Source organism: Pogoniulus pusillus, chromosome 8 (genome assembly GCF_015220805.1).
Source record: "Pogoniulus pusillus isolate bPogPus1 chromosome 8, bPogPus1.pri, whole genome shotgun sequence".
Classification (NCBI taxonomy): Eukaryota; Metazoa; Chordata; class Aves; order Piciformes; family Lybiidae; genus Pogoniulus; species Pogoniulus pusillus.
This window is the reverse complement of record NC_087271.1, coordinates 22,727,212-23,303,927: the sequence shown is the minus strand read 5'-3', so window position 1 is coordinate 23,303,927 and position 576,716 is coordinate 22,727,212. Positions and strand designations below refer to the sequence as shown.

The window sequence follows — 576,716 nt, the reverse complement described above, 5'->3', positions numbered from 1 at the left end:
TGGCAGGAGTGGATGAATCCTGCCTATAGAATGCACCTTTGTGGTCAAATGTATAAGATAATATATAGCAGCTGTGTTATAAGCCAGCAAAGGGAATTGAACTTACAAAGCACAGGCTTTCAATAGCTTCCCTTGTGGGAACACCAAAAGTTTAAGAGGTGGAGGAGGGCTTATTGCTGAGTAATGCCCACGTTTAATAATAGTTGTCTTGCCTGCTGTGGAACCTATCCATTGGGCCAGTTCCTAAAGTCCTTATTTACTGCCCCTAAGTGGGAGCTTTGATTGAGTAAAGGCTGAGTAAAACCTGGATAAAGCGTCGGGAATTGGCTGCATGTGAAGTCACTAAGAGGGAGCTAACATTTAGAGGGCCTAGTCCTGGAAAGGCTGGCAGTTCCCATGATCTTCAGTGGGACCTGCAAGAGCTCAGTGTTAGAGTTGATTTTAACAAATACTGAATCTTTCTGATGTTAATACAAATAAAGTGGAAACATTTGCCTTTATTTTGCTTTCCAAAACTGTTATTAAAAGAAACTATAGCACTAAAAAGCAGACCTTTGATTTTTGAGGAAAGAGCTTTTTATTTTAATGAGCTCAGTCAACACTGTGTGCATCTTGGCTCCACTGGCAGTTAGGAATTCCCATCTAGTGATGCAGAATGAAAATCTTACACGGTTTTTACTTTGCAAATCTCCATTCTAACCTTTCTGGAAATTATCTGTAGGTGGTGAGGGTGAGAGTGAAGTCAAGGGAAGGATCTGTTAGGAGTTACAGTAAGTCCTGAAAGAAGTTAAAATGCCCTGCCTTGAGTCAAATAGTGAGATTCACAAGTGACCAGCTGCTTTTCAAGATGAACAAAAGAGGAGAGAACACAGCAACAGTTTTCCACACCAAGGTCGTGGACAAAAAGAGCTTTTCAAGTAAGCATGGTATATGGGCTTTTGTTCTGAGCAAATTTGGTTGCAATAGATTTCTGCAAAAATTAGTTGAAAATTCTTCAGTTTCAGAAGGGAGCTGTTACATAAATACAGAATAATAAAATTGGTCCATCCTGGTAATTACTGTTCAAGTGTTTAAAGGTGTCTCCTTTAGGTAAAACCTGGCCATGTGTTAGAAAAGGTTCTGAAGGTGCTAACAATATCTGATTGGATCTCTCAATTTTTCTTACAGCACAGCATCTTCTGTAGCTCTTCTACATATTTGCATGTGGATACAGATGTAACAGCTTGCTTCTAGATCTTAGTCCTTCTTTCTGGCCTTCAGATATAAAAATACCTTGTCTGGCGTGTGAATTGCGGGCTAACCGTTTTTGATCGAGGCAAATGTTTATGAATGCGCAAAAGCTGTTGAAGATTGGTCAGTTTAAAGAGGTTGACCTCTCATTTGGTTCTGTGGCTGCTAAGGTCTTCCACTAGTTGTGCATAGAATGAAATTTCCTAGTCTAGATTTAGCTTCTGTGTCAAAGATCATTGCTCTCCATGGGTATCATTGTTCTGTTCACCACCTTCTTGTCTAGCTAAACTTTGAGATGGTAAGATGTCACAGTAAGAGAAGTGTTGCCTCAGGTAGAAAAGAGTATTCCCAATACAAATTTATCATCAGTCAGTCTTAAGTGACTTCTCTGTAGTGAGATATTGTGTGGTAGTTTGAGAGATTCCATATTCCCAGGATATTGCAATATTTTTATTCTATTCCATTTTCCAGTATTGCAGATCAGAGGATGTCAGGGGTTGGAAGGGACCCAAGGAGATCATTGAGTCCACCCCCCCTGCCACAGCAGGACCATACAATCTAGCTCAGGTCACAGAGGAGTGCAGCCAGACAGGCCTGGAAAATCTCCAGAGAAGGAGACTCCACAACCTCTCTGGGGAGCCTGTGCCAGTGCTCTGTGACCCTTACAGTAAAGAAGCTCCCCCTTGTGTTGAGCTGGAACCTCCTGTGCTGCAGCTTCCATCTGTTGCTCCCTGTCCTATCCCAGGGAGCAGTGAGCAGAGCCTGTCCCCCCCTCCCCCCCACCCCAGCCCCCATTCCTCAGGTATTTGTAAAGCTTTATTAGATCCCTTCTCTGTCTTCTCCAGACTAAACAGTCCCAGGTCCCTCAGCCTCTCCTCACCAGGCAGTGCTCCAGTCCCCTAATCATCCTTGTAGCCCTCAGCTGGACCTTCTCCAGCAGATCCTGTCCCTCTTAAACTGGGAAGTCCAAAACTGAACTGATTGACAGTTTAAAGAGCAATTCTACTTACTGGTGCATAAATGCAAAGAGGCAGTCAGGTAGAACAAATGCATCCACAGGCTAAACCAAGTCTATCAGACTAAAACCGCCTAGAAATCCTCCGCCCCTACCCTCCTCAGCAGGCCTCAGGGCAGGCCCAACCTGCCCTTCCCAGCTCAGGCCTGCAAGGCCCCAGCAGGCCGCATGACGCAGCTCCCTGCCGGCTGGAAGCCATGGCCCCCGAGCAGGAATGTGTGCTCCTCCTGGGCAGAGGTGTGAGGGGAGGAGAGGAGAGGAGAAGAAGAGTCAGGTACCAGCAAGGCACTGGCTTATAAGTGGCAGTGGGTGTAGTCTTGACCTTAGCAAGGCCTTTGACACCATCTCCCACGACATTCCAGTGAGCAAGCTCAGGCAGTACGGGATGGAAGAGCAGACAGTGAATTGGATTAGGAACCGCTTACAAGACAGAGTTCAAAGAGTGGTGATCAGTGGTGCCAGGTCTAGCTGGAGAGCTGTAGCTAGTGGAATCCCCCAGGATCAGTGCTGGGTCTGGTACTGTTCAACATCTTCACCAATGGCATTGATGAGAGGACAGAGTCTGCTCAGCAAGTTTGCTGATGGCACCAAAGTGGGAGGCTTGGCTGATACAGCTGAAGGCTGTGGGGCCATGCAGTGAGAGCTGGACAGACTGGAGAGCTGGGCACAGAGGAACCTAATGAGATCCAACTAGTGCGGAGTCCTACACCTGGGGAGGAATACTAAACTGCACCAGTACAGGCTGGGAGCTGATCTGCTGGAGAGCAGCCCTGTGGAGAGGCACCTGGGAGTGCTGGTGGATAACATCCATGGGACAGCAATGTGCCCTTGTGGCCAAGAAGGCCAATGGGGTCCTGAGGTGCACTAAGAAGAGTGTGTCCAGAAGATTGAGGGAGGTTCTCTATTCTGGTACAAGTAAGAACATCTTTTCATCTCAGTGAAAAGTATTTTTTTAGATGAGAGGAGCATTTTCATCTGATTCAATGTAGTAGTTTTGCTAGCAGACATTTGACTGGGAAATAACCATTCACAGATACACATTTTTGCAATCACAGCTGATCAAAATAGATTTCTAAAAATCTGTTGAAGAAGAGACAACAGCACTGGTCAGGCCACACCTTCACCACTGTGTCCAGTTCTGGGCTCCTCAATTCAACAGCAATGTTAAGGTACTGGAACATGTCCAGAGATGGGTGACGAAGCTGGTGGGGGGCCTGGAGCACAGCCCTGTGAGGAGAGGCTGAGGGAGCTGGGGGTGTCTAGCCTGAAGAAGAGAAGGCTCAGGGGTGACCTCTTTGCTGTCTACAACTACCTGAAGGGAGATTGTAGCCAGGTGGAGATTGGTCTCTTCTGCCAGGCAACCAGCAACAGAACAAGGGGTCACAGTCTCAAGTTGTGCAGAGGAGGTCTAGGCTGGATGTTAGGAGGAAGTTCTTCCCAGAGAGAGTGATTTGCCCTTGGAATAGGCTGCCCAGGGAGGTAATGGAGTCGCTGTCCCTGGAGGTGTTCAAGAAAAGACTGGGTGAGGCACTTAGTGCCATGGTCTAGTTGATTGGCTATGGCTGGGTGATAGGTTGGATTGGTTGATCTTGGGGTCTCTTTGAATCTGGTTGATTCTATGATTCTGTGTTTCTAATAACACACCACAGCACATAAAGCATCAGGCTTTGGAAAGCACAGTGGTCTGGATAACTTGTGTTCTTACTTCTTTCCATACTTCTATTCTCTGCCAGACCTGGCAGGGTGAAAACTACTTCCATTGTACAGGTTGTGTGTGCAGCATCTTGTGAAGTCAGAGTACATTACACTGATCCCTGCACCTCAGAGGAGTGTTATCAAAGCAAATCTATACTGGTTTAACATTCTGAACACTTCTGAACATTTCATTGTCCAAGTCAGTCTGTGACGAACCCACTCCAGAAAATCTTTATGCTACCTCAAAATATAGAAGGACTTTGGGCCAGAGTCTGGATATGATTCAGTGGAGAAATTGCTAGTGGACATGAATTACTGCTTATTTGTTTGAACTGTGAAAGCTGGCTTCAGACTTCAAATCTTCCCAAAAAGGAGAGCAACTGTATGCAGCCCAAGTAAGTATCTGAAAATTTTGAAGTTTTTTCTCATGGTAGAAATTAATTCCAAGATGCTGTCTACAACTACCTGAAGGGACATTGTAGCCAGGTGGGGGGTGGCCTCTTCTCCCAGACAACCAGCAATAGAACAAGGGGACACAGTCTCAAGTTGTGCTGTGGAAAGTATAGGCTGGATGTTAGGAGGAAGTTGTTGCCAGAGAGAGTGATTGGTATTGGAATGGGCTGCCCAGGGAGGTGGTGGAGGCACCGTCCCTGGAGGTGTTCAAGAAAAGCCTGGATGAAGCACTTAGTGCCATGGTCTAGTTGACTGGCTAGGGCTGGGTGCTAGGTTGGACTGGATGATCTTGGAGGTCTCTTCCAACCTGGTTGATTCTATGATTCTATGATTTTGATCTTGTGGAAGATAATGCTTAAACCAACATCAGTGTGGTGACATAGGCAATTAATGGCGTTGTGCAAAATAATAGAATAGATATAGATGCAGGTATATGCATACACAGAGCAAATTTTGCTTCACGTGTCACACATATTTTAGTACTCAAAACATTTATATAAATGTGAAGCCTTAAATAATGCATAAAGCCACAAAATTAAGTTCCTCAAAACATTTGGTTTTGGTTGAGCTTTCATCCAAAACAATTAGGACAAGCAATGGAAAAAATACTTTGACCTACATGGACTGAATGCAAGAGGAACCGTTGCTGGAGAAAGCAACTTGAATGGGAAATTCTGGGGATGATATAAAATAAGAGCAGAGGAAGAAAATATGGAACAAAGCAAATGAAAATGGCCTCTTGGGAGAGCAGAGCGCTGCCAGCCAGACCACACTGCTGGCCAGACATCATCTTAAATAGATTATTCAAACAAATATTAATTTGAGTTGCTAGGATGGAATATCTGGTTTAACTGTTAGAAAGCACTGTATTAATCTGCAGGCCAGTGATTAATAACAAATGTATTCCCACAGAACAAAATGTAAAATGAAAGAATGTTGTATAAAATGCAAGAGGTGGGATGTGCTTGCTCCAAAGAGTTTCAAAACCAGCTTGGGACTTGCAGACTGTGTGGTCATATTGTGTTTGCCTTGGTGCTGGTAGCCTATCTGTGGCTGGGAGCATCACCAAAGAAGTCATTTTAACTGGCTTGGTGACGAGGAAATCCAGATTTTTCCCTTCCTGCCTTGCCAGGATCTCAGACTGATGGAGAGTAAAGTGAAGTAGGAGGAAAAGACATAGTGGAGGGAAGGAGATACCTCATGATAGAAAGTGAGTGTGAAGGTTAAGACCAGTGTCCTTTTAGTCAAATATTGCTGTTTCATTAAACTTCAAGGCATTGACTCTTGGCTAGTTTATGGTCTGAGGAGGCAAAACTAGCTTAAGCCAAGAGCCAAGTTTAGAACATTGGAAACTTTAAAGGCTCCATTCAGTCATTGCTCTGTAAATATAAATATTTGCTGCTGAAACACCAAGAGGTCCTTTTTTTTAGTCCTTGCATATGATGCAGTCTACTTGAAGAACCCAGGTTCTTCAAGGAGGTGATATAAGCTACTACACTGTATGTGCTTTTGACTCCTTAACTCAAATTACTGGATATTCTTTCCACTAAGGTTAATTTGGGACAGTTTGTAGCATAAAATCTAAATGAGTCTCTATTTGGTACCTTTGGACTTTCTTCCCTTTTCTCCCCTGATGGGGAGAAAAAGTATCACTAGCCTGTCCTCACCTGGACCTGAAACCTCATACTGGGTGGCAGAAGCTAGCAGGAACCCATGAAATCCTTCCCCAGCCTTGTGATATGGACCTCTTCTCCCTTCTGCTCAAGCCAAGAAATTTCCTGGTTGTTTTGTGAGAGTGATGGATCATCTTTGTCACTGAAGTGGAGCCATCAAACAGGCTAGTGAGTTCAAGGTCAAGAAAAATGAAGCACCAGCCAAATTACCAAATCTGTGTGAGCAACAAGAAAATTCTCTTTACAAACAGAGGTTCCCTTTCAGAGCAAAATCCCTCAGCAGGGACATTCAGTATGAAAAGTGCATTTTAGGTTATGGTCCTTAGAGGGAAATGTGCCTTGTTTGAAGTCAAGCATCCCCCCCTGGGATTGTCTGATGCTTCCAACTTTTCTCTCTCTCTTTAAAAGATCTGATCAGCTTCACATGTGAGCTTAAATGAAGAGCACTGATGGAGTAAGCTTAGGACACCATGTTGTTTTTCTACATAATGTTTCATCTGAGGAGTCCAAAAAAGATAGGCATTAAAAAAAATATTTTTAAGCTGGAAAGAAACCTCAATTGTATTTCAATTCCTTTAATTATTTTGTCTAGCAGTGAGATCAAAGGCCTAGGTCTCAAAAGGAATCAATCCTGAGCCAAGAGCTCCAAAATGGGCGCTCCAAGTTCATAAAAAAATGACCATATTTAGTCATCTGACTTAGTCTGCTCTTCAGAAATGCCTGGGCCTGCTAGACCCTAGCCAGACATTGTAAGCTGCCCCAAGACTATCAGATGACATATGCTGAATGAGTACCAGTTACTTATGAGCCTTTTTTTCTGTGGGTTTATTTGGGGTAGTCCTAGATAATCCTATGAAGTGAGTGTTTTCTCTTTTCCAGTATCATCTTGGTCTCTTTAGGGATGGATGTGAGTGAAGGATTGGAGGGAGGTAGGGGAGGCAACACTTTCCTCTGCCCCCTCTGATACAACTCTGCTTGCTGAAAAGGTGATGTAGTTTTTCACATAGTGGTTTTATCTGGCTCACTTTTCTGTATCTTCTTTGTCCCTGCATTTGTCATGTTTTGTGAGGATGAATAAATGAACCTCTAAAAGGACCTTGCAGAAGGATAATACTGTTAGCAACAGTTTGGGAAGCAAGGGCTTACAGAATTAAGGTCAACTTCCCAGTTTTGCTGTGGAGCTGATCATAAGGTTGTGCACCAAACCTTAGCCTGCCACACTTGACAAGGTTGCTTTGTACAATTCACTAAGGTTAGTCAAGAAATTGATAGCAGAGTCAACATGTGAGAATCTAGGTCTCTATACTTCCATTCCAGTAAAACAGTCTATAAATCTAATGCCAAAATCACCAACATCCATCACAAAGAGCTTGTCTCTTGAGTTGCACAGGTTGTAATGATTGCCTTAGAAAGGAAGCAAAGTAGAATTCCTATTATTTGAGATCCAGTATTTCTCTCTCCTCTCCATCCCAGTTCTCTTCCATTTGGGCTGGGTATTTCCATCTTCCTATTTCTGTAACTACCACTGGCCTCAGTAAATTCCATTTTATGTCTGTCTCTCCAGGGTGTCACAGCTTTCTGTGGTCCATACTGCTCCTTAAACACATATCTCATGGCAAGTTCCTTTTGGAAACCCTATGGGTTTTGCAGTACTTAGGTATAAACCCATGGTGTAATGAAACTGCAGCAGTACATCCTTCTCTAAGCAACTGCCTATAAATCTATCACATTTGGCCTAATTTTAAACCTTAAAGTGGAGATGGGAGGGCTCTAGTCTGTGCACTGGGATTGACACCAATAATGGCCAAGAATAGCTGAAAGGAATCTGCCTGTGAGCTTGGCAGGGCTTGATAAAATCTAAATGATGAGCCTGATTGTAAAAAAGCTCTCTCTTGGGGATGCCTTCTTGACTGCAAGGAGGAGAGCCATCCTCATTTGTCACCTGCAGAGCTGAGGGGAAACGTAGCTCCCTAAGCTACACATTTTATTCAACTCCCTTCTTGTGTGCCTCAAAAAACATGAGAGTATGAACATGGTCTCCAGAATCTAGGGAGATCTCCAACATATAGAGCAGCATGAGAAGCTGCCAGCAACCCCATAGCCCTGGGGCAGCTGTGGGTGCAGGCTAGAACTGTTTTGAGTTCCCTGTTGAATGTAGTCAGGGTGGCAGATGCAGTTACTGCCCTCATAACTTGCAGCAGCAAACACCTTCCCAGAGGCATCCTGCAGCAGTTCTGTCCTGCTGCACCTCCCAGCCTGAAGTAATAATTGAAATTGAGACTGTTAATGTTACAATTCTAAGCAACAATTCCCAGAGTTTTAAAGGCAAACAGGTCTTCTGTCCATCAACCTCTACTCGTTCTACGTGTCTACAGCTTCCAGGAAAAGGCTGGAACCAGAGCTTGTGTCTAGGTACCTGAGCAGGTCCCAGAGCCCTTAGCCTGCTCTAGTAGTATACTAAGAATTCTTCACTTAGACTCAAAAGCAGGCAGTTTTTGCAGGTGTAAAGTTCTCAGTTTCAGTAAGAACATTCCTACAGCCAGTGACCATGGTTCAGCCAGGTGGTGGTAGTTCATTGAGCTAATTAAAACACTATCCTAATAGGTATTAGTTACTTGACAATGTAATGCTTCCCTTAGTGATTTCTTCTCAGACGCCATCTCTGCTGCATGCTACTCTGTCTGCAGAGAATATCCTTGTAGCTTTGACTCCAGGCTGGATCACTGGGGATCTGCTGTGTTTGGGTGACCTTGGAAGACTCTTCCACCATGCCATGTTTTGCTAGGTCAGTGCTGAAGTTTCTCACCTCCTGATTTGTAAGACTGAATGAGTATTTTTTCTCTCTTTTCTTCTCACCCCAGCTGTTTCTGTGTCTATTTAATCTGCAAGCTACTCAGGTCAGGTCTACTTCTCACTAAGACACAGAGGTGTTTTGAGCTTGCCTGGGTCACCTCAGGTCTCCTCTGTTACTCTTGATGATGATGGAGCAGGTTTTGATGTATCTGATGGCATTGGGAATCTGTGATAATCCAATTCTTGTGCTAAGCAACTATTTCTGATCTCAGTTCCCCTGGGTGCAACAGTAAATTAAAAGTTCTTTGAGGCAAGGACAGTCTTTCAAATAAACATCAGTAAGATACCCAGCACATGGGTCTCCAAGACATTCTTAGGCTTTAGTGGATACAAGTATTTTATTAATACTGGCAATAATGAGAGAATAATAATAATAATAGGAGTAAGAATAATAACAGCCACAACCTAATGCAAAACCACTCTCTGTCATTTTTAAGCCAGATAACTTTAAAAGAAAATGTCCTTTTAATATGTATTTGTAATATGCTTCACTTTTATTATTTAGATTTTAAGATTTTGGGGGGTTTATTAAAAAAAAAAAGTGTAGATTGATAGTTTGGAAAAAAAAATATGGAGAAATGTGAATGCTTTATTTTCCAAATCTAAAATTTCACTGAGATTTTGGAAAGAGAATGTCCAGCTCTGCTCTCTGCTTGAACTTTCTTAACTGTAGGATTTGAATACTGTGTACTTAGTGTGAGAGCTACCATTTTAAATGCTAACATTTCTCTTTACCACAGAATGTACATTCTCTTAGTCCATTTCTTTCTATGATAATTGCACTCCAGGGTTTCTTTTAGCAAAGCTAAGACCCCTACATGGACACAGTTTCACTTGCTAGCATGGTCCATGTGTATGTGACTTTTTAAGAATGGCTGATTGAGTATGTGTGCTGCAACACATGAAGTGATGCAAGAGTTAGCCTCTGTCTAGTTGCTTTTCTTCAGACACCAGAGTTGTGCTCTCTATCTCAATCACTACCAACATACTGCCTTATGTTATTGCCATACCATTATGTTCTGAGCTGCAACTCATGCCTAAACTTTCCTGATGGCCTTGGGCCAGACTTCTGCTTCTTGGGTGTTTCAACCAAAGCTTGCAGAAGGCTTCAGTCTATGACTGAAGCCTCTCTCATCATGCACAGAAATGTTATTGTGATGAACAAAACAGGAACTATCCCAAAGAGGTTGGGAACACTTATGACAACCTGTAACATTCATGGGCTAGTTGTGTGGAAGTGCTGCTGCTACAGTTAGATACTGCTATCTTCTGAACCACTTGCTTGAGTGCCATTTAAGATATTATAACCTAGTAAACAGAGCTTGCTGCAATGCTCTTTGTTACAATAGCAACTGAACCTTCAACTCTTTCCAGAAAATATTGGGTTTCCCTGTTGGTTTGGTTTTGAACTTATGTCTCAGAACTTCATGCTAACATAAGCATGTGTTGTGCTTCTACATTTGGAGATGTCTTTTACTCTATTCTCTATTGAGGGAGTGTTAATCATTACTTCTCTCTGACTTCCTCTTCTTGCTTGCTTGTTGCCTGGGCCACAACAACCCCAAGCAACACTACAGGCTTGGGCCAGTGTGCCCAAGCAGACAAGAAAACCAAAGGCATACTGGCTGGGATCAGAAATGCTGTGTTCAGCAGGAGCAGAGAGGTAATTGTGCCCTTGTACTCTGCTCTGGTGAGGCTACAGCTCGAGTGCTGTGTTCAGTTTTGGGCACTTCATTACAAGAAGTATATGGAGATGCTGGAGTGAGAGCAGAGGAGGGCAAGGAAAGTGAGGAAGGACTGGAGAATAAATCTGATGAAGAGTGACTGAAGGAGCTGGGAATGGTTAGTTTGAAGGAGAGGAGACTGAGGGGTGACCTCATCACTGTCTACAGCTATCTGAAAGGGTATTGTTGAGAGGCTGCTGCTAGTATCTTCTTACAGGGGAATAGTGACAAAACAGGAGGGAATGGCCTCCAGCTGCAACTGGGTGGGTTTATACTGGACATTAGGAAACATTTTTTCACAGAAAGAGTGGTCAGGTATTGGAATGAGCTGCCCAGGGATGCAGCTGAGTCACTAACCCTGGATGTATTTAAAAGTTGTTTGGATGTGGTGTTTGAGGATATGGTTTAAGGGTGAACTTTATTGAGAAGGGATAACAGTTCGACTTGATGATCTTGGGGGTCTTTTCCAACACTTCCATGTTTCTGTGATTCTTTTTGTGTAGTTATTATTATTTAAGTAAATCACTTACTGCAAGTAAATAAGTTCCTCTGAAGTTCCTGAGCTGTATTTTTCTCATGCTGAGGGCAATGAGTTTCCACATTCTGGCTCAAAGTGAGAGTGTTTCCAATTCAAGCCTGCAATGCTGTATGTCCGTTTTCCTTCAGCACCCACTGACCGAAACTCATTGAAATTAATTGAGCTGCACCGATTTCATGTCGCTGAAGTATGAAGGAGGAATATTCATCAGTTTATTAAAAATCCAGCAAATGTCAGAGTCTTACCAGCCCTAATTAATACGTGTTTAAATTCTCTGCCCTGGGCCCTCCAGTCTTTTATTTTGTTTAAACTGAAGCTTGACATTTTCAGTCAGCGCATTATTGTCTAACAGCGGGAGAGTGAAAGCTATACCCCTTTCCTTAAACACACCAGGCTGTGGAATGTGCTCTGTCTCACTGCCATTCCCCTGTATATTTGTCAGGTACTGAACACCCTGACTCTGAGAGATCACTTTCCTTTGGACTAAAAGGAAAAGAATCAAGCCTTACACTTTCTTGATAGCCAGAGCCCAAAAGCTGTATTTTAAGGATTCAGGAAAAGCAATGGATAAAATCCTTTGTTGTCAGGGAGGACTTTTTATTTTTTTGGTACTAAAACACCAGTGCCATATATGTATTGGTTCTGAGTTTAAAACATTTACATCATAAATTGTCACTAAAAAAAAAAAAAAAAGGACAAAATTCCTGGGTGACAGCAATTGATGGTTCTGTCAATCACAAAAAGACACAAACCAGCAGGAGCATTTTCCTGCCACCCACAAAATATTTTTGCTAGGAACAATCTGGCCTTCTCTAAAGCTGCCCCAGTCATGCTGTTCAGTTCTCACCTATCTTGAAATCACTTAATTTCTCTTTCATATCTTCCATGTTGTCTCAAAACCATGGAGCTACAGCCTCAGTTCTGGCATGAGGCACTAGTTCCCCAGGAGGACATATGTTTTTGTCCTAAGCCTGCTTTCAAATGGTTTAGCTTAATCCTGCTTTGGAGATGGGTTAACCTAAACCAGACTAGAGGACACCCTGCCTGGGGCACCGACGTGGGGTTGTTACTGAGCCTGCCATTATACCCTAACTCTGTGGCATTAACTTCTGGTGATTCTCCGTGCAGATATGTGTGTGCGCTATTTGCCAAGGTGAAATATAGGGCACACAGGAAATACAGTGAAAATAGGACACAGGCTTGTGGGTGTATTATGCTTATTACTTAATGTTCTTCTCATTTGACCAGTTCTCATTTTCATCAGCTGTATTTTTTTTTTTTTTTTGCTGTCACCAGTTTGTCAAGCTTCATTTTCCCTTGAGGAGCCACAACTCAATCATGTTGAACAATCCAAACCAGCATCTTATAGCTCACCTTTTGCAATTCCATTCTTCAGTTCTGTGTTCCAGCTTGTTCCAGCTGGAATAAACCATTATGATAGTTGATTATGATCCTAGGTGTATGTATGAAACTAGTTTGATCCTTTCTGTCTGGATGAGCTGTGATAATTACACCTGGGTCTCCAGTCATTGGTTGAACTTGCCTCCCAACCTTCCTGCTACTATTTACCTCTTTTTCTGTTGCAGTACCAACCAGGTTTATTTTGGCAAACATTGTCTTCCCCTTCTTCTCACCACTTTGCCCAAAAAGACCCTGCTTTCATGACCTGTGCTGTTCTCCACTATTACCTGCCAACCCCAGTTTTCCCTGGCCCCACTTCCCGCACTGAATGATATTTAAAGGCATCTCCACTGCTTCAAGCTAGCTGGAGATGGTGGCTATAACTAAAATGTGTTCAAGCTCCTAAATGGTCACCTTTGATCTAATGCTACTGAATCTCTCAGTGTTTTCCAGTTTTGCTGTGACTTTGCACAATCCATCTCCTTTTGTCTAGCTTGGTTCTAACCAGTGAAATTTGATGATGTTGTCATTGTTCCTCTGTCCATATGCCTGTCTGTCTCTCACTGCATCACAGCTATGAACTGCCTCATGCTCTTGGTGCCTTACAGCCACATTAAACAACTTGCTTCCGACACAGAAAAGATGTTATGGTGGGGACCAATCTTCTGGGCCGTAGGCAAGCCACATAACCACAAAACCACCCTTCCTGACACTCAGTTGTGTTTCTGCTTATGATCACACAGGCGAGGGTAAATCGCATTCACTGTGGCCCTGAGTGGCTCTTGCTAGGATGCTTCCCTCCAACACGAAGGACTCTGCAGTCGCAGAGAATGGCAGTGGACAGAAAGCAAATCTGCACCGTGTAGCATCAGCCTGGGCAGTGAGCAATGGTTCTTCAGAAGCCATGTCCTGTGTCTTTGTGTCTTGTTGTTGGATTCACTGCTGTCTGAGGCTGAAGCAATGTAGACTTTTGAGCCACTGGGATTTTTTTTGAGTAACTTAGTATTGTATTGGAGTATTGTGTCCAGTTCTGGGCCCCCCAGCTCAAGGACAGGGAGCTGCCTGGGAGATCCAGTGCAGAGACACAAAAATGATTAAGTTAATCCTTAGTCCTATGAGGGGATACTGAAGGAGCTGGGGCTTTTTAGCTTGGAGTGGAGGAGACTAAGGGGTGACCTTATTTATGTTTATAAATGTGTAAGGGGTGAGTACCAGGAGGACAGAGCCAGCCTCTTCTTGGTGATGCCTAGTGACAGGACAAGGGGCAATGGGTGGAAGCTGAGGCATAGGAGGTTCCATGCGAACCTGAGGAAGAATTTTTTCACTGGAAGGGTGACAGAGCACTGGGACAGGCTGCCCAGGGAGGTTGTGGAGGCTCCCTCTCTGGAGATACTCAAGAAACATCTGGATGCATTCCTATGTGATCTGCTCTAGGTGTTCCTGCTCTGGCAGGGGAGCTGGAACAGATGGTCTTTCGAGGTCCCTTCCAGCCCCTGAATTCTATGATTCTGTGATTCTATTTTAGAGGATCAGATGGGCTGAAAATCTTGATCTGTCATCTGGTCGTTTTGTATTTTGGGGCAAAGTGGTAACTGTGGCAGAGCACGACATTTAACAGTGTTCAAATAGCAGTTAACTGAAAGGTTCACTGGTTTAAAGAGTGGGAGATCGCTCCCTTCTCACATTCAGATAGCTGTGTGGATTTCTCATTTCAGAGGAAATGAGCATTTTTCTTATGCTAACAGTCTCATCTCCATAATTTACTTGTACTCTGTAATTCCTGGGAGCAACACATTTTATTGTATTTCCCTAGCAATGTAAGGTACTGAACCAAACAGCCTGAGAATCTGAAAGCTCTAAACATTGGGGTGTTTGAAATCCAGATCTGAATTTATCACCTTGTGGTCTTTTCTTGAAACAAAATAGAAGTGCTGAAAAATTACCTTCACAGCTAAAGCTACCCCATCTGCCAGTTCTTGGCTCTGTGCAATGCTTCCTTGTCTGACTCTTCGAGAAGACAAGAAATCAGCTCCTCTATCCTCAGCAGTGCTTAGCAAAACAAGGCTCCTGAACTGAAAGCGGCCTCAAAGCCCATTCGAAAAGAGAAAAACAATTTAGATATTCTGCTTCTCCAGAGGATTTGACTCAGCCATCTCTGGAAAAACCCAGCTTGTTCTCCTCTTCTCCCTTCTCCTCCCTTCTCCTCTCTTCTCCTCCCTTCTCCTCCCTTCTCCTCCCTTCTCCTCCCTTCTCCTCCCTTCTCCTCCCTTCTCCTCCCTTCTCCTCCCTTCTCCTCCCTTCTCCTCCTTCTCTTCTCCTTCTCTTCAACTGATTTGTTTCCTTTCCCTTTCTCCCTTCTCTTGGATGAGGAATGACCTCCTTTTCTGTAGAACCTGAAGTCTGCCAGAACTTGCTTTCCCAGCTATTGTGAAACCCATGGCGCCATAAAAGTGATGCTTCTTGGACAGCATTGCTCAGGAACAAAAAAGGAAAATCAAGCATGGAGACATAAGTCCCACCTTCTCAGCCTGTACACAGGGTTAAAATGTTTTCAGGAGACACAGTGTCCATATTTATATCTACTACTACTCTAAGTACTTAAGGTTTGTAAGCAAACATCACCAATGATTTCACTGTCTAAAACCATCTTGAGAGAAATCCACTTAGCATTTGGTTGACATGGCAGAGAGAATCTTTGCCCCAAGCTTAGCTGAGACCTGAGTCATTTCCACCACTGCTTGGGACAGAAGGAGAGTTTACTTAGCATAACCCCATCTGATGGTTTTCTGCTTTGTGACTCATTGAGCTTTCCCTTCAGATGGTCGCCAACAGAGAGTGGCTTTGCTGTCAAGTGGGCAGTGTGTTAGGGAGAGATGGCCCGTGCCATCAGCGGCTGGCTTTGTCCTCTGCCCCCCTGGAGCAGGAGAGCCTGTGCTAGAAAGCCCTGTGCAATAGTCTTGCCACACATCTGGTGGTAGATGTGGGATTTATGGAGGGATGGCAACTTGCTTATTTAAGTTAACCATGGTTTTAAGACATGTAATCCCTCTATGCTGTGATTGGTCTCCCTCCAGCTCCATCTGGTTCTGCAGCATGGGGACCTGAATGGCACATGGGAGTAGCCTGAAAACCAGATGCTTAACATTTATTTTTAGTGATGAATAAACTTTGTAAGCATCTCATTATATAGTTGCCTGGCCTAATTAGTAACATTCAGACAAACATTAATCTGCAAAAACGCTTAGTGGTGCTGAGATTACCCACTGGAGTTTTGAGGAGACATTTTCTTTGTGGAGGGAAAGAGGAAACAATTGAATAGCTAGGCCTTTAGTGGGCTCTAGGTAGGTGTGCCAGGAGTTTTCAGTGGGTCCTCCCAAATGATTCATTCATAGCTTCATAGAACACCAGGCTAGAAGAGACCCCAAGAATCATCTAGTCCAACTATCAGGGTACGAATGTACTTTAAATGACATGGTTCAGCACTCTGTCAAGTTGAGCCTTGAAACTGTCTAATGTAGGGGAATCCATCACCTCCATTGGGAATTTATTCTGATGTCTAATAGTTTGAATCTCTTCTTATCTGTCTCACATTTCAAGTGTACGCACAGATACAGGCTGGGTGACGAATGGCTGGAGAGCAGCCCTGAGGAAAAGGACTTGGGGGTCTGGCTTGATGAAAAGCTCAACATGAGCCAGCAGTGTGCACTTGCAACCCAGACAGCAACTGTGTGCTAGGTTGCATCAAGAGAAGTGTTGCCAGCAGGACAAGTGAAGCAATTCTGACCTTTTGCTCCCATCAGACCCCACCTGGAGTACTGTGTATGGTACTGGAGACCCCAACACAAGAAGGACATCAAACTATTAGAGTGAATCCAGAGGAGGCCATGGATATGCTCAAAGGGCTGGAACAGCTCTGCTATGAGGACAGGCTACAAGAGTTGGGGCTCTTCAGCCTGGAGAAGAGAAGGTTTTGAGGAGACCTTGGAGTAGCCTTCCATTATCTGAAGTGGGGCTACAGGAAGGCTGGGGAGGGACTATTTACAAGGTCTTGTAATCACAGGATGAGGAGTAATGGGTTTAAACTGGAAGAGGGGAAATTGAAACTAGTTCTTTCCAGTTAGAGTGGTGAGACTCTGGCACAGATTGCCTAGGAACATTGTGGATGCATTCTCCCTGCAGGTGTTCAAGGCCAGATTGGATGAGGCCTTGAGCAACCTGTTCTAGTGGGAGGTGTCCTTGCCTATGGCAGGGGGTTGGAACTGAATGATCTTTGAGGTCACTTCCAACCTAAACCACTCCATGGTTCTATGATTCACTGATAAAAGTGAATCTGATTTTAGCCTTATGATTTACATCATCATCCTGAAAAGAACAGACCATTACAAAATGTGTATTAATCTACAGTGACATTTATCCCTCTCTCTGCTTCTTTCATCCTGCTGCTTTGAAAGTGTGAACAGGGAGTAAAGACACAGACTGACTTGCCAAGTCTTCACGCTCTTGGTTCTATCCCAAGCTCAGCAAACCCAATAGGCCCTCACACCTAGGTCTCATTGAATCATATCTTCTGCCTGTGAATGAAATTTGGACTCTGTAAGGATCTCCATGCTGACAAAGTCCTGGTGTCACCATGAAACTACTCTTTCAGATTGATATGCCACTTGAATATCCATCAACCCAAGGGTTTCTTGTGCTGTTGGATAGAAGATGAATACACTGCTGTCTTTTACTGGAGGGAAGTCTGTGTTACAGCAGACCCACAGTCCTACAGTGTACATAGCCAGAGTTATTCTGAGAGGTAAAGCCATAACTCTAATGCAAGACAGAAGATGCAACCAGCAAGTGGAAATTTTTACATAAAAGAAAATATCTGAGATATTAATGAACTGAGAAAAGAGACAGATGCACATTAGGGATTTGAGTGATACCTGGGAACTTTTTTTTTTGTGTGTATTTTTACATCTGGCACTTTCACCATATTAATGATTTAAGGAATAATTATTATAAGGTTGGGTTTCCTTTTGAAAACTTTCAATGTTCCATCCTGGAATTCATTCCAGATGCTGGTAACTAAAACTGAAGAAACATACTTCAAAATGATATTCTTCTCCAAGTCAGGATGACAGCAAAATGTGTAAATGACCAATTGCTCTTCTAGCTGCTTGGTTCTTTATGAGCTATCTGATTCCCTTCCAGTTTGTTTAAAATTTTTACCATGCAGATGTTCCTTTGGGTGACCAATTTTTATAGTTTTGAAAAGATTATATCAGTTTTCCATGGTATTGTGTTACTGTATTTCTTGGATTTTTTTATAGCACTTGAAAGGCTAATTTCTTAATCAGACATTACTAGTGGAATGTAGAAAGAGAGGTTAAAAAGCCAAACTGGCACTGAGAATTAAACACAGGTTCGTAATAATATGAAAGGAAAACAAAAAGCATCAACTCAAGGATGTTGTTATTGAATGAAAGTCGAGAAAACTGCTAGGAACATGCATTTTTTATTATTATCAAAGGTGTTAAAATATATACATAGCATATGTTTGGCACTGAGTTGTTGTTGCACAGTTCTGTAGTATTCAGCTGTCTTGGATAAAAACTATCACTTTGATACTGGAAAATTATTATGAAAATGTTAGTTTTGGGCCTACTAGTAAAAAGCAAAGATTGTCTTGCATGCCAGTAAGGTTTCTGTGGAGGGTTTGCACTGTTTCCAGCAACCATCTTTGGCAGCCACCGAGTTTCACCTCCATCAACAAGTCTGCATAACATTTTGTCCTTCTTTATCCTGGTCAGGAGAGCTGATGGGGAGATAAAAGATTTGAGTTGGCTTCACACCCTGAAATTCAGAGACAGATTTCAAACACCACTTTAGGATTATAAGTAGGAGCCGAAACAAGATTTAAGAAATGCCGTTACAAACGTTAAGTACTCAGGAAGGGGGCGGGGGGGGGGGGGGGGGGGGGGGGGAACAGCAGTCAGTCCTACTATAGGATTAATCTGTTTGTTTCCAAGCAAGAACAGATGCTGTTGAATTGACACAAAGAGTATATAGGTACACAGCTTTGGTTTGCTCCAGTGTTACCATGACTGCAACAGTCAGACCAGAAGCAGATTTGTTTTTTTTCCAATTGCTCCCAAATGTCAGGATTCTTCACTGCTGGATTTTGAGCTGGGCTAATCCCTCCAAACAGGTACACTGCTTCCAAATTCTTTTGAGCAGTATCTTATTTCTGAGAGCTTAAGATTCAAAATGTGCCGCCTATTTCCTGCAGAGTAGTTTCCATTGAGTCATATCATGTTCATGGGAACAAAAAAACAAACCAGAACTGTGTTAGTTTATAATATTGTGTAAATGTTACGTAACTTGGCTTCTGAGAGTTTTCTTTGCCTTCCTCTGGAGCACTGGAAGCTGGCCACAGCTAGAGGCAGGACGCAGAGCTGGTTGTGTTGGCACTTCAGCTGGTGTTAGCAATTTCTCTGGAGCCTAGTCAGGGAGTCCTGCTAACACAATCAGCAGTAAATCATCAAGGTTAGGGTCAGGCATATTTTTTTTTTATCAGATGAGAAAGGCAGGGACTTCTCACCCCTTCTTTTTCTTCAGTTGCAGCATTGAGTACAGCCTATGGCTGAGTGTCACCTGGGAATTGATACCTGACGAATTCCCTTGCTGTTTCCAGGACCCCATAGCATCTCAGTGACTACGATCTTTCCTGCTCTCCTCCTATTTTATGTCATCATTTGTGGCTTTTGGTCTTTTCTGCAGCTTCTGCAGTTCGGGGGAAATGTTTTGCAGCTTCCTCTGTGTATAAGTGGGTAAATGGGAGCAGAAGTGCTGTTTGTCCTACATTTCTATCATTTTGTAGTTGTAGGGGACTTGATCTTATTTTTGTTCTTTGTTCCTAGGTAGAGATGCACTTTTCAGCAGGAGGTGAGTCAGTGTGTTACAGAAGCACTAATCTTTGCTTAGTGCCTGATGAGTGTGAAACACCAAGTGCACACTCTGCTCGTTGGATTAGGGATGAGTACAAATCCTCAGACACAATGGGTTTTCTAAACAAGTAGGAAACAACTTTACCAACTTAATTCTGTGCCCTGCTCTTCAAAACACTCCTTAACTTTGAATAGTTGTGTTGCTGCCTAAAGATCTCTGTCTGAAATGTCATACCAAGGATTGTGGAGCAGAGGATTTTTGGACCAAGGAGAGGTGAGATTTCCTGAGGCGGCATCTGCCCAGAGCAAGGCTAGCATTAGCCAAGGTTACTAAGTGCCTCATTTCCACTGCTATGAAATCTGTGCATGCAAAGTGCTGCAAGCCAAACCACTGGTTGAAAATAAGATTTTCCTCTAAAAATCATCAGCAACCCAAGCTGGCATTTTCTTTTTGATGTATTTTATTTCTCAAACTCTTGGAGAGGTGGCTGTCTTGACTTCAGCATGGCAGCCTTTGGAGTCAGAGCAACTGCCTGAGCTCAGATGTGTCTCCTGAAGGCTGTGCCTGTACAGACCTCTGTACAGGAGAGAAGGCTCTTAAGAGTTGAAGTATATCCACTTCAATCAGGAATAGATCAAGCACTCCTGAGCCTTCCAACAAGCTTAAGACACAACACATCTCTTCCTTCAGCTGTTGTTGTTGTCCACACTTTTTCCTCCCCTTCACAGAATAACAGGATCCCAGGATGTCAGGGGTTGGAAGGGACCCAAAGAGATCAAGTCCAACCCCCCTGCCACAGAGCGACCATACAACCTAGCTCAGGTCACAGAAGAATGCATCCAGATGGGCCTAGAAAGTCTCCAGAGAAGGAGACTCCACAACCTCTCTGGGGAGCCTGTTCCAGTGCTCTGGGACTCTTACAAGTAAAGAATTTCCCCTTGTGTTGAGGTGGAACCTCTTGTGCTACAATTTACATCCATTGCTCCTTGTCCTTCATCCTGACTGGCTGGGCAGTTTCCATGCCAGTCTCATGAGAGATTTACCTGGAACTGACTTGTTTGGTATGAAAAATAACTGTTAATATTATGTTCAGCATTAAATAAAAAAATACATTGTAAAGTAGCCAAAACCTAAGACCTATACTACTAGAGGAAGAAGTTGCTCAATCCAGACCTACTGCAGGAGAAGGCAGCAAAGCACATATCCTCTGATCTATCAGAATCTGAAGGACAGCAGCTTGCTAGGTCTAACTCTCTGAGATGTATTTGCAAATACCACAATGGTATTTCTGATTGCTGGGACTACATCTTAGACTTGGCACTTCCATTCAGTTCTTTGCTATTAAGATTCTCATGCTTTTATGCCAGGATAGAGTTGACCTTTTGCTGAGCTCATTTGCATTGCAAGCATACTGCTCTCTGAGGGGAGGAAGATGGAGACACTTTATGTGGCATTTGGTTTCCTACACAATGGCCATGTAATAGAGGAATCAACAAACCTGGCTTAAAAAAAAACCCAAAAAACAGTGATAAAAGAAAAGGATATTTACACAATTGTGAAGCATCTTGCAAGAGAAAAATATGGTTGGGAAATATTGTCATTTTCTCAAAAGTCCAAAATAATTTGTATTGAAAGGGTTATTAGGGTTGAGAAAATAAACATTTCCTGTTGTGGTTTCTGTAAAATTTCCCCAGTGGCAGTTTTAGAGTCATCTATAATTTGTGTTCTCTAGGGAAATATTTCTGTGATTGCATATAGGTCTGGAAGTTACACTAAGCACATTGCTTCTGGATCAATGCACCCTGGAAATCTTTATCTTCATTAGTTATAGCCTCCATAGTTCCAGCACTCTGAAGAATACATTTAAAATATCAAGTGTAGTCATTATAAAGCAATAGGAAACAATCTAATAAATTATCTGTCCTGTTATTGTTTCTAGGACAAATATTGGATGTAGGAAAGATTTATTAGGTGGATCTATTTGTAAATTTATCTTATAAATTAAGTTTTCTTTGGAAACTGGGTCCTTTCCTCACACCAAGACCCCACAAGGATTTAATTAAAGGCCTCTTAGTCCAACTAATTCTTGACAGGACATAGGTTTGTATTACACAAACATATTTGACTTTCCAAACATGTTTGCAAGATTTGGCATTGTGCTGAGAGATATCTATTGATAAATATAATTGGGAGAAATTACTGGGAATAAATACTGGCTTCCACTGAACATGTAAATGACCTCATACTACTGATGCCTGAGAAAAGCTAACATATTGTAGAATAATCTACCACTATAAAGTCACTTCTAAGAGAGCTGCAGAATATTGGTAATGTCCTTTTATTTATAGAGCAAAAAAAAGATAAGGCCAGCACAGTTCCAAAACAGATTTTCAGTGTATTACATGAGCATCAAAAATAAGTCTGTGCTGTAACACAGTTAATACAAACTGGCAAGAGATCTGTGGCACTGCTGGCAGAAGTCCAGATCTGGGAGTCGAGACATCAAAACTCCCCTCCCATTTCCATGGCAGTTCTCTGTATGCTTTTGGGATCTAAGCTGGGGTCCTATTTGGACCTTTACTTAGGACCTTGTGGTTGTGTATTTCCAGGGCTGTAAGAAATCGATATTCAGTCTGAATCTTTTTTTATCACTCTTTCATAAGTAGAGAAAATTGATCATGATATATCCATGGGACATCTGCAGGGACAATTGTGCTATTTGATGTTTGTAGATAAAACAGGTACAGCAGCATTTCCTGCTGCTTCTCTCTGGGTGGTTTTTAGAACAGAGACCAGGGAAAGATGAAGCCATAACAAAGTTTCAGTCTCAACTTTGCTTCTGTACCAGTAACACCACCAGTGGATGCAGTTATTAATGGGTGCCTGTGGGCTGTGAATGTGCCCACTGATGGAAGTCAGGCAGGCCTGGCAGAAGTTAATAGGAACAAATGTAATTAAAGCTCTTCTCCTTTCAGTCAGGGAGATTCTTTAGTGTGAGTGGGCATTGCTGACCCTGGTTTAGGCTTAGGCACAGCTGATCTGCCTCAGGGTCTATTCCAGTGCTGGTTTCTTTGACTCTATTGGATGTTTTCACACAGAGGTTTTAGAGTGACTGCTAATATATTGTATCTTAGCTAATTTAGCAGACACCTTGGATATTCCCTATCATATCCAAAATGAAGCTTATTTTACCATTTCTTGGCACAGAAAGTATTTTGTTAACCTCTTTCTCCAGAGCCACAGAGATAAAATTCATCAGATTAACATCTTTGATTTGAGCTTCATCAGAAGGGTCTTTTGCTCTCTGCACCTCCTGAAAGGATCATTGATCCCCTTATAACATGTGTCTATTGGCTCGTGAGCACATTAACCAAACTTTAAAGGCAACTTTGCTCTTACTAAGATAGCAAGTAGAGAAGGACTGCTGCATAAGTTTTCATTTACACCCTGAGACTGTATCTGAGCAAGTTAGCTCCTCTGGGTTTAAATCAAGCTGGTTCCATTTCAGTGAGTACAATGCATGCAGAAGAAACAGAACTTTGTGGATGGTGAGTGAAGATGCCACATGTCACCTATGGTGTGGGTTCAGGTCCACCCTGGTAATAAATTTCTTGTGAAAGAAAATGGCTTTGAGCTAGCACATTTGGCTGGGTGGTTGCCAATGAAAATTGATTTGATGGAAAAGGGCCATGAGAATGGTTCTGCAACCATTCTCAGTGTTCAGTAGAAATATGGATTGTTTGTGTTTTGGTCTTGTTTGTTTTAATTTTATCTGAAGATGTTTTGATGTTTTAAAACCTCCATGTTGTTTACTCAAAATAGGTTTGGTTTATTTTTTTTACCTCTTTACCCCAATATCTGTACTTTTGAAAACTAAACATTGTATTTTTGAGACTTATTAGTGGACAAAGAATCCAAAGCTCTGATCTCATCCTGTCCCCCTAAAACCTCAATCTAAGCATCAACGTAATAGGCTGAGTTCTGGCTTGTGCTGCCACAAAACATGTTGGTGAGTCTTTGGAAGCAGAGTAGAAACTGAAAAATGTGAAAAAGATGTGGAAATGGATGATTAAAATCATTGACTCTGGTCCTAGCTCTTCTCTGGACAGAATAATTCTAGATGACTCTCCCCACCAGATTAATATTAGCCTCATATCCTTTAGTAGGGCTAAATGTATGGAGACAACTCTACATACTTTGAAATAACTGAGGAATGTGACTATCATGAGTAGCCTGGGTAGATAAGAAGGAGTAAAAAGAGAACTAATGGCACAGAAATTGAGAACTCAGTGGTGTTTTTCAGGCCTCATTTAAGACAGAATGGGGAACCAGAAGATGTTGGCTCTTGTCCTGACAGTGGTGGTGAAAGTGAAGGCTGTTTCAAGCCCTGTAGTTCTCTGTGAGGAATTAAAGGCAATTTCTCTGCAGAGTTTAGTGGAAAACGTTCTCTGCTTTTCAGTCTCATTCTTGTTGAAACTGGAAAATTATTCTAGAAATTAAACTTCAATGGACAACAGGATTTTTGAAACTTTGAACTCATCTGTTTTCCAGGAAACTCTTCATTAGTAGCCAACATCATTAGAGAGGAGGGATGAGTCATGAAAACCTCAAGGCATTCTGAGCATGAACTAGCAAAAAATGAAAAGCAAATTATTCAAGAAAGTGATAGGGCTTTATTTTTTATCTAGTCTCTAAATGGCAACGATATGGAGAATTTGAAGCAATATGCATTGACTCTTCCAACCCAATAAATGAGATTAAATTCTCCCAGCTGTCTGGGTGACACCCTTTTGTAGTCACTTGTATTGAACCAGTTCTCACTACCCTGTCATTTGGCCCTAAATCTCATGGTAATGGGGTGTTGGGCCATAATCTCTCCCTGCACCCTGGCCAGTTTAAAAACAGAGCTTCAGGAGATCATAGTAATCACAAAATCAAGGCAGAATTCATACTGTGTGGTTGCAGTGCAGCTTGACCTATGATGCAGTAAGAGAAAAAGAACCAATCACACCTTAGTAAAGCTAATAAAAGCATAAGATCTTATTGATTTTTAAAATTATTATTTTCACATGGCTTCAGCTCAGGGACTAGAATTATGCATATTTATGCATATTCACCTCAGATCAAACTACAATTCATCCTCCTAATCTGATTTCTGAAGGGTTACAAAATCCTCAATGAACAGCTTCAGAAGCGCATTAAATATTGTTGTTATTACAGTCCTGAGTGCTACCATCATGCCCATCATTTGTCATTTCTCCATCTCAAGATTTGTAGAGGTTAACGTGCTGTTGCAAAATGAGAGAGGTCTTCACAGCTGAAGCTTTGGTGACTCAAAATGCCAAGTGAGAAACACTGATTTCAGAAGGCACTCAAGCATCTTTAGGATCATGGTTATTCTTCGTCTTTAATGGTCTTCATTCCTTCTTAGGGATTGATTTTGGGGATTGAAATACTTCTTTGTTCTTTGCCAGATAATTATGTCATAGTTGGTAACTTTTTTTTTTTCCCCTGGGAATAATATGTTGAATCTGCTGAATCTGAAGTGTCTTCCAATTTTCCTCCTTATTTTTACTGTCATTAATCTTGCCAAAGATGCTGCCTTTTTCTGGCACAGCCCAGGGTCTTGAAGGCAGTGCTATTGCAAGCGTGTGTCAAAGATGGATCTGGGTATGCCAGAGAAAGATTACTCCTTCCAAACTCTTTTAGAAATACCAATCAATGTTGCCATCTGGAGGACACACGGCTTTACAGTAGACTGTTTCCATTTTATGCTGCTGCTGTGATACTCCCATTGTGAAAGCCCAGCTCACCACAAGCAGTTGTTACTCTGCTTTTCATGTCTCAGATTTTCTTCAGTCCCTTCTGCAACTAGTTATATTTGTTAGTCTTTTTCTTTTTCATATGTTCCATGAAGACTATCATTATTGTATTACTTTTACATCTATGAAATTGTTAGTATTATCATTATTAAATAGTAACAACCATATTAGATATCCAGATTTGACAGAAATACAGAAAACTCAACCAAAACCCCGTGTTTCCTTTACCAAAGATTTCTAGTGTCTTGTGGAAAGCATTTTCCCTCAAAGCAAGGACTGTGCAGTGCTGCAGACTCAGAGCAGGCGGAGCTGTGGCTTGCTCTCTTTAGGAAAGTCAAACAGTCTATTTCTCATGAAGCTGGATATATGGACATAAAGCCTATTTCTCATGAAGCTGGATATATGGACATAAAGCCTATTTCTCATGAAGCTGGGTATATGCACTTTAAGCCTATTTCTCATGATGCTGGGTATATGGGCATAAAGCCTATTTCTCATGAAGCTGGGTATTTCTCATGAAGCACAGAGACAGAAAGGGATTTTATGCTGACCAATTTAACCCATTCATTAGAAATATTCCCAAAGATAGGATATCATCTCCTGCCAGCGATATAGATATTAGATGTCTAATATAATCTAGATTGCTATGATTATCTGTGGGGTGTCTGAATGGAATTGCTTATCCAACCTAGCAAGGAAGGAAGGGAGAGCTCTGTAGAGGTGTGGACCTTTCTCCATTAACTTTAGGGGTGGGTCTAGAGAAATTTTTCAAATAGATGTTCAGCTTTTAGATAGCTGAAGGCAGCTGAAGTGAATGCATATGGCTGCCAAAGATGGGTTAAAACATGTAGGTATTTTGAGACACTGATATTACTAACCCAGACCAAGGCAGGTCCTCCTTGTTCTGAGCTGAGATAGTGAATCCTCTGTGGTGGAAAGGTAACATTAATTGTTATAATTCTAGAGCTTGTGTAGTTGGTTTTGTGGTGATTTTATAAACAGTCCACAAGAAATAATGCTGGCATGTCTGTGTTTTGTACCAGATGCTCCAAAGAAATTCATTGCTGTGGTGCACCAATAGTCGTAATACCTTGTATCACAGAAGTCATTCTGCAGCTGGCCCCCAGCATGCACCTAATATTCTGATTTATGCTGAAGCCTGACAGAGTAATTAAAAATAACCCCTCTGTGTTTTCTGCTTCTGAAATGCTTTCTCTTCACCCAGGCTATTTACTGTCTCACGTGACATGAGCTCCAATATGAGCTTTCCTCTCATACCCATGAACTACAAACATGGGCCTGTTTCCCTTTCTTGTGTTGATGTGACCATTTCAACCTCTTCACCCCTCAGAGGTAGTCTTTGCCCACCTACTGCCCTCCAGACTGGTCTAGCTCTGTCTGAGACTCTTGGTCAGACATTTGTTCAACCTCTTTTTAACAGCCCTTACCTTCAGAGACCCCACTACCACACTAGACAACCTCTTCCAGGCTGTCAGAGTTCTTCCTGTTTAAAAGAGCTGTTCTTTTTCTCTAGTATTTTATCCAAACTCTTTCCCTGCAGTGTCAGCCTATCACTGCTCATCTTATCCTCCACTAACCTAAAGTTTGAAATTGCAGAGCCAGGAAAATGGAACAGAGATTTTTTTTCTTTACCGATCGAGACAGAGACATCAAACACAGTTGTCAACGTCAGTTAGGGCAGCACAGATGGCCCCTCTTCAAACATTAGTCAGCTCAGAAAGTGATTTCTGGTTCTCAGTGGAAACAACAATCCCAAGTTGTTGTATCCTGTGAGCTCCCTGGGATAATAGCTTCCAGCAATGTACACCACCATGTGCATACTTCAATGTGCCGAAACTCCCGTGACCTGAGGGTAATAACTTGAGTAGACAGTGAGAGAGGATGGATATTGCAAGGTTCAGTGGGAGTGGTCTTTGTAAAAATTAATTGATTTTAGAACAGATTGCAACCCAGAAGATCTCAACAGTAGGGTCCCAGGAGGTAATGGACAACCATCCATTCAGTAACCTCCAAAGCTTTTGTCATCTTGCAAGTTAGGTTCTCTAGAGGATGTTTATAAATTGTGTGTAGCAGCCTGTATGGATGCTTGTAGAGACATATGGAGACCTCGTGTTCTCTAGCTCAGTCTCTCCTATCCTTCTACTAATTTAAAGGAATGCCTCTGTTCCTAGCTAGCCTTTTACTGATTCATGGAGTAGTCCTTCAGCACTCTTGTTTTAAAATTGTAACACAAATTTAGCAGGAGCAGTTTTGTAAGCAGAATGACATTAATTTCATGGAATTGAAGAATTAATTTCAAAGGCAACAGAATTTCTTACTGGATGTCCTTCCAAGTGATCTTGTAAATAATTCTGTTCTCTACTTGACATGCTGGGGTTGAGTACAACCCTAAGTGCTTCAGTTTCTACTTTTACCTATCAGCAGCCTTCTTAGTGATACCAGTTTGCAAACAGTGTGAAGCTGGGAACTGATGTGCTCAGAACTTTCATCTGTGTCATGATACAGTGTCATTTCTAAATCTCAAACCATGATATGTAAGATTTTTTGTCTCAGAGCGACGATAGAAAAGGAAGCACAGAGCAGTGATGTGATTTGAGCTCTTCAGCCATGGGAGAGCCATGAAGACTCCCAGAACCCTCATGTTTTTCTCTCTGTGCTGGTGTCCTTGCCCACAGCCCTTAGGGGTTTACTGATGGTTGCACAGCTTTTCTGTCTTTGTCTCTGCCACTAAATAATGTGTTAAATTCAACTGAAAATTTCCGGTCACCTTGGAGGGCATGGAGAAGGGTCTGTGACTGCATCTCTAGGTAGATGTCTGGGCAGGCTGGCACATTAACAAAAGTCCTGGTGGAACTGCTTTTTTCTCCCTTGGAAACTGCAAGGTTTATGGGAATAATTTCACTATCACCACTGTTGTTTTTTTATATCCTTCCCCTAAAACTGAACAATATTTCACCCCGTACAAAATGGGCTGTTGCTTTCAGAACAGCACATTTCACTCCTCTGCGTGGTTTTGCCATTTTTGTCTTGCTGAATACTCTGTGTTGTAGGATGATAAATGATTGCAGAGAACAGTTTAAAAAAAAAAGGAAAGAGGCAGAAATCAAAATGTTTCAGCTTTGTTGAGAAAACACATTCCAATTGAGCCAAAGTGGGTTTTTCAAGGAAGTTTCCTAATGGGGAAATAGTAATTGCGAGCAGAGGGAATTGCAGGCTGCTCCAGGGATTTAGTAATAATATTTATTTTTGCAAAGGATCTTGAAGGAACCTTTTTCCACAAACGACCCCCAGCAGAGAAGCAGTAACCCCTCTCCTCATCTGTATGGCGACCAGAATGTTTCTTGAGACTTTTGGCATTGGGATTGGGTTTGGGAGCCTTGGGAGAGGAGTGCTCAGTTCTCGCTATGCTCTACCACAATATATTGCGTTTATCCCACTTCAATGTGGAAAGTGTGTCTTTAATTTCCAGTGAACAAAGATTTGGTTTCCAGTTCTGCCTTGTTTTCACCCTATATTTCCCAAACACACTCCTTCCCCCTCCTCCCCCCTCCCAATTAATCTTCTCCTTTAACCTATTGATTTGCTACAAAAACAAACCCTTTTATAAAGGAAAGGTAAGAGGAAATGAGGGAAAACATAAACACATTGCAAAAGTAAGCATTTCCCAGAATAAAAACACATAGAAGACAAATATATGATGTAGCTTCTTTTATTAGCACTGTTAAAAAAAAAGAAGGCAGGAAAAAATGTGAAAATACATTAGGGATTTTAAAGCCAAGCAAATCAATTAGTCATTAGTGACATAAATTTCCCTTTCTTGGGGACGTTCAACCTTCTCATATCCCGTGGATGAACTCTAAAGCACCTGTACTAGATCTGTTTTCAGTAAAGAGATTTAAACTACTGTAGATGTTTTTCCAAGGAAAATACAATGTTGACAGAATAATGCGTGGAAGAAGAGGCTACTAAGGCAGCTGCTATAAATTGCCAGGGTTGTAATCCCTCTTGCAACACGCCCAACTTCACAGGATGTGCATTTGTTGATGCTCTACATATGGTTTCGAGGAAAAGTAATTCCCCCCCCCCCCCCCAACATGATGAAAACTAAGCATGCCCTGCAATTGAAAAGGAAGGGTCCTCCCCTCACTTCCCTCCACTCCCTGAGCACTGGAACAATGATGCTCATTTTGAAAAGCAGTGTCATGTTTTCACAAGTAGCTCCAGAACCCAGACAGATGGCTGCAGTGCTCGCATGGGCTAGGACATGAGTGTTCCCAGCTGCTCTGGCAGGTCCTGGCCATGCACTGAGGTTTCAAGTGGTCTCTCTAGGCTGGACAGCTTTGCTTGTGTTGCCACTGGAGGAGAGTCTCTGATATTGTTCCCCACATCTATGGGAGCAGGAGAACATCCGCCTGGGTGAGATGATGGAAACTTCTTCCACTGTCGTGGTGTAGTTTGGCCCTTGAGCCTTTCCATTCCTACAGGCTGTTCCCCAAAACAATTTTAACATATTAACTTCAGACATAGTAAGGTGTTTATGCATCTTTCGGTGTAGTCAAAGCTGATTCAGTGCTATTTTGGACTTTTTATTTTAGGCAGAGATTCTCTTTGAACACTACCAGTCCTGTCTCCTGGTAGATGAACTCCTAAAACCATCTCTTTGTAGCTGGATTAATTTTCTAATGAATCATTTCTCCCATCTTCTTTACCATGTGGCTGCAGAAACAGCCTATGGCTTGTTCAACTCAACTGCAGCTGCTTGGGAAATACCTGTCCAGGACTTCCTGAGCTGGGATACGTTTTGAACCCCTCAGGGTGATCTGTGCATGCTTGATCTTGAGCTGATAAGTGCTCTGGAACCTTAAGCTCACAAAAATATTCCCAGAACAGGACTGTGAAATGAAGAGAAAGGATTTTGTGGCAGAGCCTGTTTGTTGGGTGCAGAGTGTATGCACCACCAGGAGTGCCTGTTGATGGGAAAGAAAGACTAAGAGCACGAGGAGACAATCACCACACTCTCCTTCACCAGCTATTGTCCTTTACAGGAGCCTTGTTCTGTCTCCTTTACAGCTATTCTGATCTTAGCTCCAATAATTCTTTTTACTGTGGCTTATAATCCAGTAACTTTTCCATGTGAAATACTTTAGCAGTTGCAGCAATGATCAGCACCCACTACTCTTCTCCAGCACCCTTAAGCAGATGTATCCAAAGAAAACTCCCTCCTTTGATCCCTTATTCTAGCAGCTCTTGAGCTACCTGCTACACAACCACATCAAAAGGCCTGGGTATGCTTCAACTCAGTCCCTGCCCGAGTGCTTTTGGGGCCTGTGAGTCCAAGCCTCTCTAGGGTGAGGTGGGAAATGAACCCACTATCTCCCTTATCCAGTGTGAGTGTTCAGGATATGAGGCTGAGGGGTGAGATCTGGGCTGTGTGATCTGTGGGAGTAGTTCAGATGCACACTAGTGCTGCTGCATGGGGCAAGCTGGATCCTGGCCATGCCAGTAGGCTCGTGCTCTACAGTGAGTGGTGCCTCAACTTTGTGCACTGCCCCCAGGAGACGAGTGAGAATAGGGGCAATAAATAAACTGCTATCAGCATTAGGCAGCCAGGTAGTTTCAGTGCTTGCATGGGGATTTGCTTTTCTGTCTTCATTTTTTTTCTCCTTTCCCCTAAACAAATAAAGATGCTTTCCTGTAGAAAATCATTTCTGTAGAAAAACACCCAAATCAGACATGTTGCACAGACACACACACATTAACTATGCTGTTAGTGGGAATCCCAATTGTCTGTGGAAAAAAACAATGACAGATAGATGTTTCTGGATGTTCAAAATAAGCCCCCAAGCTGATGGTTCTGATCTGGTCCTCCTGAGTGTGAAAGTCGTAGGGGGAAAAGGTCTCCCTGTTTTTCATTTTGGAGGGTCTGCTGCCCCCAGAGGTGCTTTCCTGGGGACTGTGGGGTGTCCCTGGGGAAGGGACAAAAAGCTGAAGAATCAAGTACTATTTAGATTGACAAACAATGCATAGCTGGGCTGTGTATGGCCACAGAGGCCATAGAGAGCGATGCTGTTTGGCCCAAAGTTTGATATGTGCTACTTCGCACTTGTCGTACAGGTCTGTGACCTTCCTTTGAAACTTCTTCTTTACGAGTTTATTTTGGCTGGGCTCAAGCATTCATAAAATTCCTAGGGAATGGGAGGTTTGAAGCATAGCTTGTAAAAGGAGGAGAGGGGAGGTGGGAGAATGGATTGAGGAGGAGAGTTTTCCATTACCCTGTCACAGCCTCCCTAATGCAGGTCTTATGCCTCTGAGCTCCTCTCCAAAACAGCAGGCTTCTGAAAAGAGGAGAGAGCAAGAGAGGAGGGGAGAGGGAAAGCTTCCTTCCCTGTTCAGTAGGCAAGATCTTTCCCCAAGTAGATAGGTATTTCTCCAGTTTCCCTTGTCAGTCATCCTTCTGCAGCTTTTGGTCTTCGCAGCAGGTCAGCAGAGTTGGTGAATAGATCGGCAAGCACAAGGCATCTGAAACAAATTAGATCTCTTATAGCCACCCAGAGACTGATGATGGATGGAGGTCTGTATTTACAGCAAAACTAATTGGCAACATACACAGACATCCAAAAAAGTATATTATTTTGCCAGACTTTGGAGTCGCTAGGCCCTTTTTTTTTTTTTTTTTCATTGTAGAACATTATACAGCTAGAGATAAAAAAGAACAGTGAAAGTTTTAAATCTAATAAAAGCATTTGACTGCAGAGTAAAAATAACATGCAGGGAGAAGTTTGATTTGGAATCGAATTTTATTAATGGTCTTTTCTCCGCAAAATGTTTCCAATTAAAAAACAATTCTGAAGTGATGCATTAATAAACTGCTTTCCCCTCCCTCCTTTGGAAGGGATAAGTCTTTTAAAGGCTGAGGTAGATAAAAAAAAAAGCCATTGGATGTTATTAAAACATAATTTAATATAACCTAAATACAGGACTTGCATACCACAGAGAGAGAGCCTGCTGGATAATTGAATTGGAAACAATGATAGTATGTTGACTTTTCAAAGAGAAATATTATCAGATTGTGAGCTGCTCTTCAAAAGACAGCTCTTCTTTAAACACTGAGGCATGTGGGAAGCAATAAAGAGTAAAACCAGCCAGGTTTCCCTGGACAGCATGTGGCAGATTTAGATTTCTCCAAGGCAGGAATAGATGTGAAATTGGGAGCTTGCAGTTAGATGAACAGTCTGCATTCCAACAAGTAATTTGTTTGTTTGGGTTTTTTTTTTTTGGAGGTGAATGACATCTTTGCTTAAATTAAAAAAAAAGTAAAAAGAGAGAGAGAGAGAAAGGAGGAATATATAGAGAGGCAGACAGGTAAAATGGATGCTGCAGAAGTGATCTCCAAAAAGTATTTGACAAAACTGTGTATTTTTATCTGCCAGTCTTAACTGGCAGAGCCTGACTATGAGTGGTGAAAGCTGTATAAAGTGTTTTTCCTGGGATGAGAGCTTTGTTCCCTGATATAAATATTTGCATGAGAAATAGGTGAGCTCTAGAGAAGGTCAAATACATGATGAGAAGGGAGGGGGCTTAGGATCTGGAGGGGATTCTGATTCCCCTGGCCACTGCCCCTTCCATATTTTTGCTTTGAGGCAGGGATGAGCAGAGACTGATCAAATGATCTGCATTATCCTTCTAATCCAGAAGTGTAACTCACCCAAAAGAACAAAGTCTCTGCCTTGCCCCAAGTGCCAGTGTCACCAAAATCTCCATCACGAGTAATCCTCCTCCCCAAGCCCAGGCAAAGCCAGGCTCTTTAGATGGTGGGATGGACCTGGGGAGCACCCGTACGCTGCAGCACCTCTTCCAAGGGAGAGGCTTCCTGCACGTCCCCCAGAGCCTCATCCCAACCCAGCAGCATGAAGACCTCTCTGCACACAACCATATCATTTGCATCCACTTCAACACCCTTTTCCCAGCAAGCATCATGTGAAGGGATCTTAGCAGAAATAAGGATTAGACTCGTGGATCTTCCTCCAAAGGATTATCCCTGATTGCCCATTATTGCTGTTATTACTGTGTTTGTTGGGGCAGATTTTCTTGTTGTAAGCTTTTTTCTTTCTTTCTTTCTTTCCTTTTTTGGTTTTGTGTGGGTTTTTTTGTTTGGTTTTGGTTTTTTTTTGGCTGCATCTGGGAAGCTGTCCTTTGTGTAAACAGCTATCAGAGCGAGCAAGGGTATGTGATCCATTAGCTCTGCTGAAAACACAATCATTGTGTTATTCCAAGCTGATGAAAATGTCCTCTGCAGTTTTCTCTCCCAATGTCCACATGCCAATCAGCGTTTGTCAGTGATATAATTTTCTCGCATAAACACATCCGTTGTGCAACTTCCACCCCGAGTAAATAGATATAATTCCCAAACCAAATAATGCACTTGGAGGGGAACAGGAGATTAGACAGACAGGGAGGCAGAGAGGAGGGGAGCGAAGCTGCAAGGAGAGATCAGCTTTAATTGTGAAAGGGGAAGAGGGAAAATTCCCGGGAACAGGCACCAGGGCTGGTTTATTTCTTCGTACGGCAAAAAAAAGCCTGGGAAGGCAAATCAAATAGTTGGGGTGATTTTTTAAATGAACATTTGTGAACAAGGACCACCATGAATTGCTGAAAGAGGGATGGCTGTTGTTTATGGGATTGGGGAAACATTTTTTTTTCCCAATTCGAAACAGGACAGACAATGCTCTGTAAGTGGGGAGGTGCCATTTCCCCTTTTTCATCAGAAGGCCTGCTCAGACCTACTACATTTTTCTCCCCCCGTCCTTGTTCAAAGCTTACATAACCTCAGGGTAATCGTATCTTTGAATCCAATATTGCAGACTTATGCAAAAGAATGTTTTCCATCCCATATGTTTCCAGTGCGTTTGTGTGTTTGTGTGCAAGAAAATTTGTAAAGTAAATCCTTTATTTATGTGAGTCCCCAGACTTGGCAAAGTGTGCCTCTGCCATGTGCATTCATACAGTGTCAGCCCATGACTATATGTAGTGTATATTTAGATATATCTATATGCTGTCTCTACACTGTGCAAAAAACACATGTGTACATCCAAAAATATATGGCTGTATTAAATATGTCTTTCGTTTAGAGGAATGTCTTATATGTGATCCTATTGGAGACTTAGTCAAGAACATAGCCTGGTGCTGAAGGAGAGAAAGCCAATAGCTATAATTACGTGTGTTTATGTGTGTGTATGTACCCTTTTTGTGTATACTCCTCCTACCTTACATGTGTCTCTAGGTCATAGCCTTTGCAGTACCAGTCTACGTGAGACAGGCTTTATCCCTTGTCCCATACCAGATTAAAACCTATTAGTCATTTCCCAAAGCGATTAATGCTGCAAAACGTGATTCCCCATTCACAGATATGTGTGTGCACTTCTCTTCAAACACAAAGTTTAAATTCTCCTCTGCTTTAGAAAACCAGCTGGGGTGATTTCAGAGGCAACCCAACCCTGGTGGGCCAGATGCACAGTCCCGTGTCTCCCTCCTTGGGCAGACATATTGCAGACAGCTGACTGTATGCACAAACCATGCAGGCCCGAGGTGCTTTCTGCCTCTCTCATCTGCATGCTGTCCTCTCTTTCTGCTGGGGAGATGTTGTGGGTGTCAGCCTGTGCAGATGGGATATATGTTGCAGGACAAGGGTGCAGCACATGAGTTGAGCGTCTTCCCGTGTGGGAGAGGGAGAGAGCTTGAATCAGGGTACCAGTGAGGTTTTGCAAACCTCCTCCACTCACTGGGAGGAGATAACATTCCAAAATGCCTCCTGGCTGTTGCATTCCCATCCATGATCAGTGCTCCTGCAAGAGCAAAAGTTGCTGTCATCCTTCTTTCCTAGAGTATCAGGTATCTTCAATCCACTCACGTCCCTTCTTTGCCCTGTGCATCAGACAGCATGCCTACTCTGGGGCATGGGATCTGATGGGAATCAACCCAATTTCAAACATAGGCTCTGCATCACCTAATTCACATTTTTCCCTATTTAAGGGTCCCAGGCTAGAGGAGACAAGAGCTGAAACCCAAACCGCTTTGTGCTTATTTGCTTTATGATCCTGTTGGGTGCAGTGTTTATTCAAATCCGGCAAGCATCTGGATTAGATAATTTGTTGGAAATTAGTGGTGTTTGATGATTATCAGCCCCTGCGTGATTAAAACCCAGCTGTCAGTGTTGTGTTTGGGTTTCAGGAGAGCAGGGGGACCAGCTGAATGGATCTCCGTGCTTGCGCTATGGAGAGCAGCAGGAGCTTGTGCTGCTCTGGAGGAGATCCGTCCAAGAGCCCCCTGCACTGAAAATTGGACTTGTCAGGAGACACAGAGGTGAAAAACAATTGATATAGGTGAGGAGAGGGAGTGCAGACTGCTGGGGCTGTGTGTTCCATCTCACAAACTTTTCAGCTACTTCTTCTAGATCTGTGCTTTGTTCCTTATATTTACTCCAAAGGCAGGAAGCAGGAATACACAAGTGCTTTGTTTGCTTTCTACACTTTGCTTTTTGTTTCTTATATGTAGAGAAGAATTTGGGCTTTCCTTCCCATCCCTGCACACTTTTGCCATCCTTGAAGCCATTCCAGGTGGAGGTTGGTCTCTTCTCCCAGGCAACCAGCAATAGAACAAGGGGACACAGTCTCAAGTTGTGCTGGGAGAAGTATAGGCTGGATGTTAGGAATAAGTTCTTCACAGAGAGAGTGAATTGCCGTTGGAACGGGCTGCCCAGGGAGGTGGTGGAGGCACCGTCCTTGGAGGTGTTCAACAAAAGCCTGGATGAGGCACTTAGTGCCATGGTCTAGTTGATTGGATAGGGCTGGCTGACAGGTTGGGCTGGATGACGTTGGAAGTCTCTTCTAACCTGGTTGATTCTATGATTATGTGATTCCTCATTCCTGCAGCCTCTTCCCATGCCTTCGGCTTGACATCCAGGCACAAACAACATTTACCTTCATTTCATAGAATCATAGACCATGGCACTAAGTGCCTCTTCTCTTTCCATCACCCTTCACTTTGGGGTCAGATCTTGCTCACTTTAGCTGTGATTTCAAAGCTGGATTAAATAGTGACAAGCTGAAACCCTGCAGGAGATGTTTCTTCACCACTGTATTCACTTGCATGCTTTTTACAAGGCTTCACTGAGTGGTTCAACAAGGCGTCCATGGCACAGTAGAAGTTGCACTGGTCACAGCATGCAGGAAGTATTGAAAGACAGTGCTTTCTCCACTTGTGACCAGAGGGTTTAGTGAGTGAAGTGTCCAAGTGATTTCTGTAGGATACAGTCAGATATTCTGTTCTCCCCCAGATATGTTCTGGGGGAGAAAAGAATCACAGAATCTTAGAAGCTGGAACCAAGATGATTTCCTTCTGAGGCAGCCAGATAGGTGCCCTATGTGTATTCTTTACTTGGTCAGATATTCACAGTATCACAGTATCATCAGGGTTGGAAGAGACCTCACAGACCATCAAGCCCAACCCTTTGCCACAGAGCTCAAGTCTAGACCATGGCACCAAGTGCCAGGTCCAATCCTGCCTTGAACAGCCCCAGGGATGGCGACTCCACCACCTCCCCAGGCAGCCCATTCCAGTGTCCAATGACTCTCTCAGTGAAGAACTTTCTCCTCACCTCAAGCCTAAATCTCCCCTGGCGCAGCCTGAGGCTGTGTCCTCTCGTTCTGGCGCTGGCCACCTGAGAGAAGAGAGCAACCTCCCCCTGGCCACAACCACCCCTCAGGTAGTTGTAGACAGTAATAAGGTCACCCCTGAGCCTCCTGTTCTCCAGGCTAAACAATCCCAGCTCCCTCAGCCTCTCCTCATAGGGCTGTGCTCAAGGCCTCTCACCAGCCTCGTCATCCTTCTCTGGACACGCTCAAGCATCTCAACGTCCCTCCTAAACTGGGGGGCCCAGAACTGAACACAATACTCAAGGTGTGGTCTAAGCAGTGCAGAGTACAGGGGCAGAATGACCTCCCTGCTCCTGCTGACCACACCATTCCTGATGCAGGCCAGGATGCCACTGGCTCTCTTGGCCACCTGGGCACACTGCTGGCTCATGTTCAGGCGGGTATCAATCAGTACCCCCAGATCCCTCTCTGTCTGGCTGCTCTCCAGCCACTCCGACCCTAGCCTGTATCTCTCCATGGGGTTGTTGTAGCCAAAGTGCAGCATATTCAACAGCAAGAAAAGTCAAGTGAAGGCTTAGGAGACTGGATAATTGCACTGACCCTTTCTTAGGAATACCAGATAAATGACTGAAGAGTAACCTTTATGCACATTTTGCAGGATGGGAAGAGACATAAATTTCTAAATGTATATCATGTATAGCATAGAGGCTTTTACAATATGCTTCCTCACACACAGACTCTCAGAAATTAGTATTTCCAGCTGTGCATGTACAGATATATTCACTCTTTAGTACACAACAACATAAGATTAACTCTGTGTGTGCTATATACATTTGAAGAAGGGAATTAGATCTTTCTGAAAGCCATATAAGAAATGGCTTTGAAAGTCTAAAGGTAATATACTTTATTACTTTGAAATCTCCACAGATTTTTGGTATGCTGTCATAGTTATAGCAAATGAGCAGAGCTGAAATATAAAGGATTTGTTGTTTTTATTTTCTTTTTTAACCCCTCACCCCCCCTTTTTTTTTTTTAATATAACATAATGAGCTCTCTTGAGAAAGTACTCCAAACAATGATCACTGTGGCTAAGTTCTGCAACCTTGTTTTTCATATGTGAGTACACAGCTGTGTTCACGTCAGAGATATGAGAAGTTCACAAAACCCTTCAAATGCTCTATTATGATGCTGGCCACAGCATTTGTTTGTGATTTACCAGCCTTCTCTAAATGCTAGTATTTCATTCTGGTGGTCTATTTCAGCAATAAACAGAAATCAGCAGATAAGAAAAACAACAAAGAAATATATATTTAAAAGTAAGGGACATTTTTTCTCTCCTTGCAAAGGAAATCTTTCGATTAGGGTGAATTTTGAATTCATGCAAATTCAGCTTGGATCATGGCCCATGAAGATGATCATAAGGCTGGAGTACTTCTCCTATGAGGACAGGCTAAAAGGGTTGGGGTTCTTTAGCCTGCAGAAGAGAAGGCTTTGAGGAGACCTTGCAGTAGCCTTCCTGTATCTGAAGGGGGCCTACAGGAGGATGGGGGAAGGACTATTTACAAGGTTTTGTCATGACAGGATGAGGAGTAATGGGTTTAAACTGGCAGAGGGGAGATTACAACTAGATGTTAGGAAGAAGTTCTTTCCAGTGAGGGTGGTGAAACACTGGCACAGGTTGCCCGGAAAGGCTGTGGCTGCTCCCTTCCTGGACGTGTTTAAGGCCAGGTTGGATGAGGCCTTGAGTGACCTGCTCTAGTGGGAGGTGTCCTGGCCTATGGCAGGGGGTTGGAACTAGATGATCTTTGAGGTCGGAAGTAGATGATCTTTGAAGTCTCTTCCAACCTAAACCATTCTATGGTAGGACATCTGTGCTATTTCTCTGTTCTATTCACATTCTATTCAAGAAAAGCAGAACAGGGCTCTACATGACTTACAGTCACAAGATTTAGTGTGTAAAGCCAGGTGAGTCAAGCCAAGGTTGACTTTTGGGGTGATTTAGAAACAGGAGGTGAGAGAAGGTTCCCTTTAATCCTCTGTAAGATGGAGCTGGGGCCCACACTGGCCCCACCAGTTGCTTCCAACAACGTCTGTTGCAGTGTTGCCTGGCAGCTCTCCCTTACACAGAGAGGGTGACAGGTTATTCACTCATCTTTACATCACCTGAGTGGCACTGTCAGAGATATGCCAGTGTCACGGTGGGGAACCCAAGCTGATGAACCTCATACAGGCAAGAAAGCTGACACCATCTGGGCTTCCAGTCTTGTCCAGGCAGGATCTGGGCATTATACATTTATCAAGGCAAACCCAGAAGGATGCATTATTGTCTAGAGATGAGCGTTATTTTTTGTCTCCTCATTTTCAATCTGCTGTTGTGCATGGAAGAGCTATTTCACCATTTTTCAGTAGCCATTTGTAAGACCTTTTTAGCCTGTGAGTCAAACAGGCCTCGAAAAACTACAACCTATTACCTGGGTTTGTCTGTAGATGTGCTTTCCTGGGATGCTTTTAGGTGATTCCATTCCATGTCAATATGCCTACATGGATCAGTGTACGCCCTGCAGTATCTGTGTCCAGGGCGCATGGAATATGAGGCATCCCTACACCAGGCTTTGCATGTGTGTGTTCTCTGCAGGCTTCTGGACTAGGGAAGTTATCAAATCATCACCCTCTAAACCTTTCCAATTGCTCCCCGCCCACAGCTTGATTTCTGGGGCCTTCAGATCTCCAGGCAAGTTTGCTTCCTTGCACTAATGAATACCGCGCACTGAGTGAAAACTCTATCTGCATATCTTTAAATTAAACCAAACCACACACACACAAAAACCATTTCAGCCTACACAGTGGGATTTTTGCCCTGCTGCATGTGCAGTTTCTTCTTGATGTGGGAGCCATGCAGCAGAAGAAACCCCTTAAATGTGCATCAGGAGTAGGAATTTCTCCCTGTTTGCCTGCAGCAGACGATATGCTCACAAAAAAGGGAATGATTTCCTGCCCCATGGAATTGAATTTTGTGAATGGAGCTGTGTAACATGGTATAGCAGTTTTAAAAAAGACATGACAGGAGGAACCAAGTTATACCCTACTTTATTATATGGAAAACAAAGCTAACTCAAACGGTTTGGCTTCCTTGTTTGCCCTTCCATTGTTAGTTGTTGGTAAAACTCTTGCGTTCTGATTTTCAGAAGCATATAACACAGAATGGTTTATGATGTTTACTTAGCCTATAGGACAATAGATGGAAGAGTGCCAGAACTTGTGACGCTGACTGTGAAATAAACCTATCATCATTCACCCAAAAGTGCTGTTCCTTTGGATGAACAGCCACGTTGCTGGTTGGCAGGAATGGACCTTTGCCTCCTGGGTCTTTCTCGATGGAGCTGCACATCTTTGGGCCTTCAGCCATTGGTCTTTGAGAATTTTCTCTTCAGCGGGGCAGTGTTGGCACTGCACAAACTCTTTGTCCTTATTTAGATAAAATAAAGATCCCCGAAAGCTTCCGCACAAAAAAACCCTCACATGGTGCTTCACAATAGCTGCTGACATGGGAAAGTTACAGGGAGACCACCGACCAACAGTTTAGATGTAAACATCTTGCAGCTGGGGGTTCACATGTGAGGCCAAGTTCACATTGTGCTCCTGGTCTTCAACTCTCCTAGACCTTCCTGCAGCCTCAGCTATCAGCATGCCCAGTTATCAGCATGTCCTTCTTTGATTTACCAGGACAAGAAATCTGCTCACCCTCCTTTGACTTATGAATCATAACATCATAGAATGGTTTAGGTTGGAAGGGATCTCAAAGATCATCTATTTCCAACCCCCTGTCACAGGCAGGGATAGCTCCCACTAGAACAGGCTGCTCAAAAACTCATCCAACCTGATCTTGAACACCTCCAGGGAGGGAGCAGCCACAGCCTCCCTGGACAACTTGTGCCAGGGTCTCACCACCTGCACTGGAAAGAACTTCTTCCTAACATCTAGTTGAAATCTCCCCTCTGCCAGTTTAAACACATTACTCCTCATCCTGTCAGTACAAGACCTTATAAATAGTCCTTCCCCGACCCTCTTGTAGGCCCCCTTCAGATACTGAAAGGTTACTCCAAGGTCTCCTCGAAGCCTTCTCTTATCCAGGCTGAGAAGCCATCTTTAGTGCATTAAGCTGGGTTGGAGTCCCAGTGATCCAAGTGCATGGTGCTTTTCCCATCAGATTTCGGGTAAAGGTCTTCCCTGAAAAACAGAGGTTGCAGTTAACAACCTGAACTGTGAGTGTGTCTGGGGAAGAGTGTTCAGTGGATTTTACATATGCTTGAATTACCAAATCCTAGAAGACAGAGTAGGAAGGGACCTTGAGAAGGTATTGATTTGTTCTCCTTATCCAGGACCTAAATAGTCAGACCTAACTTAGTCCTGGCACGCACATGCCAAACCTCTCCTTAAAACTCCCTAATGATGGAGGTACCATAAACTCCATCAGCAACCTCTCCCAGTATTCCTATCTTCACCTTGAACAGCTTTCCTATGCTGTTTAATGCTGTCCCTCATTTTCTGCATCTCAAGGGCAAGACTCTGTCTCCTTTCTGCAGAACGCAGAGGTCTATAACTTCCCTCTTCTCATTCATGAGTTTGTGGGCTCTAACAACTGTGCCCACTTTGCATTTTCTAGGAGGGACAAACCCGCTCATTTACAACCATTCCTCATATATTGTTTTCTGGATTTCTGACCCACTTTTTGCAGTCATTGCAATTCTCTGAATTCAAGCTGTTCCATGCTTTTCTCAAGGACCTCCCTGCAAGTCTAGCTATCCCTGGATTTGATCAGTTCTAATCAAAAGTTGGACCATCTTTGTGATTTTGACTTGAACTGGATCCAAAGCAAACAAATGCCATGGCATTTTTTCCCGTTGGTCCCTTGGGACATTGCAGTTTTAAAGTGGTAGCAGAAAATAAACAGTGGAAGCCTTCCTGGCAGTTAGCAGTGGGACAGGCTTGGCTCTTGTGCCTTGCATAAGATGCCTTGGTTTATTAATTTCAGCGTGGGGCTGCGTTTTTCTCTTTGACACTGGCTTTTGACCAGCCAGGTACAGTGGCATAGAGGAAGGGGAGAGATTGTCCAAGTGCTGAATGGTGCCCACAGCCTTACTGGAAAAACAGCCCCCCTGGTTTGCTTTGTCCTGCATCATACAGCTCATGAGCAACAATTTATCAGATTCCAGGCAGACTTCATTCAGCATGTCCCGACTGAGATGTCTCTGCCAGTGCTCACTTCGGAAGCTGGTTTTAGCTGGTTGTAGCATAGTGTAGTGCATTGTCAGCCACACTGCTTGCAAATTCATGGTTGACTAGTACTAAACAGCATGGATTTATCCAGTCTCATCTCAAATCAGTCTCAGTTTTACTCCTGGCAGAATAATAAGGTGTGTGGACTGGGAAACAGCAATTGTGGTCTTTTAACCTGACTTCGGCATCATCTTGTGTGATGTCCCCACAAGACAAACACAACACAACACTTCAGCCCATACTAGTTAAGCTGCACAGCTGCACCAGGTGTGGAGAGAAGTGAAGCTAAGCTGGCTATTTTGTACAAGCCATTCTGAGTATGGGAAAGGTGACATTGCTCACCTTTCCCATACTATGTTATTAACAGTAGTATTAAAAAAACCTGTCTTTGGAGAGCAGGAACTTTCTAGTTGTGCTTTAGAGAAGGGAAGGGAAGGGGGAAAAAAGGAAAGGAAAAGAGAGGAAAAGAAAAGAAAAGAGAGAAAAAGAAAAGAGAGGAAAAGAAAAGAGAGGAAAAGAGAGGAAAAGAGAGGAAAAGAGAGGAAAAGAAAAGAAAAGAAAAGAAAAGAAAAGAAAAGAAAAGAAAAGAAAAGAAAAGAAAAGAGAGGAAAAGAAAAGAAAAGAGAGGAAAAGAAAAGAAAAGAAAAGAGAGGAAAAGAAAAGAAAAGAAAAGAGGAAAAGAGGAAAAGAGGAAAAGAAAAGAGGAAAAGAAAAGAAAAGAGAGAAAAGAGAAGGAAAAAAAAAGGGGGGGGGGGAGGAAAGGAAAAGGAAAGGACAATAGAAGAAAAGAGAAGAAAAGAAAAAGAAAAGAAAAGAAGAGAGAATCAAACAACACCTCTAAGGACTAAGAAGAAAAGTTTTCTCTAAGAGCATGCCAGTCTGTCAACTCTGTGTAGAGAAGCATTGCATTTGGTAAATATATATTCGGGACCTACTTTGTGCTCATTGACATTTGACATTGTTCTTACATCTCTCCCTATTAACATGTTTCTGTTTGGAGTGTACTTGACCTATTTCAGAAATATTCCTCATCTTCTCCCGTTAATTTACTAAGCAGCAATAACCCTGGGAAGAACTACTGCATTTTACAGTCTGCAAAGTTTCATAGAAACAAGAGGCCCCTCTCATGTCACTCAAGTAGCTCATCTGTGAAGGTAAATATATTCCTGGATTTAATTAGGAGCTGTGATATTAATATTTATGCAGATAAAACTAGGTGGGGAAGGAGGAGAAATAAGATGGCATAATGGTGTAGTTGTCCCTGGTGAAATGAGGGACATTTCTCCATGAGGTCATCAAATCTCTGAAATCTCTCATTTAATTCCTTACTACTGATAGAGGGCTGGGACCAGGTCAGCGGTTCAAAGTCAAACCTTGTACCAAAGGCTTGTTTTGCTTCATGTTTAAATGCTCTTTTCCACACAAAGAAAAATTTGAAGGCAAATTGACAGTGTTTTGAACACAGATCCTCTAGGGAGTATAGAGAAAGAATGTTCAGACACTGGAAAAACAAGAGAGATCTGATTTATTCTGTCTCATGTTGGATATGATTTTTATGTGCTACAAAACTTTTCTGGTTATTAGTGGGATAGTCAAAATCTTCCAGTATTTTGTGACTAATAATGGAAGATGAAGAGTCAGCCTTAAGGCATTACATCACAATTTCGAAGTTGTGAGATTTTTAAGCACTGCCTCAATTCAGGCACATTTCCATCTCTGAAGTTTTTAGCTGGCACACATCTGCCATTTTCAAATTCTCACACACATAACAAAGATTTGAATCTGCACTTGCCCTTGAAAGCCAGGGGCAGTTTGAGTCTTTCTGATTTTGCATTTTCCCATCCAGAAGAGACAGTAGGAACCTCCTGGTTTGGACCTGATGTGTTTTATTCTCACTTTAATGTTGTACCTCTCAGTACAAAGCTTGGTTGAGAAAGGTTTGGAGGTACACAAAACAAGGAAACACAGTACCCATCCTTCAAGAATTCACAGGATCACAGGATGTCAGGAGTTGGAAGGACCCAAAGAGATCATTGAGTCCAACCCCCCTGCCAGAGCAGGACCATTCCAGTCTAGCTCAGGTCACAGAGGAATGCAGCCAGACAGGCCTTGAAACTTTCCAGAGAAGGAGACTCCACAACCTCTTTGGGGAGCCTGCTCCAGTGCTCTGTGACCCTTACAGCAAAGAAATTCCCCCTTGCGTTGAGGTGGAGCCTCCCATGCTGCAACTTACATCCATGAGTTGTGTCATTCTGAGCTTAAATATGGACAATATAGTTCAAAAGTGGCACCTCCCATAGTCAAAGAACACTGTGATGGAGAGTTACGGCACATCAGAAGTTAGAAATCACTTGAGAATATAAAGCTGTGTCAAAGGCAACATGGAAAATGTGATCTTTCTTACTTGAAGAGCAATTCACTTCTTTGTTCTCCCTTTTGTCCCCAGGCTGCACCTTGTCCTCTTTAATTTTAATTATCTGGAACATTTCTCTGGGGGAGCTCAGAGCTGATCATGTTAGACAGCATCACCTTTCTTTTAGGTATAGCTTCATGTCTTTGTTCTGCTCTCATAGGGAATTTGGATGCTAATAAATCTGCTCCCTGGTTCACCACATTAAAAATGGTTCTAGTCACTGGAAAAAAAGAAGCACATCATTGTCTCTCTGTTCCCTTTCCTTGATTTGCTCTGTGCTGTTCTTCTATCTCTTTGTTAAGACAAATACCCTCCTACTTCCATTCTAGAGATCAGCTTCTGCTGCTGTAGAATTCAACTACTTTGTTGGACAGAAAAGAATAGGGATGCTTCAACCATGACCCTTTTCTTCTTTTTTTGTGCTCCCCTGTGGAAGTAGTTTGAATCTAGCATAGTGCCACAAGTCTTCCCTGCTCCAAAGTCCTATGCTGGTGGACATAGAAAGCTGGAGACAACATGAGTTCTGCGCAAGCCTGAAAGCAGTCCCATGCTCCATATGTACCAAGTGACACAGGATGTCCTTCCATCATGTGGCAAGATATAGATTCCACACCCTTCCACCCACCAACTTAGGGGCTGTAGCCTCTAATTTGCAATACAGTACACCATAACCTCATCCTACCACTCCGCAAAATCTGATTTCAAAAGGGTTATCTACCTCAGGCAGTGACTGTAGCTGGAGCAAATGAAGTTGTGTGCATGCCTAAGAAAGAGACCAAATCTGGATCTCAGAGGAGACAGCCTTGACTACATGGGAATATCAGAATCTGGCCATAAATAGTGTGCATCACAAGGACACGTGGAGGGGGGGAAACCCCAAAAAAGCCCCACAATAATAATACCCCCAACAACAATAACAAACCCACTTAGCAGCAACAGCAACAGTTGCCACTGCAATTAGTCTACCAAATGACAATAATTTGTGCTGACCACACTGCAGTCTGCCTATACCTTGCCAACTTGCTCCTGCTCCAGCCATCAATATCAGTTTATTTTGCACACAAAGAAATTAGCTCTCATTTAAAAGTCCCTGCACACTTTGTGAGTCATTAAATAAGTCTCATGATATCTATGACCTAAAAAGAACACTGTGAGCTACTTTTTCTTGAGCGAGAACCATTTTCCTCTGGTTGTCAGAGGAGCTCATTTATCACTTCTTGTCCCTCATATTTGTGGCTCCATTCTTTGGAGTAATAAGAGCTTGGCTTGAGGAATGGGCATGAAATGTGGTTGTGTTTAAAATTTGTTTATTTTCATTGTTTGTCTTTAGCTTTGTTCTTGGAGCTTGTACAACAAAGGCAAATAATTTAAAGGACACAGAGGGCTAGAGTTTGGTTTTATGCAGAGTGTGGGAGGCTGACAGAAAAGCTATAGCCAAGTGAAGGGCCCACATTCACCGAGGTCGAGGTGAAGTATTTAAAGACTGTGGAGGACTTGGAGTTGGAGTAACTTCCATCTTCTCTGACAGCTTGTAACTCGCACCCAGCTTACATCCAGGCTGAACTCATACCCAGCTACTGCTAGGGAAGTTACACCTCTTAAGTCATCAGCTGCAAAACTGGCTCAAGCAGCCAAAATGAGCTTAAGTTGGGCAAGCTCACCTGCGGAATCATGCAGCCGTGGAGCAACAAGGGAGAGACACTAAGCCAGTACGAATCACTGCTAATCACTCTCTCAAGCTAATTGACACATTCCTAAAATTCCTCTCGACTGTTCTTGGCAGTCTGAGCTCCATCACTTTCTTCAGCCATCAGCAAAAGAGAGGCACACAGCCATGTCAGAAAGTCTTACCCAAGATTGTATTTGTGAGACTCTGGGGTGATCCTCCTCTCCCCACAGCTGCTCTTTCTCAACCCACTTGTGTCAATGCTGCTGCAGCTGCTTTAAAGCTCTTAATGCCCCACATTCCCTAGCTCCCCCAGGAAGATGAGAGAAGCATTGGTCTTGCTCACCAACCAGCCGCCAACACAGTGAGGAAAGAGCAGGATGTCCCTCACCTGTAAAGTTATTCCCTAAAGTCAAGAATGCTCTCAGGTCACTTCTGTTGAATCTGTGGTGTGGTACCTCAGCCACATTCTGTTTGAAAGTTGCTTACTAACATGGACTTCGCACCACTGCTGGCATTCAGCTCAGCTCATCTGTAGAGCTGGTTAATGGCAAGGTGATAGCCAGCAAGTGCAAGGAGTGTCCTTAGCTCAGGGTACGCAGTGCAAAACCTATTACTGTTACAGAGCCAGAACAGACCATGTCTTCTAGGCAAGCAGTCATCTTTCTCCTGAGATTCTCAGCCTGCAGTGTGAAGATTGCAGAGCTGACTTTGAGGCACTTCTAAATGCCATCTGAGAGAAGCTGGTCCATTCTCAGGAGGTTTGAAATGATTGTCCTGTCAATCTGCATGTGGAAAATGTATCAGGGACTGCTTGATTAGTGTAAGGTAGTTTGGCTCCCTCTGAAGTCAGTGAAGAGGGAAGTGGCTCCTTCAGATGAGAGAGAAATATCGGCATTGTAAATGTCAACCTAAACACTCATTCCTATGGCATTGTCCCATGTAGGTATCACAAACTCCTCTGCAATGTTAAGGACATCTTAAAATGCAATGACTAAAATAGTAAGCCAGCTCATTGGTCAGTGGGTCATCAAATGAGCATGCAAACAATGATGATTTTACAGTCACATCTGTAATCCTGTGCCATTTTCTGCCTTGTTGTCTTACTCAATGCTTCTAGAAGGGATATCCCTCTGGAAAGCAGATTGAGACCTGATTTTGATTGTAGATGATGACTAAAAGTTTCTGTGGCTAAGCAGAGATTATTCCTTGCTATTAAAACACATCCAGAGAACAGGGAGGAAGCATGCCATCATCCTCTATTTTGATGTGGTATCTGGGTAGTGGCTGTGTTTGACAGCAATTAGGAAGGCTGAGGTTTGGTTCCTGACACTGTCAATGTGTGCCCCTAGTGTCTCACCACTAACTAGGGGCACCTTGGAGGCACGCATCAAAACCACCTGGATCTGTGGTAGTTTTGAAGGAATGCTTGTGTCTCTTTATTTCAACCTGCAGCCCTCCAGCATGGCTTTTGGAGCCAGAAGTTGTGTCTTCATTTTGCTGTAGATAGTGACTTTTTCCCTCTAGTATTTGCTCTCATGAGTTTTTTGAACTTCTGCTTCTTGAACTTGTGTCAGTAAGCTCTATAGTTCAATGGTGCACGTTGTGAAAAGCTTTTCTTGTTTGTCTTGAACTTGCTACATTGTACTTTCTTTGGCTTGTCCCTAGTTCTTGTAAATGGAGAAAGAGGTCAGAATTTTTTGCCCTCCTTCCCTGTGGGGTATGAGGATGTGTACTAATGCAAACACATTGGCAAAAATACTTGCAGCTAAGAGTCTTAAATCTTTCTCTCTGTGATAGGACAAGTAGAAACGTATATAAGCTGCAGCACAGGAGGTTCCATCTTAACAGAAGGGGGAACTTCTTTGCTGTAAAGGTACTGGAATGGGCTCCCCAGAGAGGTTGTGGAGTCTCCTCTGGAGACTTTCAGGGCCTGTATAGATACATTCTTGTGTGACCTGAGCTAGATTGTATGATCCTGCTGTGGCAGGGGGGTTGGACTTGATCTTTTTGGGTCCCTTCCAACCCTTAACATTATGTGATCCTTTATTCCCTTCCATGACAGATGATTGTGTAGATTGAACTTTTTTTCTGTCTTTAGCGTGTTTATTTAAAAATCCACATTGGTTATTTTATTAAGATAAATTAGAGAGATAGGAGATGGTCTAAGTAAGTTTTAAAGACACTACTGTTGACTAAGGTCCATCTAGATTTGCTGCATAGGATTCAAACAGATTGAATAGAAGCGTAAAAAATGGGTTACATTAGGTTTCGTCCTTCTACAGCAGTTGACAAATGAAGGCTGCTGTATTCCCTACTTTTTGTAGCAACATATTTCTCTCAATGAAACAATTGCTATGACTACACTTCAACTGAATGAGTTCCGTATTGTCCTTTTTAAAAAGCACTGCACTCAGCTCAAGGCACCACAAAGTTGCTTGGTTTGTTTTTGTCTCATTTCAGTTTAGACATATGGCTAATCATGCTTGAAAACCACGTAATCTTATCCAGGGCAAAATTCATACCATTATGTAGGGAGAGTTCAAGTGTTTCCCCTTATTTTAAAATAATGTTAAACTGGGATTACACTGTATTATGTTCCTTTTGGACCTTAAATGTCCATGTGCATTCATATCAGCCGTCTGGCTGTCACATCTGGACTTACTGCCTCAGTGAGTAAGAGTGAGGGAAAGCAGCATATTAGCTCCTGTAACAAATGGGGTCTTTTCTTTATAAGAAGATAGCTGGAACATAACTTAATATAACTGCTCCCTGTTCCTCTTGATGGAAAGCTAAATGACATGACAGATGTCATGTCAAGTAACAGATGAATGAGTATTAATGAACTCCCAGGCTGCTAAGTTTTAGAATATAAAAATACACCCCACCCTCTTAAGAAAACTTTTCTTGTGCATTTTTGAGTATAATTTTTTAATCAGAACATTAGTGTGGTGGGGTTCTTGTTAGGTATAAAAGTAGCCTCTATACCACAACAATAAAGGCATGGCCATCTATACCTGCTCTACCCAGAGCCAACAGAACTGTATCAACTTATAACACCCACATCTAAACACAGAATTTGTTTTATCAGACATGCAGAATTGTATGTGATGTCCACGCACATATTTTGTGTATTCAGCACTGTTACAGTGCCCATAAGCTCTCCCACCTCTGCAGAGACCTGTAGGTAAAGTACAGTTATCTGCATCGAGGGCTTGTGGCAGAGCTCTGAATTTTTTAATCTGATTCTCTGTGAGCAGGATTACTTGCACGTACCTTCGTGGTGCACATCTGTTTGTAGACTGCGTGCATATGGCAGATTTATGTGCTGTACTTTGCCCACGTACTCACCTATGTTGGCCAGGACTGCTGTGGCAGGTAGGGGAATATCTATATAATATACATATCAGTGCATTATGAGCAGCTCATTGAGTTTAGCGCCGTACTCCTCCTGCTGCTTTTGTGCAGTTCATTATAGAAACGTACTTGAGTTTGCTCAGTTGCTTATCCCAAAGGCCAACTTTTGATCTTCTCTTGGGAACCTGTCGCACTGCCTTGGTTTCTGGGTACCACAGCCAATGTGTTTACCAACTCTTTTTCTCTTTCTCGCCCTTTCTATTATGCATCCCCTTTTTTCTGCCACACAAAAGCTCTGCGCACTCCTTGTGTGTGGTCCCCAAGAGATGTGGGCCCGGCAAGGAGCCGGTTTTCGGCGAAGCTCTGGGTTGGAGGATCTGTGAACCCATGCAATTAGCAGTTTAGATCCGGGACCCCACGTGTGGGAGCAGGGCCCACAGTTGTGCCAGAGCGATGGGGACAGCCGCCCTCCGGGCGAGTGCACCGACCCCTGGCAGAAGGGTCACGCCGCGCCGCAGACAGCCCCCAAGCTCAGGAAAAACCCAGAGATCAGAGCTGCAATCTGTAGCGGGGTGTCCTCCCCTCCTGGCACCCCGCACACAACACATGGATTCAGAAAGGGATCATTTGGAAAGCATTTGAAAACATATGGGTCGTTTTTAAGTCAAGACTTCTTTAATTCACTGTGTTTCCTACTTTTTTTCTTTTTGAGGGAGGAGTTTGATGGGGAGTTTAGGGGTGATGGTTTGGTTTGGTTTGGTTTGGTTTGTTGAGGGGGGTGCAGGCTCTTGCTGTAAAAAACCCTGGATGGGGAAAAAAAAAGAAAAAAAAAAAAAGAAAAAGAGCAGGAGGACTGAGAGGTGGAATAAAGAGTGCAGCAAAGCTACCCCGAAGCAGCTTGTTCCCAACTCATGTCCCTTACACGGAGATTAAAAGAACAAACACTCCGCTCTTCTTAATGATGGCATTACCAAGTATAATTAATTAGAAGGGTAGCAAAAGGAATCAGATCCCTGATGCTAATTACTTTCCTAGAAGGATAATATGCTCTCTTGTTACCAGTCTAGATCTGACAGAAAAAATGCCTATTACTGCTACTGCTGCTAATAATCAAGTGATAAAATGAAATACCCAAGGGACATACTTGCTTCTGTTTATTTATATGCATGTATGTATACATACACTGCATATGGTGATACACTCACCATATAGAAGCATGATGGGTACAAATACACATGCAAACACTTCTTGCTTATATATTTATGGTTTGAGTGTTTCTTTAGACATATATGTTGACAGAGACCCAGGCAGAAAAACAAATATTTATGAGACCACTTCTCTGTAGTGCTACTGCCAAAGGAGGGGAGCAATAAACAAAAGTTCTCCTACTTTTGCCACCCTTGGCCTGTGCAATTAGGTCCAGAGTAGAAGGACAGCTGTATTTTCCTTTTCTTGGATGGAGATGTGATGGCCTATTAGGCTGTTTGCTGAAGAACTAATGACTGGATGGTATTGATTTGCAGAGGAATTTTAGCTGCAGAAAAATATTGTCTCAGTAAACTGTGGATGTATTTTGCATAGACTGCTCTGGTTACCGTGAAGGATTGCTAAATAGATGGTGGGTTAGCAGTTAAAATACAGGCTTTGGGTATTCAGTAGGAGACCTGTCTTGTGGAGTTGTTGCTGTCATCACCTTAAGAAGTTGGAAGGGATATATATAAAGCAGCTTGTGTAAAATCCTGGCTCTCAAATGACTTTACCATATATAAATGCAATGCAGGAGTCTATGGTTGTTACAACAATTGTGTCTACCTGTCTATCTACATCCTTCCCCATCTTGTGTATATGAGCACACAGATGTAACAGGCCTGGGAATGTTCATATGCATGTGTGGATGTGAACAGACATATCTACACCCCTCTGTACACACTTGTAACCACTGTACATGTGTGTGTTTGTAATACCTGTTTTCAGTCTGAAAATGTATTTGTGCCCAGGCTGCATGTTTGTGTGCATATATACGGGTGTCTAGGTGCATATATATATATGTATGTGTATATATATACTCCCTTATACATTTTGTCAGCAGGAGAAAACCCACATGTAGATCTACATGTGTGTGTATGCAGGTATGTGCCACAAGCATGAGCACAGACTTGACATGTTATTTTGAGTTGTTTCCCATTCCTTCAGACAGCTTCCCAAAATGTCTGGGAACCCTTTCTCCCTATTCCTGCCTCCTGATCCTGCCACTGACTACTTGGCGAATTTTCTTTGGGACCTGAGGCCTTTGCCCAGCACTCCTCAGCAAGCAGAAAGCAGTAAGTGCAATTTAATGTATTATTTATGAGTGGTGGGAAAGTCTAAGGGGGTTTTAATCTCTGCTTCTCCACTTCCTTCCCAGATGAAAACCATTTCACCTCCCTTCCCAGATATTCAGCTCCAGTATGCTCCCCCACCCCACTCCCATCTGCGCCTTATTTGTACAAATGTTCCTGTGTCTTTAGAAATCATCTTCAAAAAAAAAAAAAAGAACTCACTTCACCAAACCCATATTGTACTTAAACATTTGTGAAGATTTTGTTTCTCTCAATATGGAAGCGAGACGGGGCTCAGGGAGGGGCTTTCATGGAGAAATGTCTCATTCAGCCTGCTGAGCCCCCTCCTTGAAGTTTCTTTTCAAGGCCGTTGGAAAGTTGGGCAAACTGAAAAGCAAAACAATAATTAGAGATAATTGCTTGTGTCCAAACACAGGCATCAAAGCCTCGGGGGTCTCATTTGTGATGGGCCTTGGTGTGTGATCCAAAAAAAAAAAAAAAAAAAAAAAATGACCCTCATTTTATTTATTGAGTGGGGGAACAGAGAGAAAGTGCCAGATGGAAGGACCTCAGAGCAATCTCCAATGGCTCAGCCCTGCCTGCTTGGGCGAACAGGCACTGAGGCCAGGATAAAAGGGATAGAAAGCAGGGTCAGGAGAGGTTGCATAATTACTAGGATGGAGGTAAAAGAGGTGAGGGGGGAGACAAGGGTCTCTTTGGCCCCACCATGGAGATCTGTGCAGCCACCCCCAATGCCAGCTCTGTGTAGCTGGTGACATCCCTGGTACCCAGGATAGGTACCAGGGATGCTGCTACAGGATACCATACCAGGGTGGTAGAGGAATCCTGATTTTGAAGGAGCTATGTTATCCTCTTTTCCTTTCTCCAAGACGGATCCCTAGTGTGGATTCAAGCGGCCTCAGATCCAAGAGGTTGTGCCCCAAATTCCTCCCTGATGGGATGAACTGCTAGCATGAAAATGGCAACCCCTGGGGTTTCCCACAACACGGGCAGCACTGAATCCCTGGTGTTTTTACTGAAAATATGTCAGAGAGGAGGGCTGGGAAAAGAAACAAGGAGGAAAAGCTGTAAAAGACAAGGGTGGTGTAAAAAACTAATCTGCCAAAACAGTGAAATAGTCTTGTCCTCTAGGTTCTACTAGGGAAAGCGTGTTGTCCTGGCTGCAAATGATACAGGAAGGGGTCCCGACAAAGATGGGGTGTCAGATTTAGAAGAATTGAGCCCCTTTCGAGAGAGCCACAGGAAGGAGCAGACGAAAGCAAACGAGCAGGGGGCATCGCTGTAGGAAAGGGATAACGGGGACTCTCCAGGGAACCCTTGTCTCTTCTCTGGTTTTCAAAGGCACTGGTTCACATGATAAGACGTGACCGAGGTTTCTCCTCGCCCCGCTTGTCCGTCGGTAATGGGCTTGTAATGACCTAAACGATTTGCTGATTAGGGACAATAAATCTGGCTTTCTGAGAGAGGTGTCCCTCACCGGGGTGGCAGCGTGGAAGGCTGGGGCCAGGGGCACTCGCCCGTCTCCGAGCAGGAAGGTGACAGTATTCGTTTATTCGGGTTGCTGGGAATTTGGCTGCAGAGCTGCAGGCGTTTATCTCAGCATTCTCCTTCCCTCCACGTTTCCCGGAGGGCAATACTGATGCTCAGACGCGAAAGAAGACTGCTGGGGTAGCTTCTACGGTTCTTTTCGGGGAGAGCGAGGGCGATACAGGGGACAGCTTTGCTCGGGTCACTCTTCCAAGGAGAAACTAAAAAGAATGAGGGCGGGCGTGGGTAATAGGAAAGAAACCAGGAGGAAAAGCCCCGACGGCTCTTCTGATTCCCGTCCCACACGGTCCCGTTGCACCCCCTGCCCCCCGCCGAAGGAAATGCACCGGCTCAGGGCGGCCTTCGGATGCAGAACATAAACACGATGTAAAAAAACACAGGGAAAATAAACATCTCAGTGCATTCGGGCCGGATCCTGCAGGGCTTGCTCAGTCGCAAAGCTCGGTTCATGAGCGCGGTGTCAAGATAGAGTTGCTGGGTTTGGAAGGAAAGGAAAGGGAGATGTTTTATCTCCTTCCCACCTATGCAGGTGCATGAGGGAAGGTGACTACGGCGGTGGCACAGCGGCAGAGCCGGCAGAGATGCCCTGGGAAGGGGGGTCTGCGGCGGAGAGTGGCCGTGCCCTCCCAGCGCTGCGTAGAGGCTGCCCGAGGCATATCTAATTAACACACAAAGATGCGGATCATTAGCGAGCAACAACCCTTCAAGGCAGGTTTGCTCTTTCCGGGACTCTCGGGAATCGTGCCCGCCGCCCTGGGTGCTCTGGCAGCCATCATTTGGCGAGTAGCTGCAGCTCACTTGATATTTCTCGATTTTTAAATTTCCTTTTTCTCCTTCTTTTCAGTTTCTTCCCCCCATCGGCTTGCTGTTTTTGAGGCGAATTCCGCCCCATCCCGGAGCCTCCCTTAACACTCCAACCCTTTCCACTTGTACTCTAAGTCTCCGTTTCTAACAGTCGTTCTCGTAATTTACCAGCTTTCTCCCCGCCTTCTCTTTCAGCAGCTCAGCTTTCCTCTATTTCCTCTATCTTCCTATTTAGCAAAACTCCTGCACACCTTTTATAATTGTTCCCATCCCTTCCTCTCTGGCCCTGGCGGGGGCGGCAAGAATATTCCGCCGTTTGCCGCCTGGATGCCGGGGGGGGGGGGGGGGGGGGGAAGGGTGATTCGCACAATCACACTGCTTGATGCAAAATTCTTTTACGAAAATGTCTAAAAATGTTTGCCCTGAGTCAAACCAGCACTTCCCTCCCTCCCCCCCAAACAATACTGCAAACAAGCGGTAGTTTTGGAACAGACTGGCTCCGCCGAGGTAGGCTATTTGGGTCCGTTTGGCTACGATTTTGATTTTATTTCATTTTTGTTGTTTAAGAATCATTGTTTTAATTTCTCTGCAGAGATTTGTTCGCACACATCCACACTTCTCTCGAAAAGGTGCGTGTGGCAACACCGCGTTTCCAGTCCGCAGCCGTCTTATCTATCCCGGGCAATTGTTTCAAGGGCTGTCGAGGACCCTGAGGGTCCTGGAACAGCCCTATCCTGGGGGCAGTGGCGGCAGGGCTCAGGCCGCCTGTTCACCTCCAAGCCGTGTCCCAGGACAGAGGTGCTTTGCCGGCGGGACTAGTCTGGCTGTCCGTGGTTTTGAAATGGCATTTCTACTGGTGAAGAGAGCCAGGCTCCGAAAGCACATCAGCGTGTTCATGTCACCCGGGATGGGTTTTCTTTAACAGATGGCCGCCTGGGGCTTTTGCTTTCTACTTCGTTCTCTTCGTTCCCTGAGGATCTTCAAGTTCGGAGCGCACACACCATTACACCTGTGTGCATATATATATATATATGTCTATATATGTATTTGACACACACGACAAATTCGTATTTCATTACATGGTACGTTTGTGAACCACGCGATGAAATATAGCTGAAGTGTATGGGGCACATTATGTACACACTGCTTGTAATTCAAAATAGTTATATATACAGTTCTACATACCCTAGAAAATACTGCGAAGTAAATTCCTATATATCCTTAATTTAAGTATATCCTTCAACTAAGTTTAGTGCACATATTTAGATGCATTGTGCTCTTAAATGGGAATTAGAACTTCAAAGTACCGTATTTGTACGATACAGCTGCAGGGGTCTTAGACGACATAGGAGAATACAAACAGACGATATTTGCAAGACGATTTTATTCAACATAGGGCCATTTACACTTGTGTGGCCCGAAACGGAGAAATGGTGTAAAAAAAATGCATATAGGTATATATTTTTACCTCTAAGCGACCTTTGGGCTGCGCATAAGCACCGAAATGCCCGTTAAGTGCAGATAGGGACACATCCTTACATGACCTGTAAGCAGGATGTGGATACATATGTCATTCCCTCCGGGGGCAGCCGAGAGAGGTTTGTGAAGGGCCGGCGAGGGGAGGACGGGACCCAGACCCCCTCTCGTCGTGTGCCCAGGCTCCACGCTGATTTCCGACCCACCCGCACCGGAGCGCCACTTCCTCCTCCCGCTGTGCCCCTTCCGCGTGGGAGCGGAGCTGCTTACCCACCCCGGGGGCGAGGGCAGGGTAAGCTGCTCGGTGTTCTGTGCTCTCACAGTGGCCCGAAGCTCCCTCCATTGGCGGTACTTCCCCGTCTCCTTCCAGAGGCGCCATGGAGAGGTGCCAGTGTCAGCCCATCCGTCTCCGTGTCAGTGCCAGTCGGACCCCGGTTTATGGGTACACCCCCGGCACCTAGCCCCGCGGTGGGACAGCGTGCCGGAGAAAGGACAAAGCAGAGTAAGGCAAAGCTACAAGGCTAAATGCAGCCCGCGGTGTTGGGTAAGCCAATGTTATTTTAGGGATGGGGTTCGCCCTCAAATCCAGGGTCACCAGCTTGCCTTGTACTTGTGATCAGAAACTCGGGAGCCCGTGGGTGCTGTAGGCTTGCTGCTGCTACTTGGTCCCCAAAACCCCTTGTGAAAATCACGAAATCATCACAAACCCCGCTCCTTTTCTCCGTACTCAAGGACTTAAACTTGGAGCCTAATTCAGATGCTTTAGTGTCACTCAGCGAGGCAGAAAAGTTCTCTCTCCGCTGCTGTTGGCGGTTTCCTTCTGATAAACGCACTTCGAATCGCGTCCGACCCCAACTGCTTCTCTCTTTCCACACCCGAGACTCGGGACTGTTTGGAGCAGAGAAGTGAAAGCCTCTTGTAGGTTTGTTTTTAATGAATTAACGGGTGAAATTCAGCACATTTGAAGTATGACCTGTGCGTGGCCGAGCGACCTGAACAGTAACCTGCGTCGCTTCCCACCCCCCTACTTTCTCCTGCAGGCAGAGAAAATGGTTCCGATCCCGATCCTGTCCAGCAGCACCGTGCCCCGTCCCTTTCTGTCGCTCCCGCCTTGCTGTAGCTACGCTTCTGGGTTTCTGCTTTTCTCAAACACTGGGTGTTTGTTGTCAGTTTCGTTTGGCATCCTGGTCTTGCTTATCTACACGTTTGCAGAATATATAATGTAATGCAAAATACCTATCACACGGTAAGTAATGTAGAGAAGAAACACTACACTGCATACACCATGCACCATATTCCATGTAATACTGAACCTGCAATAATGTCAGACACGGAGTGATGTGTGGGCTATTGCAAGGTGCTCTGTCCTGTTCGTGTCTTGTATGTTAAAGCTCATATTACAAGCTATTAGTTAGGTTGTTTGGTGATCTTAAGATCATTCATAGTCAATTAACCCTTGGGACTAAATTATCCCACACTACTGCTGTCTTAGGTCGATACCTACATCTTTCAGATTTAATACATCAGCTGTTTCTGGGCTGAGGCACGAAAAATGTTGTGTCTTACCCCTTTTTTATATCTCTCTCTCTCTGCAGTCAAAAATTCAGTGACTATTTCTTTGCAAAGCTGTATTGTGTGTATGTAGTCACTGTATACGTATATAGATACTATTTCTTCATAAAGCTGTAAAATATCAATGTTGATGAAGTCTTTTTGTTAGAGACATGCACGATCTTTACATATACCCAAAGCTGCCAAAGCTAAAAGCCTAGGGAGGAAAAGAAAACAGTGTGGAGCATAGCTGAGCCAAATGAAGGTTGGTGTGCTGGTTGTGTTTCCAGGCTGTGATGCCTGTGTTGGGACTGGGCAAAGAGCTGGAGGCTTCATCTTGCCTCGTTTTTAGTGACCTAATTTGCGTGGTGGAGAAAGCTGTGGGAGCTAAGCCAGCAGAGAGGAGAGCTAGCATGTCTTTTGGTATGTAGCTGAGCAACTGTGATCTGAAGCCAGAGATACACATTGCAGTTGTCCCTAGGGGCTCAGTTTTCTCTCTTGCAGTTGCTCAGGGATGTAGGGGTAAAAAAGTCTTTCAACTAACTTCACGGGATGCCGCTTTCTTCCTATCGTTGCTAGTGGGTTTTATGTGATCCTTGAAGGAATGATTTACACGTGGGATTTCCAACAGGAATAACTCTAAGTGCCCATGAGCTTCCATGTGTGTGTTTATAAGTCACAGAAAAACACCCACACGGATCCCACAGCCCTCAATAGGAAACATGTGTATGTCCACAGAAAGTCAATTTGCATTTTGGGGAGGAAATCTGTGTGCAAGAGAAACACAGAAAAACAGAGTAGAGGTAGAGACAAACACATCAGCTGGTCACAGCTTCAAAAAAAAAAACCAAACCAAACCAAACAAGAGTAGTTTTAAGGGAGGTCTTTCTCCAAGGCTAATCTATGCAAATTGACAGACAGCCCTGTTAACGTTAATGGAGTATCAAGCTGTTAAAATACATGTGGAGTGGAGTTTAGTCTCTGCATTAGTTACGTGGTATAATATTTCTATTTCAAACACTGTAATTATTTGGTCACTAAAGAGCTCTGTTTATTGCTTGGCCATGGCACAGAGGTTACTTTGTGATCTCTGGTGCTGGAAGTTTATTGTTCTCTTTTGATCACCAGTAATACTGCATATTATAAAAAAAAATACTTGAATTAATTTATAACCTTTTGATTTCTGCATTCTCTGAATTTAAAACCACATTTCCAACTTTTGTGGTAAATTTGTACTGAAAATGACTCATACCCATCAGACCAGGCCTATTAACTTACTTGAACTGTTGTTTTAGAAAGGAAAGAAGTTTCTTTAAAGTAGCATCAGTGTGTTTCTTTTCCCCTCCCTAGCGAAATGAAACACTTTCCCCCCCCTTGTGATCCGTGTGCAAAATAATCAGAAACAAACTGGTGGAGACAGAGGGGAGGGAACCAGAAAGTTGTTCCAACCTTTGACTTTGACTTGTCAGTCTAACAAGGAGGGTTTGTGAGTGGGTCTGTACAGCACCTTGCTTGCAGTTTCACAAGTGTGTTGGGCTATGTGGTCCAGCTACACACTCTTAAGTATTCAATGTTCATCTGTCTGATGGACTCCAGAAAAAGGGATTTATGATAAAAAACACTTACTGGATTACCATCTTCCATCTTAAAGAGTAGGATCAGGAAAACTGATTTATCCTTCAAACTGTTGTGAGCTCAGTGTTTGGAGATCTGTATTAGACTGGATATTAGGAAAAACGTCTTTACTGGAAGGGTGGTCAGGTGTTGAAATAAGTTGCACAGCGAGGTAACAGAGTCACTGTGCCTGAAGGTGTTCAAAAACCGTGTAGACATGGCACTTTGGGACCTGGTTTAGTGGCCGTGGTGGTGTTATGTTGGTGGTTGGACTTAGTGATCTTAGAGGTCTTTTCCAACCAAAACAATTCTATGATCTTCCGTTTGCTAGGTGCAAGCTATAGTATCTGCCCTACGTGATTTCTATCTGCTTTCGGTTTCTAGCACAGTGTGGTGTGGAAACTGCTGCTTTGACCTTGATCTTGCCAGAGGAAAATGTGCATACCTACTTCTATATTACCCTCTCATTTCCTCCCCCATCATACTGATGGGGAAATCACCCAGGGCCAAGAATTAAAGAACGTTTACTTGCATTAAGTCTGGGATGCTGGGGCTCAACTCTGTCTGGAGATGCTCAAGGTTTCACTCTGTGAGTGTGGGAAAGCTGTGTGGAGACAAGATGACATAGAGACCACGTGATAATGACTGACATCATTAATATTCCAGCATAGTATAGCCTCTTCTGAGTTTGAAATGGTGAGAGGCCTTGAGCACAAGCCCTATGAGGAGAGGCTGAGGGAGCTGGGATTGGTTAGCCTGGAGAAGAGGAGGCTCAGGGGTGACCTTATTGCTGTCTACAACTACCTGAGGGGTGGTTGTGGCCAGGAGGAGGTTGCTCTCTTCTCTCAGGTGGCCAGCGCCAGAACAAGAGGACACAGCCTCAGGCTGCGCCAGGGGAGATTTAGGCTTGAGGTGAGGAGAAAGTTCTTCCCTGAGAGAGTCATTGGACACTGGAATGGGCTGCCCGGGGAGGTGGTGGAGTCGCCGTCCCTGGGGCAGTTCAAGGCAAGGTTGGACATGGCACTTGGTGCCATGGTCTAGCCTTGAGCTCTGTGGTAAAGGGTTGGACTTGATGATCTGTGAGGTCTCTTCCAACCCTGATGATACTATGATACTATGATCATGTTGGAGAGCAGAGACCTGTCATGGTCCAGTCCCATTTGGTCTTGATTTATTCATCATCATAACAGATATGAAATGTTAGTTAGAAGACGTAAGTGGAATTTTGACACCAGAAGCACAGTCTCCATGTCATGGCTCTATCCAACAACATTAATCACTGCTGGTGGCTGGTAAATGCCATAGAATTGTCTTCAGGGGATGGGCCTTTCTCTAGAGTAGTGATGCTTACCCTGGTTGCAGTTCGGCTCCTGTTTCCCTTCAGCCATAAGAGCATTGCTGCCGACCCCTGTCTGGCATTGAAGTGCCACAAGACTGCCTCTCAGGCAGTTGCTAATCGTAGGGAAATGCCCTGCATCTCTGCCCTGGCTGTTTAATCTCAGCCTTTGCAGATTTATTTCCTAAATCACTGCTAAGTAGTGTGGCTGGATAAAGCAGCTGTTAGCAGAGTAGAGCCATGGGGAAGCCAATAATGTGTTAGTGAGATATGGACTTCTGGGCTTTGCTGCTCATTTCTCTGGGAGGTAGATTTTGTTTCTGCATCTGGAGCATGGTTTCCCTCAGTCTTTTTTTCCTTCATGGATATTGCCGCTGTTGAGAGTGCAGTTGGCAAATGCATCCTCCTGGTCCAGGCAGCCCCTTCTTCTACTTTGGAATAAGTACCACCTTGCAATGTACTGCAAAGGAGGAGTGGAAATTCTGGACTGGGATGTCCCTGGTTTAAAACCTTCTCAAACTTCTAGAAAAGGTATTACAAAGCATCCCACTGACTTTAGTGAAACTATGGGACTGGTTCCCAAGAAACTTAGGGATCCTGCATTGCTCTGTGGCTTCTGGGAAGGATTTGAACCATTTATAGAAATTAGAAAGCTGCCTGGAATGAATTTGTTTCATTCTCATCCCATCCCAATTTTAGATTTTCATCTCAAATCTCGTTTTCATTGTGATTATATATTATATATAACCATCATCTCCTTGACAAGCTTACTTGGAAGTTCTGCTGCCAAAGAGCCATGAATGGAAACAACCAACCAACCTCATGTACCTCCAGCACAATATAGCGTGCAAGCAGAGCACAAACACCCCAAATCTGTTGTTCTGTCTTTGATTTTGATTGACTTCGAAGAACCGTTAAGAATAATAATGAGAAGCTGATGACATTGCGGCCTGAGGAATGCACCACTGCTAGAGAACAGATGGTGCAAAGACATTTTTTGGAAACTTGAAAAAAAAAAATTAACTTGGCACCTGGGCCCTTCTTAGGATAAATGCTCCAACTTGGAGAACTGCAGCACTTGGTGGTTGGGATCCATTGAAAACCATCGATTTTGCTCCAGAGGAATGCAGCTCAAGCAAGATACAGATTTCTTTCTGGGTGATCAGTGATATTTTTAATTCCATGTTTGAGAGGGCTCATCTCTTTTCTTGCATTATAATTGGAAGGAAATTTTGCTTTACAGCTCTGAAAATGTTCTGATCTCATGGATAACCATCCAGCATTTGACATAAATAAATAACCGTAAAGAGAAGGGATCGTTAGTTAGTCCTTTGGTTCTGTATCTTATCAAGTTCAGTGGTTTCTATGCTATTTTTTCACTTAGCAGTGCCACAATCATTTTCAAGTGGAAGCCAAATCCATCTGTAGCAAATTTAATCCTATTGATAGCACAGTGTTTTTTCTAGATCTCAATTCACTGGCTCCTTGTAAACAGTCACAGCCTCTGAGATGACTGCAGGCTCAACAATTGATATCGCTGCTGTTACATCAAACGCAACAAGTAATGCTAGACAGAAGAATCTCAAGAAGAAAAAGCATCTGACCTTGGTCTGCAGACTTTCAATGATAGTGTCAACCTTATCCTTTGATCAATGATTCAACATTTTAAAAAAAAAAATCTATGTTTTATCACTTATTCAAATTTGTCTGGCATTTACTTCCAGGCAATGAATCTCGCTTGGCATTTCTCAGCTAGATTAAAGAACTGCTCTGTACCTGGCATTTTCTTTTTCCAGCCGTACGTGGGCATCCTAGTGAAGTTAACTCTTACTCTTTATAATAGACTGATCAGATTGAGCTGTCCAAGTGTCTCACTGGAAGGCATGGTTAGACTTTTGCTTTTTACAGCCCTCAAATCATATGGATTTCCATATGGCTTGACATCAGTGGAGATTTATGCTAGCTTGGAACTTCGCTGTGTATTCCAATTACTGTGAACATTTTGCGGCCTGGGGTGGAACGCGCCTAAGAGCATGACAAATTATTTGTAACATGCATATCTGTTGAACTTGATTTAGTAATCAAATGGAGTAAAATTCAGCTGCTTGCAGATGATCAGCAGAAAGCTCGTGTCCCATTAAACTGTTTTCATGGGTTTATGTTCATCTTAAGTGCAATTGAGGCCATGGGAGTAAAGATAAACATCAGCCATTGAGACAGATGCTTAACTTATGCACCTCATTTTTCATGGCCTCAGTGGAGTTATGCTGATTTACACCAGCTGAAGACCTTGGCCCACAGTAAGCAGCACAAACTGATAAAAGGGTCCAATCCTCAGCTGGCTGCTTATATGAGAGCTTGGATACCTCAAGCTCAGTGCTTGGTAATATTATTGCATTAGAGCCTGAGTCAATGTGGCGAGGGGACATAGTTACAACAGAGCAAAGCTGCAGCAGCTTCACAGAATCTTACTTGCTGAAGGGCTTCTGAGGGGAAAAATAGTCCACTATTTTGGTTATTAGGTCCAGATAGTAGCTGACATATAGAGAGAGGTAGGTGAAATGCAAGTGTTCTGCTGTTTCTTACATCCCATCCAAACACTTGGTTATGGAAGCTAGACAGCAAGGTACTGGGTGGCAACAGCACTCACTGTCATGTGTTAGCACACTTTGAAGTCCTGCTTTTCTCACATGTATTTGGGCACATACATGTGCATGCAGGCTTGTAGAGATAGAAGCACACACAAACCATAACTGGCTTTGTCCATGCATATGTTGTAAATCCGTACATCTGGATAGAAGTGTGTGTGCATTTGTATTTTATCCAGTGATAAGACTGACGCTACGGATAGGAATGTGTGTGTGTTATGTTTGTGTTAAGGTGATGTGTGGTTGTGTACACCAGTGTGATCAAGAGAATGTGATCAGAAGTGTGTGTGTGTATTTATGTATGAGTGCGTGGAGCTGGTGTGGGGAAGGGCCACTGGGAAATAAATTATATGAAACGTCTGTACATTCCAGGGAAATGTTCAGATCCCTGAGGTTAAGGGATATGCTCTAGTCATAAAAATAAACACACTGGTGGAGCATGCCATTGATATGTGGATAAACTCACTAAGGACGGGTAAAGTTTCAGCTTTCACCTCCTTCTGATGGTGAGCTAGCTGCTTCCTTCACTGCCTCTTTTGACAGTTCAAAGTAAAATGACATTTTAAGTAAGAGGTTAAAGAGCAGAGGAAAACAGAGGTTTTCTGCTTGAACCAGGGGAAATTTGATAAACCAGTCTTCCAGAGATGCCAGTGATTTCAAAAGGCTCCATTTCCTTTTGATAAGGTTTTGAGAGAGTAATTCAGGGTAGGATCTGTTAGCCAGAGCTCTTAGCTGCCAAAATGTCAGATCTGAGCTGAGCTATTTCCCCAAGACTAATGGTTGGTTGTTGCAATGTGTAGCCTATTGTGCTAAACCCTTCACAAAATCTTTGCACCACCACTTCTGCTTTGCCTTTAAAATAGTGCTCAGATTTGCAGTGATCAGAGGGCTTTAATTACACAAGACCTGAAGAAAGGTTTTAAAACTTGACCCATTTTTTCCAGCTATATTCCAATAAAAGGTACTATCTCCTTTTGCCAACCTTGCCTCGTTCATCCTCCCAAACCATGACAGCTGCACCAACAGTCCTTCAAGGAGAAGGTGAAGAACAGAAGCAGCCAGAATTGTAGAGAGTGAAAGTTCTGGCCTGTCACCATGGGTTGTGTTGGAAGTTCAACTGCTCATCGTTTATCAGGTTTCCATTTATCAGGTGTCAGGGAGATGATATAGTCTTGTCCAGATATGAGTAATGTGTTTCTCATGTGGTTAAAATCATGTTAATAGGAGTGGTTATAGATTGTTCTGTGTGATGCTAAATATTTTAAAAGGTTTTTAAATACATCCTACTGGTGTGTACAAAACACCAAACTGGGTGGAGTGGCTGCCACACCAGAAGGCTGTGCTGCCATTCAGTGAGACTTAGACAGGCTGGAGAGCTGGGCAAAGGGAAACTTAATGAAATGCATCGAGGGCAAGTGTAGAGTCTTGCACCTGGGAAAGAACAACCCCAAGTTTCAGTATAGGCTGGGGACTGACCTGTTGGAAGGCAGTGAAGGGGAAAAGGATCTGGGGGTCCTAGTGGATAACAGGTTGCCCATGAGGCAGCAATGTGCTCTTGTGCCCATGAGGGCCAATGCCCTTCTGGGATGTATTGGAAGGTTCTCCTCCCTCTCTGCGCTGGTGAGGCTGCATCTGAAGTACTGTGTCCAGTTGTGGGCCCACCAGTTCAAGAAGGACATAGAGCTGCTTGATAGAGTCCAGCACAGAGCCACAAAGATGATTAAGGGAATGGAACATCTCTGTTATGAGAAGAGACTGAGGGAGCTGGGTCTGTGCTGCTTGGAGAGGAAGAGACTGAGTGGTGATCTCATTCATGTTTATAAATATGTAAAGAATGAGTACCAGGAGGATGGAGCCAGGCTCTGCTTGGTGATGCCTAATGACAGGACAAGGGGCTGTGAGAGGAGGCTGAGGCATAGGAAGTGTCATTTAAACATGAGGAGGAATTTTTTCCCTGTGAGGGTGACAAAACAGTGGAGCAGGCAGCACAGGGGGGTTGTTGAGTCTCTCTCTCTGGAAATACTCAAAACCTGTCTGGATGCATTCCTATGTGATCTGCACTAGGTGATCCTGCCCTGGCAGGGGGGTTGGACTAGATGATCTTTTGAGGTCCCTTCTAGTCCCTGACATTCTGTGATTCTGTGAAAACAAGACCATTCTGTACTTATACTGGTTCAGTGTGTGAGTATCAGTTCAAATTCTGCCTCTAGGTCTACTGAAAGACAATTTGGCAGAATGGAAAAGATTTGCATCTGAATTTGGGTCTAATGGTTACATAGATACAATTAGTTCAAGCCATTTTCATCTGTGTATTGGCATCTACAATGTGAGTTCCTTGGAAGACAGCATCATGGCCCATTATGCTGTTCTGGTGGAGCACAGCTGGTGTGAAGGCCAGAACTGGACTGCTTTGCTGTCAGGTAAAGAGCTGGGTTTGGAGAATGGAAAATACATGTTCCATTAGCTGCTCTGTCCCAGGTTTCCTGCATTACAGAAGCCAGTGGTTTCAACAGCTTTCTGAACCCAGTTTCTCATGGCACACAAATGGCTTTACTAAGTTGTTGAGTTCTTCAGTGGTGGCTGAAAAAACTTGAAAGTATGTGAAAGTGGACAGAGTGCAATCAGGGCATTGGAAATGCTGTCAAGAAAGTCAGTCAGACACATTATGTGCAAGCCCACCACCCTGAGAACACCAAATCTATCCTTGGCTAGTGTGACTTGCCAAAAACATTAATAGGACTATGCTGATTCCCACCAGCTGAAAATTTGGCCCACCACTCAGTTGTGTGTGGGGTAAGATATTTGCAGGCTATGTAAGTGTACACCCAGCAGATATGTATGTGTGCAAATATGTAGATAGAAAGACAGAAGATGGAAAGAGGCATCTGTCTATGAAAAGGTAGCTTATTGCTATTTTACAAGCTGTGTGGTGTGGCTGACATGCTGGAGGGAAGGGATGCCATCCAGAGGGACCTTGACAAGCTGAAGAGGTGGGCCCAAGCCAACCTCATGAAGTTCAATGAGACCAAGTGCAAGGTTCTGCATCTGGGTCGAAGCAATCCAGAGCACCAATTTAGGCTGGGCAGTGATTGGCTTGAGAGCAGCCCTGAGGAGAAGGACTTGAGGATGCTGATGGACAAGAAGTTCAATGTGAGCCAACCAGATCCTGGGCTGCAGCAAGAGAAGTGTAGCCTGCAGGGAGAAGGAAGTGATCCTCCCCCTTCTACTCCACACTGGTGAGACCTCACCTGAAGTACTGTGTCCAGTTCTGGAGCCCCTATTCCAAAAGGGATATGGATGTGCTGGAAGGTGTCCAGAGAAGGGCCACGAGGATGATCAGAGGGCTGGAGCATCTCTGCTATGAGGAGACACTGAGGGAGTTTGGGCTGTTCAGTCTGGAGAGGAGAAGGCTCCGAGGTGACCTTCTTGTGGCCTTTCAGTGTTTTAAGGGACCTACAAGAAAGCTGGGGATGGGCATTTCAGGCTGTCAGGTAGTGATAGGACTAGGGAGAATGGAACAAAGCTAGAAATGGGTAGATTCAGACTGGATGTTAGGAAGAAATTCTTCATCGTGAGAGTGGTGAGGCCCTGGACGGGGTTGCCCAGGGAGGTGGTGGAAGCCCCATCCCTGGAGGTATTTAAGGGCAGGCTGGCTGAGGCTGTAGACAGCCTGATGTAGTGTGAGGTGTCCCTGCCCATGGCAGGGAGTTGAAACTAGATGATTCTCGTGGTCCCTGACTGATTCTCTGATTCTCTAACGGACTGGAGTGTGACACTCTGGAGATTGCTGTTACAGGTGCACTGTGCAGCAAAGCCCTGCTTCTCATTCAGCTTTTTGCAATCACTGCTATCTTAACTCCAAGCCTCGTTAAATCAACCTCGGCTGAACTGTGGTACAATGTTGCAGTGCAGATCCTCCTGTTCCCCAATGGGAAGCTAACTTGGACTCAGGAGTCATCATTTAACCTTGGAGTCTCTGAATCAACAAGGCAGTTTCTGCAGAGACACCTGGCAGCACACGCATTTTATGCTCTAACATGGCTGGTAAATCCTGTCTGGTTAAGTAAACTTAACCTTCATTTATGAAACTTGCCAACCAAAGGGTAAAATGTGCCTTGTGCAAGTAATTACGTAAAGGTCTTAGAGAGTGGAGTTATCACTTAAAGACGCCGGGCATTGCTAATGAGTTGACTGAGAATTGATCTCTCAGTAATTTAGTTATTTATATGCAGTTCCTGTTTTCCATGCTCAGCTATAGGTCAAGCCCACTTTGAACTGCTCAGAGACCCCCAAGTTTGTCAAGCAAAGTCCCAAAGCCGTGGCACAATGATATTTTAGAAAAGTAAATATTGTCCTGAGGGGCTTTAAAAAGGAGGCAAAGCTGTTTGCTTTCTGGCTGGTTCTTTAAACTGGACAACTGCTTCCTGTTACTAAGGGGTCTCTCAGCAACGTGACTTTGCTTCTGTTAAACAGAAAAGAGCTTCAGGAGAAATGTCACTAACACTTTCCAGGTATTTTCATATCCCTGCTGAGTAGGCACAGCCTTGAGTTTCTCAATAGAAGTACATCTGTATTATTCTGCAAAAGGTGTGGTATGAGGTGTAATGGATCCTGGGCTGGAGGAAGAGGTTCCAACTCAGGCTGCTAAACATTACCCTTAGGGTTAATTTCATACCAAATGGTTGTGAGCAATGTTAAAATACCTGCTGCTTAGATTTATGTCTAGACATATATCAGCACATCCCTAGGTGTGTGTGTGTTATCCCATGTGTGTGCTATCCCATGTGTGTAGGCTCAGGTGAAGTGTTGCTGCTGTGAGGTTGATGTGAATGGGCTTTCATTTCATGAGGTATCTCGTGGGGAGGAATAGGTGATGTTCCCCTATGTGAAGGTGCATTTGGCATGCCTAAGCTGGCATCTGTATTCCATAAACACTACACTCAATGCTGGAAGTGAGCACCCATGAGAACACACTCATGCTCTTCTCCTTTCTGCAGGCTTCAGCTGCAAGCTTGTATGGTCTGGGCAGGCAGCACATGTAAATTCGAGCACATGTGGACCCAAGTAGCCACTATCACCTAGAGGAGGTGAGGTTTTTTAGTCCAGTACAGCAAATAACTGGAGGATGCTGCTCATGCCTAAATATGGCTGTTTAGAAACTGAGAGGCAGACTGGCCATGGCCAAAATAAAGCCATCAATGCAGGTAGGGAGTGTGGAAATTACTTTGTTTCAGTCAGTTCTTCATTTGACAACAAAGACATCAGGCAGAGAGCTTTCCTCCTCTTCAAACAGGTGCTGCTGAAAGTACTGGAACTCATGGGAGGGTAGCTGTTTGCAATGAGCTGAAGCTGTGTAAGAGGCTCTGGCTACAATTGTCCAAAACTTGCCTTGTAAATACTGATGACTTGTTAGAACAGGACAGTCCTGAGAGCCAGCTGCCACTGAAAACTGGGCTGAAATTATCTTCCAACACACTTCCATAGCTGCTGTGTTGGTTTATGACTCACTAGTGCAGATGAACACTTTCAAAACAGTTTAACTTGGCTCACAACTTTGTCATACTCAAGTTTTTTTAAGTTTATGTATTTGGTTTTTTGGTTGTACTTGTTGGGTTTTTTTGAGAATGGCATCTTTGGCTCATAGCCAAATTCCCTAAATAGGGCATTGTCATTTCTTGTGCTTTCTTACTTGTGATTAAGAGACTAAAAGTACCTGAGGCAGCCAAGTCTCCCAGTCTGGCAAATCATGTGGTTTATTTAGCTCTGCCATGCTCCCATTCTTGTCACAATCCTGTATCTGCTGAAAACCCCTGGGACAGCAGAGGAAGGGTACCCTGAAGGTGGTACACAGCTTTCTATACAGACAAGGCTCAACCCATGGAAGCAGCAGAAGCCTTGCATTGAGACTTCTTGTGGCTGATAGGCATTGTGATTGACTACCTCTGTTAGATAGCTGTCATCTCTTAAAAGGTGGTCCCCTCCTCCCCAAAAACACTTCAGCAGCTCAGGATGGACTGCGTCAGCCTATGGTCCTCATTTGAGGGACAAGTGAAGGTCATATCAGCCTAATCCTGGTAGTGAAAAGACAGGAGGGTCCTGAAGTCTAAGGGAAATCTGCAGAAGAACCTCACGGGGATATCTCTTTTCTCACCAGTTCTTGTTAGCTGCAACCTCACCTAAAGATCTGTTTCCAATCAGGTGAAGAAGGAGATTCTCAAACATATGTCATCATCTCTTCAAGGAGGATCTTACTGCCACTTGAACCTTATTAACACACCCTCCCTTCCCCGTTCCTTTAACAGTCTCCAAATGCCTGCCCCGAATCTCCCCTCAGTGATCCAAGCCCTTTTCTCCATCCCTAGCAGCATCCCTCACCGGTTCTGCGGGGAGGAAGGCAGCCCTCGCCATCTAGTGAGCAACGTGCTCCATCGCGGGTTCCTACAGCTGAAGAAAGGGCTCATCCGTGCAAAAGCCTCTTTTTCTCACTTCTGGAAGAATATACTAACATACCAAGCTGAAACCTATACTGTACTTTCCCACCGACTATCATTAACATCCTTCTGACAAGCTTTTGTGGAGAGCAGATGCCTCTTACCTGGGATGTAAGCATTTCACAAACCCTATGAAGAGAGGCTGAGGCAGCTGGGGTTGTTTAGCCTGGAGAAGAGGAGGCTCAGGGGTGACCTCATTGCTGTCTACAACTACCTGAAGGGACACTGTAGCCAGGTGGGAGGCAACCAGCAATAGAACAAGGGGACACAGTCTCAAATTGTGCCGGGGAAAGTATAGGCTGGATGTTAGGAGGAAGCTCTTGGCAGAGAGAGTGATTGGCATTGGAATGGGCTGCCCAGGGAGGTGGTGGAGTCACCATCCCTGGAGGTATTCAAGAAAAGCCTGGATGAGGCACTTAGTGCCATGGTCTAGTTGACTGGTTAGGGCTGGGTTATAGGTTGGACTGGATGATCTTGGAGGTCTCTTCCATCCTGGTTGATTCTGTGATTCTATGATTCACCTCCTGGTAGAACCAGTGCTGCTATAGCATGTGTTTGCTCTCCTGCTCTGCTTGGATTGCAGTCAGAGCAGAGGTAGCACCAAGGGAATGGGGAGACAGAGGGGTGTGCTGTGGTCATCTAGCTGTGTATGTAGTGCAAAGTCGACAGGTGGTCTGTGGCTGTGTTAAAAACAGAAATTGAATTCTCTGTGCTATATGATGCATGCAGTCAGAAGAGATTTCTCCCTGCCTTTCCCCCTCTTCCTTGGGATGTCCATAAATGAACAGGGCCCAGATTCCCTCCATTTCAATTTAAGAAGTGTCTGATAAATTAGCATTTCTTCGAAGGGTTTCTAAAGGTTACCTAGCATCTGCTGAGAGACACTAATGAGCAGGAAACAAGGCAGGAGCTATTGATAGATCCATTCCTGCCTTCCTGTCTGGTTTTCTACTGGCTGTCCTCTATTTTTAGCCAAAGGAAAGAGGGGGGCTGCGTGATTGCTCTTCCCACACAGGTCTATCAGTCCCTGCCTAATCACTCAACTAGGCAGGCTTCATTCAGGTTTGTGTTTGGAATAAACTCCTATTAGACTCCTTAGTGTTTGGTGGGAGTAAATATCCAGGGAAGAGGGAAGGACCCAGATCGTTGGTCTAGCTGAAAGCTGTTCAATGAGCCCAGTATTTCGTCAAGTCCTAGTGAAGCCACAGAGTCATGGAATGGCAGAGGTTGGAAAGGATCTCTGGAGTTCATCTGCTCCAACCCTCTTGCTGAGTGTTGGACTAAAAGCAGGCTTGCTGAGATCATGTTGCCACATACAAAAGAGATTTACATAATGAGGTTTCATAAGTTCAATTACAAAGTCACTTGTTATTAATGTGGCTATAATTAGTACATTAAATATATAAAACACTTTATATAATGCTGTATTATTAAGTGTGTTGCAACATCTTAATGTTTTCTGCTTAGGAAGGAGATTAGAAAGATGTGTCAGGTGCTGTACAAGTGTAATACATAGATGGCCCCAACCCATCCAGCTTGGTGTTTCCTCATGCATCACTTGCTATAGCCACTGCTCTGGTTTACCATGCTGTCAAATTCAGCAGCTGGACACTATTTCAGAGGAATAGGGAAGGATTTTCTTCAGTGTTTATTAAATCTGAAGAACATAGTGGATTGGCACTTTGTCAGAGCTAGAGAAAAGCTCATTTCAGCTGAGGATGATGATATACTGAACCTGTGACTCTGTCACTGAGACCCTTCAGAAAGAGCTACTGCAAATCAAAGGTCTTGTGTTGGGTTTAGCCCTTCAATTGCTGTAAACCAGTTTTTAAGTGAGTCACTGTGGCCCTTTCCTGCATTTATCCTGTGCATTTCAGGGATCAGAGGAGAGGTCAAGGGCTATCTTGAAGGTTAGGAGATGTGCTTGCAACCAAGAGCCATTCCTGAACAATGTCAATATTTGGTCTTACACAGAAGATATGAGCAGGAGATAAGAGGCTGTTGAAACACATCCTCTGGGAAGGTGAGGCCAGGCATCTTATGAGGAGGATGAAGGTGAAGACAGTTGAACAGAGCTCACTGCCCTGTGTCACAATGATGGCACTGTTTTGTAGCTCACTGCTGTTTCTCTTCTCCAGGTCATGTGTAGTTTGGGGAGGCTTGTTACTTCTTAAAGGAAGGAACAAACAGTTTGGTCAAAGTCAAAGAACAAATCCTTGTTAAAACCCAGACTCCTTGAAATTCAATCCAAATGCAACCCATTTCCATTCAGTGTTATAAATGAGGAGTCCAAGTATCCACACCCTTAATTCTCTTGGAGGTGCAGCATGGGAACTGGCTGCCCATGCACCCTGTAAAACACAGGTATGTGTTGGTTTAGGATCTAACAGATCCTATACTCAGTGGACACTGGGGAAGGGTGTCTCAGTTCCTGTAGTTGAGCAATCTCAGGACCGTTGCACTGGGAGCTGGAAGAGAGCTCAGAGGACATGGAGGGTGGGATGTAATCTTCTGTGTTACTATGTGGTTAAAATCCTGATAATTTTTAATTCAAGAAGAAAAAAATCTCTCTTGGCTCTTCCTTTGTCCCTGGCAGACTCAGTCTGGTGTGTATTAAATACCTATTGTGTAGTTACAGTATCTGTTGCCTGTTTAAATACCTTCTGTCATCTACTTTTCACGATTGGGTCAATCTCACTTCCACCTGTTCCTTTGAACTCCAGAGAACCAGTAGATCACTATTCTTTGAGCTTCACTGGATGAATGACTGCAAAACAGGCCCATATCTACAAGTGGCAAAAGGTTTTAGGGTGGTGCTTAGTGGTTTGTAGTGAAATCTTAGCTTGGGGAAGCCCAGGTCCACCTGAAGCCAAAGTTCAACATGCTGGAAAAGTTTGCTAAGGTGTGTTGACAAAGGAATCTTGTCCCTGCTCTTTTTGCCTGTGACTCAGGAGGTACTGAAGTCCAATGGGCAATGGCTTGGTCTCTTGCACAAAGAAGCAAGCGGGTTGGAAAGCTCCTTTTACAGTTCAAACGGATGTTTCCCCGGGCTCATAAAATACACAGTTTAAGTAGTAGCAATATTTCTGAGGCTGGTCCCACACCTGCAACAACCTTGTAAATGGCGTTGAGATATATGGCTTTAAGGCTCCTTGTAAAAAGTAAGATCAACACAAGATTTACACAGTTTTATGGAATTGTTTTATAGGCTATTTTGACAATGAATCCTGCTATCAAAATCACCTCTGGTGTTAATCATGGAGGAAACATTTAACAGGAGCCAACAAAGATTTATTTAAACTGCTTTGCTGCCAGCTATGGGACTGAACTCTGTATCTGTTGAAACCTGGCGCATCACTAGAGCAGCTGTGCAAGATGCTCTGGGTTCCTGGGTCAGGTCTTCAAGCCCTGGGGAGTGGATGTGTTTTGAGATGTTTCACTATGTTCAGAAGGGGATGGGGACTGGGCAAGATCCACAGGACATAAAGCCAGAACTCAATTTCAGCCTCCTGCCCTCCGTTTCCCAGAGATGGAGGACTTCAGGATAGCTGTCCATGCAAGGGAACTGGATGAGTTACTTTAAAGCAAGCCAAGACAAAGCAACATGTTACTGAGTTATGTGGGGATCAGTGCTGGTGTGTAAGGACCTGAAGGGAGGCTGTGGCCAGGTGGGGGTCAGTCTCTTCTCCTAGGCAGCTGGTAATAGAACAAGGGGACACAGTCTCAAGTTGTGCCAGGGGAGCTCTAGGCTGGATGTTAGGAGAAAGTTCTTTCCAGAGAGAGTGATTGGCATTGGAATGGGCTGCCCAGGGAGGTGGTGGAGTCAATGTCCCTGGAGGTGTTCAAGAAAAGCCTGGTTGAGGCACTTAGTGCCATGGTCTAGTTGACTGGCTAGGGCTGGATAATAAGTTGGACTGGATGATCTTGGAGGTCTCTTCCATCCTGGTTGATTCTATGATTCTGTGATTCTATACATTTACACTGGCATGTCAGGTCCTGTGTATTTGTGTCCTGCTTGCTGCAGGGGACAGTGGCCACAGAAGGTATCCAAGAGATGGTAATTTTCCTGAAGCATGAAGCAGCTGGAAGCTGGTTTGCCTCACCTGTGGCTGCCATGCTGGGCATGCACACAAGGGTCTCTGGTGTTCTGCCCACTGCTCCTGCTTCTGTTGATGGTGTCGTCATTCTTTGGTGTGCTGGATCTGAGTGTCACAGGTCTGGGCAAAGGAAGGTTGCTTACCAGAGTCCTGCCATACATTTTGAGATTAAAGATTTTTCACAGAGAAAGTGTCAGGCACTGTAATGAGCTGCCCAGGGAGGTGGTGGAGTCACCCACCCTAGATGTGCTTAAGGGTCTTTAGGATGTGGTGCTTAGGGCTATGGTTTAAGGTGTATCTTGTAGAGTAGGGTTCTAGGTTGGACTTGGTGATCCTGAGGGGCTTTTCCACCCTGGATGTTTCTGTGATTCTGCAAAGTAAAACAAATGGGGCAGTCAGAGAATAGAGATAAATGAGACAGTCCAAGTGGCTGGCTGTGCATAACAGGTCCTGCTCCCAGTGCAGAAGTAAAACAGACCTGCAGTGTTTCTCTCTTTCTGGGTGATTGCTGAGGGCTGTGACGGTGAATGACAGCAAGGGCATAGCAGTTAAGAGGAGAGCAGAAACACTGGCAGTAGGAAGCTGTGAAGGTGGTCCGTTCCCAGTCAGGTGGGAAACTCTGCCTGTCCTATGTACAGCAGCACCTTAAACCTACTCTGGCAAGTGTTGCAAAGAGCCCCAAGCACAGGACGAAGCTCCAGCTGACCACCAGCACTCTTGTATGCAGCAACGTGCACTAAGGTTTTCACTGTACTGCTGTCACAAGCTGCAGACTAACCAAAGCCTCACTGCTGTTCAGTCAGGGCATTCTTTTCAGCTACTCACCTGGGAAGCCTCTTGACTTCCTTTTTTCAAGAGGCTCTTGCCCCAGTTTTCTTGCAAACCTTGGTGCTGAGCCTGACCTTACCCACATTAGTGATGGTGATGCTCCCCACTGCCAGTATGATCTCACTGCACACTTTCTTGTCAGCTCTAAAAGAGGTCAGGATCACATTGGCAGTTGCTCCACACTCCCAGGATGTTCAAAATTTTCTCTGCAATTTCATGTGTGACTGTAAAACCAGCTGGGCCAGGTCACACCCATGTCTGCCTAGCGTTGTACACAGGGCTCCTGCGGCAGCTACGGGCAAATGGCTTGGAAAAAGCAGCAGCTAGGCAAGGGCATTGTATTTTCCATAAGAGCTTTCCCAGGGTGACTGTCTCCAGAACAGAGAATTTCCAAACCCTGCTGTGGTTTTGCTGCTAGTGGAGCAACCTCAGTGGAGCTCTGTTTTCTTGATGTTTGTCCAATCTTTCCTTCAACCCTGATGGACATTCTATGTCCCCCCGTGCCTTTCAGCAAGGAGCTTTTCAGACCCTCTGCTGCTCGGGAGGAACCACCTCCTCCTCCTCCTGCTTGAACACGATTCCCAGAAACTTCACCTGGTGGCTCTGAGTTCTGTGTTTGGAAGAGGTGAGCAGCTGCTCCTTTTCTGGTTTCTCCTAGTGGCTTGAAATTTTGTAGCTCTCTACTATCTCCTGTCAACCTGTTTCTTTCTTACAAGTTCCAGCTAAATGCACAGGGACAAAATATGTCTGTATATTCAATTTCTTCATGCTCTGAAGGCACTCAGAGAGAACGGCGGGGCTGAACTAGGTGCATGGTATTTTGGTATCCTCTGCTGCTTGGCCTGATGTAGCTGCTCATTATACTCAGGCAATACTTGGCCCTCTGCAGACAAGAGAAGTTTCACACACAAAATAACTCCTTTGCAGTGTAAGACGTGGCCACAAGATGTCTCTTTGAGCCGTAGGAGACTCCAGCCCTGGTGAAGAGGGGTCCACACTGGACCACAAGCTGTGCAGAATCTTTTGGGGCCAGCAGCTGGCACCATTCCTGGCACACCTCCCACTTAACAGGATTGGAGATCAAAGCGGTGTGTGTAGGCAGAGGTGACACCTTTTATCAGACATGCAGATATAGGTGGGAGAGAGCAAACCCCACAAAGCCAAACAGCTAAGCTTTCAAACACACAAGGATTTTTGTTTTTCTTTCACTCTAAAACCAAGAACTGCCACCTTCAAACTAAACCTGAGCTGAGGACAATTGCTTGGAGTCTAATTGGATTTTGTTAGTGGGGAGAAAAGTCTGATACCTATGGAGAAGAGGCAATGTCATTAGCAAGGAAAAAAGTGAAGAGGTTGTTGGCCAGAGAGAGAGAGAGAAGAGAAAACAGGGAGAGATGATTACTGACTGTGAGATAATGAAGGCTTTACTGTTCCTGGTCTTAGTGAAGTTGTGTGACACAAAATCTAGTGAGTCTGTGGGTTCTAATATGCAGCAGGTCTGGCAAATTAAGCTTAGAAATATGGAATCAGTCAGAGTTGGAAAGGACCACAACGATGATCCAGATCCAACCTCCCTGCCGTGGGCAGGGACACCTCACACTACATCAGGCTGTCTAGAGCCTCAGCCAGCCTGCTCTTAAACACCTCCAGGGATGAGGCTTCCCCCTGGGCAACCCCTTCCAAGGTCTCATCACTGTCATGCTGAAGAATTTCTTCCTAACATCCAGTCTGAATCTACCCATTTCTAGCTTTGTTCCATTCCCCTCAGTCCTATCACTACCTGACAGCCTCAAAAGTCCCTCCCCAGCTTTCCTGTAGGTCCCCTTAAGATACTGAAAGGTCACAATAAGGTCACCTTGGAGCCTTCTCTCCAGACTGAACAGCCCCAACTGCCTCAGTCTCTCCTCATAGGAGAGGTGCTCCTCTCCAGTTAGCAGCACCCTGTGGGTTTCCCATGAGGCTCTGGACCAGAAGGGCAGAAATGGCATCACTGTTTTGTGAATAATGTTCTCCAATTGTTAACTGAGTGCATCAGGTGGATGGTAATACCACCTCATGTTCAGATAATAATTTCCAGAAGATTATCCCCAATATAATAAATTTGAACAACTTCCCAGCAGAAATTTGGCCCCAATCTATGAGTTGGCTATTGGTCTGGACATAATCAACCAACCACTCTCTAGACGAGAAAGTGTGGATGGTTATGGCAGGAGAAAATGCTTGCCAGACAGACTTTAGCTTGTTACCATCCCAACTCAAGACCAGGACCATTTCTGCAAATAAGTGGCAAAATGTTTGTTTGATCTGATAGCTGGAGCCCTTTGTCAGGAGCTCACAGTGTGTGGAAAAAAGAGAAGAAAAGCTCTGGCTCTAATGCAGCTGGAATGAATGCTTCCCTTGCCTGCCGATCAGAGCAGATTATAGTTCACCTGCTGTGAACTAATCTCTTGGGGAGAGGGTCAGTTGCTTGGATAGTGTTGCTAATGGAAGGCAGAAACCTTTCTCCTCGTTCCCTCCTTCAGCTCTGGGTCTGTTTAGGAGATGAGTCAGTCCTGGGCTATTCATCAGCTTAGTTAGGAGCTATCCACCCAAGTTCACAAGTACCTCTAAAGTGCTTTACAATTACAGGAAATTACACTTAGGAGCTCATGTTAAAACACAGCTATCTGCTCACTTCTCCAATGCGAGAGGCAGAGTGTCAGATTCGTGGCCTGAATTATTTCATTGTGTTGAAGAAAATACGTGGGAGGAATTTATTCCCTACAATGGTTCTCTCAGAGGACCTGAGTCCTGCTAATGCTGGGAGGACATTTTCTCAGGAGAGGCTGAGGAGGAGGTGAGGCAGTTCTGTGAGGAGCCTTTCTGATGATTACGCCAGGTCCTTGGCTTGCTGCAGACCACGTCAGAGCGGTGCTATGAGCAGGGGCTCTGACAGCCCACCTGGCTCACCAGGGTGCAGTGTGAAGTGGCTCACTACCAGGGTTCAGCCATGCACCCTGGATGTGTTTAAGAGTGGTTTGGATGTGGTGCTTAGGGCTATGGTTTAAGGTGAATCTCGTAGAGCAGGGTTATAGGTGATCCTGAGGGGCTATGCCAACCTGGATGTTTCTGTGATTCTGTGGTTGGAAGAGGCTGTAGTGATTGTCTCCCTCTGTATCTGCTGTGCTTTCATTCCCTCCAGCTCCCTCATCTTCAGCCCTGGGCTCTACATCCTAGAGGATCCCATGAGCAACTGTATTTTCCTTGTTTCATCCTTAGATCTGCTCATATAGGACTGAGGAATAATCAGAATTCCACACCGAAAAACTCCCTTGTGTCAGGACAGAAGAATCTTTCCATTCCCCTTCAGATCCTCTGACCAATCTCAAGTTCATGCTCTGGATTCTCCCTGAGGGCCAGATCCTCAGCTCTGCCTCTCATTCAATTTAGGGTATATTCAGCAGCAGGATATGCTCCTTAAGTTGGTTGCTATTTAGGAACTGTCCATCTGCACATGGGGAACTGGTACTTAATTGGTTTCATGAGATTTTTGGTACCTTTGAACATGCCAGTAAAGGCACATGTGAACGTCAGTAACTCAGATTTCAGTCTCATAGGCAGACCCTCTCTTTAGACAGTGATTTTTAACCACACAGTCCTTAAACAAATGGTAATTCAAAGCATTCTGTACAGTATTGTAGCTGCTTGGTAGATGGTTTGTGCTACCAAACTTTAATGAGAGATGCTTGGAAAAGAAGTATTTGTTCTTTAATGACTGGCAAGATGATAAAGATGACAAAAATATTGACAGGCAGAGTTAACATTAGAATAGAATTACAGAATCATAGAATGGTTTAGGTTGGAAGAGACCTCAAAGATCAGCTAGTTCCAACCCGCTGCCATAGGCAGGGACATCTCCCACTAGAACAGATCACTCAAGCCCTCATCCAACCTGGCCTTGAACACCTCCAGAGAGGGGGTGCCCACAGCCTCCCTGTGCAACCCCTTCCAATGTTTCACCACCCTCACTGGGAAGAACTTCTTCCTAACACCTAGTTGAAATCTCCCCTCTACCAGTTTAAACCCATTACTGCTTGTTCTGTCATTACAAGACCTTGTAAATAATCCTTCCCCAGCCCTTCTGTAGGCCCCCTTCAGATACTGGAAGGCCACTCCAAGGTCTCCTCAAAGCCTTCTCTTCTCCAGGCTGAAGAGCCCCAACTCTAGTAGCCTGTCCTCATAGCAGAGCTGCTGCAGCCCTCTGATGATCTTCGTGGCCTACTCTGGACTTGCTCCAACAGTTTGATGTCCTTCTTACAGTTGTTCCTCTTAGCCCTTTATTTTACTGCTGGACTCCACAAGATTTGTGTCACCAGTTAAGGGCTCTCAGGAGGGTATTTTGCAGCATCAGGCCTACTCACCTTCAACTGCCCATCTCTGAATGTTCAAGATGCCGACCTACATGGTGGTCCACCCATATAAAACTCACTGGCAAAATCAGGCTCAGAAGTTGCATCTCCAGTGGCTTCTGCCATGTTCTTGTGCTCTGACCCAAGGAGATACATGGAAGTACTTAGATCAGGACTTGTTTTTGTTAAACAAGATACTGCTTCTAAAGAAATTAAGCTTTTTCTCCTCTACAGCACACCAGCTCATCAGTGAGAATTTGATCATGATGCTATTGCCTTATCCAAGTGACTGAAAGGGTAGAATCATAGAATCAACCAGGTTGGAAGAGACCTCCAAGATCATCTAGTCCAACCTATCACCCAGCCCTAACCAATCAACTAGACCATGGCACTAAGTGCCTCATCCAGGCTTTTCTTGAAGACCCCCAGGGATGGTGCCTCCACCACCTCCCTGGGCAGCCCATTCCAATGGGAAATCACTCTCTCTGTGAAGAACTTCTTCCTAATATCCAGCCTATACCTACCCTGGCACAACTTGAGACTGTGTCCCCTTGTTCTATTGCTGGTTGCCTGGGAGAAGAGGCATTTTCCATTCAAACTCTGGTTACAGGAACATTCATAATCCCAGGTAGTGAGAAATCATTTAGGGATGTATAGTTTGCTTTCATACAGCCATTGAGTGAAATCTGTATTTTATTGCCTTCTCTTCAATCCATCCTTCTCTTTGGGACACCCAACTGCAGCAGAATGTAGATATTTTGCCATCAGAAGCCTTTTGCCTTATGATTAAAAGGAGATTTTTAGTGTTTGCAAGATGATAATTTTATCTCCTTTAATTTCTCTGTCCTTAACTTTACCACATTTTCATAATTTGCTTTTGATTTAGTATCTTAAATTTGTCTGTAAATCTGTTCTTCTGGGAGTGCAAGAAAACATCTCCTTTAAATCATTCCTACATGAAGAGATGCTTGCAGTATATTTTATTAACATTATTAATTAATTTTATGACAGTGCAAGCAGCCACTGAGGTACACAGATCTGAAGAGAAAAAAAAGAGAGAGAATGGAGGAATCATTGCCAGCTTTCTGTGCAAGAAACAGGGAAATTAAAGCACACACGCCCCAGGTCACACAGTGTCTGTGATGCAGCTGCAAATCTGGAGTTGAACCTGTACCTTCTTTACCAAGGCAACACTTTAAATGTCAGCCTGCCACTTTTGCCTCCAGTGGGACTACAGATTTAATTTTTCCGTCTTTGAAATCCCCTTTTTTTACCATTAAAAGAACTTCTTTCTCTTCAGTTTGTCACAGGGACACGAGCATGCTGAAATATGAGAGCAAGTAGCAGGTGTTTGTGCTCTCTGTCTCTGTCTGCATTGGGTTTCAGAGAAAAGACAGCAGTAGTTCCAACAGTGAAACTTTATTTTTGTGGCTCGGTTACTGCTGTCCCTGATGTCACACACATGTGTCCAAAGCTGTTTGCTGCAACGTGTGCTCTATTATAGGTTGGACTGGATGATCTTGGAGGTCTCTTCCAACCTGGTTGATTCTATGATTCTATGTGATTAGCACGTCTACATCAACAAAAACTCATCATGGTGAGATCTCTTCCTGTGGAAGCAGGACAAGGTGTCTCCTGACAGCCCTGAACACAGCAGAAGTCTTCACATTGGACTCCATGGGACTTGGAATCAAACCATAGGAGTGCAGTGTTAAAATTAAGGGCTTCTGGGTTAGTAAGAAATAATCATTGCTGGAATATGACCACATAAACCCCTCAACAACACTAAAAGCAGACCTTTACAACAAAACCTCTTCAATTTCTTTAACTGTCTGTAGATGGCACTATGGCAGTAGGAGTTTTACAAGGAGAAATTCGAAGGGAAGGAGCCAGGAAGCTGCTGGGTCCGTCATTCTGCTAGGATGTTGATGGGATGGAGGGAAAAGAAATATATCTATCTATATCTCTATCTATCTCTCTATATCTGTCTATATCTATATTAGTGCTTCACAATACACCAATCAAGAGCAAGTAAAACAAGTAAAATTGTTTCTTTCTGGATAGTTAAAACTACTTTCATGATCAACCAGCAATAGAACAAGGGGACACAGTCTCAAGTTGTGCCAGGGGAAGTCTAGGCTGGATGTTAGGAGGAAGTTTTTTCCAGAGAGTGTGATTTGCCATTGGAATGGGCTGCCCAGGGAGGTGGTGGAGTCACCGTGCCTGGAGGTGTTCAAGAACAGACTGGATGAGGCATTTAGTGCCATGATCTAGTTGACTGGCTAGGGCTGGGTGACAGGTTGGACTGGATGATGTTGGAGGTCTCTTCCAACCTGATTGATTCTATGATTACTTTCTTGCAACAGCTCTGAATGTTCAACAGATGGGAGTAGTGCAGAGGTGAATCTGCTTCACCTTCATCATCCTTTACAAATGTTCCATACAACATTCCCCACAAGGAGGGATTAATCTTTTTACACTTCCCACTTTACATCAGGTTTTCAGGTATTAGTTTTTTACTGGTATCAGGTGCTTCTATGTGACTTTCCCACTTAAACTGTCAAGAGCTCAGAGATACCACTGAAGCCTGAATTCCCCACATTAAAAATTGGCTTAATTAAAGTCCTGGTGGGAGAAAATATTCTTCTTCAAGACAAAGAGCAGTGGTAAATCGTTCTAATGAAGTACTAAAAAACCTAAGAGAAACAATACTTAAAGGGCTAACAATAAGAGGATGACAGTGGAAACAGGGAGTGTACAAATAGCAGGGTGGCACTGCATTTTCAGTTTACATATTGTTTTATGTAATTGCTGCATTGTTATTACTTCTATCAGAAAATAATTTGTGCTCCTGCCAGAGCAATTCTAATGCTCTGAGTTAAAGCTACCCTTATTGTCTTGCTTTTCAAATGCCATTTGATTTTTCAGTAGTTAGACTCGAGGGATATTTTCTCCCCAGAACAATGAACAGTTTTACTTCTTTTCTAATAATAAAAATAAAAGAAAGCAATGTTACTTCATGCCTGGAAGAAGCTGCAGCACAGCCCTGTCTTCATGCAGATGACCAAGTCTATCGAAGTGCATTTGTTGCTTTGGGCCCTTTCTCTGCAGAAGAAGAAAAGGCACCATGGGCTTAGCATTTCAAGGCTTGCCACTGAAGCAGCAGAGCTGGGTTTTATTTTAGTGCTGTGTGATCAGCTTTGGAAGGCTGAACTTTTCTCAAAGCATTCTCACCATCTAGTTTTAGGAATAGAGTTGAGGTGTGACTGCCAATGTCCACAGATAAGTGTTTGCAGATAGTGCATGGAAGCCCCCATATTCAGTGTTTTAAGGTAGAAGTAGCTGATCCTCCTTCCTAAGTTTAGATCTTCCCAAATTATTGCAATGTGTCCTCTACTTTGCACTCCAGTAGGAGCTGTGGACCTAGATCTGAGAAGGCGAGCCTTGGCCAGGGGAGGGTTGTGCCCATTAAGTTAATTTCAACTGAGTCATCAAGGTGCCTGAAGAATTCAACAGCCAGAACAGGCTTAGGGGTGACCTCATTGCTGCCTACAACTACTTGAAGGGACGTTGTAGCCAGGTGGGGGTTGGTCTCTTCTGTGGGGCAGCCAGCAACAGAACAAGGGGACACAGTCTCAAGTTGTGCCAGGGGAGGTCTAGGCTGGATGTTAGGAGAAAGTTCTTAACAGAGAGAGTGATTGGCATTGGAATGGGCTGCCCAGGGAGGTGGTGGAGTCACTGTCCCTGGAGGTATTTAAGAAAAGCCTGGCTGAGGCACTTAGTGCCATGGTCTGGTTGATTGGACAGGGCTGGGTGACAGGTTGGACTGGATGAACTTGGAGGTCTCTTCCAACCTGCTTGACTCTGTGATTCTATGAAGCTGGTGTGAAACTCATGACTAGTGGAGCAAACAGCCAGGAACATTTCTTTATAGAGAACATTAATGGAAGACACAAACTAAGTTAATTTCCAGAACTCTTCTTTTCATAAACGTCTTGATTTTAGATTTAAAAAGGCATTTTCTTTCCATAATGGATCCCATGCAATATGCAGCTTCCCTTTCCAGATATGTTGTTTGAATTTTTCAAGGAGATTGTGGTTCTCTATCCTCCCCTTCAGTGATGTTGCACTTCCGATGTTCAGTTGCCCCTTCAGAGCAATGTTGCTACTGCTACAATGGGGACAGCTGAGGGAAATTAAAAAGGCAGCCCCAAACAATTGCAGAGCATGTGTATAGCATGTGTGGAAGTGACTGAAGCTGTAGGATGCGTGTCCTTGTAAGTCCTCAGTTTGTCCCCACCACCACCCTGCTCTGGACCCTGTCATGTCATATGTCAGTCCCCAGGAGCTGTGTTGATTACTGGAGGGAGCTGTGTTGATTACTGGAGGTTGTCCCTGTAGCATCTCTTTGTGAATATGAGTTAAAGTTTAGCATGTCTTCAAGTTCTGTTCTCATGGAGATGTCCTAGGACACCCAACTCCTCTACTTCTGTCTGGTTTACATTCATACCTTACTGATACTGCTTCTCAGCCTTTGGAGGCTGTCACTTGAGGGCAGAGCTCAGGTCTAGTTAGTGTCCCTGATGCTTTTCACCCTTGATATGGCCTCAGTGCACCAACATTCTCCATGCCTAAAGCCAAATGTGTGTTTTTTGACAGAATCAATCTGCTAGGAGCCATCATCCAGGTCCTGGGCATTACAAATGCCTAACAATGCAAGAAGGCAGTGGTTGAAAAGGTTAAAGCAGTGGCTCCACTCTCAAATCATCTGCAGCAATGCTGCTTAGGAGCACAATGAGAATCACTGGTCACTGAGCAGCTAGAACACTGCCTTTCAGCAAAGCAAGGATGATGTACCACACAAACTCAACTGCGCCTTCCAGCTGCTGGTCCTTGGAAACTGCCTGCATGGAATGGATGTGCAGCAGCTTCAGGCAGCCAGCTGCAACGGAGACCTTGTTGTTGTTACTATTACTATTATTATTATTATTATATAATGACAGTGCTATAAAACGACCTGCCCCTCACTTCTGCAGAGCGGCCACGGCTGGGGCTGTAAGCAGAATGTTATGGCAATCGATACACTAGGGTGCCTTTCCATTAGGTGATGAGTGAAACTCAAGAAGAATTTATGCTTTATACTGAAAATCCATTTAGCCATTAGACCACAGTATCAAAAACATAAACAGAGGGTTGCTTTAGCTTTCAGCTAGTCAGAACATGCCAGTTGGAAGACAACAGGAGGCTCCCTTTCACAGTGTAAGAGCCTTTTCCTCCCTGGATGAAGGGATCATTTCTGGCCTCCTGCTGCTGATTCTGTGTGTTTCATTCCTCTTACTCTGGACTGAAATGCTCCTGTCAAAAGGTGGAAAACAAATCTAATTGCACATGGCATAAATAGACTTGTTGTATAGCAGCACAATATTTATCTGGAATAGTTTTGGAGTGATTATTTTGTTGCTTTTGCTGTAAGCTAGAGCAATTTCCTTGCAGCAGCCAGATCCCATCCGTGCACAAAGCACACCATTTATAGGGGAAATGAATTTCATAGCTATCACTGATAGCCAAAAGGATAAATAATGTGTCACAGGCCATGGTACAGATGACGTCTGGGTCTGACCTGCTTCAGCCTCAGTGCTAGATCCAAGCATGTGGGAATGCAGACACTGATATCTGCTGTCTGGGTGCTGCTGTAGTTATAGCAGAAGTGAAAAATGAGAGATGCAGAGGTTAAAGGCTACCTGCAGGGCAGCATGCTGGAGATTCAACCGTATTACCTGGTCTGGGGATCTATGTGGCTTGCCATCCCCATCAGCTCCTGATGCTCACTTTGTATCTCAAGGATCCAAACTGCCTGGCAGCCCCAGGGGCAACACCTCTTCTGCCCCTCTGCCACATCCCTCACCCAGCAGCAGTTCTCATCCTGCTTCTGTGCAGCACATGCTTGAAGAGTAGCACTTGGGCTGCCCTCAGGAACTGAGCTTGAAGAATGCTGTGGTTTTAGGGTGGAGAATCATCCATTTTCTGTTATTTTTTGCGAAGGACAATGGGTGTTTGGGATAGATCTTTTCACAATCTTCAGCTCTGGACTTAGCACGAATTCTTCCCCAGTCCATGCACCTACAACAATCTCTGATGCATTTTTGTGAATGCATTTATTCTACAGGACAGTGCTGCACAGTGTAATGCTTAATCTAGAAGCAGGGTGATTTATCTGGGGATTTAAGACATTTCATTTGGAATTGCAATACTTGTCAGCAGTTACAGGCCCAGTATAGATTTCCAAGCAAATGCTTCAGTGATGTGGAAATATTTCCCAGTATGGTTTTGAAATTGTGCTGCTCCTGAAGGCGGTGGTGGTTGGTTGAAGTTTTCGTCACTTGCTCATCTCATAACAGAGCACCAGATGCCTAGCTTATGAGCCTGCCCTTAAAAATATTAGAGCAGATCAGTGCCAGGGTGAGGATTTGCACAGAGGCTGAGATGACTCATCTCAGAGTCTTCTCTCAAGATCTCTTAGTCACTAGTGCCTTTTCTAACCTAAAGGCATTGCGTGTTAAGTATTCCATACATGCTGGCACCATGGATTCTTGGCTTAAAGTGCAACCATTCACAACTTTGCTATCCCCAGTGTCCTTTGGATCACAAGATCACAGTATCACAGGATGTCAGGGGTTGGAAGGGACAGTCCAACGCCCCTGCCACAGAGGGACTATACAATCTGGCTCAGGTCACACAGGAACACATCCAGACAGGCCTCAAAAGTCTCCAGAGAAGGAAACTCCACAGCCTCTCTGGGGAGCCTGTTCCAGTGCTCTGTGACCCTCACAGTAAAGAAGTTCCCCTTTATGTTGAGGTGGAACCTCCTGTGCTGCAGCTTCCATCCGTTGCTCCTTATCCTACCCCAGGGAGCAAGTGAGCAGAGCCTGTCCCCCCTTCCTGACCCCCAGCCCTCAGTTATTTATAAACATTTATTAAATCCCCTCTCAATCTTCTCTTCTCCAGACTAAAAAGCCTCAGGTGTCTCAGCCTCTCCTCATCGGGCAGTGCTCCAGACCCCTAAGCATCCTTGTAGCCCTCTGTTGGACTCTGTCCATCAGATCCCTGTCCCTCTTAAACTGGGGAACCCAAAATTGAATGCAGTACTCAAGATGAGGTCTCAGCAAGGCAGACAAGAGCGGGAGGAGAAGCTCTATTGCTCTGCAGGTTAGAAGTGAAACAGCAGTTTTCCATATAGCTAATCTCATGTGCCTGAGATACCTCCAGGCACTTTAACTCAGCAGGAGGGATGCAGCAGGACTGGTGGTCCTTACCTCCATCACACTCTTACAGATTTGCTGTCCATCATGTGAGGAGCTCATCCCCATTTTACATGCTCATGAGAGTGTTCCCTCTCCTCAGCAGCGTTGCTGTGACTAATTGGGTAGTGATGTTGCTGGAGTGCTTCCCTTTCCCTAAAACATCTAAACAATCATTGCTTTTCACTGCCACAGTCTGCAACCACCACCACATCCCTCCTCTGTCTGTGGTTTTGGCAGTTAAAAGGCTTTTTGTTTGTTTTTAAACATAGCACCTCCTTGTTGGTTTGTTTTTTTTTCATATCACTCTTCCATTGCTATGTTTTAGCTGCCAGCACCAATGAGTTAATTTCAGGGCAGACATTTAATTCAGAGAGCTGTTTGTGAGATGAAGATTTCATGGAAAGGGAAGGATTTCTCCATGGCACTGAAACAGGAAAACCTAGGGTCTGGCAGACTGATGATGCAGCTCCAGACAAGAATCTGTTTGTTTGTTTGCTTTTAATGAAATCTCTTCCCTCTCCTTGCATGTATGAGTAAGACAATGATCAGATTTTGCGGCAAACCATTTCTGTCATTTTTTGGGGCAGAAATTCGGATGCAGCTCCAGTGTCATGGAACATCTGTGTGACCTGCTGCCTCGCAGATGTCTGAGCAAGTTGGGCATTCTCTGTGTTTTGTAAGATTTTCAGACCTCCGTGCCTAGTCTGCATGATAATTGCACTCTCTCAGTCTCCCCCACTTGACATCAGAAAGTCTTCCCAGGGGCAGCAGGTAGCATGAAACAAGAGTTGAGCTGTGCCTCAGCATGCTTCAGTTCCACCTACCCTAATCCACAGAGGCTTTGCAGAAGATCCAGCTTTCTAAAGGAATGTTTTACTAATGACTTCTTTCACCTCAGTAGAAGCTACTCCACAGAGCTGGGCACTAGCTTTTATCTGTCCTCTGAGCCCACCAGCAAAGCACACAATCACTCCCAAAGCAAACACATTCCAGTGTGGCTGCCAGCAGGTGAAACAGCAGACTCTGTTGGCATGGGTGAGGTTATTGCTGGAGAAAAAAATGCAGGACTGGACCCCGTCAGGAGTGAAGGCTGAGAAGAAGATGGAGCTGACAGAGTGTTATGTGTACTCTGCAGTTCCACTGTGTCCACTCCTGCCACACAGCCTGCTAACGTCTCACTTTTTTTATTCCTTTATGAAACAGGACAGAAATAGATTCCTTCTTTTGAAGTTCAAAAGCAGTTATGTCATAGCTGAAACAGCCATTCAACAATCACCCAAGCAGAGGTTGTTCATGTGCTGCCTGTTCAGTGCTGAGCTGACTTTGTGCATCTGTGTGCCCACGCACAAGGGGGTACGATCAGCCAAAGCAGTGCTTCAGAGAATGTTTGTGGCTGGGTTTAAGCTCCACAATATGTCACTCTCTGAGAGCTGGTGCAAAATGAATGTTGCCTGCTGCCCTGTGTTCAGCAGTGACAGACCAGATATGGACTCTCCCACATTGCTTAGAGGCTCTTTTCAAGATGGGAAGAACTGGCACATTTGACTGTCTTGTGGATTTCAATACAAGTAACCTTAAAATCTCTGCTACTGTGAATTCAGAGAATTTAGGATGAGATTTCTGTTATTTCCTCACCACTGCTGGCCCAGGGCTCTTGCCTTGCCAGTGTTAGCCACCCTAAAGAGGATAGCGTGACAGTGTGGCCATCCATGACCCTTCATAGATCATAGAATCAACCAGGTTGGAAGAGACCTCCATGATCATCCAGTCCAACCTAGCACCTAACCTTATCCAGCCAACTAGACCATGGCACTAAATGCCTCATCCAGGCTTTTCTTGAACACCTCCAGGGCCAGTGACTCCACCACCTCCCTGGGCAGCCCATTCCAATGCCAATCACTCTCTCTGGCAAGAACTTCCTCCTAACATCCAGCCCAGACCTCCTGGCACAACTTGAGACTGTGTCCCCTTGTTCTGTTGCTGGTTGTCTGGGAGAAGAGACCAACCCCCACCTGGCTACAATGTCCCTTCAAGTAGTTGTAGACAGCAATGAGGTCACCCCTGAGCCTCCTCTTCTCCAGGCTAAGCAACCCCAGATCCCTCAGCCTCTCCTCATAGGGTTTGTGTTCCAGGCCTCTCAACAGGTTCATCACCCTTCTCTGGACATGTTCCAGCACCAAGCTCAGTCCCAATGCACAGAGACCTCAGACTAGACCAAAGCCATTATAGAGATCTTCTGTAGCTTGTAGATGCCCATCGCAGCTCAGCAACCACTGCTGCTACACCAGGCTTCATTTCCTGATGAAAGCTAATATCTGGGCTGTTCTTGCACAAGTAAAGAAGTCTTTGTGATACCTGTAGCACATTAGCAGCACCTTGTAATTTCATCCAATGTGATGGTCTAAGTGTGACTTCAGACTATTATCATTGAAGAAGTCATGGGTAAGCGTGAGCCTGTTGAGAGTACAGTTTATTGAAATTAAGGTGGTGCCTCATTTCTCCTAATAAAGAGAACAGAGAGCTGTAGAAATTGTCTTCAAACACAGAGTTTTACTCATGAACCCTATTTTTCAAAACAAACCACAAACTGATGACCTCTGGCATGTGGTTTGCGTGCCACAGGATGTGAATAACAGCATAAATACATTCCTGTCAGGCTGCTTATAGCCATTTCTCATAATATCTTGGAACAGCACAGAAGACCACATTGAATATGAAGTTTCCATGATTAACCAATGGCTTCCAGAGCTGTTATTATGGTTTAACCAAAGATTATTACCTTGTGCAGCCCAGCACTTCAGCAGCAGCAGCATCAAATTATCACATTGCAGTGACATTTTGCTCCACACTGATTGCATTCAAAGCAATGTTTGCTAAGAGAGAGAACTGAGCTGAGGTCTTCATCAATCTGAAGCATGGGAGGAAAGGAAGAAGTTTGTGTTAGAGACCATTCATCAGCAATTATTCTTAACAACAGGGTTTATAAGATCAGAAGGAGGAGTACTTAAAAGGTTCCACTTATGCTTGACTATACTAAAGCTAAGCTTTTGTAGATTTTAAGAATCAAACTCCTGCCCTTGAAAACAGGATGAATAGAAAGGTGATGCTGCGAGGAGAGAGGAAAGGTGCAACCAGCAGTGAAACTATAGCATCAAATGGTATAAGCAGCATCATCTTCTAGAGTAGAAATGTTGGGTTTTCTTTTCATTGACATTTAACCATTTCTGCTCTTCATCAATGACAGATGCATTATTATCTTGGCACTTAAAATTGAAAATGGACTTGTTTCATATAAGGCTATTTATTCTCTATGAAGCCAAACCATGTGTATGAAAGAAGATTGCAACTAGAAGCCATTCCAAGCCAAAGCAAAAAAATACACATTTTGGCTTCAGAGAGAACCGTTCTGAGTTTACACTTCATGTATTTGGGATTTTGTTTGTTTATTTCATTTAAAAATGTCATCTAAGATTAGAGGCATTCACTGAATGCCTCAGCATCACTTGTTCCTCCAATTCTGACCAAAAAATTGTTGTATGGTGATACTGGACTCTAAATCTAGGAAACCGAGTAAGCTGCAGCAAGAGCAGTGTGGCCATCAGGGCAAAGGAGGGGATTCTCCCCCTTTACTCTTCTCTCCTCAGACCCCATCTGGAGTACTGTGTGTAGTTCTGGAGGCCCCAACACAGGGAGGACATCAAACTGTTGGAGAGAGTCCAGAGGAGGCCACAAAGATGCTCAGAGGGCTGCAGCAGCTCTGCTGTGAGGACAGGCTACAAGAGTTGGGGCTCTTCAGCCTGGAGAAGAGAAGCCTTCCAGTATCTGAAGGGGGCCTACAGGAGGGCTGGGGAGGGACTGTTTACAAGGTCTTGTAATGACAGGGTGAGGAGGAATGGGTTTAAATGAAAGAGGGGAGATTTAAACTGGATGCTAGGAAGAAGTTCTTTCCAGTGAGGATGGTAAAGCACTGGCACAGGTTGCCCAGGGAGGTTGTGGCTGCTCCCTCCCTGGAGGTGATCAAGGCCAGCTTGGATGAGGCCTTGAGCAACCTGTTCTAGTGGGAGATCTCCCTGCCTATGGTGTGGGATTGGAGCTAGATGACTTTTGGGGTCACTTCCAACCTAAACCATTCTATAATTCTATGATAAGGTCAAGCTCAGGACAGTGCCTGCAGTAGAAGTGTTGTAGGTAGAAACTACAGCTTATTTTGCACCTTATCCAGTTTCTAGCTTGCCTGGCAAGTTCTACTGTAATGCATCCCCACCACATCAGAGATGCTTTGCATGGTGACAGCAAAGAGTTTACTTGCACAGAGATGCTTTGCATGGTGGTAGCAGACTGTGGAGTTGCACAAACATTGAATATGAGTTACCTGTTGGTGAGTTTTGAGTTTGGGTTTTCTTTAAAAGCATGTTGAAGTTGATCACTCTTCACAGGAGGTGTTACACACACAGCTGCATTCTCAGGGCAGAAGCTGTCTAGGACCAAGCATCTGTTAAAATAGCTGGCAACAAGTTCCATTAGCTGGAAATGTTTCTCTAAGGGAGGAGTTCAGTCTGGCTGGCACCACTGAGGAAAGCAAACTTGGGTGATAGCTTTCAGACTGTGCATGGTAGATGAACTGAATCTTACCTTACACGTTTTTGAAGAGAGAAAGTGAGGCAGCAGTGTACTACATGCATTTTCTTTATGCTTTTGAAAGAATTTAATCTCATGTGGTTGGAGAAACCTCTGACTCTGCAATGCTTGAGTGAGCGCCGTGAGAGGAACAGTCCCTGGCTGAATCACTTGACTGCTGTTACACAGAAAGACCACTCCAGAGCTGAAACATCAGGTCTGCCTTGTCTAGGAAAAGATTGTAAGGATTGTTGTTGTTGTTGTTGTAATCCTCTAGCTTATTCCTAAATTTACTCTTCTTGGCAAATTTCACATCTTCCGCTTTTGTGAAAGCAGCTTCTTGAAACACTACATGAAAATGACGTCCTTTGGTGCTTTTAATTCACTGTCTGTGCAGTAAGTCATGCCAAAAAAAGGCAGCAGGGGAGCCCTTATAAAGCTCTATTAATTGAAATAAATGAACCATGCTTCTGAGCAGAGTGTACCGTAGAGGAAGGGCTGCCTTCTGAATCCTGCTCCCCTAGCTGTCCTTGGTGGTTTCAGGCATTTCATAAAATCCACTGTCCACCTCATTTTCCCACCTTATTAAGATGGGGCTAAGGTTGTACTTTACCTGACACCTCTGGGTATTGTGAAGTCTTAACTCAGTGCTTCAGAAGTACTTAGAGAAACTGGAGTTGCATTGCAAAAGCCATAGCAAGTGCTGGCCTTTCCTAAAGAGTGGCATTTATGAGCATGCATTCATTGGTCCCTGACTTTTTCCTTTTTCATTCTGAGTCTGGAAAAACGTGTTGAAAATAATTTCACTGGGGCCTCTGAGAGAAATCAAGTTTCTTGCAGAGTGGGAGCATTAGGAGATCACAGAGCAGGGAGAGCAGCTCCTCAAACTCACCAGGCAGCAATGGAAAGCCCCATCCTGGCTTTAGGCTGGATGCAAATGCTTGATGTTTTCCTGATTGAATTATATGTTCAGGCTCAGAGAATGGGGAAGGTGAGAAAGGTACACAGAGAACTATGTCTCTGCTCCCTTCCTCCTCTCCTCTCCAAAGATCACTTCCATCCATCTAACTTTTTTCCAAGATACAGTATCATTTGCTTCTGTGACTAATCTCTGGGCAGGAGAGAAAAATTATTTTGAAAGTTCAAGAGAAACTTAAGCCAGCACATTTATGAGTGTTTTTCACTTCTCTCCTGCCTCTGAACGACTCGAGTTTTATTATTCCTTTTCACTACATGCTGAGATAGCTACTTTTCCTTTCAAGCACAGCCTGTTGCTGGCAGCAGGCTGCAGAAGCTCCAAACCTGGTATATACTTTTGTCTTCATGCCTGAGTCTTCCATTAACACCAATACTTTAGCCTTTTCCCCTGCTCCCTATGTGGTAACACTTTGGGCTAAAGATGGCCTAGGAAGGTTGAGGTTTCAAGGAAAGTTGAGAGTTATGAAGAGAAACCAAACAGGTCTCAGAATTGTGCTCTCTTCGCTTGCATCATCAAGCCTGATCAGCTACAGGGAAAGACCCAGGTGTTGGTACATCATCATTAAACCCACAGTGACAGATGACAGAATCATAGAAACATAGAAACATCCAAGTTAGAAAAGCCCCAAAGGGTCACCAAATCCAACCTAGAACCCTTCTCTACAAGATTCACCTTAAACCATAGCCCTAAGCACCCTTAAACACATCCAGGGTGGGTGACTCAACCACGTCCCTGGGCAGCTCATTCCAGTCCCTGACCACTCTATCCATGAAAAATCTTTTCCCAACGTCCAATCTAAACCTCCCCAGCCTCAGCTTGAGGCCATTCCCCCTTGTTCTGTCTGCAGTTACCTGTGAGAAGGGACCAGCAGCAGCCTCTCCACAATGTCCCTTCAGGTAGTTGTAGACATTAATGAGGTCTTCCCTCAGGCTTCTCTTCCTCCGACTAACCATCCCCAGCTGCCTCAGTCACTCCTCATGAGAATTATTCTCTAGGCCCTTTCCCAGATTCATTGCCTTCCTCTGGACCTGCCCCAGCACCTCCACATCTCTCTTGTATTGCAGTGCCCAAAACTGAACACAACACTCAAGGTGTGGTCTCCACCAAAGCTGCGTCCAAGGGGACAATCACCTCCCTACTCCTGCTGACCACAGCATTTTTTATACAAGCCAGGATGACATCGGCCTTCTTGGCCACCTGGGCACACTGCTGGCTCTTCATCTGCCTGTCAATCACAACTTCTAGATCACTTTCTGCCAGGCAGCTCTCCAGCCACACTGCCCCAGGCCTGTAGTGTTGCTTGGGGTTATTGTGACTGAAGTGTAGGACCTGGGATTTGGCTTTGTTGAAACTTGAAACAAAGCCTTATCTCTAGTCCTAGGCTCTGTGTAGAGAGATGCTTCCATCTGGCCACCCTCAGTAGTGGACTCAGTAGTGGCAGGTCAGTCTCAGTACACATTGCCACAAACAGGGTCAAGAAAAACTGTTTAGCCCCTCATGAACTGCTTGCTTTTCCCTCGGAGCGGAAGGCAGCAGCAAGATGAAGTCATTGCGTGGGCTGGATCCTGCCCTCAGGACTGTGGCTGGCCCATGCACAGCCAGAGAACATAACCATCATTGTCTACCGTACAACCACACGGCCTCTGTGTTTGCAGCACACATGTTGTTTCAACTAATGTGTCTTCAAGAGGATCCTTCTGGTTGAGATGATATTATAGACTCCATGTCCAGTTCTGGCCCCCCAGGTCAAGAAGGGCAGGGAGCTGCTTGAAAGAGTCCAGAGCAGAGCCACAAAAATGATGAAGGAAGTTGAACATCTTCCTTATGAGGAGAGTCTGAGGGAGCTGAGGCTGTTTAGCTTGGAGAGGAGGAGACTAAGGGGGGAGCTCATTTGTGTTTCTAAATATGTAAGGGGTGAGTGCCAGCAGGATGGAGCCAGGCTCTGCTCGGTGATGCCCAGTGACAGGACAAGGGGCAATGGATGGAAACTGAGGCATAGGAGGTTCCATGTGAACCTGAGGAGGAATTTTTTCCCTGTGAGGGTGACAGAGCACTGGAACAGGCTGCTCAGGGGGATTGTGGAGTCTCCCTCTCTGGGGATATTCAAGAACCATCTGGATGTGTTTCAGTGTGATTTGCTCTAGGTGATCTTGCTCTGACTGGGGAGCTGGACCAGATGATTGTTCGAGGTCCCTTTCAGTCCCTGACATTCTGTGATTCTATGTCCACTTTTAGTGTGGACCATGGCTAAGAGAAAAACAATTCTTGGCAGGCCTCTCTGAGTGCTTGTTTCCTACAGTTTGGCTGAAGAGAGTCTGTTCAAGGATGGGTAGGTGTGAGTTTCTGTCTCTTTCCCTTTTGAGAATTATTTTTTGCCAGAGCAAAATAGAAGATAATAACGCTCCCATTAAAAATGAGGTGAATGCTCAGGCTGACTTGAGTGGGTGGAAAGGACTCCACACAGGATGAAGCTGGGGACAAACCTAGCCTTGCCAAGACAAACAGCTGCAAAGATGTCTGGAAAGAAAAAGGGCCCTACTGCACTGCTGTTCAAATAGTTCAGCCGCACAGAGCTAGCTGGGGCTGGGTACCCATCATCTATAATTAAAACCAGTGGCTTCCACATGAAGAAAGCCAAGGTGCACCCTAAGTCATACAAGAGGATGGGAGAACTGATATCACTAGGACAACAAACTGATATTCCTTAGGACAATAAAGATACAGGACCTGTGCAAATCAAAGCAGAAAGCTCCCACTTTCCTTCCTACATCTGTCTTTCATTTGCTCTGCCTGTATCTGCCTGATGTTGATGTTTTCTCACATTATCTTTGTCCCTTTGTTCAAATTGTATTTCATTCCAAAAAGGCAGGGAGCTCCAGGTGTGAATGAGGGCTGTTAGCATGAACTTGCTGCCACAGTTATTGTTGTTATCATTCCTCTGAAAATAGCTAGATGGAGGTTTGGCTCTGTGCAATTTGTTCTGCTGCTTTAACCGTGTCCTTGTTGGATGTGGAGAATGGAAAGAAGTGCAGCACTTTGGATGACAGCTTGCACCCAAAGCTGCAACGTAAACTGTAGGAATGCTGGCATCTGTGGAGCAAGGTGTTTGAGATTGCAGGGTTGGGACCTGCTGCTCAAATGAATCAGGTGTTCAGGATTTAATGCAAAGCCCAGAACAGTCTGTGGAATGCTTTTGTGTGGACACTGACTTAACCTCTCACCAAAGCTTCATACGTAGTGCAGCTTACCAGGTGTGAAACTACGGAGAAGGCAGAGTGTTTCTTTTGGGTATACAGGCTGTTGTGCAGGCATGGGTTAACTCAGAGGTGTCCCTGCTGGGATTTGGAGTCCTAACTCATTTTTCTACAACTGAAAAAGCATGGTGGCAATGTCAGGACCTGGTCTTGAGGTCTGTCCCATCATCCTGAAGGCCTGGCACTCGAACTTCACACAGCAATCTTCTTGAGACAAAGAATCGCAGCATCACAGAATGGTTTGGGTTGAAAGCGACCTCTAAACATCACCCAGTCCAGGCCCCTCTTCAGTCAGCAGGGGCATCCTCCACTGGATCAGGTTGCCTAGAGCCCTGTCCAGCCCCACTGTGAATATTCTCAGCGATGGAGCCTGAACTACATCCCTGGGCATCTTGTTGCAGTGTTCCAGCACCCTCAATGGTGCAGAAGTTGTTCCTCACATCGATCTAAATCTGTTCTTCTCATTTGAACCGTTGTCCCTCATCCTGTCACTGTAGGCCTTTGCAAACAGTCTCTCTCCATCCTTCTTGTAGTACCAGGTACTGGCAGGCTGCTATTAGGTCTCCCTGGAGCATTCCCTTCTCCAGGCTGAACACCCCCAATTCTCTCAGCTTGTAAAGAGCATCCTTAGGAGTGTGGGATGGCAGAAGCTGGCACATATTTTTACACCCACCTGTGCAAGTCTGCCATTCCAAACTCCAGTGCCTGAAACTCACACACTAAATATACAGGGAGACATTAAGAAGTGATTTCCTGGGGGGAGAAATTGTCTGGTTAGAAAGAATTTAAAAAGATAATACAGAATTTGTAATGCTCAAAAAGATTTCATATTTTAAGACTCTGCAGTTCAACCATTTAGCAATCTAAACACACTATTTCCCCACTGTTTTTCATTACTGGCAGTGGACTTATGGATGTATGCTTTTTTTTTTTTTTTTTTTGTCTTTGCACACCTCTTGGAATATTTGGAGTTCCTCTGGTTCCACCTGTACATAAAGCTGAGTTCTGATCTCTGCTCCAGCTGAGCCCCCAGAGATGTTGTGGAGCTTCTTTGGAGGTGATCTGCTGCAGAGCAGCCCTGTGGAAAGGGATATGAGAGTCTTGGTGGATAACAAATTGTCCATGGGACAGCAATGTGCTCTTGTGGCCAAGAAGGCCAATGGGGTGCATTAAAAAGATTGTGTCCAGCAGATCAAGGGAGGTTTTCCTATGCTCTACTCTGCCATGGTGAGACCTCATCTTGAGTACTGCATTCAGTTTTGGGCTCCCAAGTTTAAGAGGGACAGGGATCTGATGGAGAGAGTCCAACAGAGGGCTACAAGGATGCTTAGGGGTCTGGAGCACTGCCTGATGAGGAGAGGTTGACAGACCCAAGGTGTTGTAAAGTCTGGAGAAGACTGAGAGGGGATTTAATAAATATTTATAAATATCTGAGGGCTGGGAGTCAGGAAGGAGGGGACAGGCTCTGCTCACTGCTCTCTGGGATAGGACAAAGAGCAATGGATGGAAGCTGCAGCACAGGAGGTTCCACCTCAACATAAAGGGGAACTTCTTTACTGTGAGGGTCCTAGAGCACTGGCACAGGCTCCCCAGAGAGGTTGTGGAGTTTCCTTCTCTGGAGACTTTCGAGGCCTGTCTGGATGTGTTCCTGTGTGACCTGAGCTAGATTGTATGGTCCTGCTGTGGCAGGGGGGTTGGACTGGATGGTCTCTTCGAGTCCCTTCCAACCCCTGACATCCTGTGATCCTGTGATTGTTGATGTGACTGTGTTAAACGTGTACATATTTGGGATGAATGTGGAGCACAGATTGCCATGGCTGGAGAGGGCCTTTTTATAAGGGCAATGGGACAGGACAAAGAGCAATGGTTTTAAACTAGAGCTGGGTAGGTTTAGATTACAAATGATGAAGAAGTTCTTTTCTGAGAGGATGGTGAGACACTGGAATGGGTTGCCCAGAGAAATTCTAGTCTCCTCATCCCTGGAATTAAGAGCAGGCTGGAGGAGGCTTTGAGTAACTTGTTCTACTGGGAGGTGTCCCTGCCTATGGCAGGGAGGGTTAGAATTAGATATCTTTAAGGTCATTTGCTGTTCTATGATTCTGTCATTCTACAGTGCTATGATAATAGACTAAAGTCCAACTTTCCTTCAGGTTGGTATGAGATGTTCAACCCCTTCACAAATCAAGTGCAGCAGGAGTTGCTCTTCCCTGATTCAGTGGTGATTAAGTGCACAAGCAATAATGTGCTGCCTCAAATACATTTGCCTGCAAGCCATACTGTAGCCTCATTTCTAAAATGATGATGGTTATGTGATCACAGTGTTCTGGAACTGCCCCTTGGCTGCAATTTCCAAAACTGCTCACATGGGGTTAGAGGTCTCAAATCCAATAATTTCTAGGAGTTTCCTAAGAATAGGCAGCAGGCAATAAGGAACAGGGAAGTTCTATTGGAACCTCTGCTCAGGGAGAGGCAGTAAGTTCAGTTGTTAATAAATACTGGCAAATCTGCCATGGCATGAATGGAAGAGAGATGTGCTGACAAACCCCAATGGCTTTCATTAGGCTTGTTGCTCACAGTACAAGATGCTTAAAAATACAAAAATCCAACAAAGAAGAGAGTTACCAGAAGAGGAAGACACACAGACATTTCATGCTTGACTTCTCTGCTAGAAAAGGACACCCTCTGCAAATGGCAAAAGGTCTCCTGAGTACTTTTCCTCCATTTAAATGCTCCACGGGAAGAGAGGACCAAAAGCAGTTTGCATTTTTAATTTAAGCTCATGCTGGTTAAAATAAAAGCAAATGAGTAAATAAATAAACAGCTATGGGAGCAAACTGGGATTGAGTACTTCTGCACTAAGTTGCTCTGCAGATGCCACCTCCTTAGCCTGGACCAAAGATGAATGCAGGACAGATGTGCAGATCTTTCCTCTGGGATGTTTATTTGTGAGCCAGGAGCCTTTGGAGATCCTCAGCCTAATTCTAAAGTCGGCTATATGCTGAGAAAAGGTGTTAAATACGCTGCAAGCACAGCCAGGGGTCAGTGGGAAACACCAGGTTAGAAGCTGAAACAACTGGAAAGCACTGAGCAGCCTGCAACGTGGAGAATGTGCAGAAACCACATTTGCTGCTTGGCATGGGGACCACCTGAGGGGGTTGAGAACTGGAAAGCATTGATCCAAAACTGAGATAAGCTACTGGGTGGCAACATAGATACTAAGCTGCTTCACAAGATTTCAGTTTTCTGCCCTGGACTTTTCTCATGGCACTTTCTTATCTTTCCAGTGCAAATCTATAAACAGGAAAACAAGGTAAAAAGCTGCAATTACAGTCTAGGACTAAAGAGAGAGGCCAGGAGAGGACTTGACAGACTGGGACTGATCAGGGCAGGGAGTAAGAGGGTAGGGTTAAGACCCTCAAGTTGTGTCAGGGGAATTATAGGCTGGATGTTAGGGGGAAGTTCTTCACAGAGAGAGTGATTTGCCATTAGAATGGGCTGCCCAAGGAGGTGGTGGAGTCACTGTCCCTGGAGGTGTTCAAGAAAAGCCTGGATGAGGCACTTAGTGCCATGGTCTAGTTGATTGTCTATGGCTGGGTGCTAGGTTGGCCTGGCTGATCTTGGAGGTCTCTTCCAACCTGATTGATTCTATGATGCTAAGACCATGTCTGGGCCACATGGATTCATCTAGATTTGCTGCAAGGCCAAAGCTTTGGCTTTATGGTTGGTTACTGTAACAGCTGGACTCTTAAAACTATGTTTTCAGAGAGGTCACTCTCTATGTTGCAACCACAATTCCTCCCTGCACTATGGTGAGCTCAGCTGAAATCAGCTCAAAGTGATTATACCACCCACTGCATTTCCTATGGCAGATATTTCTGAAATGGCTTTGCTGGTGGAGTCCTCTCAAAAGAGTGTGTTAAAAGAGCAAATGATTTAGCACATAATAAAGAAGCAAACAGTGATGCCACAATCAGCAAGAAGTCCGCAATGTCAGCTACAAGGCAGGAGTTGGATGCAAGAAAGAGGACTATGCCAAGAAAAATGAGTAAATCTGAGTCTCTCTCTTGGTGTGGAGAGGTAGCTTCTGCATGAGCCCCTACAGAGACAAACTTACACGTTTGTTGGGTTTGTTTGTTGGTTGGTTTGTTTCTTCTTGCCAGCAGCAACAAGAGCAGTTCAAAGGACACCAAGTGTGCTGGAGAGAAGTGCTTCCTGCAGCGCCAAGAGTGGATACAGCTGCTTCACCCAGGCTTTTCCACAGACTCAGCTAGTTCAGGGAGAAGCATTGGTTTCTTGGCTCTGCCACTCCTTCTCCACATGACAGCTGATTCTGTGCTTCCCAGGAGCAGCACTTCAGGACTAACAGCAGTGACAGTAACTGAAGTTGCTGGTGTAGCTGTATGGCTTGCAATGCCGCTCTACAGCCGAGTACCCCAGCAAATGGATTTAGCAGGGAGAGGAGTTGTTAAAAGGGAGGAACTTGGTTCTGTTTTCACTCACACTGACAAAGGCCTATTGACTCTGTAGAAAACATTATCACCTTGCAGAGGCTGACAGGGCGTTTTCTAGCCTGTTTCTTGCTGACAAGGACAGGGAAGGTGAACCTGCTAGTGGCACGGTGTGGGATACTATTATTAAACCTTGTCAAGCTGGCAAAGCCACTGTCTTTTGCCTTAAGGAGCACTTTCTGGTTGTTAACATGCTCATTCTGCTTCATCCATTTGTGATCCCACACACCCTCATGTCTTGCCAAAAGGCTGTGGGACTCTCCAAGTGCTATCTTGGGCAGCAGTGAAAAAGTACATGGAGAGATTCTCCATGTCTCTGTAGGAATGGACTTGGCAAAATCACCATTTCATGAGGAACTGTCCACAGAGTATGATTTCCTCCATTCTGTGTTGCTCTTCACACAATCACAGAATTAATCAGGCTGGAAAAGACCTCTAAGATCACTGAGTCCAACCTATCAGCTAACCCTTCTAATTAACCATGGCACTAAGTGCCTCATCCAGCCTTCTTTTAAACACCTTCAGGGACAGTGCCTCCACCACCTCCCCGGGCAGCCCATCCCAATGCTGATCACTCTTTCTGTGAAGAAATTCTTCCTAAAGGCCAGCCTAAACCTGCCCTGGCACAGTTGGAGGCTGTGTCCTCTTGTTCTATCACTGGGTGCCTGGCAAAAGAGACCAGCCCCTGCCTGGCTACAACCTCCTTCCAGGTAGTTGTAGAGAGCAATAAGGACTCCCCTGAACCTCTTCTTTTCCAGGCTGAACACCCCCAGCTCCCTCATCCTTTCCTCATAGGGCTTCTGCTCCAGGCCCCTCACCAGCCTTGGTGCCTTTCTCTGGACACAGTCAAGCACCTCAACTTCTTTCTCAAATTGAGGAGCCCAGAACTGTGCTCAAGGTGTGACCCAGTGCTGAGTATGGGGACAGAAGGACTTCCCTGGTCCTGCTGGTCACACTCTTGGGCAAAAGAGAAGCGGCATGCATAAGCTCTGGAAACTGAATGTTCCTCTGTCTCAGGAGTTGTTAGCTTTTAGTGCACAGGAGGAAAAAAAACCCAACAACCCTGGCCATACAAGATTCTCATGCTCTGGATTTATAATAACATTTTATTAATATATTATGCTACAAAAATATTTTGAGAAAAATAACATTAGAAAGCATCTTTTTTATCACACTCTTCAAAACACTTCATAAAAGCAGGAGGCGGAACAGGGCAAACATATCTGAAATACATTTGAATTGGAAACTGACAAACACACAGTTGAAAATTCAGTGTGAGTGGGCACCTGCAGGATGGTCAATTATTCCTGTAAAAGAACAGGATTGACTGCTTATTGGAAAGATCTCTCTCTATCTATAGCTAGATTAAGGTGTCTCCTGCAAAGCCAGTTGCAGGGAGGTTTGTGTTGGAACAAAACACAGGGAGGTGTGTGTGTGTATGCACACATACACGTACACCCTATGAGCTCAAAGCCAGGCAATTAACTTTCTGCTTCAGTTAAGCTGAAACAAGCTTTAAAGTGAAACTGAACTCTATCTACTGCACTGCATGGAACATTGATCACTCCAGAGATATGACAAGTCCATATACCTTTTGGATATACTATAGAAATCTGGTACTAAACAAAGTTTGGAATGATAACATTTATGCTGAGATAATAACTTTGGCACTGTGGTTTCTCTAACATAACTACATGATGGGAAATTACTGCCTAACAGTGGTATATGGTAATGAGTGGGTCATATCATTCAGCTAATCAAGGCACTAAGCATAGATTAAGTTCTCTCTTTTTACCTTTCTCCAAAATTGTATATTGAAGAACTTAGATAAATATACAGCTATTTATCTTGGGTGTTCCTAAATTACAGCGGAGCTTGGGGGAATGGGTTAGGAAGGTCGTGTAACAAAGCAGATGTTTGACACCTGTATAAAGCATAGTTATCATAAATTGTGTTCATTGGTTATTGCCAGAAGAAGTATTGCATTATTCAACAGCCTGAGGCATTGCAGAGAAACTGCATCAGTCATAAAATACAAAATACCTTCTGTCCCAGCTTACTAACTGGTTCTCCAAGTGGCAATGCATGTTAATATAGCATCTGTAGTTAAACTTAGGCAAGAAAAGCACTGAAACAATGAAAGAGTGGAAGTTGCTGTTGATATGGGATACTGATTCCATCAGGGCAAGAGCTTGGCAGATAATGCGAGTTCATTTATAACTTTACAGTTGCACATAGCATGAATTGTACTGTGGTCAGCTGTAGATGAGTTGAAAAGATGAATGGTAGGAACATTCAGTTTCAGACCCAGCCAAAATCATGCCCTTGGTGGCCAGCCGCTGTGTGCCTCCCATCTTTCTCAGCGGTAAATAGGTTCTTACTATGTAGAGTGGGCATGAATATTTTAGTTCAATCTCCTGGCCTTGGAATCTTGTGCTGGAGTGGGATTCTTTCAGAAGGAAGAGAATAGTTTGTTTCGAGTTTTCTGAGAAACCCACCGAGAAAACTGAAGTCCCATGCAGCTGGTGGTCAGTGTTATGTCAAGAGCATGGTTCAAATCTGATGCTTGCTTTTAAAATTCATGGTGATTATGATAATGTTGCATTGAAATAGATGTGCATAGATCTGTGCTGATTAACATTAGTGTAAATAGTTTCATTAATACTGAGCTGCTGGAGCTAGCTGCTAAATAATCCATTTTGTCAATCACAGTGAGGGGCTCATTTTCCAATATTCCTATGCTGGCATAACATAGAATCAAAAATGTTGCCCTAAGCTGTACTTTAGGGTAAGACATCAGATTAGAATGAATCTATTTGGTTAGTGCTGTGCTGAAGTAATTTATGAGGAGCTCCTGAGCTATGGTCTACAGGAAACTGCTTAATTGTGTATTTGTTGTAAGTTTTGTCTTCTCCCTTTACCAGAGGCAGCTCAGACGACCGAGCAAGCTGGATGCTTTTAGGTGACAGAAAATGTGGGGACCCCAAAGCCAGGAAGGGATCTGAGCGACACCTGCGCTGCAGTACGGCACACACAAGGCTTGACACTGCACAGGGACTTTGGTGAGCTCTGGTAACATTCATTCATTTCACAGAATTACAGACAAAATGACAGGAAATGCAAATACATCTAAAGATAGTTTGATAGCCAAGCTATTTACACACTGTGATATCCCAACATAGAGTGATAACTGAGCTAATGAATACTGAATGTTACTGTCCAGCAAAGAAGTGCCTCCGGAAAGTCACTCATCAGTGATGGAGTGACTCTTCTGTGCAGTTAGGTGATGGCTGTGTGGAGATAGCTGTGTGCTCCTAATAAGAAAATAAGTCCCAGGGACTTACTGAGAAAGCCACAGGTTGGGAAACTACGGAACTGTAATTTTTTAGTCATGGGCCTGCTGGTGGTTTTCCTTATGGTGTTGGACAAGTTGTTTCTGGGTTTTTTTTGCTCTTTTCTCTCCCCTTATCTTTACGTGGTCTTGTCTGCTTATACTCTAAGTTCTCCAACACCTGGAATTGTTTCTGGGATGGTACTACAGAATAATTCCAGGATTCAACCAGATTACAAGTAAAATTCACTGGGTTTTGGTTGGCTGTTCACTCTTACTATGCAACTTATCACCCTTCAGATTTGCCAACTTTATTTCCAGTCCCATCTTTGTAAATAAGACATTATAATTCAGTTCTGATCTCTGCTTTGAATACAGCAGGAGAACCAAGCATCTTTTTTTTACATGCATTTAAATATGAAGGTCTGCTAAGCTATTATGCTCAAATGAAGGCATTTCAAGGGTAATAGCTCAAATAAAACCAAAATGAAAGTTCTCAAAATATGTTTCCAATATCCATCCCTGTGCAATAAATACTATGCAAGGTGAATGGCTCCTGTCCAAAACCAACATGTCTAATCTTCTGCTAGCCAAGATACACAATATAAAAGTATGCACAGGGCATGCTTGAAGCTCACACTTGGAGCAAAATTCAAAGTTTTCCAGTCAGCTTATCAACTGCTGTGACCAAAAAAAACCCCAAACCCCAGGGGGTAGCTTATGGAATTGACTGCTGTACCCAAACTGACCTACACAACCTTTGTTAAAGGTAGAGCGAAGACTGGAGCTCATGGTGTTCAGTAAGTCAGTCAAAAAAGAAGTTCTCTCTTCTTTCCCTGGCCTTTGCAAGGCAGTGGATTGGGATGCATGACGGAACGAGCTCGGTATTATTTCATCATGGTTTCAAATACAACAATCTGCCCTTTTAAAAGTCTATTTTCTAACCTACTTTCCTGCATGAACTGGTATGATGACAAACCAACCGTGAACCCTAAACCATCGCTCGCTGCAGAAACTTGAGAATTGCAGCATCTGCACTCCTGGAGACCAGGCTGGAGGGTTGGTGGGAAGTGGACATGACTGGTTTCAGTTAGACTTTGATCACTGTTATAATCATCATCATCTGATTTATTTTTTTTCCCCAAGGTGAACAAGAACTGCATTTTCCATAAGGAGGGGTTTCCATTGCCTTTCAGTGTGCTTCTAGACTTCTATTTTAACTGTGATATTTTTCACTTATGGTTTGTAGATGACTTAGAAAACACAGGATTCCAACCAAAAATTCATTGACACTCTTGCAGCTAATTTTTTGTTTAAATCATGGTTTGTTGGGGGAAAAACCAAAAATCAACATGCCTAACTAAACACAGTTTTTAAGATGGACATGTTTGGGTTTTCTTTTCCCCACAGAAAGTGTTCATCACATTCACTAAAAGTATCTGCTTGCACAGGAAGCAAATTTTCCAGTGAGTGTGTGTGGTATCATAATTTTCCCATCTAAGTCAATAGAAGTATCACAGTCTACAAATGAAGGATGTTCTCTATGCCTCTAGGACACAGGGAGTTAATTTGATTCCTTTGGTCTTGAACAGATTTTGGACAAGCCATAATTCAATAGAGAAATATTGTCTCTAAGCACTGCACCAGCAAGACAAAGAGCAACTTGTAGATGTTGTTTTTCCTTCCAGGTTGTCCATCTGCATTAATACGACTGGTACAAAGAGGTTCTGTAGGTTAACAGGATGCTACATCTTTATACCCTATAGACAGACAACATTCTGTTCTCGTTTACACAGGGAAAGGGCTTAGACTTGTTTTATATAAAGTGAGGGAGAGAGAAAAATAACTCCAGCGGGATTATTCCAGAGTTTAAAAGCAAGTTTTTATTAAGGAAAAGGTGCCTTAATTTGCGTTAGCTAATGAATTAATCCCAGGCAAAGAGGGAAATAGGTCATTTCCAAAGAAGTTAAATAGTTTAGTTAAAGACAAGAGGGGAACTTAGAGGGTTATTTTGACTAATGACTTAATAAGTCATATAAAACTAAGTGGCATTTATGATGGTAGCAGGCAAGGAGTTAAAAACCGCACCAATTTTTCTAAGGAGCACAGGCCACAGAGAGCAGGATCTGCTTTATTCAGTGTAAGCGATGCTAATGAGAGTGAAACAGCAGAACAAAGACTGTCGGCAGGAATGCACTTAGTGGACAGTTGCTGTAAAAAGGAATGGTTAAAGAAACAAAGGTGGCATTCATTTGGCGTCAGTTCAGATGCTTGCAGAGTTGTCAGTTAGAAAACAAATATAGACAATATTAATTTATCTGTTTCACCATCGCTACTGATTAATAGGGATGTTATTAACATATACAACAAGAAAAATAAGTTTACCAGTTGAATAAATACATTTTTCTTTTTTTTTTTCCTTTTCCTTTTTTCTTTTTTTTTCCCCTTCTTTTTCTTTATATGAACATGTCTATTTTACAAAACCCCATAGCACTATGGGAAATAAAGATCCTTCTACAAAAAGAAGATGTAAGTCAGTGTTACAATAAAGCTTTAGAGTTTCAAAATGTATCTGGGCAAAGAGACAAAATCAGCTAGAAGGCACTACTGAGTCACTGAGAAGGTTCAGCTTGTAACTGTTGTTGTCTTAACCTCCAATTCGTTCATAAATTATCTCTCTTCTCTGTTCCAAGGGATTGCATGTAATACTAGTGTGGTCAGGAAGGCTGCAGTAGATTCAGGAGAAAAGAAGCTATGACCATGCAGAGAGGAGCAGTTACTGATGGCCATAAAACACTAGCTGAAGCTGAGCTTGTAGGCTGAGGCTGGGATGGGCGATCTGAGCGTGGTCTCTGATCCAGCCGGTTTGAAATCCAGATGGGAGGTTTGACTGTGATGTAGCCGTTGGTTATCCTGATATAGGAAGGCAACGTGGTGGTGCTAGAAGAGAACACAGAGAAGGAAATTAAGCAGGAGAACCTTTACCTCTGCTTTGCGAGCTGTCATTCTACCTGCTAGTAACAATAACGAGTGCAATTATGATTATTGCTGCTACTACACATTAGACATGCAGGGAGACCTCATCATGCCCTGTGAGACCTCATCTTGAGTACTGCGTTCAATTTTTGGGCTCCTCAGTTGAAGAGGGACAGGGATCTGATGGAGAGAGTCCAGGAGAGGGCTACAAGGATGATTAGGGAACTGGAGCACTGCCTGATGAGGAGAGGATGACAAACCCAAGGCTTTGTAAAGTCTGGAGAAGACTGAGAAGGGATTTAATAAATGTTTATAAATCTTTGAGGGCTGGGGGTCAGGAGGGAGGGACAGGCTCTGCTCGCACCCTGGGATAGGACAAGGAGCAATGGATGGAAGCTGCAGAACAGGAGGTTCCACCTCAACATAAAGGGGAACTTCTTTACTGTGAGGATCACAGAGCACTGGCACAGGCTCCCCGGAGAGGTGGAGTCTCCTTCTCTGGAGACTTTCCAGGCCTGTCTGGATAACTCCCTTTGTGACCTGAGCTAGATTGTATGGTCCTGCTGTGGCAGAGGGGTTGGACTGGATGATCAGTTTGGGTCTCTTCCAACCCCTGACATCCTCTGATCATGTGAGAGCATCAGGAGTTGATAAGTGTGATAATTTGGATCAATGTTGTCCCTCAGTTTCTGCCTGCTCACAGAACACAGCCACAGCAGGGGTCACTCTTGATGCATCTAATCTAGTGCACTATTTTATTTTTCAAGCATCCACTATTGGCCAACAACAGAGACTGGGACAGGTGCACCTTTGTGCTCACCCAGGATGACCTCATTCTTATGTTCTTACATATCTACATGTTAACAATGGTCTGAAACTCTGCCATCTCTCAGAGACATGTCCTACTGGAGGCTGGATAGCAAGCCCAGGAGGGGCCACAAAGCATGTCCTTCCTCTGTTTCATAAGCCACAGATAATTTCTCAGGATCTGTTTACACAGCTGATAACCTGGAGCACAGGAGACCAAGCAACTTCATTTCCTTCCTTGGCTTTAAGCCGTTTTGGATCAAATCACAATGCCAAAACCAGACTGAGTGTGAAGTTTCCCTGTCTGTGGATTTGCCTCCACAGTGGTGTGATTTCTTATTGGTGGTAGCTCCAGTTAGCATTCTGATTTGAATTTGCAATTTGGAATTCATCATGATTCCCGTGAATTCCAGAAAGGGCCATTTGTAATTGATTTGGAAGTCTTGAACTGTAATCTCTTTTGTCATAAAATGCTTCTATTGCATCCACTGTTGGATGCTCCAGAATCCAGCAGTTGCCACAGAGCATCACAACTGAGTATGCAAACTGAGCAAGGTGGATTCTGGACTTAAACCCAAGGCATTCTGCTGTGCAGCAAGGAGAACAAAGACAGGCTGCCCTGAAAACAAGATGTGCCACTAATACCTGTAGATTCTCTGTGCTACTTTCTAAATCTTCCATAAAGGGGATTTGGAGGCACTGAAAATGAACGTCAAATAACTACTATGGGATAAGAAGCTGTGCAGGTCTATAAATATTTAGCTACAGTATCAGAACTTGGAAGAAAAAAACTGTGTCTTGCATAACATCAGATAAAAGGAACAATTCCTTGCTGCAGATCCATGGACAGAAATAGAATTTAGTAGCACTGAAAGTTTTGGTCTTTTTCTGCCTGAGCAATACCACAATAGTTCTTAGATCAGATGATTAAGAAGAGGTGATTCTCTCACTTTACTCTGCTCTCATCAAGCCCCACCTGGAGTACTCTGTACAGTTCTGTAGCCCTCCACACAAGGAGGACATGGAACTCTTGGAGTGAGCACAGAGGAGGCCACAAAGATGCTCAGAGGGCTGCAGCAGCTCTGCTATGAGGACAGGCTATGAGAGTTGAGACTCTTCAGCCTGCAGAAGAGAAAGCTTCAAGGAGACCTTGGAGTAGCCTTCCAGTATCTGAAAAGAGTCTACAGGAGGGCTGGAGAGGGACTATTGACAAGGTCTTGTAATGACAGGATGAGGAGTAATGGTTTTAAATGGAAGAGGGGAGACTTCAACTAGATATTAGGAGGAAGTTCCTTCCAGTGAGGGTGGTAAAGCACTGGCATAGGTTGCCCAGGAAGGCTGTGGCTGCTCCATCCCTGGAGGTGATCAAGGCCAGCTTGGATGAGGCCTTGAGTGACCTGATCTAGTGTGAGGTGTCCCTGCCTATGGCAGGGAGTTGGAACTAGATGATCTTTGAGGTCACTTCCAACCTAGAGCATTCTATGATTCTATCATTCTATGATTAAAATGTGTTAAGTCAGTCACAAGCTGTGAGAAGATCAGAGCCCAAGAGCCCACCCAGAAGGCATCCCTGGTAAACACACACATGGGTCAGCAACAGATCCAACGGACAATCACTGCACATTAGACTTCACTCCAGGTTTGGGGATAATGAACTTAATTTCTTCCCTCATCATCTACACTGTCACCACAACTTCTGTGTGAGACAGTTGTTCTGCAGCTAGAAGTGATCTTAACTAATGTGCAATGAATTAGAGCAAAAGAAAAGGCAGTCTTGAAATAAAGAGATGGGAATTGCAGCTAGATAGATAATCCATCCAGTCATTATTAGGACTTTGGACAGTGAGAAGTGGTGGTTGTTCCAGAAGAACAAACTGCTGTAACTAGAGAGTTCTGAAATCAGCCTTACTGGTGGAAACTCTTATCTAAATTCCCATGGCGAGGGGCTGGTTTATGTCTTGAGCTGATCATACCAGACACATAGCTTTAGAGTTTCTGCTACACTGCATCAAAACCAGTGGAGCCACTCAATACAAAGAGTTGATCCAGGATAAGCTAATGCTGCTGTTTCAGATTTGACCAGTTTCTTTGTGTGGTTAATTTAGTGCTAGAAAGAACAACATCAGATTAGGAATGGTGTCTCCAAGCTCCTCATGTATAAACAGCCTTCTCACACTGACTACAAAGCATCATTAAAGCATACTTCTCACAGAACTACATACTGCATGCTCTGAGTAATTCAACAGAAATGCACTCAGCCCCCAGTTCCTCATCCAGATCTCATTTATCCTGGTGAGTGATGCACAGATATGGCAATGTTGATAGTGGGATCACAGTTTTGTTCCCCCCCCTCCCCATAACAGTTTTCCCTAAGGTAAGTATGGGTGGGTACTTGTAGTAAACTTATGTTTACTGTTTGTCACTTCACAGAGCTACAAGATTTAGCCCTAAATAAAGTTTTTTACCTGCAAGGAGGAGCTGTTTTTCAATTTCATTTTAAAAACCATAGAATTATAAAATCATAGAATGTCAGGGGCTGGAAGGGACCTTGAAAGATCATCTGGTCCAGCTCCCCTGCCAGAGCAGGATCACCTAGAGCAGATCACACTGGAACACATCCAGAAGGTTCTTGAATATCTCCAGAGAGGGAAACTCCACAGCCTCCCTGGGCAGCTTGTTCCAGTGCTCTGTCACCCTGACAGGGAAAAAAATTCTTCCTCAGGTTCACATGGGAACTCCTATGCCTCAACTCCCACTCATTGCCCCTCGTCCTGTCACTGGGCATCACTCAGAAGAGGCTGGCTCCATCCTGCTGGCACTCACCCCTTACATATTTATAAACATGAATGAGGTCACTGCATAGGCTTCTCCTCTCCAAGCTAAAACATGGCCAAAGGGCCATCCAGACTTGCAGCTTGGGTGTATCCTGCTCCTAACACATTCCATGGGCTTGATCCTCCAGTGAGATGAAAATGTTCCTTTTGCAGACAGTCTTTCTGCACCTCAGGGATATGTTGTATGAGGTGTTTATTCTGACCTGTACTCAGCACTGTTTAGGACACATCTTGAGTTCTGTGTCCAGTTCTGGGCCCTTCAATTTAAGAAAGATGTTGAGATGTTTGAACGTGTTCAGAGAAGGGCAGCAAGGCTGGAGCACAGCCCTGTGAGAAGAGGCTGAGGGAGATGGGGTTGCTCAGCCTGGAGAATAGAAGGCTCAGAGAGAGGTTATTGCTCTCTACAACTACCTGAAGAGATGTTGCAGCCAGGCAGGGGTTTGTCTCTTCTGCCATGCTGACAGAACAAGAGGATACAGCCTCAAGCTGTGCCAGGGCAGGTTTATGCTGGATGTTAGGAAGAAGTTCTTCACAGCAAGAGTGACTGGCATTAGAATGGGCTGCCCAGGGAGGTGGTGGAGTCACCATCCCTGGAGGTGTTTAAGAGGAGGCTGGATGAGGCACTTAGTGCCATGGTTTAGTTAATTAGAAGGTGTTAGGTGATAGGTTGGACTGGATGATCTTGAAGGTCTTTTCCAACCTGATTAATTCTGTGATTCTGTGTCCAACAGTGGACACAGGCTGTCCAGGGAACCCATGCAAGAAACATGAGCCCATTCATCAGCCAACTACACCTAAGGGACCACACTTAACTACACCTAAAGCAGCCTTAAACCTACATTTTACATTTCTGTATGAGATGCCTTCATTGTCTAGTCAACTGACAGAAGTTTTAGATTGTTTTTGTTGACCTTTTTGATCCCTTGAAAAAGATGTTTGTTTTTATGAAAAACAAAACAAAAAACCCAACCAACCATCCAAAACCACTCCCAAAACCTGACAAGCCTCCAGTTTGCTTAAATTCCCAGTATTTCTTGTAGAAAGACATACACATTTTTGACCACTCAGTGAGGTAATTTTCTGTTTACATGGCACTAGATTTTTCTATATGCTTCCTTGTTAAGATCACAGGATCTCAGGGGTTGGAGGAATGCATCCAGACAGGCCTGGAAAGTCTCCAGAGAAGGAGACTCCACAACCTCTCTGGGGAGCCTGTGCCAGTGCTCTAGGACCCTCACAGTAAAGAAGTTCCCCTTTATGTTGAGGTGGAACCTCCTGTGCTGCAGCTTCCATCCATTGCTCCTTGTCCTATCCCAGAGAGCAAGTGAGCAGAGCCTGTCCCCTCCCTCCTGACCCTCAGTGCTCAGAGATTTATAAACATTTATTAAATCCATTCTCAGTCTTCTCCAGACTTTACAAAGCCTTGGGTCTGTCAACCTCTCCTCATCAGGCAGTGCTCCAGTTCCCTAATCATCCTTGTAGTCCTCTTCTGGACTCTCTTCAGCAGATCCCTGTCCCTCTTAAACTGGGGAGCCCAAAAATTGAACGCAGTACTCAAGATGAGGTCTCACCACGGCAGAGCGGAACGGGAGGAGAACCTCCCTTGATCTGCAGGACACACTCTTCTTAATGCACCCCAGGATCTCATTGGCCTTCTTGGCCACAAGAGCACATTGCTGTCCCATGGACAACTTGTTACCCACCAGCACTCCCAGGTCCCTCTCCACAGGGCTGCTCTCCAGCAGATCACCTCCCAGTCTGTACTGGTGTACTCTGTTCCTTGCTAGGTGAAGGACTCTGCACTTGTCCTTGTGAACCTCATTAGGTTCCTCTGTGCCCAGCTCTCCAGTCTATCCAGGTCTCACTGCATGGCCCCACAGCCTTCAGCTGTATCAGCCAAGCCTCCCAGTTTGGTGTCGTCAGCAAACTTGCTGAGCAGACTCTGTCCTCTCATGAATGCCATTGGTGAGGATGCTGAGCAGTGCTGGAGCCAGCACTGATCCCTGGGACACTGCACTGGGTAAGTGCTGTTAGGTGGGGCTGGGACTTTTTTGGAAATCCTTCCCAGAGAAGAACAGTTTCCAGTGGCCTGCACAAAGCATGCTGATGGCAAATGAATCACACTTTATCCATATATGACATCTTCCTAAACGCAACTTCACTTCCAGCTGACTCCCAAGGTGGTTTGAAGATGCTTAAGGAGAATGATTGTTTTCACCAAATGCTACAAAGCCCCTTGGAAAACCTCTGGTCCAAGTTTATAACTAAGCCTTGTCTGTAGTGACCCAGAACAGAAATCTCTCCAGAAGGTGGTCCACCTCATTCCAGACCAAGTCTCTAGGGGGGGCTTACTCTTGCTCAGGGTCTTTCTCTTCCCAAGGATTACAGAGGGGCCCTAGACAGCCAGGTTAGATTACAATCTAATCTTAGAGGTGGCCCTGGTGTCAGGAGATGACTTCTCCAAGCTCCCTCTGAGCATGTCTGCACACGCACACAGGACCTTGCTGACCCTCAGACCTTCCCTAAGGATGAAAGCAGCAGCTGAGTCCCCTGCACTCAACTGGAACCACTCAGCTGTCCTCAGGGAGGTTTTGATCATTCCTGAAATGAACACAGAGAGTAATAAAAACGAATCACAGATCTGAGGGATAATAATCTAAATTATTACTACACTTTCTCTTGCCAGCTCAGCATATTGTGTATTTTAGGCTTTTGTGTCTGATAAAAATACCTTTAACAAAACATTCCACATGATCTACGGTGAACAGGCAACCACTGGCTCCACTCTTCATACCTCCTCTCTCTTTTTTTGCTTCTGTGTATGAGATTGTTTCAAACATTTGGACGACTCCAGGTATCTTTTAGCCAAATGACCTGCGGTATCATATTCATGAGCTTGTACTTTTGATCAGATAATAGGGCAGTTTTTCAAATCAGTGCATTAGTCATACATTGTCTTACCATCATTAGAATGTGTAAAACTTCCCCCAAAAATGGGCCCTCGGGCACAGGCTTTGTGAACAGACCCTACTGAATCCAATTACATGATCCAAGTCTTCTACGCTGGGGGCATGCTGAAGCACCTTGATGAGTGGGGAGCGTTTTAAAACTGAAAAATAAACCAAACACACATGTAGCCCTCTGGGGGGAATTTCTGGTCTGGTTTAGCTTGTGAGGGCTTTTCAGAGACTAACTTTTAGTGTGACTTGGTTTATCTGTATGAGCAGGGCTCATCCGACCACATGTGACACCAACGGCAAAATGGCAGAAGACAGGACCACGAGGGACTGTCTGACTCGTCCGTCCCAAAGACAGGAACAAGATCTAAACCCTTCCTGACACTGAGGTCTAATCAAAAAAAACCTCTACACTGACAGCAAATAAAGAGTCTCTGTAGACATCTGTTACAGCATTTCATCATTCCTAGTGTCCAGAATTACTGCCTAATGCTTCACCAAATCTTTCTTGCTATAATGCAAGTTTATGACTTCTCCTGTCCCCATGGACAAGTTTATTCCTTTCCTCTTCTCAGCAGCCTTTCACGTGTCTTGAAGACTTAACCATGTTTCACCTCAGTCTTCTCTCAATTAACAAACAATTCTTTCAGCAAATCCTCAGCTGGCTTCCCTCCATCCTTTCTCCTGTTCTCCTCTAGCTCTGCCCAGTTGATGAGTGTCTTCTGATTAATATCTGAGGGGTGGGTGTCAAGATGAAGGTGCCAGTCTCTTTTCAGTGGTGTCTTTTCAGATGGGACAGGGAACAACGAGTACAAAATGGAGCATAGGAGGTTCCACCTCAACACAAGGAGACACCTCTTTATAGTGAGAATGATGGAGCACCAAAGCAGGCTGCCCAGAGAGGTTGTGGGGTCTCCTCTGGAGGTTTCAAAACCTACCTGGATGCATTCCTGCATGACTTGCCCTAGGTGATCCTGCTTTGGCAGGGGGGTTGGACTCTGACCTCTGAAGGTCCCTTCCAGCCCCTAACATTGTGTGACTCTCTGGAGCAAGCTGCCCCAAGTAGGTTCGAATTGACATATTGCCAGCCCTGTGGTTTGAGCAGTAAGTACCACTGCTTCTTTATCTGCAGAGGAGAGGAAAGTGCATGTCAAATATGCAGTCTCCAGGAACATGCTCTTTTCAATACTTTTTGCCCCTAAGTCCAAATCACCTTTATGGTCCTGGTAACTGTTCTGAAGCTCATGGAAAACTGATGGCGCTCTGATATTTCTATGCCGTTTTAATCTGCTGCCATGCCTCGGTCCCGACAGACTTTCTGTTCAGAGTGGAGGAAGTGTCTCTTCTAAGCATAACTTACAAAGTGTTTGGGGATTTTGGAGGATCAAAGGAGCTACATAAACACATGACAACTATTTTTAATAAATGTAAACAAATGTGGACCCAGACAGCCTTTCTTACAATAATATCTGATGAAAGAAGCTTATCAAGACAACGTGCCAACATGGATTGAGCACTGAAAAAAGGCATGTTTCAGCTGAAAACCTAGAGAGCCAGTACAGCAAAAGAGAATTTTGGAGTAAATACAATAATGGCTGTTTTGCATTTGTGATTTGATGTTAACCTTATGATGGCTAGGTTCTTTTAAAGTGATATTAAGCATATGCTTCCTGTTTCTTTTCAAACAAATTTTGCCCTATTCTTTTTCCCTTTTCGTTTAATGAACAGATGTGAAAGGAGTTGATCACATTATTTTTTTTCTGGTGATCAGAAATAATGTTCTGCTAGTGGAGACAATTATTCTTGGAACTAACCAGGCCTATTTATGTCACCAAAATTTATTAATCAAGATTTGAAAAATACATCTGCTTAAAGCACTGAGACCAGTCTGTGGAAGTATGTAAACAAGCTGGCTGGCAAGAAGTCTAGCCACACAGTTGAAAGAAGAGAAGTGGTGCTCAACCAAGAGGAAAAAAAGGAGGGAAAAAAACCCAAAACACAGGACTAGAAGTAAATCACAAGGATTTAACTGTGAAAAACATCAGATCAGCCTCTTAAAAGGAATGTGAAGTCCCCATCTCCTGAAGTTTTCACTTTATTATCATAGAATCACAGAATTAGTCAGGCTTGGAAGGGACTACAAGGATCATCTAGTTCCAACCCCCTGCCATGGGCAGGGACACCTCACACTACATCAGACTGTCTAGAGCCTCAGTCAGCCTGGCCTTAAATACCTCCAGGGATGGGGCTTCCATCACCTCCCTGGGCAACCCCTTCCAGAGTCTCACCACCCTCATGCTGAAGAACTTCTTCCTAACGTCCAGTCTGCATCTACCCATTTCTAGCTTTGTTCCATTCCCCCTAGTCCTAGCAGTACCTGACAGCCTCAAAAGTCCCTCCCTAGCTTTCTTGTAGGCCCTCTTAAGATACTGAAAAGCCTGCAAGTAATTCTTTAGATCAGCATAGGATCTATTCCCCACAAGCTTCACCTCTCTCTTCCATCATTGCCTTGCTTCTGCAGGATGCTGAGTGTCCTGATCTCAGGATGCTAAGCACTGCAAGCCCACAAGTTCTTCCAGCAAGGCTAGTATTCCCACACCTACAACATAGGCTGTCCCAAAGTCCTTTGTGGGATCAGGGCCAAGAGGCTCCTGCTTTTGCAAGGTTCAGTTCATTAAAAAAATATAAAATCCAAGCTGGATCTGACCAAGGACTCCAGTTTTGGTCGAGAGGAGGCCACTACTTTTTTGCTGCAGTCTATCGAACTGCCTTTGCAAGTCTGGATGAGCAGGCAATATCATTGTTGGTTTGTGCTCAACAGAGGAGACAGGGCATAACTCAAAGAGCCTTATCTCTACTATTTCCCCTCTCCCTCTGGGCTGTATTAGAAGGGCTGTGGTTAGTAGGTTGAGGGAGGCTCTCCTTCCCCTCTGCTCTGCCCTGGTGAGGCCTCATCCAGACTACTGTGTCCAGTTCTGGGCTTCCTAGCTTAAGAAGGACAGGGAGCTGCTTGAGACAGTCCAGCACAGAGAAACAAAAATGACGAAGTAAGTTGAACATCTTCCTTATGAGGAGAGCCTGAGGAAGTTTGGGCTGTTTAGCTTGGAGAGGAGGAGCCTAAGGGGTAACCTCATTCATGTTTATAAAGATATAAGAGGTGAGTGCCAGCAGGATGGAGCCAGACTCTGCTTGGTGATGCCCAGTGACAGGACAAGAGGCAGAAGTTGAGTCACAGAAGGTTCCATGTGAAGCTGAGGAGGATTTTTTTCCCTGTCAGGGTGACAGAGCACTGGAACAGGCTGCCCAGGGAGGTTGTGGAGTCTCCCTCTCTGGAGATATTCAAGAACCATCTGGATGCATTCCAGTGTGATCTGCTCTAGGTGATCCTCCTCTGGCAGGGGAGCTGGACCAGATGATTGTTCGAGGTCCTTTCCAGCCCCTGACATTCTATGATTCTACGATTACTTGGACCGTGGATCTTTGGCCATTTTCCACACTGCCAGCAGCCAGCTTGTCTGTGAGCAGCACAGCCGTGGAGTCACAGGGAGGTGGCTAAAGACATGCTCAGTAGAGGAATCAGGCAACACCAGAAGCATTCCAACAACTGTCCATCTGAGCTTTTCAAGACTCCAATGGGAGCCATCTTTCCACCGGAGAGGAGTGCCAAGCTCTGATACAACCTAATTTCATTGCTCTGGCTCCTCTAGAGACTGACAGTGAGCAGCCCCTCTCCTTGAAGTGGGCAAAGTGCAGTGCACATCTGCCGACAGAGCTCTATTCCCCTAGCCCTGCTCTTTGTTAGGACTGTGTTTGCTAGGGATCATCTCTAGAATAAAGATGATGATATTGAGGGGGAAAAAGGGGAATAGAAGCACGAGTTTCACCAGGAATTTGCTCTGAAAGGACAGAATGGCACAAACAAGCACACCAGGGCCTCAAGCCATATTATCACCCTTTGCTGAAGCACAGGAAAAGTAGTGGTGGGGAGCAGGATGCTGCACACAAGAATGGGATATTTGGCAGATAGAGGGAAACCATGAGAAGCACCTTCACCTCCTGAACATGCAGAACCAAGGCTGTCAGCAGCACCTGCAGAAGGTGCCATCAAGGAGAGCCACAGACAAGTGCTTCAGGTGTCCTGGCCTTTTGTAGGCTTTAAAGGGTGAGATTAACTGTAGCTGTATCAGGTACAGGCTTGTATTTGGAGATACTCAGCTCTGTTCCTGCTACAGTTTGTGAGGAACAAGATGTCTCCGGAGGACAATCTTTTCCCCTCAAAGGCATGTCTCTAAGGGAAGAGAGATGAGTGCTTTCTGAAGATCTCTATCTCTGGAATTCAGGTCTCCTGAACCCCAGCCAAACTCTTGCCCCAGTAGGGGCTTCGACTGGTAAGGATGGGTTCCTAAACTGAGGTGGGGCCACAGGGTGGGGAAGAGGAAAACTGCTGATTCTGCAGCACAAAAAGTAATAGCTGGTGCGGATGCAGATCCCTTTTGTGCTCCCACAGAGGCTTCCTAACAATGGCACAGCAGGATTGCAGTTTCCTGTCCCCTCTTGGGTTCATTGTTCTGAGGTTTGACATGAAGAAGAAGGGGTTCCAGGAAGGCCTGATGGTGCAAAGAGAAGACTCAATGGTGAAATGCAGCTCAAATATCTCTGTTGCACTTTCAGCTCTGTCTTTGGATGGGCCATGGGCCAGGGGCTTTGGCTTTCATTCTGCATCACTCACTGAGGGACCATCAAAAGCTTGTTAAATCACTTTTCTTCTATTACTCCCCTGACTCAGATCAGAGTCAAGACCTTTAAGCGTTAGCATGACACCACCAGCATTAACCCAATGTAAAGTGTTTTGCAGGCTCTTACTGTGATTTGCACGTCCTGCCACCTGCCTAGGCCACCTGCAAACATGATGACAAATTGAGCCCCAGAGTGGCATTGACCTGCAGCAATGCTGAGAACTACAAGGGCTGCCTAAAGGCATGGGTTGCTCACATGTATTATCTGTTATGGGGCCAGAGGAGGGGCCAGGAGTGGAATAGGAAAGGACAGGGGAAATGGGGACTGCTGCATCAGAGACAAGGGAAAGGACATGGGGAAGGTTCCATGTGACAAGGGACCAGGGAAACAGGGGAAATGGAGACTGCTGCATCAAAGACAAGGGAAAGGACAAGGGAAAGGTTCCACGTGAAGCTGAGGAAGAATTTTTTCCCTGTGAGGGTGACAGAGCACTGGAACAGGCTGCCCAGGGGAGGCTGTGGAGTCTCCCTCTCTGGAGATATTCAAGAACCATCTGGATGTGTTCCAGTGTGATCTGCTCTAGGTGATCCTGCTCTGGCAGGGGAGCTGGACCAGATGATTTTTCAAGGTCCCTTCCAGTCCCTGATATTCTATGATTCTATGACAAGGAGAGCTTTGATGTCACAGCAATGCAGCCTCAGGGTCTCTTGGCATGGAGACATGGTGAAACAAAGGTGGACATAAAGACGCATCTAGCAGGTAGGGAAGGAGTAGGAACAACTCCAACACAGCCTGAGGGTCCTCTTCACAAGTGAACTTCCAGCATGAGGGAAAATTTCCTGCAACTTATGGTTAGGTTTAGCTCCCCTTCATCCCCAGAAGAGACTGTGTATGGATGGCCCTTTTGAACCTCCTACTCTCAAGTCCTTCAGGAAAACCCCACAAATACAAATCCTGCACCCACATAAGTGGCAGCAGCAGAATCAGGCCCATTGCTCCTTTCCACACAACTGCAGAATAGTGTAAAAACACAGAATGTTGTAAAACCCAATAACCTTTGAAGCACGCCCTCTGAGTAATTACCCCATTCCCATCTAATGACTTAAAGATGTTATATTCCTCTCTGATTTGGCAACAACAAAGATTTCGACCTTATTAAAACCAGCCCATCAGGAAACTACATGTCATCCTTTAAAAAGAAGGGGGGTATAAAAAAAAAAGGGAAAAAAAAAAGAAAAGAAAGGGGAAAAAAAAAGAAAAGAAATAAAATTATTTAAAATTCCTGTGAACAATAATTCAAGATAGTGTAGCTGAAGACCCACGAGTCATTGTAGAGTGTCTGGGTGGTCCTGAGGCAGGAGATGACAACATTAGCTCTTTCCTTTACTCTTCTAAGAAATGCTTTGATGATTCTCTAATATCCTAAGAATATCCCCCTGTGATTCTGCACTGGGACAAGGCAATCACAAAGCTGGGGTAATGGATCCCAGTTTTACCCAGGGCCTGGCCCTTGCTAGGAGAGGATATCTCAGAGTCCTTTGTTTCATCAGTTCTGCGCTGACATCTGAGCCAGGTTGTGTTCATGATAGTCTAAATATAGTGATGTGAGCTCAAAAACATCCACAAACTCACCCCAACCACTGCACACATCTGGCTGTGTACCTGATTTTTATGTGCAATTAAAGCACTCATCACCACAGCTTAAATAACCAAGCACTTATTTAATCACTGGATACTTGGGCAGATAATGATTGCAGGTTTCACAGCCAAAGTAAGCAAGAACATCAAGGTGCATATGCAGATGGGGTCAGTATTGTAAATATGGGCTTAGTATTGACAAAGTCTTGGCAGTGATGCCAAGAGGGGAAGATTTTTTGGCAATCTGCTGATACACAAGATGTAAAGGGTTAATTTGACAGCACACCAAAGCCCGAGAATGAGAGGAATATCTTTTGTCAGTATTTTGTGAACTGCCTGATCCCACCAAAAAAATCTGCATTGTTTTTTAAGGTGGTCAAAATCATAATCTATATTTTATGCCTTGGGGTCAACCCTACAATTTATTAGAACCAGAGTGACTCACTCTGCCCTCTCCTATGTGCATTCAAGTGTTTGTTTGGCACTATGTGGACCCTATGGCTCCAACAGTTTTTGCAGATGCACAGAATTAACCAAGCATGTTTAGGGAGGTCATTCTTCCCCTGTACTCAGCACTGATCAGGCCACACCTTGAGTACTGTGTCCAGTTCTGGGCCACTCAATTCAAGAGAGATGTTGAGGTGCTGGAACGTGTCCACAGAAGGGCGACAAAGCTGGTGAAGGGCCTGGAACACAAACCCTATGAGGAGAGGCTGAGGGAGCTGGGGTTGTTTAGCCTGGAGAAGAGGAGGCTCAGGGGTGACCTCATTGCTGTCTACAACTACCTGAAGGGACATTGTAGCCAGGTGGGGGTTGGTCTCTACTCCCAGACAAACAGCAACAGAACAAGGGGACACAGTCTCAAGTTGTGCCAGGAGAGGTATAGGCTGGATGTTAGGAGGAAGTTCTTGACAGAGAGAGTGATTGGCATTGGAATGGGCTGCTCAGAGAGGTGGTGGAGTCACTGTCCCTGGAGGTGTTCAAGAAGAGACTGTATGAGGCACTTAGTGCCATGGTCTAGTTGACTGGCTAGGGCTGGGTGCTAGGTTGGACTGGATGATCTTGGAGGTCTCTTCCAACCTGGTTGATTCTATGATTCTATGATAAGATGTGCTCGGGGAACATGTACATTCATAGAGATGTGTATATTTCACTCTGCCACTTTCCTGTTAAACACTGTAAAAGATATCTACTTTGTCCTCCAGATTTTGAAATGATTTAGCATAGGCAGTAGCGGGGAAATACCCAAAACATCCTCTCCAACTGAGTGTTTTCTCCAAGCCTGTTCTCAAAGACACTCAATGATTTTAGCTAAGAAGATGCCTGTGCAATGGGTTAAGGAACAGAAACGAACAACCAAAATACAAACTGGCTGAAATGGATGTCCAATATACTGCATTTTTCCATTTGATTTTAATTTTCTTTTCCTTTCTCCTTGTTCTTTTTCCATCTCCATGTAATAGTTTTTCACTTAGTCTGTATCACATTTTTCTCTATAATTCACTGGGCTCACTTTCCTGCTCACTGCTTGTATTTTTCCAGAGTCTCTCTTAGTAAGAATAATTAACGTTGGGTCAGATCTTTGAACCTGCTATGTGAAGCAATATTGAATCCAAGCTTGTTCCACTGAACAAAAGCATTGGCATCTTTTTCTTTTCAATAGACTCACTCTCAAAAATAAAAAAGGCTCCCAGGGTACAGCTACGAGGCAGAAATGCCAAGGACATGAAACCGCTGCATTGAACTGTTGGAGCCAGTCCAGCAGAGGGCCACGAAGATGATCAAAGGGCTGGAGCAGCTCTGCTATGAGGACAGGCTATGAGAGTTGGGGTTCTTCAGCCTGCAGAAGAGAAGGCTTTGAGAAGATCTTGTAGTAACCTTCCAGTATCTGAAGGGGGCTATTTACAAGGTCTTGTAATGACAGGGCAAGGAGTAATGGGTTTAAATTGGCAGAGGGGAGATTGAAACTTGATGTTAGGAAGAAGTTCTTTCCAGTGAGGGTGGTAAAACACTGGCGCAGGTTGTCCAGGGAGGTTTTGGCTGCTCCCTCCCTGGAGGTGTTCAAGGCCAGGTTGGATGAGGCCTTAAGTGACCTGTTCTAGTGGGAGGTGTCCCTGCCTATGTCAGGGGGTTGGAACTAGATGACCTTTGAGGTCACTTCCAACCTAAAACATTCTATAATTCTAAATTACCCACAAGGTCTGGGTTCTTCCTGCTGTTTGCAAAGTTACTACAGTGATACTAACCACAGCATAAACTCGGTTTTCCCCCAGGTACTTCCAAACCATCTGAAAGCTTGGAGATGCCACTGGTGGCTCACAAAAAGCTGCTTTGCTGGCCTGTGGGGCTGGAAAGGCTTCAAAAGCCTTCCCTGCAGAGTGTCCCAACCTGGACCCTGAAGTGCCTCTGCAGAACAGAGCTTTTGTGAGAGTGGTCCACACCAGTCCTCTCTGCGGCACTGCTACATGAGGCATCCCTGATGTGCAGCAGTTTGGCTCCCTTGCCTTCCAGCATTGTGGGCTCAGGTATAATGCTGACTTTGTTCAGTTAAGTTATTCAGGACTTGTAAAGGGGAGATCCGAGTGAATTCAGAATTTGGCTTGGCATTTTCATAATTGCAGGAACCCAGATTTTATAGCATTAAACCCACCTGAATTTAAATAAATCCTACTTCTCCTTCATCCCAGTGAGTAACTGGACTTACACCACAGCTGCCCTTTGAGGTCCTGCTGGGTTCTCAGTCTTCACCACAGCCTGCACTGTCGGGACTGCTGGAGAATCATATTTCCTCTCATTTCACTCTACAATGAATCTGTCTTCTTAGAGAAACTATCTGCCACAGTGGAACTCTGGTTAAACCCTCTTATAAACCAACCACCCACCACAACAGTAAAGTCATCTTCCTCTCTCTCATACTTTTCTTCACTTCATTTTAAAGGGCATGAAACTCACGAGTCAGAAGAGGAATAGCAGAACTAGAGATAAATTCTGTGTCCCTTGCCCTTGTCCTTTGGGCTAGCATTGACAGTGTTATGTCTTTGCATTTACTATACATTTTACAGGCATTTACTTTTCTTTAGGGTAACTCAAGTACCCTCAATGGAAAATGCAGGTTTTCAACATTTTATGGATTTTACTTTACTCTGCTATGTCTGGAGCTTTACCTTGAGGTACAGCACATTTGCAGTCTTTGAGGGGCATACACACTGCTAGATATGAAAAGCACTGAAATAAATGCTAAGCCAAACTCTGTGCTGAAATGTTTGAGGTTTGTTCTGGCTTGTAAGTGATGAGTGAGTGATCTCTTCAACTCATCTGTGTATTGCTGAGGCAGAGAGACAGACAGCCATTAACACAGCCAGCAATGTCTTGTCAGGGGTCTCGTCTTCAACCCAAACCAGCTTTTGAGATTACTCTGTTAATCTGACAGGACACTGCTGCTTCCATAGCCCGAGCAATGGGGAAACATCTTGCTCCTGAACCCAAAAGCTGCAAACTTCATGTGCAGAGGGGTCCGGCCTCCCTGCAGGGTCAGTGTTGGCTGTATCAGTCTAGGATGCAACTCAGTTCACTCTAAAGAACATGGAAAATGCCACATTTTGTCAGCTGAGTAGTGTGGTTAAGTTGGGAATCTGAACATGGATCTGGCCACTTGACATGGGCAGCACACTACTTGCTAAAGTAAATACCTCTGTAGCAAGTACTACAATTTCAGGAGAAGAAGTACTTTACTACCCACTGCTGTGTTTAAGGAATCCAGCTCACCCTATGCACAAGGCCACTCATCACTTCTTACTTGTCTGCAACTGCAGTCAGCCTTGTAAGTGTAACACAAGCCAACCATGGCCTTCAACTGCCTCAAGAGCAGGGTAAAGCCCTACTGTCTACTGAATTTTCTCTGCCTGTTGAACTATACAGCTTATTGCTCAGCTAAGTTTTGTAGGGCTGTGTTAAGGCACAATTCAGATTTAGAGGAATTCCCTTTACCTGAGGGTGCATTTTGCCTTCTTATCTGTTTGGTAGGAGCAAGAAATACCATTTGATTTTAGTGCATGCAGTAGACCATACACCACGAGGAGTCATAGTTAAAGGCTCCAAGGAGCCAATCCTCAGAACATCTGGCTAGTGAAAGCCCTGGATGCAGAAAATATAAATGTCAAGGCTCATATTTATGAAATGAAAGGGCCACGACAACATCTGCTAACAAGCTTTCTTCCAGAGCCCCCTTGCTGTACATGGTTACTCGCAGGCAACAATAAACATGTGCGCGGATCGCACGTGCGGTCTGCCCTTCCTTTCAGCCGCCGAAGGAGCACACACTCCAACACACAAATGCTCTGTTCTCACAACACAGAAATACAAGTGTTTGCAAACCTCACAGCAAAGCTCTTGCATACCAGACCACAGTGGAATATACTGCTGGAACAGACTAAAAATAGCTGGAGAAAAAGCCTTGCATTAACACAGAAGACAGTTAAACTCCCTTACTGTTAACTCTTTCCATGGAATATGCACCTCCTTCCCTTCCCCTTTTTGGCCTCTCTCCACAGGAGAAACTTTGTACCAGAGGTCCAGTCCTGAAACCTTAGTTTTATAACTGAGCAGTTATGGATGGGAATCTCAAGACTTTTAAATAAAGCCCAATCTATTAAACCATGGTTGCTTAGTAATAACATGTAAACAACACGTAGGTAAAATAAACTTGCTTCTACATTTATACCCACAGGCACCTTTCCTGCAGCTTAATGCCAACTGTAAGCACTGAATGCCTGAACAACAAAAGAAGGATCGGATGCATAAGCACAAAGGTTTTGCTAAGGACTCACTAGTGTATGTGCTTAGAGCATCTTTCACCTCCAATGCTCCTAGCATTGACCACTATTGCAGAAACTGCCTGTAAGGCTGCCTGGACTGCTTTACAATGTCAATGAATTTAGCAAAGAATAGATCCAATGCTGATTGTCTTGTCCACTCTGCACTGTTCTTGACCATGCATACATCTGCGGGAAAATGGTAGGACAGGCAAAGAAGATGAAACAACGTGGAGGAGATCTACCTCCTGGTTAAAAAGTGAAGCAGAAGGATCCTAGGTGTGCCTTCTAACTACTGCCATCTGCAGTAACATCAGATGACAAAGACTGCTAGATAAAAGTGAGACATCTCCAGAAGTTCTGCTGAAGTTTGCAGGCTCCAAAGCCCCACACTTTCATTGGCATTGACCTATTGTAAATTGAAGTTTGCAGGATTGCAGCCTTGTGCGAGGTGAGCTCAGAGAGGCAGAGCTGAGTACAGAGGTCTGGGGACTGAGATGCTGAAGAGGCTCCCTTGTTACCTCTTGCTACAGAGAGCATGCAGAATGCATGCAGCTCTAGTTAAAAAGGGCAGGCAGAAAAAGAGAAGGCTTCGAGGAGACCTTGCTGTGGCCCTCCAGTATCTGAAGGGGGCTACAGGAAGGCTGGAGAGGGACAATTTACAAGGTCTTGTAATGACAGGGCGAGGAGTAATGGGTTTAAACTGGCAGAGGGGAGATTCCAACTAGATGTTAGGAAGAAGTTCTTTCCAGTGGAGATGGTGAAATACTGGCACAGGTTGTCCAGGGAGGTTGTGGCTGCTCCCTCCCTGGAGGTGTTCAAAGCCAGGTTGGATGAGGCCTTGAGCAACCTGTTCTAGTGGGGGGTGTCCCTGCCTATGGCAGGGGGTTAGAACTAGATGACCTTTGAGATCCCTTCCAACCCAAACCATTCTATGATTCTATGAAACCAGAGAACCATGGAACTGAGAAGTAAACAGGTTGTCCCCAGTTGAAAGGAGTCCTGGCACTGGGTGAGGAAATGCAACTGCTCTGGTTGAGAAACAGAGACACACGTGGAGATGTGCATCACAGAGGAGGGGATTATTGTAACTCACAGCTGCTCCTCCTAGAAATTGAATCATATGCAAACATTTCATTTGTGCTGCATCAGACAGAACTTAAGCATCTTAACAAAGCCAGCAATGGTACAGCTACACTCAGCTGAAGGCAGAAATACAGCAGACCATGGAAGATGTAAATGTGTAATGTAGACTATCTTTAGTCCACACACCCCAAATGAAAAGTAGAAAACAAGAAGGGAAGAGAAAGTTCTTAATACATTCCATAAAATATTTTGCATGTTATTTTCAATCTTAATCAGCACTGAGGAAGAAGGAGAAGAAAATGCTCTTGAATATCCAGCACTGAAAAATACCTCACCATTCAAACATCCTAGCTTTTGTGTGCTTCAATTCTGTTACTTTCTTGCCTTCAAAAATATGAATTTAATATTCATGATGGATTTAAACCTGGTGAAAATAAAATACCTAGTGCATAATCAATAAAGAATTTAGTCTCATGAAACAAAAATGGAAATCTACATACAGATTATGTCTGTATTTCCAAGCAAATCCCATGTTCTTTCTCTCTGATAATTTTATTTTCAGGCAGTTATAGCTCTCATGAAAGTAAGGTTTGCATCCTGCTTTATGTTAACTGCTCATGCTGACAGTGAGACACACTGAAGCAACAGTGGAAGCAAATGCAAGGCCTCTGAGTTTTGAATTCTGTTTGAATTTTATCCGTGTTTGTTTCATCACACCGTGTCAGCACGGTTTGGAGAACAACAGAACAAAATAAAACACTCAGATCTGTTTGTGTGTCTAGCAGGTGAAAACACGTACATCTTCCCAGCCCCATCTGGAGGAGAACAAATGAACTCTTTGACTTTACAAGGGGAAAGGAGTTATCAGTCATGGGCAGCTGACAGGGAGAGTCTATTAGCACGGAGATGGAGAGCTGTGCACTTCCTGCCTGTTACTGCGACACACGAGAGAGTTGTGTGCTGAGTCCAGGTCTCACGGCTTTAATTAATATGTTCTGTGCACTCTGACCAACCTGATAATCCATGAAGCCTCAATAAAAACCATCCAGGGAGGGAGGATATGTCATCACTGTATCATATGTTACAGTCAGGAGATTTGCCTCTTATTTATGGCGCACAGAGTTACACGGTGATGTTATTTTGCTTCCACTGGAGGGCTTGTGTACTTGGGGCTGTGCACAGGGCATGATCAAAGCACTGACAACAATGGTGATTGTTTAAAGAAGCCATCTGCTCATCTTAAAGGAGAAATCACATGGAAATAGTGAGACACTAAGTAGGAGAAAACACAGTATTCCCCACACATTGCGCTCTGCCAAAAAGGAGCTGAGGATGCCTTCAGACAAGCAAGATTCCATATTTGAGAGAGGTGCACAGCACAGGGAGAGAGAAGGACCAACAGACTCACTGCTTTGCTGCCCAACATTTCTTCTTCTGGTCATTCTGTATCCACCAGAGTTCACAAAAAGTTGAAAAACTAGGAGCATATTTTAGGCTAGTTCATGATACACAGGTTCAGCTTCCATTAAGGAACCAGGAGGGATCATTTGTCCAGGATGTGTTCTGAGACTGCTCAGCATGACAGAAGACTCTTGTACCCATGCAGCCAAGCCACGAGATTTTTCTGATGAGAAGATATTTATGCCATGCCCTGGAGAGCAGGGCAGCCACTGATAGGGATTGTGATCATGACGTTTTGCTAAGGAGGAAATCCTGCCAAAAGAACAGCAAAGGAAATGGCAGACAGAAGTGCTGGAAGAAAGCCAAGAGGCCACACAACACAGTTAAGCCCCAAAGACCAATAAGGTGTGACAAGGGAGGGAAAGTGAGACTCCACTATGCCTACATTCCCACAGTTCTAGACTTGCTGGAGTGGTCCTTTGGAGAGACAGGGTCACTACAAAAAGTTGGAAAGGTCCTGAAGCTGCATAGTCATCCTTGGTTGAACACCAGGCAAACAAACACAATGGTAGCAACTACTGACTCAGCTCATGGAGTCACAGAATTAACCAGGTTGGAAAAGGCCTTAGAGATCATTGAGTCCAATATATCACCTGCTACCTTCTAATTTAACTAAACCATGGCCAATGGGATGGAGTCTAGTTGGAGGCCTGTGACTAGTGGGGTCCCACAGGGGTCAGTACTGGGACCAGTTCTGTTCAATATATTCATCAATGACCTGGGTGAGGGCACAGAGTGCACGGTCAGCAAGTTTGCTGATGACATCGAACTGGGTGGAGTGGCTGCCACACAGCCAGACTTGGACAGGCTGGAGGGTTGGACACAAAGAAATGCAATGAAATTCAACAAGGGCAAGTGTAGAGTCTTGCACCTGGGTAAGAACAACCCCAGGTATCAGTATAGGTTGGGAACTGACCTGTTGGAAGGCAGTGAAGGGGAAAAGGATCTGGGTATGCTAGTGGATGGGAGGTTGACCATGAGCCAGCAATGTGCTCCTGGGGCCAGGAGGGCCAATGCCATTCTGGAGTGTATTAGAAGAGCTGTGGCTAATAGGTTGAGAGAGGTGTTCCTGTGATCTGGTCTAGGTGATCCTGCTCTGGCAGGGAGGTTGGACTGGATGAGCTTTTGAGGTTCCTTCCAGCCTCTGACACTCAATGATTCTATGTGCCTCATCCAGTCTCCTCTTAAAAACCTCCAGGGACGGTGACTCCACCATCTGCCCTGGAGACAGGCTGGAGGAGAGCTTGATCCCCCCTCCCCACGAGTATCAGTAGGCACACACTCTCTGAGCAGTATCCTTACCAGGAAGGCGGATAGAGTCATTTAAACAAACAAGGCCCCAGTGATGAAAATTTCAAGCTCACAGCTACCATATGGAGGGAAATCATCTGACCACAATTTACCTGTTAGACTTCAAAAGTGTCTAGGTCTCCTCTAAAGAAAAGCAGTCTTTTCTTTAATGAAGTTAAGTACTGTATTTCAGCACCGTGTGTTGTGAAAAGGAAGCAATTTGGATTCATTTACTGAAATTTACCTTTCAGATGCAGTTAAGTGAAATTAAAAGTTTGTCTGATTTGACAGAGTTCTGTTTTCCATCACTGTGTTGTCTTGAAAGAAAGGATAGCAGGTTAAGTGCTTAAATTCCATCCAAACTGATAAGGTTCACTCTATAGCGGCACACTTAGTACAGTTTATTACACATCGTCTCCCTTCATCCATCACTGGTATAATTTTTTTTTTTTGGCCTAAAAGAACTGTTGCTTCCAAAAGAAATGGATATTTGTGATGCTATTGCATTCATCTGGGGTTGAATAGCCAGCACTGGGCTATCAGAGAAATGCCATTTCCAATTACAGAGGGAATTCATTTTGTTTCCCGCTAATGGCAGGTTTTGCAGGGCTCAGCTTACATCTGGAACAAGAACTTTTATTATCTTCCTTTTTTTTTTTTTTTCTTCTGACAACAATTCTCTTCCTTTAATTTAATTCCCGTGCAAGTGAAGCATCTGTGTGTCCTCAGTGTCCTTCCAAACACCATCTTTACCCAGGTCTCCTCTTCACAGTGGGAATGAACCTCTGCATTTGCCCATTACCTCCTTTCAAATTCTTCTATTGTATTTCTTTTTGTAGCTCCCTGCTGTCATTGCTTCTTCCAAACCTCACACCTGAAACATCCTCTGTGCTAGTTTGACCCTAGCTAGAATGTTTTGGTGAGAAGAAGTAGATTACAGGCTGTGAAAGGAAAACAATGGTGATGTCTACGCTCATAGGCTTGCTGAGATGTATAGGAACAAGAAATGAAAACACAGATAACCACTCTCACTTGGGCTGCTGGCTGAGCTGCATCTTACTCCCTAACCTCATCCTCCATTTTGGACTAATCCACTTTGCTCCCTAACCCCCTGGCTGAACCTCCATTCTTCCTTGGGACTGGGTTAAGTTTGAGAGGGGTAGGGGGAAGGCGAAGGGGTGGTTGAGAGCCCCTCCTGGGGACTCAGGTTTCTGGGAGGGGAGTTGTGTTTCTGTATTACCTTTTACCTCATATATTTCTGTATATGACTGCATATACTGTAAATATCTGCTTGTATATTGTGCTAGCTGTAAATATAAGCTTCATTCAGATTTCCAGAACTGGCTGAGTCTAGTCTGGGTGATTTCTAAGCTGTGGGGGGGCAGGGAACACCCAAACCATCACATCCTCTCAGTGACTAACTCTGCTCTCTTCGCTTTACCAGAGCCTTTCCTACTGCCCTGCTTTAAGGACTCAGAAGCTATAATGCTTCCCACAGCCAGGAGAGGTTCTCTCTTCTCTTGGACTGGCTTTGTTTGCAGCCTTAAACTGTTTGCTCACTGGAACAAAAGGTGTGATCCTGATCTGGCCTTCACTGATGGCTCTGAAACATCACAAACACTTCTCTAGTATTCCACTTAGCTGAGCAGCTCATCAAGACACCTCAGTGAATGATCTGTAATTAATTATTTATATTACAAGAGGAAGCTGAGCTAACATAGCGTCAGTAGGAACAGTAACATTCTTTATGCCAAACTGCAACCTTCCAGTCAAGGGTTTGTCCTCCCCTCCTGGCTGCCCTGGCTAGCTTTTCACTACAGGAGCTAGCTAGGGTTTAAATTACGTCTCTGTTCAAATTCTTCCCACAGACACACTTCAAATCTGCAGACTTCTGCAAAATCAAGTAGTTAAAGACAAAAATCCCACTACTTGATATCCCCATTTGATGATTTAATGATTCTTAAACCATTTCAAACACAAACCATAGCTAGGCAGGACTTCTCCATTTTGTTTAGATCTTGGGGGAAGGAGACATTTCATTTTTTAATAGCCCTCAGTGTATCAAATTACGCAGGAGATGAGCAAACCTTAGGTTTGTCAAAGACAAGGGATGAGACAGAGTAGAAGCTTTCTGATCCTCCACAGCAGTACTAACCCTCCAACACACAAATCTAAACACTGTCCACTCAGGGGTGCCAACTCAAAAGCCTCAGCTGTTGAAGACAGAACAAAAAGGAAAGGACAATCTCCAAGGTAGAACTGAAAGTAAATACTAATAATGATGTGTGAAATTAAATGATGACTCATTTTTCGTGAGGCCATTTCAGACTGGAGCTGTAACCTCAGATCAGATCTGAACGACTGTATGAGCTGAAGCCTTAGTTGAACCATTAATTATGGATTTCCTGGCTTTTATAGGTTCAACTCAGACCTTTGATGTTCCTTTAAGATTATTCTCATGCATTCATCTCCTTTGTTTCTGTTGGTAGCCTAAAAAAACACCCCAAGATTTCCAGGGAAGTCTATGAGATAGCCTAGAAATGCATAGTCCATAAAAGCACTACAATTCATGGCTCATAAAGTCCTCTAATCCATGGTCAATAAAGCTTTGGAAAAGAGCTGTATGAACCACAGTCATTTCATAGCTCAATGAGGTTCATACAGGAATCAATAATCTGGTTTGAATTTGCCTCCTTTAAATTTGTCCTCCACCTGCATATTTCTCTTTCACTCTGCATGTTGAAAGGCAGCTCAAAGAGCTGGATCCTGGAGATCCTGCATGGAAGCAATGACTTTTGTGCAGCTTTAGCCCAAAAGCCTTAACAATGACCTAAATCCCTCTACTTTGTCTCAAAGGTGAACAAAACAAATTTTAGGTGACAACAGGTGACTTAAAAATCATAGAATGGTTTAGGTTGGAAGGGACCTCAAAGATCATCCAGTTCCAACTGCTCGCCATAAGCAGGGACACCTCCCACTAGAACAGGTTGCCCAAGGCCTCATCCAACCTGGCCTTGCACACTTCCAAGGAGGGAGCAGCCACAACCTCCCTGGACAACCTGTGCCAGTGTCTCACCATCCTCACTGGAAGGAAAGAACTTCCTAACATCCAGTGGAAATCTCCCCTCTGCCACTTTAAACCCTTTATTTCTTATCCTGTCATTACAAGACCTTGTCAATAGTCCCTTTCCAGCCCTCCTCTAGGCCCGCTTCAGATACTGGAGGGCCACAGCAAGGTCTCCTTGAAGCCTTCTCTTCTTCACGTTGAAGAGTCCCAACTCATGTAGCCTGTCCTCATAGCAGAGCTGCTCTGGCCCTCTGAGCATCTTCGTGGCCCATCTCAGACTGGAAGAAGAACCATTTGGAAATGCCAGGCCATAGCTCAAGGTTATACTACATGCAGAGACCTCAGAGCACAGAAAATACTGGGGGGGCTCTGATTTAAGTATATGCAAATACAACAGATCTATGGGGCAGGCCAGAGAGTGAACTTTTAGTAACCCAAATTATCCTTAAATAACAGTCACAGAATCACAGAAACATTGAGGTTGGAAAAGACCCTTAGGATCACCAAGTCCAACCTAGAACCCTACTCTACAAGATTCACCTTAAACCATAGCCCTAAGCACTACATCCAAACAACCCTTCAACACAGTCAGGGTGGGTGGCTCCAGCACCTCCCTGGGCAGCTCACTCCAGTGCCTGACCACTCTCTCCCTGAAAAACTTTCTCCTAATGTCCAATCTAAGCCTCCCTAGCCTCAGCTTGAGGCCATTCCCCCTTGTCTCACTGACTACTGCTGGTGAACATGGCTGAGACTGCACAGCAGTTTGCATGCTTGTCTCCTGTGTAGGCCACACTCCATTGCCCATATTATCATCCATCCTAGCTGTTTCCTCCCCAGAATGAGCATGCTGCAAAGTCTGGTGACAGGCACACTGTTCTGCTCTTTTCCTGGCAATCAGAAAGGAACCAGCTAGAAAGAACTCACTGTTTATTGCTTTGTGCAAAGTCCAGCTTGCAATTAATGCTGATGAAACCCAACTGCCAAGAGCACAATATGCAGCAGCTGGTTTATGAAAGTTGAGACCCCATCCAATTTATGGGGAAACTAGAGCTTGTTGTGAGTCTCTGATTTGTAATTTTTGTTTTGTTTTGCTTCCAGGAAAACACCAGAAGTTACTCCAGAACTGTAGAAACTCTAAAAACCATCTGAAAGCACTAAGACTTCCCTTCTTCCAGCTTTCCCTCATTTCTAGGGCTCTGATCTCCCACTAGTATCTCCCTGGGATCTTTCAGCAAGGCAGGCAACACACAGTGTCTGGTTCATCACCATCGTGGTGAGAGTGGAAACTTATGCTTCCTTATCCCAGTCTCTATTCTTATGAAATGGAAGTGGAGGGATAAAAGGTTGAGATTCAGATGAAATCTCACAAGAGCAGAGAGAGAATAATTTAAGTCCAACTTGGGGAACTAGCCTTTTAATTATTTTCCCTAGGAACAATTCTTACTGAAACAAAGCCAGCAGAGGGTACAAAAGTCCATCAAAGCTATACAAGCACCACTGCTTTAAGTCCCCGGTTACACATTTCCACAGCCATACCAGGACCAACATCCAACATCCTGTCAGGACAGATAGGGCAGAGGCAAAAGGATTGTACCTAACTGTCAGACTGCAGACTCCCACCAGATGTTTAAGCACCTCACTTGTATGATGCCTATGGTGAACTGGACCAGACCCTCCTGGCAGAAGCTGGAACATCATGGGACAGTTGAAAGAAGGAAAGACAGATGACAGAAGGAAAGAAAGGCAGATGAAAGAAGGAAAAAAGGCAGATGAAAGAAAGGAAAGTCCCTTGTCCTTGAGGCAATCAATCATGTTGAACCAAATGCCTCTTAGTTTGTGCTTAAACTTTCACTGTGGAGAGGATCCAACTACTGAACACGCTTTGAGAACAAAATACAGTAAATCTTCTTAACAAGGCTGGCATCAACCTCAGAAACAGCCTTACTATGTTAAGATTAATATGCACCACCTGAATAACAACTCATTAAAAAGAATAAACCAGAATAATTTCTAAAATCTCCCAACACAAATGTGGGGAAGTTCTTTCCCTTAGGAAAGTCTCTGATTCGTTTTACTTGCAAGGAATTTAGATGCTATGAAAAAGGGAAAAAAGAGTAATGCTCAAATTCAATCAGTCCATGTGGAGGCAAGCAGCCAGTAACCAACAGATTATTTCATTCCTTTGACTTGTTGGGAGATCTACAAATATTGTGGCTGTTTATCTCCCATGCTGTTGCCTAGATGAAGGCATGAAGAGCTTTCCCAGTTGTAGAGGTGGGAGAGTAAATTGCCTAGGAATCCTAAAAGCACACACTGAGAAGGCAAGCCCTGGTCAACCATTAAAGCTCTTATTCAAACAGTAAATTAGATTTTTTAACCTCAGCCTGAGGTTGGAATGGCCATAGAAATGTGCCTGCCTTCATTCCCTTCACAGAGAAGCCTTAGTTAAATGCTTTACCTCAGCTTGCTGTTTCCAGTGCAGTCTAAGATATTAAATCATTTCATCCCCAGAACACAGTTAAGGATATTGGAAGTCAGATACATCAGACTCTTAAAAAAAAAAATAATCCCAATAATATTCTGCATGGCTGGAAAATGGATGAGTCATTGGGCTGAAAACTGACAGAAAAGATTGGAAAATAACTCTTGGAAGAGAGAGAGCAAAGACAGAGTATTTTCCGTTGTCATTGTCTCCCTGTTTGACAAGGTTTTGTTTCTGTATATTTTAAATATTTTAAGCATTAGCTTTTTTTCTCTCTTTACTTTTAGATCAAATGTGCCTAGGACTGTTCCTCCTAGTTCTTCATTAGGTTCCAAAACCATGACTTCACTTTCTGTCTCTTCCATTTAACTTTTCCTCAATCCTAATCAACAAAAGCCGGAATCTGAAAAGAGCAACGAGTCAGGAGACAGCAGAAAGAGGATGGGGACCACGAAAGCTATGACTCACCTGTCTTCTATCCGAACCCAGAGGTCATTGAACTGCCTTTGGCGATGCTGTTTGTGCTGCTTCTTGTGCCATTTCTTCTGCCTGCCAAACTCTTCCAGCTGGCTGATGCTGTCTGGCAAGAGGAGGTGAGGAGACAGGCTGTCTTCTTCATCCACCTGCAGAGGCTTCAGGGAAGGTGATGTCAGTGGGACTTGCTCAGAAAGCTGCAGAGCTGGCAGGGCTGTTGCTGAGGACCCTTCTAAGGCTGGGCTTGTCTTTGTAGTTCTTGAACTGCAAAAGACAACATTTACAGAGTTGAAAAAGCAAGGGATTGTGCCAAATAAAAGCAAAAGCAGAGGAGGTCTCTTCCAACCTTGGTGATACTGTGATACTGTGACTACTGGTCAGTGTTCAAGACTGCTAAGAAAATGTACAAGGAGCTGGGGTAGCAATGAAAGATAGCAGTGCTATTTCCTAGCAAGCTTTCAAATAAACTCTAAACTGAAGAAAAAAGAAAAGGCAGGTGATCTGCAGAGGGACCTGGACAGCCAGGATGGGTGGGCAGAGGCCAATGGGATGGGATTGAACAAGGCCAAGTGCAGGGTTCTGCACTTTGGCCGCAACAAACCCAAGCAGCACTACAGGCTGGGGACAGAGTGGCTGAGAGAAGCCAGACAGAAAGGGACCTGGGGGGTACTGGTAGATAGTAGCTGAAGATGAGCCAGCAGTGTGCCCAGGTGGCCAAGAGAGCCAATGGCATCCTGGCCTGTATCAGGAACAGTGTGGCCAGTAGGACACGGAAGGTGGATAAGGGAGGTTATTCTTCCCCTGTACTCAACACTGGTCAGGGCACACCTTGAGTACTGTGTCCAGTTCTGGGTTCCTCAATTCAAGAGAGATGTTGAGGTGCTGGAACATGTCCAGAGGAGGGCAATGAAGCTGGTGAGGGGCCTGAAGCACAGCCCTGTGAGGAGAGACTGAGGGAGCTGGGGTTGTTTAGCCTGGAGAAGAGGAGGCTCAGGGGTGATCTTATTACTGTCTATAACTACCTGAAGGGAGGCTGTAGCCAGGTGGGGGTTGGTCTCTTCTCCCAGACAACCAGCAACAGAACAAGGGAACACAGTCTCAAGCTGTGGTGGGGGAAGCATAGGCTGGATGTTAGGAGGAAGTTCTTCCCAGAGAGAGTGATTTGCCATTGGAATGGGCTGCCCAGGGAGGTGGTGGAGTCACTGCCCCTGGAGGTGTTCAAGACAAGACTGGACGAGGCACTTAGTGCCATGGTCTAGTTGACTGGCTAGGGCTGGGTGATAGGTTGGACTGAATGGTCTTGGAGGTCTTTTCCAACCTGGTTGATTCTATGATCTGCTATTGCTGTTCTCTGGCATTTTAATTATTTCTTACAGGCTTTAGAGGCAGTAGAAGGGTGAATGTCACCTCTCCACTAGCCTGAACATTAAATGACAAAACTGTGGAAAACAGATACCTCATGATAACCTTCCCTTCCCTTCCCTTCCCTTCCCTTCCCTTCCCTTCCCTTCCCTTCCCTTCCCTTCCCTTCCCTTCCCTTCCCTTCCCTTCCCTTCCCTTCCCTTCCCTTCCCTTCCCTTCCCTTCCCTTCCCTTCCCTTCCCTTCCCTTCCCTTCCCTTCCCTTCCCTTCCCTTCCCTTCCCTTCCCTTCCCTTCCCTTCCCTTCCCTTCCCTTCCCTTCCCTTCCCTTCCCTTCCCTTCCCTTCCCTTCCCTTCCCTTCCCTTCCCTTCCCTTCCCTTCCCTTCCCTTCCCTTTTAATTTTCAAACATTAGCTATCATCTGTGAGAAACAAGTAATTGTTTTGACAGCACTAACAATGATGTGTGTTTACTGGAGTTGGACTGGTGACAGAGAAGCCCAGACTGGTGACAGGAGCTAGGCTGCTGAGATGGGATATGTGAGGCTTGAACTCAAGCAGATTTTGTGTAATGCAGAAATAGACTCATAGAATGATAGAATCACAGAATGGTTTAGGTTGGAAGGGACCTCAAAGATCATCTAGTTCTAACCCTTCACCATATGATGCAGAAGTGAGGGTAAATGACCTGTCCAAAGCCACGTTGAAAGAATACTACCAGAGACTCTCACTCCTGTTTGAAATACTATCATCTCTTGCCTCTGGCTGGAACTAGGCAGAAAAAAAAACAAACCCTTTTATTGTTTTAATGCTCTAGAGTTTCACTAATTTTAGGAAAAAGTCAGTACAAGCTCTCTGCTTTGATATGGAGCCATGTGAGCTTGCATTTGTGAGCTAAGATATTTGACACAAACATCTAATAAAACAGTACTGACACAAAGTGATTTCCCCCACTCCTTAACTTCAGTAGAAGTTCTTGCTTGGTCTTAATTGCAAGACAAAAACTTTTTCTGTCTCTAGGATGGCCTAATGAGTTGTAGGTACATAAAATGGAAGAGAATTAATAGGTAATACGAGGCTGTGGTCTGCAAAACTATTTCTATTACATGGATGCTCTGACTTTTATGACAGAAACAATTAAAGCCACGTGAAAAGTTTTGCCTCCTGAGTGAAACCAGTAAGACATTTTAATGAAAAAGTAATAAAAACCCCTAAACTTCATTGGTGACAATGTACAAAATGTGCTGCAAGTGAAACCACATGTTCCATTTATGGAACATTGCCTTCTCTTCCAAAAAATAAAGTCACATCTACTACTAATGGCAGCTTTTTGTTCTATGTGATGCTTTTGAAGTCCATTACAATAGCAACCAAGATGGCCATCTCTATTTCCACTGCATCATGTTTCACCCAAAGGTCCTTCCAATAGCTACTGATAATTAATCACTGCTACTAGGAAACTCAATGGAAAAAAACTACAGTAACTTTGTCACTCATAGCCAACATAAATGAAATTCTTCAGAGACCATATGACAGGTATAGGAAAGAAGGACACTTGACTGAAGTTCTCCAAGGTTGCTTTTGTTAGTGAAAGACACAAGAAAATCTCCTGTTGTTCCTAGAATTCAGACTCTCACCAAGTCCTTTTCACAGTCACTCATACTCACTCCATGCTCTATTTTACATCAGAGAGAGATGTGCTGCTTCTGGATTCTCTCCCCATTAAATCGCTTTTTCACGATTCATGTTGAAGATGAGTTTTCATTGAGTACAGCAACTTTGAGAGATCTTGGTGCTCTTCTAAGCCTTCAACACTTCTTAGACTGTGATGCAGGCTGAAGGCTGAAGCAAAGCTATATCCAGACACATGTAAAAGGAAGGGCTCCCATGGATTTGCATTGGGTGGATTCCATCAGGCCACAGAGGAGATCTTTTACTTTTTTATCCAGCCATGATGGTGGAAGAGGAAAGAATCAACATGCAAACACAGACATTCAAAAGAGATGTTTAGATACTGGAATGTGTCCAGAGAAGGGCAATGAAACTGGTGAGGGGGCTGGAACACAAGCCCTGTGAGGAAAGGCTGAGGGAGCTGGAGTGTTCAGCCTGGAGAAGAGGAGGCTCAGGGGTGACCGCACTGCTCTCTACAACTACTTGAAGGGAGGTTGTAGCCAGGTGGGGTTGGTCTCTTCTCCCAGGCAACCAGCAACAGAACAAGGGGACACAGTCTCAAACTGTGCCAGGGGAGGTATAGGCTGGATGTTAGGAGGAAGTTCTTGACAGAGTGAGTGATTTGCCTTTGGAATGGGCTACCCAAGGAGGTGGTGGATTCACTGCCCCTGGAGGTGTTGAAGAAAACCTGACTGAGGCACTTAGTGCCATGGTCTAGTTGATAGGCTAGGGCTGGGTGCTAGGTTGGACTGGATGATCTTGGAGGTATCTTCCAACCTGATTGATTCTATGATTTAGCAGCTTGGAAGGTAACACAGCATGACATTGGATAGAATGGGTTAGGCAGGTAAGAAGGACCTGGACCAAGTATCTATAAACACCACATGGATAACTGCAGTATCAGAAGGCAGCAATTGGTGGCAAGAAAACCCTGGCCTCAGTCTCCTGCACTTATACCAAAGCAGGGTGGATATGAGTAGGTTGATACTGCCCCAAATTAGCTAATTCTCTTGGTTCTGCTCTGCAGACCTCTGCTTTTCACTGTGTGGTGAGAAGTCACCCAGGTCTTACTACAACTCAGCCATCAGTCTGCACACTGAGAAGAGCACTACCCTGGCCACTGGGCTATGGTGGACAGAAGCATGTTAAGAAGGCGAGAGCATGGAGCAGGCATGAAAACTCAAAGCAGATAAACAATCTGATCATCACAGCTGGAACTGTGATGATCAGATTGTTGCCAAGATTTCTGTTTCCATTGACTTTCTTCTTTTTGCCATCAAAAGGTAGGAGCAGCCCCCACATCTGTCAGTCTAAGGCTGGGGCTGCCATTTGGTTTCCTGAATGGTCTTAGAGACACCTGACCACATACTTTCCACCTTTACAACACCTCCTATTTTGTTACTCGTGTTTACCTTGCTCTGAGCTCCTAGTAAACTGCAGCCTGCAGAGAGGTGCTTTTACAGGTTGAGATTTTAGAAACCACTTAACATGACTGGCAGCTCACATCTTATTAAAATTAACGAGTTTGGGCATCAAAATCCCAGTGGTGGCTTTGAAAGCTTCTAGCTTAATTGTTTCCACTACCATCACATGAGCCACAGGTTGTAAACTCAGTATTTCAGAACATTCTTTGGGAAGAGAATAAATAAACACTGAAGAAACATTAAAATGTGGTAACCTAAAGAGGGTCATAAACTAACCACTTCTGCTTTAGAGTTGATGCAGAGGGAATTGCTCCACTGTGGCAACTGCATATTACATTTGGTCAATACTAACTCCATTATTCCTGTACTATCAAATAGTTACCTCAAGACATAGGAGGGACTGCTGAAAGCTTGGATGTTGATGCATGTCTGCCTCCTTCAAATAAAAACCCAACAACCCAATTTAATAGAGACTTGGTTGTTTTCAGATCTGTTGATCATCCTGCAGGGAGCTAGCCAAAACTGAAACCTAAACTCTCAATGCCACAGAATGTGGGTACTGAAATATGAGAATATTTAAAGACCTTAACTGAAAGTAAGGTGGGCTTCTTATTAGGACTGGGAGAAGGAAGATCTGCCCACTATAATTGAAGATCATATTCGTGAGCACCTAAGGAATCTGAATGTGCACAAGCCCACGGGGCCTGATGAGATCCACCCATGGGTCCTGAGGGAACTGGCAGATGAAGTTGCTAAGCTACTGCCAATCGTATTTGAAAGGTCCTGGCAGGCTGGTGAAGTTCCTGCTGACTGGAAAAGGGCAAACATAACGCCCATCTTCAAGAAGGGAAAAAAGGATGACCCCAGGAACTACAGAGCAGTCAGTCTCACCTCTGTGTCTGGCAAGATCATGGAGCAGATCCTCCTGGAGGCTCTGCTAAGGCAAATGGAAAACAAAGTAAAGGTGATTGGTGGTAACCAGCAATGGCTTCACCAAGGGCAAGTCATGCCCAACAAATTTGGTGGCTTTTTATGATGAAGTCACAGCAACAGTAGACAAGGGAAGGGCAACTGACATCATCTACCTGGACCTGAGTAAGGCATTTGACTCTGTCCCACATGACATCCTGGTCACCAAACTGGAAAAAAATGGACTTGATGGGTGGAGCACTGCTAGATAAGGAATTGGCTGGATGGTCACACACGGAGTGGTGATCAAGGGCACAATGTCCACCTGGAGACCACGCCAACACAAGGAGGACATTTAACTGTTTGGAGCCAGTCCAGAGGAGGCCACAAAGATGCTCACAGGGCTGCAGCAGCTCTGCTATGAGGACAGGCTGTGAGAGTTGGGGCTTTTCAGCCTGCAGAAGAGAAGGCTTCAAGGAGACCCAGGACTGGCCTTCCCGTATCTGAAGGGGGCCTAGAGGAAGGCTGGGGAGGGACTGTTGACAAGGTCCTGTAATGACAGGATGAGAGGTAATTGGTTTAAACTGGCAGAGGGATGATTGAAACTAGGTGTTAGGAAGAAGTTCTTTCCAGTGAGGGTGGTGAGACACTGGCACAGGTTGCCCAGGGAGGTTGTGGCTGCTCCCTCCCTAGAGGTGTTCAAGGCCAGGTTGGATGAGACCTTGAGCGACCTGTTCTTGTGGGAGGTGTCCCTGCTTATGGCAGGGGGCTGGAACTGGATGATGTTTGTGGTCCTGCCCAACCTAAACCATTCCATGATTTTATAGAACTTTCCCATTTATTCCAGTACAAGATTTAGAATGTTGGTAATACCAAGGGATACATTTCTGGATTTCTTCCCTCCCCCCAAAACCTCCCACCCACAATAGGATAACTGGACAACAGACCTCTCTGTTGCATGAAACTTTACTTAGATTCAACTGACCATTTCATGGCCCATTTTGTGCCTTCCCTTTGGCCTCTATCTCAATGCACTCTGATCACAGCTGCACTGTATGCAACCATGGGGATATAATACAGTTTTTCCTCCCCGCACTCCTTCACTACTGCTGAGACATCTTTTCAAGATACACAGTTTCAGTTTTAGAGCCAGAGAAAAATCCTTCTCTTCTGAAGAAAAAGTGAGAAAGCACCACCTGAATATCCTGATCACAGAATCACAGAATGTCAGGGGCTGGAAGTGGCCTCAAAAGCTCATCCAGTCCAATCCCCCTGCCAGAGCAGGATCACCTAGAGCAGATCACACAGGAATGAATCCAGGTGGGTTTTGAATATCTCCAGAGAGGGAGACTTCACAACACCCCTGGGCAGTCTATTCCAGGCCTCTGTCACCCTCACAGGTTAAAAATCCCTCCTCATGTTTCAGTGAAACTTCCTATGCCTCAACTTTCACCCATTGCCCCTTGTCCTGTCATCAGGCATCACTCAGCAGAGCCTGGCTCCATCCTCCTGGCACTCATATTTATAACCATTGATGAGGTCACCTCTCAGTCTCCTTTTCTCCACATTGAAGACCCCAAGCTGCCTCAATTTCTCCTTGTAAGAGAGATGTTCCATTCCCTTCATCATCTTTGTGGCTCTCAAGCAGTTCTATGTCCCTCTTGAACTGGGGTCCCAGAACTGGACACAATACTCCAGATAAGGTCTCACCAGGGCAGAGTAGAGGGGCAGGAGAACCTCTCTCGACCTACTAACCACAGCCCTTCTAATACACCCCAGAATGGCATTGGCCCTCCTGGCCACAAGAGCACACTGCTGGCTCATGGTCAAGAGAAAGATCTCAGAGATCTTCTCATGAATAACTTGATCCAACTCCAGCTTTAGAGGTTCCACACACTTTTAAATCTATGACTACACATGATGGTCTTTCAGAAACTGAAGTATTTCAGGCCCTTAGGTGGGCTTTTCTCACCTCATTTCCTTCCCTGCGAAACACAGCTCTGCAAAACAAGTTCTCTAACAGAGTCCAAGCAAGAAAACTTGGAAGTTTCACCAAATGTCCTACGTGGCTTGGTCTCAAGGTACAGAAAACAAAGTGGAAACAGGAAAACATCTATTCTTGCTAGTTCTTCAAAACCCTTAATCCACGAAGATCCTTGTGGCTTTGTTTCACTTCTGGTGAAATTTACCATTCCTTTCCTGATTATTTCCAAGAATTAAAAGAGCAAAACAAAACATGTAAGTGGTTGAGGCTAAGCTGTATGTTCCTTTAGGCCATCTTAGCATTTTTTTAACTCTGCATTCTGGTCTCCAGTGTCTCTCTATGCTGGCACTGACAACAGAAAATTGACTCATCAGTGGGATTTGCTGGGGTTATTGAGTGGATCTGTTCAGAAACATGACATTAACATCATGGAGTTCTGTAATAGCCTGTTCTCATAATTCCCAGGCTTAAAACTGCCCGTGTCCCACTTTCATTCAACCCCAACCCACCAGGCACCACAGCCACAACTTTCTCCCTGCCTAGGCAAGCATCTTCCTACTCCTCACACCAACTATGCAATCTATACAGTTCAGAGTGCTGAATATACTCCTCTGTAGGGTGAAACAGAGTATCCACGTTTCATTCCTGTTCTGAGGCAGCATGGTGTTAACAATATGCTTTTCACTACACCTCATCCCCACTAGCAGGCATTTGCTCAACCACCAATTCATTGACCATTGTCTAAGGGGATCATCAGTTAGGGCAGACTCCACTAATGCCTCCACTCACTGACACTGCCAGAGTACAGATGACATCATTTGGCATGTCCCACATCAAACCTTCCCTGGGCTTCAGCTCAGCCAGGAATTTGCTCTTGAGGGAGAAGATGCCTTTGTTAACCATACACATCTTCCACCCAACTAAATTGTAGAATCACAGAATGGTTTAAGTTGGAAGAGACCTTAAAGCTCATCCAGTTCCAACCCCCCACCATAGGCAGGGACACCTCCCACAAGAACAGGTCGCTCAAGACCTCATCCAACCTAGCTTTGAACACCTCTAGGGAGGGAGCAGCCACAACCTCCCTGGGCAACCTGTGCCAGTGTCTCCCCACCCAGACTAGAAAGAACTTCTTCCTAACATCTAGTTGAAATCTCCCCTCTGCCAGTTTAAACCCATTAACCTTTGTCCTGTCATTACAAGACCTTGTCAACAGTCCCTCTCCAGCCTTCCTGTAGGTCCCCTTCAGAAACTGGAAGGCCAGTCCAAGATCTCCTTGAAGCCTTCTCTTCTGCAGAGAGGGGCTGAAGAGCCCCAACTCTCACAGCCTGTCCTCATAGCAGAGCTGCTGCAGCCCTCTGATCATTATGGCCTCCTCTGGACTCACTCCAACAGTTCAATGTCCTTCTTGTGTTGGGGGCTCCAGAACTGCACACAGGGCTGCAAATAGGATCTCATGAGAGCAGAGTAAAGGGGCAGAATCCTCTCCCTTGCCCTGCTGGCCACACTGTTCCTGCTGCAGGCCAGCACACAGTTGTTGTCTGGGCTGCACTCACACTTTTCATCAACCCAGACCCCAGGTCCTTTTCCTCAGGGCTGCTCTCCAGCCTTTTGTCACCCAGCCTGGATTTGTGCTTGGGATCATCAACCTATCTTTCCAGCAATCTTGTGGTAAGGCTTCCATTCCCTTAGATGTGTGCAGAATGCTCTTAGACGAGAGCCTGCCAGTTTGCTATTTGCATCCTGTCTTTTGTAGCACCAGCAATGGAAAAGTTTTGCACAGAAGCCTGCCATGCTTTGCATGCCCTTCCAAGTACAGCAACATTGCTGAGGTTTTCTTCCTTCGGTTTTCAGAACCATCAGACAAGGAAAGATTTTGTTTCATCAAGAGAGAAGCTGTGGTGATAGGAAGGAATGTGTGACGTGGGAGCTTTATCCTTATGCCACCGTACTTGGGATGCAGCAGCCATGACAGCCAGACACCAAGTTAAGAGCATTTTATTATAGATGGGTTCCCATAAATTCCAGTTTGGGAGCCTTTGTCAAAGCAGGAATTTGTCAGTCACTCGCACGCATCCTTGCTCCCCTTGCCACAGGCCACAGAGACATCTGCTTCTTGCCCTTTTTTCCCCTATGCATCTCTCAGAGGGAGCAGTCATGCACACCCAATTGGCAGGCACCAGAATGTCCTGTCCCATAAGAAGCTTCTTTTTTTTTTTTCTTTTCTCTTCTGTGCTAGGGTGAAATTCATATTTTCAAAGCTCTTGGGAGAATACAGAGCAAAAGGAAAACAGACAATCAAGCAGAAATACTAACCCACTCCAGCACAGCCTATAGGGCTTCTTACTAGTGATGTGAAGTATGGATTTAGATCACAGTTTCTCATGTAAAACAGGTGGTATCAGTGCATGCCACTGTGGAGTTCATCTCCTTCAAGATGAAAGCATATGAAACATCCAGGTTGGAAATGACCCTCAGGATCACCAAGTCCAACCCAGAACCCTACTCTACAAGATTCACCTAAAACCATATCCCTAAGCACCACATCCAAATGTCCCTTAGAGACATCCAGTGGTTGCTGTAATAATATGCAGTTATTTTTCTGTAAGGAAATGTAATTATTTGTTTAATTTACTGCAAAATAAAGCAACTCCCAAGAGATTAGAGATTTAGATTCTACCCAGACCTAACCTACCTGAGCTGCTTCAGGTAAGTAATTCAGGATTAATTTGCACTCAAGAGACAGCAAAAGAAAATACCTGGTAAATCCCTGACTATGCACTTATCTGATTAGCTTAATTAGAATGAAGTTATTTTCTTTAGGATGTGGTTGCCTTAGGCCTGTACAATTAAGTTAAAGCATTTCCATCTATTAACAAAATTTGGAAACAATTTATTTATTTTTACTTTGGAACCAGAGTGAAACTGCATCTGATGAGCAATTAAATTAGATGAAGTAGTTAAATTCAATTAAAGTTCACCCCAAACTTGAACAGGATCTCTGGATTCAGGATCTAGGTCAGACTATTTCTCCGGGAAGAAACCCTGTTGCTCCAGAATGGTGGCCTGACTTTGAGAAGGAATCTATGTGCAATATATGGGCAAACCCTCAACTCTATGCATAAATGAAGTGAAAAGTTTGTGAGGTCAAGATATTCTCATGGACAGTGATGTTTTCCTTCTTGGGTTGAGAAAATATGAGAACTGAGTAAAACCTTTGCTATCTATTCTTTGCCATTAAAGGTAGAGCTAACCTACGGCACAGGAGAAGAAATGAAAGCTTTCTGCAACTCGAGTGGTTGAATCTGATGAAAGAGGAGAGGCCATCTGAAACATCTGTAACATGCTATTTCCACATTTTCATATGAATTGTTTTAATTCACAAAACTCAAAATGTTTCATTTCAGCACTTTCTGAACAAAGCTTTTAATTTAAAACAAAAATCTTCTGTTTTCAAAGACTGAACTGGTACAAAGTGGCCTTTTTTTGTTTTGTTTTGTTTAAAAATTGATCTCAATTAAAAATAAAAACCCATCTAATAAATAAAGATGACAACAAGCTGACAAACTCCAAACCCTGCCTTCAAAACCAATGTTCCACTTCAGATTGCTCTGAACTTATTTCCCCTTTTCAACTTTTTAGTTCAATTCTTGAACTGAACAATCCTTTGTTCATGCATCTTCAGTGAAAAATGTGTAAGCTGCACACTCAAGCCTCAGAGGATGGGCAGTGCCCACAGAGGAAGCATGGGTTGACTTTCCATTCTTTTTCCCATCTCCCACATAAATAGCAAATAAGAACCTTTTCTGCTTGTGGCACACAAACCCTCACCTCAGACTCTTCTCTAAATCATCACTTTCTTCCTGCCACACCAATTCAGTGCTAAGTTACTTCTGTCTGAGTAATCTGGGCATAGAATCACAGAACCATAGAATGTCAAGGGCTAAAAGGGACCTTGAATGCTCATCCAGTCCAATTCCCCTGCCAGAGCAGGATCACCTATACCAGATCATGCAGGAATGCATCCAGGTGGGTTTTGAGTATCTCCATAGAGGGAGACTCCCATCATGGCCCTCCTGATTTAAGCAAAACATTCATAATACAGCTGCCTTTGGTGCCTCACTGTACTTAAAGCTCTTTGGATAGAATACCTATCTTGCAGATCAAGGAGGGTTCTACTCTGCTCAACCATCCTTGCTCAACCTAGGAGAGTGTTATTATGCAGCTATTCTGGGATATCTGGTTCTTTCTTGGAAGCCTGCTTCACAGAGGGGAGAAAAGGCTTTACATTCAAATTACAACTCCTATATGCCCATGATTCCACTCGAAGCCTTGTCACATTAACTGAAATGTTTCAGTGTCTTTTGATAAACTTTTTTGGCTTTGCAATGTTTTTTTGATATTTCTGCTTTTCCCTCCCAGAAGCAAATGTTGGACTGATAGCATTACCTCTGGAATGGGAATCTTGACTTCTACCCAAATTTGCCAGGAATTTAACATGATGGCATTACACCAATGTGGTGGAAGGTCCAAATTGTGCCTAGAATATCTATCCCAATGTGCTAATTTGAAGCTAGCTAGAATGTTTTGGTGAGAAGAACTAAATTACAGGCTGTGAAAGACAAACAAGGGTGATGTCTGCTTCACTCATAGGCGTGTTGAGAGGTGTAAGAACAAGAATCCAAACATAGATAAGGCACTTCTTCTTCTTGAGGCATTGCCTGAGCTGCTTTTCTTTCTCTAGCCTCTCTGCGGTCTCTCTGACTAATCCACTTTGCTTCCTAACCCCCTGGCCAAACCTCCATTCCTCCTTGGGACTGGAGTAAGGTCGAGAAGGGTGGAAGAAGGTGGAAGGGCACTTGGGAGCCCCTCCTGGGGACTCAGGTTTCTGGGATGGTGTTGTGTTTCTGTATTACCTTTTACCTTGTATATTTATGTCTATAACTGTATATACTGTAAATATCTGCTTGCATATTGCGCTACCTGTAAATATAAGCTTCATTCAGATTTCCAGAGCCAGCTGAGCCTAGTCTGGGTGATTTCCAAAGTGTGGGGGGCTGGGAACACCCAAACCATCACACCATGACATATCCTGAACACCCACCTGAATACCCACATTGGTGCCCTTCCCCCTCCTTCTGCAGGAGAGCAGACAAGAGCCTTGGCGCCTCTGTCTATCACAGACACCATATCTGGCCTTGTCTTACAGCCTGCTTTGTCTTTAGTAAACGCAGGTCACGGATGCTAGGCATGGGCATCTCCCTGCTTGGCGAAATAACTTAGGATGGTTCTAGGGGTGTTTTTATCTGTTGCTATTGGTCAAAGACACTCGTTAAAACGCTTAGAAGCTAGCCAACTTGTTTGTTTGCTGCTGCCGCCTTTCTTTTGCTCACTACCTGTTTGCCTTCCAGGCCTCTCATCAGCTTTGTCACCCTTCTCTGGACATGCTCCAGCACCTCAACATCTCTCCTGAATTGAGGAGCCCAGAACTGGACACAGCACTCAAGGTGTGGCCGGACCAGTGCTGAGTACAGGGGAAGAATAACCTCCCTTGTCCTGCTGGCCACACTGTTCCTGATCCAGGCCAGGATGCCATTGGCTCTCTTGGCCACCTGGGCACACTGCTGGCTCATCTTCAGCTATTATCTACCAGTACCCCCAGGTCCCCTTCCTCCTGGCTGCTTTCCAGCCACTCAGTCCCCACCCTGTAGTGCTGCTTGGGGTTGTTGTGGCCAAAGTGCAGAACCCTGCACTTGGCCTTGTTCAATCTCATCCCATTGGCCTCTGCCCACCCATCCAGCCTGTCCAGGTCCCTCTGCAGGGCTCTCCTTGCACCGTGCGTAGCTGGGGACTTGCCTCCCCCGCCGAGGGAAGCCCTGGCCCTGCCTGCCTGAGCCAAGGAACCGACACGGCTTGCCCCACGCTGGGATACAGCTATCCACCTGAGCTCAGCCGACCCCGAGGCGCTTCAACTCTGGCCCAGTCTAGGCAGTGACACAGCAACGAGTTGTGAGAGCGGAACCTGCCGGCCATCGCCCCAGCACTGCGGGCCGACTCCTGCGCTGCGCACAACAGACCGCTCCAGCCCGCAAGCCTGGCTGCTGCTTTGCCCCGTGGCTCACCGCTCCGAGGACTTGCCGAGAGCCACCAAGGCCTTGCCTCCTGCGGGCGGATTTTCTCTGGCGCTGAGGTGCTCGCTCTGAGCGACACAAGCAGCGCAGCCCTGCCGCACCATCGCCACGTGGCTGCGGCTGCGTTTCCCCTCGACTGCAGCATATACTTTTGGGTTACAAATACTGAGACTCTACCCAGCGAGTAGCTCTTCTCTGAAGGTTGCCAAAGTTTACGTTCAACCTTTAAGCGGCAGTTTGTGCTGCAAGACTCTCCAGTGGTAAGCATTTTCTAAACCCTTTCCTAAATCATTTAACCTGGCTTTATATATATACATTCTGCCAAAATAGCTTTACCAGCCACATCATGGAATCTCTCTGTGTTAATTGTATATAAGTTGGGGAAATTTTCTTTATGCATTTAATTAACTGTTTAATAATTTTTGTAGTGGCCTCATTACAATTCACTTCTAACTCAGAATCATAGAATCATAGAATCAACCAGGTTGGAAGAGACCTCCAAGATCATCCAGTCCAACCTATCACCCAGCCCTAGCCAGTCAACTAGACCATGGCACTAAGTGCCTCATCCAGGCTTTTCTTGAAGACCCCCAGGGACGGTGCCTCCACCACCTCTCTGGGCAGCCCATTCCAATGGGAAATCACTCTCCCTGGGAAGAATTTCTTCCTAATATCCAGCCTATACCTACCCTGGCACAACTTGAGACTGTGTCCCCTTGTTCTATTGCTGGTTGCCTGGGAGAAGAGGCCACCCCCCACCTGGCTACAATGCCCCTTCAGGTAGTTGTAGACAGTAATAAGATCACCCCTGAGCCTCCTCTTCTCCAGGCTAAACAGGCCCAGCTCCTTCAACCTCTCCTCACAGGATTTGTGCTCCAGGCCCCTCACCAGCTTTGTTGCTCTTCTCTGGAAATGTTCCAGCACCTCAACACCTTTCTTGAATTGAGGGGCCCAGAACTGGACACAGTACTCAAGGTGTGGTCTGACCAGTGCTGAGTACAGAGGAATCAAAACCCCTCCTTAACAAGCAAAACCAAACCAAATCAAACACCAACACCAACCAAGCAAAAAAAAAACCCAAACCACCCAAAATCACAAAACTCCATGACACAAAACAAACAAACAAAACCCAAAAACAAACAACCAAAAAAAAAAAAAAAAACCCAACAACCCAAAAACCAGAAAACCCTAAGGCTGCATTTTTTTTACTGTGTGCAGTTTTGGAGCCCCCAATACAAGAAGGAAATGAAACTGTTGGAGTGAGTCCAGAAAAGGCCACAAAGATGCTCAGAGGGATGCAGCAGCTCTGCTATGAGGACAGGCTATGAGAGTTGGGGTTCTTCAGCCTGGAGAAGAGAAGGCTTCGAGGAGACTTTGGAGTAGCCTTCCAGTATCTGAAGGGGGGCTACAGGAGGGCTGGGGAGGACTATTTACAAGGTAAATAGTTTAATCACAGGACAAGGAATAATGAGTTGAAACTGACAAAGGGGAGATTTAAACTAGATGTTAGGAAGAAGCTCTTTCCAGCGTGGGTGGTGAAGTATTGGCACAGGTTGCCCAGGGAGGTTGTGGCTGCTCCCTCCCTGGAGGTGTTCAAGGCCAGGTTGGATGAAGCCTTAATTGACCTGTTCTAGTGGGAGGTGTCCCTGCCTATGGCAGGGGGTTGGAACTAGATGATCTTTGAGGTCCCTTCCAACCTAAACCATTCTATGAGTCTACAATTTTTATTGAGCTGGAGTATTTTCAAGCATTATTCCCCTTATGTTTTTTCTCTTATTGCTTGAAAACCATTAGCAACAAGAATAAATATACTGCTCTTTCTTTTTAATAACTTTTAAATAAACACACATATATTGCTTTAATAAAGAACAATGGTGGACTTATTACTGGGCAACGTAATCTCTTTTTCCTCCTTATAAACTCTTTGATCCTTCTATGTTTCTATGAGGTGATGTCATATTAATTATGCAGAAGCAGATTTTTCAGGTGCTGGAAAATAACTTCCATCATCCAAGAGGTTCTGCAAAGCATAAAATTCTTATTTCATTTGGTCCAATTTGGACAAATAAGTTCCTGCAGGTCTAATTGTGATGCTTCCAAAGTTTTGGCTTGGGTTTAAGTTTTGGGTCACTTCTGATTCTACAGTGTACTTACAGTGATCTAGGCAGTTTCTGGGAGACTGGACAACGGCCACCAAATGCCACCATCTCAACTCAGCAGTTACAATATCAGAATCCAGTGACCAGAATCAACAAATACTTCTTTCTCCTCCATTTACCACAACCAAGCTAGAAATGCTCACCAAAACTTGTCTCTATTCTATTTGCCTTTTAGGTCAGCGGAGCTCCTAACGTCTATGTCTGTCTGCTCCTCTCTAGTCAGTGTCAGCCATACATAAAGGCAGTTGCAGAACTATTCTTATTTCATGTTGTTATTCCCAAACCATTCCTCACCTTGGTTTAAGCCAGTGTCTGCCATGCAGATAGATTTCAAGAGTAAGAAGCTGACACAAACTCCTCCAAACTGGCTGCTCAATTTTGATTCCTCAGTAAAATTACAGCTAATACCTAAGTGTTGTCTGCAACTTACTCACATGCAATCCAAATTGAATTCTACTCCTTTTGGCAATTCTTTTTCCTTCTCTGATGGATCCTCTAGAGGAATAAATATATGCTAAGTCCATATTTTTCATTGCATCATAAAAATAGTCCCCCTACAAAGAGACATCAACTGAGCAAGGTAACCAATGTGTAATTTGAGCGAGTAAAACATTTTCACTGACTTCAGACTTCAATTAAGGGCAGATTATTGAAGGTATCCCTGGTGTTGTTTCCTGCACTTCCCTCTGATGCTCTTGAAGCTGGGCCTGGCAGAGATGAGATACTGGGTAGATCAGAAATTTGTACAAGCATGGCAACTTGTCTTCCTTAAGTACCTTGTTCAGTCCAGGCTCTTATAGTTGCAAGATGACAGATAATGGAGGCACATAAGTAGCTGCTATCACTTGAAGGAGAGAGACATGGACCACTTAAGCTGAGCAGCAGGCACAAGTGTGGAATCAAAGAGCCATTAGACCACGTCTGCAAGAGATCCCACATCTCTCTCACACTGAGTCCATTTTTCCTCTCTGTAGCTGACACAGTAAAACATCTGATCTGCTTAAACATCAATGGCTGCTGAGCTATAAAAAGGAACACAGAGGTCTGCCTTTCTCCAAAATACTGTTGCAGCCCACCAGTGTTGTATTTATCACAGGACCTGAGTGCTTCCAAGAAAAGAACCACAGTTGTCAGAAACCCTATTCAGGCAACACTTCAGCCTGTCTGTGGGCATTTTTACTGAGCAGTAATGGACAAAATCTTTGAATCAGAATTAATCAGGTTGGAAAAGACCTTCAAGATCATTGAGTCCAACCCATCACCTAACCCTTCTAATTAACTAAACCATGGCAACAACTGCCTCATCCAGCCTCTTTTTAAACACCTCCAGGGATGGTGACACCACCACCTCCCCGGCAGCCCATTTCAATGCCAATCACTCTTTCTTTCCATGAAGAGCTCCTTCCTAACATCCAGCCTAAACCTGCCCTGGTGCAGTTTGAGACAGCATCCTCTTGTTCTGTCACTGGTAGCCTGGAAGAAGAGACCAACCCCCATCTGGCTACAACCTCCTTTCGGGTAGTTGTAGAGAGCAATGAGGTCTGCCCTGAGCCTCCTCTTCTCCAGGATGAACACCCCCAGATCTTTCAGCCTGTCCTCACAGGGCTGTGCTCCAGTCTCCTCACCAGCTTTGTCACCCTTCTCTGGACACATTCAGGCACCTCAACATCTTTCTTAAATTGAGGGTCCCAGAGCTGGACACAGTACTCAAGGTGTGGCCTAACCAGTGCTGAGTATAGGGACAGAATGACTTCCCTGGTCCAAACATGAAAAGTGATGAAGGCAAGAGAATTCTTCCTCCAGATTCCACTTGCTTTAAGTCTAATGTTAATGGACTTCACATAAGGTCTCTGTACATACTGGCCTGGTTTCACTTAGGTTCCTCTCTGTATTATCTCACGCTGATGAAAGTGCCTCCATCAAATACTTATTTCTGACAACTCCATCCTTCATTAAAATTCTTCATTAATGAAGCACACACATTGCTGATGAAAACAAAGAATAAAAGAAAGTTTTATATCCTCTTTTTTGGTTGTTAACTGAAACTATGAGATTAGACTGGGGGGCACTCAGGTATATCACCTTGACTTGTTACAAACAGTATGGCCCAGATCTTCACACAGAATCATAGAATGTCAGGGGCTGAAAGGGACCTTGAAAGATCATCTGGTCCAGCCCCCCTGCCAGAGCAGGATCACCTAGAGCAGATCACACCGGAATGCATCCAGAAGGTTCTTGAATATCTCCAGAGAGGGAGACTCCACAGCCTCCCTGGGCAACCTGTTCCAGTGCTCTGTCAACCTCACAGGAAAAAAATTCTTCCTCAGTTTCACATGGAACCTCCTATGCCTCAGCTTCCACCCATTGCCCCTTGTCCTGTCACTGGGCATCACTGAGAAGAGGCTGGCTCCATCCTCTGGCACTCACCTCTTACTTCTTTATAAAGATGAATGAGGTCACCCCTTAGTCTCCTCCTCTCCAAGCTAAACAGCCTCAGCTCCCTCAGGCTCTCCTCATAAGGAGACTAAAGAGACAGCTTTCTTCATCACTTTTGTGGCTCTGCACAGGACTCTCTCAAGCAGCTCCCTGCCCTTCTTGAGCTGGGGGAGCCCAGAACTGGACACAGTACTCCAGATGAGGCCTCATCTGGGCAGAGTAGAGGGGAAGGTGAACCTCTCTCAACCTACTCACCACAACCCTTCTAAAACATCCCAGAATGGCATTGGCTTTCCTGGCCACAAGAGCACACTGCTGGCTCATGGCCATCCTTCCATCCACCAGTACTCACAAGTCCTTCTCCTCTTCACTGCTCTCCAGCAGGTCAATTCCCAACTGATACTGATACATGGGATTGTTCTTTCCCAGGTGCACAACTCTACATTTATCCCTGTTGAACTTCATTTAATTTCTTCCTGCCCAACTCTCAGCCTAAGTCTCTCTGACCAGCAGCACAACTCCCTGGTGTGGCAGCCACTCCACCCATTACACAGGAAAGCTTGCACTGACACCAGAAAACCTATCCCCCATTGATGATGTGACAAATACATCCAGAGATGAGATGACAGACAAGTACAACCCGACCATGAAGAGGGTACAATGACACAGCACTCCACCATATGAAAAGTGAGAGCCTGTGAAGCCTCTCACAGGATGACAGGATGCTAGAGGTTGGAAGGGACCCAAAGAGATCATCGAGTCCAATCCCCCTACCAGAGCAGGACTATATAATCTAGTTCAGGTCATAGATGAATGCAGCCAGACAGGCCTTAAAGGTCTCCAGAGAAGGAGACTCCACTTCTCTGAGGTTACTCTCTGTGGGGAGCCCCTTCCAGTGCTCTATAACCCTTACAGTAAAGAAGTTCCCTCTGTGGTGAGGTGGAACCTCCTGTGTTGCAGCTTATGTCTATTACTACTTGTCCTATCCCAGGGAGCAAGTGAGCAGAGCCTGTCCCCACCCTCAGCTCTCAGATATTTATAAACATTTATTCAATCTCCTCTCAGTTTTCTCTTCTCCAGACTAGAAAGCCCCAGGTCCCTCAGCCTCTCCTCGTAAGGCAGTGTTCAAGTCCCCTAATGATCCTTTTAGCCCTTTGTTGGACTCTCTCCAGTAGATCCTTGTCTCTGTTAAACTGGGGAGCCCAAAACTGAACATAGTACTCAAGATGGGGCCTCACCAAGGCAGAGTATAGGCAGAGGAGAACCTCCCTTGATCTGCTGGACACATCCTTCTTAATGCACTCTCCTCCCTGAACTCTGCTTTAGACCTCATTGCAAAGGAGCTTTGGGTGCTCACTTGCTCCAAGGAGATACCAACTGTGCTAGTTTGAATCTACCTAGAATGTTTTGGTGGAAAGGATTAGAGTACAGGCTGTGAAAGGAAAACAATGGTGATGTCTACTTCACTCATAGGCTTGCTGAGATGTATAAGAATAAGAATCAAAATATAGATAAGGGGGTCTCACTTCTGCTGCTGGCGAGCTTGGAGCTGTATCTCTCTTCTAACCTCACCCTCCATTTCTTTAAATAATCCACTTTGCTTCCTACCCCCCTGGCCAAACCTCCATTCTTCCTTGGGACTGGGGTAAGGTTGAGAGGGGTAGGGGGAAGGTGCAGGGGTGGTTGAGAGCCCCTCCTGGGGACTCAGGTTTCTGGCAGGGTTGTTGTGTTTCTCTATTACCTTTTTACCTTGTATATTTCTGTATATCACTGTATATACTGTAAATATCTGCTTGTATATTGTGCTAGCTGTAAATATAAGCTTCATTCAGATTTCCAGAGCTGGCTGAGTCTAGTCTGGGTGATTTCTAAAGTGTGGGGGGGCAGGGAACACCCAAACCATCACATCCTCTCAGTGACTAACTCTGCTTTCTTCCCTTTACCAGAGCCTTTCCTACTGCCCTGCTTTAGGGACTCAGAAGCTATAATGCTTCCCACAGCCAGGAGAGGTTCTCTCTTCACTTGGACTGGCTTTGTTTGCAGCCTTAAACTGTTTGCTTGCTAGAACAAAAGGTGTGATCCTGATCTGGCCTTCACTGAGTGATTTCTAAAGTGTGTGGGGTCAGGGAACACCCAAACCATCACACCAACACATCAAAAAACCCAGAGGGAGGAGGGTTTGTATAAAGGCAGTGCTTCCTTTCTGCCATGTCCAACTAGTTAACACTGGCTACCAGGAGTCTGCTTAGATCCTCTCCTTAGAGCTGCTGCTGAGACAAGGTGGAGAAGAGTGATGAGTCTTTAAAGCAATTCTGGTCCCAGTCATCTTCTGGTAGAGGCAAGGGAGGGAATGGCCGTTTATGGCTGCCAGGAGCTTTCTGCTGGCCCAGCAGGAGAATTAGGCCAGCTGGGTTCCTTGACCAGAGAGGTATCAAGACCTACAGGCATGCTTTGTGCAGTCTTTGCAGATTTAACTTATCAAGGAAAACTGAGGATTGTCAGTGGTTGAAACCTTCTCTGAGGGTGCTTTATGAACACAACTGACAAATGCCTCTTGCCGCAAGCTTGAGCAGATCCAACTGTTTACAGACACACAAACATACACAAACCCAGCAGTTAAGTCTAGCTCTCATCCCATGAAGAGAACCCCACAGGGCAGTCAGTGAAACACCAGGAAAATGAAAACCACTTGTCTGCTGCTCCCCAGAGCACAGTAAGTCAGTTAGGAAGCCTCCTCCCTCCATTGTACGTGCATGTATGTTTTCTTAGTCTGTGTTTATTGATTTGTTTGTTTGCCTGGAAATGCTTTATCTAAGTGCCAGTTGTTTGAGAGGGTGTGACAGCCTAATATTCATAACACTGCCTAACTTCTGAAAAGCACAAAATCTCACAAGTTTAGTGGATGTCAGAGACTCATCAGAACTATGTTTGGCATCTGGCACAGGCTCTAGCAGCCACCTTAGCTTCTTATCGCTATACAAAGCTGAAATGCTGTGAGAGTGACCAAACTAGGACTTCTCCTGAGGCATTGCTGTAATTCAGCTTGACCTACAGAGAAGACAATATTCCTTTGCTAGCAGAGAGCTTTTCATCTCAAACCCACTCTTCTAGTCTCGAAAGAATTCAGTAAAGTTGAGGTCTTTCAGTGTACATTATTACTGTGAGCTATTTTATCTACCCATGGAGACTGCACCCTTCTGCCAACCTGATGGGATCAAGCTGTCTCTGCACCAAAGCCTTGCACTGGAACACACACTTTATTTTCAAGGAGTCTGGAGGAGTATGGGTTCAACTTCTATGCTGTCATTAAGCTTTTGACACTGCTTCTTAGTTCACACTGAATATGATTACTGCTATTTCTCTATTTCATACCATCTTCCACCGTAAGTGCTCGATTCACAGCACAGGTCAGGGATGCTGCTTAGCCAAAAGGACCCCTAGGGACCATTTTCTGCTACATTGTCTGCACAGAAGAATCAAAATTATCTTGGTGTCAGACACAGAAAGCCTTCTTTTTTTTAATTTTTTTGTTGTTGTTGTTGCTGCTGGTCTACCCTGGCACCTACGACAAGAATCATAGAATGGTTTAGGTTGGAAGTGACCTCAAAGATGATCTAGTTCCACCCCCCTGCCACAGGCAGGGACACCTCCCACTAGAACAGGTCGAAGATTCTGATGGTCATGTCTCCATATTGCAAGAATAAGATCGATAGACATGTACTAGGTGACACTAAGCCCCGAAACAGAAGGTCCATACAAATCTGGAAACAGCACCAGACAGGAAAGAGCTGTACAGGAAAGTGCTGAGAGGGCTGGGTAAGACTCAGGTGCTGGAAAGGACACTCAGATGACCTCCTCATCATGAAGGTCAAGATGTGTCTCCTATTTATTTGGAGCACCTCAGTCCTGTCAGTGCTTTCACTGGTGTCCTGGCATGAGTGCTGCCCATCCAATCCCAATATAGGGGAAACAGAGCAGGAATCACCCAGTGCTTTGGGGTTTAGTAGTTTAACTAATGCTAAACTGGCTATGCTGTCGTAGTTACTGTAAGGAAGCCAAACATCTCCTTATGTCCTGGTTTTCCATCCATTCATAGAGACAACTCTTCACATGGAGACAGTGAGAAGAAATCCAGCCAAGATCCAGAGACACTGTGCTGGTGGGGCCATACAAATGTTGCAGGCATATGTGTGTGGGCTAGGCTGGGCTGCAAAATTGCCACCCTATGTGAGCAGCATTTCAACAGCACAAGATGTTTAATTACAATGGAGAAATGGTTCATCTGACTCATCTCTTTACAGTGAGACTCAGCACTTGGGGCTGCCCCACCAGCCTGCTGAGGAGATGACAGAGGCACAGGCTATCCAAGCAGATGATGACACTGCACATGTGCTTGTCTGTCCCTCTGTCTCCTCTCTTCTCTACTAAGACTCAATCTGACAGCCACCTGTGACTGCATTACCCCCAGAATTATCCCAATTAGCAGAGAGATCAAAAAAGACTGCATGTCTGTCTTTATATGAATAGAAAGAGGAAGCAGGCAGACCTTAGGAGGAAAGGCTCAGGATTACAGAATGTTAGGGTTGGAAGTAACAAGTTTTTCCTTATGTTCATGTGGAACCTTCTATGCTTCAGCCTGCACTCACTACCCCTTGTCCTATCACTGGACATAGAATCATAGAATCAACCAGGTTGGAAGAGACCTCCAAGATCATCCAGTCCAACCTATCACCCAGCCCTATCCAGTCAACTAGACCATGGCACTAAGTGCCTTATCCAGCCTGGCTCTTTTCCTCCTGACATTCACCCTTGATATGTTTATAAACATGAATGAGGTCTCCTCTCTGTCTTCTCTTCTCCAAGATAAAGACACCCAGCTTCCTCAGCCTTTCCTCACAAGGGAGATTTCCACACCCTTAATCATCTTTGTGGCTCTGTGCTGCACTCTCTCAAGCAGTTCACTGTCTTTCTTGAACTGAGAGGCCCAGATCTGAACACAGTGTGCCAGATGTGGCTTCAACGGGGCAGAGTAGAGGGGAAGGAGCACTTCTCTTGACCTACTTAACCACATCCCTTCTAATACACCCCAGGATACCATTGGTCTTCTTGGTCATAAGGGCACGCTGCTGGCTCATGGCCATCCTTATATCCACCAGGATCCTCAGGTCCCTGTCCTCTGTTACTCTACAACAGGTTAGTCTTTGACCTGTACTGGTACACGGGGTCATTTTTTCCCACATGTAGGTTTGGGCTCAGCCCTTTCCTTGTCCAATGACCAGAGAACCCACAGGACTCCTAGACCTCATCAAGCCTGCAATCCACAGACTGACCAGAAAGGCAGGGGAGGTGAAGAGGGAGGTGGGACAGTGAAAGAAGAAAACAAAATGAGTCTCCTGATCCATCACTTCAGTTAAAACACTTCTGTCTGCCTGTGCATTTCATTGCTTCCTTTCACTGATTTGACTGGGAATTGCTAACTATTCAGAAATGATTGCTAGCAGTATGGATGCTTGAAAATATAGAAAGTGCCTTAAATTCATGGCTGCATTTGTAAAACAAACAAAACCCCAGTTAACTCTGCTTTCTTTCAAGTCAATGTCCTTCTCCTCAGGCGGTATGTTTCTAAAATTGCCTGAGGGATTTAAAACCTCAATGCCTGCTAAATGTCAGTGGAAGTTGCACTTCACAGTTTCATTTATGACCTAAAACCTAATCTACATATAAATTTGATACACATGAAAAAAATCTTATTAACATTAGCAAGAAATCATATGCCTCTAGGGGAAGAAAGATGATTTCCTGGTCACAAAAGCAAAGCAAGTTTTGCTTTGACAAAATGGTGGCAAAAAGCTAATCTGTGCAACCATTACATCCATTGACAATGAGTAGTATGACTCACTGGTCCTGGGAAGAGGCCTTCAGTCTGTGTGGCACTACAGAGGAAGGAAGAAAGCACCCAACAAAACCATGTGTGTGCCCAGCCTGGAGTCAGAGGTGATGATGCAACAAAGTCCTTCACATTTCTGTATGCCAGAATGGGACAAGTAGAGGAAAAACCATCTACCGACATGGACCAAACAGCCACCAGCATTGTCTAAGTGTTACACAGCCTTGATTCTTAGTGCTACTGATTTCAGAAATCAGCTTTTGCTCCCAGAGTTCAAGCAGGGACTTCTGGATCTTCTTTGTTCTGGAATATGATGCCTTGATTTTGTGGGTTTTAGGAATAATTCCTTAAAACTGCTTAAAAGGTCACAAACACAGGCAGTGCTACAACCTACACATGCTATGGCAGCCAAGTTTTACTGCTCTCCTTGTAGAGAGCCGTGTGAGTTTATTTCAGCTAGCAACTTTTCCTTTCCCCTTCAGAAATCAGGAGGACACAGTACCACAAAAGTATCCAAGATCCATGTGAACCTTATTTAGCCACTGCGGATTGGGATTTACATTCCAGGAGTATAATGAACCCAGAGACACAAAGATGTGGGCACACAACATTATTAAATCCTTGAAGATTAGCCCAGTCTGACTCAGTAACAGCCTTTTTCAAACGATGCTGGCACACATATGAGCCACAGCCTTTAGCTAAGCACAATGCCAACAGAAACCAGCAACTTTGCAGAGGCAGCCCAGTGTAGTCCTCTGGACAGGCTGTATCATTTTTCTTCAATGGAGGAGGAAAGTGTTTATCTGGGAAGCATTTCACATCAAGGACAATAGAGAACTGTTTAGCTTTCCACGAATAGGTTGGTATGCAGCTTCCGAGCTCTCTCCAAGGAAAATGTTGGAACATTGACCACGTATTTCCATTAGGGATTTCATGTAAAGTACTTAATGCCCCATATCCTTCATCCTGATTTATTCCTGCTTCATCCTTGTTTCAAAGTGCTGCACTCACTTCAAACGTAACACGGGGCTCGTCTCTCTGAATGAGCACTCTGATGGCTGGGGACTCCAGGTTCCTATCAGCCATTCAAACGCAAACAGGGATGTGCTGTCTCGACAGAGGGATTTCTGTGGCTGCCTTTATTTTTGCAAGTGTAAACTGGAAATGTGAATGTGGGGTCAGAGATTCAAATCTAATGGCCAGAGAGGGCACTGGATACCAAAGCTAACCGAGTCTGTGTACAACTTTATTGCTGAGGTACCACAGGTTAGCAGGAAAATTTTAGTATCCCTGATCTGTCATGTGTCCTAGGAGTCAGAAATGAAAGACTTCAGTGTCCTTTTCTCACAGAAGAAATCACCAAATTAGTCTCCCTCTGCAAGCTGTTACCAGCAGAGAGTGGCACCGTTGAGTTTTGAGCTGGTATAGCATCCCACACAGCAGGGTAATAACCATATCTAGTCCTTGCATCATCTCTGCTTCCCTGAGGAATCATAGAATCAACCAAGTTGGAAGAGACCTCCAAGATCCTCCAGTCCAACCTATCAGCCAGCCCCATCCAGTCAACTAGGCCATGGCACTAAGTGTCTCATCTAGACTTTTCTTGAGCATCTCCAGCGATGACAACTCAACTGTTTTCTTGCTGAAGTCACAAGAAGTTACAGCCATGCTGGGTGTAAACTTAAGCTAATTGTTGGTGATGACAGAAAAGTTTGTTCTATGGTGGGGCTACAGATGAGGCTGACAGATGGCCATAGTCACATCCAGAATGGCCAGGATAAGGGAAATCCGTCAGGTGCTTCTCCTGACCAACTGGAGTTTCAGAAGTCTGTGACAGTGGCAAAGGATCCAATTTTCATGAGCAGAACAACCACTGTCCATGAAGCCATCTGTCTAAACAAGAGATCAAGGTGGAGGCCCAAACACATAATTCAGTTTCTGGTAGACACTCCCTGTGCCCCAAGCTTTCTCTCTAAATTTGCATGTGTGAATTCTGAGATTGGATTACTGTAGTAACATATTTTTAGCAAACACCATTGCAGGAAATTCTCTTCAGTCAGGATGTTCTTCCATTTTATCAGTTGACAGCCACTGTGTCTATATCCATATATAGCATCTGATCCATTTTTTTCCTTCCTCCTGTTTCTATTCACAGGTCTATTTTTTCATTCTCCCTGGAATGCAGAGTATTTGGGAGTGTAGGTGGAAAGCCAAAGTCTTTCAACACCCACTAATAGAAATTTGTTTTATTAATTAACTTTGTGGGGAGAAAAAAAAGAGAGAGCTGATCCTCTGCTCTGAAATCATGAATCACTGCACAAGAGAAGACATGTCCTCTGAGACACCAGAGGCTGCTCCAGACAGAGTGACTGAGTTACTTTCTTGGGAACTCCTGAGTCATCAAACACAGCAGTTTAATCCCCAGGAAATGGGAAACAGATTGGCATGATGTTCACTTGCGTGGAGCATAAGCTCCAGAGAAGGCTGAACTTCCAAAGGTTCTGGAGATGAGTTTAACTTGTGGAAGGATTTTAAAACCTTAAAGGTTTTTTTCTGAAGCATATCTGATCTGGAGCTGGGTATGGTAATCCCAGCACAAGATTCATGGGATGAATTAAACTCTTGAAATACTTTACAGATTACATGCGACTTTACTTTGACTGCTCATAAAAGTGATTCAGTGATTATGAAATGAAAATGTCACAAAGTTATTTATTGTGACAACTGCTTCATACATTCACTGTTGTTAATTTCCCTGTCCTGTTGTAAGAACTTACTTGGTTTGTCATTCCTGCTCCTACTACTAGCACTTAACTAGAAGAGGCAGCTGATATTCATGCTTCTCATTCTGACCCTTCACCACAGTTCTCTTATAGGGACACTTACACAGTCAATTCAGATCCAAAGCTGGGTTACGGCCAGTGTTAAACCACTTGGCTTGGCTGAGATACAATGAATGCTTTAAACATGAGATTATTTTGCACTCAGGTAGACAAGAAATGGTACAAGATCACACTGCTAACATAAATTAAGAGTGACCTACTTGTGGGGACAATTCAGAAAGGTCTTAGTAAATTTCACAGCTTTCCACAACAAGATCCACCCTCAAAGAGTTCTTTAGCCATGCTAGAAGTCACACAGTGTTGTTTTGAAGGGCTTCAAACACCATTTAAACTGTTGAGAATGTCCCTGTGAACACCCATATGTGTTCATACCATGGAAAATGTACTTGTGAGTATATTCTGATGTAGAAAACTCTATCCCCAACGTTTTCTTTTAAAGCTCCATTCTTGAAGGAATTTTAATTGGAAGTATCAATAAAAAGGGTAATTGACTCTCTTTTTTTCCTGTTTCCTTCTTAGGAACCCTTGCAGGTTAAAGAGATCCTTGTAAGCAAAATTACCAGCAATTACACTCATGATGAATCAAGCGGCTCTACTGATTGTAACACAACCCACAGGCCTCTTACTGAAGGAAAAGAAGTCAGCTCTGGAAGTGGAAAAGCTCTCTGTCCTAACGTGTGAGGTCTCTTTGCCTGACAATGTGATAGAGAAGGTAAGAGAAGTTGGCGCTGCAAAGACAGAGTGACAGCAAACAGACCACAAACTTGCTTAGATAAATGATATCTTGCAAACCACACAGTACCACTTGGTACCTTTGTGCTCCTTGAGCTCTTACAAAGTGCAGCTGCACTTCAGCTCAGATTGGTATCACTTGGGACAGAGGCTATCAATTCACAGGGCAAGTGCAGGCTGAATACACAGAGACACGAAACTCAATCTTACCATTTCAATAGAACTCTGGAGAGGGGACGGCGCAATTTTTCTAAAGGCTTAAATGAGTCTAGGAACACTGTCCAACTGAACATGAGGCCCAAACCCTTCAAATAGGAGTGGATTTCATCTCACAAAATGGTTAGTCATCTAAAACTAGTCAGACACCTACTGCGAGCAAGTTGGGCCAGATGTCCAGCACATCCCAGAACAGTCCTTTGGAAAAGTCACTGTCTTAACACTGACTGCAATTAAGCATCCACACCACTGTGTGAATGTGCTCTCAGTTTTCCACCAATTCCCTTATGGCTCCTCACAATCAAAGACGGGAGAGAATCAGCAACAAACTCATACTAACAATAACCTCTAATAGCTACTGGCACCAATGTTCTCTTTACTCTGCTCTTGTGAGACCCCACCTGGAGTACTGTGTGCAGTTCTGGAGCCTCAAACACAAGGAGGTCATCGAATTGTCGGAGAGAGTCCAGAGGAGGCCACAAAGATGCTCAGAGGGCTGCAGCAGCTCTGCTATGAGGACAGACTACAAGAATTGAGACTCTTCAGCCTGGGCAAGAGAAGGCTTTGAGGAGGTGCTATTTTACAAGGCCTTGTAATGACAAGGTGAGAGGTGATGAGTTTAAACTGGCAGAGGGGAAATTTCAACTAGATGTTAGGAAGAAGTTCTTTCCAGTGAGGGTGGTGAAACACTGGCACAGGTTGCCCAGGGAGGTTGTGGCTGCTCCCTCCCTGGAGGTGTTCAAGGCCAGGTTGGATGAGGCCTTGAGTGATCTATTCTAGTGGGAGGTGTCCCTGCCTATGGTAGGGGGGTTAGAATTAGATGATCTTTGAGGTCCCTTCCAACCTAAACCATTCTGTGACATTCTATAACATTCATTCTATGTTTCAATGGAAGCCTTGCTGACTTCAGTGCAGCTTGGATCAGCTTTATTGCTAGTAACTACAGACAAGAATTTTCACCTTACACTAACGACCTTAGGTGAAAAGATCTGCAGTAGAGTTGTCTGGAAGCAGAAAGAGGATGAAAAATCAGCTCCTCCTGTGAAAATAAGAACGCCAAAATTTGGCTAGGAAATAAAGCAAGAATGAGCTCTGAACTTTTCAAGTCTCCAAGGCTCTGTAAGTTGACCATTAGATAGTTTATGGAGTATGAGACACAGATCTCTCAAAACTGATGGGATGCAGAGCAGCAAAAAACCCCTAGAAACTTTAGCACTGGCTTCAGGACAGCTCAGCGAGCAAGCTGCCCTTGAGCAAAAAGAACGCAGCCCAGGTTTCCCAGCAGCCTTGTGTGCAAGTTCCCAAGGAACAGAATGATACAGAATATGAAACAATATTTTTTTTTCTCCAAAAGAAAGCAGAATTTTTGCCAAGGATAAAATCTGATTATAAAGAAAAGTGAATGTCCCACTGGGAGGACTAGTCAAGCAGAAAATTCTTGCAAGTTTTGTTTCATATTCTTTCACCAACAGCATCCTGCTCTTTCCCAGATTTTTTTTTGTAGCAAGCTGCTGAATTCTACTCTTTGTGAATGTGTTCAGCATTTAAAGGTGACCAAAAGAACATGCAGATGCACTGGCCCTAAGTCACGTGTCGCTCAGAAAGTGACAGAATCAGGGAGCTGCTATGGCTGAGAACCTGTAAGTTGACTTTGCTTCTCTACCACATCTTGGTAGTGAATTTTCTTCAGTCCTTTCCCCTGAAGGTTACACCAACCAGCTCAGACTTCGTGGCTGTAAGGTAATTTACAGACACAAAGACAATTCAATTGCAAAGGAGGAGATTTTAAAGGCACGTGGGAACCCCTTGAAAATATAATGTGCATATTTTCATCACTAAATATTTTAAGCATTAGGTAGTAATATTTTCCAATGTTAGATGAGGCAATAAATTTGCCTGTGCATGGAGATGAACCCCATTTAAATCCCTATATGCCTCTTACTCCAAATGATGCTGTCAGGGAAAACACCCTAAATAATAGGTTTCTTTTTCTTCTGAGCGAAAGAAGCTAGTGAAGGGTGTGTGATCTTCAAGCTCAGATCAAGCAAAAGATCATAAGATTTACAATAGGAATAAAAAGAATTGCAGCCCCCCAGTGGGGAGCCTATTCCACCCACAGGAAAAAGAAATCAAATGTGCATTTTTCTCTGTTTCAGAAGCAATGGAATCAAGAACGGGCTAACATCTCCCTAGTTCTTTCTTTCTCAATTATCACAGTTGTTTCCAGTGAAAATGTTACAGCTTTCTTTTATTTTTTTTCCACTTGTCTCTTTTCTAAACCAATTTTTACTTCTATTACTGCAGCTTTAACATTGTCCCAATGACAGGCATCCTGAACATTGGTAGTTAAGCAGAATGGAGTAAGCTTGCCAGGCTGTCACCAGAAAGCTGAAGTGGCCTGGGCATTTGAAAGACTTTGACAGTTAGTGGGGGACTCCTGAGGGCTCCAATGACACCCCTAAGTTTCTAGGATTCAGTCTATTGAACTGGCACTTTTACCAACTTGAGAAAGCAGGGATTGCTATGTCAAACATTTTCCCACCTCTCCCTATCGCCTTGTGAAGATTAAGGAGCATGACACAATGAAGTGCATAGACTGGGTGTGTTTTCATCCTCTGGGGAAGAAGAAAGCATTCATAGTGGTGCAAAGACCATGTGACAACACTGAGTAGGAGAGCCAGGGCCACACCTATAGGATGCTATAGGAAAAGCAGCAAGCTCTTTGCTTCAGAAAGAAGGAGAAGAATAAAGTGCTCTGGTAAAGACATGCTTTCACTGGGCCAGCAAGGTCAGACTTAAGGAGGAAGGGTAATTAATTTCTACAGCCGAGTTCAGAGAGTTGACAATAAACTCTTCAACAGGCAGAAATAAAATCTTGCCCTGAACTCTCCCAGCCTGAAAGAAGGCAGCATGGAGCATGATATCAGAAAGAGCAGTCTGATGGCAATGAGCACTGCTGCCTGTTTTCCTGACCAAGAACGGTGAGCGGTACGTCGGGGCTCGGCGCGTGGCACAAGGTCAGGGCCGGTTCTGAGAACCCAGTAACAATAGAGTCATCATGGACACAGGTGCTTCCGGGGCTGACACTGCAGTTTGGCTGTTTCCAATTACATGTGAAGCAGCTGTGGCCCTTTATCTGCTCAAGTCACTGGAATCCATCTGAGGGGAAACTTTCTCCTATCTTCTCCTCTCTCCCCACCCCGAGCATGCAGCTCTGCTTCTGGAAGACAGAGAGGAGCAAGAATGACCAGTTGGCAGAAGCCCCACAAAAAATATGCCTCTCTTATCTCAGGTCAAAGCAATGAGATACTGCTTCAGCCATTCATTTTCCAATGTCTTATTCCCCACCAGATGATCTTTTGAGGTACCGTCCAGCCTCTGACATTCTATGATTCTATGACAAGAAGAATGACAGCCAGCAAAATTAGAAGCAGACATGAATGCTGTTGAAGGTTGTGAGGCAAACAGACTCAGCACACTTTCCTTCAGGCAACAAAATAAACAAATGATGCCAACTTGAGGATAAGTTCTCAAGTGCTGCTTCTGCATGCTGAGTACAAACAGGTTTCTTTTACAGAAAGAAATAGAGCTTTAAAGAAGATCTTCTCAATAGTTGGCCAGTGAGATTCTAGAAGAGGATGAGGAAGGTCAACAGTAGGCCACCAGATGACTAGGGGATTTCAGAAATCCTCTTGGTGAGAGCTCCCAAATAGTTCTACACATGTAAATGTACTTTATACGAACGTCTCTTCACCAGTTCGCTGATTCTGGAGCTATCGACCCCCTCTGTGTCTTAGCTATCTCTTCCAGCCTGCCAAAGTTTCACTTTTCCTCAGTACATTAAAAAAGGAAATCTTGGCTCACATTTGTGTTTGTCACTAGAAAACAGAATTGTGAGACTCTGGATATTCATTTTGGTCAGCTTAAAGACAAACCATGTCACAACCCATGTTGTGCATTGCAGGCAGAAGCAGACATGGATCTTCTGCCTTTAGCCTGCTTGTATGTAGCCAAAAGTATAAACAGCTTTGGTCTTTGTTCCACTCTCTCAAAGGCTTTTCTGATAGACAAGAAAGTACTAGTTACTGACTAAAAAGGTGTTACCTTGTCCTTTTTGAAAGTGAAACTGAAAAGGATGGCAGAGCTTAAATGTGATACCAGACTACCCCACTTACTTATGGTACCACTGCTTCATTTGACTGAACAATAAAAAGCAGATTACTAATAATTCCAATATTACTACTACTCATAATGATATCATCACCATACTGTTCTAGGGACAGAGATACTAAAGAAGAATACTCTTTACTTTTTGTCAAGGCAGCTTTGGTAGTAAAAGGTGGCACTTTGCTAAAGTTACTGTCATCAAATGCTGGGAATTCTGATTTAACCTGGGAAAGATTGTCCTACAAATTACCATCAAAAAGTCCTTGACATTCAGCCAAACCCACCCTCAGTTTCAATACAATATACCTTCAAATGTTGCTGTGTGCCAGCTCAAATTGTTGCTCTTTGTCTTTTGGCACACAATCCGTCCACAACAATCCTTTCTTTGAATTCCCTTGGCCAAAACATAAGCATGCAGCTGCTTCAGTTTTTTTCCAGCCCTTGCATTTTTTCCACGTGCTGTCCACCCCCACCAATCTCTTACATTAGAGGCCAGCTGATGTTCCCTGAGCACTATTCAATTTTTCAGTTTTTAGTGCCAGAATGCAATGTAGTGGGCTCGTTTCCTTTATACAACTTATTTGGAAGTAAATCAGAAATGTCTCTTTTGGGTTTCAGCAGAGGAGAGAAATACCTCTTATTTCATGTATTGCTCCGTAAGAATCAAGACAAAAACACCTGCATCTGTCAGCCATAAAACAATTTTCTGCTTGCAAGCAGCTCAAAATCTGGTGAGCATCTACTTCTTTTCTCTATGTGTACGTGTGGTTAGCATAGGCACTATCCTGAAGCAGTTCCTCTTCTGGGCATTTCTGTTTTCATGCAGTTTCATTTCATCTTTCAAAAACAGAAGGGTAAACATAAATGCAAGACTCCTTAAGACTCTCAGTTGCAGCAACATAACACAACCATCACAACAATGAACTGTCTGTGCTTTCTGAATATAGAATCAACCAGGTTAAAAGAGACCTTCAAGATCATCCAGCCCAACCTATCACCCAGCCCTGTCCAATCAACTAGACCATGGCACTAAGTGACTCATCCAGGCTTTTTTTGAACACCTTCAGGGACGGTGACTCCACCACCTCCCGGGGCAGCCCATTCCAGTGTCAATCACTCTTTCTGTGACGAATTTCCTCCTAGCATCCAGCCTATACTCCTCCAGCTTCTGCCATAACCCTCTTTGACCAGACTGTCTTTTGCACCTTGCCCAGGAATCAAAAAACCACATGTTATTCTAAAACAGAGGCACAGATTGGTTTGGAGCAGCCTCCTTGTTTCTAAGGGAGAGCCAGAAGCACTCTGATGTCTCCAGTCCCAGCTGTAGGACAGTAAAAATGCAGTCTCTGGTGTGAAGATCTAGGAATCGCTTTTTTAATAAAGGCAGCAAGCTGTTTCCTGTGAACACATTTCAATCATCTTTAACCTTTCCCTAATCTTCTACTGTTACAGAATCACAGAATGGTTTAGGTTGGAAGGGATCTCAAAGATCATCCAGCTCCAACCCCCTGCCATAGGCAGGGACACCTCCCACTAGAACAGGTCACTAAAGGCCTCATCCAACCTGTCCCTGAACACCTCCAGGGAGGGAGCAGCCACAAGCTCCCTGGGCAACCTGTGCCAGTGTCTCACCACCCTCACTGCAAAGAACTTCTTCCTAACATCCAGTTTAAATCTCCCCTCTGCCAGTTTAAACCCATTACTCCTTGCCCTATCATTACAAGGCTTTGTAAGTAGGTCCTCTCCAGCCCTCCTGTAGGTCCCCTTCAGATACTGGAAGGCTACTACAAGGTTTCCTCAAAGCCTTCTCTTGCCCAGACTGAAGAGCCCCAACTCTCACAGCCTGTCCCCACAGCAGAGCTGCTGAAGCCTTCTGATCATCTTTGTGGCCTCATATGGACTCACTCCAACAGTTCCTTCTTGTGTGGAGGTCTCCAGAACTGCACACAGTAGTCCAGGTGGGGTCTGAGGAGAGCAGAACAAATGGGCAGAATCCCCTCCCTTGCCCTGCTGGCCACACTGCTCTCACTGCAGCCCAGCACACAGTTGCTGTCTGGGCTGCACTCACACTGCCAGCTCATGTTGAGCTTTTCATCAACCCAGACCCCCAGGTCCTTTTCCTCAGGGCTGCCCTCAGCCATCTGCCATCCAGCCTGGATTTGTGCTTGGGATTGCACCGACTCAGGTGTTTCTGCATCTCAAGTAATGCAATTTAGTGGCAACTCTGGATATCTTTACCATGGCATTTATTTTTCTTTCCATATTCTCATCTAAGACTGGCTGACCTGCCTGCATCATCAGAGCACAGGAAAACACACAGAGCATCTGCTCTTTATGCAGTACGACTGTATGCCCTCACTCAACCTAATCAAGTACTCATGCACAATAGTATACCCTGTAATAAAGCTTTGTATGATGAGTGCTCAGATCAGACCTGACTGAACTAGGGTACTAGTCCAGTGCTGTCAAGTGCATTTTCCCCAGGGACCATGAACATTGCTGCCAAGGTGGGGAAGTGCTTATGCAGAGGTGTCCTATACTGTGAAAAAGTGAACATTTAGCAGTGGCTTTACTTCAAGATTCCTGCCCCATTATGCTATTTCAAGCCTGTGATGATGTGTATAGATATATCCTGAGGACATAGGAGCAGATGCTATTCATGGACATCACACTACTATATCTTTCTCTAGTCAGTTACAGTATTTACTGTTCTTCCCTGTGCCATGCTGGCTTTTCTGCCTGTGCCAAAGTACTTCTTAAACCTCCTCTGACTTCAACCTCCTCTTCCTTGTATGTGATAGATTTTTCTTCCCCTCTTCCCCATTGTTATTTAAGACTGTGTTTTTACTGCTCAACATATTCCAAGAAGCATTAAGGACAAATGCTCTGTCAAAGACACTTATGCACAGTTGAGCCATATTATATTCCTCAGGAATCACTGTGGATGCTTCACAAACAAGTTTAGATCAGCCAGATTTCCCAGCTATATTTAATATAGTTTTTTCAGACATGGTCTGCTAGCCCTGCAATTAATCCTCCATATTGAAAATCACCTCATATTTGGACCATGTCATGTCTGCACACCAGGGACAGGAGCATGCTGCTAACACTTTGTCCTAATGAGGAAAACAATCCTATGGAAGAGCAATCTTGGCCAATTTGTATCTGCAGAATGAAGGGAAAAGGCTAACTTTGCAAAGCTAGATGGTTTCTTGCCATCCCTTCCAGTTTTATAGTCTAGGATATCTTTAGACAGAGACATCATTCAAATGGCCAACAAAAAGTCTAGGAAAGGAAGAAAGTCCTTTGTTGGTAAAACAGACAATTTTCTGTGGTGTTTTATATTCCCAAGAGCCTTGTAACCAATCCTTCTTATCTACTTGATCAAATAGATGGAGAAGCTCAGGGAATACTGAATCACATTTTTACCTACCCCCCAGGCTTTCCAAGGTGCATCTGCTACGTTAAATCCTGATCTTTTAGGCAAACCTGAAATTCCACCTGAAGAAAAGCAGCCTGACAGAGAGGCCTGAAAAAAAGAGGTTGGTAGCAGTCTACTGCCCTGCAACAGAGAAGCAACTAAAATGCCATGGAGAAAAAAAGACAAAACATCTATGGGGGAAAAGAAGCTGAATCAGATGCTTCTTGAAAATAGAAAGAAACTTTGGCACTTCCAGTTCTGGTTTATTAAAGCAGCTATGATATGAATAATGCCCCCAAGTGAAAAAAAACCCCAGCCACTAAGGCTCCATGTGTTTCCAAACTCACACAATGGATGCTATACAATGCACTTTTTGTCTGAAACTTGGGTGGGAAAGGGAGGCTCCTCTCACCCTCACCCACCTCCTATACTAATGCAATAATCTTGCTTAGTCACAGAAAAAGGGTGAGAATAAAGAAGAGAGTGATTAATAATCTGTGGGCAGCTGCTTACTTTCCAATTGGTTGTCCAGGAGGGGTGTGCTCCACTTCAAATCCTGCTTGTCTCAGTACATCAATCACAGTGTTGTTACCCAGGAAGTGACCTAAAATACAGGTAGAAAACAGGACTGTCAATCAAACTGCTCCTCTCACTCACTTGAGCTTCTCCTGTCGGAGCAACAGGTTTGAGAAGCAAGGTTACCAGAAGCTAGACCAGCTGCAAAAGCAAGAAAAGCTATGCAATTTATCATAAGTCAGACTCAGCTATTCACCATGTAGACCACTACAGCTTTTGGCAATAGCACAAGGAAGCGACAGCACACAGTTCAACATGGTCTTCTTCCATCTTATTTACCTCTCCCTCCCTTCACATGGCCAAGGGACTGGGTGGATAAAAGCCTAGTTGAATTGCTATTCTCATCTTCCAATTTGGCCATTTTTATTATGTGCATGGACTAAATAAACTCCTGACATGGATATCCCAATACCCTGCAGTGGCAACAAGAATATTACTGGGGCTTTGACTCATTAACTGGAACAACGTACAACCCTAGGCATCCACCCATCACTGTCCTTGGACATCTGCTTACCGAGATCTGAAGCTGCGATGCTGCAGTGATTATCTACCTAAAATGGCAGTGATTCAGGAATGTCTGCATCAACCAGCCAGCCACCTGCACAGAAGTGCTGGGAGGAGCTGGGATGGTAACCTTATCTCTCTCAGAACATGAAGATTTAGTCCTGTAAATCAGGGCTCTTTGCTAGAAGTGTAAAGGTCACATTCCGATTCACAGAAGTAACAAAGAGCCCAATAAGTATTGCAGCACATATGGGCCCTGAAAGAGTTTACTTCAGGGAGTCCTATATACTTGAGAACTGAACCAAATACCACTGCAGTCAATGGGAGCCCTCAAAGGGCTTTGGGTACAGATTCAATAAGGCAGTGTAATCCCTCCAAAGCTTTCAACTTATTGTTGGGGCCCTGGACTGTTTGAGGATAGGTTAGATGTACAGAGTAAGGAGGCAAGAAGTCCACCAAGAGATTTATTAAAATCCATGTTGCCCAGTAGCCAGTCTCCCACTGTAGACCATGATGAATGTTGAAGATATTTAAAGATATATGTGAATGACACTGAGAAAGGAGAGAACAATGAACCTCCACTGTGTTCATTAGCTTTCAGCTCTGCACAGTTGAGTGACCCCCATTTTCGCCCAGGTCATCACATCTCACTGCCAGCTCTGAATAGACCAATTCACCACGAATGTGCTCAAGCTTCTGCCTCCATGTACTTCTTGCCCCGTGACATATTATGGCAGGGAGCTCTACCATGTGCTGCGCTGTAAAAACATGCTCCTCTGGTTTGCTGCTGCTGCTTGGGGAGTGTGTGCTTGCCTTAAGCACATGTTAAGTGTTTGCAAGAGATGTCTGTTACTGTCTGACTCCATAGAATCACAGAATCATAGAATCAGTCAGGGTTGGAAGGGACCACAAGGATCATCCAGTTCCAACCCCCCTGCCATGGGCAGGGACATCTCACACTACATCAGGCTGTCTAGAGCCTCATCCAGCCTGGCCTTAAACACTTCCAGGGATGGGGCTTTCACCATGTCCTTGGGCAAACCATTCCAGGGTCTCAACACCCTCATGCTGAAGAACTTCTTCCTGACATCCAGTCTGAATCTACCCATTTCTAGTTTTGTACCATTCCTTCTAGTCCTAGCACTACCTGTCAGCCTCAAAAGTCCCTCTCCAGCTTTCTTGTAGAATGCTTTGCACAGAAGAACCAAGGCAGGCAGGACATGCCTAGGTCTGTTTCCACTGCGTAAGGAGCTGGCTGTAGCTGTCAGCAGTCACCTCTAGGACACTTCACCCATGCTGCACAAAGTCACCATGAATTTGAGAGCAGTTCAGTCCCTCGTTCTCACTAAGCTGGTGTCTCCCTGCTCACACTGCCAACAAGGGCGCTAATGTGCATCAGTTGTGGGAATGATGCAGTCGCACGGTCTGTAGTGCAACTTTCAAGCTCTGGTGAGAACTTTTAGCCAAAACACATCCCTTTAAATGATTAAACGTACATTTGCAGAGTCCTAGTGTGTTCCAGGATTCTTCTGCTTCCTTTTAAGAAAAGTCAAAATTTGATTTTCCCTTGACTGACTTACTCGTAACAAAAGCCAAAGGAGCAGAGAGCAGTCCCAAAAATGTGTTATACACCCTCAGAGATTCAAGAAATGAGACATTTGTGAGTGATTAACTGGATTTGATCATATCCTGGTTTTTTATGCAGTGGCCAAGGCAAACAAAGGTCCCCATTCTGTCACTGGCAAAGTGACACTGAGGAACCACAGTCAAAGGTGTCAGAGTCAGAGATGTTTCTGAGTCCGTAGGAGAATGCTCTGTTTTGCCTGAACTGGAGTCTTAAATGCCAAAAAGTTTCTTAATGTAAACAATACCCAAATCCAGCAAATCTTTGACATCACGACAACACAAATGAACACAGTTCTAACTGTTTAAACTGGGGGAAAAAAGTATGCAACAGCTCTGATTCCTCATCCAAGAAACAAAAGGACCATCAACACTGCCAGCTCCTCGGCAAAGCCTGAGTACCTTCAAGTGACAGATGAAGACCAAAAGCTGATACCTCTCGGACTTCCTATTCCTGCCTTCATGGTACGGAGACCATGATGAAAGCAGCTAGCTTGTTGGACTGGTGATCTACTCTGCAGGTTGGCAGAAAAATGTAAGCATGGCAAGATGTGTTTCCACTTGGTAACCATCCCCAGCTCCTTCAGTCACTCCTCATAAGATTTACTCTCCAGGCCCTTCCATGGCTCCATTGCCCTCCTCTGGAGCTGCTCCAGCACCTCTACATCTCTCTTGTAATATCATTGCTGTACTTCTAAGGTTAAATAATTCCTGGAAAAAATGTCTTGGCTGCTCCTGCTAAGTATCTCGTCCTTCCCAGTTTTAAAATCCAGGAAAATTTTCTATGTGAGAAATTTCTTGCATAAAACAACTCTCCTTGGTCACATACAAGGAGATAAGCATTCACTTGCTAGACATTGACAACGATGTCAGAACTTGGACAGCTTATAGAATGTAATGAAAACCAATTTAACCTGTGCATTAGAGACAACTGAGCTCAGTATCAAACCCTTGCCTCTGGCTCCCCATATGTGTAAAGTATGCAATAATTGGCCAATCTTTTATAACATCGGTGGATTTTATATCTATAGATGTAAAAAATAAAAGAGCTTTATATATATATGCATGTGTGTATTTATATGTGCCTGCTAAAAAACTTACAATTTCTCTGCCTGGCCTGGAAATTTCCTTTAAAAAAATCAAGAAAGTGCAACTCTTGCAAAGTTGAGGCATATCAGACAGATAACAGAGAACAGGAGAATGCTCTTGCCTCTCTGTCACTATTCCTTCTTCAGTCTAAACCTAAATAACTTATTCCCAGAGTATTAATCAAATTTACCCTGACAGCTGATGAAAACTGGATCCAAGAGGTCAGAACATCAACTGCCTCAGGAAATCCATGCAAATATGGGAAGAAGAGAGAGAGTGGACATAAAAGATTTTCGAGTTAGTTACATGAAGTGAAACTCTGTACCTGGGCATGAAGATAAGCAATACAACCTCTCTTAAGACTTTAAGACGAGAAAATATAATTGTGGATGCAGCCCTTCCACACTCTCAGGATAAGGAGATAATCATGGAATTTGCTTGAGGACAAGACCCAGTGCTAAACACGGAGTCATTTTGTAGTTTGGACACGATGGCAATGGAGTAGCAAGCGAGGCTCACCGCACTTAGTGGGGATTTATTTGTTAAACTTGATGAGGCCAAGATTATTCTCCTTTCACTCATGTCTTGATTTTCCAAGAGAGAAGATCTGGAGACACTGGAGGAACACATTATACAGCATGGTTCATAACATTAATCAAACACCTTCCATCTCTGCTTTGGCTTTTTTTTTAACTTTTAATTAAGAACTGTGCTTTGGCCTACAGAAAGCAGATGCATGCAGTGCGTTTCCTTATCTCCCCAAGGTTTCATTTTTCACTAGATGAAGGAAAGATTAAACCATTTTGGCTTTTTTTCAATTGAAGGTCAAAACGACATGGTTTTCTTAAAGCATGTACATGGACATGCACACATTGATGGGAAAAAAAAAGGCATTTTCTGCCTTTCTTAATGGAATATCCTGAGGCAGAGAGAAATACACTTCTCAGCCAACTCTAAGAGTAACAGCCATGTATTTTGTAATTGACCACAGCAACTCTCCTCTGACATTTCAGACACTGGTGACCCCCATCAATAGCATACCTAAGCATAAGAGATTGAATCCCTTAAAAGTTAAATGAACTTGGGTGTTCCTACACAGAAAAAAATATAACCTTCTTTTGATGACAGAAGCAGAAAAAAAAGTTTTTAAGCAAATGTTATCTAGGTCTAGAGATCTACTACAAATTACTTTGTCTCTTCGTTTCACTATCCTTTGTTCCAGGGCTTAGAAGGATAAAGGGGCACAAAGGAGCAGGAGATAATTCCCTCACAAAGGACCTCCATTGCCAGAGCCTTTGAAGTTGTGCTAAAAAAGCCTTGCTAGCCCATTAGCTGACACACAGCAGAAACCTGAACTGTTTCCATGCACACTACAAGCAGAGCTATTTTCTGCACAATTAGTCATAAAAAGGGCCAATGTAAACTGTGTCGGGAGGTCTCAATTCTTTACATTCTCCACACAGTGCATCAGACGTTATGTATAACGTTTTGTTGCCATTTAGACCTTGGGCTGCTTTGCAATCAGGAGGTGCAGCCTCTCTCTTCCTCCTCCTCTTTCAGTACTGATTTTCAGGACTCTTCACATCACCAGAGAGTTTATGGTAGTTAGGCTTCACAAAAATTAGCATAGGCAAAAATGCAAATGCCAAAAGCTGGGTGTTCACAGCTGGGCCAAACGTGGGTGTTTTTGGCTCCTACGCTTGCTCCCTCCAAAAGTCTGCTTCCATGTCTCCTCTTCTGAGAACGGTCAACTTGAATACTTGGGAATCTAAATGATAAATGTGCCAAGAGGAGGATGTGACAAAGAACTACAGCAAACAGTCCAGCCAATGAATTTTATGTGAATTTGTTAATTTCTTCATTGTAACATTCCACTCTAACCAAATGGTTACAACAGAGTGAATTTACTGGGGAAAGCCATCTGACAGCCTACACTGCTGTTTCTTGCTGTGGTAGAGGTTCCTGACCCATATTGGGGAATTACTTTTGTGCATAAACTCTTCACACTTTTAACAGCCTTCCACTTCTCCTCTTCTAGTGTCGTAGCTGCTTCTATCCCTGCACCCAGCCTCTCTTTGCAAATTTATACAATCACGTAAAAATTGGAAGCTGTTTCCCCCCTTTTCATGACAGCTCACACTTAGCAATGCCAGAAGATTGCTTCTCTTGCCCCTCAAGGCACTTACTTTCCTGAAACTTCTCTCCAGTGGTAAAGATTGCCTTGAGTCAGTATCTCAAATGCCCTTTGACACAGGGCAAACATTAAATTTGCCCACAGATCCTGCTTTTGCAAGTTGGATCTGGATGTATCTAAGTCTCCTCCAGCCTGACTACCCTGAGGCAGCAGGTTAGGTGGGTGATGTGCAATACCTATTGAAAAGTATGGCGTTAGGACTACATTTGATTTTAGATTTCACTGATATCATGGACACAATTAATCCTTCTGAGGATCCAGCAGCAGGATTTTCAGGGCACAGCTACAAGAATCCCAGTGTGCCTCCCCTCCCCCAGTCAGTAAGAAGCTATATGAGCCACACTCCATGGCAAACGATGAGACATAGTCTGTGTATCATTGGCACCCCAGATGCATCCCTACCCACACCTCAGAGCAGATATAAGCAAAGTTCCCTAGAGGCTGCTGTTCACCTTGGAATCAAGAGCTGCTCATTGGCTTTCCAAAGAGAAAGCACCTTCCAAAGACAGAGCGCAGAACTCAAAATACCCAGGGACAACTCCTGGGTAGCAACAGCACCCAAATACTAAGGACAAAAGATGCTATGAGAAATAGGCTCATGGCTGAGTGAACTGGCACCTCATAGAAGCTCAGCAGCTTCAGAGACAACTCCTACTAGAACTGTGGATGCCACCTCAAGCATTCTTGTCACAGAGGAGAGCATGCAATGCTCAGACAGAGATGAGAACTCTGCACCACACCTTTCAGAAAGTCTGGCTTTTGTTCCACTGCAGAACATGGTTTTACACTTGGAAATTTCAGTGTTATGCAAAATGCTGGGGAGGAGAGCTGAAGGGGCAGGGAATGAACTTTCTTCCTTCTCTGTTTGGCAGGAGTATCCAAGCTCAAAGCCTGCCTTAAAAAATACTTTGTACAAGCCACGTGCAATGGTCTTGTAAAGCAGGCTTACATCATAGTCTCCTTACATCATGCCACTGCTTCTCCAAGGCAGATGGAGAAATCATTTTCCCTCTCTTGTTTGATGTTATTCTCTGCATTTGTGAGGAACTGACTCATAGCTACTTTCGGATGGTCACAGGAAGCAAAGCTATAAAACATAAAAGGCCAAAGAGTGCAGCACTTTGAACGTCCAGTAATCCTCCCATAGCTCTCCTTCATTCTTTCCTTGCATGTAATCACTTCTTTCCCCTCTCAACCATGAGTACTAACAGAACATGCTCTGGAGAAAGGCCACACCATAGCCAGGGGGAGAATGGAACGATGAGGGGCCACAAGTTGAGGAAGTTATTTCAAATTGATGCCAGGGTAATGCAGCCCACATTTGTGTTTCCCTGGGGTGTCTTTGAGATCTGCAGTGCAATACTATGCTCAGAGCATCTCAGTCTGGAGGACAGAGAGACTCCCATAACCGCCTTCTATTCTCTTGCAGCTTCTCAACAAAATAAGCTCTCTTCACATGCTTCCTCTTCTGCCCTTCCCCTCTGCTTAGAACCTCTGAGCATCCCTTCTGGTGAGGCATCAAGCTATTCTGGAGATATCCAAAACTCACACACTGGAAATCTTTCTCTGGTTGCAAACTTAAGGAAAAACATTTCCGCTATGAGGGTGACAAAGTCCTGGAGCAGGCTGCCTAGAGAGGTTGTGGAGTCTCCTTCACTGGAGACATTCAAAACCCACCTGGATGCGCTCCTCTATGACCTGCACTAGGTAGCCATGCTCTAGTAGCGGGGTTGGACTAGATCACAGTATCACCAAGGTTGGAAGAGACCTCACAGATCATCAAGTCCAACCCTTTACCACAGAGCTCAAGGCTAGACCATGGCACCAAGTGCCACATCCAACCTTGCCTTGAACTGCCCCAGGGACGGTGACTCCATGATGATCTTTTGAGGTCTCTTCCAAACAAGGTAAGCGAGAACTGAAGTGACATCACACACCCCCATCCCAAGCATCTCATCTAGCCTCAGGTGTTCCAAAATGAAGTAACTAATCCAAACTAGTCAGTCTTACTGGAAATGATAGGCACCTTCATAGAACAATTCATTCCAACACCTCAAATATCAGACTTGGGAGGAACATAAGTCCTCTGTGCAATTCTCTCTCCATTGACTGAATGAGTTTAAATAGCTCCATTAGCTTCTGCATCTACCAGACATTGCATGATGCCCCACCAAGCTACCTTAAGCACACCCAAATGCTCCTGAAAACTGGACAGACTTTGTCCTTCTCTTCATCTTCTGCCCTGTCCTCCACATTTCTTGTTATGCCATAGTTTGCAAGGGAGAAGGAGCTGTGTTGATCTGTGCTGGACAGTGTGCCCTGGTTGGTTATGAGGCCTTTTGGGCTGCTTTGTGTTCTAGTCTTTACTTACAGGGCATTAGAGGAATTTCTATCAGAGAGAAGGTTCAGCAGAGGATGACCTTTTCAGTATATATGCCTAAAGAAATAGCTCACCAGTTATCAAGGATTCAAGTTTAAAGGACAGAGGTGGGGAGATGAGTAGCTCACAATATTCTTCCACCTCTTTTGGAGGCTAAACAACAAAGCCTGCAACTTTCTAAGACATATTTGTTGTATTTGCTGGTATAAGCTGGAACTAATCACAAGGACAACAAATCCGCGCAAAGGGAATGTTTGGGTAATGTTTGTCTCTGTCCCCAGGGTTTATTGACAGTGAAAAGAGGGCTTGGTCTCCTTGAGACAATGCATGGAAGGCAGTAATTGCCATTTCCCCCTACAACAGAATGCTGCTACTATATGGGATTTTTTTCCCTTTTTTTTTTTTTTTTTTTTAAGGAGCATGCTCCTCACTGAATCCTGTTATTTGGAACACACCTTCCTATACAAAGCTGTGATGCAAGGTGTGACTGGAGGTACGTGCCAGTTACAGAACTCTCTGATGGCAAACATGTCTCTGTGTCCCTAATGGGATCCTCACCAATGGACAGAGCCAATACACAAAATCTTGGGAATGCCACTCGTTCCCAACACTGCAGCAGGAGTCAGGGAGATGAGTCTGGGTAAAATCTAGAGAAAATCCATCATCTCTAAGAATCTTCTTACAATGCAGAAACACGATTCTGTGATCTCAGACTGGCCCAACTGGCCAGAGTCATCGGATCACCTACATGTGGATGGTCTGGTATGAAACACACTGTCTTTATATGCAGTATTGTTTGCCAGTTGTCATTAATACATCGAGTAGTTCTGTTCTAGGGGAAGGTGTCCCTGCCTATGGTGGGGGGTTGGAACTGGATGATCTTTGAGGTCCCTTCCAACCTAAACCATTCTATGACTCTAGTGAGGAAATCAGGAAGGAAATGCACTATCTTTTTTTCATTATTATTTGCTTAAGGTAGCTCATTAGTGTGCTTGCAGCCTTGCTGAAGTAGACAGCATGCTCCCATCTGAACCAAAGTTATCAGCTCTTTCCACATAAGCCACTGCCAGGCCCCCTGGACAGCTGCCACAGTAAAGTCCCAACAGCTGGTGCTAGGCAGGTAGCCTTCGAGTGAAGTGTTTCATATCCCATTGCAAATCCCCTGAGCCATCCCAAACTAGTCTGGAATGCATGTGGACCTGCTTGCCAAAGCCAAGCAAGGGCTGGGGGGAGAAAACTCATTTCCATACCTCCCTGCTCCACACTTGTACTTTGTAAAGAAGGCAACAGTGAACGTGTTACTAAAACGCCTACAATGCCTTGATGGAGTTTGAGTTTAGAGCAGCTTTGAGCCCTGGAAATTTCCTTGGTTGGTAAAACAGCTTTTTGTATGCAGAATATCACATTGAGCTTGTGAAGACATTTCTAAGGCACAGCCCGGTAAGGACCAGATGTTGTAGGACCTCAGCTTGTCTTAGGACATGGCCAGTACTAAGAAATGCAGAATCTTTGCTTGCCTTAGGCAAAGGCTTTAGGCAGGTAATAAGGATGTGCTTAATAGCTTCCCATAGTAAATAAATAGCGGTGAGGACTCTGGAATATCATTGCAGGGTCTAGAAATGAAAGGTGTAGTAACTCCAAGAGCTGGACTACTGAGTTTTTCTAATCCCTGTTTGGTCTTATGGATGCATTTGGCTTCCACAATATCCCGTGGCTGCAGTGTAACCATGCATGGTGTGAAACAGCACTTCCATCTGTTTATTTTGAACCTGCCCACTGGTCATGTCCATAGGCTCCTCTCAGTTCCTCCAGTTTGCACAAGCACAGCTATAAACAGATTTTTAAAACATTGAAATCTTGCTCTAGTGCAAGATTAAATCACGTCAAGAAAGTTAGTTGGGAGCAATGTCTGCCAAATCTGTCAAATTACCTCAAAAGACTACAAGACACACTGCCATTTTCTGCTTGAAAATGAGTTTGAAAACCACAGATCAAAGCTCCCTGTTGACAGGACCTTGACTTTGCTTGTTCTTTCTGGTTTTGACCTCACAGTCAACTCCATGAAAGGAGCTTGTAATGAGGTGGGTGTTGGTCTCATCTCTCTCGTAACAAGTGACAGGACAAGAGGAACTTGCCTCAAGTTGCACCAGGGGATGTTTAGGTTAGGTTGGATAGAAAAAACTGAAAGGGTTATTAAACACTGGAATAAGCTTAGCAGGGAGATCATAGAATCAACCAGGTTGGAAGAGACCTCCAAAATCATCCAGTCCAACCTAGCACCCAGCCCTAGCCAGTCAACTAGAGCATGGCACTAAGTGCCTCATCCAGGCTTTTTTTGAACACCTCCAGGGATGGTGACTCCACCACCTCCCTGGGCAGCCCATTCCAATGCCAAAAGAACTTCCTCCTAACATCCAGCCTACACCTCCCCTGGCACAACTTGAGACTGTGTCCCCTAATTCTGTTGCTGGTTGCCTGGCAGAAGAGACCAATCCCCACCTGGCTACAGCCTCCCTTCAGGTAGTTGTAGACAGCAATGAGGTCACCCCTGAACCTCCTCCTCTCCAGGCTAAACAACCCCATTTCCCTCAGCCCCTCCTCATAGGGCTGTGCTCCAGGCCTCTCACCAGCTTCATCACCCTTCTCTGGACACATTCCAGTTGAATCACTATCTCTGGAGGTGTTTAAAAGATGCAGAGATGTGGTGCTAAGAGACGTGGTTTAGCACCAGACTTGGTAAAGTTAGACAGTGGTTGGATTTGATCTTAAAGGCATTTTCCAACCAAAGTGATTCTATTTTACAGACTCCACTGGTTTCTTCATCTTCCCCAGAAGTCCCTTTCTGGTGGTTTATTTGGATTGTGAGTGTCTCACGAGTGAAAAACACAGTGATTCCATAGCACAAAACATAGTGATTCCTCAGCAAATTGCTGGGTTCCTGGAGTTTATAGACACAGGGCAAACTTGGAGCTGGAGAAGGGATTACTGCTGCTTTCCAGCCCGTTTTGTGAGCAATGTCATGCTGGCAGAGCAAAACAGATCCCACTTTTCCCAGACTCCTTTAAAAAGCGAATTCTTCAAGAAACCCAAAACTTAGCCAGTAACTTCAAATACAAAAGCTTCACACTGTTAAGGTTGTGGACTGTTCGTGCTATCCCCAGAAAAGCCCAGCTGGCCACTGGATGTCACTGTTGTTGCAGGAAAATACAACAGAAAGTTCACAAATCAGGCTGTAAGGTCAGGTGAAGTCACCCAAACCTGGGAAAAGCCTTCTCTTTCAGTTACCCAGAACAGTGGTGGTGGCACTGGGAGGCTGCCCTGCCAGTGTGAACAGCTGGAGGCAATGGTATTAAGGTCTCCATCACCTTTGAAGGCGAGTCCTCTGTGGACCGTCCTAGCTTACCTGTGTCCAGGCACGTGTCCCTTCTTGCTGACTCCCTTCTGGTTTTGCTAAGATGTGCCCTCACTGCATCCCTGGGTCTGGACAGCACATTCAACCTGCTCTGTAGTCTGGACTCAACCCTTTCTCTGCACACTGCAGAAAGCACATTTCCAAGTCTGTCCTTGATCACATTTTAAAAGTAATCACAGTTTTGTTCTGTGGCTTTAGCTGGCACTGGTGAAAAGGCAGTTTAGTGTAACTGCATGACTTTCAAGGTTTGATTCAATATCTCTGTTGAAAGCAGCTTTGTGTCATCTAGAATACTTGCCTCCTCTGAATTACACTAGGCATCTCCAAAAAAAGTCCAGTACACTGAGGAAACCTGCCCTAGAAGGCCCTCCTGAGCACTTTAATTCAGCTAAAGATGCCTTTGCACCATCATCGTGAGCCTCACCAGTGCAGGCAATGGACATTTGCAGGGAGTGCTTTAAGGCTGCAGGTTGAGGCCCTTCCCTCTGTAAAAACAGGAGAAACAAGCCCCAGGAGACCACAAAATCCTTTCAGTGTGGTGTTGCCAGGTGCAGATGGTGCTGCTGTGGCATTTCAGGAGGTGTAAACTGGGACTTGCTTCCCACCTTACGCTCCAAACTCACGCCTTGCCTGCTCTAACACCAGGAAACAAACTCACAAAACAGGGTAGATCAAAACAATGAACTGCTGGCCCTAAGGAGAGAAGGAAAGCAGGAACACACTGCAGATATTTGTTAAGATGCTCAATATGGTGTTGCAAGACTCTCAGGTTCATGTGGTGTGGGAAGAGATCTAGAGCACCTACATCTGCAGTTTTGTCACTTTTGAAGTGCAAAGTATGCCCAAGGCTGTGGAATAATAAAAAACTGGGCTAGAAAGAACCCATTGTAGTCCATCTAGATGTCATAAATTAGGATTAACTCTGCCCAGGCATGCCAGATCAGCTCAGCTTTCACCCTGAGCATCATGGCATAAATCAGAATAAGGACACTTTGACCACAGTGTTTTTAAAGCATTAGGAGATTCTTTAGCTTTGTCCACTCTTTATTATTTTTTCTTTCTTTAAAAGCAAAACAAAAGAAACATTTTGGGAAGGACAGTCAGCCCTCTGGCTAAAGGTTCTGTGGTGGAAGTGGTGGGAGTTTCTTGTCAGTGGTGGCCAAGTCTCTATCTGCTAGGAGGAGCAGTAAATCTTATCTGTGAAAAGTATCATTTGTGTGGTGGGAAGACAAAACAGTCCTGCAGTATTTAGAGATTTTAGCTGTAAAGGTGCCATATGAGTACAAACAGTGGTCACTTCCAAGCTCATGTGCCACTTCTCTTGGATATCACCTATCACAACCCAAGTGATGAGCTCCATCCTGCAAACACTGCCACTTGTAAGCTACGGCATGCAAACAGACACATCAAGCCTCCACAACTCCTGTGCACAAAGTATGCCTTGCTACAGGATGCTACATTTAATTCACCAAAAGTCAGGGAAAATTAGAAAGCCACAAACCCAACCAGAGCCTGGGCTGCATCAAGAGAAGTGTGAGCAGCAGGGCAAGGGAAGTGATCCTCTCCCTCTACTCTGCACTGGTGAGACCTCACCGGCCGTACTGCATCCAGTTCTGGAAGCCCAAGAGGGATATGGATGTGCTGGAAGGTGTCCAGAGAAGGATGATCAGAGGGCTGAAGCAACTCTCCTATGAGGAGAGTGAGGGAGTTGGAGCTGTTCAGTCTGGAGAGGAGAAAGCTCTGAGGTCACCTTATTGTGACCCTTCAGTATCTTAAGGGAGCTACAAGAAAGCTGGGGAGGGACTTTTGAGGATGTCAGGTAGTATTAGGACTAGATAGAAATGGGTAGCTTCAGGCTGGATGTTAGGAAGAAGTTCTTCAGCATGAGGGTGGTGAGATCCTGGAAGGGGTTGCCCAGGGAGGTGAAGGAAGTCCCATTCCTGTAGGTGTTTAAGGGCAAGCTGGCTGAGGCTCTAGACAGCCTGATGTAGTGTGATGTGTCCCTGCCCATGGCAGGGGGGTTGGAAATAGATGATCCTTGTGGTCCCTTCCAATCCTGACTGCTTCCATGATGCCTGAATTACTAATCATACATGCTGTGCCTGCAGAGAAGTTCTTTTTATTACATATTTATTCCTAATTATACTATCAAATTAGCATCTACATTTCCCTCATTGCTGTTTAGCTTTGTGAGCTCCACCCACGCAGATCTACTCTCAGCCTCATAGCCAACTATCTTGACTAATTTCAGTTTAGGCTCTTTTTTTTCACCCCTATATAAATGTATAAACACAGAGATTTTCTATATACATCCATACCTCAAGCAAGCAGAGATTTTCTGTATACATCCATACTTCAAGCAAGCAGAGATTTTCTATATACATCCATGCTTCAAGCAAGCAGAAATATTTGATTTGAATCACCACTGCATTACTCTGGTTTTACACTGCTATAAACAGTACTGGTTTTTCACTGTTATCTTCCACTGCCCAGCTGTGAAGAGTGGGAGGGAAGGGAACAATAACAAAGATAAGCATGATTTATCCCAATACTGAGATAACTCAATACTTCTAGTGAAACAAACACAAAAGATTCAGTGAGCCTATTGTTTTCCATGACAACGGCTGCCCACTCTGACACATCCAGAAGTCAAGCAAGTTATTATAGAAGCTTAGAAACCTCAAAATACACACAACAGCTTTTGAAAAAAAACCCTGTGGTTGCGTGGGTTCAGGCATGTTTGAGGAACATGCTAAAATCCAAGCAAACCATCTGTGCCTTCACCTCCTTTCTGTTAACACATGAGCGTGCACACATCACCGAGCCCACGCTGCAATTTATAGCCCTGCTATTCCCAAACCTTCATTAGGGAACAACAGCCCCTGCTTCAGTATCACGAGGTGAAATTGCTCACACATGTGGCTCAAACAGACACACCAAGGCTGCACCCTTATGGTTTCTGAGTGACAAGCTTAATAAGATTAGGCTTGATCTTTCTCTTAATAAAGCTGGATGACATTCAAGCAAAGCCAGGGGTTTGTTTTAACGGTATATTAAGGGAACCAAGAGTTTGGCACAGCTGGAGGACTAAACCATCGAACAAACCTTGGCACTGCCAGCGCTCCCTTGCGATGTCAGCCCTCCCCTAATGAATATTTATATCTAGATATACACGCCTGCACACACATTAAACACCTAGCATTAGCTGGTCAAGGTCGGTGCTCTGGGTAACAGAGCTGGATGCAATACCGACAGCGATGCTCAATCTTTTTTTCCCTTGTATATTGAGTCACACAAATTAAGCAACCCACAGTTTATAGAGTCTGCAACCTGATGGACTGCTTTTAAACCACACATACCAAAAGGAAGGAAAACAACTTCAAGAAGAAAAACAAAAGCAGAAGTCTCATCACCTTAAAGTTTAAACCTGAGCAGTGCAGAACATGGAGACTCCTGCTTAACTTTAATAACATCAGCAGCCTTAGCCGGCTCCAGGGGAAGCAGTCATTTGCTTGAGGTAAGTCAGGGCTTCTATGTTTTGAAGGATTATAGGTTAGAAGCTAAACAGTGTTAGCTAAGTCACACTGACTTAAACCATCATTGCAACTGTCCTGAAGATTACAAAAGGCAGAACACAAATAGATCACTTAGAGGAACAGAGAAAATGTAATACTGAATTTTTATTTTATACTAAGTACACAGCTATGCCTCTGTGTGTGCTCAAGCTGTGTCTAGGTACCAGTCCTACAGATAAGTGATTGGTTCTCAGGCTTAAACAAGGATCACAGGATGATAGGATGTCAGGGGTTGGAAAGGACCCAAAGAGATCATCCAGTCCAATGCCCCTGCCACAGCAGGACCATACAATCTAGCTCAGGTCACAGAGAAATGCAGCCAGACAGGCCTTGAAAGTCTCCAGAAAAGGAGACTCCACAATCTCTCTGGGGAGCCTGCTCCAGTGCTCTGTGACTCTTACAGTAAAGAAATTCTCCCTTGTGTTGAGGTGGAACCTCCTGTGCTGCAGCTTCCATACATTGCTCCCTGTCCTATCCCAGGGAGCAAATGAGCAGCCTGTCCTCCCCCTCCTGACCCCCAGCCCTCAGATACTTGTAAACATTTATTAGATGCCCTCTTAATCTTTTCTCCAAACTAAAAAGCCCCAGGTCCCTTAGCCTCTCCTTATCAGGCAGTGCTCCAGGCCCCTAATCATCCTCATAGTTCTCTGCTGGACTCTCTCAAGCCCAAGACAGAGCTGCAAACTGGATGAACATATGGTGAGGGTGGTTTAGACTGTGTAATTTATCTGCCAAACCCCTCATTTTTGGGATAACCGAACCAGATCCCAAATTGCATTTGCTGAAGAACACTGCTGAGGAAGTTAAGAGCATTGAAATACTGTCTTTTGCCATTTCCAAACAACAACAAAAAACTATCCTGGGTTCATTTCAAAGCATTCGGAAATAGTTTGCTGAAATGTAATATACGTACATTTCATTTCAGAAGGAACACAAACATGGGCATTGAATTAAACAATTAAACACTTTGCAGAGCCTGACTTTTCTTCCAGGCTTTTGTTTTGGTGAGAAAGTGAAAACATTTTTGTTCGTTGTTGACCCAATATAACTTTTCCTTCAATCATCTGGTTCAGCTGACAAAACAACACATAAATCATTTCCACCACACTAGACTGAGCCCTGGTCTGTGTTAATGTGGATGGACTCCTGATCCTCAGCCTCTCTTTTCCTTGAGAATGTACCTTAAAGCCTGAGTATGGTGGTGGGACATTCCCTGGCTGTTAAGAACATATCCATGGACAAATGGTTCATGCTATGGCAACCTCATGGACAAATGGACTGGGCTGGATGCTTAACAGAGGGAAAAAGAAGATTAAAAAAATCTCTACCGATTCTCATCTTCTTCCCTTAAAGTCAATAACTGGACTCCCATGGAATTCAAGAGAACTGATAAGAGTTTTATGCTACAGAAAAAAAGCATGAGGAAATTGTGCTTCTTTCTGTTTTCAACTCAAAGCATTTCACTTCAGGGACTACATGACGATCCAGTTCAGCTCTTTATTCTTACTTACCATGCTTAGCTTACCCTTGTGTCCAGTCTGGCCTGGGGCAGTGTGACTGGAGAGCTGCCTGGCAGAAAGGGATCTGGGGGTTGTAATAGGCAGGGAGCTGAAGAGGAGCCAGCAGTGTGCCCAGGTGGCCAAGAAGGCCAATGGCATCCTGTCTGGGATTAAAAATGCTGTGGCCAGCAGGAGTAGGGAGATGATTGTCCCCTTGGACTCGACTTTGGTGAGGCCACACCTCGAGTGTTGTGTTCAGTTTTGAGCATTGCAATACAAGAGAGATGTGGAGGTGCTGGAGCAGGTGCAGAGGAGGGCAATGAAGCAGGGAAAGTGCTAAGAGGGAGCTGGGGATGGTTAGGCTGAGGGGAGAATCTCATTGCTGTCTACAGCTACCTGAAGGGACACTGTGGAGAGGCTGCTGCAGGGCTCTTCTCACAGGTAGTTGGAGACAGAACAAGGGGGAATGGCCTCAAGCTGAGACTGGGGAGGTTTATATTGGGTATTAGGAGAAAGTTTTTCATGGATAGAGTGGTCAGGAACTGGAATGAGCTACTCAGGGAGGTGGTGGAGTCACCAACCCTGGATATATTTAAGGGTGGTTTAGGGCTATGTTTTAAGGTGAGTCTTGTAGAGAAAGGTTCTAGGTTGGACTTGGTGATCCCGAGGGTCTTTTCCAACCTGGATATTTCTATGATTCTGTGATCAGAAGCTCACTAAAATCAACCGAGAAATGCATCTCCTGTAGAATCTGTCCTTATTTTCAGCTTGTTTGAAGATGACAGAGCTCCAGAGCACTGCCCACGCGCATGTAGTATAGGTGAGTGGAACATGAATAGGAGACAAAGACCTTTTGCCTGAACAAACACTCATGTTAGCAAGTAAAAGCATTCTTGAAGGAATTCAGCCAATGATTATTTGCTATCTTCACAGGATTAAATGGAGAGCATCCTTCACTGAACAAGAGAGACACTGCTGGTCCTGTTGGCATTTTTGTATCCAAGCCCTGCAGTACTTTGAACTCCACCTATAAAGCTCTCACACTGTATTTTGGCTGACTATTCTAAGCTATTATATAAGCCCCTTTGGCACTGGCCTGTCCAGATTTCTCTCAACCTCCAGACTTCTCACAGCCAAGTTTCTGCAGGAAACAAACCACTTTTCATTGAGGCCAATTAGCTCAAGAACGTCAAAAAGAAAAAAAGTCTTTGGGTCAGTGACAAGCACAATAGAGGCCAAAAAAAATTGAAAGAGGCTTGTTCTGAAAATGTTTTTTACTATGTCAGAGCCAATTCCCAATAGAGTGAAACAAGGAAAGCATTCCTAGAGAGATTTGAGATCTGCCATGAATTCCCAAGGCATATTTAAGAAGTCTCAGTGTCTCCTCTGTCTCTCATTTCTTTACAAGGTACATCATAGGGATCCAGAAAGAGAATGGAGAGTCAAGAGATCTGTACAGCAGTCCCAGGTATTTAAAGTCACAATGAATCAAGGCTTAGGAAGTCTTTTTTGGGGGGGGGAAAGGAAGGAAAAAAAAAAAAAAGAAGAAAATAATCAAGACTCTATTTTAAAATATTTTTCTTTGGGGCTATGTTATCTTTTTCTCTCAAGAAACACTTACTTGGTTTCCTTTCAAAGTAACTTGTCTGTACTCTTCCTGACCCCATCTTTAAAAGAGCCATAATCCACATTCTTCCTGAGAGGATATATTTGTCCCATCACATGTCTTTGTATTAATAAAATTACTGATGACTCAATTTTGGAATAACATTCAGAACACTGACCACTGCCTTTCCCCCATTACTACAAGGTTCATCACTGACTCCATGTTCAGGGCAAGGCATCCCAGCAGGGCAACAGACACTTCTCCACACTTGTAGGCATCAGACCCACAGACTTCTTTGTATCATAGAACCATAGAATCAAAAAGGTTGGAAGAGACCTCCAAGATCATCCAGTCCAACCTAGCACCCAGCCCTAGCCAGTCAACTGGATCATGGCACTAAGTGCCTCATCCAGCCTTTCCTTGAGCACCTCCAGGGACAGCGACTCCATCACCTCCCTGGGCAGCCTCTTCCAATGCCAATCATTCCCTCTGGGAAGAACTTACTCCTAACATCCAGCTTACACCTCTCCTGGCACAACTTGAGATTGTGTCACCTAATTCTGGTCACTGGTTGCTGCCTGAAGAGACCAACCCCCACAGGGCTACAACCTCCCTTCAGGTAGTTGTAGACAGCAGTAAGATCACCCCCAAGCCTCCTCCAGGCTGAAGAACCTCAGCTCCCTCAGCTTCTCCTCATAAGACTATGCTCCAGGCCACTCACCAGCTATGTTGTTCTTCTCTGGACAGGTTTCAGTACCTCAATATCTCTCTTGAATTGAGGAGCCCGGAACTGGGCACAGGACTCAAAGTGTGACTTGGGCAGTGCTCAGGGGAAGAATAACCTCCCTAATCTTGCTAGCCACACTGTTGCTGATCCAGACCAGGATGCCATTGGCTCTCCTGGTCCCCTGGGCACACTACTGGCTCATGTTCAGCCTAAAATGAACCAGCACCCCCAGAATCAAAGCTCATCTTTTAAACTGTTTGAATTATCAATCAAACAATTTATTAGATATCAGTCTTAGGGGGTCCAAGGTTGCTACTGGGGGAGAAAACTCCACTGTTTTCCAGCTGAGCTATGTTTAATGATGGACTTTGCTCTTCCTAATCTCTTCAGAAAAATAAATGCCACATGGCATCATAATATATTGAATAAGGGATAGCTAGGCTCACAGCAAATAATTCATAATGTCATCTTTTGGGTTAGTTTTTATGTTGTTCTTTGTAGGACAACGCCATGAGTTGATCTTGAATATTTCACCATGAGAACAAAACATTCCTCCTGACATCTAGCTCTGTGTTCATGGGTTCATTTTTTCTGATGATTAATTCTGAGTTCATGCAGAGTGTGTTCAAGATTACACGGATTCACATTCAGTTGACCATATCTGAGAGGATTATTTTAGTGTGCCCCAGTTTATGGCCCATGAAATATGATCCCTCTTGTCTCTGTTTCTCTCACTCTGCAGCAGCATTTTCTAACAACCAGTACTGGGAACTCATATTATCAGCATAACAGCGCAAAATGGCTATTTTTCCTCCATGAAAACCATCTCTCATTCAGTGCTTTACACTTGCTCTGCTCTCAGTTCCAACAGCCAAACAGAACCCATCAAAATGTCCAAAGATTTTAAGAGAAACACCCTTCAGACCTGATAATTTTTGAGCATCTACCATGTATGACTGCTGGTACCAGTAATGCTGACCTGAATGAGACAAAGCATAGCAGAAACAGCTTGACATCAAATGAAGCCATTGCTTGTGTTTCCCTGAAGAGATGTGACCCACATTACCTACACTAGAAGATGTTTTCATGTCTACCCGAGGGGTCAGTACCACTGGCAGTGTTGATCCTGGCATACAGCAGACAGATGTGCCATAACCTTGAGTATTGTGTTGAGTTTTGGGCACCACAATACAAGAGAGAGGTGGAGGTGCTGGAGTGGGTCCAGAAGGGAAGGACCTAGAGAATAAATCTTATGAGGAGTGACTGTGAGAGCTGGGGATGGTTAGTGTGAAGAATAGGAGACTGAGGAGAGACCTCATTGCTGCCTACAGCTACCTGAAGGGACACTGGAGAGGCTGCTGCTGGGCTCTTCTCACAGGTAGCTGGAGACAGAACAAGGGGGAATGGCCTCAAGCTGAGGCTGGGGAGGTTTAAATTGGACATTAGGAGAAAGTTTTTCAAGGAGAGAGTGGTCAGGGACTGGAATTTGCTGCTCAGGGAGGTGGTGGAGTCACCAACCCTGGACGTGTTTAAGGGTTGTTTGGATGCGGTGCTTGTGGCTATGTCTTAAGGTGAATCTTGTAAGAGAAAGATTTTAGGTTGGACTTGGTGATCCTGAGGGTCTTTTCCAACCTGGATGCTTCAGTGATCCTGTGATCTAATAGTTTTGGCAATGTCTGACTACCTCTCTTATCATGGCATCATTACCTTGAGCCAACAACCAGCTGGCCTAGATGGTACTTGATGCATGAAATATAGGACAGTTTTCAATAGACAACAGCCTCTAAATTATATATAGCAATATAATTTCTTTTACAGCCCCCAAAGATCTTAAAGCAGTTTAGGGACAAAAATTAGGGTCCAATGCTGTGACCTTTAATTAACAAGTGTGAGTGAATTAGAAAACTGTCCCACAGTTGTTAGAATCATGGAATGGTTTAGGTTGGAAAGGACCTCAAAGGTCATCCAGTTCAAACCTCCCTTCCATAGGCAGAGACACTTCCCTCTAAGACAGAAATCTATTTAATGTGCAGTCCTGCAAAAGGTCTGGTGGGTTTTGTGGGTTTATTTGCTTGTTTTTAATAAAAATTAAGTATACAGCGGCTGTTTCTCAAAGCCACAACCCAACCCCACTCTCTAGCGTGTTACTGATGTTACTAAAGCATAGAGTGTTCCTAGGCTGGAAAATCCTGCCCCTGGTCAGTAACACCGATACTTTGGAACCAACAAACAGCTATTTTCCAGATTTGCAGGGAGATTAAACAGACTTAAATTCACACAACTTCATAGCTGATCCAGGACTTCTGCCACATACAATGTTGCCTGAAGCAACAGGCAATGCGACTTACGAGGAAAAGGATTAGAACTATAACCTTAGAAGTGAAATCCCTGCAGCAATGAGCCATGTTAAGCTACTGGTTGTCAGTACCATTACAACTGTGCCCAGTTGCTGGGATTTTCTATCGGTATTATCATGCCTCCCTTCCATCCTGTGTCACTGTGACTGCTGCAGAAAGCAGAGGTTACATACACCGTTTCATTTCAACAGAGAATGCCTTTCACAACCCCTCAGCAATTTTATTTTTCTTTGACTGATGCTGTCAACACATTATCTGAAGCCTCCCCCTGAGCACAAGGGCTTGGTGAGAGTGTTTGTATTGCACTTGTGCGTTACGCTACACCCATGCTTGGGCACCTTCTGCCCCATCACTCACCGATCCCACTTTCTGATCACTTGACTGCCATTTGGATGAAGCCCAACACCAGCCCTCTGAGAACACAACACAGTCAAAGAAGGAAAGATAGTTCTTCCAGCTCGGTTTTCAGTTGAAATTCTGTAAGTTGTGTGTTTAATGCTTGCTTCTTCAAAATAGAGCATTTCTGATCATAGAATAGAATCTTGAAAGCTCATCCAGTCAACCCCCCCTGCCAGAGCAGGATCTCCTGTACCAGGTCACACAGGAACACACCCAGGAAGGTTTTGAATATCTCCAGAGAGGGAGAATCCACAACTCCCCTGGGCAGCCTGTTCCAGTGCTCTGTTGCACTCACAGGGAAAAGAATCCTCCTCATGTTTCCATGAAAATTCCTATACCTCATCTTCCACCCATTGCTCCTTGTCCTGTTATTGGGCATCACCCAGCAGAGCCTGGCTCCAGCCTCCTGGCACTCACCCTTTACATATTTATAACCATGAATGAAGTCACCTCTCAGTCTCCTCTTCTCCAAGCTGCAGACCCCCAGCTCCCTCGGTTTGTCCTTGTAACAGAGATGTTCCATTTCCTTCATCATCTTGGTGGCTCTGTGCTGGACTCTCTGAAGCAGTTCTATGTCCCTCTTGAACTGGGGTTCCAGAACTGGACACAGTACTTCTGATCTGGCCTCACCAGTGCAGAGTAGAGGGGGAGGAGAGCCTTTCTCAACCTACTAACCATGCCCTTTTAATACATCCCAGAATGGTATTAGCCCTCTTAGCACACTGCTGGCTCATGGCCAACCTCCCACCCACTAGGACCTCCAAATCCTCTTCCTCTTCGAAGCCTTCCAATAGGTTAGTGCCCAACCTGTACTGATACTTGGGGTTGCTCTTTCCCGGGTGAAAAGTTCTACACTTGTCCTTGTTGCATTTCATACAACTTTGCCCTGCCCAGCCCTCCAGCCTGTCCAAGTCTAGCAGTATGGCAGCACAGCCTTTTGGTGTGGCAGCCACTCCACTCAGTTTGGCATCATCAGCAAACTTGCTGACAGTGCACTCTGTGCCCTCATCCAGGTCATTGACGAATATATTGAACAGAACTGGTCCCAGTACTGACCCCTGTGGGACCCCACCAGCTGATAGCTTACAGGAGAACAGTGTGGTGGTTTGAGGGGTTTCAGGTAACTCCAGATTTTTCTAAAAATACAAAGAACAAGTTCCATCCCAGGGGACAACCTGGTCACCCATGGATATTGTAATTATGTTATTCAAACCCATAATCCTGCAAATACTTCCAAAGTAAGCAGCAAGGTCAATTTGCTCTCTTTTCTCCCTGCCTTTCCAGCTCTCCAGACAGCTCTTACAAGAAAGATCAGATGCCACAATTTCTTCACTCATTACAGGAGCAGCAATATGCTCTTTGCACCATGTTTCTTCTGCAGGCAAAGACAGGAGTGAGATTATCTTTTAGTAACTAATAGAAACATAGAATAGTATAGATTGGAAGTGATCTCAAAGATCATCTAGTTTCAGCCCCCTGCCATAGGCAGGGACACTTTCCACTAAAACAGGTCACTTAAGGCCTCACCCAACCTGGCCTTGAACACCTTCAGGGAGGGAGCAGCCACAACCTCCCTGGGCAACCTGTGCCAATGTCTCACCACCCTCACTGCAAAGAACTTCCTAACATGTAGTTGAAATCTCCCCTCTGCCAGTTTAAACCAGTTACTCGTCATCCTATCGTTACAAGACCTTGCAAGTAGTCTCTCCCCAGCCCTCCTGTAGGCCTCCTTCAGATACTGGAAGGCTACTCCAAGGTCTCCTTGAAGCCTTTTCTTCTTCAGTAGAAGAGCAAGTCCAGAGGAGGCCACGAAGACACTCAGAGGGCTACAGCAGCTCTGGTAGTGAGGACAGGCTACAAGAGCTGGGGCTCTTCAGCCTGGAGAAGTGAAGGCTTTGAAGAGATCTTGGAATGGTCTTCCACTGTCTGAAAAGGGCCTACAGGGGGGCTGAAGAGGGACTATTGACAAGGTCTTGTAATGACAGGATGAGGAGTAATGGGCTTAAACTGGCAGAGGAGAGATTTAAACTAGATGTTAGGAAGAAGTTCTTTCCAGTAAGGGTGGTGAATCATTGGCACAGGTTGCCCAGGGAGGTTGTAGATCACAGAATGTGATCAAAGATTGCATTCTGTGATCCACAGCCTCCCTGGAGGTTTTCAAGGCCAGGCTGGACAAGGCCATGAGCAACCTGTTCTAGTGGGAGGTGTCCTTGCCTATGTCAGGGAGGTTAGAACTAGATGATCTCTGAGGCCACTTCCAACGCAAACCACTCTATGATTCTACAGGGATCAGTTTTCTTTCCAGTGTCGAGCTCCTTTCAGTGTCTTGCTGTATTCAATACCCAGTACCTTGATCTAGAAAATTCTCAGTATTAGCAGTTCCACATCCCCATAAACGCAGATGTACTATACACACAGATACACAAGTACGTATGTATTTCCCCCTAGAGGAAATAGGATATTTGTGCTTTATAAGATGAACAAGTAGAATAGAAACCCAAGAATTCTGGGCTGTCACCCAAACCACACAGCTTTGAAATCAGTGGTGCGTTGAAAAAAAACACACAACAAAAAAACCCCTACACTTCCTTCCAAGAAAAGCATCTAAGCTTTCCAATCTGTTTAGGACTGATGTCTACCCACAAGAGACTAAAATCTAGGCTGGCATACAACACCAAAAATCTCTTCTTCCTGACCTGGGGAATAATACTGTAGGTGTCTGGACACAGAGGCAGAGCTGGTGGTGCAGAACTTTATCTGCAAATTGTTATACCTGCTTTTAATTTCCAATGAATCAGCTAACACATCTGTGGGCTACTCTCTTCCAGAGCAATCCCCTTTATTTTTTTTATTCTCAGAACTCATCTCTCTTTTCCCAACACCTGCTCACTGCTCCCTCGGAAATGCAGTTCAAAAACACTCAAGTGCTCAAAGTGCTTTCTCTGGAAGAGGCTCTCCTTAGTTCTGGCACTAAATAAAGCGTATTACATGTGATGCAGAAACAGGTGAATTAAAACAAGATAGTAACTAAGGCCAAGTTGGACTCTCTAACAGAAAGTAGGATGCACATTGATCTCAAAAAACAGAAGGCAGCTGAGGAACGTGATACAGTTCTGCACAGATAAAACATCAAGATTAGAAATATAACCATAATGTATCTCTAACTGTTCCAGTCTTACTTAAGTAGTATCTAACTCTGAAAGCCTCTGCTAGTATTAGTGTGATTTCTCTGGGAAGCTCAGTTACTACACCCACACTGTATACAGTCTTTACTGTCAGCTACATCTCTTTGTTCCTTCAGCTTTGAGCCAAGGAATGTGAATCCTCCCCAAGTCATAGATGTGATGAGACATTAAGAGTAGACTAAGCTGCAAACACCATCACTTCCCACTTCCAGGCTACAGATGCCAACTCAGAGACCAGGTCTGGAGCAAGCCTGGTCTTTATCCCAAGAGCTCTGAGGGAACCTCATCTGCTCCTTGCATCTTGCTACTATTTTCAAACTTAATGATTAAGTCATCACGGAGTTGTTTTTCCTCTGTGGTAACATAAAACTGACACCACAGGTGTTTTGTGGTATCTGGACAGACACCAACTTCTGCTAGTGGCTTGTTCTTCACTGATGATGGTATTTCAAACCTGTGGTCAGAACATGAACTGCTTCTTCACTTGACAATCATCACCAGTGCAATCGCCTAAGACCTTATGACCTCCAGGTTAGAGCTAGGTGGTAGGGAGCTCTCCTTGGGCAGGACAGCAATGCTAGTTAGCTCCCTGCCATCCTTGATTTTTACAGTGGAGGAGGGAATTGTCATGCCTTGAGCACTTAGAGTATGCTTTGCAGGCTCAGATGAAGTATGGTCTGATAAGGCTATGTATGACCATTTCCCTACTTATGCTGGGGCCTTTCAGCTCTGAGACTTGACAGCTCTCACTGTCCCATGTTTAACCTTGTGCTAGGCAGATAATTTATGACCACACATAATTCCAAAAAAACAAAAGGAAAAGCTGCAGTGCCATATTTGAAGTGAAGTCTGGCAAGACACCCTGCTCTTCCTCCATAAGTACTTTATGGCAAAGCCTGAAATGGTTTCCTGAGATGTAGTGTATATCTGGCATGAATCTCTGCCAGGCAAAATCTTGTCTCATTTAATTAGCTCTCACAAATTTTCACCATCCTGCTTTCTCACTGAGGTCTCAACCACAGCTCTTGCTGTCCAGACACCACAGGGAGTGAGACACCACGTCCAAGGCCACTGCTGGTGGCCCAGTTGTGCAAGCGCCTGATGGAAACTCATCTCATTAAACTTTTGAAAGATGGATGCTCTGGCATTGGAGCAGCTCCGAGCTCTCAGCTGGAGTTTCTGCTGGCCTCCAACTCTCTCTTTGTAATATTTTAGGTTTTGCCTGCTGGAAAATGACTTGTAAGAATGCTCTTGAGCGCCAGCGTTTGGAACTGGATCTCCTTCCAGCAGTCCCAAATCCTGGGATGCTCGGAGCTGATGTGCTGACTCAGATCACTCGAGACAAGCAAGTTAGTGAAAAGTTCAATCCAGTGGTAATGAGATCTGGTGGAATTAGACTTCTGTAAGATTTATTCAGTGTTTTGTAATCAATGTAGAGTGTTAATGTTACCCATTTGCTCCCAAAACTCTGCTTGGAAAAGAGCAGAGCCAGTCAAAGCAAATGCTTCCCAACCTTCCAGTGTCAGCCTCTGTTCTTTGCGAAATGAGTGGTTCCAGATCTCTGCAGAGGTGCCTGGTAGGTCAACCCAATCCTCTCAATTAGCATCTTTATTCCTATCGATTATTAATTGGTTATATAACATTTCCCAGATCCCTCCTAAGAGAAACAGAAAATTGTATAGAGCATAACAACAAAATTCACTCAACAAGTGTCCAGGTAAAACCCTAATATTATAAAATATGAGCATTTTATGAAAAACTGAAAAAAAACCCCAGTATTTTTAAGATCCACTGACAGTAAGTGAGAAGATTTGGTGGACCTAAATTATGGCAAGTTATCAGAGTTTCTCAGAGTTCACAACCCTTAGCTGCCTTCTGTACACCACAGAGTTTCACCAATAATTCCTGGGAAATGTGTTAGAATCATAGAATCAATCAGGTTGGAAGAGACCTCCAAGATCATCCAGTCCAACCTATCCCCCAGCTCTATCCAGTCAACTAGACCATGGCACCAAGTGCCTCATCCAGCCTTTTCTTGAACACCTCCAGGGACAGTGACTCCACCACCTTCCTGGGCTGACCATTCCGTTCTTGTCTCCTGAGCTCTATGGTCTCCATTACATAGCCTTTTCAGGGCCCAGTCTCTTCTGCTTAAAGTCCAGAAAGAATGTGCTGTGGAGTATGAAAGCTTATGAATGTGGCAATGTGGAAAGCCTTGTGGTACACAGCAAGATACCAGGGACTGGAACGGAGCACCAGGGTGTAGCTGCGAGCACATGAGGACCTGAACATGTCTGTGGATCAGGAAGTTTAGATGCCTTCTGTAACTCAAAGAGCTCATCAAAGGATGTCTCCTTTCTTTCTAGTTTTCATATAAGAAGTCAAAGTTAATGTCTAATGACAATCCCTCTTCCTATTCAACAGGCCTGTCCACTCCATTAAGTCAAAGACTTGGGGCCTCTGTGGCAAACTATCTTATTGCTTTAATCAAATCATACAAGCCACATCTCAGTCTTTTAAACACACTGCTGATGATCAAGCTGGTATCTTTCCTTGCCCTCTGCCTGTATTGCTGTATGTTCCCCCCACCTCATTTAAAAGAAAATTAAAAAACCCCTCCGTGCCCTGCACTTCCATAGCAAAAGAAGGACTGCTAAAAAATCCATTAGCATGGTTTGGCCATAGTCCAAAATTTTAGCTACCAAGAATGTTAAATCCTCCATCTGTTTGCTAGTTAGATAATGTTACCTTTGAGCTTTCCTTTGGCTGCTAAAGACACTTTATCTGCCTTAAATGTTGCAGAAAATTACACTTTAGGTCAAAGCCTGTGTGCCATTAAATAAGGGAGGGGAGAGGGAAACTTTCTTGCTATAAATTTCCACCTTTAGTTCCTGCTAGTGCTTGGTACACTCAGAGAGAAGTCCCGAGCTGAGCATAATCATATTAATGACCTGGATAATTGATGGTGAATGATGGATATGTTGAGCTAGACTCTAATCCACTCTTAAATATTTGCTTGACTTTTTTAAAAATCAAGGGAATACCCTGAAGGGAAGGAAGTTCTTTCACACAGGAGAAGCTAAGCAGCTACGGTGTGCTTGAGCGAACATTTGGCTAAGACATTAGTTTGTGCATCAGCTGGGGATGCAGGCTGGGCAGTGAGGCCCAACTCACTCTTTAGTGCCAAGACCAGGCTGCAACATCCATCAGACACCTCTAGGGAGAGGTGACTCAAGCGCTTTTACTGATGTGATCCCATACAGGTCAGGCCAGGAGGTCACCCTGCACAATCCCCCCATCCTTCACTATTTATCTGCTCACTTCTCATTAAAGCTGATGGGACACACAGGCAGCCCTGAGGTACATGTTGGATGTGGACTTCTCACCATTGACGTTCATAGGAGTTTTCCTCATGACTTCAACACCAACCTCTTTATGCCTGGGATTTCACCAGGGAGTGTTGGCTGCTTTCAGGTCACATCATAACTTTCCATGGGCCCACAACCCCTCTTCCCTCCCCTGTCTGCTGCAGCAGCAGGTGCCTCCCAGGTGATTGCAGCAGATGAAAAACTACAGCCGCTCACACTTGTCTCCTGCGCTCCCCAGCAACAGAGCAGCCTGCTGAGAAAAAGCTAACGAGGAACCACTAAGCATAACTGCATGGGACACTGACAGCTACTTATCAGGAAGGATTAAAACAAGGCCTCAAAACCCACAGAAGTTCTGGTGTTGCATTTAGCAGAGCAAACTCACATCTGCCTCTACTTGGGCCTATTATATACTCTCCAGAGGTGGATGACTAGACAAGATTAGTCAGAAATGGCAACAAACTATTGGCCAGAACACAAAAATCTGGTGTGGGATTGGTTGGGATCTGAGGCAACTTGTTTCAGGTCAGCACACAGATCCTTACATTGCACTATCAGGGTGATGGCGACACAAGGCTGGTCTTGGGGGACCTTGGGAGAGGGACAAACTTCCTCCTGGGCAGTAAGGACCCAAGGATGAGGCTCTGAGCCTGAAACAGGAGGCAGAGTAGCCTGCTCTCTCTCTCTGCAGCTAGGAGGATGGTTTCTTTCCAGTCCTGTTATGACAGAATTTTCCCCAGCAGTCAGCCAAGTTTCCTTAGCAGCAGCTGAGGGACTTAAACTTTAGGGCTAAGAGATTTCTAGGCGAAGAGCCCCATCTGCAGCAAAGTCAAATTGAACTTGACAGCCACTGTGGGAAGTCAAGAAAAAAAGGACTATGAAATAGATGAAATTGTCACTTCTGTTAAGGAATAGAGGTCAGAGGACTGGAGACATACTAAAAAAAGTGTTCCTTCTGCTCAAAGTTATAGGTCCAAATCTGGCCTTGTACAGAGCAACCAGACTTCATTAGTCATTGCAGTAGCTTGTGACCGTGTTAGGGAAAAGTCCCTGAATGATTTCCAGTGGAGAAACATCTGCAAAAGGAACAGTTGTGCAAGGAAGATTGCTGTCCAGTCTACCCATTTCCAGGGCAAACTAAAAGGTCTTGATGATTACTGGTCTAATTGAGTACATCAAATACATGAAAAGAAGAGCAAAGACAACATGTACCTGGATTGTGCAAATCCTTTTCTCAGTAATAGACCAGGATCATGTAAATGGTCACAATGAGCCCTGCTTATTCCATGGAGAAACCAAGCATGGTTACTACCATTGACCTAGGAAGTGTGAATGAACCGTTTGTTTGGAGAGAGATGAAAGGAAGCATGCAAATGAAGCTTGTCTCCATCACCAAGACAGATTTACTTCTTCAAGTGGCCTCAAGTAGCCTTGGAAAGGAAATCTGGAATGTTGTAACATTCATAAATATTTGACTGTTCTGTCTTACCTTGAAAACAGGCAGAAACTCTATCCTAAAGAAAGCACTCCCAGATTGAACAGTCATTTTGTTAAGCAGGCCATGACCTGGAGAGCTAGGTATTGGTGACATTTAATACGTATCTGTATCTGTGCACATGTACAAACACACACCATAAAATGCAGTGGTTGTCCCAAGGAAAGCCTGGGAACTGTTCAAAAACAAAGTTAAATCGAAGCTTGGTTACTTAGATTTAGAAAAGGATTTTTTGTAAGGTTTAGGAGCAAATTAGAAATATTTTAACATGTTAGAGGAGATAAATTGCTTTTTCTTCTCTCTTTTAGTTACCCCCAGAAAGCTACAATATTTTATTCTTAGGCATCTCCTATCTGATCTAACACCAACCCGACAGACGTGGCACACTTCTACCTTTCATTCAGACCTTTCACCCAGCTGCTACAGTAAAATTTGAGAAGAAACAAACAAGAAGTGCCTGTGGAGAGAAACGGTGAGCAGGTATTTTAAGAAGCACCACGTAATGTGATCTGCGATATAAAATCTGCACCACTACACAGATCCAGCACAAAATTTTTCCCCTTCAGTTGAGACAGAGCAATTCTGTACCTGTGGTGCTTCTGGCAGCTACAGAAAAGAAGAAAATGAATAAAAATAGCAATAAAGCATAAAATAAAATCAAAGAGCTTTCTTCTTTACATACTGAAGCATCCGAGCACACTCACCCAATACAAAACTCTCTGCTTTTGGTGGATGTGAGCTATGCTAAATGTGTCACAGTGCAGTCACTCAGCTAATGAAAGATGCTTATCCTTTAACTGAAAAAAAAAGAAAGTAATTTGGATCCTCAGGAGATTTCCCCTACTAGCTGCTTTTGAATGCTCTGGTATTCTCTCCTCTGGGTACAATTAGATTGCTATAACCTAAACAGCCCTTCCAGTCCCATCATTTTAATGTCCCCCAAGGTGGTAAACAGCATTAAGACCTAATTTCCATAGCCCCTAGGTCAAGAAATGTGTATGATTGCACGTATATCTTAAACGCTTCTCCTTGTGACCGCAGAAAGAGTGACAATTAGCCTGCTGAAATGTAAAATCTGACAAACTCTGGCTTAAGTCTTTCAAAGCCATATTAGCACAGGATTGAAATCTTACTCTGCATGGGATGGCACAAAGTCCAATGGAGCCATGAAGCAGTTCAGCCTTCAAATCAAGCAATAAGAATAATAAAGAGGAATGACCAAAACTGAAAGCAATTTTCCCTATCCTGATTGCTTCTTTTATGAGGAAATATACTGTGCCTTGAGTATCTAGCTAGATGTGCATAGATATGGACTCCTCTTTTTCCAGGTCACAAAATTACAGCATGTTAAGGGTTGGAAGGGACCCAAAAAGATCATCGAGTCCAACTGCCCTGCCAGAGCAGGACCATACAATCTAGCTCAGGTCACAGAGGAACACATCCAGACAGGCCTTGAAAGTCTTCAGAGAAGGAGACTCCACAACCTCCCTAGGGAGCCTGTTCCAGTGCTTTGTGACCCTTACAGTAAAGAAGTTCCTCCTTGTGTTGAGGTGGAACCTCCTGTGCTGCAGCTTCCATCCATTGCTCCTTGTCCTACCCCAGGGAGCAAGTGAGCAGAGCCTGTCCCCTCCCCCCCCTCCTGACAGCCCTCAAATATTAATAAATATTTATTAGATCCCCTCTTAGTCTTCTCTACTCCAGACTAAAAAGCCCCAGGTCCCTCAGTCTCTCCTTGTAAGGCTGTGCACCAGTCCCCCCTAATCATCCTTGTAGCCCTATGCTAGATCTCTCCGGCAGACTCCCGTCCCTCTTAAACTGGGGAGTCCAAAACTGAACACAGTACTCAAGATGCCTGATATTTCTCTACCACTTGTGACCCAAGTTACTGTGTAGTTCTCGCTGTATCAAAACAAGATGTTTAGGCAACAGAACTAACACTTCTTTAGCATAGTTGTGTTGTATGAGCAACGCTGGGACTGAATATGGAATTCTCTTTAGAATGAAGGAAAAACAGGAGTTATTTATGCATCAAGAAAAAAAGAAGAGTAATTAGGGCTTTAAATCTGCAATTGGTGGGAATAAAGACACTATGGAATCAGAAAAACCCAACAAACACCTTGGTCGGCACAATCCCAAGCACAAAAGCAAGCTCGGTGGCAAATGGCTGAGAGCAGCCCTGAGGAAAAGGACCTGGGGTCGGGGATAATGAAAAGCTCAACACGCTGCTCTTGCTGCAGCCCAGCACATGATTGCTCTCTGGGCTGCATGCGCAAAGCCAGCTCACAGCCAGGGGGGCAAGGGAGGGGATTCTGCCCCTCTACTCTGCTCTTATCAGTCCACACCTGGAGTACAAGAAGGACATGGAACTGTTGGAACAAGTCCAGAGGAGGCCACAAAGACACTCAGAGGGCTGGAACAGCTCTGCTATGAGGACAGGCTATGAGTTGGGGCTCTTCAGCCTGGAGAAGAGAAGGCTTAGAAGGAGACCTTGGAGTGGCCTTGGAGGGGGCCTACAGGAGGGCAAGGGAAGTACTACTTACAAGGTCTTGTAATGACAGGCTGAGGAGTAATGGGTGTAAACTGGCAGAGGGGAGATTGAAACTGGATGTTAGGAAGAAGTTCTTTGCAGTGAGGGTGGTGAAACACTGGCACAGGTTGCCCAGGGAGCTTGTGGCTGCTCCCTCCGTGGAGGTGTTCAAGGCCAGGTTGGATGAGGCCTTGAGTGACCTGTTCTAGTGGGAGGTGTCCCTGCCTATGGCAGGGGGTTGGAACTAGATGACCTTTGAGGTTCCTTCCAACCTAAACCATTCTATGATAAAAATTGGCCAATCACTCTATTACATCAAGAAGTTCAAAAGCCTTCCCTGAAAATTTTGGGAATACAATTTGCCATTCTGTAGAAAGGCTTTGTTACTGCTTTCTATGCAAGACCAATACTTGGTGAAATGAGTCCAGAAAGGAGTAAGTCTGCAAAGCAGTAGCAAGCAAGAAATGAGAGCACTTTTCTTGTGGAGGCCTTTTTTTTTGGTGACATGATTCATAGGGTCATAATACATGCATGTGGGGAATTGTAGTTTCTGAAAGTGTTTATGAATGCATATATATAATTTACAAACAGATTATTTATGGGTATAGTTGTTTCATACATGTGTACACGTGCACACAGTTTATAGGAATGGTCAAGCAGTGTGGAGAGTGCATCTTGCAATTTAACAGCTACGTTTCAGGTATTCCCCTTTACTGTAAATTCACTAATAAAAGAGACAACTGGCTTCTCGTTTCTGTTTTCTCTGATACACACAGCCAAAGACAGGTGGAGGAGACACAAGAAAAGGTAGAAGAGCTTCATTTGAGGATTAGAGAAGGCTATATAGATTCTTCCATTTGAGCAGGAAAACCCCTTAAGATGGTGGAAGAAGCACTCCAGATTAGCAAATCTTTCCCATCCAGTGCTCTAGCTAGAATTCCAGCCATAGTGTACACAATGGACTATATCTGAGCTGTTTCTTATTAGCTACAAGGGAGAGAGTGGTCAGGTACTGGAATGAGCTGCCAAGGGAGGTGGTGGAGCCACCCACTCTGGATGCATTTAAGGATTGTTTGGATGTAGTGTTTAGGGCTATGGTTTAAGGTGAATCTTGTAGAGTAGGGTTCTAGGTTGGACTTGGTGATCCTGAGGGGCTTTTCCAACCTGGATGTTTCTGTGTGATAACAAGATTTATGAATAATGCTATTGATGAGACATCCAATAAGTTTCACATGGGCATAAAGAAAGTTGGTCCATTAACTAGATTTAGAGAGAGGGAAAGCCAAAATGATTAATCACAGAACTAACCAGGTTGCAAAAGACCTTCAAGATCATTGAGTCCAACCTATTACCTCATCCAGCCTCCTTTTAAACACCTCCCAGGCTGGTGACTCCACCATCTCCCATGGCAGCTCATCCCAATAGCAAATCACTCTGTGATGAACAAATCAATGGAAGACAAAAAGAAAATCATATTTACCCCAGGAAACATGTACATATCCTGAAGGCTTTTGTCACTTAAGTAATTGTGCTAAAAACTCAAAATTTAATTGAACTGGTGAGAGATTCGGCAATAAATTAGGAAAAGATTCAGAAATGAAGACTGAATTTGTATCTGAGAAGATTAAATGCATTTAAGTTTCAGTCTTCTTGTGCTGTTAAAGTACTTCACAGTATCATCAGGGTTGGAAGAGACCTCACAGATCATCAAGTCCAACCCTTTACCACAGAGCTCAAGGCTAGACCATAGCACCAAGTGCCACGTCCAACCTTGCCTTGAACAGCCCCAGAGATGGCGACTCCACCACCTCCCCGGGCAGCCCATTCCAGTGTCCAATGACTCTCTCAGTGAAGAACTTTCTCCTCACCTCGAGCCTAAATTTCCCCTGGCGCAGCCTGAGGCTGTGTCCTCTCGTTCTGGCACTGGCCACCTGAGAGAAGAGAGTACTTGATACCGTAAATGCTTTCTTTTCCCCAGTGCCACCTACAGCAGTTCAGGGTTCAAGCAAGACGTGAAGTGTGCTCAGGAAACAGAGGAAACAAAATAACCAAACCAACAAATTAAAATTTATTTTTTCATACCAGTTTAGTTGAGTTTGGTTGAATTAACTAGTTTGGAGTAAATCCTTGAAGGCATATGGAATAGAGTACTCACTGAGCAGATCTTTAGGAAAGACATAAGATCATCTGTGATGGTAAATACAACATTTGAGAAAATACTCCTGTCCAAATGAAAAAACAACAACAAATAAATCTTCTCCTTTCTGAGATGATTCAGCATTAGTTGGTGAAACTGCACCAGTTTACAGAGGTAAGCTAAAGGAGATTAAGTTTCTGCTTATAGAACAAGAACTATTTTATATTTATAGAAAACATCTGAAAAAGTTTGAAAACTGACTATACTGAAAGATTTCAAAAAGCAGCTGTGAAAAAATGGAGAATCATCTGTGATAGGTGCATTTTCTACCAGAAAAATAAATTATAGGGATTGGTAAGAAGCCCAACACTAAGCAAGTCATAATTTTCATCCGTGATTTGCAAGTCCTTCTCAAAACGTCGCCAATAAAATCCACATGCACGAGACAGACTGTCAGCATGGTGAATTATGGAAATATAAAGCCATCTGAACGGATTTGCCTCTCGAAACAAGGCAGGCAACCAATGCCCAGAGAGACTTCTGCAGATGGAGGATTTCGAACCTGGATGCTTGTTGGTGACCACAGCTCTCAGTTCTTAGCATGCTGCTTTTCTGGGCTGGATATACAGGGCATCTGGTTAGCTGCCTGAATGTCATCAGAATAAACTGTAACTATCCCACTCAGCTGCAGCTACCAGGCCTTCCAAAGAAACATAGTCAGGAGCAGTGTAACTCAAACCTCCTGGCTTTGGCAGGTCACTCCAGTAAGGATTTTTGGATGTCCATTAGCAGCTGAGCAAACATGCTCTGGCTTTTCCCTCATTAAGGCAATAATAGAATTTCTCTCCTTTTCCTGGCCGCATATCTGCAGGTAACACATCCAGGCTAAAGATCTTTAAGACTCCTCTTGCTTTTGCAAAATTACTCAAGGGTTAAAAGGAGAAGGAAGAAGGGAAGCAAGCAGACACATAAATCCACTTTCAGTATACACATATAAGCCTTGTTTTCTTAAGAAACCACAAATACAAAGAAGATCAATGGAATAATTCAAGGACCAGGAAACAAGCCTCACAGCAGGAGATTTAAGTAGCTTGGTCAATTTAGCATGAGATGGAGATGTACTGAATGCAGTTATACACATCTTTGCCTAGGAAAACTTGTGGATGTGGAAGGATTCATCAGTTTAATGGAGAAAAGGCACAGCTCAGCCAGAAGTTATGAGGCATTCAAAAAAATAAAGCACTTTATCTACTTACTTAATTTGCAAGTTACATAAAAAACCTATTGGAAGAGCTTATCAAAAGGAAGTGAAGAGAGATCCTTCTGTGTCCTTAAAACGACTTCAGATGCCATGAAGACACATTTTAATGGACTCCTCACTACTATTACATGCAAGGCAACAGCAGGCAACACTTGATTTGGTTATTTTCTGTTGCATCTGTTAGCCTTAGGGTCACACTCTGGCTCACACAGGATGTAACTCCACAGAGTACTCCCATCAGCTCTTACAAGTCTCCTCTTTGTGGGTGGAACAGAGGTGCTGCCAGGTACGTTCACAAAGAGAAAATGGGACCAACTCTGGAATTGCTCTCCAGACAGAGTAGCTCCGTGACTTGGATTTTCCACAGACCTGAAGACACTTAGCACCCTCTGAGATTGATCTTTGACCCTTTGCTAAGTTTTCCTGTCCTTTCCTCTCAACCTTCAGATCAACTCAACCAGTGAAGCAACAGCCTAGGGACAGGAGACATTCGGGAAACTGCTCCATTCCCATACACAAAGCTCTGTTAATGCTCAGCACTGCTCCTGTTGACACTATTAGCTCTTTCTCTATTGTTTCAGTGGGAGGAAGATCAGCTCTACACCATTTTTCCCAGGGCAATATTGCAGAAATACTACTCTGCTACAGAATGGCCTTGATTTGTCACAGAAAAGGCCTCACAAACTGACAGTTTCCATCTGATTTTCTGCGGGCAGTGGGGGAAGGAACATATTTTCTCCTCCAAAAGCATTCAGTAAATTTGTACTGCAGTCAGCTAATTTTATTACTTCTCATAAATGTCTGTTCCTGTAATGCTCTCAAGGCATTTTCATAATTCTACCTTGGGAATTACAAATCAACTTTCTCTTTGATAAAGTAACCTGCAGTATTTTATTTTATTTTTTATGTTATGAATAGCTGAAAATGTATGACATCCCATAAAATGTCTGGGTTCAGCCTTTGAATATTACTTCTCTTAAGAAGTCTTTTAGCGTTGAAGCAGAGAAATACAATCCTAGGACTGGAGTCTACCAGACAAAAAGAGGAAAGGAAATCCTTAAAACCTACGTCTAGAGTGTCTTTAAAAGTTGCTTTTCTGTATTCCAAGGGGATTGAGCTTCCACTTAATTAAATTTCTGTTTAAGAAAAAGGAACCTGGATTATTTTATTTATTTATACATTTTGTGCAGGAGTTTATGATGAAGTATGTTAGGGAGGGGACAGTGGAGAGGAGAGAGGTGCTCCCCAAAGACAATACATATTTAAGTAATGAAGTATTTTACTAGAGAGCCTAAAAATTGGCTTTGTGGCCTCAGAGACAGAGCCACAGCTTCTCTCTCATAGCAACAACTGCCTACAGAGGAAAGAGTCCTCTACGCTTAAACGAGCCAGGCTGCATTTTCATTTAATAGCCTCTCCAAATCACAGGCTGGGGAGCATCGCTGTGGTACTGGGCCAGTTTTCTGTCATGCAATCGTTATGGGACTTTTACAAGGCTAATTTTGGAAAGAGAGTTTTGGTGGGTTTTTTTGGATCAATTTATGCCAAATCCCAAGTTACGGCAGTAAAACATCTGTTTGTAAACAGGAGAGCCTACGGTACAGTTAGCCAGCAATTCTTGTACTGCATTGAGGGATATGAATGGCACTCAGAGGATTTTTTTGATTTTAAAAATCAACAAGCAGGCCATTTCCCCAGCAGCCACTCTAGCCCAGGATCTATACAGTGCTTAGAGAAATAGTAGAAAGAACACGTATATCGCAGATGAGCATTTCTCAGCATATCCTTCCACTCTCTCTCCTTTAGGGAGCTGCTGAACCAGAGGTTACACCTCAGTCATAACTTTAATGAGCGACTGGTGAACTTGTCATCTATGAATATGTCAAAATTCTCTCTATCCACTAAAAAGAGAGCAATTAACAGAAAATGGCCCTCTTTCCTTGGCACAGCTATTCCAAAGCAGTGACGGTCTGCAACCACATGTCCTGCTCTTTTGTTGAGGTTTTCAAGCACAAAAGGAAAAAAAATCTTAAAAGACTCTGTTTAGGACTCCACAGCATCACAGGATCAATTCTACCAACTTCTCTTTTTTGGTCCCCTGCATTTGGCAGGCTGACCAGCAGATGCAATTAACTGGTTTCTAAGGACATAGTCCCACCTCTCTAACAAAGTCCAGGCATGCTTCACTGCCTGTGACCTCTCGATGAACGCACTATGGACACAGCTTACCAAATATAGTTCAAGGCCAGGTTAGAGGAGTCCTTGACCAACCTGTTCTAGTGGGACATGTCCCTGTCTAGGGCGGGGAGTTGGAACTAGATGATCTTTGGAGTCCTTCCGAACCTAAACCATTCTATGATTCTATGAAATATAAATACCTCAGCCTTAGCATTTCTGTTGCAGGATCTAGATTAAAGGCTTGCAACTTCTGAAGAATAATTACCTTTAAAAATGATACAGATCCACCTCAACATCTTTGGTTTAGCATCACTAAAGCACACCAGTGTGGTGTGAAAAATGGAATGATGTCTCTACTGCGGCACCTGGCTTTCTGCACGCTGCAGCAAATGGACGTGGCTTTTAGTGCATAATTGACAAAGGCACACAGGATGTTAGGGGTTGGAAGGGACCCAAAGAGATCATAGAGTCCAACTCCCCTGCCAGAGCAGGACCATACAATCTATTTCAGGTCACAGAGGAATGCATCAAAGACATGAAGTATACAGCAAAATACTGTTGCCACTCATGCATCTTGTTTTGGAAATCACTGGCAACAACACAGGTTAAATAATTTCAAGCCTGCATAAAATACCTGAAACCCCCATCTAACACCTGGAACCAATCATGCAGAAAGACTTTGCCATCACACGAATCTGCAGGGTGAGTTCATGCCACGCTCCTGCCAATGCACACCGCACCATGCTCAACGCTCCGGTTTTGGTAAGAGTCAATAGGATTTCTCATACTCAGTGTCAGGCACAGCAGGAAGCACTTTGCTGGATCAAATCCTGTTGTGGGTGGGTCACTCCAAATCCCTTCTTCCCCCTGCTCCATCTCTGGAGATTTGAATGGGGGGAAGAAGGTAGCACAAAGCTGCTTCACCCCCACCTTGTGGGCTTGAAGGGGAGAACAGCGAAAGGCTCCCTTTTCCACAAGTATACTGACTCATGGGAAGGCCTTGGGTGGAACTGACTGGTGATTGGCTGGATTCCTCATGCCCAGTATATATATGTGGCAACAGGCACGACATCTAGGGAGCTTATAAATTGAGTGAGGACAAAAGCGTGTGGTTCCTGCTTTTGCACCATGCTGTGCAACTCTGCTCTAGTCCTGCTCTTGCACAGTTCGTTCTGCTCCCCAACAAGCCTGCAAGTTTGGTGAGTCCTTAGGTCCATTTGAGAGAGATCTACCAGTGGCATCCAGACCTGGCTTCTCTCAGACCAGCGTATCATAACTTCCTGCTGATGCAGAGGAATTCAGCAAGGATCATTGCTAAAGTCCTACTTCAACTCCATGAGTAAAATCTGCCCCCTTCAGAGACTGGAAGGCTCCTACAAGGTCTCCTTGAAGCCTTCTCTTCTCTGATTGTCATCCAGACATACTGAGAGAGAAAATAGGACTAATCTGTTCTCTCTGTAATAAATTAGACAACAACTTCTTCAGTGTAAGAGAAATCTGTAGTCAGCTGTGAACAGATCTTTTTTGTTGTTTGGAAATGGCAAAAGACAGTATTTTGATACTCTTAACTTCTTCAGCAAATGTAATTTGGGAACTGGTTCGGTTATGCCAAAAATGAGGGGTTTGGCAGACAGATTACACAGTCTAAACCACCCTCACCATGTGTTCATCCAGTTTGCAGCTCTATCATGCACTTGAGAGAGTTCAATGGACTATGAGAATGATTATGGGACTGGAACACTGCCTGATAAGGAGAGGCTGAGGGACCTGGGGCTTTTTGGTCTGGAGAAGACTGAGAGGGGATTTAATAAATGTTTATCAATATCTGAGGGCTGGGGGTCAGGAATGTGGGGGGACAGGCTCTGCTCACTTGCTCCCTGGGATAGGACAAGCAGCAATGGATGGAAGCTGCAGCACAGGAGGTTCCACCTCAATACAAGGGGGAACTTCTTTACTGTAAGGGTCACAGAGCACTGGCACAGGCTCCCCAGAGAGGTTGTGGAGTCTCCTTCTCTGGAGACCTTCAAGGCCCATCTGGATGCATTCCTGTGTGACCTGAACTAGATTTTATGGTCCTGCTCTGGCAGGGAGGTTGGACTTGATCTCTTTGGGGTCCCTTCCAACCCATAACATCCTGTGAACTATCTCAAGGAAAAACTAGATTGTATCTATGTGGATTAAAGAGCAACTCCATGCTTACAGAATTAGGCTATTAATTTGGAACAGAAAGCCATGGAAGAGCTGTGAGCTACAAATCACCACAAGGGATTTTTCACCATGGACAAAAATACCCTGTATGGCTCTGAAAGCTTACAAAGAGTAGTATCACCTTAACTCATTCCCATCACCTACTACAGGTCTAAGATGGAAAGCCAGTTTCCCTTCATTGAGGAGGGAGGCTCCTCAAAAGGCACTTTAGAGTATCTTAGGTCATCCTCAAAAATGTATGTTTTCCTCCCATGTTTAATAAAGTAGCCTTAGTCTTTGGTCTGAAAGGGAAAAGTAAGGATACACAGATAATGCTCTTTGAGGAAAGGCAGGAGAATTCTTTCAACACTCCTGTTTGGAGACTTCCAATCGGAGGATGCAGCCACATACCTGCGTATGCCAGGCAGGTTAACAGAACAGTTAACACGGCATCAGATACTCAGCACCAAGACACGTGGCTGGGGAGGCCTCAGTGTAGATGAGAAGCCAATATGCTCTCTACTGCTCTCAAGCTTGCTTTTTAAGAGTGATGTAGACATATTCTATAAATCTAATTTAACCCTATAAGCCTGGGGAGTCAGAGTCCCAAGCTCACTTCAGGACTATGAAGGGCTTTGCAGCATTAGCTCATTCTAAACAATCAAACCTGTTCCTTGAAGCATTTGTGTAGATTTATGAGGCTCTGGTGGGTGAGAACCTGAAACAGATACCGTGCTCTTCTCTTCAGTGCAAGAATGATTTATGTTGCCAGGCAGCTCTTCGGCACAAAGCCAGAACAGATCTGTCAGATGCGACTAACAAATGTTGTAAAACTGAGTCAACCAACTGCAATGTGAGCATTGGTTCTCCAAGCACGTGGGCCCCAATGGGGAAGAGCAGGTGCACAAGACAATTACAAGCAAGATGAAAAACAAGAGCTATGCACAGAGACAAACCTGGCAAAGTTGCTTTCGTTCCCATAAATCACTGTGACAACTTCAGTACCAACCAAGAAAAATGAAAGAAAAAAAGAAGGAGATATGTGCGTGGAAAAACTGTCACAGCACATCGACCAACAGAGCAATGGAATTGGAAGCAGCCGTGTTAATCCCTCGTGGACTATCTCACCATAATGATTATTTATTCCTTACAAATGGGAATTCTAATCTGCTGATTTTGTGGTTGCATTTTTGTGGCTTAACATTCCACATGTCACAAGAAATATCAGCCTCTCCACCCTGCCTAAATCCTCCCCTGGTTAAATTGATCACATGTGTGGCACACAAGCCGAATGGCCACATGGAAACATCTTGCCTCTGATGGGATAAATCCTGCTTATCCATAAAATAAAAGGGAGTCTGAGAATCATATCTTCACTTCCGCATTATGACCTTCTTCCCTGGAATAATTTTGTCTGCCACAAAAAAACCCAAACCCAAAAGCAAACACCCCAAACCCAAACAAACAAAAAAGATCTCAACAGAAACCCCCCTAAGAAAACACTGTAAATATTATCCTCCATCCCAACAGCTAAACATTCCTCTATCTTACTAGACAAAAAGAACCACCACCTCCCACTTCTCTTCCCACACACATACACACAGAAGAGATCTGGATGTGATTTGAATTGGAGTCCTGCTCCACTGCCTGTTGGTTTGTAATCAGGTCAACTCTCAGGAATAGTGATCCAGGAACTCAGTCTCTCCCACTGAATCCAGAATTGGGCTGCCTACAATTAGACAGGTGGCTTATTGAACTCCAGAATCACAGAATTAACCACATTGAAAAAGACCTCTAGGGTCATCAAGTCCAACCTGTCACTTAACCCTTCTAATTAACTAAACCATGGCACTAAGTGCCTCATCCAGCCTCCTCTTAAACACCTCCAGGGATGGTGATTCCATCACCTCCCTGAGCAGCCCATTCCAATGCCAATCACTCTTGCTGTGAAGAACTTCTTCCTAACGTCCAGCCTCAACTACCCTGGTGCAGCTTGAGACTATGTCCTCTTGTTTTGTCACTGGGTGCCTGGGAGAAGAAACCAACCCCTGCCTGGCTACAACCTCCTTTCAGGTAGTTGTAGAGAGCAATGAGGTCACCCCTGAACCTCCTCTTTTCCAGGCTGAACAGCCCCATCTCCTTCAGTCTCCCTTCTCTGGACACGTTCAAGCACCTCAACATCCTTCTTAAATTGAGGGGTCCTGAACTGGACACAGCACTCATGGTGTGGCCTAACCAGTGCTGAGTACAGGGTGAATGACCTCCCTGGTCTTGCTGGTCACACTATTCCTGATACAGGACAGGATACCATTGGCCTTCTTGGTCACGCTGACTCATGTTCAGTCTGCTGTTGACCAGTAAGCACCCCAGGTCCATCTCTGCATGGCTGCTCCCCAGTCACTCTGTCCCCAGCCTGTAGTGCTGCACAGAATTGTCGTGGCCAAAAATGACAAGGACAGGATGGTCAGCACTGTTCAAATCCTTTCTAGTGGGCTGTGATACCAAGCTACAAACCCCATCCATTTCACCTACTCCTAACAATGCCACAGACTACTCCATGGCAGTTTTCCTACCAGCAATAGCTGTGGGCTGGACAACACCCAGAGAAGGACCTCACATAAACTACACAGTAGGGCTTGCTTGGTAGTGGAAGGCTTCCATATGATTTGCCCTTGAAGATGCAGAGCAAAGGTCACTTAGCTATCCTGCTACTTGAGATTTGACTTGCCTTTCTGGGATAAGTAGCACAATGCCTGGCTCTACTTTCTCATGCCTTAAAAAGCAGGACAAGAAAATGCCTGTATTGCTCTCAGGTTTGGCAAACTACCATAATAAAAAACAGTTTACAAAAACATAATAGGCTTTCCAAGTCACAGAAGTTCCACAAACCAACTTCCCCAGACAAGCTGCTTGCACTTACAGTCTTTGCTGCACAATCTGGTGGTTTTTCCTAAGATTTGAGTCAAGTCAGATGCACAAAGCTCTGAAATCACACAGAAGCTATAGCTTTGTGATTCTCAACTCTCTTTTCGTGGGATATGTGTGCACTGCTACACAGAAGCCATTCAGGAAGCTCTCTTGACCACTGTGCACCTGGTCATTCACTCGAGATACCAGTCAGCTCACTCCCTGCCCTGCTTTATACTGCCCCAGGTGTGACAGGCAGGCACGAGTCTAGGCAGATCCACACTGGGAACTGCTCCCAAAGGTCATACGGATACAGTACTTGGTTCTCCTGCTCTCCAATGATACCTCAGCAGGAGGTGTTGCATGAAGATGCCCTCTTGGATAAGCAGAAAACCAGTGCAGCTTACAACCACACAACCAGAGGTTCATGCACCTAATTGGTAATCTCTATGCACCAAGAGTAAGACTCAGCATCCAGACACCTGTCTCCATGGCACAGCACGTGGCACCTTGTGTACCTGCATTCAAATAAGCAAAAAGATCTGGGAAATGGTGATGGAGAGGTTTGACAAAATGGACACCAGAGCAGCCTCACTCCAAGTCAACTAGGACAAGCTGATGAGATTGCTATCCTGTTACATCTTGCAGCTCGAGGCTCCATCAATATGTGATATTGAAGTACAGGTAATGATAAGAAGGGTGTGCCAAACAGCTAAATTGTTCCCTTCCTCTAACAAGCCAAATAACAAGGCAAACTCAAGCTGAATTAGAAGGCAAAGAGTGGATTAGGTAATATAACAATTGTCATATGTGTTAAATTTGGTCTTTTACTACAGCAGGATGTTAGCAATGAAAACAATCCTTTAGCCACTCAACTTTGTAAACCCACAAAAGAAAGTGTGTTCATCAGACCTCTCCTTGCCCTACTATCTAGGGGATGTTTTGTAACAAAAGGCCATGTGAAAATGAGAGTAAAAGATAAAGACAAGTACAAAGTAGGTTAAAACACTCCCAAATTAGCTGCCTGCATTCAGTTACGTCAACCAGAACACTTCCAACTCAACTGGTACTCAGCTGTTAGAGGAGGTGGAGAAAGATGGTGAACCAAAACCACAGTCATTTATTGATTAAAAGATGCACTTCATTAGAACACGCTGCTATTAAATTCCACATTGCTTTTCTCTTAGAAACCTAAACAACTGTTCATTTCTATAACGTGCACTGAATCTGCAATTAGGTTTCAATCACTTCGACACTGTAACATCACCCTTTGAATTTTTATCATTTCTTTCTAAGAGCATTCACTACTTTTTTGAAGAGCATTGACTTTTGACTGCTGTATTATTCTGAGATATTAATGCATTACAATCATTCAGCAGATCATATCTTCACACAATGGTTAGTCTGCTGTCTGCAGTGCTTGACGGCATTTAATCGCTTTTAAGAGGGAAGCACAGCAAAGTTTCCATTGAGGTTCATTTTGGAGCAGGCTGGAATTTCTGTTCCAAACCCTCTTAAACATTATTCTTTTTGATTCAACTTAGAGTACAAACACATTTCTTTCTTTGGAAGAGAAATCTTGCTTTTCAACACCCCACGTGTGGGGTGATGATAACGGCATTCATTCCCACTGATTTTCAACCACTGTCTTGGAAGGAGTTCAGAAAAACATGAGAAGAACTTTCCTCTGGTAGCACAGTCCTAGAAATTCCTCTAGAACACACCCTAAAGCTTATGGACACCTGCAGTCTTAAGTCCTTTAATAAAGCTGCATAAAAAGGTACAGCACATCTCCTATACTTGGAACTTATCTATAAAATAAAGACACTACAGCCTTTTACCCTGCTCTACCACAGTAATTCCTCGAACTTCAGTGCAAGGCTTTGGGTTACACTACAAATGCCTGCTTATATCCCAAAGCTAAGACAGAAAGGAAATACTTCATCCCTTCTCACAAAAGGATCAGGCTAGAGGTTTGCCTAAGGTTTGTAGTTAATGCAGGAATATTTCCCACATCTTCTGTTTACTAAATTAGCTCTCCACAGAATAGCTTCCCCTTTAGGTCACACTTCTGCAGGCAGACACAGAGATTCTGGCACCAGATACTTGGTAATTAGGGTGGCATATTCAGGTTATTCAGACTAAATTTTGGCATCAAGTTAGGTGGTTCTTAGATGTTTCAAAGCAATACTCTTCAGGCTTCCCTGAAGATAAAGAGCTCAGTCATGAGCAGCCCGGCTAGGCAGGTCCACATACAGAAGTGAAGAACAAGCAGAGAGATGAACAAGGCTTTGCCTCTTGATGAAGCAGTTTACCCTTCATATCCTGCTGATAGTCAATCAGGTCATGAAGCTTCTTTATCTTTGAAGCTGAAGAAAGTACAGTGGCTATCTCAAAGCCAGGAACAGTATAGAGTAAGTGAAGATGGCAGCATTTAATCTTAATTCAGACAAGGATGGAACTACACAATTATCCAAGCTGGAAAACCAAGCAAAAGACAGCTCAGTGCTTTCTTTACTTGCCACAACATCTTTTTCTTCCATTTCATGTGGTAGAGCTGTCTTATAAGTGCAAATAAAGGGCCTGTGAGGGAATCTGAAAACTGCTACCTGACAGTCAGCAGACAAGTAACCTCTAGAGGAGCTGCAAGAGATCTCTTTACAGTAACCTTGCAAATGCATCAATCGCAGTAATTATGCTTTGACATGTCACCTGCTTTATTCTCTTTATGTTCCTTCTTTTTTTTTCCTCCAGTATTTCACACCGCTGGCAGGAAAGAAATATCCTCTAAACTTACCTACTGCAAAACCACAGTGCTTGCTTATGTAGGAGGAAAACACTTGCAGAGAATACAGCTAAAGTGAAGAGCAATCTATAAGTGACTCCTTTCAGAGGTAAAATGGTGATTAAACTTATTATCAGACACGTTATCATTAAAAAACTCCAATAAAAAGCCCATGTTTATGAACAGGGAACTGTGGGACAGATACAGTCAGCTATTTATGGCTAAGAAGCCCAACATCATTCCGGGGCGTATTAGAAGGGCTGTGGTTAGTATGTCAAGAGAGGGTCTCCCTCCCCTCTACTTTGCCCTGATGAGACTGCATCTGGCATGTAGTGTCCAGCTCTAAGCCGCTCAGGTCAAGGAGGATGCTGCTTGAAAGAGTCCAGCACAGAGCTACAAAAATAACTGAGGAAGTGGAACATGTTCCTTACGAGGAGAGACTGAGGGAGCTAGGGGTTGGCTGCTTGGAGAGGAGGAGACTAAGCAGTGACCTCATTCATGCTTATAAATATGTAAGAGGTGAGTGCCAGGAGGCTGGAGGCAGGCTCTGCTCAGTGATGCCAAATGACAGGACAAGGGGCAATGGGTGGAAGCTGAGGCATAGGAAGTTCCACGTAAACACGAGGAAACTTTTTTTTCCCTGTGAGGGTGACAGAGCACTGGAACAGGCTGCCCAGGAAGGTTATGGAGTCTCCCTCTCTGAAGGTATTGAAGACCCACCTGAATGTTGCAGTGTGATCTCACACAGGTGATCCTGCTCTGGCAGGTGGGTTGGACTAGATGATCTCTGGAGGTCTCTTCCATCCCCTAACATTCTGTGATTTGCCAGAGACTCAAAGCTCAATAAACAAGTCTATCTGGTTATTTAATTATGTAGTTATTTAAGCCCATCTGGTTTTGTTCACTTGTTAAGACTCCAGCAATCAGGCAAGAAAACCCTTTGTAAAAAACCCAGCTCATCAAATTCTCTTCCAAAATGATGAAAGTAGGTCTAGGCAGTTCATTGAGTTTATGGGGAAAAGGTGAGACAAATACAGAGCGATGTGGAGATGTGCAGCAGTGAAGTGGGCATCACCCTCTAAAATGAGGTCCAGGAAGCTCCCACTGTAAAGAGTTCTTATTCAGATAAGAAGTAGATGATGGGAGGAAGACAGCTGATGTAGTTCAGTAGTGACAGCAAAGCCACAGAAAGGAAAATAAACTAAGAACAAAAACCCACCAAGGCTGCGAGAAGAAAAAAAGTCAAAGAACTAAAACCAAAGAACAACTTTTGAACGGTAGCTGGCCTGAAAACAAATCTTCCAAAGAGTTTTCAAACAAATAAACAATATCATTTCTTAGTTCCAGGGGCAGGTGTACAGAGTAGGCCACTTTTCTGTAAAAGATTTTAAAGATATTCCCTTTCGCTTCATGAACTCTTTGCCATGAACATTCCTCCAAGTGTCTGCTTTTATGAATTATTGGACTTTGAATTTTGAGAAAGGGGAGGGGGAAAGGGCAATTTTTTCTTTTCCATTCCTGAGTTGTTTTGGGCTCAAAACATCAGCTGGTAGTAGAGGAAAGCTACTGTGTAGTTTCTAGAAACAGTCACAATTTTATAGCAATGGGCCACAGGATGCAGAACAGAAAAAGGTGTCCCAGAGCAAGACAGTAGCTGTGCAGTGTCTCATATTGGGCTGCCTGACTTTAAACAAACCAAGCACAAACAACTGTTAGTAGGAAAAATTAAACAATCCAATCACACTCTTGCTCTTTTGTAGGATTTCTAAACACTTATCAGTTGTATATTACATTGTGTGAAGCTGACATTAAAGCCCATCAAGATAGACTAATTGGATTTGGACCAATGACTGTCATTTCAAGGCCAGTAGCACAAGGCTGGGTTTTTGGGGTTAAATTTGTACAAATGGAACTGCTGATGAGGATGCAGTCCCCTGCCCCATCCAGCAGTCAGAGAAGCATTGATCATTTGGTGGTTGAAGTATTTTAGCAAACCTTGCCAAGCCCAGAGCATGTTGCTCCTGTTCCCTTTATGAGGAGGTGCTAAATACACCCCTAGAAGCCCTCTTTGACCCCAGGATGTCTGTGTGTAGCAGAGCTCATGGTTAGTCCCTCCATCACACCACAGCCTGCTGAAAAGAGAGCTCACTAACTCTGCTACTGGAGATAAGAATATAATCCATGTTCAAGTATGGTTAAGACATTTGTTCCTGTCAGGATTTGTTTCTGGATTTTCACAAAGAGGGACAGACAAACGCAGATAGGTTTGAGGCACTTGTCATTACATACAGAAGGGAGGTAAAAGAACCCAGATGTGACAAATGCTACATGTCCTTACAGTGCAATCAAGACTTCTGCCCCTCTGCTCATGCAGTGAGCAGAAACAGGTGGTGGCAGTCCTGTGACCTCTAAGGCATGAAGTTCCCTGGTTCATGGGGAAGCACCTTCCCACATCAGTGTGCATGGGTTTGGGGTAAGGGGGTTACATAAACAAAAGATGGTACAGCAGGTCCAAAATGTAGTGTAGAAAGTTTTCAAGCCCCCAGAAGAACTCCATGTTTTTCACCAAACTCCCATTTGCAATGGAAAGGAAGGAGTGGAAGATTAAAAACAAGCAAGAACTCTATTAACACATGCAAATGTCAGTAAGCTAATGATATTCCAAAGCTACCCTGCTCCCAGAAAGAAATTACCTAAATTAGGTCAATATGAATAATAATGAGATGACATTTTCTCCTCATGGAAGGCCACAGCTGAAGCATGTGAAGTTGCTTACAGCCCTCTTGTCTGAATGACCACATCAACCTCAAACTTTTGTTACATCAATATTGTTCCTGTCACTGCACTACAGCATAATTAATGCAGATGCAATCAGGATGGAGAGCAAAACACTCTCTGCAAGTGCTCCCCAGTGTTGCAGGCATGCTGGCATTTAAAAAGTGGATTTAATCAAATGTTAATCAGGAGACAGAAAGTTCAGGCAGGTGCAGCCACAAATAATCCAGCAAGATTAAGGATGTCTCGGTGGCTGATTAGCCTGCAGCACAGGAAATGCATATCATGAGGAGGACGACAATGTGTTTCCATCTTCTTTAACAAGGGGCATTGTAATTGCCTGAATATTTATTTCTGCAACTGGAAGCATCTGAAATGTTTTGCAACACGTGACCTACCACCTCTCTTCTGCTTGTCTGTGCAAAACAACCTGAAGTCAGAGTGACCTGGTCAAAATGAATTTGTGTGAGTATTTTTCCCTACAGCAACCTATTTGTATTATCATTTAATGAAATTCGATTATTAAATACATGTTATTTCTCCCTTCACTAACTTGCTATTGATACTGTTAAGGCACAGCCACACCAAGAGTTTCCATGCAAGACTAGTGCTACCTGGAACACTGTGGAAGTATTTACACACTTTTGCTAGCACCAACGGAGGAGTTTTTAGCAAGCCTCAGATCTTACAGAGACCAGGACAAGTGGAGTAGTACTTACAAAGCCTGACACTGGTTTCAGGCAGCTCTTGGGTCCTTGCCCAATGTTTATCTGCTGCACAAACCAGGGCTTGGGGACCTTTTTGCTCTTGGACATGATCAGGGCTGGTAAATGTCACCAGCTTTATAGCCCCCTCCTTTGGCTCCTTATCAGCCCAAAAGGGAAATACCAATGGAATAACTCTGGGTTGAGCTGAGGCTGAGCAAGAAAGGCTCATTTAGCAATAGCGCCGAGGGAGGGAAGGAGCAGGGCTGGCTTGGGGCACAGAGACAAGTGTTTCCATTCAGATGCCAAAACACATGTGAACAGACAATTTATTTACATTAGCCATTTTTTTGGAAGAAGAAATGGGAAGGCAGAGAGGCTGGCTCCACTGTGGATTCTCATATTCAGTCTCAGCAGATACGAGCCGTTGGGTCCTGTACTGTATCCTCTTGGCACTGTGCCACTGCCTGCTGTCACAGGGCCAATGCATCCTGAATAAAACATCACAACCCCATGGAGCCTTTACTTCTACCAGGCCACTTTGCTGTTGGTCCATCTAGTTGCATCCATCTCCTTTCACTCCAAGTCCCACTACTGGCCTCTTTGAGGCTGGGCAGGCCACCTATGGAGGACCACCATTACCTTCAGCTCATGTGGAGCAGGCTTGTACTCCAGAGTTCAGAGGCTGTGAGATGTAGAGCTACCAGGCTTCACCCCAAAGGGGCTTTAAATGTTCCTGATGCATGTCTCCAGGTCACTAACCAAGGGAGCAGAGTGAAAGTGCACACAGCAATTGGGGGCTAAGGACATTTACTGAATTGAAAGTCGCAGGCTTGGAAAGGTATCAGCAATCCCACCAGCCACACAACCAGGAGAGGCTGCTGCTGGTCTCTTCTCACAGGTAATATGGAGACAGAACAATGGGGAATGGCCTCAAGCTGAGACTGGAGAGGTTTAGATTTGACATCAGGAGAAAGTCTTTCAGGGAGAGAGTGGTCAGGGACTGGAATGAACTGCCCAGGGTGATGAAGTCAACAATCCTGGACGTGTTTAAGGGTGGTTTGGATGTGTTGCTAAGAGCTATGGTTTAAGGTGAATGTTGTAGAGTAGGGTTCTAGGATGGACTTGGTGATCCTGAGGGTCTTTTCCAACCTGGATGTTTCTGTCATTCTGTGACTATCTGCAAATGGCCCTGAACTCACACCTTGGCCTCAGTTTCAGACACTTCTCTTCCTATATGACAAGGGGATGCTGTACAATGCAGCTGTAACATCAATCTCATTGACTGATTTCTTCTTGCATCCCTCAAGGATTAGTGGTTGGACTTGATCTTAAAGGTCTTTTCTAGCCTAAATGATTTTATGGTTCCAAGGACCATCTATGAAAATAAGATATGGCTGCAGATCTCCATTTCAAGCTTCTCTCAGTTTAAGAGTGCTCAGTTTTGCAGGTCTGAGCTTAGGATCAGCTGAGCTAAAGAAAGAAAAGTTTAAGTCACAAATCCTACTATAGCTCATACAAGCAGGATATGGATGGCTCATTCAAAAGGCAAGAGAGCCCCAAAAGTGCCTTTTCAAGTGTGATCTAGACAAAAAGCACAGCAGCTACATTATTGGGAAAACTCCTTAGGTGATGTCCAAGGACATCATCCTGTGGACCCAAGATAGGTCTAGCCTGGAAGAACAAGTTACATTTCAAAGGTGTAAGAATTCATGCACTTTTGCCTCTCCAAGGCATGAGCTTGTCTTTGATGTATCACAGGAGGGTGCAACTGACTGAACAATGTCATGAGACCAATGATTAAGAGCCAAGAAACCAGACCAGTGTGCAGTTGCCAAAGGCATCTCATAGGCCCAAAAGGACAAGAATAGCTTTTGGTGCATACTTGTGAATTTTTTTATATGTGATGCTGTAAAACTCAAGTTGAAGAAGGAAGTTTGTTCTACAGTTACAAACTACAACTGCTCATGTTGATATCTCAGCAAAGGAATGCAAAACCTCCAACTGGCCTTCCTTCGCAAAATGCAAGTTTGCCAGATTAAACCTATGAATAATTTTAAGCAAATGATATTTTCTAAGAAACAAAGTGATTACCTCCAATTGTATGCACCAGGTCTTCTTTTCAGTTTGAAAACAAACAATCAACCCCCAAAACCAAAACTGCAGGAGGAAAAAAAAAAATCATTATCCCCAAGTTCCCCATCAGATTTCAGATTTAGTATCTGAAACAAATTCAGGACTTACTGCTCCCTGTTTGATCTTACAAACTGCTGAACTCAACCCCATAAAAAACCAGGATGTCAATTCTTGAGACAGTTCCTTGTAAATCCTTGGACCTACTGGGGACTGGACAGATGAGGTAAGAAATGAACATGTTTTTCTCAATGTATTTTGCCCATGTTTCCCAAACTCCAAATACCTTAGGGCTCACAGTCTTAGTTATCTCAGACACACCCTAAAGTTGCAGAAACAGCTGACTGGAGCCCCAGGGAACCAGAACAAATTGAATTAGAAACCTATGCTATAAGAAGTCCCATTACCCATGGTTGCATGCTCCTCTGTGAACATGCCCTTTGCCCAGCAACATGGAGCAAATGCTGGCTCACCTCACACCAAGGTGTCCATTATAGACAACTATACATGCACTATCTAAGAACCTGGTCCCTAGCAATAATGCATATCACAAACGTGAAATATCCACCAGGGTGACCAGGCTGAGAAGAGTCTCTACACTGAGCCAGCACCTCCCGGCACCTTAACCCTTTTTAAAACCAAGATCAGCAAATCTGAGAGCAGAAGTTGTCTCTCATCACTCTTAAAAGAAAGTATTTAGAAGGGCAGTTTAAGGAAAATTGCAGGCACACAACTAAGTCCATCTTTATCCGGTACAACGCGCGAGCACATGTTAAACTTTAAGTGCTGGTTATGTCAAAATGAAGTCAAGTTGAAGGTAAGCATATGTCTGAAGTGCAGCAGGTGTTGAAGAGAATCAGCAAAGGGGAAAGGACATCTGTCCTGGGAGTAGAACATGGTTTGCATTTTACAGTGCCTCCTGACCTTCAGACTAGCAGGTTTTGCCTCTGATTCTAGCTACTCCTGGGCTACAGTTTATAAATGAATAATTGCTAGTGAAATAGAACTGCTGATTTTCTTTTTTAAAGAAACTTTTTAGCCACAGCTGCATCTATTACCCGAGTGTACAAACACTGCATTAACAAGATCACCTGATGTAGCTCTGGTTTTTGTCATGGCATGCATTGCAGATCTGTAATCAGAACCATGCCTCTCAGTATGATTCGTGGGAGTCTGTTAACTGTTTAAGCTAAAAACAGCCTTATTCTTTTACATTTAGCAGCATCACAGCATCCCATGAGATGATTGATGTTCGATTGTTGAGCATTCGCAGCACCACAATCACTGAGAAGTTGAACAAAAGTTTGGATTCACGTTTCATGCTCCTGGATACACTGCAAAAGCCCACCCACCTCTTCTGGACTAAGTTGTGTTGTCAATTTGTAGCTTATTTTTGGGACATGGGAGGGGTCCATCAGAATTAGGCCGAGTACACCAGGCAATAAATACGTTATTTACCATAACTTAAGAGAAAACATACTGGATCACATGAATGGTCCAACCAGCTCCTTGTCCCAACACTGCCAATGGCCAGCACATCTGGCCAGGGAGGAGTGCAAACACCAAGAGAGCTCTGTTGGGAACCTTTCCCCTGATACCCTCCCAGCTCAGGGACTTTCTGAGCCAGGTCACATCTTCAGATTTAATAATTCTCAGTGAACCTATTCACAGTCCAACATTAGCCAAAGCCAGGTTGGGCCTAACAGCCTTTTTGTGTATAACTGTACATTTCAATAACACCTGGTAGCTATGGCACCAGGCAGTGCAGAGGTATCTATATCTGTTGATATACATCAAGAGTGGGAACGCACACAAGAGTGAGAAGCTGCATCAAGAGAAGCTCTACAAGCAGGGCAAGGGAGAGGATTCTTCCCCTTTACTATGCTCTCATCAGATCCCACATGGAGTACTGTGTGCAGTTCTCGAGCCCCCAACACAAGTAGGGCATTGAATTGTTGGAAAGAGTCCAGAGGACAGCCACAAAGATGATCCGAAGGTTGCAGCAGCTCTGCTATGAGGACAGGGTATGAGATCTGGGGCTCTTCAGCCTGAAGAAGAAAAGGCTTTGAGAAGACCTTGTAGTAGCCTTCTAGTGCTGGGGAGGGACTATTTACAAGGTCTTGTAATGATAGGACAAGAAATAATGGGTTTAAAACCGGCAGAGGGGAGATTTCAACTAGATGTTAGGAAGAAGCTCTTTCCAGTGAGGGTGGTGAAACACTGGCACAGGTTGCCCAGGGAGGTTGTGGCTGCTCCCTCCCTGGAGGTGTTAAAGGCCAGGTTGGATGAGGCCTTGAGCAACCTGTTCTAGTGGGAGGTGTCCCTGCCTATGGCAGGGGGTTGGAACTAGCTGATCTTTGAGATCCCTTCCAACCTAAACCATTCTATGATCTATTTCATACACACACAAGTTAATAATCTCTTACATACATATTTTGTTAGGGGGGGTGTAAAACATCCATGTCAGTGGCAATGACATGCAAACATTGAAGGCCATAACTGGACTTCAGAACAGCCATGAACAGTTCCTAAATCTGCAACAGAGTTTGTGTTCTGCTTTGGGCATATTAGTTCAGTCTCTTAACTGTCAACTAGGAAGAATTACTCTGGTTTGTTCCCCTCCTAATGTCGTTAGGATGCACCAATTCCCAGCTCAGATTTTGTCTCACTTTAGGTATTTAACCACAGCACTGCACCTAGGATCCTTTGTAATCAATTATGCAAGACAGATGCTTTGAGCGAGATTGGGGTCTTAAGAGAGCTGCAGCTCTCTGGAGAGAATGTCTGAGTAACTGAGTGCCTCACTCAAGTACCTGCAGTCAGCTAGCATGACTTCGAATTGAACATAATGAGCTAACATAATAAATACAGTGACAGCACCGAACAACTACATCCCACCTGCTGAGCTACAGACCAGGGTAACAGGCAAGGAATATCTCAAATACACATTTGTGGCAATGCTGGAGGATAGCAGATCTGAAACCCAAAAAAGCACCAGCCTGTGTAACATCACAGACTTTCCCATCGATATCCTCACCCAACATCCTCTCTGCACACAGGTTACACCACACAGCTTCCACATCAGTTGCTTTTATATTATAGTAACTTGACTTCTGAAAGATTTTGTTGGTTTAATAGTACTTATCAATAAGCACTTTGGTGCAGGTCGTGTTTATTCCAGCTTATGTATGCAGTGAAATGGCATACCTAAGCTCTAGATGTTAGCTTTCTTTTAAATTCACCTGTTTAGGGGGTGTGGGTGTGAAGGCACAAGGGAGACAAGGGCAGAGAAAGCAATAAAGGGAAAGAAAGGAGAATGATGTGATCTAAAAATAGTAATTTAAACATTCTGTACATAATTCGATAGAGGTTTGATAGGGCTGTCAAACAAGATTTCCTCCTGAATCTTAAGCAAATAAATAAGCACATGAAGGAACTAAAGGAAGCTCCATCACAACTTGACTGCATGACAGTTCTACCACGGCAAGAATACACCATAAGATGTTCTGAGACAGTTTGAGTAACACTGGAGATATGACACTGACAGAAGAATTTGACATGTGGCTAATTGCCTTTGATCCAATCTCAGATCACAAAAAGCATCTTTCAGACTGGGAACTCAGGGACAACTATGAGTTCAGAAGAAACTCAGATTAGAGGGTATTCTTGGAGAGATTAGTCCCACCCAGCCCTAGCCATGTAATCACTAGATTTTTAGTTTAAGGTAGCCATATTGGCTTCCTTTTTTGTTAACAGAAACAGTGAAATGCAATGTGAGAAATTCATTCTTGGTACCTTAAGAGAACTGTACTAAGATGGGTGAAGTAATTTTGGAAGTGTCCATTTCTGCTTGCATTATAGGTAACTAATTGGGAATAAAACCTTCACAGAAACAATTTGCCCTGTTGTGGACTTGATACCCTGACAGAAGCAGGAGACAACGTCTCACAGTGGGCAGAGTAGGGTGACCAATTCTCCACTGCAGTTTCCACCACTCAGCTGTGTTCACGTACACAGAACAGATAACTAAACCCTACACCACTTCTGCTCCCTTAGTTGAAATGTGTGAAGTGTTGCAAAATTCATTCCAGGGCAGACCAGAGAACCACTTCTGCATTAGCTCAGCTACTTGGTCGAAGCAAAGTGAGTCATCTTCCCACTCAGTGGAAATAAGAACTATGGCTTCTGAACTAGTCATCAGTTCAAGAGCCATTCTGTACTCCCAGGCCTCCCACATGGTGGGTGAAACTTACACGTATTTATAGCCAAAAGTCAGGACTACTGAACACAGAGACATGTCTATTTGCTCAGACTGATGCCCTGAATGTGACTCCATCTCAGACCTAGACTTTGGAATTACACAGGGAAGCCACATGAACAGAGTGTGGCGGCGATTCGTTCATGAGTTGTATGTAAGACTCACCAGTGAAAATGGCTCATAAGGTTAAGATCTGTTCAAGTGCATTAGTCTCACTTCCAAAACTGAGGTGTTCTAGACACACCTGGGATGTCACAGTGCCCCAGTTGCAGCTTTGTGCCAAACTGGAAGATGTGCAGTCTCATTTGGAAAGGGAAGGCAAAAGAGTCCTATTCAGCTGATACTTACTGACATCAGTTCTCAATGAGGTGTCCCAGTTTGGGGCTACAAGCATAGCTGGGACTGGAGGGCAGAAATGACTCTTATCCCTTCCCAGGGGTAAGAATGAGGACACTGCGCACATGAGGAAACAGCAATGAACCAACAGCACTTGGAGCCTTTACATGTCATCTGAATCCAGGATGAAACACAGCTCTGGGTGTTTTGTTTTCCCCTTATGTGAGATATTTTAATGCACCTGCTCCATGGCTAGAAGCACTGAAATAAGGGATGTCCAGATCCTAATCTCAAAGAGGAAGAATTAGTTATGACTGTTTAATACATCTGAACAACTATAGGGTGCAACTGGTAAAAGACATCAGGAACAAGATGCTCGCTGCTTTTACCAAGAGGTGAATACTCATTGCCCTTATTCAGACTATCCTACAATGTCCTGGCAAGAGCCAAACTACTTTCTGTAAAGACCAGGGCAAGGCACATATTTACTTTATGTTCTCTGCCCTGCTGTTCATCTGTGGCATGGCTTGTTTGTCTCCCAGTATATATTTTGCTATGGCCATAAGCTCGACCTCAGCAAGAAGCATCTGAGCAGTGCTTGGCTGGGGAATTGTAACTAGGCATGGCAAACAGCAGCCACCTGGCTCACGTCCCAGTACTATTCCATTCGAGCAGCTCTGTTCTTTGGTGGCCACTTAGAACTGTATTTTATTTATTTAGTGCTGCTAAACCTCATCTTTATTTGTTCATGTAAATTGCCTGAGTGGCCCTGGACTGGGAAGGGAAACACATTTTCTTCCCTAACAAAGAAACAGATGATCTCACTGGCAAATGAGACACATACAGCATTGTGTTTACTTTAGAGTAAGTTTACTTACAAATCAAGCCACTTGACTTATCAAGCCTTTTTTTCCCCTCCCTTTTCATTTATAGGTAAGTCTCTGTCAATGAGAAGAGGATGTCCCTTCTTCAACTCACACCATTTCTAGTCCACTGCCATTGGGGTTGCTCTCCCTATTGCCATGGCAGTGCATTTAAGAGGTCTGATCCAGCCATAATGCATGCTGAAATCAATAGGATTCTGTGCCTCCTAATGAAGGCATGAACTTACAAGACAGTCTCTCCCTTTGTGCTCAATGAAGATCTCAAAGATCTAAAGCCAGGCTCACAGTGGAATTCAGCCAGGTTTTCAAAACTGCTCAGGCCTTTCAAAAATCCAGCCCTCAGCAGAAGCTCTGGTGACAGAACACTTAACTTCAATTTGATTAAAGAGCTGAATTGTCTTGACATTTTGAGTACCTGGAAATCTAGTCCTTGGATCTGCACATACCAAATCCAAAGAGAAGCAATGCCATCCAATTAAGGTAACACACACAATAAGCTACTATGCTATAACACTTCTGGAATATCTCTGCTTGAGGATGCTCCATCCATCGATGTCCTCCTCCTGCAATAATTACTCCAAAAGAAAAATTCCTTGCGCTAACTCAGGAATCAGAAGTGGACATTACCTTCTGTTTCCTACATCCCAGATGAACCTAGCAACCACCAAGCAAACCAGGAATCACAAAGGAAAAAGACAAAAAAGTTTCATGGTCTCAAATATTGATCCAACCAAGTTGTGGTTTTTCCTTACCCCAGTAACCTGCACCATACATTCCCACAAGCCCCCCATGAATTGAGATTCTGGAGTGAAGTAACATTTTGTCACAAGGTTGTCATCCAGCTCTTGCCAGGAGACTCTGGACAAGTGCCTTCTCGCCCCATGGAAAGCTCATGCAATCATTTAAGTCCACAACTTATCCCAGCAACTCTGTTCAAAAGTTCAGAGAACCTTTTCAGTCCACAAAACATAAGGGAAATTTCCAAGTCCTTTTTCCTATTTTTTTTTTTTAAGGCTGATACTCCACTGACTGCAAACAAATCAATGGAATGACAGAGTGGAAGAAATCAAAGACTCATCACTGCTTCGAGCATCAAACAGCCAATTTTCCAAAAGGCCTGAGCAGGGAATTGTTTCAAAACCAATTCTCGGCATAGAGAAGACGTGACCACAAACGCTCCTCTCCTAATTCATGACCTGTTGCTAAGACACTCCACATAACCTCTGTTCTTAGCTGTTATTAATTAGCAGGACAGTTTTCAGCCTGGGGACTGCTGCCATGAGTGTTACCACAGCTCTGAGCTAACACGTTTGTACACTCACAGCTTAATGAATTGCACATGCTACCTGGTAGTGCCATTAGAGTCCGAGGCTTTTTACAGCTTTTTCTTTTTTCCTTTTCAAGAACAGACTTCCTGCCAATAGTAGACCTGCTGATAAATCCATGTGAAATCTATTCACATGGAGGGGTGCAGAAAGGCACCCTGTTACTAAAGCTCCCAGAGCTGCATATGAAGTTATCTCCATGTGCTGATTCACTTGTTTATCTGAGCTCTCCCAGGCACAGAAATATGCGAACACGCAGGAATCCCATGTTTGTTTGTAAGGCAGCCCAAAAACCTGCTAGCAAGAGGAACAGAACTCATAGCTCCCCAAAGAACATAGCACAAGCCAGCTCTCTTGAAGGTCCTGAAAACAATTCTGCAGATCTGAGCAAACCATAACACGAAATATCCTCTTGCAGTTGTTGTTCTGCCATGCTGAGGAGCACTCCCTGCAAAATATCTTTCTGGCAGACAATGTTACGGTCACTGCAATTCACCCTGCTCTTATTTATTACATTGCAGTAGTCAATAGAAAATGCAAAGAGCAAAACTGCTCTGCTGCAGATGAGTTGTTGTACAATGTCTTGGAGGCAGAGCTTGTAACACTGCACTACCTCAGCTTAAACCTGTTTCTGGAATTATGTGCATGCAGCCGGGAGCAGCAGTGTGAAAACAGCTATGAGTTGCAGTTGAGTGCACAGAGGGTGCAGGATGCCTCTCCATGGCATCACAACCTGTTGTATTGTAAGAGTGCTTCAGCCCTGGTCAAAGCTAATTAAAGCCAACAGCCAGGTCTTTTCAACCACATGGTTAACCTACAAAGTCAAAAGAACAATCAACTGGGAACACATTCTGCTGCGCTATTTCAGTCGCAGGTTCCAAAAATCCTGACTGATCTTCCACTCAGGGGCAAGAAAAGGGAAAAAAGGCAAAAGAAATTCCTGCACCATCTGAACTGAATATACAGCTATTGGCAGCTTTTGGTTTTGTGTTTCACCCTGAGCTTTCACTGGCAGGACACAGCAAATTCACAAGCTTTTCCTGAGGAACCCAAGAGAGGAGAGAGTCTGCTTGACAGAGTTATATCTCTGGCGAGGCGTAGCACTGATAATCACTTTCACTGGAGATGCCGTAAAGTGGCTCATAATTCATTCCCTTTGTACAATAAATGCAGGACAATTAAATCCAGCTCTCCTTGATGCTATGCACAGAACTCTGGGACAATTCATCATTGTCTGCTTATGCACAAGAACACAGAATTAACCAAAAACCAGGAAAAGCCAATGTGCTTGGGTACACTGTCTCATCACATTTTCCCACAGTTACAGTAATCCAAGGCTGAACGAGACCGCACTCAACAAAGCCCCTTCCCATTTAAGGCTCAAGATTTGTTTTCCTGTGTTCATTTCCTTTTCTCACCCAGCAGGAAGAGATTTTCAACACAATTGTGTTTGTATTTTGTTAACACTAGACTGGTGCCTTTGCCATACTGGCCTGGCACCCAACCGCCTCTCTGCTGGCCCCTTGGTGAGATTCAATCAAGTATCTCCTTCATTTCAGCCTGGTTTTGGCAAAATCTCCTTATTTCATTCTCTGGATCCAGTGGAAACAGATGAGGAGCAGAGAGCCTGTAGAATCCTGGACACTTCAGTTTAGGAGAAAATATCATTAAAATACATTTTTTTTCCTGATCAGTGGAAGCAGCAAAGTATTCTTTCCTACAGAGTTTGGATAATGAGCTCCTTTTCCAATACCTAGTAAGGAGTGAGTCTGAGTTTACATCACAGTCTTTTCCTGAATGGGAACATTAACAGAAACTTCCCTCTCTTGCCAAAACAACCTTTTTCCAAACAGGAACACAACCACGTGAACTTCCACCTTCAATCAAACTCAAGGGACATTTGCCTATGGGTTCAAGTGATCCTAGCAGAGATGTGCAGAGTTAGGCTAGACCATCTGATGGGATACTGCAACTGGTTTTCTCCCTTACTACAGACTGACACCAAACTTCATTTTTCACCTCCTTTTTGTACACTTCCCAGCTTGTCATTACTGACCCCATGAGAAGCTGACCAGAGCACTTTAGTACCTGGACCTGAACGAGAAAGCTCTGAATATAGCAAGCAGACTCTTAATGACTCTGAAGAAATAAAAGATTGTAGCAAAAACTGGTTTAAGGCAGTGGTCTTTGTCCAGGGGCCTTGGTTATCATTGCCAAAGGCAATGGTTTTCAGTAAAAATTCAAACCTGACTTGTTCGAGTGAGATATTTTTGTCAGATGCAAAGAGGAGAACACAAATGAATCAGGGCCATGCAAGGCTCTGTGCCACACATGTCTGAAACAAGGCTGCTGGTACCCAGTAATCTGGAGGTGAAAAGCAGGAAGGAGAAAACCCAAAAGTATTCCTGTTTACAAGCATTAAGAGATTACACAAGCATATTTCAGTCTGACTTCAACTTATTTGCAAGCTGCAGCTCTATGCTATTTGTCATTCATAGGAGTCAATTAGTCAGAAACATCACTTAGCTTCTTGATACATTGACTAAGACTAAAGCCAACCCCCCCCAGAAAAATAACAAATAGAACAGCAATTAACAAGCAATAAAAGCACATCCACAAGCCAATATGGTTGCATTCATTAGGACACCAGTATTAAAGAACAACTTTTTCCACTAAATTGACATTATCACAGCACTTTAGTGCAGTACTTCAAGACATATTGCCATCCCTAACTTATAAGAATGGACTTACAGACAATTTCAGATGGCAAGATGTATTTAACTAAATATTCCACATAAAGCAATGACTACAGAAATGATCAGAACTATTTGATGTCCTCAAGCTGTGAAAAAAATCTGCTGCATAAATATGGCAATTTCATTTTAGCTCTGTTTCCAAAGAACACAATGCTTGCAGGATATACTTTTGTTTTATGGTCCCCCCCTGAAATATTCTGAACCCATGAGCAAATTTCAAATCTATTAGACAGAAGAGCAGATGTCTCCAAGACAGTTGTTTCTTACATATTTTATGGAAACAGATGACTGGATAGAGACTCACTGATCATTCCTGAAAAAAGAAAAGTTGCAGGGTGAGCCTTATTATGGACATCAGAGACCTATAAAGATAATATGAACTCCCTAATTATTAGAAATTCCTCAGCTACACTTCAAACCTTATTAGGCTGCTGGGAATCCAAGCAAGTGACCTAAAACCATAGGAAACCAAGTTTCATTAATATCATTGCTCATGGGAAGTGTATGTGTTTGAGGATCTGTGCTTAAAGTCCACATGACTCCACATAGACAGAACTTTAGTTCAAGTAGTTCATTATGCCAGCCTGAGATCTCAGTCACTCTGGGCATCTACTGCACCCAACATAACTAAGCCCTACCTGCTTGTCTCTCTTGGAAATTCTCCATGTCACTGCCCTAACACTGTGCAACCCTAGCTGACCTAGATGAGTTTTGATGGGAAGTGTGGCCAATAAGGAGAGGGAAGTGATCCTTCCCCTCTGCTCCACACTGCTAAGACCCCATCTAGAGTACTGCATCCAGTTCTGGAGCCCCTATTACAAGAAGGATATGGATGTGCTGGAAGGTGTCCAGAGAAGGGCCATCTTGAGGATGATCAGAGGACAGGAGCACCTCTGCTATGAGAAGAGACTGAGGGAGTTGGGGATGTTCAGTCTGGTGACCTTCTTGTGGCCTTTCAGTATCCTAAAGGGGCCTACAAGAAAGCTGGGGAAAGACTTTTGAGGATGTCAGGCAGTGACAGGACTGGGGGGAATGGAACAAAGCTAGAAATGGGTAGATTCAAACTGGATATTAGGAAGACGTTCTTCAGCATGAGGGTGGCGAGAGCATGGAAGGGGTTGCCCAGGGAGGTGGTGGAAGCCCCATCCCTGGAGGTGTTTAAGGTCAGGCTGGCTGAGACTCTAGACAGCCTGATGTAGTGTGAAGCGTCCCTACTTGTGGCAGGGTGTCAGAACTGGATGATCCTTGTGGCTCCTTCCAATCCTGACTGATTCTATGGACAGTATAACAACATAATTTATTAAGGCCATCCTATAACTAAACTAAAAACTAAGCTAAAAAAAAAATACACAAAAAAAACCCAAACCACCAAGAGAAAAGTAGGGGCTTTTCTGACAGCAGAAAAAGTGAATCGCTCCAGCCATCTTCAACCTTCAGTAAACCTCACCACACACTAAAAAGAGCTGTTTTGCCATCATTTAATATTTTATGTTCTAGTACTTAATTTCCCATGTCCACATAATACTGAAGGAGGTAAAAAAACTGAATAAAAACAACTCGCCCAAATTGTTACCTGTGTTACCACAGTTTGAAGTTCAGACTTAAACATGCATGATTAGGCTCCACAGAACAGGCTGAAATTCCAGATCAAACTGAACAATCCAATGGCCTCTTCCAGCACTAAAAGTTCTTTTTTTTTTTTTTTTTAATTAATTGAAACAATCTTTCAAATATTTATACTGATCTAAAACATGATTCATTTTTTTTCTCATTGTATTAAAAAAAAAAAAAAACACTTGAATGCAGAAGGAAATTAATCCTGGATTCTACTAACACATCAAAGGGGCTTTCACCAAATGTCAGTCTCCTCAAGCTGCGTCTATTTGTTTAAAACATTTTGGTTAACAGCAGACCAAAGGGGCAACTTTCAGGCTAGAAGTTTTGCAAATATTTTAAGTAGAGTTTTAATTGACCCAGTTTGACATTAAAAGCACTTTTTAAATTCTTGATATTGTTAGCCATTTAAGATAAGTGGCAATAAATACAGATTAATTGTAACACATGAAATGAAATCTTCGAGCTGCGGTGGGCTGGTGAAAAGGGCCTTTGTGTGCCTGGGAGGTGGAAGATCATGTGTTAGGGTTAGGCTAACAGAATACCCCGTCAAGCTCAGCGAGGCTTTTGGTAGCTCACGCTGTGACCAACTGCAAAGACAACAAACTTTGGGTAAAGGCAAGTGGAGTGACTGGCAGGTATTAAGAAAAACAAAAAAAGGCTAGGAGGAAGGGCTGGGTTTTGATGGGAGCGCTGCCCTTAACAGTGAGCCAACGCTGGAGGCTTTTACTGTGTGGGAGATGATTGAATTGAGAAGGTAAATTCAGGAAGACAACTTCTAAGATGCTGATGTTTCAGGGAGGTGCTGAAGAAATACTATAGGCTGGGTGAGTGGCCCTGCAGGGAAGGCTCTCTAGCGAGTCTCTCCATAACGCTACAACACCAAAACAAAACAACCCACCCACACGTCTTCCCCAGGTCTTCCATGCAAAAAGACAAGCTATATCAGAAAAGGGGCTCAAAGGGTGTCCAGGTCTGAATCACAGTACTCACACATTTGGCCTGATTGGTGTGGTAAAGGAACAGCGTGCGTGAGAGGAAGATAAATCTGACATCTGGGAAGTCAAAACACATTTTTTTGGTTTGCCTGTTTGCTGCTTCTCTTGGAAAAGATATAAATGTCCTTGATGAAGAGAAACAAGAGCCTGTTCTCTTTATCAGCATTTCTGTTTTCCTTGCACAGCTCCAGGTAGGTTAGGTTTGTGAGTAACTGCCCATGCACCACAATGATGTCCTCTCACTCCAGCCAAGGGGTGAGGCAAGATGGAAATGCTTTACACCTCTGCATGCCTGAACTGATCTGTTGTGTGCAATGAGATGGATAGTTTGCTCTGAGTGCTGGGGCTCGTGGTGAGACCTAAATAGTTCACAGAATGATTGGCCAACTTTGGGCTTCATCTGTACCACACAACGGGATGCAAAAGCTAGACACTGCTTGGGGGAGTTACATCTTTCCCTCTCCAGAAGGAAACCCTGCCCCAGAGAAGTTCTCCAGAGCGGGTGGCAGAGGGCTTTCTTTTCCCTTGCGGTATGTGCCAAGATGCTCTCCAAAGCATGATGGAAAGCAATCACATGTCAGTCTCCTGCTTGCATTTTTTTCTCAGGACTAACAAAGCTCTGCCATTGCCAGCAATGAAAACATTGCTCAGGGAGCTCTTAGTGCTCTAAGCAGCTTGCTCAAGGTCAGGTAGAGGTAAGGACAAAACACCCTGAATTTTCGACTCCTACTCTCAGGATTCAATTAATCCCACTCATCTGAAAGTCAGGCATGTGTTGGAAGCCAGTTTCTAAGTTTCCTCTCTAGTCAGTGGAAAGATGTCTCCAGAGAGCAATTATTTCCATTGTAAAATATGCATCTGAGATAAGTGGGAGGATGTGTTCTCTGGGGGTTTGAAAAGATCCTGATGATCTTACAACAGAAGATGCACTGAACTTTCAGACACCTACAGTTCAAGAGGGAGACTCCCACCTCAATAATTGTCACTGTTACCAAGATACTAGATGCATATTTTCAATCTCAAGGAAAAAAAAATAAAATCAAACTAAGAACTAACTGTGGCTTGAGTTTTCTGATCCCCATCTATACTTTACTCTGGAAAGGTCTCAAATACTGGTCAAATCACAACATTTTCTCAGCATCTTCTCCAAATTCTAAGTGACAACCATGTTCTTGTCTGATAAGCTAACATTGAAAAACTAGGTTATGCTTTACTCATTCCTTTTTTATTCCCCTTAGTTCTGTTCTCCATTGCTAGTAAGTTGCTTCAGCTCTCAAGGGAATGACCTTGGTTCTGGGGAAGGTGTTCCTGAACTCTGCACACAGGAATGTTGCCCCAGGCTGCCTCCTGGACTCCTAGGAGTTTCTGATGCTCTTTTCACCCCTTGGCTACTTAAGAACATTTTTGGGCATGGTTGATGGCACACTTGGCCAATTAGTGGTAGTGGGGCTGCACAGTTGGAGTGCCCACGACTCATTAGGTTTATAGAGAGTCCTGGAGCCATGCCTCAGTCACATTTATGACCCTGCTCCCTGATATTGCTCTGGCCTTGAGAATGAGCACCTCATTAGAGGGCAGCTCAGAGGTCACATGTGGCTCCTGAGATACTCTAGATAATAAGCATTTGCTCCAAATGTCACCGTTTCATGTTCCAATCATGCCTTGACCAATATCTGTACTACACATTACATCCTCCCTCTTGGGGAGGGATCAATAAAGTGCAGTTGTCCATGGAGATGTGTCTCACTTCCCTCTCCCACGGTGATTCTCCAAGATCTAATAAAAGCTGCACTCACGCTGTGCTCTTTCCGTGGATGTGCACTATGAATTTATTTTTTCTTCCATCCAATCACTTATTTTGATGAAGCATGCAAGAACTTCTTATCTTGGAGACTCCAGTCATCTGTCAAGTTCGGTTATCATCAGCCAAGAGATGAAATATTTATGAGAGAGAAAGACATCCACAAACCGATATACACACACACATGCCTGCTCACAAACACTCCGATTGCTTAAGCCTCATTTCCTTAGGAAATCAGATTAAAAATAGCATTGATGACCATAATGAAGTCTTTATTTCTTTGGCAGATTTCTGTTCCTTTTAAACCAATCCTCCCAGTGAGAGGTACTGCAAAATTTTCAACTGGAACCAGACCAGATTGCTAAGTGATAAGAACCTCACAGCAGTTTCACTGTACCTCAAACACCTCAAGGAAAAATGCAAAGTGAATGTGAATTCTGTATAAATACTGAAAACTGGTGCAGAATTTCATACAGTTCACCCAGTAGCGGCATTTGATTTTTTTTCCCCTCTCCATTTCCCTTCAGCATATAAATACAATATTTAAAAGTTTGCAAACCTCAGTATTTAAGGTATTTCCCATAATAACGCACAGCGAAATCCTAAAAATACTCCAGCTATTTATTTTAGATACAAGTTACAGAGGTTTCAGTCCTGCAACGTTATTCCAGGAAAATTGTGGAGATTTCACTTTTGTGCCAGGGACAGAACCAAAGCTGAACTCCACCAAGATGTTGTTTAGATTTAAAAAAGGGTTTGAATGTTCTCTAGCAGAATAATTTTCAGTTGATGAATAACTTTCTCAAAGCATTTGGTAGGTCTCATAGAACATCTCTTGAAAAACACCTTGAGAGAAGTGAGTACTTGCAGTCTAAAAAGCCAACTCAATCCTTGGCTTCAGCAAGAGAAGTGTGGCTGTCAGGGAGAGAGAAGTGATCCTTCCCCTCTGCTCCCCACAGGTACGGCTTGGCCTGGAGTACAGTATCCAGTTCTGGAGCCCCTATTACAAGAGGGACATGGATGTGTTAGAAGCTGTCCAGAGAAGGGTCATCTTGAGGATGATCAGAGGGTTGAAGCACCTCTGCTATGAGGAGAGACTGAGGCAGTTGAGGCTATTCAGTCTGGAGCAGAGGAGGCTCCAAGGTGACCTTATTGTAGCCTTTCAGTATCTTAAGGGGGGCTACAAGAAAGCTGGGGAGGGACTTTTGAGGATGTCAAGTATCAATAGGACTGGGGGGAATGGAACAAAGCCAGAAATGGGTAGATTCATGCTGGATGTTAAGAAGCAGTTCTTCAGCATGAGGGTGGTGAGACCTTAGAAGGGGTTTCCCAGGGAGGTAGCTGGGGCCCCATCCCTGGAGGTGTTTAAGGGCAGGCTGGCTGAGGCTCTAGACAGCCTGGTGTAGTGTGAGGAGTCCCTGCCCATGACAGGGGCATTGGAACTAGATGATCCTTGTCCCTTCCAACTCTGACTGATTATATGATTCTGCCACTTTGTTCTGCTTTTGGAAGACCTCACTTGGAGTACTGCATCCAGTTCTGGAACCCTCAACAGAGGAAGGACATAAACTTGATGGAGAGGGTCCAGAGAAGGGCCACAAAAATAATCTGAAGGTTGGAACACCTTTGCTATGAAGACAGGCTGAAGGAGCTATAGTTGTTCAGACTGAAGAAGAGAAGGCTCTGGGGAGACCTAATATAGACCTTGCATGAAGGGAGCCAACAAGAAGGATAGAGAGAGACTGTTTACAAAGGACTGTAGTAATAGGATAAGGGGCAATGGCTTCAAACTAGAGAATAGTAGAATTAGATTGGATGTTAGGAACAAGTTCTTCACTATGAGGATGGAATACTGTAACAGGTTGCCTAGGGAGGTGGTTGAGGCCCATTCCCTAGAGACCATAGAATAGTTTAGGTTGGAAGGGATCTCAAAGATCATCCAGCTCCAACCCCCTGCCGTAGATAGGGACATCTCCCACTAAAACAGGTTGCTCAAGGCCTCATCCAACCTGGTCTTGAACACCTCCAGGGAGGAAGCAGCCACAATCTCCCTGGGCAATCTATGCCAGTGTTTCACCACACTAACTGTAAAGAACTTCTTCTTAACATCTAGTTGAAATTTGCCCTCTGCCAGTTTAAACTCATCACCTCTCACCTTGTCATTACACGACCTTGTAAAATAGCACCTTCTCAGCCCTCCTATAGGCCCCCTTCAGATACTGGAAGGCTACTACAAAGTCTCCTTGAAGTCTTATTTTCTCCAGGCTAAAGAGCCTCAACTCTCATAGCCTATCCTCACAGCAGAGCTGCTCCAGCCCTGCTCAAGGTAAGGCTCAACAGGGTCTGGGCAACCTGATCTAGTTGAGGATATCCCTGCTTACTGCAGAGGAGGCTGGACTAAGTGATTTTTAGAGGTCTATTCCAACCCAAACCATTCTATGATTCTGTAAGTTCCAAGATAGATTCATGCAGCTTTTTGCTCATCTGTTTCCCCCTTGCACACTGCCTGCCTGGAAGCCAGTAGGATCCTGACAGTTCTGAAATAATAATTTACCGTATTTCAGCTGACAACTCCTTACCAAACTTATCTACCAAGAGTTAGACTTTGGAGGCTACTTACCTCCAAGCCAGTCACTTGTGGGCTTCTAGCAGACATGTGGGTTTAGAGATTCAACCCAAAGCAGAACCCCAGTAGCAGTATATATCCATTCTCCATTTTTGCTAATAATTCCCATATTTTCAATTTTTCTTACTAATCTTTTTTTAAAACAAATTTGAAACAGCAACAATTTCCACAGATTGGAGCTGCTTCTCACTCCCCATCACTCAAGTACAGACTCTGGGTTTCATTAGGTCTACTGCACACAGCAGAAAGGGTGCTGAGATTCAGTTATGAACCCAAACTTTTTCCAACTTCAGACAGCAGCTTAGCTATTGGACTTGGGCTTGAGCCCAGCTTTAGTTGCCACCAGAGCAGTTCAATCCAACAGAGCTCCGTTGCTTTCTACAAGCCTCTGTAATAAAGCTGAACAGTGGCAGAATTTGTGTTTTGAATGTCTATGAGAAGTGAATAACTACAGTTTATGACATCTCTTCTTGCTGGCTGGAGCTCTAATTAGTTCCCTTCTGCCTCTCTCAGTAATTCTCTCTTCACATTACATTTCTGATATTTAAATGGGTATATTGCACACATGTTTTCTTTTCCTTAACACATCTCTTCTGATCTACCAGAAAAAATAACAATGGAGCTGGGATTTAATAGGCTTATAAAGAGGGCATTGATGTTTTCCAGTAATGTTAAAGTAGCAGCCTAGATTAAAGAACTGGGATGACAAATAAGCGTTGTCTCATCCAGGTGCACATGCCAGTCACCTTGATGTCAGTTGCAGAGCTACCATTAACTCAGTGAGAATAGGATCTGATCCCAAACCCATAAATCCTTTCATAGCAAGTTTGCTCCGATGGTATTCCTGGCATAGCCACGACCAAGAAAACCTGGAACTCTCACAAGAACGCCCATTTTAATGAGATTTCCAGTCCCAGTTTCCATACCAGTAAAAAAAAAACCAAAACTCAAGAAATCCACATAAATTACAGCCAGGTTTTTTAAAGCTTTCAGCTCCACATCTACTTTTGCAAAACAACTAACTCTAGCCAGCAGTCATGCTCTGTCTTTCCCATGTAGCAAGATCACTAGTTCTCCATACATAGTCCTTCTGCAATTTGGCCTTAAAAATGGTCTTAAGTGGCTTGAACCTGTAGCAGACCAACACCACAAGCAGTACAATCTGGTTCCTTGCTCTACTGAATTCCCTTCCCAGCTCCTGATCTAACTGCCTGAGGCTCAAACAGTGGAGCTGCAGGGGATACAACTATGGTGTTCTAGGATGCTTTGGGACATCCATGCCCTTCTCTCCTGGAGTAAGCACCCAGGCTGAAAGGGCAACAGAAAGCAACATGAACCCACGCCAAGCCCATCAGCTTGCATTAGCAGGAAACAGTGCTGAAGGATTTGAGCTAGCACACTGAGGATGCCGAGTAGCCAAAATTTCCTTCTGCTCTGGGACAATAACACACAATAGCATCTGAATCACTGCAAGTAGCATGCAAAGGTATCCCAGCTGAGACAAGATCCTTTGCAATCTGTATCCTGTTTCCCTTTTCACAAAGGCATCCCACAAAAAGCCTCAGTATTAGTGGAATGTTGACAGTCTTGGGTTCTTCACATTGCCCTTTTAAAATCTTCCCAATAGCAGTGTTAAAGCTGGTTGGGAATTTTCTGATGAGACACGTCTGGGATGGAAAGTGATGAATTATCTGGCATTCATATATTGATTTCAACACTGCTGTTATGAAATCAAGAGTTATATAGGACCTCTGCCTGGTCTCCTGAGAGCTTACAGGGTGGCCTGCAGATCCTCAGCAAGCTCTTGCATATGTGTGTGGGTGAAAGAGTATTTCATCCCACATTTACACCCATTCCTGTTCAGCAGAGTACTTAAGTTTGGGTGTAAATCTTTCATGAGTCTTTGCAGTTCTGAAAAAGAGAAATTTTCTGGAATTATGTCTGTGTTTTTACATCTCAAATGTTGATGAGAAATACAGCAAGGGCATAGGCAAAATCTCTAGATTATAGGACAGGAGGGGCCAATACAGACTTCTTTTCTTTGAGATGGGGGAGGCAGAATTAGACTTATGCAGTAGAACTTGGCGCAGGCATAATAATAAATAGGATATGAAAATGTCAGGGACAGTAATGTATGCATTTCTTTAAACCAAGCCCCTACTGCATATGGGTAGCCTTCCCCATTCCTCACAGGAAGAAACAGACCAAAGAGAGTTGATGCATGCACTGACATTTGCAAGGTCCATTTTACTTGGTTTTAATATTTAATTGAATACTTGCAACTAGCAAACATAACAGTTCGGGTTTGGGTCTCTAGCCTCCTTCAGAGGAGCACTGATGAAAGCATTTGTGTGAAGTGACCAGGCAGGACTCCCCACTGAATGAATTCTCCCCTGGACTGCCAAAGGGAGTCCAGGGCTTGCCTGGCAACACACCAGGAGAAGCAGCAAAGTGCAAAACTAACCACACCAATCTGTTCCTTCACTTGATATGTCTCTTGCCTTCCCTGGTCTGTACAGTGGAAAATGGTCTCAAGATAGCTCTCACCACTGCATAAGCTGCGCTGTTTTTCTATGGTGAATATCCTTATACAAGAGCTGTTCCTCAAATAAGAATTATGGGAATCAGCCTTTGGAATAGCAGTTCCCTTTTCACAATAGGGCACTGCAGGCAGGTTTATTTGGGCTTCCCTAACTCAGGTGCTCTCTTTGCTGACTTAAACTTCAGGTGAAAAACAAAGATTCAGGGGCTTCCAAACCCTCCTATTATAGAAAAATCAATGTACATTAAGAAAAAAAAATCAGAGGAACTTTTAATTATTACTTTAAAAAGCTGCAGGCTGGATTTGCACTTGGAAGAAGCTTTTCCCCAGTGAAGCATCTTCTGATTTACAACAGTGTGTCTGAAAAGAGAGTCAGACACTGCCTTTTTAATGCTGACTTTTACATTAATTGGTGACATGGGTTTGGTCAAAATTTGCATGCAAGTCTATTTTTAAACACCAAAGTGATACTTTGTCTTCAAAACCCCAAAACAAAAACACAAACACTAAGGGTAAAAGAAGCCCATACACGAAAACAGGCCAGCCTCACTAAAAGCATCTGGATGCCCAAATAAACACAAGCAGAGGGAATTCAGGCATCTGCAAACTGTTAATTTACCCTTTTCTTCTCTTTTGTAGGCTCGCCAAGTTCAATCTCCTGGTCGCCAACTTCTTGCTCCACTGAGACAACCCGTTGATGAACTGTGCTAGTGATGTCAGTAGCACCACTAATCAGTGTTGGACCAGGATGTCTGACCCAGGGGATAAAGTCTCTTTATATTGCAGTCTACAAGTGCTTTCTTCCCTCCCCTTTTATGTTTCACAGAGGATCCAAGACAAAGAATAGCGCTACACAGACCTCAAAGATGAAGGACAGGACTTCCCATGCTAGTTTGAGGCGAGAGGGGTGTAACTTTGTACCTGATTTGCACACAACATTGTGTCAGCTGGGAGTGCAAACCAACTATTTGTATATTCAACATCTGTAAATCCCCAGCCCTCAGTGTGCAGTTGGATGGCTGCCTCCAGGCATTTCCCTCTTGAAAAACATGCTTTCAAGTAACATATGTGAACTTGAGTGCCAAATCTGGTGGCAGGTGCTAATGGCTTTCACAAAGGCTCTCTGGATTTTAATTACTTGTGTTTAAGCTGTGTATAGTAACCATCACTTCCTTTCCCAAACTACTGAGTAGAAAAATGGTTTCCAGTAACAAAGGGGAAAAAAAACCCTGCACCTATACCTCCCCCCATTTTTCTTGCTTACCCAACTCAACAAGGATCATGTTCCATCTCAGTTGTGGTCACCTTTTTAGCCAAAGATCAGAGGGTTGGAGCACCTCTGCTATGAGGAGAGAGTGAAGGAGTTGAGGCTGTTCAGAGAAGGCTCCAAGGTGACCTTCTTGTGGCCTTTCAGTGTCTTAAGGTGTCTACAAGAAAGCTGGGGAGGGACTTTTGAGGCTGTCAGGTAGTGATAGGACTGAGGGGAATGGAACAAAGCTAGAAATGGGTAGATTCAGACTGGATGTTAGAAATTCTTCAGTATGAGGGTGGTGAGACCCTGGAAGGGGTTTCCCAGGGAGGTGGTGGAAGCCCCATCCCTGGAGATGTTTAAGGGCAAGCTGGCTGAGGCTCTAGACAGCCTGGTGTAGTATGAGGTGTCCCTGCCTATGGCAGTGGGGTTGGAACTAGATGATCCTTGTGGTCCCTTCTAACCCTAACTGATGTAGTTGTCTTGAACATGAATCACAGAATCATCTGGGTATCTCCTCAGACTCTCTTTAGTTTTTTAGAGGAGAGAAAAAAAAGCCAAAAGACCCAAATCACCTTGGAGATGCCTGTCACTCCCTACTCATTCCAGAAGACGGTGAGTCCATTCCTATCTTTGGTATCTTCAGTAACTAAAATGATGCATACTGACATTCACACAGTATCACAGTATCATCAGGGTTGGAAGAGACCTCACAGATCATCAAGTCCAACCCTTTACCACAGAGCTCAAGGCTAGGCCATGGCACCAAGTGCCACGTCCAATCTTGCCTTGAACAGCCCCAGGGACGGCGACTCCACCACCTCCCCGGGCAGCCCATTCCAGTGTCCAATGATTCTCTCAATGAAGAACTTTCTCCTCACCTCGAGCCTAAATTTCCCTGTGAGAATCCTTTGTGGGGGGGGGGGGGGGGGGGGGGGGAAGCCAGAGCTGAGGACCTGAAGACAATTTTTATTCCTGCTGTACTCTCACACTAACTCTGTCCTACAGAAAAGCTGCCCAATTCTCTCTTTCCCTACTGAAAGCACAGTGCAACCCCCTTCTGAGTCCCATTACGAAGAACCACCAGGTAACATTTACAGAGGACTTTGGAAACAATATGCAATATCAGTGCTTGAGAGGTTTGAGTAGATAAGAGATCTCCAACCCACATTATTCTGTGATTCCATGACTGCTGTAAACAGCCTAATTCATGATTATCAGAATAATTATTGACCACTGCCTGGCCAATATTGGCTGAGAAAAGGCAAGATTGGAGGGAGAGGGAAATTCACCTGTTCTATGCAGAGCTATGACCAAAATCTGCTTCAGCTGTTCCTACTCTGGGATGAGTTCCTCTGCTTTCGTGGCAGCACAAAGACATCTACAACAGAGCTTGTATCTATTTTACTGAGCCTGTATCTATTTTCCCTGCAGAACATCTCTGAAATTTAAACCTCATTCACCAACAAGTAGGTACCTAATCTCAGCCACTGAAGCCTACAGCTGAGCAGAAGAGGTCAAACTGCCATATGCATTGATCTCTGCTAACACACCACAAACAACAGCCCAGGTCTTCTCTGACCTCTCAGCTGCAGGGGGCTGCCTGGACCTGGTGGGGTGAGAAACTGTGTGCATTCCTCCACTGCAAGACTGTGGTCCAGAGACAGTTTGATTCCCCTCTTGCTGTGAGAGATTCTATGGCACTTGCATTTCAGTCCTCCCAGCACTAAAAGAATATTCTCCACGAAACATTTATTATTTAAAATAGCCAAACCCACTGCCTTAAAGCCTACTGATTTGGCTGCTAATAAACTTTGTGAACTGGAGCAGCATCCCAATTTCTAAGACAGTAAATTCAACTTCTCAGCAACAAAACTGACAGCCCTCATAAAAGAAAGAATGAAATGCAAGTAAGTAAAACATCCTAAAGGAAATTATCGTTCAAATTAACTGCAGACATAAATTTATCCATCTGTTATCGTAAGTGTTACTTGGAAATTATTTGCCTATAAAAATGAAATAAACCAGAGTGGTTTTTTTTCTTAAACATTGACTTCATGTGTATAGTCTTAGCTGCCAAAATATTAACTCTTTTTAACAGCCCATGTGCTCTTGGCTGCATCTTGACTGTAAATGGACCTTTATAACTTGCTTGTATATATCAACTCTAAGGCGCTTCACTGTTATTACAGATTAATAATGCCTAGCAATCCAGGATGGGTCTTCAAAATATGGAAGCCCAGCAACCCCCCTCAGATCTTTACTTAAAAGTACCCTACTTAGCTGCCTTTATTCATTCAAAGGAAAAAATTACCATGTCTGTCACCCAAAAAAATATCATTTAACTGTGCAAACAATAAATGCTGTTTCATTACTGGAGTACAGTTACTGTGAATATAGGGATGGTGAGATTTTCACAGTAAGGCTGAATAAGGTAAACCCTGGCAGGAGAAGAATGAAGTGCACAGAGCTGGGTATAGAGCTGGGTCCTATTTTACCCAAAGCCTGTATTTTTCTTGGAGAGGAGGAAGAAATGAATATAGAATGAATAAATGGCTATTTTCACTTCTATGTGTTTTATAAAGGAATAAATTAAAAGCCTGAACTGCTCCGATGCATTTAAATTGTGAGTAATGCCATGGAAGGTGGGGAAGGGGGAAATCTACTGAAAAGCACACTTTTTATTCTAAAAAAAATGGCAGAAAACTGAAAAGCTCCATTTAGAACTGTGTGATTTTCTGTTTTAATAGCTCTGACTGGAATGAAAAATAATAAAGTCTCTCCAATGCATAAAAATGCTTTGTTTCACTTTGTGGATCCAAAACCTCTTTTACCCCAGCTCATGTCGATATTCAAAATGTCTGTTCCCATTCCACTCCTTTACTCGCAGGACTTGTTTGGGGACTTTGAGCATGAGGCTGTGAGGCATCAGAGAACTTGCTCTGAGCCACCTCTCCAGTGATGCACCCCAAAGTCTGTGCAGCTCAGCTCTAAACAGCACATAGCAAAATAGTTTAACTGGGAAACCCGGGTTAGAGGAGAACAATGACACCAAGCACTTGACGTTTTTATCAACACCTGCAAGAAGTTTACTTTTTCAGAAGTAAACAGAAAGATAAATTGTTTTGCCCAATTTCTCAACTTTCTACTGAGAAAAGCTTTCTGAGCTGAAAGATGGTTATTATCCTGCACTGAAAGCAAGGCAGAGTGAAGATAATTCTATGTACAAAATAGCTAAGAACCAGCAGCATGCAAAGTTGCACAAGCCACTGAACGGATTGCCTGCTATATTCCAACCAGCCCAGTGGCCACAGCTTTACTAGGAAATAAACATTCACCAGAGAAACAACAGTGCTTTTCCCAGGGTGACTCCCAAGCAGCACCCTGCACCCATTTCCACACCTTTATTCCTTGCACTTTTCCAGTGTTGACCTGACCGATCTGGTGAGACCTGAGAGCTGGAAACTATGATGAAGATTACAAAATCTGGAAACAAAGTCACAGAATCACAGAAACATCCAGGTTGAAAAAGCCCCTCAGGATCACCAAATCCAACCTAGAACCCTTCTCTACAAGATTCACCTTAAACCACAGCCCTAAGCACCACATCCAAACCACCCTTAAACACATCCAGGGTGGGTGACTCCATCACCTTCATGGACAGCTCATTCCAGTGCCTGATCACTTTCTCAGTGAAAAACGTTTTCCTAATGTTCAATCTAAACCTCCCCAGTCTCAGCTTGAGGCCATTCCCCCTTGTTCTGTCTCCAGTTACCTGTGAGAAGAGCCCAGCAGCAGCCTCTCCACAATGTCCCTTCAGGTAGTTGCAGACAGCAATGAGGTCTCCCCTCAGCCTCCTCTTCCTCACACTAATCAACCTCATCTCCTTCAGTCACTCCTCATAAGATTTATTCTCCTGGCCCTTCCCCAGCTTCCTTGCCCTCGTCTGGATCCACTCCAGCACCTCCACATCTCTCTTGTATCATGGTGCCCAAAACTAAACACAATACTCCAGGTGTGGGCTCAGAAAAGCCAAGTCCAATTCAAAACATATAAACTATTACTCATTCATTAGGTCCAATATCCTCAAAATAAATACACACAGAGATCATGCTCAACACACTTTTGGAGTACATACTCCTGAATGTGTTTTCCAAATTATTTCCCCTGCATCGCATTAGTCCTAAATATGCAGAATCTTTAAGGAAGTGAACTAACTTTTGCACCACTCCAAGAGCAAAAGCATTCCTGCAGACTCTGTCATGCCTGTCCTTAGCAAGTGTGCATTCCTAAAATCTGACACTTCAAAATTCATGACATGTGAAATCTTAGCTTTCACCAAAAATACCTTTTCCTTCTATAAACAGCAAAGTCAAGCCCTCAAAGTTTTAGCAAACAATTTAAATTCATGACTCATTCACAAATAGGAAAACAAACAAAACAAGCAACAAAACAACCAACTCTTAAAATTCAAGAAGTAGAAATAACAATGCAAGATAACAAAATGCATCAATAGAAGCCACTCTTACAATTATGTGTGTGAAAACAATAAAAACAAGCCAATGAAAACCTTAGAGAGAAAATCTTCATCCAAAAAATGGATTTGTTTCTGTTTTTGGCCACAGCAAAGCATTTTCATTGAAAAATGAATAATTTTCTCAGTACTTATTGCATGATGGGGAAAAAAAGTGAACACCCCAGAAGAAAGTAAGAATTAACTGTGCTTAAAATAGGGATGGTCTCCTTTAGTAAGAAAGGCCAAAAAGATGTTGGAAAAAAGAAGCCATAAAAGAAAACCTCTCCCTGGTGTGTCCTGCATCCTGGTTTTCAACAAATCCAGCTCCATGTGTCTGTTCTGTCCTGCTACAGTCAAGTGTTGGGAGAAAGAAATAACCCAGCAACAAAGGCACTTTTCAACACAACCAAAAATGGAGAGTGAGGGATTAAATAAGACTTGGTTTATGTAAGCTGGCTTTCCCAAGTGATACTGCCCAGGAATTTCAGGTAGATGCTCTGTGATGGGGACGGGGAATGAAAACTCCAACCTCCCACTCAGTAATTTGCACCCATTTGCTTCATTTAACTTCTGTTATTAGCACATATGAATAGCTTCAGTGGATTGGATAAATGAGGCATCTCAACCAAGATCCTGTCTCAAGCTGTGGACTGTAACTGCTGCTCAGGAATAGCATACACAGAGCAGGGCAAATGGGCAGTGATCACAGGATGTCAGGGGCTGGAAGGGACCCAAAGAGATCATCTAGTCCAATCCCCCTGCCACAGCACGACCATATAATCTAGCTCAGGTCATCCAGGAACACATCCAGACAGGCCTTGAAAGTCTCCAGAGAAGGAGAATCCACAACCTCTCTAGGGAGACTGTTCAGTGCTTTGTGACCCTTGCAGCAAAGAAGTTCCCCCTTGTGTTTTGGTGGAACCTCATGTGCTGTGGCTTACATCCATTGCTCCTTGTCATAGAATCAAACAGGTTGGAAGAGACTTCCATGATCATCCAGTCCAACCTAGCACCCAGCCCTAGTCAGTCAACCAGATCATGCCACTAAGTGCCTCATCCAGGCTTTTCTTCAACACCTTCAGGGACAGTGACTCCACCACCTCCCTGGGCAGCCCATTCCAATGCCAATCACTCTCTCTGTGAAGAACTTCCTCCTAACATCCAGCCTATGCTTCCCCCAGCACAACTTGAGACTCTGTCCCCTTGTTCTGTTGCCGGTTGCCTGGCGGAAGAGACCAACCCCCACCTGGCTACAGCCTCCTATCAGGTGGTTGTAGACAGCAAAGAGGTCATCCCTGAGCCTCCTCCTCTCCAGGCTAAATAACCCCAGCTCCCTCAGCCTCTCCTCACATGGCTGTGCTCACCAGTTTTGTTGCCCCTGTCTGGACACATTCCAGTACCTCAACATCTCTGTTGAATTGAGGGGCCCAGAACTGGACACAGTACTCAAGGTGTGGCCTGACCAGTGTTGAGTACAGGGGAAGAATAACCTCCCTTGTCCTGCTAGCCACAGTATCCCTGATACAGGCCAGGATGCCATTGGCTCTCTTGGCCTGCTGGGCACACTGCTGCCTCATGTTCAGCCTAATATTGATCAGTACCCCCAGGTCCCTTTCTGTCTGACTGCTCTCCAGCCACTCTGTCCCCAGCCTGTAGTGTTATTTGGGGTTGTTGTGGCCAAAGTGTATAACCCTGCACTTAGCCTTGCCCAGTCCCAAGAAGCAAGCGAGCAGAGCCTGTCCCCCCACTCCTGACCCTCAGATATTTATAAACATTTATTAGAACCCCTCTCAGTCTTCTCAAGATTACAGAGCCCCAGGTGTTTCAGTCTCTTCTCATCAGGCAGTGTTTCAGCTCTCTAATCATCCTCATTGGGCTCTCTCAAGCAGATCCTGTCCCTCTTAAACGATCCTCCCAGCTTCAGTATGTACTGGTGAAGGGACTTCCAAAACTGGAGAGTACATCAAAACCATCATGTTTGATCACTTCTGATAAACCCTGCTCCATGTGTTAGATAAGCTGTTTTTTTATGACTCCCTGTCCAATTACAACTCACCATGATATATTTTCCTACTGTAAAAACAGTTAAGCAAAACTGCTTGGACAGAAATACCAGACAGGCTTGAGATTAAATAAGCTTGGGAAAACTCACTCTGGATACACTCAAAAAATAAATACATCAAAATGCATATATCTCTGCTAAACCCCACAGTCTTTAATCAAAATTCCCACTGAAGTGAGTAGCAAAAGGCGAGTTGTTGCCAAAGTTCATCACGAGAGCCATGGGATGAGAAGCAAAGTTCTGTCAGAAATGAGAAATTGTCAAGAGGGAGCAGGAGGAGATCATCAGCTCTTGGCAGGACAATCTCAGGCTGCCTTGAAGTCAAGTGAGCTCAAAGAGTCACTTAAGCTGGTGCTCAGGGTCCTTGCTGAACTGAGGCCTGAGCAGTTATCATTTATATTCTTATCATACAGAAATGAGAACTCTATTGAAAAATAAAAGGAGCAAAAAGGAAAGAAGGGACAGTAGCTTGTGCTGCCACAGATTCTCAGAGGTACTGTAGGCATCTTTGTACTGCAGACTCCATGGAGAGAATTCAAACAGGCAGTAAGACACGTTGGATTTTTAATTAATTACTTAACTGCTAGTGTTTAAGTACTCACACATCTTGTGCACGTGTGCAGGCTCCAAAACCAGCCACTCTGCATAGACACACCACCAAAACAGCTAAGTCACTCACTGAGAAAGTCTAACTATAGCAACTCCAAAAGGTTTGAAAGCCCAGGCACACAATGAGCCACAGCAAGTCTTCTGTTCTCACAGCCACTGCCATCACCACCTCAGCCTACAAATTCAGAGGCACCTCCACCACCTCTGACACCAGCAGCGATGCATGCAACCATGCTGTGAACATAATCTAAGCAGCCAATGGGTTGGACTGCAAAGGGAACAAACACAACAGGATGAAGAACATCAACAGCTTCACATTTCTACAACCAGATAGCAAAGGACTGCAGCCTATCCACAGCCTGGCTGGACCCTGACCCACCCCCTACATGAACTCACTGCCTTTAAAAAATAGATTTAGAAAAACAAAGGCCTTTCTGCTTTAAAAGGACTCATACTAAGCAATTCTTCTATAGGACAAGAGGAAAAATGCTGAAGCATTCCAATTCATTTACCTCCAATCATGATAACCTAGTAAAACAGAAATTGTTTTGCCATACCTGCTCCAAAGGCAAAGAAGAAGCTCTTGTCTGTGTTCTCCCTTAAAAGTGCCATCACTCTCTTCCCCATTCTCTCATTCCTCTTGTAGATGAGCTCCTGTCTGAAGTAGCTGTCTATCTCCTGAGCCGTCACCTGCTCATGGGGTGGGAGCGTTGTGTTGATGAAGTTAGGGACCTAAAATGGAGAGAGGAAGAGAGAGAGAGACTGCAACTCAGGTGATAGTACTTAAGTAATCACCCAGATACCCTCTGCTTTCATCTAGCCTTATTTAAACCTCCTGAGCATCGTTATCCTAATAAAACAAAGAAACAAAACCAAACAAAGAAACAAAACCAAACAAAAAAACAAGCCAAACCCCACACAAACAAATTAAACCCCCCCAAAAAAACCAAACCAAAAAAGCAAAAGAACCCCACAAAAAACACCCCAACCATAAAATAAGATGAAGCAAAAATTCCACCCTAGAGGATGACAGCTTGTGAGGTTCTGAGAACTCCACAAAGAAAAGAAAAATCACCAGCCAACATACTTTAAAAGAAGAAAGTAGTGTTTTACCAAATGAAACAAGTTCACTTTGACTTTTCTCTCTTCCTGCAGCAGAATGTAGTTTTAGGTGTTACATTTGGGTGAGTTACTAAAACTATTCTCTGCTTGTTCAGCAAAGTTAATTGGCTGTTTCACACCAGAACAAGAACTGTGTTCTCAGCCAAGGTCACCACCAACTTGAGTAAAGACTGCAAGACTTGGCTTGTATGTGCTCCTTTTCAGTAACCTAAGAGTTAAAAAATTAGGAAAGGACAGCAAATCCAGCTTTAAGCATACGTAAACAGGGTAAACTCCCTCATTTTTCTTTCAGCTTTAGAAGCTAATAGGTCTTACCAGAAAAAAGATCATGCATTGCAACACAAATTCCTGCAACATTCCTGATGTATCCAAGGAAGGGATTTTCACAAGAAATGCTCTTTCAGTCCCTGTTTTTTTGAGAATCATATAGTCACAGGATGTCAGGGACTGGAAGGGACCTCAAAAGATCATCTGGTCCAGCCCCCCCTGCCAGAGCAGGGTCACCTAGAGCAGATCACACTGAAGCACATCCAGACGGTTCTTGAATATCTCCAGAGAGGGAGACTCCACAACCTCCCTGGGCAGCCTGTTCCAGTGCTCTGTCACCCTCAGAGAGAAATAAATTCTTCCTCAGGTTCACATGGAACCATAGACACAGAAGAAATGTTGAAACCCCCCGAGCAATTCTAGTTAGGACAGCAGACCCAGGAATGATCTAACTCAAGCTACAACAGACAGACAAGCCAGAAGTCTCTGCATATTAGGACAGGCAACTTGAAATGGTGAAGGTCCAAGGTCTGTCATGGAGCTTATGGGCTCAGCGGAGATGTGTTGAAATTGGGCAGGACCCATGTGCCTTTGGCCTCCTGCTAGGAGGTTCCCATGTGCCTTCTGGTTATGTTTTGTGCGTCACCGCTCGCAAGCAGCTTAAGCTGCAAAACTCAGATTCAAATTTGAGTGTCCAGGTACATAGAATCAACCAGGTTGGAAGAGACCTCCAACATCATCCAGTCTAACCTATCACCCAGCCCTGTCCAATCAACTAGACCATGGCACTAAGTGCCTCATCCAGTCTTTTTTTGAACACCTCCAAGGACGGTGACTCCACCACCTCCCTGGGCAGCCCATTTGGTGGGATTTCCAGTGTTAATGTGAACTGGTGGTAATGATGTTCACCCACAGTCCATAAGGAGAACTTCCCTCACACACTGCTTCAATACTTGATGGCAAGAACTGTTACAATATTTAATTCTTTCACTGGTTTTCTATTATGCTAAGTTCCTGTTACTCCTTTTCTAAAGCTTGCCTTTAGGTTTTTTTTGTTTTGGTTTTTTTTTTTTTTTCCAGCATACTTCTTACCTCCCCACTTGGCCACATGATTTTATCATAACAGTTTTTGTGCCCTTCCTCTTTACTCATAGTGCCTCTCCAAAAACTCTCTTATGGAAAGAACTGATTCCACTTTCCCAGTAGCTCTCCTTAAAGATTTTTCATGGTAGCTTCATCTACAGCTCTCCTAACATGCTGGGAATTGAGCAGTAGAGATTCCTCCCCGTGCATTATGCAGCAGGACAAATCTATGTGTTCTGGATTTCCACCAGAGGTTGTACTCAGCTACAGAAGAGAATGCATCAGGTCTGAGTCATGGAATCCCACGTGGCTAGAGTTAATACTGCTGCTTGAAGTGACCTGCCCCACCTACTGCTCCACGTGAATCAGCTTTGGTTGTCCAAGTGACTTTGCAATCTGCTTTGCCAAATGACCATATTTCTCACACCAAATTCCTTCTTAAGGGCTCAGTTGCACTACCCTGAGTCATTCCTTCCTCCAGGCTTTCCAGCATGGCTTGGCTTTGTCAGAGTATCTTGTGAACTCCTCAGAGCATGGCAAGTACTTTGCACCTTGTTTTCAGTTCATCCCTTTGCTAGTGCTCAACAAATAACAAGTCCCATTAAGCCAGACCTATTGGAGACACAGTTTCCTGTTACTACACAAGGAAGCTGCCTCCATGTCTGGCAAGACTGTTTGTCTCCGAGGGACAGAGGAGCCTGCCAGCATCAGAGGGGTAAAAGTGCTGCTGGCTACAACAGCAAAGGATTCAATTCCTGGTGAAAGGCAGGGAGAGATTCTTATTATAAGGTCTGAGGTACAAGCTGCCATTTTACACTTGCAATAACCTGTAAATCAGTTAGTCCAAGCAGGTGTCACAAGCCTTTGTATCTCCTTAGTACCGAGACTCTCTGTTTGATAGGTAGAAGTACCTAAGTCAGGGGAGCAGTGAGAGACCAACATGGAAGGTGACATTTTATTGCAACATCTGAAGGCTCAGCATAGAATCATAGAATGTCAGAGGCTGGAAGGGACCTCCAAAGCTCATCCAGTCCAACCAGAGCAGGATCACCTACATCAGATCACACAGAAATGCATCCAGGCAGGTTTTGAATATCTCCAGAGAGGGAGACTCCACAACTCCCCTGGGCAGCCTGTTCCAGCGTTCTGTCATCCTCACAGTGAAAAAAATCCTCCTCATGTTTAAGTGAAACTTCCTATGCCTCCACGTAAAAGAAGTCACTTCTTCATTCCTTTTGGCTTGAAGGGAAGTGAAGGCTGGGAACTGAGTGGACCAGGTCTCAAATAACCTTGTACTAAAAGCAGGAGCAGCAATGCTAGGAGATCAAATGGCTTTGTGCATCCCACTCCCATCAGGGGAAGCTCTAATGCTGGAGGTCTAGATAGCCTGAGCACAGAATTTGTGCCCAAACCTTGACCAAGAAAGTGTCTGCCAAGAAGGAAAGCACCTTCATTCAGCTTGTGTGACTCCATCACTTGCAATCCTACATCCACATTCAACGTACAGTTTGTTCCTTCTCTTTATCTAACTTGTTCAGTTCTAACTTGTTCAGTTCAGTATCTACTGTGTTCAGTTCTGGGCCCCCCAGTTTAGGAGGGACGTTGAGATGCTTGAGCATGTTCAGAGAAGGGTGACGAGGCTGGTGAGAGGCCTCGAGCACAGCCCTAAGAGGAGAGGCTGAGGGAGCTGGGATTGTTTAGCCTGGAGAAGAAGAGGCTCAGGGGTGACCTTATTGCTATCTACAACTACCTGAGGGGTGGTTGTGGCCAGGAGGAGGTTGCTCTGTTCTCTCAGGTGGCCAGCACCAGAACGAGAGGACACAGCCTCAGGCTGCGCCAGGGGAAATTTAGGCTGGAGGTGAGGAGAAAGTTCTTCACTGAGAGAGTCATTGGACACTGGAATGGGCTGCCTGGGGAGGTGGTGGAGTCGCCGTGTCTGGGGCTGTTCAAGGCAAGATTGGATGTGGCACTTGGTGCCATGGTCTAGCCTTGAGCTCTGTGGTAAAGGGTTGGACTTGATGATCTGTGAGGTCTCTTCCAACCCTGATGATACTGTGATGCTGTGATACTTAAAATGCAGCCTACAAAAAGAAGCCATTTTCCCCTCCCTTTTTTCCTTTTCTGTGGGAAAGTGTTGGCCAGTGACAGATAGATAAATTTAAAACCAAGTGCTGGGTTTTCTCAACATCTGTCATGCTTGTCCAAAAAACAAGACAAAGGAAGGCATCACCTCCAGAGGCACATCATCATCTACCAGCCCTGCTGCACCTTGTGGAATCCTCTGTTTCTAATGACCGCCCCAACACTGGCAAAGATAAAGCATGCATGCGTGTTTCTGCGTGTGTGTGGCAGAGGAGAGAAGATAAATGCTTGAAGTAAGTATGTCCACACACAGTAGTGCAACCAGACTGTGAGCTATGACACTGGCCCCATTAATCACCTCCTCTCCATTTTGTATCGTGGTTCCTTTCCACAGTTGGTGACACACACCATGCCTGCCTTCAAGAAAGCAGCTGCTCCTGTTGATTTAAGAAACTCTTTGAGTTCCTAACCACCAGACAAGGATCAGGAAGTCAAGAAACAGCCACATGAAACTGCAACCTGAAATTAAGGACTGTTTTCTATGGAAAAAAAAAACAACAACATCAAAAACAAAACCCAGAAAATGTTCTTTTAGAAAGATAAGCTAAAGAATGCACTGGAGAGATGCACCTTCTCTCCTCCACTTTATTAAAAGTCTTTGGCTCTGTTCAGAGTAAATTCTAATTTTAACAGTTTAATGATGAATATTTGTTGTTTTGAATTGAGTGAACGGATGAGACATCTGCTGTGCCAGCAGGTGAGAGACTGAGCTCCTGGTAATAGCTGAATACTGCTACTAAATGTATAGGGGGATGATGTGACTGCTGAAAAACCTTAGCTTCTAATTTTGCTGCACATCTAGGACAGCAGCAGCTAGATCAGCAGGAAAGTACAGTGCTACCCATCACCTGGAAGGCACTCACTTTGTCATGGATACACATTATGAGAGAAATACACTCTTTCTGTCTAGTCCCCTGTAAGCCAGGCAGTTCTCTGAGAATTCAACCAATTCATATATATAAAATTAATACCACAAACCACATATTTCTCATGGAAACTCAGAAATACATTTCATTCAGAGGTGCTCAAAAGAAAGAATATTTTGTTTGCCTGAAGCAGCTAGAGCTCTTTTTTCTCCTGTTCCTATTTACTTTGAGTTACAGCTCTCTTATGAACAGTACAGAGGGACCCCAAACTCAGTCATTAGGTACACACAGTTAAGCTTTTGAGGTTAAAGGAAGAGAATATAAGAAAAAAAAAAGTAATCAAGTCCAAGCCTTGCAGAAATTTCTTCCCCTCTGCACTGCCTGTGTAATTTTACTCGAATCAGTATCCCTGATGGAATGTATGTGTGGGTAAAGCTCTGCACACACATCTGAGCTCACAATGCTGTGGGATGCGGGCCATAATTCTTCACCTTTGAAGTCAGTGGGAGCTTGGGGAAGAAAAAAAAGAGGAAGGGTTGTGGAGTGGTTATGACACTAGCCTGAAAAAATGGTTCTGTTCCCATGGGCAATACAAATCTCTTGCATGATCATAAGCATGTCACTTGGGTTTAGACTTTCAAAGGAAACTCAGCACTTAACCTCCACTAAGTATCTTTGAAGTATTTGGCTTTATTTGTCCTGTCTCTCAAAAGTCTATCTGTAAAATGGGGACAGCAAGACTTTTAGACTTGGTGTTCCATACAAAGCACCAGTTGAATTTAGCCATTGAAGGACCTAAAGGAAGATCCAAAGACCAAGACAATGCTCAGTGGTAACCTCTCTTGCCCCAAAGGTTGGGATTCTGCTGCAAAAGAGCTAACTGCACACTTTAGCTTAGAAAAATGCATTGGCCATATGTCAAAATCTATGCTCTACTCTCAGCTCTGTCTACAACGAAATAAATTTAAAAGAAAAAAAGAAAGTAAGATAAAAGCAAAATATGTCAGTGCAGAGCCTTTTATCACATTCAGGGCTTGCTGCCAAAGTTCGGCTGAAAAGTCATAAACACTGCACTGCACTTAAGGACATTTATTTATTTTCTGTTGTTTTTAATAGACAAAATATGCTGGGCAAAGGAATGGTGCTACAGCTGTGAATATCTACCTGAAAACAACTCTTTGGTCACTGTGCACAGTTCTGGAGCCCCAAAAAGAAGGACATTGAATTGTTGGAGTAAGTCCAGAGGAGGCCATGAAGATGCTCAGAGGGTTGGAGCAGCTCTGCTATGAAGAGAGGCTATGAGAGTTAGGGCTTTTCAGCCTGGAGAAGAGAAGGCTTCAAGGAGACCTTGGAGTGGCCTTCCAGTATCTGAAGGGGCCCTACAGGAGGACTGGGGAGGGACTATTCACAAGGTCTTGTAATGACAGGACGAGTAGTAATGGGTTTAAACTGGCAGAGGGGAGATTTAAACTAGATGTTAGGAAGAAGTTCTTTCCAGTGAGGGTGGTGAAACACTGGCACAGGTTGCCCAGGGAAGTTGTGGGTGCTCCCTCCCTGGAGGTGCTCAAGGCCAGGTTGGATAAGGCCTTGAGTGACCTGTTCTAGTGGGAGGTCTCCCTGCCTATGGTGGGGGGTTAGAACTAGATGATCTTTGAGGTGCCTTCCAACCTAAACCATTCTATGATTCTACATAAGCACCATCAATTTTGGTTACCATTCCCCCCCCCCCCCCCCCCCCCCCCCCCCCCCCCGCCCCAGCTTTGGACCTATTCACTCTAGATTCAGTCCAGTATCAAATCACAATCAAATGTGGGGGAGCAGTGTTATTGTTCCTACTCTTTACATGACATTTCCCAGTCCTCTGATGTCCTTCAGCCTTGTTCTGTTCCTGTGATGCTGGCCTATTTCTGGAGCGTGCATTCAAACTGTAAGGTTCTATCACTAAAAAGCCAATACTGCCAACACTAGCCTAAAGGGCTGCTATGCCTTCTCTTGTCTGTGTGCAGCCATTGGTGGTCTTTGGCTACAAGTTTGTCTGCAGATGAAGAAGAGGAAGCTGAGATGGGGAAACAGGAAGCCAACCACTGCCATAGTGATCCTAAAATCTTTCCTGACATTATCTTCCTATACTTGAGTCAATGATCTTGGTTTCTGAGACTCCTACTGTCTCTTAACTGGCAGATAACTACCGACGGCTTTCCAATCTCAACTCCTGCACAATGTCCAAACACCAAACTGCTACAAGTAAAGTATCATCACTCTTTCTTGTTGGGGAATCTCTTAATAATAAAAGCCTTATTTCTCCTTCCCTCCTCAGAGGATTCAGAGATGAAATATGAGGTTGGACAGCCTGGGTCACAAGGGACATCCATGGCAAGGAGGAGAGTTGGTTGTCAGCTTCCCGAGTTCCAGACCAGCCCCTCAATACAAAGGCCATCCATTTTTCCCTGACAGAAGGGCTCAGTGCTAGCAATCCTTATCTCCAGTTGTTATCAGGGAGTTGTTCCCAGATCACTCTGACTACATTAGTTATTTTTTTTTAATATGATGAAGGTTGGGTTCTCTTTATTAGTCTTGTAGTTTATGAGCTTTATATGGGCAGAGGCCAGGAGACAAGTAAGGGATCATTCTTTGAAGGATTTTCCCTCTACCACATGGGTCAGGAACTTGTACAAGGTTGACAGTGCTAGGCAAGATAAGGATCGCAAGAGCTGACAGCACTGGCTTGCAGGGGTGCCATGGAGCCAAAGCAGCACCCTGGAACCTCTCGGCTCCTGCAGAAAACCAAATGGCCCTAAATTCACACCAGCCCTTCTTGGGTCAGAGGCTGATATGTGATCACCAGTTATCATTCCTTTATGAAGGGAGGATACTCTCCCATTAACCAGCCTTGACACAGCACTGTGGATTTTACTGCAGTGCTGCAAAGCATACTGCTCTGGACTTGGAAGACACCTGTTTCCTTCTGATTTATGGACCCTTCTGGCATCTGAGAGAGCAATATCCACTCATTGCAGCCTCTCATACAAAGGATTCAAATAGTGTGATGTGAATGGGCTGCAGGAGCCAGCAGTGTGCCCAGGTGGCCAAGAGAGCCAATGGCATCCTGGCCTGCATCAGGAATGATGTGGTCAGCAGGAGCAGGGAGGTCATTCTGTCCCTGTACTCTGCACTGGTTAGACCACACCTTGAGTATTGTGTTCAGTTCTGTCATCCTCACAGTGAAAAAAATCCTCCTCATGTTTAAGTGAAACTTCCTATGCCTCCACGTAAAAGAAGTCACTTCTTCATTCCTTTTGGCTTGAAGGGAAGTGAAGGCTGGGAACTGAGTGGACCAGGTCTCAAATAACCTTGTACTAAAAGCAGGAGCAGCAATGCTAGGAGATCAAATGGCTTTGTGCATCCCACTCCCATCAGGGGAAGCTCTAATGCTGGAGGTCTAGATAGCCTGAGCACAGAATTTGTGCCCAAACCTTGACCAAGAAAGTGTCTGCCAAGAAGGAAAGCACCTTCATTCAGCTTGTGTGACTCCATCACTTGCAATCCTACATCCACATTCAACGTACAGTTTGTTCCTTCTCTTTATCTAACTTGTTCAGTTCTAACTTGTTCAGTTCAGTATCTACTGTGTTCAGTTCTGGGCCCCCCAGTTTAGGAGGGACGTTGAGATGCTTGAGCATGTTCAGAGAAGGGTGACGAGGCTGGTGAGAGGCCTCGAGCACAGCCCTAAGAGGAGAGGCTGAGGGAGCTGGGATTGTTTAGCCTGGAGAAGAAGAGGCTCAGGGGTGACCTTATTGCTATCTACAACTACCTGAGGGGTGGTTGTGGCCAGGAGGAGGTTGCTCTGTTCTCTCAGGTGGCCAGCACCAGAACGAGAGGACACAGCCTCAGGCTGTGCCAGGGGAAATTTAGGCTTGAGGTGAGGAGAAAGTTCTTCACTGAGAGAGTCATTGGACACTGGAATGGGCTGCCTGGGGAGGTGGTGGAGTCGCCGTCTCTGGGGCTGTTCAAGGCAAGATTGGATGTGGCACTTGGTGCCATGGTCTAGCCTTGAGCTCTGTGGTAAAGGGTTGGACTTGATGATCTGTGAGGTCTCTTCCAACCCTGATAATACTGTGTGTGTGATACTGTGATCTCCACGAGGAAGACGTGGCTGCAGCAGAGGTGAACACTGCTGCTAACTCAAATCGTTTTCCTCCAGCACTCCTGAGTTTCCATCCTGACAGAGACCTACAACAGCTATGGAGGGGAAGTTTGTTTCATCTGATTTAGCCCAAAGTTGGCAGCTGCCAAGAAGATGAGCTTCCAACTTTTTGTGGGAAAGGGAAAGCAGGAAGGAGCTCTGCAGAACAGTGTGGAGTTCCAGCATGTTGCAATTAAGCCGTTTTTGCTTTCTTTGAAATACCAAAATGTAAAGTAACGTACAGATAATATAGAAATATAAATTAATACTCCTTCACAGAGAGGATTATCAAACACTGGAATGGTCTGCCTGGGGCAGTGGTGGAGTCACCACCTCTGGAGGTGTTTAAGCAGCCAGTGGACCTGGTGCTTAGGGGCATGGTTTGGTGTTGACCCTTCAGTGTTGGGTCAAAGGTTGGACTGGATGACCTTTGAGTCTCTGACAAACGGATGTTTTCTGTGATTCTGTGATATTAGAAGCCTGGTTGGACTATAAAAGGAGTCTTTGATCATTAGGATAATAAGTCAGTTCCATTGCTCTTTTCCAAGGGCAAACATCTATCCAAAATGGGACCTAAGAATATGTTACAGGCACACCCAGCATATTTTGGAGGCCATGGTCAGCATAGCTATGTTGATTTGGTGGATTTGTGTCTGCTAAAATGGTTTATTAGAAGCATACCCTCACATCGAACTTGGATACAGACTCATAGTGATTTGAAGTCATAGAAATTGTAAATATATCCCTAGTCTGTGCTCATGCAGTTGTGTTCCCACCCCTTCATAGAAAGCGGAGCAGTTCCCCAGCTTATTGCAGCTGCAGGCTTGCAAGTTTTCAGCTCATGTAACAAAGCCAGTCACAACTCTCCCGCCCATGCTCATCCACCAGCCATTCTACCACAGCCACAGAGCCCTTTGGGAAGTGCTTTTGGGGCTTGGACCAAGTCAGCATTTCCATGGCTGGAACATTTTCCATCATGTCCCTTGGCTTAGCAGGAGTGTGTAGTGTCCCAAACCTCTAGGAGCAGAGAACAGCCCTGAAAAAACACAAGGCAAAAAGCCAGCCAGCGCTGCAATGGTGGAAAGTGCAGGCTTGTGAACCAGGAGCCCAAGAGAGAAGAGCTCATGAACCCTGAACTGTTTTCCAGCTTTGATTCATTGCAATTGGGATTCATTGCTGCAGTTCCCTGCTCTATTTAGGCAGGTTTCATCCTCTCTGAGCTAAAGGCTGACAATTCCTTTTGCTGGGTTACACTGCACTGATATAGCCCCTATTCCTACCACGTTGGGAGTGCTCAGTCTCCTGTAGGTCAGGGTGCCTCACAGCTCCATGTCAGCAAGCCCAAAAAGATCTGCTAAAGATCTGCTCCAACACATTGTCTTCTTTGCTGCTTCAGAGGACAGAGGGACAAGGCTAGAAGCCCCAGCAGTATGTCTGTGCTCTTTTCCCTGTAAATCTCAATAAAGAGGAAGAAAAGTCTACTGTCACAAATCAATCATTGTAGGGCATCAGAAACCCACAGAAAATACCTAGATGAGGCTGGAGACAAAAAAAACCCAAACAAACAAATAAATTCTTTTTTCTTGAAAGGAAGTGAGAAAGAAAAGAAAGTCAGAGAGCATGAAGAAAGCCAGTGTAAAAGCAAGCACAATTCTTGGGACCACCTCTGGGAGACACTTCTGTCTATGAGTTAACCCCTGCCCAGAGTCCATATATGTAACAGATACATTGCAGCTCACACCAGCAAGCTTTCAATGATTGGCCCACCTGATTTAAAGTGAGCTTGGATACCTCTCAGCATAGTCTGGAAACCTGAGTGTGAAAATGGAAGTCTCTAAAACTGAGTTTCAAACAAGTTAGCTCAGATCTATGAGCCACTGGAGTGTCTAAATTTGGAAACAAATGAAAATCACAAATAGGAAAAGGTGGGGAAAGCAGGCTGAAGTCTTGTGCAGTCTCTATGGATTGTGCATGAAACTTAAAGAACAACTCAGCAGCTGGCACAAAAGCTGTGGCAGTCATTGCTGGCCTGAGGGGCAAACTTGCCTGCAGGCAGGGTGTGCAGCAGCACTCAGCATGGATGTCTGTGTCCATTCAGATTCAGCCCCTACCACACGGAGACCCCTCCTGGGAGAGCCAAACCTGTCCTGCCACTGCCGTTCTCCCAGGTGGCACCTGGGCAAATGACAGTCATGTACCCTGCCTGGTTTTGCCCTCTTTTCCCATACATTTGGGTTGAAGGAAAGCACATCTACCAAAAAAAAAAAAAAAAAAAAAAAAAAAGAAGAAAAAGAAAAAGAAAGCAAGCAGAAAGGCCACAGGGATGGGCCATGCACCTATGCATCTCACCAACTGCCTGGGGGGTGATACTTCTACCTCTGCTAACAAAAAGGAAAGACTTTCAGCAAATCTCTGAGAAGTCATGACCTTCATGTATGTTCTCTATTTGTTTTTCCACACCAGTTCAATAGCTGCTTTCCAAGCACTTATAGAAGGAAAAAAAAAGTACAAGCAACACCAACCCGTCCCCCAAGGCCTCCCTCCCCATCCCAGCTCCATCCCTTCTCCCCTTGGTTGTGATGCCAAAATATGCAGCCAGCCTCTCTAACTGAATGAATGTTTTGATTAAAGAAGTCTTAACAAAACACAGTCAGAACAATGATCCTGGCCCCCTTTCTGCAAGCTTCACCCAACTATGCAGTGTATATTTAGGACCAGATTACAGAGACCTGTTCATTAATTGAATAAGGATGACAAGCCTGCAGTGTATGCAAATAATGGTTTGGGTTTCAGTGGAGAGGGTAAATCTTACCTATCTAATGATACTCTTGCCCCATTTAAAAGTTCTTTAGTATTGGTATTTTTTTTGAGGCCAGCTTTCAGAGGCTTGTAAAACATATGGAAAAGTTCAAGGTTTTCTATTTTCCTTCCAAATGCTTTGTTTCCTTTGACAAAGAATTTTTTTTCCTCTGTTCTGACACTAAACCATCACCTATTATATTGCCATGACACTCAAGTAAAGATACTGTTCAAAGGGCAAAGCAGGGCAATAAAGCAAACAAAACTCCAGGGCCAGAAGGTTTGGGTTTGGGAGGTTGGTTTAATAAATCATTGCAATTCTTTCTCCAAAGATATTTGGATATTTCCAAGGATATTTAGACAGTGGGAGAACAGCTGCTTGGTAGTAGGTACACAGAGTGGGTACACACTCCAGTTTGGTTGTTCGGGCTCTTCAACAAGCTTCTTCTCATCCATGTTTAGCTAGTGCTAGGAAAAGCCTGAATGCTTATGTGAAGCTTGCAATATGACCTGAACTCAAGACAAGTGTGATCCTAAAGACAAGACCTGCAAAATACTTAGCAAGGGGCAAAAATCTGGTTAAAACAAAAGCAGACCTCCAGAGCTGACATCTCAGGGCAGGTGTGGTGTTGGCTCTGTCCTCCTGTTCAGTCCTAGCAAAATTCCAAGCTATTTTAAATTCAATCAACTTAAACCTTCTAGTTATGTTGGCATCTGGAACAAATTGGATGATGACTGTTGAACTACTTTTTTTTTTTTAAGGTGGGGTTGTTTGAATGGTCTAGGATGGGATGTAAAGTTGCAGAACATGTCCAAGAAAGCATTTAGAAATGGAATGGAGATCAGGCAAGAGAAAAATAAGGAATAATTCAGATGAAGTCAGCAAAGTAGAGACAAATTAAGTTATCCTTGAAACTGATTTCTTTGCATCTAAGCTGGGTATAAACCTTGAATTTGGATTTATCAGCAGTCAGGTCTCCCATAAGAGAGAAGATCCAGGTCTGAAATCACCATCAGAGAGCACAATCAGTGTCCACTGGAAAACTTGACCTACAGAGTTTGCTACAAGGGAAAGTACAGCAGTGCCAGTCCAAGAAACATTTTCTCAAGGAGTACCCAAGAACAGACTCTTTTCAGATAATCATAGAATCACACAATCAACCAGGTTGGAAGAGACCTCCAAAATCATCCGGTCCTACCTATTAATATCTAGCACTGAGACTGCCAAGTCACCCAGGACAAACAAACTGCCCCCTTGTCCCACTTTTCCCCCCCCTCTCCATGTCAGAATGAGCTGACAAATACATCTTCTGCACAAAACATAAAGGGAGAAAAAAATCATTTTGTACATTCAACCCACAAGATATTGTTAAAAAAGCTAACAAGTCCTTTTCATTTCTCTTGAACAAGCCCTTCCAAGAAACACTTCATAAACCCGCTCTTTAAAAAGAAGGGATAGTAAATGCTTTACAGCTAACATACAGCAATGTGCAGAAAGCAGCATGCTACTGCCTTGAGCTCCAAATGTCTTTACCAATTACTCTTTCATGCTCTTTTATAGTTTATCTCCTTACTAATAAACCCAGGTAGTCAACAATGCCCAAACATTTTTAATGTCAATCAGCCTTTTTCTGTAGGTGAATATGTTCCTTTTCTAATAACACAGCAGTCTTCAAAAGAAAAATCTTTGCTTTTATACCTCTTGTTCTAAGGTCTCTCTGACTTTCTCCCCTCTCCCATTGCTTTCTCCTGCCAACTGGAAAGAGGAAGGAAGGAACTTTCAAGGTAAGACAACTGTAAATGCAAAGACACCATGAAAATTTTGAAGCAAGGAATGTAGCTCTAAAATCTGCAGTGTGGAAATAATCTGAGCGTGTTCCAGATTATTACAAAAAATAATCTCAGCAGTGTTTTCCCCAGTACTGTCATCAACAAGGAGATATAACTCTGGATCTGTAACCAATTTTCTGAAACACATAAGCCAAAATATAATATTGCTCCAATCTGGAATTCTGTTCTGACATAATATGAAAATTAGACTCTGAAACTTTTGGCCGCATGTCCAAATGCTCGCAATATACCAAGGCACAAATCTGTAATTCAGGTGCAAGTGGAAAGAAAGTATGGTCACACCACAGCAGGTCAGGAGCTTTTCTGAGCTATGGGGAGGCAACATCTCTCCAGCAGCACCTTGTGCTACAGCCCAGAGGAGAGAAGGTGGGAGACGTGCTCTGCACACTACAGGGCACAAGTGGTGATGAGCACACATGTCACCAAACACCCAGGCGGTGTCCCGACTGCCAGCAATGTCACTGGAATAAACATGCCTGAGAGTGTTACTGACCCTTCACCTGGACCCAGAGTGAGAAGCTCGTGGGACTGGCTCCCTTGGCTCACAGGACAGCCTTGCACTTGCTTCACTGGAAAGTCTGTAATCATTTTCCCTGGAAGAACGTGAGGCTGTGCCAGTTTGCCTGCACTTTGTTATAGCTGAAAACGATAAGATGCTTCCAAAGCCTTGTGTTACAATAGCTGTGCCTTCACTTTGTGGATTTATCTTCATTTGCCCTAGATAAAACTCCATTCCTTGGACAAATTAGGCCTGCTTGTCATTCAACACTCTACCTAATGGTCTTAGCTGTGTGTTTCTGCAGTTAGTGAAGCTGAGGCATTCCACAGATAGTTTTTATTGATTTGAGAAGTGAGCCAGAAATCCAGTTGTGTTTTATCCAGAATGAGAAGAGGGCAAGTTAATGATGTCATCAGAATCACCAAGAACCTTAAAGAGAAAGGTTTAAACACAGGATGATAACATTTTTAAAGGGGTACATAGCACAACCTGGTGATTTATAAGCAGCAAGTGAATTGTGAAGAGAGTCACTAAACCTTTTCCTCTCTAGTTTAGGGAGCCGGCTGCTGACTTACCACAGTGATGTCTAATATTCAGAAGGCAATACCAACTGCCTAAACATTGTATGCCCACAGGAAACCATGAAAAGCAACTCAAGGTATGGATGACATCGTTCTAGCAAGTTATACAAAAAGCTCAGTTGTTTCTGACAGACAAAGCTTGTAGAAGGATGCACAGCAACCCTCAACCACTTGAAACAGGATTGAGACACGAACCTGCTTTGGTATTTACCCTCTGGAGGTAAATAGTTTTGTAATTTTGCACTAGCAGGTTTCTTGCATTTTAACACATCTGGACCTACTGACCTACAACACCTTTGTGGAAGCATCAGACAGAGCACAGAAGTTAAAGCTACTGATCTAATCAGATGCAGTTTTGCTTGCAGGGAATTATTTTCTTCAAAAGGAGAGAAAGAAACTCTGACTTCTTTGAAGGGAAAAAAATCTGAAGCAAGAGCAGAAAATGTGCCTGTCCTATCTATCATGGAATTCTTTCTCTTCAGTATCATTTTGACTCTCTGCCCAGAAACTCCAACATAAGCCTCCTGATTGCAAAAGTCACAAGAGTATCAAGTGTTTGCAGAAGGCTGTAGAAGATGAAGAGATGTTTCCTACTCCACTTTTGGGTCATAGTCTTGCTGAGTAAACTCAGAGGCTCTTAAAGTTTTATTAAGTTTAAATGAGGATTTATATGTTTGGAAAAATGGGGCTTGGAAAGAAAATTTAAGAAAAAAAGAGCGAGAGAGAGAGAAAGGAATAAGGAATGTAATATAACCACAGGAAAGCAAAGGTGTTTTCCCCTCTCACTGTTCTTAATTAAATCCAAAAAAAGGCAACAACCAACCACTGAAACTGAGAAGGATTTGTTGGTTCACCACTGTCGACTGGGAAGCATCAGGGATTTGGGGTCCTGCTCACACTCCTCTAGTTTGGACGCCTTACCCTGGTTAAGACAGGCTTCCCAACTACAAGATGGACAGCATCTCCCTGGGGCAGTCCTGTCCATGTCCCTGGGTGTCAAAGGAGCTGTCCTCCGATGTGGTACTCAAGATCCGACTTTAGTCTGGGAAATTAACTTTGCTTGTACTTTTCCTTCCACAGCCATCCCTTCTGTGCATCCCTCAGGCACAGACTCGGTCCCAGAAGGACTCTGACCTCTCCTCCAAAACGCTGGAGGAGTCAGCTGAGAAATTGCACACTTCCCAAACTCCCTTGGAGGGGCCAAAAAAAAATGAAGAAACCCACATGTAACACCTCAAGTCAGCAGCCTTAGCATTTCCACTCCTGGTGTTTCTTTCCACTCCGGGGTGAGTTTTGCTCTAAAGGCATCTCAGCACCTTGCAGATGACTAATGAAGCTGCTCTGTCTCCCAGGATTCACACTACAGTAGTTTAGGTAGTGACTGCACCTGGACAAATGCTCCCCATCATGACATATCCTCAGCAATGTTAGACCTTCCCAGCTGCTCCCCAGTTCACTACAGTGACCTAAACCAATGACTCTGACTTGGGGCAACTGATGGACAGGTTCACCTTTATTCTCAAGTTCCTGATAACATTCAAGGAACAAGCAGACACCAGTAACCTTATAAGCAATCCCCAAATGAATCCTCAAGAAATGAGTCACAGCCTTCTGTGGGTCTCCCTGGCCACATGGGAAAGAGCTGAGCTCTTGGCTTCCACTATTAACACGAGCATTGGCTCCTGCAACTCTGGTTTGGATCTTTTGCTCCTTTCCATTTGATATTTCAAAGTTGTGCTAACAGCGCCATCTCCAAGGGCTTGCTAGACCTCTGAAGACCTGGGCCAGCAGCTGGAATGAGCACATCTCCTAAAAACATTTTGGGCACTCTTGTCTCCCAGCCTGCCCTGAAGTTTGAGTAACAACACCTCTCCCTTGTGATATTTATCGTTCTCTGCACTTGTAGGCCAATTGTCACTCGATGAGACCTGCGATGTCCTCTCAGCACACAGTAAACCCTTCTGTCTACATTTAATGTGTCAAGAGAAAGATCCCATGGGGAATGCTTAATATTTAAATGAGGCTAATCTAATTTGGTAACCGTAGAACCACAGAATGGTTTAGTTGGAAGGGACATCAAAGATCACCTAGCTCCAAAACCCTGCCGTAGGCAGAGACACCTCCCACTAGAACAGGTCGCTCAAAGCCTCATCCAACCTTGAGCCATCTCCTGGGAGGGAGCAGCCACAACCTCCCTGGGCAACCTGTGCCAGTGTCTCACCACCCTCACTGCAAAGAACTTTTCCCTAACGTCTAGTTTCAATCTCCCCTCTGACAGTTTCAACCCATTACTTCTCATCCTGTCATTACAAGACCTTGTAAACAGTCCCTCCCCAGCCCTCCTGTAGGCCCCCTTCAGGTACTGGAAGGTCTCTTCCAAGGCCACCCCAAGGTGTCTGTGCCAGGTTGAGGCTATAGGGTTAAAGAAATCTCCGGGGCACTAGGAGAGTGCTATTCAATCCATAACTCTGCTATCTCCTTCTAAACTCACCACAAGGTCAGCTCGCCCTCCTTTCCTCCTCCTCCTGCCCTGTGTGTGTGGCAGGAGCCGCTTTGTCGGGAAGAACCTGTAAGCAGGAGGCCTCCAGAGGCTGCTTTAGGCCTCTTTGGGTGGCAGAGGCACTGGGGGGAGGGTAGCAGGATTGGAGCACTGGGGAGCATTAGAGGAGGGTTTGCCAGGGATGTGGTAATTGCTTTGTAAGGTCTATCTCTGTATTTCTCTCTAAATATAATTCTGTATTTTTCCTCCAATTTCATTTGAGAGTTTAATTTCTGTCACTGTCTTTAAAGAAACACAACAGTGTCCTTGAAGCCTTCTCCTCCCCAGGCTGCAGAGCCCCAACTCTCACAGCCTGTCCTCATAGCAGAGTTGCTGCAGCCCTCTGAGCATCTTTGTGGCCTCCTCTGGACTGGCTCCAACAGTTTGATGTCCTTCTTGTGCTGGGGGCTCCAGAGCTGCACACAGTACTCCAGGTGGGGTCTGACAAGAGCAAAGGAGCAGAATCCCCTCCCTTGCCCTGCTGGCCATGCTGCTCTTGCTGCAGCCCAGCACACAGCTGCTGTCTGGGCTGCACTCACACTGCAGGCTCATGTTGAGCTTTTTATCACCCCAGACCCCAAGGTCATTTTCCTCAGTGCTGCTCTCAGCCATTCACCACCCAGCCTGGATCTGTGCTTGGGATTGCCAAACAGCAAAGACTCTCTATAGCAAAGAGAGTCTGTCAACCTTGCACTAAAACACATGGAAGAAGCTGTGAAATTACCCCAACTGGCAAAAGTTGACCTGAATAGGGAGTTTATTGAAGGTTTAATTTTCTATTCTGTTCTGCTTGCAATCAAGAATAAACTGTATTAATCTGGTTTATAAACCAACTACCAAACAAAAAAAAAAAAAAACAAAAAAAACAAAAAACACCTCCTTACACGAATTAAAAACAACAACTCATGAGAAGAAAACACTCCACAACATTTAGAGTTCTACAGGGACCAGTATAGGTACAGGGATTTTAATTTTCCATGGCCTGTAAGTATTATAATCTCTATCAACTGCAGGCACTCTGGGACCATGACTAACAGCAGTGCTTGAACTTCAACTGGTTGTTGGGCCCTTTCTTCTCCCCTTAACACTGTTTTTAAACTCATAATTGATCCAGCAAGTTGCAGGGATAAGAAAAAAATATTTAGAGCAACTTGTTTTTCTCACGTCTAACCCACAGACCTGTTACAGGCTATCACATCAACAAATCACAGATGTCTCTGAGGCAGCTCAGCCAGTGTGAACGACCACAGTGTGTCTCGGGGAGGGGGGAAGGCTTTATTCCTGGAGATATTAGACAGAGATTAAAAAATTATAAAGGACATTTGGAAGCCAGGACTCTCTTCATTGTTTTAGCTATCAGTAGCCCTTTCTTTTCATCCATGGCAAATATACCACCACACCTTGCAAGAATTACTTCTCCAAAATCATTGTGTATTTATCTCATCTTCAACACTGCAAGAGCAGTTACAATCACTGACTTCTCCAGGATCCTCTGGAGTCAGAAGATCTCTGTCTTCTCCAAGTCACGTACCTCAGACCTTTAGACATTTATTTCTATGTGAGTTACTTTCCCCCTCTATTTTTCAGTGCAAGCCTGTCATGAAGGAACAGCCCTAAGAGCTTTGGAAATACAGACTTCTGTTTCAGCATAGCCACATTACTGGCAACTTTGGAAATACAGACTTCTGTTTCAGCATAGCCACATTAAGCATCCCATTATGTTCTGCTTGGTCACACTAAGACAATGCTTTGATTTCTAGGAATGGATTAACTGGGACAGCAGAGTTTCTAAACTATTCATTGCTATTAACCACCCTACTATTTGAAAATCATGACCAGAGAGGGAAAAAGAAGAGACATGACTATTTGTCCAGAATTTAAGAGCCTCTGATTGTGCAAGCTGATATCTTCCTGCTCCTGTTAAGGGGCAGGCTAGTTCTGTGATAGATGTCATGAAAGAGGTCCAACTGCTGCTGGGTGTCTTACAGTTCCACCTCGAACTTCTCAGAGAGGCATACATGGGAAAATACCCATGCTGTGGAGCGTGGCTGGGGGACTTCTGTTACTTTGCATCCAGGTTGAGGCCCTTCTCATTTTCCCAGCTGTTCCTCTGAGAAATAAGTGACCCCCAGAGCCCTGTGCAACTCCAGACAGCGATGGCAAGATAAGATGTCTCAGACATCTGCCTCACTGAGCAGACTGAGCTTACCCTATCTCTGTCCTCTCCTGAAGTCACAGAGCCATCCTTGAGTTGCATTTGCTAATGGTAATCTGCTATCATCAGTTAATAGGCTTTTCCTGGCAAAACATACGTAACACTGTGGCAGCCAAAGTTTATACAGGTTCCCTCCAAGTAAGTCACTATAGCTGAGATAGGAACCTGGGAATATTTACCCCCACTCCCCCTCAAAAAATCCAAAAAAAACCAAAAGAGAGAGGTAGGAGATGATATCCAAAGTTTTCAAAGAATTAATGGGAAAGGAGAAAAATGAATCTTTGTAGTAAATAAGAATCTCAGAGATTGCCATAAACTATCAAACTGGTCTGGAAAGCAGATTTCTACTACATTGAGAGTTTTTAATAGCATTGGATAACTAAGATAAACAAAGACTGAAGGGCTGTCAGAGACACAGACACAATTATTGAATTATGACGTCTTCAAGAAGTTATTTACTTTATAGGGTATTTACATAAGGTTCACTTCCTCTTCACATATAAGCTCAAACATTACAAAGATTATTTTTTCCCACTAAATGAGGGGGTTATGTTCAACAGCCTCACAAACATCCATAATTAACTTTCTTTCAGGCACATTCTTAGGCAAGTTTTCCAGGCAATTCCTTTCCTTGTTCCAAGTAACAAGCAATAGGATGAGAGGAAATGGACTGAAGTTGCACTAGGGAAGGTTTAGAGTGGACATTAGGTAAACTTCATTGAAAGGGCTGTCAAGCACTGAAACAGGCTGCCCAGGGAAGTGGCTGAGTCACCATCCCAAGAGCTATTTAAAAGCTCTTATAGATCTGATGATGAGGGACACAGTTTAGTGGTGGATGTGGTAGTGCTGGGTTAAAAGTTGGACTTGATCTTAAAGGTCTTTTCCAAACAAAATTATTCTGTGATCCTATGATTGCCCAGAGCCCAAGAAATTCCAAGGAAACTCCATTCTCTCATCAGGCAAATGAGACCCGTGGAAAGAAAACACAGAGCATCAAAAGGAAGAGGGAAAAGAAGAGATGGAGTATAAAGCGATGACCAGGACACTGTTGTTTACACAGCCAATTTGTTTTCAATTAGATGGCCTATCTGCAATGTTTTTGCTTACCTGAGAAGTGTCATGGTTGAATATGACAGCATTCAGGTCTCCACAGTTGTAATGCTTGATGAGATCTTCAGTGGTATATGGGGCCTGCAAACTCCCTGCTCGGAGGCTTTCATGTTGGAGAAGAGTTTGGTTCAGAGCAAAGAGCACCTGTAGAAACACACAAGAAAAAACAAGGAAGGAGTTAAAAATATTATCAATCAAAACCTAAATTCTCCTGCACTTGATGTCTATTGAATCATTCTGACCTACAGTAGCAAGACCAGGTCATTAGGTGTTCCAAACTGGAAAAGGCATTAGATGCAAAGTCCCCTACCAGCAGAATACCCTGGAATCATAGAATTGTAGAATGGTTTAGGTTGGAAGGGACTTCAAAGGTCTTCTAGTTCCAACCCTCCACCATAGGAAGGGACACATCTCACGAGAACAGGTCACTCAAGGCCTCATCCAATCTGGCCTTGAACACTTCCAGAGATGGAGCAGCCACAGCCTCCCTGGGCAACCTGTGCCAGTGTTTTGTCACCCTCACGGGACAGAACTTCTGGGGAATAGTCCCTCCCCAGCCCTCCTGTAGGCCTCCTTCAGATACTGGAAGGCCACTCCAAGGTCTCCTGGAAGCCTTCTCTTCTCCAGGCTGAAAAGCCCCAATTCTTGTAGTCTGTCCTCATAGGAGAGCTATGAGCATCTCTCTGAGCATCTTCATGGCCTTCTCTGGACTCACTCCAACAGTTCCATGTCCTTCTTGTGTTGAGGGCTCCGGAATTGTATACAATACTCCAGGAGTGGTCTGACAAATCCTTATTATAAATCACTTGATATTCTACATAAAGCACAACTTCACAACACATGGCTCAGAGGCCATGGTCTCAGAAATTTGAGACTATCTATGCTGACGACTTGGCTATATGAGAGACACTGCAATGAAAAAGCCCTTAAGTTAGGAAAATTCCATTGCCTCTGACTGTTCCCTGTCTGCTAGCTGAAATCCAAACTCCAAACTGAGCTGGAAGATGTTTGATAGAAATTAAAATCTTCTGAAGTACTGAAGATGCAGTTGTTGTATTAGGTCTTTCTGCATGTCACTAGTAGTAGAAACTTTAAGAAGTTCATCTTTAGTCTCCCTCTTCTTTTTTTACCCCCTTCATAGCCACTCTTTCGCAAAGTGAAGAGAGATCACAGAATCACAGAGTGTCAGGGGCTGGAAGTGACCTCGAAAAGTCATCCAGTACAGCCCCCTCTGCCAGGATCACCTAGACCAGATCACACAGGAATGCATCCAGGCGGGTTTTGAATATGTCCAGAGAGGGAGAGTCCACAACAACCCCTCTGGGCAGCTTATTCCAGTGTTCTGTCACCCTCTCAGTGAAAAAATTCCTCTTCATGTTTACATGAAATTTCCTATGCCTCAGCTTCTAGCTGAGATACTGAACTTTAACACTGTGCCAGCAGACCAGTCAAGTGTCCCTACTCAAATGCAAACCTGGAAAGATCAAAAAGCCAAAGCGCTCCTCGCTGTGTACATTTAGGTTACTGAGTAAATAAATGTCCTTAAAGATGATATTCCTCTCCTTGCACTACCAAAAAGATACTACATTTCACATTAATGACCACTTCTCTCTTTTGCTTTTGTTTTTTCTTTCCCCAAATATTTGTGACAGACTGTGGGAGTAACTTTTACCAGTTCTCGAACCATCAGATCTGGGCTTTTCGTGTTCAGCTTTCCAAGAATATTCCAAAGAAACTTGATGAAAAGCCAATGAATAAGTCAGGAGAAGCGCAGTGAAGACAGTTTGTCACAGATTATATACATAAGCAAATGCACTTTTCCTTAATTAAAGTGTCAAACTGAGTGGAAATCCAGAGTTCTGAAAAATGATTGTGATGGGTTTTGTTTTCCTGGAAAGACTCCTGCATCCCTCAGCCTTACCTCCCACCACATTTTTAGCTTCTCTTATTTACAAGAGCAGTGCTCTATCCACCCCAAAGGATAATCACTGTCTCGAACTGTGGGTAAGTAACCCATGCTGAGCTCCAGCTAGCCCAGCTAGGCTGCAGTTTGTGACACACATTCTTACTTAATTAAGAATTCCTTCTGAACTTTAAGCAGCTGAGCCCTTTTAAAGAAGTGAAACCCAGAGGAGTTTAAAATGAACAATGTGCAAAGGCATTTGTGGGGTGGAAGTTCTTATTAATTTAAAATTATTCTCACTGAAGCTTATCTGAAGAAAAAGAAATGGTCCATTTGATTTTATCCTGGAAAACCTTAGGGATATAACAAACACATCATTGTTGTGGTTGTTATTATTATTGTTCTTGTTGTTATTATCATCCTCATCACCATCACTGCTATCATTATTAGTGTTGTTGTTGCTATTACTGTCATGGTGGTGTTTGCGGTTATTGTTATTATTATTACTATGGCCAGCAGGGCAAGGGAGGTGATTCTCCCCCTTTATTCTGTTCTCACCAGACCCCCCCTGGAGTAGTGTGTACAGTTCTGGAGCCCCAACACAAGAAGGACATGGAACTGTTGGAGCCAGTCCAGAGGAGGGCCACAAAGATGCTCAGAGGGCTGGAGCAGCTTTACTATGAGGACAGGCTACAAGAGTTGGGGCTAGAGTTTGGGCTAGAGTCTTCTCTCTCTCTTCCAGAGAAGAGAAGGATTTAAGAAGACCTTACAGTGGCCTTCTAATATCTGAAGAGGGCCTACAGGAAGGCTGGGGAGGGACTATTTACAAAGACTTGTCATGACAGGATTAGGGGAAATAGGTTTAAACTGGCAGAGGGGAGATTTAGACTAGATGTTAGGAAGAAGTTCTTTACAGTGAAGGTGGTGAAACACTGGCACAGGTTGCCCAGGGAGGTTGTGGCTGCTCCCTCTGTGGAGGTGTTCAAGGCCAGGTTGGATGAGGCCATGAGCAACCTGCTCTAGTTGGAGGTGTCTCTGCCTGCAGTGGGGGGTTGGAGCTGGATGATCCTTGAGGTCCCTTCCAAAATAAACCATTCTATGATTCTATGGTTATTATTGTTATTATCATCACCATCATCATTATTGTTGTTGAGGTTGTGGTGGTGTTTGTGGTTGTTGTGGTTTTGATGTTATTATTATTTAATAACAAGTCAATAAATACATAATAATATAACACGATATAATAACAATAACAATAGCAATAACACTACTACCACCACTAATGTTAACACTAATCACAGAATCATAGAATCAACCAGGTTTGAAGAGACTTCCAAGATCATCCAGTCCAACCTAGCACCCAGCATACTAATGCTAATACCAATACTACTACTAATAAATACTACCAATACTACTACTTATACTCATAAGTGTAGTGATACCTACCATTATACCCAGGGCACTGCCAGGCTGTCAATGCAAAGCTGTTAGATGCTAACTACCCTATGCAAAGAGGCTGAGGAAAGAAAATTTCATGTTTCAATTTACTTTTTAAAAAACACGAAGATGGTCTTTTGATTGAACCTCTGTGCTAGTTTGAGCCTAGCTAGAATGTTTTGGTGAGAAGAAGTAGATTACAGGCTGTGAAAGGAAAACAATGGTGATGTCTACTTCGCTCATAGGCCTGCTGAGATGTATAAGAACAAGAAATAAAAACATAGATAACCACTCTCACTTCTGCTGCTGGCAAGCTCTGAGCTGCATTTTACTCTCTAACCCACAACCTCACCCTCCATTTTTTTGACTAATCCACTTTGCTTCCTAACCCCTTGGCCGAACCTCCATTCTTCCTTGGGACTGGGTAAGGTTGAGAGGGGTAGGGGGAGGGTGAAGGGGTGGTTGAGAGCTCCTCCTGGGGACTCAGATTTCTGAGAGGGGAGTTGTGTTTCTGTATTACCTTTTACCTTGTCTATTTCTGTATATAACTGTATATACTGTAAATATCTGCTTGTATATTGTGCCAGCTGTAAATATAAGCTTCATTCATATTTCCAGAGCTGGCTGAGTCTAGTCTGGGTGATTTCTAAAGTGTGGGGGGGGAGGGAACACCCAGACCATCACAACCTCTTACACCTTAGTTCAGCAATCAGTTCTCCATTAAGATCTAAGCATAAAAGATTTCCTTGCTCAGATCCAAGGGTCTCTTCAGGCTTTTCTATAAAGAGATCAGCCTTTCTCAGGACCACAGCCTGAAGTTAAGCATCTTCCTAACTTAGTTTTCCTCTAATTAAAAAAAAAAAAAAACCTGAAGAAAAACCCCACAGTCTGAAAAATTTCTAACCTTTGAAAGGATCTGAGCTTTTTTCTTTTTCCCCTAAGGGCTATGGCTCAAAGAGGAAACTCTTCATCCCAGGATTTCCTGGGGATTCTAAACAGTTTGGCTAATAAAAATAAAAGCTTATAAAAACGTTGACAGGAAAACGGAGAGCAGAGGTTTCCCCCAAATGCTTTTAGCAAAATCCTGCTCATTTCTGATTTTTTAAACAATGGATGTACAAAAATATGTATACACACAGGCACACACATATACAAATCACTGACAAATCCTGAGGATAAGACATTATTTTAATTATAATAAAATGTTAAAAAGGCAATAAACAAATCTTTACTCCCAATGGGTTTTGTTGGGTTTGGTTTTTTTTGGTTTGGTTTGTTGGGTTTTTGTTTGTTGTTTTTTTCTGTAATTTTGGTGGAAGAAAAGCTCAATCTGAGCTGTCAGTGTGTTCTTTCAGCCCAGAGAGCCAACCGCATCCTGGGCTGCAGCAAGAGAAGTTTGGGCAGCAGGGCAAGGAAAGTGATCCTCCCCCTCTGCTCCGCACTGGTAAGACCCCATCTGGAGTACTGCATCCAGTTCTGGAGCCCCTGTTACATGAGGGATATGGATGTGCTGGAAGGTGTCCAGAGAAGGGCCACGAGGATGATCAGAGGGCTGGAGCACTTCTGCTATGAGGAGAGACTGAGGGAGTTGAGGCTATTCAGTCTGGAGAGAAGGCGGCTCCGAGGTGACCTTATTGTGGCCTTTCAGTATCTAAAGGGGGCCTGCAAGAAAGCTGGGGAGGGACTTTTGAGGATGTCAGGTAGTGATAGGACTAGGGGGAATGGAACAAAGCTAGAAATGGGTAGATTCATGCTGGATGTTAGGAAGAAGTTATTCAGCATGAGGGTGGTGAGATCCTGGAAGGGATTTCCCATGGAGGTGGTGGAAGCCCCATCCCTGGAGGTGTTTAAGGTCAGGCTGGCTGAGGCTCTAGACAGCCTGATGTAGTGTGAGGTGTCCCTGCCCATGGCAGGGGGATTGGAACTAGATGATCCCTGTGGTCCCTTCCATGTCTGACTGATTCATTACATCTATGATTCCTTCCAGTGAAACCAGTCCTGTGCACTAATGCTCTGGTTTACACTGTCTGTCTGTCTGTCTGTCTCTTTCTGATAAATTTGAAATCTATTACTTGATTTCAGTCACATTTACAGAGGATTAGAAGTCTTAAATAAAACAGCCTACATGTTCCTTGAAATAACTGCCAGGCTGCAGAAAGATCCACAGGATGAGTTCACTTCTTATAAGACACTAAAGACTCCACATGCCTGAAAGCAACTTGAGATTTTACTTTAGGAGGGTAGCTAAAGGAAAACTACAACCACTCAAATGGTTTGTAGTGAAGTCTTGCTTAATTAGGCCACAATCACCATGGGTTTTGGTCGAGTGTCTCAAAAGAAAATTCATGGAATCAGAGGATGGTTTGGCTTGGAAGGGACCTTAAAGGTCATCCAGTTTCAAATCCTGTGATATGGGCAGGGATACCTTCTACTAGGACAGGCTGCTCAAAGCCCATCCAAACTAGCCTTGAACATTTTGAGGCTGGGAACATACACAACATTTCTGGCCAGTCTGTTCCAATGCCCCACCACCCTCGTAGAGAAGAATTCTTTCTTATATCTAACCTAAACCTACCCTCTTTCAGTTTAAAGACATTACCCCTTGTCCTATCACTACATGCTCCTGTTAAAAGTCCCTCTCCAGCTTTTTTTAGGCCTTTTATAGTTAGTGGATACTTAAAGAGAAGCAGGATCTCATCATCACGGCTGCCTGCTTGTTGGCTGGATTTGTAGACCATTTCCTTCCGAGTCAGGTTAAAGCCATCTTAAAACCTGAATTTATTTTTCCTTACTGTTTAGATACACCACAAACCCAATGCTGTTTCCTTTCCTTTTCTTTATCTTAATATCAGTGACCCCACGACCTCCAGCCTAAACCTCTATCTGAGTTAATCTCCCAGAGGTGCCTGAGATTACTGAACAACTGATGACTTCAAAATAAACACACTTAGAGCAACTGCCTATACACAGTCCCACCTAATAAATACAGCAGACAGTATTTATTCTGGGAAGTGATGGGAAGTTATGACTTTGGCTTTGGAGGAGTGCATTTTTATTCACACAATTTATGGTCTCCATGTCGGCACGCTTTGAAAGCCGCTTTTACATGGCTGCCTCTGGCTCCTGTGTGTGACTGATCAACCAAGGACAACAGAAAGGGATTTTCACTCTGCCAGGAGGAAGCTTTTTTATCTGAGTGGGGTCATTCTCTCTGTAGAACAGCAGCCCAGCACGCAGCTTTTATTTGGGTGTTTGGAGACACCACCTCAGCCCTTAGGGCAGAACTGTGGGTCCTGTTTTACTGCCTAAGAGAGCGGGTGCCATCAGTCCTACACAGTGTCTGAAACCACTGGTCCAGACTTTTTAGAAGCTCTTTTGCACAAACCGTGGACATCTCAAACATAAGATGGCTGGACCAGACATTTCTGGTATGGGAAGGTCAGAAAGGATGTAATGGAACATTCATGCATCATGTCCCATACAGCCCCATATCATGTGTTAGGAAGAAGTTCTTTCCAATGAGGGTGGTGAGACACTGGCACAGGTTGCCCAGGGAGGTTGTGGCTGCTCCCTCCCTGGAGGTGTTCAAGGCCAGATTGGATAAAGCCTTGAGCAACCTGTTCTAGTGGGAGGTAACCTTGCCTATGGAGGGAGGGTGGAACTAGATGATCTTTGAGGTCCCTTCCAACCTAAACCATTCTAGAATCATAGAATGCTGAAGGCCTTATTCAACCTGGCCTTGAGCACCTCCAGGGAGGGAGCAGCCACAACCTCCCTGGGCAACCTGTGTCAGCATTTCACCACTTTCATTGGAAAGAACTTCTTCCTAACATCTAGTTGAAATGTCTCCTATGCAAATTTCAACCATTACTCCTCATCCTATCATTACAAGACCCTGTAAAATAGTCCCTTCCCAGCCTTCTTGTAGACCCCCTTCAGACACTGTAAGTCTACTACAAGGTCTCATTGAAGCCTTCTCTTTTCCAGTTGTCATCCAAACAGACACAGTGGTAGGGAAAACAGGACTAATCTGTTCTCTCTGTAATAAACGAGACAACAACTTCCTCACTCCAAGGTCTCCTCGATGCCTTCTCTTCTCCAGGCTGAAGACTCCCAACTCTAGTAGCCTGTCCTCATAGCAGAGCTGCTGCAGCCCTCTGAGCATCTTCATGGCCTTCTCTAGACTTGTTCTAACAGTTCAATGGCCTTCTTGTGTTGGGGGCTCCAGAATTGTACACAGGACTCCATCAGCTGGAGTTACAGGATGAGCCCACATAGAACCATAATTAATAACAATATCACAAAACAAAGTACTTAAATTTCATACTGTGGCATCAGCTCTTGAGCAGGCAACTACTGTTTTCCTTTAAGCACTCTTTTGGGCACATGTCACCACAAGCAAATGCCATATAACCGTTAATGGAAGCATTTGAGTGACTATATTTTTTCAATGTCCAAATTCTGGAAAAGAAATGGCCAATTTTCTTCTTGGTTTAAAACAAAATGCATCATAAATATAGAGGTATATGGTTCTTCAGTGGTTCTTTTGTTCCTATCCTTCTCAATACTCAAATAGAAAACAAAATACACAGTTTCAGGTCAAAAAAGCGGCCTGAGGTAAAAACAAAACCAAAGCAAACCAAACCAAGCAAATAAAAAAAGAAAACCAAAGATAAAAAGGAAAGAAACCCCCAAGTCCATGATGTTCCAGAATAATTCAAAGCAATAAAAGCATTTGCTCAAATCTGTTGAGTTGCATTGGTTTCCAGAAGATGGGTTTCCCCTTCCCTTGAATCTCTTGTGTTGTCGCTAGGAATTAGTGAGCTGTGAAGCTTACCTAATGAGGTCAGCATCAGGAAACAGCTCGGAAAAAACAGGTCCCAGGGGATCTACTAAAAGACTCCCCCAGTGTCCAAATGAAATCCTGGATGCATCGGCACATTGTACAGCCCAGGCTGTGGGAGGAACGCGCCCAACTCTGTTGTTGCTGTTCCTATAAAGGGACAGCTAAGGAAAGTGAAACTATTAACTCATCCACTGGAATTTCTGCTCACAAACCGTGCCCCCTGTTAAAGCTCCTCATAAAAGCCTTTCAGCTAGTTAGTTCCATATGTTCCCCAAACCCACAGTTATTGCTTCTGAAAGGCAGGAGTAGTTAACAGTCTGCGGCTTGGCACTGACCAGGGAGACCCAAGGACCTCACTTTTTCTCCCTCCCTTTCAAACTGCCAATTAACCAGTTTAATAAAACAGTTTGAATCTGATGAAGGTGCTTGGAGAAATCCTTAAGCAGCACCTATCCTACTGCCTTAGCCACAACAGTGACACCAGGCATGGCCTGGTGCAAAACAGTCACACAACTGATGTGCAGCCCCATGACTCAGACTGGTTTTCTTGATGCCGAGAAGGCTTCAGGGAAATTGAGGATCCAAGGCTTCGGTCCAGCATACCCAAAGCTCCTGCTGAAGCTGACTTCAAACACCTTAACTCTTCAGAAAGAAGTTCTTCACTGAAAGAGTGATTGCCCATTGGAATGGGCTGTCCGGGGAGGTGGTGGAGTCACCATCCCTGGAGGTGCTTAAGAGGAGGCTGGATGAGGCACTTAGTGCCATGGTTTAGTTAATTAGAAGGGTTAGGTGATAGGTTGGACTTGATGATCTTAGAGGTCTTTTCCAACTTATAATTTCAGCCCCAACTTTCCTCTTTATGCCATGTTCTCATGCTGAACTTGCATCTGCTACAGCAAGCACTCTTAAAATAATTTTCTGTGTTACATTCAGTAGTCTTGAACTGGTCCATTTCTCAGCTGTGCTGAGCTCAGCAGATTAACTTTGATAACCGAACTTTCCCAGAAGGTTAAATATTTGTATGGAACGCACTACACTCTGTGCAGTTTGATTCTGCGTTTTTCTGGTTGAAGTGCAACAAGTTGCAGTAGTCAACACCTTGCCAACAGCTTGCAGGTCTAAATGCCACCAGTTGGACTTCTGGGCATCAGTCTTACCTCTTGTTAACAAAAAGGTAAACAGACAATAAAATCAATTCATGCCTTTGGCATGAGACCACACTCTTGAAGAGAGACAACTTCTATTTTTTATTCTTCTTTATTGCTGAACCAAGAGTGGTTGAAAAGAAAACATTTTCTCCCTGGAACTCACCTGAGCAAGTCTGTGATATGACACATGGGTTTGTTAACTTGCTAGACCACGAAACATTGCACAGGAGATGCCTAGCAGCAACCTAAAAAGCCCATGTAAGTTTTTACCCAAGTCACGATGGAGTTTTGTGTGTGCTAGAAGTTTGTGAGAAGGCTTGCAGAGAAGAGCAGCACTCCTGGAGACATGGGGCTGCAGTACATTGCTCCAAAGGTGTTGTTGGAACAAGAGCAGTCATCCCAGATAAGTCCAACACTCCCAAAAAGCATCTGGTAACAGATACTTTGGGAAAGAATGTAAGAAATGAGGTGAGCTGAGGGTAAACTTTCCTCAGACAACACTTCCCATCTTTTGGAAATCTGCCAGTTGGAGAGCTTGTGGTTGAAAATACCTCTTCTATCACTTCTTCCCACCCACATCCCTGCTCCCTGTGTCTTTACCTCTAAATTATCACTGTGGTTGCACCACTCTGTTTAAGAGCAGCCAGCTGTCTGATCTAAGCACAGAGGAGGTCACAGCCCCCTACTCTGCTCAGCAACTGCGTTCCCCAAATCGATGCCTGGCAGGATGCCTGAAGGGCAATGCCCACAGTCACTTTTCCTCCACCTTAAATGGGCACATTGTCCCCACTTTCAGGATCATCACCTTCAAAGGGGCATGTGAAATCCTTCCCAAGAACCTGAAACCACGTTTGTGCTCTTGATGCACAAGCAAAATTGTTCCTGGGCCCATCTGGGGTTTCGACTTTACTTTTTTGTCTCCATCGTAACAGGAGGAATGTGGGAACATGCCCCGAGCAGAGCCTACCAGTTGGCCCCGGTGATGAGTGAGCTGCAATGAAAGGGGCACCCTCACAGAAAAAAAGCAAAGCTCTGGGGGGTTTGGGGAACTCCTGGTTTTAGGCACCCAGCCTAAGATTCTGTGTTTTTGAAAGGCTGGCTTCATGATATGCTAAGCATCCACCCAGTGAAAAATGCAACTGGTCCTGGGTGTATTTAATTTGAGGTTTTATTCATATTGCTGCTTAATTTTGAACTGTTTCCTTTTAATTACCAGCTGAAGCTACATAGTAAAATGGACTAGCCCCACAGGCATGTTTTTCTTTCTATTATATTACAGTGAGGCAGCAGATTAACTCCTTCAGCCATCCCAGCTTAACACCTCACAATGCCAGCCCGGCCCCTTTCCAAACTGCTGCTCCTGCAGCAAGAACGGCTGAAGGGGACATAAAGATATATGTTCTGAATTTCAACTACCAGCCCTGGATACCAACACAAACAGGTGCCAATTTCAACATACATCACCATACTGGAGTGTAAATCATTGCCCATCAGGAAGGGGAGCACTTTCCAGTGAACCAGATGGAGCTACAACCTCTGGCCAAGGACAAACACTTTTGGGACATCAAATGTCTCAGCTTTCTAGTCTCCATGTGAGCATGACCAAGTTGGCAGCTGTAAGAAAGGGAATGTTTCCTAAGCCTGAAGGTGACTGCATCCTCATGAGGTCAACAGGGAAAGAAAAGGAAAAAAAAACTCAAACAAAACAAAACCCACCAATCCAAAAATCCAACAACAAAAAAAACCCAACCAAAACCAGTGGGGGCTTGGAACAGGCTAAGAAAAGGAAGCCTTCAAGAGGAAGCAGAGTGCTGAACTCATCAGGGACAAGCACTTGACTTGGGTTGGTTATTATTTTAGCTCAGGTTGTTTTTTTTTTTAGCTTAATCTCAAATTTGGATTGGGGGAACTGAAGAATGAGCTTGGGGTTTTTCACTAAGCACAGGGCTTGATCTCTAGGTCCTCCTCAACTAGAAAAAAAACCTCAACATTAATGAAGACAGCTGATGGGATCTCACCTGTACCAGCTGTTACGGGGCACAGCAATCCCCAGGTAGCTTCACCAGGGCAACTCCTCTATCCCCCTAGGAATTCATAGTTATATCCTCAGGATCAACCTTGGGGCTGTAATGCAGACCTTGTAAGCATGGAGATTTGAGGAGTGTTTGCAGCAGCTCCAACACTTCATGCTTTGATGTGGCATCTCTGAGAGAGGGAGCCTGCCCAAGAGTCACATGCAGCATGGCCCATCATACCAGCAGCCCAAGAAAAAAAGCTCATTTCCTTAAAAATATCAGAGGAAAGAGTCCAGCACAAACAGCATCACCTGGGAGTTGGTCTCTTCTCCCAGGCAACCAATGACAGAACTGGAAGACACAGTCTCAAGCTGCAGCAGGGCAGGTTCAGGCTGGATGTTAGGAAGAAGTTCTTCATAGAAAGAGTGATTGGCATTGGAATGAGCTGCCTGGGGAGGTGGTGGAGTCACCATCCCTGAAGGTCTTTAAAGAGGCTGGGTGAGGCTCTTGGTGCCATGGTTTAGTTAATTAGAAGGTGTCAGCTGATGGGTTGGACTCGATGATCTTGAAGGTCTTTTCCAGTGTGGTTAATTCTGTGATTGTGTGATTCTGATTCTGTGGTTTTGTGAATAAGGATGTTGTGCAGGCCCAAGTGTCCCTGGACCAAAAAAAGAAGAGTTCGCCCTCATCCTCCTGCTGATAATGAGAGTGTTTGGGTGCAGAAGCAATGTGCAAGTCAACAGCCCATGCCTTAGGTCACCTGCTGCTCCAGCAAAAAGTCAGGGTAATTAGGCAGTGACATTATGGCCCTGGGTTACAACAGATGGCCACAAAAATCTTACAGACAACTGCTCGGAGCTGTATTTTATCGAAGCCTGGGAAAGGGCACTGAAGGTGGTCAATCATAATTCACTGGGAAGACAAGCAGGCGCTTTGCAGGAGGGTAAGGTTAGAGCTATACCACTGTGCTCTCCAAAGGCAGCTTGGTGGGGCCTGCTGCCAAAACTGACCCTTTAAAATGCTCTCACCAGCCCTCACACTGCAGCATGGGGCTGCAACTTTCTCTGGAAGCCCTGTCGCCAGCTTGCACTGCGCTAGAGAAGCAGCAGCCACCAACCTCATCCTCAAGTCCTCTGTCATAGGGGACAGAAAGGGAAAACTGCAGGCATAGCTAGGAGGTTAACATGAAAAAACTACAGCAGCCCCAGGTTCAGCTACTCCTCTGATGGAGGTGCAGCAAAGGGCAGATGTAGAGGCAGAGATGCCCATAACAATACAGTGTTAACTTTGGGGGTCAGGGTACACAGGCAATAGGAAGAGGCATCAGGTCATAGAATCATAGAATCAGCCAAGATGGAAGAGATCATCCAGTCCAACCTATCACCCAGCCCTAGTCAATCAACTAGGTCACGATTCTAAGTGCCTCATCCAGTCTTGAACACCTCCAGGGACGGCAACTCCACTACCTCCCTAGGCAGCCCATTCCAATGGCAATTTACTCTCTCTGTGAAGAACTTCCTCCTAACATCCAGCCTGTACCTCTCCTGGCACAATTTGAGACTGTCCCCCCTCAGTGCTGCTGCTCTTTCAGGCTGGGGAATGTAGTATACCCCCTTTACAGTTACAGCCCTGTTGCAGTCTACAGGATTTTTGCCTAGAAGTAGCAAGTTACATTAAAAAAATATTCAAAATCCAGCTAGTCAGGGAAAGGATGTGACCTACCCATCAAATCACAGCAGCTCAGATTTCTAATATCATCTACTTGTAGCCAAGCACTTGACTCAAACTAAGCAGAGGCCAAGAATAATTCACAAAATTATTTACATTGATTTTTCAGCAAATAAATTCACCTCACAAATAGCTTCAAGGAAAATGCAATCTATTCACAGTCAGACTGCCTAGACAGAAGAGTTTTATATAATTAATTATTTGTAACAAGCCATTCTGTTAGCTTTCAAGGTTAGAATGATAAATTCAGGCATTTTATTTTCCATTATCACAGTATCACAGTATCAGTTATGAATTAGATTTGATAAAATCTAATCAAATTTTCTAACAAAAAATCAAATTTATTTTTTGCAGCACAGGAGGTTCCACCGCAGCAAAAGGGAGATCACAGAGCACTGGAACAGGCTGCCCAGAGAGTATCACAGTATCACAGTATCATCAGGGTTGGAAGAGACCTCACAGATCATCAAGTCCAACCCTTTACCACAAAGCTCAAGGCTAGACCATGGCACCAAGTGCCACGTCCAATCTTGCCTTGAACAGCCCCAGGGACGGCGACTCCACCACCTCCCCAGGCAGCCCATTCCCGTGTCCAATGACTTATATCAGGCTCTCTCAATGCAATTCTGTTGTGTAAGAATTATGGCAGGTTATCTTTCAAGAGGCAGCTCTAACTCCTACATTTTCATTATCATTAAAGGATCATATTTTTTGAAGCTGTTTTAAGCCTAGGCTGAAGAGTGTCCATTCCAGTCAGAGAACACCTATAAAACCAGCTACTGAAGAGGAGATGCTGCTAAAGAATCAAGAATAGTGTTCACAGAGTTTTGCTCCCTGCTTTGAGTGAGGATCAGATGTTGCTGTAAAATATTCACATAGCTTGGCAAATTCTGAAGAAAGCATTTCATTCAAGCTACATTTGGCTTTTCCTTCTTTGTTCTAACTACGAAGAAACGATCTAGAAGACTTCTTTGCTTCAAATATTCCTGAAGTGGTATTTCCCCACATAAATAATAATAAAAGAGGTAACTAATGGTGTTTTCAAGCACAATCCCATTCCATATACACAGAGAAAATACAAGAGATTTCACCTCAATACAAGAGAGATGTGGAGGTGCTGGAGTGGGTCCAGAGGAGGGCAACAGAGCTGGGGAAGGGCCTGGAGAATAAATCTTATGAGGAGTGACTGAAGGAGATGAGGTTGATTAGTGTGAGGAAGAGGAGGCTGACAGACCTCACTGCTGTCTACAGCTACCTGAAGGAACATTGTGGAGAGGCTGCTGCTGGGCTCTTCTCACAGGTAACTGGAGACAGAACAAGGGGGAATGGCCTCAAGCTGAGACTGGGGAGGTTTAGATTGAACATTAGGAAAACGTTTTTCACTGAGAAAGTGATCAGGCACTGGAATGAGCTGTCCATGAAGGTGATGGAGTCACCCACCCTGGATGTGTTTAAGGGTGGTTTGGATGTGGTGCTTAGGGCTGTGGTTTAAGGTGAATCTTGTAGAGAAGGGTTCTAGGTTGGATTTGGTGATCCTGAGGGGCTTTTTCAACCTGGATGTTTCTGTGATTCTGTGAATTTGTTTCCAGATTTTGTAGTCTTCATCATAGTTTCCAGCTCTCAGGTCTCACCAGATCAGTCAGGTCAGGTCAACACTGGAAAAGTGCAAGGAATAAAGGTGTGGAAATGGGTGCAGGGTGCTGCTTGGGAGTCACCCTGGGAAAAACACTGTTGTTTCTCTGGTGAATGTTTATTTCCTAGTAAAGCTGTAGCCACTGGGCTGGTTGGAATATAGCAGGCAATCCGTTTAGTGGCTTGTGCAACTTTGCATGCTGCTGGTTCTTAGCTATTTTGTACATAGAATTATGGTAGTCCTGAGGGTCTTTTCTAACCTGGATGATTCTGTGATTCTGTGAAAATATCTAAGAGACAAGACTCAGGTTCACCTCCTGCTCCTTTAGCCACATCTCCCCACCCCTTAGATGCACTCCCAGAAGCAAAACAAAAAACCTTTCTCCCTCCACTCTTTTCTTCCTCGCATGTTGAATATGAACGCTCTGCAAACACACCCACAGATAAGCAAGCACACAGCCATCCCCTGAAACACTCCATAAAAGTTCAGCAGATTGTTCTTTCTATTGCTCTGCTTCACCAGAAAGAGTCTCAGAAATCTTACAGGCACTGAAGACATTGCATAGAGGAACACAGCTGAGAAATCTTGGAGACCAGAAGGTGAAAACCAAAAGAAACCCTCCAAAGCAAATCTCTTTGATGGTGCCCTGGAGTAGTACAGAACAACAGAATCATAGAATCAGTCAGGGTTGGAAGGGACCACAGGGACCATCCAGTTCCAATCCCCCTGACATGGGCAGGGACACCTCACACTACATCAGGCTGTCTAGAGTCTCATCCATCCTGGCCTTAAACACCTCCAGGGATGGGGCTTCCACCATTTCCCTGGGCAATCCCTTCCAGGGTCTCACCACCCTCATGGTGAAGAACAATGGCAGCCTTTTTCACAATCGAGACTGTGAGACTGGAGCTCAGAGGCTTCAGCCCACTCTTCCACTTCAGGACAGTAGGGAAGACATCAAACAAGGAAACCCAAAGTAGTGGTGTGGGTAGTAAGAATGGAGATGATCACTTCCGGGTTTGACAACTTCTTAAGCCTAAATCATAGGAGGACAGGGAGCTTCAGAGCCACTCTCAGATGGTATAATTTAGCATCCTTCTGATGATTTATACCCACTGAAATCCTATCTGTATACCTGGAGGAGGAGAAAGGGATGAGGCAGGAGGTAGGAAACAACATGCTCCACAAAACTGGAAGATCAGCTAATGTGGAAGACAACATCTGTTCTGATTTTTTTTTCCTCTTAGTGATCATTTTACCTTCCATGAAGTAGGTAAGAAAAGGGTAGGTTCAGGTGGTTTCACAGACCACGTCCTTTGAAGATGGAAGTTGGTCAGCTTAGTTTGCTTCAATCAAGCTTTGCTAATTCACTTGACAGGGAATTTTACCTCCTGTTTCTATTTTGTCCAAGGGCAATTATGTTTGCCCTTTAATTGTTCCTCCAATTTTGCAATACATTTATAGAATTCTAATAAAATTAGCTTGGATTTTGAATAGCAAATTCTCAGAACCACCTAGAAATGAACTGTAGGTCTGGAATTATTCAGTAAATTACCCCAATCCATGAACACATCTGAGAAAAATGTCAGATAGTTAATATAGAGAAGCAAAAATTGAATAGATTGCAAAAGAGAAGCTACTCAGTAAACATTCTTTATTGAGCTCTGCTAACAAAGTTATGGGAACCAAAACATGAGGATACAAACATTAATAAGACAGAGACTTCATGGAGTCTTGCTTAAAGTGTAAATTCTGACTCTTTTTTTTCTCATGGGGTGATCTCTCCTCTTTGCTTTTAGGAAGCTAAATTACATTTTGCTTTGCCTGTTTTCATCACATTTTGCTCTGAGCGCAAACGACTGGGAGAAAAAGCTCTGCTCTTTCTATGTTGATAGAAACTGAAAAGGGATTAACCAAAAAAGCAATAAACTATTCCCCTTGAATTGCCAGCCCTACATTTTCTTATTAGTGCCTACCCACACTAATTTGAAAGTCAGCAGTGCTGGTTTTCTCCAAAGCTGTCAGCTGAAATAAGCTAGTCCTGTTCCTTACAGGCTGCATTTGCCAAAGATCTCTCTGCTTTCAAAACACGCTCCCTCCACCAAATACATCAAGATTGTTGCCCTTTTCAGAATTTCCCATAGGTCCACGGTGACGTTAAAGAGGGAGTAAAACTAGCATGGTATTTTTCAAGCTATTAGCACGGGAATGCTTTGTACACAAGAATGTCAAAGCAAAGTCAAGCCTTGCGAGCAGCACTGAAGGTAGATGGATGAGTGTATGAGTCACGTTACTCACAAAGATCGCAGACCTAAGCCATTTAAGAGAGTCATGCTAGGAGGTGAAGGACCCCTGATGCAAGAAGATAGTGGTTCTGCAAAAGACACATGAAATGTCACTCAGTTACAATGGGAATTGCTCAATAAAAAGCAATCCACGTTGCCTTTTCTTTGGACTTGTCATGTGAGCACTGGGAATGGCAACACAAAAGTCCCCGTAGCATTGTACGGAAGTTCCAGTCCATCTCGAGCCATTCTTAAGGCACTTTTGCCAGTCTCCTCTCCAATAAATTCAGAAGATCTGGCACCCAAAAGTTGATACTGCAAGCACTACCTCTGGTCCTGTTGACTCAATTGTCCTGCATGACCAGGTGACTAGTTCCTGACTGGCACTGGCATTTCTCAGAACTGGCCTGCTGCCTACCATGCAGCCACGGGCAGAGCTTGACCCTTTGCATCCACAACTAAATGCTACCAGATGGATGCATCAGTTCAAAGGCCGGTGGAAACAATTAAGATTGCAGGAAGCCGCATTTATCCTTCCACCTATGGCACTGAATTAATCACAGCTGATAGGGATCTAAACAGAGCAATGAAATCTTGCCTTCATGTCCCACTCAAGCCCCTGATTTATATCACTGCCTGTCAAGAGATGGCAGAAGATTGCCCAGTAGCTGCTGAATGCTTCTCTCCCACCCTTTCCTTCTTCTGGGGAGACAAATATAAGCCAGGACATTCCTGCTCTGCTTAGGATGCCATGAAACCTAACCTCATGTTGACACAAGCATTAGGCCCCAGGACTGTATAACAAGTCACTGACAGAAAGATATAAGATAGAGCTTCCAAATTTGGCTGGCCACACACAGGCAGCACTGGAGTATGAGTATTGCTGGCTCCCTGAGCTTTCACACCTGTGAGGGAGTCTCGGTATGGTAGCCAGTAGACACCCACTCATAGGCACAACACTTGTCAACCCAGTTGCATCTTTCAGTGGGTTCAGTGGCAGATGCTGCTTTGGATTCTTAAGGCTTCTGTATCAGGTATTTACTTACCAGGCCACACAGGTTGGATTTTGTCCTAAACACAGGAAAAATCCAGGGGCCACTGAACAGCTATATCCCTATAAAATCATGGAACCATCAGGGCTGGAAGAGATCTTTAAGATCATTGAGTCCAACCATAACCAAACTACCATGACCATTAAACTATGTCCTGAAGTGCCACATCCTACCTATAGTTGCTGTTAAGAGCACCGTAAAAGAGGGAGTGACAGAACCCACCCATGTTGTATCGGACTGAGAGTTTGGGTGTCCAGGTGTGAATCTGAGTATTTGGGCTCAACTAAAACTAAGTTTAACCTTCAGTGCCCATTATCAGAAATCCTACATCAATGACCCAAAGGAGACTCTTAGGATCTGTGCTCAGTGCCTTCTCTGAAAGAAGATCTCCTGATGTCTGGTTCCTCCCTCTTCCAATGACACATTGATACCCACATATCACCTTAACCGTGAGAGGGGAATGGATCTGCTACCATATGCCAAGCTTTTCTCCCTTTGTGGGAGGCAAAGCAAAGACAAACAAGGAGGCTTGAGTCAAAACAAGGGTTAACTTAAGAATTGAGCTTGCTTAAAATAAAAGTTGTCACCAACTGAACAGAACAAGTAGCCATTGAAGAGAAAACTGTTGAGATTTATGGGCCCCATTCTAGAGACATAAAAGGGGAGTCAATCATCATTTGAAGTTTATTTTTTTAATAAGAGCTCCTCAAACATTCCCTACACTTTTCATTGCCAGAAATGTAAGCTTGTGGCTGTTAAAAAGTTAAAAATTAGGGGTTTCCTAAGTGGGAGCAGAATGCATGGTTGCTCTGTACGACCCTGGCTACTCTAACAGCTACTGCTAATTCCCAGTGGAAGCATCAATGGCTTGTGAAATAGACTCCTTTCTTTTCTTGTACAAATTATTCCTTTATATTTTTGAACTTCTGAACCCCTGGGCTTAATAACAACTCCACAAGAAAGAAGGAAAATGATTGAGTGTTTATAACAACATGCATCTTTTTTGATCATCATTCCAGGTTGTGGCAATTCCAGTTTAGCACAGCCTTCAGCGTAGCTGCTCTGCTAAATGATTCAGAACTGGGAGGAGGAGAGGAATGAGAAGGACATCTCCTTCTAGACAGGAACTGTGGTCACTACACTTCTAGAAAAACTGAGCATTTAGTTTTGCTGTCTTCCTTTCATTCCCAAAACTATAACTTACAGCCTACCTATGTGAGCTATAAGGAGAAATTATACACTGGCTGCCCTTGTGGGCTTCAGCCTTGCAGCCTTCAAGTGAGCTGCACACATCAGAATGTGGGCTATAAACCATGGCAAAATGAAGCAAGACAAAACCTTTAACAACACACCCACACATGCAAGCAAAGAAAGAAACAAACCAAGGGGAAATAACAGGAGTAAACAGTGATTATCTTTTTTTTTTTTCCCACTTACAAAAGGAAAACAATCTGTCAGGGCTGCAACAGATGACAGCCTATTTATTTTCTCTGAAAGACCTACAGTTGTTGGATTCTCAACTACTTCCCAAAAGGTTTACATGACTTTCAATTAAAAAAGGCTAACACTAGGAAATGCATTTCACTGAACAGAAAATGGCAAGGTCAGGCTCAGGAAGTGCTCATCTTCCTCCAACAGTCAATTTAACAAGCATTAAATCAATGTTTATTACATCCTAGATCCTTTGCTGCCCTGTACCATCACTTTGTTGATTAATGTCATGCTAACTCGTAATTATGAGATTCATTATATGCTGCTTGGTAACTCATATTCTGAACTAGATCCTCTGCCAGGACACAATCCTGTACCCACTCGGGTCAGTGGTGCAACATAACCCAAACCTTTTAAAGGACAATTGTGACAAATCTTAAAAAAAAGAGAGGTTTGTAAGGACAGGGCAAGGAGTAAAGAGTTTAAACTGGCAGAGGGGAGATTTAAACTAGATGTTAGGAATAAATTCTTCACAGTGAAGGAGGTGGAACACTGGAACAGGTCACTCAGGGAGGTTGTGGATGCTCCCTCTCTGGAGCTGCTCAATGCTAGGTTAGATGAGGCCTCGAACGACCTGTTCTAGTGGGAGGTGTCCCTGTATATGGCAGGGGGTTGGAGCTAGATGATCTTTGAGGTCCCTTCCAACCTAAACCATTCTATGATCCTATGGTTCTATGACAGTCCATACAACTCAGCAGTGCTCAGCTCTAGAGCTGCCACCACTTACACTTTAGCAAAGCCTACTGCTCAGTGGCACACCTTCACCAGACTGTTGGCAAGGAGAAACAGAGCCTGATTCCCTGCAACAGACCAATACAGGCTTTGCTGAAACTGAGCTAAATCAGAACTCAGCACCCTTGAGGTTTTCAAACATTTGCCTTTACATTGTTTCTGTATGGGTGGTATTTTCTTCAGGCTCTCACTAGCATAATCTAGCAGTAACCTCACTAGCATAATCTAGCAGTAACACTTTCATGCCGATGCATCTGCACCCAGATGCCTTACTCCACTGATTACATCACAACAGGGAGAGTGTTCTCTCCTCTTCGCCTATGCATTATAAAAACTGATGAAAGGGACAAATTGACAAGGACCAGTTTCAACAGTTTCTTATGGCAACGGAGATATTTCCTTCAGAGACTCAGATTTACTTAGACATCTTTTCTCTCTCCTTAGTAGAGGTTCATAAATGCAGCTTCAGAAATCCCAGAGGCCAGGCTAAACCCCTATAAATTTGCCTCATTAAGTGAGGTCCACTGTGGCTAGAACATGTACTTGCTGTAGGATTTGAGGGGCAGCCGCCGCCTGCCACTATCCCAACCACTGGCATTTAAATTGAAGCCTATTCATCACATGCCTATGGTCAGATCAAACCCTAAATGAGGTGCTCCAACTTTATTCTAAAATATTTATTACTTCTGAGTTAGAACATTAAGATGGAAAATAAAAATCCAAACCCTAAACCCAAAACAAGAAACACGACACATGAATTCTCTCAGAAGTCCGAGCAGGAGAGTCTTGGGCTACTGCTCACATCTGTACAGGACATGTAAAGGATCCCTCTCATTTCCACGAGCAAACATTTATCCTGCAGGCTGCACAAAGTTATTAGTATAAGCTGTCAAAAATATGATGCAAACTATAAGCTTCATTAACTAAACAAGGTTTAGAGAAAAATAATCAGGGTTTATGGAAAGGAAAAAAAAGGCAAGCAAAAACTTCACAAAAACTCCAAAGATTAAACATTCCTGACTTTAGTTTGGGTTTTGTATTTACTGAAGTAAGTGGATGGTAGCCATCCTGTTTCTTCACCCTTGAAAATAAAGTGTGTCAGGCATTTGAATCCTGAAGGGATGAGGACACATTTGTCCCTGTGTTAGTTTTGCAGCCTTCTTGTTCAAGGCTCCTGAAGTTATTACCTCTTCTTATAATAGGTGATGGACACAGTACAGGTCCCCAAGCGATTATGTCCTCTAGCAAAGGATAATGAGGCAGAGACGATGCAAAGAGGAGGCTGAGTGGCAAAGTCAGCCGTCAAGGAATCCATCCTAGAGACACAGGTCCTGCTTTGCTTCCCTCTGCTCTGCACAGGCAATGTGTTTGAGCTTCACAGCTGGGGCTGGATCTGAAGTACGTTCAGGCAGACTGCTAGCAGGTGGCACATTTTGTGTAACTCCTCACACGTAATCATGCAACCAGATCCTGACATGCCACAGAGCTCAAAATTGCATGGGTGGCCCAGAGCTGCAGTAGGTCCTGTGGTGGTGAAGGCTGTGGAAATCCCAGTAGATTGCAGGATACTGAATGCCAGAGGTTCGAAGACTCAGCTAATGAAAACTAATTACATCAGCTCAACTACTCATACATCTTTTCTGCTGTTCCAGCCCTAACTGAGGGCCGCAAGGATGACTGGGGGACTGGAGCACTGCCTGATGAGGAGAGGCTGAGAGACCTGGGGCTTCTTAGTCTGGAGAAGAGAAGACTGAGAGGGGATTTAATAAATGTTTATCAATATCTGAGGGCTGAGAGTCAGAAGGGGGTGAGAACAGGCTCTGCTGGGATAGGACAAGGAGCAATGGATGTAAGCTGCAGCACAGGAGGTTCCACCTCAGCACAAGGGAGAACTTCTTTAGTGTAAGAATCACAGAACACTGGCACAGGCTTCCCAGAGAGGTGGTGGAGTCTCCTTCTCTGGTGACATTCCAGAATCCCTTTTGTTAAAATTGAGACACAGTGGGTTTCCTTCTTGTGAAGGTGTGACAGGAAGATAGAGATGAGTCACATGGTACAGCCTGATGAACTCACCTCCCAAAGGACTGAGATGCACAGAGGTGGGAAGAGTCAGTCACGGAGAAAAGCTGTCTTCAATTAGCATGATGTTTTCTGCCACTGCATTGCTGCTTTCCAGGCTAAAGCCTCAGATACTTCACAGTAATTGGTTATCAGATGGTGGACATCTTATTTCTTCTGAGCACTCAAGTGGTGTATCATCACACCAACCTTTCCACTTGCAAGCCGAGTGAGAAAACTTTATTTAGCAAGTGTTCAGGTCACTTTTCCTCCTCATGTGCCATGAAAACAATAAAAAAGTCACAGCTATCATTTCTCAGCCAGTAACAGTAAGGAAAGAACATTATGGGAAAAAATCCCAACACAAAAAAGACAACAAAAGTGGTTTGTTTCTCATTATATAAATTGTTCTTTTAAATAGAGTGGGCAAAAATCCACATAAATGAGGCAGAATAATAGGAAACTTCTGCAATTGGGTCCAATTTCTATTAAAGTATATGGCAGGCCTAAGATTGGTTTCTATGGATTTTGGATCAGGCCCACACGGAGAGAATTCAGCACTTTCCAGGTTAGAATAGAAGCTCTACAAAACCACCTTCCCATAGTTCATACCAGCTTTTGGTTTCTGAGACGTGATTGAGAAGGTTTTCAACAAAGTTGAAATTCCCACCCTGAAGTCCAAAGGGGAAAATGAAAAGGGGTCCAAACAACTTCAAGTGAAAAGGAGAGAAAATTTGCTGAATCAGCCACCTCTATGCCTCTGTTCTGCGCTCCAGCCCAGATCTGCACATAAGCTGTGTCCATAAAACCAAACTCTATTTTCTGTCGCCCTGCTGAAGTCCAAGGGTCATGCTTGCAATAGAATCTGAGATCCTTCCGTTATTTTCAGTATTGCCTTCTCTCCAGGGTTTGTTCCCCCCTTGTCTTTCACTCTCACTCTGTTTTCCAGCTCCCTTTGGGCGCCTAAATACAAACCTCATTTTGGTGACTCAGGGCCACCTCCTGCCTCCTGAGGCCTCGTTCAGGGAGTGCTCTTGTTCTTTCAGACCTCGCAGCTGTGCAAGTTTTTATTTCTCTTCTGTGCTGGCTTTGTGGGCTACGACCGGATATGTCAAGAGATTGATCCACAGACTGTCTATGCAACATTGATTTCTGTCTCTTTGGGTGGGATTTCTGAGGAGCACTCAGAGCTGGCCTCACAGGGAGCTGAAGTCATTGAGAGTTTGCTTAAGAAGCTGCTGGATAAGACCACCAGAGAGATTTGGGACATTCTGCTCATCCTGTTTCTCAATTCTAAGAAGCACTTGTATAAAAGACATCGACCAAAAAACACAAACCCACATACACCCCATAACCAGTTGGCTTTACCACTCCTGAACAGCAGAAAGGCAACTTCCAAAAACTTGTTAGTAGCTTTGTACTGCTGTTTTCCCACTTTCAAACTCAGCCCCATGATGGTCTCTACCCCAAGACTTTCAAGCACTGCAAGACACCTTGTAACTCCTTAATTTCAATCTCTGTCATTGCCTTAGCCCTGGCTGTTATTAGAGCCATGGTGTCTGGCTATGATCAGTGCAGCATTACATAATATATCACTGGCTGCAAGAGAAACTCTCCTTCCCTCCCTCCCTTCCATCTCCTGTTCCTTCCAAGTGCCACTTTTACTTGACCTTATTGCAGCAAAGCACAGCCAACCGAGCGCACTCCATCACGCAGCACAGGGAGACCAGCTCCAGCCTGCCCTACACGCCAGGGTTTTCCTGACTTCCTGACACTTCTGATCTGATGGATTTTGTAGTGGTCTTGTAAACGGGAATTAGTCATGCCTGGAGGGTCAAGGTTGTCAGACCTCATGCTGACGTGCACATGTATTCCTCAAAGGAAAACTAACAAAAGCAGATTCTGTGCCACGCTAACAGAGGAAAGAAGATATCAACAAATTGACAGAAAACAGCTTCTGTGACTTTCCAGCCCAGCAAAGACCACATGGCAAGGCTGGGAGAATAAAAAGAAAGGGGAAAAGGGAGAGAAAAAGGGAGAGGAAAAAGGGAGAGGAAGAGGAAAAGGAACAGGAAAAGGAAAAAAGGAAAAAGAAAAGGACAAGGGAGAGGAAAAGGAAGAGGAAGAGGAAGAGGAAAAGGGAGAGGAAAAAGGAAAGGAGAAGGAGAAGGAAAAGGAAAAGAAGGAGAAGGAAAAGGAAAAGAAGGAAAAGGAAAAGGGAAAGGAAAAGGAAAATTCTCTACCACTACTCAAAGTATTGAATAACGTCAGTGAAATAAATCTTACTTTGGCTACGGCAATCACATACTAGCTAATCACTCAGGATCCTTTACTAATGAGGAAGGATTTAAAAGCTTTGGAAGACTTGATGAACTCAGACAGTCTGGCTAATATAATCCTCTGGCCTTGCAATAATGCTGTTATCATAAAATATATTGATAAATAGGAGTGAACATGAAAATAGAGATGATGAAGTTACAACAGACTCAGGCAGTGCAAGTCAGCCTCGGTCAGCTAACAAGTCAAAAGATGTAATGATGATAATATTCCACAGGTCTTAGTCCAACTTCACAGCCTCTGTGCAAGTGAAGAAATCCTGGCCCTGTGAGCTGTGGTGCAGCTCACACTGACTACAATGAAGCTATGTGAAAAGGGTTTCTTTTAACGTGTTAGACTGAGGAGGGCTTGGGGAAAGCTATTAAAAAAATCAAAGTCTGAACTGGCTAAATTGGCAAGCAGTGTGGCCCAACAGGTATGGACCAGGGGAGAAGTGGGGCTTGATACAAACATTACATACATTTCAGGAGGTTTATTTTGGCTTAGCAGGAGGCTGGTCCCATGGACTGAATGTCTGTTCAATCCACAATAAGCACCAAGGTGCAACAGGGGTAAGACAGGGATGTATTTCAAAAGCAAGTTCCTAATCCAAACTAAATGCTGATGTGCACAACCTTGAATTTATTTTCATGTGGAGACCAGCTTAAGTCTGGTTATAGTTCACAAGCATTTTGAGGAGGGATGGGGTAGGAAGAAGTCTCATGTGCTAAGAATGCAAACCACAATTGAAATTACTGCAATGCAGCAAGTCAGCCTGTAGGGTGAAGTGTAAATAGCTGTCCACATGCCAACTCTTAGCCTGCCACGACTGCAGGTAACTTGACTTAATCATCATGTGAGAGTGTTCATGCAGCCTGTTAGGGAACTCTGCAGGCAGGCAACAACTTACCAAGCCCCCAGAAGTCCCATATACCTGAACTTCTAGATGTTACTTTAGGTTGCCAGTGCTAAAGGGAAAGATTAATATTAGAGATCCTGACCTTGCAATAAACACTCAACAATAATTCTTCCTATTAGGGCTTACTTAAACTTATTCTGCTTTATCTGCTGAACTACCACATTTGGTAGGTCCTCTTAGAGTGAGAAGATAAAGTTTGATCATGGGGAGTTTTTCCAGATGCATGATAACTACTTACTCATGGACAGCAAGTCAGAACAACTGCTAAAATCTGTTCCACCCAGAGATTTCCTCGAGCCTTTGGGGAGGGTTTCAATGCACTCCTTGTACAAATGCTGCAGCAGAATCATAGGGTTAACAGACAGCCCAGGGAAAAGGTAACAGGACTTGAGCTCTTATCTAGTGAAAACACAGAACAAAACCAACACAGCAGAAGCTCAGGCTGACACACATTGTTTGTGCTGCTTACATTACCTTCACTATCAGCATTTCTGCTCAGTGCACTGCTGAGAACACATTGAAGGGCTTCATTGGCCAGTGTCCACTGTAGGAGTTGTGGACTGCATGAATGAGTCCACTGAAATGTGCAAATTTCATCCGTCCCATTCACTCCTCTAGTGACAATATAAGAGTAATAAAGATGATCTGGAGTGCCTTCTCAAAGAAGAGAGACAGGATGTAACCCTTTTACCCACTTAGGAAGTCTGTGACAGACCATAACTCACACAGGATCACAAGTTGTTTGGGCTGGAAGGGACCCAAAGAGATCATCGAGTCCAACCTCCCTGTCACAGCAGGACCATACAATCTGGCTCAGGTCACACAGGAATGCATCCAGACAGGCCTTGAAAGTCTCCAGAGAAGGAGACTCCACAATCTCTCTGGGGAGCCTGCTCCAGTGCTCTGTGACCCTTACAGTAAAGAAGTTCTCCCTTGTGTTGAGGTGGAACCTTCTGAGCTTCCCTCACAGGGCTGTGCTCCAGCCCCCTCACCAGCCTTGCTTCCCTTCTCTGGACACATTCAGCATCTCAACATCTTCCTTAATTTGTGGGTCCCAGAACTGGACACAGTGGTCAAGGTGTGGCCTAACCAGTGCTGAGTACAGGGGCAGAAGGACTTCCCTGGTCCTGCTGGTCATGCTATTCTTGATACAGGCCAGGATGCCATTGGCCTTCTTGGCCATCTGGGCACACTCCTAGCTCATGTTCTGTTGCCTGTCAACCTGTACCCCCAGGTCCATATCTGCCTGGCTGCCTTCCAGCCACTCTGTCCCCAACCTGTAGCACTACATGGGGTTGTTGTGGCCAAGAAACTGAAAGAGACAAATTTTCTACTCCCAAATGTGACAAAAGAGAGAACATCACCTTCTCTGGTGGCAACAAAGTGGGCAAATTCAAAACAGCCTCTTGACAGCTCTCACACTGATCTGCCCAGGAGAAGCATTTCTCTTTCCTAGGGTATTAAGTTTACCCTGGAAAAAGTTCAGACTAATCTGAAATAGTCTCCTACAACGAGGCTACAACACACTGAAAGAGGGAGGCTGAGGTACCCATGGGACTCTCACAACTAAAATAATAACCCATTGTTACCAGCTACACCAGAAAGCACCAACTGCCCCCCTCCCCCACTGCAATGCCACACTCCCCATCCTTCTGCTCACAACCAGACCCAAAGGTTTCCTTAAGCTAAGCAACAATCCCAAGCAGACAGATCTTAAATGCAAGAGGGTCCACCTGTGCCTGTAAACTGTATTGAAGCAAAGCTGCTCATGCTTATCAGCGCTGATAGTCAGAAGTGGAAGCCAGGCCCCTGAATGGTGCAAGTGTTCCTGCTTTGGTCACAAAGACATCATTTCCCTGAATTTTATTTTATTTATAGGTATGCTTTTATTTTAATAGCCTTTTTTTTAAGACTGTAGGGTAAGATGGCCTTGCTTCCCCAGGGGTCTCACTAAAAGCCAAACTGCACCCGACTCACCAGTGTAACTTAAAAAGTTAAGCAGTGGTTAGGGACAAGCCACCTCATTCTTTCCAGCCCTGGAATCTTAGTGCACATGAATTTTGGATACTGCTGCAAAAGTGGCACATTACAAATTAGCAACAGTTTAGTTTATTAGTCCCCGAGTGGATTTATTTATGACATAGAAAATATTGCTATAGGCTCTCTGAGACCGGGAGCGTGACATCACTGAAATTAAAAAGGATTTCATGTAGATGGCTGTGCCAAAATGGTCTTATTCCTATTGTGCTTTCAACATGTGGTATTGTTTTACCATACACTTCTTCAGCTTGATGACTTCACACCTTACAAAGCAGCTGATGGTGGACTCTGATGGAAGTAGAGGGAGCCAAATATAATGAGAACCCGGACCCTTCAGCCTTCCTTTCCCTTCTCGGGAAGGCCAGGGAACAGGCCAATATATGCTTAAAAATTTCAGATAAAAATATGGTGGAAACACTTTTTGCTTCACCTAGTTCCTTCTTCAGGTAAGAAAAGTAAACTGCTTCCTAAGACAACCAGCAACAGAATAGGGGACACAGTCTCAAGTTGTGCTGGGGGAAGTATAGGCTGGATGTTAGGAGGAAGTTCTTCACAGAGAGAGTGATTGGCATTGGAATGGGCTGCCCAGGGAGGTGGTGGAGGCACCGTCCCTGGAGGTCCTCAAGAAAAGACTGGATGAGGCTCTTAGTGCCATGGTCTAGCTGACTGGCTAGGGCTGGGTGCTAGGTTGGACTGGATGATCTTGGAGGTCTCTTCCAACCTGGTTGATTCTATGATTCTATGATTGTATGTAGGCACACATGAAAATTGTCTCTCATTTGTTTGCTTGCTTGATACCTCCATTCTTACTGAGACATCAGCACTGTTTGCTATTCACATCAAGGATTTGGGACTCCAGATGCCATCAACTGCTCATAGACAGGAGGGTCACATGCATTTGTTAGTGGTGAGGCAGACGAAAGTGATTTCTAACCAGGAATTCAGCTTAGGCAAAATCTAAATTGCAACAGTTACAGCAATTTTAAAAGTACCTTTTCTTTTACAGCTGGGGAAACTGAGGCACACAACTCTGCTCTAACCATTGCAATGCATTCTGGTTAAGCAGCACATTCAGAGGCTGTCTCAACAAAGTTTCATTTCCCTCAATTTTCTAAGTGAGGAAGCAGCCAGATTCTGACACAGTTTTCCACAACACTAGAACAAGCAGCTCCAACATCCAAGAGTCAGAACAGAGTACTTCACCATCATGAAGCATATACCCAGTAACAGAAGGAGCTCTGGGCAGAGTTAGGAGCTCCTTAAGCAGATTAACCTCCAAGCACAGCTCCTGAGTGCTGCAGAGAAGGGGGAGCCAAGGAGATTCATTATCCTTCACTCCCACGCCACCAGAGAATCACAGAAACGTTCAGGTTGGAAAAGCCCCTCAGGATCACCCAGTCCAACTGATAACACTACTCTACAAGGTTCACTCCTAAACCATATCCCCAAGCACCACATCCAAACACACCCAGGCTTAGAGACTCAACCACCTCCCTGGGCAGCCCATTCCAATGCCTGACCACTCTTCCATGAAAAAATTTTCCCTGATGTCCATTCTACACCTACTCTGTGGACGTTTGAGGCTGCTCCCTCTTGTTCTATCATAATTACCTGTAAGAAGAGACCAGCACCAACTTCTCCACAACAGCTTTATCAGGTACTTAGAGAGAATGATGGGGTCTTCCTTCAGCCTCCTCTTTGTCAAACTAAATGCCAGACCTGCTGCAGTATTGGTCTGTGAGCAAGCTGCAGCTCCTGCTACTTGTTTCCCTCTGTCCTAGCACTAGCTGTAGTTTGAAGGATGTAAGGAATGCTGTGGGTTTTAACTGGCAATGTGGGTGACAAACCACTGCTCCTTTGGGAACGATGTCTATCAGAGAGCAGGCCCCAGTTCTCACTTTGCAGTCAGACAGCTGAGACCTTTTTCAGATCACTGCTTTGACTGGACAGACTACATCATGTGGCCAAACCTGAGCAGTTTGGTTTAGTGGAGCAAACAGAATGTTTCCCACAACTCTCAAAGCTTGGTTACATTCAGTGTAGAGACCTCAGTGATGACGGAGAAGGGTAGTAAAGGTGCAGTTCTGTTTTCACACAGTATCACAGTATCACAGTATCATCAGGGTTGGAAGAGACCTCACAGATCATCAAGTCCAACCCTTTACCACAGAGCTCAAGGCTAGACCATGGCACCAAGTGCCACGTCCAATCTTGCCTTGAACAGCCCCAGGGACGGTGACTTTCTAGATCCTAGACATGCTCCTGGTCAGAAAACAGCTTCTGTTCACATACATATGCAACATACCTAATGATGTGGTTTTAAGAGCACCATTAGACATGATGTTGGCAAATGTGTCTCTTCTGAAAAGGAGATTTTTATGCTGCCATACCCATGAGCAAGCCTCTAAGAGGTCTTTCTTCCACTGAATTCAGCCAAGGTGCAGACTAGGAACTGGAACTGGTATCTGAAGGATTATATAGATGCAGAAAAAGTGACTGAAATGGCCTAGTGCCTCTAACAGCTCTTTCTAGTTCACACATCTAAGCACAGCCTCCCCCTTCACTCACCATGGAGCATCCTATTATTAATGCAATTCTTTCGTATCAGTTAGATTAGCTCCATGCTTGTCCTGAAAAAAATAAGCCAATATATGAACTTTCAGTAGCTGGAGCAATTTTGATGATGTCTTCCCAAAGAATTAGCAAAGACCAACCTGTGAACTCGGCATGTTTGGGACAGGAATGTAACCACTGCAGCATTCACATGTTACACCCTTCCTTCCCTCGGAGCTGATAGCACAAATGGTTGTGCTGATTAGAAGACAGTACTGTTTATCCCAGCTGTGGCTTGGCTGGCCCTTCAGCAACACAGGTGTCACTGCCCCACCCTACAGTAGGAAAAACTGCTGTGCTGCAGAGCTAAGGGAGTCTTCCAAGGCCACACACTGAGGAAACAGCAATGCCAGGACTAGAAATCAGGAATCCGGAGCGCCTGACCACAAGCACGATCCAGCAAGACCACAGCCGCCTGACACAGCCAATGCCCACCCTCACCAACTCTAATAAAGTAAATTAAAAAGCAGAGAATGGTTTTAGGCCTGGATGGCCTTGCTGGCGCCACTTCCCAGGTCCTGAGGAGGCAGAGGACAGAACAGCAGGACTTGCAGGGGATGGAGGGAAGGTGCCATGCTGAGGTGGCGGCAGCCCAGGATTGCCCCACACTTGTTGCTGTCTGTGCAGACCAAGCTCATAGAATCATAGAACAACAGGGGCTGGAAGGGACCTCGAAAGCTCATCGGGTTCAGCTCCCCTGCTAGAGCAGGATCACCTAGAGCAGATCATACTGGAACATATGCATATGGTTCTTGAATATCTCCAGAGAGGGAGACTCCACAACATCCCTGGGCAGCTGGTTCCAGTGCTCTGTCACTCTGTCATGAATGAGGTCACCCCTTAGTCTCCTCCTCTCCAAGCTAAACAGCCTCAGCTCCCTCAGGCTCTCCTCATAAGGAAGAGGTTCAACTTCCTTCATCATTTTTGTGGCTCTGCGCTGGACTCTCTCATGTCCATGCACAGCCCCATGTGGTGGGCCTGTGCATGGACCTAGCAGCAGGGGTAGGTTATGATGGGAGACCATCAGGGTCTGAGTCCCTTTGCAGCTGTGTAGAAATATCTGTGGGGTGGGTGCCAAGTGGCTGGGGCCAATCTCTTCAGTTGTCAACAGCAGTAAGACAAAATGGAACAGAGAAGGTTTCACCTCAACATGGGGAGAAACTTCTTTACAGGGAGGGTGAACAGGCTGTCCAGAGAGGTTGTGGAGTCTCCTTCTCCAGAGACTTTCAAAACCTGCCTGGATGTATTCCTGTGCAGACTACCCTAGGGGATTCTCCTTTAGCCTGGGACAGCAAGACTTGACTGAAATGTTGGTCTTCATCCCCTTCCTCATGAGCTAACTGGATGTGTTCGTTTCAAATAAGGTGCTTCATTATATCAGTCTCCTTTGGTTTTGAGACAACTTTTGGCATTAAGTAGTGCATCTGTGTCTAGCACCCATGGCCAAGATGATGGTTACCAAAAGGCTAATTTCAATTATTACCTGGCATGTAGAAAACAAAAGCGACTACATATGCCATTACCACAAGGAGGGGAAAAAAAGTTAATACCAAAACTAAGCAACAAATCTGAGAACACTGCTTTGGAAGAGGAATCAAACCTCCCTCTAACCACTTCTCCCTTCCTGTGTTTATGTTTCTCTTTTTCCTAGGGGCTATAAAATTTAGCATACTAGGAATTGTGGGTTGCTTTACGAAGCAAACAGTTGGCTTTGCTAGAAGAATTTGGCTTAAAATGAGCACTTCTTTCTGATGGCTACCTGGCTACTCTAACTAGTTTGACACCTGCAATTTATTCATCTTTCTTCCCAGAACACATGCAGGTCAAAAGCAGCAAACCTAATTCCTCTGAAAATTTGTGCCTGAACATGCAGTTCCTCCTGCTGAGAGAAACATGAAAATAAAGCTATGCAATCTTCAGCACCTGCCAAGGAACATCCACTCCTGACCTCTTCAGAAATATTTTGAACCAATGCTCTCTCTGTCTTTTCCTCCACCTCTAGATTCTGATCTCTCTGTTGCTACAGAAATCAGAAGCTGGCCTCTTGTTTTTCTAACTTTTCATTGGCTGAGAAGAAGAAATTTCTCAAGTAAAAAAACTGTGGTTTGGTCCTGTTTTGTCTTACTGATGTGGGCAGATTCACGCGCCCTGGAAAAATCAGAACTCTCTAGCAAACAGATAAACGATGTGTTGTTGGAGCCTGGCTTCAGCTGATCTGCTTCTAGCCCTTTCTTCCCCTTGCACAACCATTTCCAGTCTCTCTTGATTATGACCTCAAAAAATCAGTGGTGTTTGCACCTCCACTCACCAGAACTGGAGAGCTATATGGTACCTCTCTCTACCTTCTAACTCTGATCAAGAAGGACATGGAATAGTTGGAACGAGTCCAGAGGAGTGCCACAAAGATGCTCAGAGGGCTGGAGTACCTCTCCTATGAGGACAGGCTACAAGAGTCAGGGCTCATCAGCCTGCAGAAGAGGAGGCTTCGAGAAGACATTGGAGTGGCCTTCCAGTATCTGAAAAGGGTCTACAGGAGGACTGGGGAAGGACTATTTACAAGGTCTTGTAATGACAAAATGAGGAGTAATGGGTTTAAACTGGAAGAGGGGAAATTTAAACTAGATGTTAGGAAGAAGTACTTTCCAGTGAGAGTGGTGAGACACTGGCACAGGTTGGGCAGGGAGGTTGTGGATGCTCCCTCCCTAGAGGCTGGATGAGGCCTTGAGCAACCTGTTCTAGTGGCAGGTGTCCCTGCCTATGGCAGGGAGTTGGAACTAGAGGATCTTTGAGGTCCCTTCTAACCTAAACCATTCTATGATTCTTCACCTCTTTTGTGGCACCAAGTAGAGCAAAAGGAATAGGCAGCAGCAGACCACTGCTTCAAAACACAAGGAGCTAAGGTTTTCTTGTAACATGACATGGACCAAGTGGATTTGAGTTCTAATTTGTGTTCCGAGCATGTTGGGGTTTTTTCCTGACTTTAAAATCTGTTCACCTGGAGGGCTTTTTCTCCAGAGATGTCAGCATCACTTTATTCTTTGTTCTCCCTCTGCCCTGCAAGGAAGCCACATTTCTGCTCAGCCGGCGACCAAGCACGAAGCCTGTCTTCATTCCAAATTGAGAACAAAGAAGGCAAGCTTTCAAAATTTCTCCTGGGGCAAATTTGGGGAATAAAAAGAAACACAACAACAAACAATGCATTTTGAACCTGCTGAAGCATTTCGTTTCACTTACAAAATTGTTTTCTCTTGCTTCGATAGACTAGGAGCATATAAATCTAATTCTAGTGCTGGAGTATAATAGATGAAGATACTTCATGTCAAAATGAACAAAATCAAGTCAATAAAGCTAAGCTGTGTTGTAGCATTAGTAAAATGCAACACAGACATTCATCTGCTGTCAAAATGAACACAGGTCCATGAGGCCTACTCAGTGTCAATGAATGTGCCTTATTTTTCACAACAAAAACTGGACAGTCAAAATTTGATTGATCAGTTTTCACCACTTCTCAGATCCCATTGGCATTGACCTATTTGTGTCTTAATGAAATAATGCCAGCATTAATCTCCTTTTAATATTGCAAAAGTACGTGGAAGGTTTATAAGCAGAAAAAGTTTTGATGGAAGAGGCAACCTCTTTTCACTGGAACTGCTGTACTTTGAAGAAATAAGTCAAACATTTGGGCAATCAAGCTCTTCCTTGACCATAATCCTTTCTTCCTCCTAGATAGACAGATTTAAGGTCAGAAGTGAATATCAGATTATTTGATCTGACCTCCCTTTTGAGTACCTAAACCTGAAATAACCAGAGTGATTCTATTGGTTTAATCATAGTATCATGGAATTAGCCAGGGTTGGAAGGGACAACAAGGACCATCTAGTTCCAACCCCCCCTGCAATAGGCAGGGACACCTCACACTACATCAGGCTGTCTAGAGCCTCAGCCAGCCTGGCCTTAAACACCTCCAGAGATGGGGCTTCCACCACCTCCCCGGGCAACCCTTTCCAGGGTCTCACCACCCTCATGCTGAACAACTTCTTCCTAACATCCAGCATGAATCTACACATTTTTAACTTTGTTCCATTCTCCCCAGTCCTATCACTACCTGACATCCTCAAAAGTCCCTCCCCAGCTTGGCAAGCCTGGGATCCTTTGAGAGAGAGCTGGAAGCATCTGGACTGCCCTCTCTCAGACCCTATCAGTAGCCAAATTCCTGGCTGCCTCCTGGACTGAGGGACCCTAGCAGTTTTGGCTCTCCCCTGCTGCTGTGAAGGCAGCATCATTCCACAACCACCCCACTTGGGAAGAAGTGCTTGAGACATTTCCGAGTTTGGTAGCTCTGTCATTGCCTCAAACTTCTGTGGCAGGGATCTCTATTATTGGATATTGCCTGCAACATCAGAAGGATGCTCCTGTAGAGGAATCCAGTAAGGGATCATTGCCAAATGCCTTTCTCACCTCTGTGAGTAAGCTTTTCCCTTAATCTTCTGCTCAGCCAGATTGATAGTGGGGTAAAGCTGTGTTTATAGCTTAGCCTTTTCCATTTCCTGACTTCCTAAATAGCTAAATTTGTCTACAATATCCTTTTTTGGAAGATATTCCCAATTGAACAGAGTCTGTTAATAAACTAAATTTATATAGTTTTGGGAGCAGGGTTCCAGGAAAATAAAATAATTATATTTTTATAATTCCTGACTTGGCCACATTAATTCCCTGCCTCCATGACACAAGAGCACACTGAGGGGTCATACTGAGCTTCTCAACCACGCCCAAGTCCTTCTCCTCAGGGCTGCTCTGCAGACAGTCATTACCCAGCTTACACTGGTGTTTCAGATTGCCTCAACCCAGATGCCAGGCCTTGCACTTGGTCTTGTTGAACTTCATGAGGTTAGCTTGGGCCTACCTAGCCAGCCTGTCCAGGTCCCTCTGGATGGATCCCTTCCCTCCAGCCTGTCAGCCTCACCACACGGTTTGGTATCTTTGACAAACTTGCTGAGGGTACACTCAGTGCCATTGTTCATGGCACTGACAAAGATGTTAAACAAGTCTGGTCCCAGGACTGATCTCTGAGGGACTCTGCTTGTCAGTGGCTTCCACTGGGACATGGAGCTATTGACAGCCACTCTTTGAGTGTGGCCATCAAGCCAGTTCTTTATCCATTGAGTGGTCCATCCATCAAAACCATGTTTCACTAGTTTGGAAATCAGGGTGGTCAGATAATCCTCTGAATTGGAAGACATAATCAGTTGCATAGTAAGCAGCACATAAGCATTCTAGTTCCAATCTTGATACTCTAACCAAGGTGGTGACTGAGGTTCATCACATCACAGTCAGTCAACAACTTTGCTCATTATGTACAACATCAGCCTTTGCTTCACCTCCTTTGTCAGCCACGAGTTTCAGCACAGAACAGACTGGGGATGTTAGTTATGCAGTTGTATTGAGTTGAGTGGGTCTACATGGATGATGTGGAAGAATGAATGAATCAGTCATCAAACAGGAGAAATTCCCACTGGTGGCATAAAAATGTCAGGACTATATCATACTGTAAATGTCACTTGTTTCTGCCAATGCCTTTCTATTTGCATTGTTTCCTGTATAAATATCCTTTTCTAAAAATGTCAGTGAGAAATGCCAGTTAGTTTCTGACAATGATGACAAAGAGAAGATACATGGGAAGCTAAGTACTAGAGTTTCCCAGAAAATCATAGGGGATTTTTCTAATGGAAAATATTGCACTTCTGTTGAAAAATCCCTAATCCTTTGGCCACCCACCAAAGTCTCTTGGAATGAACAATATTAAGGTTGGCCAATGGGCTTTCGATAGGGATCCAACATCCCACAGAAAACAGAGACATTTGGGTAAAAAGAGAAAATCCCAACAAGCTCTACCCTCAAGAAGTCAGCTGTCCACCATCAAAGTTTTGATAGCATTTTTTAAATGAGCTGTATCAAATAATGTTCCTAGTATTGACACTAGAGTCAATGAGCTCACTTCACCATAAAGCATCTAGCCCAGAGAACACCAGGGATCTTCTGTGATCTATAATTCAGCCTGGCATTTTGCTGATGAGGAATTTGCAGAGAAAGCTGTAACCTACACTGCTTTGCTTTAATGTTGCTGATTTATATATATACATCTGTGTATGTATATATCTATATCTTTGTATTTTGAAGTGTTAAATTTCCTTTATTTTTCAGAAAGAAATGTCCAGAAAATTGTTTATCATGGTTATAAATTTTCATTCAGGACTTCACTGCTTTTATAAGTAACTATACATAGGATTAGCACTTTAGAGAATAAAAGAAAGCTTTATGAAGAGCTGGATCATCCTTGGCCACTGCAAAATCTGAGCTACAAAGCTTCAAGTGCTTCCTACTGGTTATTATTAAAGATAAGAACTTAGATTTGAATATATTTTTTTACAAATTAATTTTACTCTTATCCCATATTGTCTTGTTTCAACAAAAATAAACATTTCTGATGATTTTTGAACTCCAAACCCGGATTTTCTGCCTATTTTAACTACAAAGGAGTGCAGGGTTAGCCACCTACCAAAGATTCCCTACAAGTGAGCTATGCTGTTTGTGCTGTGATGTAGTTTTTACATAGAGAGAAGTAAATGTTTTACTGAATCCTACGCTGATGCATTTGTCATATGATGTCTGTGGTGTGTGGTATGCCAGCCTCAAAAAAGAGCTTACAGAAATGGTAAATTCTTTGTTGTATTTATGAAAATCCAAACACAGAAAGCAAATTGACAGAACCACAGAAAGGCTCAGGTGGGAAAAGACCCTCGGTATCATCAAGTCCAAGGTTGGAAAAGACCCTTGGTATCATCTAGTCCAAGCTTATGTCTTTAAGACATAACAGTGTCACAGTATCACAGTATCACCAAGGTTGGAAGAGACCTCACAGATCATCAAGTCCAACCCTTTACCACAGAGCTCAAGGCTAGACCATGGCACCAAGTGCCACGTCCAATCCTGCCTTGAACAGCCCCAGGGACAGTGACTCCACCACCTCCCCAGGCAGCCCATTCCAGTGTCCAATGACTCTCTCAGGGAAGAACTTTCTCCTCACCTCCAGCCTAAATTTCCCCTGGCGCAGCCTGAGGTTGTGTCCTCTCGTTCTATTGCTGGCCACCTGAGAGAAGAGAGCAACCTCCCCCTGGCCACAACCACCCCTCAGGTAGTTGTAGACAGCAATAAGGTCACCCCTGAGCCTCCTCTTCTCCAGGCTAAACAATCCCAGCTCCCTCAGCCTCTCCTTGTAGGGCTTGTGCTCAAAGCCTCTCAGCAGCCTTGTTGCCCTTCTCTGGACACACTCAAGCATCTTTTCTTTCAGTGATATACTCCAAAACCGGGTAGAAAGGGGGGAACCTTCTGTATTTACAAAGTACTTAATCTCAAAGATCTTTCTTTTTGCCTTTTTCCACTAGGGCTGAGAGTAGTTGACAGTAATACAGCCTAAAGATCAGGTGGGCAGAAGTAGAGGCAGAACAAGGCCTTCATGGTCACAAAAATCCCATATAACTCATCCTCACAACTTTTGGCACCATGTAAGGAAAAGAAGCCTTTGCAAGGTATAATCCAATGTGTCAATGTGTCTCAGCCCCTGTGAGGAAAACAACTGCGCCTAAATTTTAGCGATGCACGGATGTGAAAGCAAAAAGGCAGGGATTATGCTCGAAACCCCTCTTGGCTTCTCAGAATCGCCAGTGTTGTCTTTGAAATGGCGCCATGGCTTCGGAAAAAGGCACAGAACTCTATCCAGATCACTCTCAGCAGCACCTCCTAAAGTACTCCAGCTCCTAGGAAAAGCATGCTGCACTTTCACAAATCACTGTGCCTATCTTATTTCAGGCTCTGAATGTGGAAAAAAAGAGGATGCCTATGCTTCCTAGGGTGAGGTAGTGAATCATAGAATCACAGAATCATAGAGTTAGTCAGGGTTGGAAGGGACCACAAGGATTGTCTAGTTCCAAGCCCCCTGCAATAGGTAGGGACATCTCACACTACATCAGGCTGTCTAGAGTCTCAGCCAGCCTGGCCTTAAACACCTCCAGGCATGGGGCTTCCACCACCTCCATGGGAAACCCTTTCCAGGGTCTCATCACCCTCATGCTGAAATTCTTCCTAACATCAAGTACACCCATTTTTAGATTTGTTCCATTCTCCCCAGTCCTATCACTACCTGACAGCCTCAAAAGTCCCTCCCCAGCTTTCCTATAGCCCCCCTTAAGATACTGAAAGGCCACAAGAAGGTCACCTGAGAACCTTCTCCTCTCCAGACTGAACAGCCACAACTCCCTCAGTCTCCTCATAGCAGAGGTGCTCCAGCCCTCTGATCATCGTTGTGGTCCTTCTCTGGACACCTTCCAGCACATCCATATCCCTCCCGTAGCAGGGGCTCCAAAACTGGACTCCAGGGGTCTCACCAGTGTGGAGTAGAGAGCCCTGCTGGTCATACTTCTCTTGATGCAGCCCAGGATCTGGTTGGCTTTCTGGGCTGCAAGAACACCCTGAGAGGTCATATTGAGGTTCTCATCCAGGCACTGCACCCTTGCTGCTGCACTGCTACATGGCTGTGCATAAGGAAACCTGCAGCACACAGGATCTCTCTTCATGTCACGGTTCCTTTCCCTCTGTGCCAAGTGGAGTTGACCTCGTGTGAAAATTAAACAGAGCTGAACTTCCCACTGAGAAAAGACAATTCTGACAAGGTGAGAGCTTAAATCCCCCCTCCCGCTAAAGCCATGCTGTCCACACCTGCTGATTAGGCTGCAGGCATGTTGAGATGCCATATTCCCTTGGCTTGCACTCCTGCCAGGCTTTGACACGACCATGCTCCAAAGCCAACTCTTCACCAAGGATCTCTTACATTCAGCTGAAATCAAAGAGCCTGAACAGATGTCTCTAAATATATTTCCTCCTTGTAATGGTGGCAAATAAAAGCAGTGTCCTCTAACACGCTCTGTGCAGTGTCTGCAACGCTGGTGCTGCAGAGGGAAATCAAAAGAAATGGGGTAGGATGTTATGTACGCTGTGTGCTCCGAGAGGGTTTTAAACTCCCTTAGCCTCTGTAATGAAAACCACACTGTCTGAAAGTGAAACACTGCTGATTGTTAACTGTAGTTCTGTTGGAAATAAAGTCAGGGACAGAGGGAAAGGGAATTTCACGTAAATCTAATTTCTTCAGTGTCAAACAGCGCTACTGTATTTCCTTCCATCTGCAAGGATACCCTGTGAAATGTGGGTGAATGTTATTACAGTCTGCAATAAGCAGAGTTCAAAGCAGGGAAAATTTGGTTCAGATTTGGATTCGGCAGCTCAGAAGTTTCTTCACACTTTCTTCAAACGACCCAGAAAGGAAAAAAAATCACAAGCTCTGACTTGTCAATCTTCTATAAAAACCTTTATGTGAATCAGGTTGCTATGCAAAGTACCTAGGATTTAAGCAACTATTTATAAATTTTGCCTTTTCAGCAGAACTAAACTGGATTATCTTGTGGGTAGGATACTGACAGGGATGAAAGAATGCTACATCAAGGTTCCCGGTCCTGTCTGTGACTCCCTGGGTGACTTTGGGCAAGTTATTGCTTCTCTTTGTGCTCAAGCTCTCTGTAAGACAAAGAGCCCACTTTTCCTCCACCCTTTCTTTTCCTTAAGTAGTTAGGAGTGGCCTGTGCTATGTGAGCAAGCAGCAGAAATCACACAAGGACAGTGTGCCAGGAAGATCTGCTGTCTGCTGGGACCTCTCGGTGCTACTGTGATGGACGCTAACAACAGAAACAGCATAAAAAGAGCTGTTCAGAACGATTGGCACTCGGTTCTGGCTCTTCTATGACATAAAGGGGAAAGTTAAAGTTCACTATGCCTAACTGAACATCCAAATCAACAGTTTGAAATGGTTTCCAGTCCCTGCCACACAGGCTTTTCTGCTCATCTCTAACAGATGATACTCCACCTCATACGCAATGCTGTCTGATGCTCTGGATAGCAAAGTTATTTCCACACCCCATGGCTCTGCAATCCTGGTCCTCTTTCTGTCATCTCCTGACTGTATGGCTGGTGCTAAAATCCAAGCAAACACCCCCAAAATTGCATTAAGAAAACTCAAAGCCAAATCCTAAAGTGTCCTGGAGATTTCTGCCTCTTAATATCCACATACTCAGCACTGGTTAGGCCACACCTTGAGTACTGTGCCCAGTTCTGGGCCCCTCAGTTTAAGAAAGGTGTTGAGGTGCTTGAACGTGTCCAGAGAAGGGTGCCCTGGTTTAGTTAATTAGAGGGGCTAGGTGATAGGCTGGACTCGATGATACTAGAGGTCTTTTCCAACCTGGTTAATTCTGTGAATCTGTGACTCTTTCACACACTGTTCTGGCACCCAAAGTAAAACTGGTCGATATCTTCCAGTCAAGAAGAAATTGCCAACACCTCTGTCTCCCTGAGTGACGTTTGCTGACAATAAAAGGGATTCTAGAGCAAGCCTTGCCCCTAGATTCAGGGCCCAAACACTGGCTGCAGGTCCCAAGAGACCTATCCTCCTCCTACATCCCAAAGCTCTCACCTTGTATGCTCTACCTACTGACTGCTTCAGTCACCTCCAGGGACCATTAACTTTTCCTTCAGTTATTATTTTCTTTGTCAGATGGGTAAAATAAAGACCCCCCAGCACACATACAGATCTGTTCAGTTCTGAAGGGGCTTGGAACTCCCTGCTCAGTTCTGAAGGGACCAACATATCCCATTACAAAGTCCCAGACTAAATTCACTCCTAACAAAAAGTCATCTCCCTTTGGACGGGTAAAGTCTACCTTTTGAAATACCCATATGTTGTCTCAGCAACTCCCCTTTATGGCTGTTTACATTGGAAAAGAAGTGGAACACAAAGCAACATTCACATGAAGAAAATGCTCAGAAGTAGTAAAATACTGTGTTATCTGTTTTTTTTTAAGCTGAATAAATTCAGCTTGCTTTGCATTATTGCAGGCTGTCCTAGACCAGCTCTGAATGTGAGAGAGAAAGAGAAAGGGAATCTTTAAAGGCAACTCTCAGGAGGACACTAATATTTTTAATAGTTTGTGGGTTATGAAACAAATCTGTGTTAGCAGTATTATATATCTCAGCCTGACCCACTGGGGTGTTTCCAGGCTCTTTAATGAAACTAAAGCACTAACACAGCATTGCCAGGAAAGTAGATTTATTCACAAAGAAATGTTTGCTAGCAGAAATGAAAGAGTAGGCATAAGCGGGGTTGTTGCATGGTCCTGTCACTCACATTGCCCCTTATCACAGCAGCTTAACTCTGGTGTCACTGCTGGATCACTGCTTGCCTCTTTTCTCCCTTTTCCTACCGTCTGCTCTTGGCCTTTGCCTGGGTTTCAGAGCCCACAGCCCAGCAACGCACCAGCATGGCCCAAAAGCTGTGCTAACAGCATCACTTGATCTATAGCTGAGGAGAGCTGAACATAAAAAGAAAAAAACTACACAAACACTGGGGACTTCTCTTTTTTTTTCATTTTACAGTGTGAAATAGGACCCAAACTAATCAATGGAGCTCAGTGGGAGTGCATAATTATTAATAGGCCCTACATGGGGCCCCAGAAAATATGCAGTTCTCTTGGAAGTTTAAAAGGTCAGTGTGAATAACTAAAACATACTTTTCTTGGTGCTTATTATGCAGGTTAAAAAAAAAAATCATGAGGAAATCAGTTTAGGGGAGAAAAAAAAACCCTCTCATGTTCTAGCAGGGTGGTTTAGGAGTTGTTCCTATGTCTTTCATGTATCTTTTCTGTCAGATTAATGGCCCGTGTTTTATTCTCTGTCTTACTTCCCAACGTTCACAAAGCCCAGTCCTTTCTCACTGTTTGTTATTACAGAACTCAACTTCAGGCTGCCCAGCTGAGAGGAGGAATGAAGAACAGTGTCCCTGGAACAACCCACACCAGTGGAGGGGAGGGCCAGATGGAACACCTCTGCACGCTGCTACTGGTTAGCTTTAATTACTAATTACACAGCAGCCTGGGGGCTTGAGCTGTGCACATGCTGCTCTTCAGACTGCTATCTGCTAGCCTGTAAAGCAGAGGACATGATGGGCACCACTGAAGGCTCAGACCTGCCAAGAAGCTCTTCTGCATCTCTAGGCCTGGGAAGACATTTCAATGAAAACCATGGAACAAGCCCCAGATCCTGCTCACCAGAGCTCAGCTGTCTTTAACTCTGAAAACAAAGAAGCTGTGCTCTTTCAAGAAGCCTTGGGAGGTCGTGATGAGAGGAGGAAGACACCGGCAGAACTCCTGGGACACACATGAGGTGACCAGTCTGAGAAAAGCCTCCTGGAAGATGGGTGATGATACAAAGAAAATTCCACACTGAGTGCTTTAAAAGGTTGGTGAGGTAGCAACTACAAAAAAGATCTACTGTGTACAGTTCTGGAGCCTCCAACACAAGAAGGACATCCAACTGTTGGAGCAAATCCACAGGAGGCCACAAAGATGCTCAGAGGGCTGCAGCAGCTCTGCTATGAGGACAGACTACAGGAGTTGGGGCTTTTCAGTCTGGAGAAGAGAAGGCTTCAAGGAGACCTTGTAGCAGCCTTCCAGTATCTCAAGGAGGCCTACAGGAGGACTGAGGAGGGACTATTTACAAGGTCTTGTAATAACAGGACGAGGAGTAATGGGTTGAAACTGACAGAGGGGAGATTTAAACTAGATGTCAGGAAGAAGTTCTTTCCAGTAAGGGTGGTGAAACACTGGCACAGGTTGCCCAGGGAGGCTGTGGCTGCTCCCTCCCTGGAGGTGTTCAAGGCCAGGTTGGATGAGGCCTTTAGCAACCTGTTCTAGTGGGAGGTGTCCCTGCCTCTGGTGGAGGATTGGAACTGGATGATCTTTGAGGTCCCTCCCAACCTAAACCATCCTATGATTCTATGATCTTGATGGAGGCAAGAGCCCAGACAAGAACTGCCCAGAGCCAAGGCAATGCTGCAGAATATTCTCCATGACTGTGCACTCCCAGTGAAAATCACCCCTGGAATAAAGACTGGCATGGATATTACCCACAGAGCATGGAGGCCTGGTCCCACCTCAGGAGAGGGATACAGCTTTTGTCTCACTTCTCAAATGAGCTACCTTCACACATCCTCACGCCTTTTCTGCATTCAGTTGCAACAGCCACTTGAGCGATGTTGGAGTACCACATAGGGAGTCCAGCACAAGTGAATTCTGAATTTGCATGCATTTCAAATATCAGAAGAAATGAGGAGGCTGTGAATGATATCATGGAAGATGGACAAAAGAGGCATACCCTTACTTCATATCAAAGAATGAAAGCTGAGTCATGTGGTGTATTGGAGGGCAGCCACCACGTGCAGAGATAAATTGCCTGGGCATCTAATTGTGGAGCACAGTGCCAGGATAGGCAGAGATATATTACTCTTAGACCCAAGCTGTCAAGCAACCGTTAATACAAGCATGGCCTCCACCTGAGGTGAGCTGCACACCCTCAGAAAGTAGGTGGGGATGGGGCAAATGTCTGCACATCCACCTATAAATATGCTTCTGACTGCTGGAAGCTCATAGCTGGTTTGATAGTTTTTGTCTCATGTTATCTGCTCTGTCAGGCAGTGTCAGGAGGTGCATGCAGCCAGCGCTGCGTCTCACTCCAGAAACACCCACTACCTGGCCAGCTCACTCCAGAAATGCCCACTAACAACAACTGGCCAGCTTTCAATCTCAGCATTTTTCTCAGGAGTGAACTTCATTACTGCCCTCTCTACCCAGGCATCTGGTACACAGCATCTGGTTAATATGTTTCTGGGTATTTCCAAGCTCTCCAAACACTCCAGCCCTGCCATATTGTGACATACACAACAGGCAAACTTTCCAACACTTCTCTTGGGTACCTGTTCCAGGCACTCATAGAGCTGGTTAGGAGCTTTTTCCAAGGAGCCAGCCTGCATTTTCCCATGCTTAATTTAGTTATTGGAATGTCTGCCATTTATATGTGTTCTCTTTGGCTCCTGCACAGGTCAGCTACTATAAATCAGTCTAGTATTGCTTACTGTAATCGAGCTACAGTAACTTACAACAGCTGAATATCTGGTTTATGAATGCAGTTCCCAGAGCTTCATGCTAAATGCAGCCCAAGGCTGAGGCATTTAAATAAAATGAGGAGGTTATGCAAGGTACATTTGTGTCTTTCAGTTTGATATTGTTTGTCCTAGATACTTACTAGGTGATGAAAGGATAAATAAGCAGACCCCAGGCATGGTGATGTCAGACACTGATTTTGACAGTGATATTTTCTCTGTAAAAGGAGTGCACGTGAAATGAAGAAACAGGTGAGAGCGACTGTTTGGCTGCCAAACTTGGCCACAGATAAAACATGATGAAGATATTAACCCTGTGGACTGGAATGTACATGAAAGAATACCTGGGGAGGGAAAGGAAATCACCATAGCCATTGAGAGCTCTGCCTAAGTACCTGCTGGCAGCTAATGAGGAGGAGTGCAAGGAAATTCACTTCTGAAGCCACACCAGGTGTGAGCCTTAATGCCTTGATCCCATCTCATGAGGCAAGAGGAATTTACTTCTCAACTTGAGTTTGCTACACTTTTCCCTGATCTTGCTCATCTCCAGCTCTGTGTATCATAGAATATTGCTTAATTTGGAAAAGACCTTTAAGATCAGGTCTCTGTAGACACAGAACTGCACCCAAGTCAGACTGCATACACCTACATGACAGGAGCTTTATAGTCTCCATTCAAACTCCTTTCTCTCCAGAAACAGAAGGTAAAAGGGAAGAGACTGCCTCACACTGAAATGGAAAGAGTGCAGAAAACGTTTCCCTCTGAGGGAGCTTTGGTAGGATTTTTGCTTTCTGTGTGTACATGTTTCTGAAATACTGGAAAAAAACACTTCCCATTTCTTGAAACTATGTAATTCTGCTCAAACTAAACCACTTTCAGACTTGAGGCAGGAACATCCATTGTACTTTCTGCATATTTTTACAAGTAAAAACTCTAGTCAGAAGCACAGCCTCAGTCACCACATTGCCAACTAACTGCAGCTGGGACTGGTGTAAGGCTCCACTGAGTATTTGTGTGCTGGCTCTGCTCCCTAGCCCGGGAAAGTACTCATCACCGGGACATCCTCTATCTGCCAGACTTTCAAAGCCCCACCAAACTAAATTCAACGACATTATTTAGGGGACATTCCCCTGAAGACAAGATAAAAGCATGAACCCCACGACCTGTGACAACATGATCTGAAATCAGCATCAGGACGTCACACAGCTAACCTGAGCTGGGAAAGACCTCAGCTGGCAGTTCTGCCCATCCTTGCACTGCAGGAGTCAGCTTTCTGCTCCAGGTGCCTCTCTGTGTCCCTGGCTTAGAGAGGAAAAACAAAGGACCAGCTTAGACCAGACATTAACTTCAGTGAGCAAGGCATCTCCCATGGGAGCTGAAAACACTGTGCTAACTTTCATCACATGCAGTGAGAAATTGTCTCTTCCCACACAGCTTACTACATATTAGTTAGTCAGCAAGTTGACTTATCTCTGGCCAGCACATGTGAAAACAACTCCACAAGAATTTACCAGCTGAAGTCTAGAAAGACAGGGACCAGAAAGAAACCTAAAATATTAAATAATTAAAAAATCATTTAAGTGGAGCCATGGCAAATTGCCCTGTCAAACACAGCTACTCTGAGCAGAAGCTTCTCCTCCCCAGGACAGTGTTTTCCACTACTGTCGAAGGTGCAAAGCGCAAACTGTGCCAACTGATCCCAGGATAGAACAAGGCCAAATAGGGAAAAGAGACATTTAAGCTTGTAATCAAGAAGGAAAATGCTGATAGGAACCATTAAAATACCTTCCATCTTGCATCCCATTGCTTATTCTGGTACTTGGAATGTTTAGATCAAAAAAAGGGAGCAGGAGAGCATTCCCCATCAGGATCAAACAGAAATTAAAGCAGCCATTTCTTGTCTAATAATGCCACCAGTGATTTCACTCCCTAACTTACTACTGTCACTGTCATAATGTTTGGAGAGCATTTGGCAATCTCTGCTAAAGAATTTCTCAAAAAGAAAAATACCAAAGCCTCTTTGGCAAAGAAAACCACAAACTGTGCTCTAATAAGGATAAGAATAAAAGGCTCTTGTCTGAATCATGGAATCATAGAATGGTTTAGGTTGGGAGGGACCTCAAAGATCATCCAGTTCCAATCCTCCACCAGAGGCAGGGACACCTCCCACTAGAACAGGTCACTCAAGGCCTCATCCAACCTGGCCTTGAACATCTCCAGGGAGGGAGCAGCCACAACTTCCCTGGGCAACCTGTGCCAGTGTCTCACCACCCTCACTGGAAAGAACTTCTTCCTAACATCCAGTTTATATCTCCTCCCTTCCAGTTTAAACTCATTACGCCTCATCCTGTCATTACAAGACCTTGTAAACAGTCCCTCCCCAGCCCTCCTGTAGGCCCCCTTGAGATACTGGAAGGCTACTATAAGGTCTCCTCGAAGCCTTCTCTTCTGCAGGCTGAAAAGCCCCAACTCTCATAGCCTGTCCTCACAGCAGAGCTGCTGCAGCCCTCTGAGCATCTTCGTGGTCTCCTTTGGACTCGCTCCAAATCAGAAGACTTTGCCTTGAAAGGCAAGTGAGAGTCTAATTTTGAGCTACTCACATTCAGGCATCCTGCAAAACACTTAAAAAAAATCTTCTGGTTAGTATTTAATCTCCTTTCCCCCTTTTTTTATTTCTTTAATAAAAAGACTTTGATGATGATGAAAAATTCAGAGTATTGAGGGTAAGTGGTAGAAGCACAGAGGAAGATTGTCTCTGTATTTAAGCTCTTGATAAAGGAACTGAGTATCTGCATGACTCAGGCACACTACTTAGGGGCACATTTTCTGCTGGGCTTTCCCAGCCACACTGCTGTATCTGTACTTCTGGAGTCCTGATTTACAGGACAGCCCCAGCGTGGGCATGGCAGGATCAGGCAGGAACAATGCTTCTGCAGCGCAGGTGGAGAGAGCAGGGATGCCAGCAGCAAGCACACAGTCATAGTCTGGCCTCCACCACATCATAAACATTGCCATTCCCAGGCCATTCAAAAGCTCCATCCCTTGATAGATTTGAACAGTTAGGCATTATTTTTGCAGAGGGAGTGTTAAATTAGAGAGGTTGATTGATTTACTGCATCAAGGTAGCAGCAAGTGATTTTCCCCAGAGCAGCTGCTCTGCTGAACCGCCAGCAGAGCCAGAAGAAAGGCACACATCTTTAGAAGGTGGCAGAGCACCAGAGGCTCCTTTTCCAGAGCCATTTCAGTCTCCTGATGACTGTATAATAGAGGTAGAACCAAAGTCATCTGCTTTCCTATTTTATGCAAGGTGACTAAGAAAGTCTTATTTGGTTTGAATAGATTTCAAAAGTGTGCATATATTTTTTTATGGAGAGATGAATAAGCCTCATTCATAAGAAAGACTTCATGAATATTTCATGGATTTCCCCTTTGGTTTGTAAGTATCTGGTTTGCATGTTTGCCTAAGTACAGTTTATTGCCACCTGGGCTCAGGAACACAAGATTTCCACTAGATTCTGTTGTGTTCATCAGTAGCCACAGTGTAAGCCATACTAAGATGCTCCATCATCCTCTCCCACAGTATCACAGTATCACAGTATTATTAGGATTGGAAGAGACCTCACAGATCATCAAGTCCAACCCTTTACCACAGAGCTCAAGGCTAGACCATGGCACCAAGTGCCACGTCCAATCTTGCCTTGAACAGCCCCAGGGACGGCGACTCCACCACCTCCCCGGGCAGCCCATTCCAGTGTCCAATGACTCTCTCAGTGAAGAACTTTCTCCTCACCTCAAGCCTAAATCTCCCCTGGCGCAGCCTGAGGCTGTGTCCTCTCGTTCTGGCGCTGGCCACCTGAGAGAAGAAAGCAACCTCCCCCTGGCCACAACCACCCCTCAGGTAGTTGTAGACAGCAATAAGGTCACCCCTGAGCCTCCTCTTCTCCAGGCTAAACAATCCCAGCTCCCTCAGCCTCTTCTCGTAGGGCTGTGCTCAAAGCCTCTCCCCAGCCTCGTCGCCCTTCTCTGGACACGCTCAAGCATCTCAATGTCCCTCCTAAACTGGGGGGCCCAGAACTGAACACAGTACTCAAGGTGTGGTCTAACCAGTGCAGAGTACAGGGGCAGAATGACCTCCCTGCTCCTGCTGACCACATCATTGCTGATGCAGGCCAGTATGCCATTGGCTCTCTTGGCCACCTGGGCACACTGAGATAGCTGATGATATCAGAGATAGCTTCAGAAATCAAGTGAGGGAATTACCTACTGAAATTCTGCTACAAGTCAGTGTTACCCAGTGGGTCTTTCTCTAGCTAGCTTTTAAATCATGTTCCCTTTACCACTGCTGCTTATAAAATGTTGTTCAAAGGGCAAGAAAAGTACAGGGTGACCTGTGGAATTCATCTCTCATCACATCCCACCACTTTCCACATCATTTTTTTTTAAATGTAAGCTTGGATAGCCAAGCCAGTTTGCTGTCACATCTCCCCCTTGCAACTGCTGACAGTCAGATAGTCTTGCTTACTTTAGGGTTTGATTTATTGTCTGCAATGTGGCTAAAAATGAGTATTTAAAAAAAATACAAAGGAAATCTGTGATTAGTTGTAAACTGGAAGCAACAAGGCAGACAGGAGAAATTACTTCTTTATCCAACTTGCCAAGCAGGAACTCCTCTGTGAACCTGTTGGAGGCTCTTTGTACTAGTGTAAGGGGTACTTGTTTTTTTCCAGCATCCCATCAAGATGGATGAAATTCAGCGCAAGCCAGCATGCACTGGAGTTTTTGCTAAGCACAGTCCACACTAGAAACATCCTCAACTCTAAGCATGTCAGTTAAAATGCTGGCAGAAGTTTGGTAGTTTCGATGAGGCTCGGAATCCACCACAATCTAGGTCTCAAGTGTGATGTTGACAAGATCAATGCAAGAAGTGTGGCACGGACCACCATAACAATGAGAATTCAGCACCACAGAGACATCTGCTAAGAAATCCTGTGACCAAATGATGGAGCTAGCCCTGGAGGGGTATGAATTCTAGCCAAAAGCTGAGATGGAATCACTCCAGCTTCTACTGGTCCATCAACTGTATCTCCATCTCAGTCTGAACTGCAGAGCCCACTCTCTTCTCTAAGATTTAGGATGTCATATGTGAACTAAAAAGGAGCATTTGTGCCATCAGTGTTTGATTTATTTTATGGGAGCAGATGAATGCAATGTAGCTACCTTCTTTGGGGGAATTCAGAACACATTCCAGCAGAGCAACAATGAGTACAAGCACCATCTCACGTAATGCAGCTCGTGGCCCTAACATGCTCCGCCTGCCTAAGTGCTTGGCACATTCTGAGGCTGAAATGCAGAAAAGTTTCAGTGCATAAAGGCCTTCTGAAAATGAGATTGGGTTTAAGTAGCCAGGCAAAACCCTTTCATAAAATAAGGGGCATGAGAAAGGTTATGCCTACTTCACAGAGCATATTCCAGCACAGATCCCTTTTCTTGGCCACCAAAGATGCAAAACTTTGTGTAGTTTGGTGTTTATTTATATGAAATAGCCTTCATTTTTGTTCCATGCCTTGGGGCTGTGCAAACTATGACAGCAGGCATGTTTCCAGCAGTGATAAGCAGGAGATACTCTGCCCAGCATCTGTTATGACACCCCTCTCAACCTGAACAGAGCAAAACAAAATTAGCAAGGCATTAAAGAATTAACACTATAAGCATTTAAGACCAGCGTCAATCATTCACCCTTTCCTGGAGCGTGCAGCAGGGTGAACAAGTAAAGCTGTGCTCCAGGGATTAATGGTACATGACTGAAGTCCAGATTGCTGTGGGCTGTTTAATGGTGAAGCATATTTGCCCTCAGCCAGGGAAAAGGAAGTAATGAGCTGAAATAAAGAAATGGGACATAAGAGTTGGATGGGAGGAGAAAACATCCTAACAATCTGCCAGGGGAAGTGCTGGTTCACCGCTCAGGTCATTGCACATTGGACTGGATAATGCATTGGAAAGCATCCTTGTTTCTAGGAGGCTGTGCACTGAATGCCAAGGATGAAGGAGCAAAGCACATTTCTGTTTCTTTGACTTGGTGTCTTCCATGTCCTGTTCTCCAATAGCTCATGGCTAAAATCAAACAAATCTTCCACCTGCAGCACAGGGCAACTGCAGGAGAAAAGATGAATACACTCACAGTCCATATTTGGTATTAACCTCCCTGGGTAGCCCTCATGTCTTCCCTTTAGCAGCAGCTCCACAGTTTTTCCAACTAATCCATCCCTGGAGGTGTGTAAGAGGAGGCTGGATGAGGCACTTAGTGCCGTAGTTTAGTTAATTAGGAGGGTTAGGTGATAGGTTGGACTCAATGATCCTAAAGGTCTTTTCCAACCAGGTTAATTCTGTGATTCTGTGACTTTAATTCACATTTACCACAGATTAGCAATGCCAACGAGCAGTGACAAGCTCTCAGTCGCTGATGTCCACACGAACAGAACTACTCGAGACAGAAGACCTATTTGGGGCTTTTCTACAGGGTCAGCTGCCTGTAGGATTCTTTTGCTCACAAACTGCTCAACCAATTTTTTAGGTCAGCGACAGCCAAACTAGAGCTGAGACCCTATGGGGAGCTAGCACAGTTATTAATGGCGTTATGAGCCTTGCAGAAATGTAATTCCTTGGACAGGTATTCAAGGATCACACATATTTTCTACTTGGAGGTGGTCTGGCAATTAGAAAGAAAAAAAAAGTGTTGGAGGGGCTGCAATTTTATATCCCTTTTCTCCCACAGAGAACAAGGAGGTAATAGCCAGGCAAGATAAGCACAAACACGACACCCCACCCCCCCTCTCCAGCCTCAGCCTGCAGAGGCAATGAGAACTCATTTATTTCTGTGCTGATAGAAGGAACAGCAGTGATTTGGGACTGAAACTCAGCCAGCTTGTTACATTACAGGCTCTTTTCAAACAGGAGCGATACCGCTTTCACATCTGACATGCATCATTAAAAAGCAATCACTTCAAGGAAGGCCACATTTTATTTATCATGAAAAGAAGGGGAATGGGAAAAAGTGAGAGATAATCATCACTCAACCCTTTCCCTGCTGGAAAGTGAAAGCCTGTGTCCAACAAGCAAGACCACCCATCTCGAAAGGGGTTGGTAAGATTTACACTTGGCTGGCTCTTTAAGAAGCAGCCATTCCTACGCCTTGCACACATTCAGGGTGTCCAATACCCTATCTTGCAGGCTAATAAAAATCAGATGCTTCTACATAATAGGTAATGATAGATCACTGTGTCTACTGAGAGTGCTATGTCCTACCTGCAGACAGTTAGGATTTGGCTTATTTCCTGGACAAAGAGTGTTTATACCACTTACAAACGTTTACAGAATGTCATGTAAGTGAACAGAGCTATGTAAATGTCCAACTTTTCTCCCACTTTCCTGCACTCCCAGAATGTACTTTCAACAGTACAATCTTGTGGACACAGGCTGGAAAAGCCAAAGCCAACAGTAACATCTTCCTTTCTGAGACCTGGGGCTTTTTAGTCTGGAGAAGAGAAGACTGAGAGGGGATTTAATAAATATTTATAAATATCTGAGGACTGGGGGTCAGGAGCAGGGGGACAGGCTCTGCTCACTTGCTCCCTGGGATAGGACAAGTGGCAGTGGATACAAGCTGCAGCACAGGAGGTTCAACCTCAACACAAGGGGGAACTTCTTTACTGTAGGGGTCACAAAGCACTGGAAGAGGCTCCTCAGGAGGTTTGTGGAGTCTCCTTCTCTGGGGACTTTCAAGGCCTGTCTGGATGCATTGCTCTGTGACCTGAGCTAGATTGTATGGTCCTGCTGTGGCAGGGGAGTGGACTCCATGATCTCTTTGGGTCCCTTCCAGTGTCTGACATCCTGTGATCCTGTGGCAATGTTTTGCAATTTTAGCAGGAGCAGGAAGCCTGGAGGCATGCAATGTGGTGGCGTTTCTGGGGGTGGCAATATCACAGAATCACAGAATTAACCAGGTTGGAAAAGACATCTAAGATCATTGAGTCCAACCCATCACCTAACCCTTCTAATTAACTAAACCATGGCACTAAGTGCCTCATCCAGCCTACTCTTAAATACCTCCAGGGATGGTGACTCCACTATCTCCTGGGGCAGCTCATTCCAATGGTCAATCACTCTTTCCATGAAGAACTTCTTCCTAACATCCAGCCTAAAATATCCTGGCTACCTCAGAGAACAATCTTTATGTTTGATCTGCGAATTGCATGTCTGCTCATGTGAAAGGGGCAAGCCAATGTGGTGTCAGTGCAAAGCTCTTAATATAGAAGTCTGAAGATAATTTGTTTCCATGATCTGTTAGGAATTTTGGTTTAATCAGCTTTTACAGTCTGAGCAGATATTTTGACAGCAGCAGTGTATGCATTGCAAATGAAATAAGATGATTCCCTCTTCAGCCCATTTCCAGAGCTTCTCTCTCCCTCTTACTGCCTGAAGACTGGGACCAGAGTCCTATATGCCCTAAGGCATCTACACACCACACTTACAGAAGCAGCACCCAGAGGTGACTGGCAGGAGCTTCCCAAGGAGTTGAGCCATGCCTCGGTGATTTCCATTTGTTTCCAGATGTAAAACTAGATGTTCAAAGATGGGAACTGATCTTCCAGGTGCTCTGTGAACCAATTTGGTAAGCAAGGGAACTTCTTTTCATCAAAGAGATAAAATGACCAAACTGGAAGTCCCAGCAAAAGGGCTGATCTTAACTAAACCTGAAAACATCCTCTCTAGTCTTGCTCCCATAAAAGCCCAATCCTACCTTGCACATTGATTTAACCCTCAATAAAGTCTACCACCTCCACCAGCGAGATTCCCTGGCTAAAGGGGAAAGCAAACTGTCAAACTACAGACATGGTGCTGCTCCCAGCTGCAACGGTAGCAGGCTCCTAAATTCAATGGCTTAGTTTGACCTATTCAAATAGTATTTTCTCTGCCCAAATAACTGATGCTTAATGAAGCTATTTATGTAAGGAAATTAAATTAAAAAGGAATGTTAGTCACCTGGGTGTTGCCAAATCACTGTAATGTGTGTCTGGGAGACCTGAGACTCATAAATTGTATACAACACACTGAATGGAGGTCTTTAGCCTGTATAATTAAGTGGCAACTAGTTTCATATTAAAGATATTACACATACACAGAGGCACAAACAAAATGTCATATTCTCCATTTCCTGTGTATAAATCTCTGCACACAGCAAAGCCAAAGAGTGGGGAGTAGGAACAAGTGGGTTATGATGTCAAGGAGAAAGGTTTGGGGCTCAAAAGTGACCTATGATTTTGCACCAGCAGCTCCTGGGGCGGGAGGTATGAGACACACCAATGCAGAGGCATAAGCTGTTGTGGCCACAGTCAGAGCTCAAATTTTCAGAGGCTCAGGGCTAAGTAGAGTGCTCAGCATTTCAGAAAAACAAATCACCAATTGCCCAAAGCTATCTAATACAGACCACCATAATAATGGTGAGGACAGAATTCAAGGCTGGGTTATATTCTCTTTCAAAAGCCTGCGGTCAAAGATGCAGCAGCTATAGAATAAGGGAAGGCAATGAGGCACTGACTGTCAAGTCATGTTTGATAATAAACTGAATGCTACAACCAGAACTCAAGGTCTGCATGACTTGCCTGGGAAATACATACTCACATCACTCTCTCTAGAATACAGAAGGCAAATCTACTTATCAGAGCATCTCAGATACCTTTAAAAACCTGCCTGTGTACTTCAGAGCTTCAGCATGGCTCTGTGAATGCAACTTGGCAAAACACATAAAGCCACTCATCTGATTCCTGAGCACACTTATGCTGCCAGGTAGGAGCAGGTTTGAATCATGGGAGGACAACATATCTTGGCTCTGCATAAACACAGCATGGACAAACAGAAATAGCAATCCAGGCACCACCTCCATTCAGCAAAAAGCAAACATGCCCTAAACTTGTCTTAGATATGTGGTCTAGATATGCCTCCTCTTCACTGCCCACTGAGGAATCTGTTTTAGCTGCATTGGCTTCTACATGGCTGAAATCAGGTGAGATGCAGTCTCCTTTCTCCCCACCTCTAAGCCTAAACTGCAGCAAGGATTCCAGGCACCTCACTGACGAGCAAACTGAGTCCAGGGCTTTTCTTCCTTTAGCACACTCAAGAACCCACTCTTCATCCCACAAACAGCCACAGCTACTGCTAATCCCCAGGAGGGCACACCCTCATCCAGCAGCCAGTCTCCACCTTGCCTACGATCCCATCTTAACCCCAGCAAGCACAGCAGTGCTGAGCTCCAAGCACTCCAGGAAAGAGAGTTCTGGTGCAAAAGGCTTTATACGATGCAGGGCTGCACCAATTCATTTGCTTCCTCAGCACTCTGTTGGCACACAGAGCTAACATTTAATTATCGTGAGTGATTTATTAACTTATAAAGTCAGATTAAATGGGTATTTGGAGCTGAGTGCTTGAGAGGCTTTGAAAGGGGAAAGTGATTCATGCTATTTATCCAGCTGAGACAAAAATCATGTGGCATGAACCCACAACACTAATTACTCCAGATTAGAAGTAATACATTTCTAGGAAAAGAACGTTAGCATCCAGCAGATCTATCGATTAGGAGGAATGCCCAACTCATACTGGCATGCTGTTCACATCAATTTCAGAACTGAGTGGAAGAGACTACTTAAAACTTTCTGTTTTCTCCAAAGCAGTTTTGCTTTCACTCACTGTCCGTGGGGACTTTGATTGCACTCAGACAGAACTGAAGCTCTGCATCGCCATCACTGTGTGACTGCATCCACCCCCAAAACATAGTTCTTATCACAAGTAAATTCTCCCTAACTGAATGAGCAACCTAATAGCCAGAAAACTTTGGAAATAAAACCTAGGGAAAGCAATAGGAAGCAATAGTTGCATGTTCTTACTTGTCACCTGGTTAGTTTGTTTTCCACCATAGTTGTTAGTGTGGGCAAAACTTGCATGATCTGGTGTGCTAGACGGACAGTTTCTTCTTCTTGTGACAAGATGAGAGTGAAATGCTGGCAGGACTGACATTTCATACATAGTTACTAGGACCTGGAGAGTTACAGGAGAATTAAACTCTGCCTTTTGGATTACTTTTCCCCCATCTTTAACTTAGAGAAGCTTAACAAATAACGAGAGGAAAAATGGTAAACTCTCAAGATGACCTTGGGTCTGTGGTGTAAGTAATCCTACAGAGATATGAAGGACACAGACTAAAGGATTTAATGTCACAGATTTATGGAACAGGTTTTTCTTAGGCCAGGTGTTCCTCATTCCTCACCTATGTCTCCTCCCTTGATCCTTCAGCATCCTCCTGTGTAGGGATGGAGGTACCCAGCAAAAGTCTTGCATCAGTCAACCAAACACCTGCTTCTAATTAATTTCATCCCAGAGAGAAATGGAAATGCATAGCTTTAAAATGTTTCCCTTGGTACTGCAGAAGGTTAGGGCTCTGACAGAGGTGGGACTATGTTCCTAAAGAAAAATGCTAACTTTGGAATGGCTTTGACTCAGAGGCTGCTTTTGCAGTCATTTTGCTATACTGCACATGGGACTGGGGTCCAGGAAGAAACAACAGCAAGGTAGGGAAGACAGCTTATTTGCTGTTTCAAAAGTCCTGATCTGTAAGGCCCTGAGGTTCATTGCAGTGAGAAAGGGTGGTGGATATACAGCATTATCTACAAGCAGTGGCAGAAGATCCTGTGATCCACAACTAATGCACTGGTTCTTTTCAATTTGCAGGTGGAAACAGGTGGAAATGAAAAGAGCATTTTGGTTCAACCTAGTTTAGCTTTGGAAAAGATATATGGGGAGGCCTCAAGGAAAATAAAGTATAAACAAAATATTCACTTGTTCAAGGCTATAAGGAAGTACTTCAGTGTTGAAAGTCTTCCTTTTCTAAACTGAGTTAAATTAAAACTTTTTCTAAGTGGGAACATAAGCCGGAAGGGTTTTGTCTTGAAATGGCTGCGACAAATATTTCACAGAATCATAGAGTCAACCAGGTTGGAAGAGATCTTCAAGATCATCCAGTCTAACCTAGCACCCAGCCCTGTCCAGTCAACTAGACCATGGCACTAAATGTCTCAGCCAGGCTTGTCTTGAACACCTCCAGGGATGGTGCCTCCACCACCTCCCTGGGCAGCCCATTCCAATGGCAAATCACACTCTCTGTGAAGAACTTCCTCCTAACATCCAGCCTATACTTCCCCTTTTCTTCTTTATTTTTTCTTCCTCCATAGAGCAAAGGATGTCCACATTTATAGCTGAGTTGTCTCACCTGCCTGGAAATGGTGGGTTTGTATCCACTGACTCCAAGATGCTCACAGAGTGATGCCAAACAGGGAAAGCGCTTTGCTCCCCTGGAGGAGGTGTGGTCACCTCCTCACTGGCCCCATCCAGCTCTCCTGGACAATTAAAACAGTTTGGCTCCTGTATTAACAGCACTCAGCAAAGTGACATGGCAAGCAACCTGTCCAACCCCTTTTTAATACTCAGCTGCTTTTATATGTGTTTTTTGGTTGCTTTTGGGTTTTATAATCTTTGACAGGAGTCAGAGCCCAGCTTAAAACCAGGGCACATACTTGCACTTCTGGCTCTGCACTGAGCTTTTTTAACCACTTCATCAACATGCCCTCAGATTGGCTTAAACCAGGAGTAAACTTCTATTCCTCCCTGTTGGCCAGTGAAGGAGCAAAGGTAGCCAAGGCTTCCCCTTTCCTTTTGGCCCATTGATTCCCATTTTCCCATCTCTTGCCAGCAAACAGCAACACTGCACTCCTGGTGTGAAAGGCTGCATGGTGTGAAGGTGGCTGGAAACGCAGGTTGCTGGTTCCTGGCATGGTCCAAAACTCAAGGAACAATCAAACCCATAGAGAGTCACTAGCAAATCACTTGAGCAACCTTTTTATGAGACACTTTAGCCAGCCTTCTTTTCATATCCTTTACGAGGCTGCCTTCAGCCCTACTCACAGTAAAAAACTCCGAGTTATGGAAATCATAAGAAAGATATTATGTATGGAAAAATCATTACGTTATAAATTGGTTCCACTGTTCAAAACATGTAGGAAATGGGGCATATAAAACTCAGATGGTGTTGCAGACTTTGATACAAGGTTCGTTATTACACAAGTGACACAAGTGAAATATGTGCTAACACACTGCCAGCTAATTTGCCTTTATTTACAATGCAGACTCATCGCTGGGCAACTTCATAAATTTCATCGACCTGAATGATTTCTCTGATTGAAAGTGGCAGCCCCCACAGAAATCTGTGGATCCTACATCTCCAGGGCTGTGCAATTCTGAGTGTGTGTGTCCCCATCTCATTCAAGAACAGTCATCTCCCTGTTTTCTCCTTGTCTTTTTCAAATCTCATCCTCTTACTGGACGATGGAAATGCTGTTACAGAATCACAGAATCCTAGAATGGTTTAAGTTGGAAGGGACCTCAAAGATCCTCTAGCTCCAACCCCCCGCCATAGGCAGAGACACCTCCCACTAGAACAGGTCACTCAAGGCCTTATCCAACCTGACCTTGAACACCTCTGATCACAATCTGTGATTCTGTGATCCACGACTTCCCTGGGCAACCTGTGCCAGTGTTTTACCATCCTCACTGGAAAGAACTTCTTCCTAACATCTAATTTCAATCTCCCCTCTAGCAGTTTAAACTCCTCATCTTGTCATTACAAGATCTTGTAAATAGTCCCTCCCCAGCCCTCCTGCAGGCTCCCTTCAGACCCATGTGTTGTTTGTGTCTGTATTTTTAAGAGGCTTCACTGAGGTAAGTTGCAGGAACACTAGATGGGAATGTTTTTCACAAAGCATTCTTTGTTAGAGCACACCACTTGGCTGAGATTGGAAAATTTCCATGCAAATGCATCAGTTTTCATTAAACTTCCAGCATAAAATATTTTGAAGCCAACAGGGCTTTAAGATTTCAACAGTCACAATTGTCTCTCTCTTGGGAAAAGGGACATCTGAGGAGATCCTCTTACCTGTGATGACGATGCAGGATGATTCCCTGGGGGGAAAAAAGGTTAAAAACTAAGGGATTCCACTTAGCCTCAGTTATGAATTAGATTTGATAAAATCTAATAAAATTTTCTAACAAAAAAATCAAATTTATTTTTTGCAGCACAGGAGGTTTCACCGCAGCAAAAGGGAGATCACAGAGCACTGGAACAGGCTGCCCACAGAGTATCACAGTATCACAGTATCATCAGGGTTGGAAGAGACCTCACAGATCATCAAGTCCAACCCTTTACCACAGAGCTCAAGGCTAGACCATGGCACCAAGTGCCACGTCCAATCTTGCCTTGAACAGCCCCAGGGACGGCGACTCCACCACCTCCCCGGGCAGCCCATTCCAGTGCCCAATGACTCTCTCAGTGAAGAACTTTCTCCTCACCTCCAGCCTAAATTTCCCCTGGCGCAGCCTGAGGCTGTGTCCTCTTGTTCTGGTGCTGGCCACCTGAGAGAAGAGAGCAACCTCCTCCTGGCCACAACCACCCCTCAGGTAGTTGTAGACAGCAGTAAGGTCACCCCTGAGCCTCTTCTTCTCCAGGCTAAACAATCCCAGCTCCCTCAGCCTCTCCTCATAGGGCTGTGCTCAAGGCCTCTCACCAGCCTCGTTGCCCTTCTCTGGACACGCTCAAGCATCTCAATGTCCCTCCTAAACTGGGGGGCCCAGAACTGAACACAATACTCAAGGTGTGGTCTAACCAGTGCAGAGTACAGGGGCAGAATGACCTCCCTGCTCCTGCTGACCACACCATTCCTGATGGTTGTGGAGTCTCCTTCTCTGGAGCCTTTCAAGGCTGGTCTGAATGTGTTCCTCTGTGATAGGTGCTAGATTGTATGGTCCTGCTCTGGCAGGGGGGTTGGACTTGATGATCTCCTTGAGTCCCTTCCAATCCCTAATAACCTGTGATAAGAAGGGGAGAAGCCTGAGAAGACAAGAAACAGAGCTGATACAAGGAATCAGTTGGGTGTCTACTTTTCTTTAGAAGACCTCTTATTTTAATTAAATGGTTTAAAAATGAAATCACAGCCATTATGAAAATATTTCTTTACTGGAAAAAAATAAATCAGGGAAATCTGTCTTTTTTTCCCCCTTTTTTTAAGAGTCAAATGGTCTGTTTCTATACTTCCACTGAGAAGTCTGGGTTATCCCTGCAAAATTACTTTCTTTAAACAGGAGTCCACTTTCTATTAAATTATAAGGGGTTGAAATCAAAATGAAGTGCTTTAAAAGTATTGAAAATGTTTCAAATGATCCAAAACAATTCTGCTTTTTTTTTTTGTTCCAATACAGAACAACTTTTTTTTTTTTTTTCCCCACTTGCTTCCCAAAACCCCAACGAATTGGAAAATGCATTTGCCATGCAGCTGTGATCACAGCAAGGATGTCAGGAGGTGTCATTTATTAATGGCTAGATGGTGCCTGAATTGAAGAAGCGCTGTCAAAATGGGAAGTGTTATGAACCTCTTCAGAATTCTAGGATGGCTTTCAGGATGAAGGAGCCTGGTTCCTGTTTGAGGCCAATATCTCAATGCTGCCATCATCAGGGAGCATTCCTGATAAAATCTTGAAGCAATGTCTAAGGTCTTCTTTGCCTGCTGAAGCCTATCCCTGATTTCGAAGACACTGAGTTTGTCAATTCTCAGGTTACAATGCTCCTGCGCATGACGGTTTGGGGACTTTTTTGGTTTCATTTTTTGGGGTTTATTTTCCTCTAAGGCATGCTGACAGACAGGAAGGCTTTTACATCTTGCTGTGAGTATCTTCTTTCACATCTTTCATCATCATTTTAAACGAAATCACAAACTGAGTGAGAAGGAGGAGGGGAGGCAGTGCAGGGAGGTCAAGGAAACCCTGCTAGTCTCAGATGATGCTTGGGGTATATGATGAACCTGTATGAGAAACCAGTTTTCACTGAAGTCCTGCTCTGAAGGACTGACAAAAGCATTACTTACAGCCTGTAAATTGGTGAGGAAAGTCCTTAAGACCCACAGGGTTACATGGGCTAAAGGCTTTCCATGTCAGATTAGAAAGAGAAAAAAGCATCTGAAGGTAGGTGGGATTAGCGTTTGGGGACTTCTGCTCATGCTTGCAGAAGCCAAGATGCCTGGCTGCTGGGGCTGTAAAAAATAAAGCATGCTGCACTGCATGCCATGTCAAGGACTTCTCTAAAGGAACAATGTTTCCCACCACCTCTAGTAGGTAGACTGTACCCACTGAAGGGAACCTGCCAGGCAAAGTGGCTCCTTCCCTTTTTGAATTAGTGCACAACACAGTCCCATCCTACAAGAAAGCTGGGGAGGGACTTTTTAGGCTGTCAGGTAGTGATAGGACTGGGGGGAATGGAACAAAGCTAGAAATGGGTAGATGCAGACTGGATGTTAGGAAGAAGTTCTTCAGTGTGAGGGTGGTGAGACCCTGGAAGAGGCTGCCCAGAGAGGTGATGGAAGCCCCATCCCTAGAGGTGTTTAAGTGCAGGCTGGCTGAGGCTCTAGACAGCCTGATGTAGTGTGAGGCATCCCTGCCCGTGGCAGGGGGGTTGGAGCTAGATGATCCTTGTGGTCTCTTCCAACTCTGACTGAGTTTAGCAGTTTTGCACTGAGACCTGCATATGGTCCTGAATTCCTAAAATTTTCCTTTATTTTTAACTCAGCTTTTACAGCACCATTTAAACTTTTTTTTTTTTTTTTTTTAATACGGAAATTGCATCTTTAATGGAAACTAATCTCTGAAGTCCCCTCAATGAAAAACCTTTGGAATCTCTGTATGACTGTGACAGAGGTAGGTATTTTTAGAAGGACTGTGCAGTAATTTTCTCTGCAGTATTCAATAAGTTATAATATCATAGCCAAAGTTAAAGATTTCCCTTAAGCATAATTTGGCTTTAATTGGACTCTCACAGCCACATTCGCTGCAGACAAGGCACCAGCCTAGTAGCCAGGTGGGGGGTGGCCTCTTCTCCCAGGCAACCACCAATAGAACAGGGGGGGACAGTCTCAAGTTGAGCCAGGGAAAGTATAGGCTGGACGTTAGGAGGAAGTTCTTGGCAGAGAGAGTGATTGGCATTGGAATGGGCTGCCCAGGGAGGTGGCGGAGGCACCGTCCCTGGAGGTCCTCAAGAAAAGACTGGATGAGGCACTTGGTGCCATGGTCTAGTTGACTGGATGGGGCTGGGTGCTAGGTTGGACTGGATGATGTTGGAGGTCTCTTCCAACCTGGTTGATTCTACGATTCTATGATCACTGCAAAACTGCTGAGCTGAATAACACAGCCTTATGCAAATTCACAACCTGGTCAAGCCTAGGCAAAGCTCCCATCTTGGATATAGCAGGCTGCCATCACAGACCAACTTCTCTCTGCAGGTGTGTCCAGGAGATGTGTGCAAGCTAGGAAGAGCCACATGCTCACCTCAAGATGAAACAGTCACTAAAAGCACCCTTCCTGTTAGAGAGGCCTGGGGAGGAACTGATGGATGGCATACTAAATGCAGCTGGGGTACAGAGAGCCAAAATAACAATAAACAGATTCATGAAGTATGTGATGATGCTTCCTGGACCATTTCTTCTTTTCCCATGTTACCAAATGACCATACTTTGCAGAAAGACTGAAAGGACTTAAACATAACCATTGCAAGGCTAAGCACTGGAGGATGGCAAGAATAAAGTCATATATTTAATATGAAAGAAATGCATGGCAGAAGATGTCTGGTTTACAGACTGTTCCTAAAATGTGTGTGCTATGTGTGATCAAATATACTTCCTTACCAGTCTCTCTCTCTCAAGGTGAATGCTTCTCAATACATTAAAAGAAAATCCATCTGAATCACAACATGACACTCACAAAGCAATAACTATTTTATTACCTGGGCAGTATGCCATGGCAGCTCTTCTTAAAACAGTTGAATTCAATATAGATATACACAAACACTGCACAGAATTAGTCTTTTTTACCCTGTGTGCCAGTTCTTGGCCATGGTATCTGTAATTCCTCCTTTGACTTTTGAAGATGATAACCTGTTTATTTTAACTAGCATGAAAAAGTCTGACCAAGGCACAAAATTCCAACAAAGGGACAAAAAGTCCAGCAAAACTCCTTATTTAAAAAGTCAGAGCAATTTACTGTCCAGAGAGGAGGCTGGAGCTAGATGCTGTTACCACCTATCTCTTATTCCCACGTACCCTGTTAGCAGCTCTGCACTCTGTGGTGACTATCACTGAAATTGCCAGAACAGCAAATTGTGTGGGAAATGTCAACATCTCAGAGCCTGCACTCCTAAGAACCAACATTTCTCAAGAACAGCACTTCTGGAAGTTGGGGTTTTGTTACAAATGTGTATAGAATTACAAGCTGTTATAACCTACAGTAAAATAGTACTAATGGAGAAATATAGATAAAATAAAATAACAATTCGCTAAACTACTTATTTTCAAGTAACTTTTTTTTTCTGTTTTGGAAGCAGAGGCCACAAAAGCTCTGCAATGAAAAATGTCTTTTGTACTTATGACAAATCTTGCCAAAATGGGCATGGTGTGGAAGAAAAACTTGGGTTTGCTCCACCAGAAAAGCAGGCAAACAAGAAACTGTCCTTTGTGTTTGGCTCTGTCTGAGATTCCTGGAGACATGTTTTGAGGGAAGCGATCCTCCCTCTCTGCTCTGCACTGGTGAGACCCCACCTGGAGTACTGCATCCAGTTCTAGAGCCTCTGTTACAAGAGGGATATGGATGTGCTGGAAGGTGTCCAGCGAAGGGCCATAAGGATGATCAGAGGGATGGAGCATCTCTGCTATGAGGAGAGCCTGAGGGAGTTTGGGCTGTTCAGTATGGAGAGGAGAAGGTTCTGAGGTGACCTTCTTGTGGCCATTCAGTATCTAAAGGAGGTCTACAGAAAAGCTGGGACTCTTTAGGATGTCAGGTAGTGACAGGATGGGGTGGGGGCGGATAGAACAAAGCTGGAAATGGGTAGATTCATGCTGGATGTTAGGAAGAAGTTCTTCAGCATTAGGGTGGTGAGACCCTGGAAAGGGTTGCCCAGGGAGGTGGTGGAAGCCCCATGCCTGGAGGTGTTTAAGGCCAGGCAGGATGAGGCTCTAGACAGCCTGATCTAGCGTGAGGTGTCCCTGCCCATGGCAAGAGAATTGGAACTAGATGATCTTTGTGGTCCCTTCCAACCCTGACTGATTCTATGCTACCGTTTGTTATACACATACAGGCCCACAGAGGCTCAACCAGATGTGTCCCCCTGTGTATGCAGCCCTTTGCCAACAACAGAGAGCATCTTAAATCAGTCAACATCCTCCTGCTTTCACTTTATAAGCATATAACTTAATACGTGATTACACTGGGGTTTAAACAAATGACTTCTGGACCAAGAAGACCTTGGATGGTGGCTGGCATACATCCAGGCATAAAACATGGAAATAGAGGACTCCTAAACCTGCGTTGTGGAAACACTCCCACCTCTCCTGCCCCCATCTGCTCAGGATCTCATCACAAAGGCTGTCGTTATTATAATAACTTTATTACGGACCTTCTGGGGAAAGGCAGCTCCCAGCAAGGGCTTTGCCGCAGCAGGCAGGAAACTCGTTTGCTCCCTGCTAGAGTAAAGCCCTTTATAATTAATGCTGGGTAAATAAAGCACTCATCTGTAAACACTTTTAATTAGAAATTGGTTAAAGCTAAACCCCCGTGACCACATTGGCCAGAGGGATTAGACACACGTCAAGCTTTGCTCAATCAGCAAATAAGAGGCCCTTTAGTATCCTCTATTCCCGTGCTGTGGGACCTCTTTCAGCTCCTATCACACGTCACTGCGCTGTTCCAGCCTGCTCTCCAGGCTCAATAGAGGATCAATATTTGTCTGTACTTTCTGAGCAAAAGGCCTCCTTGACACAGGCAGCATCTGTGTTTGAACAGTTACTTGCTAACACATAGCAGACTTTCACCAAAGAGATCTCCAGCCCGGCAGGTCAAGCTGGAGTGAGGGTCACTGAGCACTGCTGGTGATTTCTGTGTTTGCTTAGTGTGATGCCCAGAGCACAGCTACCAGAAAGGGCTCACATGAACACTGCTCAGCGCTCCCAGGGCAGATATGCATTTCAGAAAAACAGTATACAGGTAGGAAAACAGAAATAAAACCTCCTACCCACTGAGACTGCCATTTTCTGTCCCTTTAGATGACCTGTGCCTGATACCTCTAGACTCCTGGTGACACTGAGAGTTTTCTATCAGCCTGCCTTATCAGGTTTCTATCAGGTTGCTATCAGATTTCAGGGAGAAGGGACTTCTAAGACCACTCTGCATATTTCCACATGATGCTCATATTTAAGGACAACAGCAGAAGCATGTAGGAACAAGGGAAAGTTGGTTCTTGTTCTGATCAGGTGGTGTCAGTCTGACAAAATGTGTGCACTGCAATGGCTTGTCTCCACTATGGAAAAGAAACAAATAGGCTCTGCTGGAAATCACAGAATCACAAAAACATCCAGGTTGGAAAAGACCCTCAGGATCACCAAGTCCAGCCTTATAACCCTACTCTACAAGATTTACCTTATGCCATAGCCTTAACCATTACATCCAAACGACTCTTAAACACATCCAGGGTTGGTGACTCCACCACCTCCCTGGGCAGCTCATTCCACTCCACCACTCTTTCCATGAAAAACTCCTTCCTAATGTCCAATCTAAGCCTACCCAGCCTCAGCTTGAGGCCATTCCCCCTTGTTCTGTCTCCACCTACCTGTGAGAAGAGACCAGCATAAGCCTCTTCACAATGCCCCTTCAGGTAGTTGTAGACAGCAGTGAGATCTCTCCTCAGCCTCCTCTTCAAACTAAACAGCCCCAGCTCCCCCAGTTGCTCCAACAGCACTGGAAGCACAAACCTGCCCTCTCGAATACAGCCAGCACAGTCCTTACCAGCAGAAACATGTCCACTCCTCCCCATCTGCAGGAATATCGATTGCCTCTGATGCACCCTCTCCTCTCCATACTCTGTCCTCTAGCCCAGAGTCATTCCTCATGGAGGAAAACTCCAAGCCAAATCAATAATAAAGATTCTACTATATTGCTGCTGACCTCTACCTGGCAGCTGAACTGCCAAGGATAATTCCTTTATTAGATCCTCCCCTTGTCCCAGTTGTCCAGAGCTCAACAATGGTTTGAAATGCAAGACAGCTGAGCTGACAATCTTAAATACCATGAAATGAGAGGTCCCTGCCCCGGGTGAGTGAGCATGCACAGGAATAACACTTTTAGAGATGAGGAAACCGAGGCACAGAACAGCAAAGCAATGTGTCCACTCCAGACTAGAGACAGAAACTACTTCTGCTGAGCGATGGCCCAGTGCTTTCTTATACCCCCATCTTCTTTAATCAATCTTTGTAGCCTTTTCCTAAGAAAAAGAGTCTTTTTGGACATTAGATATGATTTCTCCAGCAGATATGCCTCCCCTTTTCCTGGAGGCCATCAAGCTGTGCACTGAAGTGCAGCTGGGCACGAGGAAGAAGGACATCAGACGTTCATGGAGAATAGCATGACCAGAACATATAGCTTTGGATAATTCCTGGCCCATAACTTATTGTTGGTTGGCTGCGTTAGGGTTTTAATGTTCTCAGCTCTCTCTTGGACTTTGTGCATGTTAATTTGACTTCTCTTTTCCCCTCCTACATTTTCCTTCTGTGTTGGTGGTTTAACTCCAGTCCCTGGAGGCTACAAGTGGGATCACTTATTTCCTCCCATCAGCAGCCGCCTGAGCCCACAGATGAGCTCCTCACAGATGCAGAGCAATTCTGCTGGGGATGGTGCTGGGAATAGCCAGCTCATCTGTGCCTTAGAGAACTTCCAGAGCCATTGCTCTCCCAATGTGCAGAGCTCACACACATCCACTACTTGAAAGATAACATGGCTTACTTGGACTGATGTGAACTCAGATGTTCGAGGGAGCACAGAGAGGTGACCCTGCTTTCACTGATAGATTGGACTAGAGGGCTCTACAGATGCCTTCTAAGCTGAACTGTAATGAACACTGAGGAGATTTCCACCTTTTTGCTGCACATGGGTCATCTCCAGCTAGCCTGGCTGCAGCCTGACTGAGACTCGAGCTCAAGCATTTACTGCATAAGTAGCTGACAAGCAGCCCTCTTGCCCCATAGCTACACACTTCATAGAGACAAGTTGCTCCAAGGGAAGTCTGTCCTGAAATAACTTCTGTCTTGCCACCACCATCACCTGTGTTTTCACTTTCTCCCACGGCCAGCTGGAGTCAAGGTCCAGCTCTAACAAAAGCCAGACTTGTCGTTAATGATGCCTCAGAAAATAAAGCCAAAACCACTCTGTAGATCCCCAGCTGGCCTCTGATCAGAAGGCACTTGGTGGCAGCACATCAAATACACCCACGTGCAGTATAACTGTCTGGACAGACATCCCTCCCACCCTATGAGCCATTAGGAGTCAGGAAGTGGCGTTGGCTACAGGTATCTTGTGGGATGGAAAGATTTTCTGAGACACTGAATGTGCCATTCTTCAATCAGATACACCATTCCAGTTCCCACAAAATTGTTTCAAGACAAGCAGCCTGGCTACCAGCACAAAGGAGCCTGAAATGTCAACCCCACCCCATTCCCCATCAACACCGGTGTTAGATCGACCTCTGGGTCTAAGCCTTGTCTTTGGAACAACTAAACTTCTCCTTTCTTGCACCCAGGAAAGAACAACCCCAGGTGTCAACATAGATTGGGGACTCACCTGTTGGAAGGCAGGGAAGGAGAAAAAAGATTTGGGGGTCCTAGTTGATGGGAGTTTGATGATAAACTAGCAATGTGCTCACATAGCCAAGAGGGGCAATGCTATTTTGGGGTGTATCAGAAGGGCTGTGGCTAGTAAGTTGAGAGAGGTTGTCCTGCCCCTCTGCTCTGCCCTGATGAGGCCACATCTGGAGCATTGTGTCCAGTTCTGCCCCCCCCAGTTCAAGAGGGACATAGAACTGCTTGAGACTGTCCAGCACAGAGCCACAAAGATGATGAAGGGAATGGAACATCTCTGTTATGAGGAGAGGCTGAGGGAACTGGGGGTCTTTAGTGTGGAGAAGACTGAGAGGTGACCTCATCGATGGTTATAAGTATGTAAAAGTGAGTGCCAGGAGACTGGAGCCTGGCTCTGCTTGGTGATGCCTGATGACAGGGCAAGGGGCAATGGGTGGAAGCTGAGGCATAGGAAGTTTCATTTAAACACAAGGAGAAATTATTTTCCCTGTGAGAGTGACAGAGCACTGGAACAGGCTGCCCAGGGGAGCTGTAGAGTCTCCCTCTCTGGAGATGTTCAAAACCCACCTGGACACATTCCTGTGTGATCTGGTATAGGAGATCCTACTCTAGCAGGGGGGTTGGTCTGGATGAGCTTTCAAGGTCACTTCCAGTCCCTGACATTCTGTGGTTCTGTGATTCTGATTCTTGAAACATTAGCTTCAGACACTCCCAAAGTCAGCCGAATATCATTTGGCCTCCTTAAGTGACCTGAATATAAATAGGCCTATGGTGTGTCTGCTGGAGTGGCTCCCACTTGGAAGGCAGAGGTTATCACAACATGTAGAACCAACAGTCTATCCAGACTTGATGCCCTTGACTTCTTATGGAGCTCCAGTAATGTAAGATTTGGCTCTTCATTTGGAAATGCCTTAAAGAAATCTCCTTATCATAGAATGGTTTAGGGACCTCAAAGATCATCTAGTTCCAGCCCCCCACCATAGGCAGGGACACCTCCCACTAGAACAGGTGGCTCAAGGCCTCAACCAACCTGGTCTTGAACACCTCCAGGGAGAGAGCAGCCACAACCTCTATGAGCAACCTATTCCAGTATTTCACCACACTCACTGGAAAGAACTTCTTCCTAACATCCAGTTGAAACCTCCCCTCTGCCAGTTTAAACCCATTACTCTTCATCTTGTCATTACAAGACCCTGTAAATAGTCCCTCCCCAGCCTTCTTGTAGGAAGTGGGGACAGAAGCATGGACATAGCTTTCCCCAGGGATGGCATCAAGTCCTCCTCCCAGACAGAAGTGAGATTTGAGGTTTTAACAGACAACCACGCACTGCTGCAGTAAAGGGAAGGATAAGTCACTGGAATGCTTGTGGTTTCTGCACTCCTCTCTCCCAGCAGGAAGTATTTTAATTTTTAATTCAAATGCATGAACTATCCTCCAATGAAGAAAGGCAGCAGAGTGATTTTCACATGGTCCAGAGCCCCACTCCAAAGGCATTTGATTCCTTAACGCAGGACATACTCTCCAGATGTACTATTAATATGGCTATTATTAGTTCTTTTTGAAACCTTTTTGTACTCCTGGCCCAGTAGAGTAATTGAGCACTGGCCCCCCCAGGCCCCTTGGTGAACAAAAGGGAATGGTGCCCGTTTGGATTACCTAAACCCAGCAAGAAAGCTTTGATTTAATACTCCAGGCCTCAAGGTCCCAGCCGCCACTCTGCTGCCCTGGGATACAGTGTCATCGCTGCTCCCAGTTAGAGGGATCAGGGGCTTAATGGGATTTAGGGTGGAAAATCCAAGCTCAGCCTGAGGTGTCTGCAACACAGGACTTTGCAGGAGAAGAGGGGGAGAGAGCCAGGTTTCATCTTTCTCACCTCTCTCATCTGTGACATGCAACACTTCTCTTGCCCAGGTGTGGGAGAGAAGAAGGTAGCATTATAGTGTCTGCTATTAGTGTCATTATTATCCTAATTGTGTAATTATATACTTAAATGACAATTATAGCTTTAATAGTAATTATGTCAGTCTGCTTGCTAAAGAAATCAGGAGCTGGGATGCAGCGATGGAGGAGATCTCTGCCGGTCCTCTACTGACAGTTGGACTTCATCGCAGAGCTCTTTTCCATCCAAAACATTTCTGTGATTCTGTGTATGTCCCAGGAGGATGAGCCATGGAAAAGAAGGTAAATGGGTGGAGAAGGAGGATGTGGTCACTCACCATTAGGACTGAGTGCCTTCAGGGAGTAGCCCTACATGGACAGTGCCTTAAGAACTACTGGGACTTGACCCTGTAACTCACAGAGTCATCTCCCCTAGAACTGCTGAGCTGCAGCACTGGCTCAGCAAGTCCTGCTTTTGCCACCTTGTGAGTTCTAAGTTGGCAGGTTGCAAAGCATTATTCCTCTGATCTTTGACCTCAGCCCTGCACACAGTGGCCCTTCCACTGTGCACATTATCCAACACAGCTTCTGGGGTCCAGCAAGAATCACAGACCTACCAAAGAGAGGGGGGGAGGAAAAATAATGTCAGAAAACAAAATACACACAAGCATGAAGCAGCCTAGCTTCACATTCCAGGCCAAGAAGGAAGGAAAGAAAGAAAGAAAGAAGGAATTCAGATGGAAGGAATTTGGAAGGAAGTAATTTGAAAGGAAGGAAGGAATTTGGAAAGAAGGAATTCAGAAAGAAGGAATTTGGCAGGAAGGAATTCAGAAGGAAGGAAGGAAGGCATTCAGAAGGAAGGAATTTGGAAAGAAAGAATTCAGAAGGAATGAAGGAAGGAATTCAGAAGGAAGAAAAGAATTAGGAAGGAAGGAAGGAACTGGGAAGGAAGGAATTTGGAGGGCATTGGGAAGGGAGGAATTCAGAAGGAAGGAATCTGGAAGGAAGGAAGGAAGAAAGGAAGGAAGGAAGGAATTCAGAATGAAGAAAATAATTAGGAAGGAAGGAATTGGGAAGGAATTGGGAAGGAATGCATTTGGGAAGAAAGAAGGAATTCAAAAGGAAGGATTAACCCTTCATGCCCATCCTTGGTTCATGAGAACAACTGAAAGCATTCCATTTACATGGGACTAAACTGTGGAGAGGAGAAGCTGTTCCTTTTACTACTCAATGTTGACTATGAGAGAAGGAGCAAAGATTGCACAGAGCACACCCAGCATTCATTTTTCCCTTAAAGTGCTGGCTCCAAGGTTCATCCAAAGGGAAAATCTAATGCTGTTGATCTGGCTGTATTTTTACAGTGCTGCAAATACACAGGGGTGCTGTGTATTTAATGACCATGAAAGCCACACAACTTCACAGGATTATTCCCAGGCAAGCCTCCCTTCTAAAACAGACGTTCAGGATATCAGGCATCCTTCCCAAAGACACAGAAGAGAGGCTGGTGTGGTAGAGAGCTGAAGCTTTAAGACCTCTGCTGGCAACACTCAAAATTCAGTGATTGCACCACATGGCAGAATTCTCTTCCATTTGTGTTATTCAAAGCAGAAAATTGATGTGCCTATGACAGGCACCAAAGTCAGGGCCAGGTTCTTCACAAAACAAATCAGAGGAGTGTTCAACCTCAACACAAGGGGGAACTTCTTTACTGTGAGGGTCACAGAGCACTGGAACAGGCTCCCCAGAGAGGTTGTGGAGTCTCTGCTCTGGCACAGGGGTTGGACCTGATGATCTCTTTGGGTCCCTTCCAACCCCTAACATCCTGTGATTCTGTGATCTTGTGATTTTGGATTACACCAGTTAAAGACAGTATGAGTCATGGACTATATAGGCTGATGTTCTGGGAGCAAATGTCTCAAGTCTGCATTCATCATGAAACGTGCATCTAATCTGAACGGCCAGGGAGTTACTGTCATGTGTATTTAACATCAAAAAACAAACGCCGAGAGCAGATATCTTCTTGAGAAAGCATACTTTAAATTGGCTTCAGTGCATCAGGCTTTATGACCATCATGGCCCCTTTTGCAGCTGAAATGATGGGCCATGATTTCCTTCTGATCTTTCAGGGGACTGAGGAGAATGGGGTTATTTGGACTCTGCCATACACTGCCTTGATGCTGGCCTTGCCTGCCTCGTACTTCAACTCCTATACAAGTGGCAACAATTTGTGTCCTGTCTTGTTCATCCTTCCTTCCTTCCTTTCTTTCTTTCTTTCTTCCTCCCTTCCTTTCTTCCTTTCTTTCTTTCTCTTTCTTTCTTCCTCTCTCTCTTTCTTTCTTTCTCTTTCTTTCTTTCTTTCTTTCTTTCTTTCTTTCTTTCTTTCTTTCTTTCTTTCTTTCTTTCTTTCTTTCTTTCTTTCTTTCTTTCTTTCTTTCTTTCTTTCTTTCTTTCTTTCCTTCTTTCCTTCTTTCCTTCTCTTTCTCTCTTCCTTTCCTCTCTTCCTTTCTTTTCTCTTTCTCTCTTCCTTTCCTCTCTTCCTTTCCTTTCCTTTCCTTTCCTTTCCTTTCCTTTCCTTTCCTTTCCTTTCCTTTCCTTTCCTTTCCTTTCCTTTCCTTTCCTTTCCTTTCCTTTCCTTTCCTTTCCTTTCCTTTCCTTTCCTTTCCTTTCCTTTCCTTTCCTTTCCCTTTCCCTTTCCCTTTCCCTTTCCCTTTCCCTTTCCCTTTCCCTTTCCCTTTCCCTTTCCCTTTCCCTTTCCCTTTCCCTTTCCCTTTCCCTTTCCCTTTCCCTTTCCCTTTTCCTTTCTTCTCCCTCCCTCCCTCCCTCCCTCCCTCCCTCCCTCCCTCCCTCCCTCCCTCCCTCCCTCCCTCCCTCCCTCCCTCCCTCCCTCCCTCCCTCCCTTCCTCCCTTCCTCCCTTCCTCCCTTCCTCCCTTCCTTCCTTCCTTCCTTCCTTCCTTCCTTCCTTGCTTTCTTTCCTTCTCTCGCTTTCTTGCTTTCTCACTTTCTCTCTCTCTTTCTTTTTTTCCCAGGGACTTTCAAGTTTGCAATCAGATATACTCAGAGCTTCATCTGGGCAAAACACTCCTAAGAATTGCAGGCTGTCGTCTATCTGCTCTGTGCTTCTCTCCTCAGCTCAGGTATGAATTGGGAGGCTTGAAGCAGCTGATCTGTACACCACATCTACATGTCTCCAGCTCCCCTCATGGTATATTGCTACTGACCTGAAGCACTTCTTGGTTATCCCAAACTCCCATCCCTTTATACACGTTGCTCCTTGGCCAGACCTGTGCTGCAGTATTACAGGAATAGTGTGATGAGCTGCCAAGAGCAGTAACATGGGACTCATAAACTTTCCCTCTCAGCCAGGAATAATACCCCAGGACTAGGAGTCCACTTGAATTGCAGCAGACAGGAGGAGGGAAGGGCTGGGGAATCTATTTGCTTGTGTTGCTGTTTCAGTAAAAGGGTGTTCTCTCAGCTCTATCCACGCACTGCTTGGCAGGCGCAGGGATATTAACTGACTTTGCTGGAAAAGCTGACAGCACGACCCTGCAAGACATTCCTGAGCACGCAATGCGTGCAAGACAGGGATCTGGAAATGTACATGTGTCTTGGTGTCTGTATGTGAAGAGATGTCCTTTGGGAACCTGTGTGAAGACACAAGCACAGCCTTGGATTCCCTCCCATTTCCTCTGGAGGACAGCTCAAGGTGAAAGAGGTGGCTTAGCAGTATCCAGAGAGCAAAGAGGTTCATGCCTCTTTTCCAGCCTCACGATATTTTCATTTTGCTTTCCCTGTTTGTGTTCACTTCTTTCCTTTGCCTGTCTCACTCTCCAGGATGGAGGATTTTGTAGGCTCTGTTCCAGCTGGAACAATATTCATCTGAGATGTGCGGTTTCTCCACCAGGCAGAAGCCAGGTCCAAGAGGACTTAGGGCTTTCCTCTAAGCCATTACTAAAGTGTTAATATTACCACCCAGAAACCCTTAGATCCACTTTTTGCTGCTGGATACTCATTAGGCCTGTAACCCTGCCTCTGAGGGGAAGCAATGGCTTCACACCAGCACACCAGCTGCCTGCCCCATTAAGTTCAAGTTCCTTGTGTTCCCTCCTCGGATGAGAAGGTGGAGGGCATCAGCATCTTGCTCAGGGAGTTTAATTTATCAACAATTCATGGTGGTCATGAGAGAATCTGTAGGATCATTACGACACCACAGAAGGAGGCTTGTGGAAACAGAACTGTATAAATGCATACAAGTAGGCATACACACACTCAAACTCCAAATCTCAGGTGTCCTAGAGTCTTGGCAATCCTTTAAAAAGATTTATATCAGCCATAAAATTCCCTGCAAATTTGTGTTCTTGTAAAGATGTAATACAGACTGTTGAGTCCTTCCAACATGATTAAGGGTAGGAAATCTGCCAATATCATCCAAAAACAGTTATTAGATGCAGGCAGAAACCTCTTGAGTCCATCTGGCTTTCTCCAAGAGAGGAAGCTGATGGTGTGGCTGATAGTGCAATGATGCCACTCCTGATCATGGCACAACCTGTCAGGATACAAAGCTGGGAGAAGAAAAGGTATGCCCTCCTCCTTGCAGTAAACCAAGAAAATCACACTATGCTGCCACTAAAGAAAGTATTGGTGCAACAAACTTCAGTAGTTCTCAACAGAGATCTCAATTTACTGAGCAAAAGAAGGGGAAAACTATTGACCTTTATATTAGCCGAGGCAACTGAGGCAGAAATGTGTACAAAGCTCCATAAAAACCAACACAAGGAATAGGGAATCTTTACTTTCAGCCTTCATGGTCCAGGAAATCTGTGCACTGAGACACACATTGGATCATGCATCAGCCACCCATGCAAACATCTGTGGGCTGCTCTCAATAAAATGCCTCTCTTTTGGTTTGGGGTTTGTTGCTTTGGGGTGCTTTTTGGGGGGTTAGTTTTATTTGCTTTTTGTTGGTTTTTTTTTTGGTGAGACCAAAAGCTGGGCTTGGCTCTTTTACCTATGAATGGGGTAAGGCAGTTAGGGTTTTACTTCTGGCTGTGCTACATATTTCTTATGTGACCCACTTTTACTAGAATTGCCATCACAGCCAAGGCAGTCAAGTGGGCTTAGTTTCATGATGGAGGAAAACAACATGGTAAGCACAATACTCTGTAGTGGAAAAGCCTTATCAAGACCCGCTCTTGATCATAGCAGGATTTGGCCTAGAAGGGTTGGTATCCTGCTTCCAGCAGCTGCAGCTTCCAGATGCTATAGAAGGTGTCAAAGCCTCAATCTGCTGTGAGTAGTGTGATTTCTTCCTGACCCCAACCATTGTAAACTTATGCCTGAAGTATGGGAACTGATGACCCATGTGATTTTATTTTCACAAGCCTAACTGCAGGTGGGATTTGGCTTGCTAAAAAATAATAGACCACAATATGAGAGATGTGTTGAAAGCCAAAGGTTAGTATGGCTAAAATGTGTCAAATTCAATTACCTGGGACAGAGAGAACTATTGCTACAGGAAGAAAAGGTGAGTCGCTTATGAAAGCGATGGGCAGTGGTTTTCCGCTCTCCTTCCGTTCTTTCCTTTCGGGTTTCACTGCTTTCTGGTGGTGTGATTTGACTAGCAGCTGCTGGGAAAGCCAACCTGGTCTACTCAGAGACACTTTCAGGATAAGATTGTCTGATATTTTTTATTGTGGGGAGTAGTCTGACCTATCTGTTAAAGATAGAGCCTCCAACTCAGGAAGTCCTCAGAATGCCTGCCTGCCTCAAACTGGACAGAAACATGTGGGAAAAGATCACTGCACTTCCGTGCTGAATATTGAGCACCAGCTCCTGATGGCTGGATAGGATCTGACTCAATTCTGATGGACTAATACCATGATACTGGCAACATCCCTGGAGGCGTTTAAGAGGAGGCTGGATGAGGCACTTAGTGCCATGGTTTAGTTAATTAGAAGGGTTAGGTGATAGGTTGGACTCGATGGTCTTAAAGGTCTTTTCTAACCTGGTTACTTCTGTGACTCTGTGATTCCGAGAAGCAGCTCTGGGTTAATGAGAGACATGGTTTCTGCAAGAGGCATGGTGGGGGCAGAATGGTCCACAGCTAGAGGCGTGAGGCTGAATAATGAATGTGTGTGACACAGCACTTGTGTTTTGGGGCACTTGCATTTTCTTCTCTCTCCTCAGAACCTCAGATGGGTGCTCTGAGACACAGAAAGTCAGCAGAAAGACCATCACACTCACTGGTAGAGGTTACCCATTGCTCCCAAACTAGTTCTCATGGTGATTAATCTTAAAAGAGGAAAAATGGAATGTTCCAGGAATTGATCAAGGAAATGAAGCAATTAAAGGGGGACAAAAACCTCAGATAGGAAAACACACCATGCAAACTTCAGAGGATTATACAATGCACTACCTAAGCCAAATTCAGTCTGGGCTGGTTCATTGCCATCAAGAATTTGTACAGCCCAGTAACAGTGCCTGTAACCAATCCATCTCACCATAAAATTCTTCTCAAATGCTTAAAGTAGCTTCTGTCATTCTCTTTTAGTGCCCTTATCTGTCACTTCATCATTTCCCTTGATTATAGAGGAATAGGGTTCCCCTTCAAATCCATTAGCCATGTGGTGAGGGTTCCTGGGCTGTGTCTGTGCTCTGGCATTTCTGTATGTATTGGCTGATGTGGAGGCACTGCAGTTCTATTTCTTCAGCTATATGAACCATATCCAGAATCAAATGCTCCATCAGAACCCTGAATTCACTTCGAACCATTAGGAAATTTCTTTCCTGTTAGTGGTGGCCTCATTTCAACCCAAAAAGCAGATTTCTGATTGAAACAAAGACAGCACTTATGCAACTTCAGCATTGTGGGGAGCATTCCTCAGCAAATACCAGCACTCTTTTTTTCCCCCTATTTTGTTTTAGTTTCAAATGTGTCTTTCTCCTGCCTTCTCACTTCATACAGGAGAGACTCACAAGGTCTGCAGAGATGCAGCATGCTGGAAACAACTGCAGCCCTCCTGGTTACAAAACAACAATGACAATGACAATAAAAATAAAATCTAATAACACAAACTCTGGAATGGATGTGGCAAAACAGACATTGAAACCTGAGGCTGTGCTTGACTGAGCTGTGAGAAAAAATAACTCCAGCTACTCAGCTCACTAAACAGCTCCATATCCACCCTGCCTTTCTTCAGCATCCTTGTCCCACATCCCCATTCACAAAGAGTAAAGGCAGCTCATTAGCCTGGGGGCCATTTGTCTTCACTGGAGTTTTCTTTTGCTTGTAAAGCCCTAGCCCACAGTGCTTAGAGGTTCTCTGCAGTGTTGTGATTACTCCTGCCACAAGCATCTGTGGATGGAGTGACAGCTTCCCAGCCTGCATGCTCACACATGCACACACAGATTGTTAGCATGCTTCCCATTCTGGACATAGAAGATGTTTGTATACTTCAATTCCAGATGATACCCACACACCACTGGCTTCAAGGTGAAAGCAAACTCTGTCTGAAGGTCTAAAAGATGCACTGCATTGTTCAAACCTCCAAAGGGCCACCTTTGCTTGCTCTCTAGCTGGAGGGACAAGTCCTCTGCTATGTACTCAGACAAGATCCAAATAAAATCCTTTGTCTTGTGGAGCAGCAACTCCTTGACTCAAGTTAAATTGCAAATGAAGTGTAATTATGGGTAACTGAAAGCAATTGTATGTCAGGATAAGAAAGCCACTTGATTCCCAGGCTAAAGTCTCAGTTTAGAGAGGTGCTGAACATTGTCACCTTCTGCAGCCTCTTTGCACAAGTGAATCCTACTTACTAGGAGTAAAGCTCACAGAATGAGGCTTAGGGAATGTTGAGCAAATAGGGGATTTTTAATCGTGCATTTTTATGTCTGGCCAGAACCTCTCACACAGAATCTGCATCCATCAGCAGCCATGTTACCTGAAAGACACTGTCTCACCACCACTCATTTCTCTGTTTCACTTGAGTTTCATAAGCTTTTGCACCATATCCATTGACAATGAACATCTGCAGTTCTCCTAGGGAGACTTCAGCACTCCAGATTTCTCTCTTTACCATTTAATATCAAGAACAGCAAAGCAATGTTTCTCCTACAGTGATGAGAACAATTTTGAGACTCAGTGCAATTCTCGGCACACAAGAAACCCTCTCAGCACCTTTAAGTGCTTCAGACAAGCACATCTCCACCCAGTACACTTTGACACACAAGGGCCTGCAGCTCCCCTGGTGGCTCGTTTCAAGTATGGATCTTCAGTCATACCACTCTTGTTCATATCATTGTCTGCTGGGATAAAGACTATAGCAGCAGCCTCTCCATCTCTACCCAGGACAGATTAGAGTTCTTCTACTGGCCAAGGGCCTTGCAAGTCCCCTGAATTACAAAAAATAGATGTTTCAACGGACAGTAAGTGAAAGCAAATCAGATTTGGAGTGGAAAATGCATTCTTCAAGAGTGTAATGAAACACATTTTGACCAGGGATTTCATTTAAGGGGAACTATCATGCCTTGCTTTGGGCACCTTGTGAACCCTTACTACAGCCTACAGGGCACTGCTTACATGTCATAAACCTCAGCACTTCTCAAAAGACAGTAAGTGTACGTTTGTGACCATGCAAATAATTGTGTGCATCACTGCATAGAGAATGTATGGTTAGATACTTAAAACACTGCCTTAGAAGTCCTTAGAACAATAGGCTGGACCAGATGGTGGTGTATTCCCCCAGGAGAACCTAACGCAGAACTTCACTGTTCTAAGAGAAGGATAAATCTCTTACACTTAGGCATGATGCCTAGGCAGTGAATAGCTTAAGTAACATTTATTTTGTGAGGTAATCTTCTTGTTTCCTCTCACAAACCCAGGTATAGGACTGCTATTATCATTACATTCTCTCCAACTGCCTTCTTCACTCTGTTGTCCTCCTTCATTCAGAGGCCCTGGACCTGGTGGTGGCCAGAACAGCCCAATAACCATCGATAACAATTGCACTGTTTGACTTCATTGTTTTCCCTTCCACCCACACCATGGATTTGCCTCTTTCTTTTTAACTTCTGTTGAGAGCTTGGGAGAAGAAACTCAGCTCCCTTTCCACCTTATTTCAGGTGGTAAAAATGTCTCAGGAACATTCTCTTCTCTACTGTGCTGGCCAGTTGTACCTTCAGCTTATTTGTGCCACTTCTTGGATCACTTGTACAAGAGGAGAGACCTCAGCTTGTACCACCGGAGCTGCAATGAGGGTGCACAGCCTATGGCTTCTTTCCACTTCATAGTCTCTCAGCCATTCACAGACACATAGAATTCATTAAAGCCTATTATATGCCATCCCCTGCCCATACCTACTTAGAGAATCACAGGCTCATAGGATGTTAGGAGTTAGAAGGGACCCAAAGAGATCCTCAAGTCCAACCTCCCTGTCAGAGCAGGAGCATACAATCTAGCTCAGGTCACAGAGGAATGCAGCCAGACAGGCCTGGAAAGTTTCCAGACAAGGAGACCCCACAACCTCCCTGGGGAGCCTGTGCCAGTGCTCTGTGACCCTTACAGTAAAGAAGTTCCCTTGTGTTGAGGTGAAACCTCCTGTGCTGCAGCTTCCATCCATTGCTCCTTGTCCTATCCCAGGGAGCAATGAGCAGAGCCTGTCCCCCCTGTGCCTGACCCCCAGCCCTCAGATATTTATAAACATTTATCAAATCCCCTCTCAGTTTCCTCTTCTCCAGACTAAAAAGCCCCAGATCTCTCGGTGCTCTTCATCAGGCAATCCCTGTCCCTCTTCAACTGGGGAGCCCAAAACTGAACGCAGTACTCAAGAAAAGGTCTCATCAGGGCAGAGTAGAGGTGGAGGAGAACCTCCCTCGATCTGCTGGACACACTCTTCAATTAATTTTGTCATTGCCAGGAAAAAGTAGAGGTAACAAGTTTCAAGGGGTTTTTGCAAAAAACAATCTCTTGATCTAAACTTTTATGTAGTTTACAATAACCAAGAAACAATGTTGTGCTTCTGTGTCTGCTGTCTAGAAACTTGGGAAACTGAAGGTAGCATGTGTTGTAGGGATCTAGTTAAATGGTTTTTAAATTATTAACACTTAAAAATTTACATAACTGTAGAATCGTCACTGATGCCTCTCAGTGGAAAGAGTAAAATTATTGAGAACATTTTCCTGCAGAGGTTTCTGAATAGATTAGGATAGGTTTTTATTTCTCAGACTGACACACCTCAGGAACACACTGAGTTTTACAAATGTTTTTTTCCTCAGGAGTCAAGGAGAATGTTGCATTTCAAAAATCATCCTTGAATTAAAGCTATTCTTGGAGAATTTCAACCAGGATATGAAAAAAAACCAAAAACCCTTTTCCCTTTGCAGTTCACTCCCAAACTATTTGATTTTCAGCAATGCAACAAGAAATTATTTGCCTTAATTTTAGCTAATTAAGCCCCTGGGAAGCAGTACCAAAAGATCTCATTCTGGGGCTCTTCAGCCTGGAGAAGAAAAGGCTTCGAGGAGATCTTGTAGTAGCCTTCTAGTACCTGAAGAGGGCCTACAGGAGGGCTGGGGAGGGACTATTTACAAGGTCTTGTAATGAAAGGATGAGGAGTAATGGGTTTAAACCGGCAGAGGGGAGATTTCTCCAGTGAGAGTGGTGAGACACTGGCACAGGTTGCCCAGGGAGGTTGTGGCTGCTCCCTCCCTGGAGGTGTTCAAGGCCAGGTTGGATGAGGCCTTGAGTGACCTGTTCTAGTGGGAGGTGTCCCTGCCTATGGTGAGGGATTGGAACTAGATGATCTTTGAGGTCCCTTCCAACCTAAACCTTTCTATGATTCTATATTTCTATGACTTATTCCAGCCCTGCAGACCAGCACAAGAACCTTAGCTCATTCTTTGTTGCTTAAAGCATCTAAATCCATCTCAATTCCTTAACCAAAATTATCTGTAGGTTTCCAGTTCCTAAACCCTTGGAACATCTAGATTGTGCCACAACTTTTCCCAGTGCTATACTGAAATATTTAACAAACTAAAGACATCTACACAGAAAGAAACTAGAGAAAGAAAATTCCACAATGCAGTCAAACTTTAGGATGTCTTTTCTTTGGCCAGTTCAGATTGCTTTCCCAGTACCGCACACAGGAGCAACTCTTGACGGCTCCTGTAGACCTCAAAGCAATTTCTAGCTTTGAGAAGAAAGGACACACACCAACTCTGCACTTCCTTTTGGTACTGCTTGTCTCTTTCTGCTTGGGATATCCCTGAGCCTCTGATGGAACCTACTCTGGACTGAGTTTCTGTTCAGCATTCTCAGGGCTAGCAGATGTCAGGCTGGGGAGTTATGGCAATCAATGGAGGAGCTCACCTTTCTTTAAATAGTACTTCCCCTTCATACTGGAAATCAAAAGTGCTTTAAAAGAATCCCAAGGTTTATAGCTTGAGCTTTGAAAGGGGCTGGTAAATGTACCAAAATCAGTCTCACACCAGGCAATCACCTACAAGCCATTTTTAGGTGTAAATTGCAGCAAAAGAGGTTCCGCCTCAACACAAGGGGGAACTTCTTTACTGTAAGGGTCCCAGAGCACTGGAACAAGCTTCCCAGAGAGGTTGTGAGGTCTCCCTCTCGGAAAACTTTCAAGGCCCATCTGGATGTATTCCTCTGTGATCTGTGTTAGACAGTATTGTCCTGCTCTGGCAGGGGGGGCTGGACTCGATGATCTCCTTGGGTCCCTTCCAACCCCTCATATCCTGTGATCCTGTGATCTTTTTGTGACAATCAAGGAAAACTTAACAAGCTCACTGTTTTCTACCTGTTTCTGAATGCAACTGTACTTCATAACAGGTTTTGTTTGGGCCCTTGACAGCTGCTTGCTCAAAAATAGCTTTGGTACAGACTTCCCCACCAGCAAATCTCCTTACATTGAAGAAAACATGTCGTTTGTTGCTATAGTGCATTACAAGTAGAACTCAGAAATATTCACAGAGAAAACAAAATGCATTTAGTTCTGGGTTTCTGACATCCAATCCCTCTTTCTCTCTCTTTTTTTTTTTTTCTTTTTTTAACCACAACTTTTTTATTGTTTTTTTTTTTAATCAGGTTTATGTTGATGCAAAACCCTAAGTACACCTACACACATACAGAGCCTGCACACTGCAGACATGCAAAACCAGTTAATAACTGTAGCATCATTTTTACAAAAGGTTTGGTTGGGTTGTTTTTTTTTTTGCTTTAACTCCCCTGCACAAAAAGCATAGGTCAGCAAAGAAAGAAAAGTTAACATCAAGGAGTAAACCAAGAAAGGCCAGACGAACTCTGTAGTAATTTTCTTCTGACATTTATGCTTTAATAGATTCCAGAGCCTCGTAATTTCTAGGCAGCCTGAAATGGCCACTTGACAGATTTTCACCCTGATGAAAAAGTCATATACTTCAGAGAAAAAATGCAAAATAAAAACAAACAACCTTCCCCACACACAAGAAAGTGCCCCCGAAGCATGCAAAATAAAGACTGAATGCACCAAATCCAATTCCCAACCACCGACAGCTCTCCCCAGGCTACAAGGGTTGTTAAGTAAGGAGGAAAATATGGGCAGGAACTTGGATCCTCTACTTTTAGTAGCATAAACACCCTGACTCCCTGCGTCTTGGAGGTGAGGGGTTCTGTAGTGCTGCCCATACACCATATCCAGCCCTGTACCAGTGCAGAGACATCACCTGGTTCACACTGGGCCCAAAGCAATGCAGCACTCCAGCATGCAAGCAGCATTAAGGGCAGGTATAATGCAGACTGCATTAATGTACTTGTGATTGGGTAGAAACTTCAGTGTTTTGTGGGTGTACACCAAAACTTACAGAATCACAGAAACATCCAGGTTAGAAAAGACCCTCAGGATCACCAAGTCCAACCTATAACTCTACTCTATAAGATTCACCTTAAGCCATAGCCACAAGCATCACATCTAAATGACTCTTAAACACATTCAGGGTTGGTGACTCCACCACCTCCCTGGGCAACTCATTCCAGTCCCTGGCCACTCTCTCTGTGGAAAACTTTTCCTAATGTCCAATCTAAACCTACACAGTCTCAGCTTGAGGTCATTCCTCCTCGTTCTATCTCCAGTTGTCTGTGAGAAGAGACCACCAGCAGCCTCTCCACAGCATCCCTTCAAGCAGTTGTAGACAGCAACTCATTTTAACACACTCAGGCACTCAGCTACACTGCCTTGCTACCAGACAGTGAAACCTTATATCTATCTAAATTGGCACTAACCAGCTCCTGACTGGAGAGGTGTTGAGCCCCAGAGCCTGGAAGCAGAGGCTTCCAAGGTCTCAGGGTTTCAGGTGAAAACTCAGCTTCCTCCTCCACAAAGCAAGATCATCTCTATAGAAACTAGAAAGAGTGCTGACCCTCTCAAGGCAGGTCCAGTGTGGATTCACATCCATTTCTGTCACAGGAAATTGCTGACAGCCTGTTTGATGGCTTCAGTGGCTTCTCAATGAGAATAAACCTCCCTGATTTGGCCTTCTCTCTCTCTCTTCCCTACTCTACACTCCCCTTGGCAGAACGGCTCAGCAACGAGAGTGGCATAGAGAAAGGCAAGGGCACAGCTGACTTTTAAGCACCTCAGCACCAGCTGGTACTTGTGCCTATGAAGCACTCTTGGGTAAGTACTGGGGCAGAGTGCCCATCCTCCGTTGAATGACTGGCAATGATTTCTTTGGATCTCGGGGAGGCATTTTGCATTAATCCTGACTCTGCCACACCTGCACTCTGGATTAAGAGAGGCTTTTATTTTTCAGAGCTGTCAATCTGGTATTTTTCCATGCCCAATAAATTCACTTCTATAAACAAAAACATAACAAAAAAGGAAGATGACAAAGTACAAAGCAATTTAGTCCTGAATTTCCTGGCTCCCTTTCCTTTCTTAGTGAGGGATCAAGACATACTGCTACAGCTTCATTCAGCAAGGTCTTATGGAAATCTCATTTCGATACTAAAATGATGTTTCCAAATGTATGTTTTGCTCATTGAAGAATTCACCCTCATTTATCTCTCCTATTGGATAGAAGAGGGATAATAAATTATTCCATCCCAGAAAGCAAATAGCCACTGACAAAAAAATAAAAGGAGCAGATTGCCACTTACTTTTCACTTACCTGCCTAAACATTTCAAAATATCTTCTTATTATGCAAAATATGTCTGGCTCAGCTTTGGATGGGGCCTCTTGTGGCTGCATCTTTGTGGCAACAGTAATGAGAGATGGCAGCCAGAACTGCTCAGCCTCAAATCTTCCTTCTTTTCTCTGAAGAGGTGTGGGTTTCTCCTACCACAAGACTTGACTACAGTATTAGGTGACCCATTCTGTTTTTCAAGTGTTAGTTAAAGCTGGAGTTGTCTTTCCTTCAGATGAAGCTGGTAGCCAAGGGCTCAAATAAAAATCCAGGAAGTACTTCAAAACTTTATTACAAATAAACCTGGCTTAAACAAGGCCAACTACAGGTGATAAAAGCTTTTTGAGGCTGTCAGCCAGACAAATGGACTTGCAGAAGGTGGTGCAAGCATCACAAAAAGCATACCCCTACTTTTTCTTCTGAAAAGCACTTTTTCTGCAAGCACAGAGAATACTCTTCATGTCAGTGCTCTGGCTGACATACCCTTTGAGGAGCTATGATGTGATTTGGCAGCGTAGAAGAAAAAAGACACTAGCAGAAGGGAAATCAGGACAAGGGATTTGTAATGCAGACTGGCAATTTCCAGAGACTCAATTTTTAATGACATAATTTTAAGGAAATTCCACACTGGATATCACAAGATCACAGAAATGCTGGTTGGAAGTAATCTCTACGTCTTCAGTCCAAGCTTCCACTCATAGCAAGACTATTGCTGACAGCAGGTCAGGTCAGCCAATGCTTTGTCTGGCCAAGTCTTGAAAGCCTCCAAGGACAGAGATACCATGACAGCTTGGGTAACCAGGAGTGCTTCCAGGGCTGCTCCACCCTCCTTGTGAAATTTTGTCTAATTTAAACCTCCCAGGCTGCAATTTGTTATTGCTCACTACTCACTGTTTTATCACGTGGCACTCCTTAGAGTTTGGCACTGACATCTTTGCAACTGCCCTTCAAATAGCTGTAGAAGGCTAATCAATTACCACTTCACCAGACTGCACCTCTCACTGCTTCCCAAAAAACATACTTAAGGTTCTTGCACATCCTGGCTGCTCTAAGCAGCACCCAAGTGCAGCAGTCGATCGGAGGCTTGGTACAGCCACATTGAATCTGTCTTCAAACTCCCTTTCAACCTTGTTAATTTCATGCCCCAGGTACCCACCTACTGCAATGGGCTCTACTTCTTCATTATTTTTTAATCCAGTCTTGCTTTTCCAGAATACCTCTAGGGCTTGGAGCAAGAAGACTAAGCAGACCTTTACCAACCCTCACTCTGGCACGCCTATTTCACTGTATTTCATCATGGCATCCTTTGCTAACCTGAGATAAGTATCAGTAAAATAAACATCTATTTAAGTCAAAGATCTAAAACACTTTGGCCTTTTGGTTTGGGGGCTGTTTTGTTCTCTTTTTAATTCACTGCACCCTTTTGCTATTATTCAAGAACATCAGATTCATGATCACAGATGGAATGGTTTACCCCCAAAAGCTGGGCAAACTCACTGGCTCAGCACTGACTCAGTGGGAGAAATCCCACCTTGCAAGCACCATCAGTCTCTCCTCTGGCACCAGATTCCCCCTGGCAATCCTCCATACAGAAACTGATCATGTCTGAGCTTGATTAGCTGGTGATATAAGGCAAGCACACAGCCTAACTGGTGGTGGCTCTAGGCCAGGGAGAAGTCACACATTCTGGCAAAACCAACTCAAATGATTTCAGGAGAAAAGAAAGAGTGGCAGAATGTGGTATGACTTAAGATTAACACCAGTAAATGTCTAGTGAAAACACAGATCCAGGGTTCTCCTTAAAGCTGTGTAATGATTTCAGGTAATAATTTTATTTGGGACTGAATCCTCCATTCCTGACTTGCACATGCAGAGCAGCAAACAATTTAAAACGAGGGCAGAGTCCTGGTCTAGGCTCTCCAATTATCAGCAACCTTTTTTCCCTCCTAACTCTTTATTTGTAAGTCTCCATGGCTTTTAAGAGGCATCTCTTCCCATGTACATATATTCTATCCTCTACAGTGTGTCCTGACCTCATTTCAGAACCTGATACTGCTGCTAATGAACGTCATTCCCAGGATGGCAGTGTTTTCACCTTATTTGCAAATGCAGAAGGTCCATGTCCTGTCTTTCTTAGGCATTTAGAACTAACTGCCTTTTGGATGAAAAGAAAAAGTACTGCACTCATTTTTTTTTTTTTTTCCTATTATGCTTGTGATAATTCAAAATAAAGTTCTGGGTTTGATTCTCTATGATGTTTTCAATGACCTTCAAGTGCCAAGTAATTAATCTCTTCCATGGACTAAGAATGCCCTAAGATAGCTGCACAGGGATAAGCAGAATTGGGACTGATTTTATCTGATTTCAGGTCTCTGATAGTTAGCTGCTTCATCTCTCCAGTTTGCCTCATTCCATCAGGCTAAGCCAAGAGATGGGAACGTCCACACCAAGAGACGTTGGTATGAGACAGCTGAGCTGCGCTGCCCTTCCAATGTGTCCCTGTTGTCCCCTGATAACTAAGTGAACTTAAATGATGAGCTACCAAATGCTGAGGCTGTTAACACGGAATGAGATGAATATCACCAAGTCTGTCTGATTCAAAGCTTAATGAAATAAATGAGGAAATTCCTGCTGAATGCCAGGAATCAGGTTCCACCCTACTCTATTAACTAGTACATGAATCTGTCATTGGGTCTACTCCAAGCCCACTGGAGTCAACAGCATCTCACTAAGCAATGTTAGCAGGCACTGGATGAGAGCTCTGCTGGCATATCAATAGCCCAATATAGCACTAGCGCAATATCTGTTACATTAAACACGGCTGGGTTTGTTTGTTCCAAGCTCAGGATACAGAGAGCTAAATAACTTTGCCCTTTAGAAAATGAACCCAATGTCCCACAGCCTGAGCAGGGTCTGGCTCTTTTTCTTCTTCCCTCTTTTTTACCAAATAACTGCTACCAGTGCTGTGGAACGGAATTTATTTGGAAGACAATTGCTCAAAATCAAATGAATTATTCCTACTCTCTTTACTCAGCAATGCATATGCTTAAAAGTGATTCCAAGCAGTTTGGATTTCACTAATGATGGAGAGCCACTGGGAAGCGAAGACTCTTTTCTGCTATACTGTTACACAGCAAATGTGATTTATTCCTGGACCATCGCTCCTTTTCTTAATGTAATAGTATGCTTCTTAGGGAGACATCTTTTTCTTTTCACCAACAGATAATGAAGAAAAAGACACTGTGTCTAATGTGATGTAGGATTGTTTGGTTTAAACAATAGCCTCCTGCCCTAGTTCCACATTCAGAAAATATTTATTGGGAAAATGACAGTAGCTAAGTGACAGAAGCCATAGCTGATCCGAAGATGAGATGATTGCTTTTCCTATTGTTTAAATGCATATAATGTTGCCTCTGTTACACTGTCCCCCTGTTTATCTTATGCATGGTCCCACGTTCAGAAACAAATGGGCTCTTGTAACTAAAGCAATGATGAGCTCAGCTACCATAGCAGGCTGCTTGCATGCTCTTAGTACAACTGGGAAGAGGGCTACGTTGATGCAAAATAATTTCTGGTGGCCAGACCTTCCTGCTGGTGATGTGGAGACCACAGCTCAGCATATTGGTGGCTAATGAGTCCCTTTTAACAGCCGTGAGCTGCTGGGCTCCTTCCTAAGTAGCAGGCTTCAGCACACATTCCAGTATATCACACTGCTTTGTGTGGCACAATCTACCTGCCAAGACTATCGTGATTCAGCTTTCCAACAGTCAATTGAGCCTGACAAGTACAGCAGCATAAACCTGCTGTGATCTTTCCAGCCACCAGAACTAGAAGAGGTTGGAAGCAGAGGACGGGCAACCAACAACCCTGAGTTTCTACAGCACCAGTCACTCACACACACCCTTCCTCTCTGGATCCAGCAGCCAAATGTGCAAAGAAAACTGCCACCTCTCCCACACAGAGGGACGTGGGGGAAATTAATTGCTGTTACTTGTTGATCAAAGGCTCTCAGTGAGGCTGACTCGGTGCCGAGTGAAGTCAATGGGAAGCTCTCCCATAGACTTCAGTGTGCTGTGGATGAGCCACTATATTCTTGGGCTATTATTATTATAACTGATTTATATGAATGCCATGTGTGCTAAAACAATACAACAGAGAAGAGCACTTGAAAAAAAAATAAATCTTCATTACATCTTTTCCAAGTAACATGTCACAAATTTCTGGTAATCTGAAAAACTGATGCTCCAGATGTCCCTTCTTTCCCTTGTGTCAGACTACTCCATACAGCGTTTGGGGTGCAACTCAAATGAAGTTATTGCATTATTCACTGTACCTCTCCAAAAACGTAACTTTTTTTTTTTCCTCTTTAATTCCCTATTCTCTCAATGCTATTTTTTCCCCTGACTCACTGGAATAATTTAATAAAGACGGCAAAGTAGCCAGATGTTTCTGTTGTAAAGACAAGCTCAGTACCTGTAAGTCATGGAGGGGGCTTAATAAACATGAAGTGCCTACTTCTTAAAACATTCCAGAGTTGTGCATTCAATGTTCATTTTGAAATCAGCCAGAGCTCTTCAAAGATTTTGTTACTTTTCAACATCATAATGTTCCTATCAAAGCAGGAACTCATCAAATCCATTCAGTAACAAAGCTACTAATCCCAACCTTTCCTTCCAAGGCATTTTTTCTCCCGTGTAATTTCATAGCATCAGGATGTCCTGCCACAGTTTAAGAAAGCAAGCCAAAAATTCCATGGGATATAGCTTTTTCTAAGTACGCTTTACCTTGGCTTGCCAGTTACAGAAAGATCAACTGATTTTTAGCCATTGAAAAAGAAAATAAAATAATAATAAAATACCAAAAAAAAAAAAGAAACTAGAAACAACACATAATTCTAAAACCAGTCACCTTTGCGGCATTTGGAAGCGCTCTGCCAGACCAGCATAGTCATAGAATAGCAAAAACACATGGAACTTTAGCATAATAAAGATGAATAAATAGCAGCTTCATGACAGATAGAGTTGAATGGCTTGAACTTTTTCTTGTACTGCTGGCCAAGCAGCAGATACTGAGGATATTTTGCTTTCTGTGCTGCTTTGAATGTGTATCGATCAACTAAAGAATCTGATTGTTGCTTCCAAATCAGGTCAAGTTTCTTCAGGCTAATTTCACTTATATATAAGATCCTTACAGGTCAGCTGAAATTTAATGAAGACAGAAAATCTTCTCAATATTTAACTTCATGCACCTGTGCATGCACAAGTCAACCTCACGCTGACTGCTGCCCAAGAAGACATCACCAGCTCCAGTTAGCTGTCATTAAAAGCAAAACTGACCCTATACAACCACCCTCATCAAATTCCTGAACAATAGCCTTCACTCTCCCTGCATCAAGAAGACAGCAGTAACTTCTGTTATTCAACCTACAGACATCAGTTCCACCACCATCCTTCAGGAAGGCATTCTGGGTCCTTTCAGTGAGAATAATTCTCCTGTTCGTCCCTCAGGAGCAGTCTGGGTGGGTGTCCTCATCTACTGGACTTTTCTGCAGGTCTTCACTCCAGCTCTAGACCAAAGTCTTGCACATTTTTCCAACAAAGTGTCCATAACATGTGGCCTTCCTTTCCATCCAGAGACTTATAACCCTGCCTCTCTTCACCTGTTTGAGTCCCCCTGTCACTTTTTCTTCATGAACCTGAGATACACATCTATTCAGGGCTTGTATCCATCCAGGCTGTTGCTAAAAAACCTATCACTTTGATAATCTCATGCATACCTCTAGTTTGGTCTATTTTCCTCTTTGGTTACTGAACCAAAGCTTCTTCACTTCTTCAAGGACAATCTTCTTCTACTTATTATCTATCATTTGGTATCAAAGGGTTATTTTCCAGCTCTCTCCTGATGACCTTGTCCCCTCTGGCTATATTTTCAACAGAATTCTCTCACAGCCTCTCCTGTTTTCTCCAACATCTCTCTGCCTTTGGTGACCACCTTAAAACTCTCATTCTAATATAAAACTGAATGGACACCACTGGACATTAGGACACCATTGAATGTCAGGATACCAAAAGCATTACAGTGGTGAAGTCCACTCCTGATCTTTCTCTGCCTGCAATCATCTGAGCAGATGCTCAGCTGGAAGACCTCTGGGGTGATGCCTGTCTTTTTTCAGCTACAAATGCTTCTGTGCATTCATGATGGATGCTGCTGCATTACAAATCTGAATTTACAATTCATTCTTCTGCTATTCATCACACTTCTCTTGTCACTTCTGTGACTTCTGAGTCAACATCAGATGATTCAAGTTAACTAATCACAAATTAATAAATAATGAGAAGTTTATGCTAGCAGTTCATAAATTAACCTGTGTCATGGCCTGCATTCCCATAAATTGTCCACTGAACAGTTATGAGGAGAATTAATGTCCTTACAAACCAGTATTTTTTTTGTAATTAATAATTTGACCAGCTTAAGACAACAGTTAGATCTGGGCATTTATTACATCAAATGCACTCATTTAGAAAGCAGACATCCAAAACCACTTTGTAATCTGCAGTATGGCAGCGAGGAGTTAGTGGCTATCCATCCAAACAAAACAATTCCTTCTAGCAAAAGGAGGGAGTTTATTAGAAAGGAGAGCTTGGAGAGCTCTTATGCATCGATACCATATATTAGTTTCATATTTCCTAAATATACAAAGTGAAAAAGTATGATCATATACCAAAAGACATCAGTCCTATGCAGTAAACTTCAGAAAATGAGGTATCTGGTTTTTAAAGACACAGCCCGGATATTTGAGGATTTTAGTAACTTGAGCTGTCAACTTTAATGTTTGATTATGGACAAAGCAAGTTTCACAGGACCAGTGCCTGCCTCTACATTTCAATATAGTCTTTAATTCTTTTTTTTTGTTTTGTTTTGTTTGATGTATCACATATTGTGCCCATGTTAAGTGGCTTTGAACAATAAAAGAAGAATGCTTACTGCCTGCCTGGGAAGCCTACTATTGTGTCTTCAAAAGGAAAAACACAAAAGCATTGAGCAAAAAAGCTGTAAGAAAATACTAGCAGAGAGAGATAAACGCCTGGTATTTTAACTTGGCTGCCAGGGGTGACTTAACACAGCAAGATGAAAGCGAGAGGGGGGCAGCTGGAAAGAAATATTGAAATGACAGTAGAGTGAGAATGAATGAAACATAATAGAAATAGCTTTTCTAGACTCGACCTGGTGCATGGATGCATAAGATAATGTGGTACTTTGAGAGGTCCTAGGTCCCCCTTAAACAAAACCATAGGGACAGAGGCCCATCCCAGGCCCCAGACTGGAACAGATAAATATGCCGAAAAGGATGCAATTTTTCTACCAAGCAGAAATAGCAAAGGTAGTATGAAACTATTAACATTCTGCATCTTGATGCACTTCATAAGAACAGGTGTAAGCAGTTCGAAGAAACCATGGTAAAGGGTGCAAAAAATGTTTGCTTAATCATGTCTAGGATTTTTTTAATTTTGAAGTAACTCTGATAAGAAGGTAGGAAAAAGGCCATTCAGCAACTCTGCCCTATCAGCTCTTCAGGGAATCATCCTCCTGTATTCCCAGGTTGCCATAAAACACAACGAGAAAATATCTCCTGAATTTCTGAATGAATCTAGATGGAAACATGCAGAGTGGGCTCCACTAGTGGGAATAAACACTTAGAATCCTGAGAGTGTTCACATTTTAATCACTAACCCAAGCTTTCCCTTCAAATGTTAGCTGTGAGATTGTCCTATTTATGTGGTGACTTCAGTGAAACACCATATAGGACAAAGCAACACTCAGGGGCAGTGAGAGGGGACAGACCTTGCTCAGAGACTGTGCAGTCCCTAGGCAAGGCTTATTTTTGGGGGGTTAACTTGTGTAGCAGCCAAGCCATTTGGATCTTGGCCCATGACTGCCTCAGCAATTTGTTGACACAAAAATGGAGTAGTAATGAGGGACGCAGCAATGATTTCCATCTGCACCTCGTGGTCTTGGTGGCACCACTTCAAATTTTAGATATAATTGGTGCTGCCACTTCTTAGTGTAATTTTTACAAGTACAGTAACTCCTCTCCTTTCAAATACGCACAGTCCTTTAGACTTTTGTCCTTCTGGAAGTCCAGGGGAAGTTTTTCCCTGTATCTGGCTGAGACTGGATCAGGCCTCAACTTGGCAAGGGAAACACTCAGCACACATTAAAAATGTACATTTAGGAAGAATCCTGAGCTGCTTTCTTAAAGAAGAAAATTCTGCAGAGCACAGGACAGGAAATAATGTGCTCATGGGTGGTTTCCTCCTCTAAAGCAGCTCATGCACTGCAGCTGAGACAACACATACAGTGGCACTCAAGTGGAGTTTCCTTGGATCCCTCAAATGGGGTTTCACAACATTAAGATTGCTGCAGCTAGAGGTGAAGATGGTTTTTCAAAGTGTGTATGTTCAAGGTGGAAGAATTCAGTTCTCTTCTTCATAAGCTGGTGCTGGTTTTCTCAGTGGGATGTGCTACTGCTTGCTCTCTGCTTTGGGAAGTGACAAGTCTGCTTTTCAAGAGGGCATTTGATGTATTTTCACTCGCTGTGGTTTCCTCACAGAAGCCAGACACAAAGCCAGTGATGGATAGTCCCACACCAGAAGGCCACAGTGATACCATACAGAGAGGGAGGATGCTTGATCCCTGAAGTTAAGCACAGTGCTGAAGATTGATCTGCTCTGAAATTCCTGTCTGATGCACTGACCATTAAGTTATGCAAACATGCTAATTCACAACTCAGGATAAAGCAACTGCATCCTGCCTCTCCAGGAATGTTTAATTTGGGGCCCAGCAGGGAGAAGACTTTCTGTTAACATGAACATTTTGTTATTTTTAGCAACAGGGAATGTAAACTACAATGGAAAAAGTAATGAATGAATACCAAGAAGAAAGCTCAAGGTTGAAATTTCTGTCCTCTGATAAATCAGAATGTGTCTGAGAGGTTAGCAATGAGGCACATGGGCTTAAAGAATCATTTTATCCTTTTTCAAAAGCCTGATGTGTGCCAGGAGGATTATCTGTGGTCCACTGTGCCCTAAGCCCAGGTCCTCAAAGTAAGCAGGAGCTCTCATTGAACAGAAATTTGGTGCCTAAGTATCTCAGAAGATCAGAGCCTCTGCTCACAACCCACTCTGACATTGTACCTATTGGCAGGTACCCTACAAACCCAGAGATAAAACAATACCTGCTCAGAAGATCTGATCATTTAAATAAAGAGTGGATGAAAGGAAGTGTCTGCGTTTCCTTGGGGCTGCACTCAAACTGCTGAAGGTGGGCCAAGATAATACAGGAATTTCCAAAGGTCATACAGACATTCTGTGGCAGACCTTGGAAAAACTCCTAGATATTTAATCATCATTTTCCTTACACTCATTCCTTTCCCTGGCTCAATGTCTTTAGCACTATGTCCACTTAGAAAAGCCTTGTCTCAGAAAACAGAGGCTGTATCGTACAATCACAGCTCTTATCCTGGCAACTAACTTGAACCTCCCAGAGGGAAAGCAGCAAAGCAAACACAGAAAGAGAAGGGACATCAGAGTCCAAAATGCAGACCTAACCAGGACATCCACTACACTTTCAATAATTTTCTGTGCTTATTAAGTCTAAGATAGCACCATGAACTCTTCAGTTACCTCATGATTTGATAGCTTATCTCCAGCATCCCCATCATCCTCTCATTTCCCTGAACCAAACTGCAACAAAGCACTCATCCATGACACTCTATGGATTAGCACCCCACTTTTTAATCCAGCTGCAGAGTCCAAGTGTTGATCTCTTGGCCAGAAGCCAGTCTTGGTCCTGTTCTTAACTGTCTGCTCCCACCCAAAAGCACGCTGCCAGCACAGTCCACAGCACTCTGCTTATACAACACAACTGAGGTGAGAGGGGTTTTCCCTTCTTCCCTCTTCCAAAACTGCCAAGTGCTTTCTGCTAGATCAAAGGAGAAGTAAATTAGCCAATCACACCACTAATGCAGCAATGGCATGTCAGCTTCCCAGAATGGCTGTGTGCATGCTGCCAGCTAACCACAGGTGTAACCTACTTCTACAAGCAGAGCTATCCATCATCCCTGACATAAACCATCAAGCTTGGACAAAGAGGCTCCCCTAGCCACGCTCCAGAATCTCTGGAGCAGAAAAGCCACAGTAGGCATGATGCTCCAACACCACATTTGTTGATTCAGTTGTGGCTGGGCCACTGAGAGCAGTGTGGAGCACAGAGCAGTCAGCAACAAGTGCCCAGCACCATTCGGATCCTCCATGCTGCCACAACACAGCAGTCCTGCAGCCCCATATTACCAGACACTGTGCTGGGCAACTTTCCTGAACAGTGCTTGGCATCTTTGCCCTCTTTTTGAACATTTTGGGAGCTCTGCCTTTCTTTGGAGTGATGACAATCACATGATGACAATCATGTCACCTGGGGCTGCTGCTCTAGGCAGTAGTACAGCCATTGTCTCGCAGCACTGCCGCTGCTGCCCAAGCTCTCTGACTACAGATCAGCCACAGTGTGAATTCCACACACCTGTGTACACCTCTGCAGCCAAAGATATCTTCCCTCTCCCCTTGTCTCCTGAAGCTTCATGAGCTTGATGAGTTGACTTTGGTTAAACTTTATAACACATTTTATTATTTCTCTTCTGTGTGTGTGACCACAGAGATACAGTGATGTGAAGGGCAGGAAATTCTTCTGGTTAATATCTTCTGTGTTCTGCTGCATGTGCAAAGTGGGTGAGAAGGAATTTAACCATACTAGATTTAAGGTTTTCAGGCTATGTGGAACAGACTAAACTGCTTCCTGACCATGATTTACAATAAGAGCTGAATCTAAAGGTACTAATATCTCTGTAGTGATGAACATCCTCTGTAGCCACACCAACGATCAATTTGGCATCTTCTCCTCTCCTTTCCCCAGCTGTCTTTACAGCAAAGACACAGTAACAAAACAGACATCTTTTTTTAATAAACAGACCCAACTCCTTGTTATTACACCACAACCAGCCCCAGGATGTTATCAAAACAGAGCAACACGTGTTGCTAGCAGCAGGCACACATCTCCAACCCTGTGCTCCAGCTCTGTCAAACACCCTTTCTTGGAGGTAGCAAGGAGCATGAAACCACCTCTGATCAGCTCATATCCCCAGTTCACATCAGCGTGCCTAAAAATAAACATGTTGCAGCCTGACAAGTAATTAGATCTCATTGGCACCTAGCACTGTTCTCACAGGATGGAGGCAGGAGGCCAAGGCGAGGGGATCTGCTACCAGTCCGTCCTCTCACAGCTTCACAGTAGCAAGGCAGGAGCTGGTGGAGAGAAGGGGCATGCCACACTGCACCAAAGTTGGGCATTAATTCTTAGCTCCCTGCTTGCACTCAGCATGAGTTAAAACAACTCTGTGTCATCTTTGCTCATTGTTGAAAGAGGTCAAGCAAGCCCCTGAAATGGCACTCCAGGGAGGAGCTGTCCCTGCTCATCCTGAGCCTCGTGCAGAATCATAGAATGTCAGGGGCCGGGAGGGACCTCCAAAGCTCATCCAGTCCAACCCCCCTGCCAGAGCAGGATCTCCTAGACCAGATCACACAAGAATGTGTCAGGCGCATTTTGAGTATCTCCAGAGAGGGAGACTCCGCAACTCCCCTGGGCAGCCTGTTCCAGTCACTCTCACAGGGAAAAAATCCCTTTACATGTTTTAATGAAAATTCCTATGCCTCAACTTCCACCCATTGCCCCTTGTCCTGGCATTGGGCATCACTGAGCAGAGCCTGACTCCAGCCTCCTGGCACTCATTTTTATGTATTTATAAACACTGATGAGGTCACCTCTCAGATTCCTCTTCTCCAAGCAGCACAGCCCCAGCTCCCTCAGGCTCTCCTCATAACAGAAATGTTCCATTCCCTCCATCATCTTTGTGGCTCTGCACTGGACAGTCTCAAGCAGTTCTGTGTCCCTCTTGAACTGGGGAGCCCAGAACTGGACACAGTACTCCAGATGTGGCCTCACCAGGGCAGAGTAGAGGGGCAGAAGAATCTCTCTTGACCTACTAGCCCCAGCCCTTCTGATACACCCTAGAATGGCATTGACTCTCCTGGCCACAAGAGCACATTGCTGGTTCATGGTCAACCTCCCATCAACTAAGACCCTCAAATGCTTTACCCCTTCTCTGCCTTCCAACAAGTCAATCCCCAACCTATAATGATACCTGGGGTTGTTCTTTCCCAGGTGCAAGACTCTATACTTGCTCTTGTTGAATTTCATTCAACTTTGCCTTGCCCAACTCTAAGCACCTAGAGGGCAGCTCACAGTGCCAACCACTGTGGTCACTGGCTCTTTTACAAGCACTTCAGGCCAGTGCTGCTGATGGATGCTCAAGTGGCTGGTTGCCACCACAGCTCAGGTGGCAGAATTTGAGTCCTGAGTGCAGAGCAGCATAAAAAAATTGAGCAGTCTCCTACAAACAGACCCCTGCTTCACGACACCAACTGCTCTTGGCCAAGAATTATTGTGAGGGGAAAGCTCAAGTGGAGCTTGATTCAGGCTTAATGAATTATGTTCATTTTCCAGCACATTGTTTAGGCTGATAAATCACAGCTTCATGCACCATTAGCATGTAATGATTGGAATATTTAATCAAAGGCCAGCTTTTTGTATCATTTACCTTTGAGAAACCAGATTTGCTCACTGGAACAGTTTTGAACCATTACACACAGTTATCAGCAAAAATCTTAGCTTTATGTCAAGTGTGGCAACGTTTAAAGCCCTTATAGGCAAGCAAGGCTTGAGGAAAAGGAGTGGTGTACTTATCCTGACAAATGCAAAAGGATTTGTGATGTTATTTGAAAGGATTGCAGAAAAATGCAACAAAAATTAGGAGAACAAACAATTCTGCATTTATGATCAATTACTCTAACTGCTCATTTGGTTTGGGTTTGGATTTGTGAGTAAAATCAAGAGCCTTTTGTTCTGCATGCCGTAAGACATTGGTTTGATGACAGAGTATTATTTTGGGGGGTTGTTTTTTTCTCAGAGGACATTGCTTTGCCACTAGCTGCCTCTGCCCTGGAGTCATCTTTTTGAGTCCTGAAGTCCATGCTGTAAGGCTGCCCTTGATGTAATCAGAAGTTCATAAGCCAGAGGGCATTTTGGTGTCCAATGAGAAATTCAGCCCTTGTCTGAGTGATCAGGATGGATCAGATACGGAGGGCTTCAGCTGCTCTTCAGCAGAGTCTCTCAGCAGAGATGCTGAACTCATCATTGTAAAGGGTTGGACTTGATGATCTGTGAGGTCTCTTCCAACCCTGATAATACTGTGATACTGTGATTGTCCGGTAACAGCAATGGACAGAGAGCATCTTCTCATGCCCTCTTTAACTCATTGGGTAGGCAGCCATGAAACAGTTAGTGAGAAGGTTCCATGCTCTTGAACACACTCTCCTCTTGTAACTATTTACATTTAAAAAAGGGATGGAAGATGGAAGGAACCTTACATTCTATGCCTCATGCTCTGATAACCCTGAGGAAAAAAAGTTTGGAAATGGTTTGTCAATAAAAGAAGAGCTATCAAGGACTAAAAACTAAAACAGCTCCTGCAGAAGGATGAATCAAAGGTATACTGTGTTCAGTTCTGAGCCCCCCAGTTTAGGAGGGACATTGAGATGCTCGAGCGTGTCCAGAGAAGGGCAACGAGGCTGGTGAGAGGCTTTGAGCACAGCCCTACGAGAAGAGGCTGAGGGAGCTGGGATTGTTTAGCCTGGAGAAGAGGAGGCTCAGGGGTGACCTTATTGCTGTCTACAAGTACCTGAGGGGTGGTTGTGGCCAGGGGGAGGTTGCTCTCTTCTCTCAGGTGGCCAGCACCAGAACGAGAGGACACAGCCTCAGGCTGCGCCAGGGGAGATTTAGGCTGGAGGTGAGGAGAAAGTTCTTCACTGAGAGAGTCATTGGACACTGGAATGGGCTGCCTGGGGAGGTGGTGGAGTTGCCATCCCTGGGGCTGTTCAAGGCAGGATTGGATGTGGCACTTGGTGCCATGGTCTGGCCTTGAGCTCTGTGGTAAAGGGTTGGACTTGATGATCTGTGAGGTCTCTTCCAACTCTGATGATACTGTGATACTGTATGTAAAATTGAATACAAATCTGAACTTCAATAGGCTTTCATAACACACTCCTGAGTACAATCTGTGCTCCTGGATAGCAATGAAGTCTCATATTTCCAAAGCAGTGGGTGCTTTTGTTTGCTTCTTGAAATGCTTGGTTGAACAGCAGTGCAGAGCTGTAAAAATAGGTTTATTTTAATGTGCTTTATGGGTCTGATTGTTAACAGAAAAGGCCCTAGGGCCGTGTGAGCCTCTGATTGCGCACTTCTGCACTAAGCTTTTATGTGTGTGATCTCCCACCCCGCGTCAATGGTGTATGTGGCCACATGAACCACTTCTGCTCCAAACCAGCTTTTCTTCAAGCACAGAGACAACAGCCAGTGCCAGTGTGGTAGCCATTGGCACTCGTGTGCTAGTGGATCCCTACCTTCCAAAACCCAGCACCAAGGACCTAGAAGTGTGGGAGTGTGGGCACAGTTGTACCCATGCAGGGTATACAGGCACAACTGAAACAACATTGTGCAGTGGAAGTGTAAATGTTTTTATAGAATCATAGAATTGTCTAGGTTGGAAGGGACCTCAAGGATCATCCAGCTCCAACCCCCCGCCGTAGGCAGGGACAGCTCCCACTAGAACAGGCTGCTCAAGGCTTCATCCAACCTGGCCTTGAACACCTCCTCTTTCTGCTATAACTGTTCTTGTTGGGCTAGAAGATGGCAATGTCTTGTTTTCTTTCCTTATTTAAATGAAAAGGAATGGAATTAGTTTGTTAGAGGCTTACAGTTCCTAGAGGGTAGGCATACTGATATCTTTTCCAGACCTTGGAGCATTCCCCATCTATTTTTCCTGGAAAATGTTTTCACTCTGGCAGAATTTCCTGGGTTTGTACCCTTGTAGCAAGGCCATAGTAGAACCCAGCAGTCACCTACATGAGAAAGAGGCCTACAGGAAAGCAGGGGAGGGACTTTTTAGGCTGTCAGGTAGTGACAGGGCTAGGGGGAATGGAACAAAGCTAGAAATGGGTAGATTCAGACTGGATGTTAGGAAGAAGTTCTTCAGCATGAGAGTGGTGAGAGCCTGGAAGGGGTTGCCCAGGGAGGTGGCGGAAGCCACGTGCCTGGAGGTGTTTAAGGGCAGGCTGGATGAGGCTCTAGACAGTCTGACGTAGTGTGAGGTGTCCCTGCCCATGGCAGAGGGGTTGGAAGTAGATGATCCTTGCCATCCCTTTCAACCCTGACTGATTCTATGATACTGTGATTCTACAACTTGTGCTCCATGCACAAATGGCTGTGGAAATCAACAAACATCTATGTCCTGTATCTCCAGTTTCTCCAAAATTGTCTTCCCTGTTTCCTTCAGGGGTCAGTCATCATTTTTGCCTATCTGATCAGTTTTTTTTTTCTCCAAATCCCCTCTCTGGGACACTGCAGGCAGAAATTAGACAGGAAGCAGATGATGACACAGCTTCACATGTTAAGATACTCATCATGACAACCCAAAATGAGCTTCACATTTTACTGAATCTGGCAATTTCTCTCTATTGATTTTGACACTGAGTAAGTTCCTCAGGGCAGGACAAAGGTTTTCTTGACTGTCAGAGATCAGGTAGCCTATCCTTCAGGATTCTCAGGGAACTAGAGACTTTAATTCCAAAAGAGGGCATCGAAGAAGCCTTACAAGTTGTTCTCCCTTGAATTTGTGCAGGACAGACAGGTCTCCCCTTTCCACTGATCAGAAACTTCATCCTGAACTGGAGTAGTTCCCCCAGAGCTTTCTCAAACCCAATACACTTCTCCCAAAATTTTCCATGTCAAAGAAAAAGTATCTTCCAGCCACATCAATGAAAAAATTCACTCTCATCTTTATGACATTTCAGTCCCATTTTTTTCCAAGTCAAAAGCAGTCAGGTTTGCATCTCATTTTGCAGGTGGACTGAGATACTCAGGCAGATTGCTTGGTGGCAATAGCAAAGAATTCACGCCTTGACTTCACAGCACTTGCTTGGAGTCCTCAGACATACTCATTTGCTAGGGAACTTTAGCCTGAAATGTTTAACCACAGAGCTAGAAATGACTTTCAATATATTACAACAAGTGTTGCTAGTGACCCCCATCCTCTTTATCGTGTGTCCTGTCAAACAAGAGTCCAGAGCAAAGAGTGCTTCCTACATGCCCAGCACTGGCAGCATGTGCACTTCCTGTGTTGCAGAGCCATACATTTCCCTGGGAAGGGATGCTCTCTAGTGGTTACACTATGAGACAGGAAAAATGAAATCTTCACAATTTCACTTCCTGTCTCTCCTACAGGCCTAAGGAGGCAACTCAGCCCATCTCACTTTGCCTGCTTCCCGCACACCTCTCTGGCTTACAGCAGCCCCTCTGCTCTACGGGGAAGTGTATATAGGTTTAAGTGATGCTTGCTTGTGTGGAGGGGAGGTTTTAGGTTAAAGCTAAGCACTGGAGCTGAGTTACATTGGGTGAAAGTGAAGACAGGAAAAAGTGAAAAATGGCATGAAGAAAGAGATAAGAGTCTGAAATGCTCCTGTCACATCTTTCCCCTCTTCCAATTTTCAGTCACGGAAACTCTTCTTTAACTTGATTGCTCCTTATCTTTACCTAAGGCATCACAGATTTTTATACAATTAAAATTTCTTTGACAATTGCCAAGGATTTACAATGTGAAATGTTTCAATTTTGCTTATATTATGTCTTGGCATCAAAGAATCTGCATTCGTTTGCTAAGTATGGGATAAAGATGATTTTTAGTGGGAGACAAATGAATCAAGACCTTGACACCCCTATTTTTTTTTTCTTTCTCTTTTTATTTTCCTTTCCTTCTTCTTTTTTTTTTTTTTTAATACATCTGGTTATTATTGAACAGAGGCTTTCATGTTTTAATGATAAATTGTCTTCTCCTGCTGTAACAATGTCCCCAGACGGCTTGTCTTGGCTGAAATGTCTTCTAAAAGCATCTGCTTTTGATCTATAGGGGTTTTAAATCTTTGGATCTAATCTCTAGCCTGACTGACTTGAAAGCTGATTTCCACAAAAGCAGAGTGTGAAACTTGTAGAAACCCTTTAGTGGAATCACTTGAAATTGTTTAAAAGACTGTATTGACAATACTCAGTATGTCCTCCTGACTTTTTTTCTGCTTATTTACACACATAGACATGTATATAAAAAACATGAGAAAGAGACATAAGAAAGGACAACAAATGCTTCAGTAGTATTTCCATGTAATCTGCATATGTTGTAGCTTAATACGCTAATAAAGAAGGACTGGAAGCTTTCCAGAGCACAATATTTATGCCATGTATATCAATTAAGATAATTGGCAATTATATTGATATGTCAATTAAAGTCAAGTGACTTTTAAAAGTTATGCCTGCTATTAATTTAGTTATATGTATACACTATAAATGTATTTACGAGGCTTGATCTTAAATTTCTCAATGCTGTTCACATCCAGCACATAATCACCATGTTAATTTTGCTCTTTCTGGTCCACTTTAGGCAGCAGCTCATCAAGCAGTATAAAGGCAGAGAAGACAAAATCCAGCACAGAGCTCTCTCCCTTGGTGGCATGGTGTTGGCACACTGTCTGCATTCATTTGGAGCATGCTGAGTAGATTTTGATTTCACCCCAGCACAAATGAAAATGGGAGCTGGCTAGTACAAGCATGAGATTTCTGTGGCTAAGTGAAAACCACTATGGTCAAATGAAAGGGAACCTCATAATATTGATATATATATATATATATATATATATATATATATATATATATATATATATATATATATACACATTTGTGTGTGCGTGTGCATGTTTGATAAATATCCTTCAGGAGTTCTTTTGTCTATAAACCCTATAGTGTGTAGTGCAACACATTAACAGCAGTGACAAACAGACTCTACAGGGCTGAGACTTTAGGGATTAAAGTGAAGTCAGGAGAAATTCAGGATAGCCTGGGCAGAAAAGCCCTTCTGCATGAACTCTCGGGTTAGAATATAATGGAAGCCAGATCCCAACCTCCCTGGCTCCCAACCATAACAACCAATGGGGTTTTTCTAAACCAAAGCAACCCCTGTTTTCTCATCACAAAGAGATAAAGGGGAATTTTTATTCCACCTTTTAGTCCTTGCATCTTAGTAGTGGTGCTGAAATAGAACCAACTGACAATATACCTCCATTCTCTCTCATTTAAAGTCTACATTTTCAAAGCAATGATCTTGCCAGTCAGTTTTGAAAGCCCCTGGACACAGCCCTTCCCAGGCTATCTGTAGATTTCCCCAAAGTTCAAGGCTGAAATTGAATTTTCAGAGGCTCCACCAAAACTTCTAACTATTTCTGTGGCTTACTGGGCCAGAGACATGTTGGAAATTACCATTTCATAACCTTTCAGCACTGCCTCTTCTATCCAAACCCAAACTCCAAAGCAGGGATGGGATGTGAGAAGCAATTGTTAAAAAAAATTGGACAAACTTGAATCCATCCTAGTAGTAAGGCTCAGTTTGGCTTTGGGTTTGATCCCAGGCATGAGGAAATATTCAGGTCAAGTGGAGCTATTTCCTTAGATTCATTTGCCCGTTTCTCATTAGTGAGGCACTTTGATACTCTGCACTCCAATGCCTAGCCATGGTTTCTGACTCTTTGAAAGAAAATTGAGTGAATCATTTCTAGGCTGTTCTCAAACGGGACTGATAGAATAAATATGTGGCAAGATGCATTAAACTGAGCCAAGAGGCTCCCTTACTCTAGGAAATGAGCACTATGTAGCATAATAATTTTCACTCTCTTACAAGATGATCATCAAATGATAAGATTCTCCTTGGGCTTGAATGTTAATTGAAGCCTCTTGTATTGAGGGAATGTTTTATGGGGAATTTGCAAACTGATCCATTATCTACAAGTTCTTCTGTTGTCACAATTGTCGTTGTTGTTGCCTTAACCCAAAACATGTAATGTCTGAGCTAGCTGGGGAGCCAAGAGTTTAATCCAGGATCCCCTCCCCAGGCACACTTTCTATCATTTTTTCTACAGCTGCTACTAAAAGGTTTGGTTTGTGGGGTGATGAAGGAACCAATATGAAGAAATTCCAGCTGCAAAACAGCAATGACAATGCAACCCAGCTTCCCTGAGCTAGTTTCTGGCAGAGACAGTAGGAAGTGTTATTTGTCATTGCTTTGCTCCAGCCAGCTCTAATCAAAGGGGAGATTCAATTGCACGTGACCCTAAACTTCCTTTAAACTCAAATTTTGAGCCCCTGGGTTGTCAGTTTAATTGCCTAGCTCTGGATGTCACTACTTCTATCGGGTTGTCAATCTCCATATCACTTAGGGTATCATGTAAAACATTTTTGCTGCTGCATGTGGAGTGTTTGCTCTTAAATTCTGCAGCAGAGAAGAGGCCCAAGTGTCTAAGATTGCCCCGGTGACAGACGGCACACACAGAGATAATGAACACGGAGACAAGATGCCAAGGAGACTGCCTGGGATGCAGGGACAGCAGAGGATTTCTTGCTATTGCCCTTGGACAAAAAAAATTGCAAGGAAATGTCTGCAAATCTTTCTGTGCCATCAGGGAGGAGAGCCCAGTGACTTCCTTCCTCTGCCAGATAAGTTTAGACCATGTCTAGTCTTTCCACCTTAAGCCCCATTAGGTGAGTCTGAAGGAAATGGGGTTGCTCAGCCTGGAGAAGAGGCTCAGGGGACATCTCATTGCTGTCTACAACTATCTGAAAGGAGGTTGTAGCCAGGTGGGGGTTGGCCTCTTCTCCCAGACAACCAGCAACAGAGCAAGGGGACACAGTCTCAAGTTGTGCTGGGGGAAGTATAGGCTGGATGTTAGAAGGAAGTTTTTCCCAGAGAGAGTGATTGGCATTGGAATGGGCTGCCCAGGGAGGTGGTGGCATCTCTGTCCCTGGAGGTGTTCAAGAAAAGACTGAATGAGGCACTTAGTGCCATGGTCTAGTTGACTGGCTAGGGCTGGGTGCTGGGTTGGACTGGATGATCTTGGAGGTCTCTTCCAACCTGCTTGATTCTATTCTATTCTATTCTATTCTAACCCAGTGACAGAACAAGAGGATACAGACTCAAACTGCATCAGGCCAGGTTTAGGCTGATGTCAGGAAGAAGTTCTTCACAGCAAGCGTGATTGACATTTGAATGGGCTGCTCAGGGAGGTGGTGGAGTCACCATCTCTGGAGGTGTTTAAGAGGAGGCTGGATGAGGCACTTAGTGCCATGGTTTAGTTAGTTAGAAGGGTTAGGTGATAGGTTGGACTCGATGATCTTAGAGGTCTTTTCCAACTGTGAGTCTGTGATTCTATGACAGATCAGCTAGAGCAAGCATCCACAGCCACGTGGCGCAGGAGGTCTCTGGCTGCTGCATGGGGTCAGTGGACACCCATGGCTTCATCAGGGAGGGTGAAGCCGAGCAGCCAGCCACAGCTGCCAGCACACTTATCCCCACCACGCTGCGGTATCACTCTGCAGATTTGCTGACTCTGCCGTTGAGTGCAGTTACACATCAGGGCTGCTAACACACAGTGATTTTGCCATAAGCTTGAAAGCATCAGAGGTTAAACAGATTTTGATATAAGAGCCTACAAGGAACACTCTATTTAAAAAGCCTATGCATCACTGGCTACAACCGAAAGGATGATGAGTGGTAGGAGGAGATGAAAGGTGGTTCAGACATGGGTATGATGACAAGAGTAAAGGGAAACTAAATACACTGCAGGGAAATAGAAGCCATAATCATCTTGGGTTTGCAGCTTATGAACAGTGAAAAGCTGATGTGATGAAACAGCAGGTAGAAGTGCCTTGAGAGTCAAGTTCTAAGGTCCCAAGAGTTTAAACTTGACATTCAAGCCTTTTTAAGTTTTATGAGAGCATCCAATAATTCCTCTTACTCAGCCCCCACCCTCCCCTCCTGATGTGCTAGTGGTTTGATTTACACACCTTTCTAAATGCACAATGAATTCCAGGGAAAGCATGCAGAAACCATTGTAGCTCCATAATTAAATAGCCTTCATGCAGCTTAACCTCCACTATGGATGTCCAGTCACAATGCAAAAGGTCATTACACCTTTGGCTGGTGAAAGCTGACAGAGTCCCAGCAAAGCTACAAGATCTAGGGCAGCTTTTACCCAGACAAGTGCAGCATAGCCATTTCCAAATCATGCTGTCTGCTGGATGCAGGCAGGAAAGTCTTGCTAACCCACACCGGGCTCATTTACCCTCTTGAGCATCCTCCCATGAAAATTATTAGCCCAACAGCACACTCTTCATCAGGGAAGACTTCACAGCAGAGAACGACAGCTGAATCACTTCCACTGCCACCCTATGCCAGTTCTGTGCCACACAAATACCTGAGCTATGCACCAGAAGCCACTTGAAATGCAAAACTACAACAGCTTTACTGACCATGTCAGATTAACCAACAGTGCAAGAGATCCTATAATTAAAATACCTTTGTGCTAATTGTATACATGTTCTAATTATACTAATGGCATTTCTAATTATGGCATGCTAATTACACTGAAATTATACATGATTATGTTAATTACCTAGCTCTGCACTAATGCCACTTTTATTAGATAGAAATCTCCCTTTTTTAAAGTCTTAAATTAAACTGATGATCCTTTCAAAATCACTGCAAGCAGTGAGGTCCCTTTTTTGACTTTTCCCCACCTTAATTGCTTCCTTTGTTGTGATTTCAGAAAATACAGCTGGGCAGTGCTTCCAGTCATGGCCGTTAATTTGAGACCCTCAGTCTGATGGTCACACTTTGAGGGAGTTAACAACTACATCTAGAACACCTCAAGCCGCTTCAGGACTGGCATCCATCACATGCATGACCTGTTCCTTCTCTACTGTCATTATTCACAAGGTCTGGTCAGACAGACTCTGAGACATGTTTGCAATCTACACAGACATTTGGAGACTGGTAATGTGCAGTCTAGAGTGACACAGAGTGCAAGTATATCTGAACTCTAGGATGTTCCCACAATCACCAGAGACAAAATCCAGTCTTCAGAGAAGATACAGGAGAGATGTGCTTCAGATTGTAAACACACACTGAAGAGCAAATAGAATGTTTGAGATGTTATGGAAAAGAGAAGTGGTCTGTCACAGAACCACAGATTCACAGAATTAACCACGTTGGAAAAGAGTCCAACTTATCACCTAACACCTTCTAATTAATTAAACCATGGCACTAAGTGACTCATCCAGCCTCCTCTTAAACACCTCCAGGGATGCTGACTCCACCACCTCCCCAGGATGCCCATTCCGATGCCAATCACTCTTGCTGTGAAGAACTTCTTCCTAACATCCAGTCTAAACCTGGCCTGGTGCAGCTTGAGGCTGTGCCCTCTTGTTCTGTCACTGGGTGCCTGGGAGAAGACACCAACCCCCACCTGGCTATAGCCTCCTTTAAGATAGTTGTGGAGTAATAAGGTGTCCCCTGAGCCTCCTCTTCTGCAGGCTGAACAACTCCAGTTCCATCAACCTCTCCTCACAGGGCTGTGCCCCAGGCCCCTCACCAGCCTTGTTGTCCTTCTCTGGACACATTCAAACACTTCAACATCTTTCTTAAATTAAGGAGCCCAGAACTATGTCAAGATCCAATTCTTTCAGTAAAAGTCACTGTTCCTGGTGTGAAAAAGGATAGTTCAGGGCTGTACATCCCTTGGAGCATGCTTGACATCTGGGTGAACACAAAGATGGGCAGCAAATCTCATCTATTATAGGTTAGTAGCACGTGGGGTTAGGGAGAGAAATCTGAGCTCTGGTAGAAAACTGAGAAGGAGCATTTTGTTACAGATCATTTTGGAAAAGGGAGGATATTTGAAATACTACATATGGATTATTAGCTAGAAAGAGAGGTGAAGTGCATGTTGGATCCAAACTCCTAGCATGTTTCCACAGGTGTCTGCATCAGGCTACAGTCACCACTCAACATTGTCAGACACATCCCAGCATAAGCCTTCCACTGTGTTTTGGCAACACTTTGCCATCTTTGAACAAATCATTTTTTTGCACAAGTCTTTTTCCCAGACAACTCCAAGTTCTCATTCAGGGTTCTTTGTAGTCTAATTTCCCTTGTCCTATCTAACAGTGGTCTGTTTGGATCCACCAAACTCAGTAGCTCACTGGTAACTTTCAGTTACCTTGGGCAGCTTCCATGAAAATGATGGGAGAGTAAGGCCACTAACTCCTACATCTTTCATGAAGACAACCAAAGAGAAAAAAATCTGCTCAAAATCACTAAAGAAATAGCAGCACATAATCAACCCTTACTAGACACTGACAATTAAGCCAAAAAATAATTTCCTGTAGAAATCTGGTCTCAGTAGGTCAAACCATCAAAGAAAACAATGCAGAACAAGAACTTGACAAGGATTCTACTCAGCGTCTACACAGTCATGTGTGGCAGCATATGGGTACACCGTGGCCAGAGAAGAGATGTTAACAACTTGTAACAGCCACACAGCTCAGAATTCCAGGTCTGATTCTCTATGATCCAGTGAAACTACACTTTCTTTGCTTTGCTTGTCTCAGCTCCAGGCACTCAGAATGCCCCTGCAAATCTAGTTCTGGTACCTCAGCTGCCTAACAGGCTTGCTGCAGCCACAAGATGAGAGTTTTGTTGCCCAGTGTCAGCACACCCTTAATGTGCCTACAAGTTCAAGTGCCTCAAGCAACTGGGAGAAAATCAACAACCATGCCTCTGCCCATCAAAGTGTGAGCCAATTCTGCCTTTGATGCTATACACAACGTTTCTTTGTTCTTGTTTTTCTAATTCCTGCATATCTGATTGCAACATATGTCCAGTTTTAGCAATTGACAAAATATTTCCTTTTCTCTTCTATTTACGTCACAGCTTTCTGGAGCCACAGATTGCCTCAACCTAGCAAATGGCAACGGAGAGGCAATGACATGCCCTCTAAGTTTAAAAACAAAACACAACAGCAACAGCAGAAACTCTTGGCTTCTCTCACCCACAAATTTCCATCACTTCATGCTGGATTGCTGCTGTGTTGGTTTATTCTGGTTTTGATGATTCCCTTTTCACCCATGATCTGGCCAGGATATAGACAGGCAGACACTGGGAGCATCTGAAAGAGATTATGACTGCCTGCTGCTCAGTGAGAGGCTCCAGATAGCTGACAGACAGGACAGAGGAAAAGGGTGACAACCTACTCAAGAACAGCTTGAATAGTCACAAGGCTGTTACTGAAGCCAAACTGTGTGAAAGTTTGGTATTCACTCCCTAGCTGACCTATCCCAATGAAAACACCAACCTAAACTCCTACTGCAGTTGTTACTGCAATTCCCTAACTCTCCTATTATAATTCCCTCAGAAGAACTCACAGCACTTTTACAAAGAGCCTTATTTGGTTTATCCCATTGCAAAGGAGAGGGGATTTACCCAGGGCCACCAAAGTATGCCAGCAGCAGATCTGCAAACACAACCCTGAAGCATCAAAGAAGGCTCCACCTAAGCTAGCTCCTGCACAACAAACTGGAGACTTGAGGGAACTTAATGTTTTCTAACTGGGCCAATTTGCAAGTTCAGCATGGAAGATGGAACACTCTTCCCATTAGAAACTAACATGATCCCATTGACCTTAATCATGTGTTTCATGTCAAACAGGCAAAACACCAATGTGTGGAGATAGAAGAACACAGTGTTAATCCTACACAGAGTTAACTGGCACAGAAAAGTAGTCTTCTTGCAGAACTAACAAGGAAACATTAAAAAATACCTTAGTGCAATGACTGCTTGGGTGTGTTGTGTCCCCTTTTCCTCCAGAGACTAAATCCCCTGCTTGAGTCTTTCACAAAGCACCAGGGTAGTGTTTTTTTAACCTGAGGCTCTCTGGCCAGTGAGCCTGAGTAGAGGTTACTGCAGCTGGTAGTATGACCCACAGAGGTTAACCAAACTACAGCTCCAAATGGGCTATTATATAAATGTACTCAAATTAAACTACCCTCTTATAAAACCTTTTCTGAAGCATCCTCCTTTGCAGGGCTTTTAAGACAAATGAACTTTTCCTCCCCTTTTCATAGAATCATAGAATGTCAGGGGCTGGAAGGGACCTTGAACAATCATCTGGTCCAGTCCCCCTGCCAGAGCAGGATCACCTAGAGAAGATCACACTGGAATGCATCCAGACAGTTCTTGAATATCTCCAGAGAGGAAGACTTCACAACCTCCCTGGGCAGCCTGTTCCAGTGCTCTGTCACCCTGACAGGGAAAAAATTCTTCCTCAGGTTCACATGGAACCTCCTATGCCTCAACTTCCACCCCTTGCCCCTTGTCCTGTCACTGGGCATCACCAAGTAGAGGCTGGCTCCATCCTGCTGGCACTCGTCCCTTATATATTTCATAGAATCATGGAATCAACCATGTTGGAAGAGACCTCCAAGATCATCCAGTCCAACCTATCACCCAGTCCCATAAACATGAATGAAGTCATCCCTTAGTCTCCTCCTCTCCAAGAGAAAAAGTCCCAACTCCCTCAGGCTCTCCTCATAAGGAAGATGTTCATCTTCCTTAATCATTTTTGTGTGTCTGTGCTGGACTCTCTCAAGCAGCTCCCTGCCCTTCTCAAGCTGGGGTGCCCAGAAATGGACACACTACTCCAGATGAGGCCTCACCAGGGCAGAGTAGAGGGGAAGAAGAACCTCCCTCGACCTACTTAACCACAGCCCTTCTAATAGACCCAGGAAGCAGACCCTTTCCCACAATAAAAACAGCAGCTAAAAGTGCCTTCAGTTTGCCATTTTGAAGCCTCTGGCAGCTCCTCTGTGCTGGCTTCAGGCTCACGGCCACAGCTATGCTGGCCTGCACCCAGGCCAGGGAAGCCGGACCTGCAGCTCATCTGAGCTTCCCTTCCCTTCCCTGGTCTTCCCTTCCCTTCCCTGGTCTTCCCTTCCCTTCCCTGGTCTTCCCTTCCCTGGTCTTCCCTTCCCTTCCCTTCCCTTCCCTTCCCTTCCCTTCCCTTCCCTTCCCTTCCCTTCCCTTCCCTTCCCTTCCCTTCCCTTCCCTTCCCTTCCCTTCCCTTCCCTTCCCTTCCCTTCCCTTCCCTTCCCTTCCCTTCCCTTCCCTTCCCTTCCCTTCCCTTCCCTTCCCTTCCCTTCCCTTCCCTTCCCTTCCCTTCCCTTCCCTTCCCTTCCCTTCCCTTCCCTTCCCTTCCCTTCCCTTCCCTTCCCTTCCCTTCCCTTCCCTTCCCTTCCCTTCCCTTCCCTTCCCTTCCCTTCCCTTCCCTTCCCTTCCCTTCCCTTCCCTTCCCTTCCCTTCCCTTCCCTTCCCTTCCCTTCCCTTCCCTTCCCTTCCCTCCCCTTCCCTTGCCTTCCCTTCCCTCCCCTTCCCTCGCCTTCCTTGCCCTGCCCTTGCAGCACTGCACTGCCCTGCCCTTCCAGCACTGCCCATGTGCAGGGTGAAGAATGCAGCAGCTCTGAGGACTCTTAGTGTGGGTTCCCCACCCAGGTCTGGCACTCCATTCAGGCAGCATAATTACACATGAAACCTCTTCTTTTTCTTTTTCTTTTTCTTTTTCTTTTTCTTTTTCTTTTTCTTTTTCTTTTTCTTTTTCTTTTTCTTTTTCTTTTTCTTTTTCTTTTTCTTTTTCTTTTTCTTTTTCTTTTTCTTTTTCTTTTTCTTTTTCTTTTTCTTTTTCTTTTTCTTTTTCTTTTTCTTTTTCTTTTTTTCCCCTGTTTTTTTCTTCCTTTTTTTCCCCCATAATTCATGGAAAAACACAGAAAATTTTATTTGACAGAACAGCAAAATTTCATGTTGCAGAAGCTGTATTTTTCTTAGTCCCATATTTTTCCCCTGCTGTGGCAGTAGGTGAGGGGAAAGGAAGGAAAAAGTTACTTTTCAAACTCTGGTGAGATCTTTCCAAATTCCATCACTGCATTTATGCCCCTGGCATCCTCACAATAAGACAGTGTGCAAATGGTTTGCCTTGCAGGAAGGACTTCAGTAGGATTTGGTAACAAAAGCTGTGGAAATTAGATAAAAATTCTTTTTCCATTGTCCTTGACTTTTTTAGGGTGGGTGAGGGTTTTTTGCCTCTTTAGGCTGGAATGGGAAAACCTTACTCATTCTCAAGCAATGCTCTGGGACTTGCTGAGCTATGACAGCCTGTATGATAAGCATTCAGCTTCTGTGCATAAAGCAAAAGAAGAAACACACAGCAATTCATCAGAGAAATACACTGCAATAATCTCAGCCCAGAATCTTGGGGGATTCTTCCCCCCTCCCCCCGATGATAGTTACTGGATTTGTTTCCTGTTTGGAGGGCACCACATCCAGGTGTTTTCCAGATCCAGTTCCAGGGAAGCAGATTTCATCAGGGAAGTCTAGAACTCAGTGGAATTTTAGGAGCTGCCAATCATTTCTCACAAGAATCTTTTAGAAGTTTTTTTCTCATTAATTTTTGTTTGCTTTTCTATCAAACAGAATCTCTTACTTTTTTTCTCTTGGTATTTTTTTCCTTGTCACCTAAAAGGCAGATGTGGGTTTTTTTTCAACAATATTTTATTTGAAGTGCCTTTCTCTCTCACAAAGAAATGGCAATAGCTTGAATTTTTCTACCAGCAGCAATTAAGGATAGCCCACATCAAACTTCCAGAGTTCAGATGTCAGCTGATATTGTTGAAATCCAAAGCTATTTTTCCACAGGATAAATATTCCCTGAATTTAGAAGTGCAGCAGTGTCAGACATAAGGCAGTACGGAGAAATTTGCCACCTTCAAGGTCTTGTTGCTCAGGAATAGAAGTCCTACACCATCAAAAATCGAAGAATCTATCTTCTCTAGTATTTGGGGGCTTCTGTTTTTTTTCTTAGTTAGCTTGTAAGACTGTGTACAGTTCTGTGCACTCTTCTGGAGCCCCCAACACAAGGAGCACATGGAACTGTTGGAGCAAGTCCAGAGAAGGCCACGAAGATGCTCAGAGGGCTGGAGCAGCTCTGCTATAAGGACAGGCTATGAGAGTTGGGACTTGGCAGCCTGGAGAAGAGAAGATTTTGAAGAGACCTTGCAGTAGGCTTCCAGTACCTGAAGGGGGCCTACAGGAGGGCTGGGGAGGGACTATTTACAAGGTCTTGTAATGACAGGACAAGGACTGGGTATAAACTGGCAGAGGGGAGATTTAACCTAGATGTTAGGAAGAAGTTCTTTGCAGTGAGGATGGTGAGACTCTGGCACAGGTTGCCTGGGAAGGTTGTGGCTGCTCCCTTCCTGGAGGTGTTCAAGGCCAGGTTGGATGATGCCTTGAGCTACCTGTTCTAGTGGGAGGTGTCCCTGCCTATGGCAGGGGGTTGGAGCTGGATGATCTTTGAGGTCCTTCCAATATAAACCATTCTATGAATCTATAATTCTGTAACTGTATTACATCAACTGTCACTGTTCCCTTCACCTTGGGCAACTTTGGTTTTTGACTGAGACTTGTTTCAGCTACATAGGTCTTAAACCTAAAGGGAGAATCTACATTCTTCCCAGGTTCAATGGACAGACTATCAGAAATGATGCAGGCTGAGGGTGGTCTCAGCTACCTGTCTTTACATGAACGAAACTCCACCAAGAGACATGTATTGCTTTCCCTTCATTATAGGAGAATGAAAAATCTCCTGTGACTAGAGAGACTCCACCTTTCTAGAGCTCCAGCTAAGACAGATGTATCTAGAAGTGTCACTCCTGCTAAAGTTGTCATAAAGTCCCCACAGAGGGATGGAGAGTGAAGCAATAAAATTCCTACTCCTGGAGATCTTCAGAGCTGAACTGGGCAAGACCTTGAGCAATCTGGCCCAACTTTTAAATAAGCTCTGCCTGGAGAAGGAGTTGAACTGGAGATTGGCAGAGCTTACTGCCAACTGAAATTATTCCATGCATTTCTAACAGAAGCTTTACAGAAGCTAGACTTACAGAGAGATGCACACAGAGTGCTTCATCAAAACATTTTACAAACCACATAAAAGAAGTGCCATTACAGAATGTGCAGAAGAGCACATGAGTTGCCAGACCAGGTCCTTCCAGGTAGTCAATCAAATTCATTATCCTCTTCCTTGCAGTGGGCAGAGGCAGAGGCTTCAGAGAGAAGTGTGTGGAGCCCCACAAAAATGGCTTTAGGATAACACAACCAAAGGAGAAATTCCTTCCTAATCCCAGGCAGCCAGTAATGGGTTGATGCCCTGCAGCATGTGAGTTATTATCCTCATTAGATTTACACCTATGCAGCGTCACTGGGGATGTTCTCATTGCCTATGCCAAGGACATGTTTTCTTGGCATAGATCTGAGGTGATACAGAGCTTGCTCAGGCCTTTGCTACTGAAGCTAAGCTACTGCATGCCAATAAAATCTTTACACCACACCATCTTGCATGAAGCAACACATATTTATACAGTCTGTGTGGTAACAGTAAAGGGTTTTTTTTTTTCTTAAAGGCAGAAGTATGTAATAAATGACATCCCTTCAAACACATACAGACTTTACATTTCAGCACCTTCTGCCTTACAGTCCTCCTACAACCTCAGCTCCTCTATTTTGTTATGAAATTTATGGGTTTATGCATACCAAAATTGTGTGTGTGTGCGGACTGTTACCTCCAGGGTGGTCTTGGAGAAAAGAAGCAAATAAGATGCTCAAATTTGATTACAGGATATAATAAAAGTTAAGATTTCTTCCAGCTCATTCTCATATAGTCCCTTGGAAGAAGAAGAAGAAGAAGGAAAAAAAATAAGGTCCTATTTTTTCCTTTTTCTATAAAGGAACTGCATTCTCCCCACCCAACAGACCTGGCAGTGCTAGCCAATTTTCTTGTGTTTGAACCTCTGAGTATGCACTTCAGAACCTCACGTGGTGAAAACTAACCTCAGGATACCCAGGAGACAGTTGAAAAACCCATTTCAAGGGCGAAGCTTTGATTTCCTCACATACCCAAAATTGGACTTCTTTTTTTCCTCATTCAAGGAAAATCTTGAGTCCCTGAGTGAAGGGAAAACTGCAGCGATTACTCCTGCCTTTAGATGGCTGGATAAATATTTATCCTATGAGACCATATATTAAGGAATGAGCTTTTGCTTTTTTTTTTTTTCCCTCCCAAAAATACTGTTTCACTGTCTCGGCAACTGTGAATGGTCCTGGTGTCTATCCCAGTGTAGGCGGCCATTTTGCTGATGCATCATCTTGCCTTTGCTGGAAAGGGATTAGAGACCAACACCATTAAACACCAGTGGCAACATTCCCAAGCATTGCTTCACTGTGCCCTACATCTTGTGTTGTCGCTTATGTCTGAGCGAAATAAACAGAGTGGTCAAAATACACCTCTAGCACAAACCAAGAATTTTCTGCATCCACCTTGTCCTTTTTATTCATGATTATAAATGACTAACCAAAGGGACAGGTTATGATCACAGGATCACAGGATGTCAGGGTTGGAAGGGACCCAAAAAGATCATCAAGTCCAGCCCCCCTGCCACAGCAGGACCATGTAATCCAGCTGAGGTCACACAGGAACACATCCAGACAGGCCTTGAAAGGCTCCAAAGAAAGAGACTCCACAGCCTCTCTAGGGAGCCTGTGCCAGTCCTCTGTGACCCTTACAGTAAAGAAGTTCTCCCTTGTGTTGAGATGGAACCTCCTGTGCTGCAGCTTACATCCATGGCCCCTTGTCCTATCCCAGGGAGCAAGTGAGCAGAGCCTGTCCCCCCTTCCTGACCCTCAGCCCTCAGATATTTATAAACATTTATTAAATCTCCTCTCAGGCTTCTCCAGACTAAAAGGCTTCAAGGCACTCAGCCTCTCCTCATCAGGCGGTGCTCCAGTCCCCTCATCATCCTTGTCCAGTAGATCCCTGTCCCTCTTAAACTGGGGAGCCCAAAACTGAATGAAGTACTCAAGATGAGGTCTCACCAGGGAAAAGGAGAATCTCCCTCAATCTGCAGGACACACTCATCTTAACGCGCCCCAGGATCCCACTGGCCCTCTTGGCCACAAGGGCACATTGCTGTCCCATGGACAGCTTGTTATCCACCAGGACTCCCAGGTCCCTCTCCACAGGGCTGCTCTCCAGCAGATCACCTCCCAACCTATACTGGTGCAGTTTATTATTCCTCCTCAGGTGCAGGACTCTGCACTTGTCCTTGTTGAACCTCATTAGGTTCCTCTCTGCCCAGCTCTCCACTGTGGCCAGGTCTTGCTGGATGGCTGCACAGCCTTCACCTGCATCAGCCAAGCCTCTCAGTTTGGTGTCATCAGCAAACTTGCTGAGCAGTCTCTGTCCCTTCATCAATGTCACTGATGAAGATATTGAAGATATACAATGTCTGATACTTGACCAATTTCAGTTGTGCAGAATCTAACAGAGCTAGCTACAGAGATCGTCCATTACCCTCCTTCCTTTACGTCAGCTTCAGAGTTAGTCCAGGGAACTCCACTCCCCATTCAAAACAAGCACATGTATGTAGGAAAAAAGCATTTCAAAGCCACTACTTAGCACATTCTCTTCTTCTCTTAGTCCCTAGATGAGTGGACTTTTAACATCCCTTTGCACAGGGAGAGCCAGATTGTCATAACTTCACTGATGTTATATAGCATTTTACCCCCCAAGAAGCCCCTTGGGAACCAGCGAGTAAGAAGCCCATCTGGTCCAAAGAGAACAAAAGCAGAAAGAATGGAGCTGCCACATCACACTGGTTGGCTTTCCCCAAGATGTTCCCCAGCCCCCCCAAAAAGACCTCCATCACAACAAGACTCTTCTGTGACAGTTTTATCTGGCTGCTGCTGAAATAAATCACCAGAAGACAGAATAGATGCAATATCTATAAGAAAAATGCAAAGCAGTGAATTAAGCATTGTTTTCTTTGTCTTCCTGGGGAAGATTGCTGTGTGGAAAAAAAAAACCCAAACAAAAATGCTTATGTACTGGTGACAGCTTGAACTAATTTAGATAAAAATAAAACTTTTGAGAAGCAAAATCCAAAGAGGAAATAAAAATTAGCAAAGAAAAAATATTGTATGTTAGATGGTGCCATTTCTGTGAGCTTTTGAAAGGGAAACTGAACTTCAATTGAAATGTTGCACGACTCATTTTGTGGTATTTATTTGCTTCTTCCATGAGAAATACCTTGACAGTAGCAGATACAACATCATACAACCCTGCTCTGAGAGGCTATTTCCACAGCAAAATTTACTGGTGAAAACTGTTGCAGGTGCCTAATAGGTGATGAATCGTGGAGGGGAAAAAAAAACAAATAACTAAACCTGGAAGAAGTAACAAATTGGTTGATCACAAAACTTACCACAATGCTAAAGTGGTGCAAACATAGAATTATAGAATCATAGAATCAACCAGGTTGGAAGAGACCTCCAAGATCATCCAGTCCAACCTAGCAACCAGCCCTAGTCAGTCAACTAAACCATGGCACTAAGTGCCTCATCCAGGCTTTTCTTGAACACCTCCAGGGACGGTGCCTCCACCACCTCCCTTGAGCAGCCCATTCCAATGCCAATCACTCTCTCTGGCAACAACTTCCTCAGAACATCCAGCCTAGACCTCCCCCAGCACAACTTGAGACTGTGTCCCCTTGTTCTATTGCTGGTTGCCTGGCAGAAGAGACCAACCCCCACCTGGCTACAACCTCCCTTCAGGTAGTTGTAGACAGCAATGAGGTCACCCCTGAGCCTCCTCTTCTCCAGGCTAAACACCCCCAGCTCCCTCAGCCTCTCCTCATAGGGTTTGTGTTCCAGGCCCCCCACCAGTTTCGTTGCCCTTCTCTGGACATGTTCCAGCACAACACCATTTGCTGATGCTAAAATTATTATTTCTGCTACAAGAGAAATTATACATGACAATGCTTCATTTAATTCCTGGGAATTAAATTATGCTTTCCTCTGCTATAAATTTTCCTTAGGGAGCACTACAGATTTCAGTATAGCCTCTCTCTCCTGCATCTGTTCAAGCAGCAGTGATGCTGGGTGGCAGAATGGCGTGTGTAGAGCTTACTGGGATGACAGAGAGAGAATTCTACCTAAGCATTTTTTCCCATTTCCTTTTCTCCAAGATGCTTTGTATTCTAGCATTGAGCTGGAAGGTTACAAGCATTGTCAGACAGAAGTTATTCTCTTTTTTTGGCCATACTGAAATTCCTTCAGTATGTGTTATTGTCAGCATTATATATTTGCTCATTAAGGATACCTGGGTTTTCTCAAGGTGAATTTCCCTTCTCTCCTTCCTTCCACTCCCCCTACCTGCCTCAATCTCAGCTTCATTCATTTATCAAACGAGGGGAAAATGAAGCAACTTTGGTTCACCATTAAGTTCATCCAGCACAGATTCACAATGACAAAGGGAACAGAACATCTCTCATATGAGGAGAGACTGAGGGAGCTGGGGCTCTGCTGCTTGGAGAGGAGACTGAGAGGTGACCACATCAGCATTTAAAAATGTGTAAAGGGTAAGCGCCAAGAGGCTGGACCCAGGCTCTGCTCAATGATGCCAGGACAAGAGGCAATGGGTGGAAGCTGAGGCATAGAAGTCTCATTTAAACATGAGAAGGGGATTTTTTTCCCTGTGAGGGTGACAGAGCACTGGAACAGGCTGCCCAGGGGCGTTGTGGAGTCTCCCTCTCTGGAGATATTCAAAACCCAGATGGACACATTCCTGTGTGATCCGGTCTAGATGACCCTGCTCTGGCAGGGGATTTGGACTGGATGAGCTTTCAAGGTCCCCTCCAGACCCTGACATTCTGTGTTTCTGTGGTTCCGTGAAGTGCCACAGGTCTCCAGTAAGAATATAGTATAGTTACTATGTTCAGTAAGAGGGAGAGAGAGCAAAAGACAACAGAGCAATCCAGTTACTTCCAAGCACAACAAAGATGACATTAAGCAATGTGATTGGAATAACTCTGGATAAATATCACCTCTGCTCACAGCCAGCTCCCTACAATTTCTGGACAACAAAGGCAGCACTGGTTTCATAGATACAGCTGGAGGTTTCTCATCCCTGTCATCTGATCTCTTCCTTCCAACTGTTAAGCCAGTGTTTTGGCCTTTAGACCTTGCGACAGAAATAGTCATTGATCAGCCCAAAGTGCATGCAATATCCAAAAGAACTAAAAGAAAGACATAGACTGTGCCCATCTTGAAAAAAGGCAGCCACCTGCAAGATGTTGGGGATACATCTTCAAAACATGGGCATCTAGAATAAGAATCTGTTGGGGCAAAGCACCACCTTGGACTCCTGTGTGCTTGGGACAGATGGGGAGAAAAATTGAGAGGAGATTTGCCAAAGTCTATTAATCTGCCCTCTCTTATGCTGCCAGAGATGCCATTCTCACAAAATGGTTGTGTGCAAGCTGGTTTTGCACCCTTCACACCATCTCCCATGCCAGTTGCCAGCAAGTTCATTACAACTGAATACAGAGAAGGTTATGTGCTTACCTAGGGCTCCCTCTCCAACTTGCTATCAGCACCCTTACACATAATACCATGCTTCTTCCTGCATTCTATGGCATTCATGAATGGTTTTTAAAAGGAAAATAAAATTATTAGGTGGCTACAGTTATACCACAGAAATGGTTCTCAGAGAGGACATCTAAAACCCCATGCACCATAATGCAGGGAACACAGAAAAGCTTTATAGGCCTTCCCCTGCCCCCACAGGAGCAGAGGATCTCTAAGCATCCCTGCATCTGTTAAGTGTGATGTTTATTTCCTCCCTGGAACAAGCTATCTTTATGGAATGAAATGACTGCCCTTCATATATTAAAATAACACCTCCTTAGGAGAGGCTTCCATGGGCATTGGCTATAGCCCACTTCATAAAGGGAACATTTACACTGCAAAAAAAAGGTTAAAAGCCAGCTCAGGATTGGAGCAAAACCAACTGGGAAGCATGGGACCCGGACATTTCATCTTCGCGATGAAATTATGCACCAAGCAAAGGCTGGGGCTTGGTTGTTTATCGTCAGGGAGTTTTTAAACCATTTTTTCCCACATTTCAAAGCCTCCTTGCTAGAAACAAAGAAAGCTTAAATGTGGATTTTTAATAGAACTGTTAAATTTAATAGACATTTTGTGCAGCTTTGCGCTGAAATTGTTTAATGGTTTATATATATGGCTGGCTTCATACCCGGCTGCTTTTACTTCATGCTAAACTATGTAAACCTTCTGCTGGAAACACAACTACTTTTGTATCCAGGAAGCAGAGCTTTGAAGCATAATGTGTAAAAGTGAGTGGGATTTCAACACACGATACTTAAATGCCATTCTTCACCCCATATGGACAATGTATTTCTTGTCGGTGCCATGAAGTTTGCAGAGCAAACAAGCAGAAAACGTCTCTCAATATTAGGTAGTCAGAAAAAGTCTCCACTTTGGAGAGCTGCATTAGGTAATCAGCTGTGTGAAATTAAAACATTTGGGTGCCTTTCTTAAACCTTCAGTGTACATAATAATTTTTTCTCCAGTGCACTCAGAGTGAAACATGTATTTTTTTCATATGCCCCTTTGCCAGCTCCCTCTTTCAACTTGGTAGCCTACCACTAAATGCTCCCTTTGCCCAAATATAGAACACAGAATCACAGGAACACCCAGGTTGGAAAAGCCCCTCAGGATCACCAAGTCCAACCCTATAGTTCTACTCTACAAGATTCACTTTAAATCGTATCCCTAAGCAACACATCCAAACGACCCTTAAACACATCCAGGATTAGTGACTCAACCACCTCCCTGGGCAGCCTATTACAATGCCTGACCACTCTTTCCTTAAAAAAAGTGTTTCCAAATGTCCAGTCTAAACCTACCTAATGTCCAATTTAAACCTAGATGATGCTACTGTTACAAAGTACTCCAAATTCCTTTCTTCTCCCCACCCTCCCCGAGGGTTTGAATGGGGAGGAGAAGGAGTCGCCTTTCCACATGTGTGCTGACCCATGTGGGAGCCAGAGCTGGAGTCAGGCTGGTGGTTGGCTGGGTTTTTGTGCCCAGCATAAAATAGCAAATGGACACTTTGTCTAGAAAGGATAAATAGCACAAGGGAGAAGGTGAGGGGGGTCCCACCTTGAAAGAGTTCCTGCCTTTTCAGAGCTCCCGACAGGACAGGTTCCTGCCGTGACAGAATTTCTGGTTTGGGTTGTCCCTGCTTTTGGATGGCTCCTACTTTTTGCATGGCTCTTGGTTTTACACCGTCCCTGCCTTTGGGCAGTTCTCCCCACTTCTGCACTATTCTGTGCAAACTTGCAAGCTTGGCAAGCCCTTTGAGAGAGCTACTGGCAGCACCCAGACCCAGCTACTCTCGAACCCAGTTTGGCTCTGCCCTGCCACTGCTGAGGCAGCATTGCTTTCACAAATCCCTGTCTTGTGGCAGCCACGTCTCAAGACATTTCGAGTTTGGCAGCTCTGCCACTCGCCTTGGGCTTCTGCTGCATGGCTCTAGACTATGGGATATTGTTTACAGTGTCAGGAGGATGAGCTGAGCTGCAGAGAAATCCAGCAAGGGATCGCTGCCAAATACCTATCTCACCTCTGTGCGTAAAGCCTGCTGTTCCCTTAATTTTCTGCTCAGACTGACTGATAGTAGGGTAAAGCTGTGTTTATAGCTTAGCCTTTTCCACTTCCTGACTTCTTAAATCTCTAAATTGTTCCATAACATCCTTTTGAAGAATCCTCAATCGAATTAGAATCTGCAAATAAACCCAAACTAGTTTTGTATGTAGTTTAGGGGTGGGGTTTTCAGGAAGATAAAAATATTTCTATTTTTATAATTCCTGCCACATTAATTCCCTGCCTCCACGATAGCTACCAACCCATAAGCTGTTCTAGATTAGGTTGTTTTTCAAACTCTTTTTTTTTTTTAAACCACTTAACAAACATGATTTAGAAGTGTGACCCAGGGACTCCACACTAGGATACAAGAATCTTCACTTTAATTGTTGGCTTTGCCAAATAACTCTTTGGTAACCCAAGAAACGTTAGCTTCCATGTTGAATTTGTCCTTCATTTGAATGATAAACTAGATCAGATAACTGTTGTGGCAGGCCAATAGGTCTATAAGATATCCTGGCTTGCCCCAACCTTCTGCTGATGGGGAAAACAAGGGCAGGAGGAAAACAAAGGCTTGGGCCAATATGTCCCTTCCCAAAGTGATAAACAGGTACCCACAGCTGTTTAGGTACTCCTTAGTGTGTTGCCCGAATAAGGGTAAGCAAGCCCTGATTTCACTTAATATGGTCAGCTTTGCAAATGCCATTCTGATTGGTGAATCTCTGTGGCCAAAGGAGTCATCACACGTGGGCAAATAATATCAACTGATCTAAGCTGCAAGCAGTTGTGCTGCTTCTGCCTCACTGCTCTGCCTCACTGTGTGTTGCTCTGCTCTACGTTCTGCTCTGACGACATGCTCTGCCTCACTGCTCTCAGCCTGGATGTGTTCTGCTCTGCCTCACTGCTCTCAGCTTGGACAACATGTTCTGCTCTGCCTTTTGCTTCAGACCAACTTAGCCCTGATGCTTTGGGCTTGCACTACTTGGAAACTTAAGTGCTTCCCAGTAGAAGTCATTAAGTGCCCCACAACATGGTGAGAAACGCCACTGACATCGTGCTCTCTGCACTTCTGCAAGAGATCCTGCCTGCATCTCTGCAAATCTCCGTGCCAAGAAGAACCAGGATCAGGTCAGAGACCATCTGCCTCATTCCTAGCACCCTGCTAGGGCCTGGGAAAATCTAGGAGCCTCTCAACAGCTATCAACATGCTGAGTAGCTCCAACACTGCTGCAAAGGAGCCAGGGACTACCTCGAAATTTCTACTCCACTGTGAGTAGAAACAGACTTTCCTTAGGGCTCCAGGCTGCCTATTTATAAGTGGGGCAAAGCCATTTTTTGGCTAAACTTTTCCAATTTTCTGATTCTCCTAAGGAATGAATTGCCCATAAACATCCTTGTGAAGATATTCCCAACTGAATTAGAACCCAAGTTTAACTAGTTTGTATTTAGTTGTGGGCAGGGCTTTCCAGAAATAAAAATAACTACATATTTTATAATTCCTGCCTCGTTAATTGCCCCAACTAAATCAGTAACCTCCAGAGATGCCTTCCAACCTAAATTATTCTATCGTTTTATGATCAGATGGTTTACAATGAGTTTACACTTCCCAGCTGCCACGAACAACGCTGAGAAGAAATCAGAGAGTGGCTGAGAAGAGTTTGTTCTTCATAGGGAAGGAAGCCACAGAAATAGATGTCAAAATTTCTCCTTCCCTTCTTGATTTTTGCTATGTATGTAACTGAAACTTCAAAGGCCACACAGCTTTTGCTTAAGTGTTTTTGATCTCAGTGAAGCGAGAAAACCTAAATGTCCAACAAGCAATATACACATTGAAAGCAAGCAGCACCATCTGAGTATGTGGACTTTTAATGACAGTCTCAAAATATGACCTAAAAGAACTGAGAAACTCTGAAAGTGCTTGAATGACCAAAAAAAAAAAAAAAAAAGAGAGCATGTTCTTCAAATATCTCCCATCCTCTTTTACAGGTTCATGGCTGAATTCTGGCCCCACAGATCTTCCACTTCACTTCTTGGGAGTATTTGCTAGGATAGAACTGGTGAGAGCATTAAGAATACAAAACCGTAAGAGAACTGTAAATGTCCTCAGTGCAGTGCTTGCTAGTAATGAGGGAATCAGCAAAAGAGCACTTTCTCATGCTAATGATCCATTTGAGACCTATTGCCCAATGCACAGCATATCATTTCTTCAAAAGACAATAACCTCCATCTTTGGTGAAAAAATAGGGATTGGTAGGCCCTTCCACAGCTACAGACACGAGTGTATAAAATTAAGTTAAGGAGTCATAAGACCTTTAAGTTAAAATTACTTACTCAAAGGTTATTTACACATACATACAGAATAAAACCCAACGTGGTAAGGTGAAGAGTACAGCTGAGTGGTATAAACCATATGTCTCATACCAATCACCCACTTGCAAAGCATCTCTTAATGTGATGAGAGCTTAATGCTCTGCACACACCACTGGGACTGTCCACACTATTTCTAAAATACCTGTTATTAAATCACTCTTAACACTCTTAATATCAGGACAGTGTCTGAGAAATCTTCCTCCACTTCCATCAAGTGACAAGAGAGACACTTAGCCCTGGCAAGTCACTCTTTCTTCCCTTACTGAATGGGCCAGTCAGGTTAGAGATTTTATTTTCCTTTCTTATATGTGGAGACACTATACTAGGCAGGTTTATAAACTGAATATGTGCTCTTCTGAAGTGCATCTTATTCCATCCAGAACACGTCACATCGAAGGATTTACATCTTTACCTTCCTCTTGAGGGGAAAAACAAGCAAACAAAAAGTAGACACCAAACAAGCAGAAAACAAAACCAGTACCATTTCCCAAAGTGATTTCTTAGCTATTTTTTTTAAGGATGGAAAGATTAAATGCTGCATGGGAGAGCTGAAGCCCCACATGCAAGGGAAACTCAGGCAAAGGGCTGTTGTAGGTACAAATACCTCATCAGAGAGTCATGAATTCACACACCCTTTAATGGCAGCCAGCAGCATAAATCTGACAAATCAGCAAATGGATAATGTCTGGTTTCTCAGACTTGCTTTAAGATATGAAGATGCATTATTTCTGCACCATGAGCTTGCAGAATCCCATCACCTACCTGAGTTCCCATCTATTCCACTAAAATCATATAAGTCTTCCTACCTACCCACCGTCTTTCCCTTAGAATCATAGAACAGAATCACAGAATCAACCAGGTTGGAAGAGACCTCCAACACCATCCAGGCCAACCTATCACCCAGCCCTATCCAGTCAACTAGACAATGGCACTAAGTGCCTCATCCAGTCTTTTCTTGAACATCTCCAGGGATGATGCCTCCACCACCTATGTCCTTATAGACATAGGATCACATACATACTATCAACATAAGCGAGAGGAAGAGCTGTAAGAGATTTCTTTATTTTCTAGTGTGAAACATGGGGGAAAATCAGCTTTATAATGTTGTGGCTTAAAGGGAACATTTTCCACAGTAACTTCAGAGAGCACTGAAGTAGCAGACCTATAAATTCAGACTTCTTAGTTCATGAGTTCCCAGAAATTCCAAAAGCAAGTATAGAAAAGTGATTTTTAAAGTATCTATGTGTACACAACAAAAGGCTTTCAGGAGAAATTACTTTGTCAGGGTGTAAGCATCTAGCACGGGTTCTGACCAAACCAAAGGATATCACCCCTAGCTCTTAACACACATGTTGAACGTGTGCAAATCCTTCTTCTCAGTTCTCCTAACCATGATGCTCACTCCTGATTCCACCTGGCCCATGACACCAGTATGGACTCCTTTTATGTTTTATTTAATGTGTAAATTTAAGCCAAGTATCACCTTTGCACTGAATACCATGAAACTTAGGTCTTGCCTAGAAACTTCTGCATTCCCATGCCTACAAGAATTTTGCAATTCCCTTGTGATTCCTATCTTACACCTAGATATCCACCTGTTCCCATCCATCACACAGAAGATACCATTCTTCTTCTAATTCAGTGTTGGAAAGTTGATATTTTTCTGAAATTCATTACAGCCTGCTTGGCAAGGAGGATCAAAAGTAGATTTCACAGGCTGACCATGTGTGTTCAAGAGTTTCAAAGATTGTTTTCTGCTCACAGAAGAAACATTTTCTTTTTAACTCACTCTCGAGAATGCTAGAGAAAGCCAGGGGTATCTGACATATTTTGGCTTGCTGTAACTAATACTTCATGGTCTGATGATAAACATAATAGGCCACAAGCAGGGTATTGTGCTGAAATTGTGTGTAAGGCATTAATTGTTGGGAGCTGGAATTGAAATCAGATGGCCCACTTCAGACTGACATAGCCCAACGAGTTGTTCTTCACACCTGAGCGGCAAATAAATCAGTGTCAACCTGAAAGCATGTGATGTGGTCCTGCTTATTACAGCACTGGCACAAATGGATTGGAAAAGAAATGCACACACGTGTGGGGACACACACACATAAATACTTCAGCATTATTCAGGCTCTGTCTTGCTGCAGCAAATATATAAAAATTACTCAGGCTTTGTGTTCCTGCAGCTGCTAAGCCTTTACATTAGGGACTCTTGTAAAGCTCTTTAAAAAGAAACATTTTGTCTCACTTTAATGTGACCAAAAATTTGCATTTTCTTCTCCTCTCTTGAGACATCTCCTAGAGCTAAGAAGAGCCTTTCCAAACCCTGTTGCGCAACTCAGAAGCTTTGCTACCACAACCAGGACAATACCACCCCATCAAATGTCAAAGCCTTTACATGTGTGCTTCACTAGGACAACTGAGGAAATTAGTCCTGGCTGCAGCCAACTGCTCTGTGCATAGCTTGGGGATGAAGGAAGCAGAAGTTAAAGAACTGAAAGGGAGCAGAGGGAGAGAGAACTGTGGCTGAAATAATTTTGGGTAGAAATAGGATTGCTGCAACAGACTTTCACTGTTAGAAAAGGCATTATTAAGTGGAACATATTTTTGAAAGCAATGAAACTCGGGCAATTAAGATGGTTGTATTAGTTCAAGCAGTGTATGGGAGGAGGTATCATTTGATTGACATTAATTGCTTCTATTACAGCTCTGTGTACTATACTTCAGCCAGACACCAATAGAGACATACAATCCACGGATTAAGCAGAGGACAGTGGCTCTTTTGTAGCTCTTGGAGTGCATTTGGAGCTGAATGACAGACCTTGAAACATGGAGCCAGAGTGTAAAGAAATCCCAATGGATCTTAACATCACAGGTGGAAATACTCTTCTGAAAGGTCTTGCCACCTGCTTTAATTGCTGAGTTTAAATGTTTCAAGGCTTTTGCATCCATATGCAACCTCTCCCTTAGACACAGTCATATACAAAAGTCCATCTGAGCCTCTCTGGCCTATTGGTCACATTAGCCAATGTCTTCCAGCCAAAGATTCATGAAGACCGTAACTGATTGGCTTCACTTCCTGCACTCCTGACTCTCCAGCCTCATTAACCATATATCCACTAAAAGCAGATGGCCAGAGGAGCAGCATTTCTCACAGCTGCTGCACAAAATACAAATTCACATCTCAGAAGACACTTGGAGCACTACACTACCACAGAAAAGTCAATTCCTGTTATTTCTCCTTCCCCTGGTAATATTGCTCAGAGATTTCCTAAAGGCAGAAAGAGCCTCCCTGTCCACATTTCACAGCCTCAGTGAGAATATCTAACAGTGGGAGAAAATAAACTACAACAACTACAATGTGGCTTTAGACAAGCAGCTTAGACAAGATGTCTAATTTTGAGATAACTAAAATTAGATGAGATAAATCAGTCTCTCATAATTTTCCCATCCAATCAATAGAGACACTAACACTGTGAGCACATTCTGATGAAAACAGTGTGAAATGCTCAGATGCATTGCCAATGTGAGGCATGTAAGGGTCTTCAAAGATTTTCTTCACCACACAGATCTCTAATTGTAGGAGCTGGAGAATAACCTTGGCAAGAACACCAAATAGTTAATCTCAAAGCATCTGAATCATTGGCATTATGGGTTTGTTGTTTTCTTTTTAATCTGTTGTCACAAGCAATGGGAAGCTTTGTTCTAGGTTGCCTTAAGAAGACTTTCATTTTTTCCTTCCAGTTTTCACAGGCTCATAGAATCATAGAATGGTTTAGGTTGGAAGGGACCTCAAAGATCATCTAGTTCCAAGCCCCCAGCATAGGCAGGGACACCTCCCACTTGAACGGGTCACTTAAGGCCTCATCCAACCTGTCCTTGAATACGTCTGGAAAGGGAGCAGCCACAACCTCCCTGGGCAACCCATTCCAGTGTTTCACCACTCTCACTGGAAAGAACTTGTTACGATCCAGTTTAAATCTCTCCTCTGCCAGTTTATACCCATTACTCTTCATACTGTCAGTACGAGTCCTTGTAAATAGTCCCTCTCCAGCCCTCCAGTAGGCCCCCTTCAGATACTGGAAAGCTACTACAAGGTCTCCTCGAAGTCTTCTCTTCTCCAGGCTGAAGAGCCCCAACTCTTGTAGCCTCTCTTCATAGCAGAGCTGCTGCAGCCCTCTGAACATCTTTGTGGCCTCCTCTGGACTTGCTCCAACTGTTCCATGTCTTTCTTATGTTGGGGGCTCCAGAACTGTACACAGTACTCCACCAGATGGGATCTCACAAGAGCAGAGTAAAAGGGAAGAATCCTCTCCCTTGCCCTAGCTTTATTTTTTCTAGTTTTAGCCAAGTAAAAGCTTTTGTTTCTGCATTTCTGTTCTCATTTCACAGAGATTTTCCATGCTCTAAACAAAACCCTTTTAAAGACAAGTAGGTATACACAACTTTTCAACAAATTTCAAAATTAATCTGATGTTGAAACAAGAAATCTAAATGTTTCTTTATCAAGAAGCTTACAAAGGCACCTTCTCCCAGGAGCTGAGCATACGAGGGGAGGCCAGGGATGTCACCACTCGGCACAGATCTCCAAACACTCTGAATTAACTCATTAACATCTTTTCCCAGTAAACAATCTAATTGCCCCCCATATATCTGACCTCTGTCAGGGGGAAGGGCGACCCCAGGCCTGATCCTTCTCCTCTGCCACAGGGAGAGCCCTGTGCTGGATATACCACTCCTCCATCATGGAGCTGGTTTTAGCTGCCTGTCCTGTAATGCTTACAGACAATCATAAAAAGGGAAGTGCTGTAATTCTTGCAATTACACTTGAGGAGAAGTTTTAATAAATATTAAACAGCTTTAAACATCAAAGTATTGTCTGAAGTAGAAAAAGAGTATCTTTACTACCAGCTCTTTCCCGTTGCTAAAAGAAGACACGAGGAGGAAGGGTTTTATCAGCCATGTCAGGAACAAATTATAGGATCAACGTGACCTGCACTTTGAACTGGGCTCTCCACCTATGGTCTGGAGCATCCTATAAAATGATAGCCTGTTATCTCCTTTGCTGCTGCCAGACATCCCAGCAGGAAGGGCAGGATGCTTGCAATGCCTGAGGAAACTCTTGGACTATTAAAGGCAGACAAATGTTCTCCTTTTTATTTTGTTTTTAATTTTATGTGCAGTTTGCTGCACAGAATTTCTTTACAGCATCACAGGAACAGCAGCTTGGGCCTTCTGAAACTCAGCTCTAGCTGTAAAAGCTATCCAGAGGAAAATCTGAAAAGGATTGTCAGCATTGATACAATGACTTCTTTGGGGCTTTGTAGATGAGAATAGAAAAGTGGCATGGTCAATCTTCTCAGCTGCTTTATTCCAAATGTTGCATGGGCAAGAAGAGAGTGGAGCAGTGTGAGTAGTGAGTCAGTCTTGAACAATTTGATGGCATGAAAATGGACCTGACAAGTTCACTTCTTAGTTTCCTGAAAGCACTCCTCAAAATTTTTGTTTCATTGGAAAAGTAGAAATTTCAGAAGTTGATTCCCCCCTTTTACTCTGCTCCTGTGAGACCCCACCTGGAGTACTGTAAACAGTTCAGGAGCCCCTCACACAAGAAGGACATGAAACTGTTGGAGCAAGTCCAGAGGAGGCCACAGAGATGCTCAGAGGGCTGCAGCAGCTCTGCTATGAGGACAGGGTAGGAGAGTTGGGACTCAGCAGCCTGGAGAAAAGAAGGCTTTGAGGACACCTTGGAGTAGCCTTCCATTAACTGAAGGGGGCCTAAAGGAAGGCTGGGGAGGGACTATTTACAAGGTCTTGTAATGACAGGACAAAGAGTAATGGGTTTAAACTGGCAGAGGGGAGATTTAACCTAGATGTTAGGAAGTTCTTTCCTGTGAGAGTGATGAAACACTGGCATATGTTGCCCAGGGAGGTTGTGGCTGCTCCCTCCCTGGAAGTGTTCAAGGCCAGGTTGGATGAGACCTTGAGCAACCTGTTCTAGTGAGAGGTGTCCCTGCCTATGGTAGGGGTTGGAACTAGCTCTGAAGGATCTTTGGGCTCCCTTCTACCTTAAACCGTTCTCTATGATTCTATGATTCTGAGTAGTGAGGAAAAGCCTGGCTCCACAACACTCCCCGTGGGAGAGCAGCCAGACTCCTTGACAATCTTCAACTACAATGCTCATCCGTGAGTGAGACTTGGAGTAGATCAAACTGGCCCTCTCACAGGAGTCCACCCCTTCCTCTCAGACCAGACCCAACTCTTTGTGGAATGATGGCAACCTCCAGATGAAGTAAACATGCCAGGTGAGCTCTGCAATTGCCTGCACCTCTCTGCAGTCTGATGATAGCACTGGCCAGGGTCTGCATGCTCTGAACTGCACGCAGAGATCTCTCTGCCTATAGTAAATGTAAGTTTGGTTCAAGGAGGAAATCGTTCAGCATGCTTCATCTGGTTTTTGCTGTTTTGTTCACTATTCCCACTATAAAATCCATGCTAAAGGAACATAAATAACCAAACTGGAAACAGCTTCTCCAGAAATCATCCAGAATATTTCTGAGCCATAAATATTCTGTCACTGCCAACTTAATTTCTCATACTCGGGGAAATGCAATTAGGAGAGACAAGCAGTGATGAATGGTAGAACCAAAGGTACGTTTTTTGACAGTGGGAGACAGGACTGGCTTGTGAGTTTGTGTCAGGGGCATGCCAATAGCCATCCATGTTCTGGCACTGCCAGCTCTCCAAATGCCAGAATTGCACTGAATGCTACAATCACCTTTAAGGAATAAAGTAATGCAAAGGCTATATTCAATCACTGCACTGCTTATTTGCAAGGGCAGACATCAGAAGCCCAAATGCCAGTGCAACAGTCATAAAGAATCTCATAAATTAACTTGATAAGAATAGAAGTAAACAGGATTGCTCTTATCCACAAGGCACTCAAGACTGGGTTTCCCTTTGAACTCTCCACATGCTTGGATACTATACTGAATGAAGACAATCATCTCACACAAGCTAAACAGCTCACAAGATCTCAGTCCTGCAGCAAACAGATTGTTAGTACTTGCAGCAGATGATAGAAGCTGTGGCCATGAGGAATTCCACACTGGAGCACTGCCCTGAGGCCAAGCAGCAAGGACAAGAGCACACCTCCACATGGTGGAGGATATTATGAAAGACCTTGAAGATTATCACAGAATGGCTTAGGTTAGAAAGGACCTCAGAGATCATCTGCTCCAACCTCCCTGCCATGGGCAGGCACATCTCTCAACTACATGTGGCTGCTCAAGGTCTCATTCAATCTGGCCTTGAACAACCCCTGGGAGGAGGCATCTGGGCAACATGTTCCAGAGTCTCAGCATCCTCATACTGAAGAACTTCTTCCTAAGATCCAGTCTAACCCTGCTCTCCCTCAGTTTCAAACTATTCCCCCTTGTCCTGTCTCTAGATACCCTCATGTGAATTTCCGCTACAGCCTTCCTTTAGGGTCTCTTCTGGTACTGGAAGGCAGCTCTAAGGTCTCCCCTGGAGTCTTCTCTTCTCCAGGCTGAACAACCCCAGCTCCCTCAGCCTATTCTCATAGCAGAGGTGCTCCAGCCCTTGGGTCATCTTTGTGATCCTCCTCTGGACTCAGTGCAACAGCTCTGTGTCCCTATGCTGGGGACACCAGAACTGGAGACAATATTGGAGGTGGGGTCTCAGCAGAGCATTGTAAAGGGGCAGAACCCCCTCTCTTGCCCTGCTGATCACACTCCTCTTGCTGCAGCCCAGCACATGGCTGCCTTTTGGGCTGCATGAGGGCACTGCTGGCTCATGGTGAGCTTTTCATCAGTCAATACACCCAAGTCTCTTGAGACCAAAACATGGTCCAGCTTATGTGTTGAATGAGGCCTTACCCTATGTTAAACTCTGCAGCAGCTGGAAGGTGAAGCTGAAAAATTATTTGGTTGTCACTGGGGATTGGCAGGGCCTTTTCAGGAGAGGGAGGAGTAGAGGCTATTTCCTGAACCTACCTACAGAGGAGGGCACATCCACAGCCCTACCCACAGCACAACAACCTCACTGCCCACCTTCTGGGTGGACTGTTCCATTTGCATGATGCTATCTTTCAGTTTTTAGATCAGCAAACAGACTCTGCAATGAAAATATGAAAGGATGGGAAAAGCCTGGTGACATTTCAAACAGGTCTATATGCTAAAAGGTTTCTCTTAGTATTTCTCCCCGGGAGATGCCTCATTGTTTATCATGTAATTTCTCTCCTGTCAGATATCTTCCACTGTGTATTTAAGCAATGCAAAGCACCTTGCTATGTTAAACAGAAACTCAGGGCTCTGCATTTGCCCAGAGATCACGTTCATTGCCTCAGATGAACCCATAACCAGCATGGCTCACAGAAAGCTCCCTGCACAGTCAATACTCATTAACCCTGTGCAGGGCTGACAAAATCCCTCCTTCCCACAACACCTGGCTGTTGCCTGGTAGCTGCAGGGAAACTCAGGCACCTCGTTTAGAGACTCATCTGAGCACTCATCTATCTCCCCTTAGGGGACAAAGCTGCTAATTATTGAGCAAATAACCAGACTCTGCTCTTTTGTGTTCCTGTGTGCTGAAATGCAATACAAACCCCTTATGGAGTCTGATCCAAAACCAGTCTGATTTTTTGGGCTGTGAATCAGGCCCACTGCAAGAAAAAAAAATCTGCATGAAGGGCAGGTAACCACAGAGAGAGCCTCCCTGCACTGCTTCAGAGAAGTGGGAATGAAGAGACAAATACTCCACATGCAGATTGCAAGCCTGGTGGATGCCTTCGCTCCTGGGGCTGAGCCAGCGCCAAGACTTGCCCCATAACAGAGGAGCTGCCCAGTATACCATCAGCAGGAACAAGGGCTGCTCTTGAAGAATGTGACTTTCAACCATCTTTTTTTGACTAGAGACCACCCAATGAAGGAAAGTCCATTTTGCCTCCTAATTGTAGTATCTGGTGGGAAAGAGGATGAGAAACTAGAACTGTCTGAGAGTCAGGGGGCTTGTGATGGAGCTTGAGGTGGGAGAGTGCTGGCAAGTACTGTGTTTGATGAGTGGATCATGTCCAGCCTTAGGCAAAAGAGCTGGCTGAGATTAGTCTCAGGGCCACCATGAAAGGATGGAACCCATCCTGTACTCCCTGAGGAGAATTCACTTGCACCATGGCTTTCCTGGCTGTGTGGCAGAGCTACCTTGGGCTGTGCTGCAACAGGCAGCACCAAGAACCCATAAACCCGCTTTTCTTCAGCCTTCACTGCCACAGCCCTCAGACTGGTCCACAACAGAAACCCCAGCGAGGTCAAAGGACCTCAGCAAACTTGGGGGGAAAATGTTCTACCCGGACCCCACACGCTCCATCTTTCCCCTAGATTAATTCAATCTGCCTCAGCTTCCAGCCAAATCAAGATGTGGGCTCATCTTGCTAAAAATAGCTCTCAAGTAATTTCCTGCATATTGAGACCGAGTCCTTTGGCAACTGCTAGACAATGTGTAACAAAAACACGGGGCAGTGGTGGACGCCTGTGGCTGCCCATAAACCATTAGCGGCGAGGTCAGCAGCCTCCGACCCTGATTGTGTAACCCTGAGAATTACCATTCCTCAGTTTATTTTCTCTTCCTCTCATGAGGACGGTAGAAACTTTCAGAAGAGGGAAAGGGCATGCAGCACGATCTGCCTGCCATTTCCCAGCAATCTTCTTAATCCCAGCCCTTTCCATAAGGCTGCTCTTTCCTCAAGCCCCTCCTCCATCTGAAGTGTCCCTTGAACTTAGAAAGTATCACCTTAAAGTATCATCTTAAAGTCTTAGGATAATGTCTTTACATTGCTTGCCATTCCCCGGTAACTTATTCCATATGCTTAACTACTCTGTGCTTACTGTGACTGCCTTATTCCCAGCTAGCTTCCAAGGGTTTTCAGACTGTCCTCTGCTTTCTCAACCTCTCGCCAACGTGATTCATCTGCCCTTCAGGAATCTCTAAGTCTTCTTAAGAGTATAAAGATAAAAGCAAAAGACAAATCAGAGTCTACATCCATCTGCTTAACTATTCTGTTTTCCAGGGTGCCTGAAAGGGAAAGAATATAAAAGCAGAAGTCACACGGGTAGTGGTCGCTTTCCATGGCACATCCTCTTGGTGTCTGGAAAACATCACTTCAAGGATTGCCTGAACCGGAGGTCGCATCAGGACTAGGAGCTACTCATGGACTTACCTTTTGTGAATGTGTCTATTCCCCTCTCAAATCCATCTGTACTCTTGGCCTCCACAATATCCTGTAGCAATGAGCTATTTAATTATGTGATATGTGCCACAGTTCTGCAGTCCCTTCTCAGTAGGTGAGATTAACATCCTTTAAGCATTCCTCATGGAGACTGACTATCACCTCATTATCCCAGACAACCATTTCCAAAAGCAATAATGTTTGTCTGTGGTCCAGCAGCCCCCAGTCGGAACAATGTTTCTTATGAGGACAGATCGAGAGCCAGACGCCTTAAAAGCATCACCTAGGGATACTGCAGCACAGCAGTAGTCAGCCTAGTCCCATTTTGTGCTTGACTCCTGGTGATACCAGCAGTTCCAGAGAAAAACCATGAGCAGTAAACAGCTTGAGTACCCTTCTTGAAGGAACAAAGTATTAACCCTGATGAGTCAGAGCTGCATTTATGCAGTGGAGCAGTTTCATTGACAAAATTGGATATTCTTGCTACTCATGGAAATATCACAGGTTTGAGGGGGTCATGTTTGTTTATTTTTTATCCCTGCTGAGTTCCAGATCTCAAAGGCACCTTGAAGCAACGAGTTCTCCTTTTAATTACATACCCTGTGAAGAAGTATTCTTTTTATCAGCATTTCTTTCATCACCTTTCCATTTTAATCAAATGTCCCCTTCTCCTTGCATTATGAAGCAGAGCAAATACAAGTTTCTGATCTCCAAATTAGGTATTTTCTTCTGCTTGTTCATTCTAGCTCTTACAATTTACCCTAGGAGGTCAGCAGCCATTTCAGTTATGCAGCTTTGCCCTGGGCTATTTCAGCAATAATTTCCAGATTAATTTCCTGGCAACTGTTGCTTTTAGCCCACATTTCCTACGCTGGCTCCCAGATAGCTTTATTCCTGCCTCCATTACTCTGCACTTTTGCCACCTGCAGCTTCACTTATCTCAGTGATCTGTGACACTTTAAACAGATCACACTTACTATTTGCTCTTTCTCCACTTGAAGATGGGCTTTTGTTCCACTCACAGACAGCACAGATACTCATATGAATAGCATGCACAGGACCAGAAGGGACCTGGTGATGCAACACAGTGCAAATGGACACTGTGACATTTACCAAGGGCAAGGAAGGTTCACCTACTCTCACCTTCCTCAGCTGGGAAATTCTGTGCATGGCATCACCTGTTCTTCAGATTTATCACTGCAGCTCTGGCTAAATTCAGTCAGAATAACCAAACTGACTTGTACCAACTGAAATTGTATCAAATGATATCAAACTGAATTTCTCCATTAGGGTTACTAATTTACTGCATGAATAACTCTTAGGCCTAAAAAGTAATAGATGAGCTTCAGGAAACACTGGAAGGTAGTTTGGAGGAAACACTCATGTCTTCAGCTGCTGATTTCAGCCTAAGCAGTCCTGCTGGGATATGGGTCCTATCTAGGCATATGAAACCATCACACTTCATGTGGTTTCCAGCTGGAGATGTAACTCATTCCAGGCCAACTGCAGGCCAAGCTCGTTCCAGCATCCGTGCACTCAGATGGACTCAGGTTTGCTGAGAGGTTCATGGGACCCTGAGGAACTGTGCCTGAGATTCACGTTTGCAAGAAAAGATTTCCCTGCTGGAATGCACCTAGAATATCCTTATTACCTAGTGAAATGAGAAATTAATGTCTCCTCATTTCCTGACCAAGCAAATTTTTCTTTTCCTGCAGTTGTTTTGGCTGTTTTTTGTCTAACTTTGGATCAGGAAGACTTTGTATAACATTAGCACCTTTTCAGTAGAAGTCAAAGCTACATTCCACCCAACAAGTGTTAAAGCACAAGCAAACTGGTGTTTGTGCTCTCCAGAGTCCACATTTTTTCTCATTAATTTCACAGAAGTTGTGTAACAAACCTCCCTAGCGCTAAAAAAGTAGCTTTAAAAAAAACAGTTGAACCACATCTCACTCACCTTAGCTATCTAGCAATCTTGCAATCATTAAATTACACCTGGCACAAACACAGATGAGCCAAGGAGTAGCTAGGCAATGTAGTCTCACTAAAATATTTCAATCAAAGGGGAATTTCTTGCCCCAAACTCATACATTATAAACAAGTTACTGTGGCAATTCAAATAGGCAATGGAAAATGCATTTTCTAAAGCAAAGGTTCAGGTTTTGGTCTCTAGAAATCAAATTGTTTTGAAAGCAAAGAAAGTAGATAGGCTTCTTTTCACTGAGGAGAGAAACTGAAAGCCAAAACAATTCTTCATTTAAATAGCAACATTCTTAGAGTAAAGAAAAACGGTGAGATATGTTCCACAATAAGCAAATAAGCATTTTTTGATCATAGAGTGTTTGCCATTTACCCTAGGAGATGATGAGTTCTGTACTCTGAGAGTCCCTGTTCGATCTTGGGAAGTTACACTGCAGAGATGTATTTTTATTGCACAAAGCTACAACGTGTGAGATAGCACTGGGTAGAAACATGTCAGTGAAGACACAGCAAAATAACACTGTCACACCACTTTCAGAGTGAGAAATTAGAAATGGCCTGAGAAGACTTAAGTTTGCAACCCCACCCTCAAAAACTTGGAAAGAGTTCAGATACTACAAAGACGGGGCCAGACAGACTTTCCTTCGATATTTCAATAAACAAAATTCCCAGGCCAAATCCCTGGTCTTAAACAAATGAAAGAGAATAAAACTTCCCCTTCAGTGTTTTGGTGGAACATTGTTTTTCAATGAGCACTGTGTTTCAGTGAGTGGCAAAACTGCTTTAGTAAACTTGGAGAGAGATCCCTCTCCAGATACACAGCCCAGCCCAGACCTCGAGCTTGGTTTGAAACTTCTTCTTACACCCTTCCTGCAGGGAGGGATTTAGGAGTTTGACAATACCAGCGCAGGACCAGAAGGTCTGAGGAGCCTGAGGACATGAAGACCACCTTAAGCAGAAGAGGATCCTGGAAAGGTATTGCTAAACAGTTCTGAGGTACTATAAAACTTCCCATATGAATTCAACCGAGGTTACTCATCAGGCTTCTCTGATGAATTCCTTTTGGTTGCTTAAGTTGATGTGATGTTACCAGGCACCACTTTCCACCTCCAGCAGCAGTGCAAACCTCTCCTTCTAGAGCTCACTCCTCAGGCACTTCTACCCTTTTTGTAGAGTGCTCATTTAGCAGTTTGAGAAAGGAGACTGCAAGAAACAACAGCAAAAAGAGGAAAGGCAAAGCAATGGCTACAAATTAAACAGTGGCAATGAAGTCATGAAGGCAGAGCAGGTGACTGCCTTTCTCACAAAGAATGTCCCAAGCTATGCTACAGATTGGGGTCCTTTAGGGATCCCTTGAGATGCCTAAAATAAATGTCCACTTTGTGGGACTGCTGGTCCAACTCCTCCAGTGCAGAGATTATATGACAGCCCCGTTGATCTAGCCTGAATGACTGGCAGAGACCCATCAGAGGCAGCAGAAGTCAATTAAGTCTCTGCTTACACACAGCCTTCCTGAGCCAAGCTAAATTTTTATAACCCCAAATGTTCTGTTTCGAATTCTAAACTCACACTTTCACATCCCTTCCAGTAGAAAATATGTGAATTAAACACATGTGTAACAGACACACACACACACACACACACACTCACTCAGAGCACCTGAAGAGACCCTGGCAGTTACCAGGCGTGGGAGCTGGGTTGTTTCTTTGGGGGCAGGAAGAAGAGGCATGCTTTGGTTTTTACACTAAGCAACTAGAAGGACTTGATGTGGTGGCCTATGTGGCACAGCTGAAAGAGAGTGAAGAAGTAAAAAGTCACTGCCCTTTAAAAAAGACAGGGGTCAAATCAATGCAAGGACTTTTCTGATCTCCAGGAGTTAAGCAAGATTGCAACCATCCTGTTGTGGTTCTCCAGGGGTCCATCCTGAGCAACTGCCACAGCTCACATTTCACTTTTTCTAAGCATCATTCACATCTCTTCCTATTAACTACTTGTGGTTGGCCTCAGCACAGAAATGTGAGGATCCACCTGGTGACAGCTACCCCCAGAAATGTTCAGGCTTCAGGCTTTTTTTACCATAAACAGGAAAATGTTCACTTATCCAAAAATACAGGTACAACCTAGCAGTAGAGCTTGCAGGAAACATCCTTCATGTGGGAGTTTCAGCACTTGCTGTTTCTAGAGGTGCCAGAAATACTAGGGGTGGAAGGAGTGCTTTTCTAATAGTATTTGGAGTATTTCTCACATCATTATGAATGTAGCTGGGACAATAATTTATAATGAACCATTTTATTTTAATTAATTTCCCTGTTGATTCTTTGGGTGACTAATACACACCTTCAATGGCCTTACCTATGCTTGAAGTTTCTTCCTTAGTAATTATAGCCAGGAATAATGGAGGAAGAGGCAGTTTGGGGGTTATTTTTCTCTTTGAAAGCTGAGATTTTTCAACAGGTATCATCTTTAGACTTCCATACTGCAATTCTGCACTGTGATGAGAGGGGCGATGAAGCTGGTGAGGGGGCCTGGAGCACAAGCCCTGTGGGGAGAGGCTGAGGGAGCTGAGGTTGTTTAGCCTGGAGAAGAGGAGGCTCAGGGGTGACTTCATTTCTCTCTACAACTACCTGAAGGGAGGTTGTAGCCAGGTGGGGGTCAGTCTCTTATCCCAAGCAACCAGCAACAGAACGAGGAGACAGTCTCAGGTTGTGCCAGGAGAAGTATAGGCTGGATATTGGAATGGGCTGCCCAGGGAGGTGGTGGAGTCATCATCCCTGAAGGTACTTAAAGGAGCTTGGATGAGGCATTTAGTGCCATGGTTTAGTTAATTAGAAGGTGTTAGGTGATGGGTTTGACTTAATGATCCTGGAGGTCTCTTCCAACCTGGTTGATTCTGTGATTCTGTGATTCTGAAAAGTCACCTCCTCTATCTTCACTTAACTTTTGAAAGACTACTAAGATCCTGTGGTGATGGCTTTGACAGCCACATGAGATTCTCAGAATAAGACTGACACACTTACTGTGTGGTCCATTATGTGCAATAAACATTATTTCAACCTGGTTGGTTCTATGATTCCATAATTCTATAACTCTCACATTTTGGCTGGAATTTCAACCAAGCAGGTGTCACTTTGAATCTCAAAGTGGTTATGCACAAGCCCCTTGCACCTTGTCACAAACTTTGCTGTTTTACCAAAGAGACTTGCCATTAGTCACGGTGCAGCCAGAGAAGCTTCATACACTCAGAAGAGTTAATCCACAGTAACAAGGGGGTACATGGGTTTTACAATCTCACAAAAGCAATGCATAAAAGACAAGATTTCCTCACAGATGTGGTTTATTTTATGAAAGAGGCAGTTTCACACCAAGGAACAGCGATCTGAAGGCATCCACAGCCAATTCTCCCTCCATGAAACTTGGAGATGACAGATGGAGCTCAGTAAGGAGAAATACCTGCCCTGTATCTATGCGATAGAAGTACAAATCCTTTATGGGTGAGAGGTTCAAGGCCTCTAATTATGAACTGTTTTCATCGAAAAAAAATCATCTCTGTTCATCTGCTGTCACCAGAGTGCTTGTCTCTTCCTCCTGCTTCAAGAGAACAGACTCAGCCCTGTCACAGCCTTCTGGATGTTTCACCGGGGTGGTGACAAGCCTTTGTGCTGTTTCCTCAGAAGAGGACCATGATACTTGAACCCTATGTCATCACTTGAAGCCTACATGAGTTGTAGGGCTTCCTCCCCGTGTTAAGTGGAAGATACATTCTTTAGCAATGTCTTTTATCTGCCTGAATGCAATTCAGCCAGCCTGAATTTCTTCTAAATGCCTTCCATCTGCTTTTAATTTGACTCTAGCAGGCTTTCAAGGTAGATGTATTCTTCTGTTCTGTTTAATTATGTCATCCCCACAGAGATACCTTGCTGTGACAGGTTTACTCTGCCTGCTCTTCATTTAGGGTACAAGCTGAGCCATCGATTTTCTGAGTTTCATGATTTTTTCTAGTCTCTACCCATCTTACTGTCTTCAACCAACAGATGCTAATGGGCAGTGCATACCTTGTCTACACCAAGCTGATTCCCAGAAGATGGCATTTCAACAAACTACAAAGAACAATTTGGAGGCCTCACAATTTGCCAGGAGGTAATTCTGAAGGAGAAGACTGGGGTATTTTTATAACCCGTGGAAACACAGGGATTGGCAGATAATATCACAAGACTGGTGCCTCTAAATCCAGTATCTTGTCAAAGTTGGTATCAGCTTCTTTGGAGGAAAAAGTGAGGATTTCTGTAGTGCTGTGATGGTTTGGGTGGTCCCCATCCCCCCACACTTTAGAAATCACCCAGACTAGACTCAGCCAGCTCTGGAAATCTGAATGAAGCTTATCATTTACAGCTTAGCAGAATATACAAGCAGATATTTACAGTTATATACAGAAATATATGAGGTAAAAGGTAATACAGGAATACAACTCCCCTCCCAGAAACCTGAGTCCCCAGGAGGGGCTCCCAACTGCCCCTTCACCTTCCCCCTACCCCTCTCAACCTTACCCCAGTCCCAAGGAAGAATGGAGGTTCGGTCTGGGGTTAGGAAGCAAAGTGGATTAGTCCAAAACGGAGGGTGAGGTTAGAGAGTAAGATGTAGCTCAGCCAGCAGCCCAAGTTATCTATGTTTTTATTTCTTGTTCCTATACATCTCAGCAAGCCTATGAGGGAAATAGACATCACCACTGTTTTCCTTTTACAGCCTGTAATCTAGTTTGTCTCATCAAAACATTCTAGCCTGCTTCAAACTAGCACAAGTGCTCAGTTAACAGAGAGCACACTTTGCATCCAAACTATAATTTTTCAAGAGTCCACTGACTGCCTTCACCCAAACCCAGGTGACAAGCATGATGCCACAAAAGCCAACAGATGCTTTAGTATTGCAGAAGGGCGTGTTTTTTTTTTCCCCCAAACCCAATGTAAATCAAACTTTGCTACATTAATCTCATCTATCAAATTCTGACCTAGCACTGTTGATTTAAAGGTTTTTCATGAAGTAAGACACTAGTCTTGTTCACATCCTCTGCACATCTCCCATATGCAACAAATCCATCTTCTTTTCCACCACGTTAGCCCTACCTACCTATGACAGTTTGCTGTGCTGGGTATTCAGCTCAGTTTCTGACACTTTCAGTTCACTAAATGAGAAGATCTGCCAGCTGGTATAAATGGAAAACACACTGGAACCCTTGGATCTCTGCCCATGTACATTAGTTAGTTGTTTGTCTTTTTTTACTTTTTTTATAATTTGGGAGGAAAAATGGATGAGGCCCTGACAGCAAAAAGGGTGCACTGTGTGAAAGAGATTCTTGAAAACAAAGTTTTTCCAGAAAAAAAGAGAATCATAGAATGGTTTAGGTTGGAAGGGACCTCAAAGATCACCCAGTTCCACCCCTCCGCCATAGGCAGGGACACCTCCCACTAGAACAGGTTGCTCAAAGCCTCATCCAACCTGGCCTTGAACACCTCCAGGGAGGGAACAGCCACAATCTCCCTGGGCAACCTATGCCAGTGTTTCACCACCCTCACTGTAAAGAACTTCTTCCTAACATCCAGTTTAAATCTCCACTCTGCCAGTTTAAACCCATTACTCCTTGTCCTTTCATTACAAGACCTTGTAAATTGTCCCTCCCCAGCCCTCCTGTAGGCTCCCTTCAGGTACTAAAAGGCTACTCCAGGATCTCCTTGAAGCCTTTTCTTCTCCAGGCTGAAGAGACCCAGAATTAGATCTTTCAGTACTGCTTCCCAGGGGCACCCTCACTATAGAATCATAGAATACTTGATGTGGAAGGAAAAGGATCTCACAGTCAAGAGTTCCCCTACATAACAGAAAGGTTCCTGTGAGGTCAAGGTTCAAGAGAGATGGGGAACAGTTGTAATAGATAAAGAGTGATCAATAAAGAAATATATGCTTTGCCCATAGGTATTTATGGACATCTTGTGTTCATAAGCATCTAAAGAGAAGAATTAGTCAAAAAAGAAAGTGCCCCAATGACAGCTGTAGCCAAAGATTATCAGTAAATAAAAGGGATCAGAAATCCTGCCTGGCAAGTGGGACTGAAAAATAAAAAGAATCTCTTTTAATCAACATGTTTTTCCCCTAACAGAAAATGTAAGCCTATTTATTTAGTTATAAAAACATGGCTTATTGCAACCTAAGTAATTTTTAGTTCTTTATGTACCACAAGATGCGAACCAATCTAGTTGAAGAAACATGGTTTCACTGCATTCTGAAAAGCAATCCCTGCTTTTCCACACTGATATGGCTTTGTGATTCTTTTACTGCTTTCTCTGCAAACCTAATGGGTCTCACAGTGCCTCACAAACCTCTTGGCCACTCCTTTCTGGAGACCGCTCTGATTTTACAGCATATGTTGGGGGTGGCATGAAAAACCCTCAATGAACTGCAGTGGAAAAAACAATTTGTAACCTTTCCTGAAGCAATAGGTTCCAACCCATTGAAACTTTATTTACCATATGCTTGAAAGACTCCAGGAACAACAGAAAGTCATGCATGGATGCCTCCCTGCAAATGCAAGTCAAGTAAAAATAGATCCTTTTGACCACCATCCAGCTGCACTTCAGGAGGCCATTTTTAGCTCTTCTAAGTACCTAGGCACTCCTCAATGCTCATAATCTTATACCCAGACAAAAAGTTTCTCTTATGCCATAGAATGACAATGGAAAATACTATGGCAAGTTTCCAGCTGATCTTCTTGGGGCTTGCAGGCACATACACCAGCAGAGGAACTGCTCCTGAGCACCCAGGGCAGAAAGGTAAAATCTGCATAGAGAAGATACATACATAAAAATGCAAACATACTGCAGTCCTTCATGCCAAGTGGGTAAATATTCCCACCCACCAACCTCCGACATCTGTGTGAGTGTCTGGCTGGTTAGGATCCCTTTGCTGAAGCAAAATCGCAAGTGCTTGAGTGCCATACATATTTTCCATACACAGACCCAAGGTGTGTTTGGTTTCTGAAAGTTTATTCTCAGAAGCGAAAGGCTGACTTCCAAAAGCTCTCATTTTGTTGTCATTTGCAAGACAGTAACTCAAGCAAGTTTGCTGAAACCAAAACTAAGAGAGAGATGTGACCAATGTCTGCACAGCCAGCTGACCACCAACATTTACCAACACCTAGCATCTCTGCTCAGCCCATTTTGGTTTGCAAATATTGCTCTTAGAGGTCACAGCTTGGAGAAGTTAGAGCTTCTGTTTGGTTAGGATGAGTTTTAGGGAGCATTTAACCTATTTTTTTGGTTTGGAAAGTACATTAAAAACATGAAGGAATGAACTTATGAAAGGATTTACTATTGGGCTAACTCTGCTCTCCTGGAAATTACTGATAAAACTGCCAGTGCTGTTTGATAAGTTGTGTTTGGTTTTTTACCTTTTTATTTACACCAATAGAAGGTACTCACAGTGAGACTTTTAAAAGTGTTTCTAATTGAGTACCCAGGAGCAAAGGGAGAGAGATACCCACTGCCTGGTTATAGAGAAGATGGTGGTAAAAAGATGCCCATAAAAAATGGCAATGGACACAAATAGCACAAGTTGGGTCACGACTGGGTATCAGGAAACAAAAAAGTTCCCAGGGAGAGTGGTCCAGCATTGGAATAGAGATCTCGAGAGGTCCTTGTCAAATCTCTCCTTGAAGATTTCAAAACCTCAGCTGGGCTATGCCCTGAGCCACCAGACCTCATTTTGTAGTTGGATGAGAGACCTCCAGAATGCTCCTTCCACTCAATCCACAGTCCAGGAGAAAACAAACAATATTTTTCACACTGTCATTGTAAATATTCTGTACATCTTTCATCTTTAACCTCTCTGGCTGTGTCTACTCTTATCTCTGAGTAAAACAAAACACACAATTGTACTTCCAATTACGATTTTTACGGTGTATGGTCAAGATTCTACCAGCCCTGTGTAGTTCAGCACATTCTGACAGTCAGAGTTCTCATTTACTCCAAAAACTCTGTCAATATTTCAAAAGCAAAACATAGCCAAGCTTGAATAACTCACAGGATATGGAGTCACTGGTTCTAGATATTGTGGCAGAATGCAGTGCTTGAAGGTTTTTCCATCTGATGCCCATTCAAAGGACTCCAGGAAGTAAGCTGCTGTGCATACATATTTATGCCACAATTTATACCAATTAGCATCTGTGCCTGGAGTCTTGACAGCAGGGACAGCTGAGATGTTTTTAATCAAAATATGTTTGATTAAAAGCATGAGTTTCATCAAAAATTAACACTTTGTGGGATTAAAATTAATTGTTTGCATCAGAATTGTCCAATCCATTAAAAAAAAGGGGGGGGGGGAGGGGGGGCTGAAACCAGGATATTTATTGTAAAGGAAAAGGGAGGAGAGTGTAGAATGGAAGCTTTTAAGTGTTTACCAAATAATATGTATATACAGAATACATCCAACATTTCTACATGCATATTTTTTTCCTTTTTTTTTAACTTCTTAATAAGCAAACCCATCTTTTCCTGTGACCACTTTTATTTCTGGGCATGAAACTTGTGTTCTTGGCCCAGCTCTCCCTAACGGAAAGGCCAAGGGGAGAGATATGTGGGAAAAGAAAGGCCTCTTTTCAGAGGTGACCTTCCAGGTAAGAACTGAAGCTTCTTATACTGTTGCCAATGAGTTGCTTGGTCTATGAATAACGAATGAGAGAACACAAATGCCTAAGGCTGCCTGGTGAGTTAGCACCTCTGGACAGTCTGAATTCCCCATAAATATAAAGGTTAAGGCAGTTTTTGAAAGAAACTGCAGTAACATTTTTTAACTTGCATATGCCCAAATGAATGGAGAAACCAAAGAACCCCAGAGTCAAGCACAGAAATCTCCTGGTTCATCACATGCAGCCTCTTGCAGGCAATGAAACACAACATTTATTCAGAAAGGTCCACCAAACTTGACTCCACATAACTCTACACACCACAAGCCACAAAACACTTCCACATAATCTATAACAACTTAAAATCTTTAATTTGAAAAACCATAAGCCACAAAAAAATACAATGTGCTCCAGGCAGAAAGAAGAAACTCTAAGTCCCTGAAAGAACAGGTAATTTGTTAGACAATAATGTCTACTGCTCAGAGAAAGTGGCCCATACTCCATCCTACTTCAGAAACACACAAATCCAGAAAGAATGGCTTCTGTCATCAGCCTGATTTAGAGATTCTTCCCAACCCTAAGTCAAGTGTTTGTTCTACCCTGAGTGTATGAGCAAGACACAGACACAAGGCATCTGAGCACTTTTATGGTGCCAAAGAGAGCAACATGAAGGGGTGCATTAAGGAAAGTGTGTCCAACAAGTCTCTGCCCCCTCTACTCTGCCCTGATGAGATCACACCTGGAATACCATGTCCAGTTTTGGGCTCCCAAATTCAAGAGGAACAAGGATCTGCTGGAGAGAGTCCAATGAAGAGGTACGAGGATGACTGCAGGATTTGATCATCTCTCTTGTGAAGAAAAACTGAGAGAATCGGGGCTGTTCAGTCTTGAGAAGAGAAGGCTAAGAGGGGATCTTATCAACATCTATAAATATCTGAAGAGTGGATGTCAAGATGAAGGTGACAGCCTGGTTTTGGTGGTGCCCAGTGAAGGAACAATGGGTACAAGCAGGAGCACGGGTGGTTCCACCTCAACACATGGAGACACTTCTTTACAGCGCGGGTGACAGAGCACTGGAACAGGCTGCCCCAAGAGGTTGTTCAGTCACCTTCCATGAAGACTTTTAACCCCCCCTGGATGCATTCCTGTGTGGCATGCCCTAGGTGATGCTGCTTTGACAGGGGATGATCTCTGGAGGGCCCTTCCAACCCCTAACATTCTCTGATTTTGTGATACTGTGAACAGATGGAGTCACTTCTATTTTTCTTATCTCCAGAGAGATAAATGGTAAAAAAATTCAAGACAAAACATACAGCATTAGAAGGGAAGATAAAAAATAACAAATAAATAAAATCCTCTCTTTCACAGACAACTAGAAGAAGGCACACCACACAAGGGTAAGTACCATGAGCCCTTGAGTCTGAGGTACAGTCTCATCCCCAAGAGCTGATGTTCATGAAAGTAAGACCCATGTGCCCTGGCCTACCCATTAATTCTAGTAGAATTAGGGACCAGTTGCCTTCACAATGAGCTCTGTTGCACCCCTACATGAATTTGTGGATTCTGAGGTAGTGATTACTCTAAGAAATTAATATATAATCAGACTAGTTTCTGGAAAAGACAAAAAAAAAGGTGTGGGAACCCAAATGCCTAAGGTGCTTTACTTTCCTTCAAGTAGGTTCTTGCTTCTCTGCTGGAAGTGGAGAAGAGAAAAATGGGTGTAATCTCTGTTGCTAAAGGCAAAGTCATGTACAGTCAAGGTGGATAAATGTTGAAAGGTTTGGTTTGGATAAGCACTCAGGAGTTGGGGTGCTTATCTACATCTTAGCTTATCTGGAGAACTTCAATCAGCAGCACTGAGCCAGGAATTGTGCCACAGCGTGATCTTAAGGCTCTTCCCAGAAGGTTCCCAGCATTGACTCTCACCATGGACAAGTCAGAGACATCCAGAGATGAGATGCTCTGAGAGAAACCCAAGGCTCCTGCACTGTCATCAGAGAAGCTTGTGTGGCAGAACAAGAAGTAGATATCATTTGGAGGGTGAAAGGGGTTTTCATCAAATCCAAGAGAAGATTCCCTTCAAGTTTGGGCAAGAGATTCAAAAACGTTCAGATTTTTATCTAATTGATTTGCATGCTCCTGTTTATAAGGAGATTCCAGATGTGGAACTACAGACTGTTCATCATTCCTTGCACAACTGTCATTTTCAGACGGCTAAAATTCCACCCAAGGTTCCTGGGGGTGAAATTTGCCTCCCATACCATAAGCTAGTAAAGCTTAGGCACCTAGTCTGCATCCTTTGGCTAGGCTCCATTGACAAGCAGTGGAGAGAGGCTGGCACCTCCAGTGAGTGATCCATCCCACGTGGTTCAGACACCTACCTTCTGTGGGGTGAATCATCCACCAAAAGGACCTGTCCCTCCCCAGCAACTGCAGAGAGAGGCTGGATGACTTGCTAAGACTAGCTCCTGGACAAATGTCTTGGTGCTCCCACCAAGGCAGGCAAACATTGTGCTCAGTTTCCCAGCAAGTCAAGTGAAGGAAGAAACAGTAAGTGCCTTATAATAAAGCCCTTTGGATGTCTAACTCCAAAAGGAAAGCAGGGCACCTAAGCAGGAGTAACAAGCTTAAACTGACTTGTGGTTTTGGGCCTAAGTGGACATCCCCCCCATCTTCCATACTAATTAAAAACACTACTTTTCCACTCATGATTTCCTCCTGGCCTTGGTCCCCTTTGAAGATTGTGTCATGTATCCTTTACTGAAAACATCTCTAAGCTCCTGGAAAACCAGAAAAGAAAAAAAAAGAAAGAAAAGAAAGAAAAGAAAGGAAAGAAAGGAAAGAAAGGAAAGAAAGGAAAGAAAGGAAAGAAAGGAAAGAAAGGAAAGAAAGGAAAGAAAGGAAAGAAAGGAAAGAAAGGAAGAAAGGAAAGAAAGGAAAGAAAGGAAAGAAAGGGAGAAAGGGAGAAAGGGAGAAAGGGAGAAAGGGAGAAAGGGAGAAAGAGAGAAAGAAAGAGAGAAAGAGAGAAAGAGAGAAAGAGAGAAAGAGAGAAAGAGAGAAAGAGAGAAAGAGAGAAAGAGAGAAAGAGAGAAAGAAAGAAAGAAAGAAAGAAAGAAAGAAAGAAAGAAAGAGAGAGAGAGAGAGAGAAAGAAAGAAAGAAAGAAAGAAAGAAAGAAAGAAAGAAAGAAAGAAAGAAAGAAAGAAAGAAAGAAAGAAAGAAAGAAAGAAAGAAAGAAAGAAAGAAAGAAAGAAAGAAAGAAAGAAAGAAAGAAAGAGAAAGAAAAGAAAAACTTTCTAAAGACAGAAACAGAAATTAGCATGAGGGAAAGTCTCCAGCAGCACTCACAAGGCATCCTGCTGCACAACATTTTGCCAATAAAGCAAACAACAACTGTGAGGCCTTTCCTCAGCCTCAGGCTGGAGAAGTGATCATTCACATCAACTTTCTGTCCACTGCCCCTGAGTTCACAAGTCCCACCTAAAGGAGAAAGCCACCTTGCCCTCAGTGCCAAGCCCCCTGCAGTGCTGCTCCCCATCACATCCCGTTTAACTCAGCACAGTAGCCCATAAGAATTGCTGGGTTTAGTCTCATGTTCCTTGCTGAGAATGAAACATTTTTATTGACATGGAAAGATTGCACCATGTGCATAATTGCTGCATACAACGAGATGGAAACCACAAGCAATAAAATGCTCCATGGGCGATGACTCGTGTTTACAGTAAATAGGAACGATGCTGCCAGATGTCAGCAGCACCAAATCATGTCTTGCTTATCCCAGGTCTCCAGGAGAAGGAAATAAAACCCCACCATGGATATTTTTATTCCTGACGAGGGGATGACTGCTGGGCTGATTGCATCGCTAAAGCTTTGGGAAAGAGGCAGGGACAGAAACTTATTTTTGTCTCAAGAATTCTTGTACATTATAGTGGGAAAATTACTTTCTAGTTTTTCAAATCCCAAAACTTAGAAATACCATGTTCTTTTGTCTAGATCTGCTGGTGTGTTGAGCCTGCATCGAAGCCCAGGGGAGCAACTGAATGCAGAACATTTGTTCCAGATGCCACCCCTCCCCCAGGCCACAAAACAGCTCCAAACAACCTATAGTTTGAGACTGTGGTGAGACACCAAATGTCACAACTGCAACTTGCCAGGAAAAGGAAGTAGAGGAGATCAAAATTGTCACTGCTGTCCCTGGAACTAGGGCACATCCTCCTTCTAGCAAAGTCTTTCAGATCAAGTCTTGCCGTCTTTACAAACACTCTGCTATAGCTCATCGTTGTGGGTGCCATGGGCAGTGGCACTGAGTGCTCCCTCAGCAAGTCTGACAATGACACCAAGCTGTGTGGTGCGGCTGACAGGCTGGAGGGCAGGGATCTATCCAGAGGGACCTTGACAAGCTGGAGAGGTGGGCCCAAGCCAACTTCATGAAGTTCACAAAACTAAGTGTAAGATCTTGCATCTGAGTCAAGGCAATCCCAAGCACCAGTACAGGCTGAGCAGTGACTGGCTTGAGGGCAGCCCTGAGGAGAGGGACTTGGGGGTACTGGAGGATGAAAAGCTCAATATGAGCTGTCAGTGTGCTCTTGCAGCCCAGAAAGCCAACCAGAGCCTGGGCTGCAGCAAGAGAAGCGTGTGCAGCAGGGAGAGGGAAGTGATCCTCCCCCTCTATGCTGCACTGATGAGATCCCACCTGGAGTACTGCATCCACTTCTGGAGGTCCTATTGCAAGAAGGATATGGATGTGCTGGTAGGTGTCCAGAGAAGGGCCACGAGGATGATCAGAGGGCTGGAGCAGCTCTGGTATGAGGAGAGAATGAGGGAGTTGGGACTGTTCAGTCTGAAGAGGAGAAGGCTCTGAGGTGACCGTATTGTGACCTTTCAGTATCTTAAGGGAGGGCTACAAGAAAGCTGGGGAGGGACTTTTTTAGGCTGTCAGGTAGTGCTAGGACTAGGGGGAATGGAACAAAGCTAGAAATGGGTAGATTCAGACTGTGAGAGGCTTAATTCCTGAGTAAAGCTCAGCAGTTATGCAGAAGGCTGGAGCAGAAAGCTCTTCGTGGATTATAAAACCTATGAATTTGTGGAGCTCCTGACACTCATTTAGGACCCACAGGATGGATTTCAAGACTGCATTCTTGAAGAGTCTAGCCATTTTAATGTGCTCCCTTTAGGATGCCTTTAAAGTCCTGCTTTGAAAGAAGTGATGGGAATCAGCCTGAAAAAAAAATCCTGGACCTCTCTAAAAAGGATTCAAGTTGTGCATTTGCAGCTGAAACTGCTAGTACAGCTGGCCACTTCTGGCAGGTTTTGCTTCAACTACTATGCTTTGACATTCCATTTTCAGTATCCCTGCTCTGGTCTGTTATGCTTTGTATGCCTGGTATAAAGAAGAAATCCCAAACCCTGCAGTGTCACACTCACAATTGCCTCTGGTTCTATCTAGATGGTCTTTGCCAGCAGATGTGGTCTTGCACTTCTTTTGTGCTCCAAACTGGCTGGAAATGAGCCAGCTCCAAAACAAATGCTGGCTGTGAGTACATAGCTAGGAGTACCATGCTAAAAGTCATCATGCACAATCTCAGAATCACAGAATCAATCAGGGTGGAAAAGACCTCTAAGATCCAGTCCAGCCTATCACCTAACACCTTCTAATTAACTAAACCATGGCACTAAGTGCCTCATCCAGCCTCTCTTTAAAGACCTCCAGGGATGGTGACTCCACCACCTCCCCAAGCAACCCATTCCAGTGCCAATCACTCTTGCTGTGAAGAACTTCTTCCTAACATCCAACTTAAACCTGTCCCGGAGCAGCTTGAGGCTGTGTCCTCTTGTTCCGTCACTGTGTGCCTGGCAGAGGAGACCAATTCCCACCAAACCTACAATGGAGTTGAGTCTGTTCTGGATGCATGCAAGCAGAAGAGCTGCATCTCTTCAGTAGAGTGACAAAGTGAGATTGCCTTCATCTAGGCATGTTCCAGTGATGTCAAATATCTGAGTGGAAATTTTAAAACATGAAATCCTCTCAGGATCAAAATTCCTTTCCTTAAATGAACAGCATCCAATTAAATCACTTGGATTTGCTCTGTAATGTCAGTATCCCAGATAGCATTTGGACATCAGACAATGAAGGAAAGAAAGGTATAACAAATACAACAGAAAGGGGATGTCTGTGGACCACCATTTTTTAACTAGACTGATAGCTCACTGACTGCAAAATCCATGCTTGTCCATCACTGGGTTCAAACTGTCCTCTGAGCCTTCCCCGTCAATTCCCATAACTCCTGGTAATGGTCACTTGTCAGCTTCACCCTAGAAACTAATAAGCAGGCAAATTACACAGCCTTGGACCTATTTCAGAAACAAAAGTACGTGGTCTCATTCAATAATGCCTGATGCTAACAGTCCCTTCTTGCAGATGTGATTAACCTGGTGCAGATGTGATTAACCTGACGTATTGTGGAGACCACAACCTGGCGTATGACCTCACCCTTATCTGCAGCTGCATAGCACTACTGGATTCAAGGGTTTAGGCTGCAAGTGGTCTCAATTCAAATACATCCAGTACTCTGAGACATATCCCACATAAGAGCAGACAATGACCTGCTGTCTGAGCCAAATTCTCACCTTGGGTGTGCAGGAAAAACATAAATTTCCAGATTGCATTTAAAAAAATTAAATTGTTTTTCCTCTCCACAGCATTAAAACTGAAATAGTTCCAAATCCAGTAGTCTCAGCAGAGTGGCATCCTTCATTAGGAATTGCTGTCTGCAGAAGTTATCCTATCAAATCTAGATGCTTTACTTAGGTTGAGTTCATTGAGAACAACTTATCAAACACAAAAGTCTCCTGAAAATTTCATTTCACTGCATCTTCCACCTCCTTGGAAAGTGTTTTGATTTCCTGCTTTCACTGGGGAAGGTACTTAGAAACACTGATATTCTCTGTGCAAGGGAAAAATCCAGTTGTGAAGCAGTGCAGTCTAAAGCGCCCATAACTAGATACATTTTTTTGGTGGGTAGGACACAGCACAGTGGAAGAGTCATGACCCTGACACTCACACCCAGGGAAGCCCTTTTAAACATCCTTACTCTGTGGATTCTTTTTTCTGCCTTGAGACCACATCTGTGTCAATTATACAACACCCTGCACACATGTTCCTACTGCACAACCCCTGGATAGCCCACATTCCATGGCTCAAACCTTTGGCTTATTCCAGCACAGTAATCTATTTTCCTGCTACTTCTTACACACCTAGGAACTTGTTTGTCTTCTGTTAGTCCACAATGTTCTAAAAAGATGTCCTTCCAGGTGCTACTTCCTTTGCTGAACTCTGCAGAGCACCTGTTATGCATCAGAACAGCTTCTTGTATCACTGGCAGTGGTTTCCTGTTTGCAAACAGCTCTCTCCATAAACAAACACCCTGGTCTTGCTTACATACTGCCAGAAAACATGGTATTTTTTTCCTCCTGTACACAATATTAGTCTTGTATTCTGCTGACCTTCCCTGGCTGTCCTGTCTCACCACTGTTTTGATACAATGGGGTTTTCTCCACATGTCTGTGGCTTCAAGGTGGCATTTTAGCATATTCATAAGCTCCATGTTGGTTATAGACAAACCTCAGCTGACCCAGATCTCAAATACCTATAGCGCTCTGTCACTATAAAGGGACTTGTATCCCTCAGAGTTAGCTAACATTGGGCATCCCCTCAATTAGCCCAGACCTTGGCAGAGCAGCGCATTTATTGGTCTCAGTTCACACATATGAAGTTCACAGGGATGGCAGCATCCAAGTTTACCTCTAGTAAGGAAACATTTCTCCTTGAAAGTCAACTGCCTGTATTTTTCCATATTCAAGGAAATTTTCCATGCTATCAGCTGCTTTTGTCCTCCTTTTGCCTGCTTGAGGTCCCCTTCAGAAACCACTCCATAGCTTTCAATGCCTGCAAAACCTGAACAAGCAATCATAGGTGCAAATTCAAAAAGGAGTGTGAAACTAACCCTTCAATTCCCAAAAGAACACGTGGATCGTTTTTTCATCTCTTCGAAATCAAGACCAGCAAACTCACATTGGAAAAATTGCTTCAGGCACTCAACCACTATGGGTTTCTCCACTGGAATAAAGAACTGCCGTTCTTGATGGCCTGTGATAAAGTACAGATTGGAATTGTTGATTAATGGCCCTCTGAGTTGAATGAAGAAACCTTCCCACACACAAAGGCCTGTAACCAGTGCTCCTCACACCTCCAGATATCCTTGCCCAGCCAGAGGAGTGTCACTCTTCATGGCAAAACCTCTCTTGCAAGTTCCAGCTGATCTACTTCTCCTCCACCTGAATCCCCATCACTTAAGCACAAGCTAATTAATACAGTCCTGAGCGCTGGTCAGTGCTACAGCAAGTGTATTCTCCTAACTATTTCCCTCTTTATCTTGATTTCCTAAACTCTGTGTCATTACATATTTTATACCTTCTCATCCATACACAAATGCTCCCTGCTTTCCCTTCTTCCTCTCAAATACATATGCACATGCATCTAGAGTCAGATCAGTCCACTTTCATCTTCCAACTGTTCAACAGAAGCCATCTACTCCAGGGAAAATCCTGCAGTAATGCAAGTGCCTACTCCTGTAGTTCTTTGATTACTCTGCCTTAGCCAACCACAGTAAGATCTTCATGCCCTCTCCCCAGTCTACACTGGCGTGTTTATTGTTCATGATAGGAAAGATAAATGGCCAGGGCACACAGGGTTCTCCTTGGGGCCTTTCCAAGAACAAAAATACAAATCCTCACCCAAATTACAATTAAATGAACAACAGCACTCTCTGGCTGTATTTCCAGGGCACAGCATGCACCACGGATATGCTGCATCAATGGCTCAGGTTCAGGTCCCACATAACAGGCTCAGTCCTCACACGCAGCCTGTGTGGAACAAAACGGTGGCATGTTGCGCATCAGCCACTTGCTGCTTTGTGCCTCAGCTGCTCTGCTTGGAAATCCACTCCTGTCACCCCTAACCAAGAACAGCTTCAGCCAAGGGAAGGCAGGCTGGATAATGGGGACACTTGCTCTTGGATGTGAGCTTGAAGACAGATTGTGTCCCACGTGGTGATTCCAGACAGAAGCAACTGTCAGAACAGCTGACTTTGAGGAGAATTCAAAGGTGGTTCCTTGGGTTTGATACTCCTACTGTAACAGTTGCAGTCTGTCTAAAAGTATCTGTCTCCTGAAGGCAGACTGCCAGCCAAAGGATCCTGTATTTCTGTCCCCTCAGCAGCTACCCAAGGAGGATCCATCCCTGTCTGCACAAGACCCCACCATTCAAGGCAGCAGCCTGTTCCACCCATCACTCACAGCCAGCAGGGAAGCCCAGAGTCACTGTGAGGCTTGTGTCAATAAGCACTGGCAGAATGTCCCCTCTGTTTCCCTTTAGCACAATAAACTATGCCTCCCCCCCTTCCCTCAGCTCTTTCCTCCTCATCCAGACACACACACCACAGGGATGGACCCCTGCTCCCTCTCCTCACCTCCAGTCCCTCCCCCATTTTCCTGTCTCCACTCCTGAGGAAGTGTCTCATATACAAGGGCAGTATACAAGTAGCTTTGACTAATTTTGCACGGGCAACATGTAAGGGTGGAATGAAATTCCAGAAGTATCCTGGTGAGGACCAGTGAAGGATCTCTGAGACTGCTGAAGTGTAAGATGTGAGCTCTGTGTACAGATGTGCTTGCAGATCAAGAAACAGGGGTGTGACAATACATTAACCAACATCAAGGAAGACATGATAAAATAAAGATAAAAATTGGAGTACTAGAAAGAATCCCAAGTTTCAGAGCAGGATGTGAAAAAGGCAGCAGAGCCTCAAACTACATTTTGCCACAGCTTTTATGTCTAGCATCTTCTTTATGTAAGTCAAATCATGCCCTACAAGCTGCACAGTTCAAGTACTTCATAGGCTGCCTGAGAGGAAGGTGTACTCAGATCCTCACCTGGAGTGAATAGCTCATCTAGAGAAGTTAATAGAAATAAGTGGCTGTGGCTTGCTTGGACTTTGTGGGTCAGATTTAGCTGGGGGGGGGAGTAATTAAAAAAAAAGTAAGTAGTCAGTCATGAGAGATGCTCTAGACAGCTCTGTCTGAATCTTAGCTGAGGACAGGCCTTGGGGTTAGCTTCTCTAGTTAGATGGAACTCCTTCACTTGTCTTTACTCCTTTTGTACTGATTCTCTTTTATATGCTTGATTGTACCTTGTGTGCAGAGATTCCTTAGCTAGCTCTCTACCCTGAGTATGTGTCTACAGACCTGATAAATGACAGAGGGAAGTTACAAAGAGTAAACTAGCCTTAAGGCTCCTAGGACAGCACTGGGAGAGGGGAAGCTTTCTTAAGCCCTAAACTGAATCAGGTGTATAAATGAGCCAACACAACTTTATAGAACCAGTGCCAGAAAACTAGGGCAGGAACCAAGACTCTTTCCTTCTGAGCTATAAAGGTCTCCTTATGTTTTCAAGAACATGTTGGAAGAAGTTATGAGAAAAGACTATCTGTGGATAGCTCCTTGAGTTCCTCCCTCGTCCTGCACTTAATCCTATGTGACTTGAAAGGAAGAAACAAAGTTCCCATCCTCCTGGGCTTTATGATTAAGCTTCTTGAATGAAAGGTGGGGGGAAACCACTGCAGATGAACCTTGCTAAGTTTTATGCTCGCCTTGACCTCCAATCAGAAGGAAATGGACTGCAAATAAGCAGCTTGTCATAATGTTCAACAAACAGTGAAATTCAGGGCTTCTCCTGCAAAACTGTCACAGTTTCTACACTTTTCCTACTCTTTGAGTACAAGGCTGCCTCTTACTCTTCCCTCTCCAGCATTCCTCATGTGTTTTATCCAGAAAGGGAAGAAAAAAAGGGATGAGAAATGGACTCAGGCCTTGGTCTTCAGTTTCTTTACATAAATCTCAGGAGATTCTTATTGTATTTTCTCCCCAATGTGTTCAGTATACATAGGCACCTTTCCTCTTTGCCTAAATCAAAGGCAACTTACAGTAGGATGTTATCTCCCTAAGCTTAAGAGCTGTGAACTGAGGGTACCAGCAGTGAAGTGGTCAACAGGAGATGCCTGCTGCTGTGACCACATCCCAGTAGAGGCAGACTACAGCACCCCTGGATTCCAAAGCAAACATTCTCTGCCTGATTCTTTGCCAGCACACTACTGAGGTATTATGTGATTTGCCTCAGCCTGGTTTTGTCAGTGCTGCTGGATTCATCATGGCTCAAGGCAACCTCAGTTGGAGCATGATTCTTTCTCCCCAGTTCTGGGCTTGTCTAACCACTACAGGTTCCTGAGAGGCTAACTTGTGGTGGCCTGTGAGACAGGCTAGCCTGCCCACTAGGTAGCTCGCAGGTCTCACCCCATGACATAAAGCACTGGCTGCTCTAAGGCATGGCTGGATGAAGAGCCTGCCTGACAGAACTCCAAGTTAATACTCTGCTGCTTCTGGGGGCAAGGGGCTTGCTCTCCATTATAAACCTGTGAGGCTGTTTAAATTGGTTGGCCCTTCTGGAACCTGCAACCTTCCTAAAGACCTCATACAAACTGTTCTAAAGGGGTTTCTAATATACCTTCATATATTGTATAAAACTTATACCTTTTTTACAGCAGGATCCTTCCTGAAGAAAATCATTCTGTAGCTGACCTCAAGTGTCAGACAGCTTGAGATCAGACAGGATTTGTGAACTGAGGCTTGCACCTTTTTATTTAGGGTCTTCCTTGAAAGATTTTTCACTGAGTTAGTGAAGCTTGTAACAAAAATAGACTTTAAAGAAAAACAAATCTGTAGCTTCTTCCAAATTTCAGCTGAGTAATAAGTACAGGAACAATTTAGCCCTCTAAGGCCAAAAGAGATGTAATGTAAAACATGAAATACCAAAAATGGAAGCAAATGGTGCTGGACAGTGGACATGTAATACTAACAAACTAACTCTAACAAACTCAAAGGAGCACTTTGCCAACAAACGTAAAAGAAACGTGATAAATATCTATTGAAACTTGACTATGTATAAAGCTATACAGTGAAACTAGTTGGGCTGTCCAAACATTTGGGCTATCCAAGACTTCCACTTGCTTTCTGAAGTGCAATCTGATTCCCACTGGATGTTTTATAACCCTCTACAGCAAGAAATAAAAGGAGATATTTTGATTTGTTGCAGTGTCTGGAAGTAAAATCTCAAGTAGCAGCTCTGACAACTTACACTGCTTTTTTTTTTTTTAACTCTGTGGATCACAAAGCATTTTAATGCTCCTAACTAACACCACATGCATCAACAGAGAATAGCACAACTCCCCTCTGATGTAGGCGGTATTATTCCCATCAGACAGGTGAGTAAACAAAGTCACAAAGAATTAAGTGTTAGGGTCCAAAACGAAGTCTGTGGCTCAGCTGGGAGCAGAACTTGTCCCTTGATAAAACTCTCTTCCTTAACTGCAGTGTAATCCTTCCCTGTAACAATAGAAGGCAAGTGGGATGTTCTTCCCTACTCAGAAGATGAGAGGCTTCATTTCTTTCTCTTCTCCCGCATCCCCAGAATGCCTTTTCCTGCATCCCCAGAATGCCACACTGAGCCTCTTCCTTCAACAGGCAACTGTCTTGCGGCACATAGGTAGAGCCTGATAAGGTGAAACCAGAAACCAACAAGTGGCCTAAGGTTACGTGGTCTATTCATGGCAGAAAGCAGCTAATCTCCCTTGACAAGAGTATTTCACCCACTGGCTTGCACAGCACTGACTGTCCCGCAACAGATGGACACATGTCTCCATGTGTTTAAAGGTCATTTAGACAGGGTGCCTGGGGATATGGTTTAGAGGTGAACTTTGTAGAGTAGGGTAAATGGGTAGACTTTATGATCTCCTTCTCTGGAGTCTTTCAAGGTTGTGTTCCTGGATGTGTTCTTCTGTAACCTGAGCTAGATTGTATGGTCCTGCTCTGACAGAGATGCTGGACTCGACAATCTCTTTGGGTCCCTGACATCCTGTGATCCTGTGATCCCAGGGGTCTTTTCCAGCCTGAATGACTCTATGATTCTGTGAGAGCTTAGTCCCTCACTGCAGCAGAAATCGTTGGTTTCCATAATGTAATGTGAAATGAAAAAAGCCCAAATGTCCAAATAATGATAGTGCAGAAATGCCCTTCAAGTTTTCTGCAATCTTAAGAGCAGTACCATAGGGTTGTCCCTTCAGCTTATGTGTGACACCTCCTTTCAGTTGCTGCAGCTTCATCCCTGCAAAGTGGAAGAAGCTTCTGTGACACCAACTCAAGAGAAATAAAGCTCAAAGCCTTTGATCGCTGATGAGGTTCTTAGACAATCTCTGTTTCTACTACAAATTGCCCAGGGAACAAGATCCATCTTCCTATTTTTGGCAGCTGCTATGCGTGGTTGTGATCCATATACCACTTCTCAGACTCTCTTTTTCTCTTTTCCACCACTCCAACCTCCAAACCAACTTGACCCAAGGTATGAAAAACTTTACATCAAATTCCCTTCAAGTTTCAAATACTATGACAGAAGGAGGTCCAGTCCTGCTTAACTGGCCAGAGAACATCATCTCAGTACAAAGCTGGAGATTACTTGCTTCCTCTGAACCCTTCTCAGCCAGAGGCAGTGCAGCCTTGACAGTATCAAGGAGGGGATACTAAGAGGCCACCATGGTCAGCACAACAGGAAATGGAAGGATTGAGGCTTTTAGCCCTCTAGTAAACCCATGCCTGCACCCAGCTGTGCAAGCTGATTCTCAAGCTGAGCCAAGCCATCACTGGCAGATATAGGGTACTGGCTTTATAAGGATAAGTGATCTGATCTGTAACGACAAACCTTTATGTTCTTTGGCAAATCTTGAGAATAGACTTCCTTTAAAAAAAAATAAACTTAATAAATGTGGGTATTAAAAAACAAACCCCAGTAAATTGTACTTAAGAGCAATTCTCAGCTATGAAGCTCACTCATCCCTCAGATTACTGGGAGATTTAAGAAAGTGAAACAGTTGTTATCACTTGATTTGTGGGATTTTGGTGGCTTTTGTGGGCTTTTCACTGTATTTAAGGTAGAGCTGCTGCATCAGATTCCCTGTGGGCTAAGAACAATATATTCCAAATATTGACATCTCAAATATATATACATATATACATATACATATATATATATATAGAGGGATAGGATATCTCAACTAGCTTCAAAGAGGAAAGAAGCATGGCACTCTGAAGGGTTTAGAAAAATCTGGCAGGCATTGCACTGTAGAGGCACTTGGATGGATGTGATTTGAAGATGTGCTCTTCTTGCCCACAGTCTCCCCACAAATTAGGGGTATAGCTACTATCCATTCAGAGCATTTCTCAGTAAGACAGTTATATCTGGAAAAGATGAAATTACTTGCTCTGGGTCCCCCAGGACACGGACAGTGATGAACCACTGTTGAAATGGTGAGGTCCAAAGCCAGCACTTGATAGACCAGTAGACCCAGAATACCTCCATCCAAGACACTATTAGATAATATATAAAATGTGTGTGTGTGTATCACACATAAGCTCCTCCTTGTTTCAATGTTGGAATCTTTGAAAAAAATCATAAGGTTCTGTCAGCAAAATCAAATTTCTTAATGGAGCTCATTTCCATTTTGCACTAAATCTTGTATCAGCAGAAAGTCATTTTTGTAAGGTTTGACAAACACTTTTTGTTCTTGTTTCTCTTCCCTCATCATGGATTGTCCTCACTCCTTTTTTTCTTTTTTTCCTTTGTGTCTGGAGAATTGTTTAACTTAAGCCATTCTCATTTGGAGAGGCTGCTGCTGGGCTCTTCTCACAGGTAATCGGAGACAGAACAAGGGGGAATGGACTCAAGCTGAGGCTGGGGAGATTTTGATTGGACATTAGGAAAAAGTTTTTCATGGAGAGAGTGGTCAGGGACTGGAATGAGCAGCCCAGGGAGGTGGTGGAGTCACCCACCCTGGATGTGTTGAAGGGTGGTTTGGATGTGGTGCTTAGGGCTATGGTTTAAGGTAGATCTTGTAGAGTAGGGTTCCAGGTTAGACTTGGTGATCCTGAGGGGCTTTTCCAGCCTGGATGTTTCTGTGATTCTGGTGCAGGCTGTTCACATTCCCCATAGATTTATTAAGCTTATTGAAGGATTCACAGTTTCTTGGATGCAGATGCATTTTGAGTCATCTTACAGATAATCAGCAGATCTTCTCAGTGTAACTCAGGAGGTTTTGTACACTCACCATCTGTTTGGAAGTGCTAATTTCCAAATTACAGTAGGATTCCTAACGCTTAGAGAAATTATCTGTGATGACAAAACAGCTTCTAACTTTGTCCTGGTTTAGAAGCTTCTCTCCAACAACTGGCTTGCCTAACAGGCTTCTTAAAACAATTGCTCTTCCTCAGTGCTTAAAAGCTGGCAGTGACCTTTCTTCCTAATGTGAAAACACTAAGCAGCAGAACACTTCACAAATACTAACCCTAAACTCATTCTGGTAATGCCCAGAAGCTCTTGAAATATATCCCAGAATATGAAGCCAAGCCAAATATTGGGTTCCCCCAGCCTGGACATGCTTTTAAATTGTACAGAACAAAAGCCTTTAATTTATATTTGAGTTTAAAAGTCTAAGAGCAACAATAAATTAGGCAAATAAACCTGTTGCCCAGGATCAAATAAGCTCTGAGAGTGCCTAACTGGGAACATGACCGGCAGTTAATCTTCTAATGATCAGTAGAAAACAGGCCACTGAAATCCCCCCTCTTAGAAGAGGCTTTCTTTAGTTTCTTTTCTTCTGCCATTTTTACTTAGCCAAATAGCTTATGGAGCCTCATTTTCTCATGGTGTGAGGTCAGTCCAACTCTGCTCCTCACACTGAGTTACCTCTGTGGAAGAGCCACGATCAGAACTCCCAGCACGCCTTCAGCAGAAGGCTGTGGATGAACCATCTGCCCTCTTGCAAACACCCAGCAGAGCAAGAATCCCAGCTGTGCTCACAAGCAGAAGGAGGAAAACAAAGAATGAGATAAATAGCCTCTTTTGTAGATATGTTTTTCTAGTTTCCCTCAGCATGTGTGTTTCTGTGTGTACATTTGCAATCAAGCTGTAGCTGCTAGTAACTGACTTCTGAATTTCATATCATCCAAAGCCAAAACCTGGCAGAGCCTGACATACCTTAGGGATGTTCTTGAAAGAACCTATGTATTTGAAGTAATTCATCTACCTCATAGGCTATTTCTTAAATAAATGATGTGCAAATCTTGAGCCAAGATTACACTTTCACTCAGGTACCTGTGATAACCTAACTCTTATAAGCAGACTCTATCAGAATAGATGCAACAGAATCATAGAATCATAGAATCAGTCAGGGTTGTAAGGAATCACAAGGACCATCTAGTTCCAACCTCCCTGCCAAGGGCAAGGACACCTCACCTGTCTAGAGCCTCAGCCAGCCTGCCCTTAAACACCTCCAGGGATGGGGCTTCCACCACCTCCATGGGCAACCCCTTCCAGGCTCTCACCATCCTCAAGCCAAAGAACTTCCTAACATCCAGTCTGAATCTACCCATTTCTAGTTTTGCTCTATTCACCCTAGTCCTAGCACTACCTGACAGCCTAAAAAGTCCCTCCCCAGCTTTCTTGTAGGCCCCCTTCAGATACTGAAAGGCCACAATAAGGTCACCTCAGAGCTTTCTCCTATCCAAACTGAACAGCCCTAACTCCCTCAGTCTCTCCTCATAGCAGAGATGCTCCAGCCCTCTCATCATCCTTCTGGCCCTTCTCTGGACACCTACCAGCACATCCATAGCCCTCTTGTAATAGGGGCCCCAGAACTGGACACAGTTCTCCAAGTGGAGTCTCACCAGTGCAAAGTAGAGGGGGAGGATCACTTCCCTTTCCCTGCTGCCAACACTTCTCTTGCTGCAGCCCAGGCTCTGGTTGGCTTTCTGGGCTGCAAGAGCACACTGACAGATCACATTGAGCTTTTCATCCTCCAGTACCCCCAAGTCCCTCTCCTCAGGGCTGCCCTCAAGCCAGTCACTGCCCAGTCTACATTGGTACTGCCTGTGTCTTGGAGCCCAGTTACTCTGTAGACTTATGCAACTGCCATCTAGGAATACCGCTGTCCTTACAAAGAGCTCTTAGTCTATCTAAATATTAGGGTAAAGTGATAAGTACTAGTAAATGCTGAGAGAACTGGGAGTAGTTTCGCAGAGGTGTGAGCTTGAGCAAAGGAATTTCAGTACAGAGCATATGGAGAAATTGGTTTAGCCCAAGCACATATACACAGAATCTCTCACCAAAGAAATTCCTTTCTGAAGCATCTGTGTCTTGTAATTAGCCTCCCTTATGAATTTTGCAATGCCCTGGCCAAGCTTTGACAGCACTTGGGAAAAATGAGCAGCTTCCTCTGGTCTAAGTGATGGCATTTAAACCTGTGATAATCCACGTGCACACGTAGGATGGGGAAAACCAGCAGCTGAAACACAGAGAAGCATCTGCTTGGCACCACAACCAGCTTTGCTTCCCAAAAGTAAGCTATCTTAAAATGCATGGTGAAAAAGGAAAAGCCAATATAGAGTTAAAGCAAGTAGGTTTTCTGTGGAAAGACTTGGAGTATCTGTAACTGTATTTCCATTTTCAGATGCTGATCTGAGGTTACCTCAGAGCTTAAGAGGGTACCAATAAAAAGAGACCTGGGAGCTGCAATATTCCCCAGCCTATACAAGGACTTAGATAGTGGAAGCACTGTTCAAGTACATGGGAAAAATATCTGTCATTCACAGCTGGTCTTTCTGTCCCTTTTTAGGAATGGCTCACTAATCAGATTAGAGGTGTCCCCCACTGTGACTGATTACCAATTACACACCACTAATAACAGGAGAAATTAAACATTTCCTGAATGAGTTCAAAATGCCAAAACTGTTCTCCTAAACACAGCTCAGGAGTCACAGAAATCAGATTTACTTTATTTTTCAGATCTGGAGAGGGCAGGAAAACTGGGCTGAAGCCCCCCTGTAAACGTTCTTTTCAACCAGCACTTGACCCATTAGACCCTGCTAGGGATATCTAACTACTGGATGAGGGCATGCCAGTGCAGATCACAAAAAAATTCATCTCAGTTTGTGCTTAAAGTCCTGAAAGGAGGCAGATATTAACTTAATTCCCTTCTCGTTGGCAGCAGCAGTCAGTATCTGAATGCTGCAGACCAGGGCTAAGCTTTCTCAGCTTTTATAAGCTCAGCAGCTTCCTGGTTCAGGCTGAGCCTTACTCCTGAAGCTTGTGCAGTACTTCCCCAAGGGTTTCTCTGATCCAAAAGAGGACAGTGCATGGTCAGAGGCTTGAATCTCAAGCCTCACACCTGTAGCTACTAAATTCTCATGGGCATGAAATCCCTCTGTGCCTCTGCCATACAGCTGTCACTATAACCTACTAGTTTGAGCTAGACAATAAAGCTTCTACATGTCTAGACACAGTCTGTTTCCCTCCTCTGCAGGCACACCTTAAGCCAAAATCCCAGGAGAGCATCTTGGGAGGCTGCAGAGGACATGAATTTGGGAGGGCAACATTCTAAAAAGAACCAGCTTCTCAGCTATATACTGCTAGTGTCTTCTGTAGAACACGACAACATTTGGAAGACTTTTGTTCTTTGGCTGTTTCTTCCTCAGCACAGTGATTTGTAGGAGATGCACAGCACTGTCTACCCTGACAGATGATCACTACTTATTTAACAGCAAGGATTTAAAAAAGGCAGAGCAACACTTGCTTCATGCAAGAAAGAAAGTGAAGTATCTCTCTCCTGACTGCATGTACATATTCCCAGTTTATTCAGGTTCATAAACTGTTGACAAATTTCCTCCCTCTGTCTCCAGCTATTAGTGCGATGCTAATACCTCCTCCACCTCCAAAACAGCAGCTAACAACTCCAAACAAATGTGATTCTGGAAGCCAGATATCATTCCTGCATACATAAAGCAGAGTTTAATTCAAATCACCTCTTCATGTAGTAACCTTCTCCTTGGATTTTTATTTGGGTCATCCAGTGCTGTGGGACACACATGGGAGTTTACGCCAGGACTTGGGAAGAGTAGGAAGAGTTAAAATGGCCTCAAGTTGTGCTAGAGGAGGTTTAGATTGTATATTAGGAAAAACTTGACTGAAAGAGTGGTGAGGTGTTGCAACAGGCTGCCCAGGAAGGTGGTGAAGCTGCCATCCCTGGAGGGGATGTAGACATGATGCTTCATGCCATGGCTTAGTGGGCATGGTGGTGTTGGGTTAACAGTTGGATTTCATGATCTTAGAGGTCTTTTCCACCCTTAATGACTCTATAATTCTATAACCTAGAAATATGTGACATTGTAAGCTCTTTACCCATAGCTGGAGACAGTAAAAAACAATCCAAAGTGAGCAGACACAAACCCTTGCTCTGAAGATGACAACTAGATCAGGCTGCTGCCCATTTTTTGTGCTGGTTTGAAGCTAATTGGAATATTTTAATGAGAGAAATTAGGTTACTGGCTGTAAAGAGAAAATAGTACAATGTCTTTTCCACTCACAGGTTTGCTGAGACATATGAAAACAAGGACGCAAACACAGATAAGGCAGTCTGTGTCTTTCCCTGGCTTCTGCCATATTAGCTGCTTCTGCTTGACCTGGCACATAGCCCAACTAATCATTGCCTTCTAACCCCCCTTGCTGATTCTTCCAATGCATCTTTCATGTAAGGCAGATTCTGGGATAATGGAGGAGGTTGAAAAGAAGGTGGAAGGGTGGTTGAGAGCCCCTCCTGGGCACTTGGACTGCAGGGAGGGGTATTGTGTTTCTGTATTACTTTTAATTTGTATATTCCTGTATATAGCTGTAAATATTTGTAATATATTGTAAATATCTGCTTGCATATTGTGCTAAGCTGTGAATACAAAGCTTCAATCCTTAAATTCCAGATGGCTGAGCCTAGTCTGGGTGAAATTCATTGTGTATGGGCTTGGTGACACCTAGAACCACTACAATTTTGTAGGGAAATATCCACTCTCCTTTACAGCCTCTCTCTTGTCTAACACTCCATCAAGCAAAGACTGGAGTTTAATGCATAAAGAAAACAAAATCATCAGCAGTACTTTCTGTGCTTCATGACAGTATCTCTCCATGACATGCGCTGGTAGCGGGACTGGGCATAGCACAGATCAACCAGTCAAGCACAGAGACAACTGAATCCCAGCTCTGAAGCGTTAGCTATTCTTTGCTGCATCCCTGTAGTGAATATGGGGCAGTAACTAAGCTAGAACATCCCTGCAGGAGCTCTAAAGAATGACAGGTTCCCCATGTGAACCCAGGCAGCAGCAGATTACAGCAAAATTAAAACATTGCTCCCTTTTACTTCATTAACCTAAAAATGAAATATTTGCCCACTTCCTCATAGAATCATAGAATGGTTTAGGTTAGAAGGAACCTCAAAGATCATCTAGTTCCAATGCCCTGCTATGGGTAGGGACACCTCCCACTAGAATAGGTTGCTCAAGGCCTCATCCAACCTAGTCTTGAACACCTCCAGGGAGGGAGCCCTCTCTCCAGCCCTCTGCACTACAAGCTGCCTCTGTGTCTGCACAAGGCCATTGTCAGTGAGCATCTTCTGTTTTCTATGCAGGTAGGGATCACTCTGGTAGCTGTGAGGAATGGTTCTTACCTCCCATAAAAGAGGAGTACTCAACACCTCTCTGTCTTCAATCAAGCACCCACACAAACCCTTCGTAACCTTCTGATATTATTCCTGCTCTCATATCCTTTTCCTGTTCACTTTCTTTCATGTTTATAAAATAGGAGGAGATGACAGAACACAATCAAGAAGCATCTCAGGGCACTCTATTACTCCTTTGTCAATTCCACTGTGCTACAGCTACTATTTTAGGATCACCCAGTGGTCTGCCTGTTGGCTACCTCCAACTATAGTCCAAGGACATGTAAACACAGGCAGGAGCTTTTAAGGTCATTCTCAAGCTTGTCCTTTTGAAGGTGCCTGAACTTCCTGGGTTTTGGTAGGATAAGTGACTTGAAAAGTTCAGTCCAAGTGTACACAGTGAAAAGCCAACAGAGTTTACATTTTATTTTGATTTCCAAGCCCAGATGCTTCTTCCTGAATGACTAAATGGAATAACCTGGGCTCAATCTTGAGAGCACTGGCCAGGTGGCAGGAGTGCCAGGAAAGCATTTCAGGAGGGTACTATTCTTTACCTGCTAATTGCAAACTACAAACCAAGACACTTTGAGAAAATTTTTGTTCTTTAATACCTATGGAAGCTCAACCTCCACTTCTCTGTCTCCTTTCCCAAGGACTGGAAAAACGTGAACCTAAAGCTGCCACTGTGAGGGTGCAGGGTCTCCAACAGAGCCTCTCTTTGCAGAAGAGGGGGGCTGTGCTCAGGGTGCTCGTCTGGGCAATGACTTTCTGTGATCCCAACACAGTGTTAAGTTTTTTTTCTACTGCTACCAACGTGAAGCCAAGAGAAAGCTGAGCTGTATTTCCCCTGTCCTGAGAGAAAAAAAGAAAATAACTCAGAGGTTTAATTTGATCCAGTCTCTGATGGACTAGAGAATTGATCATTACTGTCCTAAGTCCTATGCTAAAGCCCTAACTACTACACCATTCGTTCCTCCTGGTGTGCCTGCTTTTCAGCTAGCTGGAAGAAGGAGATTTTTGTCCTGTACCACTCCAAAATGCCCCTCTGAGCCCTCACTCCACCTTCCTCATGTGTAGTCAGTGTAGTCAAGCCTTGCAGGTCCGTTCCTGAATTTGGCCCTTTATGAATAGATCACTATGCTGGCAGCTCCCAGACATATACAGCCAGTTATATGTGGAGGAGAATCATAAGCAAGGGCAGGAATGCTAGTTTGGCAATTTATCCTGGCATCCAACTGCTTGCTCACTCCTCTTTTTTCCTTCCTTTTTTTTTTTTTTTTTTTTTGGTTTTTGTTTGTTTGGTTTTTTTGGTTTTTTTTTTTTGGTTGGTTTGTTGGTTTCTGCCACCAAATTTTTAAGCTGTTTTTTGATCTTCTCTGCCAGTGTAAATCAGGAGAGTCCCTCTACAATGACATCAATTGGGCATGTGCATGCTTCAGAGTGCTGCTAACCACCCGGACACCTTGCAGCAGATAGGGGTTGGGATAGGTGATGCACATCTCTATCTGCTGTCTTATCCCCTCTCTGGATCAGTTTGAACCTGTTTGGTGTCTGTCTAGTCAGCAGTCAGCTGAGAGAAGACAGGGCAATGGTGAAGAAAAGAAAGCTAAGAAGCCTTGCTATTTACATATGATCTTTATGCTCTCACTCACTCTTTACATACATATCATATCTTGCTTCTGCAATTAAAAGACACTACTTAAGAAGAAGATAATATTTCAACCTAAAGAGTAATTTGGAAACCTGTATTTTTCATTTACATGACTTAAACACACAAGGGACAGCTGGAATGGCAGTTACAATTAGACTACCCATTAGGATGCATTAGATGACATTAACCCAAGACCTCTCAGGTCCACCGCAAAGCTGTTGGGCTGCAAGGCGGTTTTAAAAGTAACCTAGAGCTTTAAAGTGACACTCATGCTCAGTGCACACACTGAAAGGCATTTTTCTTCCCCTTCATGACACGGCACACGAGCAATGGTGCTGCTTCCAGACTACAGAGGCTTGGCACTTCTTTTAAAGCCTTTTTTAAGGCAGAAATGAAATGCTGCAATAACCTTCTCACTACTGCAAAAGCATTCCAGAAATGCTATGCAAAGCACAGCAGCAAGCACAGCCAGACGAGGGTGTGACCAATCAGACAACCTTTCCAAATACTGCTTATTCATCTTTCCCATGCACAGTCATTAAGACTGGAAATTATCCATCTTCCTGGTGAAGAAAGAAAAAAACAACTCGAGGCATCGAGCCACTGAGGCCCTACAGAGGCACTACTGCTTTTGCAATATCTACCATGGCTACTTATCTAGGCTGTGATTTTTCTCCTGGGATGCAACTTCATGAGTAGTCAAAGGCAGACCATGAAACACCATTCAAATATTAAGAGACTCATAGGAAGCTCAAAATGTACTTAAATTCCAGAGTGCCTGAAACTCTGAGTACCTCCTGAGATTTCACTCACATAATAACTGAATTATTAACTACAAAAGAGTGGTGTGTGGAAAAATGAACCCACTAGGTTGCATGTGGCTACAGATCTACAGGGATTAAGAAGACACTTAAAAACACCAACCTTTTTCCAAATGTCTCCTCAGCTATGAGATTTGCCAATGGGAGATCATGAACGCTTCAAGAGAAAACAATCATTCACAACCAGATGCACTGCTGAGACAGCTTTGAAGTCCCAGAGGCCCTACCCAATCTCGCTTGCATCAAACTACCTGATCCTCTTGAAAACACTAGCAAGCTCCTGTTTGTAAAGCTGCAGAAAATCAGTCATAGCTTTTCACAAAAATGCTGAGTTGTCCATGTCAAGAAAATTATAGAAAGTCAGGCTATGGGCAGGAGGGGGAGAGGGTTAGAAAAAGAGAGCATTGTTTATGAAACATGAAAAGCTCCAGCGACACAATATATGGAATTCGGAGGGAAACAGGCCCTCCTTTCTTTCTGTAGAATTCAAATAATTCCTATGGCAGACTGGATAGTCCCTGAAACGAGTTAGAAAAGCAAAGGGCTGTCAAAGCAATTTAGAAAGGGAAAGTTGAAGTAAACATGGTGAGGGTTTTTTTTCAAACCTTAACGCTTGGAAGAACTAAGTGTTACCCTACATAGTGTATGCTTTTCAGAGCAGAGAAAGAAGTATGAGCTGGACATCCAGCCCAATGTGAGGAAACTGCCTGGGCACTTAAGGAAAATGTGTGGAAGTGGATACAGCCTCGGCTCAAGAATGATGCTCAACAAGCACTCCTAGCTCTGACCTTTTAAGGCAATCTTAGGTTCTGATGGAGGCAAAAAAATCTTCATGAAATCCCACTACTGACCTGCATTTTTCATTTTCAGTTGTGACACTTTCCTACTCCCTCAGGATAGTCTAGAAACCAGACAGTCAGACAGACAGGTTTTGTTTCTTTCCTATGAGGAGAGACTGAGGGAATTGTGACTGTTCGGTCTGCAGAGGAGAAGGCTCTGGCTCTGAAGTGACTATATTGTGGCCTTTCAGCATCTAAAGGGGACCTGCAAGAAAGCTGGGGAAGGACTTTTGAGGGTGTCAGGTAGTGATAGGACTGGGGGAATGGAGCAAAACTAGAAATGGGTAGACTCAAACTGGATGTTAGGAAGAAGTTCTTCAGCATAAGGGTGGTGAGAGCCTGGAAGGGGTTGCCCAGGGAGGTGGTGGAAGCCCCATGCCTGATGTGTTTAAGGACAGGCTGGCTGAGGCTCCAGACAGCCTGATCTAGTGTGAGGTGTCCCTGCCCATGGCAGGGGGGATGGAACTAGATGATCCTTGTGGTCCCTTCCAACCCTGACTGATTCTATGATTCTATGTTCATACATTCATGCAGACAAGGATTGACCATCAAGAGCAAAACACCCTGAATTCATTCTTTCTGTAACTCTGTCATTCTTTGCTACTCTTTTGCTTCCTTAGTCCAGCTCTTAGTAGGAACTAACCCTTGAATTTGAGACACTCTTTGGATCTTTTGACTACTTCTCCAGGAGCAACTTCCTTCAGTTTGCTGCAAAGCACATGATGGACTTCATTCTCCTTTGTTACGGAGGTAAGGTTTCCAGCATTTTGCTTGATTTAGTTTGCACTGGGGAAAGGAAAGGAAGTAGAAATGGCAAATAGTTCAGGGCTGTTTCTACTTCCCTCCCTGTTCTTCTGATAGCTAGCTAGCTAGATAAACAGGTAGATAATAGTGATTTGGCTATAAGATGATTTTGAATTATTTGATCTAAACATGTACGACTACTGAAATCAGAAGGCCTCTCTTCAGCTGGGTTTAGAACAGTTATATCCAATAAAACTGCTTGGCTATATACTTTATTTCATTAAGGGCTTCTGTTCTTTAAAACACTACTTTTGTGGAAGAGTTTCTCTCAAACACAAAAAAAAGCTGCACATTTTGCCAGTTCAGGGAGATAGAGGATTCAAAGTCTTGCTCACTTACCATTTGAAAGACTTACTGCCTGGTGACTAATCTTCCCAGGACTCACTTGTTTAAATTATCTACATTAATGGATGACCTGAAACCTAAAGAAGTCAGCCTGGCTTTCTCTTGTATAAAGCTTACTGCCTTATTCACTTCTGACTTGTGTGTTTGAAGAGAGTGGGGCTTGGTTTTTTTTACTTTTCTGACTCAGAAGCTAAAGAATGCCACCAACAAACAGCATTCTTGCAGTTTGAGCTGCCTGCATTACTTCTCTATTACTTTGTCAGAATGGACAGAGTGGAAGTGTAAACTGGAGTATGGGAATCTAGAAAACACCCCAAATTTTTTAACCTTTAAATGGAAAATTTCCTTTGATAGTTTTAATTACAGTGAGGCAGACAACAGCCTGCTAGTTGGCAGACTCCTGTTAACTCCTTCACAAATAACTCTGGATCTTAGGTTTAGTACAAATCAAGCTGAGACTGGGTAGGTTTACATTGGACATTAGGAAAAAGTTTTCCACAGAGAGAGTGGTTAGGCACTGGAATGAGCTGCCCAGGGAGGTGGTTGAGTTACCAACCCTGGATGTGTTTAAGGCTTGTTTGGGTGTGGTGCTTAGGGATATGGTTTAAGGTGAATCTTGTAGAGTAGGGCTCTAGGTTGGACTTGGTGATCCTGAGGGGCTTTTCCACCCTGGGTGTTTCTGTGATTCTGTAATCTGAGATGTGCTCTGTAGAACTTCTGACAGCCACGAGGTGTCTCTACCAACTGTTCCAATAAGGGTGTGTGTCTTGGTTAACAAACAAGACAAAACTGGAATTGAGTCTCTGCAGAAGCCTGTTTGTTTGTCTGTAGTCGCAAAAAAATGTCTGCAATAAATGACTCCTAAAAGAGAGATCATGATCTTGTGTTTCATGACAGCTCTATCCACATAACTAAGCAGTACTAATACCAAAGAAAATATATTTACAGAGTCAAAGAATGGTAAAACAAGGGACTACATCTGGAAGTAGTAAAGGAAAACCTTAAATATGTTAGGAAAAAGTTCCAACAGTGGAAGTCGCTTAGACAAAGGAATACGTTGCTAGTTGAGAATGCATGAGGCAAGGCTAGGAAGAGGTGCTTCAGAGATTAATTTTGAATTTTATCATAGCAACACTATTTGGCTGTGTCATCAGGAGCATTAAAACCCATACTGCTTCTCAGAACTTGAAATCTCATCATCTGAAACCTACATCTCTATTTGGGCAGCAGCAAAGCATACAATAAATGCTTTCTGCACAGAGTAAATGATTAGGACCTAGATTACTGTTTCAATAAAGGAAACAGAGCCCATGTCAGGCAGATGTCATCGGCCCAATATTAACTCTGTCCAAAGAATTAGCAAACATAGACTCCTACTGACTGACCCTTTTCAACTTTACTCTGCACTTACCAATGAGGTAACACTATGCATAACTGAAACAGAAAGGGGAACACATACAGAAATTGCTTTAAAATCAAGCAGCAAAGACAAGCATTGCAAGCAGAAGGCTAAACTTCTGACTTAGAATGTCAGAATCAACCAGGTTGGAAGAGACCTCCAACATCATCCAGTCCAACCTATCTCCCAGCCCTATCCAATCAACTAGACCATAGCACTAAGTGCCTCATCCAGGCTTTTCTTGAAAACCTCCAGGGACTGTGCCTCCACCACCTCCCTGGGCAGCCCATCCCAATGCCAATCACTCTCTCTGTGAAGAACTTCTTCCTAACATCCAGCCTATACCTACCCTGGCACAACTTGAGACTGTGTCCCCTTGTTCTATTGCTGGTTGCCTGGGAGAAGAGGCCACCCCCCACCTGGCTACAACGCCCCTTCAGGTAGTTGTAGACAGTAATAAGATCACCCCTGAGCCTCTTCTTCTCCAGGCTAAACAGGCCCAGCTCCCTCAACCTCTCCTCATAGGATTTGTGCTCCAGGCCCCTCACCAGCTTTGTTGCTGTTCTCTGGACATGTTCCAGCACCTCAACATCTTTCTTGAATTGAGGGGCCCAGAACTGGACACAGTACTCAAGGTGTGGTCTGACCAGTGTTGAGTACAGGGGAAGAATAACCTCCCTTGTCCTACTGGCCACACTGTTCCTGATGCAGGCCAGGATGCCATTGGCTCTCTTGGCCACCTGGGCAGAAGCTGCACTGGACAGCTAATCCTCAGTGACTGAAAGACGACACTGATTGGGAGCAAGGAAAAAGATGAGAGACTGAGAAATCCAAGCTGTGACTACCTCTTCAATCTCTCCTGGTGTGAAAGGATAAGTAAGATATCTCTGCTCAAAGTGTAGAGGCAAGAGACCTAGGTCATCTGAGCTATAAAGAATGAAGCCCTAGCACCACAAGAGGTTCAAGGTTTGTATTAATATTACAGGTTATGTGGGTTTTATTCCTGAAACGGACTCCAAATTAAAACAATCTAAGAGAAACCTCCCTAATGAAATGTTGAGGTTAAACTGCCATGTCCTGTCCCCGAGTCTGATCCAAGACTACCTCAAGAACAATCACTGTTCACAACATAACACTACTAACATCAGCAGAGATCTGACTTGATGGAAATCAGGTTTAAATATGTATTGTTTCCAATGGGCAAGAGTCACTTACAAGCTGTAAAGCACTTTAACTTCTCTGATGTCTGTGAACAACATATTCTATAGAGGTAACGTCATTGTTTCTTAAACGAGCTGCTAGTCAGGCGTCCTAGAGTTGCATTAGAGAGCTCCCACCAAAGAAGCACCTGAGGACTTTCTCCTCTGTTAACATATTCTTCCAAGTCTGCTAAGAGACTTCTACATCTGTCGCTTTCCACAGTTCAGCAGGCAGAACAACTCTATCTCAAAAAAAAAAAAAAAAATCAGTCTTTTCTATCTTTAATGAGTTGTTATGAACTAATAGCACAAAAATGTCCATTTGGGTCAGTCACCAGACTGTTGTCTTGCTGATGAGACTCCTGTGTTTTTCACTTCAAATTTCAAATTGAGACTTTGAAATTGAGACATTTCAAGGAAACATTTTTTTTTCTTTTCCCTCAAATACAGATAATTACACAAACATTGTTTCTGTTGCAAAAAAGGCATTTTCCAAAAATAAACAGCTCTAGTATCTTGCCCATCTTGCATGCCAAGAACTGAAACACAAAGGGCCACGTCAGGATTGTCTCTGAGGCCCCAGAACAAGTCTTGTATCCTGCTGATACATCTCGCCTGCAAGCACAGCCCCTGCTAAGCACACATAGAGCTCATGGGATCCAGTAATGCACACTGCATGGATCATGTGAGGCATATCCTACATATGGAGAACAAGCTGGAGAATAAAAAGTGATGAGTTACTACTCTTTCAGAGCCTCATACTCCCACAAATTCTTTGACTCATCCCACATTTTTAGGCACTCCAAGTTTAATTTCCCTGCACTCTGCACATTGTTATTGATCACCCATTCTGCAGGTCATATCTGCTGCTGCTGTAGCAGCTTTGCCACAGCAGAGGAGCCACAGGTGACCTGAGTCTGATGTAACTGTCTCTCTGTTTTCCATTCCCTCTGCCTTGCACCATTGTCCATTGCATCCCACTCTACATGCTGGACTGCTGGAAGAGCTCTTGCCTTGAGTTTGCAGTTCTCCACTGCAGCAAATTCCAGTCTCAATGGTCCTATCTTGCTGTCGATTGAGTGGAGGCAATGGTGAATGAGTAGATCCCAGCATTGTTTAAGGCACAGGTAGCAGAGACCAGAAGGGAGCCAGAGCCTTAGTGGGACTTACTGGCCATGCCAAATGTTAAGCTTTCTGTAGTGCTGAAGGCTCCCAAGAAAAGGCTAAGTTTGAAGCAATGAATGCTCTTTTTTTTTTTACAGCACTAAGACTGGTTTGGCTTTGTGTTGTCTAGAACTAGCCTGATCTCAATTTCCAGCGTTAGCTTATCAAGAACTCACACATTGTCTCCAAATTGTAATCAAAATCTCATAATGGACAAGTAGGATATTAAAAAGTGACAACAGGTAGACTGAATCACTGCTGGCTAATTCTTTACAGCCTGCAGCCTGAACTGAGTGTGAATCATCCTCTGCACTTGCAAAACCAGGAGTAATCCAAGTTAGCTTAAAATGCCTCACTCACTTCAATCTTCCATGTCTTACACTTGGACAACCCTTTCCTCTTCATAGATTCCTCATAAAGTGCCATGACTTACAACAAAAATGCACAAGGCAGATGGGGGTCAGCATTGCTGTCCCCTTTACAAACTAGGAGTCCTGTTCAGGAATGCCTGCAAGATGGATAGATGAACCCAGACAACCATGAGGCTCTTGTGAAGAGGAGGAGAACTAGAGAAATAAGACCAAGGACATACTCTTCCAGTGATTCCAAATGTGGCAGGGAAATCAAAGGGCTTCAGACAAAAGGAAAGGCACGCTTGCTGAAATAAACCCAGCATTTTTACTGTTTTGATAAGCACGATGGATGATAAAAGGTCTTGGAAGGCACTTACTCCGCTTCACACTGGAGTGCTGCTAAAGCCAGCATGGCAAGAAACTATAACCCTGTAAACATATGTTGTGTATTAGATTCTGATCTGGCAGCTTGCCTTAATTTTGCTTTTTTAAGGCTCCAGCAAGTTCCAAATACACTTCCATGTTTGTGTTCCAGCAAATGAGCAAAAGGCAGAATGCTTGAGTGATGGAGACCTTGGAATGCACTGGACAATAAATTAGAAAAAATAAAAAGCCTCCATTAGTGCTGGCACATCAGGCAGAGGATGACAAAAATATCAGCAAATCTTTTTTCTGTCCCTTTCTCCCAGCCTTTTCTTTTTCCAGTGTACACTTTACAGCTGCTGAGAACAGTAAAACTTTTAGACTCCTCTATTTAAATCATCAACATCGGAGAGAGGTGACAACAGAGCACCTTTCTAGACAGTCTTGTTGCTCCTGACTCCCCAACAGAAAAACACCCCAGAGAGCATCCTCTCAGTAGCAATTAGTCTGGGTCGCTGTAGGCACAGAGGGAGAAATTCTCTCAAAAGGCATTTCAGACTGCTCAGGACGGAGAGTTCCGGCTCAGATAAACAAACGCTGCGGCAAGAGGCAAAGCTGATACGGATTTATGCAAGGAATGTATGGACTGAATAAGCAATTTGGAAATTAATGGAGTTGACAGGCACTTTCTAATAGTACACAAGTATGTGCAGACTGAATGCTTTCATATCCATGCTGAACTAAGTACAGCATTAATTTTTAACCCATTTTACACTAACTCACACAGATGAAGGAAACATGCACATTTTTTCCCCCTGAGGTATTAATCTTGACCTCCCAAAGCCTGATTATTGGGAAATAAATCCTTTGCACTTACTACTATTGCAGACAACAAACCCACAGATGTCTTGCACAGAATGATTTTTTTCTTGTTGATTCTCTGAAGAATGAACTTTCGATTATTTCCTAGGCATTGATTACTACATTTGTGTCCCACAGCATAAATGCAGCAGCCTTGCTCTTAACAAAGAATGGAGTTGCACGAGTTTGGGGAATTTCTGAAGAGACCCTCTTGGCTAATACTTGTATTTCTTTTACTATTGGCTTCCATGTAAGCCAAACCACTGTTCCTACAAGCCCAGGTGCAGGAACTAAAGATGCTTAGTAAGGTCTTGAGCAAAGGACTGACCCACCTGGCAGGAGATGATGATAATTCATTGTGCATGGAAGATATTATGACATTTAGAACTGCACAGGGAGATAGAAGTATTGTAACTGCTGCTATACCAGAATGAAATAATGTTTTGTCAGTTTGGAGCAGGTTGAGAGATGAAGCCTTGATATGCCTCACAACTCTATCTCTCTCATGATCAGGAAACAGGCATATAACACATTTGTTTTATGGCCTCATATCCTAGATAATGTAAACATATTCTAAAGGTAACCATTTACGGAAATGAGATTCGGTCAGTCTTGCCTTACCCACACCCCACTTTTCTTTTAGCAAGGAAATCAAAAGCCAGACCAAGCTGTCAGCTTTCTAGGGCCTACATCCTCCATAAAGGCACTAAGATAACAGAAGGGGCTATATGGAAGCATACTGTCTCCAGTCATATTCGAGCTGCATGTAATTGCAAGTTAAATGACCCCAGTTCTCCAGCAAGGGGTAGATGAACAGCCATATGGAGTGACACCTGAGGTGTTTCAGGCCCATTATTCTCTCCAGCCAAGAGCCAAAAGCAGATGCCTAGGGGAGAATATATTAAATACATCCTCTATTAAAAGCCTTGTAGATGGGGCACAATTCTGTAGTTCTGTTGGGAACCCAGCAGCAGGTCAACGTGCTAGAACTAATCAAACATCAAATGACACACTGCTGTGTGCTAACTGCCCCCTACCCCAGCCCCAGCTGCAGCTGCCTTTGAAGAAAGGTGCAATGCCTTCTGCATGGATGTACACACCGAATAAAGTCTTTTAAAGCATGTGAGAATGAAAGCTGTCATCAAAATGTACTGAGCAATTATAGGTTGAAGGTTGAACTATTATTACTTCATGCCCTTCCATTCCCCTCCCCTCCAGAGTGGGAAGAAGGGGGGAGGATTACTCATTTGTATTCAAGCACTTCATTAATGTTTATAAGAGAATCCAAACACACAAGCAAAACAAGGACGAAACACTCACGCCAGACGTGTGATGCGATAAATGTCAGTGGAGCAAATATTTAGATCTGTTTACAGAGAGCCCTATTAAGTCCTTTTTGAAAAGCTGTGCAGTGTTGTGGCTTGGTCTCTGCCTAGCAGCTCCAGCGTAAACACATGGAAGATGGCTAACTCTTTCTCTCTCATTTTGTTATGACATCTGGGAACCTAAGGAGTTGGGAGAAGCCAACTGGCTGCCCTACTGTGGAACTGGCTGCCCTACTGTGATGTCTAGCAAGAGAGTCTACTTCTTGAATGATGGCAGAATATGCAAAGTGGAACTGCTGAGTTCTCCAGCCTGTGCTAAAATCAGTGGATTATGAACAGATAATCCCTTGGCTAAAACTGCTCCAACACAAAAACCTTTGGTTCGTTGTTAATGACATAAGTCTACACTCTCTGACACTTTTAAAGTTCATTTGGGCTTGAGAAAATCAGTATCACTAGGGACTAATGCAGGCTGAAAAGATGGGTTGGAGATGTGTCCCATAATCCCTCCTCTGAAGTACCCTAGGTTCTGGAGTTTGCAATCCGCCTAGACTTTATAGATATCCCCATCATATCATCATCTCACTGACTCTAGTCCCTTCACACACCAAGATTATTTGTTTTCGAAGTTAATGAAATAATTTGAAAGATAGAAGAGAAATTTGTAGAGAGGTAAGTCAACGTTTTGGCCCAGGATATAATAACATATTTGGGGTATTTCGGCATCTGAAGTCATGCCTCTGTTTCCAATGTAAGGCCCACAGATAGAAAATTGTCCTATGTGTGTGTCTTAAGGATCAGGGTTGCATGTTTCCCTTCTGTTGGAAGGAATGGTGCTCACACCATACAGATGTACAGGACTCTGCACAGTGATCTCTAGCAGTGCTGGCTGAACCAGGAAAGGGAAAGCTGAAACAAAACACTTTTAGTTTGAAACTGTTCTTCTGGGTTAATGAGTTTAGTTCACTTTTTTTCATGATCAAGAATTCAAGATGAAACCACAAGTAACTCCACTTTGTCTGCTTTTCAAATCTATTGGAATGACAAATAAATTAGAAAAGTATTGACTAACTTCTTTTTCTTCCTAATTCTCTCAATGAATTATTTGGCAACACAGAACTCCTTTCCATATAAACCAGTGGGAAAGACATCTTGCCCAGTTTGAAAGACCACAGAGAGAGCTTTGGGTTCCAGGTTCAAGGACTTCACACTTATTTGTTTTGTTTTAACAGGAACTACACTGAGCTTTATTCCAGAGAATGGAAGAATGGATCCCAAATCTTTTGGGATTCTACCATTGGTATTTTCACAGGTCTAAGCAATCTCAGCAAACCACATCCCTTCCTTCTTTTGCTGGTACAGATGAGGAACTACTAGACCTGACAGCTTCTAGACTTGCAATTCTCTTAAAAATTCTGATACTTCGGTGTGTTGGAAGAAGGGGGAAATGCATCTCACCACTCAATCAAGCAGTAAATACATTGCTTGTCCCTACTGTAAAACAGGGATCAATCTTTTCTGACTTCCACAAAGAAATCTTTTTTTCTTTTTTTTTCCTTTTTTTTTTTTTTTTCTGACTGACTTTTCCTTTTCAATTAGCCTCCCTGACTAGTTCTTGTAGAAAAAAAAAGACAACTTAGTGACTTGGTCTCCAACTGCAATCCCTTCCATGATGCTGTACTCTGTGCTTTTGGTGTGGTTTACTACCTTTAACGTCCTAGGAATGCCAGGCCATGAAAACTTGTCAGTAGCATGCCCAACGTCCACAGGGAAGAGAGAGAAATCTCTTCCCTTGTTTTTGTTTAGCTATCTCTTGCTCCTCTGCTTTAGAGCTAACCCATGGGGTTATTTATGTTGCATGACCTTGTGATAAATGGCATTTGGCAGGCTGCCAGATGACATTGTGCTTCAAATCAAACATTCTCAGTTTCTCCCACTAACAATAGGAATAATTCCTAAATGCCTTTTTGGGAGTATTTCTTCCTGTCTTATTGCCTGCCTTGGAGTTCTTTGGTAGCTACATCAGGGTTGGTGAACTTTAGCTTGACTTTCTTGTTAAATACAAGTACCAAGTGGTGTGTGTGGTTTTCTTCTGTGGTTTTGTGTGTGTGTGTGTGTTTTCTCTTTGTCCCAGAGTGTCTGCACTGCTGGTATTAGAGTTACAATTGTTCTATATAAAGCAAAGATCCCTTGAATGATCTGCCAAAGGCTTTATCGCTGAACAATCTTTGTCTGTACTTGCTTTGCCGTTAAGCAGTTTTGACTCTACTCCATAATGGCTGGAGCTGCTTTTCCTTAACTGATATATATCAAAGAGAACTGCTAAAATTAACTGCTCATGAACTGTGTCCAGGATGTTAGATTAACTCATCTAGAATCCTTCAGTGAACAAACTGATTTACGATGTGTTATGACATTGTTACTTGATGTGTTGCACAACATCTCGCATTTAAAAAATGAGAAGTGCTCCATTAATAAGAGATAAATCTTCCCAGTGTAATTCAAATGAAGCAGCAACAGCTTTAGAGAAAGTGTGATAAGGGATCTTGTGTGGGTTTTGGTGATTGTGTTTTGCATTCCTAGGGATATCTTCCACTGGGATCTCATTGTCAGTAATGACAAAATCCATCCAAAATATGCCAAAATATGACACCTTTTGGGAGATTGTAGCTCTTTGTACTTCCCAAGACACAAAAGAGTACTACTGCAGTGATTCTCAACAACTAATACAACTAGGTTTGAGAATGTACACCAAATACACACAATTATGCTTTCTTTCAATTTCAGGGCCATAATATCACAAAATCACAGAATGTCAGGGGCTGGAAGGGCCCTCCACAGCTCATCCAGTCCAACCTCCCTGCCAGAGCAGGATCACCCAGACTAGATCACACAGGAATGTATCCAGGAGGGTTTTGAATATCTCCAGAGAGGGAGAATCCACAACTCCCCTGGGCAGCCTCTTCCAGTGCTCTGTCACCCTCACAGGGAAAAAATCTCTCCTCATGTTTAAATGAAACTTCCTATGCCTCAGCTTCCACCCATTGCCTCTTGTCCTGTCATCAGGCATCACCAAGCAGAGCCTGGCTCCAGCCTCCTGGCAACTCACCTTTACACACTTATAACCATTGATGAGGTCCCCTCTCAGTCTCCTCTTGTCCAAGCTAAAGAGCCCCAGCTCCCTCAGTCTCTTATTGTATGAGAGATGTTCCATTCCCTTCATCATCTTTGTGGCTCTGCACTGGGCTCTCTCAAGCAGTTCTATGTTCCTCTTGAACTGGGGAGTCCAAAACCAGACACAGTACTTCAGAAGTGGCCTCAGCAGGGCAGAGTAGAGGGTCAGGAGAACTTCTCTCGACCTACTAGCCACAGCCCTTTTAATATACTCCAGAATGGCATTGGCCCTCCTGGGCTCAAGAGCACACTGCTGGCTCACAGTCAACCTCCCATCAACTAGGACCACCAGATTCTTTTCCCCTGAAAAGACAGTGTCTACAGCATGTACCCGTTGCAAGGTTACCCAGTCATAGTTAACAGACAGTAAGTGCTGAAAGCAGGCAGTTTGTTTCTCAGAGAAAACACACTGTTACACATTAAGATATAATTTTTTTTTCAAGCAAGCACTATTCCATTACTGGAACATGAACCTGTAAAAATGCTGACCTTAAATTATGAAGTTTCTAGAGCACGCTTCAGATGACTACATTTTAAAGGCTCAGGTCTCTGTCTGCATACACAGCTTCAACAAAACCGCCTTTGAAAGTGATCTTGACTTATGTACTGTACAGTATGTCTCATTTCACAGCCAAGCCACTTCAGTTTAAAAAGAATATCCTCTCTGGCCTCGCACAATTAGCTGAGTCAAAAACTACTTGGCGTGAATCTGCACACAGCTACAAGCCAATCCATAGGGTCAAACAATGTTTCATGCCTGTGAATACCTACTACCTTGACTCTCTGAACTTCATCTTGCCATCAAATGACCTGGATGATTTCAGGATGGTACAACCTGGTCTCCTGGCCCAATGCTCACACCAGGGTGATAACATCTCCATGGTGGTCTGCCCATGGGAAGGAGAAATTATGTAAGAGCTGAACTTCAGTTTGCTTGTAACTGTCAACCAATAGAGCATCCCAGTTGTCTGAAAACCAGGCCATATTAGAATAGTTTTGGGCATAACTTGGTACTAGAAACTTGACTTTGTTCAATTCTATGTCTTAGTGAGTTGTCTTCTTCAGCAAGCTTAAAATGATGGTTTTTTTTCTGAAAATATTGTTTCTAGCTTTTTCCTGTATTAATCAGGGAGGAAAATCATTCTGAAAGGACTTTCTGCACAGTTAACTCTTACCATCACCTCGAGACTTTTTAGCATACTTGTGCTTCTCTTGTTCCTGTGCTATCTCAAAAATAACAATTAAAAGAGAAAGCAACTTAGCTTGAAAGTAAATTACAAGCCAGCATCCCAGCTGGCTCCTTGTATGCTAACTCTTTGCATGGTGTGAAGCCAGCTCTTTGCATGGTGTGAAGCTTGGCTCTTTCACAATTAGTAGTGCTGTGATGATTTTACCAGTGAATTAGAACCACTGGGGCACACTGGGATATGCCCCATCACATTTCACATTTGAATAACATTAATCTCAATGACCAATTCTGAAACTGTAAAGCAATCATACACCAGGAATACAAAGACCTTCAAGAAGTTAGGCATGTTTCTCAAATCACTGTTTTGCCCTCTCCCCTTCTGCTGACTCTGCAAACTCCTGCACTGTGAGCATTCTGTCTCACATTTAAATAAATATTCCCCATCGCTATTATGCTGTCACCTGTAATAGGAAAAGCCTGCAAGAAATCAAAGGAAAGCAAAATTCGTGCGGTGTACAGAAAGTAATCAGTCTTCATGGTGATTGTTAATAAAAGTGAGGGAGCCTAATGGAGACCTTGGATTTAATACAGTCTCTAAAATATTGAGGGGATACTTTCAAGACACAGGATCTCTTGCTTTAAAGAAATATTTTTCCCTGTGTTCCTCGTAAGTTGACTTTTATTAAAATGGAAAGTGGTTTGAAAATAACTTGAAGATTTGTTTCCTTTTTCCCATTCCTTGGCTCACTAAGGGAGCCTGATGAATATCGCTTTGCTCTATGAAGTCAGCTTCTTCCCTGCTTTACGTATGGGGGATATCTGTGTCTCCCAACAGGTGTCCCCAGTACAAAAGTTGGGGCAGAAGAAGAAAGTTTAATACAATCTTGGGAAGACTTCAGTGTTATTCCATTAATTGTGTCTTACAGCTAGCAAGATGTCTGTGACTGAACTGCTTGCATTTCTTCATGCCCATCTCAGTGAATTCTGTGATTTACTAGGGATACCCAAGCATGACGAACCTCTGCACTGGAATCCATTTGAAAAGCTTCATAACTTCTAGATTAACTGAAGCTAGGAAAAAGGGACATCAGAACAATTTCTTTTTCTTCTTTTTTTGCAATCTTTTCTCTGTTTCCCAGTAGGAGTTTCTGGGAATGGCTCAGTGTTATCCCTGGCTTCAAGTGACACTCTGGAATGAGTACAAGATATAGAATTTGATTCATATCAGCGTCTTTCACCCACGCGCTGCAACTTTGATTTTGAAGAAGTCAGTAATAAAACTCACTTTTTGACATCTGCAAGACTCTTCAACCCTCAGTGTTGTAACAGTGCCTGGACAGAGGTGATCAGTAGTGGTCCACTGATAATACATCTAATTACATTATTTCAGCAATGATGATTTCTTCAGGTATAACTGGCCTATGGGAATCTATGTATGATGAGAAATGGGGTGTCTAGTCATACGTTAAATGACCCTCAGAGAGGAAATTCTAGGGGTTTTGATCTCATTCAAACTAAAAATACTTTTGCTAATGAGCCTCCTCCAGCCATACAACATCCATCCCAAAATTCTGAGCACATGGTTTTAATTTACAGTGTTTAGCAACTTTCATTTATATTGTGCTAGAAGTCCTCAAATGACTTGCAGCAGAAGCTCTAAAAACTAGAAACTCAAATAGGAAGGACTGCTGCTGGAATAACTACTGATGCAAGCAGCAGTCACCTCTGCTAACTCTTGCTTGAGCTTCTGTCACAGGTGTCAACCATGTCACTTATAATTCTGTTGTGCATTTAAGTGGCAATTAGATCAAACAACCAACAATAACACCAAGCAGCTATGTTGTTCTCCTGAATATCAGATAAATCAAATCCAAGGAGATGAATGGGATACCCTCACTACTAGCTGTTGTGACAGATACAACCAATCGTGCATTTGAGTCACATGTCTGCCATCATAGCATCACAGAATGGCTTAAGTTGAAAGACACCTCAGAGGTCATCTACTCCAGCCTCCCTGCCAGGGGCAGGGACACCTCTAAATTAGACTCATCAGCTCAAGGCCTTGTCCAACCTTGTCTTCAACACCTCCATGGAGGAGGCATCCACAAACTCCCTAGGCAACCTATTCCAGAGTCTCATCACATCATACTGAAGAACTTCTTTCTAAGATCCAGTATAAACCTACTCATCTTCAGCTTTAAACCATTCCCCCTTGTCCTATTGCTATGCACCCTAATGAAAAGTCCCTCTCCAGCCTACCTGTAGGATCCCTTTAGGTACTGGAAGGCACTGTTCCCAGTCTGCAGTGCACAGCCTTACTCCAATTCCAGTCCACGAGCTGAGATACTAGATTCAAACATTGACAGCTGCAGTTTTAAGCTCTGCAGGCACTAGTTTAATCTCTGGTGTCTCAGATGAGGTGGAAACTGTAATGCTTTACAGCTTACAGGTTCACAAATTGTTGCAGTGCTCAGAAAAATGCCTTGGTGACTGCAACCTGCAAATAATTTGACAGGTTCAGAAAGATACTGAAGGTCTGTGAATAACCCATAGTGCTTTTTGCAGATTTTAAGTCCAGTAGCAACTAGGACTTCAATTGCCTATCAGCTTGAAAAAGCGATTTGGCAAAGTATGTGGACGTGAGGCAGATATGTTGGCCTGCAAAACAGGGTTCTTCTAACACTGATTCTTGGAAGTTTAAAAAACTGAAGCTCCCAAAACACTGGTCACTGCTGAAGATCTCCATCTGTGTGCTTTCCTAAACACTGTGCTCTGGCTAAGTCCCTTATTCAGGCATGCAGGAAATCTTGCTAGCAGGACCAAAAGATGAAAGAAATCACACCAATTTCACAGGGCTCTAGCAGTAACTCTGTGATTTCTTCTGCCTCTTACCTGTCCCATTAAATCCTAATGAGAGTGAAAAGATTACTAAGGGCTTGCAGTGTAAAGCCTAGCACAGGGAAGCCTGTTATTTTACACTACATCCCTCTAAAGTTCCCAGACATGCCTTGTCAGGAGCCCTGCCACCAATCTCCGTCTCTGCAGGAGTGCAAGGTGAATGAGTGCCCTTGCTTAAGATCATTTCTGGCCTTTTCAGTGCAGGAACCTCTGACTAGCCTGAATGATGTGGGCTGGCTTTATGGCATGGATTGCTACTCACTAGGGAGCTGAGGAGAGGCTGTTAAAGACTGTTTGAGGACTGTAGGCTGCACTATACCTGAAGTTGAGGTTTATAAGGTCAATGGTTTGTTCTGTTTATAAGCAAAGTGCTTAGGGCCTGAGGTAGGACCCTGACTGCCATTGCAAAATCATCCAGAAACTGACAGCAGACAACAAACACAGAAAAATCATCACTGTGATTTGAAATGTCATTTACTGAAGAGAAGGGTATCTTACACTAACTGGGTGAGCACCTCAGAGGTGACAAACTGTTCCAGGGGAGATCTCACAGGGATGTGAAAGCAGTGTTAATGTCTAAGTACAGGGATGGATTTGGGTCATCTGCTCCCTTTCTGATTCCCTTCCCTGAAGCAGAACTTGAGGAGTGAACCCCCTCCAGGGACCAAAGCACCTTATTTGGGTGCTGCCCACACTCCTCACACTACAACAGCTTCAGGGCTCTCTGACACCAGGATCAGGCATCACTGGAGCCACAGAGACCAAGCTCCGACCTCAACTCTCCTGCTATTTGACTTCTACATGTTAGTAACATTCAGTTCCTCAAACATGGTAGGAACTCCCCTGAGTGTCAGACTTGCTCACCACCACCTCCTGGAAATTTGTTCCTCTCAAAGACCACCTTATAAAGATAATTTTGCAAGCAAACCTCCCATATGTGGGGGCAGGTGTACCTGTCCAGGGCTTGGATCTTAACAAGGCAGGTCTGAAGAATCAGAGGGAAAGGAAAGGTTTACCTCTAACCTGTTCTACAAACACTTCTTGCAGTTATATATATAACAAATACAACAGATGAACTGCCAGCTGTCCCTCAAGCCATCATTAACTGAGTGGCTTTTTACTTAATAGGCATCAAATGCCAGGGTAAGGCTTTCAAGCAGGCTGTGGTGAAGAAGCACACAGTAACTAGTTGCAAACAGCAACACAGTAGAGTTAGTTACAGCTATAAAATGTCAGCTGCTGATTCTTTCAGGTGTTACCTTGACTACTGTAGTTTTAATACCTGCAGTTTCACTCTCAACAGACCCCCTGGTAAAGACATAAAGCAGCCTCACTACTATTCCGAGGGAGTTAAATGGAAGGAGTTCTATTTTTGCTGTATGAATTTGTACCTCAAGGTTAATTTCATTGGGTTTTTTTTTTTGCCCTGGGGTGTTGTGGGGAGTGGTGAAGAGAGTGATAGTTTAATCAAAGCCAGTAAGCTGAAAACTATGTCCAATATGTATAAAAACATGTAACTAATCAAAGGTTTTGACAACCTTCCTTTCAATGAAATTCAGCAATCAAAACAGATGATATTAAGCTATTTCGGAGGACTCTTATCCTTTCAATGAACTCTAAACTTTGTTTAAAAGCACTTTTTAAAAAGCATTATTATTTTTATTAGGCAAAACCCACTTTTCTTTAAAAGCATTAAGAAAAGTTTTACAGTATCAGTAATACTCCCCCGGATAAACTGCACAGACTGTCAAAAGTCAACTAGCTCTGAAACTGGTTCAGAACACTTTGGGGCTGGATCTTTCAACAGTATAAACAGGCAAATTTCCCTTTAAGCCAGTTACACAGGTCCTTGTCAGCAACAAGAATCCCAGCTCTGTGATCACAGAAATGTTTAATTTTTCAAGGGGACAGGGGAGACAGAATAGCAAATCCAGGCCATGGCTCTGCCTATGTATTACTGTGTCGTGCTGTTTTGCCACTGAAGGTCCAACTCCAACACTGCTGATCTGTCAGGGACCAAACATGATGGACCACCCATCGGCCTTTTATTAACCAGCACTTGTTCCCTCTCTAATCCTATCACTAGAGTAATCAAAGCTGCCATGTCCCAGGGTTTGATGGAACAGCAGGACCTGGGAAATGAAGACTGATTTTGTTAACAAAGTCATTCCTGCCCCTTGAATGCTGTCTCATTGGTAGAAAACAGGGAGACGAGGTTTATTTGTGCAGAGAATGAGGCGGCAAAGAAATGAAAGGAGAAGAATGGTAAAGTGTGAAGTTTAATCTGGCACCGTCTAAGGTTTCTTTCTTTGAGGCTGTCTCTGATCCAATCAACACCCGTTTGATATTTAACATCTCCCCCTGCAGTTGGAAATGATACAGGCTGGAGAAGACCAGAGTCAGGGCTTCCCAAGCCCCTACCGGTGAAGGCAGGGAAAAGGGAGTGCCAGTGACTTTCCTCCAGTCTGACAGTTTCCCCCATGGACAGGTCAGGATGAAGGCGGCCCTGACACAAAATTACCCTCATGAGCCTTGGGATTCAGGGCATCTGGCATAATGCAGGTTCTCCCTGAAGACAGCCATCTTGGCATGCAATGGGAGAGGGATTTTATTTCTGACTTGGACGAAGGGATAGCAGTGCTGGTTTGGTCTGAGGATCCTTCTGAGAAACGGGATCTAACAGAAGCAAGAGCTACCATACACCTCCCTTGGAGAGAGTGTTATGAGTAGAAGAGTAAGAGCTTCCCCTTGCTGACTGTACAAGCTTTTAGGGTGTTCATCCCTGGGGCTGTGGAGCAGTGCCACCACAGCCCTTCGTGACCAAGACTGACACAGACAGACCTGAACAATGCAGGAGTCACCATTATCATCCTCCTTACTCCACGGATAGTACTTGTCAGCCTGAGGAGAGCTGTCCACATGATTCACACGAGGGTCCTGAAGCAGGGGAAAAGCTTAATCCTGTCCCGAGCTGACCCTCAGAGGACATGTGGACAAGTCCTCAGGGCAGTGCCTCTGCTAGGATTCTAACAAGAGAAGGCTCTGAACACCATCTGTCCCTCACCAGCTCTTCTCAGTCCTCACCCACTTCATTTTGCATTTTCCAGGCCACTCTGTCAATAAACATCTGCACTGTCAGCCAGGAAAGTGGTGTTTCCTCTTTGCATGTCTCTCAGCTCTTTATATCCCACCTTCAGTGAAAACCCTGAAACTTCCTATACCAAAGTTCAATGACATTTTGGCCTGACTCAAAACTGATCTGATTTCCCTGTTGTCAGGCTCCCAGCCCAGTCTCCTGCTGCAGACACCTTGCCACCAGATCTACAATACCCAGGGCCTCGACCAGCAGCTGCTGGCATTTCAGAGGTAGTGAGGATGCTCACTCTGTGACCTATGCAAGAAAGTAGAGGTTCATCAGGAAAGCAGGGTGATAGGAGCAGTGCTGGCTTGGGAGTGCTATGTGAAATTCTGAGAAGAGATTCCAAGGGGGAGCAGAGCATCAAACTACAAAGTTTCTGGGTTTACAATAGAAAACAATGTGTCCTGCTCTACCTGCAAGAGCTGGCTCTCCAGGAAGTAGCTAATTATATGAGCCACCTTAATCTTTTCATCTGGCTAAGACAATCAACATTTCAAAGCCTTGCACAGAACGTTTCAAAGAGCGTTCCTGGTCAAAAATGCAAGTGTATCCGCTTTCTTTCAGAGCAGATCAAAATCAAGTACCACACCAGGACCACTCCTAGATTTCCTCCTCCTCGCGGTATCAGATTAACAGATTTGGTGCATGTAGTCAGATTAAATATTTGCGGTAGCACAAAGCTGCCTTTGAGGAGCAGAAGTAAAAGGAGGAAATCTTTTTTTTTTTCTTTTTTAATTTGCTTAGGGAGAAAATACTGGACTTTAGGGAAGTGGGCAACAAAATCATTGACATGATTCAGCAAGGCAGAGCTTTAAAATCCTCACTGTGAATGCAGAAATTACATACAGTATTCCCGTAACAGTAATGCTGAAAACAGGTAAAAATTGCTGATGCCCTTAGCAGATTTGGGACTGTAATTTATCGCAGATGTTCTCATCACACTGTGCAAACACCCTACAAGACAAAAGCTGCTCAATTTCTGATTTCCATTTTGGTATATTTTAATTATGTGTTGCTTTAAGGAAAGCTCCAAGACCTGAAATTGGGAGGCAAAACCTAGCAATAGTAATCCACTCCACTAAATTAGCACAGTAATACACCATGCAGTAGGACTGCCAGACGGTGTGATAACATTACAAATTACTATTGTTAAACAACTAGCCAGGTGTCAGGATGCATGAAATCTAGAGGAAGCAAGAAAATAAATATCTGGTTTGTTTTCTTTAATTTTTGTCTCATGTTCTGGTGGCCTTGTTCCCAGAAAAAAAAAAAACAAAACACCTCAGTCTAGGAAAAATCCTCCTGAACACTGATCTATTTTAGCAGCAATGTCAATTCTTTGTAATAATTAAAATGCAAGGTGTTTTTTTGTTTGTTTTTGTTTTTTTAATCAGAACAAAAGTTTTGCTGTTCTTCTTTAGGTTACTATCATAGTAAAAGGAAGGGAAAGTTTTTCCTTCTATTTAAAATTTAGAGAATGAGAGAAACCATTCTCTGGTAAGAGGCCATTCTCTCTGGTAAAAGCAGCAGTGAGTTTTGTACTCTGTCCCTTCTCCTTTCTCTGTCTCTCACTTGCTCTAGAAAAGAAAAAAATGTAGTATGATTCATGTTTAAAGGCTTCCAAGTGATACATTTTTAACCAAGTGCTTTCATGTGCTTGATTCTAACTGCCATTTTTGACCTAATCAACCAAATGCTATTGGAAGCCTGGAATAGTTAATTATTTTTACCTCACCTTAGAGAAGGGATTCAACAGAGAGGACAGGCACTTAAACCTTTCAGACAGAGAAGGCTAAAACGAATTCCTTGGTTTGAGTGTTTGCTAATTAATGCAAAGGTCCCAAGGGCTCTCTTTTAATTTTTTTTTGTTAATAAACAAGAAAATTCCTCCAAAAAGCATATGCAACAAATCCTCTCTGAAGGCTGTATGGAGAATTAGACTTCTAGCTGAAACATCAGTTGAACCAAATGTTAGTGACAGCCAGACTTTTTTCCCTTTACAGCAGCTCCCACTAGACTTCAGGGAACAAGGTGGTGAAGGCACTCTAAGGACATTTCAATCACACCAAAGATCAGTCCTTATACTCACATCACCAAGAAATTTTTGCTCAAACCAGGACAGTTAGGAGAAATGTGGAAATAGTCTGATCCAAAACTAATGACAAAAAGCAGGTTAAAAACGAAGTATCATAACAGTAACTGACACCACCTTAAATTTCCCCTGGATTATTTGTTTTCTTCCACACACGTTCATTTCCTGAATTTCTAGTAAATCTGATTTCATATAAACAGTTTGACAAAGCAAAGTCAATAGCTTTGACTGTGTTCCTGATTAACCCACTGAAATGAAATGGATCGCATGGCGTTGTGTTTGGTTGTTTAAAGCTAAATCCACTGAAAGAATTCTGGAGTCCAGTTACATCAATAACTTTAGTTTCTTAATCTACATCCTTTTCACTAAAATTTACCTGTTCTAGAATGAAAAAGAAAAAAAAAAAGAAATCCCTGCAGAATGAACACTTAATTTCCTCTAGCACACTAGGGCAACATGAGCCAGTTTGTTTTGACCTGCAGTGACTACTAAAAGACAGGGACAGTTTGCACATACTTAAATCTCTTGGAACAATGTAGAAATTTCTTTTTTCATTGTTCACGCTTCATCCTCTTCCTGACAAAGTAGTAAAGAGCTGCTTTATTTAAAAACAAACAAACAAAACGAAGCACTTTTTACCCAGCTCCAAGACAGGATGAGAGGCGTGGAAGTTTCCCTCACAAGTGGCAAGCCAGCAGACACATAGATTCACACCCCGGACATTTGCCTCTCAAATAAATAATACACATGATGCACACACAGCACTGCCTGTGTGCATCGCAGGGGTTTTTTTGCAGATAGCGTGGATCAGCATAATGGAAAACTGGCAGCCCAATGCCAAGACTGCTGAGGCCCATAAGTGACTCACCTTGCTGCAACAGGCTTGGGGTTAACCCCTCAAAAATTGATCAAAATGCAAAGACAACGGCCTCCCCCCTGGGAAAAAAAACAAGGCCCAGGAGCCTCCTTACCTGGGAGAAGTTGAGCCCGTTCAGCGGGTGACACTGCTCCTCCACCCTCTCCACTGCACCCGTCCTCTTCTTCATCCTCTCGGCCTCCTGGGCAAGGTAGAGATCGAGCACGGGCACACCTCTGGAGCGGATGTCTGTTTCTGTCAAGGAGTTCACCATAAGCATCACCCAGACAGGCCTCTTGCGCTCCCAGTTGCCAGCAATGGCATTGAAGAGGTAGTCAGCGTAGAGGCCTTTGCCCCGCTGGTCTGGGGTCATCCAGTGGGGCAGCATCAGTTTGATGTAGTCCAGGTGGCGCTTGAGGCGGCGGTACAACTCCCGAGGCAGCACGTCCTGCAGGTTCTCCCCGTGGGGCAGCATCTGGCAGCTGGCCAGCCCTGAGATGGTGTAAGGGTCAGTGAGATCCAGCTCAAAGTAGACACTGGAGCTGGCGTGGAAGGCGGCCTTGGAGTTGTCAGGGATGAAGTCCCACACTCTCGTGTAGGGCACATGGATGGTGCCAAAAAGATAAGCTGGGGGGTCACGACGGATGGTCCAGAGGAACGAGTTGAGCTCTCCTTGCTGTGGGGAGGACATCAGAGGCTGGTCAGTTGCTGAGGGGGAGAGGGGTAGGACAGACACCAGGGCAGTAATGCCACCCTCAGGGTTGCCCGCAGGAAAGATGACCCGGGGGTGTCCTGTTCCCCATCTCCCTGCACAAGCCTCATGCAGGCTCGGAGCTAGCAAAGCCCACGGGCACGAAGGGGCCGTGCAGGGCAGCGTCCCGCGGTGACCCTCGCTCTCCCCTACGGGCGCCCGCCCCCCTCCGGCCCTGCACCCGTCCGGGGATCCCCTCCGCACCGGGACACCGCGGGGCACGCGGGACACTCGCGAGGCAGCGCCACACCTGCGGGTCCGCACACACACGCGCGTCCGCCCGGGCCGCGCGCACGCCAGTGCACGAACGGGGGTGTCCCTCCTCCCGCACCCCTCCGCACACCCCCCACCCGCACCCCGCCGGCCCCCAGCGTCCGCGCCCCGTCCGCTCCCGCGGGGCGCCGCGCCCCCGGGACGGCCCGGCTCACCGAGCGGGGCAGGTCGCACTGCCCCGTGTCCATTTGCTCCCGCCGGGCCGCGGCGTCGGGCAGGAACCCCCCGAAGACGAAGCAGATCAGCGTCAGGTTGAGTTGCATCCCGCTTCCTCTCGCTCTCCTCTCTCTCCTCCCCAGATGAGCCTTTTTGGATTTCTAAGGATCTTTTTTTTTTCCTCCCCCTCCTCCTGCTCTTCCCCCTTTTTTTTTTTTTTTTCCCTTTTTTTTTCTTCTTTTGGCGTGTTGGTTTTTTTTTTGTTGGTTTTGGTTTTTGTTTTTTTTTTTTATTCAAACAAACTTTGCCAGTCCCATCTGCATCTGACAAGTGCAGGGGGAAGGACTGGCTGCCCCCTCCCTCCCATTCTCTCCCCCCTCCCGCCCTTTCCCACCCCCACCCCCTCTGGCTCCGGGCTTGTCAGAGGAGCTGGATGCTTTGGGGAGGACGGTTCTCATCGCCAGCCTCCGCCATGCTTTGATTTTGCAGACCGGAGAAGCTCCTTTCCCGCCCCGCCGGTTCGGGAGGAGGGTGGGGGGGGGGGGGGGCCGAAGAGCCAGAAAATCAAGAAGTTTTAAAAATATTTTTTTTTTCGGTTGTTTTGTTTTGTTTTTAAATTCGGCGGCCAGAAGGAGCTCCCGCGGCGCCCTGAGAGAGGCGGGCGCTGCTGCGCGGGGCGGCGGTGCACAGCGCACCGGGGAGGCCGAACTCCCGCTTCGGCGGAAAGTTTGGCGCAGCCGCCCCGGCCCGCCCGCGCCTCCCGCCGCCAGGGGCCGCTGCCAGGGGCCGCCGCCAGGGGGCGATCGCACCCCAGCGCAGCCGCGCGGCGACAGCGACCGGGAGGCGGCGGCGTTGTTACCGGCTCCGCCACGGCGACACCTGCGTGGCGCTTCGCTCGCGTTAGGCATTACAGACACAACGTGGAAAAAAGTTTGGACAGTTGATAAAATTACACAGACGGGGATTGTCCCGGGCAGGAGCTGAGAGCGGCCGGCTCCGGAGGCGCCCCCGCCCTCCGCCGGCCGCTCTGACCCCGCGCGGCCTCCAGGCGTGAGGAGACATGTTCGCACAGGCACCGCCTTCCCCTAGCCCCTCCGAAGGCAGGGGCAGCGGGGCCTCGCCGAGCGCCGGGGTGGAGGGCAGGTCAAGGACGGGAGCCCTTCATGGCGCTGGCAGTACCATACCCCGTGCCTTCGCCGTCCTCGCAAGTATGGCCCCCTGAGGAGAGCCCTCTGCCTCCTCAGCCTCACAGGAGGATGGAAGGAAAGTTCTGTGTGTTTTCAAAACGTGCAGCTCTCCAGCTTACGCTTTAGCTATCAGGCTTCCACTCGGACCAAAAAGCCTCAGAAGGAAGCGCCTTTCTGCAGCAGGACCTGAAGTGGTTCTTGCTGACAAGAGCACATCCAGAAGCCCTGAGGGTATGGACCTTTTTCCACAATTTTTCACAGCAGATGCTCAGCTACAGCAGCTGCAACTCAAACCTCCTCCTGAGTGTCCATCTCTGTTAAAACTGCGAGGTTTCAGAGCAGTGGACAGGCTGACAGTGCCTGTCGCCACCACTTGCTGAAACTCCTGCCCCTGGACCCATTCGGGCAGGGATGGGAGTCCGGGAGCCAGACATAGCCCCTTCTCCTTGCAGGACACATCCCAGCCCTGCTGTTTTGGGGGCCCCGGGTGGTTTTGCAGCCTGTCCTGCTGTACACAGTAACGCAGGTCTGGATCCTCACCACCTCCACAACTGCAAATCTTTTCCAAAATTGTGTAGTTCCTCACTGTGTCAAGAAGAATGGAAACTACCAAAGCTTGCCTGATGGAATACAGTAGTTACTATTATGAGTCAGGGTCCTTGCTCTGGCAAAACTCAGAGTGGAGCCAGCAGGAATTTTGCCAAGGACAGTGGCAGACTTGGGCCTAGCTGGCAATAAATGTGGCTTCCTGATAGCCCTGTTGAAGCTGAGAGAGGCACCACTTGCTGTGGTTGCTGGTAGGCAAATGCACAGGCTACTGAAGGCTGCGCAGGCTACTGAAGGGACTTTCTAACTGCAGTGTGTGCCTCCTGTGGCCTTCAAAGGCAGGAGAGTGTTCTCCTAACTATGGCATCTGGACCAGCAACTCCTTTCCAATTACTTTTATAAGGCCTCGGAACCTCTTCTCTCCTCCCGGATATTCCAGACAGGTAAAAACCATGCAAAGGGACATGGGATTTTTTTTCCTCTTTCTGTTTCTAAGGTCTTGCAGATAAATATTTGTCTGCTTTTGTTCTCAGGGGTAGTGTTCAAAGAAAGGAAAGACACAGAGAGACAGAGACAAGGTGTTTTTAGCTGACAAGGTGTCCTTTCATTGTGACAGGGTGGTCCAGTGAGACAGTTGAGCCATGGCCACACTGGGTGCTGGTGGCCTGGAATCACTTGTGGCCCCATGTTGTCAGGACACTCTGCTCTCAAGGGATGTGACTCTGGGGCCTCTTGACTAGGGCCTCCTCAGCACTGCCAGTGTGATGACACAATTTTGCAAGGATAAGGAGGTAGGGCAGGGCCTGGCAGCATGTGCCTATCCCATCTCTCTCTCTTAAGCAGCCACACCTTTCTCTCAAACATGCCTCAGCACTTGCTTCCAGCCTGCTCACAAACCTGCAGGGTGCTGGATGGCCGTCATAGATGACTGTACCACCATCTGAAATAAAGTCCAGAGTGGACATGGCTGTGCAGCCCATCTGCCAGCAGAGGTGGTACCAGAGCTAAATCCAGTGGCAACACAGTATCTGGGTATTTCTCCTCTAAGCATTTAAAAGCTACAGGCTTAATGCTGTTGTGACACTGTAGCATGGAGGTCTTCTACCCTTGTTCCAAACTGCATACTTACATTCAGCAAGTGCCATGGTTCTGCTCATCTGCCTTAGTGGCTTTGGCTTGGTCCACTGTTTTTTTGTAGCTCCTTTCCACATATGTTCTAAAGCACTGAAAGACCAGAGAGGCCTCATCAGGGGGTTGGTAGGGACATCTCCAGTGATGTGATCCAACATCTCATGTGCTGGAGAAGACACCTGGGAGGTCTCTAAGGAGATGTGAGGCCCTATTCAGTCTTGGGTGCCATGTTGTGAGGTAGGGTGGTTACCCTCGTTGATGGCATATATATCAAAGCACCCAGGACAAGAATAAACAAACATCTTTGGCACTGTGCTCGTCTTTCATCAGCCAAAAGGCAGGTGTGTGTGTGTGGGTATAGCAAGTTTTCCAGCCATTTCCCTGAACTCAGCCCTGGTGTTGCAAGAACTGCCTAGCTGTGAAAACACAGCCTCACCTTGATTGATGCTGCTTGTGGGTAAGATGACTAAGAAGAAGGAAAAAAAAAAAAAAAAGAAAAAGAAAAGAAAAGACCAGAACAGGATCAGAAGTCCCAGTGGGAGTGTGATGCAGGTGTGTACTGATTTGGTGGGACATTGCTCAGGTTGGGGAAACATCAGCCAGACCTTCAGACATTAGGAAGAGGAGACAAACCACATGATGTGTATCATGATGTTCCACCTAATATACAAAAGCATTCCACAAGCTTTTATGAAGACAATTCTTTGGTAACAGTGAGGGAAATTAATTCTTATGTGTAATTGTAACATTTTTTTTTCTCCTTCAGATGAGTTCCATATGTCTTTGTGATTTTTTTTCCTTTAAACACAGCAGTTTAGAACAAATCTTAAGTAACATTTAGCCTGCTTCTAAAGTAAATATTTACAAAAACGTTAAATAATGGTTCTGATCATTGGAAAATGTATATTGCTCCCTACCTGCTACTGTTTTGTGCCTATCTGGAGGATCAGAGAAGCTTTGTAAGAAAGCCCAAGGCTGCAAAAAAAGTATAACAATGCGATTAGCAGTAATCAGGTGGGAAATGCTACCTATTGAAAACTGCAAAGAGCTAAGATGGATAAACTTCGAAGGGAAGGTTACATTGGTCTGTTTTCACAAATTTCAAGAAATCTAATGGGGGAATAAGCTTTTCATCTTACAAAAGCTGTATTGTTTTTTGGAAGCATAGTAGTGTTAGCTGATGTTTATGTCATGTATCATCTTCAAAGAGCTTTACTAAATAAATATTAATCATTTCACCAGCCACTTAAAGGCAACCACTTTAGGGGTGTGGTGAGGTAACAACTTAACAAGTAAGTTGTACTAAGACAGGAAGTGAAGACATCCAGATTCAGTAAGGAATCAGTGTGGGTACAAAAATATTTGTGGAGGCTTTAACAATACTTTGAATAAGGCAAGATAAAACCCCATGGAACAGAGGGCACATTTCTTTGTTAATGAGAAGCTGGCATTGGAACTTGTAGTTACAGTGTGTTTCCAACAGGTAAAGAAGATTATTAGATCTGAGAGAAAACAGCTTGTGAGGGATCAGTATTTGCATGCGGAGAAGCGTGACTTTTTTTACCAGGACACACTAATTACAGGACTAACTACTCTTTTGTCTCTTCCTCTCCTCTCACCTTCCTCCAGGGTGAAATATTATATTGATGCCCTGTGCTTTATCAGTGTGCTATCAGTACACATCTCTGCCACAGTATACTTTCTTTGGAAGAATTTCAAAGTGCCCAGTGGATTCAAGTCTAATCTCTGCATTTCTTGCACCTTTCCTTTAACAAGGAACTCTGGCTGACCTACTGACTCTCCCAAAAGCTGTCCTGTGTCAAAGCTGGAAGAGATAGAACCCACCTTTGCCTTTTCCCATGAATGAAGCTGAAGGGCTGAAGTTGTCTTCTGCTCCTGCCAGAAATGGCAGATGAGAATAGATCTTTTTGTATGTTATACATCATAGAATAATTTAGATTGGAAAGGACTTTGTAAGGTATCTCGTCCAACCTCTCTCCCTCTGAGCAGGGTCAACTCAAATGTCAGATCAGGTTGCTTGAGTCCAGTTAAGGATTCTAATTCGATTTCTCTGCTGTCTTATGCACAGATGGCATTATATGTAGCTGTCTGGGACTCAAAAAGTAACGAGCCTAAAGCAGTTGGCACTGCTAGCTGTCATGCCATGACTTGTTATCTGCCATGACATCTGTGCAGTGAGATGTCTAGCAAACACAGATCTTCCTGCAGAAGACTGCTTTTGATGTTAGCAGTTGTATTCACATACAACATCATTGTTCAGTCTTTCAATTCATGATGTGAAACACACACTTGTCAGAGGAACAACGCTCTACTAGCTTCAGGTTGTCACACTGAAACTGCTGAATTATCACAACTGTTTTAATATTTCATATCTTTTTTTTTCCTGTGTGTAACAGCCAATACAATGTAGTCACTGTAATCAGGCTTAGATTTCCTTGCCTGTTTGTCCTCCTGTGTTCAATTCAGTGTCTTTTGTCTCAGCGTTCCAGAAACAACCAATCCAGTTCTTGAAGAAAATCCCCTCTCAGTCCTAACATCCTCCTTTCTAAGGATGAGGTATGAATTTTGCAGACCAACCAGCATTAAAAGCTTGTATTACATTTTGCAAAGTCTCACCTTGTGCTGTGGCCTCTGCAATGACAGACCACATCCTGCCTGGGACTCGATATGTAAATACACTGAAGAAAACCTTTCCCAGTGTCAGACTCTGGTATGCATTCTGCCTCTGTATAAAGTTTAGTCTGCGCTTGTATATATATATATATATAATATTACATATTCACACACCTAGGAAGGTGTATGTGTCTATGTGTGTGTATGTTTATATGTATTAGTGTGTTTATATATACATACATATGCACACACACAAAATGATGGGGTGGATGACTGCTGTTAACACTCCATTATATGCTTTTCAGTTCTTTTCCCCGTCCTTTCAAAGATACTCTTGATTTAAGCCTATGGAGGCAAAGAACTGTCCCTCTGGTGTCCTACTGAAGGTATGGTGGATCCTGCCTTCTAGAGATCTGTCTGCAACTTAAGCAAAACATTACTGTTCCATTCCTAAAACATACTAAATCAGAGATATGGTGAAAAAGAGGTCACACAGAATCACAGAATGCCAGGTTTGAAGAGACCCCAAGGGCCATCTGATCCAACCTTTCTAAGTGATAGTGTAGCTTAAACAAGATGGCCCAGCATCCTGTCAAGCTGAGCCTTAACAATTACCAGTGTAGGAGAACCCACTGCGTCTCTTGAGAGATTATTCCAATGTGTTCTCACTGTGAAAAAACTGAAAGGTCTGAAAGTGCCTACCTGAACAGGAGTATTCTCCCTGCTGTATACCAAAGACTATAGCTGGTTGTTTAGCACAGTAGATTTCTTCCTGTTCAGCATAGCTCAGTCTGCAGTTCTAGAAGCTCTACTTAATTTGATAAATGGTTCAAACCTCTTTCATACTTGGAGCATGATTTAGAGCTCGAGGGTCCTCTAAATGTTCCACTCTTTGTTGTCATTCACTATGTTTTCTTTACCTGGTTTCTAGATTGCCATTGATTTCTACAGCTGTGATATTATACTGTGTTCCTTGGCATTTATTCATGAGAAGCTTGAGAGGGGTTTATAAGTGGCATGAGTCTTTAGTATAAAACAGCTAAACTAGCCCTCCAAGACAGCTCTTCTGAAAGAGGAGCCGGTGCATGTCTTTATCCTAACCTGGACCAGAGTATTACAAGTAAAGATAATAACTTGGTGCATGTCTGAGGTAGCTGATTTACCAACAGCATTTCTATTCCATGGGCTCTGAACATGAGTAATGGACATGTGAAATGCACCAATTTTTGGTAATTTGGTTTAAAAACCTGATGCTTTTTTCCTTTGGAGCTGGTAGAACATGGCTTACATTTGTGGTGTGTGTGTGGGCCTGCTTCTTATTAAACTCACAGTACTTTTTTCCAGTAACCACTTCAGTACTGTGAATCAACATAAGTGGTTCAGAAAAACACCATCTGTCGATTGGATAAACAAAAGTCTAGTTAACTGGAAGTTTAATAGATCACAAAGTCTCACCAAGTCCATTCTTATGTTAATACATTCTACCATGGAATATTTTCTGATGTAACGTGGCAAAAGTGCCCTAAATACATAGCAGCTGAAGCATTTTCCATTATTTATCTTAGTGTTTTGTGCACTAAATGATAGAAAATGGCTAGGATCTGAACTTCACTGATCTCAAAGTGCATATGTGTCTGTATGTTGGATTCCATGATTCTTAAAATAAGTTTAGAAAGACCTCATCTATCCTGACTGGAGTTAGGTCACATGGACCTCCACTATCCCAATCAGCTCTCTCACTTAAAAGTGTGGGCTGGGGCTAGTGCTCAGTAACATCCACTGAACTCATTTCAGCCATCCTGTGCCTGAACTATTCTTTTCCTTATTATTTCTGGAGAGTGCACAGACGACACTTCCAGTAGTCTATTCAAGTCCAAGATTCTTCCTGAGTCACACCAATTATTATAGAAAGGAGTGGTAATACCTGGCTACCTTTTGCATGACCACCAGATGCCTTTTTGATTCTGGTCATCTGCATACTGGCTTTTAATGTTAGTGCAGAACAAAGTGCATTCTTGCTCCCCTGGACCTGTACACAAATGCTTTATGAGACCTTCCAAGTAATCTTAAATCTATTAAAAAGGCTGAATAACAGATTTACCTAAAGTATAAAATTAGAGAGAACGCTAGACTAAGGAGGAAGACTGCTTTAGGCAGAGCTATGAGTGATGCAGAGAGACTGAGGCTAGCAGTTTATGGCAGTGCTGCAGCAATGCTTCTGCAGAGTCATCCCAGCAATGGTTGTTCTCTCTCAATGCCAGTGTGGCTTGTGGCAATGTTTCCTGATAAATGTGTTACTGGGCCCACTGCAGTCAGTACACCCTACCATCTCTGTATGTAGTCTTTAGAGCACCTGCTGGAGGAGAAACATAGCTGTCCCATTATGAGGAAACCTGATGGAGGTTATTAGAAGAGGATTCTACCTCCCTCCCTCCTTGTCCTTTCCCACAGAAGGAAAATGACGGGGAACTTTGTCAACGCCTGTAATTTTCTTGTTACACTACCAGTTCTCTGTCCATATTGCCAAGCATGATTTTCCTTCACTTTTAGGAAGCCTCAAATGAGGAGCAGGGCATATGTATGTTGTGCACCCATACACACACTAATTGTTTCTTTCTGTTCCCTGGAAACAACTTCTGGTAGTTTGAGTAAAACTTCCAAATGTTCTTAATCATATGAAAGAAGCTTTAACATTTCAAATCATAGTAACCTTCCCCTTCTTTTCCTCCTGTGTAACTCAAAGTGGCTTATGTATTTGAGGTACATCTGTGCATGCTTGGATCTGTGATACTCAGATTGTACTTTGAAGCTGCTCCTACCTTGAAATCACACTATGTGTATTTATTACAAGCTGCAGGGAAGAATTAATCAAATAAAACCTAATGCTATGCTATGCTAAAGAACATCACAACTTACCTATCTCTTCTTACTTAGCTTCTGATTATTGCAGAACTGTAAAGCTCTTCATTTGTTTCTTTGAAGCAAATTCACAATAGGCTCAGTAATCCTTTTGCACTTGAGAAAAAATAAGCCTTTCACCCTATTGCAAGTCCCTAAAATGCTTACAAGGGCTCCTCTGCTGAGCTCTGTCCTTATGGATATCAAATGTTAGCTGTGAACTGGAAGACTGTGACTGGGTCATCTTTTAACTGTGTGGTAGAATCCTAATATCAGTTTTTCATAGAAGTTACTATTTTATGGGGTGTTCTCCAGAGCATTTTTTTTTCAAAGTACTTTTCATCAGGCAGAGAAAGTACTCTCTGTTTTGAAAGTGTGTTTATAATATATCTTCAGTTTCAGTTTGTGTCTAATCACTTTTATTCTGCCTGCATGAGAAGTTAGGCTAGTCTCTCCTGTTGTTAGCATTGGTCCTCTGGAAAGCACCAAGAAAACAGGGAAAGTAGAGTGGAATAAGAAAAATGTTGTAATTGCTCAAGAAGAATGAGCTCTCCCCACTTTTTCAGAAACTGGCTTTGCTTTCATATGAAAGTAGTTTGTATAGGCAATGTAAAATCTGAGCTGTGCTTTCTAAGTACATCTTGTTGTTGAATCTCTATAAATGCATAACCCTATGGTGATAACTAATCCATAAACAAAAAACAAAAGGGTGACTTATATATGGTGGGCTGTTGGTTTTTTTTTTTTCAAAAGCAGAGAAATTTAGCCAGAATAAACCCAGAAGTTTGCAGAGTGAAGTGAAAAAGATACTTTCTTTTTCGGAAGCAAAAAGTTATGACTATTTGAATCTCACTGAGATGATGTTCATTGGGATCATCAGTCATACTTTTTGTTGTTGTTACTAACTTACACATGCATACAGAAACTGCCTTTCATGGATGAAAAATGTCTTGCTTATTCTCAGGCCTTGTAGAAATAAACAGTATTTTATATATGTGTACTGCTGGCAGTGAGGATTTTATTTTTCATGCCATGTGCCAAGCTATCATTAGTCAAAGTGTGAAAAATCCCATTTGCAGTGTTTTGGAGAGTTCATGTAGGAAGCATTTAGAGAGCAATTCACTGACTCAGTCACTGGAGAAGGGATCACCCTGAGAACTCGCCAACCACAGGGAACTCAGGGGCTGTGCTTTAATCCCCTTTTCTTGACTTTGGGCAAGTTGCTTTGCCTGTCCGCATCTTGGATCCCTAGTGACAGCGATCAAGCTTTCAAGTCATAAATTTGTTCAGTAGTATAAACTTAATATATCTCAGATACTAATATGGTAGTAGCCACATGGTCAGACTCTTCAAGCTAAATAAGCATGATGAATGGAGACAAGTCTGGATCTGAACATAAGTTTTGGAGAAGCTCCAGAGCACAAACAGTGTGAATCCTGTAATTCAATTCTACACTGTCACACAAAACCAAGCATGCTTCTCTGTGAACTTGGATCACTCCCCCTGCTGAAGTCCAGCTCCTGGTCTCTTCATCCCAGACCTACTTCTTTTGGGGAGTGATACAAGGAGATAAGATTCCTGCACTGTGTCCTCTGCATGATATGTCTGTCAAGACAGTAAAAGGTTGTGGAACAAGTAGAGTTGCTTCGACAATGGTTTTATCTGATGAATTTGACTCCATTAAGCTACATATATGCCCATGAATTTGTAAATTGAACATGAGTTTGAGGTCATATTCCTACCTGTGCTGGTGAACTGTCTTTCCTGTCCCTATTCCTCTGTGTAAAATAAGAAGAGCGTAAGAGCCAACATGAATAAGATCAAACCTTTTGCTTATTCAGATGGAAAGTATTGCTCAAGTCCCCAGGGTTACATGAACTAAACCTAGGAGTTTGCTTGCTTTCTTAGAAATGGTGTTGCCAAGTTCTGGACAGAATTTACAGAACAAATCTCTTGGCATTGAAATTCCTTGCAAAAGAGACCTAAGTTTATCAACTGAGTTACAGATGATGTAGTCTTGTAATGCCTAAAGTGTCCTTCTTGGCTTCTCTTTTTGTATTCCTTCCCAGCCTTCATCAAAATGCCCAATGAAAGACTTAAATCCATTTTCACCCTCTTTAAACGCTCTGATGATAAAGCAAATGAAATATTTTTCTTTCTGAGTAGTAAATTTGCATCAGGCAATAACAAATCCATGAGAATTTATATGGCCTTTTGCCAAAGAAACCAAAGATTTGAATCCATACACTGAAAAGTGCACTCATATCTATTCCAATGTTTAAGGAGCTGTGGGAAATCCATTTTTTGAAATGAGAAAAAAGTATCCCAAGTCACCCATGACCCCTTTTTAGAGTCTGAATGTCAGCAGAAGGTTAAAACTTTGTCAAGGCATTCTCATGCCTTTAGCTCCCTGGCATATCCAAGGGGATGAAGGTATGAGAAGGATGAAGCCACCTTTACATCAAACAGCTGAGCTTCCCGTTATCCATGCATGGGACAGTGTGACTGGAGGAGGCTCAATGCCACTGTCTGATCACTGAGGTAAGGACTAGAAGCCTTACCAGATTCTCCCCTGAAGCAGCCACAGAGGATGGTAAGAACATCCTCCCTTTGAAGTGAACGTGTACCAGCTTTCCTAAAATCAAACTGTGCCTGCTCTTCTGTAAGGTCTGTTCCTTATCTTTTGCTAGTTGCCAGCTTGCTGCCACTCCACAAAAGGCAACACATTACTCTTCCAGTAATCTGCTTGTTCACCAAATCACCAGGCTGATGGATTTCTTTTAAATCTCCCACTACCCTGGGTTTCTTCTGTTCTTTGGTCACATTGGAAAGAGACTAAGTGAGGTATTGATATCAAACCAACCTGGGTCCCAGTGAGATTTCCTCCTCCAAGCTGGGATTTGAATTTTCTGTTCTGAGAAACCTTTTGAGATTGACTGGCTACCACAATGTCTCACTTACTCAGACAGCTCATGACTCAGTGGTTAAGGGAATCTACCAGATCATTAGATGGGCATTTCCCAAGCTGCCTACTACTAGTGCACTGCTGTGGATCATGTCTCCTGTGGACCTTGCTTTAATATTTTTGGCAAATCTCACCATGTCCTCACCAGTCCTCATTTGGCTGTGCATGTGGAAGGCTTCAGACGTGTCTGCAGTGGGATGCTAGCTGTGTTTTCAATCAACACAATTCAGTTTTAAATTATAGCTGTAAGAGCTTTTCAGGGTGTGCTGACAAGCCTGGCCCTTGAAAAAAACACAAAAAACCCCAACCAATCAAAAAGCAATCTCCAAACCAATGTACTTGGGGGAGAAGAAAGAAGGGAAAGTGTCATCCATTCTGAGAAGGAAGAAGCAAGGGTAATAAAATCTGGCACCCTGGTCAGTGTTTGCTCTATTGATGCATCTCTATGTGCCTTGTGTCCTTGGTAGCACTGCCCTTTCCGTGCCGTGCCATGCCATGACTCGTCAGATGAGGAAGCTTGGCCCAAAATAAACACCAGGCTGCTTTTCATCTTGGGGATTTGTTTGTGCCAAGTGAACAAAGTGACTTCTTTGTGGCTGTTTGCATTTCTTGTTCCAAGTTGTCTGAACACTAGGTTATAAATACACACCACCGATTGATAGCCTCAATATGTCCTGTCGGACAAGCTTTGCGTGCTGGCAAGAACAGGATTTGGCTTGCCTTAATTATTTTTGTTTTAGTATTTTTTAAAATGTTTGTTATAAATCAAAAATACTGTAAATACATCTCAGGAGGAGGGAGTTCCTTTCATACCCATTTTGTGGACTAGGTTTTGGACCAATAGTTTAGAGTAAGTTTTCTATCTAATCTTTGCATTCTTTACAGTTATGTAGGTAAAGGTTACGTATGGAATCTCAGAGATTATTTTTAATGCAGAAATAAAACAAAGTCAAAATTTTGCCAAGTTATCTCCTCTTAGAGGAGATGAGAGGAACATGGAAGACTGAGTTTTTTCTAAGCTCATCCCTTCAAGTGCTACTGGTAAGCCAAGATCCCACTGTCCTGGGCCTGTGACAAGAAAGTGGTGACCCTGAGCAGTCTAAGCTAAACTGGATCTTGGGAACTGTTAGCCAAATCCTCTCTACTATACTGATGAACGTTCACCTTCTAGACTTACTCTTGTTCTGCACCCACCTCAGCCCCCATCACTGAAAAACAATACTGGTGAAAAATGTCTCTCTGGGAACTTATTTTTTTGTGGGAAAGATTTGCTTCTTGCACCCAAATCTTCCAGTCTGTGTAGGGCTTTCCATTTGCTTCCAGAAAAGGCTATTTTTGTCATTCAAAATTCTTATTAAAAAGACAAATACTTTAAAAAAAGTGAGTGAGTTTTGCTTCCCTTTCACCCCCTTCTCTATGCACAACATCCTCCAGACTCCTGGAAAGAGGATAATTGAAAGAAAGTACATTTATTTTAAAAAATTATCATGGAAATTATTTTATTGTGGTTAATGTCTGCTTTGCCTCTCTTCTGTCTGGAACTGGAAGAAAATTCCTCAACAGCATTAACAGCCAGTATGAGGCATTTAGTGCCATGGTCTAGATGACTGGATAGGGCTGGCTGATAGGTTGGACTGGATGATCTTGGAGGTCTCTTCCAACCTGGTTGATTCTATGATTCTATGATCTCTACAACTCTACTACTGAGATTCTAAACATCTTGATTTATATGTTAATCCAGCAACTATAATAATGATCACAGTTTTAATTCCAGATTGTATACTAAAACAGTTGTACACAGTCATTTAATAACTGAATCCCTGTTCAAAGATCTCACAGCTTTGGACACATCTCAAAAGAGAATGTGCTCCCTGGGTACAGCAATATGCTGTATGTTACTTTGTTTATATGAATACACACACACATATAAGTACTTGTGTACTTATGTACACATATATATGTATTTATGGCTGGTGGAGTCACCATCCCTGGAGGTGTTCAAGAGAAGACTGGATGAGGCACTTAGTGCCATGGTCTAGTTGACTGGCTAGGGCTGGGTGCTAGGTTGGACTGGCTGATCTTGGAGGTCTCTTCCAACCTGGTTGATTCTATGATCATGAGAAGAGCTTTTCATGCCTGATTTTAGTTTTGCTTTGAAGAAGCAAACCAGACTGACCTAGAAACAATGTCCATCCAGAAGAGGAGGCAAAGAGACCCAGGTCAGTTGTAGACAGTGATTCAGTTTCCGTTTCTGGTGCAGTAGGCAAATGTATATGCAATAGGTCCTGTACATACACGACAGCATGGACTGAACTGTCCAGCATCAGGCTGGTCCAGGCATTCTATCTAATACAGAGTGGATGAGCTTTCATGGAGTCTAGTCCACATTGAAAATGCATGAAAGAAAGCACACATGTGGATCTGTGTGCTTTTGTAAATCCAGTCTGGAGCAATGGGCTTCTTACTGGCACTTATTCCTGTGTGTGTGAGTTAGGAGGCGTGTAATATAAATTGAAGCAATTTTTTTTCCTTTGAAGCTATTAACACCCACCCACAAGCAACAGGAAACAGACTTCAACTTTAATTAGTACCAACACATTCAAAACTCACCCTATATTTGCCTTCAAGTGCAGCAAAGCAGCATCAAAGCTAAAAGCTTCTTCACTTTCTAAGTAATAATGAGGTATTAATGAGGCAATTAGGGGCTTGTAAACATGGTGTCAAAGAGATATGAACTAATCACCAGCAACAGGAAAAAGAGATCCCTCTGACTTCAGTGCTCTGTGCTCTCTCTAGCCCCCCGAGGCATTCTGTGCTTGTAAACTAATCCACAAAAATGTTCTAGATTAATTCAAAACACTATCCTCTTTTTAATTCCCTGACTGTCTTCAGGCTTGTTTCTGAATAGATGCTCTGTGTGAAGGCTTTTAAATACGCACTTTTGTTATTGCAATAAAACCCAGATTGAAGTTCTCTTGCACTAAGCTGTCAATTTGTATTTGGCTCCCTTCTTAGATACATATGAAATGCTTCTAAATCGTTTGCTAGAATAGTTCTTCCAATTTATTTCCTTTCAGGCTTTCTAATTAAGAAAAAAAAAGTAAAGCATGTAATTGAATTAGAACTGACAAACACCACTGATATTTTTCATTTTAATGCTGGTTTTATTTTAATGTTAAATGTTCGTGTTGAAAATGAAGGATTAAATACACCAGTTAAATCTTGGACTGATGCAGATAGGGCAGGGACAAACATTCCCCTCAGATTTGTTAACTAGAGTCTTGGACTAGGATTAGTGCGAACTGATCACATTAATTTGCTGCATGATTTTATGAGAGCTGCTTTTATGATTCTCATTTCCTCACAGCAATGCAGTTCAGATTTGATCTAGCTAGTGCCTAACTCAACCTGTCATGCTGCCTTGTATTGCTAAAGAAGTCACAGCAGATTTATCCACATTAAGTGTGGTCCTACCTTCCTGATGCCTTTTGAAGTTCTTGCTATTGGACAACATGATTCCAAAGAGATTTTTATTTTCTAAATCAGAGGGGGGAAATTTAGAAAAAGAAAATAAAGGAGGGGATGGGGGGAAATGTATAAAAAAAGAACAATCAAAAACATGTTTCGGACTCCAGGTGATGTGGCTCTAAGAGAGGACTGGAGAATTTCCTGTGATGTAAGCAACTATATTCTTACAGCATCCTTGATACATCCCAAATCTTCATGGAGCAGGTGAAATTGTGACCTCCCTGCTTTGTTCAAATTACATCTGCAGATGACATTGCTCTGCAACTGCAAGTACTGCTGATCTGAGGGAGGATTTTTTGGATATGGCCTGTTGTCTCCTGGAGATTAGAGTGAAACTCCATATCCTTTCTCTGTGTGATCTTATTACAGTCATCTCTCTAGTGGTGAGAAGTGAGTTCACTAAACCAACTTATTGTGAAAAAATATTTTGAAACATAACACACTGTGGTTTGATCCTGCATTCTCACAGGTATATGTTGGAAATCACTTGGTTGAAGTCAATAATATGTGTGCTAAACTCTCAAAAGTGAAAACAGAATGGAGGCCCTAATAGTTTTTTCCTACATGAGGAATTTGATCTAATCCACAGGAAAATTGTACATGAGTTCAGCAGTCCAGCACTTTGCCTGGTAGTGTGCAGTTGGTTATAACTCTGGAATTGCCCTTTAACAGATCTGTTAAAAATGGCCTCCAAACATTTCTGAGAGGAATTCTTATAGAGATGGTGGTGGTGGTGAATCAGGTCTGCAAAAGTGATAGCCAGTACTGTCCTCTCCAGAAATTCATCTTATTGTTTGAAATTTTGGCAATATTTTAACCTGGACCTGAATAACCTTTCACAGCATCTGGTTATGCAAGTTGTGCATAAACGTTATGTGTTGCAGCAGAGATTGATGAGTGTTAGTACTATCACAAATGGCTCTCTTTTAGAGGTTAGCCAGCAGAACTTCACAGCATCAGAAAATCTTTTTTTTTCCTTAACTCCTCATCCTTCTTTATCTCACTACATATTTTGTGTGTGAAGAAGCATTATATATATACTTCTATACACATATATACCTATATATATATATACACATATGTATGTGTGTGTGTGTATAAATGCTCCCTCCTTTTGCTTCTTCAACTCAAGATACAATCATATATTATCACAGAACCACAGAACCATAGAATGATTTGGGTTGTAAAGGACCTTTAAAGTTCATCTGGCCTAACCTCTCTGCAGTGAGCAGTGTCATCTTCAATTAGATCAGGTTGCTCAGAGCCCTGTCCAGTCTGACTTTGAATGTTTCCCAGGATGAAGCATCTACCACTTCTCTGAGCAACCTGTCCCATTGTTTCACCACCTTCATTGTAAAAGAATTCTTGCTTATATCTAGTCTAAATCTTAAATCTTCCCTCTTTAAAACCATCAATGCTTGTCCATACACAACAGACCCTACTATAAAGATTGTCCCCATCTTTTGGTTGGTGCGCTTTAAGTATTGAAAGACTGCATTAAGGAACCTCCCCAGAGCCTTCTCTTCTCCACACTGACCAACTCCATCTCTCTCAGCCTTTCTTCATAGCAGAGATTTTCCAGTCCTCTGATCGTTTTTGTGGCTTTCTTCTGGTTGCTGTGCTGAGGACTTCAGAGCTGGACACAGTACTCCAGGTAGAATCTCATGAGAGCAGAGTAGGGCAGAAGAATCACATTCCACAATCTGCTGGCTACACTTACTGTTGTCTCATGGACAGTTTTATATTCACCACTACACCCAAATCCTTTTCTGCAGGGCTTCTTTCCATTCCCTCATCCTCCAGGCCTGTATCAATACTGAGGATCCAGGACCTTGCAGTTGGCCTTGTCGAAGCTCATAAGGTGCACAGAAGCCACTTCTCAAGACTGTCTGAGTCCCTCCAAATGACATCCTGTCCCTCAGGTGTATCAGCCACATCACTCATCTTGATCACATCTGCAAACTTGCTGAGGGCCCACTCAATCTCACAGTAATAGTGCCTGTACAGAGCCATGAGGGACGCCACCTGTCACAGATGTCCATCTGGACATCAAGCTGTTAACCTCTACCTTCTGAATGCAATCGTCCAACCTATTCCTTATCCACCAAACATTCCACCCATCAAGGTGACCATGAATGTCTCCTTCACCAAGGCCCATTTAATTTATGGCTGAATTTGAAAATATCTGTATTTATTAAACACAATGCAGAAGCAGCCACACTTTGTGGTCCCCTGCAGTCTGATAAAGTCACTCCCCTCAGTATTAATATTTGCAAAGCAACTCCCACCTGGAGTATTGCTTCCAGTTCTGGAGTCCCTGGTACAAGAGGGATATGGATGTGCTGGAAGGTGTCCAGAGAAGGGCCACGAGGATGATCAGAAGGCTGGAGGGCCTCTGCCATGAGGAGAGACTGAGGGAGTCATGGCTGTTCAGTCTGGAGAGGAGAAGGCTCTGAGGTGACCTTATTGTGACCTTTCAGTATCTTAAAGGGGCCTACAAGAAAGCTGGAGAGGGACTTTTTAGGGTGTCAGGTAGTGATAGGACTAAGAGGAATGAAACAAACCTGGAAATGGGTAGATTCATGCTGGATGTTAGGAAGAAGTTCTTCATCATGAGGGTGGTGAGAACCTGGAAGGGGTTTCCCAGGAAGGTGGTGGAAGCCCCCATCCCTGGAGGTGTTTAAGTGCAGGCTGGCTGGGGCTCTAGACAGCCTGATGTAGTGTGAGGTGTCCCTGCCCATGGCAGGGGTGTTGGAACTGGACGATCCTTGTGGTCCCTTCCAACCCTGACTGACTTTGATTCTGTAAATTCTTTTTTCTGGACATGAGGGTTTGTTCCAGCATCACTGGCCAAAGAGCGCAGCCCTTGGGTAACCAGTTGTGTTTCTGGTGGCATGCTTTGGAGATGATACCACCCATTCCGTGTTGCAGGTAAGTTCCCAGACCACAAATGGGCATGCTCCTGACATTCACCCAGAGCATTGTGCTTGAGAACTCATGGCTGCAAGGAGATTTCAGTGTGTGGTTGTAGGGCCAGGAAGGTTGACATTCAGGCAAAGATGTCACTAGCCTTCAACAAGCAAGCATCCATAGGCCAGTGTCACAACCTTTCCAGTATTTCTTTCCCCAGGCATCTGATCATGTTAAGAGGGGACCACAGCTACAGGCATCAGCTGCAGACACATCTTGGGTGGTTCTTTCCAGGCAGACAAAGTGTCTGAAACCTCTGACTCCTACTGGGAGTTTAAAGGAGTTTGGGACTGGCGACCCTAAATGCAGCTGGTCAATAAATCACAGGTCTGGCCCACAGAGTCCCAGAGAGGAGGGAGCCCTGGCGTCCTGCCGTGAGTGCATGAAGCCGAGGCTGAGGTGTGGGAGAGGGGATCAGCCAGAGCATCCCTATTTCAATGTGTGAGACGCAACAGACCTGCTTTGTTAGCCCAGAGCTCTAGTACTTGGGACATTACCTTTGCTTCACCCCTTTTCTGCCTTTCCCCTTGTGTTAATCCTACATAACTCTCTCTGCTCTTTCCATCTGGGTGGGGATCTGAAAAGACCCCTACAGTTCTGCAGGGCCTCTCCTGTTTGTGTGTTGTAATACAGGATGGCTGGACCATTAACACCTTCTCTGAGCACAGCATGTTGGAGTTGCAACACTTTCCGGCCTGGACTTCTTTGCCAAAGGGTATTGTGTGTGTCTGCTCAACTCTTCTTTTAAAATCCCAAATAGGGTTTTCTTTTCTATCTCTCTCTCTCTTCCCCCCCCCCCCCCCCCCCATTTTGTGCATGTTTTTGACATTTTTGTGATTCCTCTTGTGGTTCCTTTAGGGGTAACAGAGTCTGGGGTAGGTTTTGTTTGTTGCTCTCCTTCTTTCCTCATTCCCACAGCACTAGGGTTGCTGGGAGGCTGGTGTCTGAGAGGCTGAGCGAATCTGTGGAGTAGCAGGTGAACGTGGAGACCTTTACTTTAAGGTCATTAGTTCAAGCAGAGATGAGATCAGTGATATCTGCTATCTGAGAGCTGGTAGCTGGATTTTCATCACAAAACCGTAATGCAGGCAGGCTTCTAGGGTTTTATGACTGAGATGGATTCTCAGGTGGGTCATCACTGAAACCTTTTCTAAGATCAAGACACTCCCAGGATCTCTGTCATGTACATACTTCTGGTGATTTAATAAGGGCTAGCTGAAATCATGGCTGGATTGTGCCATAGCTGCAAGCTCTCAAGACCAAGGCACAATAGCTTTGTAGAGAAGGCATGAGGCAAGCAGAGAAAATGATGTTTCATCTGTTTTACCCCAACAGCAAAGCTTCACACATTCCCACATAACTATCCTAAACATAAAAACAAAGCTCTGTGAGATGTCCTGGAAATGTGGACTCAGAGAAATGGTGAAGGATGATGATGTCCCTGCCCATGGAAAGGGGTTTGGAACTACATGATCCTTGTGATCCCCTCCAGCCCTGACTAATTCTATGATCTGTAAGTGCAAGTGAGGTGGACCTGAAATACAGTTAAGCAGTAGCAGAAAGTATTCTGAGGGGGAGGCAGATCTCCAACAGCAGAGATGTCTGCTACATGCCTTCATGTTAATCCCCTCCAGTTATTAACAGCACAACTGAGGGAAGAAACTTTAAATTGGCAAGGATGTGCCTTGTGGTTATCAACAACACAGCTTTACTTCTGATTAGATGGGCACATCTTTGTGAAAATGAAAATTTGACTGAAAGCCAGTAGCTTTCTGAGAAGAATCTTGCTCTGTCAAAGCTCAGAGTCTTCTTCACTTAGGTGAAGAGTTCTGTCTCCTCCCACAGGAAGATGATACAAGTCACCATCTGGGATAGGCCAAAAGCATCTGTGAGAGAGCTTGCTGTGAGTGACCTTGTCACCTGCACTGCAGAATGGTGGAACTAATTTTTTTTCCCAGCATCTCAGGAGCAGCAGCATATTCTTCTGTTGAAAGGCAGCATATACTGTCTGTCCTGCACAGGAGTGGCAGCTCCTGGCAGGGTGAATCTGCCCTGTACATGTGAGGATGGTAATTCTCCAAATGAACTAGGGCCAGGCCTAAATCACATGGCTGGCTGTTTGAGCTGTAAATGTGGAGCACTGGCTGCCTTGTGAGCTTAACAACGAGCTAAAGTAAAGAACATCATCAACGATTCTTCCGTAGGTGAAGTGTCTCTCAAGGTTCACTGCATGTGGCAGAACAGTCACTTGAAATACAGGAAGAAATGGCCAGGCTTTAGCATCAGTTAAGAGCTTTGGTCCCCCTCTGACCTGGGCTCCTTCAGTGGCTCTTGCTGAACTGCTTGAGCTTTCTGCACTTGGGTTTCCTGGCATGAGAATGGGTTAACAGTCTGTTTAGCTGGTCTTTTTAGACTATGAGCTTTGTGTGTGCACATGCTGTGAAAGATTTGTCAGAGTGGTTCCTGGAATGGGGTGCTGATTAGCCAGGGCCTCTTGAGAACTCAGAATGGTGATCAATATAACGATTGTAATAACTAATGATAACAAAGGCAAGATTGGCAACAAAAAGCTTCAGAGTACAGCATTCTTTGATTTTGAGACTTTTGAAGGGGAGCAGAAAAGAAAGATTTGGGGACATAATAAAGGAGTTCCCTCCCTTTCATAGATTTTCTTCTGGGAAAAATATTTTATTGAGAGAGGGTATGTTAGCCAAAGCAAGACATAAATATTTTACTTATTAGAGCACAGGCTGTTTCTCTTCTTGTTGGCTCTGTTGCCAAGGCTGGCCTCAGACAGAAGTTTTCAGTGTCCATTTCTGTACTGTGTGGTGGGGGAGCCAGGGGGCATGGAGACCTAAGCCATGGATTGAAAGCCTGCCAAAAAATAAAAAAGAGGAAAGCCCTTCTTAACAGCAGTTGTCTTGCTTTTAAAATCTAACATTTGCATGGCAGCTACCAAGCCCCTGTTTTTGTCTTCAGAAACAGGGCTAGGGACCACAGATGTGGATATCCCAGTGTGGACTGAATTGGGCAAATGGGCCAGATATCAGCAACTACCTTGGCCACAAAGCATATAACGCTGTGGGAGCAGAACACACACCACCACATTTTCAATACACACAACCCTGTGTGAGCTCTGATGTCTAGTAGGGATTAGGCTGAACACACTTTATCTCCCTGAGAGAGCTACTGAGATTTCATTCCCCTCTACCTGACTATTTCCACAAGATATAGAGAAATGTAGCATCACAGAGCTCTCTATCTCCATTGTGTTTCAGAAGGGAAATGAGAAGACAGAGATGCTTAGGCAGATGAAGTCAGGCATAGACTAAAATAGCAGGTAGATTTCTCTTCCTTTAGAGCTGTTAGTCACTTTTTAAATCTACCAAGGTAAATAAACATCAATATTCAGTCTTTGTCTCAGAGTGCCTTTACATTGTGGATTAGGAGAACCTGAGTGGCAGGGGGGCAGTTAGTGAGAGAACCAAGGCTGTATTTCAACCCCCCCATGGTGAGGGGGTTGGAACTGGACGATCTTTGAGGTCCCTTCCAACCTAAACCATTCTATGATTCTTGTCCTTTATCATGTGCCTTCATCTAGCATGAGCAAGTGTGCTGAGCACAGATGGATCTTTGGTCTGGCCCATGGTGACAGCTCTTATGGTTCTTATACCCATTTTCTCAAGGAGCCTGTCTTCACTGGTAGCTTAGAGCAGATTGTCGGGGGAAAGTGGAAAGACAAGGCAGAAGATATCAATACTCTCCAAGGTATTCTCTCTTAGCCTCTGGAAGACTGTGCTTCAGAGACTTTGAGCCAAAAGTGGCATTTGTTATGCTTTAATACCTGTGCAACTGATCTTTTTTCATGCTTCTGTCTGACTTTTGAGCCCATATAAGTAGTTGACGTGTGACAGAGAGCTCCACAATTTAGCTGTGTGCAACTGCATAAAGACCTTGCCCTCCTCTTTCACCCTGTATCCACCTCCAGCTAATTCCAGCTGATGTCCTACAGCTCTTGGAACCTGCAAGGTGCTGTCCAACCCTCATTGTTCATCAGTGCTCCATGTAGTTTTATAGACCTCGGGCATTTATGTCTTCTTTGCTACCTTCAAGCATCTTAGTCCATTCTCACACAGAAGTTCTGCAGCTGTTCTCTTCCATACATATTCCACTTTTACTATACCTTTTGATGTTCTGTGAAAGGCTGGATGAAAACTGCCTGTTTCCTATGGTTGAGCCAAGGATTGTTTGGTGTTTAACAGCACTTAGAGAAATTTAGGTTTGTTCTATGCTTGAATTCCTACTGCTGAGCTGAAAGAGGGCAAGGCCAGATATGGCTGATTACTGCCCTGGAAATGGATATGGTAGTCAAAATCATTGCTAGTCAATGTGCACACTCACTAGCTCTATTTGCCAGTAGGAAGATACATCAGAAGACAGATTAGTGCTTGCCTAGTGATCACATCATGAAGCTCCTTAGTCACATATTCATTCCCTGATCTGTGAATATTTTTCATATGGAGTATCTGTTGGTGAAAGTAGTTCAGACACAGTTGTCTTCTTTTTAACCCCAGGAAACTGCTTTCAAAAATCTTTTATTGAATGCTATACTTCGTAGTCCTCTTTCTTCCCACCCAAGAAATTCAATCTGGGCACAAGGGTATCTGCAAGGGGCTTGCAAAAGGTTGTGCTCCAAAGCTGAGCATGTGTTTTTCTGCAATGCATGAATAGCTGTGACCACACTGAGGGAAAATGCACTCTGTAAAACTTAAGCCATTGCAAGACAAACTGTGAAGCTGGAAATGTTGTGCTGTCAAGAAAAGTCAGTTCCTTCAGTCTTCCAAGGTGAAATCCTAGCTCATCTAACTATATGAAGCCAGTGGCAACTTTCCCAGATTTCAGCAGGCCAGGGTTTTGCCTACAATTATTAAGGGCTGCAGAGGCTATAATGGGCTGGACAGAGTTAACTCTGATGTCATCCAGGCGGTGGGATTTTTCTCAGTGTTTTCTGCATATGGGTCCAGGAACTTGCTATTGAATTAGAATCTGTCTAGGAGGAGTGCTGGTAATTGCAGAAACAAATCCCAGGGGGTGCCATTTAATCTACAAGCTCAGTTTTGTTTCAATTAGCTGTAAAGTTGGCAATGAGCACAAATGGGGAATCATGAAATGAAAGCTCCTCCAGTGAACACTTTGTCCACAAATGTCAAATTGCTGACTCTCGTTAGAGAGCCAAGGCAAGGGAAAAAAAATCAAACCACAAACAGCAAGATCCAATTACAGTTTTTCTCCTTTGTTCTTCCATTTCCATCTGGAAATGGCTGGTTTGTGTTCTAGGAAAGGGGCATGTTCTAGAGCTTTGTGCAGTCACCCTGCAGTGATGTTGTCTGCACAGACTGAGAAAGGGAGTGCAGAGGTTTCATTTACATAGGGCAGAGGTAGTCTCCTTCTTTCCTCCCCCCGACCCCCCAGGATTTTTCTGCCCACTCAGACACAATGACAGATTGCACTGTTTCAACGTGTGGAATCAACTTTAAAACTGAATTTAAGATAGTTGATATTGTGTCCAGATTCCTCTAAAGACCAGAGCCTAACCTCAGCATATTTGAAGATGTAAGATCTGAGTGGTTTTCCCCAGTGACATTTACTTGTTGAGCCAAACTGAATCTTTCATGAAAGTAGAAACTTATCATCCAGATTATGTGCTCATAACTCCTTCTGGGCAGGTACATGATGCCTGTCCATAATATCAGTGTCAGCCCAGCAGACTCAGTAAAGTAGGACTGTGCTCAGAGCTCTGTGTTTGAAAGTGACTCTCCTTGCTATAGCTGAGCTTTCAAGACATATCTGTTTTGCAAATAGCAGGGACTGCTTGGTCAAGCCCTGAATTCAGGCTTCATTAAACCTGCAACATTTGTACTCAAGTAGGATTCAGGTAAATACCTGCTGGCAGCTATAAACTATGCTATTCTGGCAGTTTTTCCCTGACTGTTTCAAGAAAAAGTCATTTTCCAGACGTTTTAATATCAAACATTCCATCATTCAGGCAGGACTCCCAATTAACATAATAATTTGTATTTTCTAAGTTCATTCATAGAGATTTTAGTCAATATATATGAAAGGACATTTTGCAGGTGAGGGGAAGAAGAGGACACAGAACTAAAGTGAATTGTCTGAGGTGGCAGAGCAAGCTAATATCAGAGCTGAATCAGGATTCCTGACTCCTGGGAAGTGTTTCATCAACTAGACAAAGCTCTCTGTTCCTGTTGCTGAAGATGATGATAGCATTTTCATTGAGCAATTCAAAAAGAACAATTGTTCTATTCAGCATTATATATATTCCAAACAGAGCCAAGGCCTGGCTGTTAATTCCTTATTCCCAACCCAACAGATGTTGCTGCCCTGTGAAGACACCTTTATTAATTTCCGTAACAGGAGAAGCAATAAAGCTGTCCTAATCATCAAAGAGGTTGCTATTACAATTCCAAAACTATCTCCATTGTATTATCTTTCCTTTTTCTTCAGACAGCTCCTGGTGGAACCCAGTGAAGTCACATGGCATGAGTTGAAAAAAAGACCTCCTAAAGTGCTTTCCAGTCCAAATTATTCTATGATTTTACAGATTCTCAAATGGGTATCTGTGAGAAAAGTCCTGTGCCAGAAGACACTTGTTTGGGAATAACTAACATCTGCCAGGACAAGTTTTATCTTCAAGGAGACTGCCAGAAGCTTGGACAGAAACAGTTCTCTGCTATGACTTCTTAAAAAGTTCTTCCCAGGATTCTCTGTGATCATAAGCACTTTTCCTTTCTTTTCTTTTCTTTTCTTTTCTTTTCTTTTCTTTTCTTTTCTTTTCTTTTCTTTTCTTTTCTTTTCTTTTCTTTTCTTTTCTTTTCTTTTCTTTTCTTTTCTTTTCTTTTCTTTTCTTTTCTTTTCTTTTCTTTTCTTTTCTTTTCTTTTCTTTTCTTTTCTTTTCTTTTCTTTTCTTTTCTTTTCTTTTCTTTTTTCTTTTCTTTTCTTTTCTTTTCTTTTCTTTTCTTTTCTTTTCTTTTCTTTTCTTTTCTTTTCTTTTCTTTTCTTTTCTTTTCTTTTCTTTTCTTTTCTTTTCTTTTCTTTTCTTTTCTTTTCTTTTCTTTTCTTTTCTTTTCTTTTCTTTTCTTTTCTTTTCTTTTCTTTTCTTTTCTTTTCTTTTCTTTTCTGTTTTTATTCCATTTGCATCTGTTTACCCAGGACCAAAGCAGTGGGTGAGCTCGTTATTCCCACACCACCAGGTTTTCAGAATGAAACAGCTGTGCGTTACCTCATGTTCTTGTGGCTTTGACTGAAGCAGTGTTCTCTGACAGATGTTACTTCAGAGATCACAGGGTACAGATTGACTGAAAAAATGTAGTTCTGGGTATATTTACTGTGTAGTACCTCCTGTGTAGCATTAAGACTTGGAAGGCAAAGAACAAGTGGCAGAAGTTGAGAGAGAGACTTAAAAAAATAAGGCACACTGATGTGCCCTCACCTATTAATGCAGATATTGCTCAGGGGGGGGAAAAATACAAAATCAACAACAGACAACACAGAGAATCTCAGAGCTTTGTTTGAATTGATTATAAGCTCTTATGGTTTCTATGGTATCTTATCTTTACCCATACATTAAAGACATCCTAGCCTCTGACACTTTCTCCACACTGCATTCCTGTGTAGGATTGCTGTGATACCCTGCCCATTTCACAAATGAAACACTGCAGGGTTGAGGGGCTGCCTCGGGGTCATGCAGGGAACCAGTCTTAGAATGGAGAATTAAACAAAAGTTCCTAAATGCTGCTGAGTGCCTTAAGCACTTTTGCCACCCTACCTATCATGCTTTAACACAGAGAAATTTTTAATTTGCTACTGAGATATACATATGCACTTCAGGTACTGTATAAAGTGGAGCATAGGAGTCCTTTCAGAAATGTCTTTTCTTGAGTAGTAGCTACTCTTTCAATCCCACTGACTTCTAGAAGTCTCTGATGTCAAGGATGGCTCAGCATTGGCCTTTCTCCATAAGCAGTCTCATCAGTCAAGAAGGCTATTGAAGTCAAATTGCTCTGGAAAGAAAGTGATGGGATCAGAAACTGGCTCAAGAAAAGAGAAAGAGTGTCAGTGCTTGTCAGGGAAACTCATCTGAACACCTCTAACAATGTAAGGAAAGTCCTACAGACATGCCAGCAAAACATTTCACTGGTTTCCATTAAATACTTATCACAGATCCTGCTTGCAAGCAGATACATTTCTTAATATATAAAGCAGTTTAGACGTAGCCATTATGTATTAAAAAGTCTGTGAGTGCAGGAGCACTTGAGCAAAGCAATAAACTCCCCTTTAAACCATTAAAATTTTTGTTAGGCAACATCATAGTGTGAACATTGCCCTGTCTTCTGACAGTGGATCAGTTCCCCAAGCCCTCCTATGCTCTTCAGGTAACTAATGAGCTATTCAACCCTCAGTAAATAAACTGGGGGGCAATCCTCACCCAAGAACCTCCATGCCCCTTTCACACATGTGAATACCTTTTTTCCCCATTTTATAAGTATGATAAGACAGGTCAAGCTGGAAAAAGGATTCTAGTTTCATTAATCTAATTGGACAGCAAGGTGGATTAAAGGATTAAGCTAATAAATGGAGATAACAGACTTTTCAGCTGTTTCAGGATGGCAAAGCAAGTTCATTCTAACATGACTTAACTCTGTAAGCTATATTGTTACCACCTTGCAGCCCTCTCAGATGATGGTTCTCTGACATCCTGCAATGCCATCTCGGGATAGCACTGCTAATTCCCATGCCAAAGTATTAGCTGCCATCTTTACCCTCTGCAAATTAATGGAGCTGAGCCAAGAAAGTGTCTGTGAAAGAAGCAAAATCTGATGGTGCAAGCCTGATTGCAGTCCGTTGCTGTTTCACCTAGCACTCCCACTGCTCCTTTCTCAGCAGACTCATTGCTCTGCCAGATTGTTCTTCTGCCAGTTCATCAGTTGATGACATTAATAAATGGTTCTAAAGATAAGTTCCATCTTATCCTGAAGGCCTGTATATGATGAAAAAGATCCTTGCAAAAAGAAAGAGATGCAAGAGGTAATCCCAGCTTGGGGCTTTTTTGGTAGACCAAAGGTAGGCAGGACCTCACTGCTGGGTAGCAGAATGCTCCACAAAGTCAGAAGCAATGACTGCAGCTGTGATGTGTGACCTCAGTAAAATCTCTGGGTCTCTTTTTTGTGTCTAATCTCAGTATCTACAAGCAGTAAAAGAAAACTGCCACACACTGCACAGCTGCCCATTTCCCTTCTGAGGTCTTTGGGGTCTTTGCTACAACAGCAAGGGATGTCTGAAGCAGACCTACTTTGCCACATACAGGTGTCCCCAGTAAACATGGCTTTGGCAACACCTAACAAAGTTCTTTGTATACCATCATACAGTCTTTTAAGGTCTTCACTCTTTGAGTGGAGTCCTCGTTTGCTAATGCTTCTGAGATACTCTCAAATAGAAGGTAGTGGAGTCCTTGGATTACACAAGCATCACCACACAGTTTTCCTTTAAAACAGGACTGTGTTTATCTTTGCTGGTGGCTGAGATAAAAGGATAAATAATGTTGCAGACAACCTAGCTTTTCATCACAAGCTTTCTCAGGCATGGATGGTCTCCACAGAACACAAGTTGCAGTAAGTTAACCATGCAATTCCCACAGAACTCATTTTGTCTACCAATCCTTGTAATTTGTTCTGGATACAATTAATTTTGCCTCTCACATTGGCCTTTCTCTCCTGTTCCTAGGAGAAATTCTAGGCTCTCACTGTCCTACCTGACTTAATTTGCATCCTTACACTTAAGAGTCAAAATTTTACGCTATGGATCGAACTCATCTGGGGTCCTAAGCCAAACAATGTGCCTTGTAGCATTCTCCTTTTCTGCAGCCATTCTCCTTTTCTATCCAGCCACTGGGGTTGGGAATATGATAGGAAAGGTGGTGTTGTTGCATCACTTGATATACAGTTCCACATTCACTCTGCTCTTATGTTGGGCCTGTGGCCAACCTCCTTCATAACTGCTCAGTCTTGTAAGACGAAGTCTCTTAGATCTGTCTTATTTCTGGGTGTGACCAAATGCTGAAGATAGCAGCCAAGGTGTCATATCCTAATGCCAGACCACAGGCACACAGTAAGGCTTAATTTAGTCATCAAGAACTGACAGATTAGGAGTATCTATGCTTATAGGCAACACATGGGAAGCTTCCTCTGAATCCATATGGGAAATACTCTCCCAGGCAGGGCCCATTTCAGCCAAGCTAGTTTTAAATGAGTGCCTCAGGAAAAGGATGAGGTCAAAGGCAGAAACTCCCCTAACTCACCCTAAGATTGGAGAGCTGTAGGCAGAGACGGCAGAAAGACTTTTCCTCCCAGCTGGCATAGACACCGCAGCAAATTTCCCTGCAGCTCCTGGAGCAGAGCTGAGAACAGGAGCCAGAATATGGCAGACATGAACTTTCTCCAGGACCTTGGCAGAAAAGACATTCTACTTTGTCAAAATATCAGAATTTGTGGTGGAAATGACCTATTAAACCTCTCTGCTCTTCCCACTGTCGTCACCCTGGGTTCTTTCTTCCATAGATCTGTTAATGCTTTGTCAAAAGGCAGAAGCATAGCTTTGACATAAAAAGCTGCTGTTTACAGTTGCCGGAAAGCTTACATTAGACTGAGCCACCTGAACCCCCTCACCCAACATAAACAGAATCTATCAGCACTGCTTAAACCATTAACCCTGACAACTGAGGCTTTCCAGGGAAAGTCCTTATCAAAAGGGGCTGCAAATGAAACCTGATGAGAAAAATCCTCACTGCCCCAAATGCACTGAAATAACTTCCACGAGAAGATGTGGATGAACCTTGTCAGGCTCATCTTAATCGTTTTGACAAGCCAAGAGATTCCTTCAGGTTGGAACAGAAATCCTCCAAGAATTTGTCTTCATCTTCCTTTGCTCTCCATTGTGATGGCAGTTACAATTTTTAAAGATCACTATCTGATCAATGTGGGATAGGAATGTATGGACTTGAGCATCAAGCCATTAGTGGAGAGACTCATCTGTACTCAGTGAAGTCTGCTCAGAGAAAGCTCTCCCTGAGAGCTCCCCACAAGGTTTGTGACCCCTCTCATGTGCATGCATGGTCATCAGTAATTTTGTGAAGATGGTTCAGGAAAGGGCTGCCTGAAGGAACCCGCATGGAGTGTTTAGAGCATAGGTGAGACAAGAAGGCTGTAAAGAAAGCTTCACGTAGGCTTTCCAGATAATGCACCTCAAATATTTGGCCCTTGTTTGTAATACAGAAGGCTTCTGGAAAAAAAAAAAAAAAAGTTTTCCATCAGAGTGTTGACTTCTTGTCTCCAAATTGAGGCTCTGGAAAAAAGTTGAAAATTAGAAACAATATATAAAGAGCAATAGGAACTTTCCCAACTTCCTGATGAGTTTTTAATTGTATCCACACAGGATGCATAGAATCATAGAGTGTTTTAGGTTGGAAGGGATCTTAAAGATCATCCAGTTCCAACTCCACACCGGAGGCAGGGACACCTCCCACTAGAACAGGTCACTCAAGGCCTCATCCAAACTGACCTTGAACACCTCTGGGGAGGGAACATCCACAGCCTCCCTGTGCAACCTGTGCCAGTGTCTCACCACCCTCACTGTAAAGAACTTCATTCTAACATCTAGTTTAAATCTCCCCTCTGACATTTGAAACCCATTACTCCTCATCCTGTCATTACATGACTTCGTAAATAGTCCCTCTCCAGCCTTTCTTTAGGCTCCTTTAGATACTGGAAGGTCACTACAAGGTCTCCTCAAAGCCTTCTCTTCTCCAGGCTGAGGAGCCCCAACTCTCATAGCCTGTCCTCTTAGCAGAGCTGCTGCAGCCCTCTGAGCATCTTTGTGGCCTCCTCTGGACTCACTCCAACAGTTTGATGTCCTTCTTGTGTTGAGGGCTCCAGAACTGTACACAGTACTCCAGGTGGGGTCTGATGAGAGCAGAGTAAAGGAGGAGAATCACCTCTCTTTCCCAAGGATTCAAGGGACACAAAATATTTTTGCCTTCCAAACGCAGAAATCTGTTTCCTCATCATTCTCTGTATTGAAAAGGAAAAGAAAAATGAGTCCTGAATAAAGGGGAACAAGAGATCACATAGCAAATACCGCAAATAGTTGTTTAGATGCACTTAGAGTAGCTCCCTCAGCTTTCTAGCTTGTTTTCCCAAAGGAAATCTAACACACATCTGCCTCCACCTACTGGAAGAAGATTAAATGATTTTCAGGTTACAGACTGAACATCTTTTACACATTTTGTGAAGCTCATGGAGGGGAAAAGATAACTTCTTACAGTGAAAGGAAACTCTACCAAGGCCACAATTTAGCGAGTCTTCAGTACATGGTAATAGTTAAATGTTTAACAGTATAGAATGGGAGGAGATTTGGTTTTGTACATGAGTACATTTTTGACTGTCTTTTCTCCACGTTGGATAGATATTTAGGGAACAGCTTGGCCTCAGTGGACAGTGGTGGAAATCCAATGGAATTTAGCTCAAGGCAGAACCAGCCCATTGGTATGTGATCTGTGTAAGGCAACTGGGTTTATTCCTCTCTGCAGATGGTAAATTCACAGACATTCAGACCAGAAATATTCTCATTTTAATGCTTTCACTGCTGGCTGCAAAACTGCAAATGTCTAAATCACAGAGTAATCTCTTTGATCTAGGTCTGAAAACCAAAATAAATGTGTCATTTTGTAGTTTTAAGGAAGGTTGGAATCTTCTTTCTCTTTTATTTTTAACTTTTATGGTAGTTGTAAAGCATATCAGATTGGTCATGAGGAAGAGTTCTTCATGGTAGTACGAGAGCTTGGACTTTGGAAGGTTCAATTTTGAATCCATATTTCACCAGTGATTTCCCTTGTGTTGGTGGCTGTAAGCAATTTGTGAGATCAGTGACACTTTTAGAAGAAGTATCTTTTTGTCCCAAATTTTCCACAGTCTTTTGAGCTAAAGTTGCAGAATGGTAAAGAAAGATCATCAAGATGATTAACAAAACAGTCTAAAAAGAGATTTGCTGCTTCTGTCCCCAAAATTAGGATTTTACAGCTCCAAGAACATATTTTCAACCTTCAGTATTTGTTTTGAGCAATCAAGAAAGGAGGGCAGACTGGAAGACCTATATTGGTAATTATGGGGATTATCAGCGGATTCTTTGGCTGTATGTCTTTTATCTTGACAATAACCCTTTGTTGGTAACCCCAGAATTAAGAAAATATTGTCCCCAAGGGAGAATGGGAAAGGACTGGCAGTATAAGAGAGCTGCTGAGTATCATTTCCAAATCTTATCTCTGCCCTGCTCAGATCGACTTTTCCATGTGCATTACCAATGGAATGCTGCATTTTTGTGCAAAGCATCCATGGGTCATTAACATCTTCTTTCTGCATCCCAGGAGGACACATGGAGAAACCAGAAGTCTGACAGATCCTCCTAAATCTAAGACCTCTCCCACCAGAAGACTGGTCCACAAAGCACAGTGTCCCGCCACAGCAATTCAGGAGGCGTGACAATGTAACGTTGATATTTTATTGCTGCTGCATCCCGCCCAGCTATTTTCTTTTGGTCAGTCAAACATCACATCTCTCAAAGCTCAGCTTAGGTGACCTTCAGCATCCATTTGAAAATGAGGCTTTAAAATAGTATAGAGAAAGTTTGCATACTTTTTTCCCTCCCTCATGTTTTTTTTTCTTGCAAGTCTCTAAAGAATCTTCTACAAACCAAAGCGTGTTTTCTGTTATGGTTTACATCAACAAGCTAATCTTGGGGACTTTTTCCTGAGTGTGTTTCTGTTACTGATTTTGTGTGTATGTGTGTGTGTGTCTGTGTCTGTCATAGCCCTTGTTTCCTCTGGAGAAAGGAGACAGTAAAACCCACTTGAAAATTTATATGCACAGTGTCAGGAACCCAGTTCATTCATCTAAAGATGCTCCTGCTGTGTTGGGTAAAATGCCCAGAAATATTCAGAGCTATATTAACCACAATTCTCTGCTTCCATGTTCTGCCTGATGCCATATTTGGAAGCTATGATTCCTTTACTCCATGCCACTGACTCAGAATTTGCATTTACTTGATACCATCATTGATTTCCCCTCCCTTTGGGTAGCCGTAATGGATGGAGTGGCCACAGAAAGTTTGGTGGGACAAGTAGAGAGAGTTAGTAAGCTCAGTGGAGCAGTATCAGATGTCAGGCAGTGGCTGCTCAGATGTCAGTGATGCAGATTCAAATGCTGGAGTCTGGCAGACGCGTGACCCAGGGGTTGCAATGCGTTGTTAAAGAAATGAAACCTACCCGAGTTATTCATACTCACTGTGACATATTGCTATTGGCAGCCTCATGCTGGGTCTACCCTAATCGCTTGCCAGCATAAGTTAAGAATGTGATTTCACATTTAATGATACTTCTAGACTAGCAAAAGACTTCTTTGAGGGAGTGGCCTACTTTCCCAACTCTCTCTGCCTCACAGCAAAATCTTCATGTAGCCAAGAGCCACAAGACTCAAAGTAGATCTCTCAGAAAAGAGGATTGCTTCTTAGAGAGACAGTGGCTCCCTTCAGAGTCCTGCTGGGAAGTGTCTTGAAGTAACCCATCTTTTTCAGACTCAGCTGTCCTTGCTGGCTTATTTCCTGCCACAGCTAGGAATTTGAATTGCCCAGTAGCTCTTATATGGAAAGCCACACTTGGCCTGCTTACCTCTTAGAAGCATCTTGAATCATAGGATACCATCCTTGTCCTGAGAGAGGACTAGCAGAAAACTTTTACCTGTTTAGTGCAGAGAGTATTTTGTTCAGGGTAGAAGTTGTAAGGCTGATGCAAAGATAGTTTGCTATCATGGTAATATTTGTAAGTAGACAAGAAATGCTTTCCAGGATAAACTAGGTGAATAATAAGAGAAAGCTGCCACTTTGGATGTCACTGAAGTACCAGTGCTTGTTGGCAGCTACCACGTAGTTCATACCAAGTTGTCTATTTTCAGCACTTCTAAAAGTTTGTGTGTGCTGGTGAGTGCAGGATTTTTGTTTGCATTACTCAGAAGCCCTTGCCCTGGAGAAAAGCTAACTGCTTGTGTTATGTGATAGCTTTAGGGTGTGTAAAAGCGGTGCCTGCTCAGGAGTGATATGAGAGACAACAGCAGATACAGCTGATTAAATAATCTTTAATTGCTTTCTCATTATGAGAGGCACCAGCCTCTGTCTGTCAGTCTACTATCAAATCTTTTACGTGCATTGCACCTTTGAAGGATAGCAACAAATCGTCTCTATGGCTTCATGGGAATGCCCTTCCCGGCATGGTGACAACATGCTGAAAAGACAAAATCCATATTTGGTGACTTATAAAGGTAAAGACCTGTGAAAAAAATACAAAGAAGGGTGAAGATTGGGTGTTAAAAGCTGGAAAAGGCATTACTAAACTAGTAAAGAACACAAAGAGAATGGCTACAGGAAAGGCTGGATTAGATCCTTGAGGTCCCTTCCAACCTGGTATTCTATGAATCTATGCTTAAAAAATACATACTAAGAAGATTGTCTGTCAGACTGCTGCCCACAGGGCTAGCAGTTCTCTTTCACTCTAGGACAAGTTTGGAGGTTCAGTTTCACACTACCTTTTTTGCTGCCCTTTTGTACCACAAAACTATACATAAATTGCACTTTTCACCCAAATGCCTTCCCCTCAACATCTACAACCCATATATTTAATTTAGCACAATTTTATATAGGTTGCCATGGCAATCTGCCTCCAGATCCCATTCTGTGTCTCAAAATAAGTTGGAAAATCTATGAACATGTCATAACATTTTCAGGCCTACCAAGACTGAAAAGAACCTCCAGGAAAGAAATCCTGAAACAAAGGGAAAAGCAACTTTTTATCACTCTTGGCAGAGATACTTCCAATGGTACAATAGCCTATTAGGGTTTGGTGGGTTTTGTTCTGTTTATCTTTCCCAAAGCGAGTGTGATAAAGAAGAGAAGAGAAGACAAGACAAGGAAAATGGCTAATATGTCACAAACACATTTTCTGGAGATGCAGAAAACCTCCTGGAGCAGATCATCTTGAAAGCTTCTGACTGCATTTTGCATAAGCCGCTGCTGTGTTTGCCTCTTCTATATAAAATATAAAACGTTTTTATTTTAATTAATGAAGATGTCTTTCCATCCTACACTTAAAAATGCCTAACCAGCCATCCTATAATATGTGATAAAACTCAGACACCACTGAACTAGGCAATTGCAAATGTTTGCAGCCCTGCTGATGAATGTTTCTCCAGATAGTCTTCAAGAGTAATGTCTAGACTTGAAGAATGAACACAGTGCACTTCTGACTCTATTGGAATAGTTGCAAACTCTCTTCTCTCTACAAGGGGACATCAGTAGAGTGAGTAAATATCCTTTCTTCTTCTGCATCTCTGAACAGTGCTTTAGGTCAGGGGTTGTATAGGAGAAAAAAGGTTATATAGGCAGAAAAATCCATCAGAAGAGGGAGGAAAGTGTCTGAAAGCTGTTGTGAACTAGCTCTTCTATCCAGATATTACATTCCCAGCTCTTCATCCCACTCTGTCTTTACAGTTAAGCACACTTAACAAAATCCTTCTTTTAGGTTAGATAGCAGGTTTAAATACAAGGCTGATTCAAGTTCTTAGGTAAAGAGAGCAAAAGGGATGTTTTGAGAACCTGACTGTTGAGCAATCATAATCCTTTTTTCAGTCCTTTAAAAAGAAATAGGACATTCATGAAACAACATTAGTCAAAAAGTAACAGAGCCAACCACATCCTGATTCTGCAGTAGATGTAGCTTCCTGGCCTTGAACTCAAAAAGATTGCTCCACTGTAATTAGGGACAACTGGGAAGAGTAGTTGATTTGTGGTTGGTTTGTGCAGCACTGCAGGATTTTTGTCCTTGTTCTTCTGTCCCCTGTGAAAGTCCAGATGGTCATCAACAGGGCCAAGGTGTCTCCTGATCTTTCTCACTTGTAGAAGTCTTTTGAAATCGACATATCTGTGCCATTCTTCTCCAAATAGTAGATAAGTGAAATATCATCTTCTCTTATAATGTATCCTTTTGTGGTTGATTTGCTGTGCCTAAACTGCACAAGAAAGAGCTATGGACAGAGGACCTGCTTTTTTAAGTCATGCCCCTTAAGGGGAAGCCTGGGTGATGCTTTGCAAATAGCAGCTGGCTGTCAGGTTCTTACTAGCTGAGAGCAGGGCTTGTCCTCTCTGACTCCTTAATTCCAGCCTGCCAGAGTAATACTACAGAGAAATGTCTTATTCCAGAAGCTGTTCGTGCATTTAATGAGAGGCAACCACATTCCCAGTAGCCAGGGCTGACTTTCTTAAGGTGATACCCTGGCAGGTTTCCCACGGTAGTTCAGTAGCTTGACTATTTCTTTTCTAAATTTACAAGCAATCTCCTGTTACATAGTGAGGCCAACTTCTGGGATATCAAGTGGTGTTTCAGGTGTTGTATTACAGTGGGCTGGAAGCTTTTATTCACCAGGCTGTGCATGTAACCAGTGTATGTTCAAATGACTGTGTCTCCACTTTTCTTTCTGCTCAGATTCATCACTCAGTTTTGCATATTCCATTGCCTTTGTCTCTAAATAATAACAACAACAACTTATTATCATTATTTTATAATAGTAATAACTTAGTTACAACAGTCATAGCAATTTAATGATAATAACTTAATAATAGCTTAATAATAACTTAATTATGTGAATATGCAATAATGAGACTTAGATCAAAGAAGTGATGCTGCGCTTAATCATAAGTCACATGAACTCCTGAAAGGGAAAGTGTTGCAGAAGGCTTTAAAATTGGTGACACATCCAAGTACCAGGACTGCAACAAAGGCCTGTGGATTAGGCACTGGTCTGGGGTGATGAAGAGATTCTGACTCTAAAATGTTTAAGACTATTCTTGTGTTGTTAGTGTCTGTCCAACTGCTTAGTTGAATTAAACAAAACATCTGAAAATGATCAGTCCTCCCCTCTAAACGTCACTGCTTCACAAAAGAAGACACTGACTTACCAAAGATTATAATATATACACATGTGTTTTATCTCTGCAAGATGTTTTCAAGAGGTTGAATAAGCCAGTCTATGTGCTGACATGAACTGTAAGCAGAAGATCAGCTTGAAATATTAGGCCAATAATATGGATAATATACATCCAGTTGCACTGCAATCCATCTTACTAGGTGACTCGGGTAGTGGTTTTGCCAACTGAAGTTAAAGTGCACCATCTGGGATAATCCCACATTTCACATGTTCTTGCTTTGTTTTCTCACCACTCTGGACTTCTTTGTAACCTCAAACTTTGACAAAGCTGCGCCACCACTATCTTTGAGAGGAAGACATTAACTGGGCTTTGTCCCAGCTTGGTCATTCCAGTGCTATCTAAGGGTCAGGAACAGCTGCAGAAAGAAAGCTCTCCTTAGAGCTCTGGCTCTACACGGGTGGCAGAAACTCCTCTTCCGTGAGGATCATCTGGCTATCTCAGTCTGTGGTTTGTATTTACCGAGTCATTGTTTAGAAGACAGATGACAATTTGTTTCAAAGGCCAGTTCTTTTAAGACATGTGAGGGTTCAGCAGGTACTGTTCACTATTCCTGTCATCCTGCTTTCGTTCTGCCACAATCACACAGGATGATACCGTGCCCTCCCTCTAGCCTCATCTAGTTTACAAGAACAGATAAATTAGTGTAGGCTGGACTTCATCCTCATGAGCTCTTGAAGATAGGTCTAATGGTGCACTGCAGTTTCTTTTGGGGGTTGGTTTTTGTTTGGGCTTGTTTTTTGTTGGTTAGGTTGGGGTTTTTTCTTCACATGAGTTCATGACAGCAGACCTGTAAACAGTTCATGATCTGGCAACCACTTTCAGTATATCTATGGTACAGAGAAAAATGAAGTGTTATACCCATGACCTCTAACATGGTAGATAATTCAGATAAAACTCATAGTGAGCAAAAAAAGTCTCCCTTGTCATAATTCTGGCACAGACTCCATAACAACAGAGAGGCTGATGGGTACAACATGAACACATTTAAAATCTAAGAAATTGTAGCAAGGAAATAGTTGAGTCATGTGTAATTCCCTCTCCCCAACCCTTTACTGTCAGGACCGTTTTTCATTTCTTAAGTGTATCTTACTGTGATGTTCAGCAACCAGTTGCAGAAGGGACTTTGAAGAGACTTTTACTCTGACTGGGAAAGCAAAAGAGTATTGTAACATCTTTCCTTTGCTCAAGCTTTCAAGCTACTCTTGTTTTCTAGCAGAGCTCTCTACAAAACTGGACAAGGTATTTTTGACAAAACTATAGGCTATTTGCAGCTACTTAATGGTTGTTAGTCTGCAATCAACACCAAGCTGATTAAATTAAAGGTATTTATTCTCCCAGTGGATTAAATGTAAAGCCTGTGTGCAGAGTCTTAGATAAATAAACTTCTGGTAATGCCAATTTTAAATGGTTAGGAAAACGTTTAAGAACAATGAAAATAATATTTAATTTAACTACGTTCTCATTATGTGTGGTTTTCTGCTTATGTAATAAGGCAGCTTAAGAACTCAAATGAAACTCAAGTGATTTCTGTGTAGACAAGTTCCATTCAGGGCAGGGAAAGAGTGTTAGCTGTTGGATAATCCACGGAACCACTTTGCTTTGGATGCCCCCACAAAAGAGACGCTTGGAAAGGGCAAGAGCTTTTCTACTGACATCAGTATAAAGTGTTTATCTCATTTAAATATGCTGCTCCTTCTGCTAAGGTTCCTGCTCTGAACGTTTTGACACACATGCCAGAGCTGCCAGAGCAGCTCCTAAGAAAGTCAGTCTGCCTGAACTCAGTAGGCTCCCCCAGCTTCTCCTTCAGGACTGTTCCTGGATTTCTTGTCTGTAGAAAGTTTCGATAGTCAGAACTGAGAGGTGGTTCTCTTCAGCTTGGACTATATTGCCTGTTCTTCAGTAAGCATAATTAGAGAAGCTGGATCCTTTCCTGGCTGACAGTTGTCTGTCAATATTTTACATTAATAGACTGGGAAGCTAAGCAGTCCTCACACCTTCCATTGTGCCACTGACAGGTTTTGTTGGAACTTTATGGGAAGATACTGTACTTGAAGGAGCTTTCTACCTTGGTTCTGGAAATTCAGGTGAAGCTACAACTTGAACCTTACCATATTTTTTTAACTTAGTGGGGTGAGGAATAACCTCTGGTGCCAATCATGTTACTGCAGGACCAGAGGACTTGTCCAGCATCACTTTCCTGTACATTATGTACAGTGACTGAACACAGACCCTGATCAGCCACTTCTTTTCAAGTACCTAGATTTTGGGGGACCTGCCTGAGTAAACCAGAAAGACATAATTTCAGGAAGAAAATTGTTCTGTCCAAAGCCACAGAGGAGGCCAATTACATATATCAGGTTAGAAGTGCAAGTTATTCAATTTCCACCTCAGAGGCACAATCCCTGGGACTGACCTCTTTTTCAATCAGCATGGAATAGTATATACCTTTGTGACCTGCCTTAGACAGGGAGGAAGAACAAACACACCAAGGACTCCTCCACATTCAAACTGACCTAGGAATAAATAAGTTGAGCATGTGCTATTTATGTTGATATGTTGCAGCACTGATGTCATGCATGCGCTGGTTGGCAAAAGGAACATTTTTTTCCTTTGGACACAGTAATACTTACAAGTCATCTGTGAGGTCTCTTCCAACCCTGATGATACTGTGATACTGTGACATGAAAGAGGCCTCACTGCTATTGTCAAAAATTAAAGATGTCTGTAATTGATATTATTTGTAAGGGCTTGAGATGGATGTTCTGTAGCAGATGCTAATGAAGTCACATCCCCCATGCAAATAGTGAAGAGAGGAGAGGCCTAAGCCTGCTCATCTCTCTGCCACACAGATTTAACAGTGATGCTGACAGCTAACCCTTAGCATGGGCTGAGACATTCTTTCCCTTGACGATCCTTTCAGTGGAGGACACTCAGTGGAGGTTAATAGCTGCAGATGGATTCTTCTTCCATGAATTTATCCAGTCGCTTCCTGAACCTGTCTTGTGTTCAGGTCAGAGCCCTCCTGCTCTAGACAGGGCTTCTGTCCCTTGATGGTGAATTTTCTGATGCTGCATTTTTCTGCTCTTCTGCTTGCAGTTTCAATTCCCAGTGCTGCCACAGCAGTATTAGCCTCAAAGTTTAAAGAAAACAAACCTCACCATTTTCCATTTTTAAAGAAGGAGGTTGAAGAGTAACAAACATGAACTGCAGAAGCAGCGAGGTGATTTAACAACCAGCATCTTTTTGCTATTTGGTGTCTCAGAATTTTAGGAGTAGATGAAAACCACAGCATGCAGGTGATCAAATGGAGTACTTTGCCTCCTAAATCAGTGTAAGGAAGAGGGACTAGCTGGCATTTGTCACGCCCACCAATTTGGTTGAAGTGGAATTTGAACCACGCTGCTGGAGATATTAGACAATTTTCTTTCATCTGGTTGTGGGTCGTGTCACATGGTCACCATATGTGTTGTTCCCCAGCATGCACACACACACCTCTCACTCTACACAGCTGTCAAAACAAACATCAGCTGCCTTTTCTCAATCCAGGGGAATTTCAACTCTGGAAGCAGTGAAGACCCATAGGCTTTTCTAACAGGATTTCACATTGCAGATTACCTTTAATCCAATTCATCTCTGACTGATACAGTTTTTGGAAGCCTGTAGCCCATGTGCAGAATTTGCTAGATGGAAACTTCTGTTGGCTGAGATGGAACCACTTTCTCTGCTGGGCTGTAATAACAAGGAAAATCCTGTAATGATCTTCCTCAACCATTGAAGGGCTTTGTTGTGGTCATGAACAAATCTGAATTTATGGCAAGAGTATTAGATTGTATACAAGGAATAGATGTTACTTGGCCCCTTGAAGTCTTGCATATTAAATTGGACTCATCTCAGTTCTTCTAGAAATTAATGCCAGAAAAAAAAAAAAAAAAAATTACTGCTTGGCCTTAAGATTGCACCAAAGACCCAGAAAGCCCAAGGCAAAATGTTCTGTCACAGCACAAAAAAACCCTCAGGACAGAGGTGCCAGTCACAAAGTGTTCTTGTCCTACTCACTCCGGTAAGGGGACCAATGCCACAGAACAGTGTTGAGGGAAGAGCTGTGATGCTGGAGGATGCTGTTCTGGTTCAGGCCACTCTGGGATGTAAAATGCTTGGGTTTTTTTTTCTTCTTCTTCTTTTTTTAAAATTTTTTAATTTTTTTTTTCTTTATTTGTTGTTGGGTTTTTGTTTTGGTTGTTTTTTTTTGTTTGTTGGTTTGATTTGGTTTAGTTCCTCTTTTGAGGTAACAGCTAGCTGCCTCAAAAAGAAATCTGTCCCACTAAGTAAAAATGCAGTGCCTAAAAGTTCCCATTCATGTTGCAGTCAAAGCAAGGAAAGTAGCTTGTGCTGATGAATGAGGTAAGACTCTGCTGTCCAGAAACAAAACTATCTATACTTTAGTGCAGTGGCCACAGTGGCTCTGTTTTTAATCCTAGCACTGGCTGAGTTCAGAGGCAGGTTTTCTATGGGGTTTCCTTCATTCCATACTGGTGTTTCCAGACTAGGTACAGGCTTCCTCCTAGCTGCAGTGGTCCTAAGAGCAAAACCACAGCAGTTGTAGGGATGCTGGGGAAGGAGGGGGAGATTTAATCAGTGCCAGTAAGTGACACATTCCTGTCTACCTGAAACCTCATCTCCTGTTTTCCAGCAGAGTATTCATAGAGGAGGCAAGGAAGACAGAAACATTTGTCCTGAGATGCTACAACCAGAATTTTCTTTATGACTTTTCCCCCCCTGTTGACATTTAACATTGCCTGTTCTCCTCTTAGCCACAGTCTCCATAAAAACAAGCATGTTTCCAAATGCTTCTTATTCCTTTACAACTGTGCTTTCATGCCACCCTTATCACCACAAAGTTTTAGACTTCTGGTAGCAGATGTGACTTGTGTCTATATGACACACTGTCTGCTCTCTTGTTTTCCTGTGGGGGTAAATTATCTGAAAGCAAAGGGCTGCTTGTTTTGATAGGCTTTTATCACACAAATGATGTATGTGGCTTGTGTGTGCAGAAGGATATATATGTGCTGATCTAAGTTTGCTTTAGAAGAGGCCCTAGTTTGAAATAATCAAAGCTGCTGACCTCCAATTTCTGGTGTGTAATCAATGGATTTCCTCAGGGTTCAGAAAGGACAGGGAGTAGCTGGTCCTATGAAGCTTTTTTTCTTGGCAGCAGGAATGAACTTGTGCTGCTGGATTTTGTATTATACTGCTGTTTGCTTTAGTGGTAGCTGTGGTACTCAGACAAGCTCAAGTACTGTGTAAGGTGCTCCACAAACTCATCTCAAGAGATAACTGTACTAAATGAGCTGGAGAAATCATAGCAACATTTACCTTTTTATTAGTTCATTGTATTTTATATTCAGATATATCCCTGCCAGCCATGATTGTATTTCTACTTAAATATTAGTTTTCACTAAAATGAGAAGATAGAAATGGGTAAAACCAGGTAATATTTTAAAAGAAAAATATCCCTTGGAAAATTGTTCATATGAAAAAACAATTGAAAAAATTTAACAGTGTCAAAGAGAGACATAAATTAATTCATAAGTTTATCATACAACTGTGTTAGCAATGTAGGAATCCAATTTCTACCAGTCACAACACTTAGACAAAAAGAGAGACTCTGGGTATGGTTATTTGCCCATCTCCTTACAATCCCAGGGACTAGGAGAGCCTTCCAGAGGGTTAATATTTCCCTGTAGTGTGTATCACAGACGGTAGACAATTACATTTGTACAGGAGGAGTAGGAGCCCAGAGACATTACAGGTGAGACATCAGAAAATGCTCAGACAATGCCTTCTTTGAAACATTCTTTGACACCATCAGAGTTAGGACAAGTAACACACGCTTTGAAGATACCACTTTAAAAGCTTTTCAAAATCTGTCAGTAATTTGAACCTCTTCTGCCCTATCTCAGACCACAGAATCCTTCCCTTCCCTCTCTGGAAGTATTAGCAGCGTATAAGCTGCTTTCTCTCTCCTGTTCAGTTGGACGTGACCCACAGCACTGTGGTCATTGCACCATTACTGCGCTGTAAGAAGCCCAGTAAGTGCTTTTGCAGAGCAAGATTCAGGGTTCTCGGCATGGGCTGGGGGATGTCTCATCATTTTAACAGCATCTGGCAGTGGAAGAGCCCAGGGCAGCTGCTGGAGGGTAGTGGGGCTGGGCCCTGCTGACTCAGAGGCCGCCAGCTGGCCGCAATTCAGAACCAACATCTTTGGCTTTTGTGTAATTACCCCTTCGTTCCAGGGATATCTCTGAGCCAGAATGGCATGAGAAGCCTTCTGCCCCCAGCTGCCTCCTTCCCCCAGCCCATCGGAGGAGGGTCCTGCATTCTTTGGTTGCTACAGTGGTGTGAGTATGTGTGTGTGCATGTATTCCTCTGCTAACAGATGCTCTGGGAAAAGAACCTCCTGTTAAGTTAAAATGCAACCCAGAGAGGTTTCCCTGCAAGTTTGCATATATTTTCCTTAAGATAAGACTTTAGAGGGATAATATCATTCCCCACAAAGAAGATTTTTCAGCTCCCATGACACCTGAAGCAAACAAATGTCCTGTGGCCCAGCATTGATAGATACAATATTAAAAGCAATCTGATATCCTCTCCAAGGTTAAAAGGAAAAAGCCTTCTCATGTGTTGTACCAGTGGCCTTATGATGAGGGCGTTTTGTGCTTCCAGTCCTGAGATTCATCCTGCTTCCTTCCATTAATGCAACCTTCTGATATGAAAGGAATTGCATTACTGAGAATGTGAAGGGAATGAGGCTTTCTGCTGCCACAAGACCTAGAGGAATGGGATATATGAAAAATGTTCCCTGAAAGAATTTAAAATGTCATTTAGACATAGAGAAATCCCATCCAAGTCAGCTTTCTGCTCCCGTTTCCCTCATTGAATGCTATTCACTCCCCACGTCCATTTATCTCCCGTCTTCATCTCAGCCTCTCAGCTGCTCCATGCTCCGAAGCCTGACTTGCGGCTCCTCTGTGGGAGGAGAACTTCAGGCATAGGTTCTTCTCCAGGCTCAGCTGCAAGAATCTTCTTCCCATCAGCCTCCTTCCAGCTTTCTACTTTCCTTCTCACTCAGAGATCTCTCCCCCACACCGTGCTTAATAGCTGGGGGAGAAAACAATTACTTATTATGCAAAACCTCTTAGGGTTCAAGACAATTTGCATAACAGAGGCTGTGCACCTTAAAGCAATCCCAGTCCCTCCGGGGGAGCTCCCGGAGGAAGTTACTCATTTTGTGGTGCAGTTTGCCCGATGATTTCACATTACAATCCACAGTTTGCTAACCTCTCCTTTGGAAATGCTGATGAAAATCTCGTGGAGTTCAGTTCACGGTTTCTGGATTGTAGTCCCTGCAGGTGACTTTTACTTTCCAGTCTGTTTGACTACTCCTTTTACCCGGGGGCTGTATTCTTCCCTCCCCACCAGCTAGTTGTGCAACGCAGACTGCGTTTATCTGCAGTCTGCCAGGGCTGCATTGACTCACTCAGTGGCTGGATTCAGGGCTGAGGTGCAGGACACTCCTCGTTGTTTGCCAGGGAAGCCTCTCCTTAGTTGCAGTGCCGCCGAGGAAGGACTGATAACATCACTGCATTGTTCTTAGCTGGGATCCCCAAGGAGACTGTTTTGGGGAGGAGCTCCGGAAGGTATCTTTTAGTAGTGAGCAAAGCAAATGAAAGAAAAAAGCCATTGGAAGGTTCTGCCTGAAACTTGCTTGGCTCCTTCCCCCTGCCCAGTTACTTTGGAGGCAATGAAACATTCGCTTTTGGTTTCTTGCTGTTCATGATGCTGGGGCAATAAGGAGAGAAGAGTCCCTCAGTTAAATATATACTTGAGCCCTTTTTATTCCCTTCTATTTTCTTTTTCCTTTACTTTCCCCCTTTTTTCTTAACTCAGGACAAGAGTTTTCTAGAACTGAAATTATCTTTTTTTCTTCTTTCCTTTTTTTTTTTTTTTCCTTTTTCTTTGACATGCAGACTAAGACTATCTCAGAGCAGCTAATACTTGTTGGCATCTTTTTAATACTATAAACTCTTCAACGTTCACCATTTCTTAGTGTGCATTCAGTTATAGTCCTTATTACAAATGAAGTTCATTTCACTTCAGGTGATTTAAAAGCCATAATTAAATCATACTAATTTTGATTTCAGTAACTACATTTAGATCATCTTTCACCTGAAAAATCTTGCAGCCGGAGCTGAGGACAGAGGTATCTGCTGACAGAGTCATGTTAGATCTGTCAGAAAGGCTACCAGAAATTCAGCTACATTAATGATTTTAAACACCTCACAAGTGTAACATGGCATTAGATGATCGTTTGACAGTAGCCAGTTCACAGAGAGATCTGAATCACTTAACCGGGGGAAGTTTCCCCACCTAAAGGGGTTCAAAGGATAACTGGAAAAATCTATGTGAAAATAAAAAGTCTTATCAAGGGGTCTTCAACTTAGTCTGGCTCAGGAAGCCTTTTGAGCCTGGGGGGTTTTCAGAAGTAGTGCTGTGTATTTTCTCCGTTCTTATCCTTTTCTCAAGACGTCCACTGTTCACATCTCTTTTCCCCATAGAACTGTCATCAGCCCATCCCTGATAAAACCTAAGAGAAATACTTTACAAGGAAAATTTAAAGAAGAAAAGAAACAAGCAGAAACCAAGGAATTCTAGAGATAATAAATTAAGGGATGGGGGAAAAAAAATCAGGGACACTGAAGGGAACACACCTTATTGCTGTACCAGCCACTCCTTGAAGTTGTCCAAAGAGCCATGGCAGCAGTCTATGGCTGAGGACAAGTGGGACTTGGCAAAAAACACTGGTCTGACAAGGCAGCTCTTCTCATGCTGAGATCATCTTTCCAAATATTAACGAGACTGCAAAACTCAAACCCCATTGCATTGGAGTGGAAATGTGGCTGCAAAACATTGTGATTGAATAACCTGTTTCAACCTGATGACTCATAGGTTGTTTGGACTTTTTTATTGTTGTTTGTTTTGCTTTGTTTTGGTTTAGTTCTGCTTTTCCTAGAAGACCAGCTTTGCAGAAAGCATCTTTTCATCTGACACCAGTTCAAATGTAATTTAATTTTAATGTTGTTAAGACTGAGACTGATCTCATCCCATCCTTGTCCAGAACTACTTGCTGATTTAAAGCCCCATTATCTTGAACACATTCATATGTGATATGCACTACAGACATGTCTTAGACTAGAGCAGGAACTTCATTTGTGGCAGGCAAGGCCTATAGGCTTCCAGAGAGCCATTTTCACAAGAGATGTTTGCCTAAAACTTATTATCTGCTTATTGTCTTTTTTTTTTTTGTCCATCTGTATGTCTCTTGCATTTGAAAACACAGCCCTGAATGTGGGTCTTTATATGGTCCTTTTGATGTGTGCTGCTGACCTGTGAGCCTCACCTCTTGCAAATGAAGGGGCCTCTGCACCTGCACACCTAGCAGACCTGTTCAATAGGTGAGGCAAGTCAAAGGGAAAGCACTAGACCTTGCAAAGTCAGCTTGTTTTACCTAGGCACTGCTTCAGTGGTGTAGCTTTGCAGGCAGTAAGGATCTGGTGTATCTTAGACTTGCAGCTCTGATGCAAAGGTGGGAGAAGAATGTAGTGTTTCTTGCACTCATTTGAGCCAGATGCTGGAGAAGAGATGTGTGCATGAGAGCACTGGTGAATACAGCTTGGTAGCACTGGTTTAAGGACAGTGGATGTGGACTAAGTGGGAAGAAAGAATGTGATGAAGATATGTAAATCAAAAAAACAAGCCTACCTACTTTCCCTTTCTACCCGTACTTAAGGGCTTGCAGGTAAGCAAAACCATGAACACTCATAACTGCAGCCAAAGAAGAAAGAATGGAAGCAGAGAAGGTAGTAGAAAAAGGAGTAATCTCTTCAAGGGATGTCATAGTGCAGTGCTTTCCAATGTGAAGCCTATGCAGTAAATTAACTTGGAACAAGTCCCCTGAGCCACAAATTTAGGTTTTGCATGGCTGTATAGTGTCCCTGACTGTGCAGAGAGCATGCTGCAGGAAAGGATGATCTCCACATCATAGTAATCACTTCCTATCTGGACATTTAAATGTAGGTCATAAGAAGAGATGTAGTGCCAGTTCACTTCTGCTTTAGAAGCAGGATGTGATGCTTCTCATTGTCCTAAGACAGTCCTCTAAGCACAAAAAAGTTGAGATATCAGAGAGGACATGTAGTGACAGCCTAAGTAGATAGGAAGTCAAGAAAGCCAAATGAGGACTAGGGAGCTTTGGAAATTCAGCCAATTTCCAGAGAAATCCTTGGCAGAAGGTTTTTGACCCTGAACATCCTGAAGCTGAAGGGTCTGAAAAAGTAATCCAGAATATCTTGGTGCAAAGCAAGGTGGCACAAAATAAGGGATGCATCACTCTGTGGTTACCTCATCAAAGGGCTTTTAAATTACTGTGGCCTTAGTTGCACTTTCAGACCCAAAGGAGACATTTACAATTGGAGGTTGTGCAGCAGGAAGAGTCTCTGTCCTGTAGATCCACTGGCTGAAGGCAAAACAAAAATATGAGGGCTGAGAAAAGATTATCCAGATGCTAAGAAAGACTCCCCCACAAGCCGGACCAGAATCAAACAAGCTTTTGGAATAAGCAAGGTTATGCAACAGAGACCTCTGAGTAGATCTTGAAACTGAATCCCAACTACTTCTGCTCATCAGCCTTGGAAAAAAACACTTCTGTTAGAGGGCTCCGCATTTAATTGCTGGGGAAACCTGATCAGAGCAGAAAGGAGATTCTCAGCCTCTGGCTAAGCTCTTGGCTTTACTCAGTGTTTCCTACCAAGCATGTGCTTCTCAGAAAGTTCCTTTCAGGTGCATCTTTCCTGAAAGATTAAATGCCTCTGTGCAGATTACAGTGCTGAGGATTAATTGCCCCCCGAGGCTGAAAAGCTGATCTCTTAGGCCATGTGCACAGGATGCAAACCACTATAAAGCAGGAACCAGAAAGGGTTTGCCACACGGAACAGTTGGGAAACATATTATTTAAGGATAATCTAATCTCTTACTTAAGGAAGAGAAATGAGGGAGGAGTACAGACCAAAGTTTGTCCAAGGCAGCAAGAAATATTCAGTACTAGAAAGACACCCAAACTGTAATTGCTGCAGGAATCTGGGGCTTAATCCAACTCCGCTAAAGTTGATGAAAAACTTGTGAAGGTTGTATCCTCCATGCTGTAAGGGTGGGGAGAGACATTTAAAAGACGGGAGACAAGGGGGAGTAAAGGTTTCTAAAAATATGAAAGAAGCCTGAACTGAGAAATTCACAGAAGCAAGCAGTTTTCAAACCCAAGGAGACTTGGAGAGTCTGCAGTTGAGGATGCTCATTTGGACAGTTACCAAGAGAGAGGAACTGTCTCAATATTTTGATCACAATCTTGCTTCCGAGTCTGGTGTTCCTGCCCTCCCTTTCTCGAATTTATTTAGATTTACTGAGAGCAACTTCCTAGATCCTATCAGTTTAACCAACTACATCCATGTATGTGTAATGGTTAAGTCTTTATGCAGCTCTCTGTCTAATATTTCAGTCCTAGTGGGTACTTCAGATGCTCTTTATCATAGGGTGCATCAGACTCTTGCTGGTGTGGGACTGGCCAAGCTCCTGTTTACTCTGTCAGATGTGGAAATGAGCTTTGAAAAGGTTTTTCCAGTAGAAGAGGGATCCATGGGCTGCAAGATGGGAGCAGATGTGTTAGATGGTATCTAGAGTTCACTCACAGATTAAATAAACCATTGTGATAATATACCAGGACTTGTGGTTATGGCAGAGAGCACACTTCTCACATGAGAGTGAGTCACAGAGTGGATTTGGTTTCTTCCCACTCATTTACCTCTCAGTTATTGCTGGTGGTGGGCAAAGAGTGAAATGGGTTTCTCAGAGTGTGATCTTTACAAAGACACTGAGAGAATCCCTCTGGAGAGTGCTGGTTGGAAACATTTAAGACTAGAGTGAGAAGAAGTGTCCTACTTGGACTATTTTTTGGTGAAAAATGCAGATTCAGTGACACTCAATTATAAATAATTTTCATTTTCTGTGTAGAAGGGGAGGGGGGCAAGTAAGAAGTCAGAACAGTTATTTTTTTGAGTTTCAAATTAAATGCTTGCATTTTCCCATGTGAAGAGACATTTTGTGTCACAGATTATTTTTTGTTTCTTGTTTGAAATCTTGAACTGAAAAATACATTATTTCAAATGATACGTTTCCTTCATTTCATCAGGTACTTGGGAAAGAAGTTTCAAATCAAGCCAATATTTTATTTAAATTCTTAATCTGGAGCGTGAAATAGCCATCACTACAGTAGTTCGCATCAGACTTCAAATTCTGTAGCTCTGTGGAGCGTCCATTCCTCATCCAGGCGACCTGAGTCCTCTGCACAGCTATTGAGGAGGACAGAATCGGCACCTGGCCAGGGCACTGAAAAGTGAGTGTCTGGTGCCCTCTATGGGTCCCTACGAAGCCATGGGCCTGAGTCTGACCCCCTCATTTCAGCTTCATGCCTGAAAACCAGATTTAGGAGACTGTGAAACGAGAAGCTTACCCTTCTAACCAACACAACATCGATGATTATCTTGCCCGTTCTTTTTGAAACAAAGTTTGAAAGCGAGCTTTAAAAGTACATCTTTTGCCCCAGAGAGCAGGAATGTGACTTTTCTCTTTTCTTTTCTCTTTTCTTTTCTCTTTTCTTTTCTTTTCTTTTCTTTTCTTTTCTTTTCTTTTCTTTTCTTTTCTTTTCTTTTCTTTTCTTTTCTTTTCTTTTCTTTTCTTTTCTTTTCTTTTCTTTTCTTTTCTTTTCTTTTCTTTTCTTTTCTTTTCTTTTCTTTTCTTTTCTTTTTCTTTCCCTTCCCTTCCCTTCCCTTCCCTTCCCTTCCCTTCCCTTCCCTTCCCTTCCCTTCCCTTCCCTTCCCTTCCCTTCCCTTCCCTTCCCTTCCCTTCCCTTCCCTTCCCTTCCCTTCCCTTCCCTTCCCTTCCCTTCCCTTCCCTTCCCTTCCCTTCCCTTCCCTTCCCTTCCCTTCCCTTCCCTTCCCTTCCCTTCCCTTCCCTTCCCTTCCCTTCCCTTCCCTTCCCTTCCCTTCCCTTCCCTTCCCTTCCCTTCCCTTCCCTTCCCTTCCCTTCCCTTCCCTTCCCTTCCCTTCCCTTCCCTTCCCTTCCCTTCCCTTCCCTTCCCTTCCCTTCCCTTCCCTTCCCTTCCCTTCCCTTCCCTTCCCTTCCCTTCCCTTCCCTTCCCTTCCCTTCCCTTCCCTTCCCTTCCCTTCCCTTCCCTTCCCTTCCCTTCCCTTCCCTTCCCTTCCCTTCCCTTCCCTTCCCTTCCTTTCCCTTCCCTTCCCTTCCCTTCCCTTCCCTTCCCTTCCCTTCCCTTCCCTTCCCTTCCCTTCCCTTCCCTTCCCTTCCCTTCCCTTCCCTTCCCTTCCCTTCCCTTCCCTTCCCTTCCCTTCCCTTCCCTTCCCTTCCCTTCCCTTCCCTTCCCTTCCCTTCCCTTCCCTTCCCTTCCCTTCCCTTCCCTTCCCTTTTCCCTTCCCTTCCCTTTCCCCTTTTCTTTTTTATTTCCTTTTCTTCTTTTTTTTTTTAAGTCTCTTTTACTTTTTTTTTTTTAAGACAAAAGCTGAAATTAAGGGAAAGGGAAAAAATGTTTATTGGCTCTTAATCACATCTAACATGGCACTACTGACATGTGGCAGGTCACACCCAGAAAAAAAACAAAGCAGGAGGATCTTGCTCAGGCTCTTTCCTTTAAACTAGACCTGTCCTGCATTTGAAGAGGAAAAGTCACAGAATCACAGAAACATCCAGGTTGAAAAAGCCCCTCAGAATCATCAAGTCCAACCTACAACCCTACTCTACAAGATTCACCTTAAACCATATCCCTAAGCACCACCCTTAAACACATCCAGGGTCGGTGACTCAACTGCCTCCCTGGGCAGTTTTACCCTCATAGCTAAGTTGGCTTAATTTACTCAGCTGTAGTAGTACTAAGTGATAAAGCTGATGGTTTGGACAGCCTCTGCCTGGAAACAGCCTTTTTTTTTTTTTTCCTTTTTAATTTTTTAAAATATATTTAGCAACTGAAGTCAATGTGTCTGGGCTGGCTGTAGTGTCGCTAGCCCCCAAGAGACGTTGCAACCTGACAGTTTAGCAACAACTTTCATTTTCAGTGAAATATTCACAGTGGAGGCAGCTGAGAGGTGTGGTCTGCTGAGGGACTCCTACAGGTTTTTTTGCAAACCAATTTACAAAGGAGCCAGAAATAACAAGAAGAGTTGGCTGGGATGAGAGCAATTTTTGGTACTGAGACTTCCTGCACAGTGCTGATAAAATAAACTCTACTTACCTTTCCCTGCTTCCCTACACTGATGTGGCTTGTTACAAAGTTTGTCTCTCCTACCCCTTCTTTCTTATTGATTTCCTCCAGTGAATATGTAGCTGGCAAAGAAAAACTGATTGACAGGCTTGAAAACTGAAGACTTCTGCTTCAACCTGGCAAAGAGCAGATCACAAGCAAGACTGAAATATCTGTCTTCAGCTTTTGAGCTGTGCTCAGGGAATTCTCTTACAGGTGGTCTTACTGTGCATCTCACTGATATCCACTCTCTCTCAGGGTATGCTATAACCAGACTCTTCCAAAATGTGGGTTGTGGCATGATAATAAATAGGATGCCAAAGGCTGAATGTGCTTTCTCTGGCAGCAGAAAGCACAGCAGTGGTGGTGGGACCAGTGTCCCTGGCAGACAGATGGTTCCCATAGTGTCTGCTGCTTCCTGAGTGAGTTGTAGAGAACCTGACTGCTGCACTCTGCCCCTCAGAGTGGAGCAGCCCAAATCCCCAAACTCTTTATGGCATCTAAGCTGTGTCAGCATGTGGCAATCTCGTTGAATTTCTGTGGCCACAGCCCATCTCTGTGTTGCCAGCAGCAAATTCCCATCGTCCTGTGCTTTGCCAGCACCAGTCCTGAATGGAAGAGATTGTATATTCACCTAGAATTGATTTTTTTTTCATCAGCAGAAAGCAAGAGAGGTGTACACAGAGTCAAACTTACAGGGCCTGATTGATTTGAAAAAGAGAGAAGGAAAAAAAGTCCTAGGTGTGGTTTGCCTTGTAAAGTGTGTGTTTCCCTGCTGGTAAGGTATGTATATGAGCTTCCCTCCAATTCAAAGCAAGCTCTGTTCATCTCTTAAGCTCCTGTGTTTCCAGGATGGGCACTTCATGAGGGAGCAATCCATTCTGTGAGTGGGAGCAAGGAAGAGTGAGGTCGCAATGTGCAGCCGACCAGAGACGTTTTGCTGCCAATAGGGTCAGATGGTGTGGCTCACTGCTATGTTTCTTCAGCACTGTGGAGACCTTAATGCCAGAAATGGTTTGCAAATGATTTAATCAGATCCCTTGTGTGTCACTGACTAATGGATCCCACCTTGTGCTGACCTGAATCATATGAGAATTCACCACTTCCCCTGCTAGTTTGTCTTAAAATTAATCATCCTCCCTGTTCAAAATGTGTCTTTTATTTCTCAGCTTCCGGATCTGCCTCTCAGGCATAGACTGTAACTATGCCTTTCTTTGCTAGCTGAAAGAGTCCTTTCACCTGTGGTGTTTTCATTAGACAAAGATAGTTTTATTTCTAATTGACTCATCCCTATCCATTTTGATAACCAATCAAGCTCTAAACTAATTGTGAGGAAGGGTTTTGGCTCTCTCTTTATTTCTGGTATTGCAGTTTTCCCCCCAAAACCCTCTTTGGACTTTGGGATATATTTTAATTATTCACACAAGAAGCAGTCTTGGAAGTGCCACAAGACTACCCAAAGAGGAGAACCAGCTGTCTATGTGGCTTTCTGTTCCTCTGATGATTCAATCAGATGAAATAATGTATTTGGCCCCTTCCATTTCAGCAGTCTGTCCTCTCTAGAGTCTTCTGCAGTCTCAAATAACTAAGCTTTATCCATGTTATAGGGCCAGTTGAACGGGAAATGTATGCATACAATTAAATACAGCCCTAGAATTCACACATTACATTTACCACCCATCTATCCAGCTGGTATCAGCTTTCACAGAATCATGAAATGTTAGGGGCTGGAAGAGACCTCAGATCATGTAGTCCAACCCTCCCTGCCAGAGCAGGATCACCTAGAGCAGGTCATACCGCAACCGCAAACGGTTGGGTTTTGAATGTCTCCAGAGAGGGAGACTCCACTTTTCTGAGCAATCTGTTCCAGTGTTCTGTTACCCTCAATATGAAAAAAAAAAATTCCTTATGGTTCTGTGGAACCTTCTCTGCTCCATCTTGCTCCTGTTGCCTCTGGTCCTATCGTTGGACATCACTTAGAAGAGCCTAGCTCTATCCTCTCAACAGTCACCCTTCATGTAGTTACAAACATGAGGTCTGCCATCATTTTCCTCTTCTCTAAGCTACAGAGACCCAGCTCCCTCAGCCTTTCCTCATAAACTTTGCATAGCTAACTCTAGTTTCTGTAAAACTTCCTCTGCTGGCATTAGTTTTACTTTCATCCTTTCATTCTTTCTTTGCCTTTCAGTTGAATCATCTATCAGCTTTTCTAATGTTGCATTTGTGCTGGTTTCAGACTCCCTGGATTAAAATCAGCAGGGTAAAAGTACTTTCTCTTTCTGCAACTCACTCTACAGTTGCCATGTGTCAGTTCTTTTGAATTTCTCAGCTTTTAGTACATGTTAATCATCTACTGACATTTGGCTAAGTCTCTGGGAGCTTGCCTGTGTGCATAAACGAGACTGTGCAAGGTGAAAGATCCTTCCCCATATTGTTATCCTCCTTCGTAGCTAAACTACTTACTGAATAATTTTTCTTTTCTCAGTTCTCTCTTATCAGCAATTTTACACTCTCCAGGTAGGTAAAAAACAATCATACTTGTTAGAATTTCTGTTATTACAGTTTTGCTTAAGCACTTGTCTTTGACTTTCACTCTGCCAGCAGTAATTTTCCTGGTATCTTTTGCCTCTGTTATCAGTTACCTGCAGTTCATAGCTTCTAGCTGACACTTAATGTTAACTATGCCTTTAATAAAATGGGTTTGTGAAGCTTTTGCTATTACTGTTGTCTTTATGATCAAGTTTGGCTTTTAGCCAAAGCTGTCCTTGTTCCTTGATAGGGAAATTAGTGGCTTGCTAAAATATAAATAAATAAAGAGGAGGAGGTGGTTAATGATGCAAAATTTGGCTGAAATGGTGACTCCTTTTAAAAATAATTCCCAATCCAAGAAAAATATACAAAATCAGGTCAGAAAGACCCAGTCTTAATAACTGAGTTAGGGGAACATGTGAACACACAGAGATAAGAAGTTATTATGCATCCTAGGAAATTTAAGGAATAGCTTAATAAATGTAAGCCTTAGATGGGAGGTAGTCAAAGAGCAGAGGAAAGCAGCACAGTCCATCTTCACATTCAGGAATAAAGTTGCAAATATTGCTGTTGCTTGTCTAGAGCTCAGTTCTGGGGCTGCCATAGCTGAAATGGATCTTCTTGTCAGACTAGATTTGTGCTTTTATGTCAATAGTGAAAATCAGCAGTATAGGCTTATAGAAAGTTAATATTCCCTGACAAACCTGGGTTTTTTTTTTTTTTTGGTTGGTTGGTTGGTTGTTTTTAACAGGTTACTTGGGCTTCAGCAATATACTAATCATGTTGTCATGCAATGAAACTAGCTTAGGTAATGAATGCAAAGCTATCTTGGAGAGAAGTACTGTTGCTGGGCTGAAAATGTTCTCTAAGAGGGTAATGAAAACAGACAGCTTGAAGATGCAGGGAAGGGAGTGTTTTTCACAGATCACTGAAGAGATCAGTATAGAATCATAGAATCATTGAATCAATCTGATTGGAAAAGACCTCCAAGATCATTCTTGACTTTCATAGTTGATCTTAAATGAAACAAACCAAAATTTTAAGAGCATTATATGTTCTTGGTTAGGAAATGTTCTGTAGTCTTTAGCTGGGAGCTGGGATGATGGCTGGTAAAGACAAAGATGGGTTAATAAAAGGAAAGATAATTCAAGAGGGAGAGAATCAAACAAGAAGGTAGTGGAGGAAACAAGCCTGAAATGAAACTATTTCCTAGAAAAGCAAACATGTGCAGCAGAAAGACTGATGGAAACTTAAGGGTGTTTCTGGGGAGAACATTCTGGCACATAAAATGATTCAATGAGATGCAAAAAAGCCCCATAACTAAAGTTTTGTGACTGCATATGCAAAAGGCATCATCTTACAGAGAAAGGAAGTAATAGCTTCTCTGTTGTGGCCATACCTGGCATGGAGGCCAAACACTGAATTCCTAATATTGACAAATTGGAGACAGTTCAGAGAAGAGAAAGAAAAAAAATTAAGATTAAAGGAGCTAACTTTGTTGTTTTACATGACTAATAGCCCGTACCAAGTCCAGCAGAGTTACTGTGCTTTCACATCAGAGTGAATGAGACCAGAGTCTGGGGCTCTCTTCTCTGCATGAGCCTTCTTTAGTTGCATGTGCAGAAAGCATTTATAGGCCCATTTGGCTGTTGTTATCAGTCCTGGGCCAATGTTCCAGTCAGTGAAACTCCAGTCCATTTCCCTTTGTCAGCAGTGCTATAGAAACCCCACAAATACAGCTACCCATGAGAAAATAGCCATTCCCCATATACAGATCAAGAATGTATCCCCAGCTGTTTCAGAACACATCAAAGTCATCACTGAATGCTAAATCAGCTTGCAAAGGAGCACATAGAGTTGCTTTGACACTTGTCAACACACCACCACGTTGGACCTGCTCTGTAAGAGCTGATGAATTGCATGCAAATTGTGGGACTTGCTAGAATGGGACTTGCTAGAACTATCAGGGTACAATTCCTGGTTGCCAAGTAGTCAGCACAGTCAGGAAATTAAATTAAAAGCAGAAATCTTTCACCAGACCTACACTAGTTTGCAGCTATTGAAAGGTCCTCTGCACACCTCTTACTACTTGTCTCATGGCAGTGAAGTAACACATCTGAGGAGCAAAATGGTACTCTAAGTGAAAAGGGGCAGTAGGTTCCATGGGCATATGTAAGAATATATCACAGCATTACAGAAATATAGGCAGCAAAAACTATTCCACAGGAAAGATTCCTGATAGCATAATACAGTCAGTGAATGGCTGCTTTGGGAAATAAGGGGCTAGAGTCTAAATGGCATCATAAAATTGAATGGTAGGGATCCTGAGTTACTGAGACAGATTAGTGGGTCTGTCCCATTATTTCTGTAAGCCATGCCTTGGCATCACTCAATCTGAACATTCCTAAAGAGAATTGCAGTTTGTACTTTCTGTTTGGTGTACAAGGGCTAGGAAGTAAGTATTTAGAAGCCTTATTTGCGAGAAAGAGGATTGAGTTTTATAATCCCCCAAGGTAGCAAATGCTTCAAATTTCTGTTCTACACTTGTTTCCCTGACTTTCTTCTATCTGCTTTCCTGTGTTACTGCTCATACATCACAGTATTTTTACTCTCCTTAGCCTGGGACAACTCAGCATGTCTTCTGTTGTAGCCAAGGTTGTCAGCATTGTGCACCTTGGCTAATGGTCTGCCTTATGCAGGGGTTAATAGCATTTCTTCAGTCTTTCAACTCTTTACCCTGTCAGAGTAGGCTGTTGGAGATGGCTTTGAACTTGCTATTAACTGACATGTGCCCAGATTCTCTGAAGAGCAGAGAAGGATTTGGCAACAATCTGAGATCTCAGTTGTGGAGATCTCATCGTGTCCTTCCGTACCAGCCAAGACTGGGAAGCACTGTGTGAAGAATTGACTAGACCACTTGCCATGACAGCTATAAATTGTGCTGTCCTTTCAGGCATACAAAAGAGTAATGACAAGTGTGTTGTAGACGTTTGCTTTGTGTGAAGTCGGATGTCGCCTTCATTCCAGACACACTGCATTAATCTCCCCAGGGCAGCTCCGGCTGGTGCTCACAGCCATGGCTTTCCAAGGCAGCACATTGCCAGGGCAGCAGAGCTGCTTTACTGATGTCAGTACCACATTGTCAGCTGCCTTTATGTCCTAGCCACCAAGGTTCTTTTTCTTTTCTTTTTTTTCTTTCTTTTCCCCTAGTGCTGGCATTTGGCCTACCTAAGCAACTAGGAAGGATCAGAATATTTCTGAGTGTGTGTACAACCAACAGATGATTACTAGAAAACGACAGATTGCATGCCAGGAGCTCTGTGATTTTTTTTTGCTATGGTGAGCCCTGTGAGAATGGCTGTAATGGACGAGGCCACAGTTCCATCTGACTCAGGATCCTATTTCCAGTCATGGCTGAGAGTAGGAATTAGCAAAGGGTATGAGAAAATTGTAAGCTCACACTATAGATCTGCCTAACACATTCCTAACCTCTCATTGTTATCATTTTGAACTTGCTAAGGCAGGCACAGGTTGATGGCTGCCTCAGTTGGTTTCTCTCCACTTACTTTAGAATCATAGAATCATAGAATCAACCAGGTTGGAAGAGACCTCCAAGATCAGCCAGTCCAACCTAGCAACCAGCCCTATCCAGTCAACTAGACCATGACACCAAGTGCCTCATCCAGGCTTTTCTTGAAGACCTCTACAACTACCTGAGGGGTGGTTGTGGCCAGGGGGAGGTTGCTCTCTTCTCTCCGGTGGCCAGCACCAGAACGAGAGGACACAGCCTCAAGCTACGCCAGGGGAGATTTAGGCTCGAGGTGAGGAGAAAGTTCTTCACTGAGAGAGTCATTGGACACTGGAATGGGCTGCCCGGGGAGGTGGTGGAGTTGCCGTCCCTGGAGCTGTTCAAGGCAAGATTGGACGTGGCACTTGGTGCCATGGTCTAGCCTTGAGCTCTGTGGTAAAGGGTTGGACTTGATGATCTGTGAGGTCTCTTCCAATCCTAATAATACTGTGATACCGTGTGATACCTCAAAGGACAGTGACTCCACCACCTCCCTGGGCAGCCCATTCCAATGCCAATCACTCTTTCTGCCAAGAACTTCCTCCTAACATCCAGCCTATGCTTCCCCCGGCACAACTTGAGACTGTGTCCCCTTGTTCTGTTGCTGGTTGCTTGGGAGAAGAGGCCACCCCCCACCTGGCTACAACCTCCCTTCAGGTAGTTGTAGACAGCAATAAGGTCACCCCTGAGCCTTCTCTTCTCCAGGCTAAACACCCCCAGCTCCCTCAGCCTCTCCTCATAGGGTTTGTGTTCCAGGCCCTTCACCAGCCTTGCTGCCCTTCTCTGGACCTCGATCATTCTCCCCTTGATCCAAATTTCTATGCCTTGTAGCCAGGGGTTTAGCAGCTCATCTGTCTGGTGTATGCAGAGAGACAGCTTTTTTTTTTTTTTTTTCATTTTTTTGCTTTGCTCCTCATAATGACATTTACTCTCCTTTAGTGTTTGTGGTGGTGTGCTCCACTGGATAGCAAATCAGATTGAAACACCAATGATATGCACCTGCAGAAATCTACTGTGGGATATCAGTGGTTTATCTTCCAGCTTACCCACCTGGTAGAAAAAAAGTACTGACTTCTTATTTGCTAATTGAAATTTGCTGACAGTAATAGTTCTAAAAGAAACTTGTGTGGCACTGTTCTGGTGAGCCTGTTGTAAGGTAGAAGGTATCTAACTCAAGCCTGAGATATTACTCAGATATTTAATGGCTTAGAGGTGAATTTGACAGTGCTGGGCTAATGGTTTGGCTTGGTGATCTTAAAGTTCTTTTCCAGCTTAAACGTTCTATGATTCTACACTCATAGTGTTTTCTTGGCTGACTCTGTGTGCAATGTGCATTCCATCATTCTGCAAGGGGATAAGTCTGAAGTGTTCCTCACGATTGTGCTGAAACACCGCAATGGCAACTACACAGGGCATTGCTGGGTTGGTTTGTTTGTTTGCTCGTAATCTTGAGAACATTTTGTAATTTCCTTTCAAATAAACATGAACAAATGGACAGGGATTGTGCACATTGTATTAAATATTTCCTTGGTTGAAGCATTCCTGGCAAGAGATGGGAATTGTAAGTGCTGTGCTGTTTTCAGAAGAACATTTTCACTAGCAGTTCCCTGAATCAGTTTCTTGACTTATCTTTAAAGAAACGGGACACCACCAGATCTTTACCTTAGCTTTGTGGATGCTGGTGGGTCTCTGCCAAGCACTGTCAGCTGGGAATCTAGGCCAACTCTTTTTATCTTTAAGTATCACTTACTTATGGCCTCGAATGAACAGGTCAATCTAGAAACAGACCAGCAGATCTTTCTCAAGAAGAAAATGCAAACTTTTATTTTATAGCCTATGGAGATACAACGACTGTCGTGGAGGGGTTTCTCTTATTCCTCCTCTGTTAGGGGGAGGTGAGAAGTTAATTTGAGGTGGTATTAATTTTTTATTAAGTTATTTATTAAAATTAATATTTACAAATTTGTACCACCCCCAACCACTATGTAATCAAATTTGATGTGCAAGTTTATGAGAAAAGTTGGGATATATTTACAAGGATTGGATTATTAAATGGAAATATCAAATTATCAACAACTATAGACAGAGAGAAAGATTCCCTTAGGCTTAATGCCTCTTGACAACTCTACTGTCTGCCCAGCAAGGGCTGAAACTGTCTGCTCTTAAGACAGAGGAAACTTATATTACAAAGGAATTGAAGCTTGCTTAAATATGTTGCTCTTAAGTATTAATCATTAATCACCCTCCCGGGATTGTGTCACAGTGTGTGCCCAGTATTCGGGTCTTGGTGAGGCTGGAATCTGTCCCGGCTTGTAGGAGAATAATAAGGTGTTCCCAGTCTCTGGGGTAAATAGGGTTTCTCTAACCTTCTCTCCTGGAATGAAGTGGTCTCTGCCTTGGTGCTGCTGCTTCTGGATACCATGTCCAGAGATGATCAGCTGACAGGATTTCCAGGTGCAGGAGAAGGATTTATCTGTGTAGCTTTTAGCACAGTCAGTCTCACTGTGTTTGTAGGTTAGCAGACAGTCTGAAGGTTCTGCTGAGCCTAGAATTTTCCAGGCTTACAGGACAGCTGCAAGCAGTGTGCCAGGCTGCAGGGAGACTTGAGCTCCGTAGATAAATGCAAGACAGCAAGCCAGTATGTACGGCTGCTCTAGGCTTAAGCAGGGGGCTCTCAGCTCCCCATATGTGTATGAAGTGCAGGTGTGCATGCACTCTGCTTCTCAAAGGGTTCGCAGACAGCTTAACTGCACCTTGAGATCAGTGCAAGAGGTCTGAGCCTCAATAATGTTTGCAAGTGAGGTCTGATCCTGTGTCTAGGCCACGCAAGCAGGTCAGGACAGCAGGATGCTGCTATATGGATCAGAGAGCTGGGTCTGAACCTCTAAGTCTGAACTTCTGAACACTCTGAACACGTGGTGCTCCTTTGCCCCTCTCTTTATAGACTCTGAGCTGAGATTCGTGGCTCATTTGGCCTTCTAAGTGACCAATCAGGCTGGCAGTAAGCCCAAACCTTACCTTAATAGGCAGTAGCTGTTTGCCTGGACCCTCCCAATTGGGGATTACCTGGGTGAACCCCAGGGGTACACGGACTGGGTGTGTGTGTGTTACACAACCTGTTTACTGCCATGGGTCCTGGCAGAAAAAAACATGTCCAGGCATGTAGAGGCATAGAGAGGCCTCAGTTTTGGGGCGGCTGCACCTCCACCACAATGATCCATTCAATCAACCTTCACAGTTTCAAGATGCACAGTACAAGCAATAGAAGTAGGAGGATTGCCAAATTCTGTCTCCAAATTCTATCAGATGACAATGAAGATATGTCTGTTACGGAAACACAGCTTGTTCTAGTCTAACCAAACATATCTACTGATACCCTGGCTGTGGAGCTCAGTCCAAGCTTCACAAACCACCTCACTGTGGAGCTCAGTCCAAGCTTCACGAACCATCTCACTGTCTTTCCCAGTCACAGCACGGCTGTGCTCTGTGTGTGTGTATGTGCAATGCCTCTTTATGTTTTTTCTAGCAAGCAATGCTTTACTTAATCAATGCCATCCTCTTCTTCATAGGCAGAATCCTCATGGTTCTCTCAGATGACTTCTTCAATTCTGAAGGTTTTGTTTGTTCACTCAGCTGGATTGCTCCTAGCAGTGCAATGTTTGAAATCCGAGCGGTGCTGCGATAAGCACATGATGTCACTTCTCTTCCCTGATTAAAGGACTGTAATTCTCAAGATTTGATTTCTGGAGTACATAATACATTTAAAATTTACTTTTCAGGTCACAGTCATAGCCGATATAAATTGATGAGGCTGTGTTATCTTAAATACATAATAGGCAGCCAGGATATACCAGTAGAGCACTGCCAACTAAAATAACAATAGTTTCATGAGTTTTAGGCCTCCTTTTAATCCACAATTCCAGCCCAACGTTTTGCTGTGACTTTTTTTCAGAACCATATGGGTCTCATTTTCTTCTCACATATGCTGCTTACATACAGATGCAACACCACGGAGTTCAGTGGAGTTATGTTTTGATTAAAACAGGTGTCAAGTCTCAGTCTTGCAAAGCACTTAAGCACGTGCTTAACTTGAAAGTAGGAATGTGCTCATACTGCTTCTTATTCCAACCTTGAGAAGGTTCACTATCTACTTGAATGCTTACTATTGTAAGCGAGAATCAGGGAAATAATTACTTTGCTTTGGCCACTCAAGAAATCAAATGATTGCTCTAAAATTATTGCCATTGATCCAAAAGGTAAACTGTTTTTTCACAAAACAATAGTAATATTTGAGGTTAGTAGAAACTGGTTTATAGAGACTTAAAAGAAAAATCAGGAAGGAGGAAACGGACTCAACCTGGGTAATTCTTTGCATGGCATGTTTTGCCTTTTTTCATCTTCTGAAAGTTTGAATTTGAAGGAATTTTATGCTTTTGAAAGTTGTGTTTTTCTTCCTCTTTGGCAATTAATTCTATGTGTGCTACCAGGAATGACAGATTGTTACAACTCTAAGAGTTTAAACTTAGCTGTGTAGTGCAATACAGCAAAGACAGTGCAGAATACAACTAATATGGGTTCCATTCTGAGCATTGACAGAAAATTGAGCAATACCTAGCCAAAACCTGCATTTTATTAGGAATTGATAATCATGCAAATTATAACTCCATGAATTAACTATAAGTAAGCTTCTACTTAATGCAAGAGCTTCCGATGTACAGGGTGCAGGCAAAAGGAATCTGGTGATTGAGTCTCCACATACCACCAGCAAAACTTCTGTAGCAATGTAAATGTAGAATATTGAACAAATATAAAACAGTGATTATCCATAAAGCAGAGTTGAATTCCAATGTAAAATTTAGAACTGAGGTGGAGCTTCTCAATGTATCAGGCAAAAGATCTATCAGTTAACAAAAATCTTTACCTTCTCTTTTCTCTGAAGAATATGCTTGAGGGGAAAAAAATCATTTAAAAGTGTTTCCAATGCTTCACTTTTATGATTTTATGGGATGTGGTTTAAAAAAAATCTGTTATTTATGGAGTTCTTCCATGGATAATGATGAAGATGAGCCAGCAGTGTGCCCAGGTAGCCAAGAGAGCCAATGGCATCCTGGCCTGCATCAGGAACAGTGTGGCCAGTAGGACAAGAGAGGTTATTCTTCCCCTGTACTCAACACTGGTCAGGCCACATCTTGAGTACTATGTCCAGTTCTGTGCTCTTCAATTCAACAGAGATGCTGGAACATGTCCACAGAAGGGTGACAAAGTGGTTGAAAGGCCTGGAACACAAACCTTATGAGGAGAGGCTGAGGGAGCTGGGGTTGTTTAGCCTGGAGAAGAGGAGTCTCAGAAGTGACCTCATTGCTGTCTACAACTACCTGAAGGGAGGTTGTAGCCAGGTGGGGATTGGCCTCTTCTCCCAGGCAGACAGCAATAGAACAAGGGGACACAGTCTGTAGTTGTGCTGGGGGAAGCATAGGCTGGATGTTAGGAGAAAGTTGTTGGCAGAGAGAGTGATTGGCATTGGAATGGGCTGCCCAGGGAGGTGGTGGAGGCACCGTCCCTGGAGGTGTTCAAGAAAAGGCTGGATGAGGCACTTAGTGCCATGGTCTAGTTGATTGGTTAGGGCTGTTTGCTAGGTTCGATTGGATGATCTTGGAAGTCTCTTCCAACCTGGTTGATTCTATGATTCTGTGAGATGATTTCATTAATTTTGCCTTTTTTTTTTTTTTTTTTTTTTTTTTTTGTTTTGTTTTAATTTGGTGATGAAGTTGAGTTCAAGGTAATATTCTTCAAGGCTCTCCATGAAGGTCTGCTTTTGTCTCTCTTCTCTGGCAAGCTGCTCTATTCCAGGGTTCTCCTTGCCCAAACAGTCATTCTACATACATGTTCACCTGCACCCAGATCCACACCAAAAAGGATCTGAGTGATATTCTTGTGAAAGAAAACCAGAGAGGCAATAAAGGCTTGTTTGCTCAGATGTCATGCTCTACACTGGTGGGAGAGATTCACACCAATAATTCTATGATCATATCATCAGGGAGAATAAATTCTCCAAATTCTTCATTTATCTTGGCTTAGGCTGTCTTATTTCTCGAGATTTTAGAAGCATTCCTTCTCTATGAAGGCTGTATGCCACATTCTCCAGCGATCCTTCTTTAAAATCAGTAGCTGATGAGCACTGACATTTGCATGTGCAAATCTTCTGCCTGTGAAAATAGGTAAAGGAATATCAAACTGTCTCTGCAGATTCTTGTTTCAGTTGGTCTGGTGCCAGCTCTTGTACTGCACTGAGGAGTATTTCATATGATTCTGATTATTCAACAAAACAGCTTAGGCTGAGCCCATGAAGCTGAACAACATAAAATGCCATTTCCAAGGTTTGATAAAAGCGTTAGAAGCATGTTCAGTCCCCTAGTTCATCAGCAGAAATTTCATAACACTGGTCTCCCAAGTTTATAGTCCTGAACATAAACCAATGGAGAACAAAATGAAAGCCCCTGATCCAGAAGAAGCTGAGCACCCTGAAATCATGACCATTCTCAAGGTAAGGAAGCTCCTAGTGTCCAGTAGCATTTTGGTGTGATATGAAATCCAAGTAAGGAGGACCATTTGCATGGATCAAACAAATCACCACATTGAGGAAGCTTGTCTTTAGTCACTGAGGAGAGAGAAGAGTGGATATTATATTTGTGTCATTCTTGTACAGTCACAAGGCAGGACTGACTTTTGTACTTCAGTCCTTGTTCTGTGAACACCTACCAACAGACATGCTCCTGTTTCCATCCCTTATAGTCCAAATGAGACAACATAAGAAATATTTTCAGGGATGGCTTGGTGTTATTAGCATCTTTGGGATCTTCTGTTTGGTTTCTTCAAGCCTTGGTGTGTGATCTGCTCTAGGTGATCCTGCTCTGGCAGGGGGTGTTGGACCAGATGATCTTTTGGAGTCCCTTTCAGCCCCTGACATTCTATGATTCTTTGTGTTGGCAAGCCTATGGCCTCCCTGCTATGAAAAGCAAGAAGACAGCTCCATGTGCCAAACATTAACCTGGGAACCTAATCTGAGGAAAACATGTCCCATTTGTGCAGTTTGGTGTAACAGGAAAACATCTGTCCATCATGTCATGTGAGATAAGGTGATTTGTGAGTCCATTTACCTCAGGTGGATTCAATTTTTGATCTTGGAAAGAAACCAAGCCATAGAATGCTGTCTGCATGCTGTGCTGTCCAACCTGCAGAGCATGCACTGAGCAAGGGGCTGCTGGAGAGATCCTGTCTCCTGGATGCTTTTTGGAGCTGCTTTGAGACTCTCAGCCCCTTCTCACCCTTTTCTCACCACTAACAACAACCAGATACTTCTGTTGGCCTGCAATATCTAAAGGAAGAGACCTCAATTAAACGGAATGTTTCCCATTATTTAGACTGGTATTGAACTTTCTGTTGTTTCAACCTCGTTGTCATGTCTGTGCAATATTTTGTCCCTCATCATGGACTTGTTTGGTTTTGTAAAACTTTTATTATTCTATTTTATTCAGCAATAGTACCATGCTTAAAGGAAACTGTGGAGAAAGTGAGCCAGAGCAAAACCAGTTCCAACCTCAGCTTCACACAAAGCAACCAGACAGGGATCAAGTGCTGCCATATTCTGTTGATTGCCAGAAGACCTTGCAGGTGAAATTTTCAAGTGTGCTGTGCTCCCTGCTTTGGCCTGATTTAGCTTCTGTGCAAGCCAATGGGAGTTTGATCACTGATCTCATGCCAGCGGAGTCAGACAGCTCTGTGCAACAGCACAGGCTCCTCATCTCAGAGTGTGAGCTTCTGAACTGTGGCTGACAGTGGAGCACTTGTGTTCTTTCAAGTCCTGACCCAGGATTTCTTGAAGGGCAGCAGAAAAATAAAGTGGGAAAGAGAATTGTTGTGTTGAAAGGGACAACCAAACATCCCCACTTAACAATGTATGCTAGGTCTAAGATGTGATGGGGTCTCAATGAGAAGGGCTACTGAGAGACTGACTGACTAACTACCTAACTAAACAAACAAACTAACAAATGTGTCTGAGATTGCACCAAAAAATGGAATTCATCTACAAAGCTTTTAAAAAAGAAGCCTGTAACTCTCAGAACCTTAATTTGTCTAGAGACAGCTTTCCTTCAATTGTTTAGTGGCCTGGCTTGCCATGGTGAAAAGAGGAGTACAGAATATGACATATGTGATTTTAGAAATTGGAAATGTCATGCTGCTTAGGCAACTTAGTCAACAAGAAAAAATGCAAATACACCCAAAGACTGTTCCTGCTGAAGATATGACTCAAGAAAAGACTGGATGAGGCACTTGGTGCCATGGTCTAGTTGACTGGCTAGGGCTGGGTGCTAGGTTGGACTGGATGATCTTGGAGGTCTCTTCCACCCTGGTTGATTCTATGATTCTATGATTAAGACAATCAAGAAATGGTTGTTTCTAAATTTTGACTAATCCTCTAGTTTAGTGCAACTCTTCCCAGGCACTTCTAGGTAGTAGAAATGGGCAGCCTGTATTTTCAGAGGAACAGAATCTTCTATTTAACAAATCATCTGTAATAAGAATCTGTGTTCAAGCCCTTAGGCTGCTTTACACTCTGGGATGCTCAAGATATTCTTGTTCATTCACAGTTGTCATCAAAACAAGGGAGGATAGGAATAAAGCAAGAAAGCACAGATGAGAGGCGAAAGGGTGGCAGAATGTGGAAAAAAACATTCCAGAGTACTATATGTCTGCAAGAGGGTGGAAAAATAGGAAATCTGGGAAAATATTATCTGTAGGATGCTTCATTTCAAAGAAAGAGCAAGAACATCTCTATTTTCCACCTACATGTCTTGAATCGTTTGCAGGAGGAGTTCACAGGATCACAGGATGTCAGGGGTTGGAAGGGACCCAAAGACACCATCCAGTCCAACCCCCGTGCCACAACACGACCATACAGTCTAGCTCAGGTCACAGAGGAACACACCCAGATGGGCCTTGAAAGTCTCTAGAGAAGACTCCACAACCTCTCTGTGGTGCCTCTTTCAGACTTCTGTGACCCTTACAGTAAAGAAGTTCTCCCTTGTATTGAGATCGAACCTCCTGTGCTGCAGCTTCCATCCATTGCTCCTTGTCCTATCCTAGGGAACAAGTGAGCAGAGCCTGTCCCCTCACTCTTGACCCCCAGCCCTCAGATATATATAAATGTTTATTAAATCCCCTCTCAGTCTTCTCTTCTTCAGACTAAACAGCCCCAGGTCCCTCAGCCTCTCCCCATCAGGCAGTGCTCCAGTCCCCTCATCATCCTTGTAGCCTTACATTGGAATCTGTAACTATTTTAAATCTGCATTTTTACTTGAAGTAGGATGCTATGGTGCCAATGAGATATTTCACCTGAGGGCTCTTTTTGCCTTCTTTTTGCTACACAGAGGAAAAGGAAAGGCCTCTTTGTAGCTTAGAGAACAGAGAAGTAGAAGGAAGGATTAGCAAAAAGCTATTTGACAATTTATTTCAAATGCAGTTCCAGTCATCCTTCCATCAAAGGATCTCAGAACTTCTTTAAAGTGTTGCAACTACTCCACAACCTACCTTTTGCTGTAAGTAATTATTAAACTCTTGAGAAGCTAAGGTGCAGCCAGTGGGTGACTTTTCACTCAAGGTCATTCTGTGTGTCAAGAGCAGGCATAGGCAGAATATTGGTGAGGCAGTAGGCTACCATGGACATGCATGTAGGAGGAGAGAGAGGCAGGACATCTGTGAACTCCATGACAAGAAAGGAAATCAGCATCAAAGGGTACTGGACAACACAGAATAAATTCCTGATCCAACACATGAGAAATACTGAATCACAGCATTAATACTGTGTTGATCCCTTCCATGTGTTATCTGCTTTTGTCATAGAATCATAGAATGGTTTGGGTTGGAAGAGACCTGTTCCAGTGTTCCAATACCCTCATGGTAAAGAACTTGTTCCTAACATCCAATCTGAATCTACTCTTGTCTAATTTATCATTCCTTCAGATTTATCTGAGCTTATATAGCATTATTTGGGTTTGGTTGTTAATGTTTTTTTATCCTCTTGTATCTTTCTTCCAAACATGATCAAGCATATTTGTGCAATGATCATATGAGCTACAATGGGGAAACAGTATTGTCATACTGTAAAAAATAGACATCTTAAAAATCACCAACATCAGCCCCACTGATGTTTCTGAAACTGGGCAACCTGGAAATCAGGCACCTCAGCATTTACTTTTTATGAGAAAGCATGAGAAAATGTTCATTTCTGTCCAGATCCCCTGTAAAAATCTCAGAGGTAAAAGAAGCAGTGCCAGCACTGAAACGTCTTCAAAGCTGAAATGTGTGTTTGAAGTTTAAAAAAACCCTCCCAAAGCCCTAAATTCAGCCACTACTTTTCAATAACAACACTTAGCAATTTTATTTTTTGCAAGTATTAAAAAAAAACAACCTGTGGATTGGGAATGAAAAATGATATCAAGTTCTAGATGGAATTAGAAACCACTTCTGAGAGGTGGGGGATGAGAGCCTTTGCAAGGTCAACAGAAGATCATGTGGCCACTGCTGGAATTGCTTTTGACTGATTCTGAAGGTCTCAGTACACAATGTCTTCATTAAAAGAAAGTAATTTTTCACATGGGAAGAAGAAGGGTAAATACCCTATTGCACTAGCACATTCCCTCCCTCAACCAAATAATTTGTTGCTTCACTCATTACATGACTGCAATTAACATTCTCAATGCAGAAAGTCATTCTGTGTGCATCCAACTGAACAGAAGCAGCTCTTCTGAAGGAAAAAAAAAAAAAAGCAACAGAACAAACACCTTTCTTAGAATCATAGAATGGTTTAGGTTGGAAGGGATCTCAAAGACCCTAGTTCCAACTCCCCACCATAGGCAGGGACATCTCCCACTAGAACAGGAAGATGAAGGGTCCAGAATGATATTTAATTGTCTTGCTGAGGAGGAAGAACATTTTCCTCACAAGCTCTCAAAACCAAAGAGCTGCCAGGCCTTTTTGGCCATGTGGTGGTTGATAGTTCAACCTCCCGTTCATGCTATCCCCTCTACATGACTTATAGAGTCACAGAATCCTAGAATGGTTAAGATTGGAAGACACTTCAAAGATCATCTAGTTCCAACTCCCTGCCATAGGCAGGGACATCTCCCATTAGAACAGGTTGCTCAAGACCTCATCCAACCTGGCCTGGAACACCTTCAGGGCGGGAGCATCCACAGCCTCCCTCTGCAATCCATTCTAGTGTTTCAGCACCATCACCAGAAAGAACTTCTTCCTAAAGGAAGGCCTTCTTATTTTGGGCTGTTCATGTTATTCACATTAAAGCATTCCCAAACACTAATGTGCAGAAACCAGCTATTTTACACCCCTCTCTAGTATCTTCATTGCCCATGTAAGACCACCTTTTGTGAGCCATGCAACAGCTCAGCGCTTGGGGCAACAGTACCCATCCTGTGGTGCGATGTTTCCTGTTCACCTGCAGATCAGAGAACGCTGTGTACTTACTTTCAGAGGTACCAACCTGCCCAAGAGTGGCTTTTCCTCAGCACGTGTTCACTCTGCTGCATGGTGAAGGCTGGGACCTGCCTACAACATGTGGAGTGTGAAGCAAGTTGTTCCAGATTAATTCTGAGCTTTAGCTGCCTTCAGGGGGTGTTGTGAAAGGGAGTTATTCTCACTTTCCCTCCAAACGGGCTCCCCACCCATGCTCCTAACTGACAGCTCAACTTGAAAGAGTTCACCCGCAGGAAACTATTAAACTGATGATCATTCTTGTGGTTTATGCACTGATACAAAAATGTTTCATTTCAAAAAGAAGAAGGAAAAAAAAAAAAAAGCTGTGGTAATTTTTATAATAACTTTTTCCTCCTCTTAAATAAACTTGGGCAGGCTCCCAAGGAAGGTGGTTGACTGTGTTGGATAATTAAAGGATAGATCTTTTTCAGCATAACAGATTTGTGAACATTGTGTAAATATGCATTGAGGCAATTGAAGGATTATGCCTCACAGCACAGTCAAATACATGGACAGCTGTTCTAGCATAAGGCCCAGCTCAGCCAAAACAAGTGCTAGAATTCAATGCAAAATGCTTTTTTGTCCAGGCCTTACCAATGTCAAACACAGCTGTGGCATTTTGTTGAAATCTCCCTGGAACCAAAGTTCTCTCACCTCATCAGAAGGCCGTGCATGGTGTCTGCTTTCCCGAGCTCTTTCCTGGGCAATAGGAAAACAACAAGGCCAGGCTGAACAACTGGGAACCTCTCCCAAGAGGAGTCAGGAAAATATTTGAGAATGTATTCAGTTGTATTTGAAGTGTGGCACTGGCACAGAGCCAGGGGCAGGATGATCTGCAAGAGGCAGAAGATAGTCTTCTCACCAAGCACACTTGGCTTTAAAAAAAAAAAAAAAGAATTATTTTGGTCTAAGAAATCAGCTGGGCAGCTCCCAGGAATTTCCCAGAAAGATTCCCATGTACCTCTGGGCTCTGGCCAGGTCAGAGAAAGTGAATGTCTTTTCTTATCAGTTAGTACCTCACTCTTACTTCAGTATGCTCCTCCATTTCCCTGTTGCCATTTGTGCCTTTTCTTTCTGTTAGGGAATGAATTAGCTCTGAGTCTGGACCCAGAAAAGTTCAGATGACAGATAAAAGGACATTTAACAATACTAGTCTGGCCAGTACAGTAATCACAGGGAGGTTGAAAATCACTGACTTGACCAACAGAGTTTCAGAAGCTTCCCACAGCTTCATTTTCTCCTTCTCTTATTCCCTTTCCCTCTGCCACCTGCAAAACAGGGCTCTGCCCAGTTATTTCTAAATGTTCTCTAATGATTGGGGAATGGATTGGAGTCACTGTTCAGGAGTGCAACACACACTCTGAATATGGTCCACATGTGGACTGTTGACTTAATACTGATCTTTGCTTTCATTCTCCTCTTCCTGTGGTGCTGGCACAGAGCTGGCACCAAGAGGCTGCTGACATAAGCAATCCACTTCTGACACCTAACAGTGGGAGTGATACCACAGTGGTGAGTTAGGCATTGCAAGAAGAACTGGCTGACATGGGAACTGGAGAAGATGGTTTCTATGGAAATGAAATCTCCTGGCAGTACCTTGTGACTCCTGCAGAGGCTGATCAAAGCATCATCTGGGTGGCAAACAACAAAAGGCAGAAGCACATCTGTCTTCTACCAGCCCTGTGTCCCTTGCAAGCTGGCAAACCCTTCCAAGAACTGTCCAAGGAAAAGGTGATAAAGTGCAGTGATTTCCCTTTCCAGTAATATGTAATCTTACTCATGTTTTGAGGTTTAAGTGTGAGAGAGTTCATATGAAGCCTTTCTGTGTTGGCTTGCTCTTTTCAATGCCAAGCTTTCTCCATTGATTAAGGAAAGAAAATACTTAAAATGTTTCAGAATCAGGACAGGCCTTGGGTATAAACAGTTGCACCATGAGGAACAGAGCTAGACAAGCACATTTGCATCATAAGAGTGCTCAGAAGAGGTCCTGAGATTCAATGGTTTGGCCAGATTAGTCTTAAAAGAGACATAAAGATCAAACAGAACCCTACAGCAAGATCTTCTAAATGTCATGTGACTGTCCAGCATTCACAGGCAGATACCATCAAATACTGAAACAAAGAAAGATGCTATCAAGATGATTATGAAGCCACTGATGTACTTGACCAATCAACACTTAGCAATCCACAGCTCTCATCAAGCTTGAGAATGTTTTGCAGTGTTAAGAATCATTTCTTGCTCGTGGTGGTTTCTTTTTGGGTTTAATTGGGGAAACACAGACCTTTAACGTTACATAGAAATTTAGTAAGGCACAAGTAAGCCACATCCTAATTTCACTGAGACAGTTAAAAAAACCCTCTGATCTGTAACTTTCTGCTGACTTTTTGATAAAAACTTACTGTTTCAGGGTGTGTGTGGTTTTGTTGTGGTTGTTTGCCTTTTATTTTTTTTTCCTCTTCAGACTGAAGTGCTCCCTAGGAAAGTGCTGCCAGGTAAATTACTGATGTGTGTCTGGCAGTGACAATTTCAGGAATGTTCTAACTCCTGTCTTCCTCCTTCTCTATTTTCAGTATGTTAGAGGAAAGATGACTTGAGGAGGTGGAGCCTGAGATAAAAGAGAACATAAATCAGATTACAAAAATCTATGTAGGAGCCTTTCCTTAACTGTTTTAATTCTCTAATATGTTTAACCCCAGGAAGTGACTTGGTGGGTAATCCTTAGATCATACTCAGAAACACTAATTTTGCCTGAATCCGGTGTTGAAAAGGGGAATTATCCACTCTCAAACTTTATCCTCATCATCTGACTTGCATTTTAAGAAGCAATTCTTCTTTTTCTTAGTCTACCTCCAACAAAGGTGTTAGTTGTGTAGTTTAAGGGGCTGGATAAAGATGATTCATAAAAGAGCAATAAGCTCCTTTTATTCTCTTTAGTAAGGGGATTTTCTTGACATTCAGATCACCAATTAAAACTCCACTCCAGTGGAATGTGGTAGGGCTCTGCCATCTCTGTCTTTTAAGACTGGTTTCCTAAGGAAGTGCAAAACACGCCATTACATGCTCCATATGTCTGTTTCTTTCTGTCATCCCCTCCTGCCTCAACAGTGTTAAAATCTGCTGATTTATTTTAACCACAAGTATAACAGAGGAGTGCAGTTTCCAAAAATATCAAGCTGCTAGAAATTTCATGGAAATCAGAGGCTGGGTAACATGAGACAGTTTACAGCACAAGCTTACTCTTGTTAGACAGCAAAGAAATTTAGCCTTAGACACCGTAGGAAACCAAGCTTTGCTAGTTCTGCTCTTTCTAGAATTGCATGTTTGTTTGTTTGAGTCTGGAGAACAACTATGTCCAGAGATCACATTTTGGTAGAATGCATGTGTTTAAAAGTTGATGTATTGATGTTTCAACCCACAGTCAGAGACCAGGAGTGCTCCTCTCAACAGCAACCTATCCAGATTCCCAGCTGGGCGTTTCATCTCCGTTTTTGGCTATACCACTGCACAGGTTTTCATACAGCTTTTGTCATCCACAACCTTAGACTAGTTCTGAAAGAGCCATTTTGCCTTATTATCTCCTGCTTTGGATGACTATTTTTCCCAAGAGAGGTTTTCAGTGCCTTATCGAGGCATTTGTCTTGGTCCTAGAAAAGCTGCAGAAACTTAGACTCAAGTATTGCACAAGTATTTGAGTGGAATTCCAGGCTTTACAAGTAAGTTCTTCCAACCCTATCTCAGATGACACTGAAAATATCATTGGAATGTTTAACTCAAGAGTATGTCTAGTGATGAAATTATTCGAGTTTTCTTTGTTGATTCAAATAAATGCAGAGAAGGGATTTTGTCCAGGTAGATACTGTGATGAAATGGAGCAAACAACTCATGTTAGACATGGTGCAAGCTTTCTTCATCTCTTATCTTTGATTTTTTTTAAATTTATCTTGGAGAGGAGGAGACTAAGGAGTGATCTTATTAATATTTATAAATATGTAAGAGGTGAGTGCCAGCAGGATGGAGCCAGCTCTCCCCTGGGATGCCCAGTGACAGGACAAGGGGCAATGGGTGGAAGTTGAGGTGTAGGAGGTTCCATATGAACCTGAGAAAGATTTTTTTCACTGTGGGGGGTGACAGAGCACTGGAACAGGCTGCCCATGGAGGTTGTGGAGTCTCCTTCTCTGGAGATATTCAAGAACCATCTGGATGTGTTCCAGTGTGATCTGCTCTAGGTGATCCTGCTCTGGCAGGGGGGCTGGACCAGATGATCTTTTGAGGTCACTTCCTGCCCCTCTTCTCTACTGTTGTACTGCCAGGTTAAACATGATATTGCATGCCCATGCAATATTAAACTTGTGTCTGCTGTCCCTCAGAAGTGCTGTTTCTGGGGAATCCAGTAGTGGGCACAAAGGTTGGTGGAACTGTAGTCCTCTTGGGCTTTTTGTCAGCTACAGCTCTGCTTCTGGAGACCTCCACTGCAAGAAGTGATTCCTGGGTCTACACAGAGAAAAGTGGTTTGCATCCACAAAGTTTAAAGCTAGCATTCTTCAAAGTGAGTGATCCTTGTCCAGTGCTTCACAGTACTTACCTTGGTCCCTTCTGAGGCATATGTAACATCTTTATGGCTTTGAGATAGACAAAGGAATTTGTATGCATATTTCAAGTAGTTTTGCATGAAACAAGACTGCAGACCATGCCATTGGTGATCTCATTGCTGTCTGCAACTACCTGAAAAGGAGGCTGTAGCCAGGTGGGGTTGGTCTCTTCTCCCAGGCAACCAGCAACAGAACATGGGGACATAGTCTCAAGTTACACTGGGGAAGGTATAGGCTGGATGTTAGAATGAAGTTCTTCCCAGAGAGAGTGATTTGCCCTTGGAATGGGCTGCCCAGGGAGGTGGTGGAGTCACTGTCCCTGGAAGTGTTCAAGAAAAGTGTGGCTGAGGCACTTAGTGCTATGGTCTAGTTGATTGGACAGGGCTGGGTGCTAGGTTGGACTGGCTGATCTTGGAGGTCTCTTCCAGCCTGGTTGATTCCATGATTCTATGATTTCCTGTAACAGCAGCCACATTTTTGCATTAAGGATATATGTCACATCATGGGGCTTGAAATGATGTGTTTCACTGTGATGTTTCACTGTGATAGTGCTTGGGGAGCTGGACAGCATGTTCCTACCTTCTTAATGGCAGGGCTTTCTGGAACAAGATATATCTAGAGTCACACTGAGATTTCTCTGTAGGAATTAGCTAGTCCAATCCCAAAAGGATCCCAAGGGAAAGCACCACAGACAATTGAAGAATCAGGATCTGACAACAAACCAGGGTGCTGAGCTATTTGGCAGTGTAGATGTTTTTACCGCCGTTGTTTTCAAACCAAATCTGTTCTTCGTTGCAAAGCAGTGGAAGCTGACTCTGGGCATGCTGCTCTTGTTCACAGTAGGGCTGTGTCATAAGTGGTCCTCTGCAGGATTATTCACTTAATTGTTAGTGGGGACAACTGGGTGACTTAGGTTCTCTTGGCAGGGAGCAATGTATGGTTTCACTGTGCTAGCAAGGCAGGCACTTTGCGCTGTGTTCATGGTGAGAATCTGCTGTGATACCAATAATTTTCCAAAAGACTGTAGAAAAAGATAGACAATACAAGATTTCCTGCAGTAATGCAGGAACTGTTCAGGGAAAAATATTCCTTAGCACCTGAACCCAAATCTGATGCTACAAAGGGGAGGTTTTGATCAATTGCTTCTACACTTCAGCCTTGAACTAAAGGTCCAAAGTGAGCTAATTCACAAAGAAACTGTACAGGCAGTGTCTTAAACACAACCAAGTGGTTCTCACTCTAAGATATGGTAAGAGGACTTCTCAGCCTCTCTTACAATCACCTGCCTTCACTACCCAATCTTAGGTGGGATTGATCCTGGCAGTTGAATTCTCTTTTGATTGAATGTGTGATGGACCTAATGACTACTATAAGGTTAGGGCTGCAATTAGGATTTATAATGTCAGATTGCTCAGAACCGACATGACTCAGTAGCAAATGCAAATGCAGCTTCATGCCAAATAGTTATTACCTACTCCCTCAGTCCACTCATGCCATGTCATAATACAAGGCATACCCTGATCTTTTATTTGGAGGGCTGAAGGTGAAAAAACATACCATGCTGTCTCAAACAGCAAAATGAATGCCATGAAAGCTTGCTGAACCCTGATACTATACATTAAAGCCAGCATAAACCTTGCACAAGAATTCCAGCCTCATGGGAAATATTATATACAAGGATGTTTGAGAACTAGGGCTGAAGGGTTTAGTTTGATGTCTTAATTGAGACCTGATGCACAGCTGCCACTGGGTTTCTTTGCTCCCTAATCCTCATTTCTTTTGCTTGGCAGACACCCTGCAGACAAGCAAGCCTTCAAAAGCTGAAGAAATGTGTTCTAGGTGAAGGTCTAACAGGTTATATCCCAGAAACCGCTGCAGGATGTGCACAGTTCAACTGACTTTCCCACTGAGCTATTAGCAGTGTAAAGCCAGGCAGAGTTTTCTTTGGATGAGGCATGCATTTCTGTCCTTCTCCTGATCTCCAGGCCCAGGCCAAGAACACTTGGGCAACTTTTTTCCTTTCACATAGTCCTGTGGCCTGCAGGAAATTTATAGCTGCTGCAGAGAAACAGGTTCCAGAATGACCATGGTATATTGGGAAATTCCATTCTATTGAGAGAGTGCAGATCCAGGAGATGGTCAGAGCTGGTCCAGGACTTTGAAGACAGCACAGTCAACTTGAATGCCAGCTTCTCTATTCCTCTTTCTTTTTTCTTTTTTTCTCCCTGCCTTTTCTCTTTTTCCCCAGAAAGATTGACTTGGTCAGTTCTTTATGTATAAATGGTGATGATACAGGAAGGGACACAGAGATCCCCTTGTTTTTGCCAATAGCAACATTATTTTTTGCATCATGAATGGTCATGGATGTTTCTGTGATTCTGTGAATGATCAATAGCTGTCTTTTAGGAGGGGGTCCTCCAAGGCCAGTTTTCCTTCACAATGCTTGACCTTGCCAGATTCATCACTGATCTTGGCAGCTCCTGGCTGTCTGAATGATAAATACAAAATGTGGGAATTCACCTCTTCCAAAGTTGCTGTGTCTAGGTGCCCTGTAGGAGCAAAGAGAGGGGTTGGCAGGAAGAATAAACCTCCAAAATGGAAAAAAACAAAGTAAGGATTAAGTTTAGAGGAAAGATTTGATGCCTATGAGTTAGGCTTATTCTAGAGAGTTTCTCTGCAAGCAGACTTGGCATCTGGCTGTTGTGAAATGTTAGGCTTGGACTGTTTTAGAAGCTGTCCTCCTCACATTGTGTACTCCCAATTTTCCCAAGAACGCTCTTCTGCCTTGACTGTTTTGGTTTTACCACTTCCTGGGCTCACATTTTCCCATATGACTTGTGGCCTGGCCTTCTAGTTCCTCAACATGTAAAAGGAGATCAGAGGCTTGGGCATACATTGCATCCCTCCACAGTACTGTTGGCTTTGTGCTCTGTGAAGCCGTTTCATTCAACCAAGAGGTAGTGATATTTGCTTTTGCCTTTCCTAATGTAAAAAAAATGTCCACACTAAAGTCAGCCTCTTCTCCAAAAGAACCAGGCTGCTTTATGAAGTCTTAGAAATCTGAGCCAGAAAATGCCAGCTGGCTCCATAAAATGAGTTCTTCTATATCTACAGTAATGTCCACCCTCAGCTCTCTATTCATTGGCCTCCTGTAATACTGGGAAAAAGAAATTTAACTGTGTTCGGTCTTTGATGGACTGAATTTCTTTTTAATTTATTCTTTTAATAAAGTTGCAGATGAAAATCTGGGGAAACAATGGTGAAATGTGTCCAAAATGTCAAGCCGTGGAGCAGACTGAGATGCTGAGATCCAGCTGTGAAATTCCACAATGGATCTCCTCTCAGGGATCTGCCAGAGAGGAGCTGAGCCATGCTACTTGCAGCTTCAGTTAACTCTACAGTGAAAGCTGGCACACAGAGGAACAAAAATGTCCCTTTTTCTTGCTCTTCTAGCATTTTCCCAGCAGGAACCAGTGGCCAGTAGCCAGGTTTGAAAGAGAACTGTGATTGATGGGTGAATATGTAACGAGGAAAATATCTGGTGCTTCCTCATGTCTCATTCCCACTGCTTTTGCAGTCTGTATCCAAAAGCACTGCTGGGAATAAGCAATCGAGCTTCCTTTTTTGGGCATCTCGATGCTATTAGATGGACAGTTCAATGTGAAATCAGTTCATGCTTGTTAAGTGATGATTTGTCATTTGTATAGAAAGGTACATAAGCAGAACTTCCAAATAATCAGGAGTGATAAAGCCTGATTGTTAATAGGGGAAGACATGGCTCCTAGTGATCAGATCTACTGTGGATGGAGATCAATATAAGTCCTATAGAGTCCAAAAGTCACTAGAAGAATCTTCTTTTGTTCCTGTTGTGACTAGCTCCACAATGAGCTCACTACCACCCTGCATGCAGAATGCCAGGTGGGAATTTAAATAGGTTTTGCCAGTGAGATGTAAAGGATAGGTGTTTTGGGGTTTTTGTTTGCATTTTGCTTTTTGTGTGTATGTGCTTAAGACTTCTGTCATGCTGGACAGTATTTTCTCCACTGACTTTTGACAAACCTGCCCTGAGTTGCAAGAGTGGAGGTTTTAGGACCAAAATGGACGTTTGCAATAAATTGCAAAGTGCAGACTCCTTCTAACTTGGAAGAGTGTTTTTAGCATGTGTTTGCATGGTACATATCCTAGTGGGAGATGTCCCTGCCTGTGGTGGGGATTGGAACTGGATGATCTTTGAGGTCCCCTCCAACCTAAACCATTCTATAGATTCTATGTCCCGCTGGAGTGAGTGAAACATTTGAATAGGTGAAGGAGCAGTAAAAAAGCTATCCCAGAAATATAGGCATTACACAAATGAAAACTTTCTTGATCCCACAAAAGAAAACTTTTTTGTTGCTCATCTAGAATAGTTTGTTGCATATTTTTTAAAGTTGGCTGATTGGTTCTCTCTTGCAAAAAGGAGTAAACGTTGATGAATTCCCTCCCAAATTGTTTCATCTTCCTTTGCTTGAAAAGAAATGTCAAGACCCTACGGATATGTGAAAAAATATACCTGTGGCAGGAAGGGTCTATTAAAGGTTGTGTGTCCCCCCACCAGCTCCATTCTGATTCCACTGTTTCTGCAGTGATTATTTGGCCATGCAATTCCTTTTTAACCTTCAGATTCATTGAGTGCCAATGATTACTTGTAAAGGAGAAAAAAATCCTTAGATGCCTAGATAGTGTTCTGCAGATGTTATCCATTGTAGGTGATTCTTCCTTGGAGTTAACTGCAAAATAACAAACCCCCCAGCCTCAGAGAGAGTCAGAGAGCTCTTGGGAGTGGTAATGCAGTACAGAGCCTTTCACCCTGAGGTCAGTGGGTCAGACCTATTGCAGACCTGGAGTGACCAACAGTTTATACATGTCTGCTTTCAGATTCACAGAGGTGATTTGCAAAGTGTTTCTTTTATTAATGCTACTGGAAGGCCATTCATGAACCTAGACTGCAAAACATGCTGAACTATGTAATTTTTCCTAGGCAAGAGGGGAATGTGGACTTTATTAATGTCCAGAACTATGGGCTTCTTTACAATACAAAAATCATTACAGTTGTCATCATTTGCCCTTCTGTGGGCCAGCACAGTAGAAAGATCAAAGATGCCATTGACTGCAATTAAGAACTTTATTCTCTCACTTCTAGATGTGGCCTCTGGGGTCAAACTCAGAACACTAATAGCTCCTATCACAAAGCTAAGCCATTCTTCCTGGGTATTTCATTAGAGATGTTTCTCATCAAGGAGTGTCTGACAATCTTAAATCAGTGCAAATATAACAGCACACGGATTGGAAGAGCAAAGACAATAAATAGGCTAAAAGAGGAAAGCAAGAAATAGCAATAAAAAAGATATATCAATTAAAACCAGGAAAAAACTGAGGAGGTAGGAAAAGATCATCAGTCTCTGTAAGTCTGTTAGGGGCAGAGCTGACACACATTCACCTTCCTCGAGAAGCATAGCTGCAGGCAGTACATTAGACATGTAGAAGGAGTACTGCATGAAGTCAAAGAAAATCTAAGCTTCTTTCCTCTGCCATAAATCATAGTGGATGGATTTTGTTTTTTTTTTTTTCAAGGCAAGGTGAAAGATTGATTTTAGCATGGTGTATGGCTGCATAGATTAGCTTCTGATTTTCAAGGAAATGGCACCATTTCTGAATTGTGTGACATATCTTACGTTGTTAGTTTCATCATGTGAAGTAATACTTACATGTGCTTTTTCCTGTAACCCTGCTCTTTGATGTGCCATCCCTTCTCCTTGATTGCTGCCTTTCAAGCAATTTCTCCTAAGAAGCTTTCCTGCTCATTTCTTAACTGAAATTTGAACCTATGAAAAATAGTAACTTCTCTGAAGTGGCAGATGAAAAAAGTCCACCCCACCCCACCCCACCCCACCCCACCCCGCCCACACTCCTGGACATGGATTTAGGAGGCCAAATGCCTTGGCCTCTGAGTATATCCACACCATACAAAGCAAACCAAGACTATATAGCTCTCTACTCAGAATGTCACTGGCATTCTAATAAGTGGTGTAATTGGATCAAACTAATCCATCTAGAAGCAAAGCATGATATTGAATTTTGCATCACAGTGAAATCTGGTTTTGGGGATCATGCATTGCTCATTGCCAGTGGTAATGCAGAATGAGGGAGACATAAGCATGGAAGAACGAATAATTAAAAGCAGTAACTGTAGAGTTTAGGTTGTGAGTTTTAGGAGGACATGGAATGGGACTGGAAGAGCACAGAGGACATGACAATTCTAGTCTTCTTTAAACTCTGAAGACGAGAGTTTTTGGACTTTCCGTCATAAAACCAATGGTGACAATAGGTGACACTATGTGATCAGTTCCCCCTTGGGAATGTTACCATGAGGCCCTAGAACTGTAGCAATGCTGATGAATTTATAACCACTTACACACTGGTGTGTGTAAACTCTTCCTATAGCACTCTTGTCCAAAGAGTGAGCACAAACTCACTTGTTGTAACAAAAGAACAATGATGGAATTGCTTTCTAAGGTAATTTTCATTGGAAAGTAAATAGAAATCAGCTTTCTCCACCTCAAAGGTCAAAGTGATTCCCTTGAAGTCAGTGATGCTCTAACAGGAAGAACCTTGGGTCTATGCCTAAACCACCTGCCTTTATTAATTACTAGCATCACATCCACAAGGATAGTCTACAGGCAGACTTTTTGTATAAGTAGGTAGACTGATATAGTTAATGGCAATCTCCAACCCAAGCAGTGGAACTCTCACTGCTCAATTTGATCCTTTTCTCCACCTCTGCATAAAGTCCACTTCAAGCCGAGCTTCACTATTGCTTGCCATTTGCAGGAGGCAATGATCTGAAACATTTAAGAGGCTTTCAAGCAGTTTCATTTCAAGTTCCCTTTCTCTGAATCCACACGAGCTGGGAGCTGGCTGTGCCACAGAGCTGATATAAAAATCATTGTTTAATAATAAACTACTTCCCTAGCTGACCTGAAGTGAATTGAATTTGGCTTCTTCAGATCTTTTGTTTGGTTGTTTGGCTGGTTTTGGTGTTTGCTTGTTTGTTTTGTTTGCTGTTGTTGTTTTCAGGTTTTGAGTTGGTTTGGATTTTTTTGTTTGTTTTGTTTTTCTTCCCTCTCCCCCCCTGCTTTTTTTTTTTCCTTTCTCTCCACATGAACAGATCAATCTGTGATACAAAACTGGGCAGGATCCAGTGGAGCCTGGCACCCAACATTCAGTCCGAAATGTCTCTCTTCTCACTTCCTGTCCCACCCAGCCTGCAGCTATGCTGCATCATCTGTGTGAAAGCCATCCCTTCTCTCAAACTCTGCAAGCCAGTGCTGCCTCTTAAAATCTGGCAGAACAAAGTGGATGTGCTCATACACCCATTTAGCTGCTCCAGCCTCAGCTTTGTTTATCCTCCCATCTGCTGCTGAGCAGACATTTGTTGAAAAAGCTTTTTAAATCATGAATTTAAAGTAACTCAGAGAAGGTAGAAGCAAAGATTATGAGGTCACAGAGGTGAGGGCAATTGATACTATCTGAGAACAAGGAAACGTTGAGTGCAGAATAGAGCCAATCTGAACTCAGGAGCAGTGGCCCTGCCCTCTGAACTGTCAGCTGTCCAAGAGCATGTCATTTCAGCTGGTTTCATGTCCCATAGCACTTGAGTGCCAGTGCTGTGCAGACATAGATATATTTTCTTACTGCACAGTTTTCAACCTCTAGGTTCCCTGCTTTCTGATGGAGAGCTCTAATGAGCTCTAGTAAATCTGGGAAGCAAATTCTTTGTGACATCTACTTCTTTGTGGCTGTTTAATAGATTTGCTTTGAAGTGGATCTGTAGAATGGACCAATGGTTGTATTTGGTTGTTGTGCTGTTTGTTTTGTTTTATTTTGTTTTTCCTGTGAGGCTTGGAAGCAGAGCAAGGAATATTAAACACCTCTCAGCAGGAAAACCTGATCTGCTTGGGTGAACATCCCACAAAAACATTTCTGTTTACACAAATGCGGGGGAGGAGGCAAGGGTAAACCTTAATTTGTGTCTCAGCCAATGACAAAATTCATCTGAACTGAGAATGAAACGTTAAGTGATGACTAGTTACTGTGGTGACTTACTCCACAGCACTGGAATTCCTAACTACCCATTGGACTAAACTCTTTACAAGGAAAAAAACTTAATTTAGGAAAACTGCAATCCTAAGAAATTGGACTCACATTTTCATTTGAAGCTTCATGAGGTCTACAGAGGGAAGTCCCTCTGAGCCCAGCATGGAGAAAAAAATCATTAGAAACATGAAAATTAGGAGGACCACCATAAAATTATGTTGCATGGAGATAGACTGTGGTGCTGCCATGTCTGTTCAAAAGCTCACCCTCTAAAGGCTCCCCCTTTAAAGGGGAAGATTTTCAACTACATTGAGGTTACTTCTGTCATTCCAGTTACCCACTACACTTCCCACTCTGATTACAATCTGCAGAAGAGGATTAGAGAAATTAATTACTGATATAATGTAAGAGAGGTAATCTTGTACTCTAGGTGAGAGCAGAGTGACCTCAATAGTTTCTTCCCCCACCCAATAAACAAGAGTCTTAAGGTCAAAGGGAACTAAGTGTTGGGTGGATCCCAAACATACAAATGATATCCCAGCTCCTCAGAGTGGGCCCTAGAGAGATTTTTGTAAATGAAAAGCTAAATTAGTTCCCAGTTGCATGCTTTGAGAAAGGATATCTTCTTGTGATGGCTTTCTCTGGACAGCCTGAGATCTCTCCTCCTTAATTTCTGTTTATGGACAGATTCAACTGGCATCTACTGTGTGTATTTCAAGCCTGTAAACTGATTGTTTTACTGATATGAGTGTCCTTTTCAAAGGTTACCAGTTGTTTAAAAATCTTTCTTGGCTGTGGGCCAAGAGCAGGTAAAATTATATCACTTCTGCTTCTTTAGTTTATCTGCTAATGCCGGCTGCATTCCTCCTCGTGTAAATCAGTATATACCCTCTCCTTTGCAAGGAAACTGTCTGAGATGTTCACATTTGTGTCTCTGGGTGATCAGCTCTTCATCCTTCTCCCTTTTCCCCAACAAAGATTGATTTTTTAAAATATTTAAACTCTGAGTTATTGTTTCTCTATTTTACACTGCCATTGAGGGACAGGGCTTCTCATAGAATCATACAATCGTAGAATGGTTTAGGTTGGAGGGGACCTTAAAGGCAATCTAGTTCCAACCTTCTGCCATAGGCAGGGGCACCTCCCACTAGAACATGTCTGAGCATGGATAAGGCCTTGAGCAACCTGCTCTAGTGGGGGATGCCTCTGCCTATGGTGGGGAGGTTGGAGCTGAATGATCTTTGAAGTCCCTTCCAACCTAGACCATTCTATGAGTCTATGATTCTGTGATTCTGGGTCACTCAAGATCTCATCCAACCTGGCTTTGAACACCTCCAGGGAGGGAGCAGCCACAACCTCCCTGGGCAACCTGTGCCAGTGTCTCATCACCCTCACTGGAAAGAACTCCTTCCTAACATCTAATTTAAATCTCCTTTCTGCCATTTGAAATCCATTACTGCTTGTCCTATCATTAGAGGACCTTGTAAATAGTTCCTCCCCAGCCCTCCTGTAGGTCCCCATCAGATACTGGAAGGCCACTCCAAGGTCTCCTTGAAGCCTTCTCTTCTCCAGGCTGAAGAGCCCCAACTCCTGTAGCCTGTCCTCATAGCAGAGTTGCTCCAGCGAGTTGCTCCAGCCCTTTGATCATCTTCGTGGCCTCCTCTGGACTCACTCCAACAGTTTGATATCTTTCTTGTGTTGGGAGCTCCAGAACTGTACACAGTACTCTAGATGGGGTGCCAGGAGAGCAGAGCAAGTCTTGCAAAGATTTCCATTTTTGCCCCTCTCCTCCCACATATTTGTCTAAATTTGAGCAGAAACTATTCTCCTTTAAATTCTTAATTTATCAGAATTTCCCCAGATGCTAGAAGTGCTCTGGGAAATTACCATCATTTCTGTCTCTGAATTAATGGCAGCAACACTGCTGAGAGGAATAGAATTTTATAGGTCCATGGTCTCAAGGATGGACCCATTAACACAAAGGCTACAGCCAAAGATCAGCACATCTAAGGTCTCTATCCCCAACAGAGACCCCCAGGAATCTGGATAGAATTCCACTGGAAGTTTGCCTTGGAATCAATAAAATTTCATTAAACTCCTGCTGTGCCAAATGCAGCATATAAGGCTTGATGAAAAAGATTTTGCTGTCTCTCATAATTTTCTCAATTCAATTCTCTAGCTAAAGCCTTCTATTTCTACTGCCTCCTTGCCCTTCATAGTAAAAATAGCTACTGTGGACCACAGATATAAACAAAAGGACAAACTATTCACCAAAGGCTGATAACAACTGCAGTGACACAAAGCAACTCAAAAATAACACTGAAAAAATATATAGTGCAAACAAATTCTGCCACAGCTGTCAGTTTTCTGTTGTAGACTTCCCTGTATTATGTCCTTTTTTAGGATTTGACAGCCTATAGCAGTTTTCCTTTAATGACTTTCAGTGCTAGAAGGGGCTGTGGAATATGCTGTCTTCAAAATATGGCTAGTACTCTGGGACATCCCATCACAGTCCCTGGTTTTGTCAGCAACCTCAGACAAACCAATGGAGCCACAAATATTAATAACAGTTATAGAGGGCTGGAAAAGATAGGAGAAAGAGCAATGCTGCTCTGAATCTGAGGATATTCTTTACAAGGGGGAAAGCAAGGCTTGGCTCTTCTCTGCAATCTTTTCCCAAAAGAAATAAATAGATCTACCTACATTTTCTTTTTGATTAACTGCATGGAGTGACTGCTTCATTCTACAACAACATCCCAAACAAAACCCCTTCCTAGATCCCACAACTGGAAGTTGCAACTTGTCAGATTCAGTCTCAAAATCAAATACAGTTTTGCATGGAAGTGCAGATGGGAATGGGGTGCCTGAAAGCTTTGGGAATTTCTAGTTTGCTGTCTGGATGTCAGGATCTGCATGTTGCTATGGTTTGCTTTCCAGATGAGATAGAAATTGTAACTGTAGTGCAAGAATTTTTGAGTGATGTGGGATTAGTGTTTTCTTGGTGCTTTGTAGAAGGGGCAGATTAGAATAGTCTAACAGTTCTAAATTAAACACTTAAAGTCTATGAGACATTTTCAGCACCCATGTTGTGCAACAATTCCATGCTTACATAGAACAAAGCAAGCCCTGGGAAAGTCACTTCCAACATTTCCTTACCTGCATGATCACACCAAGAGAGGTATACAGAAAGAACGTAATAAAAAGTCACAATGCATAAAAAAGAAGCTGTAATTAATTTCCTTTCGAGTTTAACTGAATAAAAGCAGTGAATAATTTTAGTTTTACCAGTAGATTTTTTCTACAAATAGACTTAAAATATTTCTCTTTAGATTTGTGGCTCCAGCAGCTGCAGCTGAAACCAGCAATCAGCAAAGCCTCTTGTTTTTATTGGAGCTGAAGCAGCTTGTTGAAAATGGATTGGATTATGGGGATCAATCAGCATCAGGTCGAAGATGCAGAGGGAACTCTGCCAGTGTAGTGAGTTGCCAGGAGCAGGGAAAATCCTTGGGCTAGTGGCAAGCCCTAATATACTGGAAAATCCATTGTTTTACAAAGAGCTTTGGCGTTAGGGAGCAGATCGAGTTGCAGAAGAATGTAAAAATAATAATTCTCTCCCAAGTTCCTTCTGTTCCTTTGCACATGACTGAAAGCAAAACAAACTCCATGGAGATGCTGCCCGAGCGAGTGTCTAGCCAGTGCCAGGAGGTGATCAGAAATAGGGCAGAGGCTAAAGCATTATCTTCCCTGAGTCATGATTTAGGAAATGGAATATTTCTGAATTTCAATAATAGCCATATTAGGAATTTGAAAGCTGCTGCATGACTCTGGCCTGTACAGTTCTGGATTCTCCCAGAATGGTTCTGATTGCTGTTGCTTCCCATTAAACAGAGCTGAATAATCTCATCATTGCTTTGGAGGTGGTCTGTTCTCAAAGCATCAAGCCTCGGTTAGTGTCAGGATGAGCTGACACCCCTTTGTGTCCCCAATTACACAGCACATCTATTAAACAACTGGCTGGGAATATTACAAAACAGATAAAACCCAGGGTAATTAATAACTCTTGTGGTCAACTCATTTATACTTAAGTGATGGTTCTCTGCTTGACAGTTGTGAATTAACCCCCTCATTCAGTTTGAAACTGTCTTATAGCCATCTGAAGTCTGAAACTGCAGATGGCAAGGAGATGGTTGTGAGCCCTGCCTGGCCTTGTTGACACAGGAATCAGAGTTTACAGATGAAAGACAGACATTTGGTGATCTATGCTCATGAGTATTTGGGAATAGTGACCTCCAGCTGGATGCTGAATAGAACAGTAGCTCACAATTCCAAGAAATGTTTCAGCATGTGGCTCATTCTCTTGAACTCCAGTCACAGAGCAAGGGAACACAGATGGTTTCCTCTAATATGGCCATTATTAAAAACAGGTAGCTCTGCTAGAAGTGCAGAGGGGGAATGGATCTATCTGATGACAGCATCTATTCCTGTGTCAGTGGCAGGATACAGTTCCCATGAGACCATGTGTCAGATATTAAACTGATACTACGCTTGAACTTGGGTGAATGTCTGGCATGAAAGGGCTAGAAAATCCACCTCAGGAGCAGAGTTTATAACGATGATGAAAGTTCTCCATGCTTGGGAGTCCAATGAAAATCACAACTAACAATCCAAGAAAAGATGAACAGTGGAAAAAAGTGAAGCATTTGAATATTCTTTCTCCTCCTCTGCTGGGCTCTGGTACCCTTGGTGGGACTGACTCATAGATGTTGAAGAGCTCAGAAGAATGTTCCCCTGATGACCATGCAAGAGATCAGATTCTGCATTCTAAAATCAGGCAGGGAAGAGAAAGTTTCAGAGATTTGTTAATTCTATTTTGAAATAGTAAATACTGTGTGAAAGTAAATACTCTCTGAAAGAATTTGGGAAGTTAATTTTTTTGGGGGGGACAAATGGAAGTGTTTGATTCTGGGGAAACAACATGTCTGATTTGGTGATGACTCTTCTGAGATGCATGACCAAGTGTCAAAACAACATGGTACTTTGAAAGGAAGATGTGAATTGTTTCCTTCTCAGTCTTGAGTGTTTCTAGATGCATTCTTCTCCAGAAGAAAAAGCCAGTGAAATGAAAGACATTTTTTTCCTCCTTATTTTTTTTATACCACTTTTCTCTATTTCTTGTTATTCTATATTTGGAACATAAATGTTAGATGATTTGGGAAGAGAATGTCTCTTTCTAGTTGCTCAATAGGATGTCTGAATCATTTAAAACCATTTTTGGACAGTAAAATAATATGATGAAGTTCAGAGATCTTGGGATATAAGGTTTTAAGTGGAAGGGATTATTTCTGTTTCATGTAACATCAGTTTTTCAAGGTTGTGATATCAGTGTCTCTCCCAAAGTATAAAACATACATGAATAGGTACGAGGGCTGTGTTCTATTGCTTGTTAGGCTGAGGAAAACCAGAAAACTGTCATTTTCCAAAGTTTTGAGCTAATGCTGCCAGAATGAAGGGCATTATAAGGATGCTATATCCCCTTTTTTGGAAGACTGTTTCTCAGACCGTATTTCACTCGAGCTGTTTTCTCATCCCAAATGCTCAGGGGCATCTTCTGAATCAAGGCACACTTCCAAACAGTGAAATATTCCACATATCATCCTATGATACACTACACAAACAGTGAGCTGCCTGCTGCCAGGGCTGGCTATTCATTTATTTTTCTCTTTCAAAATATGCTGTGGGCATCACTGTCTGTCACAGGATACAGCAGGACCTCCCAGGTCAAAGCAAAAATCTCTGCTACTTCAGCTGGCAAAAGTGCTAAATTGTTATCTATAGGTAACAAGTCAGGAATACAAAGCAGATTCTTTTTTAGGCCCTGAGTGGGCTGTCTACAATTGCCTGAAGGGACATTGTGGAGAGGTTGCTGCTGGGCTCTTCTCACAGGTAGTTGGAGACAGAATAAGGGGGAATGGCCTCAAGATGAGGCTGGGGAGGTTTAGATTGAACATTAGGAAAAAGTTTTTCATGGAGAGAGTGGTCAGGGAGTGGAATGAGCTGCCCAGGGAGGTGATTGAGTCACCACCCCTGCATGTGATCAAGGGTGGATTGGATGTGGTGCTTAGGGCTATGGTTTAAGGTGAATCTTGTTGAGTAGGGTGCTAGGTTGGACTTGGTGATCTTGAGGCTGTTTTCCAACCTGCATGTTTCTGTGATTCTGTGATCTGTAAATAGCATGTAAATTGCCACGCCCTGCTTACACCTGCTGGTGTAAAAGAATCAGGCACCTGCATCCTATCTAGAGAGCCGTAACCAGAGTAAGTGAATCTCATCAGTTAATATTCCATTCCCATTTCAGGCCTAAACAGCTGAACAGCAGTGTGATTTAGCCACCCTTCTGCAGGAGCCTGTGAACATGTGAAATACAGGTACATATTATTTTAATTTTGCAAACAGAGCCCACTGTATGTTGAAAGATTTAATTCATGCAGCAAGGCTTCAAATGGAAACATAGCTTGCCTATGTGTGGTAGGATGAATAGCATTTTAAGTGACTCCTCAATGGCTCCCATGACATCCTCTTAAACAATCAGAGGCACAATAAATGGTGATTTAGATGAAGAAGCTTCTTGGTGGAGAAATAGATCAATAGAATTTAATGGGGAAAGTCACTAATTTTTACTCCAGAGTAAACACTGATGATGTGACTGGAAACTTGATAGTTCCTATGTTGGATTCTCAAGCATCTGACATATTCACGTGCAAGATGCTATTCGTCTTTGCTCTGACAAGGATCTTCCTTTCTGCATTTCCTCCATCTCTCCTAGGGATCACGTTTGGCCAGCAGGCGTCTACCTAAATTGCATTTCATATTCATCCTGCTCCAAAGCAGGATTCAGCTTTGTTTACAGTGGCCAATTGATAAAACATGTTTACCAGTGCCTTGGACATAGAATAAAGGCTCTGGAGACTGCATGATGGTGGAAACTTTGTGTAATGATGAAGGGTTTGCCCACTTTTTTCTACATCTTTCCCTAGGCAATGGAAACCTCTGAGTTTTCAGAGAGAATGGAAATAAGGAGTGTACAGCTATATCTGTGTCTTTGCATTACTCTCTACTCAGTCCTCTTCCAATTTATCTTGCCTCCTCATGCTTTCCCCTTTATCTGCACAAGCTCTGGAGTTTTTCAAGGGTTGTTTGCTATACACTGCCCATGTTATACCGGGAGGAAGTAAATCTCTCATGCCTATGCCTGGACAACAATGTTCTTTTTAGCTACTTTGAACTGTAAAACTGCAATAAGACAGGCAACCTGTAAATAGCCTCAGCTGTCTGCCTGTGTCTGTGCCAGACCTGACTTGTGCATCTATACAGTCGTGTTGGTGCATTTGGGGATTTGCTGAGGCCCAGACTCCTCTATCCCACTCCTGTTCTCTGTCTAGCACCAGTAAAAAGTCTTTGAGATTACCTCCTTCTTGCAGCAAACTACATGCCAGATGGGAGGAGATTTTTGCATCCCAAAAGATTCGATGCTGCACTTCTCACAAACAGTTGCTAGAGGGTAAAACAGCCTCTGCTGTTTGCCCTTTGGGATTTAACAGATGTATCAGCCAATCTATTTATGTTTTTAGGAATTCAGCCTAGCATGAATTTGGCTGCTAGATTTCTGTAGAAGCCACGAACAAGCACATGGGGAATCTGCATGTTGCTCTGGATATGGGTGATATTCCACATCTGTAAGGAACTCAGAGACCCTGTGTCCTTAGCAGGATTTACTGCATGACAGGCTGAAACATGAGAAAAGTAGGTTGCCTGTCTGCTCAAGAGGGGTGATAAACATGCTCTGTTGTGGTCTGTGTGCTCTGTCTTGCAGTGTTGAGTGCTGGTCTGGCTGTGGCATGGGCTCAAAGCAGCCACAGCTGTGTGAAAGCTGCTGGGTTTGGCATGTGTTCTTTGAGCCTGCTAAAGGTGTTCAGGTCTTTTCTGGAGAGCTCTGCAGCTCAGCCTGTGTCCTGACCTCATGGTTGGTGAGAACTGGCTTGGGCCTGCATTTGCAAATTTTGAATGCACCTCCATCCGTGTCATGTGGAGGGAGTGCAAAATTGTTAGCATTTCTACCTGGGAAAACCTGTTCTGTTGTTCTGTTCATCAGGGCTACCCTGATTGTTTTCTATGTTAAGAGAAAGTCAAGATCCCCACAGCCTACTGCAGTCTTAGGGAATGCAGTCCTAGGCAATGTATACGGATGATTGTTGGGAATGCCAGTGAAGAATGCTGGAGCTGGTAATAGAAGCTGGAAAATGGCACTGCAGCCCAGAAGAGTTGTGAGAGAAAAGTGTGGCTTAGAGGCCAGTAACAAACAGTGTCCAGCTCATAGGATGACAGGATATCAGAGATTGGAAGGGACACAAACAGATCATCGGGTACAACTCTCCTGCCAGAGCAGGATCATACAATCTAGCTCAGGTCACAGAGGAATGAGGCCAGAAAGGCCTTGAAAGTTTCCAGAGAAGGAGACTCCACAACCTCTCTGGGGAGCCTGTTCCAGTGCTTTATGACCCTTCCAGTCAAGAAGTTCCCCCTTGTGTTGAGGTGGAACCTCCTGTGCTGCAGCTTCCATCCATTGCTCCCTGTCCTATCCCAGGGAGCAAGTGAGCAGAGCCTGTCCCCTCCCTCCTGACCCCCAGCCCTCAGATATTTATAAACATTTATTAAATCTCCTCTCAATCTCCTCCAGACTACAATAGCCCCAGGTCACTCAGTCTCTCTTCATGAGACAGTGTTCCAGTCAGCTAATCACCCTCATAGCCCTCTGTTGGACTCTCTCAAGCACATCCCTGTCCCTCTTAAACTGGGATCTCTCCAGCTGGCAAGGCCTTGTGTGCAGTCAGGCATCAGCCTGCAGCTAAGGGGAATTTGGTGAATTGCTTCCATTTTATGTCATGAAAATCAAGCTAAGGGCACAAAGAAGACATAAAACTGCATCTGGTTAAAGTAATTGTCCAGTTTTTCTTCCCCCAAAAATTAAAAGCATAGAGTTAGTAATGCCAATCTTGGGATGGTCAAACAGGAATCGAGGATCTGAGGAGCTGAGTTTGCAGTCTTACTGACTGTGCATCTCCAGCAGGAATGACAAGACTTTCACAGAATCACAGAAACGTGCAGGTTGGAAAACACCCTTAGGATCACCAAGTCCAACCTAGCACCCTACTCAACAAGAATCACCTTAAACCATAGCCCTAAGCACCACATCCAAACCACCCTTGATCACATTCCCCCTTGTTCTGTCTCCAACTACCTGTGAGAAGAGCCTAGCAGCAGCCTCTCCACGATGTCCCTTCAGGTAGTTGGAGAAGTTTAGTAGCTGTTGCCTACAAATGAGCTTTGCTGGTTCCTTTGCACTTAGCAGCTAAGGGATCTCCAAGGTTCCAGAATTGTATGTTTTAAGAGCTATGCTTTAACTGCTCACTTACATAAAGCACAAACCTGACTGGAAAGAAAAACATTGCCATCCATTATTTGTTTTGTTAATTGATTCAGATGGCCAGCAGAGAACTCCTGTATGGGGAGAACCAGCTTAAATCACTTTTATGAGCCGAGATAGTCAGTAGGGAATTTTGGTTTTACTGTGCTATGGTTTGATATATGGTATCAGGCTTCTTAAATTGACTTAATATCAAGATTATAGTTCTCTGTGGAGCCATTGGGATCACTTTGTAATTACCCAGCTTTCCACACTTCAGGTGATGATCAGGATAGGGTTCTACACTTTGGCCACAACAACCCCAAGCAGCGCTACAGGCTGAGAACAGAGTGGATGGAGAGCAGCCAGTAAGAAAGGGACCTAGGGGTACTGGTAGATAGTAGGCTGAACATGAGCTAGAAGTGTGTCCAGGTGTCCAGGAGAGCCAATGGCATCCTGGCTTGGATCAGGAACAGTGTGGCCAGTAGGACAAGAGAGGTTATTTTTCCCCTGTACTCAGCACTGGTCAGGCCACACCTTGAGTACTGTGTCCAATTCTGGGATCCTCAATTCAAGATAGATGTTGAGGTACTGGAACATGTCCAGAGGAGGGTGATGAAGCTGGTGAGGGGGCTGGAACACAGCCCTGTGAGGAGAGACTGAGGGAGCTGGGGGTGTGCAGCCTGTAGAAGAGGAGGCTCAGGGGTGACCTCATTGCCATCTACAACTACCTGAAGGGAGGTTGTAGCCAGGTGGGGGTTGGTCTCTTCTCCCAGGCAGCCAGCAACAGAACAAGGGGACACAGTCTCAAGTTGTGCCGGGGGAAGTATAGGCTGGATGCTAGAATGAAGTTCTTCCCAGAGAGAGTGATTGGCATTGGAATGGGCTGCCCAGGGAGGTGGTGGAGTCACTGTCCCTCGAGGTGTTCAAGACATGCCTGTATGAGGCACTTAGTGCCATGGTCTAGTTGATTGGCTAGGGCTGGTTGCTAGGTTGGACTGGATGGTGTTGGAGGTCTCTTCCAACCTGGTTGACTCTATGATATGTAGAGCATGGCATTCTTGTACTTATTTGATTATAAGAGGGACCTTTCCAGAAACGGAGGGGGTGCCAGTTTGCAAGGATTTGGGTGAGGAAAAAAGAACAAAGCATACACATCCACACATTACTGTGTATAGTTCTGGAGCCCCCAACACAAGAAAGACATGGAACTGTTGGAGGCAGTCCAGAGGAGGCCACAAAGATGCTCAGAGGGCTGCAGCAACTCTGCTATGAGGATAGGCTATGAGAATTGGGGCTCTGCAGCCTGGACTTCAAGGAGACCTTGGAGTGGCCTTCCAGTATCTGAAGGGGGCCTACTGGAGGTCTGGCGAGGGAGTATTTACAAGGTCTTCTAATGACAGGATGAGGATAATGGGTTTGAACTGGCAGAGGGGAGATTTTAACTAGATGTTAGGAAGAAAGTCTCTCCAGTGAGGATGGTGAGACACTGGCACAGGTTGCCCAGGGAGGCTGTGGCTGTTCCCTCCCTGGAGGTGTTCAAGACCATGTTGGATGAGGCCTTGAGTGACCTGTTTTAGTGGGACATGTCCCTGCCTATGGCAGGGAGTGAGAATTAGATGATCTTTCAGGTGTCTTCTAACCTAAACCATTCTATGATTTTATGATTCTATGACTTTTAGAAGTCCTGCTAATTATCCCTGGGAACAGCACATATGCATCCTGAATTTGTGTTTCCTGTGGATACACCTCTGTGATCTGGTTGCATTAATTACAATTGTGACTTCCTCATTTAAAACCATCACTGGTAAGCCATGGATGGGAGGGCTAGAGCACACAGCAAAATTTCAGCTGAATGTGGTCAGCTAGTTTCACTTCATCCTTTACAAGGGATGCCAGTAAGTTAAACTGCACCCAAAAGGAACATCTTGACATCAGCTTTGCACCCATCCCTGGAGATGTTTAAGGCCAGGTTGGATGAGGCTCTAGACAGCCTGATGTAGTGTGAGGTGTCCCTGCCCACGGCAAGGGGGTTGGGACTAGATGATCCCTAGTGGTGCCTTCCAACCCTGAATGACTCTATGATTCTGTGATTCTAACACAGACTTAAATAATGAAACAAGTTTTCCATAATGCCAGGGTCTGCCCTTAGTAAAGATCCCAAAGGTCAGACTAGACAAAGCCAGTTCTAGATAAATGTAAATGGGAAACATGATGAGTGAAATCAACACAAAGTGAATCCTTGAGCTCAGGGAAGACAAACATACAAATTACCTAAATGGAGTACAACATGCACAGTGGGGAAACAACCATCATTTCATGCCTATGTCTTTTGGCTATAAAGCTGCAGCAGGTTTTGTGATGTAAGAAGCCAAAGTTGGGTCACAGGCATCTCCCCAGCCAGGGAGTGTGTATACTGCAAAATGGTCGAAAACTCTCCATGTTTTACAAACTCTTCCCCTCCTAGAAAGGAACTGGTAAGAACAAAGCCATGCTCTACACACCTCCTAATCCAGCTGCTGCTTTTTCAAATGCTTCTCACAGAGCAGCTTGACTGGCAATGGCTGTGTGAACAGTTCTTTGTAGCTAAAGAGACCTGACACTGCTTTCCCAGTAACTTGCTGGACTGAAATGGTAATTTGTGTGAAATCTAGGTATTAGACTGGCAAAAAAAGTGGTATACAACTGTCAAATGATGGCCCCCCTTCCCTAACGGGCATGTGTTGCTCAGAGTGCTGTAGGTGTTGGGCAGGCAGGATTCAGAGTGGTATGGAAAGAACAAAAGAAAATGAAAATGAAAAGAGCAGAATGTTCAGATATTAAATGATTCCATTTTACGCTGCCGATGCAATCTGAGCAAACCACCAATTTCCTTTCGGCCTCTGTTTTATGAGCGATCCTATTCAAGCTTTGATAATAAAGTGGTGGGAGGTTGGACAGGTGGGTAATTAAGGAGGTGTGAAACACAAACCAATAGCCAGCTTTCTGCCAGTGCTTTTCACAGTGTGGTCTGGAAGGCTATCTGCATGGAAGTGCTGAGTGATTGAGTGACCTCACAAACTGACCTGGGGACTCATTTTCTTCCAAAACAGAACAAAACTCAAAAGGTTTCTGTAAAAATTTTGCTCTAAAAATTGCTGACAGTCTTGCCATTCCAGTGGCATCCTGGCCTGCATCAAGAATTGTGTGGTCAGCAGGAGCAGGGAGGTCATTCTGCCCCTGTACTCTGCACTGGTTAGACCACACCTTGAGTACTGTGTTCAGATCTGGGCCCCCCAGTTTAGGAGGGACATTGAGATGCTTGAGCATGTCCAGAGAAGGGCGACGAGGCTGGTGAGAGGCCTTGAGCACAGCCCTATGAGGAGAGGCTGAGGGAGCTGGGATTGCTTAGCCTGGAGAAGAGGAGGCTCAGGGGAGACCTTATTGCTGTCTACAACTACCTGAGGGGTGGTTGTGGCCAGGAGGAGGTTGCTCTCTTCTCTCAGGTGGCCAGCACCAGAACGAGAGGACACAGCCTCAGGCTGTGCCAGGGGAGATTTAGGCTGGAGGTGAGGAGAAAGTTCTTCACTGAGAGAGTCATTGGACACTGGAATGGGCTGCCCGGGGAGGTGGTGGAGTCGCCATCTCTGGGGCTGTTCAAGGCAGGATTGGACGTGGCACTTGGTGCCATGGTCTAGCCTTGAGCTCTGTGGTAAAGGGTTGGACTCGATGATCTATGAGGTCTCTTCCAACCTTGGTGATACTGTGATACTGTGATACTTTACTTGGAATCATCCATATCCCCCTTGTACTGGGGGCTCCAGAGCTGGACTCCAGGTGGGGTCTCACCAGTATGCAGTAGAGGGGGAGGATCACTTCCCTCACCCTCCTGGCCACATTTCTCTTGATGCAGCCCAGGATCAGGCTGACTATCTGGGCTGCAACAGCACACCGTGTTAGTTTATGACAAGTTGTGCCATGAGCATTGCTTCCGATGACCACCTATGAACTCATGCTTCAAGGGTGGCATGCTAATGCGGATATTCCAATGGATGAGATGGAAATGTCCGTGCAGTCCTCGTGTGAGTGATTTGTCTCTACCCAGTGGCCTCTGTCTAAGAAATAGCCCAAGAACATACTTTTTCAGTCTTCCACATCTGTGCTAAATTTGGTTGAAAGGAGTAAAAATTATTGGGAAATACTATCGTGTATTTCATGTCGTGTACAGAGACACAAACAGGACAGGCTCACAAGTTTCATTTCCGTGTGAAACCAATCTAAAAGTAAATCCTTCTGACATTTTTGTTGGAGTTTCCTTTCTGCAGCTCCCCTTCTGAAGGTGGTGCTTCTGTTATTTCACATTAGTTTGGAAGTGCAGTCAGGGCTGCCTCCTTGTTTCCTCACCTGTTTTCACCAAGGTGATCTCCTACTTCTGTGAGAGCTGTATCTTGACTGCACACTTGACAAATGTCACTCAGAACCTTTTATCACACAGCTTCACCTCCTCATAACAGAATGTTGCTGTCATTCCCATTTTTCCCTAGAGCTACAAGTCCTAACTTTCACATTTCTTCCAAGTAGCAGAATACAGGTAGAAAGAAGGAGGCAGAAAAGATAATAGAGATATAAAAATATACTTTAAAATACTTCTTGATCCATGCTTCTGCCAAACATAGTGCAGCAAAAGCAGCAGTGTGATTTCAGCAGCTGCGCCTACGACAGGGCAGCAACTGTTACCTTTAGGGTATAATAGTTGTTCATGAATCTGGCTCCAGATGTTAAATCAGGGTCAGCTTCAATGCCAAGTAGTTCCTCATGTGATGGCTTTTTCAACAATGGGCTTTGGAGAAATTTCCCCCGGAGGGACAGGAAATGGGAGTTTTTCTTCAAGAAAGAGAAGATGAAAAGACAAACAAACCATGCTATTCTGACACAGGAAGCGATGGGCTTGAAGCTAGTCTGTGGCAGAGACCTTAGGGTTTTGCTTGCTTTGCTTTTTGCTCCTGTTCTTGTTGCCTAGGCCATTGCATCTGGTAGCAGGTCAGGAAGGGAACATAGAGGTTCAGTGTGCCAGTTTGAAGCAAATTGGAATAATTTAGTGAGAGAAATTATATTATAGGCTGTGAAAAAGAAACAGTGGTGATGTCTACTTCACTCACAGGCTTGCTGAGATGTTTAAAAACAAGAACACAAAGCATAGATAAGATAGAGTGAGAGTGTCAGTGTGTGTGTACCTCTGCTTCCCTGGGCTGCTTCTGTGTAACTAATCCTTCTGCTTTCTAACCCCGCCTTGCCGATCCTCCAAACTCACCTTGCACGTAAGGCAAACTCTGGGATAAGGTAGAGGGGTGGAAAGAAGGTGGAAGGGTAGTTGGCACTCCCTCCTGGGGATTCTGATTTCTGGGAGAGTTGTTGTGTTTCTGTATTCCTTTTAACTTGTATATTTCTGTATATATTGTAAGCATCTGCTTGTATATTGTCTTAAGCTGTAGATGTAAAGCTTCATTCCTTAACTTCCATCTGGCTGAGTCTAGTCTTGGTGATTTCGTAAGAGCGGGGGGTGGGTAATTCCCAAACCGTCACAGTTCAGATTGTGCCTTCGACAGAGGAAAACACTGTGTTCCACTTTGGGGTTCACTATCATGAGGCACTCAGCCTGAGGTGAAAACCGAGTGGAGACAAGTTTGTTGTGTGAACAAGTGGGGAGAAGCCGGCATTTACCTCTCATCACATGCTTTCGTGACTGCTGCTCCATCTTCACTGGCTTTGTCATTCTACCTCCCATACTGGCAAACTCAAAAAGATGTGTGTCTCTTCCCTCAGAAAAAAAGCTTCCACGCTCTTGAGAAAACACTTGTGCAACATTAAGCTTTGGAATTCTGCCCTTTGCTGTTGCTTTGGCTTTATAATAAAACCAATGCTTTTTTTTTTTCTCAGCTGAGGGCCTTGCAAAATTTGAGGTTCAACCTGAGAGCTGAAAAAGGTCCCTGCATGTCAAATTACATCTGTCTAGGTAGCAGCAGATCCTGAAGAGAACAACAATCTTAACTCTCCTTTCAGGTACAGAAGCAAAGGGATGAAAGTCAGAGCATGGGGTCTGGCAAACTGCAAAGGACAAATCTCTGTTAATGGAGAGCGAAGATAAGAATCTGGCTTTGTGCAGGTTTTGGCAGGTTTGTGTCATTTTATCTATGCAGGGTGAAGGAAGAAAATCAGAAAGGGGACATGCAGCAACAGGAAAACACTGTTTTCTCTTTCAGACTCTTCCTGTGCTATTCTTCTTGTCCATTTTAACCTCCCACTTTCAGAAAAAAAAAAAAAAAGAAAATACATAAGATGGAAATAGATAAGAAGTGACTTCAGTTAGGGGTGATTCTTTCTTTCCCCCCTTAAAGAGGAATTCAGGAAGCTCTACACTTCCTTCTTTTTGTCTTTGAAGTGTTGACTTATCATCCTCCTCCCATTAAAATATAATAGGTTAGCAGTGAGTGTGCTGGGATTTGACACCCAGTGGGGAACTGCACCTAATCCTACATGATCTCCTGATCTGCTTTGGCTTATTTTCCCAAGTCACTGACCCCATCTTCACCATTCAAAGCAGAAGAGGGGGAGGACCAGAGAATTCTTGTGGAGGACTTAGTCCAATACAGCTCATCTCAGCATAGGTGTGACAAAAGAGGGTTTCAAACGTGGCCATATAAGCAGATGCCTGCCAGAGGGACTACCCACAGACTCTCCTTGAGGAGGAGATAGGAAGTGAGGACTTTATCAGGTGTCTGGGTGCATTTGATCCCATGGTGATCTGGATACTGCCTTTGTCTTCCCAACACAGTGGTTTGCAGTGACTTTCTGGCCACTTAGTGGAGTGGAAACAGCTTATGGGTCGCAGTAACTAACAAACAAACAAGGAAAGGAGCTGCAGAGACAGAAGGCATCTGCTCTAACCCTACCGACCTTATATCTGTCACTGGGCTGCATGCAGAGTGCTTTGGGTTTGGCCGTGTCAGTCCTGTAGGTAGCAGAGATTAAGCAGAGCTGTCATGAAGCTGGGGATGGAGGAGAGAAGGTTGTTGAAAGATGTTCTTTGCCATTTCACAAATGGCTGAGGCTTCCTTAGGAAGCACACAGCTGTTACTGCCTCTAGAAGTCTGTTTCCCAAAGACAGTGTCCCAACACCTGACCAGGGAATCACCTGTGGTTTCAAAGTTCTCTTCCTCCAACAGCAGAAAGACAACGTGATCTAGGCTTGTCATACCATTCACCAATGCACTCTGTGCATCTGGCACAGCAAAACTAAACTTCTCTGTGAAAAGGAGGGCTGCTGCTTCTTTTTGCCTTCTGTGTGCCGGGCAATGTGTTTTACAGCCCCATCTGGGGGAACAAATCCCAAATATGACACAGGAGACAATATGCACAGGGGCACATCTGTTTCACTATTCCTTGCCTGTTGGCTTTCTTCTCACATCATCCAAATACTTGTTCTGATGGCTGCAAAAAGGTTTAGATAGTGCTGGGACTGAACTTGTTCCTTGGAAGGGTAAGCATAGGACTGAGGAAGATCTGAGGATTTTTGGAGCAATGATTGTTTTCCTCTCTTCATTTTTCTCCTCCTTCACTTAATTTTATTGGCCTAGCCCTGGATGTTTGGGAACATTTTTTCCTGTTTAAAATGGAATTAATCCATCTGAGCTATAGACGTTGCCGCCACTCGTCACTACTTGTTCACAGATGGCATAAGGAAGGGCAGAGGCAGATAATTGCAGGCATTTGGCACACCTGGGCTTTTCCCAGGCCTGTGTCTTCTCTCTTCTTTTCTCTCTTTGTCCAGTCGAAACCAAGGCTGTGCTGTTCACTCAACACAGCCTTGATTTTATGACTCTGAAAGCAGCAACAGACAGGAGGTTTCCAAGAAGAGCAGAGTCGCGTGCACGCCTGCCTCACATGTGAGATAATCTGTAATGATTTTGGCTTCTGACAGTGGCTGTCTGCAGTTGCAGAGATCAAAGTCCATAAAGAAACTGTATCTAAATACACAGGACTGACTGGTAAGTAACACCAACACCTCATGAAACTCAAAGTAAAACATTTGGATTCTTCTTTTTTTTTCTCTTTTTCTTTTTTTTTTTTTTTTTTAGAACTTTTGCCTTCAAAGTCAAACTAAGCAAACCAGAAGACAAAATATAATGTACACTTTGTGCTAGATCATAAGACTTGGTCAAAAAAAGTAGCTGTAATGAGGGAGGAATTTCCAACTGGTTCTAGCTAGCTCCTGGTCTATTTGACTGGATAGGGCTGGGGGATAGGTTGGACTGGATGATCATGGAGGTCTCTTCCAACCTGGTTGATTCTATGATTCTATGATTAAGGTACAGCAGCCTCCTTGGCCAGAAATAAACTGTTCTGGGCTGCCTCTGACTCTCCAGCAGGAATGACCTTTGTTAACAGGGGACAGCTTTTCATAGCAATGCCGAGGAAGGCAGTGAAGAGGAAAAGGATTTGGCAGTCCTAGTTGATGGGAGGTTGACCACAAGCCAGCAATGTGCACTTGTGGCCAGGAGGGGCAATGCCATTCGGGAGCGTATCAGAAGGGCTGTGGCTAGTAGGTCAAGAGAGGTTCTCCTGCCCCTCTACTCTGCCCTGCTGAGGCCACATCTGGAGTACTGTATCCAGTTGTGGATGCCCCAGTTCAAGAGGGACATAGAACTGCTTGAGAGGGTCCAGCCCAGAGCAACAAAGATTATGAAGGGAATGGAACATCTCTCTTACAAGGAGAGCCTGAAGGAGCTGGGGCTCTTTAGCTTGGAGAAGAGGAGACTGAGAGGTGACCTCATCAATGGTTATAAATATGTAAAGGCTGAGTGCCAGGAGGATGGAGCCAGGCTCTGCTCAGTGATGCCCAATGCCAGGACAAGGAGCAATGGATGGAAGCTGAGGCATAGGAAGTTTCATTTAAACACGAGGAGGACTTTTTTCCCTGTGAGGGTGACAGAGCACTGGAACAGGCTGCCCAGGGGAGTTGTAGAGTCTCCCACTCTGGAGATATTCAAAACCCACCTAGACACATTCCTGTGTGATCTGGCCTAGGTGATCCTGCTCTGGCAGGGGGATTGGACTGGATGGACTTTGGAGGTCCCTTCCAGCTCCTGACATTCTGTGATTCTGTGTGATTCTGTGATTCTGTGTGATTCTGTCATTCTGTGAAGGAATAAATTCCTGCTTCTCAAGATATGGCAAGACATAGGATGACTCTCAAAAGTGTTTCGGAGACTTGTCTGAGTTTAATCTGTTGCTGCTCACCTCACTGTCTGCAACACAACATCCAAAGCATTTTTTTACCTTGTTTTTAGCAACACTAAAAGGAACTCAAATCCAAGCACAGTAACTCAGATCCAAAACCCATTTTTTGTCAAACTGACCTTTGTTTTTTCTATCTCTTTTGATGGTTTCAGGGAAGATCTTGCCACCCACGGGTTGTTTCTTGATTGTCTTAGTTGTGTTTTCTACCTAATTAGTTGACTAAAGGTTTCTAAATGGAAGATTGACTACAACTGACCATGAAATTTCATAACAAATTTCCACAAAGTAACCATTTATGCCAAAGTCTTTTAAGCTTGCAAAAATCCTTCATTTTTACACAAATAGAGGTGGATTTCCTAATAACTTTGGCTAACATGACATGATGAATAACAGGGGACTGAAATCATCAAGGAAGTAAATTTGTTACAGGCTCAAACCAGTAATTTTTGTGTAGTTGAGTTCTGGTCCAGCTACAGAGAAAGCTTTTGCTCTGTCAGTTGGGGTGTTTTTGAGTCCTATGTAGTCTTCAAAGACATTGAAGAGTGTAGGTTCAGCTCTGGGTTTGAAAAGAAATAGCAATTCAAATCAGCTTTCAATTTGGGTTTGGGTTTGATTCAAAACTGTCAAGTATATTCACAAAGTTATTAAAACTCTTCCAACAGCTCTGGCCATGAGGAACCTAAGACAAACCCAGAGGACATGCAGATCTGGACAAGTACTTTTGTTATTAGCTAAATTTTTCTGTTAACTAAATATTCTCATGGACCAAAGCCCCATTGTTTTAGGCAGGGTAAGAAACAGGTAGTAAGAAATTACCCTGGCCTAGAGAAATCTTCCGGTCTGCAGGCACAAAACTGGTACAGGATGAGAAGAAAAGCAGTGGTGTCAACTTTCTCAGATGAGTAGTGAAGGCATAGAGAGGTGAAGTGACTTGGTAAAGACAGCTCAGGAGGGCTGCAGCAGAAGTAGGTGGGGCACCCAAGTGCCATGAGCCCCATACCTGAATCCCAGCCTGTCCCTCCTGCCTTACTCCACCTCTGCTCAGCCAGCTTGTCCAGCACCCATTCACATCTCCATAGACCAAGACAGAACATTCACCCAAATGACTGGAGAAAGGGGAGAAAGAAAGTCTGTTTATTTTTCTTTCTACTACTTTATCTCACTTCAATGGCAGCAGTTGAAAATGTCAAGGATAAATGAAAACAACTGTTGGGCATCAGTCCAAGGAGTTAACAAAGAACCCCAAACTCTTTTAAGTCCTACAACTAGAAGGTACTGGCATAAAAAAGCACTGCAATTTTCTTTGTAGAAATAATTTGTTGAAGTCTCCAGTTCTCAATAGGATTCCTTTTCTCCCTGCACTGCCCCACAATGTTAAAAAACAAATCACACAAAAACCCCACTGCTCTGCTCCCTCATAGGCTATAGTAGATGTTTCCTGAGAAGCACTGTGTTGTCATCCACATGTGACATCAGCTTAAGGTGCTGACATTTGTTAAAAAGCTGGTATGAGGGTCCTCTTCCTCGTGTCCAGAGAAGGGCAATGAGGCTGGTGAGAGGCCTTGAGCACAGCCCTACGAGGAGAGGCTGAGGGAGCTGGGATTGTTTAGCCTGGAGAAGAGGAGGCTCAGGGGTGACCTTATTGCTGTCTACAACTACCTGAGGGGAGGTTGTGGCCAGGAGGAGGTTGCTCTCTTCTCTCAGGTGGCCAGCACCAGAACGAGAGGACACAGCCTCAGGCTGCGCCAGGGGAAATTTAGGCTGGAGGTGAGGAGAAAGTTCTTCACTGAGAGAGTCATTGGACACTGGAATGGGCTGCCCAGGGAGGTGGTGGAGTCGCCATCCCTGGGGCTGTTCAAGGCAGGATTGGACGTGGCACTTGGTGCCATGGTCTAGCCTTGAGCTCTGTGGTAAAGGGTTGGACTTGATGATCTGTGAGGTCTCTTCCAACCTTGGTGATACTGTGATACTGTGAAATCATGGTACTCTGGAGCTAGAGTCAAGTGCTAAGGTGGGAACTATTTGCACCTGCAGCTGGACTGATTTCTTGCTCTTTGTATGTTTGCAGTGTGTCTGAGAGCACCTCTCCATCCCTGACTGGCAAGAGTGCAGCACCAGAGAGAGAAGGGTGATAGCATGGTGAAAGTAGTTTGGAGGAGTAATAGCTTTTCACTTCACAGCATGGTGAAGATGCTTTGGAAAATTAAATATGAAATCAAGGGAAAATAATGGACCTTTGAAAGGAGATTGCCAGTGCAGTAAAGCAAAACAGACAACCAGAACAGGTTTAGTAACTCAGTAAGGAGACAGAGCTATGTAACTCAGGGCGACGAAGCTGGTGAGAGGCCTGGAACACAAACCCTATGAGGAAAGGCCGAGGGAGCTGGGGGTGTTTAGCCTGGAGAAGAGGAGGCTCAGGGGTGACCTCATTGCTGTCTACAACTACCTGAAGGGACATTGTAGCCAGGTGGGGATGGCCTCTTCTCCCAGGCAGACAGCAACAGAACAAGGGGACACAGTCTCAAGTTGTGCTGGGGGAAGCATAGGCTGGATGTTAGGAGGAAGTTCTTGCCAGAGAAAGTGATTGGCATTGGAATGGGCTGCCCAGGGAGGTGGTGGAGTTGCTGTCACTAGAGGTGTTCAAGACAAGCCTGGCTGAGGCACTTAGTGCCATGGTCAAGTTGACTGGTTAGGGCTGGGGGATAGGTTGGACTGGATGATCTTGGAGGTCTCTTCCAACCTGGTTGATTCTATGATTCTATGAACTTGGGCTGCAGAAGAGTTTTGCTTGGGGAGCTATGCTTTTTGCAGCACTGGGGGTATATTATGCCAGGGTAGGGGCATTCAGGGAAATTTTGGCCTTGAGGCTTTGATGCTTGCAGTGGGGAGGTTCATAAATTGTGGAGGCATCTGCAAAGTCTCTCTTTACCTGCAAGAGAGGCTGAAATTATGTTTGTGCCTTCAGTACTGTTTCTTTCACCTACCATGCGGTTATCACAGAATCACAGAATGGTTTAGGCTGGAAGGGACCTCAAAGATCATCTAGTTCTAACACACCCCCCGCCACACACACAGGCAGGGACATCTCCCATTAGAACAGGTGGCTCAAGGCCTCATCCAACCTAGCTTTGAACATTTCCAGGGGAGGAACATTCACAACGCTCCCTGGGCAGCCTGTTCCAGTGCTTCACCACTCTCACTTTAAAGAACAAGTTGGTTGGCACAAGTTGGTCCAAGATGGATGGTACAAGTCAGGGGGAGGGGCACACCTGCAGTGTTACAGTCCTTGGTCCTAACAAAACTCTTTTCACCTGTTTGTAATGTAGTTGAACTTTGAGTTGAAATCTAACAAGTTAGGTGCCAATATTGACCTTCTTGTTCTAAAGGAAAACAAGAAAAAAAATCTCAAAGTGTGAGGAAAGAAAAATATATTATTTGACTTGTGTTAAAACCCAAAATATATTATTTTACTTGTGTAAAAAAAACCAAATCTAAAAAATATCTGAAAAGCTTAAACTTGAGGCTGTGTTTGGAGCCTCTCAGTACTTCTGCCATCTTTTCCCTCCAATAAAAGCCCCCCCTTGTAGTTATAGACTGGTGAAAGAAATAGCTAATTTGACATTTCCAGATCCTCTTTTGCTCTGATTTGTTTTTGGTCAGGGGGAAGAGAATGAGGAAAACTGAGATTTCTGGAAAGAACAGGAAAATGACACCACTTACAACCTCTCACTTGCATACAAGCTTAGAACAGAGGCTGTAATACCTGACTTTTCCTCAGTTGTCAGTAGGTAAACTCTGTGCTCTGCTGAGGTGACAGCTTGTGAATATGTCTAATCTGTTTTTTTTTCAGATGGCTGAAGTTGTCCCACCCAGAAAATGCAGTATCTGTATTTCTTTTGTTAGCCACCTAATAATGAAACCTAATGCTCCTGAAAACACTAATTCAGCCTCATTTTATAGTAGTCTTTACTTTTTCAGATGATCATATACATGAGCTTCCCAGTCTCAAACTTTCCTCCTTTTTTAGTGCACATCTTGCTGTGCAGATGGAAATGTTACCTTCTGCACATATCTGCCTTTGCTGCCAGTGAAGTCCTAAGTGGGAAGGTCAAAAACCCTTCTCTGACTACAGATTTTATCCCTACACATTGCCACTCACCCCTTGCAGTAGAAGAAGCAGTGGAAATGTTCCTGAGGGTGAAGATTCAGAGTGAGATTTGCATAGTATGGGAACTTGGAGCACATCCAGTACTCTCTAGGAGGCTCCAGTGAACCAGTAGATGCCACCCATAAAGCAAGCATCAATTGTCCTCTCTACAGTCTTAGAGATGATCATTTTAGCCATGCTGATACAGAGGTCTCATAAGATTGGAAGTGCAAATGTGAGAAGTGGGTGAGGAAAGTGCAGCCAGAAGCTCAACCTGTGGTTCTGGAGGAGGCAGAGCATGCTATCATGCTCTGATCTGGTACTGTGCAAATCTTTAAGTCAGCTTCCCACACAGAGTTATTTAGAATCCTGACTTTGCAAAGCTTGGACTTATGTAAGTCATGATTTTTCACACTTTTATCTGTAGTAAATGTAGTCAGAACATGCACAATGAGCCAGAATGCACTATCAGATGACAAATCAAATGGCAGGACATTTGAATTTCTCAGGCAGCTTAATACACCCACACATCTCTTACCCATCCGTAGAGCAGTGGTGACAACTCCCCAGCAAGCTGTGAAAATAAGCCAAATTATCATCATCATTTATGAGATGATTGGATTATTTTGTGATAAATACCGTAGAAGATGTACAAAGAAAAGAATAATCCCAGCTTCTGAGCAGAGTTTGAGCAGTGTGTTGAAAAGGCATGACCTGGGCCCTCATGTTGGTCATAGATGTCCAAGTAAAATATCCACATCTGCATATTAAGCCAGCACTCCTTGTAGGCTGTTAAATGAGAAGATGCTCCCAAACCCAAACTCACCAAAACCATCTAAACAAAGATATGTCTCACCCACTGACTGCTCTGTAGCTGCAAGAATATCACAGTATCACAGTATCACCAAGGTTGGAAGAGACCTCACAGATCATCAAGTCCAACCCTTTACCACAGAGCTCAAGGCTAGACCATGGCACCAAGTGCCACGTCCAATCCTGCCTTGAACAGCCCCAGGGACGGCGACTCCACCACCTCCCCGGACAGCCCATTCCAGTGTCCAATGACTCTCTCAGTGAAGAACTTTCTCCTCACCTCCAGCCTAAATCTCCCCTGGCGCAGCCTGAGGCTGTGTCCTCTCGTTCTGGTGCTGGCCACCTGAGAGAAGAGAGCAACCTCCTCCTGGCCACAACCACCCCTCGGGTAGTTGTAGACAGCAATAAGGTCACCCCTGAGCCTCCTCTTCTCCAGGCTAAACAACCCCAGCTCCCTCAGCCTCTCCTCGTAGGGCTGTGCTCAAGGCCTCTCACCAGCCTCGTCGCCCTTCTCTGGACACGCTCAAGCATCTCAATGTCCCTCCTAAACTGGGGGGCCCAGAACTGAACACAGTACTCAAGGTGTGGTCTAACCATATCTTTCTTCAAAGTTTCAAGACTGGCATATGTTGATGAGCAGCCAGGCAGAGGGGGACCTGGGGGTGCTTCTTGACAGCCGACTGAACATTATCCAGCAGTGTGCCCAGGTGGCCAAGAAGGCCAGTGGCATCCTGGCCTGTATCAGGAATAGTGTGGCCAGCAGGACAAGGAAAATTATTCTGCCCCTGTGCTCAGCACTGCTTAGGCCACACCTTGAATACTGCATCCAGTATTGGGCCTCTCAGTTTAAGAAAGATGTTGAGGTGCTTGAATGTGTCCAGAGAAGAGCACCAAGGCTGGTGCAGGGCTGGAGCACAGCCCTGTAAGGAAAGGCTGAGGGAGCTGGGGGTGTGCAGCCTGAAGAAGAGGAGGCTGAGGGCAGACCTCATTGCTTTCTACAACTACCTGAAAGGAGGTTATAGCCAGGTTGGGTTGGTCTCTTCTGCCAGGCACCCAGGGACAGAACAAGAGGACACAGCCTCAAGCTGCACCAGGCCAGATTTAGACTTGGTGTTAGGAAGAAGTTCTTCACTGCAAGAGTGATTGGCACTGGAATGGGCTGCCCAGGGAAGTGGTGGAGTCACCATCCCTGGAGGTGTTTAAGAGGAGGCTGGATGAGGCACTTAGTGCCATGGTCTAGTTAATTAGGTGTTAGGTGATACGTTGGGCTCGATGTTCTCTAAGGTCTTTTCCAACCTGGTTAATTCTGTGATTCTGTGATGTAGGGAATATCCAATGGAGTCAGAAAAGTAAAAGGGTGAGAAACAGGCTTAAACAAAGATTTACATGATGACAGTGTCAGGGTAGTAAAGCCCAGGCATTGAGAAGCGTCTTCCTCGCTCCCTTTTGTGTTCGGACTTAGAATACCTCATCTCTTTATTGGGCTGAGTGACTCTTTTCACTTTGCTGTGCAGGAAGAAGGAAAGGAAGTAGCAAAATCAGCTGGCCTGATTTCCCCTCCTGATTTCCCTTTGTGATTTCTGAGATCAAAGTGATTCTACCAGAGTGAAACGAATTCAGAAAAACAGTGAGATCAGAATTAGCCTCTAAACATGTATTTAGAATTCCCTGAGGATGACAGAAGGGAAAAAACTGAGGATATGCTGAAACATTGCCCCAGGCACGTTCTGCACTTACTAAAAAGAATTCACTTCCATGCAAATTGTATTTCATCAGCTAATTAAGAAGGTATTTATCCCCTGCTTTAATTAATATCTTGTATCTTCCTTCCAGAACACTTAATCACAGAGTGAAATCATCACAGAAATATTGCCCTGCAGTTAGCATTGGCATTTTCTATCTCAGCAAATCTCACCTATGTGTGTGTATCCATAAAGATATATATATTTACGTGTCTGTGTGTATTTTAATAGCAGTAATTATAAACTACTCTGCCAACTTATAGAGCTGCTTTACATTTCTGGCTTGCTGCCAGGCTTTTTTTTTTTCCCCCTCAGAGCCTGATGAATAGCAACTGTTGTGTACACTAGAAATGTGCTCTATTTAAGCAGCATCCCCAATGAAATTGGTCTTCTGAGCCGTTAAGCACAACTTCGTTAGGCAGTGCCTGCGGCAATTGACAAACCCCATTTGCTAACCAAAACCTGGGATCCCTGGTTTATATATCAACTCCCTACACCTTCAGTAAGGCCACATTATAATAGATGGAAAATCAGTTATTTCCTGAGCATCAACAACCAATTTTCCACCAGTTAGGCTGGAGATGTATAACCCAGAGGTATGTAGGAAATTAAATTAGCCGGTGTAAGCTTAAGCATGGGAAAGATGCTACCAAAACATGTTGTAGTAGACTTTCTAAATGAACCAAATCATGGAATCATAGAATGCTTTGAGTTGGAAGGGACCTCCAAAGATCATCTAGTCCAACTCCCTCTGCAGTAAGCAGTGACATCCTCAACTGAGGTTGCTCATAACCTTGTTGAGCATGACCTTGAACATCTCTAGGCATAGGGCTCCAACTACCTCCTCAGGCAACCTGTTCCCAGTATTCCATTGTCCTAACATCCAATTTAAATTTGCGTTTCCCTAGTTTGAAACAATTGCCCCTCATCCTATCACTACAGACCTTTGTAAACAGTCTCTCTCCATCCATCTTGTACCCTCTCTTCAGGTACTGGAACTTTGATATTAGTTCTCCTTGGAGCCTTCTCTTCTCAAGGTTGAACAACTCCAGCTCACTCAGCCTGTCTTCATAAGAGAGGTGCTCCAGCCCCCTAATCATTTTCATGGCCCTCCTCTGGACCCGCTCTATCAGGTCCATGTCCTTCCTATAATAAAATATTCTGGAATATTGTTATTGCCACCTGTAATTCAGATGCAAGTTATGAATCTTGCTAGGCCATGAATGTTGCATTGAAGTGGAAGACGTTTTCTGGGAGAAGATGCAAACTCTGTCATTCAGAATATCTTAAGGCTGCTTACAGCCTTAAGAGAGGCATTAGAACTGAAACAGAAGTTAAGGGAAAGAGGCAGGTACTGCTGAACCTTTGTCACACAGGAGACCAGTCTGAGGATAATAATTCCATGTGGTTTAAAAAAATAAAGCTACATGTTTATGAGATGAAACCTCACTTCAGGCTGGGGACAGAGTGACTGGAGAGCAGCCAGGCAGAGAAGGACCTGGGAGTACTGCTCAAGAGCCAACTGAACATGAGCCAGAAGAATGCCCAGGTGACCAAGAAGGCCAGTGGCATCCTGGCCTGTATCAGGAATAGTGTGGCCAGCAGGACCAGGGAGGTCTACCCCTGTACTCATCACTGGTTAGGCCACACCTTGAGTACTGCATCCAGTTCTGGGCCCCTCAATTTAAGAAAGACACTGAGCTGCTTGAACATGTCCAAAGAAGGGCAGCAAGGCTGGTGAGGGGGCTGGAGCACAGTGAGAAGAGGCTGAGGGAGCTGGGGCTGTTCAGCCTGGAGAAGAGGAGGCTCAGGGCAGACCTCATTGCTCTCCACAACTACCTGAAGGGAGGTAGTAGCCAAGTGGGTTTGGTCTCTTCTGCCAGGCATCCCATAACAGAACAAGAGGACATAGGCTCAAGCTGCACCAGGCCAGGTTCAGGCTGGATGTTAGGAAGAAGTTCTTCACAGAAGGAGTGATTGGCACTGGAATGGGCTGCCCGGGGAGGTGGTGGAGTCACCGTCCCTCGAGGTGTTTAAGAGGAGGATGGATGAGGCACTTAGTGCCATGGTTTAGTTGATGAGAAGGATTAGGTGATAGATTAGACTCAGTGTTTTTGAAGATCTTTTCCAACCTGATCAATTCTGTGATTCTATGGTTCTGTGATTCCTTAAGCACACTTTACTCTTGCAGTTAAATCAATAGGCAATGTTCAGCCTGTTCTGCCAATGGAGCTTCACTCACATATGTGCTGTCTTCTCATTCATCTTGGAGGCATTCCCCACCCAGACTCTTTGATTCAGCTTAGCTAATCCACTAATATAAATAAACCCAAACACCAGCAGGATATAGCTTATCATTTTTTTCTGAAATGTTCTTATCTCTCACAGCTTTTCTCACAGAGAAATAATGTGCAAACTTTCTTTTCCAACAAGTATACGGCTGAACTGTACTCCAATTGGCAAACTGCAAACCAACAGTCATAAGCCTAACTGGAACAATTCATTCGCTTCAGTAGTCTTCTGCAGAGGTTGAAGCTTCTCTTTTGCTTCAACAGCTGGAAAAACAGGTCCTAGGTACACGTGTCATCAACCAATGGCACAGAGAGGTCAGAGGACCCAGGTTTCCAATGTTTAGTTTGTGTGTGTGCGAAACTTGTGTTAACAATTCCCTTCTTTATTTCTCTTAGCATGATAAATTAATAGAATATGATTAAGTCAAGCCTTTGTTAGACATCACGACAAATCCCTAACTAAGGGAAAGAGAGATGCCATTGGGCTGACAGGCTTGTGGCTCTTGCTGTTACCAAGAGAATGGTTGCAATTCCTTGTGACATTTTTCACTGAAAAGATGGATTAGTAGGCAGGCATGTGCTGGAGCTGTAAGTTACAACTTATCTCAGAGAGTTTTAACTTTATGCCTTTGCATGCCTAAGAAGTAATTTTTAAAGGCAGCTTTAGCCTTTATGAGTCTCAGTGGATTGCTGCACAAATCTGTAGCTGCAAAGGCTGTCCAGGCTCTTTGATGAGGGCCTGGGAGTTCAGACAGGACAAGAGGAATCATGCCTCAGTTTTCTGTTCCTGAAAGTGTCACCAGCTCTGACTGTGTCACTAAAGTTCTCCAGGCTTCATCTCTCTGTACAAAATGGTTATATTAAGACCTGGAGTTTCTAAATGTCTTGCTAATACTTAAAGGGAAGGTTGGCTAAATGGCATCATGAAGAAATACAAGGAAGTGCTTCCAGTCAATGCTGAGTTACAGAGTGCGTAGTGTCCATATCTTTCCCCTAGGCTTGCTTTGTTGCTGAAAAGGATGTTGTAAAGGACTCAGAGTCCTGCTGGGGTTGATATGAGGCCTGATGAAAAGAAAGTTAGGGGGCTGCTATCTGATGCACCCTTGTCTGTGCTTCGTCCCTCTTCTTCCTTCCTTTCAGATCTTAGTCCATGATGTACTCTGGTCAGAGGGTCCCACACCTTCTATATTAACTAAATAGCTAAGAAATCTATGCCTCTGATTCTGTGCCAATTCAATTTCCAGTCGATATGATCAGGTTTGCTTTAATTCCTATCTACAAATTGGTATTTATTACATGGAAACAGTCTGAACAACCTTGTCTAGGACAGATGGGAACTATCCAAACATTTTCATCTGCCAAACTCAAGAAAAAAAAAGAGAGAGAAAATAAGACAAAAAAAAAAAAAAAAAAGAATTCTTGGGATTTATCTTGGGATAAACATACTGACAGGTCACCAGGATAAACCCACCACCTCCCAGCCTTGGAACAATAATGTAGTCTAAAGGCTTTCTTGATTTGTTTAGAAGTCTTTTCAGATTTGTCTCGGTTCATGTATTATCTGATGTCCTTCAGTCCCCTCATTAAGCAACGGAGATAGATGCTGCTGGGAATTTTACTAGGAACTTAGGATGTGGTACACAACTAACTGGTTTACTTTTCCTTTTCCAATCATGAAAGTGACATTCAAGTATGAAGGAAGCAAAGACATGGACACTCAGCCATGTGATTAGGAGGGCTGAAGCAGAATATGCATGTGTATACAAAATGTATCTGCAAGCCAGGCTGTGATTTACTGCTAGGCTTAAAAATGCTTTAAAGACTTCTAAGCACAGGAAGAAATATGCTGTTGGTAAAGCTTCCGTGTTATCAGCCCAGCTAAATAATGATGTGCAATGTGTCATGTGTAAAGAATATATTAATGCTTGGATAAATATTTTCCTAATGTCTGCTTGGTTGATATCTCCTTGGCATATAACCAGGGGATAGTAAATAACACTCACGACTCTATTTACTTAAGGTCGATTTTCTTTCTTGTCTTTTACATTGGCAATAATTTTGGGGGCTACAGGGGAGGGAAAAAAGCAGAGGGAACTGGAGCCTTACAAAATGTTTGTTTTCCTTACAAATTTCATGAGAAATAAACTGTTTATGCTTTGGCATTTCACTGCCATGGAAATATTAGATGATTTTGAGTGACTGCCAAAGTGTTTAATGTGTAGCCAAGCAGTAGCATTATAGAGAGTGGGAGGGGAGGAAAATGAGAAACTGAAGGAACACAATGAAAAAAAACACAAATGAGTCCACTTTACCTCGTAGCTCCTAGCATGTTATTTTTCCTTGCTTGTGGGCATGACTTAATGCTGGTTACTCCCCTTGGCTTCAAACTGCCTTCATTTTAATAATCTGTTTTAACAACCTCTTTCCCCCTCAGGCTCATCTGTAATTGAATTTGTGATGCAATCCTTGCCTCCCCTAAAATTTTTTGTATGGGATTAAGGCTGGGAAGCAGCTGGACCCAGGTTAGTTTCTGTAGTTAGTTAGGCCCTTCCAGTCTCAGTTTTGGAGCAGAGATGCTTGACATTGTCTGGTTATCTCTTAAATGTGGCTGTTGCACTTCCAAGTCTTACCTGATGCCTTCACACAGGATTCAATGAACTTCCAGTTCAGATTCCTATCAACTCCTGCCCTTCTCCTCTGTCCTTTATGTCACAGGCTGGACAATCTCTTATATTTATTTGAGATTAAAATTCTCCCTGCACTCCTTAAAATGCAGCACTGCAGCTAAATTCTATATTTTTTCACTTTCTTATGCACTGAGAGATGTCAGTAGGACACATGGAGTGGACCGTAGGGAAGGTTTCAGAGTCCACCAGGAATCAAAGAATCACAGAATCATAGAATAGCTTAGGCTGGGAGGGACTTGAGGGATCACAGAAGCAAAGAATTTACCAGACTGTAAAAGACTTTAGAGATCATTGAGTCCAACTTATCACCTAACACCTTCTAATTAACTGAACCATGACACTAAGTGCCTCATCCAGCCTCCTCTTAAACACCTCCAGGGATGCTGACTCCACCACCTCCCCAGGCAGCCCATTCCAATGCCAATCACTCATTCCATGAAGAACTTCTTCCTAACATCCAGCCTAAATCTGCCCTGGTGAAGCTTGAGAATGCATCTTCTTATTCTATCACTGGGTGCCTGGGAGAAGAGGCATCTAATTCAACGTTTTTGCTGTGGGCAAGGATGCCTCTCACCTGGACTCAGCTGCTCAAGACCTCATCCAGCCTGGTGTTGGAAAACCCCAGGGAAGAGGTGTCCACAACCACCTTGGGCAACCTATTCCAGAGTCTCATCACACTCATACAGAAGAATTTCTTCCAAAGATCTAAACCTACTCTCCCTCAGCTTCATACCATTCCCCCTTGTCTTATTGCTAGACACTCTTATGAAAAGTCCCTCTCCAACCTGAAAAGTCCCTCTCCAACCCTCCTGCAGGATGCCTTCAAGTTTTGGAAGGCAGCTGTAAGGTCCCTCTGGAGACTTCACAAAGCTGAACAGCCCCAGCCCCCTCAGCCTATCCTCATAGCAAGGATGCAGACTTGAAATGCTGTATTTTTATCAGCTATAGAAGCATGAGAGAATTTGACACATGATGTTTAGTGAGGCCCTGGCTATGATTTATGCTAATGGTCAAGAAGTAAATTTGAGAGTGGTGTTACTTAATTTTTCTCACTCTAAATGTCCTGAAGCCTGTCAGTCTCAACCACTTTTACTCTTAACAAAGGATAATTCTTGCTTTTATTCTTAACAAAGGAAAAGAACACTTTCAAATAAACAACCCAAAGGCAAGTTCCAATGCAGGTAAAACTTTTCTGTATAAAATAAATATTTTTTTGTCCTGATTTGACAGTAAGAAGTGAAATCCTTCTCATCCCCAAAATAAGGTTTGTTTGATTTTTAACATTTCTGTTTGCTGAATTCATCTGAGCCGTTCCACTCTGCAAGCTCAAGCTAATGGTGTTAGGCATGGGAGGGGATTAACATAAGAACACTCATCTTGTTCCTCAAGCATAAGTGGAGCCATCGTGTTGTCTTCATCTACTCAAAAGCACTGTGTCAACATGTCTCTGCGACAGAAGTGTTCATGGTATCTAGATAACACATGTCACGTGTTTGCCACGCCACCCTGTTATCTCAGCTGGCCACCACTGAAGATAAACAGTGTCTGTGGAAGTGCACACTTGCTTTAGACAAGGTTTGTGATCAACTCAAATTTACAACCATTATATCAGGCTGCAGCATAAACAAAAATATGGCAGCCTTACGTTGTCTACGTTGGAAAGATAATCTGTAGGGAAGGTTGCAGTATAACATCAAAAGTGTTAAGCTTTCAAAGTCAGAATGTTTCCCAGCAGTATCTGCAGAATTTGCTGCCTCTCTCTGCTGGATCACAGAATCACAGAATGTCAGGGGCTGGAAGGGACCTCAAAAGCTCATCCAGTCCAATCCCCCTGCCAGAGCAGGATAACCTAGACCAAATCCAACAGGAATGTGTCTAGGTGGGTTTTTGATATCTCCAGAGTGGGAGACTCCACAACTGCCCTGGGCAGCCTGTTCCAGTGTTCTGTCATCCTCACAGGGAAAAAATTCCTCCTCATGTTTAAATGAAACTTCCTATGCCTCAGCTTCCATCCATTGCCCCTTGTCCTGGCATTGGGCATCACTGAGCAGAGCCTGGCTCCATCCTCTTGGCACTCACTCCCTACATATCCATAACCATTGATGAGGTCATGTCTCAGTCTCCTCTTCTCCAAGCTAAAGCACCCCAGCTTCCTCAGTCTCTCCTTGTAAGAGAGATGTTCCATTCCCTTCAGCATCTTTGTGGCTTTGTTCTGGAGTCTCTCAAGCAGTTCTATGTCCATCTTGAATGGGAGGCCCAGAACTGAACACAGTACTCCAGATGTGGCCTCATCAGGGCAGAGTACAGGAGCAGGAGAACCTCTCTCAACCTACCAGCCACAGCCCTTCTAATACACCCCAGAATGCCTCAGTGCTGATGAAATACTTACTAGTGTTGTAACTAAATGCTAATTAAGTATTTATTTTGCTTTCTAAAGGCACTTCCTAAAATAGATATCTAAAATCCATAAAAGTCTATTTGTTACATTGTTTCAATAGATTTTTTTTGTTTTGAGCAGCAAACTCTTCCTTCCCCTCTTTGGCCTCTCCTCAAAACCAATTCATTTTTAAATTTACATTGTCAGACTAGAAAGGAAATACTTTGAAACCTCCAAAACTCTGCAGTTTCACTGATGAATCACAGGATTCAGTGGTGGGTTGAAGAGGTTACTTTTCCTACAGCAGTGCAATCTGGAGTACATGAGAAATCAAACTACTTACAACAATGCCATTATAAAGTGGATAAATATTTCCAGCTAGAGGATTCCAATTGGATATATTATTTTCTCTCTCTTTCTTATATGCAGATGAAGTGACAGCCTTGCAAATGAAGGATCTAATGGCAGGGAGAAAGAGGTAGGAAATGAAGATTATTTTCCTTTTCTTCTATCTTGGCCTCCCAGGGAGAAGTTAATTTTGGCTACATTCAGTCTGAGTTCACAGAAAGGAGAACACAAAAAAGTTCACATCTTATAAAAGTCTATTGTCAAATTAGATGGAAAGAAGCAGAAAAAATACAATCATAAAGACCAACTTCAAATCAGGGGAGAAGCTAACATCCTCCCCAGAGTTCATCTCTCACCCCTTTGGCATCTGTATTTGCCAGCTCATTAGGAAAAGTCTTCTCAATATTTCTCTCTAACATGAGTGGACAAATGTTGTTTCTCCACAAAAGGAAGTGGTATGAAGAAAGCCTGTCACAGTTAATTGGACATTTTATTTTGTTGCATCTTATGTTTATTAACTATTTTTTCCTTCCCACGAGTACAGTCAGTGAGATAGAAATGAGTCCCTTGATAACAAGGAAACAGAAATGATGCTTGTAGGCATAGACTCTGGTCTACAGTCTCAGAAAGCTTTGTCCAGGTTTGACAAGTCTACATTGCATATATATTTTATGTGCTGGCAACAGTCCTTTTTATTTAGGATAAACTGAGTACTGAGAAGGCAGAAATAGATACAGCAAAGAAAGGCATGGCCAAATGATATGTGTACACTGGGATGTGAAATGTCTGAAGCCCACGGGGTCCCATAGTTATAACTGTCAGGAAGCCCAGTAGAAATCCAGCCAGCCCTGCTCTGAGGGCCCTCATCTTCTTGGCTACTTGAGGGAAACTTTGGCTGAGTTTTATGGACTCACTTTTGTAGGAGGTCAATTGGGATGCTTATAAGTCCCCAATGGGCTTGAGATGCAGCAGAGGACTGGATCTGGTTCCCATGGTTCTGCTTACTGCCTGTTCTGGAAATTAAATCCAGAAGCTTCCAGAGCAGTGTGAGCAATAGATGTCTTTTAACTTCCATCTAGTCTGGATAAATATTCACTCAAAGGCTTGCACTCACCGCAGTCCCCAGCTACAGAACTTGGATACATCTGCATCCAAGTGGAAACCAAAGAGGATTTCCCCATTCAGATGAGCAAGGAGAGTGTCCAGTGCATACTGAGTACTGATCTGAATCCCACACTGCTAATGTATCTAATTACCCCCAAAATCACTCCCATATATCTATTCCCTGTCACTTTCATTCATCTGTGAACAGATGATCACAATATTTGTAAGGCTTTCATGGTGGATCACCCCAGAGCAGAGCCTCTTCACTAGCACTGCCTCATGTGCCTGAGCACAGCCTCAGTGAGATCATTGTTCCACATTAGCAGGCTGCTGTAGTGTAATGGTCTAGTCCAAAGCCCATCAAAATCAAGATATGGATTCCCAGGCTCACCAGGGCTTTGAGGTAACTTATAACCATATGGTACACTCTTTCCTCTGCAGCAAGCTCAGGCAGTAAAGCAGCATGATGGAGATAGTTTGGAAATTGCAGCTAGCCATGACTGACATGAGCTCACCTCAGTTGTAAATGAAGGTAGTTGCCAGAATTGCTGCTGCAAAATTCAGACTGATTCCTGCCAAGGTGAGCTAAGCTGCTAACCCAAATTATCCCCCTCTGGTTTATGTTGTAGCATGAAAGGGCAGTTAAATACATAGCCCTCATCTACTCCAGTAACAGCTCATATCAGGAGAGGAGAGCCATGGGTTTGCTCCTTGCAAGGTCATGCTTGCTCTCATGAATGATATCTCACAGATGACATGCATATGTCTGCTGGTGAATCACAGCCCCAGAAGGCCACAGCTGGGCATTTCTCTGTAGGACAGATGTGAGATGATGCTCTCCTGCACTCCAGTCATGGCCACGGGGCTGAGGAGAAGAGCCTGCAGCAGCCTGTGCATCGTGGCTGGCCAGCATGCCTGGGAGCCGGGCTATGACAGTAGGCAAAACATCAAAGTTGTGTATGCCTGTACCCAGAACAGGACATGTGGAAGCAGAGTTAAGGTGGTATGTGTGTGGCCTGTATCAGGAACAGTGTGGCCAGCAGGACCAAGGAAGTCATTTTGCTCCTGTACTCAGCACTGGTCAAGCCACACCTTGAGTCCTGTGTCCAGTTCTGGGCCCCTCAGTTTAAGAAAGATGTTGAGCTGCTTGAATGTGTCCAGAGAAGGGCACCAAGGCTGGTGAGAGGTCTGCAGCACAGCCCTGTGAGGAGAGGCTGAGGGAGCTGTGGATGTTCAGCCTGGAAAAGAGTAGGCTCAAGGCAGACCTTATTTGTCTCTACACCTACCTGAAAGGAGGTTACAGCCAGGCAGGAGTTGGTCTCTTCTCCCAGACACCCAGTGACAGATCAAGAGGACACAGCCTCAAGCTGCACCAGGCCAGGTTTAAGCTGGATGTCAGGAAAAAGTTCTTCACTGCAAGAGTGATTGGCATTGGAGTGGGCTGCCTGGGGTGGTGGTGGAGTCAGCATCCCTGGAGGTGTTTAAGAGGAGGCTGGATGAGGCACTTAGTGCCAGGTTTAGGGATTAGATGATAGGTTGGACTCGATGATCTCGAGGGCCTTTTCCAAGCTTGTTAATGCTGTGATTCTGTGTGCTGAGGGATGTGATGAGGTGATTCAGAGCAAAGGGAGCTTGGTTAGTGCAGAGTGACCCTTTAGAGGAACTTCCTGTGTGATGAAATACCTGCTGCCAGTGAGCAAAACTTACCACTTATTTACATAGGATTTTTCTTGGAAATGTGTTTACTTTCATGTTTTCCTCTTTTTCCTCACAGAATGGGTAAAAAGCATACCTCTACCACAGAACTGGAGCTGCAGTTCTCTGCTCTAATCTTAATTCTCATGACCAGCAGTGTTTTTTCACCTCTCTGATTTGTAGGCTTGGTCCCAAGATGTCTTTCAGTGCTGGAAGGAGAGAGTGGGATGCAGGTCTGGTTCAAATAACTTGTTGATAAAGACTGTGGGCATCAGTAAAGTGTGCTGGGCCCTTCAACACATCTGTCTCTAGCCCCTCATAGCAATGAACTTAGGGACCTTGGGTGAATGATTTCCAAAGAAAGGGGCACTCCACAGTGGAGAAAATAAACTGCACATCAGAGTAACACAGGGCAGTTGTTTCTGGCCTCTATGTCTTCTTCTCTGCTTTCCATCTCCATAGCACTGAGCTGACAGGCTCAGGGACATGTGGGGATGGACCAAAAATTTGGCTGTCTCTCCATTTCTGCTGTGAAACGAGGTCGAAATGGAACAAAAAAGGCGACAAAATGTCAGCGCTGCTTTTATTCTCCCTTTTGAGTTGGATCTGGTTTTACAAGGATGAAGTGAGCAGACAATCACAATATTTGTAAACTGCTTTCATGATCATCCCAGAGCAAACCTGCACAGTGACCATCTTGTCAAACTCAACATCTTCCTTCTTGTCCTGCCTCACTAGGGCAAATTAATAAGACATCCTCTCAGCAGTGTCCTTAGCCATTTCCACCTCCCCTCTGTTGCTAGTGTGCTCTGGCCCACATCTGCTTTCAGATTGCAACTCTGTGGAGCAAAAACTCCTTTGGAGTGCAGAGACTCAGGTGGATTCATGCCCAGTCTGATGTACAGCCCCAGAAGGCCTAACAAACCAGGAGTCTAGGACTCGGAATCCTGACACTGGGTTTTCTCCTGTCTCTAATAAGATGTGAGCTTGGGTTTTTTTGAAGTTGGAGCACTTGGACTACTCTGAGGAGGTAGATGTTGTCTCAGGTATGTTAGAGCTCTGATTGCACTGGAAGGATTCTCCCAGAAGGAGCTTTAAGCACTCTCTTCTGTCTTCCCCATTTTAGCCAAATGTAGGAACATAATATGCACAAGGCTTCCCCTGTGTCCAGTGCTGTTGAAATTGGCTCATACATTCAGAAGTTATAAAGGATGGGATGGAGTAACAGAAAAAGAAAGGCAGTGTGTGGATTCACTAAAAATTCAGCTGCAGAATCATGCTAATTG

At 43.9% G+C, this 576,716-nt stretch overlaps 1 protein-coding gene and 1 long non-coding RNA gene across 9 annotated transcripts; both read right to left on the bottom strand.

Annotated features, from left to right (window-relative positions):
• Window positions 1-104,689: 104,689 nt before the first annotated feature.
• Window positions 104,690-459,036, bottom strand: TRABD2B (TraB domain containing 2B). Of its 8 annotated transcripts, none has more exons than XM_064147574.1 (7): window positions 458,687-459,036; window positions 457,623-458,183; window positions 269,204-269,350; window positions 248,507-248,681; window positions 169,304-169,394; window positions 133,447-133,716; window positions 104,690-105,772 (listed from the first exon to the last, which is right to left on the bottom strand). In XM_064147574.1, the coding sequence occupies exons 1-7, from the start codon at window positions 458,792-458,794 to the stop codon at window positions 105,550-105,552; spliced, it is 1,575 nt and encodes a 524-aa protein (XP_064003644.1). In that variant the 5' UTR covers window positions 458,795-459,036; the 3' UTR covers window positions 104,690-105,549. The 8 variants fall into 8 exon arrangements, with proteins under 8 accessions (XP_064003644.1, XP_064003646.1, XP_064003647.1 ...); XM_064147576.1 differs by lacking the exon at window positions 104,690-105,772 and adding an exon at window positions 111,743-112,050; XM_064147577.1 differs by lacking the exon at window positions 104,690-105,772 and adding an exon at window positions 112,268-112,323.
• A 41,583-nt stretch (window positions 459,037-500,619) lies between these two features.
• On the bottom strand, window positions 500,620-502,365 carry LOC135177874 (uncharacterized). Its single transcript, XR_010303214.1, has 2 exons — window positions 502,243-502,365; window positions 500,620-501,863 (listed from the first exon to the last, which is right to left on the bottom strand). It is a non-coding gene; the product is annotated as an uncharacterized LOC135177874 (long non-coding RNA).
• Between the last annotated feature and the right edge of the window lie 74,351 nt (window positions 502,366-576,716).

Excerpts from the sequence above, each read along its gene's own strand:
- TRABD2B (XM_064147574.1), bottom strand. The coding sequence starts at position 458,794 with ATGCAACTCAACCTGACGCTGATCTGCTTCGTCTTCGGGGGGTTCCTG. Across the intron at positions 248,682-269,203 it reads TCAACCATGACACTTCTCAG|GTCCCTAACTTCATCAACAC; the intron begins GTAAGCAAAAAC and ends TCTCCATTTTAG. Across the intron at positions 105,773-133,446 it reads TGGGTTCGGATAGAAGACAG|CACCACCACGTTGCCTTCCT; the intron begins GTGAGTCATAGC and ends GTTCTCTTCTAG.